The sequence below is a fragment of the Rousettus aegyptiacus genome, unplaced genomic scaffold, assembly GCF_014176215.1.
Source record: "Rousettus aegyptiacus isolate mRouAeg1 unplaced genomic scaffold, mRouAeg1.p scaffold_m13_p_4, whole genome shotgun sequence".
In the NCBI taxonomy this organism is placed as follows: domain Eukaryota; kingdom Metazoa; phylum Chordata; class Mammalia; order Chiroptera; family Pteropodidae; genus Rousettus; species Rousettus aegyptiacus.
The window spans coordinates 92,630,234-93,121,764 of NW_023416307.1; the positions used below are offsets into that span (position 1 = coordinate 92,630,234).

Here is a 491,531-nt window from a genome sequence, read left to right on the forward strand (position 1 = left end):
AGTTCTGGTGATTTATTTGGTTTAGTTTTGTTTGGTGAGGGGAAGTTTTTTGTTGTTGTTGTTGTTTTTTGTTTTTTATTTTCTCTTTGAGGGATATATACCTACAGCATCGTGTTGAAGAAAGTTTCCTAACTCCCTCCACCCGGCCCAACCAGCTCCCTCCTTAACTCATAGTATTAGGCATTCGATAGGAAATGGTTCAGTTTTCACATTAATAACTCTTGGCTTCTGGTGTTTTCCCCATCGCTTTCAACCGTGCAAAAAAGAATTCTCTGGAGTGAACTTAAGTAAAATCACGTTATAAAAGGTCTTCCATTTATTTGAATGTAATAACCTCATTGCTTTGTAATTATTATGAATTAAGTTTTCTGCAGGAAAATAAAAATTTAACCACATTAAATTTTTTTTATATTTTAAAATCTCATGAAATTTCAAGTATTGCTGTCTTCCAAGACCACTGGATTCTGCATTCTGGTACATTTTCAGCATCTTTAAAATTACAGAATGTTTATATAGTTTTCACAATTATGCTTCTTGGCTTATGGTTTATTCCTTATATTTCCATACAAAAAAAAAAGTTTTATTAAGTGAACTGGATGATGTGCTATTTATGTTTCTCTCTGTTTTCTAGACTATCAGTTCCTAGAGGGCAGGGGACCTAAGCTCTGTGTACAAATCTAGCACAGTGCTTTGTCCACAGAATTTATTTAGTATAATTTTTTTGTTCTTCAAATGAATCCTTATGCTAGCAAGTACTTAAAAATAAATAAAAGTTGTAAAATGAATTAAGCTGGCTTGTTTCTTGCACATACATATTTTTAAAGTATAAGAACATATGATCCATCTCTGGTTAAAATACACAGCAGATATTAAGAAAGCAGTTTATTTCTTCATAACAACATATATTATTTTAAATATTAAGAATGAGGGAAAAATAATACCAGTTGCTTTGAAAACATAAAGCAACTTATGTTTTACTTTTGAACTGAATAGATACAACCACAGATTAATACCAAATGCATTAATTTAGTTATTAGTATATTCCTTAAAGTAATTTTATCACATATATGGGGTCCATCCAAGATACATTTGGCATAGTAAGTTCTCATCAGTAGCTTCTTGTATGAGGTAATGCACATGTCCTTCAATAGATAATGGCAGCCCTGTCACTCTATTTCGGGTCTTGATTACACCTTGCAGTCGCTGCTCGATGTCAAGAACATGGGTCTTGGCCTAAAAGAAAGTAATTGAAAATCATAAGGGCTAAGGATTCAATGACATGTGCATGTTGATAATTTGGAATTACTACCTTTCTATTATTTAACAATGTTAATGAGTTTTACTGATTATTACCCCTTTTTTAAGAGCAAATACTCAGAAGAAATGAAAAAAGTACAATAATTTGAGATACTAATTTTAAGGCTTTCAGTGTTGATCCAACATCAACAGCTTAGACATTATTCTGAACTTGTGAACTACCAGGGGAATTTGTTCTACATAATTCTAGAAAAGTAATAACATTAAAAAATCTACTCTGAAACTGTTTAGGACTTAAACATTTGAATGAATATTCTAATAATAGCAATAATACTCTAATGCCTAATATTTATATTATTAATATATGCAAATGGGAGTTCTAAGTGAAGTACTTGGAATTCAATACATTTCTCTATAAAAAACGTATCAGAATGCAAGAGAATGATGTTAGAAAAACAATCTTCAATCTATGCTAACTTATTAAAAATGTCTATCTGAAAATTTTGATGCTTCAACTACTATTAGTAAGTAGTGAATTCTACGTATTAAGGCTGAGACCTGCTTTATAACTCCACACAGTTTGTGTTCAAGTTTTTCCTACTCTTATCTCATAATTGTGAATTGTCTATGGTTAAATAAATGTATCCCGAACTCTGCTTTTATTACACAAATGATAATAATGTCAACAATAGTAATAGCAATAAAGAGCATTAACATACTAGAGAACTAGATTTCAGAGTATTCAGTGATCAGTCACTGATGATATTTAGAATCAGTTCTCATTTGTAGAGATATATAATATTCATTCATATCAAGTTAAACCTTCTACTAACCTTTTCGTTGACAACTTCCCCAGTTTCATTCAGTGGTGCTTTGGAATGCCCTTTCACCGGTTTACTCCATTCCACAAGAGGATCATGTAAAAAAGTCTTTAAGACACTAAAATGGAACAAAAACAATTATTATGGTAATAATACAATGGTATCTTTGTAAAAAGAAATCTTGATAAAGTCAACACGTAGGGGAAGAATAAATGAAGGGCAAAAAGCTAATGGTAATACTCTTACACATTATTACCATTTCAGTAAAACACATGAAATTGTTTTGGGGTGAGGGAGGGAAAGGGGAAGGAAGAAAGACGGGAGGGACAGAGGTATTAAAGAATAAAGTAAGATGAGTTCTGTGTGCCATCTCTAAATGTATACTGTTAACTGGTTTGATGAATATTTATTGAATAAATATTATTCAATAATATTCCCCTGTTATGTCTCCACAATGACCATAAAATATTTACAGCTACCATATAGACCCAGCCCAGAATTCTTCTCCTGTGCTCTACATATGAAATCCAATTACCTATGGGAAAAACCCACTTAGGTATCTTGTAAGCACCTCAATTCAACAGTTCCAAAACAAAACTCATAACCTTCACCCAAACTATTACTCCCTTTATTTCTCAAATCAGTAAAGAACATATATAATTCACCCATTGGCCCTGAACAAAAATCTAGGAATCATCTTGCTTCCTCTTCCTCTAAACACCTAATTCCACCTCTCTATCTATATCCATCTTTACCATCACTACCTCATTCAGTGCACCATCATTCTTTTCCTGGTTACTACAACAGTCCTCTAACTAGTTTTCTGACCGCCAGCCCAAAATGGAACTGCAATTTTCCTGCAGTACGAATCTGATGACCTCATTTCCTCTTCTTTTTAAATTTTCTTCTTAAAACCCTCAATGACTTCTGGTTTTGCTGGCAAAGTTTAATGTGTAAACTGGCTTCATGTGGACCTTTTAGAATCTAGCTCTGCTCATTTGTCCAGCATCATCTTAGCAACACCCCCTTGAAGTCCACCCTCTACAATACAGTATTGCATTGCTCAGGTAGGCTACGTCTTCAATAGCACTGATATTTCTATCACTCAGAACATTCTCTTCCCCTTTGCAAAGTCAACTTTATCTTGAAGTCTCAGCTACTTCCTCTAGAAATTATTTCTTTACTTCTTTCGGCCTAGGATAGGAGCTACCATTTAAGTTTCACAATATGCTATACTTCCTCTTTCAGAGGCCTATGTCTAACTAACCAGTATATTCAACCATAATGTCTGATAGACAGCTTTTAAATTAAAAGATGAATAAATGAGCTTTATAAGTCCTTTTTAAAAACTACAGTTGATCCTTAAACAAAATGGGTTTGAATTGAGTGGGTCCACTTATATGCATATTTTTTACTATAAATATATTTTCCTTATGATTTTCTTAATAACGTTTTCTTTTCTCTGACTTACTTTATTTTAAGAATATACTATAAAATACATATAACATACAAAATACGTGTTAATTGACTATTTATGTTATCAGTAAGGCTTCCAGTCAACAGTAGGCAATTAGCAGTTAAGTTTTTGAGGAGTCAAAAGTTATACGTGGATTTTATTACTATGCGGGGAGTCAGTAACCCTAACCCTCCTGTTGTTCACAGGTCAACTTCCTGCAGCTAACATGATACTAATGGTCAAAGACTTCTTTACACTCGAGATCAGGAACAAAACAAGGACGTAGACTTCTCTCCAAGTTTATTTGACATTGATCTAGTTAGGGCAATTGGACAAGAAAAAGAAAAGGCATTGAGATTGCAAAGGAAGAAGTAAAACTATCTCTATCTGCAGATAATGTGCTGCTGTAGAGAAAAAAATTTAAGGTATGTACAAAAATACCTATTAGAAGTAATAAACAAGTTTTCCAAGACTGCAGGATAAAAGATCAATACACAAATTTATCAGTTATATTTCTATACATTAGCAATCAACGATTCAAAAATGAAATTAAGAAAATTCCATTTAGAATAACATTAAAAGAAATAAAGTACTCAGAATACATTTTAAAAAAATATGTATATTGTATTATGTGTTCACCGCCCATAGTTAGATTTCTTTATGTCACCACATATTTGACCCCTTTTATCCTATCTATCTCTCCTCATCTCCTCCAACCCTCTGGCAACCACTAAGAAACACATTTTTTTAAAAAAATTAAATACAAAACCTGCAAATTAAAAACTATAAAACTTTGAAAGAAATTAAAGAATACTTAAATAAATGGAAAGAAATCCCACATTCATGGATCAGAAGACTTAATATTGTTAAGATGGCAATACTCCCCAAGTTGATTTACAGATTCAATGCCATTCCTATCAAATCCAGGCTATCTTCTTGCAGAAATTGACAAAATGATATTAAAATTCATATGGAAATGCAAGAGACCCATAACAGCCAAACAATATTGGGAAAAAAAAGAAAAAGTAGAGCATTCACACTTCCTGTTTTCAAAACTTACTACAAAGCTACAGTGCACAAGACAGTGTGTCGCTGGCATAGGTTAGATATAAAGATCAACAGAATAGAGTCTGGAAATAAACTCATATGTGGACAACTGATTTTCAACAAAAGTGAAAAGATAATTATATGGAGAAAAATAAGCCTTTTAAAAAACAATGCTGGTAAATTAGACATCCACCACAGTGACCAAATTTGTAAATAGTTTACATCTATTTCCAATTCATATTCCAAATTTTAGTACCTCTGCTGACCCTGTACCTCTTCTCCCCGACTCTGACTCTCCCAGGGTCCAAGGGCCATTTCATTAGAAACACTACTCTGAATGAATATTTATTCCTTACCTCTCAGAAAACCTAGCACAATATAGGGAATATAGATGCTGCTGACCTTATATTAGTTGATTAAAAAATACAAATGTAAGGAAAAAAAAAAGAAGTGCTGAGACAACTGCATATGCATATTCAAAAGAATAAATATGGACCCCTACCTCACACTAGATATAATAACTGAAAACGATCAAAGATCTAATATTAGAGCTAAACCTATAAAACAATTAGAAGAAAACATATATATAATTTTTCATGACTTTATTACATAGTAGTTTCTTAGGTATGACATCCAAAGCACAAATAACAATAACAAAAATAAACTGGAATTTATCAAAGTAAAAACTTTTATGCTTCATGAGGCATCATCAAGAAAGGGAAAAGACAACCATAAAGGAGAGAAAATATTTGCAAATCATGTCATAAGGGTCCAGTATTCAGAACATGTAAAGAACTCTTATAAGTCAACAATAAAAAGACAATCCAATTTAAAAATGGGGTTTGAATAGACATTTGTCCAAAGAAGATACACAACTGACCAAGAAACACAAGAAAAGATGTTCATCATCATTGGTCATTAGGGAAATGCAAATTAAAACCATAATGAAATACCACTTCATACCCACAAGGATAGGTAATATTAAAAAGACAGATAATCACAAGTGTTGGTAGGAATGTAGAGAAATTGGAGCCCTTAGACATCGCTAATGGGATTGTAACTATAATGGCTGCTTTTGGAAAACAGCTTGAAAGTTCTTCAATACGTTAAGCTTAGAGTTAAAATAGGACCCTGCAATTCCACTCCTAGGTATACCAAAAAGAACTGAAAACATATATCCACATAAAACATTTGCAAAAGTTCATAGCCACAGTATTCACAACAGTCAAAAGGAGGGAAAAATCCAAATGTTCATTAATCCAAACTGATGAATGGATAAACAAAATGTGGTCCCATGCAACGGAATATTATTTGGCAGTAAAAAAGAATAAAGTACTGATACATGCTATAGTATGGATAAACCTTAAGAACATTATGCTAAGTGAAAGAAGACAGACACAAACAGCCATATGTTGTATCGTCCCATTTATATATAAAATGCCCAGAACTGGCAAATCCATAGAGCTAGCAAGTAGGTTAGTGGCTGCTAGGCAATGGCGGGGGAGTAGGGATGACTGCTAATTTCCATTGGGGGTGATGAAATTTTTATAATTAGATAGTGTTGATGGTCGCCCAATCTTGTGAATATACTAAAGACCACTGTAATGTACACTTTAAAAGAGTGAATTTTATGGTATGTAAATAATATTTTAATAAAGCTATTATTTTAAAAAATCCACTTCAACAAATGCAAACTGGCTTCTATATATAAAAAAAAAAATTCTTAAAAACCAATAACTGCATTCAAAGTTACTGTTAAATTGTTTACAAAATACAAATGATTACCTCATTAAAGGCTCTCTCTGATCTCGCATCAGCCTCATTGTAACTTCACAAGCTCTTCGAAAAAGGCCTTCTGTTCCCATAGGACCCATTCCATTAACCATATTATGAGTCAGGCGAAATGGAACAATTTCTGGAACTTCAAAGGTTTCTCCCTTAAAACAATACATTTTATCAAAATGTAATAATGTTAAAATTTTTAATATTTATCCAAAAAATTTAGAACTTCATGTTTAGACTCTTTTAACAAAGAGCAAACATACCCTCAAAATATTTATATTTGTAATTGCATTAGAGGCCTATATCATAAAGGACCCATATAGCTCTATCTTTGCTTTTGAGTAACTTAAATGCAACTCCTTGAATAACATCTATAGGATGAATGGACTCACCTTTTTACTGAATTACTATGATAAATAGTATTATAGAGAAATATTTATGCATTCGATATTTAGTCATATTAACTTTCTTAATGTCCCTCTTGAATAATATAAAGTACATATAAATATTCTCATATTTTTCTTCTTTTCTTTAGGACTTTCACTTTAAAATAGGAGAGGAAAGGATATAGCAAAGTGTTAGATGCTCACCTACCTCAGACAGGAAATGAAACATATAACAAAGTTCGGTTCATTTATTTTTTGCCATTCTCTAACCTTCCTTTCCTAGAGTTTTTTCATCCCACCAATCACTTTCTAAAATTTCCTCTCTTGTATGATTTAACCTATATTAGTGGTTTACCTCTGATTTGTTCTCAATGTGGTCTGTGACCTTTCTTTTGCGATAGCAGAAGGCAACCCACAGAGAATGGGAATGAAGAAAAAAGTGGGGCTACCACCAGTCTATCTCCTAGGATGATAACACTGGAAAATCCGAGGAGGCCTTAATTTATTCCTAGGCCCCCCACTCTGGACCTACAGAATCTGAGTCTCCTAGGATGTTTCCTATGTGACTACCTTAAAAAAACACTCTTTGATGATTCTTGATGTGCTGATGGGTTTGGGAACCAACACATTAAACTACTCTGTTTCTTTAAAAATGAGTCTCAGTAAAATGAACTAATTCATCCATGTTCATGTAACTAAGAACTAATTGAGTCAAAACTTAAACCTAACCTTTTGGAATTCAAGTTTGGTGCAAATTTTACTATATCACTCTTTCGAGTTCTCTACATCCTAAGTTGCTTTATTGAGGGCTGTGGGATCCACTGATCAAAACCAGTGAACAAACTCTCAGTGTAACTTAAATGTGACTATAACCGCTACAAATAAGTATGTCTAAGAACAGTTGTTGAAGAAAGAAAATTAGGAGAAAACATATGATTTACTAGAGTGAGTCATACCTTATTGAAGAGACAGTTAAAATCCACATGTACACATTCACCGGTCAAAGAATCAAAGAGAATGTTTTCACCATGACGGTCTCCAAGGCCAAGGATATAACCAACCATTGACATAACTGCGGTGGAACGGCAGTATGCTGATCTACTACTGTACCTAAAGAAAATACAATGCTTACTAAATATCCACATGCATATGAGGCAACATAAATCTAAAATAGTTTTTAAAATCCAACCATAATAATGCATATTCTTGAAAACTTACCATGATGTAGGATCAGGGAATGTTCTCAGAAACCACTCATGAAAAACAGGAGGATGCCTGGGTAGGAGAAATTCTCGGAATACTTTGAGTTTTTCAGACAAAGCTGCTGCCTTTGGTAGCATACACTGGCGAAGTTCCTTTCCTGTCATATAAACACCTACAAGGTAGAATGATTTCCATTAATAACACAAGCCCAATGAGAAAAGGGGCATTTGTTATTGTTAAAATAGGACAGAAAACGTCTACTTTTATTCAAACTGTTATTCAAACGCATGAATGGAAATTTTTCAATTACGAGAATGTAAATTTATCTTCTTGTTGATGATAATAAATGCAAACTAAAACCAATGTTGTGGAATCAAATAACACCAGATCATACTACACTCAGAATGTGAATAGTGCCCCTGAAATTGTAAAAATGCTGCAGTCCTCATTAAAATTATAGTGACCTCTCTCTTTATAAGCATGTAGTACAGGTCCACATTAAATTAAGAAACGTTACTTGGTGCTCTGAATAAATTTACTGTGTGACGGCTAGCCTATAAGATTCATAATATACCTGATTCTTAAATCATGTACAATGCAAATCATCTGGAGAAGCAGAAGAACTTTTCCTTCTGATATATTTGTGACCCTGTTTTAGGTGGTGAGTATTACTCCAGTCTATAAAGTGACTTTTATGCCTACCTTAGTTTTGTGCTTTTTGTAAAGATACAGCTGTTTTATGGACAAGTTTGCAATTTGAGATTTTTTAGACTCAAAAGTTGCATAATTCAATTGTGTTCATGATAAGGTAGAAAATATACATATTTTTAAAAACCCGAAGGCAATAACTAAAACTTATACAATATTTCATCTTTCTAAATAAAATAGTCAATAGCAAGTTTCTCGAAATCAGATTCAAGTGTGTTTGAGTTTCAGCTCTGCAACATATTGGTTATGTGAACTTAACCTCTCTGGCATTGTCCATAAAATAGAGATAATTACGCTTGTTAACAATAATAAATAATGTATATAACAAACTTATGACGATAGCCACAATATGGTAATTTATGAATACTAATGTTATGAGTTGAACTGTATCCAGCAAAGTAATATACTTAAGTACTAACTCCTGGTACCTATAAATGTGACCTCATTTGAAAATAGAGTCTTTGTCCATGTAATCAGGTTAAGATAAAGTCATTAGGTGGGACCATGATATAATGATTAGTGTCCTTATAAGAGAAAACAGAAACAAAGACTTAGGAGAGTGCTATGTCATGACTGAGGCAGAGAATGGAGTGATGCATCTATAAGCCAAGAAATGTCAAAGAGTGCAGGCAATCCAAGAAGCTAAGAGAAAGGATTAGAACATATTCTCCTCTAAGGCCTTCAGAGATATCATGGCCATACTGACACAGTGATTTTGGACTCCTAGCCTTTGATAATAATATATTTATTTTTAATTGTATTGCAAATTACATAAATGATACAAAGAGTTCCCATATATTCACCAGATTTTCTTATTGTTCATCTTTTTCATAATGGTAGTACAATCATCTAAACAAGGAAACTAATATTGTTATAATATTAACTAACCTTCAGACCTTATTCACATTTCACCAATTGTCCCACTACTGTCCTTTTTCTGGGTCAGGATCGAATCCAGGCTCCCATACTGCATACAGATGTCATGTTTCCACAATGTCCTCAAGTCTAGAAAATTTGTATCTTTGTCTTTCATTACCTTGACATTTTTAAAAAGAGTTCTAAGCAGTTATATTTTTGTTTTTCTGCTATAAAGTTAAGATTTTCCTCTTTGTAATTAATCAGTTATTCTGTGGAAACTATGAGACTTTGTAAATAACCTGTTTCCCATTATATTTTTCCTACTAATTTTAGCATCCATTAATATTATTGCCTACAACAATTACTACTATGGTATTTGCTAATTGGTGACATTCTATTTCTATAATTTCTTCTACATTTATTCATTGCAATTCTACTGTAAGGAAGAACTATTCCTAGTTCCGTATTTATTTATTTATTCAAGTATTTACTTACATCAGTGTAGATTCGTGTCTATTCATTTTATTCCATGGGTCATAATTGAATACTATCATTATTTATTTTGGTGCTCAAATTATCCCAGGTTTTAGCCAGTATGCAAGCACTCTACTAATAATCTAACACTTTTGGTTTCCTTCTAGCCTTCCCTTTCCTTTTCTTTCTCTGACAGTGAAAAAGTAGCTCTCATTAGCCACAATACATTTTTTTATTTGCTAAAGCCTAGTATACACATGAAGTAGCTTCAGAATTACTATCTAGTAAGTGTGTGAAAAACAAATTTTCATATACATTTTTATAAACTATCTTAATCCTTTAGAGATGAAGTAGAGAAGGAGTTAAAACACAAGGAACGAAAAAATACACACACACACACACATACACATATACACACATTGTAGATATATACTCTGTATAAAGAATCTCATTTGACTAGAAATTTCATAATGGCTTATCCCAAAAAAATGTACAATAAATAATAACGATCATATATGGTAGCAGCTACTATACCATATTATAGAGTTATAGTTTAAGTATTAATTTTGGTACCTTTTTCCTTGTATAGTTTGGTCAGAATAGGTCTCAAGCCAGCAGTGTTGTTAACCCATTCGATAATCCCACATTCATCATTCAGTGGAATTACTGCATATGTTCGGATATGAAGTTCTCGTCTACGAGATTCTGCATCTTTTCTTAAGCACTGTTAAAAAAAAAAAATCCAAAAAATTAAAATTAGAAAATTTATGTTATGTCAAATATATCTAAAGATTGTTTATTTCATAGCAAAAGAATGTCAATGAAAGCTTACTGTGTAGATGAACAATCTTTCAGGATGATAGGCCAGGGAACTACTGGAACAGCATACCTAATCTATTTCCAAATCATTAAAAATGCCTTGGGAAGTCTTTCTTTTTAATTACGAACTATCAATGTGACAATAATATCATGTTCAAAAATATTATAGTTGTATATTAACAATGACAAAATGCTCCTTTATTTTTATTCCTTCCAAAACATTAAGTACATAGGCACAGACACTGCTGTTTATTTTTATGATCTTGAAAATGCATGAACAAACCAGTATGAGTTTTATGGTGTTTCCAAAATATATTTCTTATTTTTGCAACTTAATATTACAGCTTCATTTGACAAAATGCATGAACAAACCAGTATGAGTTTTATGGTGTTTCCAAAATATATTTCTTATTTTTGCAACTTAATATTACAGCTTCATTTGACAAATTCTCTTCTAGCCTAAAAAATGTTTTTCACATCTCATCTGATTAATCCTGAAACATATGTTTAATTGTAGAATTGAATAAAATAAGCACACATCTATAATTGCAACCTGTCCAATTCAAAAGCACAATCACTGACCAAAAACACATTTTAAACTTTAGGAATAAGTAGGCTACATAAATGTCAGCAAACAGTATGGCATTAAAACCACATATAACGATCAATATGTGGCCTCCTAGATCAACATAGTGAGACTCTAGTTTTCCATAACCAGGCTACTTAATTAGACCATGTTAATGTTGAGGATCAGTAATAAAATAATTCAATTAGTAACAAAGCTGATTAAGATAAATTTATAAACTAAAGCCAGGCCACTTGATACCCCAAACCAGAAAAACACTCAGGGAGCTTAGGATAAATATACTAATAGTTCAATAGTCAATAAATTATGTTACGAATTCACCAAACATTTTAAATTAAAAATATTCCTTCCCTTCGCACTGCCTTTGAAATGGGTTTTTAATGTGGTATTAATTTTTAACTTACTTTTGGTTAAACTAAGCACAAGGCATAGTTGTCTTTTTTAAAAAAATGAACTCATTCACTGCTATATCTTTTCTACGTTAAAGGTCCATAACTTTTCCGGCTAATAAAAGAGGGACCAGTGAAATGTGGGAGGGAGTTGAAGAGGAGACACAAAAAGCGTATAGAAAAAGAATAAGATTTCGTCTTTCCAGAATATGGTTTGTTTTTACCAAGAGAAAAACAGATGTTATGCATTTATAAATACCTGGCTACAGAATAATTCAAAATATCTAGGACCATATATTATAATAACCCTTTAATGAGATTTCTTATTTCTGAGCTAGAAATCAAGTACTTACCAACAGAACCAAAAAAAAAAAAAAAAAAAAAATACTAACCACCTTTAAAGACTGTGTTGGTAAAAAGAAAACCTAACATTTTCTTTCCAGCACTGAAACATGAAATATAAATAAATCTGATAAAAAATATAGATAATTTAAACATTTAAGTAGAAAATATTTTCTCTCATTAATATGTCTTAAACATTTTTCTCACTTTAATAAAAGTACCTTAGTTTTCAAAAATTATGTGAGGAGGTTAGGGGGCTGAGTAAAAAGGGTGAAGGGATGAAGAAGTACAAATTAGTAGTTACAAAACAGTCATGGGGATTTAGAGTACAGCATAGGGAATACAGTCAATATTATTGTAATGGCTGTGTGTAGTGCCAGATGGGCACTAGAGTAATGGGGGGCTGATCACTTCATAAATTATATAAATGTCTAAATGTTATACTGTGTACCTGAATCTAATATGAAATAATAAAAAAGCAACAAAAAAAAGTTAAGTGAAACCAGCAATTCTACTTCTGAGTGCGCACTCAAAAGATTCAAAGCAGAGACTTAAACAGGTATTTGTACACCTATGTTCACAGTAGCATTATTAATAATAGCCTAAAGGTAGGAGCAACCCAAGTATCCACGGAAGCATGAATGAATTAACAAAATGTGGTATATAAATATGTACAATGGTATATTATTCAGCTTTACAAAGAAATTCTGACAGATACTATAGCATGGATAAAACTTGAAAACAATGCTAAGTGAACTAAGCCAGTAGAAAAGAACAAATATTGTATAATTCCACTAATATGAGTTATCTAGAGTAATAAAGTTCATAGAGACAGAAAGTAGAAAATGGTAGTTAGCAGTGCATGGGGAAAAGGGGAATAAGGAGTTATTGTTTAACAGATACAGTTTCAGTTTGGAAAGATGGATTAAGTTCTGGAAAGAGATGGTGGTGATGGTTACACAACAATGTGTTGTTAATGCCACTAAACTGAAATGAACACTGAAAAATGATTAAGATGGTAAATTTTGTTATATATATTTTATCTCAAAAAAATTGAAAATGAAATAAAAGGCTGTATATTTCATTCACTCTTTTTAAAAGTGACCTATTTGCATATCGAAAAGCCTATCTCATACTGAAAGTAATTATAGTAATTCTAAAATAAAACCATCTCCAAACCTTATTAATCAAGGAATTGAATTCCATTAGTCTACAGTCCTTTCTCAGGTCATCTTTTGGCTTACACATCATGATGTAGAACTTTCCATCTGATCCTTTTAAAGAGATTTTCTTTGGTTTCTGAAGAGAAGCAAGAACTTCCACCTGAAAATGAGTTATGTATAAATTAAGGTCAAAATTCTTTGTTTAAATTTCCATATGTATTATAAATATTGTTATTAATGTGATAAAAAGGATATAACAACCTATATTATGTAGTATATTTATTATTTTAACAATTTATTTTAATGATCTATGATCTATGAAAAGAATGTTTGCCCATGAGTAGGGACACACTTTCATCCATTAGGAATAGCTATGAAGTAAAAGGATTACTTTTTCAGCAATATAAGAGAATACACATCCATATTCAGGGAGCCCCTTAAGCAGTCACATTTTTAAAAGATTTTTGAAATATTTTTAGGACCTTTCTTCAGAGACTGAGACACTCTTTTTAAATGTTTTAATGTTATCAATGGAAAGAAACTTGATTTTTGAAAAAAGAAACTCCTAAAAATCAAGTCTATCTAATGAGGTGAGTAAATAAGCTGAATAATATTAAGTTAAAAACAAAGCATGACTATAAGTAACAAGAATGATTTCATTATGTGGCTTAGTATCTGGCTCTGAAGCAGTTAAACGAATATTTTAAGTCACAGATGTATTGGAATAAATATAGTTTTCTAAAGTATTTACTTAAAAGTGCTCTAGTAACATTTCTTTAAAATAGTCACATCATACTTCAAAAAGAGAATCAAGCTCTTCCTAACTAAATTCCACTTCCTTTCAAAATACAAACAAAACATTGTATTCTGTCCTCTTTCTGTTCTCCATATTCAAAATGAGTATGGAAAAGTTAAATTATAGTCAACTAAAACAAATATGAGCAAATGAAAAATCAAAACACTAGAATGAATATAGAATTTTTATCACTTAATTTTGTCTCATCAATACAACAGTTTTACTTTTCTGTATTACCAATAATTTTTTCTTTGCAAATAACAGTGATTTAGTCTCTTAAAAAAACTTTTAAATTTAATTTAAAATTTTTAATTTAACTAAATTTAAAAAAACCTAGTTACAGTCACATAAAACTGAAGTTTACCATATCATCAAAGCTTGAAATATAGGCCCAATGCCCAGGAAATGGATCATGGTTAGCATGGGCACCCGGAATTGATGGAAGAGTAGGTATCATGACTGATTGTAAAGGAATGAGGATTTCACTAAATGTTGCTTCTTCTACCAGTTTTTTAAGCATTTTAAAATGAGTGCTCATGCTTAATGTGCAACTACTTCCATCTACCTGGAGGGGAGAAAAAGCACATTTTAATTTGTTTATCTTGAACCCTTAGTTTCACCTGAAATAAAATTTCACTTATACAATATCGTAATTAAAATGACTCTGCAGACTATAGTTTTATAAGTATTTTTTAAACATCATCTCATTTTAACCTATCTGTACTCTTCCACCTTATCAATATTGACACCTACGTTATAGTATTAAGATGACTAATGGAGATTCTTAGAGGCCTATAATCAATGATCAGATATTATAAAATCCAAAGAGCTCTATAAAAGCAAACATTTTTTATACCACATCTCATTTGGCAGCAAAATGATACCTAAATTTATCAATGCAAAGATTAATATATTTCACTACAGAACTAATTATTGTATCTGATTATGATACTCAATATAAAGCAAATGTACTATATGACCTTTAAAAAAGTGAAAAATTCTGAATTCCTAAATGTAGCTGGCCACAAAGGTTTCAGTTCAGAATTAGAAACTTGTACATGTAAAGCACTTAGAAAAGTGCCAGAAAAATGTTAGCCATTTTCATAACATTGTTTTTGACAAGTATGTGAAAGGTTAAATAGGATTAATGAAATAGCAAAAACAGATTACTCTTTCAAGATGTTTATTGATGAAGGGAAGGTGAGAAATAGATGATCTATATTTTCTAACCTATAAACAGTTAATAGAGTGAATACCTGCAAAGTGAAATCTAGCTTTTAACTTCTAGAGTCTCTTTCTTCCTCCTTACATCTATGCCTACCCCACCTTTACCTTTCCTGGACATTCTTTAGGGGACTTTCCCTTCCACTTCCTTAGTAGAATAGTGGGTCACTCCTACAAGCATGTCCATATTTTAGTCACATCTAATGAAAAAAGTAGTTACTACACTAATAATAACCACCTACTTAGTTTCTTAAAAGACTTATGAGCACTTCAGGGCAGGAGAACATGTCTTATTCATCTTTGTCTACCTTAGCACAGTGCTTGTCTCATGGTAGGTAATGAAATGTATACTAAAAGAATAAAAACCAAAGCTCCATCTCTCCTCTCATATATGTAGGTTAATGTATATATATAAATTACGAAAATTTAAAGATATGACAGAAAAAATCAGACAACTTTAACTATTTTATATACTTATATTTATGTCTTATTTCATATCCTCTATTTAAAATTATTTTTAATAAATATGGATAATTTCCTCTCAGTAAATTTACATTAAGAACTTTTAGAAATTTCAAAGAAGCTTCTGGTCAAGATGGTGGAGTAGGTTAACTCTGCGCTTGCATCCCCTCACAACCACATCAAAATTACACCTCAACTACAAAACAACCATCATTGAGAATCATCTAAAGTCTAGCTGAACATAAGTACAATAACTAAGGATATACAGAAAAAGCCATGTGGAGACTGGCAGGATATACACAGCAGTTGACCGTAGCTTAGACCAGAGCCCCTCCCAAGGAGCCCCAGAACCAATACGCCTGTTGACCAGCCTCAGACCACACTAGAGCACGAATCAACTACCTCCACAAAAACAAACATACTCAAATGGCAGACTCAGCAGGCAGCAGAACCCAGCTAAAATGAAACCTACTTCATGGGTCAGCTCCTGCATTGTAGTAACAGGCAGTCTTCACAACCAATCAGCCCAAGGGTCAACTCCACCCAACAGCAATCAAGCCTCAATTAAAACAGGAGGGCACACAAGACCCACTCAAGGGGCAAACCTGGAGTATATGGCTCAGATGACCAGGGAGACTTCACCCCTGGGGCCTACAGGACATCTACTACATAGAGCCACTATACCAAGACCAGGAAACACAGCAGTCCTACCTAATACACAGAAACAAATATAGGGAGGCAGCCAAAATAATAAGACAAAGAAACATGTCTCAAATGAAAGATGAGAATGAAGCTCCAGAAAAAGAAGTGAACAAAATGGAGATGAGCAATCTACCAGATGTAAAGTTCAAAACACTGGTTTAAAGGATGCTCAATGATCTCAGTGAGAACGTCAACAAAGAAATAGAAAACATAAAAATGGAGCTAGAAGGTATAAAAAAGAATCAGTTAGAAATGAAGAATCCATTAGAGTGAATCAACAGTAGATCAGATGATGCAGAGGACGGAATCAGTGATTTGAAAGATAAGGTGGCAGAAAACACCCGATCGAAACAGCAAAAAGGAAAAAGAATCCAAAAGAATGAGGACAACATCAAGCTTACCAACATTTGCATTTTGGGATACCAGAAGAAGATAGAGAGCAAGGAACCGAATAATTATATATTATTCAAGAAATAATGATGGAAAACTTCCCTAACCTGGTGAAGAAAATACACATACTAGCCTAGGAAATGCAGAGAGTTACAAATAAGATGAATCCAAAGAGGCCCACACCAAGACATGGCATAATTAAAATGCCAAAAGTTAATGATAAAGAGAATCTCAAAAGCAGCAGGAGAAAAGTAGTTAGTTACTAACAAGGGAGCTCCCATAAAACTGTTGGCTGATTTCGCAACAGAAATTTTGCAAGCCAGAAGAGATTGTCATGGAATATTCAAAGTGATGAAAAGCAAGGACCTACAACCAAAATTACTCTACTCAGCAAAGCTATCTTTTAGACTCCAAGAAGAGATAAAGACCTCTTCAGACAAAAAAAAAGCTAAAGGAGTTCATTATGACCTAATCGGTATTATCAGAAATGTAGAAGGACAAAAGAAGGATGAAGAGGAAGAGGGGAAAGTGGAGAAGGAGAGGAAGGAGGATCAAAAATACGAATAAAAAGGTAATACTACATAACTATCAACAATTACTTTAAATGCAAATTGGTTAAATGTTCCAATCAAAATATAGGGTGGCTAAATGGTTAAGAAAATAAGACCCTTACAAACGCTGCCTCTGAGAGACTCACTTCAGATCGAAAAACACATGTAGACTGAACGTTAAGGGATTGGAAAGATATTTCATGAAAACAGAAGCAAACAAACAAAAAAACTGAGGTAGCAGTATATATACCAGACAAAATAGACTTTAAAACAAAGGCTTAACAAGGGATAAAGAAGGACCCAGGAATTCTATTTCTGAGTATTTATCTGAAGAAATCCAAAACACTAATTCAAAAAGAAATATGCATCCATATGTTCATTACAGCATTATTTACAATAGCCAAGATATGGAGGCAACCTGGGTGTCCATCAATAGACGAGTGTACAAAGGAGAAGTAGTACATATACCATGAAATATTATTCAGTCATTTAAAAAAGAATGAAACCTTCTCATCTGCAACAACATGGGTGGACCTAGAAGGTATTATGTTAAGTGAAGTAAGTCAGATAGAGAAAGACAAATACCATATGGTTTCACTTACATGTAGGATCTAAAGACCAAAACAAATAATACAGAAACAAACTCAGACACAGAGAACATTTTGATGGTTGTCAAATGTGAGGGGAATTGGGTGGATGAGTGAAAAAGGGGAAGAGATTAAGAAGTACAAATTGATAGTTACAAAATACTTACAGAAATGTAAAGTATAGTATAAGGAATATAGTCAATAATATTATAATAACTATGTAGGGTGTAAAATGGGTACTAAATTTATTGGGGTGATCATTTTATAAGTTTTATAAGTGTCTAATCACTACATTGTACACCTAAAACTAATATAATATTTTATGTCAACTGTAATTGAAAATAAAAAAATAAAGAAATTTGAAGGATATTTGAGGGACATATGATATATATTTTAAAAGGTTTTATTAAGGTAAACTGCACATATTTAAAGTATACAATTTGATAACTTTTGATATGTGTGTACCCATGTATGTTAGCATTTTAATTTAATTAATCAAATGAAAAACCCAGCCAAAATTATATATAAGTTTTTTATAAAATTATTCAACATTGGTCTACAAGTAGTAAGATTTATGATAATACCGGTTTATTGCACAATTCTAGAAGCTTATCTGTTAGGCGAGTTGCATCTCCAACAAATTTTTCTAAGGATTTTTTCATTTTAATAGCTTTATTTAGGATTTCCTTGCATCTGTTCACTCGCATGGGATAAGAAGACTGTCATAAAAAAAAAGGTAAATGCAACTTTATACAAGATTTTAAAAAGATAACAAAACTTCTAATAAAAATCAACTTAAAAAGTATTTGTGATGAGAATTTATACTGGTACAAATTTTCTGGAAATCAATTTGGCAATACTATCAAAAGTCATAAAAATGCTGCTATATTATGACTTAGATCTACCTTGAAGAAATAATTAGGAATGAGAATATAGATGTGTCTAGATGTATTACCACAGTGAAAAACTGAAAACAATCTCAATGATTAACAATAGCTAAAAAATTATAGATGGCCAACTACTACAGAATTTTATGCTGTTACTAAAATTGTGTCTTCAAAAAATATTTAATAACATCGGAACATGCTTATCGTAACAATCAAGTAAAAAATATGAAATTATATATCTATGTAATCTAAATTAGAGCTAAAATATGCATAGAAAATAAACACAAAAATACATTAAAATATTAATGAATAGTAGTGATTTTTTTTATATCTCTATGTATTCTTGAAATTCTCTAAACTATTTATTAAATATATTTATAAACTTGTAAAGTTCCATTAATAATGTAACAAAATTTTTCTAGTATTAATAATTCAGGTACTTTGGACTAAAATACTTTGGGGTGGGGGAAAAGGTTGCCATTTCACACCAAGCATTAAATGTTTATAGACTTTCTAAAGATAAGACATGCTGAATTCTCTGATTTTAAACATTCTAGTCACTTCATTTAATGAAAAATATTTCTGAATTTTAAAATGAGAACTAACACTATAATTTGTCTTTTTTTAAGTATTTAAAATTTGTTTTGCTACAAAATTTAATATGAGAAACCCTAGAACTTGCATCTACATATTAGCATTAAGTAATCAATGCCACATAAAGTGGAAAAAAACACTACTGTGATTAATATATTACCTTTGACACAGCTGTCATCATCCACATTGCTTGCTGAGGATAGGCCAGAAACACTTTGGCTATGATTTCCATTAAGACGACAAAAACTTCATCATGAGAATGACAAATTCGGGAGATCAATTGTGAAAAAGCAGTCAAAAACTGATAGGGAGCTAAGTGATTTGTGTGCTCTGTGATTACTTTGTTTATTTTAGCTAAATCATTTCTCATTTGTACACGATCAGAGCGTGCAGCTGGAAGAAAAAATCAAAAATAAACAAATAGTAAAGAATAAAACAGTATATCGATTCATTTCACAGAAGAAAAGTTGTTTTAAAATCAGCTTTAAGGTATATAGTAGTTTTGCTTTCCATGGTTTCAGTTACCTGCAGTCAACTGCTGTCTGAAAATATTAAATAGAAAATTGCATAAATAAATAATTCATAAGTTTTAAATTGCTTGCCATTCTGAGTAGCATGATGAAATCTCATGTTATTCCTGCTCTGTCCTCCCTGAACATGAATCATCCCTTCATCCAGCTTCTACATGCTCTACATGCTCTCTACCCATTAGTCACTTAGTAGCCACCTCAGTTATCAGATCCAACTGTTGCACCATCCCAGTGCTTGTGTTCAAGTAACCCTTACTGGAACAAAGCGCAAGAATAGTGAGGCTGACTACTCAGATATACCAAAGGGTAGCCATAAAGTGCTTCCTTTAAGTGGAAAGGTCAAAGTTCTCAACAACATGGAAAGAAAAAAAATAATCGTATGCTGAGGCTGGGAAACTCTACAGTAAGAACGATTCTCCTAGCCATGAAATTGTGAAGAAGGAAAAAGAAATTCATGCTAGTTTTGTTGTTGCACCTCAAGCTGCAAAAGTTATAGCCACAGTAAGTGAGAAATGTTTAGTTAAGATGGAAAAGGCTTAAATTTGTGGGTGGAAAACGAAGACTTTAGCAAGGGATCCCCTGAAATGAGTGACATCAAGCCTTTAACTGCAAGTAGGATTCAAAAACAGGTTTGGACTGAAAAATATAAAAGTCAGTGAAGAGGCTACATCTGCTGATGAAGAACCTGCTGCCACATTTCTACCAGAATTGAAGAAGCTGATTTGGGTTTAGTACTATCCATGGGTTCAGATATCCAATGGGAGTCTTAGAATGTATCTTCTGTGGATAACAGGGGAAATATGGTATGCTATTCCCAGTTATAAATAAAGGTAGATCACTTGCCAATTTGTGAAAAGATAGTTTTCTCTGCCCTAGTAGGAAAAAATATTTAGGGGCAATGAAAAATTCAAGGGCCATTAATTTTCACTAGAAACAAAAAGAACAAACCATGATCCATTATAATTTTTACAATATATTATTTGGCTTAAACTAATATTTTCCCACATGTGTTAAGTCATTATGGAGTGAGCAGATTTTCATTTGCAGGCCCTGAATCTTAACTACTTAAAAAGTCTACACTTAGGTATCTAAAAAACAAAACAAGCCAACAAATAAAACAAAACAGAAACAAACTCAGAGATGAAGACAACAAACTGATGGCTGCAGAAGAAAGGGAAGTCGGGGGAAGGGTGGAAAAGGTGAAGAGTAAGAGGTACAAATTTCCAGTCATAAAATAAACAAGTTACAGGGATGTGATATGCAGCATAGAGAATATAGTTAATAAAATAATAATAACTTTGTATAGTGAAGATGGTTACTAGACTTATTGTGGTGATTACTTTGTTAGGTATATAAATGTTGAATAACTATGTTGTACCCCTGAAACTAATATAATATTGTATGTTAACTACATTTTAATAAAAAGTCTATGTTTAGTCTTTCCCCTTTTTAGCATTTAGTTTCTTGCTCATATATAAAATCTTTTTTAAATTTATTTTTCAATTACAGCTGACTTTTTTAAATTTATAAAATCTTAATTATCAAATTCATTCTAGCTTTTAATAAGACTCTCAAGCCAAATCTGATTTTATATGAAAACTATATTTCTTCTCAGTTCCTTAAAATTTTACATACAAAACTATACCTTTTTCCCATTCATACGCTTTAGCTCCAAAATCAAGCCATAGTGATAACATCCGTGGCATTGACTGATATATGAATTGATTTCCATACTGTAGAGATCTGCAATTATACAAATACATTATTAACATAGTGTTCTTTATGTTATAGAAGTAAAATTTTAAGATTTAAACTCCTAATTGAGTAATAGATAACCTTCTGACAAAAATTATGGTATCAGTATTTCTTCCTAGTACAGGTTATTTTTTAATCCTTTCTCTCTTTTTCTTTCTTACTATGTTCCTCACTAAGCTCTATATTGCCTGTACCAAAATTAATTCAAGTTATGACCTAGTTAAAGTCCTGTCAATACTTCTTCCAAATTGTCCTTAAGATCTCTGCCTTCATTTGCATTCTATGGCCATAAGACAAGGTCAGGCCCAATCACTCGATTTCTGGGAATTTAAAATAACTCAGTCTCCCTAATTCTACATTTCTACCCTTTAATAAATTCTAGACTAACATTCCTGAAAGTCTAGTTTTATGCTCTTCCTTATTCAAAAATAGAAGTCAACTACCTATATATTAAGACTATGAATGGCTCTACCGGAGATTCAAATATTCACAATCTTGTTTCTTTATAACTTTCCCATTTTAGTCTTTCATTATTCATCAGCATACCTCTTCCATTAAGTCCAATTTCCTCACTATCTTTTGAACAAAACCAGTCAAACCATGTTTTTCTGCCAAATCTGTGAAAAGTTAGGACTGTCCTCTCCTTCTTGAATTTAATTATCTTTTAAATCCTACCTTCTTTATGAAGCCTACCAGACTTCTATAGCAATTGCAGTACAAAGAAGCATACTTTTGAAATTATGAAGCCGGTAGCTTGAGTTATGACTTCAGATTTGCCCAAAATATGTGACTGTTGGACTCATTACGCTTATTTTTGCTATCTTCCTAATATCAAAAAGAAATTTCTGGTATTTATTCCAGTTATTCTGGTCTGATCACACATTCTATTACATACCATTATTTAAAAGTTTTATTTACTTAAGGTTTCTTCATCTAATTGAACTGTAGCTCCTTGAGAGCAAATACTGATGCAGAATTAGTAATAATACAGTATTTCAATCACTCAGGATCTAAGTCAAGATAGCTAGCTGAGTTTATTACTTTAAGCCTCCAAATGTTTTAAGTATTATGAATAAAATATGTTCTAAAATAGCCTTACCTTCTTAAAGTATATTTTTAAAAATCTCACACAAGCCTAACAGTGCTATGCATTAAGGATTCTTGACTCTGTTTAAGAAGAAATGTATCAAATTCTGTATACCAATGCACATGATATATGCTAATACTAAAGAGCAAATAGAAGCTATTACTCATTTTAGAAAAGAAAAATGTATTTAATAATTGTCCTCTGCTTATGCTTCCATTTGAAAATGCCAACAACAAGCAATTAATAATCATTCATAAAATTAGGTTTGAATTTTCTAAAACTTGAATTGTATTTCAGGAAGAAAGGCTTTGGTCAAATCTTGCAATGCTACCATCACTGATGAACAAATATTACTTAGATTCCCGAATTTATTAAACTAAGAAGTCAAAGTACCTAATAACAAGCAACTTAAATAGATTTACTGCTCTGAAGTAAGTTACCCTTCAATGTAAAGCAATAATACATGAGTATGATAAGAAGAAGGAGTGGAATGTCATTAATACTTCTTAGGAATTAATAATTTGTGACAATATAAACAGTAGGAAAGAGAATATACTGTTTGACTATAATACACTAATATATAAAATTAAGTTATATTTCAACGGTCACCTAGTTAGTGATAAGCTCTTTCTACAAGTCTAATGTTAAAACCATGTTCATATATACGACTTCTTAGCAGAATGGGTTAGAAGAAAAGATTCCACTAGCAATTAAATACAGCCATTAAATATATTAGATTTAGGGTTTTCTGGACTTCTAGGGAGGGGGACTCAGGGGATTAAGGTCTGAAAGGGAAGTACACTTAATTTTTATTGTATATTCTTGATACTGTTGATTTTTTAAAAAAATATGCATGTGTTACTTATTCCAGTAAAATAGTTATTTTTAAAAGGGAAGAAAAATTGTATAAAGAAAAATTTGTATCACATAAGGTGATAAGTTGAATCATTTGTAAAGCAGAAAACATCCTGAATATGTTAATATCAATACAGTCACCCTGACATATTTAATCAGCAAACTCAGTTCTCACACTCACCTTCCGAAATGAAGGAGTATATACCGAATGAGATCACCCTGCTTTTCCATTTTGTTGTCTGTGACCATGGGCATTAACTTGTCATAGTACTTGGCAAGGTAGAAATGCCCATCTTCCCACTCTGGCAGGAACAAGGTCACATCCTGTAAAAGAGATCACAGGATACCCACCTAAAAAAAACCCCACTATGCTGGGAAGTAAGATATGAATAGATGATTAGGGATCAAAAGTATGTGACCCACTATTAGGCAGAGCAAAGTCAAAGCATGCTGACTCTGATATGATAAAAATAGCTACTTTCTTGCAAAGGTTTTCTTAGGATGGCTGGTTGGTTCTGGTAACTGTCCACTAAACAACATTTCATGATAATTTGCTATATAAGAAAAGAAAACTCCACTGCCACTTTATATGATACATCAAAATAATTTGCAGATGGATTAAAGTATTTTATGTTTGTGTATATATGTGTATTTTTATTGTAAAAAAAAAAAAAAAAACTCAAAGGAAGGAGAGGTAATTCCAAAACTCTGAAAGGATACTATTTTAAAAGCATAAAAATGCCTTTTTAAAAAAATCACACCTTATTTTTCTTCAATATCTCTTAAATGTTACTGCCTTCTTTCTTACCTCTTTCATAATCAGACTTCTAAAAAGAATTCTACACCTTACATTCATTCCTTGAACTATTTCCTTTGGGATTCAGTTTTCACCACTCCACTAAAGCAGATCCTTAATTCTAACAGATACTTCCCAATTCTGATCTCATTTAAACTCTGTTAAGCATCTGTTTCTATCGTCTACCCCATTTTCTCTTCGAAACATTTCATTCCCTTGATTTTCATGAGGCTACAACCTTCCAAGTTTTCTCCTTCCTTTCTAGCCACTCCTACTCAGTCTCTTTTTCCATTTCCTGTTTCCTTGCTCTTTAAATGTTTGTGTGGTTTATTAATTTTTAAATAATATTATGTTTAAATGTGATGGAAAATATGTAGAACAGCTGACTAAAAAAATTTTTAAAATCAACTTCCATTCTTTATCCAAGCAAGTTTGAGAACCTGGTTTAGACTAGAAACCTTAAATGACATCTTCGGTTTCCTCTGATTCGATTCAGGAAAACATGTAGATGCAAAGCTGCCTGTGGGGAGAAATTATATAACTATATGTATGGAATAGATGCTGGATTCATGTGCCCAATCAGTCACAGGGACAAGGCAGCCAGTGTGCCTCTTCCATTTAGTCACAGGAAAAATAAAGGGAATGAAGGAAAACACTAATTAAAATTTCTTCCAAAAAAATATTTTTCAATCTGGTTTTATCAACCTTCCTTCCTTCCTTCCTTCCTTCCTTCCTTCCTTCCTTCCTTCCTTCCTTCCTTCCTTCCTTCCTTCCTTCCTCCCTCCCTCCCTCCCTTCCTTCCTTCCTTCTTTCCCTCCCTCCCTCCCTCCCTTCTTTCCTCCCTTCCTCCCTTTTTCCCTCTTTCCCTCCCTCCTTCCCTTCCTTCTTTTTTTTTTCCTTCCCTTCTTTCTTCTTTTCTGGTTTAAGCTTTTAAAATTGTTCTACAGAATAGATAAATCTTACATGTACAGCTTGATCAATTACCACCAAGTGGTAGCACCCATATAAGAACTCCAGAAATAGGAGTCCCTCATTCACCCTCCCAATCACTATCCCTTTCCTTTTCCCCTAAAATAACCACTAGACTGAATGTTTGTCCCTCTGCCAAACAAAAATTCATATGCTGAAGCTCAATTATAAAAGAGACCCCAGGGAGCTCACTTGACCCTTTCCACCACATTAGGTTATAATGAGAAGATGGCAGTCTATGAACCAAGAAGCAGGCCTTCACCAGACATGAATTGGCCAGTGCCATAATCTTGTACTTCCCAGTTTCCAGAACTGTGAGAAATAAATGTGTGTTGTTCAAGCCACCCAGTATATGGTATGTTTGTTATAGCAGCCCAAACAGATTAAGACAATCACTATTTCTACTTCTAATATAAATTTGTTTTGCTTGTTTTTGAACTATATATAAATAGAATCATACTAAATGTATTATTCTGTATCTGGCTTTTTTCATTGGACATTATGTTGTGAGATCAATCCAAGTTGTTCCATGTAACTTTGGTTTGTTGGTTTCATTGCTATATGTTAGTACTATCAATTTTAGCAGAAAATGCCAAACTGTTTTCCAAAATGATTATACCAATTAATCTTATAGCAGGATTTTATGGGAGTCTAAATGTTCTACTGCCTAACATTTGGAACTATCAATCTTAAATTTTAGCCATTCTGACAGGTATATTATGTTATCTAATAATGCTTTTAATTTGCATTAATTTGCATTTATTCCTTTTTACTATATTTCACATTTTCTTTTTTCTTTTTGGGGGTCACCTACATATATTTACTTCTGTGAAGTTTTCTATCCTATTTTAAAATTGAGTTGTCTGTATTTTTCTATTAGTTCTTATTATTTTATGGACATGAGCCTCATCACTTATATATTGCAAATGCCTTGTAATCTATGGCTTGCCTCTACAGTCTTAACAGTATTTTTGGATAAACATAAATTCATAATTTTAACTTAGTCAAATTTATCAATTGTTTCTTTTACAATTGTTAGTGTCCTTGGTCTAATGAAGAAGTCCTAACTTATCTCTAGTTTGAAGATACTCTCCTATATTATTATTTAGGATCTTTCTTATTTTGTCTTTCACAAAATTAGATCTATAATCTACATGAAGTTCATTTTTGTTTACGGTGTGAAGAAGGAATCAAGTTTGATTTTTTCCCCTGATATCCAAATGATATAACATCATTTATTGAGCAGACTATTCCTCATTATTCCATAGTATTATCAGGAATCTGTTTCTGGGTTCTCTGTTCTGCTTTTCCATTGGTTTATTTGTCTAATCTTACATGAATACAAAATCATCTTAATTAGTATACCTTTATAATAAATCTTGATAAATATGCTAGTTATTCTCAGTTTGCCTCTCCAGATATACTTGTCAACACTTTACCTTTTTCTATCCTCCTGTGCCCCAAAAGATAGACATTGATGATTTATATCAATGGACGTTATTTACCCTCTGAATATTATTCTTCTTATAGTACCCCCCAGCACACACACATATTGTTCTTTCCTTAGAAGTTGTCTCTAGTGGGACCTCATAGTTTTGAGTTTTGCATGTGCACCACTGTCTTCAAAGACTTAGGCGGCTTCCTACATGGATCTAAAACTTTTTGCCTATTTAACTTCTCTTTCTTAGTTAATCTGCCTCACAAATTCTAGCTACTAGCTATTACTTTATTATTTCCTATAGTCTATATTCTTTGTTATTTTTACTTTTTATTTTTCAATTCCTTTTCTAACTCTTTGAGATAGAAATTTAGCTCATTAATTTTGGAGCCTCTATTTTTTTCCAATATGTGAAAATAAAAAATTCATTTCAAGAATGACTTTAGAGGCATTCCACAGGTTTTACTATGCATATTTTTATTATCCATCAAAGGATTTTTTAATTCCCTTTGCTATTTTTTTCTTTGACCCATGGGTTACTGAGAAATAACTGTCTTGTAATACCATCCATGTAAAGCTTAATGACTAATAAGGAAATTATATATTGCACTTGTTGAAAACTTTTCAGACTAGGGTTTAGTTAACTTTGGGGAGTGAGGGTGATTCGGGTGGGTCGTAAAGTGCTAATAACATTCTACTTCTTGACCTAGGTGATAGTTTCATGAATTTATTTACTTTAATTCTTCCAGCTATATACTTATGTTATATACTCACTAAAAAGTCAAAAGAGTTTCCTGGCTGTTTTTATATCTGTATTCTTCCATAAGGACTTTAAAATTATTTTCAAAAGCAAAAAAAAAAAAATGTTTCTAATTAAAATTGCATTATAGATATACTTGCCTTATATTTTTTCATAACTGCATTGCTTTCAAAGTTAGCTGTTTCTTCCATAAATCGGCCTACTAGTAGCATAGCTCGACCATGGATTAACATGTTCTTACTCTCAGTTGGGGTTTTATTTTCAGGAAAACATAACTCAACACCCTTTTGAAGAACAATTAGTGCCTGGTGAACATCACCCTAAAAGAAAAATGGCAACAACCAGCTTTTAAATTTAAGAACGTATTTACATTTTCTGAAAAACAAATAAAATTGTTAGGATTTAAAGTTCATTAGCTATTTTATGTATAAATTCATTTGTAATTTTATGGTTAGCTCTTATTTCTATCCTGAGAAAAGAAAATCCTAAAAAGGAAGCAGTGCTTCATTTCATGAAGAACTCATATTTATTCATTCATTTACTCATTCATTTCATAGTTAATCAAAGTGCAGGGACCTTATATATGTATATGACTGGGGATAAACAAACATGAATAAATCAAAATCTCTAGCTTAAAAAAGTTCACAGTCAAGGGAGGAAACAGACTATGTAAAATAATAACACAATTAGCTAAGTGCTATTAACAGAGGAATATACATGTGTATTATAAGGAAAAGAAAAAGGAATCCACTAAAAATTACCTGAAAATATAGGAAAATGGAGGAGAGCAGCAGTCAGGAAAGGTTACCAAATGAGGACAATCTGAATTGGGTCTTAAAGAATGAGAATAAATTTTCATGGCAGAGTATTCAGTGAAATACATTCTTGGTAGAAGAAATAATAATTTTAATTGGGAGAAGGATAAGTAGTCTGGTTTTAGCTGAAGTCTACAGGGTTTGTGAGATGGTGACAAATAAGACTGGAGAAGGAGACTAGGACTCAGTCATAATGGGCCCTGTGTACTTTCTAAAGTTTAGACTTAATCCAAAAGGCATGAAGAATACTTTGAAGGATTTTAATAAGCGTAGCAACATGATTCAACATACATTTCAGAAAGACCACAGGCAGCAGTCAAGTATACACAGAAATGGTGATGACCCCCAAAAGGCTATTAATATTGTTATAGGCTATAAAAGTAAGGGTATGAATGAAAGCAGCAGAGATAAATAAGAGGGTGAAGATTCAAAAGACTTTTATAAGGTGAATTTAGTCTCCAACTGGAAGTGGAAAGTAAGGGAGAGAAGTTCAGGGTGATGTCCAGATTTCTGTCTTGGCTGAAAGAATGCAATAGAGTCCTACTCAGCAAAATAGGGAATATGGGAGGAAAAATAGGTACTAAATATTAGATGATAAATTGCATTTTTAACATATAGAGTTAAAGGCATTACAATAAATAGGTTAGCACTAGCTCAAAAAATGACAAGATACTGATTAATGCAGGCCGAGTTATTGTTTTGATTTTCTATCTAGGAAACATCTCCTCCACTGTCCTGTCTCAGCCACCTATAAAGTTGGTGCAATCAAAGACAGTACCAGCTACAGCTGGTAAATGTCAATGTCAAAACACACTATGCCTACAACTAATTCTAGACTTATGGTAAGCATAAAATATGTTAAGTAACAGCCATTTAAATTTGAAGCATAAGCTTTGCAAGTGGTTTAGATATTTAAAAAGTCCTTTTATCATTATTGTAGCTTTAATCTAAAGGCTACTGGTGACTTTTGTTCTGAAGCTAAGCTCTTTCTAACAGGCTAGAAAATTAGAAGTGAATCTTGACAGTAATATTGGTAAGTCCACGCAAAACTAATTATCTGCCAAGGATGTAAGGACATTATTGTGTTCATTTAACAAGAATTTTTTGAATGCTTACTACATGAACCCTTTATACATAAAGAAAGAAGGTAAAAACAAAGTAAAAATTGGTTACCTCCCTCAAGAAAAAATGAGAGAACTACACTTTCAGCCTTGAAATAAAAAAATATTTAGGGACCTCAGGACAGAAGGAACAGTTTCCTCCCAATTATGGTAGATAAATGATGAAGAAAGGTGACAGGAAAAGAAGATTCTGAATTCAGATTAGGAATCATCTCCCACTCAGGCCTTTATAGGAAGTACATAATCTGCAACACAATACATTTGTATGATGCCATTCCCCTGGATGTTACCTTGGACCATAGCCACTTTGCCCTTTCCACATACAATTCAGCAAGTCGGGACTCTCCAGCATTAAGGAGAGCATTGTAGGCTGTCTGGTGGTGACCAGCCTTTCTAGCTACTCTGGCACTCTGTAGCCAGCATTCTCCAACCATTTCATTATAATCTGGTCTAAAAAAATGTGACAAAACAGGGGGTAGGGGTGGGGTGGAGAGCATTTTTAAGTATATTCGACAACAATTAAAATATCTATTCCCAACATGAAAGATTCTCAATACATCATTTCAAAGATTAATTTGTTTAAAAACTAATTTTAATTTTCTTAAGAGTGCACCATTTTTATTAATTATGAGTATATGAAGATCTCATTATTGACTTATATCTGCGCCTCCCCCGGATAGGTTTTTAAAATTAAAAAATATATATATATATATTGCATATACATGTAATTCTTAAGTTCTAAGTTCATTTTAACTACACAGAGTAGCACTGACAGGTAAACATAGAAAAATACAGCTTCAGAGAGAAAATTAGAAAAAAATAACTGCTCCCAAATAATATGCAAATATTATTCACGATAACTGACATTAAAAAAAAGTGTGGAAAACCTTTTATTGACACTTAATAAAGCTCTCCGAAGAGCAAGAATAGGCTCCTTAGCTCTGTAGGAATTCTGGGTCATTTCTAGTCGAGCTACCCAGTTTAGAGAATCTTCTTGAGAATTGTCATCTGGAGACTTGTGAAAAAGTGGTTTGATGCTATGCTCCAACTCACACAACATGTGCAATCTGGAGACAGACAGAGCCAACATTAAAAGATTATAATATTCAGCCTTATTAATCTGATACATAAAGCATGTACTTTAAATTAGCCATGAAGAATCTGAAATGTGTAGTTTCCTTTGAAAGAACTTTAACTAATATATATTCTTGGTATATATAAACAGTAACATTTATTTATACCTTCTCAAATTGGGTATAAATACCAATTTATGTTGATTTAAATATTTACCTATATGAAAATAAAATATGGATCCATTATAAATCAACATAATTTTGCATATATCGCTGGTGCTACTATATAAGGACCTGGTATAGTTGATAATAGTAAAAAATTGTGAAATGAATGCAACTTATTTTTGGTTTACTAAAAGGCTTTAATAACATGCAACAGCAGGATACAGAACTGTATATGTATACTATAAACACACCTCTAGATTTTTTTGGTCTTTTTAAGTCAAATTCACATACATAAATTCAAAGTCTAAAAAGGAAAATATCTAAAATTAATAGTAGTTATATAATGAGTAGTAATAGGCTTGCGAATGATTTTATTTTATTCTATTATTAGTTTCAAGCATACAGAACATTGGTTAGACATTTATATAGTTTACGAAACGATCCTGCTGATATTCTATCTTCCCTCTGACTCAATACATAGCCATCACATTGCTGCTGATTGCATTTCCTATACCATGCTCCCCATCCCCCTGACCACCCATCAACTATTATTTTGTGCTTTAACCCTTCACTGCTTTCTCCCAACCTCCTGCCCACCCTGCCTCTGGGCGTTACCAGACTGTCCTCTGTGTTTGTAAGTCTGGTTTCAATTACTTTGTTCTTTTTGTTCCTTAGATTCCTTATATAAGTAAAATTATATGGTTTGTATCTTTTTCTGTCTGACTTATTTCACTCAGCATAATAACCTCTAGGTCCATCTACATCATTGCATATATGAACCATAATTTTTTTATCCAGTCATCTGTTGATAGACATTTAGGTTGCTTCCATATCTTGGCTACTGTAAACAGTGCTGCCATGAACATAAGGATGCGTAGATCTTTATGAATTATTGTTTTACTTTACTTTGAATTGCTAGGTCAAAAGTATACCTATTTTTAATTTTTTGAGGCACCTCCACACTGTTTTCCACAGTGGCTGAACTGATTTGCAATCTTACCAACAGTGTATGAGGGAAATGAATGCAATTTTTAATTATTTTTTTCCCCTAAGACTGAAAGCAATGCTTCCCTCTGAAGGAAACAATCACACTAACTTTTTCCTCATGCATTGTCAATATCTATGACTCAGTGTTCAAGAATGCAGCTGAGTAGCTACAGAATAGAATTAATCTCGATGGTCCAATCTCTGGTTTCATTAAACATGTTACCAATTCTTCTAAGTAAAAAGAAAAAATTGCTTACTTATATTTTTAATTTATTATAGTTCAATTAAAACATTTGTTTAACTATTTTCTTCAGATGAATTAACAGATCTAAAATGTTTTCCATTATTTTCTTTACTCCTTCTAAACTTTAATACTCCTTTCTAATAATGTAATGCCTATATGTTTTTGGGGGATGGTAGGAATGTGAAATGCATTTCTTAATAAGGAGGAAGGAAAATACCAATGTGCCAAGCACAGTAGATGTCTATATTATTTAGGTTAGTTGTATAGAAAATAAAGTATAAATTATATGAAGAAAAATATATTAGTCTCATAATTGCCTTCCTAATTAATAGGATGTATGTTAGAATATTTTTCAATAACTACAGGGTGTGAGTTAAAGAATAAAGAGCCATTTTGTCTAATTATGCATGAAACAAGACATACCATCAGTTATTTACTAATTAAAAAATTCTAAACCTGTCGGATGACAGTTACAGACCAGTAATATAGAAACGGAAACCTCAAAATACCTCACAATATATTCATATCCTCGTTGGTAAGAGCCTCTTTCAAAGCTTGCAGCTGAAAGAGGTACAATTTGTTCTGCTCGTACTAGTTTCAGTGTGTCATAGAAAGCTGCGATATCTTTTTTTTTGGCTGATAATAATAGCTGTCCCAGTCTGACACTCCATGTTGTAGATTTCCCATCTAAAAAACAAATGAAGAGTCAAGGACCATGGTAGCTGGGTCTAAGAAAATGCTTTATTTCACATAGTAAATGGTCAGGAGAAATTCTGAACAGATGGTTTCATTCTACTTTGAACAACTGAACAAGGCTATCGTAAAACAGGCTGATAGATTAATTATGACTGTTACTTAGCTACTTAAGTCTGAATATTTATAGCATATTAAAACTGCTTATAATTAAGAAGTAATTTTACCTGCTGCCAAATAGTTTTCCACCAAATCCCACTGTGACAATTTCCAAGCTGCTTCCACTCTATATGTGTTTAATTCATCTGTCCATTCAGACCTATTAAAATAAAACCCATAACAACTAAGTTTTTATTTATTTAAAGTGGCATTTAAATATTTTTATTTTGGTTTAGACACTCTATTTATTGTATTTATTTATTACTCTACTTATTGTATTTGTATTATATTTTGTACATACATAGAAAATAATTATCTCTATCTAAAACAACCTGCTAAATTTTAATCTTTCCATTCCCCGAAAACATTCCTTCAATAATTACTTCTGATAGAGCCATTTTAAAATGTCATAACTTGACAAATTAAATTGTGTCCTGTATTAGAGAATAATTAATACCTGGATAATTACAAAGTAGAGTTGTAAGATTAGTTTCATGCTTAACTTGAACAAAGGGAAAGGAAGAAAAAAAGCCAACTAAACATATATGCATTCAGAAGTAAGCAATTCCAATAACTTGGGATTTTGAATTAACTTTAAGATAAAAATACGGGAGCTGGTGGGATGGGAGTTGGGGGTGTACAGGACCTTCAACAATAAGGGCTTAAGAAAGTTACAAGTGATGTGTCAATGGCATAACAAAGTATACAAAAATTAGCCATCTAAAATATAAACTTATTTAAAAAATATTCTCGGTTACTTGCACATTTTTCCATTTAGTTAACTAATAACAATGACAGGGACATATATCCCCAAATTATAAATAAATAACAGACTCGAGGAGGATGGGAGCAGTGCTATTCTTACTCTTTCTGTAATAAAAATCCATAAAGAAAATGTAACAAATGAGTAAACTTTTATTTAATAAAATCTAAAATAGCAGCATAAATACTGAATATTCTCTAATTTTTAAATATGAATAACACCAAAAGCAATTTAGAACAAGGCTAATAGAAATACAATAGAAATAAACTTTTCAAAACTACAATTTTTAATAACTTTACAAGTTTATCACCAGACTCCAGAATATCAGTTTTAGGATAAAAATCTGAGTAGAATTAGCAAGATGTGCTATCCAGAGGAGGTACGTCATACCAAACATTATACCAAAAAGTACCAAGTGGCAATGAGGATCCAGCTTTGAGAACTTAACCCCATAAATGGGTACATTAAAAACAATGATGCTGTAGTTCAAGCATAGTTAATAATTTTGGAGAAATATTTGTTTAAATGCAAATATTCCCCCCAAGGAAAATACATATCCTTTATGATCATTTGCTCCAATATTATGTAGCAGCATTCATTAAATTATTGACACTTGCCTTTTCACAGATCAGAAGGCTGTATGTATCCCAGATCAAAAGTGAAAATGAAAGAGGAGTCTAACTGTCCAGTGTGCTTCATAAGAAAACTTGACACTTCAGCTTGAGCCATGACAAATTGTACCAAATTCCTACAATTCCTTTATTCATAAGGTCTCTCAACTAATCTGGAGAAATATATCTAAAACATATGATCTTTCCCTGCTTTTGCAGTTTCCTCCATTATTTCATTTTTATTCTACTATTGTGAAACCATCTGGCCAACAGTGAGCTTCTATGCTCTGCGACATTATAGAATGGTGGTCTTTATACATCACAGTTTTGAGTTGACAGGAGTTGTACTTAGAAGAGCTGCTTTCAGAGTAATTTAACTGAAAATGGTGGCCTGTGTGCCCTTTGGTTAACTAAGATCCCCTCCGTCTTGACCAGACCTCACTGCTCAGAAAAGTCATTTGGAATCTAGTAAATACATTAAGGAACAAGGCTTACAGTTCTCAGAGCAAGGCAGTTTCAAGAGCAGAACTAACCTCCAGTTATTCTCCAAACTAAAAACTGTCTGGCCTTAGTATTTGCCACACGTAAGTGTATTTTATTTATTTTTATTTTTTTTTTGGTGAGGGGAAGGGGTAATCATTTGATTTGCCATAACAAACCCATTTTCTTTAAAAAAAAGAAGGCTGCTTTCATTTTTATCAATCTTTTAGGGAAAAATCAACCCACAGAGTCTAGAACAGTATTCCATTTGCAGTCACAAAGTTTCTCCCTCCCCAACACAGAAAATAAATGGATGTTGACAATATAGGCAGAGCTGAGATACCCTTTGAAGTGCCTATATGAGCCTCATCAGGAATAAGTGAGTTCTGGAAGGTTCCTCTATTAAAGGAGATATAATTCAAAGATGACTCTTTGGACAAAAGATAAGCTGTCAAGTGCTATGAGAAAGTAGGAAAAATTTATTTTTATTTTTATTTTTAATTTTTTTAGGCACAACAACCCTTGGTTGACCTCAGAGACTGCAAGGACCTTGTCAGCTTATAATCCCTTATCTATCTATCTATCTATCTATCTATCTATCTATCTATCTATCATCAATCCATCTATCTATTTATTTTACGCCTACAGCACCTGGTCTTCCTCGGTGGTCTCCCATCCAAGTATTAACCAGGCCTGATCTTGCTTAGCTTCCAAGATCAGATAGAGGAAAATATATTTTTTGGTGCTTAGCTCCAATGCATGAAAACATAAAAAAGATTTCATTACTTTAGTAAACATTATGTAAACCCAATTCATTAATTTAAAAATTCCCTATTAAGATATAATAACAAAAGAAAATCATACTTTCAAAAAATATTACCTGTTAGCATGAACTCCATTAACCTGAGTGATTACAGTAGATAGCTGACCAAGACCCAACATGGACTTCACTACACCATGATAATGAATGATCTAAAAATTTAAAATAACAATTGTCACTTCAAATATACCTTGGGAACTAAAACAATTTAACTAATATCTATTTTTAAAAATACTATTTACCTCATTGAGCCTACCCTTCTTATTTTAGTAATTACCTTGCTTTGCTATATGGCAGAGTCCCTTACCAATGTCCTACACGCACCTGAATAGGTTTTTTTAAATGCAGACAACCTTTAAAATCTCACATTAAATGTATTATTTCTTCTAGATTTGGTCTAATTTTTGGTTCAGATCAAATATAAAAGTAACAAGTACTCTTTATTATTTTATTTAAAGATTACTTGTTATATTATTTGTCATATATACAATGAAAACTCAAGGTCACAATATTATTAATATATATTTTGGGTTTAGAATCTAAAAAGTTAAATAGTGTTAAGCAATATTCTTTAAAACTGAAAATAAGATTGTAAAAAATTGAAAGCCCTGTATATTGAGCTTCTGAGAAATGAACATGTCAAATATGGCAAAAAGCAATACCCTAAGATTACAGAGAACCTAGGTCGAGACTATAAATCAACGATTCTAAACTCCTTTCCTGTCCCAATAAATAAAAGCTATATAACATACCCCCATGAGAAATTGTAGCTCAACGATTCTATGGGCTCATTTCAGAGATTCACAGATGTTGGTAGGGGCATGTGAAATCTGTAAAAGTTTCTTAAACTGTAGAGAATCACTATTATTTTAAAAATTGATGTATATCTTATATTTTTAATAGCAAATAAAAATAGAAAATTTAGAGTAATTGCACACACAGTTTAACCTAAATATACTCCACAATAAATCTCATTGATTTGAGGGCTTTCTCAGGTCACAGAAATTTGGTGTGGGAAGGGATCTTTGAGATCATCTAGCATGAATCTCTAATTTTATCCATTAGGAAACTCAAGCTCGATGATGGTTAAATATTTTCCAGACACACTGGGACACTGGTAGAAACTATTAAAACTAAGTTTTCCAGAGTTTAGGGCTCGGCTCTTTTCATTATGTTGTCTTTCATTTATTATCTTACCTGGTCTGGTTCCAGCTGAATAGCCCTGTCATAACAAGCTGTGGCATCCCTCAGCAAGCCAATGCTTTCATGTTCAAGGATCTGCTCTTTAAGAGATGGTTCTGCCTTTCGAATTGCACTTACTCCAGCCACTCCATCTGGTTCATGCATAGCAGCATATAATTTCTTTGTTCGACCATTAAAAAGCAATTAAATGAGGAGGAAAATGGAAAGGAGAATAAAACTTAAAACTACGAGTTTATGTGAAAAGAGCATATGAAAATTTTTTCTCAAAGCAATAAGTTTTGTTTCAAGGCAGACTCACAATAAAATTATAATTTATTCCCAGCCATTCTATTGCTACAACACTTATTCCACTTAAATATGAACCTATATTAGTAACTGTTATTGATAACAAGAGCTGTAAAGAACCTCAAGGTCCTGAACTCTCTTCTGACCCAATTTATAATAAAATCTGCTGAGTATAGTTTATAAGTGTTTTACTGCATTTTAAAACAAAACAAAAAAATGTAAACAAGCATTTTAATATATTGGTATTCAGATGCCTTCAAGAAACCCAAGACATCCATTCTGGGTTAGAAGGAGATAGTCTTAAGATAAAAATTTCGGTGACAGGGAGGGGAAAGGATGGCATGATTCAAGAAGTGAATATATAAAGAGAAGAGACCTGAAGAAGGAGAGTAGAGAACTTCCATTTTATAGTCATAGATAAGAAAGAACTAACAAATCAAACTAATAGGAGAAACCAGAGTAGTTTGAAGAAACCTGTAGAATGTGGTATCCCAGGAGCCACGGAAGAAAAGCAAATGTCCTATAAAGAAAGGAGTGATCAAATGATGCAGTGAGGTTAAGAAAAGAAGGACTGGGAAACACTGATTAGATTTGGTAACATTGAGTCCAATGATTTTCCTAGCAATAGAGTCAGTGAAATGGAGAAAGAAGGCTTACTGGAACGGGCAAAGAGTGAACGAGAAGTAAAGAAGTGAATATAGGGAAAATAGAAAATTCTTTAAAAAACTGACTGTGAAGGGAAATAGTATCTAAAGAACTTAAGATAAAGGGAATTGTAAAAAATTAAAATAGGAGATATCAGAGCATGTCTATATATCCTATATACTCTGGTTGAGAAAGAGAAATTAATGATACTAGAGAAAGCAAGAATATTTGAAGAATGAAATCCATGAAATTGAGAATACGAGTAGGACTGAATTTTGATAGGAAGGGGTCATTAGAAACAATAGAAGACCAAAAAAAAGAATATGGCAGAGAAGCCAGTGTATTTTCAGATTTGGCAGGTATTTGGCTTCTATTTTCCCAATGACCAATGAAATGAGAGTTAAGTGAGTGAGGTAGAAGGTAAGAAATAAAGAGAAGGTAAGAAATAGTCACCTTGAAGAGTGGGATTTACTAGAGAAACACAGAAGGACTGAGGCAGTTGTTAAGAGTCCAGTTGATGTCTAAGATTATGAACTTAAAAAGTTAAAAACTCATTTCGTGATTGTGTGACTTTTCTCCAGCAATGTTCAGCTCCTTACAAGTAGACACTGGAAAAGAAGACGGGTGAGTTTATCCAGGGCTGGATTTTACAAAGTGAGTACCACATAGAGGAAGAAAAAGAGGGAGTTGAACATCCGTGGAAAGGGAATGACTTTAACAATGATCAATAGACTCAAAGCTAGATAAGGAGAAAAACAAGACAGAAGAGCACTAATACTTTATCCAGACTATAAGATACTAATTTTCCAGTTCTCTCACCACAGTTTGACTTGAAAAAGCCGAGAAATTTTGACCTCTTATTTAATCCCATTATATTAGCCCCACTTATCCTTAGTTTCTTCCCTACACGGTCAAAATATTATCACTTAACCCATTATTTCACCAATATTGTCATGGCTGATTCCTGTTATAACCAGTACATCCTCCTATCCATCTATCCCCATTCGGGGCCACATTTCTTACAATAGTAATGGCCTGCTCGCCTTAAATCACAGCCGCAATCAAACCCTTCCTCCATGACTGCCATAGGCATTTAGCTAAAATGCCATTCTGACTGAAGCACTTCGCTGGTTCAAAGCCTCTAAGAATCTTGGGAAACTGAAAAGTCCTCTGTGATTATCTTTTCTTTGCCATTCCAAAACTAACACTTTACTCTTTAGCATATACACTCGTCCTTCAATTTACACGGTATAATTTTTATGTGAGTTTTTTAATATGCAGTAAATATTCCCCATTTATGCGGACTGTGGATGTTTTATATGCAGCTTCCACATACATGGTCTCATTTTAAGTGGTTCTTTCTTTTTTATTTCCATTACTAGCGATTATTCTTTCTAAAAAACAATAGCTTAACTCAGCAGTGTATGAAAAACTAATACTAACACACAATTTATAATGATCTTTCCATTCACTGTATGGCAAATAAAAAAGCATGAGTGGCTACTGATGGTTTTTGGGACTAGTTTTACAAATGTTTTGCTGTAGAAGCTGAAAATTATATGAAAGAAAAATGTCTTCCTTTTAAAAATACTTTTAGATCATGCACCTGGTCATCCACATAATCGAGAACATTCAAATATAAAAGTTGTATATTTGCCACCAAATACAACCTCCTTGATCCAACATTTAGATCAAGTCATTATTTCTACCACTAAGATTAATTATATTGAATGGAGTTTTAATGACATTTTTAATTAACTTGAAGATAATAAATCACTTACAGTTACAGAAGCCTGGAATAAGTACACAGTTTTAAGTTATATCAAGAATATTGCTTTAGCTTTGAGTGGTATAAAGCTATCACCTTTCAATGTTTATTGGAAAGTAGGATAGCCAGAAATGGTTATACCCAGGCATATGGTTCCAACAAGTGACGAGGGATCAACTGGCATTATTAATTTATTAAATAAATTTCAAGAAGAATGCTCTGACAATTTGAATACAGATGATAATAACAAATTAACTGATAATGAATTCACGTAATATCTGAAGCCCATCCTGCCAATGAATATGGCAGTGATCTTGAACCAGTTTCGTTCACTGAAGAAAATATTTACAAAGCTCTTCAACTGGTCACAAAAGTAGAAACTTGCAATTCTAGATATTGACCCAAACATCCAACAAGACTTAAAATCAAAAAGATTTTTTAAAATGTTGTAGTGAATACTGAAGAATTTATGAAAACTTAGCAAAGATCACCCAAAAACATAAACATAAATAATGAAACTCAAGTAGTACTTCCAAATAGTTCAAGTGATGAAGATAGTGACTTTGTGCCAATTTTAAAGAGGTTGATTGCTTTAGATTACAGTACAGATACTGACAGCTAATAAACTATATTTTGGTTATTGTGAATTTTCATTAGCATTTTGGGAAAATATGTGAAATAAATATTTTTATGACCTATATTGGCCTATTTCTTTAGTATCTTTTTCATACTGATGGACTCTATGTGGTTTTCTTTTAAGTAAAAAAAAGGGGTAGAACGGATAATCCGCATAAACAGAGGGATGGGTGTACTTACTCTCCAAAATCCATAGGGAAGCCTCTGCTTGGAATGTCTTGCCTCCTCCTTTTACTTATCTATCATTTACTCATTCTTCAAGACTCAGCTTAGATATCATCTTCAAGAAGCCCATACTGACCCCTTGTTACCTACTCCTATCTCTCACCACAACCCAAATGAAAGATGAGTTAACTGTCCTTCCTTGGGGCATATATACTTCGCTGTACTTATGATTTTACACTGAATGATGTTTATCTCTCCCCACTGATCTGTAAGCTTCTAAACTGCTTACAAAGATCTAGTGCCTAGCACAGCATCTAAAATATTTGATAAAATGAACACTATAAACATAATAGACTGGCAATCATAATTAAGTTCACTGTATTAATTTCAAACCTGTAAAAATCCAAGGTGCTCTTGAATATCTTGCTTCTTTTCTGTAATAAATGATTCAAAGTGCATTACAGCTCGTGTGTAGGCTTTTGAGCGAAAGGAAGCCACTGCCAGAGTATCCTGAGGTATGAGGTCTAGGAAACGAGTTACACTCTGATAGTCTTTATAATCCACAGTAGACACTAGATTATACAACATAATTCAGTAATTAGAAATTTAGAGGATGAAATTTAAAGTGTCAATTTTAATTTCAATTTACTTTAAATTCAATTTATTTTACTAAATTAATATAAATGTATTAGGGTATCATATTTAGAATATAACTATCAACAAGATGATTGCTCAGAGAATTCTTGTTCCAACTTCATTATTATTACTTATTTCAGGCAGTCATTTAACTTATTCAAGCTTGTTTCCTCACAAATAAAAGGGAAGTATTAGTATTTGCTCTGCCTTACTTACAATGTTGTAGTGAGCATTAAATGTGAATCCATATGAAATGTTGAAAAGATATAAATATGATACAAAAAATATAATGAGTTGTTTATTATTGATAACTGTAAAAACACTAATAGAATGTAGCTTTGGTAGGAAAAGAACAGAATTATGGAAATTATCCTTCTTATTAAAGTTTAAAATTCTTTGTTAACAATCTATTTTTTTCCTGTTGCCATATGTACAATATCAACTATTACAATGGAATCTTAAAGTAAAAGTGTCTTTGAAGTAAAATCACAAATATTTTAAAAAGGTAATTTTTTTCTAGAGTCTAAGAAAAGACATAAATTGGAAACTTCTAAATGAGGACAGTACATTTTGTGAACTCTTATTTAAAAGATTATTTTTAATAAATTTAAATAATTAAGATAATAAATGTAAAAGAAATATTTAAAATAAATCCTTTAATTCCATCAAAATTTGTAGATCATTTCAAATTACGAGAAATGTTAAAAGTATTGTACTTTTGAAATATTAAAAATGTTATTCTTAAAAGCTAGAATTTTTATTGCAATGTTACTAGAAATGGTGATAACACAGTTCGAGCTTGGTTTTATAGTACTATTTTCACATGTAGAAACAAAAACAAATATTTAATTGTTACATTAATGGAAAATATATTAGCCATATTCCAGAGAAGAACATTCCCCTGAACAGATAATTACTGCAAGTTCAAAAATTTTTAGAGAAATAAACTACTGCGCTTAACAAGAGGAATGTACGTGTTTTCACAGGTATAGAACACCTGAGATTGATGCTTAGAAATTGAGAACTGTTTAAGTGAAGAATTGTTAGTCAGTTTTTTCAATTAGCCTTTTCAAAGCCTGACGGAGGAAAACATAATATCCATTAAAATGTCTGAAGTATACAGAAGCAGGTATATTTACTTCTACTTGCTGCAAGAATGAAAAAAAAGGTCCTGAGACATTAAAAGTATCCATTATTATCTTAATATTCTTCTCACCAAATGCTTATATCACAAGGCAATGTCATGTTTACCTCTAATAAGATTTCCCTTTTAATCATCTTAGTGGGAGTTGTAATATCATAGGAAAAAATAGCAGGATAGGTATAGCAGTACTAATATGTACTATGCATATTTGAAGAGCTGCTGGATACCAAACACCACCAGAGACAGGCAAAAAAGGATAAAATGAACAAAAAACATAAACATACCAGGGGCGAATGGGAAAGCCATGAAATTAAAATCTCCTTTGAAATTTAAAACTTAAATGTAAAAAAGATGGCAGAGTATTTTACAAATGAAAAAGGTAATGAACATTTCACTACGTATATATGTATATGTATACACACAATACACTGAGGTAATATGGAGTAAATGAGTTAACAATGAGGGGTAGGTTAATAACAATATTAACATGGCATTTATTTCATCCTTTACAATTTATATATTCATCATCTTATTTAATCCTCGATCTTCTAAGAAAGATAATATTAATCTTGTTTTATACAAAACAATTTGGCATGTGTCTTGCCTAAGGCAATGAGACTGAGAATTTAGAGGTTTTCCGACTATAAATTCACTGCTTTTTCTCAATGAAAAGGCCACCTTAAGTGGGGACAAAAAGGTATACAAGGAAATACAGGTCTTTTAGAAGTTAATGCTTAAATCATAAAATTAATACATAAAGAAGCTAATTGGTGAATAATTAAGAACATAAACCGAAGTTATCACTTACCCATTGAGTCTACCTTATCTCTATGAGATTTGCTTTGTGGAAATTTCTCGGCATTCAGTGCCTGAAATTTGTGCCTTGCCCATTGTGTGAGATGGTCAAGCATGGAGAACACAGTCTGTGTACTGAGTTGACACAAATCAGATGCACTGTCTTGGGTATTTATGGTATGCTGATCATCATGCTTTAGAACTGCCACAATTTCTGCATAAACCTAAGAACAACTCATTTTATGGTTAATAACATATCTACGCAATTTTGCTATTATCTAACATAAAAGAATAACCATTCTAAGGCAACAATTTTCAAAAGGAAAAAACCTACCATGGATTAATAAATTATCTTTCTTATCTATAATTAAGCCAATAAAAGATTATCCTAAACAGAAAATCTACTGTAAAAGACTCATACAAGTAAATACAAAAAATATTTTTAAATTATTCTAGTTTACTCTAATAAATGATGATAAAATTATTAACTAGTAGTAAAAAATACTTAAAACAATCTTTCATGCTATGCACAAAGTCAATTTCAGAGTAATTGAAGGGTTAAATATAAAATCAAAAGAATTATAAGAAAATGTAGGAAATATGTTTCTGACATTTGATTATGAGAAGGCACGGCTTAAGATTCAAAAGTTATAAAAGATTTATAAATTCGCCATTTACAGTTAAAATCTCTTCATGGTAAAAGGAATAAACAAAGGTCAAAAAGAAAACCACTAACTAGGAAAAATATTTGTAAGATATGACTAGCACAAATTGGTATCCAGAATACATACAGAACTCCCACCAATTAATTAAAGAGGACACACACACACACACACACACACACACACACACACCCCCAAATAAGTAATGGATATAAACTGACAATTTACAGAAAAGTAATCCGAATGGCCAATGAACGTAACTACTGATAATAATGAAAGTGCAAATTAAAACAATAAAATGTCTTTTTTTTTTTTTAACTCATCGTGTTCCCTAAAATTTAAATGTCTGAAAATATCAAGTACTGGCAAGTGCATGGGAAATGGATATACTTATGAATTGCTGGTTAAAACTATAAATCAGTACAATTTTGCAGTCTCTAACAGAATTTTAAATGTATATACCAAATAACTCAACAGTTCTCGTTTTTGGAATCCACCCTAGACACACATACATAAACATTTTCACAAGAAAGAACTACCATGATGCTCATCATAGCATTGTTTGTAAAAGCAAAACATTGTAAATAATCATTATTATGGCAATAGTTAAGTAAATTTGGTACAACTATAAAATGGCAGCGTTAATAAAACAAATGGTGGAATGGTGGCATACTATCTCTTTTAATTAACAGAAGAAAACAAGTTGCAGAACAATACCTACAACAGAATACCATCATAAAGAACAAAACATAACCAACTACATTAAAAAAAATGGTCTGGAAAAATACACATCAAATTAGTAACAATGATAACTTCTGAAGATATGGGATTAGAAATGGTAGTCAAAGGGTACACTTTTTATTTGTATAATTTGAATTTTCACAAAGTAATATACTACTTATGCTATTAAAATAATCATTTTTAAAGTTACATATATACATGTGGTTAAAAATTAAACTTAGAAACTATTATAAAATGAATAATAAAATATACTCCTTCCTCTACCCTAATCCATAGTACCATTCCCCAGGAAAAATCATGATCAATAGATTATGTATCCTTCTCACAAATTCTGTGTGTATTTGGGCATATATAACATATACTTTCGAATATTCTACCCTAAGCAACATAATTTTTTGATAAATAAAAGGTTAAAGAAAATTCTCTAAGCACTTAGACATGCACATCTGTAGAACACATTAATCTACATTCCCCACTCATATGTAGCCTTTCTATTCACTGGACAAATGTTTGGACAAACAGAAATCAAGTAAAATAATAACTCTCACCTCCTGCTGATCTTCTTGATTACAACCCAGCAAGACATACACAAGAATATGTGGAAGAAGATAGATGGTCACCTTGAAATCATGCTTCATCATGATGCTACAGCAGGTGAAGATTTTACTGGCAAGATCATGCCGAACCTATAAACTCAAATGGTTTAGGGAGAGTTAAGTAGCTTTATATATTTTATTCTACTGATTAATGCCAAAGAACAATATATGAGATGATTTATCACTGCAAAGTGGATACTGTCTTAAAGTCATGTGCACTCAAGCAAGGAAGATTTCAGATCATGGCCTCTCTAGTAATGCTAAATATCCCCAAGTGGCTGAACTGCTGAGACCCAGTAGGCAATACAGCTACCTGACCTACCAACAACCTCAGCATAAATGGTCTTCCCCACTTATAGTTCACTTTTAAACTCACCATGTTTTGTTACAGATTAATTTCCCTAATTACAGTATTTTTATTTAGCAAGCATTAGATTTAGTATACTAATTCCCTGAGCACTGGAATTAACATAGTCTACATTAGCATATTCTACCTTCAGCATGTTTATAGAAAATGAGGAAAATTTTCTTAAAATTATGTTATAAATTATTATTATAACATTTTAAACACTAACTGAAATATGAGTTAAAAACAAAAGCTGTGAATTTTAAATATGCTTTAAAAATTTTCTTGGAACAGGACCTTTTTGTCTGAGGCATGTAAAAATTTCATATTAGAAAAATATCACAAATATCTTTATTTTTCTGTGAAATCTCATTTTTAAAAACTCTTTATTATTATTTTAGAGCAAATTCAAATAATGTATCTTCTTTTAGAAGAAGCCACTAAAGGAAAATATATTTTTATTACATAATCTTTTTATTATGTAATAAATTCTGATAAAGCATTTATTTCCTTTTAAAAAGTACAATTTTACAATGTAAAATGAACAGACATATATAATAGACATTGTATAAGCACATTAGGACCATAGTAATTTGCTTGATAAACAATTACCTTCTTATTCAAAAACTGTTTTAGTAGCAGCAAAGAAATTGCTACTAGTAACAAATACTTTCTACAAAAATTTCTATCATTATTAATAAAAATATTTCAATGCCTGCTGGTCGTGCTATGCATTCAGATACATTTCCTTTAGAATTTCTCTTTGGTTAACAAATTCTGTACAGAATTCTCTTACCTTTGTTATAAGATAACCCGCCCAAGATGCTGACCATTCTGCAAAGTTATTACCTAATTTACTTAAGTAAATTGGCTTCTTTACTCCAGACCAATCTGTTGACTTCTGAGAACTCTTGTATCTGTAATTTTGAAAATTTGGGTGTTAAAAATATATAGATATATCCACCTATTAAGACTTTAGTAAAGAAACTTTAATAAACAATATCAACTCTTTCCCTGACTACCCCACTATTGCTTTGCCTTTACTGAAATCTGGTTTAAGATACTACTTTTCCTATATCCTTCTTCATGGTGGGATGGGAGGTAAATCTTGCTCACACCAAGTACTTCAAAGGATTTAAATCCACCCCTTCTTCACAATGCTCCTTTCAGATCCTCAAAACTCCTGTCTTCTGTAAAAAAAAAAAAAAAAAATCTTTTCTTTTGAGCTTCAAGTCATCAGGGTATAATATTATCTACTCCTCATTATGGGAATCTTCCAAACTCATCGATTAATCGATTATCAGACTCACTGATGACTTTAGTACATTACTTAGTGTTTTCTTTCTTTTCTTTTTTTAAATTTATTGCAGTAACAATGGTTAATACAATTATATAATTTTCACCTGTACATTATAATTTGACATCTATATATTCTATTGTGATTACGACCCAAAGAACAGTTTCCTTCAGCTGCCATATGTTTAATCCTCTTTACCCACTTCACCCTCCACCAACCCTCTATATTTGAACCCCTTTACACGATCTACTTCTCCCCTCCTCCCTCAGCCCCAACAGTCTGATAATCACTAATCCATTCTCCCTATCCCCGTGTCTCTGTTCATCCTGTTCATTTGTTCCTTTTAGGTTTATATCCCACATATAAGTGATATCACGTGATTTTCAACTTTTTCAGTCTGGCTTATTTCTCTTAGAATGATTATCTCAAGGTTCATCCAAGTTGTTGCAAATGGCATTATTTCATCTCTTTTTATTGTATACATGTACCAATGTATATATGTACCAATCATCTATCGTAGGACACTTTGGTTGCTTCCAAGTCCTGGCCACTGTGAATAATGTTGCTGTGAACATCAGTGTGCAAATATGTTTATGGATATGGGTTTTCAAGTCTTTGGGGTAAATACACAATAGTGGAATTGCTGGATCATATGGAACATCAATTCTTTGTTTTTTTGTGGAACCTCCATACTGTTTTCCATAGCGGCTATACAAATTTGCAGTCCCACCAGCAGTGTATGAGGGTTCCTTTTTCTCCACATCCTCTCCAACATTTGCTATTACTTGTCCTGTTTATTATAGCTATTCTAACAGGTGTAAGATGGCATCTCATTGTGGTTTTGATTTGCATTTTCCCAATAGCTAGCAATGTCGAACATCTTTTTATATGTTTGTTGGCCATTTGTACGTCCTCTAAGGAGAAGTGCCTGTTCAGGTCCTCTGCCCATATTTTGACTGGATAGTCTGTTTTCTTGTTGTTATTGAGTTGTATGAGTTCTTTACATATTTTGGATATTAGGCCCTTATTGGAGGCATTGCTTGCAAATATATTTTCCCATTTGAATGGGTGTCTCTTTACCTTGCCGATTTTTTTTGCTAAACAGAAACTTTTTACTTTGATGTAGCCCCATTCAATTATTTTTAGTTTTACTTCTCTTGCTTTTGAGGTCAAATTCATAAAATCCTTTTTAAGTCCAAATTCCTTGAGTTTCATTCCTGTTTTCTTCTATGAATTTTATTGTTTCAAGTCTTATATTCAGGTCTTTAATTAATTTTGAGTTAATTTGGGTGTGTGGTGATAGATAACACTCTACTTTCATTCTTTTGCAGGTGGCCATCCAATTTTCCCAGCAGCACTTATTGAAGAGGTTTTCCTTTCTCCAATGTATGATTTTGGCTTTTTTGTTGAAAATTATTTGCCCATATAAATATGGATTTACTTTTGGACTCTCAATTCTATTCCACTGGTCCATGTGTCTGTTTTGCTCCCAAAACCATGCTGTTTTGATTACTGTCGGTTTGTAATATGATTTGAAGTTGGACAGAGTGATGATGCCTCCAGCCTCGTTCTTTTTTCTCAGGATGGCTTTGGCAATTTGTGGTCTTTGTTGCTTCCATACAAATCTGATGATTTCTTGTTCTCTTTCTTTAAAAAATGCTGATGATATTTGATGGAAATTGCATTAAGTCAGTATAATTCTTTAGGTAATGTGGTCATTTTAACTCTGTTGATTCTTCCAATCCAAGAACATGGAATATCTTTCCATTTCTTTTTATCTTCTTCGGTTTCTTTTAATAGGGTCTTGTAGTTTTCATTATATAGATCCTTCACGTGTTTTGTTAAATTTATTCCTAGGTATTTTGTTCTTTTTGTTGTAATTGGAAAAGGAATTATTTTTACCACTTCTTTGTCTGACATTTCATTATTAAAGTATAGGAAAACTATGGATTTTTGAACGTTGATTTTTTATACCGAGACTTTACTGTATTTGCTTATTGTTTAAGTAGTGTTCTTGTGTAGTCTTTAGGGTTTTCTATAGAGAGAATCATGTCATCTACAAATAGTGAAAGTTTGACTTCTTCATATCCTATTTGAATTTTTATATCTCTCTTGTCTTATTGCCCTTGATAGGACCTCCAATGTTAAATTGAATAACAGTGGCGATAGTGAACAGCCTTGCCTTGTTCCTGATCTTGGAAGGTTTTTAGTTTTTCACCATTAAGTATAATGTTGGATGACGGGTTGTCATAGATGGCCTTTATTATGTTAAGTTACTTCCCCTCTATACCGATTTTATTAAGTGTTTTGATCATAAATGTGTCCTTTAAGGATGTTGTTTCCTGATTGATTTTCTGCTCAGATGATCTGTCCATATCCAACAGTGGGATATTTAGGCCCCCTACTAAGATAGTGTTTTGGTCTGTTTCTCTCTTTAGTTTTGTTAGTAATTGCTTTACATATTTCAGGACTCCCTGATTGGGAGCATAGATATTAATAAATATTATGTCTTCTTGGTGCATGATTCTCATTATCAGTATCTTTCTTTACCTTTTTGATTTTGAAGTCAATTTCATCTGATATTAGTACTGCTACTCCCGCTTTCTCTGAATGCCTTTTGCTTGAAATATCATTTTTCACCCTTTCACTTTGAGTCTTTGTCTTTGGAGTTGAGATGTGTTTCCTGGAGGCAGCGTATGGTTGGATTTTGTTTTTTGATCCATTCTGTAACTCTGTGCCTTTTTACTGGTGAGTTCAGTCCATTTACATTTAGGGTGATTATTGAAATATGAGGTCTTCTTATAGCTATTTTATCTTTTGCTTTCTGGAAGTTCAGAGTTTCCATTGATTCTTTGTCCTCGTGCTTCTGTTTTCTTTATTTTGGTTGACTTTCATGGGTTTTCCCTCTGGTCCTTCTTGTTTTATGTTATATACTTCACTTCTGACTCTATGGTGTGTGGTTACCATTACAAATATGAAAAAGATAGTTATATCTATTCAGTCTTCCATTTTCTTCTTTGTGTGCCTTATCTCCTTTCCTCTTTGCAAATTTAGATCTTTTCAGTAATAGTTATCTCAATTTGTTTCTACGTTGAACATTCATTACTACCTTGCTATCAAAATCATCTTATTATTATTATTTAAGCTTTTCATGTCCTGTTCTTAGTAAGAGTTGCACTCCTCTGCTTCTATTTGCCTGATGGCCACTTTACTTCTAATTATGTATTTTTTTGTTGTTGTTATTTTGATTTAGATGAGATGGCACCTTTCAGTATTTCTTGTAGTGCAGGCCTCATAGTGGAGAATTACCTCAATTTTTCTATGTCTGAAAAGGTCTTAATTTCTCCTTCATATCTAAAGGAGAGCTTAGTTGGATACATTATTCTAGGCTGGTAGTTCCTTTCACTTAATAATTTAAATATTTGATTCCATTACTTTCTGACTTGTAAGATCTGTGCTGAACAGTCCAATGAAAACCTAATGAGTTTTCTTTTATACATTACCGTTTTCTTCTCCCTGGCTGCCCTGAGAATTCTCTTTGTCGTTGATTTTTGATAACTTTAATACAGTATGTCTTGGTGAAGGCCTTTTTGGGTTGAGATAATTGGGTGTTCTGTTGACTTCTTGAATTCCAAGCTCCAGCTCATTCTTTAGATTTGGGAAATTCTTGCCCACTATGTGTCTGAAAATGGTTTCTAGCCCCTGCTCCTTTTCCTTGCCTTTGGTAATGCCCATTATTCTTATGTTTTTTGTTTTTTTTTTTTCCCTGATGGTATCTGCTAGTTCTTGTATTTATCTTTCACTATTTTCCATTTTTCAGTTTCTCTCTTCTTCAGTCTGATTTATTTCTAGATTTCTGTCTTCGATATCACAGATCCTTTCCTCCATTTCATTGACTCTATTTCCCAAGCTTGCTCTTTCAATTTTCAACTCTTGTAGTATTTTTTTTTTTAAGTCTCCTGAATTTCTATTTGGCTCTTTTTTGAGGGTTTCAATCTCGTTGCTCTGCTCATCTAGCTGTTTTGCAGTTTCTGTAATTGTTAATTTGACTCGTTTTGGAATTCACTGAGTTTTTTCAGAAGTACCATCCTGAATTCTCTGTCTTTTAAGTCGCAGATTTCTATGTCTGTAAGCTCATTTTCTGGAACATTTTCCCTTCCTTTCTGAGATGCCTTGTCTCCTTGGTTGTTAATGGTGTTTCATGGACTATTTCTTCACTTGGGCCTTAATGGAAGTGTATTCTGTTGTTTTACCAGAAAGAATATTTATTATATAAAGGTCTTTATGTATATATTTACATGATAAATCTAAAGGCCTTTAGGCAGCTGCAAAGGCAGCACTTTTCTTTTGGTTTCCAGTAGGTGTTGTCTAAGCTTCTTGGATTACTACTTTATATAAAGCCTAATGTCTTTTATTTTCTTGTAGATTTAAATCACACTCGGTACTCTCAGTTTCAGTCCCTGTCAGTATTAGCAACAGTTTCGGTAGCCTTTGTTCAGATTGCCCTGGGGCTCCATGATGATCGGTCTTGGAGGATATGGAGGGAGGGACCCTCTAGGTTGGGGGTTGGGGGCTGTGGCTCAGTCTCGGTTTTGCAGCTGGGGCCGGTAGAAATCAACTGTTGTTTCTCTGCGGTCCCATCCCGCTTTTCCATTCTCTGCCCCGATGACTGAGCCCTGCTGCTGGCTGCATAGAAAAGTCCTGGCACTTCCAGGCAGGCTGATCAGGGAAGTCACTGTATCTTCTCCTCTTCCCCTCCTCCTATAAGTCTACCACCCGACACTCAGGGTTCTACCCTGTGGTAGCTCTTATGGGCAGATCCCACGCTCAGATGTGCTGATGTGCAGTTTGGGTGGTTTTTGTTTTAGATGTTCAGCTTATTGTTGTTTCAAGAGGAGAGATCTGAGGACATCTCTGACTCTGTCATGTTTTCCCAGAATAGTGTTTTCTTTCTTAAGTCTTATCATCCTGAGTGACTTCAATGTCTGGCTGGACCATCTAATCAAACTCAAAACTTCTAAATGACTTTCTCCTCTACTACTTTATCAGGACTCCCTTGCCAATACAAAGAAACTTCATCACTTCCAAAATGAACTATTTAGATACCTTCTGCTATGGCCATAGTTTCCCAAATTTCTAGTTCTTTCACCTAGTTACTCCAACACATTTGTTCTCTGTCATTGAGAAATTGTGTCACTTGACCCTGCAAAACTCTCCTGACTTAAATACCTTCCTTCATTACCTCTTTCCCTAAACAGCTTGGTCTCCATGGTCCTTCACTTCAAGCACACTCTTGGTAATATCCTCTACCCACTCTATTGCCACACTGTCTTTACCAGCTGTACCAATCTTCCAACCTCCCAACTTTGGATCAATCTGAATGTCTGCCTTCACAGAAATGATATCCAGGCCACTGCACTGAGAGCAGAATATCTCTCAATTGCTTATGGAATCAGTACTACATATTTTTAGTCTTAAATCTCAGTGAACCTCTCTTCTGTTTTCCAAAGCAATTATTTCAAATCATCATTCTGCTCATATCACCTACACCAACTCCATTGCCACTTACACAAATAACCTCATTTTCTATATCTTATATTTCATGGAGAAAAAAAAGAACCCATTGCTTCCCATAATCGCATCTGTAAATGTAGCTGATTTATATTTATCATTTTGTCTTTCTCTATTACAATGAAAAAGATTTTCTTCCCTCTAGGTCTAATCTCCCATTAGGGATATGGCTACTATTCTGGATGCTCCTTGGGGTATTTCTTATATCAATTATTACTTCCTTCTTCTATAACTTCAACATGATCCTTTCTATTTGCTCCTCAGTATTAATGCTGACATCTTATAACTACATGTATGTAACATCTTTTTGAAGGGACTGAATTGCTTTCCAATCACCAATTAAAGTCAGGTAATGACAAATATAATAAATGCCCTATACTCAAGGATCTCAGCAAACATTATGCACTTCACTGTTCCAAATTTCTAAGAATTTAAAAGTGCAATAATCTCTCAGCTAACCATCACTATTTTGAATCATCGTGAATATAATTCTCTAGATGACTTTACCAAGTGTTATGGTGAACATAACAAGAAAACTACCAATATTGGGGTACAAGCCAGGTTCTACCTAGCCATATCATAGTGTTTTTTCATAAAATTATTTCTATGGCACCTTTGAACTATAGTTGATCTATCCAGTTCTAAAAACCAAATCCCCTAAATATAGTCATCATTTAATCCAAGTTTACTGATTGTCTGTCTATAAATAGTCCAAAGGAGAGTACAGGAGTATAACTTCAGGGCAGCAAAAACAAAGATATGCTTTTAGGAAATTCTTTATTTCTCCCAAGCCCTCTGAAGCAAACATCAAGTAGTCTAAGCTATAAAACTGACCTATTGGCTAACCTGGTATCTTGGTATTTCATTTAAAAGCTTTCAAATAAACATGAATCGACACCATTAATATAGCCCTTTATTGACCTCTTATTTTTATGAAATAACAATTTTAATGAGCAGATTCTAGCCAGATAAATCTCCTAACTTCCACCATTGAGGGACTATCTGAGAGGTTTCTTCAGGCTCTCAGATATAAAAGTAGAAGGGTCACAGGAATTCTCATTGATTTGCTAAGGTCGGTCTTATAAATGACTACTTAAATATTGCTTCTTATGAAAGAATAACAAGTAGGCAGATAATGTTGACTTCTTATGAAAAATTAAATTGAATAGCAAGTAGGAAAAAATGTTGGCTTCTACTTCATGTGAAGTAGGCATTAATCACCCTAGCTCTCATAAAAAAGGCAAGGAATTTATTCAACAAGCTAGAATTGAATATTTATTATTGAGTATTAATTAAATGTTAAGCACTCTACTAGGTACATTTTAATATTATCTTCTTTATTCCTAACAATAATCATTCAAGAATAGAAAACCTATCCACATTTTCAAGATAAAAAAATTGAGACTTGGAAATGTTAAAAAACTTGCCCAAGACTTCAGAGCTAGCAAATGTAGAGCCAAGGTTCAAATTTGGGTCTATGTGACTCCGAAGACCATAAACTTTGCACTACATCATAAACACTCTTAAGCATTTATCTATAAGTGCTATAAAATATAGGATAAAGAAAAGAAGTGTGGAATCTTCAAAAAAGAAAAACAAAATTTTAATTACTGACTTTTACTTTCTATTAATAAAATACATCTTTCAATAATGTTGTTCATGAGAAATGAAATGATGTTTAAAGGTTTCTAAATATAAAAAGGTATCTAGTAATTATGCATACTTCAGGGCTTTTACAAAGAATTTTACCTCAAGTCTAGGCATGGTACTTAGGCTCAAAGAAATAAAGTAATTTATCCAAGCTCAAATAATATGCATGTGACCTAGAGTACCTAAAATTACAGTTTCTAAATAAAAATTATTTATAATTTATGCATTTCAATCAGTCCTAAGGTATTAAAATTGAAAAGAAGATTAGAAATTTTTTTTTTTTAAGTAGAGGAAGAAAATCTCTACATGAAGAGAAATTGCTGGGGCTGAAGATTTCTTATCTCTCTGTGGTTACTAAAGGCTTTGAGACTAGCTTTAAACTCTAAAATTTCTATATCAATTATATCTATCAAAAGCTTCAAGTCATATTCAATTTAAAGTAGATTCAAAGTACTGACAGTTGAATTAAAAAAAAAAATCAATCCTTTTAGCGTCAATAAATTTGTCTAAATAATTAAAGTTACAGAATTTAACCAATAAAAGAACTACTCATTTTGACAATATTATAAATCACAGTGAAAAATACATATTAGAACATAGCAAAAATCCTATGAATACTAAGTAATTGTGTCAAATAAAATTAATTTTATATTAAAACAAGGTCATGAAAATAGTTTTAATGAGTCTACCAACCTAGTATTTAGATGAGGTTCCAGTATTTCTCGAACATGCTCAGGAAATCTCTTCCACAACTGGTGACCTGGGCTGTCAATCTGTATCTCTCTACAGTCATAAATAGAAAGTAACTCCTACAAACACATTTTACATTTGTAAATCCATTGTGAAGCAGATATACCTGTACATTCATCAACATTCTATATATTCTATACACATATATAACTTTAAACATATATAAAATATGGGGGCTGTGAACTTAGGGTATTTATTTCAATGCTTAAAATCATTTAGCTGACTTACTCAAGATCACAAAGCTATGGTAGTACTTGAACATATATAAAATATGGGGGCTGTGAACTTAGGGTATTTATTTCAATGCTTAAAATCATTTAGCTGACTTACTCAAGATCACAAAGCTATGGTAGTACTTGAACATACAGTTTGTGTTCTATATATAATATATATTGAAATATAAGATTAAGCGTTATTTGGAAGAGAAAAAATTAGAATTTTCCATAGTTGCTGAAGTATAATTCTTAGAAGTTGACCTTTCTTGAATTTTAATAAAAACAATTACAAATCCAAAATAGTCCAAAAATTCAAGATATCTCAAATTCTAGATACAAAACACTGAACTTAAAATTTTGAATTTAAAATATAAATGCTAAAGACTAATTTACTTGAATGCCCAGGAATTAAAAGGTTATATTTTACTTTCCTGAAAATAAAACAAATGGGATTTTAAAGACAAAGAAAAAAAAATCTTTGTCTCTAACAGTAATCTTCAAAACAAGACAAATATGTTAGGGTATTATATATTGCATCAGCTATTACTCTTTCTTTCCAATTCCACTGGGAAAAAAACATATAGCAATAGATGTATTCTTAATACTTTTCAAATATAAGTACTGTCTAGCAAAATATGTACTTTACACTTATATTTAGTACTTTTTAATAAAAGAAACAAAGTATAAGAAAAGTTCAAATACAGAAATATCCAAAACTAATTTTCATTTAACTTTATAGTGTTATTAAAATTTTATTTGAAGTCAGCTTTTTCTAATGTTTGACAAAGTTGCTCTAGCTAACAGAGGCCCCGTTCATTAACCTCCAACGACAGACATGAAAGATCAACAATTCCCTAGCATTTTAGTTTCAGGATCATTTACACTCTTAAAAACACTAATATACTTATAATTGTAGACCTTGCTTCATATTTCATTGAAAAAACAGAAGTAATCAGAAGAGACCTCTACAACTTCCAATATCCTATCTACCTGGCTTGGCAATATTGGTATCAATACCCACCTGCTCTGCTCTCTCTCTTATCACTACAGATAAATTGTTTTTGTTGTTAATTAAGCCCCTTCCACTGCTATACAATATTCCACATCTCTTTAACAACTTAAAATAGTATGACATCATTTCTCTCCTACATCATCACTTTTCACCTCTCTGCTGAATTGTTCCCAAGCAACATATAAACATACTGTCATTTTTCCCATCTTTATTCCTCTTTTCTCCCCAGTTACTATCTCATTCTCTTGCAACATACCTTAGTAATAGTTTCTGTAATTTCTCTAATTCCACTCTTCCCATATGTTCTTAAAAATACTCTAATAAGGTGTTCTGTACTCGACTGAAACTATACTTATCAAATTCACCAATGACCATTATGTTAATACAGCTAATGGTAAATTCTCAATTCTTAAATTATTATACTTATTACTTATTCCCTTCCCACTTCCTCTCACTGTCCAGGTTTCAATTACTAGTACCTATTTAGCTATATTACCTCTCTTGATCATCTCATCCAGAATTAGTTTTAAGTACCATCTCCACAACAAAAATCTCCAAATATCTATGTGACCCAGACCTCTTGCCATGAATACCGGACCTGAATGCCTAACAAATAAAGAAACTTCTAATTGAAAAAAAAAAAAAAAAAAAAAAAACCATGAAAAAAGGCAAAGAAAGCCAAAAAGGCAAAGAAAGCCAAACTGCAAAAATCCTTATTACATGTATTATAGATAAGGAGTTAATTTCCATTATATCCAAATAAGTCTTAAACATCAGTCAAAAACAGACCAATACCAAGAGAAAAATGGGAAAAGATTTACAGAAAATTCACAAAAAAGTAATAAATATATTTAAAATCTTATATCTCTCATAATTAAATGCAAATTAAAATAAAACAGTACCAATTTTCATCTGTCACTTTGGCAAAGATTTAAAATTTTGATGAAAGACAGGTTTGTCAAGGAAATATAAGCTGGTGAAACTTTTGATAAAATCTACTGAATGTAAACTGTACTTGTTCTGAGACACACTTTAATATCTAGATATTGATATATTTGATATATTCATTCAAGTGCCCAGAAATATATGTATATTCTCTAAATCGTTTCTTTATAAATGAAAAACTTTAAACACAACTTAAATGTGTTAAACAAATTTCTTAAATATCATATATTCAAATTGAATATTAAGTCATTGAAAAGGATGAGTTGTACTGACATGGAAAATTACCCAAGACAGACTGTTAAACACAAAAGAAAATCAAGTTACAGAATATTATAAGTAATGTCATCTCTTGTTTAGTGGAGAAAACATATATATTTATATATACGTAAAAAATTGTTCAAAGTCCTTTAATATGATCTGTTAAGAGAGTACATTTCTGTACTCCCTGAAATTTTTATCATGACTTTATATTACTTTAATAATGAAAATGATAGCTAAAAAATAAGTTTCAAAAGTATAGAATTTACAATTTTCTTACTAGAACCCAATAATGTAAAGCCAAGTAATGACTATATGCACTCTCACCTGAATGGCATAAGCAGCTGAATCTTGAGCTCGGCTATTATCTGCATATGCAAGGTAAGCTCTTGTTAGTTCCATCAATAATCCATAGGCAAAGTTTGAATCTTCTACTCCAGTCTCAATAAAAATAAGAAAAAAATGCAAGAATAATTTACATAAATTTTTCTAAACCATACTACGCTGCCCATTGTGAATTTAAGTAAATTTAACTTAGAAAACGACAGTAAGGTTCAAACTAAGTTTGGTACCAAGGCTAAAATATAATCTGTAGCTAAGAATCCAAATCTAAAGCTTTTAAGACTATTTGTAAAGTATATTAGAATGATTCGACTTTTATTTAGCTCCAATAATTTGCGCTTTTTGGTTTTTAACTCTGAGAAAGAAAATTGTATATATATCATTTCCTAAATTCCATTCTGTGGTACACTGGTCACTTGAGAAGCTCAAGAAATAATTTAAACACAACCTTCTCTTGGAGAGTCACAGTGTGCACTAATATATTAAAAGTTCTGTTTGATTTTGTTTTATAGGATTTCTCAAACTCATTTGATCACAGAAACATTGCACACAAACTATTAAAATATCCTGGGAAATTAGTTTCCCATGAAAACACTTAGCAATAGTGTTTAAATACTAATATTTAAATAATTAAGTTTTAAGTATTTGTCAAAATCAGGATAGAAAGCTTATTTTAAAGAACATGGCACACTAGGCTGGGCTCAAACTTTATTGTTTTTGGCTAAAGATCTCTGCAGAGAATTAAGGAATAAACTCAGAAATTCCCTAAATTGTCTAGTTTGGATCAAGTTCCACTAAGGATAAGCTGAATAGTTCTTTGTAAAAGGAATACAGAAATCCCAACAGGACAGAGAACTCTTCTTATCATTCCAAATTATCATTACTTACCACAAATGTAAAATCTTTTCCTTGGGTTTCAGTTGTTGAGAAATCTAGTCGACCTGGATCTATTGCCCCCAATTCCCCTAAACATTCCCCACAGAGCAACCGAGCTTGAGAGTTTGCATCTTGGCAACCTTTCAAAAGCACTGTCACCAACTGTGAGATAACAGGTTCCACTGTTTCACTATCTGTTGCATATTTTATCAGTTTTTCCTAAAATAAAAAGTGAAGAAAAGTTTATACATAACTTTTACACACTAGTATATTTACGTAACTAGAAAGCTTAAAAATATTAAGGAATATCTGACATAAATATTGACAAAATTAAATTCCCATATCTGCAGTGTTTACAGCCAGTTTTCAATGAGTTCACATAATATAGTTCACAGTACATTCTATAGTATTAGAATCATTAAGTATGTTTGAAAGTTTTAATCATTAATTCTTTAAACAGTTACTGAATATTATTACATTAGCAAATAAAAATAAGTAAGACATAGCTCTTATCCTGAGTTCAGTCTAATGAAAAATAGACATGTAAACAAATAATTAAAATATCATGTGATTTGTACAATAACAAACATATTTACAAGGTAAAGAAGCAATGAAGAAGATGAAAAAGAACTCAGGATAGTCAACACACACTTCAGTAAATAAATCAAGGAGGAAGAGCTATTAGATAAAACAAGAAAATGAAAAGTATTTAAAAAAATACTAGAGAAGGAAAAAAAAGATATGGGGAAAAGGTTCTGTGGAAATGATTCTTTAAAAAAGAGGTAAAAAGAAAGAGGTAGCATTAATAAAAAGGATGTTGGTTTACATAATCTTTTTTCATCTATCTCCTGAGAATACCAAAATGAAAAACTGTTAAGAAAGAGACTAATCTCAAGCCAGTTAAGATTTAAATACTGTACTGTGTGACCACTTTAGAATTATTTCATTTATATAATTTTCTTTCTGGTAAAAATAAAACATACAAACATCTCAAATTCTATGTTAAAACTATGATTCAGAAGGGGGTCCAAGATGGCTGCACAGGTGGACGTTGAGCTCACCTCCTCACAGGAACACCCAAAGTACATATAATTTTTTCTAATTTTATTTTTTAATTTATTAATTTAAATTAGTTCCAAGTATAAAGTACACCTATATTTAAAGCAAATCTTCCTGAAAGACAATTGTGAGCCAATTAAACAGCCTCTGCACAACAAGCAAGAGAGAGGGACCACCCAATAAGAAAAGCAAAATGAAAAAAAGAATTTCAATAAGGATAAGAGTTCTCTGGCATATCCCCCTAACATCTGCATTATAGGGATACTAGAAGGAAAATAGAGACAGGGGCAGAAAGAATATTTTAAGTAATGATATCTGAAAACCTTTTTAATCTAGGGAAAGAAACAGACATCCAGGTCCCAAAGGCACAGAGCGTTCAAAACAAGATGAATTCAAAACGACCCACACCAAGACAAACTGTAATTAAAATGGCAGAAGTTAAGGATAGAGTCAATCTGAAAGGCATAAAAAAAACAAGTTTTATACAAGGAAAACCCCGTAAGGCTATCAGTTGATTTCTCTGAAGAAACTTTAGGTCAGAAAGGAGTGGCAGGGGATATTTAAAGGCAGGAGATATTTAAAGAAAAGAATCTACAAACTAGAATACTTTATCCAGCAAGGTTATTATTTAGACTTGAAAGAGAGATAAAGAATTTTCCAGACAAGGAAAAACTAAAGGAGTTCACCACCACTAAACCAGTCTTACAAGAAATGTTAATAGGTTTTCTTTATGCAGAAAAGAAAAGGCCATAACCAGAAATCAGAAAATACAGGAATGGGGAAAAAATTTCACTGATCAAGGCAAATATACAATAATCATAGTAAATCAACCACTTAAAAGGTAATAAGAAGGTTAAAAGATAACAGCAGCAAAATTAACTATAACTACAACAAATAATTATGAGATGAAACAAAAAGATATAAAATATAACATCAAAAACATAGAGTGTAGGGCTTTTAAAAAAATGAATGAGACAAATAAACAATAACTCACAGACATAGACAACACTTTAGTGGTTACCAGAAGGGAAGGGGGAAGGAGAGAGGGAGGTAGAAAAGGGTAAAAGGAGTCAAATATATAATGATGGATGCAGATTTGACTTTTGGGGGTGAACACACAATGCAATATACAGGTGTTGTTATAAGATTTTACATTTGAGATCTATATATTTTTAATTAACCAATGTCACCCCAATAAATTTAATTTTAAAAAGGTAGTACTTTTAGAATGTAATTGAACTTAAATGACTACCAGGTTAAAATAGACTACTATAGAAATAATATGAATATATGACCTCATGGGAACCATCAACCAAAACCATACAAAAAAAAAAGGAACAAAAAAAAAAAAATGAAGAGAAATGAATCCAATCAAAATATCAAAGAAAACCAACAAATCAAAAGGAAGGACATCAAGAGAAGAAAGGAGCACCAAATAACAACAAAAACAACCAAAAAACAAATAACAGAATGGCAATAAACACATAACTTATTGATAATTACTCTAAATGTAAATAGACTAAATGCTCCAATCAAAATACAGGGTGGCAGAATGGATTTAAAAAAAAACAGGATCCTTACATATGCTGCCTACAAACAGACTCACTTCAGATCGAAAGATAAATACAGATTGAAAGTGACAGGATGGAAAAAGATATTCCATGCAAATAGAAATGAAAAGAAAGCTGGGGTAGCAATACTCAAGACTTCAAAATAGAGAATGTGAAAATAGACAAAGAAAAAGATTACATAATTTTAAAGGGGTCAATCCAAGAAGAGGATATAACAATTGTAAATATCTACGCACTGGACACAGGAGCTCCCACTTATATAAAGCAAATGTTAATGGACATAAAGGCAGAAATTAATGGTAATACTATAATAACTGGAGACTTTAATACTCCACTTACTAAAATGGATAGATCATTCAAACAGAAAATTAATAAGAAAATAATGGCTTTAAATGCCACATTAGACCAATTTCACTTGATAGACATTTATAGAGCATTCCATCCCAAAACTGCAGGTACGCATTGTTCTTAAGTGCATACTGGACATTTTCCAGTATAGATGACATACTAGGCCACAAAAGAAGCCTCAGTAAATTCAAGAAGATTGAAATTACTCAAGCATATTTTCTGACCACAATCACATGAAACTAGAAATCAACTATAGGAAAACAACTAGAAAAAACACAAATACATGGAGACTAAACAACATGCTTCTAAACAACCAATGAATCAAAGAGGAAAACAAACGGAATCAAAACTACCATGAGAAAAATGAAAATAAAAATATAACCTTCCAAAATTTATAGGATGCAGCAAAAGTAATTCGAAAAACAAAGTTTATAGCTTTATAGGCCTATCTTAAGAATCAAGAAATATCCCAAATAAACAATCTAAATTTATACCTAAAAAAATGAGAAAAAGAGAAACAAAACCAAAAGGAGGAGGAATAATAAAGGTAAACACAGAAATGAAAAAGAAAATACAAAAATAATAGAAAAGACTAATGAAACTAAGAGCTGGTTCTTTGAAATGATAAAATTGCTAAGCCTCTAGCAAGACTCATCAAATGGAAAAGCTAACACAAAACAAAAAATAAAGAAGAGAAATTACAACCAACATTATAGAATGCAAATGATCATTAAAAAATACTATCAACAATTATATGACAACAGATTTGACAACCTAAAAGAAATGGATAAATTTCTAAAAACATACATCCTACCAAGACTAAATCGGGAGGAAACAGAAAATCTGAACAGACCAATTACTAAGAATAAAATTGAAGCAGAAATCAAGACTCTCAAAACACAAAAGCCTAGGACCAGACAAGTTCATAGGTGAATTCTATCAAACAGTTAGAGAAAAATTAGTACATAGGAATAAAATTTAACCAAGGAAATGAAAGATCTGTACTCTGAAAACTATAAGACATTGAAGAAAGAAATTGAAGACACAAATAAATAGAGGCATATACCATGCTCATGGATTGGAAGTATTAATGTTGTTAAAATTACCATAGTACCCAAAGCAATTTAAAGATTCAATTCAGTTATCAAAATACCAATGTCATTCTTCTCAGAATGACATTCTTCTCAGAACAAATATTACTGAAATTTATGTGGAACAACAAAAGATCTTGAACAGTCAAAGAAATCTTGAGAAAAAGGAAGAAAGTTGGAGGTATCATGCTCCCTTAACTATACTACAAAGCTATGATAATCAAATCAGTAGAGTACTGGCTCAAAAACAGACACACAGATCAGTGGAACACAAGAGAGAGCCCAGAAATAAATCCTCGATTATATGGTCAATTAGTCTTTTACAAAGGAGGTAAAATGTAAACTGAAGTAACAACAATTTCTTCAACACATAGTGTGGGGGAAAAAAAATGAAAATGAACCACTCGTTTATACCACATACAAAAATATCAACTCAAAATGGTTAAAAACTTAAATGTAAGACCTAAAACCATAAAACTCTTAGAAGAAAACAAAGTAAATTTTTTAACATTAACCTGAGTAATATCTTTTTGGATATGCCCTCTCAAGCAAAGGAAAGAAAAGCAAAATAAATAGATGGGACTTTATCCAACTAAAAATCTTCATAGCAGAGGAAACCTTCAACAAAACAGAAAAATAATCTACTAAATGGGGGACTATATTAGCAAATGATGTATCCAATAAGGGGTTGATATCCAAAATACATAAGCAGCTCATACTAAACTAAAAAAAAATCCAATTAAAAAATAGGCAGAGGACCTTTCTCCAAAGAAGACATACAGATGTCCAGCAGAAATATGGAAAGATGCTCAATACCACTAATCACCAGAAAAATACAAACTGAAACCACAATGACGTACCACCTCACACCTGTTAGGACAGTTATTATCAAAAAGTCAACTGGCTTCTGGTCAAGATGGTGGAGTAAGTAAATGCCTTGCTTGCCTCTTCTCATATCCACATCAAAATTACAACTAAACTACAGAAAAGTCGTAATTGGGAGTTGCCTGAAGTCCAGATGAACAGGAAAAATCCTTCACGTAGGAACATACATAAGAAGCCACCTCAAGACTGGTGAGAGGGGTAGAGACAAGAACAGGCTGGTCCTACACCCACGTGAGGCAGTTGAGAATCAAGAGGAATATCTCAGCTGCAGAGGTCCCCTCGGAGGAGTGAGGGGTCCTGGCCCCATACCAGTCTCCCAAACCCAGGGTTCCGGTGTCAGGAAGAGAAATCGTCATAAGTTCTGGCTATGAAACCAGCAGAGTTTGAGTGAGAGAGATAAAAGGCCATCAGAATCACAGATGTTCCTCTTAAAGAGCCTGCACACAGACATATCAGTGACAAACTCACTCATTCTGAGCTTCAGCACTGGGGCAGATGCTTGAAAGGCACTGAGACATATGGGGAGGAAATGAATGGTTTGGCTGATTTTCCCAGAATGAACTGCTGGCAGAGAACACTGTTCCTTTATTGAGTCCTCCCCATAACTTTGTGCAGATCCAGGAAGGTACCATATCTGAGTCTCCATCAACCTAGCTAACACTGGTCCTCCCCCCGACCCCAGTGATTCCCTGACACTCGCCTCACCAAAGCTGCTTCCAGGGGATTTTCAATACAAATGGCCTGTCATGGCTCATGCTGTGGACTTCCCGAAAATCTCTTAAAAGTTCACAAAACCTATATAAGCAGTATGGGGCCTCAGCATCTCAGCGTGACTCATACCTCTTGCTGAGCAGCCTCAAGCCCAGCACTAGCAGTAGATAGCCTTGGTTTGTAGCTTGGCCTTTTAAGGCACATTCAAGCTCAGCTTGGGTGGCGGCCATCTGCAGACTGCTTGGTGGCTAATGCCAAGAGGTCATAGAGAGGACATTTAGGCTTACGCTGAACTCGGCCTGGAGGATGGTCTCTCCCAGCAGGCCCTGGCCTGCATGCGCAGTAGCCAGTTTTAGTCTGAGCTGGAGTAAAACTCGTGACCACTTCCGAGGATGACACACCCAAAGGACAGACTGGGCAGGCATCAGAGCCCTGCGCTAAAGTGAATCTTGCTCCAAAGGGTCGTCAGTTCCTGTACAACACCTACTCCACTCTAGTGATCGGCCAATCAGACCTATGGTCAATCCCTCCCACTGATATGCAAACAGCAACCAAGGCTCAACTACAACAGAAGGGCACACACAATCGATACAAGGGATGCACATTGAACACCGAGCTCAGGTGACCAGGAAGATTGCACCCCTGGGCCTCACGGAACACCTACTACAATAAGGCCACTCTGCTAAGACCAGGAGAGATAGTAGCCCTACCTAATAATACATGAAAACACACATTGGGAGGCAGCCGAAATGGGGAGATATAGAAACATGTCCCAAATGAAAAAAACAGAAAAAAGCTCCAGAAAAAAAAAAAAAAAAAAAACTCAACAAAATGGAGACAAGCAAGCTAAAAGATGCAGAATTCAAAACACTGGTTATAAGGATGCTCAATGAACATATGAGAAGAGTAGATGAACTCAGTGAAAACTTTAACAAAGAGATAAAAAATACATAAAAATAAAGGAAGAAAAATTAAAAAGGACCAGTCAGAAATGAATAATACAATAAGTAAAATAAAAAATATCTTAGGAGAGGAATTTGAAAAGCATGGCAGTGTGAGAGAGGTCATCCCAGGTTCTCTCCCCTTGAAATAACACTAAGTTGAACATCTAAAACTCTACAAATAACAACCACCCTGCACACAAGCATGCCTCAGTGAGTGATCTACATGTAAGAGCTTCCACAGGTAAAAACCTAGGGATTCTAAGAAGGGTAGATTGGGAGAAACAAAGAAGCTGCCTCTCACAGCCAGAATGCCTGCAAGTGGAAGGAGAGGGAAGAAAATGCAGTCAGTTCCCTGAAGAGCCCTGTCTAAGAAATATGCAAGTTCCATGCAGCGGAGGTCAGGGATCAGGGTAGAAAACAGAGTGGAAACTAAGTGCAAAAGGGCAACAGTAGGGTCTTAGCAGCTGTGGTGGTGAAGCATGAGGCTGAGACATGGAGGTCAGCAGCAACCCACACACACCATTAGAGAGTGTGGCTCTCCGCAAACCCCATATCCTCCTAGACCTAGCTCTGCGAAGCCCCAGGGGAGTATAAGCAAATGTTACCACAACAAAAGTCCACTGTCAGTACCACTGACAAAGGCTGAGGCTGAGGGTAGCCATCATGACTTGAATATTTATCAGAAAGAAAATAAAGCATCATCAGTCTCAAAACAGAGATCCGAGTGGCTTGAACACCACCTACTGGAAAGCAAAAGAAAAATACTTCAATGGCAGGCTAAAGACCTCTATATAATAAATCTTCCTGGAAAAAAAAAAAAAAAAAGGCAGAACACATTCCCATTAATGCTCAGGCGGAGAAATAATTCATCAAATACCATGAACAAACAGGGTGACTAGGCAACGTAGAAGAGAGAAAAATCTTCAGAAAATGAACTTAAAAACATAGAAATATGCAACTTAAATGACAGAGAATTCAGGGTTGTACTTCTGAAAAATTTGATGAGATTCAAAATAATTCAGACCACCAATTCCAGGAGCTGAGAAAAAAACTAGACCAGCAGAATGAGTTTTTTAAGAAACTGAAACCCTAAAAGAGAACAAAACAGAACAGCTAAAGGGGAAGAACACACTAAAAGAGATGAAGAATGAAAGCTTAAGAAATGGAGCTGAACAAATGGAGAAAAGGATCAGTGATATACAAAAGAGAAATCTAGAAATATTCAGAAGAGAGACTGAAGAATGAAAAAGAATGAAAGAGAAATACAAGAATTAGCTGACATCATCAAGAAAGGCGACATAAGAATAATGGGTATTGCAGAAGAATAGAAAAGAAGGGATCGGAGAGCATATTCAGACAAATAGTTGATGAGAATTTCCCAAATCTAAGGAATGAGCTGGAACATTGAATTCAAGAAGAGAACACCCAATAATCTCAACCCAAAAAGGCCTTCTTTAAGACACATTATACTAAAATTATCAAAAATTATGACAAAGAAAGAATTCTCAAGGTAATCAGGGAAAAGACAGTAACCTATAGGAAAACACATCAGACTATTTTCAGATTTCTCAGCACAAACCTTATAAGCCATAAAGGAGTGGAACCAAGTATTCAAACTATTAAATGAAAGAAATTACCAGCCAAGAATAATGTATCCAGCAAAGCTCTCCTTAAATATTAAGGAGAAATAAAGTCCTTTACAGGCATAGAAAACTTGATGGAATTATCTACTACAAGGCCTACATTACAAGAAATATTGAAAGGGGTCAGTCAGCTCACCTGAAACAAAATAACAAAAAAGTACATAACTATGAGTAGGGCAACTAGCAGGTAGACAGACAGAAGCAGAGTAGTGTAACCCTCATCAAGAACAGGGTATTATAAGCTTAAACAATATGAGAACAGGATATATAGGGACAATCTGAGACAATAATAACAGAAAAGAAAAGGATTCAAAGATCCATATTCACAAAGGGGAATGGAGATAAGGCACACGCAGAAGAAAATGGACTACTACATAATTACTTTTACATATTCTTAATGGTAACCACATGCCAAAGATCCAGAACTAAATAAAAAAATTTAAAAAGTTGGATCAGAAGGAAAATCCACAAAACCCAACCCCAAAACACAAAAAAAGCCCCACAACAAAACAAACAAACAAACAAGCAAGCAAACAGAAACACAAGGACAAGGAAGCAATGGAAATGCCGAGCTACCAGAAGGCAAACCATAAAATGGCTATAGGAAAAACTCATATATCAGTAATCACCCTAAATATAATGGACTGAACTCACCAATTAAAAGGTGAAAAGTTTTAGATTGGATCAAAAAACAAAATCTAACCAACCATATGTTGCCTCCAGGAAACATATTGAAGTTCCACTGACAAATATACACTCAAAGTGAAGGGGTGGAAAATGATATTTCAAGTAAATGACATTCGGAGAAAGGCAGAAGTAGCAGTACTAAAATATTGGACAAAACAGACTTCGAAATAAGAAAGGTAAAGAAACATACTGAGGGACACTTCATAATGATAAAGAATTCATACACCAAGAAGACATAACACTTATTAATATCTATTTTCCCAAACAGGGAACCTCAAAATATATAAAGCAATTATTGACAAAATTAAAGAGAGAAACAGACCAAAACACTATCGTCATAGGGGACGTAAATATCCCATCGTCAGATATGCATAGATTATTCAAATAGAAAATCAGTAAGGAAATATCCTCAAATGACACATTAGATCAACTACACATAATTGACATTTACAGAGCCTTCCATCCCAAAACAGCTGCTTATACATTCTTCCCTAGTGCACATGGAACATTCTCAAGGAACGGCCACATACTGAGACACAGAGATAGCCTCAACAAACATAAGAGGGTTGAAATCATACCAACCATATTCCCTGATCATAACGCTTGGAAGTTGGAGACGGACTGTTAAAAAAGTAGGAAGAATCACGAATACATGGAGATTAAATAACATGCTACCGAAGAATGATTGGGTCATAGAATAAACAGATCAAGGGTTACACAGAAACAAATGACAATAATAGTAAAACATATCAAAAATTTTGGGACATGGAAAAAGTGGTAATAAGAGGAAAGTTCAAATCATTTATAGGCCTATCTCAAAAAATAAGAATGTATCCAAATAAACGACCTAACTCTTCATCTTAAAAGACTAGAAAAAGAAGGAAAAATGAAGCCTAAAATCAGTAGAAGGAAGGAAATAAAAAAAAAGTGAGCATTAGTAAATAAAATTCAGAACAAAAAAATCAAAAAAATAAATGCAACGAACAGTTGGTTCTTTAGGAAATTTAATAATATCAACAATCCTCTGGCTAGACTCACTAAAGAAAAAAGTGAAAGGACACAAACGAAATCAGGGAGGAAAGAGGAGATGTTACAATAGATACCGCAGAAATAAAAAGAATCATACGAGAATATTATGAAAAAGTATATAACACCAGATTTAATAACCTGGAAGAAATGGACAGAATCTTAGAAATATACAATCTTCCTAGACTGATTCAAAAACTAGAATATCTAAATAGATCGATCAACATTATGGAAATTGAAACAATCATCAAAAATTTACCAGAAAGTAACATTCCAGGACCAAATGGCTTCACCAGTGAATTCTACCAAACAATCAAAGATTTAAAGCCTATTCTCCTCAAATTCTTCCAAAAAATCAAAAAGGAGGCAATATTTCATAACTCATTTTATGAGGCCAATATTACTGATACCAAAACCTGGTAAAGATAATACAAAAAAAAAAAAAAAAAAACTACAGACCAATATCTTTCATGAACACAGATGCAAAAATTCTAAATAAGATAGTAGTGAACTGAACACAACAACATAAAAAGATTATACACCATGATGAAGTGGGCTTTATCCCAGGACCAAAGAACATAAGCAAACCAATTAATGAGATCCATCACATAAACAAAAAAGAGTAAGAATCATATGATTATATCAACAGCTCCAGAAAAAGCCTTTCACAAGATACAGCATCTGTTTATGATCAAAACACTTAAAAAGTCTAGAAGAAAAGTATCTCAACATAATAAAGGTCATATAAGACGTACCCTCAGCTAACATTATACTTAATGGTGAAAAACTAAAACCCTCTCCTCTAAGATTAGGAACAAGACAAGGCTGTGCACTATCGCCACTGTTATTCAGTATAACACTGGAGGTCCTAGCAGGTATAATCAGGCAAGAGAAAGATAAAAAAGACATCCAAATAGGAATCAAAGAAGTCAGACTGTCACTATTTGTCGATGCCATGATTCTCTATATAAAAAACTCTAAAGACTCCATAAGAACATTACTAGAAACAACAAGCAAATACAGTAAAGTTTCTGCATACAAAATCAATGTTAAAAAATCCATAGTGTTCCTATACTCTAATAATGAAGTGTCAGAAAAGGAAGTGGAAAAAATAATTCCTTTTGCAATTGCAACAAAAATAATAATACACATTGGAATAAATCTAATGAAACATGTAAAGGACCTATATAATGAAAACTATTAGGACCCTATTAAAAGAAACTGTAGAAGATACAAAGAAATGGAAAGATATTCCGTGTTCCTGGATTGGAAGAATCAACATAGTTAAAATGACCTTATTACCTAAAGCATTATAAAGATTTAATGCAATCCCATCGAAATCCCATTGGCATTTTTTAAAGAAATAGAACAAAAAATCATCAGATTTGTATGGAAGCACAAAAGACTCCGAACTGCCAAAGCCATCCTGAGAAAAAAGAACATGGCTGAAGGCATTGCTCTGCCCGACTTCAAACTATACTACAAAGTAACAATAATCAAAATGGCATAGTAATGGCAGAAACAAAGCTATAATGACTGGTGGAACAGAATCGAGAGTCCACAAATAAACCCACGTTTATATAGGCAAATAATTTTCGACAAAGGAGCCAAAAATATACAATGGAGAAAAGATAGCCTCTTCAATAAATGGTTCTGGGAAAACTGAAAAGCCACCTGAAAAAGAATGAAACTAGACTGTTGTCTATCACCACACAACAAACTTAACTCAAAATGGATTAAGGACCTGAATATAAGACCTGAAACAATAAAATACATAGAAGAAAACATAGGAACTAAATTTATAACCTCGGACTTAAAGAGAATTTTATGAATTTGATCTCAAAGGCAAAGGAAGTAAAAGCAAAAATAAATGAATGGGACCACCTGAAACTAAAAAGCTACTGCACTGAAAAAGAAATCATCAACAAGGTAAAGAGACAATAATTTGAATGGAAAAATACATTTGCAAGCAATGCCTCTGATAAGGGCTTAATATCCAAAATACACAAAGAACTCATACAACTCAATAACAAGAAAAAAACAAACAATCCAGTTAAAAAATGGGCCGAAGACCCCTGAACAGATACTTCTCCCAAGAAGACATACAAATAGCCAACAATCATATGAAAGGATGCTCAACTTTACTAGCTGTTAGGGAACTGTAAATCAAAACCACAATGAGATACCATCTCACACTTGTTAGAATGGGTATTATTAATAGGACAAGTAATAACAAGTGTTGAAGATGTGGAGAAAAAGAACCCTCATAAACTGCTGGTGGGAATTCAAATGGTAGAACCACTATGGAAAATAGCATGGAGTTTTCTCTTAAAACTAAGCATTCATCTACCATATAATCCATCCAACAATCCCTCTACTGCATATTTACCCCAAAGATTTGAATATATTTATTTGAAAAGATATATGCACACCCATATTTACAGTGGCATTATTTACAATGCCAGGACATGGAAGCAACCGAAGTGTCCAATGATAGATGATTGGCTAAAGAAGCTGCGATATATATACATATATACACATATATACATATACATATACATGTATATAATATTACTCAGCCATAAGGAGAGATGAAATACTGTCATTTAAGACAACATGGATGGACATTGAGATAATCATGCTAAGCAAAATAAGCCAAATAGAAAAAGTTGAAAACCTCACATCACTTAATTGTGGGAAATCTAAAAGCAACAAACAGAGACTTATGGACATGAACAGTAGACTTGTGATTACCAGAACACAGGGGAAGAGAGGAGGTAAATGGGATAAAAGGGGTCAAATATGTGGTGACAGAAAGAAATCTAACTATGGGCAGTGAAGACACAATACAATATATATATGACTTTTCAATTGTACATTTGAAACTTATTGGATTTTGTTAATCGTTGTCACCATAATAAAACTTTTTTTAATATTAAAAAGGGGATACCTTAGGAGAAATCAACAGCAGATGAGATGAAGTAGAGGATGAAATAAGTGATTTAGAAGATAAGGTAGCCGAAAACACCCAAACAAAACAGCAAAAAGAAAAAGAATCCAAAAAAATAAGAATAGTTTAAGGACATCAAGCATAACATTATTTGTATCATAGGGATACCAGAAGGAAAAGAGCAAGGGACTGAAAACCTATTTCAAGAAATAATGATGGAAAACTTCCCTAACCTGGTGAAGAAAAGATATAAGCTCAGGAAGTGCAGAGTTACAAACAAGAGGAACCCAATGAGGCCCACTCTAAGATATATCATAACTGAAATACCAAAGATTAAAGACAAAGAGAGAATCCTAAAAGCAGCAAGAGGAAAGCAGTCAGTTGCCTGCATGGGAGCACCTATAAGACTGTCAGCTGACTTCTCAACAGAAACTTCACAGGCTAGAAAGAATTGGCATGAAATATTCAAAATGACGAAGAAGCAAGGTCCTACCACCAAGATTACTCTATCCAGCAAGTCTATCATTTAGAATTGAAGGAAAGAGAGAGATCCCCAGGTAAGGAAAAGCTAAAGGAGTTCATCACCACCAAGTCAGTATTACAGGGAATGTTAGAGGGAGGTTTTTTTTTTAGTAGATGAAGAAAAAGATATCCAAAATATGTAAAATAAAATGGCAATAATTATATATCTATTAACAATTAGTTTAAATATAAATGGATTAAATGCTCCAATCAAAAGAGAGGTAGCTGAATGGATAAGAAAACAAGACCTTTACATATGCTGCCTCTAAGAGATTTATTTCAGATCGAAATAAACACACAGACTGAAAAGAAAGGGATGGAAAAAGGTGTTTCATGAAAATGAAAACAAAATAAAAACTGGGGTAGCAATACTTACACCAAACAAAACAGACTTTAAAACAAGAGACAAAGAAAGACTCAGTTATTCCATTTCTGGGTATTTAGCCAAAGAACCCAAAACACTACTTTGAAGGGACATGTGAATTCTTACGTTTATTGCAGCATTTTTTACAATAGCCAAGATATGAAGGCAACCTTGGTGTCCATCAATAGATGAGCTGATAAAGAGGTGATATGTATACACAAGGGAATATTACTCAGCCATAAAGGAAGAATGAGATCTTGCCATCTGCAACAATGTGGATGGACCTAGAGGGTACTGTGCTGAGTGGAGTAAGTCAGACAGGGAAAGAAAAACGCCATATAATTTCACTTACATGTGGAATTTAAAAAACAAAATAAACAAATATGCAAAAGAGAAAAATACTGATAGATACAGACAACATTCTGAGGGTTGCCAGGTAGGAGTAAGGTTGGGAGGGAGGGTGAAAAAGGGCAAGGAGAGCATAGTCATTAACACTGTAGTAAGTTAACATGGAAAGAGATGATTACTAGACTTAGTGGGGTGATCACAGTGTAACGTATAAAGATGTCAATATCTCAAATTAATAAACCAATATAAGATTATATATCAACTACACTTAAATTAAAAATAGAAATAAATTCTGGCTATCCAAAAAAAAAAAAAAAAAAACCAACAAAACCCTGTGATACAAATTAGAGCAATATATTTCAAAAGAAAAATGAAAACATTTTATCTCATCCGGAATCTTCAATATTCAATCACTTAAATAATATTAAAGGTTAATTTAGACATAAATAACTAAAAAGAATTAGTAATCAATGAGTAGCAAAACTAATATAAAAATATTAGAAATTTATTCACGTGCTAAAATTAGAAAATAAAGAAAAGGGCTTTTTCGTTGGCAAAGATAATGCAGTTCATACTTGAGGTAATACAAAGTATAAAACACTAAAAAAAAGGTAATTCCATTCAATTAAAGAAAGGGAATTTAAGCACTTATCTCCTATTTCACAACTAGGTTAGATAAACTAGGTTTTTTCAGCAAAAAATATTGAATTCCAAAAGATTTTTAAAATGAGTATATGTTCAATGCATTCATTTACAAAGTCTTTTTAACATACGGATCCAATTCTATCATTTTCCTAACAACCTGTCGAAACAAATCCATGTGTGTTCCAATTACTTGAAATGTTATTTTTATTATATCCTAAAAACTTATATACACTTGGATCTATTTCTGCACATTCAATTCTTTCCTACTTGTCTGTGTTTATTGATGCTCCAGAATCACACTGTTATAATTATGGAAGCTACAGAGTATACTAATGTCTGGAAGGGCTACTGAAGTCTTACAGTTGCTTTTTAATTTTTTTTAGTTTTCCTAGCTATTTTTCATGTTTATTTTTCCATATGAACATTAGTATGAACTTTTCTCATTAAAAAAACAACTCGCCATTTCTTTGGGATGGTGTTAAATTTACAAATTAATCTAGAGAGAATTAAAATCTTTACAATATTGAGTCGGGCCATCCAATAAATTACGGGCTGCTTTCTATTTATCTATTACATTTTTGTGCCTTTCGGGATTGTTTCAAAGTTTTCCTCTCATTGGTTTATACATTTTTTATTATACTTATTTCCAAATATAAGATCTTTCTCCATTACTATTGTAAATTGGGTTTTTCAACAAGTCTTCTACCTAGTTTATTGCTTTTTATATGATTATGGATTTTTATATTCTCCTACCTTAACAAGTTTTTTGTCTGACTTAGTTTTACTGATAATTCTCTACAGTTTTCCAAGTATATTAGTATATCATCTGCAAATAGTTTCACATCTTTCGCAATCCTTATGTCTCTGATTGCTTTCTCTTGTTTAAATTTATTGGCTGATACTTCTGAATGTTCAATTGTACTGGAGTTAATGAGCAAGCTTAATTTTAGTGGGAACACACATTTCTCAACTAAGTATGTATATGTGTATATATACATTTATAATATATTAAGGTAATGCCCATCAATTCCTACTTCCTTGAGTGTTATCTGAAATGAATGTTAGTTTGTCAAAGGATGTTCCAGCATTTACAGAATAATAGCATGATGCTTTTTCTTAGAGCTATTAACATAATGAATTATACTGATTACCAAATATGAACCATTCTTGCAATCTTGGGATTATAATTGTTCTTTGTGTATTATTTTCTTAATGTGATTTGAATTGTTTAATATTTCATTTAAACTTTATGCTTTGATATGTGTAACTAATAATGACCTTTAATTTTATTTTACGCTATCTTTATGATGTTTAGTGGATGCTCCTTAAAAATAACTGGAAGTTCTCCTTCATTTTCTACGCTTTAGAACAATTTAAACAGCATTGAAACTATCTAATTTTTGAAGATTTGGTAAAAGCTCCCCTGTGAAACCATTGGGCCTGGTGCTTTTCTCTACTGGTAGTTCTTTTGTAATATTCTCTATTTCTGTACAGAAAGTAGTCTTTTAAGCTTTCTGTTTCTACTAGAGTCAATTTTGATAAACTATATCTTCTAGGGAACATATCCAGGTTTACGAATTTATTTGCAGAAAAAAGTACAAAGCAGTTTCTTGTGATTGTAAAAAAATATTTCTTTCTGTCTTGTCATTTCCTATTTGCATATTTGTACTTTCTGCTTTTTTGCTTTTTTAGGTTAGAGATTTATCTAGTTTGGTAGTTTTCTTCAAAGAACCAGAATTTTTATTTATTAATTTTGTTCTTTTTCTGTTTTCTGCATCATTAATTTCTGCTTTTAGTTTTTATTTTTTCCTGTTATCTTTTCTTAAAAAATAGCTTTACTGAAATATAACTCACGTACTATAAGTTTACTCCTTTAAAGTATACAAATCAATGGTGCGTAGTATATTTGCAAGGTTTATTTTATTTATAAGTGCAACCATTACTTCTATTTAATCCCAAAATATTTTTATCACCCCAAAGAGAAACTGTACCCATTAGTGGTTTCCCCCTCTTTTCCTCCAACCTCCCAACCTTCTGTCTCTATGAATTTGCTCATTTAGGAGCATATACATTCATATATATCTTCTTTGGAATTCTGTATCTTCTACTGTATCTTTCTATGAATTATAGCTTTTAGAATTATAAACTGCCCCTTATGGTCATATTTAATGCTTTTGGTCTCAATTCTATTTTGTCTAGTGGCAGAATGAGAACTGCTGCTTCTTATTATTTCAACTTCTTATAAATTTGCTCATCCCTTTGTTTTTAGCCTTTCTACATCACTTTTTTTAGATGTGTGCATAAAGTGGTTTCTTGGTAAGTCAATCTGTAAATTTTCTTCTTTTGGTCTTTCATATTTCTTAATATGATGGATATGTCTGGCCTCAATTCTGTCAAATTTTTTAAATTATAATACTGTTTATATTATAATTACTGTTTTCCCCCTATCGTCTGTTTCATTTGACTTAAAAATTTCTTTTGGTTTGGAAGAAAGTTTGTACTTTTGTTCTAGAGATATCCTTCACACTAATATCTTTTATAATGTCTCCAGTCCTTTTTTCTTAACATTCTATAACTTGTTTGCCAGCTTTAAATGATATATTTTGAATCCCAGTTATTGCCCATGCAAGAATTACTGAGCTTATTTTATTTATAGCTTATTCTGTCTCTACTTCCCCCATTTAAAAACTTGTTTCTAATTTATTATTATATCATTTACATACCATTCTGTTTTAGTCTCAGATCTACAGTTAAATATGTAAATAGTAACCATCAGTCCTTTTGCTAAATCTACCTAGTCATCTCTTGATTGAATGAAGTCATTCTCTAGTCTATCTCTTAAGAAGAACTGACTCACTTGGAAGAGAGTATTTCTTCAATTCTTCTATGTTTAAAACTGTTTCTTATGTGTGACACTCAAAGGACAGCTTGACTCATTCTTAGTCATACTTCATGTCCTTGACATTTTTGAAAATGCTGCTGTCCTGTAGGGCTACTATGTATACTGCCATTGAGAATTCTGATATTAACGTATTTTCCTTGACCTCTAAAGAGATTTTTTAAAAAGTATTTTTGCCTGAAGATACTGGAGATTTCTTATTTTTTAAGGCTAAGGTATGTCTCAGAGTTGACTATCTTTAAGTCACTTTTCACAGGTACACACTCATAAAGTATCTTTTCTTCCGGAAAGTTTTCTTGAATTATAGTTTTAAGTATTAATTTTGTTCTATCATTTTTTTTTCTTCAGATATTCTAATTATTTGTATGTGAAATCTTTACCAATCTTTCATTTCAACCACTTTTTCTTTGATCATTTGCACTCTGCTATCTCATTTTTGTTCTCAATTATTTTTCTTTCTTCAATGTTCCTTACTAAAATTTTACTCAAATATATTCTCCTCCATAGTTCTTATAATTTAATCTCCATGTCTTCAATTTTTTCCTGAGTCAATCACTTCTTGTTTCATATCTCCTTGTTTTTTAATCCACTTATCTTGCTCTTTTAACTTTCTCATTTAATTTTTTCATATTTAAAATGGTTGCCTGAAATATCTAATTCAGATTGTAGTGCTGTATGGTTGGTTTTGGGGGAGGAATTATCATAAAAAAGATTTTTCATTTTTTTTGTCCTTCAATAAACTATATGTTTTTAGAACATACGTTTTTTCTGCTTATACTGTGGTGCCTCTATAATAACTATATGCAGTAATAGTAAGAATTTAGTAGTAGCTTGTAAGATTCCTATTTCATAAGTACCTTCTTCTGTCAGCATAACAAAGTGCAGTTCCCCCCCCCCCCCAAGTATTATTTTTGGGGAAGAGGTACCAAAGAAAAGATTTGGCACATCTTTGATTTTGTACATTTTTTTATTTCTGCATGGCCCTTGAAATTCTCCCTCTTACTTTCTTCTGTTTACAAGTAAGTCTCCAAAGAGTCCCCCCCACCATTCTTTTACTTCTCCCCAGAGATAATGACTTTCAGAGATTGCAATCTTAGGATCTGCTCACTTTCAAATACGTTCCCTATAGCCAGTGCTCTGATATACCACATCTTGGACCTATTTTCAGTATTGATGCACTTAGAGTAGGAACACCTCTTTCTGTTGGTGAATTTATCTTTGTTTCATCATCCTTAGTTCCTCCATTCTACTTTCTTCTTTTTCAGTCTTCTCAGAATCTAACTGCTCTTAACACAAGCTTGTGACATGAACTTTCAGAGATAGATCTGCTAGTTACAGGTAATTTAAACTTCATGGTATTCTCAGTCTCATAGCTATGTTGAAAGTATAAATTCTACGTGGTTTTATTTCTCTCCTCGTTGCTCTTTACGATGTTTTGGAGGACATGTACAGACTCAGATTTAGGCATTCACCATTATTTAGGAAAATGTGGAGATCTCTAGCAGCTTTATTTACGATGGGCTCATTCTCAGATTTGTACTCAATAGTAAATATATCTTTTTATTAGAATTCTGCATTGTCATTAAAGTTTATTTTGGCCTTATTACAAACAAATCCTTCTGGAGTTTATCACAGAGATTCGCTTCAAACTGAGTAGTATTAAAGTTCAGAAACAGATTATAGGTTCCCTTAGTTTGATCTACAGCTTGATTTTTTTTTTTTTGACATAGAAGTCAAATTTTTCTGCTGTCCGCTGAGCATAGCTATCTTTTATTTCTTCAAAAATGCATATTTCTACTTAAAAAGAAGGAGTAGAAGTTGCCATTTCTTTAATCCTCCAGGGGCTACACATCAGTATAAGATATCTGCAGCCATTCCATCCAAATAGGTAAGTATCTAAGGCTACAGCAACCATCATAACTGTCATATCATCTTTTAGAATTTGCTACATTATACCCAAATATTTGTTTAGCCAGATCTACAACAACACTAGGTCTATTTTTAAATAAACACTTCCTTTCAACACACTCCTAAAGTATCTTTTCTTCTGCTTGTGGCTAAGATCTGAACCTTTAAAAGAATGTCTTTGTACTTGTTTTCTCATAGACTCTCACAGCATCTTCTACAAAGACTCTTCTATCTTTAATATCTTACGTCAGTTCCATGTTCTGGCATTGCTGTGGGTTGGACACAATACAATAGCCACTATCCACATGTGCCTATTTAAGTTAAGCAAATTACATAAAATTAAAAATTCGGTTCCTCGATCATACATTTTAAGTACTCAATAGCCATATGAGGCTGGTGGCTACTGCTGGACAGTGCAGATGTAGAACATTTCCACTCAAACAGAAAATTCTTTCAGATAGCACTATTCTAGAACTTAACCAAACTGTCTTCAACTTTGATGTTACTTTCTTGTCATAGTTGGAAAAGAACCCATTTCCATCTCTCTTTTTCCCTAGGTGTTTTGGCCCAGTATCTGCAGAGGTATAGGTGGGAAAACATGTGTCTCTAGATTCCTTTCCTTTTTTTCTTATCTCCACTGACTCCTCTAAGCTCTCCTCAGCTTTAGTTTTCTTCTTGCCAACTTAAAGTAAATTTATCCATTTATAAATCGATGCTAAATTAAATTAACCCTTACTTTGATAATATATCCTATAACAGTCTATGGCCATTATATCTTATTCAGACCATTTAATCTGCCCTTTAAGACTTCTATAACTACATTTACCTTCTTACTCTGCCTGACTAATCTATTAGCATTGGTGCTTTACATTAAATGAGGGCTTGCCAGGCAATTCTCAGATGTGGTTTATCTTTTATAACATAGGTGGCAAAAGTGTGGCAGCTATGGCTCTTCCCTAAGAGGATAAGAAATGTCCTTGAGTTCTGAGATTTAGTCATTTATATCTAAGAAGTGATGATCAATATGAAGTTTCATTATGTTAGACCATGACCATGTCACCTGCTAGGAAATAACCTAAACTCGAAAACCTCTATGCCAGGAGGAGAGATCCTTTACTATTCATACATCCTTAAATTAAAAAGCTAAAAGCCCTTTAAGTTTTGGGACCCAGGTAGAAGTTTGGAGCAAGGGGTAAGCACAGTGTAGTTTCAATGTAGTGCAGGGAAGAGAATGAGGCTATAACATTGGTAATGGAGATTCACAGTTAAGATAGTATAAATCCTATCCTACACTCCAGGAGATTAAAGGCTCCTCACATGTGGTAGGACTATCTTCTCCACACTGGCTGCTCCCAACATTGGTTATACACACTTAATGACCCAGAACCATATACTCATTATCATTATTATATCTTTTGTCCTAAATAAATGCTTCCTTCTCTCATGAAAATAAACATAACACTACCTCATAAGTGTCTTAGATTCTCACATTTTAACATATGGGTTCTTGATACACAAAAGTAAGAACCTCGGTTAAATTTTTTCCACTTTAGAGATTTATAGTGATCTGGTATTTTAAATACCAGTTCTCACCATCATAAAGGTTAGGGATAATCTACATTGTAATGACAAGAAAAAAAATAAAGTTCACTGGCCCCAAGGAAAAGTAAACTTAAAATTTTAGATTCCTCAAAACCAATAAATTCAGTCGAAATGTAAAATGGCAAAATTACTAAAATTTTATATGACAGATATCCGTAGGAAATTTTATAAGAAGACTCAAATAAACTGCTGCTGCATAGACACATTTTTCCTCAGGAAGATACAAGAACCTAAAATATAATCCTTATAAGACAACAACAAAATACTGCCTATCACTGATATTCACCCTCAAAGGGCATGTGATGATTACTGAATCTAAATCAGATCTGATAAACCGATAATCTAGATAAAATAAAAATCACTTCTTTCTTGAACTTAGCGAATCTCAAGCAAATATGCCAATCTGTCATCTTCTGTCATTTTTTCTTTAAACTTCCAAGCCTTCTTTCCTATAGCTTTTAAATTATATCTTAGTATACCTGATTTTTATACAAGGTTTCCTTCAAGCTTGTAAGAGCATGAATACGAACATCTACATTTTCATGCTGAATTGCTTTCATGGATAGCTGAAGAGTTGTCTGAAGATCAGTACTCTCAGAGGTTTCCTATACAAAGAGCACAGAGAGATATACTTTGTCAATTAACCGCTTCAGGAAAAATTTTGGAAGGTCTGGAGTTTCTGTGGTTATCATTAAAGTAGTTAAAATATACCCCTATTAAAAGTTGTTATAAAAAATAATCTCCATTTCTTTGTATAGCATATGTAATTTTTTGTAATTCTCAGGAAACAGAAATTCATTCTACAATCTTTAGACCTGGAGAAAAGTTTTTTCCAACTTAATAAAAATTTACTTATCTAAAATGAATCCTTCTTGATAAGAAATACAAGTTTCCCTTAACTTTATAAAGGCTACATAATAGCCTTGAATCTGGTCTAAAGATTATGCAGATAATTCACCCCTTACTTTCTTATGACTAGGATGATTTATACAGTAAAAAAGAGTCTTCAGAACCAAGTTTGGGGTCTGTAGTAAATACATCTTCTACACTCACCCAAGGTCAGGTACCTCACTTCATGCTCTAAAATTCTATGAAATCATCACTAACGTTTTTATAATTTCAGATAGTTCACCAGACTTTAAGATTATGAAAATGCAGATTACTTCCCTTCTAAAACTCAGAAAATCAGATCTGAATTTCCAATACCATACTTTGAAACACAAAATAACCAGAATCTTCCCACAGCATTTCTTTCTTTACTCAGGGCATTGTAGCTATGGTAGCTTCTCCTTTGGGGGGACTTTAAAGAAGGACATATTGACCTGGGTAGTAAAGACACAAGAAATGTATTTTTTGTTCTCTGTTCTACTTAATACTATTACATCTTTGATCTAAATGCTAAAACTTCCTTCTAAAAATCATGGATTCATGATAGAATTATTTAGTCACCAGGAATTAGCTACCAGAATATGACTATATTATCCCTAGATATGATTCTAAAGAATTTTTTTCAATGTACTGGAACTTGGGAATAATTTTATATCAGTGATCTCCTAAATCATAAATAAAAAATTAAATACCTTTCTATATTCCTGTAGAACTGCTTTTATCTTCTTTAATTCTGGATGATCAGGCAAAAAATATATTTCATGAAGAAAATCTTGTACAGCATACCTAATAGTTAGTTAAAAGAAAGAGAATTATTTGTAAAGAGTAAGAATACTAAAAATAATATGAAGCGGAAGTTGAAACTAAGGCTAACTAATTCACATTTTTAAATGCTAGTTGATTATTGGCATGTAAAATATTCTTCCTACCCATGTCTAGGATACTCAGCTAATTAACAGTGCAAATAATCAAACCTAAGAATACCACCCTGTGGCAGTCTATTACATTGGTAGCTGTGAACAAACTATTCTTTTTGATATACATACTTATGCATATCACTTACTCTTCAATTTAGGCTAAGTGTGTGACCTGCTTTAACAAAGAGAATATGGTAGAAGAGATGCTGTGCCACTTTGGGGCCTAAATATTATAAAGTGGCAGTTTCTGGGTTTGTGCTCATGAGAATCTTGAGTCACACCGTAAGAAGTCTGGCCACCAACAGGAACAGGTGACATCCATAGGCTACCTTGAAAGAGAGGCTCTGAAACTATGGAAAAACACCAATGAACATTAGCAACACCAGCCAAAAAAATCAACCAGCTAAACCCAGCACAGATTGCAAAATTATTCATAAAAATGCTTGTTGTTTTAAAACTATGTTTTGGAATGTTTTGTAAGATAGCAATTGATAGCCAACCTAACCCTAAAACACAAATTCTCGTAAAAAATTTTGGAGAAAAATATTCAAATAATTCCTACTGATGTAGAAATTTTTAATTTGCTTAAAATATAACACTCTAATCTTTTTGGATCCAAATAAAATATTTCTAAATTCTAGTCTTCATTAACTCATATAACAAATATGCACTATGTAACCACTATGTGCTATTTTGTGCTAAACTAAGAACGTAACAATGAAGAAAGCTGAAATTCTTTACTCAGGGAACTTAAGGTCTCCTATCTAGCACTGAGTGAAAGAGAATTTTTTAATGATATGAAAAAGGCAGAGAAATGACTATTATATAATGAACAGTGAAGATATCCTATTTGTATGACAGTCTAAAAAAGTACTTGAGAAGTGACCAAGATCAGTGATTATATTGTTCTATCAGGTACAAATCACCAAAAATAAACTTTTAATTGAAAAAAAAAACCAAAAACCATTAGCCTTTTCTTCTGTACTTTCCCCCTGCCTGGGCAATTACTGTAAATAATTAATGGGAATAGCAATAGCATAGAAGTAAGTAAGTAGTACTTAAATTCTAACTTTTCAGAAATAAACAAACTGTGATATACACAGTAAGTGCAAAAATAAATAAGATTTAAAAATGTACAGCAAGACATTCCTGAGTGAAAAATAGAAATGGAAAGGAATAACCTATTTTCTTGCAATAGCAATCTGGATTGGTTACAGGCTGGTGTCTATTTTGGAAATCTTTAGAGAGAATTTTAAGAAATAAAAGGTGGCCAAATTTTGAAAAGCCCTGAATGCCAAGATAAGCAATTTGGAATTTGTCAGTTAGGATACTGACAGCCATAGAATGTCTCTGTATGATGGAAAGATACAGATAAACGCATTTAAATATGAACAATAAGAAGAAATGTAATCAAAGCTTAAAGGAAGGGAGACTGGTTTGAAGGTTAATCTAATGGATAAATGTTTCAACTACGGTAAGCTATAGAAAGCTGGTGAATATCCCTCCTAATTTTTCTCATGCTATTCAACTATCTGCTTTTAACTGTGAGAAGAAAGTTATATTTAGCCTCAACCTTTTTCTTTCAAAACTGATGAATTGAAAGGAAACATGGAGGAGAGACGTCCCAAGATTTCTCCCCTTGAAACAACAATAAGCTGAACATCTAAAACTCAACAAAAAACACCAAACTGCAAACCAGCACGTCTGAGTGTGGGATCTGCGCAAAAGAGCTACCATGGACCAGAACACTGGGTGCCAAGCAGTGGACTGGGAGAAATAAAGAAACTGCCTCTCGCAGCAGCAGGAGCTACTTACAGGAGAAGGAGGAGTTGTGAAGGAGCAGTGATTTCCCTGATCATCCTGCCTGGAAGAGCCAGGGCTTTTCTATACAGCCAGCAGCAGGACTCAGTCATCAGGGCATAAAGTAGAGAAGCTGAACAGGATAGCAGAGAAACAACTGCAACTGACATCGCAGAAATACAAAGACTGCAAGAATACTAAGAAAAAGTATATAGCACAAAATATAATAACCTCGAAAAAATGGACCAATACTTAGAAAAATACAACCTTCCTAGACTCATTCAAGATCTGGAAAATCTAAATAGACCAATCAGCAGTATGGAAATTGAAACAATCATCAAAAACATACCAAAAATAAAACTCCGGGACGAGGTGGCTTCCCTAGTGAATTCTACCAAACATTCAAAGAAGATCTAATACCTACTCTCCTCAAAATCTTCCAAAAAATCAAAGAGGAGGCAATACTTCCCAATTCATTCTATGAGGCCAATATTACTCTAATACCAAAACCTGGTAAAGATAACACAAAAAAAGACCAATATCTCTCATGAACACAGATGCAAAACTCCTACATCAGATACCAGCGAACCGAATACAGCAACATATTAAAAAGATTATACACCATGATCAGTGGGCTTCATCCCAGGGGCACAGGGATGGTTCAACACATGCAAATCAATTAATGTGATACACCACATTAACAAAGTAAAAAATGAGAATCATATGATCATATCAATAGATGCAGAAAATGCCTTTGACAAGATACAGCATCCATTTATGATCAAAACACTTAATAAAATCGGTATAGAGGGGAAGTACCTTAATGTAATAAAGGCCATCTATGATAAACCATCATCCAACATTATACTTAATGGTAAAAAACTAAACACCTTCCCTCTAAGATCAGGAACAAGGCAAAGCTGTCAAATATCGCCAATGTTATTCAATATAACATTGGAGGTCCTAGTAAGGGCGATTAGACAAGAGAGATATAAAAGACATCCAAATAGGAATCGAAGAAGTCAAACTTGCACTATTTGTGGATGACATGATTCTCTATATAGAAAACCCTAAAGTCTCCACAAGAACACTACTAGAAACGATAAGCAAATATAGTAGTCTCTGGATATAAAATCAACGTTTGAAAATCCATAGCTTTCCTATACCCTAATAATGAAGTGTCAGAAAAAGAAGTAGAAAAAAATAATTCCTTTTCCAATTACAACAAAAAGAATAAAATACCTAGGAATATAACAAAACATGTGAAGTGCCTATATAATGAAAACTGTAAGACCCTATTAAAAGAAATCAAAGAAGATATAAAGAAATGGAAAGATATGCCTTGTTCTTGGACTGAAAGAATCAACATAGTTAAAATGACCTTATTATCAAAGCATTATACAGATTTAATGCAACCCCCATCAAAATCCCATCAACATTTTTTAAATAGAACGAAAAACATCAGATTTGAATGGAAGCACAAAAGACCCGAATTTCCAAAGCCATCCTGAGAAAAAAAGAACACAGGTAGAGGATTCACTCTGCCCAACTTCAAATTATACTACAAGGTAACAGTAATCAAAGCGGGAAGGTATCTGCAGAAATACAGACACCTGGAACAGTGGAACAGAATCAGAGTCCAACAGTAAACCCATATTTACATGGGCAAATAATTTTTGACAAAAAAGCCACAAATATACAGTGGAGAAGGAAAGCCTCTTCAATAAATGTTTCTGGAAAAACTGGAAAGCCACCTGTAAAAGAATGAAACTAGACTGTTGTCTATCACCACACACCAAAATTAACTCAAACTGGATTAAAGACATGAATACAAGACCTGAAACAATAAAATGCATAGAAAAAAAGCATAGGAACGACTCAAGGACCTTGGACTTAAAAAGGATTTTATGAATTTGACCTCAAAAGCAAGGAAAGTAAAAGCTCAAATAAATGAATGGGACTATATCAAACTAAAAAGCTTCTGCTCAGTAAATGAAACATCAACGAGGTAAAGAGACACCCATCCAAATGGGAAAATATATTTGCAAGCAACACCTCCGATAAGGTCCTAATATCAAAAATATATAAAGAACTCATACAACTCAATAACAGCAACAACAACAACAAAAAAAACAAATGATCCAATCAAAAAATGGGCAGAGGACCTGAATAGACACTTCTCCCTAGAGGACATACAAATGAGCAACAAATATATGAAAGGATGCTTAACATTGCTAGCTATTAGGGAAATGCAAACCAAAACCACAATGAGATACCATCTCACACCAGTTAGAATAGCTATAATCAATAAGACAAGTAATAACAAATGTTGGAGAGGATGTAGATAAAAAGGAACCCTCATACACTGCTGGTGGGACTGCAAATTGGTACAGCCACTATGGAAAACAGATCTACCATCTGATCCAGGAATCCCTCTACTGGGTATTTACCCCAAAGGCTTTAAAACCCATATCCAAAAACATATTTGCACACCGATACTCACAGCATTCACAGTGGCCAGGACATGGTAGCAACCAAAGTGTCCTATGATAGATGATTGGCTAAAGAAGCTGTGGTACATATATATAATGGAATATTACTCAGCCATAAAAAGAGATGAAATACTGCCATTTGCAGCAACATGGATGGACCTCGAGATAATCACACTAAGTGAAATAAACCGGATAGAAAAATTTGAAAATCATATGACATCAGTTATATGTGAGATATAAACCTAAAAGCAACAAATAAACAGGACAAATAAACAGAGACTCACGGACATGGACTAAAGACTAGTTACCAGAAGATAGCGGGGTGGAGGATGAAAGAGGAGGTAGATGGTATAAAGGGGGTCAAATACAGTGGGGTAGGAGGAGGGTGAAGTGGGTAAACGGGATCAAATATATGGTAGGTAGCTGAAGAAAACTGGACTTTGCGTGGTAAATACACAATAGAATATACAGATGCCAAATTATAATGTACACCTAAAAATTATATAATTGTATTAACCAATGTTACCCTAATAAACTTAACTTAAAAAAAAAAGTGGTGAAAATTATTTTTGAGTTACTGCATTATTAATTCATGAATTTAAAATATAATTATAATGGAAGCCCTGTCACAATGAAATAGCATCATTTGTATTGATTTAAGCAAGTCAATTTTTTTTGTTTTTTGATGAACACTAAATTAAAAAGAACACGAATAGTTCCACATTACCAACAGTAATCCTTCCTAATACTTTGAGACATAAAAATATAGTAATAAAAAATCTCTATTTTTATTATCAATTTCAGTTATAATACCTGTTTTCAATTATGAGGTAGTGAAATATGGCTGCAGTTTCTTTAGGCTGGATGTGTATGAGAGGTAACAAAGCTACTATTACATGACTGAGAAGGGAGCCTAGACAAGCATGATCCAGGCAACGAACAAAGCAATCCCAAGCTCTATATGAAAAAAACAAATAAAAGTTATGTCACATTATTTTTATTATTTGTAAAGATCCCTCAATAAATTATTAGCTAAATAAACAATGATACATACAATGATAAAATTATAAGGTAGCTGTAAAAATGGAATAAAGATCAGTTCTATATACTCAAATAATTAATGTAATATATTAAGTCAAAAAAGCAAGGTGAAAACAATATGCTAATATGCTTAACAGCAGCTTAATATGCTACCTTTGCAGGCAGAGAGAAGATGAATAAAAATGTGAGTGTGTGTGTATTTTATACTCTTAGAGGGGAGTTATACAAAAGTTAACAAAAGTATCCTACGTACTTCAAGAATAGAAGTTATATTCTCTAAGTATAACTTAAAAAAATTTGAATTTGAGACAACATAAATCTCTTAAATGATTCTGAAATTAAATAAAATAGAGGGGAGGAGCAACCTCTAAAAATTTTACACAAATTGAAAGAACTGAACATAACAATATCAAGTTAATGGTACATGCACAAAGAAAACAATTACTGCGCATAACTTTTAAACATAGTATTCTGGCTGTATATCTCCAAAAGTTAGTCTAAAGATTAAAAAAAAAAAAAAACCTCCAACAAGCTTAACCTGTATTCAGTAGTCTTATTATTAGCAGTAATATTTAAATTAAATTAAATTAAATTAAATTAAATTAAATTAGCACTCAGTCAAATTCTACATAACTAAATCTCAACAGCCTAAAAGAATATGGAGGTTTATGGGGTAAATCTGTTTATAAGAAGAAATACTTAAGGGGCCAAATGACCAAATATGTGACATGTGTACCTTATTTGGATTCTGTTTCAAACAAACCAACATCTTTGGGGAAAACATCTTTGAGAAAATTGGGGAAATCTGAATATAAACTGAGTTTTAGATGATATTAAGGCATCCTTATTAATTAGTATAATAACTCATGATGGTTACATCTGAGGTATCTGCATGTAAGATAAGGTGACATTTGGGTTTTCTTTAAAACATTCCAACTAACAATAAAAAAGGTGGAGATAAACAGACTAAATGAGATCAGCAATATTGATAACTGTGCTGAGTTTTGAAATAGCTATGTAAGGGTTCATTATATTATTGTATTTCCCACATTATTTAGAGATTTCATAGGTAAAATATCTTTTAAAAAGTAAATACAATACAAAGAGATCTATCTTAATTTTTTTATGGTTTGAACCTAACTTTCCTGGAAGAGAAAAGAATGCAAATTAATGCTCTTGGGAAATGCAAAAATATCTAATGAATTCAGGCATTTTTACCTGCAACACAATTCAGGAAAATCATCCTTGAATCGAAGGCCAGTTCTCAATGTGGTCATCATCTTCACCCTCACAGAACTGACATGTTTAGGTCCCATCAGTTTCATCAAGGATATCAAACTGTTCAAGGCCTTAAAAGTAAGTAGGGCTTTAAAATAAAGCCTATAAGCAAGCTGACAGGAGATAAGCCCTAAAGACAAAGTGCACCCCACCCTAATCTTGAGTAGTCTCTATTCTCTGACAACACAAGGTAAAATAAGTGTTGGTCAGTTCATTTTGTCCAACTTCTTACTGTAGTAATTATCAGTATGAAAAATACAAGTTCTGTTTTGTATTTTTTTCCCCCTTAGAAGTGATTTGTTATTTCAGTCCTGGTGGTGTTCTGGCCAGTGATTTTCAAATTTATTAAGAATGTAATATCTATTGTTTAATTTTCTTCATTTTCATCCTAAACTGCTATGTAGTACATGCATCTTATCATAATAGAATGAATTCAAGATACTCTGAATTTAGTAAAACAAATAACTGATGACATACTCAGAAAATAATACACACGTTTTATCATATGTGGAATACAGAATCAAACTTGTCAATAGCTCCAAATTCTAATGACAGGGTAAAGAAAAATCTCTAGTCAACCTTATGGCAGAACATGTAAGCTCTTTGTGGTTTAAAACAAACTCTAGTTTTCTTAGATTTGAGGTCATTCTCTCACTTGGAATAACAATAAGAAAGATTCCATGTAGATGGACTAGAAGTTGTTTGTGGGATTAAATTTACCAGTAGACACGAAAAGAACAAGTATTGGTTTGCTGAAGTTTGCAGAATTTAATATTATCATGTCTTTCTTGGCTTTTTATGGCTAGAGAAGGGTAGTACTGATTGAAATAAAATGAAATAAGATTCCATTTGTGGATTTTTACTATAATTTTACTGACTGTGGAGGTGGAAAGCAAGTCAGTATTTAAAATTCTATCCTAATCTATGTACAAAAATTTCCAGTGGTGACCAATTGCTATAACAGTCATAATGAAACTTCATTGTGCCAAGTGTATTTAAACATAAACTGACAAATAACTGAAGTTACTTTACTTACTATATGTAATCTAGCATTTTTGATATTCAAAAACACCATGGGCCATGACCCACATTAGACCAATGAGAACCAATAAATTAAACTATGCAACTTTTGTTTGACCTATTGGGGACTGCTGGTCTCTTTTTTCCCCCATTGAGCTAGATGTCGTGATAATGTGAACCTGAAACTGTTAGGGTCGTCACCTGGTACTTAAGCATAGAGCTAATACAGGGCAATTTGAGCTCAGAAATTGATTCTGTGAACACTGTATCCAAAATCAAGTCATATTATCCTTGTATTATCCCTGTATTTTTAGTTGCAAAGCCAATGAATTCCTTTAAGCCAGTTTGGGTTGTCTTCTGTCCTTTATTTTAAAAAGAATTAGAAATGATATAATTCTTCTATTTAGACTCCCCAAAAGCTTATACAAGTTATTCAGTAATACAGAATGTTTGTAGGTAGAAGCAGAAATCATGTCTCCTGCATGTTTTACATGAATTCTAGTCCAGCACTTTGAAACTCAATTATCACTACTTACCATTTTCTTATCTTCAATGCCAACACTGGAGCTAAGTAACTGCATGTTAAAAAAGGCCAAAATGCCCAACAACTTGGGTTGCAAATAATCAGCCTAAAAAATAAGTTATTATGTCAATTTTATACAGATCAAATTTCATAAACCAACAATTTAAATATTTAACTAACATCATTTCTATTCTACCTAGCTCTATTAGTATAACAGAAATAAACACTTGGTGAATTAAGTTTCTCCAAATACATGTATTTTTTAAAAAACTAGTAAAATTGACTTATAATCATTATGCCAAAATGATTAAATAGTACTGTAGAATAAGAAAATCACGAGCTATCGAATTATGGAATGAGCAAGATGGGATCCTCAGGCTCTGACTCATGTCAGGATCTGGAGTGGAAAGGATATTTATTCTCTTAGGAGAAAAAGAATACAAAAAGGAAAGTGACTGTCATTCTAGAGCATATAGAGCTAAGCTGTGGGGGGGAAAAAGTTCTTGATTAAAGAAAAAGTATCCTGCCAGAACAATGGTCTGACATAGGGGTCAATATCTCCTATGGTATAGAGGTTAAGGAATGAAAGGCTATGGACATCAACAATTACAGGCTAGGTATTACTGACCATGGAACTCTGTGTTAATTCTTTCTTAAAAGAGGGTCCTAGAGGAGAGGATATGAGCTTTAAGTCAGCCAGATCTGGGTTTGGAACCCAATTTTGACACTTCCTAGTGTGTAATTTTGAATGAGTTACTTAACTTCTCTGAGTCTATAAAATGGGAACAACAATGAAAGCACTCATTACATAGAGTTGTTGTAAAGGTTAAATATGATAACACACATCAAGCACTTAGAAAATAGTTAAGTGTTAAAATAAATTTAAGTTGTTTAATATACAAACTGAGAATACAAGTAACCCACAAAGAATAATATTCTTCTCTTTCAAAATCTTTATGTACAGGCAGGAAAAAGTAAAAGAAAAAGCACTGGAGAGGAGTAGCAATTAAAGTACTTTCCAACTCTGGAAGAAATCTGCATTGCTTGATGTGAAGGTACCTGATTTCATTGTCTCTAAGTTATATACACTGCGATGGGGAGGAATGAGGTAGAAGGGTGTGTGCTAGCACATAGGAGAGAAGAATTTAGGTGTCCAATATGTCTCTCCAGATTAGATGTTGGGATAAACTTTTCCTTGTCAAGCAAGAGAAATCATGTGTTTTTCAAGCCTAAAATTACATTTAATATGCGAACTTCTGATTTGGATTAAGGCTCACTATTATGCTTAATAATCTATAGCCAACTAAATGCACGATTCCATCCCATGCTTCCTAAATGAAAAGCAGATATAGATGACACTCACATAGTCTACAGCAACATTCTATAATAAAGTTCTTGCATTTAGACAAATAGTTCATTAATCTGCCACTCACCAAATACTTATTATCTATGTCTGGAATACTGTGCCAGGTACAGGTGTACAAGCTAAGCAGCCATTTTCCCCCGACAAGCTTACATGGGAGACTAAAATGAGTGGAGGATGTTAAATAAGTAAATATGTAAATAAGGTTGTGATAAGTGCTATAAGGAAATAAACATGATCACATGATAGAAAAGAACTGAGATGAGAGAGTTTAGAGAGGGCGATCAGGAATCTTTGAGATCTAAAGAATGAGAAAAATCCAGGAGATTATTTGAAGCATTATTATTCCATTAGACAATCTAGTGTAAAGTCTCTGAAGCAGAATAAAGCTTGACATGTTTAAGAAACATAAATAAAACAATGCTAAAACCTAAGGAGAAAGGAAGAAAAGAGTTGTACAATATGAGGGTGGAAAGGTATGCAGATAACATATAACCTTACAGATTTTAAAAGTAATGAAAAGTATAGAAGAAATTCCAGTAGGGAAATGATATGAGTTTAAGTTGTAAGAAAAGCACTTTGAATGCTTTATAAATAATTGAGTAAAGATACAGGGAAGGAAGAGTAAAGGAAGAAACATTTAGGAGGTTTCTGCAGATGTCCTGGAGAAAGATGATGGTCATTTGTACAACAGTAGTGGCAGCAGAGATGGAAAATAAATTTTGGAGATAGATTCTATAGGACTTATTGATACTTAGTTATAAAGAATGGAGGGCTCATGAATTCCTCCCAGGTTTTGATTTGAACAACTAGGTAGATAATGGTACCATTTCCTGAGGGAATACTAGGAGATAAACAGGTCAGGGAGGTAAAAATAAAAATTTCTAAATGAAGATGTTATGTATGGACTTGTTTAAGATGCTTGTAAAACAGGCAAATAGAAAAAGGTGGATAGTCTCTATTTGCCATCCTCTTTTACCGTTAGATCCCTTTTCTGCCCTTTTCTGCCCCACTCTCTGCCTGGAGGCTTACAAGATTTCATTATTCAAGATCCCTTACTCTCTGGCTTCTCATTAAATTCAGTCAACAGGAAGCACCAATGGGAAAACACAGGGTAGTATGGAAGAGTATGGTATTTAAATTTCCTGCTCCCTCTGGGCTTTGAGGTGGTTTTGGCAATGGCTACATCCCTCTAAGGGGAGCATATGTTTTCTGCTTTTCCTATTCCTAGGGGTCCTTAACATTCCCAGCTCATTCTCTTAACCTTGCCCATGACAATGAAAATGGCCCCTTTATTAAATTTTTGGTTAAAAATTTTTTTGTGTACCATTTGTTTCCTGCCAGAACCTAACTTGCATAAATCCACAAATCCAAAGCACAGGAGAAGTGTGGACTGGAATTTAAACTATAAAATCATCAAAATATGTTATGTTAAAGCAAAGGACAAAATAAGACCAGATTCTTTCTCAATTACACAGAGAATGTCAATAGAGAAAAAGACCCAATTACATAAGTCCTGAATCAATCTAACATTTAGGGGATAAAATAGAACGAAAGAGTCAATACAGACTAAAAATGAGTGGATAGTGAAGCAAAAAGGAAATCGAGAAAATGTAGTGTCACAGATGCTACATACGTCAGTTGTACTGAATGCTATTAAAAGGTTGAATAATATAGAAACAGAGAAGTGGATTTAACAGCAGGAAGACTATTTTTGACTTTGACAAGAATTTCAGTAGAACAGTGAGAACAGAGTTGGGATAGAATGAGCTAAAGAATGAATGGGAAATGAGAAAGCAGACATAGAAATCTCTCAAGATATTTTGCTGATAGTCCTTTGAGTCTCTTGAAAGAATGAAAACAGTCAAGAGGAAAAAATAGTAATAAGCCTGAGTAATCATATATTTTTTCAGATGACAAAATAAAATAGTAAAGTGATTTCAATTACAAATTTAAGATAGGAAAAGATAAAAATAGCTAATATATAGTTAGAACTGATAAGGTTAGTATATTGTGCTAGAGAAGGGGTAGCTGCAGGGGAGCTACAAATGTATTGCAATCTATTGTTCAAAAGTAGTGAAGAAAAATAAACACTTTTACTCAGTGAAAAAATAAAATCTAAAATCATTTAAAAACATATATTTTTCAATGCTAATTTGTTATTAATGCCCTGCTATGACACTGCAATTTAAATCATCAATCTTTTCAAAATAAAAATCCCAACTTAAAATTTAAACTAATATCTAGCATTTAAAAAACACACAAATACTTTTTCTCCAATTTCATAATTAAGCTACAAAAATCAGAGGGAAAAAAACCACATACAACATATTCCTTACCATTAGTTCAGGTGATATGATATCTCTTGGGCCCTGATATGGATCATCACTAGATGCAAATGAGGCAAGTATTGACAAACCATTGAAAACCTGTTGATAGTGTTCTCCAATACGAAGCAATAACTCATTATGCAATCCTTGGAAATCTTGTCTCAACAGGCTCCCCAGTTCAATTTCTGTTTCATTCTAATCCAAAGACATATTTTTTAAAAATTAAAGTTTTTTTATTCATACTAACATCCTGGAAATAAATATATTGACTTTAACACACAGTAAATCTGGAGCTCTAGATCAGGTGATGAGATTTACTAATATTTTTAAAAGGCATTGGAAAATGATTCTAATCTTGTTCTCTCCTGGTAGGTCTCCCATGGTCTATAGGTAATAAAGAGAAATGATCGGATTTTATTTTGAAAAAAAATTTTTTTTAAAAGTCCTAGTTTTCTATAAGGTCTTAATAGTACAATTACTTTGGAGCACAATCTTTTTAGTCGGATTGCTGAAATTTAAATTCCAGCTTTGTCACTTATTAGTTGTGCCGTGACTTGAATAACTTATCTAATATTACCCCTCTGCCTTAGTTTTCTCAACTATAAAATGGAAAAATAATAGTATCTTTAACTCATTGGGTAACTGTGATTGAGATGATCCATATTAATTGTTTAGCAAAATTTCTGACATGTAGTAAGCATTCTATAAATTATCATTCCACTTCTACCATACAGATTTTCTCAAAATGAATAAATATACTCAATATTCAATAACTCTCATATGAAAAGAGAGCTATTGCTAGCATATCATAAAACACATGAAATAAATTAACATCAGAGAACACAGTAGAATCACATGTGTGTATCTGACAGGGTTCTCCTCTTCCCATGTAGTCTCATATTCCTCAAAGATATTGTTGCTAGTGTAACACCAAAGAAGCACAAGCTATAATTTTAAAGTAAACAACTAGCAAGAAACTGGGTCAAATTATAATCAGAGCACTAATTAACCAAATCAAATAACTGAAGGAAATTGCCTCTTTATATAGATATAATTAGATGCATATTATCAGTCAACTTACAGTTCTAATCAATTAAAAAATTCTAAAATGAAATTAGCTGAGAACCTGATCCATGAATGAATGATTATTATATGCCATTATGGTGACATGATCAAAAAAAATACAAAATAATAATTCTATTTAATAAGCTCCTCTAGGCTCAGGACAAAGCTTATTTACATAATACCATTTGAATTTATATAACTCTAGGACAGGCTATAAATTACCCACTCTCCTGTCTACAAGAAAACTGTTACCATAGCTTTCCTATAATGCTAATTTAAACAAGAATAAAATATAGATATTTAATTACCTTCAGATAATGAAGGGCACGTTCTAATTCATCCTTGGAACAGGAACATACCAAGTGAGAAAAAATATATTTGAAGTTATTTATTAAAATCTCTCTACGATTGACATTTAATTGTTTTCCTAAAGTTCGAATGAGAGCAGAAGCTGCAGGGCTTGCTTTGGCAGCAAGATCAGGTAGCAGAACTTGTAATGTCCTCTGAAAAAGAAATGCTACAATTACCAAAAAGTACATTTGTACAGGTGATAAAACATTTGCATAAACTATGTGCAAAAATATTTTAAAATGTCACACAAATTTGAAATCCACAGGTGACATATCTGAATTCAGATTTACCATTTATCCATGCAACAGATATTTACTGAGCACCTACTATGATTCAGACACTATAGACACAGTAGTGAAAAAATAGGCAAGGTCCTTGATGACACAGAGTTCACATTGTACAAAGAGAGAGACAGACAATAAATCAGCTACTATATAAATAAAAAAGATAATTTTATTAAAATATACTCCTGCTCAAAGGCAGAAGTTCCAAGCCTGATTTATTATTTGCGGTAATTTGGATTTAGAAAATAAGCAAGAATAACCATAAATATAACACTTTAAGTTTTTAAATTAAAAAGTTGATGCCATAGTATTAAAGAAAATCTTTTTATCACACCCACTCCCCAACACAGCAACAAATCTATTTTCATTTTGGTCTATTTCCCTTAAGATCATATTCATAAAATATATACAAAATTCCAAACATAAAATGGTTTTATTTATTAATTCAATTAATCTAAAAAACACCTATTATATGTCAGTCACTATTCTAGGCACTGGAGATGTTACAGTGAGCAAGACTCAGGCCCTGCCCTCAGAGATACTTACTTACACCTTACTTGTCTTATACCTTTCAACTTAATATTAATCCTATAAACCGTTATAACATTATAAGGTAGTTTCTACAAAGTATTCATAATTTTTATGTGAATGTTCACATAATATTCTATTATCTAAATATTAAACATTTAGCTTCTTCTTAGGGTTTTGTTTAGTCTTGCTACTTGGAAAATGGTGCAGTAAATATCAGTGCTTTTTGGTTCCCAGAGTGGAATTACTGAATGAAAAAGTAAGTATATCTTTGTGTATACAATCCTATTTCCTTTCAGGATTTGACCAATTTATAAGCAATCTGTTTGTTAAAATAATACTGGAGAGGAAAACTCTGTATGAATCACTATTATAATTTCTAAGCTAAGAGTAATGATATACTTTGTCTTTGGGAAAAGGTAAGAAAAAAATCTACTCCATTTATCTTGCAAATCTCAGCCCTAAGGCTTTGCAAACCACTCCATACTTCAAACTGACATCTGAATTCACAGAAGATCATCTATATCATTAGTTTCCACTAGTTTTGTCCTGTACTATTCCAACTCTGTAGGGGTAGAAATGATCATATTAGATTTTGCATTACCAGTGAGAACAATCACTGCACTAGAGTAAAGACATAAGGGCTCGGTTGGAGTCCCAGTCAAGGTGGCAGAGTAGGAAAATGCTGTTGGGGACTCCTACCATGACCAAATCAAAATTACAACTAAACTGTAGAACAATCAGTCTGAAGAACCATCTGAGGACTAGCTGAACAGAGGTGCTATGACTAGGGATACAGAAAAGCCATGTCTAGACCGGTAGGAGAATCAATAAGGATATATCAGCTGAAGTCCTCCCTGAGAACAGGTCCCAGTCCCACAGCAGGCTCCCCTGGCTGGAGGACCGGTGCCAGGAAGAGAGCCCTGACATCTAGTTGTGAAAATCAGCAGGGATTCCACCTGTCCCAGTGAGATAAAAGACTACTGGAAGGCCAGGCACCCTCTTAAAGGGCTGGCACACAGACTCTCTTGTTCCCAGGTACTCTTTCTGGGCTCTGACGTAGGGACGGTGGTATAAGAGATACGAGTACATACAGGGAGAGACTAAGCTGTGTGGCTTCAGGACTAGAGGGACAGTTGCCATTGTCCCTGCGTTGAGCCCTCTTCCTGTGCAGCTGGATGCCACCTTTCCTGTGTTGAGCCCTCACCCCATACAACCAAATCTGAATCTGCATAGGCCTAGCAAAGTCTCCAGCCTGGTGACTCCCTGGGACCCAGCCCAACCCAACTCAAGCACCTCCAGGAGGTCTTTCAGCAGCAAGCAGCCAACCTCTGCCTGTATTGCCTTCTTTCTTAAAAAACTCTCAAAGAACTGCAGGCCCCAGCAGGCCCATGTGCCCTCAGACTTTAGCTGAGTGGTCCCACACTCAGAACTAGGGCTGAATCTGAATCTGCATTGAACACCACTAACCCTACCCTACTGATCTCCCTGAGATCCTCCCTTATCCAACTCACATACTGCCTGAGGCCCTTTCAGCCACTGAGCCTTACAAGCAGCAGGCAGGCTGCTGCAGGCAGAAGCAGGCCTCAGCGTGTTCCATTCCTTTTACTCCGCTGCCCCAGGTCCAGTACTGGTGACAGCCAGACTCAGTTTGCAGTGTGTCCTCTCTCATGCACCTCAGTCCCAGAACAGGCACTTACCAACCACAGATCACTTTGTAGCTCCTACCAGGTAGTCGCAAGCCTGTTATAACCTGCAGCTGACCTTGACCTGCACTGGTGCACTCCTCAAAAGGCCCCAGAACCAACACACCTAGTGTTGGCTTTAGACACAACAAAGCACCACCCAATTATCCCATAAGCAGCACACCTATAGGGTGGTCTCATCAGTCATCAGAGCCTGTTGAGGCAAATCTTACTCTGTGGGGTCAACCCTGCAGAGCACTTCGTAAACTGTGTCATGGCCAATCCTTACAGCCAGTCAGTCTAGGAACAATCTCACCCACTGACATTTCAATAGCAACTAAGGCTCAACTACAAAAGGAAGGCACATGCAAACCACACAAGGGACATGCCTGGAGCACCCAGCTCAAGTGATTAGGGAGATGGGGCCCCACAGGACACCTACTACATATGGATACCCTGCCAAGACTGGGAGGCGTAAGAGATCTACCTAATACGAAGAAACAAACACAGAGAGGCATCTAAAATGAGGAGACAAAGAAACATGTCCCAAATGAAAATAAAGAACAAAGGTCCAGAAAAAGAACTAAACAAAATGGAGACAAGCAATATAATAGATGCACAGTTCAAAATAGTTCGATATGAAGAATACAATAACTTAAATGAAGGCTACACTAGAAGAAATCAAGGTACCAGAAAACATCCACTTGGAAAAGCAAAGAAAAAAACTTTTTTAAATGAGGATAGTATAAGAGACCTTTAGGATAACATCAAACATAAAAACGTTCATGTCATAGGGGTACCAGAAGGAGAAGAGAGCAAGAAATTGAAAATCTATTTGAAAAAATAATCACAGAAAACTTCCCCAATCCAGTGAAGGAAATAGACATAAAATCCCAGGAAGCACAGAGAGTCTCCAACAAGATGAAGCCAAAAGGGGCCCAAACCAAGATATACCATAATTAAAATGCCAAAGGTTAAAGACAAAGAGAATCTTAAAAGTAGTAAGAGAAAAGCAATTAGTTACCTACAGAGGAGCTCGCATAAGACTGTCAAAGGAAAGGCCAGAAAGGATTGGCACGAAATATTAACAGTGATGAAAAGCAAGGACCTACAACCAAGACTACTCTACCGTGCAAAGCTATCATTTAAAATAGAAGGAAAGATAAAGACCTTTGCAAACAAGAAAAAACTGAAGGAATTCATTGCCACCAAACCAACATTATAAAAAATGTAAAAGGGATTCTTGAAGGAGAAGGGAAAGGGTAAAAGGAGGAAGGAGAACATAAATATGAATAATAAAATGGAGATGCCTACATACCTATAAATAATCCACTTACTTTAAATGTAAGTGGATTAAATGCTCCAATTAAAAGACATAGGGTAGCTGAATGGATAAGAAAACAAGATCAATACATACGCTATCTACAAGAGACCCACTTCTGACTGAAAGACATACATAGACTGAAAGTAAAGGAATAAAAAAAAATTTCCTCCAAATAAAAATGAAAAAAAAAAAAAAAAGCTGGGGTAGTAATACTTAGACGAAATAAACTTTAAAACAACAGCTGTAACAAGAGACAAAGAAAGACATTTCATAATGATAAAGGGACCAATCCAACAAGTGCATATAACCCTTATAAACATTCATGCACCCAGCACAGGAGCACCTATATATTGATGAACACAATGGGACTTTAATACCTCACTGACATCAATGGATTCGCCTCCCAGATAGAAAATGAACATGAAAAAAGTGGCAGATAAATTTAATTAATATTTTTAGAGCACCTCACCCCCAAAAGGTAGAATATATATTCTTCTCAAGTGCACATGGAACATTTTCCAGGACAGATATAATGATAGGCCACAAAACAAGTCTCAATAAATTTAGGAACAACAAATTCCTATCAGAACTCTTCACCAACCATAATACTATGAAAGTAGAAATCAATTACAAGAAAAAAAAAAAAATGAAACACACAAATACATAAAGGTTAAATAACACACAACTATGAATGGATTAACAGTAAGGTCAAGAAAGATAACAAAAGATACCTTCAGAAAAATAAAAATGGAAACACAAACCTAAAAATCTATGGGACACAGTCAAAGCAGTCCTAAGAGAGAAATTCATAGGAATACAGGCCTATCTCAAGACACAAGAAAAATTTCAAATTAACAATCTAAGCTTACACCTAAGGGAACTAGAAAAATAACAACAAACAAAGCCCAAAGCGAGTAGAAGAAAGGAAACAATAAAAATCAAAGTGGAAATAGGGTCTAAAATAACAATACAAAAAAATCCATAAAACCAAGAGCTGGTTCTTTCAAAAGATAAACAAAATTGATAAACCTTTAATCATACTCCGCAATAAAAAAAAGAGAAATGACCCAATAAAAGCAGGAATGAAAGAGGAAAAATCACAACTGACATCAGAGAAATGAAAGGATTATTTAAAAAAAAAACTACGAAGAATTATATGGCAACAAATCGGACAATCTGGAAGAAATGAATACAATAACGGAAACATACAATGTTCCAAGATTGAATCAACAAGAAAAAAAAAAATCTAAACAGACTAATTACTATTAATGAAATCGAATTAGTAATGAAAAACTGCCAACAAACAAAAGTCCTGAACCAGATAAACTCACAAGTAAATATTACCAAACATTCAAAGAATTAACATCCATTCTTGCCAAACTTGCACAAAATTTCAAGAGGAAGGATCCCAAGTTCATTTTATGAGATCACCATTACCATGACTACAAAAACAAAGTTATTACAAAAAAAGAAAATTATAGGCTAGTACCACTGATAAACATATATGCAAAAATCCTCAACGAAGTATTAGCAAACTGAGTTTACAATACATTAAAAAGATCATATACCACAATCAAGTGGGATCTATTCCTTGGATTCAAGTTTGGTTCAATATCCGCAAATCAAGTAACATGATACACCATATAAACAAAATGAATAAAAATCACATGATTGTATCAATAGATGTAGAAAACATGATTGACAAAATTCAACACATTTAAGGTAAAAACTTTCAGCAAAGTTCAAATAGAAGAAACATACCCCAACATAATAAAGACTATATATGACAAATCCACATGTTAACACCACATTCAACATGGAAAGCTAAAAGCATTTTCCTTAAGATTAGAAACAAGACAAGGATATCCACTTTCCCCATTTCTATTCAACATAGTACTGAAAATCCTGGCCATAGCAAGCAGACCAAAAAAAAAAAGAAATAAAAGTCATCTAAATAGGAAAAGAAGCGAAACCATCATTATCTACACATATGATACTATTTATAGAGAAGCCTAGAGTCCACCAAAAAACTATTAGAATTCACAAAGTAGGTCAGTAAAGTAGCAGGATACAACTTAATATTCAGAAATAAGTTGCATTTTTATAAACCAATAATAACCTATTAGAAAGAGAAATTATGAAAACAATCTCATTTACTATTGCATCAAAAATAAAAAAAATCTGGAAACTTGGCAGAGTGAGAGACATCCTCAGATCTCTCTCCTTGAAACAACAATAAGCTGAACATCTAAAACTCAACAAAAAACAAGCAAACTGCACACAAGCACATCTGAGCATGGGATGTACACATAAGAGCTACCACAGGTCAGAACTCTGGTTGTCAGGCGTTGGACTGGGAGAAATAAAGAAACTGCCTCCCTCAGCTGCCGGAGCTCCTTACAGGAGGAGTGGGAGGGGTGAAGGTGCAGAGACTTCCTTGATCAGCCTGCCTGGAAGTGCCGGATTTCTAGCAGCCAGGAGGAGGGCCCAGTCATCAGGGCAGAAAGTAGAGAAGCGGGATGGGACAGGAGAGAAACAACAGTTGATTTTTACCATCCCCGGTTCCAAAACTGATGTTGAGCTACAGCCCCAAACCCCCAACCCAGAGGGCTCCTCCCCCCATGCCCTCTGAGACCAAATAGTGCAGAGCTCTAGGGGAATCTAAGCAAAAGCTGCCGAGACTGAAACTACTTTTCCCAGCCTCTGGAGCTCCCTGTAGGAGAAGGGGAAACGAAGAAGGTGTGGCGACTTATCTGATCAGCCTGCCTAGAAGTGCCCGAATTTCTAGCAGCTGGCACCAGGGCTCTGTCATCAGGGCAGAAAGCAGAGAAACAGGACAGGACGCCCCTCTCCCCATACTCTCCAAAACCTATCACTACGGACCCACAAGGGGATCTAAGCCAACGCTATCGAAACTGTCTGTAACACTAACAGGGACTGAAATTGAGAGTAGCAGGTATGATTAAGTATCTAAAAGAAAATAAAATAGACATCTAGGCTTTATATAAAGCAGGGATCCAAGAAGCTTAGACACTACCTACTGGAAGCCAAAAGAAAAGCGCCTTCTTTGCAGCAGGCTAAAGAAAGACCTTTATATTATAAATCTTCTTTCTTGAAAAACAACAGAACATACTTCCATTTAGTCCATTAAACATCATGAACAACCAAGGTGACGAGGCATCTCAGAAAGAAAGAGAAAAATCTCCAGAAAATAAGCTTACAGACATAGAAATATGCGACTTAGAATTTATAATGGTACATATGAAAAAACTCAATGAGATCCAAAACAACTCAAATCGACAATTTCAGGAATCGAAAAAACAAATAGATGAGCAGAGCAAGGAGACTGAAAACGCAAAAGGAATCAAACAAAAACTTTGGAGATGAAAAACACACTGCAAGAACTGATAAATGAAATAGCAAGCTTGGGCACAGAGCCAACCAAATGGAGGAAAGGATCAGAGATATTGAAGGTAGAAATCTAGAAATAAATCAGAAGGAAAAAGAGAAACCAACAAATGAAAAATAATGAAAGAGAAATACAAGAATTAGCTAATAACATCAAGAGAGGAAACAATAATGGGCATTACTGAAGGCAAGGAAAAGGAGCAGGGACTAGAAAGCATTTTCAAACAAATAGTGGATGAGAATTTCCCAAATCTAAAGAATGAGCTGGAGCTTAGAATTCAAGAAGTCAACAGAAAACCCAATTATCTCACCCCCAAAAGGTCTTCAAAAAGATACATTGTATCAAAGTTATCAAAAATCAACAACAAATACAGAATTCACAGGGCAGCCAGGGTAAAGAAGACGGTAACTTATAAAGGAAAACTCATTAGAGTATTGGACTATTCAGCGCAGACCTTACAAACCAGAAAGGAATGGAATCAAATATTTAAACTATTAAGTGAAAGGAACTACCTGTCTAGAAAAATGTATCCAGCTAAGTTCTCCTTTAGATATGAAGGAGAAATTGAGACCTTTTCAGACATACAAAAATTGAGGGAATTCTCTACTACGAGGCCTGCATTACATAAAATACTGAAAGGTGTCAGCTCATCTAAAACAAAATAACAACAATAAAAATACATAACTGGCAGTAAAGTGACTATCAGGTAAATTGAAGCAGAGGAGTGCAACCCTTGCTAAGAACAGGGCATTACAAGCTTAAATAATAAGAAGAAAATTGCTATAGCAAGGTAGTAATGAACATTAAGCATAAATAGAGACAAACTGAGACAACAATTACTGAAAAGGGGAGGATTCAAAGATCCAAATTCACAAAGGGGAAAGGAGATAAGGCACGCACAGAAGAAAATGATCAATTGCATAGATATAATTATCCTTTTCATATTTGTAATAGTAACCATATGCCAAAGATTAAAACTGAAGTTTGTACCATAAAACAAAAAGAATCAAAAGCAAAACCAACAAAAGCCAACCAAAATAAAGAAAACAGAAACACAAGAACAAGGAAGCCATGGAAACCCCAAACTACCAGAAAGCAAAAGATAAAATGCCTATAAGAAGACCTCATATTTCAATAATTACCCTAAATATAAATGGACTGAACTCACCAATAAAAAGGCACAGAGCTGCAGAACGGATCAAAAAATAAAATCCAACTATATGCTGCCTCCAAGAGACACATCTCAGCTCCAAAGACAAATATAGACTCAAAGTGAAAGGGTGGGAAATGATATTTCAAGCAAATGGCATTCAGAGAAAAGCGGGAGTAGTGGTACTAATATCAGACGAAATAGATTTCAAATAAAAATTGTAAAGAAATACACTGAGGGACACTTCATAATGATAATGGGAATCATGCACCAAGAAGACTTAATATTTATTAATATCTATGCTCTAACTCAAGGAACTCCAAAATGTGTAAAGCAATTACTAATAGAACTAAAGGGAGAAACAGACCAAAACACTATTGTAGTAGGGGACCTAAATACCCCACTGTCGGATATGGACAGATCATCCAAACAGAAAATCAATAAGGAAACAACATCTTTAAAGGACACATTAGACCAACTGGACATAACTGAAATATACAGAGCCTTCCATCCAAAAACAGCTGCTTATACATTCTTCTCTAGTGTACATGGAATATTCTCAAGAATCAACAACATACTGGGACACAGAAATAGCTACTACAAATATGAGAGGGTTGAAATCATACCAACCATATTCTCTGATCATAATGCTTTGAAACTAGAGATCAACTGCAAAAAGAAATCAGGAAAAACCACAAATACATGGAGATTTAACAACATGCTACTGAAGAATAACTGGGTCAGGGAAGAAATAAAAAGAGAGATCAAGAGATACATAGAAATGAATGATAATGATAGTACAACATATCGAAACTTTTGGGACACAGCAAAAGCGGTCATAAGAGGAAAGTTCATACCATTACAGGCCTATCGCCAAAAAACAAGACAAGCCCAAATAAACAACCTAACATTTTATCTTAAAAAACAAGAAAAGGAAGAACAGATGAGGCTTAAAGTGAGGAGACAAAAAGAAATAATCAAAATTAGAGCAGAAATAAATGAAATTGAAAACAAAACAAAATGAAAATAGAAAAATAAATACAATAAGGAGCTGGTTCTTTGAGAAAGTTAATAAAATTGACAAACCCTTGGCTATATTCACTAAAGAAAAAAGAGAAAGAACACAAATAAACAAAATTAGGAATGAAAGAGGGGAAATTACAACTACATCACAGAAATACAAAGGATCATGCAAGAATACTATGAAAAAGTATATAACACCAAATTCAATAACCTAGAAGACTAGTACTTAGAAAAATACAACCTTCTTAGACTGAATCAAGAACTAGTAAATCTAAATCAGCAGTATGGAAATTGAAACAATCATCAAAAACTTACCAAAAAGTAAAAGTCCAGGACCAGATGGCTTCACCAGTGAATTCTACCAAACATTCAAAAAAGATTTAATATCTATTTTCCACAAACTCTTCCAAAAAACCGAAGGGGAAGCAATACTTCTCAACTCATTCTATGAGGCCAATATTACTCTAATACCAAAACCTGGTAAAGATAAAACAAAAAAGGAAAACCACAGAGCAATATCTCTCATGAATACAGATGCAAAAATCCTAAATAAGACACTAGCGAACCGAATACAGCAACATATTAAAAAGATTATACACCATGATCAAGTGGGCTTCATCACAAGGGTATAGGGGATGGGTCAACATACACAAATAGATTAATGTGGTACACCAGGTAAACAAATTAAAAAATAAGAATCATACAGTCATATCAATAGATGCAGAAAAAGCCTTCGACAAGATATAGCATCCATTTATGATCAAAACACTTAATAAAATCGGTATAGAAGGAAAGTACCTTAACATAATAAAATAATAAAGGCCATCTATGACAACCCCTTAGCCAACATTATACTTAATGGTGAAAATCTGAAAACCTTCCCTCTAAGATCAGGAACAAGGCAAGGCTGTCACTATCACCATTGTTATTCAATATAACGCTGGAGGTCCTAGCGAGTGCAATCAGGCAAGAGAAAGATATAAAAGGCATTCAAATAGGGAACAAAGAAGTTAAACTGTCACTATTTGCAAATGACATGATTCTCTATATAGAAAACCCTATAGTCTCCACAAGAACACTACTAAAAACAATAAGCAAATATAGTAAAGTCTCTGGATACAAAATCAATGTTCAAAAATCCATAGCGTTCCTATACTCTAATAATGAAGTGTCATAAAAAAAAGTGGAAAAAGTTTTTCCAATTGCAACAAAAAGAATAAAATACCTAGGAATAAATTTAACAAAACATGTAAAGGACCTATATAATGAAAACTACAAGACCCTATTAAAAGAAATCAAAGAAGATACAAAGAAATGGAAAGATATGCCTTGTTCTTAGACTGGTAGAATCAACGTTATTAAAATGACCTTATTATCTAAAGCAGTATACAGATTTAATGTAATCCCCATTAAAATCCCATCAGCATTTTTTAAAGAAATAGAACAAAAAATCATCAGATTTGTATGGAAATATAAAAGACCCCGAATTGCCAAAGCCATCCTGAGAAAAAAAGAATGAGACTGGATGCATCACTCTGCCCAACTTCAAATTATATTACAAAGCGATAGTAATCAAAACAGCATGTTATTGGCAGCAAAACAGACACGTAACCAGTGAAACAGAATTGAGAGTCCAGGAGTAAACCCACATTTATTGGGAAAATAATTTCTGACAGAAAAGCCTAAAACATGTAGTGGAGAAAGAAAAGCCTCTTCAATAAATGGTGCTGGGAAAATTGGAAGGCCACCTGCATAAGAATGAAACTAGACTGTTGTCTATCACCACACACCAAAATTAACTCAAAATGGATCAATAACCTGAATATAAGACTAGAATCAATAAAATTCATAGAAGACAACATAAGAACTAAACTCAAGGATCTTGGACTTAAAGAGGATTTTATGAATTTGACCTCAAAGGCAAGGGAAGCAAAAGCAAAATTAAATAAATGGGACTACAAACTAAAAAGCTTCTGCTCAGCTAAAGAAATCGTCAAGGTAAAGAGACACCATCCAAATAGGAAAATGTATTTGCAAGCAAAGCCTCTGATAAGGGCCTACTATCCAAAATATATAAAGTACTGTACAACTCAATAAGAACAAAAAAACAAACGATCCAATCAAAAAATGGGCAGAGGATCTGAATAGACACTTCTCCCTAGAGGACATACAAATGAGCAACAAATATATGAAAGGACGCTCAACATTGCTAGCTATTAGGGAAATGCAAATTGAAACCAAAATGAGATATCACCTCACACCTGTTAGAATAGCTATAATCAACAGTATAAATAATAACAAATGTTGGAGAGGATACAGAGAAAAAAGAATCCTCATGTACTGCTGGTGGAACTACAAATTGGTCCAGCCACTATGAAAAACAGTATGGAGGTTCTGAATTGATCTAGCATATGATCCAGCAATCTCTCTACTGGGTATTTACCCCAAAGACTTGAAAACCCATATCTGAAAAGATATTTTCACACTGATGTTCACAGCAGCATTTTTCACAGTGGCCAGGACATGGAAGCAACCAAAGTGTCCCACAATAGATGATTGGCTAAAGAAGCTGTGGTACATATATACAATAGAATATTACTCAGCCATAAGAAGAGATGAAATACTGCTAATTGTAACAACATGAATGGACCTCGAGAAAATCATGCTGACCAGAATAAACCAGACAGAAAAATTTGAAAATCACATGATATCAGTTATATGTAGTATATAAACCTAAAATCAACAAATGAAAGGACAGAGACTCAGGGACATGGACAATAAACTAGTGGTTACCAGTGGAAGGAAGGAAGAGGTAGACAGGGTAAAGGGGGTCAAATATAGGGAGTCTGGGGAAAGGGGAAGTGGTAAAGAGGATCAAATATATAGTAACTGAAGGAAACTTGGCTCTGAGTGGTAATCACACAATAGAATATATAGATGTAAAATTATAATGTACACTTGAAAAGTATATAATTATAATAACTAATGTTACCCCAATAAATTTAAAAAAAAAAATAGTATAAATTTAACCGAGAAGGTAAAATACCTTTACTCAGAAAATTATAGGACACTGAAGAAAAAAACTGAAAAGGATGCAAATAAATGGAAGCATATACCATGCTCATGGTTACGAAAAATTAACATAGTTAAAATGTACATACTATCCAAGGCAGCCTACAGATTCAATACAATCCCTATCAAAATACCAATAGTGCTTTCACAAAACTAAGACAAATAATCCATAAAAGACTCTGAATAGCCAAATAATCTTGAAAAAGAAGACAAAATTGGAGGTATCATGATACCTGATACTAAACTATACTAGAAGGCTACAGGAATCAAAATAGCGTGTTATTAGCATAAAAACAGACACAAAAATCAGTGGAACAGAATAGAGAACCCAGAAAACAAACCTGTGCCTATGCTGTTAATTAATCTAATACAAAGGAGGCAAGAACACAATGGGGTAAAGACACTTTATTCAATAATGGTGTGGGAAAACTTGACAGATACATGCAAAAAAATGACACTCGCCCACCTCTTTACATCAAGTACAAGAATAAACTCAAAATGTATTAAAGACTGAAAGACTCAAAACCATAAAATTCCTACAAGAAAACATAAGCAGTGAACTCCCTGACATGCACTTAGTAATATTTTGCCTGGGCAACGGAGACATAAGAAAAAATACACAAATGAGATTATATCAAACTAAAAAGTTTTTGCACAGCAAAGGAAGCCATCAACAAAATGAAAAGACAACCTACCAAATGGGAGAAGATATTCACCAATGATACATCCAATAAAGGGTTAATGTCCAAAATGTATTTAAAAAACCTCATAAACTCATATAACACCAAAAAAAAAAAAAAAATCAATTAGAAAATGGCAGAGGACCTGAAGAGACATGTCTCCAAAAAGTATGAATAGATGGCAATAGACATATGAAAAGATGCTCAATGTCATTATGTCAGAGAAATGTAAATTAAAACCATAATGAGATATCACCTCACACCTGTCAGAATGGCCATCATTAATAAATCAACAAGTGTTGCTGAGGATTTGGAGGAAAAGGAACCCTTATGCACTGTTGATAGGACTATAAATTGGTGCAACCAACAAGGAAAAGAACTTGGAAGTTCCCCCCAAAATTAAGAATAGGACCAGCAATTCTACTTCTGGGTATTTATTTAAAGAAATCCAAAACAGTAATTCAAAAAGATACATGTACCCCTATGTTCACGCAGCATTATTTACAATAGCTAAGATATGGAAGCAACCTAAGTGCCCATCAATAGATGATTGGATAAAGATGTTGTACATACATACAACGGAATATTACTCGGCCATAATAAAGAACAAAATCTTACCATTTGTTACAACATTGATGGACCTAGAGAGTCCTAAGAGAAGTTAAGTCAGCTAGAGAAAGACAAATATCATGTGATTTCACATTATGATTTCACTTATATGTGAAATCTAAAGAACAAAATTAATAAAACAGAAACAGACTCATAGATAAAAAAGTGAAAAAAGTGAAGGGATTAAGAAGTACAAATTTATAGTTCCAAAACAGTTACAGGGATGTAAAGTACAGCAAAGGGAATATAGTCAATAATACTGTAATAACTATGTATGGTGCTAGATGATTACTAGATTTATTTGGGGGATCACTATATACAACATGTAAATGTCTAACCACCATGCTATATACCTGATACTATTATAGAATACTAACAACTCTTATTGAAAAAGACATAGGGCTCAGTCAACAGAATTAATTATCATTAATTAGCATTATCCTTCATGATAGCTAACCACATAGAGCAATGACTCCAATCAACATGAACTTAAATTTTATAACATAAGTAACATTATCATATCACAGTCAAAAGAAAACACTTATTTGAAATTCTAGAGTCTGTAAGCTCCTCAATGTACTTGCCAGATTTTCTGTTAAACAAATCTAGAATAAACACAAAACATTGAATTGATAACCTCAATTAAGTCAACTATACTATGCAACTTACAGTAAGGAAACGATTAAGATCAGGAAAGTCAAAAACATTGGCAATTTCAGACAAGGTATTTAAAGCCATTTCTCTCTGGTGAGCCACATCTTGTTTTCGCATCTCAGCATTCTGGCATGGAGTACTAGGAAGTGCTGTCATCTGACTGGAGTGGAGGGATTCCACCAAAAACTAGAGGAAAATGATCTGTTATTTTTCATACAAGGAAGAAAATTCAACTAATACTTTTTAAGGTAACATAAAGAATAGTATCAGACAGTGTTCTATACACATTTGAATTAAGACTCATTTAATTTTTATAACCTTAATGAAATAGGTTATGTATAATCTCCCTTTTACAGATAAGAGTAACCAGCCTCAGTTAAGAAACTTGAATATCTTGCTTAGGATTATACCAACACAGGGCAAACCCAGTACTGTTTTAAAAATTTATTTATTAATATTTATTCCTGTAGCACCTGGCCTTCCTAGGTGGCCTCCCATCTAAATACTAACCAAGCCTGGCCCTGCTTAGCTTCCGAGATCAGACATTGAGCTTGTTCGGGGTGGCATTACCGTAGACCACAGACTGGGGCTCCACTAGGGCACAAACCCATGACCTTCTGTGTGTAAAGCAGACATGCTAACCACTACACTATGGAACCACATCCCAAACCCACTATTTTAACATATCATAACTTTTTGCCATGAAATGGATCAATCTTTTTAAAACCAAAAGCTCTTTCTTTCACTAAAATGCTAAAAAGGAAAACCATCTCTTAACAGATTACCAACAGAGCATGATGATCCAATATATTACTGTAAGATGACTTTTCCCGCCTCTCCCATTTACAATCTACATCTTTAGTCCAAGATGCTGAAATATAAAACTGCCAAAATTTAGGTTCTCTTAAGTAAACTGAATATACCATGTTAAAAAAATCTTTTAAGGGAAGAAAAATAAAACATACATGCTGTTTTTTTATTTTCTCAAAGCATTGCTATTTCCTACAGTCAAGGCCAATGCTGACTCTCACCTGACAGATGGGTTTCTTATACTGGCTGAAAAAATTTTGCAGCTTAATACTTTTAGCTGCAACCAGAGCTCTAATTTCTGTGTATGCTGCTCCAGAGACAGATGCTGACTTGGATAGTAAACAATGCAATAAGTGCAAGAGTGCAAATGGTACTAAATCTCCTTTTGCTGCCCTAAAATTAAAAAAAAAAAAAAAAAGTTATCATCAGTGTCTCAAAAATAAATGGAAATCCACAAATAAATCCATGCTGATCTCACATGTCTTTGTATAATATGACATCTCTCATATAACCATTTCTAACAACAGGCAAATAAAAAAGAAAAATGGTCAAAATAAATAAGTATATAAATGCTATGAAATATACCTTCCAATATCCCCTGTTGTAAGAATCAAGGTATCCTTCAACTCATTATTTCTTGAGATTTGAGCACGTGTATATGCTTCCTTCATTCTTAAGACAAAAAGCTAACACAATAAAATTAATTAGTTAAATTTTTAAAGCCAGGTTTATGACAATATAAATGTTCAAAAATAAAAATTATCAACCTCTTTTATAAATCCATCTTCGGAGTCCAAGGATTCCAATATATGCTTGATATTTCCACTAAAAGCCACTCTAACATCCTTGTCTGGATCTTCCATTAAATTTAATAAAGTTCCAAGAACTGTTTTTACATCTGTTTCATCTTCTCTAAAATCAAGATGCTTACAAAGATGATACAGATTATCTATAAAAGCTAAAGGGAGAGAGCATATAATAACTAATTTAACAAATTAAATGTCAAAGTTTTACAGTAAAAAATATTGTTAATAAATAATACACTACATAGAATTCTAATTTGCCTTCAATGTCAATATTTAGTATTTGCAGAGCACATAGAATTGTGGAGGATTAAAATGAATGCTTATAATTTTAAATTTACTTTATACTTAATAAGTTATAATTTAAATCTAAAATAAATTCCAGAATTTTTTAAGTTGTAAAATGACTAGTCACTTAGATTTGATATATTACTGAGACAGACTTAAAAGCACATTTTACTAATCCAAAGAACTATGATCTAAAGGCAATTTTAGTCTGTTAATCTTACATTAAAAGATTCAGGAAGTCCTAGAAACTTCCTATCACATATTGTTTTGAATACTTGAGAAAAATTACAACTTAGAACCCAAACAAATGGATCTGCCAAGTAATTGTGTAAATTTCAGGCTCCCAACAAACCCATGCGCCATTACCGCTGGAAAGTGGTCAAGAAGATATAACTTATAGTCCTCAGTTCGGCAAAGTATCTAACTATTTGAAGTTCTACAGGTCTAAAGTAGTTACCTGATATCACTCCTAAAGAAGATACAGAATACTAAACTTAACAATATTGAATAAAATATCAGGTATGCCCCCATTATTCTGTCAAATCACAAGAGCATTTTAAGAATCCAGAAATAACTTTCCTTGTTAGCTGTTAGATACTGTCTAATACTAGACTTCCCATTTGTAAAATCATTACATGAGCAATGATAATTTATTAAGCAAGGCTTCAGGCTAATTTTATCACTGATTTTAAAAAAAGAGCTTAAACAGGTTTTAAAACTTTAAATGACAAGTCACTCACCAAGTTTCACTGGACTAGGTGTTTTTTTTTTCAATAAGAAAAGGAATGGTTTGAAAACAGAAGCTTTTAGTATAGAAGATGAACATTCGTGTTGAGAAGTGACTTTTAGGCTCTTACAGAAGAGGTCAGTATGTCCATGTTCAGAAAAAGGTTCTGTTAAAGAACTTGTCAAATAAAACATGCCATGAAGCGTACAGACAAGTTGACCAAGTATAGAGGCAAATTCTTTCTTGACAATATCAGAATCATCTTTGACTTTATCTCTAGGGGAGGAAAAAAAGTTAATAAACCTTCTTGCTTAATTTTGTGGTCTAAATAGTCTTAGTTAATTTGGGGCAAAAGTACTGATCAGACAAAGCCTGCAAGAAAAAAATTTTAATTCTAAAACTAAAAGCAATATTTCCTCTACAGACTCAGCAATTAACAAAAATTTATACACGCGATGTTTCCAATCAAGTTATATATTCAAATTAAAGTATTAATACATACACAAGAATCTTGGGAACTCTGAGACAAGAATTCTGTTTCTGCAATAAGATAAAAAATCCATTAACACAACTAGCTCGGATTACTTCATGGGAGCTCTGCAGGGCCCAACCGTAAACTGATGTTCTCCATTCAAAGAATATTCTTCTTGGTAGCAAAGTTAGAAGAAACACACATCGTGATTGTGCCTGCGGTGCTAAAAAATTAAGTCTATTAAATAAAACTTCTAAGTGTTAATTATCCATACACACACATACACACATATAGTCGTTTTTTGTTGTAAATAACAACAAAAACACCTGAAATATATATACTTAATATATATTTATATATATATATTTAATTAAAAGCTCCCTTTAATTAAAAACTCCCTTTCCAAAAACAAAGCATATGCACTTAAAAGAGTCTTTATGCAACATTACTACATAATCAGGGAAATGCAAACTGAAAATCACACCCATCAGATAACGAAAAAAAAATGTTTTTAGATAGTGACCTCCTTGATTTTTTTTTAATTTTTTAGATAGCAAAAATTCTGACGTGTGACAATGAAGTGTTGGTGAGGATGTGAAACAATGGGAATTCCCATATTTTGCCAACAAGAATGTAAATTGGAATGACATTTTTAGAGAACAAAGTGGCAGAACAGAGTTGAGGATGTACAAATCCTAAAAATTTTAACTTTTTAAATGTCTAACCCCTTTTATTATTAGACATGTACCTCCTCTTTAAATTAGTGAAAAAATAGAAATGTGAAGTGTTAGAAGTCCTATATAGAGATAAGTTAAAACAAAATAAACTACACACATAGAATTTTGTGACCACTTACAGAAGCTATCTGAAATCCTCTGGCTTAATGTTAGCAGATTAGTGGCAAATGTGGTCAACTTTAAAGAGTCATCATCAGAATGGGAATAAATCCATGGAAGTGAGAGCATCCCACATAAATTTTCCAGAATATAATCTTCGAATGAAGTTTTAACTACTGAAACACAAAACAGGTGATTAATTATATCTTTTCCTCAATCATATCTACCTGTGCCTTTTTCCCAATAAAAACAGACATTCTAAACATCAAGTAGAATTAGCACAAAAATTCAATAAACAGGAGTTCTTAACATAAAGATGATGTTCTGAGGTCTGTGAACCCTAAAAAATTAAGTGTTACCATAAAAACATGCATCTATACACTCTTAAGAAGGACCATAGCATTCTTCAGATTCTCAAATCAAAAAATTTAGAAGTTATAATTGCTATTGACTGAAAAAAGATAAATCAAAATATTACACAAATAAATTTGGAACTTGGAAATTATTGACAAGCATAGCAGTACTGATATCAAGAAAACTTGTAGATATTCCAAATATTTGTTCCTTTGGGCCTTATGCAAAAGAGAAAGCCTCATTCTATACTGATTATCTTTAAAGGTTATTTTGATCTACTGCTTATTTGTACTCACCTTGAATATAAATCAAAGCATCATATATTTTCATCACTTTATCAATAACTGCCTCCAGGTCAGGTTTCTGAACAGATTCTAACAAACTTCTACAGCTCTTAAGCATTTTTGTGTAAAAATCCAAAGACATCCAAGTTATCATTATTGAAGGTTTCTTTTTACATTTCTGTTGATAGTCCTCGAAATTATGGCTGCAATTAATATATTTTTTAAGATGAATTAAAATGAATTTTATTAGTCAAACTTAATATTGCAATAAGGAAAAAGAATTGTGACTATAAACTAATCTTTTTTTTTAAAACCAATTCAAAGTAAGTATGCAAATCAATTAATATGTTATTATTTTTTTCCCTCTCTTTAATTCCACCCCATTTCCATCTCTGACCTATAGGTGTTGCCGTTTCTCCTTAAGAAGTGGATCTCTGAAGGCCGGTCATCTCCTCCCACCCGCTCATGGAGTGCACCTGGGGCCTGGCACCCCCAGTGCACTTAGGAGTCCTGGTGTACTCGGGGGGGCCTGGCGCACCTGGGGTATGGTCAGTGGTTCCACCTGGGGCACAAACCCAGGACTTTCTGCATGTAAAGCAGACATGCTAACCACTACACTATGGAGCCACCCCTGTCATTATTATTTTAAGTTTAATCTCTTTATGTCTGTCTATATCACTCTTAAGATTTGGTAATTAAATTAACCTAGGATATGTAAATGTGGCATTACCAGGCTTGCCTGCATAATTATTAACTGGCTTATTAAACTCTTAATAATAGGAAGAGGTTAGACTTCAGCCTAATTAGTTATTCCTTCAAGTTATCTCACATTCCGATTAATGCAATGTGAATTAATGTAGTTTCTTTAAAAACACTTCTATGACTTTGTATTGGCTAGATAAAAGTGAATTAGAAAATACAGAATAAATAATCATGTATAAAATTAACAAAGTGTTGGTCTATAATGTGCACTAAAATTAAGACTAAATGTTCAGAGACGGCTCACACTATTTGTTTCTTCTGATAGAGTAATTAAACTATATTAAGAATATTGAACCAAAAATATACCTCTCAAGAGATCTAAATTCCTATATTTTTTAATCAGAGAATGCTTTTTATTTTCTTTAATTTTATCAAATTTATTGGAGTGACATTGGTTAATAACATTATATACATTTCGAGTGTATTCAACACTCAAAGTCAAATCTCCTTCTGTCACCATATATTTGACCCCCTATACCCTTTTCTACCTCCTACCCACCCCTCTTTCCCTCTGGTAAACACTATAAAGTCTTACTCTTGTTATCAAAGAGAAATGTTCTTTTAACTTAACGTCTAAAAGAACATTGGCTTTTGAGATGTATAAAAATGTGTTCTGCTCCTTTTTAAATATATATGCCTAGGAAAGATAGTTTAGGCTTCCGATCAAAAAAAAAAAAAAAAAGCCTCAATTCCTATTTTGGGAAGTGGATATAATAGCATTTACCTCAAGGAATTATAAAAATTAAGTTATGTGCAGTATTTATCATAGTGCTTAGGATTTACCAGGTACTCAATAAAAAACAAATTTCTATTTCACTGAAAAGTTTGTGTTCTAAGATCACACAAATCAAGTCAATGATGTTTCTTAAACAATAAATCCAAATTTACTAAACCCACCCAGAAAATACAAGTTGTTTTACCAGTCCATGTTTTGATGAGAACAATGAACAGTACACAGAGCAGTCAGCTGTAGGACAACAGCAATTCCTTCTAAAGTCTCAATAACAGAATTCTTTAGACTACTGTATTCAAGGAAAATCTGAAGGGATTCAGCTTTCTGTTTCAGTGCACTCCATAATATGCTCTTGTTGTTCATATCCACATGTTTAATTCTGTAATTAATTATAACCGCAGTATAAATATATTTATCCTTAAGTTTGGTTCAAATGTGAAAAATATTTCGAGCAAAAGATAACATATAACTTCAGCTACTAAACTTTATCCTAAGATTTAAAACAACTTTCAGGACTAGAAAAAATATGCAAATTCTTTGGCCACATGACAAAAAAATATTTATTTGTTCATATTTTTTTTAATTGCTGATAGATATATGTAGTCTCAGAGATTTTTCATATATTAAAAAGTTAAATTAGACAGGCAAGTAAAGGCTTCAGAAAGTCTTTTAAGTAACCATATTTCATTAACCATGAAATTTTTCATATTAGAACTATTAAAATATTTTAAGCATTCTTTTGACTACCTTTAGAAAAAAAAAATGTTCTTTGTGTATTTAAGTCAAAACATTAAGTAAAGGTGATTTTTTAAAGTGAATAAAATTTTACTAAATGATTCAATAAAACAATGAAGGTCATACTCCTCAGTCAGTTTTGGTGCTTTTTTGGAAGAGTTTAAAGATGAGCTGAGTCGACGCCTTTTGGGTGATATTCCATCACTATTACCACTGAGGTTTTCCTCTTGAATTTGGCACTGAACCTCCTCAATGATTTCCATACTTTCCATTTTTAGGGCTGCATAAAGTGGGCCCAACAAATACTAAGAAAACAAAAATAATTTCAAAAACTATCTCTTAGAAAATATGTTTACATTATTATTCATAGATAGCAAAAGTACATTACATAGTAGTTATATGTTTTCTAATAAGGTAAACTCATGAGATAAAACTAAGGTCTAAGTTAACCTATATTATTTCATAGTCTTTATATACATATATCTTGAACTATTATTATTCTATAGTCTTACAAAGCATAACAAATCCTTTTCCCTATAACCTGTTTTTCTATCAAATGCCAAATTTCTTATTCTATAAGGAAATTACTAACTTCTTACGAACTATAAAACTTCTAGTCCTATAGATAAAATAAGGTGAAATATTTAATCAAGTTACTGTATATCTGACTAATTCATTGTGCTGCTTATCTCCCACAGTCCAAATAGGAAAAGAGGCATAATTTGGCATGACTTGTACCATGTACCAATAGGTTTTCTAAAAGTGATTGATTTTAGCCTGTCAAAGGTATAATCTATGTGAGTGTTCAAAGTTTTTGCAATTAAGTTGATAACTGGCCCCCTTTTAATTAATAATGCAATAAACACGCTTACACTTCACAAATTCTTCTTTCAATCATTCTACTCCATTGGCAGTTTATTATCAACTTAGTAAACAAATCCTTCTAAAATCAAAGTAAAAATCCATTAAGAGAGCCAAAGTAGATTATGAAAATCATCCCGTTCTAAGTGTACATTGTTAAAGACATTTTATTTTCTCATTATCACATATTGCATGTATGCATACACTTAAATGAGGGAAAAAGTACATAACAAGTTAACCTTAAAAATGACTTACCTCTGTTTGTACCTGAACTCCAAGCACATCCACAAGAGCTCTACAAATATTTCTCACATAAACCTTTCTGACTTGTAAAGCAGATTCATACCCAGCTGGCACATATTTAAGGAAATACTGCAGTAAGTGGCACAAAGCTGCTTTCAGCAAGTCAGACTTAAGCCACATAAGCACACCATTTTCAAACATGACACAGAGCTTTTCCAGCAGCATATTTAAATACACGGGCTCAATATTTCTATAAGATTCTGCTTCAAAGGGGAACAGAGTCTTTATCAGCTTTGATAATGGCTCTTCATAGAGCTTCAATTGGTCAGCATCCATTTCTATGATGTGTTTTAATAATTCCAAAAATGAGCTGAAAAAAGTGCTGGCTGATAGTGCTGGTAGTCCTCCAAGCTCAAAGAGTTCAGTTAAAAGGCTAATTGCTAAGGATTTAATTTTTGGACTACCACACTCAAGCAGAACACAACCTATCCGCCAAAGTAAGAGTTCTTGCCTTCTAAAAAACACAATTGCAATAATACGAATGAGAACTGTTAATAAAGTGACTTCAATAAATTCTAAATTCTCCATATTCATGAACTGCAAAGGAGCTGGTTGTAAATATCCCACATGTTCATTTAGTTGACTTAAAAATCGGCTAACTACCACTGGCCATTCCACAAACTGTCCCATTGCATTTCTTCTATGGAGGCAAATCAAGTCTTCAAATAGATGTAATAATTCCTTTGTCAGTACTCCAAAAATAGCAGGACTCTTGCTTTTAAAAAGAAATAATAATGAGCAGATGACTTCACAGATTTTCTTGTGTAACATATGACAGGATGGAGTTGCTGCAATACGCAGAAGTCTTGTTATGATCCAATTACTGAAGTCTTTGAAATAAACAAAGATATTAAATAAATAGATCAGAACTACTAATTAATTTGATAACTTCTTGATAATTTACTTTCAAAGTATAAACTTCACTAATGAAACAGTCTAAAACATTCCCTAAACAATGGAAATATAATAGCAATTTAGAATACCAATTTTGGAGTCAAACAGGAAAGGTCCTAGCTTTCTACTTACTAGTTGTGTGAACTTTTCATTTCTCTGACCCTCTGTAACTTCATCTATGAAGAGGAAATAATGACATTTACTTTATCAGTTTCTGTGGGGATCATCATGTAAGATATGTGAAATTCTCAGCATAATGCCTGAAGTTAAATAAACACTCAAAAAGTGGAAGTTATAGTTATTATCACCCCTTCAACATGTATATATTGAGTGGTAACTTGGTCTCAGGTACACAAGAACAAATAACAGTCCTGTCCTCATAAATCCTATAATAGTTTCTCAAACTTTTTGACTGAACCAGAGATGTATTTTATATCATGACCCAGTAGAGATATGCACATTTAAATATATAAAACAAAAATTTTATGAGACAGTATTTATTATTATACGCAGTATACTGTGATACTTTCTAGTCTATTTTATTTCATCTCCATAAACCACTAATGGGTCATGACCTACTGTTTTAAAAACAGTATGGCAAAGAATATAGACAAATAGGTATTTATAATATGGTTTAAAAACCACTATGATAGAGGAAATGCAGAACACTCTGCACTAACCAAGTATTAAGAAGGAACAACTAAGTCAGTCAGTCCTAAGGCCTGCAATCAGCAGTAGTGGCCAGAAAAGGCTTTTTGGAGGACATGCTATCAAAGTTGAGTGTTGAAATTTAAACAAGGAAGTTCAAAATACTCTGTGTATTATGTGTATATACATATACATATACATATGCATATATATGTATACACACACACACACACACATATATATATATATTTCTTTTAAAAAATGTTTGTTGCATCTCTAGGAGGAAGCCAATAAAAGGACAAAAGCAGTGGGAACAATAAGGATAAAGCCTAGAATAAAACTTCAATATCTGGAACAGAAGTCAACAAACTCATTCTTTAAGGGTCAAGTAGGTAATATTTCAGGCTCAAAGGCCATATGGTCTTCATGTCAACGACTCAATGTTACGTTTGCAGTAGTTACAAACAATAAGTAAATGAATGACCAAGGGTGTGTCATGATCAAACTTTGTTTACAGTAACAAGGAGCCAGCCTGTGAGCCATTATTTGCTACTGCCTGATCTAGAAAAAGGGACTACTAAAACCAGAAAAAAAAAAACTGTTAAAGTGTTCAATGGAAAATAAACAAATTAGATTACTTCTGCTCCATTCTGGGTACTTCATTCATAACAGAAGAAAAAAATAAGAATGCACAAAATAAAATTAATCATTACCATGTGGCTCCCACAATTTATAGAAAATTTTACCAAAATGTCTCTTAATTTTTATGTTATACTTTAGAAGAGAAGAAGGCAGATCTCATAAAATAGATGGCAAGTGAATGTACAAATAGCAGGACTTACCAATACAACTAGCTTTGGCCTCATTTTGCCCATGGCTGCCATTCACATTTACAAACATGAGGGGGGAGGACTTCATAATATGCTGGATGAAATCAAGCAACATCACAGAGGTTGGCTGAGAGTCAGTTTTCTTTACAAGTTCTAGAGCAACTAAAAAATAAAAAATTCATTTTAAAGAGTTGTGACAAATTCAATGATAGTCCTTTTGTTAAGAAACTAGATTTTGGTGACCATAATTATGTCTAGCTCATGCTAAGTTGATGGGGCTAAACCCTATAATCCTACCCTTCAATTTTAAATGTTTAATAATCATGCTCATTCATCTATTATACATCTATTCACCAAACATGTACTATAGGACTACATATGTTTGGCACTATGCTAAAATCTAAGGATTAAATAAAATAAATCTCGCAATCAGGTGTCAGACAAACTAATAATTATAATACAATACATCGATTGCACTAATTCAGAGTAAAGGAAACAAGTGTGTGGGAAGGTGCTGTGAAGGAGTCAATTCCTAAATGAAGAAGAGCTGGTCAAGCAGAGGGGCCTAGTGGTCTAAACCAGGGGTGCCCAACCCCAGAGATGCAGACCAGTACCAGTTCGTGGCCTGTTAAGAACTGGGCTGCACAGCAGGAGGTGAGCAGCGAGCGAGCAAGTGAAGCTTCATTTATATTTGCAGCTGCTCCCCAGAGCTACCGTCACCACCTCAGCTCCACCTTAGATCTTTAAGCATTACTCTCACAGGACCACTGGTCTCTGGTATCAAAAAGGTTGGGGATCACTGGTCTAAATGGTCTAAATACGAGCACCATATGAAAATATATCTTGCAAGTATTCAGTAGTTCTTTATTGTTTTTCAGCAACTCATAATTTTACTGATTGGAAAAGAAACAATAAATAACTATCACAAGTCACAAAATCTGTGCCAAATGTGGAATCAAATTTATAAACCATGAGCCGGATGGCACTCTGTATTACCCCTTCAATATTTTTAACAGATATAACAGATATGACACCATCTTACCAAGTTTGTAGTTTGTCTTTTAGATTGCTATAGGTAGGAAACACAAACAGGAGTTGACTCAACAACTCACAAAGTCACCAATTCTTATTTAAAGAGTTTTTATGACATTTGTTATTTCTCAACCACTGGCACAAAACCTAGCTTCATTGGAACTGGCCAAATATTTTTATCTATAATATTATCTTTTATCAAAGAACCATAGTAAGCAGAAAATCTAGATAACAAATAGAAAAACATAATTACTTTAAAAGCCTAATGTAACAACTAATACTGTAAATAACTTCCCTGTAAATAACAACTATCATAAATACTAACTCCATAAAACATGGAGAAAAATGCTTGCATAATGTTGTATACATGGAAAAGAAAACAATTTAATTTATAAAGTTTATATAAGAAATAATTATGTCTTACCAACATTTACATCTGTAAGTATTCGGTCAATAAATTGACAGAGAATTTGTCTTGGCTTTTGTACGACTGTATTATATTCCTCTGGACTGGCACTAAAATACAAATAAAAAGTTTTTAATCCTTAAAGAAACTTGCAACTTCATTTGTAAAGAATTCTCTAAAGTTGAACTTATCTAATGTGTTTAGTTTTGATGCTGACATTCACAGTTTCTTCGGTTTAAAAATGAACGGAAAATCTAAATACGTGTTACCAATTTATAAGGGAAAAAAAGAACATGCTAAATAACACAACAGACGATTCACAAAATCTAGTCTTGCCTGCCCATGTAGTAGCCACATGTAGTTGGTATTGAGCACTTAAGCCGTGGTTGGTCCAAATTGATATAAATTTGTATAAATATAAAATACACATCGATTTTGAATATTCAGTATGAAAAGTATGATATCTCATTAATAATTTTATGTTAATTACATATTGAAATGTTATCTGGATATATTATTGAGTTAAATAAAATATATTAAAATTAATTTCACCTATTTCATTTTATTTTTTATACTGTGACAATTAGAAAACCTTAAATTACATATGTGGATTGCACTATATTTCTACTGAGTAGTGCTGATCTACACTTTTAAAAATCTACATAACACAGTTTCTTCAACAAATAAATCCCAAGGAAGAGAGGAGTTAAATAACTAACTTAAGAGCCATATTAACCAATTACAATGTATAACCCTAAATTGAATTCTGAGGCAAAATAGTTAGAAAACAATATAAGACAATTGGGAAAATCTGAACACAGACTAGATATTTAATGTCATTAAGAAATTATTATTTTTAGGTGTGACAATGGTATTGTTTTATGTTTCAAAAGTCTTTATCCATTAGACATGAATACTGATATTTATGGATGAAATTATATCTGGAATTAGCTTCAAAGTAATCTGAATTGAGAGGAAGAGGGTCATGAATTGATAATTGTTAGGTGATGAGTTTATGGGAAATCAATATAACATCTCTTTTTTTGTATGCTCAAAATTTTCACGATAAAAATTTAATAAAGTGTTAAGAAAAAATATACATATTGCATCTTAGGGCCAATCAAAAAAAATAATATGAAGAGATGACACGATAATTTTTAAAAAGAGTGGTATCCTAGAATCTTCAGTGAATTCAACTTAAACTTCATGATTTGGTGTAAACCACCACAGAAAAGAATGTAAGAATACAGTAGAAAGTCTGTTCCACCATATAGGATAAAGAATAATACAGTTATTTATGTAATCAACAAACATTTTTGAGCACCTGTTATATAACAGGCAAAATACCAGAAGCTACCGTGGGGAATGTGAAAAACATAAATTACTGCAGGAGACTGATAAGTCAATTTAGCCCTCCATCCAGGGTGGATTGTTAAGATTATTCATCAAAAGAAGTATAGCTCTGGAGAGAAAAACAAAACCAGTTTTAGAAATACTGAGTCGAAGGTTTCAAGGGAACAATTAAGTGGGATGTCCAAAGGATTATTGGAATTACAGTTCTAGACCTCAAAAAATATCTAGCCTAGAGATATATATTCAGTTATCATTATGCAATAATACCTATCAAACAAGGCCAGCCATTGTCTGTATTATTTCATTTTTCACAAGCAATAAAATAGGGATATTAAACTTTAATTTGCATACGAGGAGAATGGCATTCATAGAGATTATATAATCTGCCACTATCAGAGTTAGGTGTAGTGGAAGCCTTAGATATAAATGCAAATGAAATAAGTAATAAAACAAAGAGATAATCCTAAATTTAGGTTAAAGAAGCCAGGAAAGAGCACGGAAAAGAGAGCCAGAGAAACAGAAAGAAAAACCATAACAGGCATGTTCTAGAAATCAAAGTTAGAATTTCAAGGAGGGAGATAGCAACAGAAGCAAATAAAATTCGTTCGTTAAAATGTCCTTAGAATTTTTTTTTTATTATACTCCACATAATATACTTCACATTTTAACTATTTTACAGTATATAGTTCTATGGCATTAAGTACATCACATTATTCTACAACAATCACCACCATCCCTGTCCAGAACTTTTCATCTTCCCAAACTGAAACTATACTTATAAACAATTACTCCCCATTTCTTCCTACTCTTTGGCAACTACCATTCTACTTTCTGTCTCAATGAATTTGACTACTTGTGTCATATAACTTGAATCTTATATTTGCCCTTTCGTGAATGACTTATTTTACTTAGCATAATGTCTTCACAGTTCATCCATGTTGTAGCATGTGTCAGAATTTCCTTCCTTTTTTAAGGCTATTCTATTCTATTTATATCTTATTTTGTACATTCATCCTTCCATGGACTCTTGGGTTACTTCTACCTTTTGGCTATAGTGAATAATGCTCCTATGAACATGGGTATGCAAATATCTGCTCCAGTCCCTTTCAATTCTTTTGGGTGTATACCTAGATGAACTGCAGAATCATTTGGTATTGTGCTTAATTTTTTGAGACACTCACATTCCATTTTTCACAGTGACTGCATCCTTTTACATCCTCGCCAGCAATGCACAAGGGTTCCAATTTCTCTTATCTCACCAATACTTGTTATTTTCTGATTTTTTAATAGTGGCCACCCACATGGATGTGAAGTGGTATCTCACTGTGGTTTTGATTTGCATTTCCCTAATGATTAGTGATAAAGAACGTCTTTTCATGTGCTTTTCAAGTGACCAACTTGTATTCTTCTTTGGAGAAAATGACTAATCAAGTCCTTTCTCCATCTTTAAATCAGGTTGTTGGCTTGTTTTGTTGTTGCTGATGGTAGTTCTACACATATTCTAAATGTATGATATAGCCTTATCAGATATATGACTCGCAAACATTTTCTCTCATTTTATACATTGTTTTTTCATTCTCTTGATATTGTTTTTTAAAGCACAGAAGTTTTTAATTTTGATGAAATACAGTTTATCTATTTTTTTCTCTCGTTGTACTTTTGGTGTCAAATCGAAGAAATCATTGCCAAATCCAGTATCATAAAGGCTTCCCCCATGTTCTCGTCTAAGAATTTTACTTATAGTTTTAGCTCTTAAATTTAGGTGTTTGATTCATTTTGGGTCAGTATTTTTTTAATGTCCTTAGGATTTTAAAGTTTTAGTGTACAGTTAAAGGCAGAAGCCAGACTCCAAAGGGTTGAAAAACAAATCAAATATGAATATTGAGACTAGCACACTTTCTAAAGCTTGGTCATGAAATGAAAAATCCAGATTAGTGGTAGCCAAAGGAATATATGGGGTCACAAGGATTTCTTTTTCCTTGAGCAATTGATTGAGACTTCGCTTTCTTTCCTGGGACTCTGTACAAGTCAAAAGATAATCCTTGTACAGGAGGGGTGCCTCTTGTATTAACATAGGAGTAAAGGATGAGTATAGATGTTAATAAATTTAAAAAATTCAAAAAGCGAATAAAACAAAACAAGATTCTCTGCTTCAAGGAACTCAGATTAGTTGCTGAGGAGAGAGAAAGAATGCACACTAATAATTATAACCGTATCATATTCACCCAAAACAGGAAATAATTAACTTTACTTAGAGGATTCACAGAAGACCATACGTAAATAATTAGCTCAGTCCACTATTTCTACTGACAAAACAGCTAAAGATGTAGTAGGTAAGTTGTTTATTCATATATTTCATATCGGTAACAATTTATAACTTCTATACATCACTGTAAAATGTACATATATTTTCCCACTTATTACCTCAAATAATGCTAAAAGAAAAAATAAGATTGCTTTCTTGATTATTTAACCAAAGTCCAATCCTAACTGATTACATACAGGATCCATGGCACTTAGTGCTAATAAGTGCCATGAAGTTACTGATCCTGGTACACAGCAGAGTCAAAAAGACATTTGTTGAATGAAGGAGTGGTTCTTAGAATCTTCCTGAATCGTGTGGTTCCTTTACCCTTCTGGACCTATGGAGTATATGCTTATTCTCTGCCACTAGACCCTAAGCTCCTAGAGATGGGAGACTGTTTTATTTCTCCATGTACCTCCCAATATAAACCCTAGGTATACAGTATCAGCGAACAAGTAATTACATTTGTAGGTAAAAGCAAAAAAAAAAAAAAAAAAATTGGTGCTATATATCTTACTATTTAAACCAGCACTGGCCAACAGATATATAATGCAAGCCACATGTGTAATCTTAAATTTTCTAGTAGGCACATTAAGAATGTAAAAAGAAAGCAGTATGGCTTCCAAGTCTCTCCCCTTTAAGTTATAAGTTGGACAGCTATAATTCAACAAAGAATTCTCTGCTCAGCATACAAACACTCTCGGGACATCTGAAGGAGCGTGTGTGTATCTGAGAGAACGGCAGAGCCAGGTTAGGGAGGAAGAAGGGTAAAGACAGATACCTCTTGCAGACCCATGCACACTGAGGCCCCAGTGAACACACAGTAGTGAAGAACTGGAATGCAGCCCCCACTGGGCAGACCAGACCAGAGGGGCAGCGACACCAATCAGGGTCAGCACAGGTGGCACACATTGAGGTTGGGCCCAAAGTCAGGGTCAGATAAATGGTGCGAAAAATTGCAGCACTACAAAGCCCTCCAACAAAAACAAAGGATTTAGCATAGGGAATCTGCCCTCTCCACCCCTGTGGCCCACTGGGCAGCAAAATCCTCTTTTGACGGATTGGGAAAGAGCTAAAAAAGACTTCCAGCCTAAGTGGTCTGTACTCATTGAGGCTAAACCCACAAAGAAGAGCAGAACCACAGATTCCTGATTCTCGGGAACTTGTTTTCTCCCCACCCAGCCATCCCCCACGGATCCCCCACCTATCCCTCACGCATCGTGGTGCAGTCTAGTAGAAGTGACTGGATCAACTCAAGAGTAGCACTGAGTCAGCTTCTAGTTACAGTACAGCAGCACCAGAAACACACATGAAACCCACTGCTCACCCCTTCCAACAGATGGGAGTGGTACCATGAGACCCAGGCAACCAGGTCATAAAGGAGATGCCCACTACCTAGGAAATAGGAAGGGCTGTCTACAGCCGAGGGGACACTGTTCCACAGAGATCCCGGAATACTTGGAAAATAAAAACTTGGACTTCAGCAACACCTAAGGGAAAACGAAAGAAAGACCTTTACTTATCAACTACATTCTTTTAAAAAGTGGCTTTCATTTTGACAAATGCCCAGGCAGAGAAATAACCCATCAAACACCATGAACAACCAAGGCAATAAGGCAGCTCAGAAAGTAAATGAAAATATCCAGAAAATAGAGTTAAACACATGGAAATATATGATTTAAATGACGAAAAATTCAAAAAACTCAACAGGATATAAGAAAACTCAGAAAGGCAATTCAACAAGATTAAAACTACAAAAAGAGCCAAATTCTGGAGATGAAGAACTCAATAAAATAGATGAAGAATGAAATAGCGAGCTTAGGAAAGAGAGCTGACTAGATGGAGAAAAAAGTTACTGACATAGAAGATAAAAATCTAGAAATAACTGAGGTGGAAAGAGAAAGAATTGGTGGGGGGGGGGGGAGGAAAGCCTCTATAATAAATATCTGACTTCATTAGAAAGAGTAATATAAGAATAATGGGTATACCGGAAGGTAAAAAGCAGGAAAAGGGAACAGAGAACCTATTCAGATAATCGATGAAAACTTCCCAAACTTTTGGGAAGAACTGGATCCTCGAATACAAGCAGCTATAACAGAACACCTAACTATCTCAATCCAAAAGGCTTTCTCCAAGGCACACTATATTAAAAGAGTAAAAAAAAACAGGGACAAAATAAGAATGCTCAAGGCAGCTGGGGAAAAGAAACAGTACCTATAAAGAAAACATCATTAGAGTATCACCATATTTTTCAACAGAAACCCTATAAGCTAGGAGTGAATCAAATACTCAAATTATTGAAAAAGAGAAACCACCAGCCAAAAATAATATATCCAGCAAAGTTATCCTTTAGGTGCTAAGGAAAATTAAGACTTTTCCAGACATACAGAAGCTGAGGGAATTTACCACTACAAGAATTGCATTATAGGAAATATTGAAATACTGAAGGGTGTTCTTCCACCTAAACAAAAAAACGAAAGGATACAAAACTGTGAGCAAGATGACTAACAGACAGAAGCTGGAAATTTCAATCCTTGGTCAGAACAAGATATCAAACACCTAAATATATAACATAAAAGCTAATATAGATTTAAAAAAATGTTTTCTTAAAAAAAAAAAAAGACAAGAGCTACTGTAATGTGGAAATGAACTCACAGCATAAAAAGGGATAATCTGTGACAACAAAAACATAAAAGGAGTGAGGTTAAAGGACTGAACTTGCACAGACAGAGATAAGGTGCAATGAGAACATATACCGTATATATGAAACTTTCCTTTGCATAAACCTAATGGTAACCACAAAACAAATCTGGAACACATAACGTAAATAAAAAGGAAACAGAGGGAAAAAATCATAGAATATCACCAAACTAAAACAGCAGACAACACAAGGGAAAAGAAACAACGGAGACACAGAGTTATCAGAACACAAAAGATAAAATGTCTATAGAAAATCCTCATAGATCAATAATCACCCTAAATGTAAAAGGAATGAACTCACCAATAAAAAGGCACAGAGTAGTGGGTTGGATCAAAAAACAAAACAGGAGACATATCACAGTCACAAGGACAAACAGACTCACAGCGAAGGGGTGAAAATGATACACCAAGCGAATGGCATCCTGAGAAAAGTGGGAACAGCTGTACTTACATCTGACAAAATAAATTTCAAGATAAAAAAGGGAAGAGACAAAGATGGACATTTTATAATGACAAAGGAGACAATACATCAAGAAGACCTAACGCTTATCAATATATAGGCACCCAACGTGAGAGCGCCAAAATATATAAAACAACTATTAACAGAACTAAAGGGAGAAACTGACAAAAACACAATTATATTAGGGAACCTAAATTTCCTATAGACAGCTATAGATAGATCATCCAAATAGAAAATCAAAAAAGAAGTATCAGCCCTAAAATGAGACATTAGACAAAATAGACAAAATCAGTATTTACAGAGGTTTTCATCCCAGAACACTAGAATATACATTCTTCTCAAGCACACAATGATCATTCTTAAAAACAGACCGGATACTGGGACACAAAACTAGCCTCAACAAATTTAAGAAGACTAAAACTGAGGCAAGGTAGAGAGCCTTGGGACCTCCCCTCCCCTCCAGGATAAGGCTCTGGAATTTTCCCTTTGTCATTTCCAGCTGAGAGGTCATCTTAGTTGAAACCTGACCCTTGGCTAATTATAATATCACTATAATGTTATCTGCATCAAAAATACTACAGCTCCCATCATGCACCTGACAATATGATAGTTCCAGAGACACCAAATAAGAAAAAAAATATGAGGAAACTTAGCTCCCTGCCTACTGGGAGGAGACAACAAAGCTTTAATAAATTGTGTTATGCTGCTTGTTGTTTGTCTTGCCCTTGAATTCTTTCTCCTGGCATAAGAACCTGGTCACTGGAGCTTCAGGTCAAGTCATCTCTTGGACTTCTATCCCAGTCCAGCTCTCTAGCATCAAAACCATACCAAACATGTTCTCTAACCACAGTGCTTTAACGTCGGAAATCAATTGCAAAAACAAAGTGAGAAAAACCCAGCTACTAAATAATAGCTGGGTCAAAGAAGAATTAAAAAATCAAAAGTTACGTAGAAACAAATAAGAAAGATAATGCATGATACCAAAACTTTGGGGATACAGCAAAAGCAGTAATTAAAGGGAAGTTTGTATTATCACAGGCCTACCTCAAGAAACAAAAAAAAATTTCAAATAAATATCCTTTCACCTTAAAGAATTAGAAAAATAAGAGCGAACGAAGCCCAAGGTCAATAAAAGGAAGGATATAATAGAAAATCGAGCAGAAGTGAACAAAATAGAGAACAAAAAGAGAACAGAAGAAAATTAATGCAACAAAATGCTGGATTTTTTCCTAAAGATGAATAAAACTGGCAAACTTTTGGCTAGAGTCCTAAGGAAAAAAGAGAAAAGACTCAAACAAAATCAGAAATGAAAGAGAAGTTACAATAGATAACACAGAAATACAAAGGGCTATACAAGAATACTATGAAAGGCTATCGGCCACCAAATTCAAAAATCTAGAAGAAATGGACAAGTTCTTAGAAATATGTAACCTTCCTACACTAAATCATGAAGAACTGGAAAATCTAAATAGACCAATCGACAATGTCATCAAAAACCTCCCCAAAAGTAAAAATCCAGGACAAGATGGCTTCGCTAGTGATTTCTACCAAACATTCAAAGAAGATTTAATACCTATCCTTCTCAAATTCTTCCAAAAAAAATTGAACAGGCAATACTTCCTAATTCATTTTATGAGGCCAATGTTACGCTGTTACCAAAACTTGGCAAAGACAACACAAAAAAAGAAAATTACAGACCAACAGCTTTGATGAATATAGATGCAAAAATCCTAAACAAAATATTAGCACGTGGAATATAATACATTAAAAAGATGATCCATCACAATCCAATAGAGCTCATTCCAGGGACACAAGGATGATTTAACATATGCAAATTGATCAATGTGATGCACCACATTAACAAAATAAAGGACAAAAATCATGTGATCATATCAAGAGATGCAGAAAAGGCATATGGCAACATACAACATCCATTTATGACTGAAAGGCTCAATAGAATTGATACAGAAGGAAAGTACCCCAATATAATTAAGGTCATACATGACAAACCTTTGGCTAATATCATACTGAATGATGAAGAACTGAAAGTTTTTCTTCTAAGATGAGGAACCACCAAGGATGCCCACTCTCACCACTGTTATTCAACATAGTACTGGACGTCCTAGCCAGGGCAACCGGGCAAGAGAAAAAAAAAAAAATGGCATCCAAACTGATAATGAAGAAGTTAAATTGTGACTTTTTGCAGATGACATAATTCTTTATAAAAAACCCTAAAGACTCCACCAAAAATACTATTAGAAACAATAAACACAGTAAAGTTGCAGGATGCAAAACCAATGTACAAAAATCCATTGTACTCCTATATAGTAGCGATGAAACTTCAGAAAAAGAAATGAAAAAAACTATTTTTTGCAATTGCAACAAAAAGAATAAAATATCTGGGAATAAACTTAAAACATGTAAAGGACCAATACACTGAAAATTATAAGACATTATTAAAAGAAACTGAAGAAGGCACAAAGAAATGAAAGGGTATTCTGTGTTCATGGATTGGAAGAATCAACATAGTTAAAATGGCCGTATTACCCAAAGCAATATACAGATTTAATGCAATCCCCATCAAAATCTCAATGGCATTTTTTAAAGAAATGAAACAAAAAGCATCAGATTTGTATGGAAGCACAAAAGGCTCTGAATTGGCAAAGCAATCCTGAGGAAAAAGAACAAGGCCAGAGAAATCACACTCCCTTGACTTTGAGGCAGGATAGCTAGCCTGGGGAAGACACCCCTTACTCCATGGGGCTCTGGAATTCTTCCTCAGTCCCTTACTCAGCTCTCCAAGATGCAGCTTTCGAATTTCTCCCTTGTTCCTTAATAAGCCATCGCCCTGTTTTGATTTCAAGCAGGAGACTCCAGCACTAGAAGCAAGTCGAGGCCAGGAGACAAGATAGACGGCCTTGGCTGTCTCCTCCCCTCCAGATAGCAAGAGAAAGCAGGCCAGATAGCCTTGGGACATCCTCAACCCCTCAAAAAACAAAAGCCTGTAATTCAGACAGCTTGAGGCAGACTCTCCAGCTGCTTGCACTGTTAAGTGTGTACTTTTGCTTTTATAAAACCTGTGCTTTACTGCTTGCTGTTTGTAATGTCCTTGAATTCTTTCCGGAACAAAACAAGAACCTGGTGCCAAAGCTCCGGGGTTGGGACCCTCTTTGGATTCCTGTCCTGTTGAGCACTCCAGTAACAACTTCAAATTATACTACAATGTGACAATAATCAAAACAACATGGCATTGGCAGAAAAACAAACACAAAATGGAACAGAATCGAGAGTTCAGAAATAAATCCCCATGTACATGATCAACTAAGGAGCCAAAACATTTAATGGAGAAAAGAAAATCTCTTCAATAAATGGTTCTGGGAAAATTGGAAAGCCACATGCAAAAGAATGAAACTAGACTCCTACTTGATACCATACCTTAAAATTAACTCAAAATGGATCCAAAGACCTAAATATAAGACCTGAAACAATTAAATACATAGAAGAAAACTTAAGGACCTTGGTCCCAGAGATTTCATGAATTTGACACCAAAGGCAAGGGAAGTAAAAGCAAAAACAAATGAATGGGACTGTATCAAACTGAAAAGCTGCACAACAAAAGAAACCATCAACAAAACAAAAAGATAACAGACAGAATGGGAGAATATATCTGTAAACAATATCTCCAAAATATACAAACTTATACAATGCAACAACAACAAAAAAAACAAACAATCCAATTAAAAAATGGGCAGAGAACCTGAACAGACACTTTTCCCATTAGACACACAAATGGCCAACAGATAAATGAAAATGTTCAACTTCATTAGCTATAAGGGAAATGAAAACCAAAACCACAGTTACCACCTCATACCTGTTAGAATGGCTACTATCAACAAGACAAGTAATAACAAGTGTTGGAGAGGTTATGAAAGGAACCCTCACATACTGCTGGTGGGAATTTAAATTGGTATAGCCACTGTGGAAAACAGTATGAGGTTCCTCAAAAAAATTAAGAATATAGCTACCATATGACCCAGCAATCCCTCTTCTAGGTATCTTCCCCCAAAATCTGAAAACATTTAAACATAAAGACATATGTACCCTCACGTTCACTGCAGCACTATTCACAGTAGCCAAGACATAGAAACAACCCAAATGTCCTTCAATGGATAAATAGCTAAATGGATAAAGAAGATGTGGTACATATACATACAATGTAATACTAATCAGCCATATGAAAAAAATGAAATACTGCCATTTGCTATAACATGGATGGATCTTGAGATTATAATCCTGTGCAATGTAAATCAAATAGAAAAAGACAAGAATATGACTTCACTCATATGTGGAATATAAAACAGAAAGCAACAAATGAATGAACAAAACAATCAAAACAAAAACTTATAGACAGACACTATGGTGGTTACTAGATGGTAAGGGGAGTGGGGGTAGATTGAAGAGGGTAAAGGGGTCAAATATGCAGTGACGGAAGGAGACTAAATTTTGGATGATGAGTACACAACACAGTGTATAGATGACTTATTATAATGTTATACACTTGAAACTTATGTAATCTTATTAACCAATATCATCCCCAATAGATTAAATAATAAAAATATCCTCCCTCCTCAAAAAAAAGAATATAAAAAACAGGTAATTTTAATGGTAACAATATATCCAAAATATTATTTGAACATGTAATTAATATGAAAATTATTGAGATTTTTATACTTTTCGGGGGTGGGGGTACTAAGTCTTTGAAACCAGGTGTGTATCTTACTCTTAAAGCACATCTCAATTTAGACTAGCCACACGTGACATGCTCAACGGCCACGTTTGGCGAGTTGCTATAGGACATTATAGCTTTAAATACAACAAAAAATTTTTAAGTCTAAAATTACAAGGTAACATGAATTGTTTTAGAAAAAGTCAGATTTTGTCATAATCCAAGTGTAAAGAATGTGAATGAAGAGGTACATGCAGGAGGAATGAGGATTATGGGTGGTAGGTAGAGTTTCCTACAAAGTTTAATTTTGTATAAAAATAATGCATTCATGTGTTGTGTAATTTTTAAAAATTAGTTTTTAAAAAAGGTGAATTGATTATCATTCATTAGATGAACTTACTATCAAAATAAAGTTCATGGGAGAATGAGCATTTCTATTTTGCAACTTCTGAGTTTTGGAACTGAGCTAAAAGGACGTACTTTTTCAAAAGTATACTGTAATATATTTGAGTGGAATTTAAGTATCACAGAAGCTTCAACACACTTAGCAAACACTTGAGCACCTCCTCTGGGACAAGCATCAAATACGAGGAGAACCAAGATACCATGCATCTGCCATAAAAGAATTTGTAAATTAAAGGGCAAATAATCTTAACATGGCATAATTAAGTATTAATAGAGCCCAGATAGAACACAAGAGGAACACTCAGCCCTGAGCAGGGCCTATCAGTCAAGGCTCTCTGGAGCAGGAGATACAAAAAGCTGAGTCCTACTAAGGGGCTAGGCAGATTAAATAAGGGAAAAAAGGAGGGAATTCAAAGTGGAGAAAACGAAGGCTCAGGAACAAGAACACAGGCTGCTCTAGAAATTCTAAGAGGCTCTGTATGGCTAAAGAAGAGGAACACAATAGTTGTAGATGAAGCTGATGCAGAAAGATAAGGTCAAAAATGAATTAAGGAGTTTGGATTTTGTGCTGAAGGCAATGAGATCCTGAAGGGTTCTGATAACAAGAATGAAAGTTAAACTTGTTTTTAAAACATGAATTCAATTGTGCTATTTCCCTGTTTAAAACATTGCCATGGCTTCCCACTGCACTTAAAATAAAATCCATCTCCTTCCTCTAGCCTGTAAGGTTCCAAAAGATCTGGCTCCTGCCTATTCCTCCACCCTTAACTAACACCATTCCCCCTTTAGCTCCCTATGTTCCAGCCTTCTTCCTATTCTTTAAAAAGTAGACTCACTTCCACAAAGGGGCCTTGGTACTTCCTATTCCATCTCAGGTATTTCTCCTCCCAGCTTCACAACTGGCTTCTTACCCTCCAAATCTCCTCTAGTGGCTAATATTATTGCTCCCCAGACTTTTATCTCCCTCTGTCTAATTAAATATTTCATAAGAACTGTCACTATCTGAAAATATCTTATGATTAAAAGTAATTTTAAACAGAAGGTTCAGAGAAGGGCCCTCCAAAATGACATGTGAATGGAACCAACCAGTGTTCAGACAGAAGAAACAGCAAGTACAAAGGACTGAAGACAGGAATGACCTTAGTGTACATTAAAACAAGAGCCTGTATTATTGGAGTATAGCAAGCAAGGGAGGGATACAAGGCCATTAGGTCAGAGGCAGGCAGAGGCCAGATTACATAGGAACTTAGAGGCCTTGGTAAGGAGTTTGGATTTTATTCTAAGTGGGCTGGAAGGCCAAAGGAAGGTTTTGAGTAGGGAAGTAATGTTATATAATCTACAATACGATTTACAGTTATAAAAATCACTTTGGTTGCTGAGTCAGAAATCCATGGGTAAAAAAGAAAATAGAGAAGTTGTTAATAGTCCCATAATAGCTGTGATAGCCCAAATAAGAAATTATGGTGGTAGCAATGAAGATGGTAAGTAGTGTAATTTAAAATAAGTATTGAGAGGATTTGCTGGTGAATTATTAAGGGATAAGAAAAAGAATCAAGGATAACCCCCAGGCTTCTGGTTGGTATACTTACAATGACCTGGGGAACAGGTTAAAAGGAGAGTAAATCAAGAAGTCTGCCTTGGTTTGTTTTCATTTCTGAGTATAGATGTTGAGTCAGCAACCTACTTTACATTTCTGGGTTAGAGATATAAGTTTGGGAATTATCAGCATATAGATGATATATAAAGCCATGGGTCTAGAGAAAGTAACTTAGGAAGAATGAAGATGAAAAGAGAACCAAGGATGTAGCCCAAAAGTACATAGGCAGTCAAGAATGATTCTAGATTTCTAGTTTGAAAAATGAGTGAACATGGTATCACTTACTAAAACACCCCTACCTTACTGAATTAGAGAAATTTAAAAAAAGAAAAGAAAAAAGAAAAAAAGCTTGGGGGAACTTGAGATATGCAAAGAATCTGTATTGGATATGTTAAGTCATAACTGCATATAGGACACGTGGGTAAAACTGCCGGTATAGAGTTGTACATATAATTCTAATGGAGATAGATATGGTTTAATTAAACGAATCTGGAGTCATCAAATAGCAGATAGCGGTTGAAAGCAGGAAAACAGATGAGATCACCCAGAAAGATTATTCAGTGAAGAGAGAGCTAACAGCAAAAAAAGTGGAAAAAAATTTATCTCTGAAAGATATAGGAAGAGAAGCTTGCATATTAGAACTGTTAATCTCACTTTTTTCAGAAATCAACTGCCACAAAGAAAAACAAACTTGGGAGGAAAGGCCTTGATAGCTCCACCTGAAACAGCTCTTGTGCTATTTCTTTGCCTTTGGTTTTTCAACTTCTGTGACTCATTTTCTTAAAAGTGGTAACATTTGCCATATTCTATATCATAAAGATACTGTGAGGTTGAATAAGCTTGAATGAAGCAGTTGCAATGAAAAAGTCAGGACAATTAAAAACTATTATTGGACAATTCTCTGTGGGTCAGTTATTCTATTCATTCTCTTAGAATGGCTACAAATTAATGAAAGGTAACTAAGCTCTGTTAATGAGATTATAAATAAAGCTGATGCTATTATTTTTAGTACCAAGTTTCAGAAGAAGAGAGAAGAGGGAAGAAGTATTAATAAGTATTAGTAAGCTAAATCTACATTAAAGCAAGGTGAGGAAAATATATGGAGCCTGAAAGATGAAATATGTACATCGACTTCCTAAAATGAGCACTTTTATTCATCTTTTAGAAAGGCAGATGTTACTTTATAAAATGTTAATACAAAGTATGCGTGCAACGTTCATGCAAAGTGAAAAAATACACACAAAAAATAGGATTATTCAGTTAAAAGAAGTACAGTTGTTTCATTTATTCTATTTGTTATGGAGGGAGGCAGAACGTCCTTGTATGGCCAGCCAGGGGAGATGAACACAATAGCACCGCAGAAAGGGAATTAAATATCCTATGCGCTTAATGTCAGTTTTGACTCTGAGTGCTAAATTTTCAAATGGTTTAAGGGACTGGGAAGCAATTATTCCGATAGTTCAACTACAGTAGTGGTACAAGCCCACATATTTCTAGTTCACAGTAGGTTACAATTTAAAAAAAAAAAAGACCTCCAAACCCTGCTTTCTAAGTCTTTAGACTTGGTTTCCGGAAGGCTACCTGGGTGTTGAAGGGGGATGACAGTTATTAATCAATCTCTCTCCCCTCTCTTCGGATGGGATACTGGTCTACATGATTTTTCACTCTTGGGTTTTCAGAAAACAAGCTTTTCCAAATGAAACAATATTAGATTATCTTCAAGTTTTGGCAACATTCTGAGCATATTTATATTTTGTGGACGTTGTGGCAGATCCCTGGGATTTCTGATTAAAACAACAAATCGGGGACTGGATGACACGAAAGGGGTCCCATCTTCAGAATGGCTTACTGTTTCACTTCAAAAAAAGAGACTAACTGCCTTTTCTAGCAATCACCATTCCTTACACAAAATCAGAACTAGTGATGTTTCTTCCATGAGTTTAGGTCAAATCATAGAGTAATCATAAATATAAACTAAAGGAAATCCATAGGTCAAGTCCCTCAGCCACGGCAAGAGGATTTCGAGAAGCAAATGCGTGTAGGAAAGCGACCAGAAAGTGATCAGAAGGGACCCTTCCGTCCCGCTGCCGAGGGGAATCGCCCGCGTGGGTGCGAGTTCCCGGGCACCGCGGCGGTAGACTGGCGCCCGCAGACACCTCCCTTCTAGGGAGCAGGTCTGTGGGCGACGCCTCTGGCGGCCTCTCCGAGGAGGGAGAGACGATGGTCGGCCGCGGAGCACCTCTTCAAGAGCCGCGGCCGGGACTGAGGGGATCCGAGGCGGAACACGGCCCGCGCGGAGGGAGCGCACGTGAGCCGCCTGCCAGGCCGGGCGGCGGAGGACTTGCGACCCGAGGCGGCCGGGACTGGCCCTACCTGCCCAGCTCCCGCAGGGCGGGGATCATAGACGCCAGCTCCAGGCCGTGCTCGCCCATGCTGAGGATGCGCGGCGCTCATCCACGTCGCCGCGGCGGGCTCCCGGCGTCTCCACAGCGGCCTCTGGGCGGGTAGGCGCAGCGCCCGACGGGGCCTCGCGGAGCCCAAAACTCCCCCGGAAGCCGCGCGAGTCCCGTTCGCCAGGCCCTCCTCCTCTTCCGCACCGGGCTGGGGGAGGTCGCGAGGCCGCGAGAGGGCGGAGTAAACAGGCGCGGGAGCGCTTTGGTCAAGTTTACTCTGGCTGCCTCTGCGCCCGGGATGCCGGGCGGCCGAGGTCCACGGAGAGTTTTGGGATCTGGCGGCCTCGTTCTGTTACTCTCAGCCTAGAAGGCTCAGCAAAGCAACGTCGCCCCCACCCCCACCCCCAGTCGAAGGAGGAAAGGGGCTTGGAGGGCACCAGGCCAGACTTCCTCGTATGGCAAACGTGAAAACTGAAACAGTTTAGCAAGTAAAGGCTAGATCCCAGGTCTTGCACTGCGTAAGGCCATCGGATTTCCTCATTTTCCTACCACTCTCTTGGCATCCTTTATGAGAAATACGGTGCAAAAGGTGGGCTCATCCCTGTCCTTTCTGTTTTAGCAGTTTTTTTGTTTTTTTTTTTTTCATCTTGAAGTCACTCATGTTTCCCTTCAGTATTCTCCCAACCTTTACTATTTAAAAATGGGGTTGAATTGTATTGGTATGTGTCTCATCGAATTAGCAGGATGGGTGTCCACGTTACAGGTGTCTACTACCTGTGATTTAATTTTTAAAGTAAGTCAATTGATTCTGGCTTGTAGACATTTTCTAGCTCTACCCAATTTGCTTATTCGATAGATGGCCATCGTAAAAGACTTAACATGTCAAAATTCTGTGTTTAATCAGGTAAAGCCATGCAGTGTGCTTACATTTGTTCTTTGGCACTTGAGGATAATTTGTTGTTGATACATTATCTAAAAAAAATCAAAGTGATGGAACGACAAGCATATATGCTTCTGCCTCGGGGATTTTGCATTTGCTATACCCTTTGCAGTGAACATCGGTCTCTGATCGCCCCTCTTCAGATATTTGCTGAAATGTCACCAGAGAGCCTCATATAGACTAGCACATTTACACTCTCTTTTCCTCTCCATTCTGCTTTATTTTTCTTCATAACACTTAGAACCAAGTAATACGTTGCATTCGATTTTATTGACTGTCTCCTCCATACCCTCCTTAAAAGCATAGGCTCCTTGAGAGCAAGATCTTGTCTGATTTATTAACTGCTTTGATACTCAGGACCTAACACAATGTCTGCAAAATAGTTGCTGTTCAGTAAATATTTGTTAAACGATTGAATGATATAGTGGAAAGAACATGGGGTTAGGAGTTAGAGGACCTGCACAAGTTCTTTTGAGGCTTCAGCATATCTGTGAGAGTTTTTTTCTAATAGGACCTGAACTAATCATGACAAATTTGTCATATTTGTGTGGGTGTCATATTACTGGTTATATCTGTGTGGTTAAGATATCCCAAAATATATTTTTTAAAAGGTATGCTTTTTTAAGCTTAAATTAGATTACTCATATGAAAAAAAAAAAGTTTATCAACTAAAAAGTAACAAATGTTGGGTATTATTTTTGGATCATATGAAGAATTTTATAAATATTATAATGTTACATAGAAGACAATAGTTGAATAGCACTGTAATTCTAAAAGGCAATATAAGCCCCCAAACATCAGAAACAATAGAGCTTGGGAATCCAATTTAATTCAAAAGTTATTTTTGTGAAAGATATTATGTTAGGTACTTCTGTGACACAAAGATGAGGAAGAAAAAGACAGTTTCAAGTTTGTACAATTTGTAGATGTAGAAAGGATATAATAACCCAGAAAATTAAAAAAAAAAAAAAAAGCAAATCTGAGGAATGCCATAAGAGATATAAAAATATGAAAAAAATAGAGGAGGGAGAGTTCATATCTACTCCAATAGAGAGAAGGTGAATCAGGAAGGAGCTCAAGGAGATTGTGGCAGCACATCTGAGACAGGATGTGAAAGATAGCAATATCTGAAGAGGCAAAGATTGAAGAAGAGGAATATATGCTAACTACAGGCCATAGTATGAACAGAAAACATACCGAAGGAGAGATGAAGTCCAGTTTGGCTGGTATTAGGGATCATTAAAAGTAGTCTGAGAAGCTTGCACAAACCACAGTAAGCAATGGAGAGGCACTAGAAGATTTTATATAAAGAGCAACAGTAAAAACTACATTTAAATCTGGCAGGAGATTGCAGGACAATAAATGGAAGGTAGTAGATCATTTAAAGAAATAAAACTTCTTTAGCAGTATATCAATAAATAAGTAGTCAATGTCATCCAAGCAGAAATCCTTCCTCCAGATACCCATATATTTCTCTCCTTCACCAAACTTTTTGAGTTTTTCATACTGCTGAGTCTATTTCCTTGTCTACCACTCAGTCCTAAACCTACATACAGTATACTCTGTCCTGCCCAACCCCTCTTAAATACCTCTCACCAAAGTCACCAATGATTTTCATATGGCTAAATCCAAAAAGACGTTCATCAGCCCTTCCTTTCTTGACCTCTCAGCAGCATTTGACAATACGGACTAATGGGTCCTTGGAGCACTTTATTTCTTTGGCCTACACGACTCACTTTCTTATTAGCAACACTTCCTTTGCCATCCCGTTAATTGTTGGTTTACTTCAGTATTCTAAATTAACTTCCTTTCTCTTTTCTATTCCTGGGTGGCTTTTTCATTATTAAGGCTTCAGTTAACTTTTTACCTGATCACTCCCAAATTCTTTGCTTCTGCTGTGATCTCTCTCTGAGCTTTATGTTTCATATGTCTGCCTTCCTTCTTAATTTTTTCCCTTGAAAAAATTATTCCCAGGCATTTTATTTTTGTTTAACTTTGTGTTATGGAAAGGTTCAAATATATACAAAAGTAGAGAGAATAGAATAAAGAACCCTTTAATGCCCAACACTCAACTTCAACAGTTATCAGCATATGGCCAGTCTTTGTTTCATCTATAACCACCCTTCCCATTTCCCCTCTCCCTATTGGATTATTTTAAAGAAAATCCCAGACATCATATCAATTTATCTGTAAATACATCAGTTTGTATCTCTAAAGGTAAGGACTCAATTCTACCTCCGTAATATCAAACCTATCCACTTCCCTCCAAATCCTATTATCATTCTATTTTCAGACCCTCACTGTCTCTTGTCCAAATAACTTCAACAGTGTTCTATCTTGCCTTTCTTCCTTTAAGCTTGTTTTCCCTTCAATTCATTCCCTACACTGGGAGTCTCCCAACTTTTTTGATCATTCAACAATATTGAGATTTTAAAAATATGCACCTTAATATGCGCATCTTTATTTACTTACCACACATATTTGTACTCTTCTAATATACAGATAATGTAAATTTTGACATAATACACCTGTTGATTGGTTCCTGTTTTCCTCTCACCTCCTTATCTTTTTTTTGGGGGGGGGAGGGGGAGGGGTGAAGTATGGTAGAGGGGCAGAGAGAGAGGCAGGAAGCAGAGAAGCAGAGGTAGGTCCCTGTGTGCTTGGGACCTTGGTATCTCCTAAGCCCAGTGTCCCAGATCAAGTCGACAAAAGGGCACCAATCAATGTCCTCCTGGAAGTTTCATACAGCAAATACATAGAATTGATCTCATTGATGATTAAACTAGTGTTGGAATGACCACCAGAGGGCACCACAAACTCAAACGAGACTAAGATCACCTGGTTCTCAGATGCCCGAATTCTTGGTGACCCAACTGCAAGTTCCATCATAATGTATTGGATTGTTTTATTCCTTTCGCGGTATTATGTCAAGATTTTACTGTATAATCAATATCATAAAGTATACACTAAAATAGAAATCTTTAAAAAAATGAGATAAAAAATACAATTTTACCAGTTCCTTTTCACACCTGAATGGAGTTCAATATACAACTCTTTTGGTACACACACGCTCAATAATTTGCACTTAGATAGTTTTTAATAATTTAATTTGTAATAATTCTAAAAGGTATTTTATTAATTAACAGTTTGCATTTTCGAAAGTTTGCTCCTAGGCGATGCTGATGTTGTTTGGAATTGTTCTATACAGCAGACCTTTTCAAAACACAAATATGATTATTCCATTCCCCTGCTTCAATAACTTGACTATGTATTGAATATTGTCAGACAAATTAATGGGTTAAAAGGGGCACATTTCTGTTGGTTTTCACTGGATAAAGCCTCATAATAAACAAACATAACTACAGGATAACATTCTGAAATTTATTAAGCAGAATAAATTATCCTGTTTGGCCGAACTGCATAAATGCACTTGCCTCATTTAGCAGAAACACTGCAAAGAATCATTTCAAAAAAAATTTAGTTCTCATAGGGGAACTTATAATACTTAAGAAACTAAAAGTAAAGCTATTTGTCTTCCTAGTCATGTGGCAGTTTCACATCTACTAAGGCCATGTTATAGAAGTAAGACTCCATCCACTCTATTTGGAGACAAATCAGAAATAAGCACATAATCCCATGTGTCCAGGAGATTTCCATCTCAGTAATGAATTATTGTCATTTATATTGCTAAGATACTGAGTAGGATCCAATGATTATATAAAATCTATTCAAACGGTAATAATTATTTGCATTTGCAATCATTATTTTTGCTTTCCTCAAAATATGTTTCATCTGCTGTTATCCTCCCAGTAACTCTGTAACGTAAAGGTCAAGGAAGGAAGTTTCTGAGTTCTCAAACTTGAGCATGCATCAAAATCACCTGGAGGGCTTATTAAAACTCATTCCTGAGCCCCAGAGATTTTTATTTAATGGATCTGAAAGGGAACTCAATCATTTGCCTTTTTAACAAGCTCCTAGGTGGTGCTGATGTTACTTGTCTATGAACCAACCACTCTTTCAGTTAATTTTAGAGTAGTGGTTTTTAACCTTGACTACACATTAGAAGTGTGTGCATTTCTCTACTCACCAGTAAGTTCAAGCATCTTTTCGTATATCTAGTAATAATTTTGCTTTCTTTTTTGTAAATTGCCTATTCGGTACTTTATCAGTTTTCATTTGATTATGTCTTTTTATTGATTTATAAGGTCATTTTAATATACTGTTGATGTTAACCTTTTTCTGATTTATATTCTAGAATATTTTTTATTAGTCTGTCACTTGGCTCTTGTCCTATAGAAATGTTAATTTTTATTATATCAAATCTGTCCATCTTTTTTATTTTAGCTTCTGGGTTTTGAGCGTTGCTTAGGAAGGTTAACCCCAAGATTAAAAGTGTTCTTCTGTACTTTTTACTGAGATTTTTGTCCTTCGGTTCCCTAGTATTCATTTTCTCATTTATTTACTGATCATTTTTGAGTAAGACAATTTGTTTCCCAGGTTGATGGTGCATTTGTGAGGGTTGAAATCCTTTTTGTTAGTTTAAGAGTAAGAGGTTTGTTAAGAGATATCAAAAATATACAGAATCTTTGGGAGACACAGACTTTATCATGAGCATCCACGAACTCCCCAAATCACTTGTGAAGGCAGTTGCTAACTCTGAAAGGATCAGGAAATGGACAAATGAAGATCATATTTTGCCTCTTTTCTCATGCAATTCAATTTTCAACCAAGTCTTAAATGACTTGGTGGAAACTAAATTATATCTGGAATCCTGGCTGTAAATGAATCTAGGAAATGTAGTTTTTGGCTTTCCAGCAAGGCATCCAAGAAGAGAATTGGACAATCCATGGTATCTGTTACTGACTAGTTTTTAATTTCCCTATTATTTTGATATACCATCGTTTTCATAAATACAGGTTTCTCTTGCTATCCAAAAGTAGAAGCTTCCTATGAAAACTTTCATGAGTCGAAATGGCATAAGGCAAAAAAGTAAATACTATTAACTTATATGGAAAAGATTTTGAGCATTCTCAGATCCCAAAAATAATTTAGCAAATCATACCAAATATGCTGAATTACATCCAGTTTTATGCTTTTCTGACAACTTAGGACAGTCTTGCTAACAATGCACAAAACAAACTGAGATAAAGCACAGATCCTCACAGACAGTTTCAAAGCTAAGGTGTTCTCGTAGCTACCTGGGCCACAATTTAGAACCAGTAGGAGGGGAGAAAGTTAACTAGCCTGGCTACTCTAAACCGCTCTCCTCAATTACTCTGACCAGTGCCTTCTTCCCCACTTCTTGATCTGTTAACTGTAAACTTGTACACCCTTCCCCCAATGCTCCTTTCTTTGCCTTAGCCACTTCCTCTGTATGATTTGAGCTTAACTCTCCTTGCATTTTGTTTTTCTAAGATGTAATTCTGTCTGAATTTTGTCTTTTCTCAACATTTATGGTTTGTTGATGGCAGTTTTTCTTAATTCCTAGGATATTTTTCACTTTTAAAACGTATCTTCTCTATCATTTCATTAGATTTTATGTGGTAGATAGGATATAGGTGCATGTGCTTGGTTAGCTATTTTGATCCAATCTCTATTAAATAGTGTGTATGAATGTGTGTGTGTGTGTGTGTGTGTGTGTGTGTGTGTGAGAGAGAGAGAGAGAGAGAGAGAGAGAGAGAGAGAGAGATTTTTTGTATTATTTTCTGTCTTCTTATTTCTCAAATTATTCTTTTCTCCTCCAAATGATGGGGAAAAAAAGGGGGGGAAAGAAAAGAAAGCCAGAGTTGAACTGAATCTTAGCCTTTTTCACCAATTTTTTTTCTCTATTCCAGAAAAATGGACAAATGAAGTAAATATATTCCCATCATACAGCCCGGCGCCATTCAAAATTTACCTGCTTTTCCTGAAATGGGAGGTAAAATTGGTGCCATGAGTAGCAACCAATTAGGATTAGGGGCAGGGTTGGGTAGCAGTTGGGTGTTGTGGTATAAGCATTTTAGAAATCATAAAGCTCTGGGGAACTATCACTAACCATATTTACAGAGACTCATTTTATAACCCAGAATGCTTTTTGTTTATTTGTTAAGAGTATGGGATATATTATAAGTTTGTAGGGGCTACTTGTGATAACACAAATTTGGGGTTGGAATCCTGGCTCCATCATTCATTTTCACTCTCTGTTACTTAATTTTTCTGAATCTCTACTTTTGTCCTTGTGAGAATTAAATAGGATAAAGAACATAAAGTTCTTGGCACAGCAGCTGGTACACAGGGGATATGGCATAGACATTAGAGATGATGGTGAAGATGATAATAGTGGTGACCACTGGAGTTCTGCTCTTTATGGTTCCCTTCCCAGTATCAATGAGCCTGGGAAAATAAATTAATAATCTAAAAGGGTTATTTCTTGGGAAGTGTAAAATCAGCAAAGATTGTGTTCATATAAAATACAGTTTTCAATTTAGTTTTTAGTCTTCAGTTGTATTATGAGAACACATAATTAATATTTTCTATCTCACCTTTTTTTTAACCTGTAAAATGAGGATAGCTTAATAAGGCTGTCATGGATATTCAATGAGAAAACATTCTAAAATGCTAAGAACAGTTATTAGTATATAGTAAAAGCTCAAAAACTCTTAGTGATGTTATTAATATTTATTAATATTATATTACTAATAATTTGTGTAAGCTGTAAAAGAGCCAGGAAAGTATCCCTATTTTAATTTAAGTTGATTTTATTTTTTTCAATCAACAGTTGGAACATATGATTGGATATAAATTCATGCAATAAAGAAATATTTAAAATTGGGACTATTTTGGAAAAACTGGAATACATGGTTATTAGAAGTAGAGTATATTCTTTTGATAACCAGAATTTGTTTATCCATAAACCTGTTAGTGGATATTGGATTCCTTTTGATTCAGGGCTATTGTGAAAAAAGAAAAGCTGTTATAAACATTTGTGTTCAAGGCTTTGAGTGAACATATTTTAATTCCTCTTGGGTAATACCTAGGAGTGTGTCGATGTAAAAATGTCCAAACCTGTTGAAAATTTTTATAAGAGTTCATTTGAGCCAACTGAGGATAATTGCTGGGAAGCAAGATCTCAAATGCTTCAGAGATTGACAGTTTTCCAGTTTCTTTTATGCATTTGGAGTTAAGGAGGAATGTAAGGAAGATTACATGAAGGTGGGAGAAAGCAAAGGATGTGCTCCCTTGATTATGTTCATTCCTCTAAGGAGTCTTGAAAAGAGAGAATTACTCTGACATTTCAAAAGTGTGTTAACGTAGATACTTAAGAACAACTAGACAGGGCTTGCTTAAGGGGAAGATAAACCTTTTGCTAAAAAAGTGTGTGCCTGGGACATGACTACCCAGCATGACCTGCCCAGTTAGGAATTCGTAATCAGATCACTCTATGAGGTTACTTTCTGTCACTGGACTTGTTCATTTCAGTACAGACCCCCTTTTTTTTGTCCACAAATGGAATAGCTGGTTTGTATGGCAGATATGTGTTTCCCTTTATAAGAAATATTTTGTGAGAACTTACATACTCAACTCCTGTATATCTGGGCTCAGATAAGGATACTAAGTCCAAATAATTTCCCTAGGTGGAAGGCAGAGAGAAACCTTTATCTTCCCTAACTTTAGCCCACCGACTTCCATATTTAATTGCTTATCAATTCCTTTGGGCGCCTAAAATAATGTCTTCTCCATCTTTCTTTTCCATCTCTCCAGTCATAGTGATACCATCTCAAGATTTCTTGGGTGCCTATTTTGTACCCAGTACTGTGGTAGGCACCGAGGGAGCACACAGGATTTAAAGTTAAAGGGGCAGCAAAATAGGGGTAGCTCCTGTGTTCAGGACAGCCTCAGTGACCACAAGCATTGAGGATGCTATGCAAACAATGTGAGAACGCTTGGGGCTGCATTCCATTTGCTTGACTCACATGCTGGAGGAAATGTCCCATCTTTGTTTGAATGTGAGCTGTAGTTACTTGTTTTCAAAGCTGATGTGGCTTTGAAATTAAGAGGAAAATTTTTGTGAAATCTCAAACAGGGGAACGGGAGAGAAAACTTTCCTCTTTTTCCTCCACCATGAGGTTTGCAAAGCATAGTACTGGGGCTAGTTAGCAACAGTTTCCCCTTAGAACATGTTAGAAATTCAAATTATCTGAACCTGAAACTCTAGATGCGGGATCTGTGTTTTAAAAAGCCCTCCAGGTGATTCTGACGCACGGTCAAGTATGAGCACCAAGGTGCTAAGATCATTCCATGGGTGGAGGTGGTCGGTCATCTTTTAGGCTGGGAGGAGCGTAAGTCCTGAGTAACTCTACTGTAGGGCTAACGTAACCACAGCGCCCATCCAACTCTTCCCCACCCCTCCCCCAGCACCTGCAACTCTTCTTCCACCCTCTGCCAGAACCCAGGCTCTCGGACTCGGGCCCTTCTCCTGGGAGCCGGGCCAAAACCCGGCAAGTGGATTCAGAGCCTGCTGGCCCGGGTACCGGCCGGGCATGCGTGGTGGCGCAAGTGCAGCAGATAGGCGGGCGCCGCGAGGTAGCTGCAAAGGGGACCTGCGGGCACCAGCAGGACAGCAGCGGCAGAGACCGGGGCGCGGCAGTGGGGTCGCAGAGGAGGGCTGGACCGATAGGCAGAAGACAAAGGTTCACTTTGTCGCTGGCGTACAGCACCTGGTGGGGCGTCTTCGCTATTTCCTCGCTCGCTAGGCGGTTCCCGACTCCTGCTGTGAAGTGCGGCGCCCACCAGGCTCTCGACCCGCTCCTGCCAGTTCCCGGCAGCCTATAGTGCGGACAGGTGTCAAATCGTGTATACTGCTTTCACCGTAAGCCTGAGAACTGCATTCTGATTCCTTGTATGAAGTTAGGTATTCTGTTAACTTTTCTTTTCCTTCCTCTCTTTTAAACTTTGGGTGGCAGCTACAGAGGCTTTCTGATCCAGCCTGTTTCACTTACATTCTGTGACTAGCTTGCCTTTGGTCTTTTGGTGCATAGGATCAATAGGGCTGGAGTGAAATCGCATCCGTGGTTTATGGTTTTGGTGCCTTTCCTGAATCAGTTGGCCTCTGGATGCGGCATTAAAAAAGTAAACTTTCAGCAAATTTCAGTGCCAAAAACTTTCTGCATTTCAGCTGCATTTTTAAGTAGAGACTTTCTAAAATTTAAGATTCCTCCTTCTTTTTCTGCATTACTATTATTTCAGGACTCATTTGGTGCTAATAAAAGGAAGCGATCTTTCTAGATGAGAAACAGAGTTCTCACTTTTCTCCCCTTATTTATCCTGTCACATTTCATGTCTCATACAGAGATAGTTTACCCTGAGGCTGGGGTATTGGTTACAATCCGAAGAGGCTGGGGCTGTGCTGTGCAAATTTCTTGGATAACCTGTGAGGCATAAACAAAATTGTAGCCCTCAAGGTGCACACACACCCCGAATAATTTTTAGGTAAAATGTTAAACTTATGGTGTGGGAGTCATATACATAGAAACAATAAATTTAGGAGGAAAAAAGTTTTAGTTCAGGAAAGCGTAAGCTATATGAAAAGAGAATACAGATACCTGTCTTTCCCTCCACCCCTCATGATGAATGTTTTAATGGCAGAAATTATATACAGTTTAAGACTGTAGAAGAGACCTTCCAGGTCACCCAGGTCAGTTGCTTCAGTTTACAAATGAGAAAACTGAGACTAATGAGGTTAAATGACTTGCTGAGGCCACTGGAGACCCTCCTTGGCAAAAGAGGGTCGGGGACCCTAGTTTTCTGATTTTCAGGGTTCTTTTTACCATCCCCCTATTGATACTCTCCTCACAATTTGGTTAGATTATTAAACTTTCATTTTCTTTTCTACATCTTTATACTGCGTAGTCTGGCTTAAGCTGATTAGTTATTCCTGCTACTAAACTTGCTAGTACTTTCAAAAATTATCCTCCCGCTCGAGTACCACCTAACAATTTGTTAATCTTGAAACTGCCTTCCTTCCTTGTCTAGGTCACGTTGGGCCCCCAGCCAGAATACCTGCTTGCCTCCCTCCCTGTTCAAGTCCTGCCCATGCTGCAAGGAGTAGCTCAGGCGTGACCTCTTTACAGGAGCTTTCCTTGATTACTGTGGCCAGAAAGTCGTTCTTCCTCTTATGAATCCTCTAGCGTTTATTACTGTTGTCGTGCTGCTAGTATCACCCTCATCTTTAGTATCCCAAATTGTTGTATTTTAGCACATGTCCCAACTTCCTGACCAGCGTGGAAGCTCTTAGAGCTTAATGTCTATGACTTAGACATTCCACCTAGCACAAAGCATAAAGTATATTCTTAGCTACTGTTTGTGAGAGGAAGTAAAAAGCACAGAGTTTTGTAAAGGGGTTTGATGTGGATGTTATATAATATGAGGGAGCCTACCTTAGAGCTATAGCAAGACAATTGTTAAGTCAAACCAGCCCGCTGGGGTGATTCTCATATTTTGATGAGAGATCATGCCTCAGAGGAGTGCTGGAGACAAGGCTAAAACCATAATAGGGGAGTGTTGCCCAAGGGCTGGATTTAAGCATTGCCATTCTAAAATGAAGAGTGGAGAGCACAGATTTAAGAAATGGTTTAAAAGAAAAAGCACTTGGTGAAGGACTAGATGCAGGTTAAGCATGTTGAAAATTACTTCCAGTCTTGGCGTGTTGGTAATGGACTTGTAATGTTCTTTTTATCTTATAAGTACCTTCAGTTATGACATTATCTCTTTCTGTTTCTTAGAGTTATTGATATGACTTTTTTACTTTCCATGCTAAATGATAAGCTCTTTGGGGAATGCTCTTTAATCCCTCTCAATGTCAGGCATGGTAGCTTTGCAATTTTAGACACTCCATAGTTATTGCATAAATAAATAGTGTTTTTTGACATGGGTAAGGTGGGACTTTAGGATTTTAGAGATGTAAGGTATCACTTTATCCAGACCATCCCCACATTATCTAGAGGAACAACTGAGATATGCTTAACTAAGCTAGTTAGTGGTGTTGCTGGAGCCTCTACTCAAGTTTCCTAACTACTAGCTCCAAGCTGATTTCAGTAAACCTTACTTTTCAAGGTTGTTGGTTCCAAGATAAACTTGAGTTGGCAGCAGGACACTCCAGTTGGAGATGTTCTGTGGATCTAAAGCCCTTAGAAACCAATCTAAAGGGGGGAACCTGGTGGTCTATGTAGAAGTCTGTGTCTTTGGAAGAGATGAAGAGATGAATGGGCAATTCAGGGTTGAGTATACAGAGTGAGAAGAAGTGAGGCTGGGGTTTTGGCAATCTCCATACAGGGAGATGAAGAAGAGTCTGAAAAGGATACAGTAGCTTAGCTTGTGAGGGGCAAAAGACATAAACAGGTAGGCCCAAAGTCCTTGGACTGAGAGTGTATTTGGGAGAGACATTCTACACTACCAGGAGGTGGTGAATAATGGCTGTGGTGTTTGTGACCCAGGAAGGTAAGGGATAAGGTTGAGAGAGAGAGAGAGAGAGAATTGTGATCAGACTACCCAGAAAAACAAGACAGTAGGGAGTGCTTCAGAACCCCAAATTCCAATTCAGGGGTGGTTTGGCATATTTGTTTACTTGGAACAGATGTTGCAAATAGCTGTTTTGCAAATCAAAACAACCTTTCCATTGAGCTGAGCATAGCATTGAGGGAGCTGTTGGATGGCACATCTTTTCCATTGACAGTCAGAGGCAAGTTGACCACTGTCTTCAACTGGCAGTGATGCTTGTTCTTATAAAATTAGGAGGAGAGAACAATTGAGGAGAGATACACAGCTTCCTGGGGGAAAAGGAAGAGTTGGAAAGGTATAGTGGGGTTACATTTTTTTATTATGACGTTATTCAAAATTGATTGGACAGCCAAATGCAAAATTAGGCAGTAAGTTGAAATTAATCTCACAAAAAAATGCTGAAATATTAAAATCTAGAGTTATATACCACAATTCTGTACAAAATGACTATATTATGTAACTTTCTCAAAATAGTATTAGTAATATTAGTAACTTGTATTATAGACAGTTTTCCATGGACTAACTACTTTACAAGCAATGTGTCATTTAATATTTATAAACTGTCCTGTGAGATTGGTGCAATTATTCCCATTTTAACAGATAAGAAAACTGAAACTTAGATAAAATCACATTTCTGAGGTCACATGGTTAACAAGTGGTTGAACTGAGCTTTGATCTCAAGCTTGCCTGACTTCAGGCACTGAGAGTTTCAAGTATCTTAACAAAATGCAAAACTTTATCTGTAGTAACCCCAACAGATTCTTAGGCTGCACCCATTGAGAATGTTCATAGATTTTAGCTGGTGAAACTCCCAATATTCTATGAGTAAGATTTTAATCAGAGGGGGGAAAAAAGGAGTGGTAAATCTTTCAACTTTTTATTTTTTAAATTATTCCACTTAGTCTTTACCTCTTTTTTACTCTTGGAGCATTCTTGGAGGCAGAGACGGCAGCTCTTTCTCAGGGTGCACCATAAAGCTATCTTTTCCGCTCCCACCCTCTTTCAGGAGAAACTGGGGTGATGGAGGTGAGTTGGTAGTGATCCAGAAGATGCCTCTGGAGTTGGGGGTGGCAATGAGAAACCCAGGTATGAACCTAAGGACACTAGGGTGGCCAGGTTTGTAAGGAAATTTTTCCCCTGGGGTGGCAGGATCCACTGTTGAAAGCCCTGGAATATCTGTAGGTCTTGACCCTTACCCTGATCTCAGACCTTTGACCTGTGGTTAAAACACCCAGGGAGAATCCAGACCTGAGCACATTCTCCTAGAATCCTAGAGATCAGGAAGTTCTGAAGACAGTTTGTACTTGTTGCAATTGGAGGTGTGTATAGATACAACAAGGAAGGCCCCAGGTCAGAGACAGGTAATTTAGAGGCAAGACTGGCAGGCCCTAAATTTGACCAGTGGAGTTGGCTGTGAGAAAATCTGCACCCCCATTACTCTCTTAGGGGAGTTTCAAAATGGAATCCTGTGCTGTCTGAGCCTTCTTTCCATTTCCTGTTTCTGCTTAATCTTCTCCTGAGCTGGTTCAGTGCATTCTCAGCACCTGTGCTTGCATATGAATGGAAAGGCCACCTGTTTCTGGTCTCTACTCATTGATTTATCTCAACATCCAAGAACTTATCACATCACCCAGCTCTTACCCTGAAGAAAGATCTGAATCAACATTTCATTCTGGTTGACGATGAAAATCAGGGAGAAAGAGAAAGAGGCTTTTGTGCCGCATACAACTTTATTAGTTATAAAATAGTTATACAATTTGATTGCTGGAAATTTTGCTAACATATAAATCACTCCAGATGTGAGGCTCTGTTAACTTTGGTCATCATATTTCTTTTTAATGCTTCCAAGTCTGAAAGTTCCTATTTGCCTTTTTTGGTAAGAAACATGAAATGGCTTCTGTAAAAACATTGTTTTTTAGTAATACTGTTGGGCACATAAAGAGCGAGAGTTAGAGTAATTAGGAGAGTTTTTCTTTTATTTAAAACATTTGTTTCATCAGGAAGTATTTTATTTTCTAGTAGAGTTACAGATAGTTTGTTGATAAAGTCTAGTTGTGAAGGGGACTTTCGACTACAATAAACTACATTTTTATGATTTACTCCATTGAGCAATCCAGAGCTATAAAACTATAAGAATATGTGAGTGATAATTCACTGCACATAGACATGACACCTTCTCAAGAAAACATGAGAAACTGTCTTTTCTGGTAGTAAGGTGGATGAATGTCTTAGTAGGTGGAAACAGTTTTGTGGGAGTCCTTCTTCGTAATAAAAAGCAAAAGGTTCTGGAGAATGGTTGACAATAGAAACTCAAAATGTTAGAGGAAACTAGGTTTACTTTATTACTGAGAAACTCAATAAATTGTTTAAAGGCACTGTCCCAGGGAATAACAATTTTTTAATAAAAAATGACAAAAGCCTCCTCAATCTGTTGGAGAACCAAGAAACAAGAGAGTTTATCAGTGCTGTCAAAATAGAATTTGGATTGAATTTGAGTTTAAAACATTGGCAAATGTGCGTAGAAGGATTGGTCATGTTAATTACACCTTGGGCCAAAGTCTACTTGTCTAAACCTTTTCTCCAACAATAAATTCCCATGTGGTGCCCTCTGTCCTCTATGAATAAATGAGTAAACCTATGCCGATGGATCACAATTGTAATTCCAAAGTGATGCGTGACAATCTGTGACCTAAAACTGATGTTGATCAAGCAATTTAAATGCCTTAGATAGAAAGTACCAACTGCATTCACATGTTGTTCCCATAGTTGGTGATCAAAATCTAGATTAAATTGTTGAAATATAAGCGAAGCAGGTTCAGAACTGACTCATTTACAGTGAATGATCAAAGGCACAAGCAGACTTTTTGTCTCATTTCATTTTGTCTAAAATGCCATCATTTATGGTTACTTTTTTTTTTGTCCTCAATTATATATACTCACTGTGTACTTTTATAGATAATAATCAATACAAACTAGAATTTTGAGGTTTGATAAATGTGTGCTTAGGATTTTAATGCTATTCATCAATAATTCTATGGAAAGATGATATTAAATTAGTATGTGATTGAACGTTTAGCTTAATATCAAGTTAGTATTTATAACCTTTGAGGACAAATCATCAAGTCTCAAAGACTCCTACATTCTTTCACTTGAACACTCGGTCAGCATTTTGTTCTTGTAAAGTCTCCCTTTTCCTTACTCTCTCCTTAGGTTTAGGTTCACTGGAATACTCTTTTGGTCCAAGGGATGTGTCCAAGAATGGCCCAGTTCGTGCAGAATTTAACTATTATCAGATCAGTGAGATGCCAGCCGTGAAACACAGTTCACAAAAACTAATAATGTTTTTTTAGCAAAAGTTGTCATGCAAGTGAATTAATTGGAAAACATTAATAGCAATTTGCTTGAATCCTTTTCTTGTTCTCAAATAGCCCAAGTTAAACCCAAGATCACTGTCAGTGAAATAAGCTACTCTGAGAACCTCTGAATGTTTAGTGGTCAATCAGAATGAACTTCTCAGGATAATGTAAAGTTCAGATAGCTGAAATAAGTTGGCCTATGATCAGGGCTGTGGATAGGAAGTCAAAGTCTGTGATTGTGTTTTTGACCCCACGAGAAAAGAGGCTTTCTCTTTAACTGCATGTTTGATGATTAAACAAGACACTGCAATGTGAAAGCAATTAGTAAACTATAAGGTAAGGAAGTAAGTTATTTATTATAGTTATAATAAATTTCTGACTTTGCTGCCTTTCACTGATAAGTGACCAAGAATTTGACAGTGATTTGCCTATTTGAGGTTACTTGGTGTAGAAGTGACAGAAATGGAACTCACATCTGTGTCTTCTAATTTGACAAAACGTCAGGGTTCAGCATTGGGACCATTGTGATAGCCAAGACAGATATCAGGTGTCTGTCCTCATGGAGCTTCAGTTTAGTCTCAAATCTGGTGCTCTTCCAATTAGTCCATATTTTCTTTTTTTTACTAACCTGTGAAATTTATATTTGGTTGTTATAAAATTCTAAGTGTGTTATCAAATTCTAAACTTCAGCTGTGGAGTTCTTTAAGTGATGTTTCTGTTGCCAGAGGTGCCTCCAATTACTGCCTCCCAAACTTCAGATTTTATTCAACAGGATACTTTTTAAATCTACACTGTGAAGAGAGGAGTTTGATGCTTCTCAGCATCCTTTTTGTTAATCAGAGGCTTGTTCCAGAGGGATATTCTCTTTCTTCCTCTGCAAAACCAAAGGGACATGATTGAATAAAAGAGAGCTGGGCTGGATGGAGAGCTGTGAGTGAGACATGAATGGTCCTTATATGCCTGGGTTCTCAGACAGCTGGAGGGGGCAGACACAGCATACTCTGTGACATGAGTGAGCCTGAGGGGGAGGGCAGAATAAAGCTTTCGGGGAGCACAAATGGAGAGCAGTTAATTCTGTTCATTGTGTCGAAGAAGGTGTCAAGAATTGAGCTGAGCTTTGAAAGGAAAGTACAAGAGAATAGAAGAAAAAGTATTCCATAGGGGAAGGGATAACATGAGCAAAAGCATGGAGACAGGAAAGAGCTGACCTGTTCAGGGAAATTGCAGGTACTTTGATGTGTTCTAAAACCTGAGTATACATAAGAATCACCTGGAGCACTCGTTAAATGGATTTCTATGTTCCAACTCCTTAGTTTCTCATTCTTTAGGTTTGGGATGGGGCCACAGAATTTCATTTCAACGAGTTTTCCCAGTCCTGCTGAGGTTGATGATCTGGGAACAACTGGGCTAGATTATAGGGAATGTGAGATAGATGAGCTAGAAAAAAAATTGCTTTCTTTTGAAGCTTTGCTATCACTAAGTTGACAGTTCAGGTTTTTGTTGTTGTTTTATTTTTTAGTCTCATTTACCAAATGGTTGCTGCCTTATACCCCTCAGTGACCTTCTAGAAAATCCTTATGTGCCCCTACCCAGTACCTTACCAGTTCTCCCAAGAAACCAGCTCTTTCCTTGTGTTTCATTTTAAAATAGCTGCTGTTCAGCCAGTATGGCTATTCCACCCATGGAAAGCTGAACAGCCTACATCAATTAGATGATGTTAGGTGGTGACCCAGACCAAGTATGAATGTTTAGTATGATCAAGGGGTATGTAATTAACATTAGTTTGTTAATCTAGATATAATGTTAAACTTTTCAACAGTATGTTTGGAATAATTTGCAAGTTTCGAGCTAAGAGGTAGACCTTACACAATTGCAGAAAGTTCCTTCCCTGCCCTCAGAAAATGTATAGTCTTATAGGGGAGTTAAAATGCATGAATAGCTCCAGTACAGGAAAGTTGGTGCTGTGTTGCAGTAAGGATAGGAACCAAAGTGATAGAACTGAGAAGGTTCACTTTCCATTGCAACAATTGGGGCAGGCAGGGCAGAGTTGAAGAGATCATGATTTATACCATCTTCTGATGTTTTATGCATCTTTGTAAGCCCTCTGAACTGCGGGTGCATGTGTTTACACAAAGAGTATAATGGAGAAGGGGGCATTTGAATTTGACATTGAAGGATAGACGAATGCTCACCAGGTAGAGTAGTCAGCAGGAGGAGTATATGGAAAGATATTCCAAAGGGGCAGCTGAAACTCAGAACAGCAGTGTGACAGGGAAGTGCAGGTTCAGACACTAGGGAATACTGTGGTTCATTTTGGGAAGTACATGGAGATGAGACTGGAAAGACATTTAGGGAAGATTTTGAAACATTTTGAGATTTGGTTGGGGGATTTGTATTATTCTGTGGTAGTGTTGACTCATAGGCTTATCTTGTGATGAACTTAGCCCCTCAGTTCCCTCTTAACCCCTAAACACACCAGAAGGGGAGGAACCACATTTCTTACAGTGCATTGACCAGTGGTTCATTTTATCTTGGATGGACCTGTAAAATGCTTTTTCCTGGCTCTGATTTTAATATGCGTATTTCAGGCATCATACAGACTTTCAAAAATTCATCCATCACTAAAGACTTCTTTCAAAATATGTAAAATATACAAGAGTAACCAATTTCAAATTCTGAGAGACAAATTACAAAAGTGAGACAAAAATAAATGAATTACTATAGTACTTGTTCTGGCTTTTTCTGCAAAGCAAGAGAATTCAAAAGTTAAAGCTAAGAACATAAATATAGTCTCCTAAGCAGATACTCTCTAGTTGGCTTAAAGTGCTGAAAGATACCGAACATAATGGTGAATGGCACTGTGGTCTCCCTTCGGAATTACTTTAGCTATAAGCCGAGAGACACCTACTGCTTTAGTAGAGCTTGTGTGAGGACCAATGGGCACTAAAGCCAGGGTGGTTCATATTTTGGGGGGATGTCAACAGATGGGAAAGGTATTCGTGTCTCATTGAAGATTTTGAGAATCTTCCATGTGTGCCTCCTAAAAAGTATCCTGTGCTAAGAACTACATTGTAGTGAGAAAAGCAAAAAAGGTGGATTTGAATTTAGAAGTTGTTGCCTTGGTGCTGCCATTTGCTAACCAACTGATAGAAGAGGCAATTTTGTGGGTGAGTGGGACAGAGTTGACTGATTCAAGATCTGACCCCTTTGCCCAAGGTCCACAGATGAGAGGTACAGTGGATAGGAGAATTTCCGAGTCACTTAGCCTGTCTGGACCTTGGTGGTTGTCGTTGTTTGTTCTATTTTGTATGGATGAAATAAGATAAAATATGTAAAATGAAAAATACCATACATATTTTAGATCAAAATCTAATGCTAAGATTTATTCTGTTATAAGCTCTCGTATCCACATCTGTGGCCACGTAGAATGTGAGCTTCTTAAAGGCAGGGTCAGGTCTTTTTCATTTCGTTTGCTCATTGCCTGATGCATAGTAGACACTTGGTAAAAAGGAATGAATGAATGTATAAAACTATACCCATCCTCTCCCCACCTGCATACCTAATACTTTCTAGCTTCTACTTGCTTGTAGACTTAAGATCCTTATTTTTATACTACTAACCCCGTTCTGTGTTTTACTGACAGAAAATCTTGAGAAATACTCCAGCCTTATGCAAGAGACACCTGTATAGCTTGAATTCAAAGTATAAGGATCTTTATAGATTGATATGCATTCTAAACTAATTCCACAAATGAATTAAATAATATATGATAATATTTTACACGTAGATAATCCTTGTGTATAAAACTGATTTCACCCCTAAAATAAACTGATGCATATAAATTGAGATTATATTCCTCTCAAAGTATTTTTTTATTGTTTTAAAAAATCAGATTAGAAGCGAGTAGGAGAGTAATTTACAATGCTCAAAGAAATGAGTATTCATACACCTATCTCCTGGAAGCTTGGATACCTGTTTTTTCTGCAGCTGAACGAAACAAGAATCAGAAGTTACTTTATTCTCCTTAAATTTTACAGTTTCTTAAATGTCAACAGTAATTCATTTCTTGATTTGTGAAATTAGACTTGATTAACATGGGACAAATGCATCTCTTTCATTTTGAATGGAGTAGTTTGTTTTTTAAAATTATTACAGGTCCTGTTAACAAGCATCTGGAATATGTAGGATAAAAAAGATTAAACTTTCTAAATTTTTACTGATGTATTCTGCTATGTGTATTGTGTTGTGGGAGAGTAAGCCTTTACTGAAGTATTTCTGCAATCTTAAGATTACATTTCACATAGGACCAGGGCAGGAAGTAATGGGAGAACTGAAAATATTGTAATTTTCTAGTAATTCAGAGGAAATGACTGCATTCTGAGGTAGAGTACTGAAAGAGTACACAATGATATACATTTTGGCAAGTTAGTTTATTATTAAATATCATCGGGAATATTTTTTTGAACACTTTTACATTTTAGGCACAATTTAGGGAGGCCTTATGTTATACGTGTTGCTCATTTTTAATTTAAAAAGGATACCATGACTCATTCAAATCTTCTCTGTGCACAGGTTCTCTCTATTATGTTATGCCCTTAGTATACTAAGGATATTACATAGTCAAGCAGCAAGACTTCTCAGGGAAATTAGAGGTTTTATATCAACCAGACATTGTTGAAATCTTTGCCTTGAATAGTATTAAGTAGTGTTCCATCAGTGTTTGTGGTGCACATGATGCTATTTTTTTTTTAAGTAATAGCTTCATTGAAGTTTAATTTACTCATTTAAAGTGTTCAGTCAGTTTTAAAATATTTTCATCACCCCGTATCCATTAGTACTTACTCCTCATTTCTTGCTGCACTCTCCTCCCCCACCCAATCTAGGCAATGACAAATCTACTTTCTCTATATATAAATTTGCATGTCCTTGAAATTTTATGTATATGGATGTTGTGTCTGGCTAATTTCACTTAGCATAATGTTTTCAAAGCTCATGTTGTAGCATCAATACCTCTTTATGGTTGAATAATATTTTGTTATGTGAATCTACCACATTTTATTTATTCATTCATCAGTTGCTGGACATTTGTGTTGTTTCTACTTTTTGGCTATTATGAATAATGCTACTATGAACATTTGTGGTCCAGTTGATTTCAGAGGGAATTATTGGGTCATGTGGTAGCTCAACATTTAACATTTTGAGGACCTCCTGCCTAACTGTTTTTTAAAGTGACTGTACAATTTTACCTTGGCTCCAGTAATGTATGAAGGCTCCAACTTATCTACATCCTCATCAGCTCTTGTTATTATCTGTATTTTTAAATATGGCTGTCTTAGTGGATGTGAAGTGATATCCATTGTGGTGACATTTCTTTTTGTATATTTTATATATTAGAACTTTATATTTTAGAACAATTTTAGATTTACAGAGAAATTAAGCAGATGGTCCAGAGGGTTCCCATGTGCCCCCCACTGATACTCAGTTTACCCTATTAATATATCTTCCATTAGTATGATACATCTGTAATAATTAATGAGCCAGTATTGTTATATTATTCTTAACTAAAGTTTATTCATATTTTCTTAGTTTTTACCTAAAGTCCTTTTTCTGTTCCAGGATCCCATCTATAATAGCACATTACATTTGCTTGTCATTTCTCTTTAGGGTCCTCAGACTATCCTTATTTTTTTTTGATGACCTTGAGAGTTTGGGGAAGTAGTGGTCATTGTAGTACATACATTTGTAGGATGCCCTTCTGTTGGAATTTGTCTCTTTCTTTTTAAATTTTTTAATGATTAGGTTATGGTGACATGGTTTTTAGTGTAAAAAAGTCAGAGCAATATACTTGAAGTATAAAAATACATACTCAGTATTGGAAATCAGCGGAAATGTGGTTAAGAAATTCTTAAGAATTTAAAGAATTAGTTACCCCTGGCAGATGACCAGAAATTTAACTCAAGATAAATTTTCATAACAAGGACTTAATCACATTGGAAATGATCAGATTAAGTACTAGAAATTATTTTTGAGACTATTATCATATAGCATCTAATCTAAGGGTAAAGCCAAAGGTGTATTTTTCATTGCTTTAAATGTAATTGAGAATATTCTTTTACTTGTAATAAAACATAAAGTTAATAAAAATTCAGATTAACTTTAGGAAGAATTCCATGGCACTGATGTAACAAGGGTCTAATGTGTAGTGAGTACTTTCACCTATATCAATTCCACTAACTTTTATAAATATCTTGTGAAATGGGAGGGAACTGAGGCTCAGAGAGGCTGTGTCATTTGGCCTGACTCACACAGCTCTCAGTAGTTGAGCTGAGAATTTAACCTAGGGCAATGAAGTTGAAGTCTACTGTCCATCAGTCTCCATAGTTTCCAGTGGTTTTGAATCAGAAATGTATGGAAGAGTATAGGCTTGAGTCCTTATCTAGCATCTCTCTGTGTTCAATGCCCCCGCCCCCCTCCAGTTGGTCCAATTAACAGTATGCTTGTTGACTGCTAACAAAGGAAAACTGAGCTTTGTCCAGGGCACTATGCCATCACATCTCTCTGTGGAGTAGTAACTCCATGGTCACATATGTCTCCTGAAAATGAAGCCCAAGCATTATAGAGCAAGAAAGGAACTATGTGGATGAACAACAAATTTAGCTGTTTGTCAGTAGTCACATCACTCAATATACATTACTGAGTGCATTCCTCAGCTCTTAAGTTTTTTTTGATAATTGAGTGGCATAGAGGATTTAGTTTTTAATATTTATCTTTGAATAAAATGGGGTGTGGTAATAATCTGTGAATGAACTAGAAATAATGTTGCACAGATACCTATTGAGGAAAGTTTGGAAAATTTCCCTACTTGTTTAGCTAATCCTTGTAAATGGCCCAAACTGGTTGATCACAGACTGATGCAAGAGTTCTTTCTGCTTAGAGTTTCTGTATAAGTCAGGATAGTGTAAGCCATGCTGCAGTAACAAATTAATCCTGAAATCTACATTGATTTCTTGTTCACATAAATATCAGTGTGCATTGGCTGTTCTCCAAGGCAGTGTCTCAGAGAAATAAGCTGCTCTGATTTTGTTATTTTAACATGGGACTTCCAAATTGTCTTAGCAGAGGAAAGAGAGCAAGAATATGATGTACTGAAAAGGTTTGGCCTAGAGGGACAAAAAATATCACTTCTACTCACAGCCCATTGGCTGGAACTAATCACATGACCCTGCTGGAAGTGAGGGAAAACATATGGCTGTTCAGTGAACAGTAAATATCTCTGTCTCACCTTCTTCAGAGCAAGATAACTGGTTAGTCTATAAAACAAACAAAAAACAAAATACAAAAACAAGTCTAGTAAAGACAGAAAAGTGTACTGAAATATATATTGATTAATTAAATTCAGATTAACACATGGAGAATTCATCTCCATGGTAAATATTCTGCAGTTCCATCAACTTGCCTTGTTTGAAACGGTGCCTAGATTCAAACCATCACCGTGCTGATAGTTCTTTAGAAATGAGCTTGTCACTGTACTCCCTTACAAATGAGACTCCCTAGGTTGAACGTGATACTCTGAATGTGGTCTAACTAGCACAGGATATAGTGAGACTTAACATTTACTAAATATTTTCTGTGATTTGGATACACACACACATGCAATTTAATACTTTGCAAACCTTTATATATATATCCCCACACACATAAATACTTTTCCAAACTAATTCTCTTCAGTTGTATTTTTGTGATACTAATTTTTCTCCTCCAAAATATACTACTGGAAAATGTAGAACTCCTCTTTAGTTTGTCTTTATGATCTACCCCTCCCTATTCTCTTCAGTGTGGCCTAAAATTCCACCATTAGAATTATAGGATGACAAAGACCCTAGTAGCCTAATTGAGTTGCATAGACTGGAGCAACCCTCTTTTTTTCTTTATTTGAAAAAGGCTCTCTGTTGTTTGAGAATAACATTTAGCACATGTGAGGAGTCCCACCTCAGGCTCTTTGTGCTGATACCATTTTCATTCATCAAATATTTACCGAACACAATTTTGGCCCAGGCACTGAGCTAGGTCCCAGCAGTCTTTGCCCTCAAAGAAACATCATCTAGACCAGGGATTGGCAATATTTTTCTGTAATGGGCCAGATAATAAGTATTTTAGGCTTTGTTGGTCATACGGTCTCTGTTTCAACTACCTAACTCTGCTCTTGTAGCATGAAAGCAGCAATAGACAATCCATAAATGAATAAGCATGGTGGTGTTCCAGTAAGTTTTATTTATGGGTGCTAAAATTTTAATTTCTTATAATTTTTACGTGTCACAAACTATCACTCTTTTAAATTTTTTAAACTATTTATATATTTAAAAACCATACTTAGTTCTCAGGTTATGTGCAAGTAGGTAGTGGGCCAGATTTGGTCTGCAGGCTGAGTTTGCTGACCCCTGGTCTAAAACCAGCTCTGTATTGTCTTATTCTCACAAATAAATAGTGAACTGTTTTAATGATTAATTATTCAAATTTAGTGTTTAAATATAATTAACTTCACCCAGGTCTTCATTCAATAAACTACTCTCCTATCAGGTATTGGTGATTGTCATTTCTGCAAATTATGTGTTTTGCATAATATACAAATTTTAATATATAATACACAAATTTATATATTATCCTCATCATCTTCATTTTTTGGCTATAGAAACCAAGACTGAAAGTGACTCTTCCAAGATGATGTAGTTAATAAGAAGCAGAGCCTATATTCAGTCCCAAGAACTCTAACTCCAGAGCCGGGGATCCTAATCATTTATTTATTATACCTTCCTCGCTACTGAAATATAGGCATTAAAGCATTTAAACAGTTTTTTTTATTACAGTGTAAGAAAATAGAAGTTGTGAATAAAGATTATTTTTCCTAAGAAGCAAGTATGTAATTGAAAAAAGAAACATTGTGAAGTGTTTTAAGAGTTTTTACTATTTATCTTGTCCATGAGCAAAGATGATAATCAGTTCACACTAACTTGAGATAAACAGTGCACTGAGATTTTCCTTTTTCGAACTACCTGAATTAACACAGAATCAGAGCAGGGCTGGATTTACAATAGAAGGATGCATCACGTTGAGTTCAAAAATCATTGTACAGATGCTTTGTATACAGAGTTTACAAAATATTCTGTTGCATGTGACATATAATGTAAAAGCAATTTGTAACCTGCAAGTCATATTGCAAAGAAATCATTGTTAGTTATTTAAGTGAATTGTTCCACTATAGATATAGCCTTAGCCCTGGTATCATGTTCCTTCAGTTGGATCAGTAGAAAAGGTTAAATATCAAGTGAATACAATTTGTGAAAGATTACTAGTGGACTGTTTAAAATCCCCTCTAATTTACTTTTGGAACTGTTTTCTGTTGAACCAGGAAGGAAAAGACTACAGAATCTACTCTTGTCTGAGGAAGTCTCTGAGAAGAGAGGGAAGTAAGATGTGATACCTTTCATTTTCCCATTTAAGTGTTGGCCTTGGAAAGAGGGAGAGAGAGAAGGAGGAATTTTGAAAATCACCTCTTACCTTGACACTGACTCACTAATCTAACCTTATGGTCAAAGACCAGGAATTCAAGAGGTACCCAAACTTGTGCCACTCTGAAGCCAGTCTCTGGCTGTGACACTGTAGTCATTTGATGGTGGCAGAGCAGTACTTTCAACCAGTTCATTGTACAGGCCACTCGAATAGATGATATGAGACAAGAAAAGACCTTTGTACACTTTTATTGCATAGTGATCATTTCCTAATTAGTTAATAATTCTCAAAGACTTTCTGTAATCCAGCTTATTGCCAAATGAAAGGGCTATTGAATAATAAGGTCTTTCTAAAAACAATAAACTTTTATTTGATTTACTTATAATTTTAAAAAATCAAGTGTGCCATAAAATTCTACATTTGATAACTTTGGATTATGGAATTTTCGTCCTGTAACAACACAAGATAAGGCTGTTTTTTCTTTCATAAGTCCTAATCTTTTAAGGAATGAGAGATGTTGAAAGAAAGATTGCCTTTTTATATTGAGTTTCTTTACCCTCTCTCACCTCCCCTCCAGGAATCTGGGCTACTTTGAGGTTAAACACTTACCCGTTTCTTTAAGATTCCTACAATTGAGGTTTCATGACTAATAATGGAAGCAACAATCAGCTGAGAAGAAAAAGAGAAAAAAATTACATGTGTTTCTTTCCACCACACAATACTATAATTTGAGTTCAGGGCTATCTCAGGGAATTAACAATAGCAGGAAGTAGAGCTTGTGGTTAACTACTGTTTATTTATGTACACTATGTGGAGAAAAGGCAGAATGTGAGAATGAAGGTGGCAAACTTGTTTACACTTTATCCGAAGGACATGACTGTCACTGGCCTTGCTTGGCATTACCATGTGAACTCTATCTAAGTGACCATGTGGAAATGTGGACTCACTATTGCCAGGCCTTCTGATTTTAAAGTGAAAATAGAAATCAGAATTTTATGTTAATCTCTTTTTTTTATATATTAGCTTTAATATTAAAAAACAGCAAGCCACAAAAGACATGTATTCTGGCAAGATTTGGCCCCTGGGTATCTTTCTGTCCCTGTGGCAGCTAGGAGAGGCTCTTAGGTGAAGTTTTAAGAGCCCTGAGATGTGGGCCCCAGGAATATAGAGGCTATAGAATGCAAAACCTGATGTGGGTTTCAGCCTCTTCACTCTATTTCTGTTTGGCTGATGAGATTATTTTTTAATTTTGCTGCTCTTCTTAGGAAAACCTTTTGCTATTGAGATTAACTTCATGAAGAAGGAGAGGTTGGGGACATTGAACCCTACTGGGGACTCTGGAAGCTGATCTGAGCGAGGCTGAGCAGAGGTTGGGCAAGAGTGGCTACACTGCAGGGTTTGAAGCCAGGTTGTCATCTGAAACCCATCAAAAGCATAATCTACAGCACGTGGGAAGGTGGATAGAACATGGCACAGAAGCAAAGCTTCCAGACCCAAGGATGGAAAGCAGGAGGTAGAAGGGGTGGTCAGGAGGTGCCCAAGGCACAGGGGAACAGCCAGAGGCCTTTGCTTTGCTGTGGTGAATGGTGAGTGGGAGCTATTAAACCAGCCAACCTGGTCTGGACAATTTTTGAGGATTGGCCCAGAGAACTATTCTAAACTGCATTTCCTGAAGGCCCTATATCATCTCTCTCCACTTATACCACTCGAGTGATAAATGCATGTTTTTCAAGAGCAAGGACATTCATTATGCACAGCTGATGACATCTAGCTTCATTATGGCTTATACAAGACAAGGTCACAGTACTTCCAGAATGAGGTCACACCTTTGGAATTCCTAGCCATGTTCCCTATCATTCCCACAATCATGCTGGATGCTCTTGGGTTGAAGGAGCTAATAATTCATTTTCTTATTTATTTTCTGAACTGATTGATTAAGAATAGAGGCCACTTAGATAGAATTCAGAATATCAACTTTACTCTTGGTGGAACTGAACCAGGATTGCAGCATAGGCCTACATGGCCAAATGGTCTTATACTTTTCCTCCCAGATTTTGAACTTCTACCCACCCATCCAAGCAGACTTGCTGGACAGTTGCCTCCAGGTTGCTTACTATATGGAGGAAGGGGAGAGCTCTTGTGTTCTGAAGACAAGCTACTACTAAAGAGGAAAGGGGAAAGCCATGTGAGGACAATGACCGTGACCACTAGCTCCATTCAGTAAAGCAGTGGTTCTCAAAGTGTGATCTTTAGTGTTAGTGTAGTGTTAGCATTACCTGAAAACCTGTTAGAAATGCATAATTGTGGTCTCCAACCCAGACAACTGAATTATACTCTTGGGGGTGGAGCCCAGAAGTCTATGTTTTAACAAGCCCTCTTTTTGTAATTCTGTTGCAGTTAAAGGTTGAAAATCATTGCAGTACAAGGATGAGGTTCAGTGGATCCAAGACACTTATCCTTTCACTGGTGAGCGAAATCAGTTCCCCTTCTTTGGGGGAGAGTGAGAAAGAAGTGTAGAGAAAGAGGCCAGAAGTATTGCTTTCTCAGTAGGCCTTCATAGAAACAGAGATAGGAGAATGGGTTCCTCCCAACAGATAATTTTGCCCTCTCTTGAGGACTGTAGTCTGAGAAAGACCAGTGGGTACAAACATGAAGACTTTTTTTCAGATGCCCCTTTTCTCATCTGTTAATGTTTCCTACCTTTTCTCTAAAGGGTAAATGAGAGAAAAAGGAATGACGAAGGAATAATTGCAAGCAGAGAGAGGACGAATACTCAATCTCCGGTTTATTTTTCTGGTTGTGACCCCTAGCTACAGGCCATTTGACCTTGGTAGTGTCATTAGTCATCAGCATGGACTCAAGGATGCTGTGCCATTTGCTTCCTGTTTCTGTCTGTTCATTTTCATGTTATTAAATTGTATATATTGTTTAGTAACATGATTATTTATGTCCTTCATATTCACCTGGCAGTTAGATTATTTAACTTGCTGTGTAACTTTGAGCAGGTTGTTCAGTTATACTTTGGGTAGTTTTCAAATCAGGGTGGAGGTCTGGTTAGTCACTAAAATACTTGGTGATGGCAAGGACTTGTCTCAACAATCTATATACTTGGCATGTCATATTCTAACTTAAAAAAGATAAATTTCCTAAATTCTTGTGCTTGGGAAAAGTGTCTTTGTGCTTCAGCCAACCTTTTTTGAGACACGGTATAAAATTATGCCTCCTTAGTTATATATAACCTCAAAGAGATAGGGATATTACAGTTCCCTTTATTTTCCACAACATAACCTCTTGTAAACACAGTTAGTTCCATAAAGTGCAGAGTGGAAACTTGTTTCTATTAAATGTTTTATTTTTGCAGATACTGTATAGAAACAAAAAATGCTAAAGAATTCAAACTACCTCTGCTTATAAATATCTTGCTCCGATTTCATCCAAAAATGGAATTGTGATGGTATTTAATAATCACAGTAACTGAATAGTTACTATGTTTCAAGAACTGTGCTAAATCTGTAATAACAACCCTATGGGTAGGTAGGTCTTGTCATTCTCTTTATACAGATGAGGAAACAGATACAGAGAACTTAAGTGACCTGCCCAAAACACTCTGTTAGTAAGAGGCAGCAGCAGAATCAAATCCAAGTCTGTTTATGTCAAATTGATGTCTTTAACCTCTGAGTCTGTTCTATGGGCTAGCTTTTAGGCTACTCCTGACAAGAGTTACATTTTGGGCCTTAGAATAGGATAGGTCTCAGATTGTTGGTAGGAGAAGTGGAAAATACTTCCAGCAGTAGAAGTTATTCATTACGGGACAACACTCAGAAGTACTTAATTTTGATTCTGTTTAAATTCCTGGGTCCTACCCTAAAGCTTCTGAATGAGAATCTTTGGGGATGAGGCCTAGGAATCTGCAGCCTCACAGGGTGACCTTATGACTATTATTGAGAACCACTGCACCTAATTGCTGGGTAGCATTTAATGTCTGTTGTAGTAATCTGTGGGCCCTCATCTCTTAGGTAGGGTTAAGATAAGGATAACTGCTCATCATTATTGGCAGAATCTTGAATGTTTTAATTTTTTTACTATGTTTTTTCTAAAGCTGCTAAACTGAATGTTTGACTTTCAACATGTATGTATATTTTATCAGAGGGAAAATTTAAGGAGAGCTGTAAAGCTAATATTAGCCCCTCCACCTAAACATACTCTTTCTTCCCTTCTGCTTATCCCAAATAATAGCTCTTCTCTCTTGTGGGTAATGCAAGCCCAAGGTGATAAGAACATCCTGTTCTGAATAAAACTGTCTGAGGCTATATTAGTTTTCTATTGATCCTATAACAAAATACCACAAATTCAGTAACTTAAACAGCACATTTATTATCTTACAGTTCTGTAGGTCAGCAGTCCAATACAGGTCTCACCTGGCTAAAATCAAGGTGTTGGCAGGGCCATGGTCCTTTCTGGAGGCCGTAAGGGAGGATCTTTTTCATGGCTCATTTGAATAGTTGGCAGAATTCAGTTTCTTGGGGTGATAGACCCAAAAACCCCATTTCCTTAATGTAAACTGAATGTCATTTGCAGCTTCTAGAGGTTACCTACATTTCTTGGCTCATGGCCCCTTTTCACTATCTTCACAGCCAGCAAGGGTGGGTCCAGCCTCTCACACTTTGAATCTCTCCTCCTGTTTCATTTCACCCAGCAGGGAAAGGTTGTCTGCTCTTTGACTCACGTGATTAGATCGGGCCTGTCTAGATAACCCAAGGTAATCTGCCTGTCCCAAGGTCCATACCCTTAATCACATTTGCGAAGTCCCTTTTGCCCTATAAGGTTACATATTGACAGGTTCTGGGGATTAGAGTTTCAGGCATATTTGGGAGAAATTATCCTACCTAGCACAGATATATTGCCTTTGTTGACAAAAAGGATGGCAGTGGTTATCACTACTGGTGGGGCTCCACATTAATGTCAGTGTATATGGGAAAATGAGATTTAAATTGAAATATTCTCAGGGCCAGATTCCAAAAGAATATGTCAGGACTTTTGTATTGTCAAGCAGAGCTGTTGCAATACTTTTCTCTGTTTCAGGGGGTCATTCACACTTGTGCTTGCTTCTCTGGTAATTTAGATTTAGAAAAAAAAATTTATGATGGGAAGTAGGCCTACTCATTCATCCAGGGCATTTGCTTTCAGTTACTTATTGCATGCCATATGCTCTTGTGCTTCTGCAGCCTTTGTGCATGTACTTCCAACTGTCTGGTCTGCCCTTAAAAAAAAAAAAATCCTTTAAAAAACTGTCCATCCATTTATTTATGGTAATACATATTTACGATAAATTTTGATACCTACTCACTCTAGGAAAGGGGTTTCTAATCTCTGGGCCATGGACCAGTACTGGTCTGTGGCCTGTTAGGAACTGGGCTATGCAGCAGGAGGTGAGCGGCAGGCGAAAGAGGGAAGTTTCATCTGTATATGCAGCCATTCATCACGCTTTAGATTTTCATAGTAGCACGGGTCCTTGGTGCCAAAAAGGTTTGGGACCACCGCTCTAGAAAACATTTTCCAAAGTGTCAAAAGTATGGGATCTACTTATTTTTATCAGTAATGGAATTAAAATGATAAGAATTCACGTCATCTGCCAGTCTTTCAAAGGCTATTTCTAAGTTCTTCTCTATGCTATCTTCCTAAATCTGTACAGCATTAAAGAATCCCCTGCAACATTTGGGTCATAGTAGACACTCAAGAAGAAACTATTGTCAGCAAAGGTAGCAGCCATCATACTGACGATTTTAACTGTCTGCCACCCTTCTTAGCATAGTGGAAAGTGAAATTGTGACAAAATGAAGTGAATAAAATATTAGAGAATTTGGGTTCAGGGCTATAAATTCCCTCATTCCCTATACCTATTCTGTGTTCAAGGATGTTGAAGCATTATATCTGTTGCAAAACATTGGAAACCACCTTTATACCAATATGAATACTTAAATGAATTATGGTATAGTCATAGTGTGGACTATTATGAAGCATGAAAGGCATGTTTCAAAAAATGCTTGACATGGAAAATTTGTTAATAAAGTTAACTAAAACTTTACATTGGAAGATACCAACTTCTTTTTAAAAATTCTGTATTCATGCACATGTACATAAAAGAAAGACTTTAAATTTATCACATATTGCCCCTGGTTGCTTAAGATCAATTTAAATTTTCTTATTTTCTAAATATTTTTATTTTTCATGTACTTTTTTAAAAAGCAAAAAGAACCACAAGGGATCCTTTTTTTTTTTTTTTAAAGATGCATTGGGAAGATAATTGTTTTTTCCTGCAAAGTGAACTTTTGCGGGGAAATCACACACAGCAAATACATGTTTTAGTCAAGAAGTTAGCAGAATTTCATACCAGAGCAGCAAGGTCACAAATATTCATAAATGGTTTTCCTTGAAATAATGGACCTTTTGATGCAAGAAACATTAATGCTTACTTCATCCAGCTTTCTATGTGGAATCCTATAGATGACATCATTTGCACCCCCCAAAATGTACTTTGAGCCTGTGTTGCAGCAGGCCCAGTCAAAGGAACCTCAGTATTCTAGAGATAGCCCACGCTGGTCCTTGACCACTTGGACAGAATATGTTTATATGGGTGCAGGGTTTATCTCCAGGTACTTCTGCTGAATGGTCCTTGTTCTACCATCCTGTGGCCTTAAAGAGCAACAGTAAGCCTTCTTTAATACAGGTACCTTTTAAATATTTAAAGGTATTTGCATGTACTTGTAACAGTCATTGAGGTATAACTTAGGTATAATAGACTACACCAATTTAAATTGGACAATTCAATATTTTTTGATAGAGAATGCACCCACAAAATCCTCTACTGCAATCAAGATGCAAAACATTATTACCCCCTAAAGTTTCTTCATGTCCCCCTTGCAGTCCATCTTTCCTTCCACCCTTTTTTCAGGAAACCATGGATATACCTTCCGTCACCATACATTAGTTTACTTTTTCTAGAATTTCATATAAATGGAAATATACAGTATATATATACAATATGTACTTTCCTTTTTAAACTGACTCGTAATCCACAAACCCTTAACTTTTTCTTTCACTATGTAAAGCAGTTTTATAACAGTCATTCTTTGTTTTTATGGAGCTATCATAAAAGGTGTTTCAGACTTTCCTCACAGAATTAACCATTCAGTGAAAATGGACTGTAGATTTTATATGTGAACCTATTCTCGCCTCACTTAAAAAGTAGAATTGGGCTATAACCCCTGAGGCACTTTCTAGCTTTGACACCATATAGTTCTACGTAATGTTTCCAGGTAATTTAGTAGTTTTTAAAAATTTAACACCATTTCCTAATTCTTTCTAGGAACCTCAAAGTATATTTAATTCCTTAAAAATTTTTTCACATGGTGAAATCCAGATTACCATTTCAAAATTAAAATGACAAAGGAATATTTATAAAAATAATGTAGACTTCATAGGGCAGTCTTATTCCATAGGAAGAAGACTTGCTTGAGCGGAATCTAAAGGGTAATGTGAATAACCTGGTATATTTTAAGCACCATAGTCATAATCCAACAGAAATGGCATGACATCAACATTTTGCCTCTTCATTTTTTTATAGTTCCAAACCACACCCATGTTGCAAATTGGCCTTTCTACTTGAGACAAAGTTCTTTCAAGATTAAAATCCGTAGCAGTAGGCAGAACACTTCAATGTAGGGTTGCTTGTTTTCTTTGGTCAAACACTGATTTTGGCAGAGGATTATTTGTGAATAGCCACGGTTTTGACAGACTGAATTTTTAATCTTTTGAATTGTTTTCTTGGACCTCCAAATCTCAGGTTAAACCAACAGAAACAGGTATGCAAAAATTTTCCTTATGCTAATGACAGTAATCTAGCCTCAGATTCTAGAGTTGTTCTTTCATATGACTGTGAAATTGAGATAATCCCCCTCATGTTTTTTTTTGTTTTTGTTTGTTTTTTAGTCCATTTCTTGATTATGGGATTGGGTTTTGCTCAATCAATGCAAATAGTAACCATGGTTGAGGGTCACATAATTCTTAATTCTCTCTCAATTTTTCTGTTTTGAAAACTTCTTTAAGCAATACTTCTTAGGTAAGAAAGGACTGTTTTGGTTTATTCAGGGTTGTATAAAAAAGTTTAATTTATAATTTTTGATTTGGCTTCAATTTTCCCTTTAGAAATATATACAGAGTCTTAGGAAAATGCTAAAGTTGCTGAATATACTCTTTCTGTGCCATCTAGAATGTATCTGATTTATTACTTCAAAGCCTGATTCAGTCTGATGAAACACGCTCTTCCAGTCTATAGTTCAATTGCAGACAAATAAAACTCTTTTTTTCCTAAAGAGATTCTACAGACACATAAAACAAATATTATATTCTGGCATCCGGAGTCTAAGAATATATCTAAATTGAAATAAATTCTTTATTTTTGCTCTTCTGCATTTTTAAGTAACAAATATACTTGGAGATAGTGCTTTTGCTTCAGAGCTTTTTTTCACTGTTTTGTGAATTTGGGAAGAGGCTGAAAGCTTTCATAGACGGTTTCCTTATAGTGTACAGATAAGCACGTTGCCTTTTACTTTGAGCATTTTTCATGGTTTCCAAAGTTGACTGAAGAACCATATATCTTTATCCTGGAAGCTGTAGCAGCCTTACTTTACTTCTTTTCTTAGTAAAGCAGAAAATGAGCAGTCCCCAACCCATGTAAAGCTGAGAAGGTCTTAAATGATGCATGTCGAGGAAACTTGGATACTGATACTGCTGGCAGTTTGCATAGGTCTTAGTGCCAAAGAATTAAATATTCTTAGTTTTCTTAAAAGAGGCCACCTTTTAAAAAGTTAAATATGTTCCCCTTTGCAGTGACCTGAGCTCTCAAACCTAAGTAGAAAGTTAAGACTTAATCTGCTCAGTTTTGTGAAGTAGTCAACCATTTAAATTTATTTTGTATGAATCATAGAATACTTTGTGGCTCTTCTTAGAGGAACAAACACAAGTGACCAGTTAACTAAAGAAATTGAGTGCCATGGACAAATTTCACATAGTTCTTTAAAAGAAAACCCTTATGACTTTCTTAGGAACCAGAATTCCCTTTCCTGTTTTATGCCCGGAACCCAGCAAAGGCTGTGCCCTGTGCCAGTTCTTTCATAATGAACCAGCCAAATGCTCAATTGTGTTCTTGTGGAGGAGGGGGATAACATTCCTTTATGATCTCCAGTTTAGATCATCTTACCACCCAAAGCATGATATTTGATTACCCTTATTATGTTACTTTGCATAGCTACAAAAGTTACTAATGGTCTGGCCTTATCTAGCCATTAAAAAAGTCCATGTTCATGCTGACTTAGAGTCAGTGCTGTAAAAGACCCTATTGCCAAAGACCCCAGTAATATGAGCCTATGGAGAACAGAGCAGTCCTTGGGGTTAGGTATGCATTGTAAGAGCTTACATCTTGAACACCTGAGTATATTCCATTGTCTGACTGACTTTTTTCTTCAAAGTGCTGATCTTGATCGCCAACACTCAATGTGTCTGGGCTTGAATTGCTTTAAGAATTATAAAAGTTTACTGACCTTTTCCGACCACATCCTTCTATTGGAATTGAGGTTTTAGTGTTCTTTTTCTCTCTTCCAAGTGTTTCCAACACAGTCCTCAGTTTTGCAGCGTGGAAGAGATGCAGTTAATAACCAGTAAAAATATGTTGTTGATAACTAATATCTAATGGGACAGTGTGTACACAGTGTACTTTTTATTGTCAAGGATGATGTTTGTTGTATTTTACATAGTCTGGATGATTTTGAATTGTTTGTCCCACTTGTGGTCACATTTTCCCCTATTTTCTAACATAGGTAATGAAGACAAATTAGGAGTAGAGGTGTCAGCTCTGCCATTTTCTTGTGTTTGGAGAATATTTTCAGTGCCCTATTTCTTTGCCGCCATCTTTTAAAGCTACTTGGCCATTCGGTGAAAATAGGTTTGGTATCAACTAGATTATATAATTCAATGGTCTACTCAATCAGGCATGCATAAACTGCAGGATGTCAGAAATGCTGAAGTGATCGAAGGAGTGACAGCCCACTGTCCAGCCTCTGCTTTGTAGCATGTTCTCTCCTCTCCTGGAGTATGCCTTGAACTGTTTGTGACATGAGATCATCTGTCAAAAGGAACCTAAGTTAGGATGCTGGTGAAGATACATATGTTAACTATTTGTAAATTTAGTTTCATTCCAATATTTCCTCCTAATATTTACTTCTGCACACTGGGAGACCATTGTTCTTGGTGACTGTGTTGTCTTCTGACAACATAAGGTGTGGCCTCCAGGGGTGTGGCCTGAGTTTTCTTGTCTACATAGAGGGGGTTGGACTGGATGACTTTTAAGGTTTTAATCTGGATTTTTACCCCATTTAGTTTTCTATCATTTTTTTAACTAGTACATATCTATTAACTCATCCTCATAAGTAAGTAACTCTCACTGCTTGGAAGTTGTTTCTATAAGAAATAATTTTTGGAAATATGAGTGACGTATTAGGATATGGTTTTTAAGTCAAGATTTTAGAAATACCTGTTACACCTACACCACAACTTCAAGTCTCCTTACTACTTGAGGGTCACCTAGCTGAAAACATTACCCCCTCAGGAAAATCTTTTTCAGACCTATTTCGAAATATTTGCTTCCGCTTTTTTCCTCTCATACAATTCTGTTTGTATAGTTATCAGATGTGAATCATGGTTATGTGTGTGCATGTTTGCCTTTCATGAGGCAGTTTTTTATTGTTCAGTTTTATTTTAGGAAGCCTTGCTGGTTAACTGATTGTTTTTCACTGAAAATGTTAAAGACTAATGCTGACAACATGCTCTCCAAGGAATTATTTTTAAAAGTTTTCTTCCCAAGGAAACTCTTTTGAAAAAGCTAGGACTGGAGTTCATAACCTGGAGCCCACAGACCTCTAGAAGATCCATGTGTGCTTGAGGGTGTGGTGTGCATCCACCACTCCCTGAAATCATATGCAAAATTCAGATCTGGTACATTTTTCTAGGTAGAGGGCCTATAGCTTTTTATTAAAAAGGCTAAAAATCAAAAGACAAAGAATCAATGCCATAGGGAAAATATAGGCATTTCGAATGTAACCTATTCACCTAACTTTCTATTACCTTTTAACCTGATTTGCATCATTTTTGTATGTTTTCAGCTTTCTACAGCATTTATTATTATTAAAATCAATAGTAGTATTGATAATACTTAAACTATTCCCTTGAAAACACTGTTTTATTCTTAGTAACTTACTCATGACATTATCTTGCTTATGAGTGATAGTTCTTGTTGAATGTAATAAGTAAATAAATAATATTTTAGTTCTTAGAGAAAGGAGGAATTTGAGGTTAAATTAGAATTGAGAAGTTAAAAACCATGTACAGAATTGTTTTGTAAATCTCTAGTCATCTAATTTCACCATCTACATAAGAGATGCTCAGATCTCTTTCTTAAATATTATGTGGGAAGATAATTCCTTGGTTTCCTTGCCCACCTATTTCATGTCTTTATTGCTCTTGAACATTCAAGAGTCAATGTGGTTTTTCGAAAGGAACATGGGACTCTGGGACTTAGGCACACTAAAAATAGCACCAGCTTTGGCAATTAGTGAAGAATGACCTAGACTATGCAGAGTGACCTCTCTCTGTCTGTTTCTTCATGTGTAAATGGGAGTAAAATAATATGAAAAAAGACAATACTATTATATATGTATGTATAAAATTTTTGTTTTTAGTTCTGCTTACTGAATTGATATGAGTCAAATGTGATAATATATGTGAAAGTGCTTTATAAATTAGAAAGTACTTAAATGTGAAACTTTTCTTGATAATGCCATGTGTTCCTGACAATATCTATTTCTTAGTCTTTGATTTAGGGCCACCATGAAGAATCAGTCTTAAACTTATTTTTCTTTCACAAAGTTCAAGTCATTATTATTAACTAAGAATAAAATCTCTAGTGAGTTTGCCTAGAGACTCTTACAGTAACTGAATAAACAGACTTAAAGGAAAAATCTATCACATTAAAACATACAAACGAAAAACACCAAATCAGCCAATTAATGTTATTTTAAGATTCTGAAATTAACTAAAGTAAAATCTTCTAAGATTGCAAAAGTTGGGTAGGATCAGACTAACTCTGTAAGCAGAATGACCTTGTGGCAGGTCGTGAGTACCTTCCTGTGCCTAACCTTATGTGGATTAGAAGAAATAGGGACCTTTACACCATCATTTGGGTTATAGTGCTCTGATACTTACTAGCTGAGTGGTGTTAGGCAAATTAACCTTAATGAGTTTGAATTTTTTTTGAGATTTAACTACTACGTTTGGCGGATTGTGTTAAAGGTTAGAAATAATTTATATAAAGTGCCTGGCAGATAGATTCACTCATATAGTAGAGAACATCAACTTTAAAAAAAAAGTTATACTGTTAATCCCTGTTTGTGCAGGAATTAACAGTATAACTGTGTCCAGGCAGGTCTGCTCTTTTAGCTTCCATTCATCAAAGGACAATGATCTTTCAAAGTCAGCAGACAAATAAGGTAAGCTCTTCAGTTGTCTTGTTTATAGTCTTGAGTTTTCAGGCTACAACTCAGGGAAGTGACTATGGATAGAGAAGAGCTTCAGACCTGAGAATATCGGGAGACAAAGGCAGCTGGAGTTCACAGTATATACTACTGGAGAAAAGAGACCTGCACAGAGAATTTCACAGTTGTGCAGAGAGTCCTCCTCAAGTATTCATCAGAGTTCTGTCAGCACACGTGTGTGAGGAAACTATCTGGAGGATGGGAAAGAACCACCTGAAAGGGGTGAAAAAAAAAATCAGTGCTTGTCTCTCATACCAGGTTAGGAATAGTGCCTGTACCCACCAGCCAGACCAAAAATAGGTAATGATTTACAGGTAGTAGGTAGAGTACTGAGAACCATCTCACCTTAATAGTGGGGAATAATTCGCTCTTGAGTATCATTTCTCAGTCTCAGCACTGTAGACATTTGACTGGATAATTTTTTGTTGTAAAAGGAGCTCTTGTGCATTGTGGGATGTTCTGGCTTCAATACACTAGATGCCAGTACACCCCCTGAGTCATGGTGGTCAGAATGCCTGTAGACATTGCCAGATGTCCTCTGTGAAGCAGATAATGATCTCCTGTTAAGAACCACAGCCCTAGACTAAATTCTGTTTGGTCTTGCTTAATAAAACTTCAAAGCAAGATCTGAAAGAGCAAACTCTTTGTAAGTAATTTAACTGCATCTGAGAAAGATCAAGAATAGTTATAGGACATTTTTTAGAAAAAAAATCTGAAAATGCATATGGAATCTCAAGGGATACAAAGTAGCCAAAATAATTTTGAAAAAGAAGGACAAAGTTGAAGGCCTCATACTAGTTTCAAAACATACTACAAGGTAATAGCAATCAAGATGGTGTGGTACTGGTATATACACCAAAGGAACAGAATAGAGAGCCTAAAAATAAACCCTATGTATATGGTCAAATGATTTTCAACAAGAGTCCCAAGACTGTACAATGGGGAGAAAACAGTCTCATCAACAAATGGTACGGGGGAAATTGGATATTCATCTGCAAAAGGATAAAGTTAGACCCTTACCTTATAATATAAACAAAAAGTAACTCAAAATGGATCAAAGATCTCAATGTAAGACCGAAAACTGTTGAAGAAAACAGGGCGGGAAGCTTCAGGAGATTGATTATATTTGGCAATATTTTCTTGGATATGCTACCAAAAGCACTGGCAACAAAAGCAAAAGTAGATGGATAAGACTATATCAATTTAAAAACTTCTGTGCATCAAAGGATACAGTCAACAGAATTTGCCCTCTATAGGTTGAAAAGGCAACCTACAGAATGGAAAGAAATATTTGCAAATAACATAGCTGATAAGAGGATAATATCCAGAATATATAAGGAACTTTTACAACTCAACCACAAAAGAAACAGCCCGATTAAAAATTGGGCAGAGGAGATATACAAATGGCTAATAAGCATATAAAAAATGGTCAACATCACTAATCATAAGAGACATGCAAATTAAAACCACAATGAGGTGTCACCTCGCATTCATTAGGATGGCCAATTTCAAAACAGCAGAAAACAACAAGTGTTGGTGAGAATGTGAAGAGATTGGAACCTTTGTGCACTGCTGGTGGGAGGGTAAAATGATCCAGCCATAATGGATCCTCAAAAAGTAAAAAAGTAATAATAATAAAAATAGAATCATACCACATGATTCAGCAATCCCTGCTCTGGGTATATGTCAAAAAGAATTCAAAACAGGATCTTAAAGAGATATTTGTACACCTGTATTCATTGCAGCATTATTCACAAGCCCAAAGGTGGAGGCAATCCACTAATCATATTAAAGATTGATCGTCTAAATACTCCATTAAGAAGCAGAGATAATCTGAGTGAAAACAGAAGACCTAGCTCTATGCTAACTTAGAGAAACACATTTTGAATATAAAGATAGAGATTAAAAGTAATGGGATTGAGAAAGATATACCATGTTAGCACTAATCAAAAGAAAGCTCTAGCTATATTAACAACAGGCAAAGAAGATTTCTAAGCAAAAACTATTAAGGTCAACTCATCAAGAGGATAGAACAGTTCAAATATTTATATACCTAATAGCAGATGCTCAAAATATATGAAGCAAAACTTGGTAGAACTGCAGTGAGAAAGAGATCCACAATTACACTTGAAGATTTCAATTGAATAGAAGCAGTAGACAGAAATTCAGTAAGGATATAGAAGATTTAACCCTATCATCTAATTTGACCTCACTGATATTTTAGAACGCCATCCAACAGGAGTAGAACATACTTTCTTTTAAAGTACATACAGAATGTTTACTAAATTAGATCATATGCTGGGCCATAAAACAAGATTCAATAAATTTAAAAGTATTCAAGTCAGATCACGTTCTCTTACCCAATGAAATTAAATTAGAAATCAAATTAGGGAAATCTGCGAATATGTGGAAACTAGCACACTTCTATTAACCCAGATGAAAGAAGAAATTAGAAAGGGATTTAATTACTATTTTGAACTGAATGAAGATGAAAACACATGTGTGAGACGCCACTAAAGCAATACTTAAGGGGAACTTATTGCACTAAACAACCATATTTGAAAAGAAGAAAAGTCCAAAATCAATGACTTCATCTTTCCCTAGAAATTATAAAAACAAGAGCAAAATTTAACCTAAAAGCAGAATAAAAAAAATAATAATGATCAGAGCAGAAATCAGTGAGACAGAAAACAAAAACAATAGAGAAAAATCAGTGAAACCAAAAGCAAGGTTTTGAGATAATCGATGAAATTGATAAACATCTTGCCAGACTAGTAAGAAAATAAAGAAGACATAAGTCCATATGAGGAATGAGAGAGGTGACATCACCTCAGACTACAGATATTAAAAGGAATATAAGGAAATACTTTGAGCAACTTTATGCCAATACATATTGATAATCTTTTTTAAACCTAATGATATAGTGTTAACTTATTTTCTCATTTTTTATAATATGATTTTTAATGACTGCCTGATACTCTTTTTATGAGAGTATACAAAATTTTATTAACCAAATCCCCTATTTTTAGAAATTTAGGTTGTTTTAGTTTTTTTTTATTGTGAGTAAATGATGAAATGAACATATTTTTACAAATATATATATGCTCATTTCAGATTGTTTTTATAGAATAATTCCTATGAGTAAAATTCTTTTATCAACATTTTTGAGACTTTTGATTCTGTTGTTGAGAAATTGCCCTTTGCAAAACTCATTTTAGTTGGCACCCCAAAAGTGAGGTTTGTCAGTTTGTACCTCATACAGCAGGTCTGTATATTTCCTAGAACTGCTTCTCCAACTGATTTTTACTGTTTTTTCTTTTATTTAAAAAAATTTTCAATTATAGTTGACATTCATTGTATTATATTAGTTCTAAGTGTACAGCATAGTGGTTACCCTAAGCTGTACTTTAAATCCCTGTGACTATTTTGTTAACTGCTGATTCTTGTCTTTATAAAAATATTGCTACTAATTTTCTGGCCAAAACAGTGATAATTCATTGTTATTTTAATTTCCATTGTTTTAATGGTCATTTAAAAAAAGATATTTTGAGTAGGTCAGTGATTTTTCTTAAACAGTCATATGGACCTTGTCTGACTACTAGCTTGTCCACTTGTTATTTGCTTTTCCCCTATTATCTTCTAAGGAAGTTGGATCTCTGAGTGGAAGTTGTGTCTAGTGACTGAGTGGGTGGTGGGTGAAAGGATGCAAATCGTAGAAGCTGAAGAAAGAGTTGAGTTGCTCAGCATAATAAAAGTGATTGGGATGGAGCTTGAGGAAAGAAAGACCTTAGAGGAATAGAGGCAAAGCCCAGAGAGGACAGTTCAGGAGTTGTGACAGGGGAGGAGGCTTTCTCCCAGAGAGGAGTTTTGGGGAAAATGGGATAATTAAAGGAAATGTTGCAGAGTTTTGCCCAATGATGTGCAATGTAAATTGTCTTCTCTACCTCTCCACAAAATCTTAAGTGAAATATTCCCCATTAAATTGTTAAGTTGGCTCTATCTGGGAAGAATATGTTGAAGCTGATGGGTACCGAGTAAGAGCCAAATACTTGATGGGTAGAGCCAGGGAGAGCAGAAATGAATCTCCTGAAGATGCATTAACAAGATACCAGAGTGCTGGATTAAAGCAGTGGCAAGTAAAGACAGGAGAGGACAGATTCCCAAATTCAGAGGTAGGATTTGGTGGCAAGTTAACCGTTTTGGACGGGAAAGGGTAGTGGAGTCAAGATGACTTTGAGGCTTACAGCTCGGGAGACTGTATACATAGGAGATGTGTCAGATGACTGGGACTGACCTTAGGAGGAAAGATCACTGTTTCCAGGCTTGTTGTGGGGTTGTGGATGCTAATATTTTTGAATGGATAACATGGGCCCAGAAAGGGAAGCATCTCTCTGCCCACTGATGATAAAAGATAAAAGATCTCCGTTGTTCCTGTTCTCATCTAAGCTCCGGGTTCCTGTTATAGCTCAGAGAAAGGAGAGGCCTCAATGTAACACTAGTGTTGGTCTTCTCAAGTGATCATATTGAGTAAGCCATAGCGCTAACTTTCATTTTGTTCAGGAAAATAAATATTTTCTGAGAGTTGTAGAAAATTTCATACCTTAACAACTTACTAACTTTGTTATTCAAATTTTCTATATCCTTAGTTTTTACTAATTAAACTATCAGTAGTTAACACTTCCTATAGTAGTTGCCCTCACATTAATTTCTTTTTTTTATTTCAAAAGTTATAAAACTCATGTTATCTAAACATTGCTCCATGTGTGTCTTAATGTTGCCTGTATTTTTCTTTAGTAGTTTTAACTTTGAGTTCTGTTTCGATGTCAGTACTCTTAGCCAGCATTGCCAGCGACTGGAACTCTGAGTACATCATTTACTCCTCAGTCTATGCTAATTCTTTCTTATGTGGAATAAGGAATGTGGACTGGATTTTATAAACGTTACAAATCATTAATCTTCATTATGTCTCAATTTCTTTATTGGGATACCTATATCCAGCTATGAAGTAATGGATGTGAATGTGCTTTGGAAAGTATAAAATGCTTGATAAATCTTTCTAATACCAAGATTCTGGCAAGAGAAAGTTCCGAGAGCTGGTAGTGGGTACTGCTTCCTTCCATTCTTCAATAGCAAAACGTTCTTGGGCAAATATCTAGAGTGCCCATCTCTTGTGACTAGGAAAAAATTCTAACTAATTCTTCAATTGGTAGCATGCAGACTGATAAAAGAATGATAAAACTATAGATTTGAGAACTGCTAGTTGTACTCTTTAAGAAAACTGTGGTAATCATTTGATAGTTAATTCTTTGTTATATGGCATTCTTTGCAATTGTTTGAAAGTATATTTGGTACTAATGATTTTTATCTATAATTTATAGAAACAGGATTTTTAGGAAAAAAATTCTGTGGATCCTTGAAAAAACATACATTTATATGATGAGTGCATCCATTACCAGATAATGAAGGTTAGAGTTGGCTTCTACAGGTTGTAAAATAAAGTACCCCAGAGTTTCAAGTCCTGAAAACACTATTTTAATGTATCTTTGTAAAAAGTGAAAAACTTAAAGTTTAAATCAACATGTGCTTCAGAGGTTAAAGTTCAGACCCTGACATGGAAACACCCTGGGTGGGACTCTTCTGCTCACTTGGACAGAAGTTGGATCAGAATGTCTGTGTTGCTGTGAATCATTTACATAGCAATTCTTGGCTGGAAATGGGGGGAAGCAGATAATAAATTTAGGAAGTAATGCTGGGTGATTCCAGAGTACTTGGGAGTGACTCTTAGCTTCCTATTCTCCAAAAGCTCTTTGGTGCTGATATTGAGTCATTCGTTCTGAATGAGATATTTGGCATTAAAGTTAGTTACAATCTGAGGACTTATCTCCCTAGTATATAATATCCTATGACTGAATAATACTTAGAAAGTAGGAACAAGGTACTTTCCCAGAGACCAAAAGAAAAGGATGATATAAAATAATTCATATCATTCTCACAAGCTCCTTTAACCCTTCCATCCATTCCTTGAGTTTCTGTTAAGAGAGATCACACTGTGTACACACATTACTGTAACTGTTCTATATTGGAAATTCGGGTTTATGGCAGGAAATGATCACAGGATAGATAACTTGAGATACAGGGATAGAAGAAGATATATGGAGACCACCACTAAAAAGACAATATATAATTAAGGGTCTGGACTTGGCAAACAATCTGGGCTTGGATCCCAGCTCTACCACTTATTGTGAAGCTTTTGGTATTAATTTATTTCACTGTAAAATGGGAATTGTAATATTACCAACCTTGTATTGCTGTGAAGATTGAGATAATGAACAATGCTTGGCCAATGGTGAGCTCCATAATTGTTTATATAACAATAGTTAAAGGGGTAGGGAAACTCTCCTTTGCCTTGTTTACACTGTCATTATATTTGAGTGCTGTGTTTTGTGTTTTTGGGGGGTGGAGAGAGTAGGGGAGATTTTATGAGTCTTCTTTCAGATGTTTTTGATTGGATGAGATGAGTTCAGATCAGATCAGGAGAAGACTGTTAGGATAGCATGCTCGCATTTACCTGGGAGTCAGATTTAAACCTTTGTCTCTGTTTCATGCAAACAGACTGGGATGGGCATGTGGCCTGAGCTCTGCCAACCAGACAGACTAACATCCTGGGAATTAGACTCATCCATAGACAGTGGTAGTTGAGCATTCTGGAAACAGTGCTCTAAAGTGGCACATCATAGATTCCAATGTAGAGCTCCTTAGAGCTTCCTGGCAGCTGTACTTCCAGAGCCTGCTTGTTCAGGTCCCCTATGATTCTTTGAGCCAATCCCCTGTGCCCTTCCAGTGAGTTCCTTTTTTTTTGGCAAATTTTGCTAAAGGCAGTTTTTGTTGTTTATAATTGAAATACATTAACTAGCACAAATGCAAGTAGGTAGATTAAATTTTTCCATTGTCAGTGGGTAAGGGGACACAGAAGAGTTGTAGAAGTTATTGAATATTTCTTCCTAAAAATGTGGCTTGGAGTGAGAATATCACTTGTTTTCTGAGGTGTATAAGAAATGAATTGTTGGCCTACCTGATTGGAAAAAGGAAGAATCTTTAGCCTGCTCTGCTTCAAATACAAGTTGTAGCATGCTGGAGTCTTTGGAGATGGTAGAGATTATTTTTCATATGTCAGAGATGGACATTAACAATAGGAAAAAGACTAACCGAGAAATTAAAGGCTTTCAAAGAAGTGACACCTTTTGATAGGGATCACTCACCATCATTGTCACCAAGAGGTTAAAAGTGGAGTGTTTAACCAAGTATTTATATTATATTGCATCATCACCTTGAAATTTTTATGTTTCTCAAAGGCAATGTTATATCTTTTATTTCTTCTATAATTAAAAATTATCAGGTGATAAGTTGCTATAATACAATATAGATGCTTAATTAAGAACTCCATTTTACCAGATTTAGTGCTCTGTGGGGAGAAAGTTAAGAATTTCCTCCCTTAGCTGGGATTTGCATCTTTCTCTCTCTCTGCCTGTTCATTTTTCAAGGTCTAGCCTGAATAATACCTTCTCCGTAAAGTCTTCCTTGAATCTTTCAGTAGGAAGAGTCTTCTTTTCCTACTTATTTTATCTTAGCTTCTATTGCAGTTCTGGAGGTGGCGTTCTAGTTTATTTTGAAGGCTGACCATTAAGTAAGGGCTGTGTGGGGGCCATGTTGAAAGGGGATCTGAGGCCACTCAAGACAAAGTGGGAAAGAATTGAAAATGGGCAAGGGTGTCTCTCATGTTTGCTGTTATCTATGGTGTATTGAATCCCTTACTAGATTGCAAATTCTTTGAGAGGCAGGTTCCTGTGTTAGTCACCATTTGATTGCCTTCAATACTTGGTACAACACTTCGCACCCTAGATATTTTCAGTGAACATGCTGAAATGAACTGCAGGCAACAAAGAAATTCATGGTGAAATTTGAGCTGTGCTTTGAGGACAGATGAAGGTTTGGATGTGGGACAATAGAGTTCTAGGGACAGGAAATGACTAGAAGAAAAATGATGGGACACTCAGGAAGAGGCCTCAGGAGAAACAGAAGGCCTTTCTCAGGGTATAAAGGGAAATAAGAATTGTTAACAGGAAAGAATTAGAATCTAGAGGCATAGGTTTAGCTGAAATTGTTGAGGGCAAAATCTGATGAAGGAAGTTTGAAGTATAGTTTAAAGGAACAACAACAACAAAAAGACAAGAGAAAATTCATTTGTGGGAGATATCAGCTTTTAGAATATTTCCCCTAGAGTTCAAAAAATAGAGATTAATCAGTCAGTTTGTGTAATTTGGAACATGAAATTATTGTAAACTGGAAGTCCAAAACAATAATAAAAGCAGCAAATAGATTTGACAAAGAGGACTGTCATTTCTAATGTTCCTACTTAAAGTTTATTTCAGGCCAATTTCTCTGAGAAGCCTTAACCTAACTTAAATATCTGATCATGTATAAAAACGCTATTACAAGAATAGGCAGAGAGTCTTATTATTTTCAGCCACATTCATCTGTGAACTCTTTTGTCTGCCATTCATTGTTCCCTTTGTGCTTGGAAGCACAGTACTGTGCCACACAGTGATTGTGGTACGGATCCTGCTGAGGTCTGAATCAAGAACCTCTTTGCAAATTTAACCAACTTGCAGAAATGTGATGCTTGGGGATAAACCTGCAAACATCCTGGATATACAATGCATTAGTAACTTCCTGGTTTTAAATGATTTGTTGACTTTGAATGTTATTGCAACTAGATTGCCCTGCCCTGCCTCAAACCAGAACAACCTTCCATTTCTCATAATACATTACTACTCAATTTGTCATCTTTAGTTAGAGGTGAATTAAGACGGAAATGAGAAGAATTTTTCTGGATACATTCGGGGGGGGGGGGAAGATACTAAGTAGCTAACTAGGAATATAATCTTCAACAGTGCTGATTGCTGTGGGAGCAATCATAAACTGTTCTGTAGTTCACTGATACACTGAATTTCTGGAATTAGGTGTGATAGTGGTAAAATACAAATTATGATTAAAATAATGCTTCTTATCTAGATGTAAATTTATTCAGAAAATATAATTATTGTTAATTTTATTTCCCAATTTAGAATATCCAAATATTCTCTATTCTTTGAGGAACTAACCCTCTCTCCATTTCCTTTTTATATCTGTTAATTGCTCTTTGTATGTATGTTAGTTTGGACTCTTCATTGTAAGTAATAGAAACCCAATTTAACTAGCTTTTTAAAAATATCATTTCCAGTAACCAAAAAAATATAAAGGTTTCAGCACAATGGACTCAATCTGCCAGGTCACGTTTTCTCTTATCCATTTGTTCTGCTTCCTGCTGTGTTGGTTTTGGCTTGATTCTCAGCTCCAGGTTCTCTTCTTGTGTAGGCAAGATGGCTACAGCTGCCCCGACCTCTACTTCCTTATGAATATTGATCCAGGGGAATGTGTGGGACTTCTCATTACAGAAAGCTCCTCAAAAGCCTTCCTATATCTTGTTGGCCCTAACTGGCTTATATGCCTATCCATAAACCAAATTACTATGGCCAGAGAATATAATGTGCTGATTGGCTTGGACCCAGAGCTTCACTCAAATAGCATGGATGAATTATAGGGAATGAGTGGAACCTCCAGACTAAAACTAGTGCTGTTACTAGAAGATGAGCAATAGTTGCTGGAGAAGAAAACAAAACACGTTGAGGAAATTATACTTGAAGTGTTGATGATGTAACATTATTTGATAAGTACTTGGGTAATACCCCCATGTTGAATTTTTCCAGAGCCAGAGAAGTTTTAAAGGTGGGGAGTGAGGATAGGGGAGAATAGGTGGATATAAATAATAAATGAGAAGAAAAAGATCCTGGCATGGTGGACAGATCCAATTACCTGAGCTAAGAATCTGTAATTAATGGGCTTCTGACCTGCTGGCCCCTCTTTTCTCAGAGGAGCTGACATTGGGAATTGTGCCTCATTGGGATCAGGAATATAGTGACTGGTGCATAACTGAGGTTCAGTTTTGACACATTAGGACACAAAATGTTTTCATCTGGCCCTTAATGCTAATTCAGTGGAGGTGTTTCTAGAGAATCACAGCATGTCCAAGACCCCTGGGGAGACCAAGTGAAATAATTTAGGATTAGAGAGGTGTGGAACCAAAAATAATAGACTGGAGTTCTAGTGTAACACACCTGGTGCTTTATAATAATTCAAGTTGTTTGCCAGCGTTTAAAGATAAAATTTCACATGAAAATAATTGATTTCTGACTTTCTTTTTAAAATCAGAAGATCTGGCCATAGTTCATTGAAACTCAGCAACAGATTCCCCTTTAGGAGCCCCTGCTGGCATTGTGCACGCATCAGAAAAGGGGTAAAGGCTGGGGAGTCAGATATTAAGTTTCCTTACTCCTCTAAGACTTCAGAGACCAGGAAGAATTTTCATGGGCTGTGGAAAAGAAGTGTTGCCGAGCTCGGGGCCATGGGACATCACTGATCAGCAGATCTTAAGAACTGATGCCCACGTCATGGATGGTCATTTCCTCAGCTTATACAAGTTAGCTGTATTCATTTAATGTTGACTTTGAAGAGAGCTTGAGGCTTCAGGAAGGTACTGGAGACTACACCCTCCCCTTTCTTTCGCACTCCCAAATGGTTCCAATCAGAGTCTTCTATGGATGCTCTTAACCTAAGCGTTGGTCAATAAACTCTACTTTGTATCTTTTATGTGTACCTTTAATGCAGTTTTATATTTCTCAACTAAAAAAAATCACTATTTTGGCTCTGCTAACAAAGGAGCAAAGATTCTCCCAGCCTGTAAACAAGCTCTAGTGGAGGAGCTGTGCCTGGGCCTGTGGAGGCAGCAGTGTACTTTTCTGGGAGGAGCTGAGGGCACAGGAGGAAGCAAGCTTTATGTATCATCACTCTCTACCAGGCCATCCTTTCATCACTTCTACACTTACAACTTTAAATATTGGGCTTCGAAACTGAATAGGCACCTATTTGGTGTTAGCTGGGGATAATGGGGAGGATTCTGGCTTGTGAGAAGAAACTATTCATTTTTTACATGCTGATTTAACCATTCAACTATAACTATTCAGGAACACTTAACTCTTCATACTCATTCATTCAGTTGCACAAGTCAAATAACTTTTGAATCTCTGTGCTTGGGTGACCAAATCTTATAATAGAAGTGGTAAAGGTCAGGGTTGTGAATCCAATAACTTTCATTTCAATATGATGACTTTTCTTAGGAAAGTTATTTTTTTCCAAGTCCTTCTATATATTATTTTTGTTTGTTTTGCTGTTTTGTCTGACTCCATTTCTGGACTCAAACTACTTGTTAACTCACCACATGCTTCGACGTTGGTATTCTGGTTTGGATCATGCTTGCCCCACCCGCTACTTGCAGTTTGCTTATTGAGGAGTTTTGCCGCAACATGAATCCTTCACACGCTCAATACTTTTCCAAGAATTTTTGTTTCTGTTTCCTTCAAAAATCTTTAGTCTCTGTTTCTTTCTCTTATTCTTGTTTTCTCTTAAATGAATATGTATGCATGTGCCTATGTGCATGTGTGTGCACACTTGCCCACTCACACCCCCACACCTTTTAGCTGTCCTTCTCTTATTGCCATTCCACATGCTGCAGTTGCCTTGACTACAGTTAGTGCAAAAATTTCCAACCCAGAGTCATGTATGCTATATGCTGAACGACTCCTCTGGTAAATGATATATAGTATGTAAAGTGGCCCCCTTAAATCGAGATTTTAATAGCAAATAAACTAGGTGATGATTCTAATTTGTTTATCAAAATAATAAGATTATTTTATATCATTTACAGAAAAAATCAGTTTTAATTAAACTTCTCAGATATTTATAGTTGAACCTCATCAGCATTATATTAAGTACAGTTACTTCTAGAAGAGACTAATTCTTATTCATTTTTAATTTTCCATGCTTAGTCCAGTTAAATAGTAAGTCAAATATATATATTTGTTGAATACTTGAATGTATGAATTTAAACTTCCTTACTAGGAACTAAATATTGGGCTTTCTTACTGGAACAAAAGGGGTCTGTTTGCCTGCACACACATCAAAGAAAAGATACTTGCAGGTTTACAGCAAAGAACCTAAGGATTTATTTCAAGGAGTTGCAAGTCCCAGAGACACAGGTGAGCTAATGCTCTTAACAACCTGGCTCCTGGGTGTCTTGGGAGTACAGATTATATAGGGAAAAATCGTCATGGAAACTAAGCATTGTTTTCAGTTCTGGAATCAGCCCTGGCGCCATCCCTTCTGGTCCCATGACCTGATCCTGTGGCCCGTGGAGTTATTGTTCTGCCTCTATGGGTCTGGGGCTGAAACACATTTAAGGCTAAGATGTTATCCTTAGTGTAACCGAAATATTTTCCCTATGACTATAGGCCTGAAGCTCAATAAATCTTCTGTCCTAAGGCTTAATGATTAAATAAGCAGGAATACAAAGTAGAGGATGGAAAAAGCAAGTAATTCACAATGCCATTATCTGGGCAAAATCAGATTGAATCAGAAAAAAAGAAAAACTATATTAAAGGAATGAAATGAACTTTGTGTCCAGTTACAGATTTTAAATAAATAGATATAGAAAGGTCTTGGTGGTAAGTGTAACAGCCACAGAATGCTCAAAATCTAACCCCAAGTCAGTCAGTGTCCAAATATACAAATGCACAGGAATTTGATGGCCATAATTGTGGCTGTTCACAAAGATGACTATGATGGTGGACCATGCAGTGAGGTAGTGGGGAGAAGATGAAGGCAAGTCCTCTCTTCTCTACTTTGCCAGTAGATTTCCTTATTTATATACTCGATGTTAGCACTGGAGTATCAGCACTTCAAAGAGTCATCTAGGGAAGAATTGAGATGGTATTATTTACTCCCTTGTGAAAGGATTCAGAAAAAGCTGACAAAAATTATTTTGAAAGATATAAGGAAAATGCCAGCTATATGAATTCAAAAATTTGAATGTCATCTTCGTGTTCCTACTACTCAGCACAGTGAATGTGGGTTCAATATGTTGTCGAACAAATAATGAATAAGTAGATGAGTTAATGAAGAGAACTGTTATTGCGATGTGGAAACTCTTTTAGTCTCTTTACCCATATGCTAGTGGCATATTTCCCACAGATTATTATTTTGTTTGGCTTTTTTTTTTTGTTTTAACCTAGGACTATCCCTGCTCTATGAAGAGAAATATCACTGTTAATGAATTTTATTAAACTTTCCCCATACATACAATAAGACCATTGGGAATATAAAAAGAATGAATACACACATACACACACACACACACACACACACACACACACACAATCTGCAAAGAGCAGATAATAAAATTAGGAAGGTAAATGAGAATTAAAATAGCAAAATGTGGCTATTACAAGGCAACATGTAATGAAGACTAAATGTATGTGAACTGAATAACACATAAGAGCCAAAGACAGGTGTGATCATGTCTAATGCTGGTGGGAAGGAGTTAAGGACATAGGGCAAGTAGATGTACAGACGAGAAGTCCAGAGTAGGGGACAGAGTGCATGCTAATTAGGTAGTGTGGGAGTGATGAAATGGTTAATACTTGGAAAAATCAAAGCAGGAAAGGAACACTTCATCAAGATAACAGCATATATTTGACCCTTTAACAACACAGTGGTTAGGGCCACTGACCTCCTATGCAGTCAAAAATGTGCATATAACTTTTTTGTAACACTTCACTGCAGAGGAGGTAGCTATGAAATTATTACAGTAGCACAGCATGTCCTGCAGTAATTTTATGCAGTTATGATTTAATACTGTATCTTTGTTTTGTTTACATTTCTCTTGACTGCAAATGATGCCGTGTATGCTCTATAAGTGTTGGTGTGTATAAGTTTTTATAAATTTTAACTTTTTTTATAAAAGATTCGTATATATTTCATGGTAACATTTTATGCATTCATGAGATACCTTAATTTTTATTATTATTTTTTCTATATTTCTAGGCTGTATGGTTCTTCTGTGAGATTATTTCAAATTGTTTCATGTCTTAAAAAGTTTTTTTCAGTATACTTATTGAAAAAAATCTACATGTAAGTGAATCCATGTAGTTCAAACTCAGGTTGTTGAAGGGTCAATTGTATTGTTATTTTGTTTGTTTTTGTAAGAGATTGCCAGGTCTCTCTTCAAAGGTCACAAATGAATCAGTCAGTTTGGAATCAAGTGTCACTTCATCCTAGGTATGTTATACCTGGCTTAATTCTTCATAATAGGACCTAATTATGATCTCTGGGATTGTGTAGGCACTTAGAAAACTGTTTTGCTTATTCGAGAATAATGTTGTCTTTTAACAATTACCTCTTAAAAATAGTTTGGGGGTTGGCAAATCCAGACTATTGGAATTGACCACTTTTTAGTAAAGTTTACCTAGCATAGCTGTCCCTTGTAGAATGAATGAAAAACCTGAGCTCAGTTCTTTCAGTGCAGAAAGATGCTCAGGAATAAATTAAATTATGCTATACCCATTTAGTACCTTGTTCTGTGCAAACATTAGTCCAGGCTGGTATGTAGAGTAGGAGACTAATATTTAACAAAGTCAATGGTATTGTAGTCCATATTTATATTAGAGAGTCAGTAGAATTTCAATGAACTAAAGAAAATCTGATAAAAAAAATTAACAGGTTAATATGGAATATGCAGTTTCACTTTTTTGTAAAATCAATGATGCAGCTCCCTGTTGTGAAATGCAGTTGAAAAAGGAGATTACTGGAAATATTATGGATAAATGAAAATATTTTTCAGGTTTCCTTTAAATTAGAAAGAAAACTCTTCAATTAATTTATGTTTCTTTGCTGTTTATGTCTTCACATAGTGATTTATTCTAGTGACCTTATGATCTTTAAACCTGTAATGGAAAGCTGAAAATAGGATGTAACAGGAAAAGAGGAAGGTTGTGGTGGGAGAGAAGAGAATAGTTTGTGAAGAAGGGAAGAAGGATGCAGGACACCTGTAGAACTGCTCCTCTACTCACCAGAGATACTGAAATGCTCTAGAACCTCTGATCCTAGTCAGTTCTCAAGAGAAACACTATCAAGGCTTTTTTCATAAAAGTCAGATATGAAGGAAGTACCATATTTTTAATGTTCTTTAAAGAAACTTAATACTTTATTTTGACATTCATGTTTCATCCTGCCGGAGTACTGTGAAGTCTTTCTCAGGCGCCTTAAATTTGCCCCTTAGTCTCTGTTGTCCTGGGATCTTAAACAGAGCAAAGTTTGTAGGAAGCTCTTCTATCCTCAGGCATCAGGCCTCAGGGGTCAGTTCTCAGCAGCTACCTGGGAAATGCAGCTCAGTTGCTGGGTTCCTCTGGCAGATTCTACTATGCTTTGTCTGTACCTTGTCTTGTCCCTCATCTCTGCCACCCCTAAGATAAAATTCCTAAGATAAAAGGTTGTTATTGCTTTAATAGTTATTGATGGGGGTGGGGTGGAGAGAATAAACACAATTTAATATTTCAATAAATTATTCTGCCATAATAATATTAACTACTTTGATTGTTTAAGATTGAAGTACTGAAAAAAATATTTTCCCCCAAGCCTTGAGGGGCCTTCTCAAGTCCCTCCTGTTTAAAACTTATTCTTGTGTTATTTTATTTATTTATTTATTTATTTATTTATTTATTTATTTATTTATTTATGTATTTATTTATTTATTATTTTTACTGAGTTTTAAAATTTTATATTATGGATTATTTAAACAAAAAATACTGAAAAGTGCAATAGTAGTTACAACCAATATCCATATACTTGTGTTCAGATTGAACAGATGTTAGAATTTTGCCATAATTGCTAGAAATCTATCTTAAGAAAAAGTGATAGATCCAGCTCTAGCCCCCAGCTGTGCCCCTTGCCTCCCTTTCTATAGACCACCTCTATTCTGAGTTTGTCGTGTCATTCCCATGTGTTTTTAAGTTTTACTACATATGTATGGCAACCTAAACAACATACATAGTATTTTGTGTTCTTATAATTTACAATAACTACTATACTTTAGCAATGTGCTTTTTCCATTTACAATGCATTTGAGAAACAGATGTAATTAATTTTACTGATGTATAAATGTTCTGTTGACTAAACAATATATTTTTCCATTCTACTATAGAAAATAGACATTTGACCTTAAAATATAAATATGGTTAGAATAACGAACACTTTAAGGGTTTATTAGTCATTTATACTTAAGTATGAAGTAGTAGTGAGTCTTTTTTAACTATGATGTTTACAGTGAGGGAATAGGGATATTAATTGAACCACATATAGAATTTAAGAGCTTGGGCACTAGAAACATTTGATTTGGAATTTCTTATTTTGTCTGCTTTCATGAGCAGGTTACCTAGTATCTGTAGGCCTCTAATTTACATTTTAAAGGAGGACACTTGTTTTATCCAAAGAAGAATGGATAAATATGTAGGTGCTCATGTGTATAAGGAGGTTTCCAGGCCCCTTGAAAGCCCTCAGTAATATTTGCCTTTTTTTTTTTTTCTTTTACTAGTGAAGAGAGAATAAGAGGAAAAGAGAATTTTCGAGGATGTAATAGGGGAAATGCCATCTGACTTGAGTTAGTGGCTACATCGAGAACTCAATCTCAGGTGACCCTGGGTAGGGCCACAGAACAATAGCCAGGAAATCAGAAGGCTAGTGGAAACAGTTGTGGTCCCTCACAGTTGGGAGCTTAAGGGTTAGTAGAAAGGCATCAAAATCTTGTTGGTTTCAGGGCTGTTCCTGTTGCCTTTTGCTCTGGAACTGTTCTAAGGGCTTTAGATCCTGCCAGTCATAAAGGACTGCTTACGCTAATTTTGATATAGCTTTTAGAATCTCAAGGAAGTTTGAAATTTGAGGGAGGATGAAAGATCAGATCCAATTTCATCTACATTGAGAAGTTCATTTTTAGAATCTATTTCCTTAACTTTCCAAATATGTATTTGGTTGTGTCAGGGTACACTTGAGGCTTTGGGGAGAGGAAAAATGGCTTTAATTGGTTTAAAAAAGAAAAGTTTCACTTAAAATGACATGGGCTTTAAAAAGCAGAGGAAGAAAACAGTGTTGGAATTATTGAAGAAACGTAGAACACGTGTCAAATTCCATGAGATGGTGTATCTATCTACAGAATTCAACCTAACCTTCTCTTGTGGTGGATGGGTCTCTGGTCACTGCTGCTGGCCTCTTCTGGACTGCATCTTTCAGGACTGACTTTGGAAAACTATGCTCTTTTGAGCTGTCTGAGGCATATGTCTGTCTCAGGTGTCCAGATATGTATGCTTCAATGCCAAGTGTTTGGGTACTGGTTAAGTGACATGTTCTTCATTTCTAAAACTGAAACGTGAATTTTAGTAACTGTGTTTTTTAGAGTGTTTCAGGACTGACAGGTAATGTGCTTAATAAATATGAGTTGATCTAGCTAGAATTTTTTTCCCTAAAATTTTACAAAGAATTTTACAGAGGCTGATTTCTTTTAAAATGCCAATTTTTATTTCACAAGTGTATAACATCTGTTTCATATATTATGTAAATTATTGTGTGATTACTATACATATTTATATGTTTATATGTTTGGGAGACTGCAGAGCATACTGACCTAGAGGCAGGAATGAGACAGAGTTGGGTTCTGACACAGCTTAGTTAGCTGTGAGACTTATTGTGTGAGATATATATCCACTTTGAGACCCTGAGGACGTTACTCACTCTATCCCATCTCGACTACCAAAAATGAGGACAGCACCTACCTCTGAGTGGTGAGGATTAAATGAGAAAGGATACAAAGTATTTAGGACAGTGTATGGGACATTAATCATCGAAGTGTGAGTCTAGTAAGAAAAATAAATTTACGGTTACTAGTTATAGAATTATTGGGCTTTTTTTCTCAAATGTGACATACTATTTTGAAAATATGTTGATGGAATACAGTCTCTTCCATAAATTTTTAAAAAGTCAGGGCTATTTTATTATACCAGTAACATTTTTTGTTTCATTGAAAAACATCATAGTAAGTAATTTATTTGGGGATCATGTAACTATAATAGTTTTTTTATATACCAGATTAAACAACTGTATTTTCTTAGAGAACAGTATATGTTGCAATAGATTTATTGTGCTATGTAAAAATGACTGTTCATGTACACCATATACAGTATTTAGTTTTTGAAGAATAACATCATAATTTTGTAAACACTTAGAAAAAGATTGATACTATGTATTTGTACATGAGTCTATACTTGTGAAAGAGGCAACATATTTCTCATTAATCACTCTACTGCTAAATCTTCATGCCTCTGGGAAGCAGTAAATTAGCTCACTATTTTAATCACAGTGTTTTGCTTTGTAATGAAAAGAGGTGCTCTTATTTAAAATTATAACACATAGGAATTTGTATATATTAAGCTATCATAATCAGCATTTAATAATGTGTACCTTCAGACCACTAGTATTTATTTTTTTCCATGTTTTACTATAGTTGCCTCTATTTATTTTCAGTTATGGTAGGCTTATATTCCACACACACAAAAAATATATATAATGAAACATAAGCCCCTTTCCTACTCTACCTCCAAGCCTCAACTTTCCCTAGAGAGACAGTCAGTATTACCTTTTTCTTGTGTCCTTCCAAAAATGTTTTATAAACGTACAACTCATATGGCTCCTCTTCGTTGCACCATACTAACTCTTCTGCACCTTGCTTTGTTCTTTTAAGAGCATATCTTAAAGATTGTTCAATACTTTCCTATTGGTTTTATTTAAATACCAAAGGACTTGAGGCAACTTGTATATACTTGAAAAACAAAGCTTTAAAAATAAGAAACAATATTGTATGGGTAAATTTCTTTTTCAGTAAGTTTATGTGTTGGTTTTGATTGATTATGAGAGAATAAAAATATTATGTAATTAACAAATGACATAAATTTGAATACACATGAGTAAAGAATAGAACCTCAGATATATTTATCATTTCAAACGCAAAATCAACACAAAGACCTTTAATTTGCAGCCTTTTTGTGGAGTGCAAATGCTAAAATTGGACTACTATTTTTAAAACTTGAGGTAAGGGATAGAAACCATTTTGAGTATGGAAAAGGTATGCAGGATGACCAAAACCACGGAGGTTCAAAGCCAGCCACGACAGAATTAGCATTTTACAGACCTGGAAGATTATACTTAAAAATCCTAAAAGGACTGCTTAATCTCTTTCGACAGAAATAAAATGTGGATGTTCAGTGCTAAAATATAAGAAACTGTATCTGGGGAATAAGATGAATTTCCTTTACTCCTTTTTCCTATCCTACTGACTTGAGCATTCCAGATTTTGTTTTTTAACGCTGTAGAGTTAAATGGTGGGCAATGGTATGTGTATTTTAAAACCAAAAGATTTAATGACACAATTAGAACCAGGCCCCAGAATAACTATCATTTTGAAAATACAACAAAAAAACTAAACAAGTTGGTATACTGATGACAAATGAGTCATTCTCTTAGAAGGCGTCACACAATTTAGTATGATTTTTAAATGAGTGAAATTTTTTCGAAAAATGATGTGATTCCCTAAAAAATTAAAAATGTTCAGGGATAATGATGAACCTACTATGTAAAGTGTATAAAAAAGAATTTTTCACTTAATTTAAGTTCTCATTATCTTATAAAACACTTATTTTCACTTATTTTCCAAAATACATATTAGCTCTGTAATGTAATTTGGTATACATAAGGGGAATGCAACATGACTTATATTTGTCTTTAGCTTTACATTGAATAGCCAAACCACTAAGTCATTTTAAAAATGAGTTGCCCTGCTACATTTCAGAAGCCTTAAAAATGTAAGTAATTCCACCCTGAGATGTTTATCTTGCAGAAATAAACATAGATATGTACAAATATTTATCTACAAGCATCTCCATTGCAGCATTCTTTATAATGAAAAATAGGAAGCAATGGAAATACCCTGAAACAAGGGATTTACCAAATAAGTTATGATATAGTAATATGTGGCCATTAAATATTATATTAATAAAAAACATGGAAACATATATTAGTACAAAAAATTAAAAGGTAATATGCTCATATTTTCTACCCTCTGAAAAGGTCCACATGTACTTGAAAAGTAGAACAGGTAGATATAGATAATAAAATGATACTATTTGATATTTCTGAATAGTAGGATTGTGGGTAACTTTAATTTACTGTTTTGGAAAGCAACTGTGCTCACCACTGTACCACCAATGCTAATTTTCTGCTTCGGGCTTATGTTACCAATTACTTTCTATGATGAATCTACCTGCTTGCTTTTCTTACAACCCAGTTTTACATTTTTTTTCCTTTTTTTTTTTTTTTTTTTGTATTACTTACCCAGAGTAAGAAGTGAGATTTGGGAAAGACCTCACACAGAAAAGGGAAAGGTAGTGGCAATGGTTGAATATGATAAAGCTGAACATTAAAGCTATAGTCTCCATCTCTAGATGATCAAACTCTACTTATTTGATTCTGGTTTTGGACATAATGTATGTCTTAAAATTTTACTTTCTGACCTCTTTTTTTTTACATGTACAAATGCTACACTTTTCTTAAACTCGAAATGTGTTATTTTGCTGAGATAGTGTGGTAAAATGCAAATGAAAAGTATACAGTCTGTTAAGAAATGTTTATGCTCTGTAAAAGCACAGGATGTGGAAAGCAGGGTGTTCTTATCACCCTTACCGATTCTCAGTTATTGTCTGGCCGACGTGCTGGGAAAGAGTGTTACTGAGGGGTCTATTTCTACTTGTTCCTTGTCAGCCAAACTTCTCAGGTGACTTCTTCTAGATATTTTACTGTCTCTGTACTCTGTATTGCTTAGATAAATGTTTCTAAAGGGCTAATGTTCTTTTTATAACATTGTTTTGTTTTGTTTTGTTTTGTTTTATCTTGTCTTGTTTTGTTTTGTTTTTCAGATATAAAGACCCGAAGGTAGTCTTTCCTGTCCAAAGATGGAAAATAATACCACTACCATTTCTCGAGAGGAGCTGGAGGAACTACAAGAAGCATTTAATAAAATAGGTATGCTTGAAAAAGCTAAATGTGATGTTACTCTTCTGCTTGATATCAGACTTCCAGGAATAGAACAATACCCGACATTTAGTCCTTTTTTTTTTTCTGTCTAGGTTTCACTGGATTCTTTCTTTATTTCTGAAAAGTAAACTGAAACTGGCTTGAATTTCTAGAAGAATTGGACTTTGAATTCTTTGATCATTTCTTTGTAGAAAATAATCCAGGTTAATGAATGACAGTAAAATTGAATATGTGCAACATGATATCCTAATTACCGAGAAAAAATATAGAAATACTTCTTGTCTATAAACTGAACTCTGACCTTCATGTGTTTGCCAGTAGTAATAACACTTTCTGACTTCATGCAGAATATTTAAAAATCTTAATATTGTTTTTAAAGGCCATATGTCTTATTCTCCTTTTCCCCCATGCATAATTTTAAAATTACTTAGTGTTATTTTTAAAGACCCAATCTCTTATTTTTCTTCTGTCACTTTTTAAAGCCATTCAATGTTTTGTCTTTATGACATTATCATTTTGACAGCTTTGTAATTGTCTTCCAAAAAAATTTCCTCATCCTCTGTTGAATCTCCATTCTTCTGCATTTTGCTCTGAGGAAATCTGTGACAAACAAAAGATAATATAAATCCCATCCATTGCTCTAGTCTGCAAATGAATGCAAGTAAAAGGTGAATCCAGTGAAAGCTAAGCACGGTCAGTAAACAATGGGCAGTGACACCACCAACCTTGCCCCTTTCTCAGTAGGCTTCTTCTCTAGTACAGTCCATGAAGAATAGAGTCAGATGGTAGACCAGGGAGGATATAATTATTCTAGTTGACCTTGTTGGTGGATTCTTCACAAACCTAGTAAATAATGATGAAAATTAATGTAGACGAGATGTAATACAGAATGAGTTTTAGAGACCAATGCAAATAAAGATTTAAGTTTAAAAAGTAAAGCCTTCAAAAAAAAAAAAAAAAAGGAAAGAAGAGCTTTCAGGAAGCTCATGATTTACAAATCACTGCTATGAAATAAAGTTAATTCTACAAATCTCTGGATTCTTTCTCTTCTGCCTGTACAGCCATGTCCAGAGTAACTCAGGCCTTCAGAATATAGTCTACTTGGTGGCTGATTTAGGTTCATAATGAATGCCTTAATCTTGGTCTTGTCTTTATTTTGGGGACAATATATTAGTCATTAGAGCATTACATGAGTATGCTATGATTTCTAAAAAATTATTATTAAAAATATTTTAGAGTATTGCCCATTTTGAGCCTTGAAACTGAGGAAGTAATAAAAATGTATCTCTTAGTTTGGCATTTCTGTTATTTTATAGGTTCTGGTTTTTTTGGTAGCCTGAATAAAAGTTAAGTCTTGTAAAATGAATGAATTAGTAATTATTTTCTTTTTCTAGCATACCAACTTTAATCTTTATGACTCATGGACACATAATTCTGTAATATTTACTTAGTGATATTTAGAATAAATAATTCATTGGTGGAACAATTCTCACAGCAAGATAATTTGCTCTGTGTGAGGGAAGTGCTAACAGTAGCAGAATATGTACTTGTTTTGCTTACTTTATTTAAGAGAGAAATTGCTACTTATAAACTCAGTAATCCCTTTGCATATTTGTACCCAACAACTTTTCTCAGGTGGAGAGATATGTCCATCCAACCTTACTAGATGGGGTGTTCTCGGGTCTCTAGGGAGAAGGGGGAATGAAAATATTTCTTATTTCTTTTTTTTATTTTGTAAAATGTGGTAAGATAGCCATAAAATTTACCATTTTAACCATTTTCGAGTATACAGTTCAGTGGCAGTACATTCACACTGTTACGCAACCATTACTACCATGTGTGTATGTTCAAAATGTTTCCATCTTCCCATACTGTCACTATAACCATTAAATACTAAATCCTATCCCCGCATCCAACTGGAGCTACCACCATTATACTTTCTATCTCTATGAATTTGGCTACTTTGTGTACTTCATCTTAGTAGAATCATACAATATTTGTTTTTTTTATGTCAGGCTTATTTCATTTAGCATGATGTCTTCAATTTTCATCTACATCACAGCATGTGTCAGAATTTCCTTACTTTTTTTTCATATCAGAAAAAATAAACTAATTTTTTTTAAAATTCAGTTTATTAGGGTAACATTGATTAATACAATTCTATAATTTTCAAGTATACATTATAATTTGACATCTATATAATCTATTAGGTGATTACCACCCAAAGTCCAGTTTCCTTCAGCTTCCATATGTTTGAACCCCTTTACCCACTTCACCCTTCTCTAACCCCCCTGTGTTTGACCCCTTTTACTCAGCCTACCTCTTCCCTTCTCCCTCACCCCCTACTCTGTGATAACCACTAGTCCATTCTCCATGTCCCTGAGTCTCTATTTGTTATGTTCATTTGTTGCTTTTAGGTTTATATCCTACATATAAGTGACACCATGTGATTTTCAACTTTTTCAGTCTGGCTTATTTAACTTAGCATGATTATCTTGAGGTCCACCCGTGTTGTCACCAATAGCAGTATTTCGGTATTCCATTGTATATATGTACCACAGCTTCTTTAGCCAGTCATCTATTGTAGGACACTTTGGTTGCTTCCATGCCCTGGCCACTGTGAGAAATACTGATATGAACATCGGTGTGCAAATATCTATTCAGATAAGAGTTTTCGAGTCTTTGGGGATTGCTGGATCATATGGTAGATCAATTCTTAGTTTTTTAAGAAATCTCCATACTGTTTTCCATAGTGGCTGTACAAATTTGCAGTCCCACCAGCAGTGTATGAGGGTTCCTTTTTCTCTGCATCCTCTTCAACATTTGTTATTACTTGTTCTGTTGATTATGGCTATTCTAACAGCTGTGATATGATATCTCACTATGGTTTTGATTTGCATTTCCCTAATAGCTAGGGTTGTTGTGCATCTTCTCATATATTTGTTGGCATTTGTATGTCCTCTAAGGAGAAGTGTCTGTTCAGGTCCTCTAATCATTTTATTTTTTAATTATTTATTATTATTTATGCCTACAGCACCTGGTCTTCCTAGGTGGTCTCCCATCCAAGTACTAACCAGGTCCAACTCTGCTTAGCTTCCAAGATCAGACATCAGGCTTGTTCATGGTAGTAAGGCTGTACACCATGGACTGTGGCTCCACTGGGATGCGAACCCAGGACCTTCTGTGTGTAAAGCAGACATGCTAACCACTATACTCTGGATCCACGTCCTAATGGGTTTGCCTTTATAAGTTACCATCTTCTTTTCCCTGGCTGCCCTGAGAATTCTGTCTTTGTCACTTATTTTTGAGAACTTTAATACAATGTGTCTTGGTGAAGGACTTTTTAGGTGTTGTGTTGACTTCTTGAATTCCAAGTTCCAGCTCATTCTTTAGATTTGGGAAATTCTCATCCACTTTATGTCTGAAAATGTTTTCTAATCCCTGCTTCTTGTCCTTGCCTTTGATAATGTTCATTATTATGTTTCCTCTCCCGATGGTATCTGCTATTTCTTGTATATCTCTCTCTTTATTTTTCATTCTTTGGTTTCTCTCTTCTTCCTTCTGATTTATTTCTAGATTTCTGTCTTTGATATCACTGATATTTTCCTCCAAGCTTGCTATTTCATTTTTCAACTCTTGCAGTGTGTTTTTCATCTCCAAAAGTTCTATTTGATTTCTTTTGAGGGTTTCAGTCTCCTTGCTCAGCTCATCTAGTTGTTATTTCAATTCCTGAAATTGTTGATTTGAGTTGTTTTGGATCTCATTGAGTTTTTTCAGAAGTACCATCCTGAATTCTCTGTCATTTAACTCGCATATTTCTATGTCTGTAAGCTTATTTTCCGGAGATTTTTCTCTTTCTTTCTGAGATGCCTTGTCACTCTAGTTGTTCATGGTGTTTAATAGACTGTTACTCCGCCTGGGCATTAATGGAAGTGCGTTCTGGTTGTTTTTCCAGCAAGAAGATTTGTTATATGAAGGTCTTCCTTTAGACTGCTAAAAAGAAGGCGCTTTTCTTTTGGTTTCCAGTAGGTGGCGTCTAAGCCTCTTGGATCCCTGCTTTATATAAAGCCCAAATGTCTTTTTTTATTTTCTTGTAGATACTTAATCACACTCGCTACTCTCAGTTTCAGTCCCTGTCAGTGATAGCAACAGTTTCAGTAGCGTTTGCTCAGATTTCCCTAGGGCTCCATGGTGATCAATCTCGAAGGGTATGGGGGGAGGGGCCATATGGGTTGGGGGTTAGGGGCTACAGCTCAGCCTCAGTTTTGCAACTGCGGCTAGCAAAAATCAACTCGTGTCTCTGCTGTCCTGTCCATCTTCTCTGCTTTCTGCCCTGATGACTCAGCCCTGTTGCCAGCTGCAAAGAAGTTCCACATTTCCAGGCAGACTGATCAGGGAAGTCGCTGCACCTTCACCCCTCCCCCTCCTCCTGCAGGGAGCTCTGGCAGCTGCTAGAGGCAGCTTCTTTATTTTTCCCGGTCGACCACCTGACACCCAGGGTTCTGATCTTGGGGAGTTCTTATGCACAGATCCCGGCCTGAGATGTGCTAGTGTGCAGTTTTGGTGTTTTTTGTTGAGTTTTAGATGTTCAGCTTATTGTTGTTTTGAGGGGACATCTCTCACTGTGCCATTTTTACAAAACCACCAGAATTTGTTTACTTTTTAAGGCTGAACAATATTCCCTTATGTGTCTATATCACATTTTATTTATCTATTCATCTGTTGATGGTCATTTAAGTTGTTTCTACCTTTTGGCTATTATAGATAATGTCATTATGAACATGGGTGTACAAATATCTGTTCAAGTCTGCTTTCAGTTATTTTGGGTATATACTCAGAAATGGTATTATTGGATCATATGGTAATTTTATGTTTAATTTTGAGGAACTGCCATACCATTTTCCATGGTGGCTGTACCATTTTACATTCCCACCAGCAATGCACAATAGTTCCAATTTCTTCAAATCCTTGCCAACATTTGTTATTTTCTGTTTCGCTTTATTTTTCTAATGTAATAGCCATTTTCATGCGTGTGGAGCAGTATCTCATTGTGGTTTTGATTTGCATTTTCCTAATGATTAGTGATGTTGCACATCTTTTCATGTGTTTATTGGTCATTTGTATGTCTTCTTTGGAGAAATGTCAAGTCCTTTGTGCATTTTTATTCAGGTCAATTTTGGGTTGTAAAAAAGTCTTGTTTCTTTTTAAACTGATCTTTTGGTTATTTAACATAAGCCTTGATTTCCTCATCTCTAAAATTAGAATAGTATTATTAACTAACTTGAGGTTGTAAGGATTTCATGAGATAAGGTAAGTCAAGTTCTCAACAAATCACTTAGCATAGAATATGTGCTTATAAAATGGTATCTATTATTTCTTGTCATATCACACCAAACCACAGAGGTGATATGGATGGAGCAGGTATTTAAGCACACAAGTTTGTCTGTTCAGAGTCCTATCTCTTAACCATTCTTGTTAGGTTAGCATGATAGTTAGTAGGTAAATGATATTCCTCAATCTTGTTTATTTTAAAATACGCCCTACCACAGTGTTGGTATAGAGGTAAGCCAGCCTAGTCTATTTATCTGTTTCAGAATTATAGGAAATAATTCTGAACTGTTGTATAATAAATAATGAGATTTTTCTGTAAATTCAAAGAAAGACATATTAATTATTGCAATATCAAGCAATTTAGTCCTAAGTAACTTTGAGATATAGCAATATTTTGGTTACTCATAGATCCTAGTTTAGAAATTTTCCATTCTGAACAGTGTTCTAAAACTGGTGCATGAGTTTAAAAGAAAAGTTTCTGTCTTTATCATTAAATCAGTTTTAGTGATGGTACCTTTTTTACTGAGAAGAAAAAGAAATATAGGAAACAAAGCAACTATTATCAGAAAAGCCAAGAAAGCCCTGTGTAATGTGGATCCAGGCAACTAACCAAACAGTCCAAAGCCCTGTTGCCAACTCCGGGCAAAAGTGTTTTGTGTTGTCTTTGTTCTGTATCAAGAAGTGATATGCAGTCTCTAGGGAAAACCCAGGTAAGGCCATCCCAGTGATGACGTAAAAATGCCTGGAAACCTATTTCCAAAACTCCAAATATAGGTGTGAATTTTTTCTTGAACACTTAATCTCACAATGATATCAAACATGATTCAGCCTACCTACATAATGGTATCATCAATACATAATGAAGAAGCAATGAATTATTGACAAATGAAACAGAACTGCTACCAAGTGAAATGTAGAACAGAAATCCTTGTGTGCATATATTTTATATGAAGTGTGGGTCTAGTAGATCCATTTTGTAAATTCCATGAAGAAATTGAAGTCTGGGTAGGTGTTTACTCATGACTATTGCTGCTGTATTTCTTCAAGGTTTCTGAGACTTCCTCATGCTTAGTTCTTTAAAGCTTTGCCATGTGCTAAACCTGAGATTTTCATCTGTCACAGCAGTGTGTGTACTATGCACTTAAAATATGTATGGTAATCCTAAACCTATATGGAGAAAGTCCTTTTAAATATGAATTTTTTGATCATGTACATAGAATACCTTGTACAGTTCAGGTGCAGGATGAAAAGGTAACTACCATTTTTAAAACAAACCTGAAAGGTTCTACCTGCCTGTGAATCTCCCAAACAGCTTTCTGAGTATACACTTCAACAGAGTCCAGTTGACATTGACAGCTCTTAATTTATCTTATAGATATTGACAACAGTGGATATGTCAGTGACTATGAACTTCAGGACCTGTTTAAGGAAGCAAGCCTTCCTCTGCCTGGCTATAAAGTACGTGAGATTGTGGAGAAAATTCTGGCAGTTGCTGACAACAACAAAGATGGAAAAATCAGTTTTGAAGAGTTTGTTTCAGTAAGTAAGCTATCTAATCTTCTCCTGGCTACTGATCAATTTGCTTCGAGAGGAACTTAAAGTCATTGCTCTATGGTTAAATCTTGCTGCAGAGACCAGAAAAAAACACTGCTTTAAAATTGATGATGATGATGGTGACAAAAAAAATGTCCACAAATAATTCATAAAACAAAAGAAAAAAATCATTCTTAAATTGTTGGAGTCGAAATAAGGTTTAGAGAACAATAATCATTCATGCTGTGGTAAAACTACAGTTAAATTTAATACTTAATGACTATCTCTGTGTGTGGAATATTTTAATATCTTAGTACTTGGCCTTGAGAAATGGGTTATTTTTTTAAACTGAAATAGCTAAGATATGGAAACTATACTTCCTAGAAACTGGTTACTTTCTCGTGATAAGTTACACCTTCAATTTTATCAAGTGCTACCAGGTAAATTTTGATGCTAGCTACGATAACACTGTTTCATTATTAAACTACCTCAAGGTTCAGGGAACTGAACAAGATGGAAACTAGTATATGACTCAACCAACAAAAGATAAATAGGTTCTAGAACTGAATATCGAATATTATCTATTTCCAACCTCTTAGGCCCAAAGAGATGACTTGGCTAAGTAGCCATTGCCACCTGACAGTATCTTTCATATGAAAATATAACTATTAGTGAAGTTAAATATTTACGAAATGTAAATTGTTTAGTTTTGCTTTCTTTATTCATGAGCAAATACTTGGGCTCCTTTCTTACCAGGAGCTCTACTAGGCACTGTGAATAATGTACCAAACAAGAGGAGATGTGATTCATGCTCTCATAGAGTATACAAGTGGTATGGAAGATGGAATCACAAAAATGGGCGAAAGATAACTGCGACAATTGCCATAACAGGGCAGTACAAGTCTCTTGAGAGTTTAGAGTGGAGGGAATTGAACTCGGTGGGGAGGCTAGAGAACCAAGGGACTCAGGGAAGGCTTCTGGAAGCTTCCAAGACTGAGCTGAGATCTGAAGAAAGATGTTAAACTGATAACGGGTGGATGGAAGAGATAAATAATATGCGAGACAGGCAGAGGTGACAGCCTGTGTAAAGGCTCAGTGGCTTCAGGGATTGTAGATAACTCACAAGCACTTGAGAAAAAGTTCAGTACAGCTGGAGCAGAGATGGTAAGGGTAAAAGAATATGGCTAGAGAAGTAAGTCGGAGTCAGGTCATACAAGATGTTATAGAATTTTTATTTTTAGCCTAAGAGCAATAAGAAGCCTGTCATGTGGGAGGAATAGAGTGTGAAGTGATGTGGTCAGATTTGCATTTTTTAAACTCACTGTGACTGCAGCTTGGAGAACTGATTGAATTCAGTCTAATCAACCTCTAGAGAATTCAGTGAGGGAGTAATTGAGAAAGGGTATTTCTTTAAGCCTTGGTTATTTCCTATAAGAGCTGGATTACTTACATTAACATATATACATTGGAGATATTCAGGAAGGAAAATATCTTCATTAAGGCATTTCAAACTATCATGTAGTTGGTTATTTAGTTTCAGTACAAAAAGATCATGGCAAGCCTATAGAAGAATAATTTCAACATGTTCAATTTCAACTTAATTGTAACAAAATTTCTTCTAGTGGTTAGGGTACAAATATTTGTCTATTTTGTGTTATTGGTAAAATGACATCAGAGTTATCTGTGTACACAAGCAATTAAGTGTTAGACTGCCTGGTTAGTATTTAGGGATGTCATTCCAAATAAATAAACAAGTCTAAATAATTTTCCTTCATGTTGCAAGGTTTCCTATGATTATCTGATCAGGGCTGTTTTACTTTTATCCTGTTCCAGCTAATGCAAGAGTTAAAAAGCAAAGACATCAGCAAAACATTCCGAAAAATAATTAACAAGAGGGAAGGGATTACTGCTATTGGAGGAACTTCATCCATTTCCAGTGAGGGCACACAGCATTCTTATTCAGGTAACCTCCCACTTAAGATTTGATCTTTGAGTCATGGATTCATTCAACAAGTCTCCTTTTTCATCAAATCTAAGATACCATTCATTGTCATTCCCACTGTTGTTTTATGTACCGTTGAGGGAAAAATCACAATAAATTATAACATGCCATCAACTTTGAAATGCATCTCAATTTCAGAGATGTCGAAATGAAAAATTCTAGACTCATGAATGAAATCAGTGAGTTCCTACTATTTGTCAGGCACAGTGCACAGCAAAGAGATTAGAGACAACAAAAAATAAGTTTATTTTTCATCACTGAATGTGTTTAATCATAACCTTTGAATGGATTTTTCATCCTGACTGGGGAGGTGAGTTTACTTTTAGACCTGATCCTAGGAATATGTGGAGAGGTGTATTGCCAGGACTTTTCCCTTCCATTTTCTAAGAGCTGCGATTCCTGATTCATCTTTTATCAAGCAACCAAATGACTAGAGAGCACAGCCCCTGATTTGCTTGATCTGATAGAATCATTGGATTGTTGCCCAGTGGGAAATCCAGAGTCACATTAGCTCTTAAGATGAGATGCCTTGTCTCGTGTTAAGCTTATCTCTCAGAGTCAAGATGTCTAAGAACCTTTGGCCAAATTCCTTTTGTGCATATTAACATAATATAATTAGAACTATACTTGTTAAATTTTTCACAAAAATTCACTAACTTTTTCCCTCTTCCTTCCTTTGAGATTTCACCCTGTGTTAAATATCCTCCTGATTCTCTTCCTTTCTAACTGGGTTTTCCTTGAACAATATACTTGTACTTCTCCCATCTCCCACCCATTGTACTTTTTTTCTAACCTTTTCCCACTAGGGAAGTATAGTGATAAAGGCAGTGATCTAAAGCTGCTACCTCCCGTTTTTAAAAAGTATTCACTCTTTAACTTCGTATCTGCCTTTCTATTCTAATGAAAAGACTTCTTCCTTTTTATTGAGGTAATATAGGCAAAGTCCTATAATCTTAAGTGTACAGATCAATGAATTTTTACATGCATATACATTCTGTAGCTGCATCCATGTAGCTGCCAACCAGCTCAAGATATAATATTTCTATCACCCTGGGTCACTCTCTCATGTCTCTACTAGTAACTTTTCCTACCCAAAGGTAACTACTTTTCTGGTGTCTGTCATCATAGATTTTTTTAGTTTATTGAGGTATAAGATACACATAATAAAGTACATGAAGTGCACTATTTTTAAGTATATGGCTTGTTGATATTTTTACATATGAATACACCCATGTAACTGTTATCTAGAATGAAGTATAAAACATTTAATTGCTTTTTTAAAAAAAAAATAGAATGGCTTTATAAAGATATAATTGAGATAGCATAGAATTCGCCCTTTTAAAGTATACAATTCAGTGGTTTTTAGTATATTCAGAGTTGTGCAACCATCACCACTATCTGATCTTAGAACCCTTTCATTATCCTAAAGAGAAACCCAATGCTTGTTAGCAGTCACTCTCCATTTCCCACTCCCCTAGCCTCTGGCAACCATGAATCTACTTTCTATTTCTACAGATTTGCCTATTCTGGAAATTTCATATAAATGGAATCATACAGTAGTGGCCTTTCACTTGACAGGCTCTTCACTGGCATAATAGTTTCAAGGAACATCCATGTTGTAGCATATATTGTACTTCATTTCTTTTTATTGCTGAATAATATTCCATTCTATGGCTTATATCACATTTTGTTTATCCTTTCATCAGTTGACAGACATTTGGGTTGTTTCCACTTTTGGCTATTATGAAAAATGCTGTATGAACATTTGTGTACATATTGTTCTGTGGATTTATGCTTTGAAGTATCTTAGGTATATACCTAGGAATAGAATTGCTGGGTCATAAGACAACTCTATGCTTAACATTAAAAAAAAAAAAAAAAAAACCTGCCAAATTGTTTTCTAAAGTATCTGTCCCATTTCACGTGCCCATAAACAATGTGTGAAAGTTCCAATTTCTTCACATTCTCACCAACACTTGTCTGTTTTGTTTATTACAGCCATTGTAGCGGTTGTGAAATGCTGCCTCATTTCTGCTTTGTATACCTGGAAAATCCTCACTTTCTCTGACCATTTTCATGTATTAAAAATCTGTCTTTCAAATAGCACCTTTTTGATAAAGCTGCTTTTGATCCACCAAACCAGAAGAATTTCTTTAAATTTTTCAAAACACTGCTTATGTCTCACTTGTAGTGTGTTTACTTCCCTTATGTTGCATTTCCTTGTGTATCTGTTTTATGTTATTACTCCCCAATATCTTAGTGATCTTTAAATCCCGAGACTCTAAGTCTCTGAGGAGGTATGATGAGGCAAGAAGAAGGCAGATAATGATGCACACAAAAGAGAAATATTAGTAAATGTTTTTATCTTTTTTATTTTGTGTGTTTGTGTGAGGTGGGTTAAATTTGGGGGTTATCTGCCAAACACATGTTTAGGAAAACTGCTTAATTCTAGGAACTGGAGTAATAATGGGGAATGCCAGTGATAGAAATGAGAGTTATTTTCTTTTAGGTTTTATATTGTTAAATGATTTTTATATTTACATACTAATAAAAGAATAGAACATTTTTTCCTGAAGTTCCTCCCTATTTTCCCCACTACATAGCCCAACATTTTATGCCTAAAGATCAAAGCACCCAGATTAAAAGCCATGCATTGAGAAGTTGAGGAAGAAGGTGACTGAAAGTAGTACTGGTGTCTGGATTTGTGTCAGTTTTCTTATAGTAGAAATTCCACAGAAATGGAGCTGTTTTATTCATTTGAATAACTCAACTGAAATAAATGTTTCTGTTGTAAGCTCCAAATAACAATTCTAAATTTTTCGGGGGTACCATGGGGTGGAATTTATTGCTGTGGATATTTGTTTCTTATATTTTTCCTCTGGCATGTGTGCATGTGTGTTCACATGTGTGTGTGTGTGTGTGTGTGTGTGTGTGTATGTAACCTCTGATGGTTGGCTTCTGGTTCATTAATTAGCTCTCAGAAGCAATATGTATTTGGAAAGATTTTAGAATCAAACTGAATATTTATTGTGCTCATTTAAGATATATACCTTATTCTCTCCCCTGATATATTAGATGAAAGAAAGGAATGAATTATCTTTCTTCTTTTCTTTAACAAAACTTTTAGTGTTTTAGTAGAGTTTTAATAATTGGCATTTATGATCTTTGAACAGAAATTAAAAACTATGTTTTTATAGTGCAATGAATTTTGTGAAATGAAGTTTGGTACTAAGATTTTCTGTTTTTAGAGGAAGAAAAAGTGGCTTTTGTTAACTGGATAAACAAAGCCCTGGAGAATGATCCTGACTGTAAGCATCTGATACCCATGGATCCCAGTGATGGAAGTCTTTTCAAGTCACTTGCAGATGGCATCCTTCTTTGGTGAGTTGAGCATTGGGTAAAGAAAGTGTGTTCTTACTCCATTTTTGAAGATTTAATGAAAATTACAATTCAGCAAATCGATTGTCTTTTGGAATTAGTAGCTACGTAGATTTTGAATGATTTATATTACATGGAATACTGAGTCACATATGTTTTCTAGAATTTCCCATCAATTGCAGTCTCTTATTTTTCTGGTGCCTTTTTCACCTTTTTCCATAATAATGCCAGAAAACTTTTGAGTTATCCTTCTGAAGCATTTTAAAATGTCCACAGGATTTCTTTTTCCATTTCTCAATAAGGGAATATTGATTGTTGACTGGGATGGGAACATGGAGAATTGTAAAAGAAAGATATACCTCATTTATATTTAAATGACATTAATGTTGTAATTCTGTCTTGTTGTATCCTTAACTGTTTGCAGTTTGCTTCTACTCACTCTATCGTAAACTCTGGAAAGGCATGTCTTGTCTTTGTTGTCTGTACTATAGTCCCAACATGCTTCTTTGTACAAAGAAACTGTCTTGTTTCAAGTTTATTAAAATACAGAAAACTTACAGAGAAGAAAATAACCATCACAAATATTTTTATCACCCATAATTATCTATTCATAACATTCTGGCACACTTTTTACGTTTTTTTTTTTCTGTATTTTTACTTGAAAAGAAGAAAAAACCTACCCATGAGTACAGGATATTAGTTTTTAGGCTATTACATATAAAATATCTGTGACCTCCATCTACAATTCTGGTCTCTTCCTCTCACCTTCAGAGGAAATTCCTATCATGAAGTGAATGGGTATTTTCCTACCTTTATTTTAAAATGTAAAATATATTCTAAAATAAAGAGAAAATTTATATTAATTTTTTTAAATGTTTGAGTTATTGAAGTTTTAGAAAGACCAAATCTCTGCCTCCATATCTTTCTGCAACAATGGCAATTTTAACAGTGTCGAGACCACTTTATGAAACTGGACTTCTTGAGAATTTGTTTACATTTCAGGCTGCTGAATGTTGATAATCATTAAATGAAATAAAGGTAAGATTCACATAAAGAAAGTACAGGACTTTTAAAAAATTAGTAGGAAATTCTAAGATTACTATGGCAGTGAGTGATGGATTTGTTTTAGGTTAGGGAATATTTCTTAGATTTTAAAAATTAAGTCCCTACCATGAATTGCAGTATAATATTTTAAAGAAATAGATTATTATTACTTTTCAAAATGTAACTATTTTGTCTGGTTACCAAAAAAAAAAAAAAAAAAAAAACACATTTCTGGGAGTCTTACACTATATTATTCCCATTTTCTCTTTAGCAAAATGATCAACTTATCTGAACCAGATACAATTGACGAAAGAGCCATTAATAAGAAAAAACTCACCCCTTTCACTATTTCTGTAAGTATTTTCCCTTTGCTAGTAATGTTACTGTGCTGTAAAATGTAAGGCTTTTCTTAATCGATGTTTATGTCCAGGCAGAACCTGTGTTTTAACATAATTTCTGTTTCATATAAAAACTAAGTTTTTATTAAATAAAATTCAGCTGCATTTTGTAATGAATGAAGTTAAGATACAAAGTACTTTGGATTAACTTCTTTACTTAAGATAATATAGTATTCAGGACTTCTGGTCCAAATGACGCAGAAGGTAGACACTGTGCTCGCCTCCTCTCATGACCACATCAAATTTGCAATGAAACTACAGAACAACCATCATTGGGAGTCACCTGAGGTTTGGCTGGACAGAAGTCCTACCACTAGGGACATTCATAAGATGCCACTTTGAGACTGGTAGAAGGGGCAGAGATTCAAAACGGGCCGGTCCCACAACCATATGGTCCCCTCAAAGGAGCAAGGCGTCCTGGCTCCACACTGGGCTCCCCAGCTTAGGGTTCCAGTGCTAGGAAGAGAAGTCCCCACAACTTCTGGCTGTGAAAACCAGCAGAGATTGTGGCTGAGTGAAGCAGAGGGCCGTGGGAGTCGCAGATGTTCCTCCTCAAGGGCCCGCTTGCAGACTTACTTGGTGACAGACTCACTCACTCTGAGCTCTAGCAGGGAGGCAGCTGTTCCAGAAGTGCTAGGGACATACAGAGAGGAACTGAGTTGTCTGGCTTCAGGACGAGGGCTGGAAGGGGTGGCTTTCTGATGGACAGAAGTGCTGGCAGTATCAGTTGTTCCTCTGTTGAGCCTTCCCCACTCCCCGTGTGCAGATGCAGGCCAGCACCATATCTGAGACTCCATCAACCTGACTAACACTGGTCACTTTGCCCTGATTATTCCCTGAGATCCTGCCCCACCCAACTTTCATTCCTACCCAAGCTGCCTCCAGTGTTTTCTTTCCATACAAATGGCCTGTCTTAACTTATGCTGCAAACTTTCCTAAAATCTCTCAAAGGTTTAGGAAACCTAAAGAAGCAGCATCTGGCCTCAGTGTACACCCTACCTCTTGCTGAGTAGCCCCATGCTTGGCACTAACAGTAGTCGGCTTTGGATTTTGGCTTGACCTCTCAAGACACCTACGAGCCCAGCATGGGTGGCTTTCATCTCTAGATTGCTTGATGGCTCATGCCAGGTATCCCCAGGCAGTACACAGGCTGTGCCTGAACTTTGCCTGCAGCTGGGCTGCACCCAGGAGGCCCTCGGGTCTGCACACCTGGTGGCCTGCTTTGACCTGAGCCAGAGCCGGAGCTGGAGCTAAAGCACCACCTAGGGCTGCATCTGAGGAGCACACACCTGAAGGGCAGGCTGGGCAGATGCCAGAGTCCTGCTAAAGTGAATCCTACTGTGTAGGATCGGCCCCTCACTATTCAGTTCACATAGCCAATCAGCTTAAGGGTCAAGCCCTCCCATTGACATGTAAACAGCAATAAGGCCCAACTACAACAGGAGGGCACACACAACCCATACAAGAGACACACATTGAGCACCTGGCTCAGGTGACCAAGGAAACTACACTACCAGGCTCCATAACACACTTATTGCATAAAGCCACTCTACTAAGACCAGGAGACTTAGGAACTCTACCTAATACATAGAAACAAACACAGGGAAGCAGCAAAAAGGAGGAGACAAAGAAACATGTTCCAAATGAAAGAACAGAACAAAGCTCCAGAAAAAGAACTAAACAAAATGGAGACAAGCAATCTACCAGATACAGAGTTCAAAACACTGATTATAAGGATGTTCAATGCACTTAGGGAAAGAGTAGATGAACTCAGTGAGAACTTTAACAAAGAGATAAAAAACATAAAAATGGAGAATGGAAAGCATAAAAAAGATCCAGTCATAAATGAAGAATACCATAACTGAAATGACGACTATATTAGAGGGAATCAACAGATTAGATGAAACAGAGGATCAAATCAGTAGTTTAGAAGATAAGGTAACAGAGAATACCCAATCAGAACAGCAACAAGAAAAAAGAATCCAAAAAATGAGGATAGTTTAAGGAGCCTCTGGGACAACATAAAGCTTACCAACATTTGCATCATAGAGGTACCAAAAATAGAAGAGAGAGAGGAAGAAATTGAAAACCTGTTTGAAGGAATAATGACAGAAAACTTTCCTAACTTGGTGAAGGAAATAGACGTATAAACCCTGGAAATACGGAGAGTCCCAAACAAGTTGAATCCAAAGAGGCCCACACATCATCATTAAAATGCCAAAGGTTAAAGGCAAAAGGAGAATCTTAGACGCAGGAAGAGAAAAGCAATTAGTTACCTACAAGGGAGTTCCCATAAGACTGTCAGCAAACTTCTAAGCACAAACTTTACAGGCCAGAAGAGATTGGCATGAAATATTCAAAGTGATATGGAGCAGGGACCTATAACCATGATTACTCTACCCAGCAAAGCTATCATTTAGAATCAAAGGACAGCTAAAGAGCTTCCCAGACAAGAAATAAGTAAAGGAGTTCATCACCACCAAGACAGTATTATAGGGAATGTTGGGGGGATTTCTTTAAGAAGAAGAAAAATATATGTATCAAAACTATGAATAATAAAATGGCAATAACTACATATATATCAACAATTACTTGGATGTAAATGGATTAAATGCTCCACTCAAAAGACACAGGGTGCCCGATAAGAAAACCAGACCCTTACATATGCTGCTTACAAGAGACCCACTTCAGATCAAAAGAACACACAGACTGAAAGTAAAGGGATGGAAAAAGATATTTAATGAAAACGGAAACGAAAAAAAAAAAATCTACGGTATCAATACTAATATAAAATAAACTTTAAAACAAAGTCTTTAAAACAAAGACTTTAAAAGAAAAAAAAAAGAAGGGCCCAGAAATCCCATTTCTGGGTATTTATGTGAAGAAACCCAAAATACTGCTTTGAAGGGACATGTGCATCCAGATGTTCATTGCAGCATTATTTACAAAAGCCTAGATATGGAGGCAACCTGGGTATCCATCAGTGGATGAATGGATAAAGAAGAGGTGATACATATATATAATGAAGTATTACTCAGCCATAAAAATGAATGAATGAATGAATGAATGAGATCATACCATCTGCAACATGGATGGACCTAGAGGGTATTGTGCTGAGATGAGTAAGTCATATAGAGAAAGACAAATGCCACATGATTTCACTTACATGTGGAACCTAAGGGACAAAATAAACAAAAGAGAAACAAACTCATAGATACAGAGAACATTTTGAGGGTTGCCAAATAGGAGAGGAGTTGTAGGGAGGGAGGGTGGAAGAGGGTAAGGGATTAATAAGTACAAATTTGTAGTTACAAAATAGTCATGGGGATGTAAAGTATAGCATAAGGGATATGGTCATGAATATTGTAATAACCATGTATGATATCAGATGAGTATTAGATTTAACCAGGTGATCACTTTGTAAGTTATATAAATGTCTAATCACTGTGTTTTACAGATGAAAGAAATATAATATTGTATGCCAACTATAATTGAAACATAAAAAAAATTTTTAAAAAAATAGTATTCAGGTTACATTATTATAATTGCTGTTATTTTTATTAATAAGTCTTTGCTTGATGCCAGTGTTTTATTGGTTGATTGAAAAAAGAATAGTCCATCGTTTTACCATTTCACAAAATTTTTAGCTATTCTTTTTATACTACATTGTTCTATGGTGAACTTGTCCATTTACATTTTGTTTAAGTCCAGAAATTTATAGTCACCACGTTTTCCTCCTCAAAATGTCTAGATCAATGGGTGGATATCAATATTTACCAAGAACTTACAAGGTACCAATCACTGTTCTAAACATACTACTTGAATTTTCCCATTCAATCCTCCCAGCAGCCTTAAAATAAGATACTATGATTTTAAAGCTGAGGCACTGAGAGGTTACATGAGGGCAGAGCCAGGATACGATCCCAGTGGTCCAACTCCAGAACCCCTCCTTTCAATCCCTGTGCTATACTGGGTCTCTCATGTGGTGGTAGTAATAGCAACTATTTAATGTAATAGTCTTAACTGTAGCTATTGAAAGTGAGCTACTACTAAGCTATTTCCTCATTTCTGTTGGCCAGTACAACCATTGATTTTGCTGAAATTACTAAGGCTCTTCTGTAAGGAAGCTCTGACCTTAGAGCAATGGTACATAGTTTTGGACTATCCAAGAGGTACTCCCATTTCCTGTCATTCTTGAAATCTGTAGAATTAGATGTTGACTAACATGGCTTTTTTGTCCCTGACTCTGATAGGCCAATAATGTTGCATATCCCTAGTCTAAACTATCATTCTTGAAGAAACCCATTTCTGATTGTAATTGCTGGAAGATTTTTTTTTTCCACATCTTATGTCAGGATGTTTCCTTTAATATCTATGATTATTGAAAATATTCATGTATGTCATTTCTAGAATACATGTCACACAATTTTTTATGAAACAGCATTTCTTACTATTGTATAAATCTATTTGGTTTTACTTTGAATACATCTACGCAGTGTATTAAAGAAAGTAAAGAAAAATTATTCCATTAAATATTTTGCAATAGCTGCAAGGTGGGCCTGAGAAGCTATTTTTAACAGTTTTATTTTTAGAGATTGCATTTTTTCAATATGAGTAAAGAGTAATAGTCTAGATCCCAAGGATGCTCAAAAGAGTATACTAATGTAGAATGAGAAAAGTAAGACTTCTGGGAAGAGACAAAGTGTTACTGTGGATATTAAATCTGTATTGTTTATTCAGTAATTTTAGAGCTCTGGGAATAGATCTGCTAGAAAGCTAGCAGTTCCCCCATGGGACTTTATCCTAAAGAGGTCTAATTCATTTGTAAAAGATTGTATAGATAGTGATAATATACTTTTTCACTTTATGATGATAGGTTTATGTAGTATCCTGAAGTTTAAAAGAAGAACTATAAAAGGATGAAAATCACATACGTAACTATGAAAGCAAGATAAAGGGACAGATCAAGTAGCTAACAGCAGGACTCATTTTTGATCTCCGAGACTTTCTCATTTCTCTTCTTCTACCTAATGTACTACGAGCTGCATTTTCTTGCTTGTTTATCATTATTATACGAATAAGCACATTAGCGGTTTAGGGACCTAAAAGTCAGGAAACTAACAAGTATGGGTATAGGAGATTATAGCTGTTCATTATAACATGTAAAAAAATCCAGTGCAATTAATATACTCACATGCATATAAAGTATATGTACTTTATATACATATATATACACAAATGTACACACATATTTATGATTTTAATTTCACCTTGCATGCAACTACAGTTAAAGTAGTGGAATCATAAATCTCATTTGTACATTCCAAATGGAGTAAAAGGGATGATATATAAAATAATGATGAAATCTGGATAACAAATCTTGCTTTTATGCTTACCAACCCAATAAATGTCTAGCACAGCCCTCTAAAAATCATTAACAAAAGTGAACTCATCTGGAATCGAAACTTCATGGGAAATGAAAATCTGCAAAATGGTATAACTTGAAAGAATACTTGCAGTACCTATATGAGATTGTTAGTAAAGAATTGGATAGTTAATTAATTAAAATAGAAGGGACATTAAAGGTCATCTAAAACAGCAGTGTAAGTTTTTCTCCCTGGTAAAATGGGCTGTATCTTAAATACAGACAGTTCACTAATGCACAAAAAAAGGTGGAAGAGGGTGGATGGCTAATCCAAGATAAACTGCCATGTTTGCTTGTGTCTTTTGTTAGTATCTCCATAAGGTAAGATATCCTGTTTTACAGATTAGGACACCAAAACACTAGGAAGAACAACACTTCTCTCATGTCCCAGTTGTTGGAGATTCCTCGTTGTCCTTGTCTATAGCCCCACCAACACAGGTCTTCAGGAAGGAAAGTTGAGCACTCAGGGCAGTTGTCTATGTTGGGACTTGGAGAACAACCTCTTTATGAAGTTATCCTGTTACTTCTTGTTCTTAAAATGTTTGGAGTTGGCTTTAGATAATAGTGGCTGTCCTATTCCCTACATACCAGTAGAGCAATATGTTGTATTTACCAATTAGAAACTACCATTTATTCAGCAAAGCACATTTTAGCTCCTTAGTTCCAGTCCATTTTTAAGCTAATTACTTGTAAGTCATTTGCTATACTTGTAAAGCCAACATTTTTTAATAAAATTAATGTCAAAAGCTGGTTCCCCATATAATAGCATGACCTTTTGATAAGACAAAGCTGAGTTTTACTGCTTACTGCAGGAAGACAAAACTCCACCTGCAAAACCCTGGCAGTATTTTGGGAGGTGTAAAGGCTCTTCTATCTTGGCTAAAGTCTGGGCTGTATTTATGTCACATTGAGAGATGAGGCCAGAGTCACATCCTAAAGGTTTTTGATCACCATATTAAGAATTTGGACTTGATCTTCTCCTTTCCCTCCATGCCCTCAATCACTTTTACCCATACATCCACTTATTTAATAAATATTTATTGAGTATATACATGTGTTAAGTACCAGGGAAACAGCCCCAAGAATATCAAAAACCTCTGTTGTCATAGAGCTCATACTATAATTGGGAGAGATATAAAAATGAATGTGTAAATATATAATGTGTCAGAGAATGATAAGGAGTAAAATAGGGAATAATGAGTGCCAGCAGAGGTTGTGGTGATAATTGCTATTTTGCGTAGGATGATCAGAGAAAGACAGTAGGTGAATTTGAGCAGTATTAAAAGAATTGCGAATATTTGGGGAAAGCATTTGCCAGGCAGAAGAAATAGCAAGTTGAAAGGCCCTATAAAGCTGGAACAGACTAAGAGGACATAATGGAAGTGATAGGAAATATTTGAAGGATTTTTAAAAACTTTTTATTTCTCGATTATAGCTGACATTCAATATTTTATGATAGTTTCTGGTATACAACATAGTGGTTACACATTTATATAATTTACAAAGCCCCATTTAAGGGTTTTAAAGCTAGGAAACACCATTGTTTTCTATTTTACAAAGATCACTGACAACAGAGTATTGTGGAAGATAGACTGTAGAGAGCCTGAGGATAGGTGTTAGGAAGAAATTAAGAAACCTGAATAAAGGAACTGACAGTTTCCAGAGGTAGGTTGAAGGTAAAATTGACAGATATTGGTGACTGCATGTGGGCAAGGAAGAACAAGGATTCTGCTCAGATTTCTGGCTTAGGAAGAAGGAAAGCAAGAATGAATGTTGATCCTATCAACCAAGACAGAAAATAAAGAAAAGCCAGTTTTAATAGGGGGTTGGAGGAAAACCAGGGAAGTATGGCAAGAAGATTGCTTCAATTTTAGATGTGTTGAATTTGAGGTACTTGTGAAATACCCCGGTGGACCTAACCAAGCGAGTATAAAGATAATAGTCATCATATAGAGGTAATAGTTAAAATTGTGGGGTTTTTTTAAGTGGTATTTTACTTGTATAAATTTTACTTATGTTTAAAAACCTGAAATTTCACAATGCACTGTTTCTTATTTACCTGCACAACTCATTGCTAAGACTTTAGGAAGTACTTCTTCATGCATATTTTTCTTTGTGGCACTTTAGGAAAATTTAAACCTAGCCTTGAATTCTGCCTCGGCCATCGGCTGTACAGTGGTCAACATTGGTGCACAGGATCTCAAAGAAGGAAAACCTCACTTGGTCTTGGGACTTCTCTGGCAGGTCATCAAAGTTGGTCTTTTCGCTGATATTGAGATTTCCCGGAATGAGGGTAAAATCACCAAAAATATTTATTTTTCATTGACGTGCACTTTATTTTGGGAAGAATATATATTTCATTGTTTCCCTTTCAGCTCTGATTGCATTGCTAAATGAAGGCGAAGACCTAGAAGAGCTGATGAAGCTTTCTCCAGAGGAATTACTGCTGCGATGGGTGAACTACCATTTGACCAATGCAGGGTGGCACACCATCAACAACTTTAGCCAAGACATTAAGGTTTATATTTTAATGTTCAAATTTGTGACATAAAATAAGGATGTAGAATGCAAAAGACAAAAAGAGTTTGACTTAAATTTGAATTGCAGTTTAATTCACAAGGACACAGTGAAGAAAATGAAATTTTGCATTTCGCTGAGAATTATAATTACAAGAGCTTTTATTTAAAAAACTAGTTTATTGGCTTTTAATAAAAACTACACTGTCTCTGAGAGGAAGGATATACTTGCCTTAACAGAATAAAGCATTTTTTCCCATTTTATGTGCCACAGATGGGCTAAATTAAAATGAGGATGTCAACCTGTTAATTTGGACTGAGAATTACATCTGTTTGCTGGACTAGAGGTTGTTGTGGGCCTGACTAGTTCAACACTCTTACTCTCACTTTGCCAATAACCAGGTAATAGAAATCCAAATTATCTGAGGGCACAGGAAGTCAGCAGATAAAAGGAAGTCTTCAGGTATATCTCTCAACCAAAGTAGCTGGAAACACTTCTATTAAGAGAGCCTTGTCAAGGAAACTGTAACATTCTATCTGCCTAATAATAACTGTCATGGTCACTGCCCAGACAGACATTGCCAGCTTGGACCCCAGTGACTTTTTCTTCTCTGTGCTCTTTTTCAGACTAATCAGTGTTGGCATTAACTCACATTTTCTCTTTAGATATATTAACCTTCATTCAGGTTATGTTGCCATCGTGGCCTAAATGACATTCTCTCTCTTTGAAGTGACATTGTATTTCTCTGTTTTTATCTATTATATGCTCATTTAAAATTTTATTTTGTGGGGAAGGGTCCTTATTTTAAAATTGGATTCATCAGATATTCATTAAACCCCTCCTGTGGGGCAATATGCCAGACAAGGGGAATGCAAAGACATAGCTCTTAAGAAATTTACCAATTACGCAGGGAGAGAAACATCTAGTAAATGAATATTTCAGTTACCTATTGCTGTATGACAAGCCACTTCAAACTTAAAATAATGTTTTGTTGTTTGTCATGATTCTATGGGTTAATGTAACTTGGCCGGGTGATTCTGCTTCAGCTGGTTTTGGTTGGAATCGCTAACTCTTTGCATTCAGCTGTCAGTTGGGCTAGTCCAGAAGGTGTGCAAGGGTACCACTCACACATCTAGTGACTCACTTCTTCTCCACGAGGCCTTACTACGTGGCTAGCCTGTGCTTCCTCACAGTGTGATAGTCTCAGATAGTTGGACTTATTACGTGGAAACTCACTTCAAGAGCACAGAAGCAGAAGCCCTTCGGGCTTGAGCAGAAGCCTCAGAACATCACTGTATCTATATTCTGTTGGTTAGAGCAAGTCACAAGTCCAGTCTAAGTTAAAGGGGAAGGGGAAATAGATTCTTCCTCTCAATGGGAGGAGCTATATGTATGTACAAGGCAGAATTATGATAGCCATCTTTGGTTATGACTTCATTGGATAATTTATTACAGTGTGGTCACAGCTTACTTATAGAGGTGGGCATGGGATGCTGCACAGTATAGAGGAGGGCCCTTAATTCATTCTAGAGAATCCAAGGAAGTCACCTAAAAGATAATACTTGACCCTAATCTTAACTGATGCTGCTGTTTGACAATGTAAACAAATGAAAAAGGTAAGGAGGGGTATTTCAAATATAAAGAGCAGTGTTGCTAGAAGCTCTGAAGTGCAGAATAGCATAGTGCATTCAGGACCCTATAGGTAATAAGCTACTCAATTCTTCTGTTCTTTGCGATAAGGGCAGTTTCTTCAGTTTGAGTACTTTTTCCCTAAATCCAATGATGATTTTATTTATTTGAAAAATCTATTTCATTTCTTTCCTTGAAGGATTCAAGAGCCTATTTTCATCTGCTTAATCAGATTGCACCAAAAGGTGACCGGGACGATGGACCTGCCATTGCCATTGACCTTTCAGGATTTAATGTGAGTAGAGTTTTAATTTAAAAGTTGTTTTTTTTTTTTTTTGGTAAAATAAATGTAACATAAAATTTAACATTTTAGGACGTGATTCCATAGTGTAGCAGTTAGCACATCTGCTTTACACACAGAAGGTCCTGGGTTCACACCACAGTGGAGCCACAGCCATGCCACCCTAAACAGCCTGATGCCTGATCTCAGAAACCAAACAGGGTCAGGCCTGGTTAGTACTTGGATGGGAGACCACCTAGGAAGACCAGGAGCTGTAGGCATAAATAATAAGTAATTTTTTTAAATTTACCATTTTAACCATTTTTAAGTATTCAGTTCAGTGATATTAAGTATATTCACAAAGATCACTACCATATCAAAACTTTTTCATCCCATTTGACAATAACTCCCTGATTCCCTCGCCTCCAAGCCCTGGTAACCATTGTTCTACTTTTTATCTGCATGAATTTGACTAGTGAGTACAATCAAATTTAGAGTGCAATTCACTACAGGCAGCATTCCATGTGGAGTCCTCAGTCCTTCTTTAAAGTTTGACCCTTTGCTGTTCAAAAGTTTTTTCATGACTCGTCTCCAAATTTTCATGCTAAGTAGTCTGGCTATCATGACTGAAGAAAGAGAATTGCAGAATTCTAACTTCGAGTTTGTGGGGAATCGACCCTACATCTACTTTGCCCTGGTACAACGTAACTGCAACTCACAGGGTGTTTTTGTGACTGGTACTGTGTACTAGGAAAGGTAGCAACAAGCCATTATTAGATTGTTAAGCAATTGATTATCAGTTCTTCCAACTTATATTTGGAAATACACAAAATAAAACTGGCAATTCCTAGTATTTATGTTGTAGAAAGGCCAATACAGATCCTGACCCATCTGACACATTTCTTAGGACGCCCATTCTTTTAGGGTGAGTTTTAAATACCAGGGATGGCTTTATCTAAAGATTCAGATCTGGTCAGACTATAGTTTGTATGAAAATTTATTAAATAGTTAAAGTGCAGTATCTACAATATTTAGTTTTAAAGGCAACTTGAGTCATGACTAATTATATTTCAAATGATTATAATGGATGGAAGAAACTTAGTATTGCAAAACTATGCAAATTTGCAAATTTGAATAAAAAAATCAAGAACTTAAAAAAAATGGAAAATTTGAAGCATATTCAAAAGTCTATAGTCTTTGTATACTGAACTACCATGCGTTCATCCCCCAGGTTCAACAACTCTTTACTCATGGTCAATCTTTTTTCTTCCTCTCCTGTATTATTTTGAAGCAAATCCTAGACATCATATTTCATTGATAAGTATTTCAATATGTATTTCTAAAAGATAAGGACACTAAAATATAACTATATTTACCTTTAAAAATTATCAATAATTTGTAATATTATCAAAATATCTAGTCAACATTAGCATTTCCAATTGCCCCATAAATGTCACATTTTCCTTTTATAGTTTATTTGAATTAAGATCAAAATAAGGTCCACGTATTGTCTTTGATGTCTAGCTTAGTACCTTTTTATTGTTTAATGGCATTGAACCTATCGTTTTCTCTGATTTCATGTACATTTTAACTTTTTTGCAAGTCTCACAGAATTAGATAAGTCACAATCCTTGGTCATGATATACTAACATCATGAGTTCATACAGGTCCATTTGTTTGTTTGTTCATTCATTCATTATTTTTGTGTGTAATTGTTTGTTTTGGAATTGTAACAAAATCCTAATAACGCTCAATCCAACAAAAAAGCTAAATCCTGGACACTAATTATGTTTAGCTCTGCAGTTCTTCCTTATCCCATCTCTCTGCCTTACCTTAATGTGATAATAACCATCTTAAATCTTATGTTCAATATTCTTTTGCTTTTCTTTTTATGTACTCTTCTGTCAACTAAATATAGTTCTTACAAAATTAAATTTTTATTTTACTTCATATAAAGTTTATCATGTTATACTTAAATGTCTGACACTTATTTTAAACATTATATTGCTAAATCACTCATATTGTTGCATGTTATTGTACGAATATAAGTTTATTCATCTGCTCTCCTGTTGGTATTTGGTTTGTTTTCAGGTTTCGCAAATGTAAAAAGTGCTGTTCCTTCTAATTTTAATATTTTTATATGTATCCCAACTTGTTTTCACTTAGAAAAGTCTATTGGAAATATAATTCAGGGTAGAATGAGTGAGACAACCAAGCCTCTTAGCGAGAAGGCACTCTAATATATGGCCTTTATCAGTTATCTATAGTTTTCTCAGTAGGTGCTTATTCATGCAATATCTGAGAGTTTTGTTGAGTACTTCAGAAATGAGGATGAAACATTACTCTGATCACAGCAAGAAAACTTAGAGACTTGTTCTCATTGATTTAAAGGAAATAGCGACATTGATTGGAAATTCCTGCACATTCTGACCTTATTTTAAGCTATTATTAGACATATTTCCAGAAGAGTAATTGCTTATAATTTTGTATATCAATAAAATATGCCAATCAAGAGTTTAATCTTAACCATTTTTATTTTATTTTGTTGTTTAGGAGAAAAATGACCTGAAGCGTGCTGGATTCATGCTTCAAGAAGCAGATAAACTAGGCTGCAGACAGTTTGTTACTCCTGCAGATGTGGTTTCAGGCAATCCTAAACTTAATTTAGCTTTTGTAGCTAATCTGTTTAACACATACCCATGCCTACACAAGCCTGATAATAATGACATCGATATGAATTTATTGGAAGGTATGTTCTTTCTGCCTTTAATTGATTCACTGTATGTATTGTCCTACTTCACTGTCATAGGTAGGAGATTGTGGTGGGAGATGCAATTTATTGTGTGTAGGCATGTGCATCCATTAAAAAGTTCAAATTAAAGAAAGTGGTTGTTGGTTTTGGTTAAAAGAGAATGCTGGAGTAAATCTTACTTGTCTGACATTTCTCCATACGATGTTAGTGAAAACTATCATACATTAAAAATTTTCTCTTAAATTACTACATAATTCCACCACAAATGTGGACAATGAATTATTAGAAAAAATAATTATTTGTAGCTTTGTTTCTCCTTTGAAACTACAATTTGACTCCAGTATTGTTCTTTTTAATGTTTTTAGTGTACATGAAAAAATTTACAATATTCATTACTTGTCTTGTGTGTGGGCTATTGTTGTCTGTCTCATAATTTATAATACTTTCCTATTTTGCTTCATGAAATGCAGATTTGACCCCTCCTAATGTAGGTACTGTATTTAGTACTTTTCTATACTCTATAAATATATTCATTCCGGATGTTCTTTTTTATTAGTACTGTTCTTTCTATCTGGGTTGATATTTATTTTTTGCATTGTTCATGCTGTGTTTTTTCTGTCTTAATATGCCTAAAGAAGGAATGATGACAAGCAAAAAAACACAAATGAAACATAATTAGAATAGCAAAGCAAGGCTTAGTCATGTAAATTCTCCACCTAATTGCCTTCTGTTATAATGTGATATGGTAATTGTAAACACATTACAAATCAATTTTGATCATTGGATTTCACGATTTGATGAAAAAAGCCTTTTTCCTCTTCCTGAAAATAAACAAACTTACCTTTCATCACAAGTGACCTTTGAAAGGATCTATTTAGGTTCTATAACATAAGATTATTTTGTATTTAGCTGTTTCATTTACTGAATGTCATTGAAGCTTACAATATATGAATTGACATAATGACAAATACATTTCTAATATCTAGTTCTTCTCTTTACCTGTTTCCCAGTCTTTCTTTTCTTCTTCCATTCTCACACTCTCACATGCATACCAAAACCTACATTAGTATCAACTAAAAGTAAAAAGAATGGTGACAGTTGTCAGAGGTAGGAGCCAATGCTAACATATTCTCACTAGTTGCTCTGGTTTGGAGAGTCAGTCCTCAAGTAGGGGTTCTTGTTGGTGGGGGAAATTTAACGTTACAGTACTCATTGCCTCTTATTACCTGCTTTATTACCTTCTTCCCCAGTGAGACAGAAAGAGAAATCAGTTTCACGAACCTTTTCTCTTTTACTGCCACAACCAGAGTTCCAATGTCCTTGTCATTTTATAATTACAGGTTTTCGATTAACGAAAGAAATTTCAGAGTTAACAAATGTGTCCTTTGAGGAATATGATTAATTCAATTCACTCTTCCCAGGTTCAGTAAAATAAAATAAAGAGTATCTTCTCAACCTAGATACATAACTGAGAGGAAATATAGATTAAAATGTAGATTTTTCAGCAGAGAAATTTTGGATGACAGATTAGAATTTTAAAAAAAATTAAACTGGAAGACTGCTAAGTTTTTATGTCTGGAAAATTTCAAAATCCCTCTGTGTCTTACATAAGAAGGCATTGTTTAGAGTGGCATATTAAAAATGATCTGCTTTTTATAGTCACCAAATTCTTGGTAGATATCTTTTCCAACTTGCTCACTCTCCTATTTCTCACATTTGAATTATTTTGCTAGTGTTCAGCATGCTTTTGGAATTTTTCAGTGTGGATCAGATTGCTAAATATTTCCATTAGTATTTACTATATTTATATAAGAAGATACTGTGGGAAATATTTATCAATCATCTTTATTTAGAACATATGTATGTCCTGATTCATCTGCCAAAAATGTATTTGACTTTGACTGTCATTGGAATTTTTTCCTCTATAAATTTGTTTTTATAGATCTTTATGAAATTTGAAGCTTGACTTTATAACATCTCATATTTCATATATTAGTATGTCCGCATGGCAAAGAATTTTACCTATGGAATTAAAGAAAATTAAAAGCCCAACTAAATAGTAAACCTTCATATTAAATTGAGCCCAGTATGGGCGCTATGTATAGAGAAACCATGTCAGAATTCATTTGCAGTGGTAGAAGACACATAGGCCACAGAATTATACCTTTTTTGAATCATGGTTCCACCATTTACTCCCTGAGTGACCTCTGTGAGCATTGGTGTTCTCATATATAAAAGAAGACTAATAATACTTATTTTGAAGAATTACAGAGTGAATTAAAATGAGCTTACATGAATGAAAGAGTTTAACATAAAGTTGTGCTCAATAATAGGCCAAAAAAGGAACACACTTAATATACCACTTAGCACATTTAGTGAGTATTAAATATATATTAATTCCTTTTCTTTCCTCATAGTAGCCTATTGTTATGTTTGTTTTTCCTGAAACTTTTGTCAATTACAGCTGTCCGTTTGGCCCTGAAAATAAAAAGAAGGTTTTATAGTTTTTCCTATCTTTTATTTCAGCAATTAAGATTTTACTTCTAAGATTGCTTTAATTGTCTGCAATCCAGACAGCATTTCCAACCTGGAATACATATGTTTTTATAATGGTTTACTATGGCTCTTGCACAAATGCATAGTGCTTCTGTCTTTGAGCATTTATTTACCAAGACAACGTGAAATGGTATTAGATAAATAAATGCTCACTTATAAAATCTATTTTACTTTCCAGATATCAAAAAATAATAATGGTATTAGTTGACAACAATAGGAAGAAATGCAAACCTCTGAAGCTTATAATACTTTCAGAACTCAGTCAATATATAAGTTTAGTGTCTTTCTAAGTATTATTCACTATATCATCAGGTTCAGCAGAATTTGGATATTATTTTAATTAAAAATTAAACTGTTAAACAATGTTTATAACTTTAAAACATAATTTGGATTTTCAGAGACTATTAATGCCACTGGGGGGGGGGGAATTTAGATATTTAATTTGTACCTGTTTAATAACTCCTATAATACAAGGCAAGTATGGTTCCTAGGAATATTTTGTTTAATTTGGTTCTTTTTAAAAAGGTTCTTACATAGATTATTTATTGTAATGTGGTAGTGGCAGATATAACCGCCTGATTAGTTAGTTACCTTTTATGCAGACAGGAGGGGAAAAAATTTAAGTGAGAGATTATATGGTTCTATAATTTAACAGAGCATTAATTAAAGCAGATCCTGTGGAAGCTGTTAGGTAATAGCATTGAAAACCACATGAAAGTACAGTGGGCAGATTATTTCCTGAACAGTTCACAAAAAAACGATCTTAGATTTTGCAAGGATTTGGTTTCTGTTCTGCATGTGCAGGCTTATACTATGTGTGCCACTTAGTCTAATGATGACTATAGGGATGACTCTATAGGAAATGGGCCCTTAAATTTCAGATGGTTATAGATTTAGAGGCCAAATTGTCCTGGGAATCCCACATGAGCCAAAGTCTAGAGAGTGACCTGAACTTGACTGTGGTTCAGAAGTGATGAGAGGTGTACTATAAATGTTTTGTTTTTTCAGGAGTCTGGTCGTGAGATGTGCATGCCCTCTAACTTTGCCATAATATTATAGACACTTAGGACTATTTGCAATCCCAGGGATGACTAGAAGGCGGACATGGCAAGAAAAGTGTCCATCTCTTTCTGCTCTCTTTGTGTCACCTCATAGCCCATGTTTTCCTTATAAATGATATGAGCACTGCTATGAAGAGAATGCTCAGGGAGTTTAGGTAATCACAGGTTAAATAATAGTGCTGGCAGGAGTTTCTTCTTGAGATGATCTTTGAGGTCTAGGGACTTACTATGAAGAAATGTGTCTTAGCACCCTGTGTGGGGGCTGTGTCCCTTATGTCTTTTCAGTAGTGACAATCTAAAGTTACTCAAGAAGCCTGTACAATAGTTATATCTGCTCATTGCTTGTCACCTGTAATTGTTCCCTTCATTGCTGTTTGGTGTAATTAAAATGTAGGTTTGTGTGCGTAGAAACTTCCCTTTGTGAGATTCTATCTGTGCAAATTTAGTAACACTTTTGGAAAAGGTTCAGCTTTTCTATTTCTGTTTAATGTGCTAATGTTTCTCTGATTGCTAAAAGGTTTTTTAAATTAATTTTTAGCCAATCCCTTTGCATGTAATCCTAAATACAGATAAGACCACATAAGTTTATTACTTTTCTGGACAGAGAAACCCATAGCTCTGTCCTTACTCACAGACATCAAGTAAGGAACTCCAGATGGATAATTTTAGAGCAAATGGAAACTTTCTAGACAGAGGGGGAAAAGGGATTTTGTCAATAAGAAATTCCCCACACACACACTCTAAAAATGTTATAGTATCATAGGAACCATGGCAAAGTATGTATGGCCAGTTTGTACCTGCCTGAATGGTTTTAAATGTAGTTCTTGATTCCTTTTGTCCTGAATCATCATTGTGAGCTTGTGTCTACCCTAGGCGAGAGCAAGGAAGAAAGGACATTTCGGAACTGGATGAATTCCTTGGGGGTCAACCCATACATCAATCATTTGTACAGGTAAATACTTTATTGTCTTGCAGCTTTATGGGCCAGGGTCCAACTTTTCTTATTTCAAGCTATTGGTATATTCACCTGAGAACATTTTTAAAAATCACAAGAATTTTAGCCAACGTTTAGTTGCAGAATGCTGGGGATTGGCAATGGAATAGATTTTAAAAGAAAAGCATTGTTTAAAAAGATAATTATATAATTTTTGATGATATAAACAATTTGGTAAAGATAATCCATCTTACTCCTTTATAATTATTGATCAAGAGAATGATAAATTATTTACATTTTAACAGAATAGTAATTATTTTATAGTTCTTAGTACGTCAATATTTTTCATTATAATTCACATTCTATTTATTTTTGCCAAAATCCTCAATTATGCCATAATTTATTGTGCATATTTTTTCTAATTTCTAATTTTTTCTCAATTGTAACAACTAACTTGCTTTCCCTAAAGTAATTGTTATAATTTGTCTTATTCTTTTTTCCTTAAAAATGACAATACATTATTAACATTGATAGGACTAAAAGCATTTTACTGAATCATTTCCTGTGCTCTCTGGTAGTGCTAATAACAATGTGCCTTTCTAGGTGTGGTTGAAAAAGAAACCTTACTTCTCTATTACAAGATCTACCAGCCTGCCTCCAAAAGTACAAAAGAACTAAACCTTAGCTAATTGTATATTTTTTTAGGAAAAAGCCCTGATAAACTAAACCTATTAATAATTTACACACCCAAGGAAATTCTTTAATGGACATTAACTTAATTATTACTTAAATATGAACTGAAGATTAATGCTGCAAAAGACCAAGTTCACTGGCTGAGGATTTATGATAGAGTCATTTCTGCTTCTTGGTGTATATTCAAAATATTCTTTAAAATCTAAAACCAGTGTTGCCTTATTACCGTAACCGGTTTGATGTGATACTCATATTCAATAAACTCTTAAGGGTGTGTAGATTCCAGCTAAATGATAAGAGATACATGTCATTTAGACTGGAACTCCTGTTATAGTGCTAGGCAGTAAAAGTCTCAAATACTGAAGTTGAGGTGGGATTAGATCTTTATGGACAAATTTGAAAGAATGCCTATACTATATAATTGAGAGAACAGAATAATAAGTCTAGTGTGAACCACTTTTTATTTTAAAATTGAGTATGTATGTATTTCTATAAATATTTTTAAAAATCTGGAGAGATGAATACCAAACTGTATACAGTCTGATTAGTAGCAGTTTAGGATAGTAAAGAGACTTTTATTTTTAATCTTAGTAATTTAAATTTTGTTTTGTTTTTACAATGAACATGTCTTTTTTAATTAAAAAGTAAATTTAAATCTAGAAGATTAAGACTTATTGAAACTCATGGTAACTTCTTCATAAATGTCAAGAACACTAGAGTTCTCTGTTATTGACAATGGAGAAGAGAACTGACCACATTTTTTAGTTAAGATTATTTGTAGTTACATAGATCCCGAAATACTAGCACAGGGCTTCTAGGCATATGTAACTTTTTCTAGGGAAAGGGAATTCATAAAATTCTCAAAAGTAACATAACCTTAAGGAGAACCATTGGATATAGAAAATCAATAGCCAGAGGTCTAGTTGGCACCAGAACTATGTGTCTGTGAATTTGTGTCTGGATCATATTCCAAAAACCACTAAGTGATTTTAGCTCACCACCTATAGTATACCAAATGCAAACCAAAGCATTAGAATAATTTAGATTGATTTTAATGGAAGTTATTAAATATATTTTAAGAACTATTAGTCCTAGAATTTTTCTATGCCAAGTTGGTTCTGCAGTGCATCTTGAATTCTTTGGAAATAATTTTAATTATCAGCCTCAGTTTCCCTATTTGCAAAACATGAATGATAATATGATACTACATAGAAATAAGAATGGATTCGTTTAAAGTAAAAAGAAAGAAAGAAAGAAAGAAAGAAAGAAAGAAAGAAAGAAAGAAAGAAAGAAAGAAAGAAAGAGCGAAAGAGAGAGCGAAAGAGAGAGCGAAAGAGACAGTGAGAAAGAGAGGGAGGAAAGGAAAGGGAAAGGGAAAGGGAAAGGGAAAGGGAAAGGGAAAGGAAAGGAAAGGAAAGAGGAAAGGAAAGGAAAAAGGAAAGGGAAGGGAAGGGGAGAGGGGAGAAGGGAGAGGGGAGAAGGGGAGGGAAAGGGAGGAAGGAAGGAAGGAAGATTCCAGAAGCTATACAAATACTTTAGTGATTTAATACAAAATTCTCCATGTGCTTATAGATAACCTAGTCAGTTACTTTCAATTACTTTCATCATAGAGTTTCTCCCTCCATGGCTCAGCACAGGGCCAGGCCCCCTTCACTGCCACATGGCGTGTGCTCAGAGATGCAAAGTAATTTTAATATGAATCTTAGCTAAACAAAATTCAGTGAACAAACTGTTGAGAGAGAACCCACATAATATATCACAGAGCTAGCAAGTTTTAAAATGCTATTTTTTTGTGTGTCTCTAGTATACAGAATTGAAAACAGACTCAATAGACATTCTTTGAGTACCTCAGAACATGTTTTTCTGAATCCCAAGAAGTACTAGTCTTACTGCAGTAACTCCTAGTTGCTCATAAATTCCTTCCTCTTACCCCTCATTATTTAACATGAACAGCCGCCTACTGAGTAGCTATTGTGATTTTATATAATTTTTTTAAGTTTAAAAAATCATAATACATAAACAATACATGAATTCAATTCTCAGTGTACAAGTTTTAGGAAATAAGTATGTATAATAAAATTAAACATTGATAATCCATTACTTACCCTTCCCATATTCCTTTTTTTCCTGCCCAAAGATATCACTATTAACAGTACATAACACATACAGGTATTTAATATTCTTAATTTTGAAAATAAATTTAATAAATAATAAACTGCATGCAGTGTTCTGCCACTTGCTTTTTAAAATATGTCTTGTAAAGCTTTCAGTGTCAGTATATAGAGATCTACCTTATCATGTCATCTCGTGGCCTAAGAGTACATGGTATGGACAGTTCATATAGCAGCCCTCTTACTGGCTGTATTTAACTTGTTTCCAAATTTATAAACACTGTGGCAATGAATGTCCTTGTACATATATTTTTGTAAACATTTATGAAACTTTTTTGGACAGATTCCTAGAAGTTCTAGGTCAAATGATATATCCTGTCATTCTTTAAGCATCACATGACCCTGTCGTATTTTTAAAGACATAAGCTCATCTCCAATGTGCTTAACAAAATTAGGTAGGACCAACATTTCCTCCTCCTTCATCTTCTTCTCTTCCTGTTTTAGTGATCTTGCAGATGCTTTAGTGATCTTTCAGCTCTATGAAATGATCCGTGTGCCAGTCAACTGGAGCCATGTCAACAAACCTCCTTATCCTGCTCTTGGAGGGAACATGAAGAAGGTGAATGGAATAATGACCATGGTTATGTTTATTTTTCTGATATGAAACAGATGTAGAGTTACAAAGCTTAGTAAAGTGTGGTCTGTTACCAAGGATCTGATTCAAACCAAAATGTGTTCAGCTTAATTGCCTTTTTATAAGTGTGCTTTAATAAGTGTTTGGAAAGATGAAGGCAGTTAGGCACTTTATATAACTGTTTTTATCTTTAGCAAGTTGTAGTTCTTAATGTTCTTTGAGATGCATCATGCATGCATTACTATTTTATAATCGCCAGAATTTACCAAATATTTACTGGTTATTGGTTAATATTTTTCAACAGATATTTATTGATCACCTACTACTTGTACAGTGCAATTCAAGATACAAAATAATATAAGGCATGGAGTTGGTTCTTGGAAAGCCCTAAAGAAGTTAGGCAGATATGTGTATAAACAACTCAACATGGTGCAAATATACGAAAGTGAATATTATGACTTCTAAGGAAGAAAAGGCCATAGGCTGCACTAATAAATGAGTGGGTTCATGCAAGAGGTGGTTTTTTAGTTAGTCTATGAGAAATAGATAAAGTTTTGTCAGAAGGAGACTGGAGAGAGAGCTAAGGATTAGGAAAAATGATAGAAATGGGAAAGTATAAAGTGTTTCTAGGAATGGGGAAGAATAGCTTGTCTATAGCAGAGGATTCTGACAGGTAAGAAGTGGGTATGAACATTAAAAGTCTAGACTGGAGCCAGATATTGAGAGCCTTGAATGTCATATTAAAGAATTTGGGTTTTAAACTATAAGCAATGGGAAGCCATTAAACATTTTTGAGCAAAACAGTGAGTTGATTATAGTTGGTCAAAGAATACCTGGCAGATGAATGATAAAGAGAAGCGCTCGTCTTGTTCTCCTTCCTCAAATGGGAGATCTCAGTCTTTTCAGTGTTAATACTTTCAGTTCACTTTATTCTTTACTTTAAAATAATGTGACTTATCCAAATCTATAATAAAAGTTAATAGACTCAAATTGCTATTACTTATCTATATGGCTATTATGAAATTGACCTGCATTGTCATGATTTTAAAACTATCTCTATTTGAATAAGTGGAAATATAACCATATTCTTGAATAGAAAGACTAAATATTAGAAAGATATTAATTTTCATGTGAACTTTAAGGTGGAAAATAATTCTAGTTAGCATTCCAGTAAGTTTCCTTTTGTGTATATGTGGGCATATATATGTGTGTGTGTGTGTGTGTTAGAGGATAGGATTTATAAAGTGATTCTAGAGTTCCATTGAAGAAGAAATAGACCTAAATCATTAAGAACATTTTTTAAAGAATATTGAGAGGAGGAGCTGTTAGAAAATGTTTTTTAAATTATTATAAAGCTAAAGTAATTAAATAGTTTAATACAAATATAAGAATAGAATGGAATAGAGTAGCCTAGAAACCTATCCTAAAATATAAGAACTTAATATATGAGAATTTCTTATATTACTAAATTGCTAAATTCAGTAGGGAAAGGAAGGATCATCCAAAAAATGATGTCAAAACAACTGGTTAACTATTTTGTTAGGGAAAAAATGATCTCTACGTATATCATCAAAATAAATTGCAAACACAGTACAGGTAAAGACTTAAAGGGTTAAATGTAATAAATTCCACTTTAAAAAAAAAGGTGAATGATTATATACTCTTGAACAATAAAGAGATTACAAAGAAAAAGTTGATATAATAGATTACACATAGATATAAAACTTCTGTATGCAAAAAATTACCATAAGTAAAATTAAAAAGCAAACTATAAAAACAAGAACTTGCAAACATATTTGCAGCACATATGACAAATGATTAATATCCTTAATATATGAATAGTTCATACAAACCAATTTCTAAAACTCGATTGCTATTACTAAAATTGTAATAGCAAAATGGGACATTGAACAATATGGACTATTCACAGAAAAAAAATGACAGATAATACACATATGAAAAACTTTTCATCCACAATAAAGAAATGCAACTTAAATAAAAAATGGATTCCTCTGCATCTAATGTTGGAATAAGTGTTCATCTGTATAACATTTCTAGATTCCGTTTGCTAATACATATCAATAATCTCCAGAAAGTCCTTTGACTTAATAATTGCGCTTATTATCTATCCTGATGAAATAATCAGACTTGTGTGCCAAAATAATCATCATAGCAATGTTTACAGAACAACAACAACAACAAGAACAACAAAATAATTTAGTCATTCCATAACACGTTAACAAATTAGGATACATCTATAAAATGAAGTAAATGTACCATTAACAAATAGCATTTTTAGTGTTTTACTAATAGTGACCTGGAAGTAAGTAGGATACAAAATGGCATATATTCATATGAATCTAATTTGTTTAAAATACACAGACACAGGCATGCATTAAAAAAGGACTTCTTCAGATCTCTAGATCGAATATATATTTATAGACTATTATATTTTAAAAAATTTGAAGACAAAAAGAAAATACATTACTAAAATTAGTTAAATGAGTAGTATAATTATAAGAGATTTATATTCTTATTTTTCAGGATTTCTAGTGATTGGACTTGCTTACATTTTAAATTTTAATTGACTCACCTACAATTCTAACCATGGAAGTAGAATTCAGAAAATTTTGTTTTGTAAATAAAAATTTCAGATGCAAAATGTAACAGGAAAACAGAAATTGAACCAGTCATTATACCTGGGATTTTTTAAGTTAATCCTATAAGATGTTACAAATGAATGATATGTAGAGTACTTCCTTTTAACAAATACTAGCTGTTTATAGAATTTAACATAAGGCCTGAAATGAATTCAAGCCATATAAAAAATAAAGAAGTCATACATTCATGACCCAGTATCACAGGGATTTATTTCATGGACTCTGAGTATTCATCAACAGACATCACTTCGCTTCATTTGTAAAGTTCATAAAGCTGCACCACTTAATGGTATTTCTTCCTTATTTCTTCAGTGTTTCTTTTCACTTGGAACCCTGAATCCCATTAGGTAATTTTTCTTTTTCCAAATGATCTAAGCTTCACTTTTGTCCAAAGCATTTGAAATCTTGATAATCATTTCGTCCACTAACTTTGTGAGCCTGCTCACTACCATCTTTTCTTGCTTCTTTGTGTTCATTCTTACCTTTCACAGGGTCTTTGTCTTTTATCCTGATAACTCTAGGAATTCCAGGGCTCAGTTCTTGGCCCAGTACTCCTAACTTTCTATATTTATATCCTCAGGGAGCAGATCCATTTTTAGAGTATTAACTATTACCATAAACATGGCTTACCTCTAGTAACCTAATTTCTTATTTTTTTTTCCTCTAGTTTGATGCCTTTCCAGATCTTAGAAGTGTTTTGCCAAATTTGGAATCAAATGTTGCTAAATATCTTTTTCCTTATGGCTAGCATCCATTTAATTTCCCTTTTATTGTTGGTCATATCGATATCTTAGGTTCTAGACTAACAACTCTGAGCTCCTTTCTCACCATTATTCCCCTCAGGAATTGTGGACAAACTAATTATAAAACAGAGGGCCTTTCACTGAAACACATTTTATACATTGTACATAAGTGATTATTACAGCTTGCTAGAAAATTCTCCCAATGAAATGGGTGTCAGTGGAGAATACGCTGGCTTTCTCTCGCCTAGTCACAGTTACATAATCAGAGCTCTGGTGCTATTTCCTGTAAATTAAAAATCTATCCCATTTTTCAATTCTGTGCATTTCTATAGCATATATTTCTGTTATGCAGACTAAATTTATAATGTATTATGACCACTGGGAAAAAGAAAGAATACAGGAATATTATTTCCTTGTATTTAAAAAATGAATACACATCAAAGATTTTATTTTACTTATTAAGGGAACCAGGTAGATGTTACAGTAGGTTTGAAAGATCTTCTTGCATTTTTATTTGTAATAAACAGACCTTTGAAAATTTCGATTTTCTTTTTTAACGAACAGTACAGATAGGATCAGGCCAAACACCCCAGGAGCTAAAATCTTGATGTTTCCCACTAAGTAAGAACTAGCAAAGTCTGTTTGGGGCTTGGTGTCCACAGATTCTGAAAGTCTACTTCACCACCACAAATCATGTACAATGCAGTTTCATTGTGGGCATAGCTACCCCAGCCGGGTCCAGTCACTCTTACAGCTGCTCAAGGACCCGAATCCAAGTCTTCCTGAGGAAATCATAAGTGCGTCATTAATTCATTAAATCAGCTGAGTGAGGCAGTGAATGCTGAGAGCTAAGGCAATACAAAACCATGGCTTCCCATCACTCGGTGTATAAAGAACCTGCTGCAGGAAGGTTTTCCTCAGAAGTGGTATACTGCATATGCCCTGCCAGGCAGAAGGAACTGTCCTTGGCCTATTTGGAAGACAGTGAATAGCAGAAGGGGGTGGAAGCTCAGGAAAAGGGTCACATTCAGGACAGCGACATCCTTGCCTTATGCCTCTCCTGCAGCTTCTTTGGGTAGCAGCTACATGGAGGCCTTTGGAAGCCAGAGCGGGTCCCTGGGTGCCCTGCCCTTTGAGAAAACTCAGTCTCCATGTAAATTTGCAGTTTAGGGTGTTAATTTATTGACAAGATAAGGTTTGACCTTCTGTCGAGGTGGGAAATAAAGCTACTGTCCTAAAGCATGGAACAAAGAAATGAGGCCATTTAAATTGTGAAAAGTGGGGGGGACCATTTATTTGTGTAAATTCTGTTCTTGTATGGTCCATTCTCAACTCTTATGGAAATATTTTTTTATTCTTCAAAAAAAATGTATTCGTGTATCTTAGGTTGAATTGGTTTGTAAAGAGGCCTCATTAACTTGGGAAAGAAAATCAGGAGGACCCAGTTATACTGTTTTTCTTTTTAATTTTGTTATTAGTTTCAAGTATATAGTACATTGATTAGACATATATAGTTTATAAAACGATGCCCTTAATTGCTGTTTCTCTCCTCTGGCTCTCCACCTAGCCATTACACTAAGGCTAACTGCATTCCCTATGCTGTGTTCCCCATCCCTGTGACCATCTATCAACTACTAATTTGTACATCTTTATCTCTTCACCCCATTCTTGCAGCCCTCCAACTTCCCTTTGTCCATCACTAGATTGTCCTCTGTATTTATGAGTCTGTTTTTGATTAGTTTGTTCTTTTTGTTCCTTAGAGTCCATATATAAGTGAAATCATAGATATTTATCTTTTTCTGACTTATTTCACTCAGCATAATAACTTTTAGGTTCATCCATATTGTTGTAAATGGGAGGATTTCGTTTTTTTTAATGGCTGAATAATATTCCATTGTATATATGAACCATAACTTCTTCATGCAATCATCTGTTGATGGGCATTTAGGTTGCTTCCATATCTTGGATATTGTAAATTATGCCTCCATGAACATAACTAAATGTTTATTCTACAGATTTACTAAGTACTTTATACTACTGGTGACATTACAAGATTATGAGAGCTAACAATTTTGGTGTAATATATATGTAGGTAAATAATTTACTTGGTGTTCGTTCAGTCATCAGATTCTTACTGTAGGCAGGCACTGTGCTGGGTCCTAGGCTGGGGTGGGGAGAGTATGGTATAGATTTGTACACATTATAGTTTTTGCACTTTAAAAGAAGCTTATTCTATAATCGGCAAAAGAAAGTACGTCAAATACTAAATATATGTAGAAGATGGTGTATAAGCATTACAAAATAAGCATTATTGGGATATAAATTCAAACAAGGGATAGATCACCATCAGCTAGTACAGTTAAGGTTAAGCTTCTGTTTAAAGTGGGCTAAAAGCAGAATTTCAAAGAATGAGTAAGATCTAGATTAAAAATATTAAAGGTGAAATTAGACTATTAATGAAACAATTTCTTCTCTATTCCTTAAGTTTAGACAAAAAATATGTATTACCTCTATTAACAGAATGCAGGAAACCTAGGGTTTTAGTCACAGGTTTGCCACTAATCTGTATATTCTTGGACAGTCAAGATTTTTAGGGTGAGAGATTCTTAAAACTTTCTAGGAGTGGTTTATCTAGGTTAGTCCCTCAGTGCTTTTGATATCTGCAACTATAAAATTGGAATAATTCCTTAATTTCACTGAGTTATGAAATGAAATTCTGTCATATAAATTTAAGGTGCCATTATGGTTATCTTTTAAGGGACTGAACTAGGCTGGCATATTCAAGAGATGTATTTTTAAAAATTTGTTCTTATACAAAAACTTTTACTTATTATCTATAGATTGAAAACTGTAACTATGCAGTAGAACTTGGGAAGAATAAGGCCAAATTCTCCTTGGTTGGCATTGCTGGGCAGGACCTAAATGAAGGGAATTCAACACTTACTCTGGCATTGGTATGGCAGCTGATGAGAAGGTAAAGGCTGATTTGTTTATAGCAACACTGTAAATTTCCTTCAACAAATCATTTCAACTCAAATTTTAGCTCTTTTTGAAGAATAACAAACAGAAGAAATATACAATGCAAAATATAAATTTTTGAATGATTTACTGTTAATAAATATACTTTGTGAATTATTTATTTTAAAAGTGGTTTAGTCTAGACAGAATCACTTGTTTAACATCTCTTAAAAACTGCTTTGTAAGGAGTTGCTTTAATTTTTTAAAACACCATATAGTAGTTTTTGTTTCTGATTACTGAGTTTTGTAACTTTGGAATGTAATTAAGTGCAAGTACCAGACTAAAATTAGAAATATTAGAACTGAAATATTTCTTATTTATCTAAATATTAATATAAATGATGTCAGAGCCAATTTCACCCCTTTCAATCTCAAACATACATCTTTTCTGTTACAGGTACACATTGAATGTATTATCAGATCTTGGAGAAGGTGAAAAAGTAAATGATGAAATTATTATTAAATGGGTCAATCAGACTCTTAAAAGTGCACACAAAAATACTTCTATATCCAGCTTCAAGGTAATCAAAAGCTATTGATTTTTTTTTTTGATAAGAAGCTAAATTTAGGAAGAAATTTTTATTGGAAATTACATTGGTGTAGGTTCAGAATTATATTAATGTTATATCTCAGAAACATACCAATTATTTGTCATGTGTAAACCAGAAATATAGTTTGCATTCTTATATTTTTGATTGGTTGTCCTATTTATTATAAATGCAGGTTAATATTTTAAGATACAATCTAGTCTTAAATAGAATAGAGCCAAAAAACCCAACTGTCAAATGAAAAAGGAAGATAAAAACTCATTGTTTGTATAGGACCTATAATGTTTTGTGCTCCCTAGCAGCAGTCTCAGAATTGTACTGACATCATTTCCAAGGCATAACAGAGCCAGCCAAACTGATTCAAGTGGAAATTGAGAAAAACTGGTAGGAAAAAAAAAAATCTTGTTATGTGGCTTCATAATGGCACTTAACACTCACTTCCAACCATTTGTGGATGATTCATAAAACACTCCAAGTGTAATTTGCACATACATACCCACTAATTTTCATCCCTTTCCATTGTTTCGCTTTTGCATGAAAGCTGATGTTAGATAAAATAAGCATGTCTGGTTCTACTCAGTGAGCCTTGTGTTTGTGATTTTATTATAGGTGAAAAATCAGTTATTTGTGTTTTTTAGTGACGAGTGCAAACAGATGAAACCCTGAGTTCTCCTAAGAGTTATCTACCTATCTTTTTTCTCTTCTTTGCCTTTGCTCTGTATGTTTAACAACACTGTAAAGCAGAAGAAATGTCAGAAATTAATAAATTCAATCTTCTCATCTTTACCAAAAACCGAGCTCCAGAGTGGTTTTAACAGGACAGCTGGATGTTGGCAGAGATGTTGCCTGAGTACTAGTTCAGTTGTGTTTTTTTATTTTCCATCTTGGAAGGAACTAATGACATTGAATATTTAATGTTGCTTATTAAAAGAATTTTAGTCCATGATTTGTCTTTACAAATTTTAGACCTGAAACACAACTTAAAAATGTAAAACAGGAAAGGGGACATACAAAATTCTCTAATCGACAGTTATTAAAATTGTTACACTGAAATTATATGCATTTGTACATTAATTTATGAAAAAAAACGTGTATAGATAAAAAATATTTAGAAACAATAAATATTGAGCTCTTACTAATAAGTAACATTTCTAGGAAAAGAAAGGACATAGAATATAAGAAATTAAACTGGCCCTCAGTGTGTTCACCATTTATTTGAAAAACAAAATTTGTATTACTGAAAAGGTAACATTACTACAGAGCAAATGATAAAATCCAAATAATTAACACAACTAATGATCGAATCTATTTGATCATTCCCAACTGAATGGTCAGTGGAGAGTGGATGGAGAAAGTTGGATTTGATTTGTGCATCACACATGGAGAAGGGATTTGAACTGGTGGAGAACAAGAAGAGGGTAACAAGCTAGAAAAGGTCCATTTTTTTCTTCCTAGATCTTTAATTTTTATTTTTTAATTAGAGTTGACATTCAATATTATTTTATATTAGTTTCAGGTGTACAGCATGGTGTTAGACATCTATGTAATTTACAAAGTGATCCCCCCTCCCTGATTAGTCTAATACCCACCTGGCACCTAGTTATTGCAATATTATTGACTATATTCCCTATAATGTGCTTCATATCCCCATGACTATTTTGTAACTACCTACCAGTTTGTTCTTAATCCCTTCACCTTTTTTACCTAACTTCCCAACACCCCTCCAACCTGAAAAGCATTAGTTTCCTGTATCTATAAGTCTGTTTCTGTTTTGTTTATTTTGTTCTTTAGATTCCACCTATTAGTGAGATCATATGGTATTTGTCTTTTTCTGTGTGACTTATGTCACTTAGCATAATATACTCTAGGTTTATCCACATTGTTGCAAATGGTAATATTACATTTTTTATGGCCTAGTAATATTGCATTGTATATATGCACCACTTTTCTATCCAGTTGTCTATTGATAGGCACTTAGGTTGCCTCCATATCTTGGCTATTGTAAATAGTGCTACAGTAAACATAAGGGTGCATATATGTTTAAAATTAGTGTTTTGGATTTCTTTGGATAAATACCCAAAAGTGGAATTGCTGGGTCTTAAGGAAGTTCTGCTTATAATTTTTTGAGGAATCTCCATCCTGTTTTCGATAGTGGCTGTACCAATTTGCAATCCCATCAACAGTGCACAAGGGTTCCCTTCTCTCCACATCCTTGCCAATGCTTGTTTTTTGATTTATTGATGATAGCCATTCTGTTAGGTGTAGGTGATATCTCATTGTAGTTTTAATTTGTATTTCTCTGATGATTAGTGACATTGAGCATCTTTTCATATGTCTGTTGGCCATCTCTGTGTCCTCTTTGAAGAAATGTCTATCCAGATCCTCTGTTCAATTTTTAATTGGACTTGTATTTTGTTTTTTTTTGTTTTTGTTTTTGGGGGGTTTTTTTGGGGGGGGTTGAGTTAAATGAATTCTTTATAAATTTTGGATATTAACCCCTTATGGATATATCATTGGCGAGTATCTTCTCCCATTCAGTAGGATTTTTATTTTACTGATGGTTTCCTTTGCTGTGAAAAACTTTTTTGTGTGATGTAGTCCTAATTGTTTATTTTTTTCTTTTATTTCCCTTGCCTGAGAAGATGTATCAGAAATCATATGACTAAGAACATTGTCAGAGATTTTACTGCCTGTTTTTTCTTGTAGGAATTTTATGGTTTCAGGTCTTACATTTAAATCTTTAATCCATTATGTTTATTCTTGTATATGGTGTTCATTATTATTCATCTAAGGAGTCTTTATAGACATTTTCTTCCTGAACACCTATCCCCCATAAAATTTTAATGCCAGAGATATTACTGTATATTTTTTTATGCACTGCATGCTTTATACATAAAAAGAATAAGTTGATCATCCCACCCCATAATACATGGGCTAGACTAATTCAGGATCATCCCTGGAGCTGTGGATGGGGTTAGCTTTCCTTAAAGCACATATCCATTTGAGGGAGGTATGGCTACAGAGCAAAAATGTGAGTTCTGGTAGGACGGAGAAAGTAGTAAGAGTAAGTAGATTCTGGGTAGGCAAGCAACATTGGCCACCATTCAAGCTGAGAGACAGAACAGATAATTTGTTATGTACTGGTAAGTGGTAAAATCAATTCGGATCAGGATTTCTGACTTCAACTGCAGTGCTCTATCCACTAGAAATTATCTGTCCATTTTTAGTTTGCCTTGGAGGTAACTTTAAAAATGGAACCTTGGGCATTAGAGTGGGACAGCCATGGGTCCATATTTACTGGTTGTGTGAACAAGTCATTTGAGCTCTATGAACTTTCTGTTCATCTTTAAAAGAGAGATTATAATTTCCTTAATACCAGGCTCTTAGAGAATTAAACAGGCTGAACATATAAAGCAACAAGAATAATGCCTTTGTAAATATTAGTTCCTTTCCATTATTATTTTTTTTTTTTTTCTGAAAAACATTAAGTGAAGGCTTAGGAATCCATGGTCTAAAAATGCATTATTACTAGAATTTGCAAAAATATTAATTTAAAATTCATCTTCTATTCCTTTTCAAAAGTTATTTTTTACAGAATGGGTACTGTAGTTAGCATACTTTAAGAAATGTCACATCCACAAACCTCAAGTATAGTGACACCTCCACACTGTTAGCTCTGTAAATTGAAGGAAGAGCATGTTTTACATGGTTTGTGATATGTGCCTGTTGCAGAAAAGCTGAATGCTAATTGTAAAGAAAATTTATAAATTGCTTTTAGTTATGTCATTATGACATTCTGATCTGTTATTTATGAAAATTAAAAGATATTTATGAATGTTCATCTGTTCTTTATTTTCTAGGACAAATCTATTAGCACTAGTTTACCTGTCCTCGATTTAATAGATGCCATTACACCAAATGCAGTTCGTCCAGAAATGGTCAAGAGGGAAGACCTCTCTGATGAGGACAAGCTGAACAATGCTAAGTAAGGCTTTATTGTTTATATTAGAATATAGTGGCTCTTTAATTTCTTAAATAATCACAGGTAAGTTACTATATCTTTAAAATTCATAATTTTAAGTACAGCATGTATGGAGAATATTATTTAAAGACACAAATTTAACCTTTTTATAAAGTTAAATTTTATCAAAATATTTCATTCTTTTGTTAACATATATTAAGTGAAAACACAGTATATAACAAATACCAAGATATTTTTCTTGTCTTTTCAAGATATGCCATTTCAGTTGCTCGAAAGATTGGTGCCCGGATATATGCCTTACCTGATGACCTCGTAGAAGTGAAACCGAAGATGGTTATGACAGTGTTTGCATGCCTAATGGGAAAAGGACTGAACAGAATAAAATAAACATTTAATATGATTTTCTGCCACATTAAACACATTGAATGCCTCACAGTTTACAGAATTCTGAAATGCGGTGGCTTTGAAACCAGAGGTTATTTGTATGCTCAAAATAGTTGTATAATTCATTAATGATTTCAATATCCTGTTCACACTAGTTAGAATTTGTTGACCTTTTCAGATAACACAATTCATTTACTAGTTGATACTGATGATAATGTGTTCATCAAGCTGATAATTCATAATTAAATCATTTTCATTTCCTGAGTTTCATTAAAACAAGATTACTTCATTTTTTTTCATAGTTCAAAAAAGATCGATATAAAAATTTTCTGCAGGTCCTGCTGTGAAATGTGTTTTGATTTGTGTGCGTGTTAATTTTGATTATAAATGTATTCAAAATCATAATCCAGTTTAATCCTTTGTTTTTTTCCTCCAACTATGCGATGTGGTCTAAAACTTTAACTTTTCTGTAAATTTCTATATTGTCTAAAAATTTTAAGTGACAAGTATTGTTCCATTAACATCCTATATAAATTTTTTATATAGGAAAACTAACTCCTGAATAAACCCTAAAGTTCATTCTCTTATGTAAGAAGCCAGAGCTTTTTACTTAAAACTTAATTTTAACTGCATTGATACTTTACAAATGCTCTTTTGGTAACACAGCTTTAACTAAGACAGGCAGCATATATATGCTGGTAGGATGTTATTAGAGAAATATGTGTGTATATATATTTTGCACCTAAATTACCCAGGTTCTGTTAAACGGTATATATAACTGGTCAGTCAGCCAACCGTTAAGTATTTATTGTACCCCCTACTGTGCGTACTTTTCATTTTGTAGATATCTGGTACATAAAGATTTCTTTTAGCAATATTCATTTTGGATGTGCATATAGTTATTTTTTGACTGATTTCTAAATACTTATAGCCAAATATTGGCTAGAGGAGCTCAAAATACATTGACACTATAATGTTAGCTTCACATTACGGATACTAAGTTTGATCTATACTGAAGCCCTAAATAATTAAGAACATGCCCAATGAATGTTTAATAGAAAGTAACACAGATAATATTCAACATAGAGTATTTTCACACATTTTATCCACAGCCTCCTACAAGCTGGCGATGTTTGGTTAATGCTTGTGTTACCTAGGAATAGCTAAGCCTGAGACCTATTTCTGTCTGAATTTTTAGCAGTAGACTGATTCTCCTGCTAACAACTGAATTCAGAAATCTATTTCCTCCATTTCCCAGTTAGTGCCAGGGACCAATACGGCTGTACAACAAAAATGCTGTCACTTCGTCAGTGTGAATGAGTCATCTAAATCTCTTGCCATGTATATCTGATTAAATATACATGTTGGTAAGAATGAGACTGCTCATGTGTTTAGAACAGAATTTTTTTAACTGAAATCATCAACAGGTAGAACTATGAAATATATTCTTCTACAAGAGATTTCCTTTTATATTTTGAAGATTGTTTTCTTACATGAGATTATGTTCTTATTCTTCTGTGAGATTATTTAAATCATGTTTCCTCTTGATTTTTTTCACCATTATATTTACTAAGTTTTCGGATTTACATGAAATTTAGCACTTTAGAGTGGATTTTTCTCACAAAGTATATTTAATAAAAATTCTGTGTATGTACAAATGTGTCAGTATTTATTTCATTTAAAGTATACATTCTTGAGAATTATTATAAGCTTATTTTCCAGAAAAAGGAAGTAAAATAGTAAAATTAAATTCCTAATTAATAATTAATAAAAATAATTCCTAAACTAATTATTAAAACAAAAATTTTTTATTATTTTTTTGGGAAGTGAAGGTGGTTCTATGGTCCTTTAACAAAGAATTTTAGTAAAGGCCAACTACATGATTACTACAAATTTAGTTTGTGCTAAAATAATTGGAGTAAATCAATCAATTCAATAACACAGATTTGTCTATTATGATCCAGGTATGACACCAGACACTGGACATTCAGCCAAGAAAAATATAGACAGTTTCCTGACCTCATGAATCTTATATCCTGGTAGATAGAGACAGACGATAAATACGTGAAAATTTTTAGATAGTGATAAATGCAGCAGGAGAAATAAAACAAGGTAATTTGGTAGAGACTGACTTGGGAACTAGGGTGAAGATTTTAGGGTGGTCAGGGAAGGTCTCTCTAAGAATGTGATATTTGGACTGAGATATGAATGATAAAAAGAAGCTAGGTAATAAGGGTTCAGCAGAGGAAATAAGTACAAAACTCTGAGGCAGGAAGAGTCTAGTGGGCATTTTAGGAAAAGAAATAGGCAAATGTGGCCTAGGAATATTGAGGGAGATGTAGAGAGAATCTATTCTACTTAAAGGACTAGATCTTAAATTAGGTTTTCTCTCCAGCTGGTGGCTCGTCTCTTTTGTACCTGTGGTTTGGTGAGTTGTTTTGCATAATGTGCTGCTTCTGAATCTTGCGTACCATTGCTCATCATAACTTTATCACAGGTCTCCATATTACAGCTGCAAAATAGATAATGTATGGTATTAAAATACCCCACTTTATGCTAGATAAAGAATAGAGAGGCAAGAGAGAATACTCTGCATCTGAGATGATTCAAAAAGACATCTAAGGAACAGGTTGCAGTTGCAACACTGGTTTACTTTGAAGGAATAAAAGTCCTCTAATACTTTGGAATGCCTTTTAGGATTATCTACCAACGTAGGCTGGAATTCTTCTGAACCCAAGAAATTAATCCAGCCCCTGTGGGAGTACTATGGATAACCAACCGCCTAAACACAGAAGCTTGAATAGACTTTAAAGTGGTATCTATAATTCTGAGCCATTTGAATTTTTACCCTCACATGCCCTAGAACTTTTCAATGGGTCATGGTTAGAGTGGTCCCACTACTGAGTAAAAATTTTACTGTACTACAAAGAGTGTATAAGCACACACATAAACCCAAATATGTACCACTGTGTTCACTGGCCACAAATTTACAACGTGCAATTTTGACATTCCACCAAATATACAAACTATAATTCACATTACAGAATGGGGAAGATTTATGATCTACTAGAGATAAGAAAAAAAAAGCTAAAGTGACTCAACAGATAATCAACTGTTTTGAGGTAAACAGGAAAATGTTCACAAAGCTCGGCAACATGTCTATTAAGTCCTCTTACAGAGTACCTAAAGAGGACTTCGAACATCAAGAAAGGTATATTTGGAAAATGTGGGAATTGGTGTTATCAGGGACAGGGATGGGACAAATTAACCTGAACAGGACATATTTCCCTCAAATATACTTTGAAGTAAATGTATGTATTGCTTTAAAAACCTAAAGCTTTGAGGGCACAATTTTGATTTTTTATGGTTGGTTGTGGGAAGCAGTAAGAATTATTCAAGAGAGATAATTCCCAGGTTCCCCTCACCCCATGTTTTAAAGGTACAGGAATATGCTTTAAATAGAAGCTCGGTTTAAAAAATAAATTATTCGACGAAGTAGCATTTACTGTGCCTCAGTTAGGCCTTTGCCTAAATAACACTCGTCTTAAAATCAGATTTAGAAATGTAAAGATGAACAAGAAACCACGGGAAGGACTCTGATGTAGAGTAGGTCCTAAAAATGTGTTTATCCAATGGTTGGTTACATGTCCTGCATTACATGCGAATAAATATATGACATCAAGAACGTTACGGCAATTTTTTATCACAAACGAATTGTTAAGTTAAAAAAAGTCTAGAAATTAGGGTAGCTTGTGCAATACAAGCACACAAACACGCCTGGGGGCGCGGCGAGGGACATCTGCTTTAGGCAGAGAACGCGGTAACATGATACAATTTGATAACTCCACAAGAGGAGTCAAGAAACCCTTTAGGGGCTCAATTAACCATACCGCTGCATATGTACTTCTGTGCAGCAAGAGATGGAGAGGAAATTACCTCAAGCCCGCAATCTGGGTGTGGAGTCAGCGAGCGCACTGAGATGCCCGCTTGTCCTCGCAGCCGGAATCCTTCCAGGCGGCGGCCGGCTCCCGAGCGCAGGGGGCGGGGCGCTGAGTCCCCGCCTCCCCAACTGGCCCGGCCCACCTTCAAGGCCGTCACCGCAGCAGGTCCTGCCCTGGTGTCGTCGCTCTCGTGGAGCGGCAGATGACGTGAAGAAAGTCGCTAGCATCTCTTCGGGCTGCAGCAGCTCGGCCGCAGTTCCCACGGCCCCGGAGCCCGACGTGCGCAGAATCGCCTCTCGGAGCTCCTCGGGCACCGAGCTCTCGTCTTCCTGGGCTGGGCCGCCCCCTGCGCGGCCCGCGCGGCTCCTGGCACGGCCCCGCGCTCGGCTGCCGCCCTGGCGCGCGCCACTCTGTCGTCCCCGGACGAGCGCGGGCCGGCTCGGCCCGGGCGCAGGCGGCTGGGGAGGGGGCGCTGGCCCCGGGGCCGCGCATGCGCCGCCACCAATCTGGGGCTGTCAGTGGAGGGCGAGTCCTGGTTCCCAGGGGAGGCAGCGCCCTTTGGGGCCAAGGGGCCGCGCGCTGAGGAAGCCGCGGGGACGACTCATCCCTTTTCGAGCCCTGCTTCAGGGCTGGGATCCGGGTCGGGGATGATGGGGGCCCAGCCCCCGTCTCCTGGCCTGCCCCCTTCATGGGACGCGATGATGGCGGCCCTGTACCCGAGCACCTACCTCTCGGGCGCTTCCTCCTCCTCCTTACCTTCTTCCCCATCCTCCTCTTCGTCGCCGAACGAGGTGATGGCGCTAAAGGATGTGCGGGAGGTGAAGGAGGAGAACACCCTGAATGAGAAGCTTTTCTTGCTGGCGTGCGACAAGGGTGAGAGCTAGGCCCCTTTCTCCGCTTGTGGGAGCCCCTGCCCTCCACACCCTTCATCCTCTCCCTAACCTCCACTTGACCACTCCCTCTTCCTCACGCGCGGAGCGTCTCTTCCCACCACAGCCGCTTCCTCTTTGGTGTCGCACGGCCCCACCTCTGCACTTTGAGTGCGGAGCTGGCTGGCGGGACCCGTCAGGGTGCCACCCTCTAAGCGCGGCACTTGGGGCCATGGCTCTGGCCGCCGCCCCCCTCTGGTGTTTAGGTAGCGTCCTAGGGTTTTACTCTCACTTCTGCTACTGACCACTTGAATGACCTGATCTCCATCTTGGGGTTTCATTTCTTTCTTTTTGGAAGCCCAAAGGGTTTGTCCAGTTTCGGACCTACCAGTAAGAAAATTCCATGACCTTGCTTAAGGTTCCTCGTGTTTATGGGCTGTCACCTGTTTTTTCTTATCCCCCTCCTTTAAAATCTTACTTGTATTACCATATTTAGATTCAGCCACCCAATGCCTTTGTGTTCAGTGTCTGTTGAGTGGGATTAAGTATGTCATTATCTCAGGTGGAGATAAAGACAGGACTGAAGAAATTCTGCCTTAGTCCCAGACGTTCTCCGAATTTACAAAACAACTTTAACTTTGTTCGTGCTTTCTATTGGAGAGGAAAGGTTGCTCCTGAGCCCTCTTTGGGAAATAAAAGTAGTGCGAAATGATTACAGGGCAAAATTGTGGAATATAGTGTTTTTCTTAAAAAATAAAGCAACTAGAGATCCATCGCTTTTATGGCCTTAATAAAGTCTCTTCACTTAAGCATGCTTGCTATTGTTGCATATAATTGAAAGAATGGGAAATTGATTGCCCTAAGACTGCTTTTATTTCCTATGTATAAAAAAGTGTGGAAAGTGTTCTCTTTCTAAATTTATTCAGTTTACCTTTGTTGACCTTAGAAATAAGTTGTTTTTACCAGCAAAAAATGGGTTTATTTGGGAACAGCAAGAATTGCAGTTTGGGACAGGTAAGCTGTAGCAAAAGGCATAGGCAAGTTCAACAGAGGAGAGGTAAGTTATTTTATGGAGGAAAAGAAAGTTGTGAGAGGTTTTGAACAAACGTTCACTGGAGAAAATCAAGAGTTTCAGCATGTGAAGGTTTCAAATTGGCTGAGTTGCTGGGGTCGTCGATATGTTGTAGGAGATAGAGTGTACACCTTTTATGTTGAGGCCTGCCATTGGTGGCTCTATCCTGATGATTTTTTCTGTTGGGGTTTGTCATTGACAATCCTTTCTGTAATTTGACCTCTCCTGGTATTGCATGTGAGCACTCCTTTCAGACCTCCTGATACCATTTCAAATGAGGATTATCTTTATTAATTTTCACACCTTAAAATGGCCATGCTCACTTAGGAAAACTCTGTTCAGAATCATGCGGACTTCCAGAACATAAACCCAAAAGGGCAACTTACATTGTGAAAAGATTAGCTACAAAGGATTTTTTGTTTGTATGTATGAGTGTTTTTAATAAATGACAGCCTTTTTAAACTCTCTTACCGCTTTTGACATAGAATTTTATTTACACAAACTTTGAAAACACATTGACATATGAAGTCCACCTGTGTTTGCTGTCATCCACTTTTATGTTCTTATGTAAAAGTACTAAATTATATTATGAAAGCATTTGTTAGTCTTGTAAATGTAAAGAAAAATAGAATATATATCTATAACCTCACAAAAATCATTGTCTGTGGGTTATGTAAAATTTTTAGTATTTCTGGAGTGGATTGTGTGAGTCTTTTTCCCTCAAAAATTCTCTAAGAGGGGAGGGGAAAAGATTGTGTTGTACCAGAATGAGTAAATGGCTGCTGCATCTAGCCCGGCTGACTGAGCTATGGTTATTTTAAAGAAAGCAAAGTATGTCAAGAAGTGGCATTTAATATTCTTGTCAAACTGAGGATAAAGGAATGCCATAATGGAATGTGATTGGAATGAGTACTTGTATGGTGCATATATTTAGGATTATTGCATGACATATCTCAAGCAAAAGAGAGTTTTAATATATGAGAGTTTTGCAGCCTATCCAGTAGTGCTGCTGGAAATAGCATGGAATTGTCTGTCAGTTTCCTGTTTTGTAACATTAAGGTCCTTGAAGAGATTTGGCTTTTGGAGTGGGTAGAAAGTAAATATGCATATTTTTTTCTTCCATATAAATTGAAACATTTTTTAATGAGACATTAAATAGGGTTTTTTATGTTTCAGGTATGTTAAAATGAGATCTTTGGGTTAGATTTGGAAAAATGGCATTTCTTTACATGGAAAAAATAAAAGTTACAGCAGGTTTTTTTCATGTTTGTATTCACTAATATTGTTAAACCTTTTTTTTAAGAGTCAAAAGGAAAGTTTATTAGAAAAGGGAAAAAGCAAAAACAAGCAAAAGCAAAGACAAAAAGCCAAGACAAGAAAAAAAGCCTTGTTAAACCCTTTTTAGTATTATCCAAAACAAATCTAAAAAATGAAAAGTTTCCTAAATAGCTATAACTTCCACTATTGCACTGGAGCTTTCATCAAACCAAATGACAATTATTTATTAAAACAGCATTTGCTTTTAATAGATGATTTCATTTAATCCTCACAACCTCATGAGCCATTTCTGTTGTTATCCCCGCTTTACAAATGAGGAAAATGAGGCTTAGCAAAATTTTAAAATTACTTTACCCAAGGTTACATTAGTTAGGAAGTAGTAGAACTAGGATCTATCTTGAGCCTGCACCTTAAGCACTATGTTATATTGACCTAGTTTTAGTTGAATGAATGAAAAATCATTTGTGTTAGAAAAGACATCCACATTTGGACTTACTAGTTGGCGATTAAACTTGCTCTCTGTGAATGTTTTATAACCTTGATTTCTGTGGTTTTACTTTTATTTATTCAATAAAAGTAAAAAAACTTTAAGAGCACCAGAACAGATCTACTCTGCTCTAGAACACTTCTTTTTTTCGTCCTTATCATTTAGCAGTCTAACTCTCCATGCACAAAATGTTCAAAATATACTACACTTAGGGAGAATTCCTAAAGCAAAAATTGTAGGGATGAGGTTGTTATGTGTATGTTAGTGGATGGATGAGCCCTTGAAAGATGTGTACAAATTAAAGAATAAAGAAAAAAACTAGGAAAGAAAACAATTTTATAGTTGTATAGTTTATGTAGCTGGCTTTTATGTAAATGAGTTCAATAGGTCTAGATAAATGCTGATCCAGGTAGTGGCCACTTAATAGTGGCTGTTATTGAGTTTGAAAATGGGTCAGAATTATCTCATATTCAACATTGGTTCCTTTCTTTGTATAAAATTTAGAAGAAAATGTGACTTGAAGTTTCCTGTGCCAGTGATGTGTAGTTAATCTGGACTCCTCCCCAAGTAAAATTCTCAGAAAGTATATTCATAGTCTTTTTAAACATCGAATGCAGGAATTCAGAGGTAAGTTTAATTGAAGCAAGAGCTCGCTATGTTGTTTTATGAAATATTAAGCAGAATTCTTATCACCAACGTCTTTTTCTTCTCATTGAAAGTTGGTGTGTAATGAGCCACTTATATTTGTGGAAGCCTATGATACTTCAAACCTGCTGGCTGGAGAAAGGGTTAATATGTTTATTTAGGAAGCATTTAAACTAAATATAGTTCATATTATTTCACCTGTTTTAAAGTAACCATTGAGTAGATGGTAACTTTTGCGATAGATTCACGAGCTAAACCTATGTAAACCCCTTAATTTGCTGATAATCAGTAATTAGTTCTTGTGTGGAAGAAAGAAATGATAAAAGGATTCCGTTAGGATTCGGTCCCTGCCAAATCCCCATGAAGAGCATTTTCAGGAAATTTGTTTTGCATTTAATGAGTCAGGAGGCCCTTCTGGAAATCTCAACGTGGGATCAGGGGACAGATCGAGAGAGCTGAATTTCATCTTTATCCTTGGGCTCATCTAGTCTAAAGTCTGTGTCACCTTTGTGGTATGATTTGATGCATTATGTGGCAAGGTGCTTTGATGCCTGAATTCTTACATAAACTGCTTATCTGTGGGCTAAGCATACTATTTTAAAGTGAGCAGCATGTCTGGGAGAAGTAATATTAAGCTGCTGTTTTAATAACACCTTAATATATTTATGGGACTTTTCTTTTTTCTTTTTAGCTATTCGAGAAGAGATTTTGAGGTTGGAAGGGGTTAGAGAGGATGGCAGCGGGAAGAAAAAGCTCAGAGTACTTGGTCGTTTATATTGACTATTTTTCAGGTTCTAGAAAGTTTTATGTTGACAAGAGACACTTAATGTAATGAGGTATGTGCTGTAAGGGAAGAAAACATTGCAGAAAAGAGAGATTTGGAGCGTACTGTAGACAAAATTCTACAAATATTTTACCAATCGTTATTATGTGTAGCATTTAAGTATTTTGTGCAGGAAAGCTCTTCAAATCACCAGTGTTGCCATGGTGTATCATTCATTGCTATTTTAACAAAGAATACTTGAATCACTAAAATATTGATGGATGGTTTATCTATAACAGATTAATCATTGAGCAGCTAGCTACTTCACTGTACTGTAATACTGACATTTCTTTGTAGTGTTTCCGCAGGTTTTCTTTATTTCATTTTTAATTTGCTGCTCTTTTCTGTAAGTCATCATCTCAATATATTTATCAAGTTCTTAATTGTATTAAGACTCTAGAAAGATGTTTTATCAAGGAATAACTGACTATATCCCCATCCTTTAGATGCTCTCCTATGCTCTCATGAGGAGCAATACGGGGGGAAAAGTATGTTTGTACCGAATCTTTCTCAAGAGAAGAAACGAATGCTCACTTAAATTTCAATGGCCTATTTGTGATTTGGAAAATGAGATATTCTTAGTACTCAATCTTTTATCTAGGCAATTTAAAAAAATGTAACCCAAACCCCTTTACCCTGTATATTATAGATTTGGGGAATGGTGTTAAAAGATTAAATTTTATTGCATTGATATCATTGCCATCTAAGAATAATGCCTCTTCTTCCCTGCTGCCAGTGCTATAAATAACTTCTTCATAATTGACTTCACCAAATTTAATGATACCCAAGAAGTTTAAGATCTAGGATTAGTAGTTTAACTTTATGTAATGAGCAGCTCAAAAACTGTCACTAGAGGTGATAAGTAGTGATTTTTAAGAGCCTAACTGAATTAATTATTGGGACTAAAAGAATTCCAGTACCATATCAATATAGTTATAAGATTCAGTGGAATTTCTTTGTGACATAAAAAGTGCTAATCAGTACTGTTATTAAAACTTCTGTTAATTAAAAAAAATAACTCATTTATTTTCTGGTCATATTTGTTGCTCCATCGCTAATTCTTTTATATTTTTTAGCTTAGTTTATATTGATCAATAGTATACTTTTTCAGTTCTGTGAATATATATAATTTAAATCTATGTAAGATTAAATTTAAGTAAATTCTTTACAAAACTATTACTACATATCTGATATAAAGTTTTATACAACTTGCAACATCACTGAATTAGATCTCAAGTCATATATCTGACTAATTACAAAATAAACAATGCTTCTAAATATATTTTAGTAGATTCAAGAATATGCTGTTGATTTTTAATTTATTAACTAATTTACTTAAAAAAAATCAGCATTACCTTCTATGCTGTGAGTATGTTTTCTATAGTAGTGTGACTCTTTGCTCTTTTGCCTGATAATATCATTAATAGGTTTCATTAACAGTCACAAATGACCAAGAAATTATGAAATTATGGTAATAATTATCTTTTTTCAAAAACAGTCAAAGTACTATGGACAGTTTCTGAGCCTCTTTAATTTTGAAGGTTTCATTCACAGCAATATGATTACAAATACATTGGGGCCTATGGTAAATATTGGGTTTTGCACATTTGGTAAAACTACATTTTAAATCATTTTCACTGTAAAAGCCTTGCATATAACTTTTTTCTTTTTAGAATTTGGTACAAACTAATTTAATGTTTGCTGTAGAGTTAACTTTTTAATCAGTATCGTCACTAATTGAATTTGATCGAATCTTTGTATTTTTTTTACCTCTTTATTCTTTTTTCTTTTGCTAATAAAATCTTCTGCTTTCAGCGTCTTTAGTAACAGTTCAATTAGAATGTTGTTGTTACCACATTCAAAAACTGTTATAGAAGCTTTATAGATTTTTTTTTGACAGATAAATTCTTCCATACTTCACACTAAACTGAAAATTTGGTTACTATAAAATTAAACATTAATGCACCCATTTTAGTGATGTTGAAATTTATCATCATATGCCAGAAAATAAAACAAGATGCCAGTGAAGAAAAGATGGAATCATCTGTTCTTAACTGATATTGTAGCATTTCTCCACTGTTCTCAAGGGCTTATCACAGTTGGCAAGAGTAAATTTGTTGCTAAGGATCCATGATATTACCCTAGTATTTTATATACTATTTTATTTTTTAAAATTGTTGGTTAAGATTCACTACATTGATTTTATGACTGCTAAAGGGTTGCAGCCTGCAGTTTGGAAAGCATTGTTCCCGAAAGATCATGGTTGGTGAGTGGGAGAATGAAACAAGGTAAATTCAGAATGGTAGCAAGGCCCAGGTTCCATAATGCTTAGTAAGCCACAGTTAAGATTTTGGCATTTAAGTGTGATGGAATATCTTGAGGATTATAAGCTTGATATGATTTGAGTTTTAAAAAGATCACTCTAGCTGCCAGTACAGAGCGGATTAAAGGGGTGGAGCTAGAGCAGTGGCGGGCAGACTATGACCCACAGGCCAAATCCACAAACTGCCAGTTTTTGCAAGGTTTATAGGCTAAGAATGGTTGTGACAGTTCAAATGGTTGGAAATAAGTCAAAAGAACATTTTAAAACATGAAAGTTATTTGAATTGCAAACTTTGAAGCCCATTCATAAAGTTCAATTGAAACACATTGGAGCTCATTTGTCTACATACAGTCTATGGTCACTTTTTTTCTGCACAGCAGAGTTGAGTATATGTGACTGAGATATTATGTTCTGCAAAGCCTAAAACATTTACTCTGTGGCCCTTTACAGAAAAATTTTATTGACCCCTGTGCTAGATCGTAGGCAGCTATATCAGTAAGAAACCTATTGCAGAGCCCAGGAGAGAGGTGGTGGTAGCTTGGACTGCCGGTACCAGTATGCATGGATACAAGAGGATGAGTATGAGAGAAAATTTTGGAGAGGGGACTGAGAAGACTTGTTATTGAATTGGTATACTGGAAAGATTTATTGAAAAAAATTATTTCTTCTAAACAGATTATGTTGAATTTCTTTCTGTATGTTATATTTTAAAAACAAAAGATATGTTACTCTTAAAAGCAATTTGAATATAAAATGGACAATATATATTCATCTGACATAAGAAGGCACTTTTTTTCAGATTTACTTTTTATTTTTATTTTTAATTAAGTTTATTGGGGTAACATTGGTTAATACAATTATAAAATTTTCAACTGCACATTATCATTTGATATCTGTATATTCTATAGTGTGTTTACCACCCAAAGTCCAGTTTTCCTCAGCTTCCATATATTTGATCCCCTTTACTCACTTCACCTTCCCCCTAAACCCTATATTTGACCCCTTTTACCCTGTCTTCCTCCCACCTCCTCCCCCACCCACTAGTAACCACTAGTCTATGTTCCTCTGGTAACCACTAGCCTATTGTCCATGTCCATGATTCTCTGTTTGTCATGCTCATTTGTTGCTTTTAGGTTTATATCTCACATATAATTGATATCATGTGATTTTCAACTTGTTCTGTCTGGCTTATTTCATTTAGCATGATTATCTCAAGGTCCATCCAGGTTGTCGCAAATGGCAGTATTTCATCTCTTCTTATGGCAGAGTAATATTCCATTGTATATATGTACCACAGCTTCTTTAATCAATCATCCATCATAGGACACTTCGGTTGCTTTCATGTCCTGGCCACCATGAATAATGCTGCTGTGAACATCGGTGTGCAAATATCTTTTTGGATATGGGTTTTCAAGTCTTTGGGGTAAACAGTCAGTAGAGGGATTGCAGGATAATATGGTAGATCAATTCTTAGTTTTTTGAGGAACCTCCACACTGTTTTCCATTGTGGCTGTACCAATTTGCAGTCCCACCAGCAGTGTATGAGGGTTCCTTTTCTCTGCATCCTCTCCAACATTTCTTATTATTTGTCCTGTTGATTATGGCTATTCTAATAGGTGCGAGATGGTATCTCATGGTGGTTTTGATTTTCATTTCCCTAATAGCTAGCGATGTTGATTATCTTCTCATATATTTGTATGTCCTCTAGGGAGAAGTGTCTGTTCAGGTCCTATGCCCATATTTTGATTGGATCATTTTTGTTGTTATTGCTGTTGTTGTTGTTGAGTTGTATGAGTTCTTTGTATATTTTGGATATTAGGCCCTTATCGGAGGTGTTGCTTGCAAATATATTTTCCGATTCGGATGGTTCTCTCTTTACCTTGTCGACGATTTCTTTTGCTGAGCAGAAGCTTTTTAGTTTGATGTAGCCCCATTCATTTATTTTAGCTTTTACTTCCCTTGTTTTTGAGGTTAAATTTATAAAATCCTCTTTAAGTCCAAGGTCCCTGAGTTTAGTCCCTATGTTTTCTTCTGTGTATTTTATTGTTTTAGGTCTTATATTCCGGTCCTTAATTCATTTTGAGTTAATTTTGGTGTGTGGTGATAGATAACAGGCTACTTTCATTCTTTTGCAGGTGATTTTTCAGTCATCCCAGCGCCATTTATTGAAGAGGCTTTCCTTTCTCCACTGTATGGTTTTGGCTTTTGTGTTAAAAATTATTGGCCCATATAAATATGGGTTTACTTCTGGACTCTCAATTCTGCTCCACTGGTCTGTGTCTGTTTTGCTGTCAATACCATGCCGTTTTGATTGCTGTCACTTTGTAGTATAATTTGAAGTTGGGCAATGTGATACCTCCATCCTCATTCTTTTTCTCAGGATGGCTTTGGCTTTGAGGTCTTTTGTGCTTCCATACAAATCTGATGATTTTTTGTTCTATTTCTTTAAAAAATGCTGATAAGATTTTGATGAGGATTGCATTAAATCTGTATAATGCTTTAGGTAATATGGTCATTTTAACTATGTTGATTCTTCCAATCCATGAAAATGGAATATCTTTTTATTTCTTTGCATCTTCTTCAATTCTTTTTAATGGGGTCTTATAGTTTTCATTATATAGGTCCTTCACATGTTTTGTTAGATTCATCCCAAAGTATTTGATTCTTTGTGTTGCAATGCAAAAGGAATTATTTTTTCCACTTCTTTTTCTGACACTTCATTATTAAAGTATAGGAATACTATGGATTTTTGAACATTAATTTTGTATCCAGAGACTTTACTGCATTTTCTTATTGTTTCTAGTAGTGTCCTTGTAGTCTTTAGGGTTTTCTGTATAGAGGATCATGTCATCCACAAATAATGACAGTTCAACTTCTTTGTTTCCTATTTAGATACCTTTTATATCTCTTTCTTGCCTGATTGCACTTGCTAAGACCTCCATCGTTATATTGAATCACAGTGGCAATAGTGGACAGACTTGCCTTGTTCCTGACCTTAGAGGGAAGGTGTTTAATTTTTCATCATTAAGTATAATGTTGGCCGAGGGCTTGTAATAAATGGCCTTTATTATGTTAAGGTACTTTCCTTCTATACTGATTTTGTTAAGTGTTTTGATTATAAACAATGCTGTATCTTGTTAAAGACATTTACTGCATCTATTGATATGATCATATGATTCTTATTTTTTAATTTGTTTATGCAGTGTATCACATTAATCTATTTGCATGTGTTGAACCATCTCTGTGCCCCTGTTCTGAAGCCCACTTGATCATGGCGTGTAATCTTTTTAATATGTTGCTGTATTCGATTCGCTAGTATCTTATTGAGGATTTTTGCATCTGTATTCATCAGAGATACTGGTCTGTAGTTTTCTTTTTTTGTGTTATCTTTACCACGTTTTGGTATCAAGGTAATATTGGCATCATAAACTGAGTTGGGAAGTATTGCCACCTCTTCGATTATTTGGAAGAGTTTGAGGAGAATACGTATTAAATCTTCTTTGAATGTTTGGTAAAATTCACTGGTGAAGCCATCTGTTTCTGGACTTTTTCTTTTTGGTAGGTTTTGATAATTGTTTCAATTTTCTTACTACTGAATGGTCTATTTAGATTTTCCAGGTCTTGATTCAGTCTAGGAAGATTTTATTTTTCTAAGTACTGGTCCATTTCTTCTAGGTTATTAAGTTTGATGTTATATTCTTTTTCATAGTATTCTTGTATGATCCTTTGTATTTCTGCTGTGTCTGTTGTAATTTCCCCTCTTTCGTCCCTCATTTTGTTTATTTGTGACCTTTCCCTTTTTTCTTTAGCCAGTCTAGCCAGGGGTTTGTCAATTTTATTAACCTTCTCAAAGAACCAGCTCTCTGTTGCATTTATTTTTTCTAATTTTTTTCAATTTCATTTACTTCTGCTCTAATTTTGATTATTTCTTTCCATCTGCTGACCTTAGGCATCATTTGTTATGACCACTTTTGCCGTGTCCTAAAGGTTTTGATATGTTGTGCTATCATCATTCATTTCTGTCTCGATTTCTCTTTTTATTTCTTTTCTGACCCAGTTATTCTTCAGTAGCATGTTGTTCAATCTCCATGTATTTGTGTTTCTTCCTGATTTCTTTCTGCAGTTCATCTCTAGTTTCAAAGCATTATGATCAGAGAATATGGTTGGTATGATTTCAACCTTCTTTATATTTGTTGAGGCTATTTCCGTGTTCTAGTATGTGGTCGATTCTTGAGAATGTTTCATATGCACTAGAGAAGAATGTATAAACAGCTGTTTTGGGATGGAAGGCTTTGTAAATGTCTATTATATCCAGTTGGTCTAATGTGTCATTTAAGGATGTTATTTCCTTACTGATTTTCTGTTTGGATGATCTGTCCATATCCGACAGTGGGGTATTTAGGTCCCCTACTACAATAGTGTTTTGGTCTGTTTCTCCCTTTAGTTCTGTTAGTAATTGCTCTCTATATTTTGGGGCTCCCTGATTGGGAGCATAGATATTAAGTGTTATTTCTTCTTTGTGTATGATTCCCTTTATCATTATGAAGCGTCCCTAAATATCTTTCTTTACCTTTTTTTTTTTTTTGAAGTCTGTTTTGTCATATTAGTACCACTGCTCCCACTTTTCTCTGAATGCCATTTGCTTGAAATATCATTTTCCACTCTTTCACTCTGAATCTATATTTGTCTTTGGAGCTGAGATGTGTCTCCTGGAGGCAGCATATGGTTGGGTTTTGTTTTTTGATCAAATCTGCAACTCTGCCTTTTTATTGGTGAGTTCAATCCATTTACATTTAGGGTGATTATCAAAATATGAGGTCTTCTTGTAGCCATTTTACCTTTTGCTTTGTGGTAGTTCGGTGTTTCCATTGCTTCCTTGTCCTCGTGCTTCTGTTTTCTTTGTTTTGGTTGGCTTCTGTGGGTTTTCCCTCTGGTCCTTCTCGTTTTATGTTACATACAGCTGTTCTGAATCTTTGGCGTATGTTTACCATATGCCAAATATAATAATAGTTATATTATATAAAGGATAGTTATATATATACAGTCATCCATTTTCTTCTTCGCATGCTTTATCTCCATTTTCATTTGCAAATTTGGATATATGAACCTTCCCCTTTTCAGTCATTGTTATGTCAGTTTGTTCCTATGTATGCTGAACATTCATTCATTACTATCTTGTTATAACAATTTTCTTCTTATTATTTAAGCTTATAATGCCCTGTTCTTAGTAAGGGTTGCACTCCTCTGCTTCTATTTGCCTGATAGTCACTTTATTCCTAATTATGTTTTTTTCTTTTTGTCATTTTATTTTAGGTGAACTGACCCCTTTCAGTATTTCCTGTAGTGCAGGCCTTGTAGTGGAGAATTCCCTCAATTTTTGTATGTCTGGAAAAGTCTTAATTTCTCCTTTATATCTAAGGAGAGCTTAGCTAGATACATTATTCTAGGCAGGAAGTTCTTTAAACTTAATAGTTTAAATATTTGATACTATTTAAAGTTTGCACTGAGAAGTCCAAGGATAATCTAATTGGTTTACCTTTAAAAGTTAACATATTTTTCTGCCTTGAAAATTCTGTATTTGTCTGTTAATTTTTGATAATTTTAATATAATGTATCTAAGTGAAGTTCTGTTGGGGTTGACATAATTGGGTGTTCTGTTGACGTTTTGAATTCCAAGCTCCAGTTCATTCCTTATATTTGGGAAATTCTCATCCACCGTTTGTCTGAAAATGCTTTCTAATCCCTGTTCTTTTTCCTCACCTTCGATAATGCCCATTATCCTTATTTTTCCTCTCCTGATGGTATCAGCTAGTTTTTGAATTTCTCTTTCATTATTTTCCATTCTTTAGGTTCTCTCTTCTTCCTTCTGATTTATTTCTAGATTTCTGTCTTCGATATCACTGATCCTTTCCTCCATTTGGTCGACTCTTATTTCTCAAGCTTACTATTTCATTTTTCAACTCTTGCAGTGTGTTCTTCATCTCCAGAAGTTTTGTTTGGTCCCTTTTGAAGTTTAGATTCCTTGCTTTGCTCATCCAGTTGTTTTTTCAACTCCTGAAATTGTTGATATGATTCATTTTGTATCTAATTGAGTTTTTTCAGAAGTACCATCCTGAATTCTCTGTCATTTAAGTTGCATATTTCTATGTCTGTAAGCTTATTTTCTGGACATTTTTCTCTTTCTTTCTGAGTTGCCTTGTCTCCTTGGTTGTTCATGGTGTTTAAGGAGTATTTCTCCACCTGGGCATTAATGGAAGTATATTCTACTGTTTTTCCAGAAAGAAGATTTATTATATAAAGGTTTCTCTTTAGCCTTGTGCAAAGAAGGCGCTTTTCTTTTGGTTTCTAGTAGGTGGTGTGGAAGCCTCTTGGATTTATATATAAAGTCTTTATAACACTCTTTAAATTTTCTTGTCGATATTTAATCATGCTTGCTACCCTCAGTTTCAGTCCCTGTCAGTGTCAGTGTCAGTGACAGTTTTGGCAGCATTTGCTCTGATTCCCCTGGGGCTCCGCGGTGATCTTTTTCGGAGCGTATTGGAGGAGGGGCCCTCCAGGTTATGGGTTGGGGGCTGCAGCTCAGCTTCAGTTTTGCAACTGCAGCCGGTAAAAATCAACTTGTTCCTCTGCAGTCCTGTCCCGTTTCTCTGCTTTCTGCCCTGATGACTGGGCCCTGCAGTTTTCCCAGGCAGGGTTGTTGCGGCGACTCACCACAGGAACTCTACATTACTTCTCTCCTCCCCCTCTTGCAGGGAACTCTGGCAGCTTCTTTATTACTCCTGGTCCACCACCCAACACCCGGGGTTCTGACCTGTGGTAGCTCTTATATGCAAATCCCACGCTCAGATGTGCTGGTGTGCAGTTTGGGTGTTTTTTGTTAAGTTTTAGGTGTTCAGCTCATTTCTATTTCAAGGGGAGAGATATGGTGATGCCTCTCACTCTGCCATGTTTCCAAAGATCCCAGATTTACTATTTAAAAAGATGACAAAATGACTCCAACAGCTTTAAAAACTTGGTAACTGGAGCCCCACCAAGATTTACTTGTCTCCGTTTCCATTCTCTCTTTCAGCCACCTCATAAGAAGGCATTTTGAATTGTAGTCCTTGCTCTCTAACTAGCTTCTTACTATATATTTTACATTTCCTAATCTCTTTTTACATATACACTCATCCTAAATATTAAGACTGTTCTGGGACTTTTGAATACAGTACATTGTTTTAAATGGCTTGCAAATATAAACTTTGGTGGGATGCTTAGAAACCAGTGTAAGTTTCCTATAGGTCCTGTGACTGTAATATGTAATTTTTATTTGCATGAGTGTGTCAGTTTTGGCAACGTGAAACTTTTTATTTTTAGGGGTGAAAATTATTTATTAGCTTTTGATTTTTAAGGTTTTTTTTTTTTTTTTTTTTTGTATAGGCCCCTGATTGTAATGGAAATAGTCTTTGAAACTTTAAGGCTGCAATATCTGACATTTACAATACGATTACTTTTTAAACAGCAGTCTAAAGTTTTAAAATGTGTAGAAGTTGTTTTTGTCCATCCGCTATACCTAAAATTTGGAAAATTTTATAATAATTATATTTATATAGTTCTTTATACTTTTCTGTCTATAGCAATATGGCTGACTAGATCATCTGAAAACCCTTCTGCTGCAAATCACCTAGAAATGCTAGCTAAAATATAGCAAGCATCCTTTTAAATGAACAACTGAGCTTTCATGAAAGTAAGAGAAATACTCAGGATCCAAAAATGGAGAAAAGACTAAAAAGCAGAGGAGTGTGTAAGCTGACATTTTGGCTGCTCTATGGGTGGGGATGACAGTTATTGGTTTGGACATTGTGGGGATTTGAATTTTAATGCTAATATGAAAATGGGTTACAGGCCTAAGTCTCTATAAAGTGGGGAATTGAAACAACATCCATGCATAAAACCAGTATCTTTAAAGGACCCTACCTTTAGCAAAGGGTTAGATAAGGAAAAGAAACCGTCTACCAGCACAAGGAGACTATGAAGAAGCTTGTAAATAAGACTCCACTAAGAATTTACAACTATGGTTCTGCTTCATGTTGGCTTTGGGTTTAAATAAATATGATGTACTTGGTCTGGGAAAACCTAAACTTAGAAATTAATATAAAAAGGATTCGTAGGACAGCAAAACCTCTGAGTTACTGGAAGAAGCAAACACAAAACATCCTTGGTGGGACAAGCTTTCAAACTAGGCTGCCAGGATTCCTACAGGTAAGTATGAAGATGAGTTTGTAATATGCATTTAAAAAATTCAGAAGATAGTTATCCATTAATACAAGTCAGCAGGTCAGAACAAATAGGATTAAATCCCTAAGACTTTCAGGTAATTGTTATATAGAGACCATAAAAAAAGTATGTTTAAAAATGACTAAAAGCTTAAGGAAATGAAAACATAAGAAAGTAAATCAGAAGATTTGAAAAGGAATCCAGTAAAACTTATAGAATTAAAAAAAGCCATTAAATTTTTAAAAAATCAACGAATGGGTTAATTAGAAATAGTTGAAGGAGGAATAAGTGATTAAAAGAGAGATCTGAAGAAATTATCCAGAATGCAAGAAAGAAAAGAAAATAATAAATCTTTGGAGACATAGAAGTTGGACTGAGATAATCCAACATAATATCTAGTAGGAGTTCTAATAAAAAAAATAATATGGGGATGCAGCAGTATTTGAAGAGATAATGGCTGAAAATATTACAAAATTTATGAAGTGCAGTTTTTAGATTCAGAAAGCCTAATGAGTCTCAAACAGGATAAATTAAAAATCCTCCCTTAGACACATCATGATATCAAAGAAAATATAGCAGTTCTTATGGGTAGTATTCTGCTACTAAGACATTGAAATAAATTCACCTGAAATAAGGTTTTAGATGTTATTTTCCAGTAGTAGTGACAAATTTTCACTGGTCTATCTGTGGGGTCACTATTGGTTCAACTTGTGACTAAGAGCTTCCTTTTGTGAAAGATTTGAAAGGTTTTTGCCATGGAGTGTTTATGTCTGAATATTAATTAGTAGTGCTATTATTTCTTTTTGTGACTAATTTTCTTCTTGAGGTAGCTGAGGAAATATGCCATCAATAAAACTACCATTCAACTTGTTACAAAATGTGTGGGGACTAAAGTCATTGGTAAAAAATAACAGCAATTTTATTTGAAATTTAAACAAAAAATCTGTTACGTTTCTTCTTCACTCATTTAGTCAAGTTTTAGGATTTACTCTTTCCATATCATGAAATTATTCATTTCTTTTTCCTTCTGATTTCTACTCTGATTGTTCTTTTTCTGCTTCTTATAGGTATCTAAGGAACAAATATATTTGCAAGTCACTTAAAATGGTTGATTCATATTATGTTTTAAAAGTAAAATGAAATATAACAAACAAAACCCACTTTTCTTTCTTCGTTTAGTTTATTAGCATTTTTTTAATCCCCTTATTACTGCACCAGCTGGTCAGCAGACAAATATACTGGGCCCTCCGTGAAAATGATTACCTCCTTAATTCTTCTCATTTTACCCAAGGGGTCGACTGTTTTGATGTGGGTTAGAGTTAGGCAGAAGGAAATCTGCATGCTCCTGACAGGTCAAAATTTTACTTTGAAATATTCTGACTTTGTCCTCAACCAGCGTTATTTCTAGTCCTGCCTTAGAGTGTGAATTGACTGTTCCCTGGTCATTTAATCGAAACAGCTTTCATTTATGGGATAGAGTGTGTGTGTGTTGGGTGAGTGGGGAGGAGAGAAGAGGAATTTCAGGCGTTCTTTTCTCAAATATATACACATTCGTGCTGCCTTTTCTCTTCATAATATCCTCCACTTATTACTAGATCTCATTTTTAACTATTATGATACTCAAGTAAATATGTATATATTTGAGGTGTACAACTTAAATCCTTTAAGCTTCTAATTTTTCTAGCTTTCAGTTTGTGCTCTTGGACATTCTTTATTGCTTTAAATATCTTCTAAAAGTTTCTCTCCTATAATTATTCAATTATAAATTTTAAACTAACAACTTTTATTTCAAACCACACATTAAAATTTTTCTACTTTTTATGTTTGCAGTTGATGTACATATTTTCAGGATACAAGTTTTCAGCAAGAAAATGTTCACATTTTCTTTGCACATTTCCATATACAAAAATGAGTTTAGGTTTTTTAATCTTTTAAATCAACAGGCTAAGTTTTTTATAGTTAATGTCATGAATATTAAGTTATGTTTGTATATTGTTATTTAGGTGACTATTATATGGTTAAAAAGATTTTGGAGGAAAACAGTTCAGGTGACTTGAACATAAATTGCGTAGATGTGCTTGGGAGAAATGCTGTTACCATAACTATTGAAAACGAAAACTTGGATATACTTCAGCTTCTTTTGGACTACGGTTGTCAGGTACAAGGCTAGATAATTTTATCCAGAAGTACTGTTAGATATGCCATGTTTTCTTTCTGCTTTCCTCTCTCCCTCCCTCCTTCCCTATCTCCTTTTATTTCTTCCTTCTTTTCTCTCTTTCTTCTCTCTTTTACTTTTTATTTTTATGGTTTTGAGCCATGAAAAGTTTTAAAAACAAACCAAAAGCCTTTTTTAAAAAGTATGATATTTTGACTTGATTATTTTTTTCCTCCTCTTTCACTTTTCCCCCCTTGTATGTTTTATAATATCTGATGGAGGTAAATTATCATGACTTATTAAAGATGTTTGTTTTATTATTATGATATTACAAATATATAATATTATATATCTAAAAATATACAAGTGTTCTGGAAGTGTCAGGAGAACAGGTTTTTCTGTGACCCATATAATTTATAAGCCTAAGAACAAAATGCTCCTGACTCACAAAACAATTTTCAGTTTGACTCTGATTTTCTCATCAGTTTTAGTAAATTTTTCTTTTTGCCTTAAACTTAATGTTTGCTTATAATGAAAGGTGAATGAATTTTTTTTAAAACTGGAAAATACCGACCTTTCCTAACTTCATCAATTTAAGTAGAAAAGCAGGCATGCGAGTCTTGAAATAATTCAGTCAAGAGGTTCTGAAGGAAATTTATTTTCCTTTATGGTTTGCCTATGATTGGACTTAGCACATGAATTTTGGCTCTTTTTTTATTTCAAATAGTATGATTTTTTGCTCTGTTGTAGCTTTGACTTAATGAGATTTTTTTTTGAGTGGCTTCAGAAAGCACTCAAAATGTTTTAAAAATGTAAGTAAGTTCTATGTACATTTCTATTATATATATTACAACATATGGTACTGTCTCTACACTTACATATTTAGAGTAGACTAAGAAATTGCTTTCCAGTAATTTCAGTTGCCCAAAACACCAATGAGACCCAGAAAGTAAGTAAAAAATACCTTTGAGCAGCCAGAGAAGATGACGTGAAGTTTCCCATTTATGAACTTTAGTGAGAGGCATACTTCTGGACCCCTCCTTCAAAGTCTACTTTTTTCTCATTTTAGATTCTACTTTAACAAACTTACTACTTAGTTTTCTAATCCATAGAGAATTAGAGGGCCAACAGCAGGGGCGTGAGGGCTGTAGTGGAACAAAATGAGGCACAGTACCTCTGACTATTTAATAAAGAGGTCAACAGCATTACATATCTGATAATCTCTTGAGGGAGCTGTATGTTAGAATGGTAATTAATGTTTCTAATAATGACCCAGACTCAGGAAAAATTAAATTATATTCAGTGCCTATTGTTTTAGAGGAAAGAAGTGTATATATAAAACTATATATAACTATATATATAACTATATATAAAACTATATGTAACTATATATAACTATATATATATATAAAACTTCTAAAACCAGAAAACTTCCATCAAAATAGTTTAAATTTCATAGTTAAACACTTAAAGGCATAAGCTTCAGTTTCCTAGAAACTAAAATTATAAAAGGAAGTCCTGGAAGATTCTGGATAAAAGAGGTTTATAGTATAATAATTATTTTTGTCTTTCTATACATATGATTCTATGTATATAATAATTCTGCAACATACATGATTCTTTCACATACCCGATTACATTTGAGCAGCATAGCCAGCCTATAGAGATGTTACATTTTACAAAACTGAGAAAAACTCAGAAAACTGAGGCTCATAGACTTTAATGAATTGCCCAAAGTTCTAAACTAAGCGCAAACTTAAGATTTGAACCTGATTGTCTGACTGCAAATTCCATCCTCTTTCCAGTTCACTGCTTTCTGTCTCAGGTTACCTTTAACTCATCTATTAATCAACAAATGTCCAAAGTCTTCCATTAGGTGTGATTGTGGAATGAATAAACCTGAGTTCTGTGCTAAAGGATATTCAGACTAATTGGACAATGAAAATACATACAAATTTCAAATCAATTAAAAAATACAAAAGCATATTTGATAAGTGCTGAATGGTAATAATACTTGACTCTTGTATATTGCTTTGAGTGTTTTTATGTATTTTATCTTGTATTATACTAGTAGTTCTCAACTGGATGATTTTGCCCCTTAGGGGACATTTGGCAATGTCTGGAGACATATTTGGTTTCACAGCTGTGGGATGGGTTACTACTGGCATCTGGTGAGTAGATGCTACAGATGCTGCCCAATATCCAACAATGCCCAGAATAGCTCCCAACAACAAAGAATTATCTTATCTGGCCTAAAATGTCAGCAGTGCCACTATTGAGAAACCCTGTGTTACACTTGAACTTTTGTGGTTTACAATAAATGTTTTTGGAAACATAGAGAAGAGAAGATCACTGTGGATTGGAGCTATCAAGAAAGGTTTCATGGGACAATGTCAGTTGAGCTTTGCCTTTTTAACAAATGCTAATGTGTTCAAAAGATTTTGTGCCAGGAACCTTAAATATATTCTACTTCCTTAGTCCTCACAATATCCCTATGAGATGCTATTATTATCCCCATTTTACAGAGGAGGAAACCAAGGTACAGAAAAGCTAAGTAACTTGCTCAGAGTCACTCTATAAATAACAGACCTGGAATTTGAACGCAGTTGAACCCAGGGTCTGCCTCTAAGTCCATGCATTTATTTAGAACTTGAACCTACGTAAAACTGGATAGATCAGGAATAGGGGATGTGGAGAATAAACAATGGCAGGTACAATGTGTATTCTTGAAATAGTGAATTGATTTAGCCTTTTTAAACAAAATATTTGGGTTGGAGAGTAGTGGGAAATACCTGGAAAAATAACTAAAACAAAACTGGTAAAATTGGTCTGATTGCCAGGCTAAGTATTTGGGTTTTATATGATAGATAGTGGGGTCATGAAATGATTTTTTGAGAAAGGATATGATGTATCCAGTGGTATTTTAGAAAAACTATTCTAGTGGCTGTGTTTGGTATAAATTAAAAAATGGAAAATGGGGAAGGCTATAGGCTGGGTGAGCAGTTTTTTCAGTAATTTAGACATGAAGAGGTTAAAGCCTGAACTGGAATAGTGTCTATAAGAACAGAGAGTGAAATGGCAGATATGAGAGATGTTATGAAGGAAGAATCGATAAAATTTAGCAAGTATTTAAATTTGGAGGAGAGAATTGAGAAAGATGACTTGCAAATCTCAAACATGGGTGACTGGGAGGAAGAAAGATAAAAAGGAAAGAGTCAAGCTTGGTGCAGAGAAATGTGAATTCTGATTTTAGCTTCATTTATTTTGGGGATATCAGGCAGTCTCCAATGGACAGTTACAGATGAAGATTATATCTCTAGGGAGAGGTCAGGCTGGAGAGATACAGCAGTCATGGACTTGAGGATGATCACTGACATAGTGAGAGTTCGTGAAATCACAGAAGAGCGAACAACTGGTGCCAATTCTTTCTCAAGGAGCATTTACATTAATGAAGGGCATTCGAAGGAAAGAGTTTCATTGAAGGAGTTAGTATAGTGCAGCATTGTGGAAAACCAAAGAAACAGTTTTGTTATGTTGCTAAGATATCAAGGAAAATGAGGAGGTAGGAAAGGCCATTGGATTTTGAAACTCACATCAGTAGAATTAAAGAAAATGATACGCATGGATTTCAGAAGTTGGACAAACTAAGAAGAAAACGTGAGTGGTAAGAGAAAGAGAGGATCAAATCTAGTTACGAGCAAGGAAGTTATTTCATGTTTTAGGAGGTGGGGGCTAGGACTGGTATATCTGCGCATGAAGGATCAAGTTTCCATAGAAGATAGATCATCAACTAGAATACCTAGGTGGAATATTTAGCTTCAGAAAGGAAATAAGGAGCTTCTTACTCTGAGCTCAGAGGAAAGAGTATGGGAATTGTTGAAAATTCTGAGGTAAGGAAGATAGCAAGCTCATAAATAGTGTATAATTGAGTAAATTGTAATAAGAAATGGTCAGATATCTGTGAGACATTGGAAAGCAAAACTAATGACATTTTGGATACCTATAGATATTTTTTAAATAATATAAAACATCCTTTTCAGAAATGCCTTTGATTTATCAAGTAACATACCATTTGTTCAGGGTAAGTCCATGGTAACTCTTTGTTTACATGACTTTTTTACATAAATATTTTCATACCTGAAGCTTATCCTTTTAAGAATTGAAAGATTTAACGTGAATCTTTTTTTATTCTTTACTAGCATATCTGAATATAATTTAACTTTACCACCACAAGTGGGAATCATTAAGAATGTAAGCATTTTATTTTGCTTCATTCCGTCAGATTACTGATACATTTGTTCTTATGTTAAATGGCTTTAATCTGCTGTGCATTGATACTGATTATGCCATACTGATATCTTTTCTTTTCAATGGTCAGCTTTTAGCAATTTTTTTTTCCCTTTCTCCCTGCTTCGTTGGTTTTAATCTAGCTGTTCTCTTATTCAGTAAAGACCTGAAACTTTTCAGGAGTTTCATTGAGAAGACCAGACATCTGTTACTTATAGATAACTTTAAATCAGTGTGGTTAAGGCAGTTCCTTCTGTGAAATAATGCCCATGAAGTTATTTTCTGATGGCTCAATATGGTTTTTTGGAAAATTTTTCAGCTGGACCCATCGCTGTATTTCAGGTGGTTCGAGTTTCCTGGTGTATTGAGTAGCATTCCTACAGTTAGTTTTATAGGTGAAAGTTTAAAATCATAAATGAAATGTAAGTAGTAATGAACACATGGTTCTTTTGGTTTGTTTGCTTCACTTGACCAAATACAATGAAAAACTAAGAGAAATTTTTGCAAAGCAAAATAATAATGCTCAACTTTAAAGAATGGGCTACAGCCCAATAAACCCTAAAAGTTTTAAGTAATAAAATAACAAATTTCCCATCAAGGTGGGGAGTTTTTTCTGTGGGAATACATAGGCACTTCCTAATGGTTGAACGTAATCCCCAGCCCCTTTTTAGGGGATGCTTAGTCCTATTTTTAGACATCTGGATAAAGTCTGTCATTTTTAGTCCTATTTTTTGACATTTAGATAAAGTGGATGAAACTTTTATTTTTTTTTAGCAATGAAGAATATTAAGGATTGTTATAGTTTCATTTTTAAGAGAGATGTTGATTTAAATAGTTGATAGTTTAAACAGAAAATATACAGATTGAAAATAAGCAGGGCATTTTCTTAGATTAAATTATTATTTATCCCTATGTTTCCCTTCTGCCTTCATGGTTTTTCTTTTAAAAAAAGAAAGAGAAGAGAAAGAAGAGAAGAGAAGAGAAGAGAAGAGAAGAGAAGAGAAGAGAAGAGAAGAAAGAAAAGAAGAAAAGAAAAGAAAAAAAAAAAAAGAAAGAAAGAAAAGAAAAAAGCAAAGCAACCCCTAAACCTGATGTCATGGTTGCCAGGTGTCATAACAGACTTGAATGTAGACTGTCACAGAGAGTGAAAGTCCCCATCTCCTCAGCTTCTGTTTACTTTCTCTCCTGTCACAGTTGAAGCTTCGAAATGAGCTATAGTTTGGGAGTAAAACTATGAAGTCACTTCTCCCTCCTGTCTTAGGACATTGGTAGCCTAGTTCTTTGCGGTTTTTACTTGATAAATTGCTGATGTTAATGTTGAACTTATACCATTTCACTCTGTCATGTATGTTTTCAAGATAAGAACAGAGGGCTCCCCCCTCTTTTTTATATATTTTCCATTGTCTCCTATCCTCATGGTTGTGTTGATGATCATTTTTATTAGACTGAACACAATCATTTACCTTAGTAATAGTTCCTTGCAATTTCTTTTATAGATTTGGAATGTTAAGATTCTTTTAGCCCAAAGTTCGAGAGTAAAGATCTTGAAAAAAATTTTTCAGCTGTAAATAGGGCATAGATCAGCACTGTTCCATTAATACAAACCCTTCTAGCAAACATTCATTATTTTATGAGCTTATTCAGTGAAACTTGGGAAGAAATGTGTGTGTTGTGGTACGTAGAAGCACTGCTAAGGCAAGCAAATGTGCTGTTTAGACAGTCTAAATTTTTGAAAATTCACTATTATTGTGTATTATACAGTTTAAACTTTTTAAAAAGTTTTATTTATGAATTAGTAAAAATAAATAGTTCACCTTTTTATCCTCCATTTTCATTTTTAACCTTTTTTTTTTTTAAAGTCCACAGATGCACTTTTGGTGGCAATCGACTCTGAAGTAGTGGGAGCTGTTGATATACTACTTAATCATCGACCAAAACGATCATCAAGACCAACTATAGTAGTTAGTACTCTTAAATGTTTATTAATTTGGATTTTTAAACCAAAATAGATCTCCTGCCCCATTGCCAATTTTTTCTTCCTCCAAATTTATTTTGTCTTAAAGAAACTGATTTTTTTTTTTAACTCAGTAAAAATATTGCTTTAAAGTAAGTAGAATAATTTTGCTTTCAGGAAGCCTTTTTTTTTTTTTTAATTAGTGGTATTTGCATAATTTTGTCAATGTGGACAAGTATTTTAAGTTTGGAATATTCTGCAGATTAAGTTGAAAATACAAAGTAGTTTCCACATGGATTTAAGAATCAAATAATATAAACAACGAAACCATACAACTGGAAGAAAATGTAGGTGAATATCTAACTGGGAGTGGAAGGACTTTCTAAACATAAAAGCAATAGAAAAGAAATCATACTTGCATAGCCTTTGGTTGTAGAGAATTTAAATTTCTGGAGTTCAGACATCAGGGAGAATTTAGAAAGTATCTGGATAACTGTCAAAACATACTTTCAGTATATATCACAAATTCATGATCTTAATATTAGACAAACTGATAAACACATTCAAATCAGAAAAGGACATGAAAAAAAACTCAGAAAAAAAAATACAAAATACTAAACCTTACCGACATCAAAATGAGATACTAATTTTTGATTATCGAATTAGGAAAGATTTTTAAAAAACAATAATCACCAATGGCAGGGACTAAGTAGTAAGGTCTCATAAACCGTTGCTCGGGAGGGTATTTTGGAAAGCACTTTGGCAGGGTGTGTCAAAAACAAGAAAAATGTTCATATTCTTTAACTTAATGCTTTCTTGTCTACGATCTTATCAAGGCAGTGGTCAGAAATGTGGATAAAAATGTTAATTGTAATCTTATTTGTGGCAAAGAAAAAACCATGTAACACAATCTAAACATCCCAAAATGGAAGATTAGAAATAGAAATAGTTGCATATATGTAAAAGTGATATTTTTAAAAGGATATTTAGGAACATGGAAAAATATAGTACAGGAAATGAAAAAACTGAGGACAGTAAACTACATATAATATGATCCAAGATTAAAAATATGCATAGAAAAGAAACTGTATGGAAATGTAGAAAAATGTTACCTAACAGCAGTCATCTCATTGCCAAATTAAGGATATTTTTTTCTTACTCTTTTTATTTTTCTTTCTTGCTTTTGTAATTAGGAAGATGGTCATTAGTAATCAGAAAAATTCTACTTTAAAAATGAGATATTTGTTGTATATCAGTACTTTTAACTTATAGCATTACTGGTAAGGATGCAGTGAAACAAGCAGTTTAAATAACTGCTGGGAATGTAGACTGGCTATGCTCAGAAAAAAATATTGTTTTAAGAAAAATTCTAAATTGGTTGCAGATTATCTGCCATTATCTGAGAATAATGAGAAACTCTGCTAAATTGCGTACTTTATAATGTATTAACTGAAATATTTTACTCAAATTTAGACCATGTAAAAGTGTGTAAGCATGACTTTCTTAAGAGGATAGTACAAACTAGTTTAAGTGGTGATGAGAAACCAATAGGTATAGAGGAAAAAGGGCAAAAAAATGTAGCCCCTGTCCAGAGGACCAGAAATATTTACAATCTCATTCAATTTTGTCATCTACCTTGCAGTCACTATTATATTTTGGTATATCTACTCCACCTTCTAGTCTTTTAATCCATTTACTTTATTGATGAGAAGGGTGGGATATGCCATCCAGGGTATTGGAGCAACTGACTGATATTATTTCATCACCATTACCACTACTAGTTGAATCTTGGGTCGTAAAGCCATGGCAGTCTTTACCTACTCAGTGAAATAACACTTTCTATTTTATTTCTGGCAAAAAAAAAGCCTTTACTTCCGGTGACAGCAAGATCATATTTTAACAGCCCCATTACTTCTAGACAGGCAATGTCAAATAGTTTACATACTTTTTCTTTTTCTTTTTTTTTTCTTTTTTTTTTTTACTATTTCAGTGAATTCATTCTGTATTCTTAGCTTATCAAGATTGTCTTTGATAAATTTTGACTTTCAAATACAGGTTGTTTTTTTGATAGTATGTAGATTACATTATGAATGATGAAATTATAGACTTTTATCTACCTCTAATAGTGTTTTTCGTATAGTTACGTATGTTTCATAGGAAAAGTTTAGGACCGTTTTTCTCATAAGGGATTGAATACAATTATCTCATCTTTATAATCAGTAATAAGGGGGAAAAGGTGAATTTTTTAATGTTTTTGTAATTTTAAAATAAATTTATTTATTTCAAATTCCCAATAAATAAATGGAAAGTATATAAATTATAAAAGGGGGAAGATAAGTATGTCAGAAAATAGTAAAACTTAACCAGTACTTAAAGGAAAATAAATCAGTACTTTGTGATTTTTTTTTCACTCATAAATTGCAAGTGATCATGCCTAGTTCTGGTGAGTAAAACTTAAGAGTGAAATGGATACATTCCTGTATTATTGGTAATATAAGCTGTTAAAGGACTTTATATGTATCAAGAGCTTCAAAACTATATAGATCATGGCCTTTTGATCTATAATTCCACTTCAGAGGTTCTATGTTAATAAGTTAATCCTAAATTTCAAAAAAGTTGTGTTCATAAAGATGTTTATAGTATTGTTATTTAAATTTGCAAAAATAAAATATCCTGAATATGTGGGTTGGTCTATGAACTTCCTTAAATTGCATGCAAAATTCTTTACATGAATTTATTTCTGGAAGGTTCTGGGCTATAGCTTTATGAAATAATTAAAAGTGTCCTTGACCTTCAAAATACTAGAAACCATTGTTTTTAATCATTGGTGCGAAATTATTTATGCCAAAGTTATCCTTAAAATGGGATGTGTAAAGAATGGTTCAGAAATAAATACTGTAAAATAGTTTTTGAGTAGTAGGAATATGGATATTTTTATTATTCTTTCTGCTTTTCTATATTTTTCAGATATTTTTTAATGTATGCACTACTTTTACAATGTTAATAAAATTACAAAAAAACTGTGAACTTGATCAATTTATTCTGCGGAATCAAAAAAACTCAGGAAAACCTATGTGAAAAAGTGAGAAGTAGTAGAAAGAATATGCAATAGTCATAAAATAGTCAACATTTTTATTTAACCTTGGTTCTTTATTTGCTGATGTTTTTTTCTTCGTGTCATGCCATCACCAGGCCCATGAGCCCATTCATTGTAAGGGGTTCAAGCTCTGGAGTAATACAAATCTGGGTTCTGATCTGCACTTTGCCACCTTATTATATATCTCAGGCACATTAACTTCTCTGAGCCTCAGTTTCTTCATGGGGATTATAATGCTTAATTTTGCAGATTATTGTGGGGATTAAATGAGATGACAAATGTAAAGTGCCTAATAGTTCAGGATTCATTAAATGGTACTATGATTATTAGTGCTTTTGTGTATTTGTAACAGGAGGTATTGTAGGTAACGACTGGGAATATATAGAGAATTATACGAAATAATGAGTGCTTTCTATTTGCTTATCCCTTTGAAGTAGTTTCATTGCTATCAATGTGACACGGTTTGCCATGGAGGAGAAAATTTTTAAGTTTTTCTCATGCATTTATTCTCTGCCTATTTTTAACATTTCTTTTTTACCATTATATTGTGTATCTAAAATTTTTGTTCTTTGTCCTTGTCATGCATGTTTCCATAATCTTGTAAAAATTAAACAAACACTTTTTCCTAATGTATTTCTCTAGACATCCTGCCTTCTTTGTTAGAAAAACAGAATTTTAGCTATATGTGTGTTTTTTATTGAGGATTTTGTTTGTCATGATTATATTGCACATATTAATTAAAGTTAAGTTTTGAGGTTTCAAAAAAATTTCATCATGGTAAAATGTTTATCCTGTTCCTAGTTTTTATGATCTTTGTGCCTTCCAATTTGTTTCAGTTTATTCTTCAGATAAATATGTTCTTTTGAAATCACAAATAACTTTGAACATTTATATAAATATTTTCCAGAAACTAATGGAGCGGATTCAAAATCCTGAGTATTCAACAACTATGGACATTGCGCCTGTCATTTTAGCTGCTCATCGTAACAACTATGAAATTCTTACAATGCTGTTAAAACAGGATGTATCTCTACCCAAGCCCCACGCAGTTGGCTGTGAATGTACATTGTGTTCCGCAAAAAACAAAAAAGACAGCCTCCGACATTCCAGGTTAGAAAATTAAGATTTTGATAAATAGATGTTGATGCAGCAAAATTTATCTCAATGAAGTTTCTTTTTTAATTGTTTTTCTTACTATGTAGCTTTTAAAAATTATGGTATTAGGATAACTTACGAAAGCCAAACTTCTAGCCCCTTCGCTTAATACAATGAGTTCTGCATTTTTTAGAAATATTTACTAAATTGTGAATAATTAGAAAAATCTTTCAAATTATGAGTAAAGTTTATCTCATATTCCTGCTAGTGGAAGTTGGGAACACTATTTGCTTTTTAGAAACAGAGTTTATTACTCTAAGAGAATTTTTAAGTAGGGGAAAGGGTGAAGATACCACTTCCTATCTTATGTATAAGAAAATAAAAATTGTTTTCTCTCATTAAATATTCAACCTATTATGCCTCTTACTTTCTCCTCTTACACAATATTAAAATCTATTTCTCTTCCTGTTCTCCCCAGCTGAAAAACCGAGGAGTGAATAAATGAAAAAGTACCCCATCTTGGACAGGTTGAGCAAAATCACATGTGTTATATAAGGTGTATAGTTCTGGACCAGACTTGAGATTCTAATTTTCAGTATAAGCACCCATGCCTGTCTCTCTCTCTCTTTCTCTCTCTGTCTCCCTGTGTCTCTGTCTCCTTCTCTCTATATAATTATAACTATATATAGTAATCAAATATAGATATATATTACTATAACATACATAACATATAACTATACAGAGAGAGTAATAAAATATAGTTGAAATAATATCAAATGTAATATTTACTATGGAAAATGTGGTCTAGAAGTCCCAGATAGCTTGTTGACAACATATTTTTTAGTTGAGTATTGTTGCATAGTATATAAAGTTAGCTTTAAAGCTGCTAACCATCCACCCTCACTGCTTTCTCACCTTAAGAGCAGCTCTTTAGTGGACTGACAGTCACAAATCCATAAATTGGGAAAGTCCCCTGGGAACCAATGTAATGTTTATTTGCAGAGTTTGAACTGGAAATTTTTCCATTTTCAAGTCTATTTTACAATGAGATCTATGTTTCTCTGTGATAAGATCTAGTTGATAGCTATGGCTATCATTTACCCTTTTAGTTTTAAAATGACTAATCTATAAAATGACAAGAAGAAATGATCTTTAAGGCTTCCTCTAGTTTTAAAAATACTTTATTAATATTAAATATAAATATTTTTCAAATAGCATGCTTGTTAAATATGTTTGTAGTTGAAGTTGCCAGCGTATGGGGAGTGGGCCTGGAAAGAACACTTTACCTGGCTTGGTTTGAGGTAGGAAAAAACCTTGTTCCGAAAGCTTTTAGAGGAGCTATAGCTTGAGCTCGGTCTTTAAATTTGTTAGAAGTAAAAGGTGAAAGGCATTTTATGCAGAAAGTACAGTGTGTGATTTTAGTTTATTTGGGGAACTGCAAATGGTGTGGTATATTTGTGGAAGAGTTTGGTGTTTGAGAGAACAGTTATAATAAATGTCAAAGGGCCTGTACTAAAGTCATTTTCAGGAATTGCTAAGTAGACCTGCAGAAGAAAGGAGGCTAACAAAATGAGTAAAAAGAGGTGTGGGTAAATGTTTTGATGAAGTTGAAGAGCCAATGTACTGGCAATAAGGAAGTGAGGCAATCTATACTTATAAGATACTGATTTTTAAATTTCAGAGGCGGTATAGTACCAGGTGATGATGAAATCTAAAGGCAATAATCTTAAATTAGTTAGGGAAGGATAGTGGACAATTGAGTTTAGAAAAACATTTTTAATGATAGAATTGCTATGGTTTAATTTTATCAACTCTAAATGATAGCTTTGCTGGATAAAGTATTCTTGGTTGTAGATGCCGGGTCTTCATCCTGTCAGATATTTTTTTGCCCAGCCCTTCTGTCCCGCATAGTTTCTTTTGAGAAATCAGCTGCCAGTTTTATGACTGTTTCCTTATAGGTAACTATCTGTTTTTCTCTTGCTGTTTTTAATAATCTTTCTTTGTATTTACTCTTTGGCATTTTGATTATAATGTGTCTTGGTGTGGGCCTCTTTGGATCCCTGGTTTTTGGGATTCTTTGAGCTTCCTGGGGTTTTATGTCCATTTACTTTACCAGTTTAGGGAAGTTTTCCATCATTATCTGTTCAAACAGCTGTTCAACATCTTGATTTTCTTCAGTTACACTGATTGGACAAATATTTGGAACCTTAATAGTGTCCCATATCCTCCTTAAATCATCTGTATAGTCTTGGCCTCTTTTTTCTTGCCATTCCGCTTGAGTGTCCTGATTGGCTTTCCCGTCCTCTAGATAGGGCATGTGATCCTCTTCTTTATTCACTTTGTTTATTCCATTTAATATACTTCTCATCTTAGATAATGTATTTTCCATTTCAGACTGGTTCCCTCTTATAATCTCCATCTCCATTTTTATATCTTTGTTTTTATATCTTTGTTATATCTACATTTCCCAAAAGTTCATTGAGCATCTTTATAACCAGTATTTTGAACTCTGCATCTGTTAGATTACTTGACTCTATTATATCTGGATCTCTGTTCTGTTCTGTCGTATGGTTTCTGCTTCTTTGACTTCCCATTTTGTCTGCCTTTCCGTGTGTGTTTCTGTGTACTAAGCAAAGCTCCTAAGTCTTCCAGTCTTATCAGTGTGGATTTGTGAAGTAGGTGTCCAGTGGCACAGTCCTGAGAGGGGTTCAGCTTCAGGCCAAATTTATCCCAAGCCTCTACTCCTATGGGGCCCCCTGTCAAGATTCAGCAAGCAATCCACAGATGCTGTGCTTACGATTGCCTCAGAAGGTCACACCAGAAACCAAGGCCAGCTGCCTCTAGTGTGAGTCTAGGTGCTGCTCAGCAAGGAGCACCTAACTTGCTCAGAATATACCTAGATGTGGCTTGGGTGGGGCCAGGGTTGAGGGAGGCAGGGATTCAGGAAGTCCTCTGGGCGGAGTGACCTCTTTTATCCAGTTTGATGGCATCACAGCTATGGCAGCGCTGTGTCCAGCGCACTGGTAGGTGGTAGGGCCCAACAGGGAACAATGGATGCCACCGTCACTTCTGTACAGAGTGAGTCTCACCTAGGTTCTCACACCGATAATGTCTCCCCGTAAGTCCCTGGTGCCCCCTGTGCACAGCCAAAACAGCACGGTGCTCAGAGTGAGCAGATCTGTCACTGCGAAAATCCGCTCAGAGACGTGGCCCCTTTAAGAGGCCTCTGCCACTGCTGCAGCCTCCGTCTCACTCAGGTACTTGAGACCAGGCAGCTCTGTGTCCTCGCCCAGTTCTACCTTCTGCTGTTGCAGGGTGATTTCTTGGATTTCTCCCTGCTTGTATGGCTTGTTCATCTAGATTCCAGAATTTTCCTTGCTGCTCCTTCTCGTTTCTGTTGCAACTTTGATTTGGTCTCCAGAGGGACGAACAGAACCTCTGTCATCTACACCATTTTTGCTGGATCTTATCATGTGTTTTTTTTTGCCATTAACATATCTTCTTTGATTAAGCATCCAATTTTTTTGCCCATTTTTAAAATTGGGTTGCCTTAATATTACTGAGTTATAAATATTCTTTGTATATTCTGGAGACAAGTCCTTTATCAGATATATGTTTTGCAAATGATTTCTCCGAGTCCTTGATTTGTATTTTTATTTTCTTCTTTTGAAGAATAAAAGCTCTTAATTTTGATGAGGTCTAATTTATCAATTTTTTCTTTTATGGAATGTGTTTTTCGTGTCATACTCATGAAATATTTGTCTAACCCAAAGTCACGAGGATTTTCTCCTTTTTTTTCTAGAATTTTTACAATTGTAGGATTTACATTTACGTCTATAATCTATTTTGAGTAAAATTTTGTGTATATGTGAGATAAGGATCTAAATTCTAAATTCTTTTTTTGTTTTGTTTTTCAATATCCAATTATTTGTTCCAGCACTGTTTGTTGAAAAGACTGTTTTTTCCCCCAATGAATTATCTTTATAACTTTGAAAATTATTTGAGCATATATGCATGGTATTATTTGTAGACTCTGTTCTGTTCCATTGAACTATAAGTCTATCCTTATAGCATATCACTCTATCCTGATTATTGTAATTTTATAGTAAGTTTACTAATCAGATAATGTAATTATTATTATTTATTACAGAATTATTAATAGTTATTAATGATTACAAAAATGTCTACTTAGATTTTTGAGAATGCATCACTTAGGGGAGAATTGCCGTTTTAATAGTGGTGAATCTCTCAAGCCATGAATATGTTCCATTGTCATAGGTCTTCCTAATTAATCTCAGCAGTACTTTATTGTCTTCTGTGTATAGGTCTTCTACTTCTTTTTAATAATTTATTTATATTTTATACATTTGATAAAATTGTACATGAATTGCTTTCTTAATTTCATCTGCAGATTGTTCATTGTTAGTACATAGAAATAAAATAGATTTTTTTCTATATTGGTTTTATATCCTGTGATCTTGCTAAACTCACTTATTAATTCTAAGGTTCCTAAGAATATTATATGTATAAGATTATGTTACCTGTAAATAATGGCAGTACTTCTTTTCAGATCTTTAAGCCTTAATTTTTCTTGGCTTATTGCACTGGCTAGAACCTCCTAATGTTGAATACAAGTAGAAGAATGGGTATCCTTGCCTTGTTCTGGATTTAGTGGGAAAGAATGACGTCTTTTACTATTAAGTATGATGTTAGCTGAAAATTTTTCAAAGATAATCTTTATAAGAATGAGGAAATTCCCTTATATTTCTAGCTTTTAGAGTTTCTTTCTTCCTATCTTTTTTTTACTTATTATTATTTATGCCTACAGCACCTGGTCTGCCTAGGTGGTCTCCCATCCAAGTACTAACCAGGCCCAACCCTGCTTAGCCTCCGAGACCAGACATCGGGCTTGTTCAGGGTGGCATGGCAGTAGACCATGAACCGTGGCTCCACTGGGGCATGAACCCAGGACCTTCTGCATGTAAAGCAGACGTGTTAACCGCTATGCTATGCAACCACATCTTAGAGTTTCTTTAAATTATGAATTGATTTTGGATTTTTTTCAAATGTTTTTTTCTCATCTATTAAGATGAGCCTATGCTATTCACTTTTTATTTATATATTAGTTGATGTTTGGATATCAAACTAACTTTGCATTCCTGAGATAAACCCTACTTTGTTGTGTTATATAATTCATCTTATATGTTTCTAATTTAGTTTACTAATATGTTAAACATTTTTGTATCTATGTTCATAAGGGATATTGTTCTATAGCTTTCTCTTCTTATGATGTCTTTGTCTCATTTTTATACCAAGATATACTGGTCTCATAAAATGACTTTCGAAATATTTCCAGCACCTCTATTTTCTGACTTTTCTTGCCTATAGACTCTGTCCTCCTGGGATATATAATCACTGATCTCTTCTGTGCTTAGTTTTGTTTTTTTTTAATTCTTTTTTTTTTTTTTTTCAGTTTTTGATTCCTAAAGGTCATTTCAGTGTCTATATAGGTCAGCTAATGATTTGGGCAGATTACGTTAATATACTTTGAGCCCATGAAGGTTCATCTGTGTCCTGATCTATGTGTGGGTTACTTGGGGAATATATTCAAAGTCGCAGCCATTTATCAAGAGTTCTTTGTCTTTTTCTTTTTACCAAATTTTCTGATGTTCTCCACACATGCCTAATTTTTAAGTAAGCCAGGGATCTATGAATACCTTATATGAATCCTTCTGTGACTTTTCTCATGTCTAAGATCTCCCTGTTAAATTTCTGGTTGGTCTACTGTTTGCCTCAACTCAGACTGCAAGCTTGGTCTTGCAAAGCTACAGGTTTTCCCTGTTCATCTCTACCATGTCCAATCCCTTCAGCCAGCAGAACAGTAAGTTTTTGCCTTCCACTGAATTGATTTTGAACCTTTATGCACAAAGGTACAGGTTTACCAGCTTCGGACTGAAAAACTGCAGTTCTCATTGACTGAACTTTTGGCAGAGGTGACAGAAGTAGCTTCAGGCAAGAAGACCACAGATTACAGCCATTCTTGCCTAAAGCTCTGGCAATTTTTTAATAATCTATTCTCAGTAGATAATTCCCAAAGACCTGAAATGATTGATTTTTAGAAATAATTTTGTCCGTTTTTATGCATATTTCTGTGTAGTAGAATCAATGACCTCTTCATACAACCATTACTTTTGATAATGTTTTGAATATCAAAAATGATAGATTTTATGAAGTGAGGCAGCCTCATTGTTTGTCAGATTATATCTAAATACTTTCCATAAAATAGCACTTCATTATTACTCCAGCACAGTTGATTTCTACCATTAATAGCAGTCATTCTTCCTGTGCATTTTGTCATTAATCCTTAATACATTTAAGACATGATAATGTAGGTTAATACATTTTAGAAACAATCTGATAAAATTAATTAATATTGACATACTGATGGAAACAAAGATAAGTTGTCTAATTACGTACTTTTTTCTGAAGTTTTGGGCAGTATTGGTGTTGCCAAATACCTCTTTCAAAATTCTTAAGATATAAATGATTGTACTTGTTGATTGAATAGCTAGATCTTAACTGGGTATCATAAATGTTGTTTTCATAAAAATGCATTATACGACAGTAGACCCCAACTTTTTTGGCACCAGGGACTGGTTTCATGGAAAATGATTTTTCCATGAACCAGGAGCAGGGGGCTTGGAATGATTCACACTCAATACATTTATTGCGCACTTTATTTCTGTTGTTATTACATTTTACTATATAGTGAAATAATTATAGAACTCACCATAATGCAGAATCAGATGCCACCAGATGCAGCTGTATAATTGAAGTAGTACATCAACTCATTTGTCACTATAAAGCCTGCTGCCAGATGCACTTTAATTGTCTTTTGCCACTCACTAATAGGGTTTTGATATGAGTCTGCAAGCAATTGATTTATCATGGTCTCTGCACAGTCAAACCTCTCTGCTAGTGTTAATCTATATTTGCAGCCATGCTCCTGCGCTAGCATCACCACCTCGGCTTCACATCAGTTCATCAGGCATTAGATTCTCATAAGGAGCATGCAACATAGCTCCCTCGCATGCATAGTTCACGATAGGGTTCATGCTCCTATTAAGAGTCTAATGCCTGATGGTCTGAGGTGGAGCTGTGGTGGTGATGCTAGTGTTGGCGAGCAGCTGCAAATGCTTCGTGCCGCTCGCCACTCACCTTCTGCTGCACAGCCTAATTTCTAACTGCCCATGGAACGCTACCAGACTGTGGCCCGGAGGTTAGGGACCCCTGTTATGCAGGATCTACTTTTGTATCTAAGTAAGATATGAAACCTATAGGGTAACTAAAGAATATTTCAATAAATTTGTTTAAATAAAAATTTTAAGTTTCCATGTAGAAAAATTTGATTGTAAACAAAGTAAAAAGACAACAAACTGGGGGAAAGTATTTAAGACACTTTTGACTAGACAGAGGGCTAATTGATTTTTTAAAAAGATAAACATTCACTGGAAAAATCGGCTAATGAGAATGAACAGTTTACAGAATTGTAAATTGATAATAAACATGAATGGATGCTTAAGCTTCTAATGAAATTCCAAGTAAAACGACTCTAAAATTTCAATTTTCATCTGTTATGGGCAGATAAAGATGGGGAAAATGAACTCTTGTTAGTACTTTGGAAACATGTATCAAAATACAAAATAAAATACACATGCCATTTTATATAGCAATTCTAAGTGATACAGGATGAGGCAAATCCCCCCTCAGTGTGGACTCAAGTACTGCATCGAGAGACAGGATGCTTAACTGCGCACCGGAAAGAATTCAAGCACATGCCAGAGTTAGAGACAAAAGTTTATTAGAGAAGGAATAGCATTCCATAAACAGAGCATTGTCTCCTCTCAGAGACAGAGAATGAAAGAGACTCCAAGTGTTTGAGGAATTCAGTTTATGTGTCATTCTTAGTTTCTTTGAACTGTAGTTTAAAGTCTTTTGCTTCCCTATTTTCCTTTGATGGTATGGGTATGTATAGTGAAAAGAATGTGAATGCAGCAGTAAAGACATATTAGCAATCGCAGCCCTTGTTCTGTAGGTTCCCTGTGTCTGGCCTAGGGAATGAATTGTTGGGTTTGTGCAGGGTAAGACTAAAGACCGTTTTTCCTGTTTTCCTTTTATGGTGTGGGTAAATCGTTAGTAATCCCAGCAGGAATATTCTTTGGTTCTGTAGGTTTCCCGTGGTCTGGTAGTGTATTGCAGGCTTTGAATACAACTTGGTTTAATATTTAGTTCTCCTACCTCTTGCCTATATCATAAGTATGCAAAGGATATTTGAACTAAACAATATTAAGTGCTGCATTATTTATAAAAGTAAAAAAATAGAAGCAACCTAAATTTCCATTAATGCAGATCTGGTAGACAACCATAAAATGGAAATTTGTCCAGTTTTCAAAAATAGTGAGATGACTCTATATGTAGTGATATACAAAGAGTTATCCCTTTATGTAGTATGTCTGATTATGTTTGTGTGTAAATTGAAAATATCATGAAGGATATTCACAATTCTCTGAGTGTGACTAACTTTGAGTAAAATTGATGGAAGGAGAAAAGTTAGGGAGCATCCTGTTTCCAAACTGCTTCCTTTTTTTTAACTATAAGTATGTATTAAATTTATATTTAAAAGAAAAAATATACAATATAATATCTACTACATTTAAAAAATTAAAATTATACATTTATAAATGAAAGAATTATGACAAAATTTTTCTGGTTTGGTTTTTATTTAGATATTGAATATGAACATTAGTTTACAGAAGGTAAAGGAAATACTCTATGAGCTAGAAATTATTAATAAGTGCATGATTTCATTCTTAAGAAACATCTTTAAAAAATAACTTGAATGAATGTGTTATAATACCTAGCATACTAAAGTAATCTCACCGCTGGGGAAGGAAACACTTAATAATCATCCACATATAATCAAAATGTATTAGTTATTAGCATATTTAATTTAAAATAACATTGGATTCAGGAATGGAAAATTTTTAATTAAATTGCATTGAAGAATACAAAGTTTTAAATATATGAAAAGAAATAAAACAATTACCTTAAAAGCAATAGACATAAAATTTTTCAATATTTATATCTCAAAATATGTTATTTTTATTTTATCTTTTTTGAATTTTTGTAAGAGTTTATTTGAGCCAAACTGATATTATGCTGGGGAGCAAGATTTCAAATGCTCCTTCAAAATATTGTTTAGTCTTTTTCTTTTTATGCTGGTTATCTTGTAATAAGTATATTATATTTGTTTTATTTTCTTCTGATTTCATAATAATCTAACTTTATGAAAATTGTGGATTAAAAATATTAATGAAATGTGTATAATAATTATATTTTACATTATGGAATCAAATTTTATCATAGGTTTCGTCTTGATATATATCGTTGTTTGGCCAGTCCAGCTCTGATTATGTTAACAGAGGAGGATCCAATTCTGAGAGCATTTGAACTTAGTGCTGATTTAAAAGAACTAAGCCTTGTGGAGGTGGAATTCAGGTGGGAATGAATGGAAATTGTGAATTATATCTTTTTTTCAGAATATTTTCAGCTTGAATGTTTTCATAGGCCAGATTATAATTTATATTTATTTACATTTGATCCAGGATGACCAGACCTTGCCACCACCTGCTTTGGATTTTCCTTCCTCCTCAGTGGACTAGACCCTACTTTGACTTAGATCACTCCTTGCCCATTTGCTCTCTGCCCCTCTTGCACAACCCTTAAATCTTTGCTTTGGTCAACATTGTTTCCAAAGGCATCCTAGGGCAGTGAGCAGATTAGTGGGAGTGATCGCCTTAAGCAAGAGCAAACTTATTTATAACTGCTCTCTGTCCTATCTCCCATCATTCCCAGATTCTATAAGCATTCTTGGAGTGTAATCCTTCATAACTTTCAGAAGTATATAGAATGCTTTCTGTATGTCAGGGATGTTCCACACGCAGACCTATTCCCTTTTTCACTGGCGAGTTTCTATTAGGAGAAACAACACGTAAACATAAGAATAAAATACTACCAATTAAGAGGGATGAATACCCAGTCTAAGCTTTCTTCTGAAATGAAGAATTAAGTATAATTCTTGCACTTTGTATACCCAATGAATTACTGTTATAATTTTTACTAAGAGATAAGTTGGAGATGGAGGGAAGGAAGGCTTTGGGAAAGTAGCCTATTAAACTATTGATTTAAACATTAAACAAATCCTTAGAAAACTTGAGGAAAAGCTTTGAGACTTTCCATTATGTTAAATATTCCTGTGGTGCCCTCCAAAGAAGGAGGAATTGGTCAAGATTTCTTGCCAGTTCCTACTGTGAGGTTCTGGGTTATGGAGGGGTTATACCTATCTCTACCTTTCCTTTCATGTCCAGCTGATGTTGGAACTCCATGTCTTATATTATATTCCTCCAGTGACTTAATAAGACTGGGAAAATTTAAACTATTTTCTGGAAGGGCAACAAGCAGCTTGCCATTTCCTTTTGCCTTTACAGCATACATAGTGCGTTCCTAATAGCTCCAAGTTCTAGAAAATTTTTTTTAAATGCTTGTTAATAAGTTTTTAAGTTTGGAACTACTATATTTTAATTTGGATAAATTAAAATATTTAAAATTGAAACGACAAAGTATATACTGGAGGAGAGCAATATAAGACATGGATATCTTTGTAATAATATTCACTTTTGATGAATGTTCTCATCTGCAATTAGGTTCTTAGACTAAGAAGCATGTAATACTTGATTTGTTAAAGAAACACAATTATTTATTCTTATGTATTTTAGTTATGTAGTAAATACAAGGAATGGATGAGAAAAATATTAGCCTCTAAGAAAGAATTTTTAATTCTTTGAGTTATAATTTTATACAGCCAATTGATGGAAAACCCCATTGTATAGAAAGATTAATCAAGGGGGATTCTTCCTATTTTCCCTTCCTTTTCCTTTAAGAAAACAAAAACTGAATAAAAATTCTTTTCTGAAGTTGACTTGACTCATATTATTTATTTCTAACTTCATTCTTAAATTGTTAGACTCAAATGATATTTTAAGAAAGGATTATCTACTTCGTTAAAGTGGATAGAATTATATACTAAAATGTCTTAGTTTCTCACAAATTGATTTAGGCCTGCCTTTAATAAGCAGTTAAATCCTAAGTTTCAAGAAATAGTGATTCTGAGAGAGAATTCTTTATTAGGCATGTTTCAGTATCTCTTTCAGCTTGAATTTTGTTCAAATGTACACTTTAAAAATGAATTAGAATATTACTTTAATATCAGAAATAGCATAAACATATTACAGACTTATTGAAAAAACTTTTAGTTAAAAACTACGTAATAATTTTATTGGCTAGCATTAAGATATTATTATCTGTTGTCTAGATAAGTAATATAAAGGAAGTTTTATACCAGACTTATAGAGATTAAGGGCAAATGAGTTAAGTGAAGAATTAGTTCACAAATATTATCAAAATTTCTAGGAATATCAATATTTATAAGGAAACATGTTTATCTAAGATTATCAGTGTGAACACAGGGAACATAATTGTGTTACAGTTTTCCTCAAAGCTGTGGAGAATTAATGCATCGGTAGGTTCCTTTGACAATCAGTACAAGATGACTTCAGATTTTGTGTACCACTATCAGAACTAAAATATTACTGAGTAAAAGTGTTCTAGTGAAAATAGCTTAATTGGAAGATGGAAGTGACATTTCTAAAAATCAATTGTTGCATTTTGCAGGAATGATTATGAGGAACTAGCCCGGCAATGTAAAATGTTTGCTAAAGATTTGCTTGCACAAGCCCGGAATTCACGCGAATTGGAAGTTATTCTAAATCACACATCTAGTGATGAGCCTCTTGACAAACGAGGATTACTAGAAGAAAGAATGAATTTAAGTCGTCTAAAACTTGCAATCAAATATAACCAAAAGGAGGTATGAGATTTTCTGTGATATATTTAAATTATTTTCTCCACAGTAGTCTAGTGGCTCAGAGCAAAAGCTTTGAAAGAACACATCTAGGTTGAGACCCTAGTTCTACTTCATAAAACTATGTGTCCTTAGGAAAGTTATTGAATCTTTCTGAGCTTTACTTTTAAGAATTAATTAAGGATATATGTTTAAAGAATTTAGTGTAATAAATACTAGCATTGAACAAGTATTTAGTGGTAGTTGCTATAATTTTCAACAACTAATATTAATTATAATAATAACATGGATGTTAATTTAATGATTTTACAAAATAGTAGCTACACGGGTAAGATCTTGTAATTGACTTCATAGTGAAGTTTCCATCTTGTGTTTTATCTTTCATAGTTTGATTTATTTATCTGGTTATTATAGTACTTTCTAAATTAATAGTGCCTTGTGTTTAAAAATAAGGTATCAGATATTATGTTTTCTAGTTCTTATTTGTTAATTCATTATGAAACCCGAAGGTGGAGGGGTGTATAATATAACTAAGTTGAATACGGCTCTTCTGGCATCATCCCTCCCTATTAAGGGAGATAACTATTTCTACCCACCTCCCATATACACACATACACATGATTCAAGAACTTGAAGAAGGAAGGTATTCATTTTAAATTTCATTTTAGGGATAATTTTCTAAACATGGGTATTTATATATAGACAATGATATTCAGTTGATAGCATGGAGTATTGGTAAATGGTACTTTAAGCTATTACTTCTAAGACCCATTATTTTATTATCATCATAGATGTTGGAATAAGACTTGTTTATCAAATTTACAGTACCATAAAAGTGGGGCCTGAAATAGATAATGGTAAAGGCAAAATACAGGACCTTTGGTGCTATGAACAAAATTTTTTTATTATCTTGGTTGAATATTTGAGCCTTACAATAGCTCTGTGATGCATCTTAAAAAAAGAATGGTAAGATGTTTACTTTAGGATTACATAGTTAGTATATTGATTATCCAGGTCTCTGGCTTCAAATTCTATATTTTTTTGTAGTACTCCATGGTTCTTACTTAAGGTAAAATATTTATAGGCAAAAAAAAAAATTAAGTAGAAGAATTTGGATCAATATAGGTATAAACTGTAAATCAGGAAAATACCTATGTGGCTTAAAAAAGGAAATACAGTGCTAATTTGTATAAGTAGAAACAGGGAATAGAAACCCTGATGTAATCTTCTTCATATATATTTTGATTAGACATTGGCTAGATCTTAGGTTAATTTATTTACTTCTATGTTCCACAATTTAAAATTGACATGAAATTCTAGAAAATGATAAAACTAAAGAGATAACAAAGTACAAAATTAACTTAACTAATTGGAAAAAGAACATCAAAGAAAGGTGGAAAGAACCAAAATTATCCTGGCTGGGGAAGAAAAATCTAAAAAGCAGTTTCCGAATGATACCTTTCTATCCCTGAAGGAAGCACAGAAGAAAACCAAATGTTCCAGTCTAAAGGAGATGAAAGAAAAGGAAACAAGAAGAACTAGTAATATTTTTAGTTAAAAGGAAGATACTCTATTATTTTAAGGATGAATGAAAATACAAATTAGACTTTTTTAAAAATTCATTTTATTACAGTCAACATTCAGTATTATATTAGTTTCAGGTATACAGCATAGTGGTTAGACATTTATATAACTTCCAAAATGATCCCCTGATAAGTCTTGCACCCTTCTGACACCATATATAGTTATTACAATATTATTGACTATACACCCTAAGCTGTACTTTATATCCCTGTGACTATTTTTTAATTGCCAATTTGTACTTCTTAATTCCTTCACCTTTCTTACCCAGCTTCTTCAAACCCCCTTCCACCTTGCAACCGTCAGTTTGTTCTTTCTGTCTATAAGTTTGTTTTGTTTGTTCATTTATTTTGTTTTTTAGATTCTCTGTGTAAGTGAGATAATAGGGTATTTGTTTGATTTGTTTCACTTAGCATAATACCCTCTAGGTCCATCCATGTTGTCGCAAATGCTAAGATTTCATTTTTTTTTTTTTATGGCTGAGCAATATTCTATTGTATATATGTACCACATTTTCTTTATCCATTTGTCTTTTCATTGGAGCGTTTTATCCATTTACATTAAAGTAATTATTGATAGGTGTGTCGTTATTGCCACTTTATTGTTTTCTGATTGTTTTTCTCTGTTCCTCTCATATTCCCCTCCTCTCTTCTCTTGTTTGTTCATGACTTTCTGTAGTATTGTGTTTGGATTTCTTTCTCTTCGTTTCTTATATATCTCTTTTAGATTTTTGGTTTACAATTGCCATTGCTTCATATATACCAAGCTCCGTTTATAGCAGTCTGTTTTAGGTTGATGACCACTTAAGTTCAGACACATTCTAAAATCACTACTGTTTTTTACTCACCCCCTTCTCGTTTATGTTTATGTTATTATTTTTTACCTCTTTTTGTGTGTGTGTGTATCCTTTAATTTACTTTTGTAGTTACACATGATTTTTCTACTTTTGCTTTTTTACTTTTGCCTTTTAACCTTTGTATTAGCTTTAATGTTGGTTGATCCACTGCTTTTATTACGCATTTGCCTTTGTCAGTGAGAATTTTTTTCTTTGCAATATTTTTTATTCATATTTTTTATTTTTTTTTTTCTCTTCTTAAAGAAGTTCATTTAACATGTCTTATAATACTGGTTTGGTGGTGATGAACTCCTTTAACTTTTTCTTATCTGGGAAGCTCTTTATCTCTCCTTCAATTCTCAATGATAGCTTTTCTGGGTAGAGTAATCTCAGTTGTAGATCCTTGTTTTTCCTCATTTTGAAAATTCCTTGACAATCTTTCAGGCTTGCAAAATTTCCATTGAGAAATTACCTGACTGTAAATTAGTTTTTTTTTAAACTAGATATCTAAATACAATTAAAGGAGGAGATAATATTTTCCCAAATAGTAAACTTTATTCAGGTAATTCATCCCACATAACAAACTATCCTGATACTTACTGACATAAAACAACATTTCATAATCATTTTATAATGCCCTTGGATTCTCTAGGTCAGGAATTAGGAAAGAGCACAGCAAGGGTGATTTATCTCTGCTTCACTATGTCTAGGGTCTCACCTGGAGATACCTCCCATAATTGAGGGCTACAACCATCTGGAGGCTTCTTCACACATATCTCTTATCCCTAGCAGCAGCTGAGGACTCAGACATGAAGCGCTGAGTGGGCTGGGTGCTCAGGTGGATGGGTCCGTAGAAGGTAGGCCCCCTGAGAATGGGAGCCATGGAGGGGCATGGCCATTGTGGTATGTTGGCTGTGAGGAGATGGTCTGAGAAGCCTCTGAGGGCTGACCAGAGTGCATACAAGAAGCCTGGGCTTCTTCACAGCCTGGTGGCTTCAGGGTAGTAGGACTTTTTACATGGCAATTTATGGCTCCTAGAGCAAGCGTTTCTCTAAGTGGAAGCTGCAAGGCCTTCTATGACCTATCTTCAGAAGTCACATAGCATCACTTCTTTCAGAATTATTCATTAAAGTATTAGAAGCTTGTGGAATCAAAGGGTAAGAATAAGAGGAATATCAAAGAATTTGTGTCTGTGTTTTAAATCCACTGTAAACTTAGAATATTTTCCATTGAAATTTTGTCTTTCCAATTACATATTTAACATTACTGTTAATTAAATCATCATTATATTAGAAAGATGTCAAGGACAGCAAATAGTCCTGAGATTCCTTTGATATTTGGGGGAAAGGTGAAAACACTAAGTTTGGGATGCTGCTAAACTGGATAATTGGTGAGAGGAAAAGCTGTTTTTCTCTCCATTATTTCATCCTGAAGGACAAATTAAGATTCTTTAAGAACACCTGAATTTGAGCAGAGGCATAAAGAATGAAGATTTAAGTGCCAAAAAAAAAAGCAAAGTATATTAGGAAATTTCTTAATTAGCACAACAAACAATAGAAATGCCTTTTTTTGTTTTTAACTATAACGTTGCATTCTGCAAACTATATCTGTCTTTGGATAAATCATTTTAAAACAGAAGATTGACCATGTTATTTAGATATATGAATGATATTAAGACCACTTGTGCTTTACTTTTGTAATTTCAGACCTGATCATATTATTGTATTCAGATTTATCAGAATCCTTAAGTTAACTTCACAGTGTGAGCATTATATTGGTTAAATACTGCTTCTGGCATTTGTAAACTAAGAAGCTTTTGTAAACATTGATAAATTAATTTCTGTAATCAAACTAAACTTTTCTTCTTATTTGAGAATATTTTTCCTTTACTTCTCATATAGAATTCAGTTTTAAGCAGGTTTAAGAGTATCTTTAATGCATTTTACATTCTCGGTGTTTTCATGGATCATAAATGTCTGATATTTATACTTTGATTGCTTGCTATCTTGACATCTTGGTTTCTTTAACTGAAATCATTAGTATTTGTAGACTGAAGTTTCTTTTTATGAATTGTGCTTGTTAACGTTGAAATTTCATAAACATTATTATGAGCCTTTATAAATTAAATGACTAAGTAAGCTAGTAATAATTAATATTTAATAGTGCATGCTACAAATCAGGCACTATTCGGAGAACTTACATTTAATCTATTTTTTTATTTTAATTAGTTTCAAGTATAAAGTATATTAGTTAGACATCTAGATAGTTAGTAAAATGATCCCCCAATTGCTCCCTCCCCGCCCCCCTCCACCTAGCCAATGTATTAATGCTAATTGCATTCCTTATGCCATGCTTCCCATCCCCGTGACCATCCATCAGCTACTAATTTGTACTCCTTTAACCCTTCACCCCATTCTCCCAGCCCCCCAAACTCCCCTCCCTTCTGTCCATCACCAAAATGTCCGCTATATTTGTGAGTCTGTTTTTGATTAGTTTGTTCTTTTTAAATTCTATATTTAAGGTGAAATCATATAGTGTTTATCTTTCTCTGTCTGACTTAAATACCTTTTAGGTTCATCACAGCAATATCTTTTTTCATCCTCTTCCTTTTCATATACAGGGGTCTTGTTTTCTTATCCTTTTAGCCACTCCATCCCTTGATTGGAGCTCTTAATTCTTTTCCATACGAAGTACTTATTGATAGGAATGTAGTTGTTACCATTCTTTATCCTGTTTTTGATACATGGTTTTTTTCTTCTTTTTAAAGAAGTCCCTACAACGTTTTTTGTAATTTTGGCTTGGCGGTGATAAATTCCTTTAGTTTATTTTTGTCTGGGACGCTCTTTATCTGTCCTTCAATTCTCAATGATAGCTTTGCTGGATAAATTATTCTTGGTGGTATATCTGGGTCTTCATTCTTTCGAATATCTTTGGCCAAGCCCTTCTGTCCTGCATAATCTCTCTTAAGAAATCAGCTGCCAGTTGTATTGGTGTTCCCTTATATGTAATTATTTGTTTTTCTCTTGCCGTTTTTAAAATTTTTTCTTTGTATTTAATCTTTGGCATTTTAATTATGATGTGTCTTGGTGTGGGCCTCTTTGGATCCCTGGTTTTTGGAATCCTCGTTGAGCATCTTTATAACCAATGTTTTGAACTCTGCATCTGTTAGATTACTTGATTTCATTATATTTGGATCTCTGTTCTGTTCTGTTGTATGGTTTCTGCTTCTTTGACTTCCCATTTTCGCTGCCTTTCCATGTCTGTTTCTATGTACTAGGTAAAGCTCCTAAGTCTCCCAGTCTTATTAGTAGGGATTTGTGAAGTAGGTGTCCAGTGGCACAGTCTTTACAGGGATTCAGCTGCAGGCCAAATTTAGCCCAAGCCTCTACCCCTATGGGGCCACCTGTCAAGATTCAGCAAGAAATCCACTATGCTTATAGTTGCCTCAAAGGGCCACATCAGAAACCGAGGCCAGCTGCCTCTATAGTGAGTCTAGGCGCTGCTCAGCAAGGCGCACCTGACTTGCTTAAGATATACCCAGATGTGGCTTGGGTGGGGCCAGGGTTGGGGGAGGCAGGGATTCAGGGAGTCCTCTGGGTGGAGTGACCTCTGTTATCCAGTTTGATGAGGTCACAGCTATGGCAGCACTGTGTCAGTGCACTGGGAGGGGGTAGGGCTCAACAGGAAACAATTGATATCACCAGCACTTCTGTACAGAATGAATCTCGCCTCGGTCCTCACACCAACAATATCTCCAGGCACTGGTGCTCAGAGTGAGCAGGTCTGTCACCGTGAAAATCCACTCATGGACACAGGCCCTTTAAGAGGCTTTTCTGCTGCTGCTGCTGCTGCACTCAGCCACTTGAGACCGGGGCAGCCCTGCATCCTCACCCCATCCTACCTTCTGCCATTGCAGAATGCTTTCTTGTATTTCTCCCTAGTTGTATGGTTTGTTCATCTAGATCTCAGGTGATTTTTCTTTGCTGCTGCTCCTTGTTTCCATCACAACTTTGATTTGGTCACCAGAGAGATGAACAGAGCCTCTATCATCTACGCCATTTTTTTTTCTCCCCTACATTTAATCTTTATAACAAGTTTATGAAGTAGATACTGTTATTATCTCCATTTTACAGATAGGAAATTTGAGGTGTAGAGAGATTCAAATTGGCTCAAATCATTTAATAAGTGGCAGTGCCTGGATTTGAATCTAGGCAACCTGGCTCCAGAGGTTGTACTCTTAACATCTACACGTGTAAGGAAATAAAAAGCTGTGTGGATTGTATAAAATTGGTTTTAAACTATTATTGTATTTGTTTCACATGTTAGCATGGTCCCTGTGCAAGGATGACATAAATTTGTGAAGTGTTGCATTTTCTTAGAAGAAAAAAAGCTATTAAAACTATCAATTAAATAATGATATTATCAGATTCTATTTACAGGTTTTCTTTTTCTTTTCTTTCTTTTTTTTTTTTTTTTTTTTTTTTTTGTATGTGTGTGTTTCTTTTCAGTTTGTCTCCCAGTCTAACTGCCAGCAGTTCCTGAACACTGTTTGGTTTGGACAGATGTCAGGTTACCGACGTAAGCCCACCTGTAAGAAGATAATAACTGTTTTAACAGTTGGTATCTTTTGGCCAGTTTTGTCACTTTGCTATTTGATAGCTCCCAAATCTCAGTTTGGCAGAATCATTCATACACCTTTTATGAAATTTATTATTCATGGAGCATCATATTTCACATTCCTGCTATTATTAAACCTATACTCTCTTGTCTACAATGAGGATAAGAAAAACACAATGGGGCCAGCCCTTGAAAGAATAGACTATCTTCTTATACTCTGGATTATTGGTAAGTATCAAGTTTGTTTCAAAGGTTTTGCCTTTATTTAGGCCTTTAATGTTCCTTTGCTTGGTGGCATTATAAACATCTGTGTTCAATATGTAGTTTTACACTGTTTGCACAGCAAGAATTTGGATACTTCCATGATCATTGAAGACTTAACTAACATTTTTGTAAAGAAAATATTCCTGAACTTGATGATAAGGAAACAGAGCTCTTATTCGATATTACTTAATTACATGGAAGTTTTTATTCTGTGTTAAATGTTTTTATTCTCGGTCTCTAAAATTGTCCATGATTGTTAAAACAGGAAAATAGATTTTGCTGATAATTGCTTTTTTGACATAAGAGTATGAACCTATTCTCAGTATTTTAAAATGTAACATATTTTATACTTGGTTGCATTTTAAGAATTAACTATTTTGTTATATCATTAGTTCTCTTTCTGAGAACCTATGAACGTCTGTAGTTACATCTTCCCTAGTGACTAACTCTATAAATCAGTTCTTTATAATGATAAGCTAGATTGCTTTAGAAATTACAGATTTTTATAAAATATATGACATTTTATTAAAAATGTTTTTAATAGGTAATTATGCTCTATAATAAATATTTTAAATGACCTTCTGCTGCCCTTGCCCTTTATTTGGTTGGGAGGGGAGACGTGAGGGGTTGAGGTATAATCGTATTGTCTATTTATGGACTTTTAATGACATCTGCTTTATTTCCCTCTGGATCTTCAACCCTGTTTTTAACCTCAGCATTTCCCACTTATCTTTCTACTATTTGCTATAGAGGGAAAGGATATTGAAATTTAGTCTTTTCAATGGTATAAAGCATATATGTTAATATGTTCTTGATTTTTTTCAATTATTAAATAATTTGAGAAGAGTTAATATACAATGTTCACTCTTAGTTTTCCTTCAGCTGCAAAAATAATTTGCATATTTTGGGATTTTTATTTTTATTTTGAAATTAGTTAATTTTAAGTAACTTGATCTTAATCAGTGTTTTACTTTTAGCAGTATGCAACCTATGATGCATTAATGTTTAAAATCAGATAGATGAAGTAAAAAGGATACACATCTAAACTCTGGGTTAAAGAGAATTAAATAATTTCTCCCTGTTAATATTTCCTGTTTTCTGTGTTTCTGCTATTTTATCTAAAATTTAATGTTTTAGGAAATAATTTAGATTTTATCACATATAGTTCCAAATTGCATTGTTGTAGATCTTTCTAATGTGAAATTTGTTTATATTGTTATTTGAGTAGGTTAAAAAATATTAGACTGAAAGGAATCTCTAAGAAGGACTTTTTCTCTCTATTCAAACTATTCCTGAAATATTGTCATAAAGAAAATTTTATATTGTTTCATTATAACCTATTGTTTAAATGGTAGTGAGAAAGAAAGAATATTTTCTTTGTTTTTTAAATAATGTTCAGTTTACACAAGTCTGTATAAAAATCAAATTAAAATTATATTTCTTAGCAGTGCATAGAAACTCATTGAACTCATACTGCTCTTTGGATAGCATGAATATGCTGCTGTCACTGCATTTCATAATGGTAAAACTATGGCTATTTCTTTTTAATCACATTGCCCTGTTTTCAATAACATTGCTGAACACTTTTGCATGTGTGCACGCTCATGCACATACACACTATGATTAATTTTCTAACCATATTCTGCCTCAGTAGAAGAGTGCAACGTGAATTAAGCCAGTAAAATTCCTGGAATTATTTTACTTTTCTCAGCACAGAATAAATCCTGCTAAGGATGTCTTCTAAGCCTGTTATGTAATTAGATCATTCTGGGCTTCCTTAAATATATAGATCTGAATGTGCTCTGAGGAAACATGTAGGAATCGTTTGCCTGCTGTCTAAAGACACTACTTGGTTCAATTTATTATTTCATGCATTGAGCACAGTGACTTTTGACTCATGATGAATGACTTTTGTATGTTTATTTCCTGTTGTTTTCCTTAGCCCTCCAGAAAAAAAGCAGGGTTAGATTATAGCAAGGCAGAGAAAAATGAAACAATATGTTGATGAATGCACAACTGTTGCTGGTTTCCTTTTACTTAACTTTTCACTATTAGAATATAATAGGAAACTACTATAAAAATATTTTTTTTAAATGTCATATACTTACCTTATCCAAGCACAAGCAGAAACAGATATGGCCCAATACTCATGGAGCTTATGGTCTAATTAAGGCAAAAAAAAAAAAAAAATCCACAAATCCACAAAACACAATAACCTGAGAGTCACACATATAAATTAAAAATCACAAATGAGCTAAGAGCTACTAAGGGCATTTTGCCTAGTCAGGGAGATTGGACTAATGTGCTCTGTTTCCTCAGAGCACATTATCTTGAGGAAGTAGTAAATGAGCTAAAATCTAAAGAATAAATAGGAGTCAACTAGGAGAATTGGGAGAGGAAAGTACTCCAGGCTGATATCAAAGTTACATTCAGAGGCCCCGTGGCAAAAGGAAGCATGGTACATAGAAGAGACCAAATAAAGGCTGAAGCAAGGAGAGCAAGGGAAGTGGAATCAAGAAGAAGCTATAGAAATTGATGTTGCCCCAGACCCTGGACAGCGTTATAGGCCGTGTTAAGTAATTTTGACCATACTAAGAACAATGGAAAACCACTGAAGGTTTTAGGTATGTGACATGATCAGATTTGCCTTTTGAAAAGATCATTCTGGCTATAATGTGGAAAATGGGTTGGGAGGGTAGGGCTGTGTCAAGAGTAAATGGAGAGAGACTATAAGGAGACCGTTGCAGTATTCCAGTGAAAGCTGATGGAACCTTGGATTTAGGGTGGTTGTGATAGAAAATGAGAGAAAGGAACAGCTTTGAGAGATATTTTACAAAGTAAAGGCAATAGGAAATGGAAATACCTATTATGTGGGAGTGAGAAAGAAGGAGATTATTAAGCAACATAGATGGTTGTGAGGGATTCGTGAGAGGGTAGATCCTGAGTGTGGTTTTGGATATGTTGAAATAGAAAAACTTTCAAGAGATATCAATCGGACTGTGGAATACACAGTCTGGAGCTCAAGAGGAAGTCTAAGCTTGAGTTAGCAATGTGTGAATTAACAACGGACGTGAATGAGACACTAGAAAAAGTATAAAACGAAAGAAGAGGACCTAGGAGCAAACCTTGAAGAATCCCAAAATGATGAGATTACAGTTTACTAATGTTACTAATTCTAAAAAACAAAAACAAAAAGGACCATAAAATATAATACATTGATTATGTAGTGATTGTATTGGTTGTAATTATTTTATTCTTCCGATCCAATTAAGAAGTATGAAATACATCAACTGTATTAGCTTCATTTTGGTATTAGATATTGCACAGGAGAAACTACATGATCCTGGCACTTACTGCTCTTTCAGATGTCTGCCTTTTTTTGATCAAAAAATCTCCAATTTATGTTGTAATTTTTGCTAAAGAGTTACTTTTAGATATAAAATTGAATTTAACAGAAATAAAGTACTTATTTTATTAGCATCTTTTTTGGTTTAATGTTTTAGTTTCATAGTGTTTAACTTAATACAATGTAGACTATTGAGTTTAACATTTTCAAGTAGTATTTATTTGTTTTATTTTTATTACTTTTTATTCCCACCCCCAGTACTTTTCCTAATCTGTTCATTTTAAAAAGAAATTCAAGTGGAATTTTTAAAAATGTTTTCCTTGTTGTATCTGCAAGTATTTTTAAATGTTTTTCTACATAAAATATGGGTACTTGTATAATTAAGATATTATGTTTTTGAAGAATGCTTCAGGTATTTCCCAAGTGAATTATTCTACCTACTGGTAAGCCAGAAAATGATTCTGATTGACTTAACTTGATCTTCACCCATATGTTATGTTGCAGCACTCTATTCTTTTGTTACTTTATAATCATTTTTAAAATATCTTAATGAAGTAATGTATCATAATATTATCCTAGATTATATTGCTATTCTCTGGTGTTCCTAGGAATATATAACTATGGAAGACCCTTTGGCCAAAAAGGGGGAAAGGGTTTTTGTTTGTTTGTTTGTTTTTATTTGTGTATATTTATTCACTTAGCAGTTTTTTTGAGCACCTACTATGTGTCAGGCACTATTTAGGATATTTAGGACATTAGTTAATAAAACGAAGATTCTTACCCTTGAAGAGTGTACCCAAAGTGTGTGTGGGTGGGGGGTGCGGGGAGATAGCTGATAATAGACATAATAAGTAAACTATCCAATGTTTAAAAGTGGTAAGTACTAAGGTATAAGAAAGATAGAAGCAGAGTTGGGGCATTTTGCGTGGGGAGCATGGGCTTTACGATTTTAAACAGGATGAAAGGGCAGGTGGTAGGCAAAAACATGAAATGAGGGAGTTAGCCAAATGGATATCTGGATGAGGAGCTTCTGGCCAGAGGGAAGCACCAGTGTAAAGGCCTGAAGGTAAGACTCTTGTGTTCAGAAAACAAGGAGTGAAGGAAGCCTATGTGACTAGAGTGGTGTAAGGAAAGACTGATAGAAGAGGAGGTCGGAGAGAAGAGGTAATGTAGGGCCTTAGGCCATTGTAAGGAATTTGGTTCTGACTCTGAGTGAAATGAGCTATAAGGGAAGGTGCAGTGCCCACTGCACAATCAGCAGTGGTGATTTTGGGTTCTCACTAACATTAACATTCACAGGACAAAATAGGCAGAAACCTGGCACCAGGATACAAAAAGGAAGTACAGCATGTCAGCATAACAGCTTCAAATGTATCTGTTGGCAGTTCTTACAAAAGTTTGGGGCTGCTTCTCGGCCTTATAGCAGGCACACTCAGTTGTATGGAATGAGTCCATATGGATGGTTGGAGGCTACCCCAGCTAGGGAAACCTCAAATCTAGCAGGAACTATGTCTTATCAAGCCTAAGAGTATAGTTCCCACTACAGGCACATTCTTAAGAGAGATATCACAGAGAAGCCGAAGCCTGTGTTTCTCAACTGTTTTTATATTGTCTTGGCTGTGTATACGGGAGATTAGGGAAGAAGGAGACCAGACATGCTATTTGTAATCCAGGCAAGAGAGAATGGTGGCTTGAAGGTGAAGTAGTGAGAAAGGTTAGATCCTAAATATATTTTGAAAGTAGAGCCAACAGTTTTGCTATTGCATTGAAGGTGTGGTTAAAAGAAATATGAGTCAAGGACTATTCAAGGACATTTGGATTGAGCAACTAGAAGGATGGAGTTGCCATCAGCTGAGATGGGGAAATCTTCAAGTGCAGTGAATTTGAGGGCAGAGATTAGGAATTCAGTTTGGACATTTTGGTATGTCCAGTTGGAGACATAGAATAGCCAACTACCTATATAAGTTGAATTTAAAAGGGAAATTTAGAGATATTAATTATATAAATACAGGTTGAGTTTAGAAATGGAAATTTGAAAGTCTACTATGTAGGTGGTGTTTAAAGCCATTAGACTAGACTGAATGAGGTCACCATAGGAGTGAGTGTAGATATAGAAAAGGATCAGGGACTGAGGGTGTGTGTGTGTGTGTGTGTGTGTGTGTGTGTGTGTGTGTTTAGCATCAATTTATTTTCTTACAGTTATTTGACCTTACTTATAAAATCCCTCTCTGAAACTTAAGGTTATTTTCTTTCAAATTTTGAGAATTTTTTACTGAAGTTATTTTTCTTCTGAATGAGGCTATAGCTGATGCAAGTGTTATTTAGTACTTAAAGTATTATTTTGGTTTATTTTTGGATTAAGAGAATTATCTGATTTTTTCTTCCTTGTTTTTAGGGATGATTTGGTCAGACATTAAAAGACTCTGGTATGAAGGGTTGGAAGACTTTTTAGAAGAATCTCGTAATCAACTCAGTTTTGTCATGAATTCACTTTATTTGGCAACCTTTGCTCTCAAAGTGGTTGCTCACAACAAGGTGACTATTAACTATGTCAATTGGGGGTATGAATGAAGTTTGTTTAGGAAAAACCTGATATTTTTAGCCACCTAACTCAGAGTTACTTTGGTTCAAATCTATATCTGATGTCTTTTTATTTTAAACCTATCCTTGTACAAGGGAATAGTGTAATGTTTCCTTCCTTTCCAATAGTTCGAAGGATGTTAATTACCTTTCAGTGTTGGTTACCTGTTAATGCCAGGCACCATGGTTGATACTTGTTATATTTTACTCATTTTATCCTCACAGGGACTCTATGAGACAGATGTCCTTATTCCCATTTTGCTAATAAGGAAAATGAAGTTCAGTAATACTAAGTAACTTGTCTGAGACTACACAGTAAGAACCCAAGACCGGATTTAAATCCAGGTCTGTTTAGGCATTTTCTTTCTACCAAATGCCGATTCCTTATATCTGAGCCAGGTTTATTTACTTCATTAACCTGTATATACTTAAAATGAAAACATAAACTTACTTAAATTGATTAGTGTTAGATATTTTTACATCTACCAGAAAAGAAGTTTATCTGAATAGAATCCATTATATAGTGTTTTACACATTTTAAATCATGATGATTATGTTACACAGCTTAAAAAGTGATTACCGTATATGTAATTATTTTTCTGATGCTCATATTTTTAAATTTAGAATTGACAAAAATCTAGCCTTATAGACATCCTACGATTTTACTTTTATAAAGCTTTAAGCTATCCCAAGCCCAGAAAAGGCACTAATGACAATTTTTTAAATTGTTTAATTTTTTAAAACCTAAGAATTTCTGAGAAAACCATATATAGAGTGAGTGATATTGCCTCATCTAAGTAGGAATCTTTTATTTAATTAAAACAATGTTATTTCTATTAAAAGAAAATAACTTTATAAAACATAGAGATCCCTCACAAGGGGAGAGTCATAATAAAATAGTTTTTTAAATCAGAATATTTGTTTTTATATTCCTAAATTGAGAGAGCTATTTACCTTTGGCTTTTTTTTCTAACTTTAGTTTCATGATTTTGCTGATCGGAAGGACTGGGATGCATTCCATCCTACGCTGGTGGCAGAAGGGCTTTTTGCATTTGCAAATGTTCTGAGCTATCTTCGTCTCTTTTTTATGTATACAACAAGCTCTATCTTGGGTCCATTACAGGTAAATAATTTTCTTTTTTTTAAATTTTATTTTATTATTTTTGAGTATACAGTACATTGGTTAGACATTTATATAGTTTATAAAACAATTCCCCTAATTGCTCCTTCTCTCCTCTGGTTTTCCACCTAGCCAATATTAACTGCATGCTCTGTGCCATGCCCCATATCCCCATGACCATCTGTCAACTAATTTTTACTTCTTTAACCCTTTGTCCCATTCTCCCAGCCCCACAAACTCTCTCCCCTCTGTCTGTCACCAAATTTTCCTCTATGTTAGTGAGTCTGTTTTTGATTAGTTTGTTCTTTTTGCTCCTTAGATTCCATGGAATTCATATGGAATTTACTTTTCTCTGTCTGACTTATTTCACTCAGCATAATAACTTTTAGGTACATCCATGTCGTTGCAAATGGGAAAATTTCATTTTTTTTTTAATGACTGAGTAATATTATTCCATTGTATATATGAACCATAACTTCTTTATCCAATCATCTGTTGTTGGGCATTTAAGTTGCTTCCATATCTTGGCTATTGTAAATTGTGCTGCCATGAATATTGGGGTGTGTAGATCTTTATAAATTATTGTTTTGGTTTTCTTAGGATAAATACCCAGAAGTGCGATTGCTGGGTCAAAAGGTATATTCATTTTTAATTTTGAGGAAACTCAAGACTGTTTTCCATAGCGTCTGTACCAATTTGCAATCCCACCAACAATGTATGAGGGTTCTCTTTTCTCCGCATGCTTGCCAATACTTGTTCTTTACTTTATCAATGATAGCCATTCTGACAGCTGTCAGGTGATAGCACGTTGTGGCTTTAACTTGCATTTCTTGATGATTAGTGACCTTGACCATCTTTTCATATGTCTATTGGCTATCTGTATTTCCTCTTTGGAGAAGTATCTGTTCAGGTTTTCTGCCCATTTTTTAATTGTATTATTTGTTTTTTTGTTGTTGAGTTGTATGAGTTTTTTATATATTTTGGATTTAACCTCTTATTAAATGTATCATTAGTGAATATCTTCTCCCAATCAGTCAATTGTCTTTTTATTTCGTTGATAGTTTCCTTTGCTGTACAAAGTTTTAGTTCGATGTAGTCCCATTTGTTTATTTTTTCTTTTGTTTCCCTTGCCCTAGAAGATACATCTGAAAAGAAATTCCTGTTAGCAATATCAGAGAGCTTACTGCCTATGTTTTCTCCTAGAATTTTTATGGTTTTGGGTCTTACATCTAAGTCTTTAATCCATTTTGAGTTTATTCTTGTATACAGTGTAAGAAGGTGGTCCAGTTTCCTTTCTTTTTTCTTTTTGCATGTATCTGTCCAATTTTTCCAGCATCATTTATTGAAGAAACTATCTTTACCTCATTGTATAGTCTTACCTCCTTTGTCATATATTAAATAAGCGTATAAGTGTAGATCTATTTTCTGGTTCTCTATTCTCGTCCACCGATGAATGTATCTGTTTTTATAACAGTAGCATGCTCTTTTGATTACTGTAGCCTTGTAGTATAGTTTGATATCAGGTAGGTGATACCTCCAACTTTGTTCTTCCTTCTCAAGATTGGTGTGGCTGTTCGGGGTCTTTTATGGTTCCATATAAATTTTAGGATTATTTGTTCTAACTCTGAAAAATGTCATTGGTATTTTGATAGGCATTGCATTGAATCTATAGATTGCTTTGGGTAGTATGGCCATTTTAATAATGTTGATTCTTCCTACCCATGAGCATGGTATAGGCTTCCATTTATTTGCATCCTCAATTTCTTTTTTCAATGACTTATGATTTTCTGAGAACAGATCTTTTACTTCCTTGGTTAATTTGATTCCCAGGTATTTTATTGTTTTCAATGCAATTGTAAATGGGATTGTTTTCTTAATTTCTCTTTCTGAAAGTTCATCATTGGCGTATAAAACTGCCACTGACTTCTGAATATTTATTTTGTAACCTGCTGCTTTGCTGAATTCGTTGATCAGTTCTAACAGTTTTTTGATGGACTCTTTAGGGTTCTCTATATGTAGAATCATGTCATAAAGAACGTTTGTTAGACGTCATTATTACATTTTTCTACTTGTCAATTGGAACATTGTTCTTTATGTTAAAGCTAAACTTTGCTTTTCAAAATAATTAACAATTGAAAGGACACAGCATGTTCATCTGCTTTGCTTCTGGTTGAATGATAATAATTTGCTTTCAAGTATTCAAGTATTACTTTTAAGAATTACTAAGCTGTGGTCCATTGTCCCTCTTCCCCTAGTCCATAGACATGGATGTGTTTTAAATATAACTATGCTTCAGACTTTACTGGGACATAAAAATCTACTTTTTACCAAAATGAATCTCACATTTCAAGTTTTAAGTGATAAATATAAGAGAGGTATTATGCAAACAGTGTATACTTCATGATGATTTTGAAAATATGTAATTTTGTTTAATAAATATTAAATAAATATTTAATAAATATTATATTGTTTAATAAATATTAAATAAATATTTAATAAATATTATATTGTTTAATAAATATTAAATGAAGTAAGTTGGAAAAGTCCCATTTTTAGAGCTAAAAAATTTCATAGAGTTCATGCTGTCCAACTTTATGTTGTATAGTACTTCGTAGTTAACGAAATAAAGCTTTTGAGATGGTATGTGATTTGTTCAAAGTGATATGATTATTATGCATGAGAGTGTAGAACTAAATTCTGAATCTCTTCACACTAAAGAAAGGAGTCATAATTGGTTGCATTTATCCCCCACAGATTTTAGTAGTTGATTATTTTTAGAAGGTGGGTGACTGGCTTTGCGTATACTCTGAATTATCTTACAAGTCTGAAAATCTGAGCAATATTTATTTTTCCTTGATAAGTCAAAATTTACTAACAATTTAGAGTCTCATTTTTATTTTTTAAGGAAATATTTTAAATAAAAGGCATAATTACCTTCTCCAGAGATATGTAAATAAAATATGTAGGAAAAACCTGATTTGATTTGGCTCATGCTATCATCCTGCAACAGTGTTTCCTGAAGTGTGACCCACTTAACCAAGTCCTGTGAGATGCTCTGACTGAAATAAGCAGTTTACATACTTCCTTTGAGAATTCACATTGCGCGCTATCTCATTAAAGCCTGTAAGAAAGAAATAAAGAAATGTGTCTAACCTGTTCAAATTATCATTAATTAAAATTCATTTAATGTCATACCCATTTCTCATGAAATAGGCTCAGATCTCTATTTTTCTCCAAAACATAGAATGTGAAACACTGGTTTAGACCATCTCTTATTTTGATTTAATTTTGCCACTAATATTTTCTGTGAATATTTTAATCAAAAGTCAATGATATTTGAGGGCGGCTCCATAGTGTAGTGATTATCACATCTTCTTTCCCCGCAGAAGGTCCTGGGTCCACACCCCAGATGCGCCAGGCCCCGGATGCGCACCACAAGTGCGTGGGAGGAGTCACCCCTCTTTCAGAAATCCAGTTCTTAAGGGGAGACGGCAACATCCGTAGGTCAGGGGTGGAAGCAGGGTGGGGGACAGGAGTTAAAGAGAGGAAAAAAAGTCAATGGTATTTTGACATGCACGTTTATTTTTTTTTAAGTGAAAAACTGATGATGTTACTAAGTTTTTATATTGGAAATTTCTTTATAAATTTCTGTAGGATAAAAAACGGATAAAGGATATTAGTGAATTATCTATTTTTTTTTTAAACCATTGATTCAGGTCTTCTTGACTTAGTTTCTTACCAAAAGAACTATAAATATATATACAAATACTGCATTTGTCATTTCAGCTGTCATATGTGTTTTTCAACTCCATAATTATATTGTTCTAATAGTCTTAGAACTAACAAATAATTTGTCAGGCTAACAAATATATGTGGTGTTCTTATTTTTTAAAAATGTTTGCAGATTAATCATAACATATGTTTAAATATTATGATCTAGTCCCAAAAATGATTTTTTAAAAGTTATCTTTATTGATAAGCATATTTGCTACTCAAAAGTGAAGATTGCAAAGACTCACCTGAAGTGGAGGAGAGGTGCTCTAGTTGCCCTCCAAATTCTTGGTTATGGAATATTTGGCTTATCCTGGTTCATGCAGTTTGGCTGTGGGAGTTTGTGGCATGTGCTGAGGTGAGGCCTCAATGTACACTTTGGGATGATCCCCAAAAGCTCAGTGAATGAGACAGACAGACAGACTAAAACTGAAGCAAGCATCTAAGGAGAGAGTGAGGAGTACAAAATGCTTCTTGTGATTCAAAGTGACTTAAAGATGAAAAAAGGGTAAGTGGTTGCCCAGTGCTTTCATGCTGCTGTTTCTGTCTACAAGCAGATTCAAAGGAGAAAGCCTGAATTGCTCAAACAACAGGAATGTTGTAACCAACCCAAAGTGGTGGTCAAAGCCCCTGATGAAGAAACTCTGGTTTAATTATTGATCCATGCAAAAATCCTGGGACCAACTGTAAATTTAATCCAAGATGCTAGACATATTCAGATCGCACGAGACTCTCACACTTTCCTAGGGATTGGGCCAAGACAAGCAGACCTAATTGGCAAAGTCACTGGTCACCTAAAACTTTACTAAGTAGAATTTTGATGATTTTACCACTACAAGAGTTTAAAACTGTCAACCATTGATTACCTGTGCAAATATTCTCAGAAAGAAGGTTGTCTGCCATTTTTAGCGTGTGATTGTTTCTCATGGTTGCAGACTCCTTGCTCCAAGTCGTTATGTCAAGTCAGCAGGAAGGAGAAAAGCAGAGGACAAATGGCAGAAAGCATGGGCCACAAGAACAATCATTTTTAAAATACTTCCACTTGTAACTCATTGGTCAGAATTTGGTCACATGGCTATTTGTAGCTACAAGAAGGTCTGAAGAGATAACCACTTTTAACGGAGCATATTGTCCCTCAGGAAATTAAGGTCTGGTTAGTCAGGAAGAGGGCAAAAAACTGATATTGAATAAGAATCTGTAGTCATATTTTCGGGCTTTTACTTAAAGAAGTTTTCAAATAAAGACATTTGTTTTCTAGCATAGTAGTAACATGATAGATTTGTATTACATAGCATTGCCAAAATATTCTAAAATAATTTTGTGTAAAATTTATTTTTTTACATTTTATTTATAAATATGCAACAAAATTAAAAGAGTAATCCAGTTATGAATGTAAAACTAAGAGAAATGGGGAAAGAACGTTGACAATAAGTTAACTACTTTAGCAAAAGTGCAACTTTTTTTCCTTTACATATATAACCTATTTCAGATATTTTCATATGATTACTATAGTTTGTTCGATTTGTCCCCATTTACTTACATTTTTTTTCCTTCCTAATCTTTGCAGATTTAGATGTTGACAGACTTTCATTTAAATTAGTTGTACTATGGATGCTGTTCTAAGATCTTTATTAATATTTATTATCTCATAACCATTGATCCTCATAACCATTCTAAGAGTCAGACTCTTATTTCCATTTTATAGAGGAAGAAACTGAGGTATAGAGATATTAACTAATTTGAACAAGGTCACACAGCTGGTAAGGAACAGAACTGGGATTCTAACCCAGGTGGTTTGGCTCAGAGTTAATGGTCTTAACTGCTCTGCTCAGTTGCCTCTCCATTTTCTATGCTACAGAGTAATATGATTCTTCCCTAACTTTTGGGTACAGTACCTCTGTGGGTGGACTTTAATAATTTATAGATTTTTAAAATCCTTCTTCATTTATTTATGTGTTTCAAATGAATTAAACAACCTTTAACATTGGTACTTGGATGATTAGACAGAAAAGAAAGACAAGACTACACAGCTTAGGTCAAAATCTTGCTCCATAATTTATTGTTACTTTATCCCTGTTAGTCTGGGGTTCTGTGTCCTTTGTTGTGAGGATTAAATGGGTCAGTGTATATAAGAGGCATAGCAGAGTACCTGACACAAGATGGGCTTTACATAAATGATTAGATTCATTCCTCCATTACCTTTATAGCCAGCGAGGTAGATGTGGCAGACCTGAAAAATAATACAAGAAAACTTGGAAGTGAGTGGAGTGTCTGGCACATGAGTGCATACTTTATTCCTACCGAATTAGTTGGCTTCACCGGATAGTTGTTAGATTTATATTAGTAGCCTGTGTAACATAAATGGCATGTTGTATTCATTTGTAATGAGTAAAGAGTGATTTCAGGTGTTTTGCATTTGAGGGATGGGTGCTTTTCTTTTAAGAAGCCTAGAATGTTAGAACTAGAGGAAAACTTACAGGTCATGTAGTCTAGGGATTCCCAGACTGGTGAGGCTGCAGAATCACCAGGGGAGCAAGTGAAACCTACGTCTTCGAGTCCCATTCTCACAGATACTGATTAAAATGATTGGGGTAAAGTCTAGCAAATTTTTAATAGCACATAGGTGAGATCCTGATGCATTTGGCCATCCCTTTTATAGGTCAGGAATCTAAGGTCCAGCTCACACAATGTTAGAAAAAAGACTTGGCATAACATGTTAATTGACAGTTTAACCTTTTTGGGATATTTATTCATGTATTAATTCAACAAGCCCTGCTATGTGAGGGAACTGTGATGTGAGAACTAAATCCTTAATTGTACCCAGCCCCATATTTTTAATGGGAGAGCTAAGATAAAAACCAGAAATTGGTTTTAGAAAAGCACTTGCAAGGAGTTAGAAGCAATAATTCAATTTTACCTCTGCAATCTATTAGTTCTGTTACCCTGAGCAATTCACTAAATCTGAGCTTCCATTGTCACTTGGAAAAATAGAGATAATACTAGCCTTCACTACCTTGCAGGGTAAATAAAAATATATGATACCTCTTGGAAAGTGGTAGAGTTAAATAAAAAGGTATATAAAAAGTAATTATGTATTCAACATTTTAATTGATATGCCAGGCTCTGCAGCTTACTGGCATTGTCCTGCCCTTAAAGAATACTAGAAAAGATAATCTTAAATGTTAGTGTAAAGTGAAAAATACTATTTTAGAGATTATATACAAAGTACTGTGGAGCATGACTGAGGGTGTGCCAGGAGAGACTTAGGTAAGCTTCTTAGAGGAAATGACATTTCATCCGGGCCTCAAGGATAAGAAGAAGCTTGCCCAGCAAAGGACAAAGGGAAAAGACAAGATATCCTTTGTTGAACCATGAACTGCAATTGGGGAGATGAGGCTAAAAAGATAGAAGGTCTCTGTGCCGGGAATTTGAATGTTATCACACATGCAAAGGAAGTTTTGAGTATGAATGATTTGATTCGATAGAATTTTTAGACAATTATGTGTTTTTCTGGAGAAAGATTTGAAAGAATGACTAGAAGTTGTCATTATTATTGCTTCCTTTTGTCAACACGGTTTTGCCCTTCTATACAGTGCTCTGTATAGGAGGCTTTTTACCTCTGTTAGATTACTTCCTAGGGATAAGTCTTCAGTAATATTAACACATCAAAAGATATGATCCTTAAAGTGCCTCAGTATTTCCATTCCTTTGCAAAAAAGATGTGTGAATTTTCAATCACATAAGCAATGTAAAAGCACACTGTTTTGCCATATTAGTAGCATGTGTTACACTACCTTAGTAGTTTTTCTTTTTTGTTATACTATCTTAGTTTGCTTTAATTTCCCTTTTTCTGAAAGGGAAAGATGTACATGTTCTTCTCTGTGTATTAGTATTAACTACTGTGTAAATTTCAGTATTGGTATTTTAATTACGTTTCATTTCTTAATGTTCATATTTCTCAAGTAAAATTGCTAATAAGTTTTAAATGAGTAAATATTTAAGAAAGTGTTATTTTTACAAATAAATAAGCCTTATAATCTTTTTCAGACTAAAATAAATGTACTATTTTTAATGTTTGCCTTTCATGCGAATGGTTAGTATGCTCTTCAAGCTCATCTTCACCTCAGTGATATGCACTGTAGCTACTTTTGGTTCTTCCATTTTATATAAGAACTAATACCATACTTTTAAAGAACAAGTCATAAAGTTTGTGTTTTTTTATTTTAATACTATGTTTTATTTAACCCAACATATCCAAATTATAATCTCGATATATAATCAAGAAAAAACTATTAATAATGTGCTTTACTTTTTCCTCCATACTATATATTCAAAATCTGATATGTATTTTACATTTACAATGTATCTAAATTCATAGCGGGCACATTTCAGTTGCTCAATGGCCACATGTGGCTAGTAGCTACTCTATGGGACAACAACCATAAGGTGTATCTTTGGAAACTGCTAGTTGGACCTTAGTGACATCCACATCTCTCTACCACATGAGGGTTTAGGCTTGAAATTAATTGTTATAGATGAATTTGATGTTGATTTTTTTAAAAATTTATTTTTTATTAAATTTATTGGGGTGGCATTGGTTAATAAAATTATATAGGTTTTAAGTGTATGATTCTTTAACACATCCACCCAAAGTCAAATCTCCTTTTGTCACCATATATTTGACTCCCTTCACCCTTTTCTACCTCCTCTTTTGTCCCTTTCCTTCTGGTAGCCACTAAATTATTGTCTATTTCTATTTGTTTCTTCATTTGTTGCTTTGAGTTTTATATCCCACATATGAATGAAATCATATGGTTCTCAGCTTTTTCTGTCTGACTTATTTTGCTTAGGATGATAATCTTGAGATCCATCCATGTTCTCACAAATGGCAATATTTTATTTTTCCTTATGACTGAGTACTATTTCATTGCATATATGCACCATATCTTCTTTATCCAATCATCTATCAAAGGACACTTGGGTTGTTTACATGTCTTGGCTACTATGAATAATGCCATAGTGAACATAGGTGTGCATATGTCTTCACGAACAAATGTTTTCAAATATTTCAGGAAGATACCCAAAAGAGGGATTACTGTGTCATATGGTTATTCCATTTTTAACTTTTTGAGGAACCTCATACTGTTTTCCATAGTGGCTGTACCAATTTAAATTCCCATCAGCAGTGCGTGAGGGCTCCTTTTACTTTTTCTTTAATTTCATTTATTTATTTTATGGTGACATTGGTTAATGAAATTCAATACGTTTCAGCTGTACATTTTAACAGTAAGGCATATATATATTTACACTGTGTGTTCACCTCCCACAGTTAGATTCCTTTCTGCCACCACGTATTTGACCCCCTTTATCCAGTCTACCTCCCTCTCCCCACTCCCCCCTGGTAACCACTAGTTTGTTACTCATCTTCATAAGTCTCTGTCCTGTTCGTTTGTTGCTTTTAGATTTATATCCCACATATGAGTGATATCATGTGGTTTTCAACTTTTTCTCTCTGGCTTATTTCACCTATCTTTTTTCTTCACAACCTCTTCAACACTTATTATTACTTGTCTTGTTGATAATAGTCATTCTAACATGTATGAGGTGGTACCTTATTGTGGTTTTGATTTTTATTTCCCTTATAGCTAGTGAAGTTGAGCACCTTTTCATTTATCTGTTGGCCATTTGTGCGTATTTTTGGGAAAAGTGTCTGTTCAAGTCCTCTGCCCATTTTTTAATTGGATTGTTTGTTTTTTTCTTGTTGAGTTACATATATTGTTTATATATTTTGGAAGTATTGTTTGCAGATATATTCTCCCGTTTGGTTGGTTTTCTTTTTGTTTTGTTGATGGTTTCTTTTGCTGTGCAGCTTTTTAGTTTGATACAATCCCATTCATTCATTTTTGCTTTTACTTCCCTTGCATTTGGGGTCAAATTCATAAAATCTTCTCTGAGACCAAGGTCCCTAAGTTTAGTATTTATGTTTTCTTATATGTATTTAATTGTTTCGGGTCCTATGTTTAGGTCTTTGATCCATTTTGAGTTAATTTTTGTAAATAGTAGTAGTAGTAGAGTTTCATTCTTTATCATGTGGTTTTCTAATTTTCCCAGAACCATTTATTGAAGAGGTTTTCTTTTCTCCAGGGTATGTTTTTGGCTCTTTAGTTGCCCATATACTTGTAGGTTTATTTCTGGACTCTCAATTCTGTTCCATTGGCCTCTATGTCTGTTTTTCTGCCAATACCATGTTATTTTGATTATCGTCACTTTGTAGTATAATTTGAAGTCAGGGAACATGATATCTCTAAGCCATGTTGTTTTTCTCAGGATGGCTTTGGCTATTCGAGGTCTATTGTGATTCCATACAAATCTAGTGATTTTTTGTTCTATTTCTTTAAAAAATGCCATTGGGATTTTAATAGAGATTGCACGGAATCTGTATATTGCTTTGGGTAATATGACTATTTTAACTATGTTGATTCTTCTAATCCACGAACACAGAGTATCTTTTCATTTCTTTGTGTCTTCTTCAGTTTCTTTTAATAATGTCTTATAATTTTCCACATATTGGTCCTTTACATGCTTTAAGTTTATTCCTAGACATTTTATTCTTTTTGTTGTAATTGAAAAAAGAATTTTTTTTTTCATTTCTTTTTCTGAAATTTCATTGTTAATAGATAGGAACATAGTAGATTTTTGTACATTGATTTCGTATCCTGCAACTTTACTCTATTCGTTTATTGTGTTGTTTTTTTTCCCCAGCTTTATAGAAATATAATAGACAATTAGCTGTCCATGTTTACATTGTACAATTCAAAGAGGTTTTTTTTTTCAATTATAGTTGGCTACAATATTAGTTTCATTTGTACAGCATAATGATTAGATTCTATGTAACTCACAAAGTGACCACTCCACTAAATCTTAGTACCCCCTCCTCCCCTACCTAATTATTACATTACCATTTTCCTTATGCTACACTTTATATGTCCATGTCTGTTTTCTAACTATCCATTTGTACTTCTTAATCCCTTTGCCCTTTTTCACCATCTATACAACCCCCCCCCCCAACCGTTTAGTAGCCCCGAAAGTACTCAAGTACTCTCTGTATCTATGAGTTTGTTTCCATTTTTGTTGTTGTATGTTTTGCTCTTTAGATTCCACATGTATGTGAAATCATGTGGCATTCAGCACAATACCCTCTAGGTCCATCATGCAATATCTTTTTCCATCCCTTTCTTTCAGTCTGTGTGTGTCTTTTTTTTTATAATAATATTTTTAATAAAGTTTATTGGGGTAACATTGGTTAATATAATTATATAATTTTCAGGTGTACATTATAAATTGACATCTGTATGTTCTATTGTGTATTTACCACCCAAAGTTCAGTTTCCTTCTGCTACCATATATTTGATCACCTTTACTCACTTCACCCTCCCCCTACCCCCCTATATTTGACCCCCTTTAACCATCTACCTATGCCCTCCTCCCTCACCTCCTACCCTCTGGTAACCACTAGTCTATATTCTATGTCCATGAGTCTCTGTTGATCTTGTTCATTTGTTGCTTTTAGGTTTATATCCCACATACAAGTGGTATCATGTGATTTTAAACTTCTTCTGTCTGGCTTACTTAGCTTAGCATGACTATCTCAAGGTCCATTCATGTTGTCACGAATGGCAGTGTTTCAATATTCCATTGTATATATGTACCACAGCTTCTTTAGCAAATCATCTATCATAGGACACTTCAGTTACTTCCATGTCTTGGCCAGTGTGAATAATGCTGCTATGAACATCGGTGTGGAAATATCTTTTCGGATATGGGTTTTCAAGTCTTTGGGGGTAAATAGTCAGTAGAGGGATTGCTGGCTCATATGGTAGATCAATTTTTAGTTTTTTGAGGAACTTTCATACTGTTTTCCATAGTGGCTGTTCCAGTGCGCAGTCCCACCAGCAGTGTTGAGGGTTCCTTTTCTCTGCATCCTCTCCAACATTTGTTACTACTTGTCCTATTGATTATGGCTGTTCTAACAGATGTGAAATGGTATCTCATTGTGGTTTTGGTTTGCATTTCCCTAATAGCTAGCGATGTTAAGCATCCTTTCATATATTTGTTGACCATTTGTATGTGCTCTAGGGAGAAGTGTCTATTCAGGTCCTCTGCCTATTTTTTGATTGGATCATTTGTTTTTGTCATTGTTATTGAGTCGTATGAGTTCCTTGTATATTTTGGATATTAGGCCTTTATCAGAGGGTTTGCTCGCAAATATTTTTCTCATTTGGATGGTTGTCTCTTTAACTTGTTGATGGTTTCTTTTGCTGAGCAGAAGCTTTTTAGTTTGATATAGTCCCATTCATTTATTTTAGCTTTACTTCCCTTGCTTTTGAGGTCAAATTCATAAAATCCTTTTTAAGTCCCAGGTCCTTGAGTTTCGTTCCTATGTTTTTTTCTATGCATTTTATTATTTCGGGTCTTATATTCAGGTCCTTAATCCATTTTGAGTTAATTTTGGTGTGTGGTGATAGACAATAGCCTAGTTTCATTCTTTTGCAGGTGGCTTTTCAGTCATCCCGCGCCATTTGCTGAAGAGGCTTTCCTTTCTCCACTGTATGTTTTTGGCTTTTTTGTTGAAAATTATTTGACCATATAAATACGGGTTTACTGCTGCACTCTCGATTCTGTTCCACTTGTCCATGTGTCTGTTTTTGTGCCAATACCATGCCGTTTTGATTACTGTTGCTTTGTAGTATAATTCGAAGTCAAGTAGAGCGATGCCTCCGGCCTCATTCTTTTTCTCAGGATAACTTTGGCAATTCGGGGGCTTTGTGCTTCCATACAAATCTGATGATTTTCTGTTCTATTTCTTTAAAAAATGCCAATGGGATTTTGATGGGGATTGCATTAAATCTGTATAATGTTTTAGGTAATGTGGTCATTTCAACTATGTTAATTCTTCCAATCCAAGAACATGGAATATCTTTCCATATTTTTGTATTTTCTTCAGTTTTTTTTAAATAATATCTTGTAGTTTTTATTATATAGATACTTCACATATTTTATTAAATTCATTCCTAGGCATTTTATTTTATTTTTTGTTGCAATTTCAAAAGGAATTTTTTTTTTCATTTCTTTTTCTGACACTTCATTATTAGAGTATAGGAATGCTACGGATTTTTGAACGTTTATTTTATATCCATGAACTCTTCGGCTATCTGTTTCTAGTAGTGTTCTTGTGGAGTCTTTAGGGTTTTCTATATAGATAATTATGTCATCCACTAATAGTGACCGTTTGACTTCTTTATTTCCTATTTGGATGCCTTTTATATCTTTCTCTTGTCTGATTGCACTCGCTGGGACCTCCAATGTTATATTGAATCACAGCGGCGATAGTGGAGAGCCTTACCTTGTTCCTAATCATAGAGGAAAGGTTTTTAGTTTTAGTTTTTCATCATTAAGTATAATGTTGGCTGAGGGCTTATAATAGATGGCCTTTATTATGTTGTGGTACTTTCCTTCTATACAGATTTTGTTAAGTGTTTTGATCATAAATTGATGCTGTATCTTGTCAAAGGCTTTTTCTGCATCTATTGATATGATCATATGATTCTTATTTTTTAATTTATTAATGTGGTGTATCACATTCATGGATTTGCGTATGTTGAACCATCCCTGTGCCTCTGAGATGAAGTCCACTTGATTGTAGTATGTAATCTTTTTAATATATTGCTGTATTTAGTTCACTAGTATCTTATTTAGGATTTTTGCATCTTTGTTCATGAGAGATATTGGTCTGTAGTTTTGTGTGTGTGTTATCTTTTCTAGGTTTGGTATCAAGGTAATATTGGCCTCATGAAATGAGTTGGGAAGTATTGCCTCCTTTTCGATTTTTTGGGAGAGTCTGTCGAGAATAGGTATTAAATCTTCTTTGAATGTTTGTTAGAATTCACTGGTAAAGCCGTCTGCTCTCGGACTTTTACTTTTTGGTAGGGTTTTGATGATTGTTTCAATTTCCATACTTTTGATCAGTCTATTAAATTTAAGTTCTTCTTGATTCATTCTAGGAAGGTTGTATTTTTCTAAGTACTAGTCCATTTCTTCTAGGTTATTAAATTTGGTGTTATATACTTTTTTCATAGTTTTTGTATGATCCTTTGTATTTCTGCAATGTTAGTCATAATTGACCCTCTTTTATCCCTGACTTTATTTGTGTCCTTTCTCTTTTTTCTTTAGTGAGTCTAGCCAGGGGTTTGTCAATTTTATAAACCTTCTCAAAGAACCAGCACTTTGTTGCATTTATTTTTTCTATTTTTTTTTGTTTGTTTGTTTTCATTTTCATTTATTTCTGCTCTAATTTTGAGTACTTCTTTCCTTCTGCTGACTTTAGGCTTCGTTTGTTCTTCTTTTTCTAGTTTTTAAAGATGAAGCATTAGATTGTTTATTTGAGCTCGTTCTTGGTTTTGGAGATAGGCCTGTAATGATATAAATGTACCTCTTATGTCTGCTTTTGTCATGTCCCAAAAGTTTTGATATGTTGTACTGTTATTATCGTTCATTTCTATGTATCTCTTGATCTCTCTTTTTATTTCTTCTCTGACACAGCTATTCTTCAGTAGCATGTTGTTTAATCTCCATATATTTGTGGTTCTTCCTGATTTCTTTTTGGAGTTGATTTTTAGTTTCAAAGTATTATCATCATAGAATATGGTTGGTATGATTTCAACCCTATAATATTAGTCGAGGTTATCTCTGTGCCCCAGTATGTGGTTGGTCCTTGGGAATATTCCATATGCACTAGAGAAGAATGTATAAGCAGGTTTTTTTGGAGGAAGGCTCTGTAAATGTCAATTATGTCAAGTTGGTCTAATGTAACATTTAAGGATGTTATTTCCTTATTGATTTTCTGTTTGGATGATATCCAACAGTAGGGTATTTAGGTCCTCTACTACGATAGTGTTTTGGTCTCTTTCCCCCATTAGTTCTGTTGGTAATTGTTTTACATATTTCGGGGCTCCCTGATTGGGAGCACAGATATTAACATGTGTTATGTCTTCTTTGTGCATGATTCCCTTTATCATTATGAAGTGTCCCTCAATATCTTTCTTTACCTTTTTGATTTTGAAGTCTATTTCATCTGATATTAGTACTGCTGCTCCTACTTTTCTCTGAATGCCATTTGCTTGAAATATCATTTCCTACCCTTTCACTTTGAGTATGTATTTGTCTTTGGAGCTGAGATGTGTCTCCTGAAGGCAGCACATGATTAGGTTTGTTTTCTGATCCATTCTGCAACTCTGTGCCTTTTTATTGGTGAGTTCAATCCATTTACATTTAGGGTGATTATTGAAATATGAGATCTTCTTATAGGCATTTTTTCTTTTGCTTTCTGGTAGCTCGGTGTTTCCATTGCTTTCTTGTCCTTGTGTTTCTGTTTTCTTTATTTTGGTTGGCTTCTGTGGAGTTTCCCTCTGTTTCTTCTTGTTTTAATGTTATATACTTTAGTTCTTAATTTTTGGTGTGTGGTTACCATTATGAATATGTAAAGGATAGCTACACACACACACACACACACACACACACACAGTCATCTATTTTCTTCTGTGCATGCCTTATCTTCATTCCCCTTTGCAAATTTGGATATTTGAATCTTCCCTTCATCAGTCATTGTTATTTCAATTTGTCCCTATGTATGCTGAACGCTCATTACTATCTTGTTATAACAATTTTCTTATTATTTGAGCTTATAATGCCCTATTCTAAGGGTCGCACTCCTCTGCTTCTATTGGCCTAATAGTCACTTTACTCCTAATTATTCCTCTTTTTGTTTTTTTTGTCATTTTGTTTTAGATGAGCTGACCTATTTCAGTATTTCCTATAGTGCAGGCCTTGTAATGGAAAATTCTGTCCATTTCTGTATGTCTGGAAAGGACTTAATTTCTCCTTCATATCTAAAAGAGAGCTTAGCTAGATACATTATTCTAGGCTGGTAGTTCCTTTCACTTAATAATTTAATTATTTGATTCCATTCCTTTCTGGCTTTTAAGGTTTGCACTGAGAAGTCCAAGGATAATCTAATAGGTTTTCCTTTATAAGTTACTCTTTTCTTTTCCCTGGCTGCCCTGAGAATTCTGTCTTTGTTTTTGATTCTTGATAATTTTACTACTGTGTGTCCTGGTGAAGGCCTTTTTGGGTTGAGATAATTGTGTGTTCTATTGACTTCTTGAATTCCAAGCTTTACCCCATTCCTTACATTTGGGAAATTCTCGTCCACTATTTGTCTGAAAATGCGTTCTAATCCCGGCTTCCTTTCCTGGCCTTAGAGAATGCCTGTTATTCTTATGTTTCCTGTAGTGATGGTATCAGCTAATTCTTGTATTTCTCTTTTATCATTTTTTATTCTTTGGTTTCTCTCTTCTTCCTTCTGATTTCTAGATTTCTGTCTTCAATATCACTGATCCTTTCCTCCATTTGGTTGACTCTATTTCCCAAGCTTGCTATTTCATATTCAACTCTTGCAGTGTGTCCTTTATCTCCAGAAGTTCTATTCATTTCTTTTTGAGGGTTTCAATCTTCTTGCTAAGGAACTCATTCTGCTCATCTTGTTGTTTTTTCAATTCCTGAAATTGTTGATTTGAGTTGTTTCGGATCTCATTGAATTTTTTCAGAAATACCATCCTGAATTCTCTGTCATTTAAGTCACATATTTCTATGTCTGTAAGCTTATTTTCTAGAGATTTTTCTCTTTCTAAGATGCCTTTTCACCTTGGTTGTTTATAGTGTTTAATGGACTATTTCTGCACTTGGGCATTAATAGAAGTGTATTCTGCTGTTTTTCCAGAAAGAAGATTTATTATATAAAGGTCCTACTGTACCCTTCTACAAAGAAGGCACTTTGTTTTTGGTTTCCGATAGGTAACATCTAAGCCTCTTGGATCTCTGCTTTATATAAATGTTTAAAAATGCTTTTTTTTTTTTTTTGATCGATATTTCATTACTCTCACTAGCTTCAGTTTCAGTCCCTGCCAGTGTAAGCAACAGTTTTGGTAGCATTTGCTCAGACTCCCTTGAGGTTGGTTCCACAGTGTTTGGTCACAGAGCTTATGGAGGGAGGAGCCCTCTGGATTGAGGGTTGGGGGCTGTGGCTCAGCCTCTGTTTTACAACCACAGCCAATAAAAATCAGCTGTTGTTTTTCTGCCATCCTGCTTCTCTGCCTTCTGCCCTGATGACTGGGTCCTTACACCAATCAGCCACAGGGAGCTCACAGCACTCCCAGGCAGGGCTGTTCAGGGAACTCACCACACTTTATCCACCTCTTCTCCTCCTATAAGAAGCTCTAGCTGCAAGTGGCAGCTTCTTCATTTTTCCCCGTCCACTTCCCAACACCTCGGATTCTGACCTGTGGTAGCTCTTATGCGCAGATCCCACGCTCAGACACTAAGAGTTAGGATGTAGTTTGGGTGTTTTTTGTTGAGTTTTAGGTATTCAGCTTATTGTTGTTTCAAGGGGAGAAATCTAGGGACGTCTCTCACTTTCATGTTTCCAAAGATCCTGTGTGTGTGTCTTTTAATCTGAAGTGATTTTCTTGTAGGCAGTATATGTAGGGATCTTGTTTTCTTATCCATTCAGCCACCCTATCTTTTGATTGGAGCACTTAATTCTTTTCCATTTGAGGTACTTTTTGATAGGTATGTATTTATTACTATTATTTATTCATGTTTTTGATACATGTTTTTTCTTCTTAAAGAAGTCCCTCCAACATTTCCTGTAATATTGGCTTGGTCTTGATAAATTCCTTTAGCTTATTTTTGTTCAGAAAGCTCTTTATCTGTTTTTAGACTCTAAATGATAGCTTTGCTAGATAAAGAATTCTTGGTTGTAGATCTTGGGTTTTCCTCATGTCAGTCCTGCATAGTGTTTTGTTTGTTTGTTTGTTTTTGAGAAATCAGCCACCAGTCTTATGGGTGCTTCCTTATAGGTAACTAACTGCTTTTCTCTTGATGCTTTTAAGATTCTCTCTTTGTATTTAACCTTTGGCACCTTAATTATAATGTGTCTTGGTGTGTGCCTTTTTGGGTTCCTGGTTTTTGGCACTCTCAGAGCTTCCTAGGGTTGTATGTCTATTTCCTTGACCAGGTTAGGGAAGTTTTCCATCATTATTTCTTCAAATAGCTTATCAACTTCTTGTTCCCCTTCAGGTACCCCTATGACCCAATGTTTTTCAATTTAATTTTGTCCCATAGACACCTTAAATTATTATTATAGTCTTGGCTTCTTTTTTCTTGCTGTTCTGATCGGGTGTTCTTGGATTCCCCATCCTCTATATTGATGGTTTGATCCTCTTTATCCGCTCTGTTTATTCCTTCTAATATACTCTTCATCTCAGATAATGTGTTCTTCATCTCTGACTTGTTCCCTTTTAGAATTTCCATTTCAGTGTTTGTGTTTTTTTATATCTTTGTTAAAGTTCTTACTGAGTTCATCTACACTTCCCCTAAGTTAATTGAGCTTTTTTTTACCAGTGTTTTGAACTCTGCATCTGTTAGATTGCTTGACTCCATTATTCCAGGATCTCTATTCTATTTGTCATATAGATTCTTCTTTGTCTTCTCATTTTGGCTGCCTTTCTGTGTCTGTATCTATGTACTAAGCAAAGCCCCTGAGTCTCCAGGTCTTATTAGTGTGGCTTCGTGTAGTAGGTATTCAATAGCACAATCCTGAGAGGGGTTCAGCTGCAGACCAAGTTCAGCCCCAGCCTGTGCCCCTCCAAGGCCACCTGTTAAGATTCAGCAAGCAATCCACAGATGCTGTGCTTATAGTTGCCTCAAGAAACCACACCAGAAACTGAGGCCAACCACCACAAGTGTGAATCTTGACGCTGCTCAGCAAGGAGCACTGGACTCACTGAGGAACACCTACATATGGCTTGGGTGGGACTGTGAGTTGGAGGAGGCGGAGTTTCAGGGAATTATCTGGGTGGAACGACCTTTGTTATCCAGTTTGCTGATGTTTCTGCTATGGCAGTGTGACCCACACACTGGGAGTGTGGAGCGCTCAACAGAAGAATAATGGATACTGCCGGCACTTCTGCCTGGGAGAAAGCCTCGCCTCCCACCCTCACTTTGACAATTCAGTCCACCTGTAAGTCCCTGGTGCCCCTCGTGCAGCCGACCTGGCACTGGTGCTCAGAGCGAGCAGGCCCTTCACAGTGAGAGTTCTCTTGGAGACGTGGCCCCTTTAAGAGGCATCTGCCTCTCCTGCAGCCTCTGTCCCACTCAGCTGCTTAGGACTGGCAGCCCAGCCTCCTATCTTCGGCCCCTCCTACCTTCTACCATTGCAGGGTAATATTTTATTTCTCTCCCTAGTTGTAGTGCTTGTCTTCATCTAGACCCCAGGCAACGCTGCTTGGTCTTTGCTCCATGTTTCCATCCCAACTTTGATGTGGTTGCATGGGGAATGAACAAAATCTCTATCATCTATACCATTTTTGGGGGGTTATTGTTTTTAATAGTCGTTCAGTGAAGTCTTTAGGGTTTTCTATATAAAGAATCATGATGTCTGTAAAAAGTGACAGTTTGACTTCTTTATTCCCAATTTGGATGCCTTTTATTTCTTTCTCTTGCCTGATTGCTCTAGTAAGAACTTTCAATACCATGTTGAATATGTCTAATTAGTGATTTTAGAGGAAAAGCTTTCAGTTTTTCACCATTAAGTATCATATTAGCTGAGGATTTCTCTTATATGGCCTTTATTATGTTGAGGTACTTGCCTTCTATCCTCATTTTATTAAGTGTTTTAATCCTGAATGAATACTGTATCTTGTCAAATGCTTTTCTCCATCTATTGATATGATTATATGAATTTTTTTCTTTATTTTGTTAATGTGGTGTATCACATTGATCGATTTGCATATGTTGAATTATCCTTGTGCCCCTGAGGCGAACCCCACTCGATCATGATGTATAATCTTTTTAACATCTAACAGTACAGTAGTTTAGTATCTATAGTTTTGATACTAGTATTTGATTTGCTAGTATTTCGTTTAGGACTTTTGCATTTGTATTCATCAGAGACATTGATCTATATTTTTTTCTGTGTTATTCTTACTAGATTTTGGCCTCTTAAAATGAGCTATGACATATTTTTGAATTGTACACTTGAAACCTGTATAATTTTATTATCCAATATCACCTCAATAAATTTAATTAAAAATAAAAAATTAAATAACAATTTTAAAACTAAAAAGAAGACATAGTGTGGATATAAAAAATGAGTCAGGAAGTATTGCCTCTTCTTCAATTTATTTTAAGAGTTTGAGAAGGACAGGTATTAAATCATCTTTGAATGTTTGGTAGAATTCTTTAGTGAAGCCATTTGGTCCTAGACTTTTTACTTTTGGGGAGGTTTTTGATGATTGTTTCAATTTCTTTACTGTTGATTGGTCTATTTAATTTTCCAGTTTTTTGTGATTCAGTATAGGAAGGTTGTATATTTCTAAGAACTTGTCCATTTGATCCAATTAAATTTGGTGGCATATAGTCTTCATAGTATTCTTGTATGTTCCTATATATTTGTATTTGTATAGTGTCTTCCATAACTTCTCTTTCATTTCTAATTTTGTTTCTTTTCTCTCTTTTTCCTTAATGAGTCTAGCCAGGAGTTTGTCAACTTTATTAATCTTTCCAAAAAACCAGCTCTTTGTTGCATTAATTTTTTTTCTATTGTTGTTGATGTTATTCTCTATTTCATTTAATTCTGTTCTAATTTTTATTATTTCCTTCCTTCTGCTGACTTTGAGCTTCATTTGTTCTTTTTTTCTTAGTTCTTTAAGATGTAATGTTAGCTCGTTTATTTGGGATTTTTCTTGTTTCTTGAGATAGGCCCATAATGATATAGGCTTTTCTCTTGTTACCACTTTTGCTGTATCCCAAAAGTTTGGATATGTTGCATTTTCATTCTCATTTGTTTCTATGTATATTTTGATCTCTCCTTTTATTTCCTCTTTGACTTAGTCATTCTTTAGTAGCATGTTGTTTAATCTCCACGTATTTGTGGTTTTCCCTGCTTTTTTTTTTTTTTTTTTTTTGCAGTTGATCTCCAATTTCAAAACATTGTGATCAGAGAATGTACTTTATATGATTTCAATCTTCTTAAATTTGTTGAAGCTAGTTTTGTGTCCCAACATATGGTCTGTCCTTGAGAATGTTCCGTGTGCACTAGAAAACATTTTTTCCTGTTTCCTCTTTATTTATGTTATGTGTCTCTGTTCTGGTGTTTTAAGATGAAAGGCTCTGTCAATGTCAGTTATGTCCATCTGGTCTAATGTGTCATTTAAGGCCAATATTTCCTTGATTTTATGTTTGGATCATCTATCCATAGCTGTCCATGGGATATTTAGATTTCCTACTATAATTGTATTTTGTCAGATTCTGCCTTTAGTTCTATTAGTAGTTGCTTTATATATTGTGGTGCTCCCTAATTAGGAGCATATATCTATTAAGTATTATGTCTTCTTGATGGATTGTCCCCTTTTATCATTATGAAATGTTCATCTTTATCTCTTGTTATTCTTTTTATCTTGAAGTTGGTTTCATCAGATATAAATACAGCTACACCTGCTTTTCTCTAGATGCCATTTGCCTCAAGTATTATTTTCCATCCTCACTTTGAGTCTGTATTTGTCCTTGCAGCTGAGTTGTGTCTCTTGAAGGCAACATATTGTTGGGTTTTGTTTTTTGATCCAATATGCTATTCTGTGCCTTTTTGAGAGGAGGAGTTAAGTCAATTTACATTTAGGGTGATTATTGATATGTTTTGATTTTCTATAACCATTTTATCTTTTGTTTTCTTATAGCTCAATCTCTCCATTGTTTCTTTGCCCTTATGTTTCTGTTTGTTCATTTAATTTGGTGGTATCGTATGATTTTTTTCCTTTGTTCATTCAGTTTTATGCTATGTGTCTCAGTTCTGGATTTTTTATGTGTAGTTACCATTAAGTTTATGTAAAGGGAAGTTAAACACATATACAGTCATCCTTTTCTTCTGCATGTGTCTTATCTTATTCCCCTTAGCATATTCAGACCTTTACTCTCCTTTTCTGTTTTTGTTATCTCAGATTATCCCTGTTTATGCTATGAGTTCATTTCTAGGTTGCAGTAATTGTTGTCTTCTTCCCTTTTAAAGTGTTTTTTTTTTTTACCTTTACCCATCATGTAATATTTAAGCTTATAGTATTCTGTTCTTAATAAGGGTGGCACTTCACTGTTTCTGTCTTCCTGTTAGTCATCTTACTCATAGTTAGGTTAGGTAACTTTTTTGGCTTTTTATTTCTAGTAGAATGACCCCCTTCGGTATTTCCTGTAATGCCGGCCTTGTGGTGGAAAATTCTCTCAGCTTTTGTATGTCTGAAAATGTCTTTTCTTCTCCTTCATATCTAAAGAACTTTGCTAGATATACTATTCTTGCCTGGTAATTTCTGTCTTTCAATAGTTCAAATATTTGATTTCACTCCCTCCTAGCTTGTAGAGTTTCTGCTGAAAAATCCAATAATAATTTAATGGTATTTCCTTTCTAGGATACTGGCAACCAAGAGAATTTTTTCTTTATCCTTAATTTTTGGCATTTTTAATGTAATGTGCCCTGGAGAGGCCTTTTGGGATTGAGATAGGTGTTTTGTTTGCTTCTTAGATTCGAGGATCTAGTTCTTTCCATAGGTTTGGGAAGTTCTCATCAACTATTTGTGTGACTAGGCTGTCTGGTCCCTTCTCCCTCTCTTCTCCTTCTTGTATACCATTATTCTTATGTTGCTCTTTCCAATGGAATCAGATAGTTCTTGTAGAGTTCCTTTTTGTTTGTTTATTTTTTGTTTTTGTTTTTACTCTCAAGTCTGTTCTTCCATCTGCTTCATTTCAAGATTCCTATCTTTGCTATCACTAATTTTTTTCTCCATCTGGGCAGCTATATTTCCTAAGTTTGCTAGTTCATTCATCTTGTATTGAGTTCTTCAGCTCCAGAATTTCTATTTGGTTCTTTTTTAAAGTTTCAGTCTCTTATGAAAAGTAATCTTTTTGTTCATTGATTTCATTTCTGATTTTATTAAGCTGCCTGATTTTTCTTGCATCTCTTTGAGTTTTTTCAGAACTGCAATCTTGAATTCTGTCATTTAAATCACGTATTTCCATGTCTTTAAGTTTATTTTATGGAGCCATTTCGTTTTCTTTCTGAGCTGCATTGTTACCTTGGTTGTTCATGGTATTTGGTGGATTATTTCTCTACCTAGACATTTATGGGAATGAACTCATATTTTTTTAATTTTTTTTTTTTTTTATTAAGAGTGATACCACTTTAACAGGTAGATTAGCAGAGGTTTTTCTTCTTTTCTTCCAGTAGGTGGCGCTGAAGCGCACACGTTTCATTTTCTCTAGCACTACTCAGGCTTCTGATCTCTGGCAGAAGGTGTAAAATGTTTTTTATTTCCTGGGAAAGTGGGCCTCTCTTCTGTGATCAGGTCAACCAGGTCTCAGGACACTGCTCGGGTGATCCGTGAAATTTCAGCCCTGCCCCAGCAGCCAAATACAGTGTTGCACTACCTGAGGTGTCCCAGGTGCCCCCTCTTGGATCAGCCTTGATGGGTGGGGGTGGGATGGGCTGGAAGAGGCCTCTGGTGTGTTTGTGGCTTTGTTATTCTCCCAGTAATGGCTGCCGTCAGACCTCAGCTGCTCTCCTCTGCATCTCACCCCTGTCACTGGGACTATCCACAGTGTGTATCTGCCTCTCAGGAGCTGTCTCTTCACTTCTCAGGGCTGTAGATTTTCTGGTTTTTAACCTGACAGTCACTGCTATAGTTTCTTCTGGGGCCCACTGCTAGTTCTGGGAAGGTGCAGAGAGATGACCAAGCTCTGTAGCTTTGTTTTCTGCTGAGCAATGGCAGCTGCTAGAACGCAGCCGTCACACGTCTATATTCAGCGTCTCCCCATCACTGGTTTCAGCCGTATTCTATACTGATCACTCAGGCAGGGATGCTTGGGGCTACAGAGAGCACACTTTTAGCCTAATTCCTCCCCCTTCTTTGAGTCCTGCAGTGAGCTCTGGGCTGCATCCCGAGCACCCACCCATGCATGGCACCTGTTTCTGCTCTTCTTCCTTCCCTTCTCCCCATTCACTCAGATTCTCCCTTCGTCAGATGTTTTCATGTGGATCTCTCAGATGTGTTTGTGTGTTGAGGGAATCCTTTGTTGAATTATAGCTGTTCAACTTGTAACTTCAAAGGGGGACCTCTCACACTGCCATGCTTCAGAAGTCACTAAGTCTGTGGTTTTATTAAATATTGCTCATCTTGATACTAAAATCGAATTACTATTACTCTTTAAAACAGTATTGTTAAATTAGCGCTTTTACTTTTGGACTAAATTTTTAAGTTATAATGTCATACATGGTCATTCTTGGAAAAGCCTATTTATCTATAAGCTTACAGCATTTCAATTTTCCTCGAAGACAACCTTTTCTGTAGTTATTTAAAATAGTTACTATGGTCTTACTGTCATAACTTATTACATCGTTTACTACTATGGTTTTACTTTATTCTAAGCACTCACGAACTGCATAAGTGACCCACACATTTTTAGCTTTCCAATTCCAAACCTCCCTGATTTCTTTTCTTAGAATTTTTGCAAGGAGGCCAAGTGAGGTAAGCATAAGATTTTGAAAAGTACCACATGGCCTTATCACATGTGCAAATCATACATATTGGACCTCTCACTACTGCAGAGTCCAGGTGACTAGCTTGTAGTGTGCCTAAGAAATTTTAGAATACCTCATACTTAATGAGCTGGCCTGCTGTAGGGAGCTAGAAGGGCTGGACCACTTGCCTGCTGTTCCCGTTTTGTATCACTGGTGAGTGGCTCATGTTATTTTGGTAGTCTTGAGGCAATTAGGAATTTTATTTGAAGGTGGGTTTAATTAATTATATAAATTTGACCTGGTTAAATTTGAGAAAGGATTATTTCTAAACACCATGTTTTGTACCTTCAAAATAATAAATGGATATAGTAAAGAAGATTCCAAATGAGAAAGTCTGCCTTCCAACCCCTGGCTGTACCTCCCATAGATAAGGAGTAGACTGTGGCTGATGTGTTTGTCTTCCTTTCATTGCTTGGTAATGTAATATTTAATATGTTATTTTCCTGATAATTTTAATGAGCACCTATGTAATATATTCCACAGATTTCTATGGGACAGATGCTACAAGATTTTGGAAAATTTCTTGGGATGTTCCTTCTTGTTTTGTTTTCTTTCACAATTGGATTGACACAATTGTATGATAAAGGCTATACCCCAAAAGAACAGAAAGACTGTGTAGGCATCTTCTGTGAACAGCAAAGCAATGATACTTTTCATTCGTGAGTGTCTTTTATAATTTTTAGTAAATATATTTCTCTCTATTGTGTTATGTATGCATTAGTACTTACAGAAATAGGACTTAAAAACTTTTTAAAGAAATTTTCTAACAAGAATTTCTTATTTTTCATGAATCATTTGATAGTTATTTTTACACATAGAGTCTTATATAATTAGCAGGCCCAAGTTATTTCATTGTCTCCCCTGCTGCAGTATATCTTCACAGAGGAACTCTTGGCATTTTGTGCACCTGTAGCATTTTGAGCAGGACAGTTCTTTGTCAGCTCTATGTATTGCAAGATTTCAACATCTCAGTTCCTCAAGTATTAAATATCAGTAGCAACTCTCAGTCATTGTTGTAACCAAAACACTTTTACATTTTCAACACTTGTTAGTTTATTAGAAGTGAGAATTATTAGAGCTTAATGAACAATTTTTTTCTCCAATTTATTGTTATAATACATAATGCAATTATGTTCAGTAAGGAATTGAACAACCAGTGGTGAGGCAGACAAAATACCTCCCCTCATTCTTAAATAAAATAATGGAGAAGGGGTGTGGAATTGCACATTCATTGTGTTCTTATTGTATACCAACTAGTCTTCAGTTACTTTCATGTCATCTTATTTAAGGATTAAGGTTAAATGAATAATAAATATATATATCTAACACCTTCTGTATACCAGACACTTTTCTAAGTGCTGAGTGAATGAAGTATGAGTGAACAAAACTACATCATGGAATTTATATTCTTGTGAGGTGATACAGGCAATAAAAAGAGAAATGAAATACATAGGCTATTACACAGTGATAAGGGCTAAAGAGACAAAGCTTGGGCCAGGGGAAATATATGTGTTAGAGGGTACAGTTTTAGATAGGAGGTTAGGGGTAGTCCCACAAGAGTTGACATTAAAGTAAAGATTATAAAGCTAATGAAGGATCAAGCAATGAAGAAGATATTTAGAGGAAGATCTTTGGCAGATAGAGGGAATGGCAAAGGCAAATGCCCTGCAATGAGAGTATAGTATGGCTGACATATTCAAGGAAAAGCCAGGAGGCAGGTGTGATTAGAATGTAGTGCATTCAAGGGAGAATGGTAAGATGAAGTCAGAAAGGTAATGGGGATCATGTAGGACCTTGTTGGCCTTTTTAAGGACTTTGGACTATTGAGATATCCATTTGAAATTTTTGAACATAGAAGTGACAAAATCTAATTCGACTTTAACAGGATCATAGATGCCAATGTGTTGAGAACGGAAAGTCAATAAGAGATTTAACAGGAATAATTTATTTTCTTTTTGAGTCTATTTCCTTGTTTAAAGTAAGGCATATCTGTACAGTTGGGTTCAATTTCACTTATATTATTATTATTATAGTATTATTCTTGGATTATCAATATTTTCTTTAGGTAATGTTGATATAAATAAATTCTTCATTTTTCCTAATTAATTTAATTTTCTCTTAAACAGAAATGTAATTGTCTTTACAGGTTCATTGGCACTTGCTTTGCTTTGTTCTGGTATATTTTCTCCTTAGCACATGTGGCAATCTTTGTCACAAGATTTAGCTACGGAGAAGAATTGCAGTCCTTTGTTGGAGCTGTTATTGTTGGGACATACAACGTGGTGGTTGTGATTGTGCTTACCAAGCTACTGGTGGCAATGCTTCACAAAAGCTTTCAGTTGATAGCAGTAAGTGTTCGCTCTTCTCAAAACTGTATAATCTCTTCAGAGCTTACCAAATGTATGCAGATAAGGCAACCAAAGACTGTAAGAATTAAGAATTAGTATCATTTAAAAATTAGATTTTTTAAATATAAGTAATGTTTATTAACTGCAAATTAAACCAAATTTTTACCTACAAGGTATGGAAACATTTGACAGTTTGAAACAATCTTTCTCTTTTTCGCCTCCATTCCCCTACGTGTGTACGTTTGTACGTGTGTGTGTGTGTGTGTGTGTGTGTGTGAGTGTGTGTGTGTGTGTGTGTTCATATCCTATACTGCTTTTTCATTTGCCTCTTATAGAATCATGAAGACAAAGAATGGAAGTTTGCTCGAGCAAAGTTGTGGCTTAGCTACTTTGATGACAAATGTACATTACCCCCACCTTTTAACATCATTCCTTCACCAAAAACAATCTGCTACATGATTAGCAGTCTCAGTAAATGGATTTGCTCTCATACATCGAAAGGCAAGGTTAAACGGCAAAACAGTTTAAAGGTGAGAGATTAGAATTGCAACATGGAAGTTTTAACAATTCCTAATCTCAGATGTTTCCTAAGGCATAAATATGCAATCTTCTTAAGGCCTGAGACTGATTTTTTTCACTCCTATATCCCTGATGCATGGCATAGATATAACATAAAGTAAGGATTCAATAAATATTTATTGAGAATGAGAGTCAGCTCTTATTTTTCTGGTTCTTCTGAAAGTTATTTAATACATGATTAATTCAATACATGTTGCTATAAACCAGAGGCTGGCAAACTTTTTCTGTAAAGGTCCAGATGGTAAATAACTTAGACTTTGCACGCCAAGATAAAATCAAAGGTTTATGTGAGTAGTAATATAACAAGAAAGAACATAAATTCCCACTAAATTTTTATTGATGAAATTAAAAGGGTAACCGTTGAGTAATAATTAAAATTTTTTTTTATTATGATGATATTGGTTAATGAAATCCAGTAAGTTTCATGCGTGGTAATTTTTTGTAATACAGGTCTGTTAATGAAAAGAATGTACTTTCATTTTTTGGTAGCGGAAATAATATTTTGTTTAATTGGGGTTCAAAATTATTATTCCATATTATCAAATTAATTTAAATGTTCATCAGGAAAAACCGTTCTTAGCTCACAGGCCATAAAAAAAATGGGAAGTGAGCCATATTTGGCCTGTGGGGCATAGCTTGCTAATCCCTCCTATAAACTGAGCCTTCCTAAGACTACTTTTAAATCAAAATAAGCATACAGGTGAGTAGATTAAAAAAATATGCCAGCTATATGTGTCTGTGTCTGCAAATATTTTTTAAAAATCATTTATGCACATTGTATCATTATTGCTTGTTTTGAAGGAATGGAGAAATTTGAAACAAAAGAGAGATGAAAACTACCAAAAAGTGATGTGCTGCTTAGTGCATCGTTACTTGACTTCCATGAGACAGAAGATGCAAAGTACAGATCAGGCAACTGTGGAAAATTTAAATGAATTGCGCCAAGATCTGTCAAAATTCCGAAATGAAATAAGGGATTTACTTGGCTTTCGAACTTCTAAATATGCTATGTTTTATCCAAGAAATTAATCACTTTCTAAATCATGTAGAGAGTAATTTTTAATAATAAAGGCTATGTTTGCATAACTTGCAATTAAATCAATAAGATATATATTGAAATAAAAAATTAGATAAAAGCCATTCTTCTTTAAAATATTTATAGCAGAAATATATGTTATATAAAATATGTATATAGAATTAGTTTTTTTAAAACCTTCTGTTAATGGTTTTTTCCAGGAACAAAACAGATTAAGGAGGTAGATTTTGTAAGCATGCTACTTGGTTTTCTTACTTGAACAGTGCTCTAAAATTTTTTCTTTTTGTGTTCAAGAAGGTCAGTTATAAATGTACACATTGCTAGAGAGCTCTATAAATGAAAATCAGTAAATACAGCTGCTCTTCATCCATAGGATAACTTGAAATAATAGAATTCATGGTTTTTAAAATCTCTGTGTCAGGACTTCACATATAATTCAGTATTTATCATTTAAGAGTATAGTTTTATTTAAAATAATAGTCTTTTTTTTTGTTATAATCCTAATAAACAACCTTAATGAATATTTGAATCTATTCATGTCTCTATAAATTTAAATTTATTTCAGTTTTGTTATTGTACTATATTTACTTTTACATGGTTGTAATCACTATACTTTTAATTTTGCTTTTTTCACTTAATATTTTATATATACATTTCCAACTATTGATATAGTCCATGTATTTAAATTTTTATAGAATTATACAATTTAAAAAATATATATAGTTAGTAGATTCTTCATTTTGTAGCTATAGATTATTTATGTTTATAGGTTTGCACAGGTTAGGCATTTGGTGGCTTTTATTTTTTTCATGCCATAATAGTGCTATAGTTCTTTTTCAAGTTGGAACGAATGTTCAAACTTATAAAGCTAACCCAAAATAAGGATTTAGAAAATGCTTCTTGATCATGTGTGGTCACAGCCTGTTTTGTTTTTGTAAACATTGAAAAACTCTTTAATGCAAGGATTTGTTTTATATTTGGACTAAGGTTCTTGAGTTTGTCTCCCAATTATTTTTCACAGAATTTAACATAGCTTCTGTAAATGTGACTCCACGCTTATTTATGGATCACTCTTGCTGCTTAAGGTGAAAAGTGTTCATTTTTTAAAAAATTGGAGAATAAAATGTGTATTAAAATTTTTTTCCTGTGTTCAAGCAAGAGATGTAGTTTAAATTTTTTAACAAGCCATTGCTTATATATTCTTGCAGCATTTCCAGTTAAGAGATTATTAAATATGTAATTATCTTCTTAACTGAATGTCGGATGGTCTTAAGGCCACAGGGTGCAGGTAGCCCTTGGTCTGTAAGCACCACTGACCCAGGGATCATTGTTTGAATATATTAGTATTGTGTTTCATCTTGCATTTTACTTTTTAATTTCCATTATACTTTTTAAGTTCCCTCTTTGGGGCTAATTCTTATAAAAACGTTTATCGTAAAGTTATATATTTTGTCTACAATGGGATTATGTACTTCCCAGCTGGGATTTTACATCAGGATTTTTAGTCATTCTAAAAAATATATAATTATTAAATCAAAATATTTATTGAGTGCCTACTGTATGCATGAATTACCTATGAGGTATATTTTGAATGATAGCATATTGTAAGAAAAAATGTGAATAAAACTTGACATTAGATTCTAAATTGACAGTCTGTCCACTATATTATTGTATATTTTTATACTTTTTTGAGATATAACTCACATCATAAAATTCACTCTTTTAAAGTATACAAAACTGAGTAGTTTTTTAAAAAATAATGCTAAGAAAGGCCTAAAATGCAAACATTAATATCAGACCCCTTTGTGTCCCTTTCTTCTTCCAGTGGCAATGACATTTAACTTTTAAGATATTTCTTCTAATATTTATAAATACCATTATTTTAAATAATATGTCCTCACAAAGAACTGTGTGTGAATGATTATAGAAGCTTTATTTATTATCTCAAACTGAGAACAATGAAAATGTCCATCAGCTAGCAAATGGATAAACAAACTGTACATCTGTTGAATGGAAATCTATTCAGTAATACAAAGGAAATTTTATCAGAGTTCAATCAGAGAAGCAGAACAATTAAGATATTTGCAGGCAACGTGTATGTTTGTATAGTGATTTGTTTACAGGGATTTGATGTCACACAATTGGAATTGGTTAAGCAATCTTGATGAGGCTGTTGTTTTTGCATCTAGTGCTGGAGCTTGGAGTTCACAGAGTAGGCAGTTGGGAGGGGAAGATAGGTATGACATGCAAGAAACACAGACAAGCTGGAACCCATGAGGAAGAACTGACATTCCCATGTCACTTTTCAGCCTTGATTGATGATGTGGGTATCCTGTCTGAAAAATTGCTCTTAGCCCACATACACTCATCCCAGGAATCAGAGGGGTTGAAAGAGGATCCAAGGAAAGGTAGAATATTGTAGGCTAGACGGCTGCTTTACTTCTGCTATCCAAACTTCACACTAAAATATGTCTTGTGGCTCACCCTAATTGGAAGCATACAACAAAGAGGATTCTAGGAAACATAATTCAGCCTAACCAAGTTGACACAGAAACAAACTACTGATATATGCAATAATATAGATGAATCTTAAAAGTATTATGTCAAGTGAGGAAGCTTGTCACAAAAGGTTACATACTATATGAATTCATTTATTTGACATTCTAGAAAAGACAAACTATGGAAACCAAAATCAGATCATTGGATACCAGCATCTGGTAGGAGGAGAAGATTGGTTGCACAACTCATCAAACTGTACACTTAAAAAGGGTATATTTTAGTTTATGGAAATTATACTTCAATAAACTGGACAAATATACATAATCCTATAATATACTAAAGTAAAGAAATAAGAAAATAATGGTAGAATCATGTAATTTATTATCACTCCAAAAGAAAACTGCTTGAATATTCAATTTAGTAACATCATTAACACAACATAGAGGGGTGAAGTACAGTATTAAATGACCAGGTGAAGAATTTAAATTTTTTCAAAATTATTTGTCTATTCTAGCTTCTTGACTTTTTCATATTAGTAAATTGGAATCTCCCTATCAATTCTACCAAAAAAACTTTGTTGGGATTTTTATTGGATTTGTATTGAAATGGAAAATTTTGTTTTCCTCAGAAAATACATTTATAGAATACCAAGTAGGCTGAGGTTATAGGCCCTGGCAGTAAACCAGTTGGGTCTAATTCAGAATTACACTAAAAAATTGTTAATGGTACCAGGGATAGTGGCTGCTCTGAATTTCTCAATTTTAAGTTAATTTGTTAGCTTTCTGACATCACTGCCCCATTAATAAACGTGATTTTTGAAGATATATTTAAAAGAATTGCCAATTACACCGTTTCCCTTCATTGATAATTTCAGTTTTTTTCTTTCCATGCTCCCACTATCCCCAGTTTGAAATAAATAGTTAAAATAGGCAACTCAGAATTGGGAAAAATTTCATGTGCTAGTTACATGCTTTAAAAAGAACCATCTTTAAGAGACATGATTTTTGATGAAGTTACAGTAATATGAGAGTCCAAACAGCAGGATTATCTAGGAAGTGAATGTATGTTTAAAAGAACTGCTTCAGCCAATCATATAAATAACAGGTAAACTCCATTTTCTTCATTCTGCTACCGGCAATCTAGATCTCTTTCTCTCTCTCTCTCTCTCTCTCTCTCTCTCTCTCTCTCTCTCTCTCTCTCTCTCTCTCTCTCTCTCTCTCTCTCACTTTCAAGGTGTCTTTGTATAGCTCTCTCCCTTCATTAAAAGGCTGTTTAATATATCCTTCAATTTTAAACAAAATTATTCTTATTGAAAGATGTTAAAAATTATCAGATACGATTTGAAAGTATTTTGAGGAGGAAAATATACTAGCTGCTTCAGTAACTTATCCAGAAATTGAATTAATTCTCTGAGGTAATTTTCAAATATTTCAAATTTTAAATATTTTAAAATTTATTTTCTCCATTTTATATTTCAGTGGAAACAGCATGCTCACTGCATTTCCTATAACAATTGTTTTAAAGTATAAAACTAGGTGGAACCAGTTCTCTTATTCACCTTTGTAGCCTCAGTTTAAGTAGTGTTGATGCCAAATGGCACAAGTTTATTGAATGAAAATTTAGCCATTATCTATTTGTGTAAATATACTAGGACTGACATCCAGTCAGTTAGATACCCATCTAACAATTGTGTGCTTTAGAATCTATTTCCTCAAATTGGACTAGAAGAAAACTTAGCTCATCCACTTCAACTTTCTCATTTTATAGGTAAGAAACTGACATTGTAAGTAATTTGTCCAAGCTTCTATGATGACTGACTGAAGATCCCAAACTCAATTTATTGTTTTTATGAGGTAATATATATCCAAAAGCTTTGCTTTTTAAAATTAATTTCTCATTTAGGTTCATCTTGGTCAGAGAACAGAACTTAAGATGCCCAGTCCCTGCTTTTCTAAATGACTAGTTTATTAAAGACTTTTAATTTATGACCAAGGACAGAAACAGAGACCAATGAGGTAAGAGTCATAGGGAAAAGATGAGCAGTGAGGTAGGAAACATAAATAGAAAAAGAGTCAGTCTCAAAAAGTAAGACCAGTCATGAAGGAACAAAAAATATAGAATGGAGAAACTGGTTAATTTTCTCTATGTCCTGATCTATTTGGTTATTCAAGGACCTAGAAACAATGTAAGATCTGTAAGATACTACAGAAAGGATCCAATTCAACTTAATTGTTTTGCAGATAAGGAAACTAAAGTTCTCTCAGGGCTACACTGCGCAGGAGAATCCAAGCCTCCTCCTTGTCCCGGAAGCTCTTAATTGCATTGTGTTACTGTTAATATTAATTTTTTGTTTGTGGGATAAATTAATTAGCTGTATGAAGTCTTATTTTCTTAATAGGTTTCTATACTTAAAAGATGCATTTCACTGTTTAACCTAATGTTAGTATCAAAATGCCACAGGGACACCCTTCAAGCAAAAGATAATGTTTCAGATTTATAGCTAATCAAATTTGAACTTTTTAAAACCTAGTTGTTGACTTTGCTTTTAAGAGGAAGAAACTAATGACAAAAAAAAAAAACAAAGTAAAAGTTAGGATTTAAAATGATAAAATAAGTTTCAATAGTTTGTTCTGGGGCTAAGGTTTATATATATCCATCTAAGGGACAAACTTATGAAATTATTAATTCTAATCACTTACTTGCAGGTTAATTTGGGTTTTGTGTTTGAATAATCATATCATCTTTGCGTTATAATAGTCTCATTTCTTTCTAATATCATTTATTTCTTTTTCTTGCCTTACTAAACTGACCAGACTCTGCAGGACAATTTTTAATAGAAATGTTAATATCAAGCATTCTTGTCTTATCTCTAATCTTAAAGAAAACACTCTCAATATTTCACCATTAAATACAAGATTTACTGCAGGTTTTCCTGTCAGTTTAAGAAAGTTTCCTTCTATTCATAGCTTGCTCAGGGTTTACTTTGCCATGAATAAATATTGAATTATACCAATGCTTTTCTGCATTATTAAGATCAAATGATTTTTCTCCTTTATTATGAACAGGGCTTAACAAAACCTTTCCTCATTCTCTTAAGAGTTGACCTTTGTTTAACTCACCTAGTAATCTGATAATACATTATGTCACCTATATTGCTAGGCAAACTGGCTTATAATAAAAAATGGCCCCTGATTGATAAATTGTGTTGGATTGGGAGAAACTATAAATAGCTCATAGAGGAGCCATAGCTTTGGGCTTTTCTGAGTGTGTAACACTTATAACTAGGCGTGTCATCTATGAGGAGTCTGGAAGTTATGCCTATGGAATTCTTAAAAGAGATCCTGGTTTCTGAGGAGTTGAGGACTTTAAACTGGAGTGTTTGCACTCACCTGACATGAATCTTGTCTCCTGGCATCTGAGGCAGCCCTAGAGGTAAGCCAAAGAAAACAACTCAGGGATGGCTGTGTGAACTGCTCCCAAACTTGCTGCAAAGATGCCCAAAGAAGAAAGTCTGACAGGGTCCGGTCACCCTCTGTTCCCCAGGCTATATCTTTTTGAGGCTATGTGGTACTGTTATGAGTCTAGTTACACTAAGACTGCCTTCTCAGCATTCGCAAATCCGTTAATGCAGTGAAGCATAATCATTGATTGTCTAATGATAAATCGATCGTTTGTTTCTGGGATAAATCCAACTTGATCATGACCTATTTTATTTGCTGTTTTGCTTGCTAACATTTTAAGATTTTTCACCTATATTCATAAGTGAAATCAGATGGCTAATTTTCCTAGATCCTATTGTCTGCTAAAGTTTTGCTGAGTGTTACTTCCTCACTGAGACTCCAGAGTAGTACATTGGCAGTATTTGTCTCTGGACCTGGAATTTTATTCGAAGATTTTTAATTGTTGACTAAATATTTTTTTAATGTTTATAGGACTGTTTTGGTGTTCTATTTCCAGTATGAGTTAATAAATTCTCCCAATTAGAAATTTGTCTACTTCACCTAAGCTTTCAACTCTGTTGACATAAAGTAGTTCGGAATATCCTCTTATTATCTCTTAAGATTTTGTCACATCTGTAGTAAGGTCTATTTTCAGTTCTAAATTGTTTTGTTTGTCCTTTTTCACTTCTTGCTTAGTCTTGTCAGACCTTTAGCAATTTTATTAGTCATTTTAGGTAACCAATTTTTGGCTTTGTTAACTTTCTCCATTATTTATATTTATTATTCTCCTCTATTTCTGCTCTTATGTTTATTTCTTCCTCTTTTAAAGGTTTATTCTTTTGTTCTTTTATTAACTTTCTAATTACTTTTTACCCTTTTAAAATAATGTAAACATTTAAGGTTATGAATTTTAAAGTGCCATTTAAGCTGCATTCCGCACATTTAAAATTCAGCATTTTTATTATTGTTCCATTCTTAATATTTTTCTATTTTCCATTCTGATTTCTTCATGATCATGCGTTTTTAAAATCACATTTCTCAATTTACAACATCAGGTTTTTCTTATCTTTTTCTATTGTTTACTTTTTGTTATTAATTTCTAATTATTCATTGTTGTTAGAGAAGGACATTTGTACATTACCAGTTCTTTGAAATTTGTTGGGGTTTGTTTTGTGGTATAGTTAAGTGGGCAAGTTTCAAAATTGTTCCATGCTGAGATTAAAAATGTGCTTTTGGTTCTGTTCTATATATATCCATCAGGTAAATCTAGTTAACTGTGTGGTTCAAATCTTCTATATCTCTATTCTTTTAAATCTGCCAGTTATTGAGAGATAGATGTTTTAAATTTCCCGTTAAGATAATGAACTTATCAATTTCCATTTACACTATACCAGATTTAGTCATACATTTTAAAAGATGCTAACTGCATGCAAATTTTAGAATTGTTCTCTTTGTAACCCTCAACCTAAGTAATGCATTCAAGTTCATTTTTTTCTAATATTAATAAAGCCACATTCATTTTGTTAATATTTTCCTGATATTTCTTTTTCTATCCTTGTGTCCTTATGTTTTAGATAACTCTTTCAAATAGCACGTAGTTGGATTTTCACACAAAAGAGTATTCCCTTATTTCTAACACTTTGCTTCTAGCAGTATGGGAGTCCTCATGACTCAAGTCTTTGTTCATCCCTCATGTTCTTTCTAGCTCCTGGACCAGGGGTGGTCGGCCCCTCTTCAGCAGCTCCTGAGGGCTGGTGGCCACACCCATTGCAGGTACAGAGACAGCGCTGTGCGAATGATGAGAGTTCTTTCACAGTTCTTCCACCACCGAGTGAAAATAGATTTCTCAAAGGCAACTGAAGAGTGCATCCTAGCTGATGCAGCCTGATTCAGTTAACTTGAACAGGATAGGGGCGTTCATTTCAGGTCTTATAAAGCGACCAATCATGATTTAGGATAGGAAAATGAGAATTGAACTCTGCAAGTGAAGATAAGAGGGCTTTCCTCGGAGGCAGCAAGGATCTCTCCTAGTGGCCTAAAGGGCACCGGGTTTAGAATTAGGCCTTCTGAGCTTGAATGCCTGCTCTGTCTCATGGGAGATGTGTGCCTGGACAAGTCACTAAATATACCAGAGCTTCAATTTCTATTAAAATGGGGCAGCTGAACTAGATCCCTGAGGGGTAACATTCAAGCTCTAACATTTTCTGGTTCTGCAGAGAAGAATTATAATCCGTTTACATTACTGAACCTATCCAGCCCCCGAAGTTCTTTGAATGCTAACTCTTTGAGCATAGTGGAAATTGTTACAAACATATAAGTAAATAGCAGAAAATATTCTTTTTATAGTATCCCACTTTCTATAAAAACAAGTTTAATGGTTGTTATATAATCATTTAAAATATTTTATTAAGCATTGATTTAAAAATGCAAAAGAAGAACATAACACCTTGAAGCAAGTGCTTGAAGGTAAAACAAATACCACTATAAATATTGCACTTATAAAATCTTTTTTACATCTTCACAAAACTCATTTCTAAAATACCCTTTTACGGCCACGTATAAATAAACTGCTTCCAAACTGTCCGCGCTTGATCCAGTTGGTCTCCTGTCACCACAGCGAGTCAAGTTCTCCCTCAGATACGGCTCCTCTCGGTACAGGCACAGAGCTTCCATCAGCAACATCAGAGGCCTCATACCTCCATCACGTGAAGAGTGAATCTTTCTGAATGCTCATTATTTAATATTACAAGACTGTTTTTCTACTGAGAAAAATAGATTTTTCCAAGCCAATGACAGAATGAAGCTTATATTGACAGAGTTCACTGTTAACATTGCTTGTTTTCCAAGGCATTCAGGAACTTCTGATTCTTGGTCTTAAACATCATGATAAAGCTGTTTGGCATAATTTTGCCTCGCCCATCTTCACCTACCTGGCCCATAATTATGTAATTTTGACCTAAAAAAAGAGAACATAACGTTAATTTTTTTCTCTGTGTGTGTTTGAAACAACTTAGACTATAACTTACCTCTAGATAAATGTTCTGTAGGGATACAATTAAATATTTATTCTACTGGTTTAAGACTCTCATCAGCAAAAATCTAAAAACTGAGTAGCATGTTCCAGCTCTGCTAACACTGGGAAACTGGCTGGAATAACCAGATCCGACCATGTCTCGCTCTGCAGTGTGAGTTCTGGTGCATTCACTGAGTGTCTACCAAGAATGGTGCACTACGCAACTGCTCTGGGGTCCTCCCGTGAGTGCCCCAGACATGCTGTCCTTAGACGGCCTCTCAAAATCCCATAGCGCTTCTGGGTTTCCCAGGTATTTGGCAACTAATGATCTACTGTCTTCAGTTGTCGTCTTGAATGTTTTTGCAATATCTCAAGCATATATACTATGTAAGTTTCCTGAGGGCATGATTTCATCGTATACTGCTTTGCAGTCTTATAGTCCCTTACAAAAAACAGGTCCTACAAAGTACTTATATCAGTTACACTATTTTTTAAAATATATATAAGTGTGTCTGACTAAGTTTAGGCCTGGCCTGACTGGGGCCTAAGCTGACACATGTTCAACTCTGAAGATTTAGACTGCCTCAGAAAAATGCCATAAAGGAAGTGCATATTACTACCTCCTTTATCTTCCTTCCCTCTTCCCCAGTGCATCATAAGTAAAATATGTGTTTCTCTTTTCTCCTGTGTAATCCTTTTTCTGTGGAATAACATTGTCATCACAGTGGTCTTGAGCCTGTGAAAGCTTGGTAGGCTGGGCAGGTAAATGCCACCTCAAGTCTGACTGCCAACATCATTATATTTGCTGTTCCTGGCAGTTCTGGAAAGAAGTGTTATCTTTTAGAGAGCCTTTGCTGTTCCCTCTAAAACGTCAATGTGATACTGCTGGCTTTCTGGCTTTTCTGAACAATCAAGATTCATAGTAGAGCTTTCTTGAAGTGAATATTCTATATTTCTGTGTCTGTGTGTGTGTGTGCACACACACATGTGGTTTGGTTTGTTTGGGTTATGGGACAGGTTTGTAACAAGACTCAGGAAAGGAATGAGCTGAGATTGGATAATCACGGCATATCACACATTGGAATACCAGGCATTATTTACCCTTTTAAATAGAGAGATCTATCTATACGTGCTATTTATAGAAGGCGTCTATGTATATGTCACATGGGGGCAAGTTGCAGTAGAATGTGTATAGCACGATCCCATTTCTCTAAGTAATTATGTGCATGTTTTATACAGACAGAAACTTTCTGGAAGAAACTTTTCATAGGACCACTGGTTTTGAAAATGAAAGTGCTTCACATTTTATTTCTGTACTTATTTATACTTGTGGACAACTATAGAACATACCTTACTTTTTCTTGAACACACATTACTTCTGCGATGTTTAAGAGCTTGTTTAGAAACACTGTGCCTCTGCCTCTGGAGTACCTCTCCTCTTTCCGAGGTTTCTCCTAATAAACTCATTCCTACACACGGATTCAATGATCCTTTGTGTAAAAGTGATTCCCAAATCTCTTAATTCTAGTCCCTAATACCTTTCTCTTCTGAACTTAAGCTCTGAATTTCTTTTTTCTTACAGTATTGGCACCTTAAGTGCAATGATTGAAAATTTTCTCTTGAACTGCTCCTCTGTGTCTATTCCTTGTTACCCAACTTCAAGTGCTTCTTGGACTCGTTCATCATTTCTACTACCTCGTCTTTTTCACAAGTTACAAGAACTGGAATTAGAGACCAGTTCTGCCTAACTCTAAAGGCATTCCTTCTATACCAGAAGTGAGCAATATATTAGCCCTGATTTGATTCCCTCAACCAGCCATGGCATGGACAGACCCACGGCTTGCTCTGAGATACTCTCTTGTTCCCTTCTCTGTCCCTGAGTTCCTCTAAGTTTTCCTTTTTACTTACCCCTCCTCAGGAGAGGGCACTGCTTGCAGACCACAATGACCTTGACACTCATGTTCTTGCCGGCCTGCTGAATTGCCAGATTTCCCTCTTTGTAGATGTTGATGAGTGAGACTGTAGCATGCAGACTTCCACCTCGAGTGACAGTTGTGATAACGGTGCCGGCCAACACTGCAGAAGAAAACATTTTTGAAATAATGTAACGGTGAAGGCAAATGTAAGCGAACTGAAAATAATTTTATATTCTTCTAAGTTTCAGATGGGAAACATTTTAATGTTAGAGCAAATGCCCTAATAGAGCAATTGATTCTGTACATTTGTCACCAAAATTCAAGTTGAGAAAAGAAGCCATGGAGCTGTAATGCTGCCCAGGTGGTTGCCTAGACAGAAACCCTGATAGCCACCGCGTTGCAGTCTGTCGCTGAGATGGGGACTCTCTACAACGTCTTACCCGACGTGTTGTGCAGGCCCAAGAGCTGCTGTTCAACAAGGCCTTGAATCTTGAGAGGTGATACCATACTAGGAAGTTGCATGAGGGGTTTGAGACATGAAGATCAGAGTCTTTGTGTCTATATGGGGGGCTGCCCGCCTTTCTGTGTCTCCCCGACCCCTCCTTTAGCTGTCCACCCTCCTAGAGAACTTTGGTTCATCTCTTGGGTCCTCATCTCTCTTTAATTATCAGTAATATCTGTCTTTTTCTGGGTCTTTGATATTCCCTTTCTTATCCATCTTGTTTATCTCATTTAGCAAGTCAAAATATAGAACCGAGGTGTAACTTAAAACATTTTCTTGCTTAAAAAAAAATCTCTAGCAAAATTCAGTTGCTTTTCATTATGTAACTCTTTTTTCTATTGTGACACTCAGAGGAAAAAGTCTCATTTCTGAGCCACAGAGGGCTGTGTTTCTCGAAGGCATGCTTTTGGCATTTTGGTGGGGATAATTCTGTGTGGTGCAGGACTTGGCATTGAACGACTTTTTTATGAGCCCTGTCTCTGCCTAGAAAAAGCAGTAGCACCCCCCAGTTATTTTGACAACCAAAAACTACCCCTAGAGGAGTATTACCAATGCTGGCTGAGAAACAGTAGGCCACTGCTGATAATATGTGGTCATTTTTCCACGTAAGTGACACACATTGGAATAAATCAAGGTTTGTACTTGGCTGTATGCCACTTATGGGGCAAAGTAAGAACTCATTGCTTGCACAGTGTGCGAAGCTCATAAAATCAGAATTCCTGTCACACCTTACTGTGATTCCTGGTGATTAGTGTTCACTGCAAAATGTCAGTCTGTAGCCCAGTGGAATCCGGTGGCTCCAAAGGACAGGGAGGGAGATTTCCTTAAGTACCTGCTACAGAAGACTAAACTAAATATGGTTGGTGGCAATGACATCTGATGCTATTTGTTTTCATTTTTCATGCCAGTTACTTGAATTTTGGCATGCAAACTCCAGAGGGGCGTCAGGCCCCAGATTCCTCAGTGCCTTCACCCCGCTGCAATACAGTCTGTCTGAGCTCTACACAGTTACCACTTTAAGGCACAGAAAAAGCAAGCAGAGTCACTTCTGGGAGACCCTTTCTTTTGGGTAACCTATTTAGACTATAGCAACTTTCTTTTCCTCATACTTTTTTTAAATATTCCTTTTGAAAATAAGATAATTTGGTTATCTTTTGCTCTTGAGTGCTTTTCATGGAAAGTACAGCTACTTTTTATTGGAAAAATCCCTTAGAAATTCTAAGTCATTAAGTAATATCTCCTCAGGTTCCAAAATATGAGTTTCCAAACAGATTTCAGGTTTCCAAGTTTTCATTTAGTATTTGGAAGGACAATGAAGAGGAAATACCCGAATATCTTGTGAGAGAGACCAGCCTGGATATGTTTCTAATTTATTTAAGTTGAAATACCGATGTTTGAAAAAATACTCAGTACATGAAAAATATGTGAGAAAAGAGACACATGAGTTTTTGTTGTTGTTGTTTTCAGGAATACTGAGTTAGCCAGAATATGCAGAGTAGCAGTACCATGTACCAGGAGTCAAATTAAGTTTATGTGAAAAAGTACATTTTCTGTATACATATTTTTCTCAGTTGTGAAATCTAACACTTTGAACAGCACAGATCCTTAGTGTGCAGGAAAATATTTTCTTGGGTAAATGAAGAGTGTAACTGACCCTTTCCCATCACCATCATGGCGATTCCTTTGAGACTAAGCATGCAGTCTCAAGTTTCTCACTAAAGAGAAAAAGCTGGGTTTTATTTCTTACCAAAGTTACTTGCACAATAATTGCTCTCCAGAGTCCCTGTCCACCTGCACTTTTGTTGACACAGGGCCACGGTGGGTTTTAAACCTTAATTAAAAGAAGAAAGACATAAGAGTCAGGAAAATGAATTCAAATATAATTAGTATTTAGTATGAATCTATCCATTTAAAATTCCCATTTATTTCCCCGAGCCACCAATCTGTCATTGCAATGAAAGTGTATGAAAGAAATTCTTCGTGCTCCCAACTACTGCCCCAATTTCCTCAGTGTAACTCAATCTCCTCTGCTGAATTTTAAACCTGAGATCAAAGATAACCCAAATTTAGCCCTATTCTCCTCTTCCTTTACATATAACACTACAACCAAAAATAGATAGTCACCCATGTGTCCTGCTTAGAAAAACCCATATTCACAACAAATATAAAATCAGAAAATATAGGTACTCTTCACTTTGCACAAGGAATCCTATAATGTTCCTCCTGAGGATGAAGGGAGGGGTTTTTTTTGCGCAGTTAAAACATGTAATTACCTAAATGTGGAAAGTACGGGCTTTTTAGAAATACTGCTCACATGTAACGTGTTACATCTGTAATTAGATGCAACCAATTACCAAACATTTCTTTTGAGCCTGTTACTACTTATAACGTTAAGAATTGAGAAGGAGACAAATTTAAAAGTAAAACTAAAAGATAAACACATTGGTTCTAAACCAGGAGTAATTTTGCCCCCTGAGTAATATTTAGCAGAGTCTGGAAATATTTTGGTTGTCACAACGAGGAGGCGATACCTGCCTCCAGTGGGCAGGTACCAGGGTTGCTGTGGGACACCTGTAATGGACAGGACAGTGCCCAAGAGCAACGAATTATCTAGCCCAAAATGTTAATAGTGCCAAAGTTGAGAAACCTTGGGTTAATGAAATGAAAATATTTAATCCTTATTTATTAACATTAAAAATGTTTTTAAAATATTTGCAAATTATTCACTTATATGTGGCAATATTGTAGGAAGAACTAAAAAAAAAACAACTGTAACAGAATTGTACTTGGTAAAGATTTGTAATTGTAACATTGCCCTTTTAATATGTTCTACCCACCCTTCTGTGAATTTATTATTTATTTACTTACTCTTAATTTGTATCCCTACTTAACTGCAAAAAAATCTGAAGTGGATTACAATATTAAAATATATACAATTTAATGTTACAATACATAAAATGGCTTAAACGCATACACACACACACACACACACTTTTTTTTATGAGAAAGAACTCATCAACCATTTAGAGAGAACATTGTTCCAGAAGTTAGGGACCTAAATTTACCTAATTAAGTCAAAAAGTAGTGGCGTTAGTGGTTCTCCTGGGCCAATGAAATGGCACCTTTCTAAGCAGACCACTGGAAACCAGCTCCTTCTCAGCTCAGGACATCAGTCTGGAAGTTGGGTGGGTGTCCCACATTGCTCCCTCTCCCCCTAGGTAGATCTCTGCTCTCTTGCCCTTAAGTCATCAGCTATACCTCCTGGACCCTCCTCATCCTCCTGTGGTCTAATACCTACACTCCCCAGCATGGTACCTAGCTCTCAGCCTCCCTGTGTGTTCCTGAGGCCACCTCACTGTCAACAATCCCTCTTAGTGCTGTGGCCTCATCCTTCCTCTGCTCCATCTCAGTTACTCAGTCCCAAGCTCACATGTCCTCCCGCGGAAGTCTTTAGTCACCAATCTCTCAAATTTATACTTCCTCATATCCAGTATAGCCTCTCCTCTCATGACTTTTTTTTTCCTGTCTTTAGAGGTTCAACACATTGACCTCTCTTATTCACCAATCACCTGGCTCACCTTCACTTCCTTGGCTATTCCACTTAGTTTCTGTGGTCCATTATTTCAGTCATTTTCTTGACAAGATCGTAAACTCCCTTTCCTTCTGTCCTTCGACCCTGTCCGAATTCTGCAGGAGCCAGTTTATGTATGTTCACACTCAGCCAAGTGCACAAACAGACCCTCATCAAAGTGACAAGTTGTTTGGTGGATCGACTCACTAATTTCCACAGCTGTGTTTCAAATTCTTCCTCATTCTCCTAACCATGCACACCCCCACCCAGTCTCCTACCTCCCTTCTCATTCTCAGCAGGTGGCCTCACCTATTTTCTAGAGAGAACAGAGATCATAGAAGAAAATGTTGAGATCCCCACCAAACCTCTGAGTTGTCTTTATCTGTACCCTCTCTCTTGCTTTCCTCCTCTAAGAGAGAAGGCTGTCCCACCTCTGGTCTAAGGTCTGTTCTTCTGAGTCCTCTGGAGGCCACACCTTACCTTCATAGAAATCTCCTCCTCAATTTATTCCTTTTGTCCACTAAAATGTTCTCCTTTGTTGGTGATTTTCCATTAGCTTTAACTTGTTCCAGACACTCAAGGCTTCTCTTGCTCCTTAGGGCCAAACTTGTGAAATGAATTGCTGGAATTTATCGTCTCAGTTTCTTTGCCTTGTTCCACACACTCCTCAGTCCATTCTGTCTGGCTTCTGCCTACACAACTCCACTCACACGACTTCTGCTAGGGTCTCCAGTAGCCTCCACATCATGAAATCAAGTGGAACATTTTAATTCTTCCTTTATTTGAAGTCTCATCCACATCTGAATTACTCACCATTCTCTTCTTAAAACATTTTCGTCCATGGCTCCCATGATACATGCTGTTGGCTTCCTTGCCTCTTCTTAGCTGCTGTTTTTCAGTCTCCTTTGCCAGCATACCCTCCTCTTTAAAATGCTGGAGATCCTACAGATTTAATTCCAGGCCTTCTCCTTTTATCATCCCTAATTTCTTCCTAGGTAATCTCACTCTGGATCATGATGTCAGCCATGTAGATGTTGATGACTCTCAAATTTAAATCTCTCTTCTGGTCTGGGGACCCATGTATAGATATCCACCCCGACATCTCCACTTGAGTGTTTTACAGACACTTCAAACTCAACAAGGTCACAGCCTAACTTATGAATCTACCCCTAAACTCTGTGGTTGACTTCGCTGAATGGTAACATTATCTCCTGTGTTTTGCAAGCCAGGGATCTGGGATACACTCTTGATACTGCTCTGATCTCCCTAGTCAAATTAATCATCAAGCCCTGCCAATATCTCCCAAGGTCCCTGGCTTGCACAAAGGGCAACTCCTCTTGATGATCTCTTTATCTCCGTTATAACACACACAGTTCGCATGGACAACCATGAGAATCTGTGGATCCTGTTGACCTCTACAATCCACTCACCTCACAGTAGCCAGTGTGATCTCCATTGTGTAAATCTAATCCTGAACTTTGTTTAAATCCACCAACAGCTTACCCTACACTTAGCATAAAATTCGAAATATTTAGAGCACAAGGAGAGAGGTGGTAGGAACTAAAGAAAAAACTGCAAAGAGGCTAGGGATTAAAAGTGAAGGAAGGGTCTTACATACCACTTAAAAGAGGGCTCCTTTGCTATCCAATATGGCAGCCACAAGTCACATAAGGCTTTTCAAATTTAAGTAAAATTTCAGTTCCCCAGTATCATTAGCCACATTCGAAGCGTTTGGTAGTGACTACTGTATTAGATGGCACAGGTGTAGATAATGAATTTAAGGGGGAAAAATGTCATGGTCTGCTCTGTGGCGGTAGGGCATGCAGTGGGGAGATAAGACAGAGAAAGTAAAAAATGACCCTAAGAGATGCTGTGGGCCATGCCAGGGAAAAAAGGTGGAAAAGCAGGTTTGAGGCAGAAAACTGATAAAAACAAGAGTTTCCTATATTTTCACCAAAATGTTTAGCAGTTGCAAAACTCTAGGAGTTAAATTACAAACCCATGTTTGCAATTTCAGTTTAGGACTCAAGATAAAAGCTGGGGAACCACTAAGCCCCATGGTTCTGACCAGATAGATAATTCACTGGAAAGAATAAGGACACCAGAGTTTACTGAGATGAGTTGGAGAAATGCTGCTGTAACATGAGGCAGTACACTTCCAGGCCACAAGATGGCACACTTGGGAGTGCACAGAAAAATCAGCCTTTTGTTAAGTGCTTGTACTCAGGATGGCCCTACTCAGGATGCATACAGAAAATGGTGGGCAATACAATTGGTCTTATTTCAGCACATTTCATATCTTAACCTTAGATCTTCCCTCCCACTTTTTTCCTTCCTTGCATTTAGTTTTGAGATCTGAGGCCTGAAATCCCAGGGTGGAGCTGATAGAACGCAGAGACTAGATACAGGGACCCATTCCTGCCTCTCCATTTCTTAGACCATACCCCAGACCAGAGTTTCCCACTGCCTTCTATGATACATTGAATATTTTTGTTTGATTTACTCCAATTTGAAAAAAATAATATATTTTGTATGACACATTTTGGAGCAAAGGGGGAAAAAAAGCCCAAATCAAATACCGGCATATGTGAAAAGAGGTTAAGTATCAAGGCCCTAGAACTTCAACCTAAGATACTACAATTCTATGTAGTAAAAAGAAAACTATAATTTTATAATTGCCAGAAAAGAAAAATTAGTATTATAATGATCTGTGCTTATAACAGAGTTCCTAGTAATTGTTCTGTGATCATAATTTTCTTAGATGACTTTTAAAAATTTTTAGATTATTTTTATTCTTACATTTTATACTTTTCTTTCACTAATGGAGTTGCATTATTCTCTGACATAGGTTTTCATCTTATTTAACTTATTTTAGCTTCAAATATCTTCCTCTTATTTTTTCCTACTTCAGAAGAACTTTTCTTATACTCCTTAAGTTTGTGTATGAACTTCAAAACTGAAAAACTTACCTGTAGTTACAGGGAATGTGGTGGTAACAGGTAGTGCTGTAGTTGTAGGTAATTTTTTTGGTCTGAATTTGTAGTGACCAATAAATCCATCTGCAGTTAAGCTTAAGTCTGAGAAAAACTGAATAAGAAGTTCATTTCTCTCAGATATAATTGGTCTAAAAGAAGAAAAACATGTTTAAGTATATATGTATATATTTCAAAGTTTAAGTGTAGAAATATACTTTAGTTGGTACTAAAATGTAGAATTTTCTAACTTTCCATTAACTTCTGACAAAAGAATACTATTTGTTTAAACTTAAGAGCTAAAATACTTTTTAAAAAGGTGAAAGCTTTAATCTGCTCAATCTTAATGCTAATAGCTAACATTTACTGTTTGCTCAGTTAGGCACTGTTGAATTTTGTCTACACATCAACCCTATAACTATTCCCTTTTCATTAAACAGGTAATTAAGTTCAGAGAGTTCAAGTGATTTTCCCAAGACCCTACAGCTAGTATGTAGCGGAGGCAGAATGTGAACCCAGGACCAGGTGACTCTAGGGACAAGTATTTCTAAAACAAGTTATTTGAGTTAATTGGTGGTTTGACTAAAGTCCTGTTTTAAGGCATCTTCTCTCAGCCAAACCACTTCTTAGGCATCATGGACATACAAATAATTTCTTCCCACCTATCAGCTACTTTGAGTGGGAGTGGATAGAGGGAGAGTAGATCTGGACTTGACCCAACCAGTAAGATATACTGCAAGACCTCTTCTTACCTAAAGGTTCTTACCTTCTGAGCCAAGGGATGGAACAAACCTAAGAACGGGCTCCATGACTACATTTACGGTTCTGGTCATAAAAGTGGCCAAGGTCATTTAAATAATGCTTCTGAGAATCCAGTCTTTAATAAAAATATTCTATCTTACTTTAGAAAACAAATTCCATTAAATAAATACAAATTGTGTATGAAACACAACTGTCAACTACAATTACAAACAAATGTTACTCTTGTTTAAATAAAATTACAAAAAGCAGTTATTAGTCTATGGCCATGCTACCCTGAACACGCCTGATACGTCTGATCTTGGAAGCTAAGCAAGTTTGGGCCTGGTTAGTATTTGAATGGGAGACCACCTAGGAAGACCAGGTGCCATAGGCGTAAAAAAAAAATTAAAAAATAAAAAATAAAAATAAAAAGGCAGTTATTATAATCACCAGAGGAAACCTAGACTCAACCAGATTAGCCTTTTAGGCTATAATTACAGTGATCATTCACTGCCTTTTCTGTGAACTAATCTTCAAAGAATATATTGGAAACTAAATTTTCTCAAAGAATATTTTAGTAACAAAGTCATATTTTTTTATGCCGCTGCTAGTGAACTTTAGTAAGAATGTAACATATCGGAAATGGAATTTTCTCGAGGAAGAGTATTTAAGTAGCAGTCATATTTTTGTTCTGCTACTACTAAGCTTTAGTATGAATGCGACAGAATCAAAGTGACATAAATGTATTGAGGGCCAAGTGTTGTATCTGTAAATTAATGTTACAAATCACTAGAAAGACAATAAAAAATTCCACTTGAATCCACCCTGGGAAATCCCAGGAATGAACTAAGGATACTGTTTCATGTCTTATAGCTGGTTATGTTGGCAGACTACTTTGTCATCCCCCAGCATTCCTCTTCTTCAGTCACGACATTCAATCGCTATCTCCTGCCAATTTTGCCTCCTAATATTTCTTGATTCACATCCTCCTCTTCATCTCTGCCACCCCTCCCTTTGTATTCCAAGTACCTAACCTAGTGCCCACCACATGGCTAGGGTGTAATAAATGTTTTGAACTGAATTCAAGGTTATTGATACTGCACTGAACCAGATATAGGTGATGTCCCGCCAAGCACAACACTTCTTCTATTCATACTTTTAACAAAGGAAAACCTCCCCAGATTTTCTCATTTTCTACACTGCCCCATCCCAGAAATGCTCTATGAAAAATTATCCCTCTGGCAAAAGTGTTATTTGATGTTAGGCAGGCAGGCTATTCTAGACAAACTCCTCAGAAGTGAGTGGTGTTCAACACCCTCCTCCATCACCTCCTCCTCCCCCAGCCCAACCACTGCCCTCAATGATGTGCTTATCCTTTTCTTTCTTTTATCTATAGATTTACCGATATACATATGCATCACTAAATAATATATTGTATAAGTCTGCATGCTTTTAAACTTCATATAAATGAAAGGGTATGATGTGTATTTTTATTTTTTTTCACCTTCAACATTATAATGGTGAGAGTCATCTACTGATTTCACTGCTGTGTAGTGTGTGCTAAAACACAATTTAACTATTCTCCTGTTCATAAACATTCGGCTGTTCACCCCTCCCCGACACTGGTTACAAACAATATTGCTGAGAACACTCTTTGCATGTCTCGTGGTGCACATGGGCAAACGTGCCATCAGTGGGCACACCAGGAGGGGAGGATAAATGCTCTATGCTGTCGCAGGATAGATGCCTATTTTCAACTTCATCAGATGACACCAAACCAACTGCCAAAATGGTTGTACCAACTTACACTCTTTTCAAAGACTATTTTCTATGTAGCTTTCTTCTTTTGGGAATGCCTTTCATGTCTTTTAACCATTTTTTCTATTTGTTATTTTTTATTAATTTTTAGGATTTCTTGATATATTTTGGAACCTAGGTCTTTGCAAAATATGTTACAAATATCTGTTTTATGCCTTCTCTTTCCCCTCTCTTTAAGGTGAATTTTGATGAGCAGAAATTCTCGTTTGAGTTTCTCATTGAAGTCCCAATCCATCTGGTAGTTGATGCTTGTGATGCTTAATATGAATACAAACCATTTTTCCCACATGAATAAAAATTGTCCCTAACTTATTTTGCAATAGGGCTATTCTTTACCTGCTGACCTGTGAGTTTCTGTGATGTGCCCAGTCTTCAGACACATGTGGAACGTTTCTGGCTTCTTTTTGGTGTTTCACTACTCAATTTGTCTATCCCGCAGATGAAACCACATTGTCTTAATTACAACGGCTTTCTGATATGGCTAAATCATGGTGAGGCAAATCTTCCTGCCAGGTTCTTCTTCAGAAGAAGAAGAACCCCATCCGCTCCCATCCCCTTTGCAATTCCATGCACATTTTAGAACCAGGCTGTCAGATTTAATGGAAAACCAATTTCAACATTTTTAATGGTACTGATTCTTCCTATTCATGAGAACAATGTATAGCTCCATTTATTTAGGTCTTTTAAAATGTCTTTCAGTAAGGTTTTATAATTTTTTCTATTAAGGCCTTGCATAGAATTTGTTAAATTTGTTCTTATTTTATATTTTTTGCTATTAACTTTTAAAAATACAAATTTTAAATTCAAGCTCTTTGTGAAAAGATATTTTTAATAATGTTTTCAACAAATAAAAACATAAATCTACAAGTCATACTTTAATCTGATAACGTATAAAGTTAATGGATTTTCTAAATACAAGCCAACCTTGAATTCCTGGTCAAAGGGTATTTTTATAGATTGTTAGATTTGTCTTCTTTTAGGATTTAATTTTTTTATCGCATTCATAAGTGAGATTTGTCTTTAATATTATTTTCTTGTGCTGTCCTTACCTTGTTTTGTTGTTGACTTATACGAGTCTTATAAAATTAGTTGTGGTACAATCCCTATTTTTCTCTGAAAGAATCTCTGTAGTGTAGAAATTATCTGTTCCACAAATATTTGTTAGAATTCATGGAAAAAAGCAATCTGGGCCTGTTCTCCTGCATGATAACTTTTAACTATAGATCAAATTTCTTTAGTGATTATTTGGCAATTCTGTTTTTTTTCCTGTGTTCATTTTTTTGCTTGAAAAAATGTATTTTCTCATTGTTGGTCGCAGTGTTCTCTAGCCATTAGAACAAGCCTGTTAATTTTTTTTTTTTGCCTCCTGATTTTTCCATCTTTCTGTAATTCAGTTAATCTGTCAATTATTAAAAGATGTATTTAAAATCTACTACAAAAATGGTCTTTTAATTTTGATTCATTTTTTTGCTTTGCATATTTTTGATGTACATACAATTATTCCCTTCTTGGCTTGGACCCTGAGCTTTGTCTCCTGTCCCTAAGCATGGTCTATTAAAAATGAAGTTCTAGGTCATCAAGAACTAGTACGCGTCCTGATAAACTGCACCTTTTATCATTATATGGAACATTTCTAGTAATGTTTTCTGCCTGAAATCTGCTTTTTCTTGATATCAATAAAGCTATGCTAATTTTCTTTCAATTAACATTTGCCACCAATATCTTTTTTTGATTTTATTCTCAAATGCTGTGTTCTTTCATTGTGAAGATGTGTCTTATAAACAGTATATAACTGAATTTTGCTTTGGTATCCAGTCTGAGACTCTTTGTCTTTTCATTAACGATTTGATTCATCAGCATTTATACTGATTACAGATACATCTAAAGATATTTCTACCATTTTATTTTGTGCTTTTTATTTGGCCTGCCCTTTTTATGTTTCTCTTTTTCCTTTTATTTTGGATCAAACTTTTTTTCTCATTTTACGTTTTTCCTCCACTGTTTTGGAAAGTAAAGACTACTTCTACTTTCCTGTAAGTTACCCTAAATTTAACATCCATTTTTACTTCAGTGTATTATAAAGTTTAATAATATCTTCACCCTGTTCTCAAATAATACGAGGACCTCAGAATCCTTCAACTCTTATGACCACTATGTGTTCAGTGTTTCTCCCTGCATCTCAGTCTTCTATCTGTGATCATTTCTGCCTGAAGTACATTTCTTTGGTTAGGGGCTTTTGGTTGTAAACTCTCTCAGCTTTTGTTTAACTGAAAAGGTCTTCATTTCACCCAAATTCACAAAAGAGAGGTTTTTCTGGGTAAATAATTCAAGCTTGACAGTTATTTTGTCTCGGCACTTTGAAGATCTTCTAAGATCTAACTTCCATTGTTGCTATTGAGAAGCCGAGTGTTAGGTTAATTTCCTTTTCTTTGTCATAATCTGTCTTTGCTCTCTGGCTGCTTTCAACATCTTTGTTATTCTGTGGTTTTACTATAATACATGTAGAAATGGATATATTACTATATTTGTTGCTTAAGATTCATTGAGTTCTTGAATTTGATAACTGACATCTTCCATCTGTATTGGAAAAGTCTCAGCTACTATTTCTTCAAACATTAAACTCCCTACATTCTCTATTCTTTATCTAGGAACTTCTGATTAAATGTTTATCAGACACTTTCACTTTAGCGTCTGACTCTTAATCTATCCTTTATATTTTCCATCTGCTTATCTCTTTGTGCTATATTCCAGGTAATTATTTCTCAGTTCCTTAATTCTTTCTGGATAGATGTCTTATCAGTTATTTAACTCATGTATTAAGTTTACACATACACATACACACACACACGTTATCATGTCTCAGTTCTGGAAATTCTATTAGGCTCTTTTTAAATCATTTCTGAAAGTCTCTTGTTTCTTATTCCTACTTTCAATAGCCTGTACTTTGTAGTCTTTTGATTAATGTTTCACATGAATTTAAGCATATTTATTTCACATTCTGAGTCTCATAATTTTACTATATATAGCCTCTGTGGGTCTGATTATACTGTTTGTTTCTGTTGATTTTGTTTACATTGGCTTTTTCTTTGTGTTTTGTGATTCTTTTTCTTTTATTGGGAACTTATGTTCTTTGAAACTTTATAGACACTCTTAAAGCCTAAGTTAAGACGCATTCTTCTAGAGAGAATTTGAGTTTTCTTTCGTCACCCTGGGGAAACTACCAAATTAGAAACTCTTTTAAACAAAATTCTTGACTGTTTTTTTGGAACATTCAGGTAGTGTAAATTGTAACCTTCAAATGCACATGTGGACTGGTTTTTGGTTAGGAATACTCTTCAGAGACTACCCCTTCTTCCCTTTGCCAAAGGCCAAAACCAAAACAGCCAATTTTTCTTACTAACTTCTTTGGGGAAGGGAGAGAATTAGTTCAATCACATTCATGTCACTTTCTAAAGGTCCTTTCTTTATGCTGTGTTCTGCGATCCAATCTCCTTCCTTGCTTGGACCCTGAGCTTTGTCTCCTGTCCCCAAGCATGGTCTATTAAGAATGAAGTTCTAGGTCATCAAGAACTAGCACATGTCCTGAAGGAAGCTGTCACCTCCGAGTACTAGTTTATCTCTTTGGATTTGGGGGCTTCTCATCATGTTTGACCTCGGAGATTTTTTCCAATTAAGCAATGCTTCAACTTTATTATTATTATTTACTTAAGGAACATTGGTGTTTATTCTGGGATGGGTTTAAAAGGTAGCTCATTTTCCATATTGCTAGGAAATGAAACAAAATTATTTTTTAAAATATTTGAATATTGAGAGGAGAGATATGGCATAAAAAGCCAAGCAGGACAGAAAGTCAAGAGAGTTTTTTCTTTTAATTTGGGAGAACTTACGTTTATAGGTTATAGAGAAGGAACAAAAAAAGAAGGCAGAGGTGAAGATGAAAAAAGAGGACTACTGGGTAAAGGAAAGTTTCAAGGGACACAATGAGGAGGTTAGAAGGAGAATACAGATAAAAAAGACTGGTTTTGAATAAAGGAGGGCTCAATAATGGGCCCAAAAGATGTACACATTCTAATCCCTGGAATTTGTGAATAAGTTACCATATATGCAAGGGACTTTGCAGAGATGCTTAAGTTAAGAATCTTGAGTAGGAGAGAGTGTCCCGGATTATCTAGGTGAGCCCTAAATGTAACCATGATCGTCCTCATGAGAGGACGGTTTGACTATCAGAGAGGAGAAGGCAACATGATGACAAAAGCAGAGATAGGAGTAATGTGCTTCAAAGATGGAGGAAGGGAGCCAGAGCCAAGGAATGTAAGCAGCCTCTAGAAGCTGAAAAAAGGCAAGGAAACTGATTTCCCTCAGAGCTTCTAGACAGAAACAGCCCTTGAGTTTAGCCTAGCAAAACTGATTTCGTACTTCCAGCCTCCAGAACTGTAAGACAATAAATGTGTTGTCTTAAGCCACCCCGTTTGTGGTAATTTGTTACAACAGCATTAGAAAAAGAATACAAGAGACATTTTCTTTAGGAATGTAGAAATGGGCCTTTCTCTAACAAGTTTGGGTATAGTAACATTTAAGTTATAACTAACTTGAATATATTAAAAATTCTTAATTATTAAAGTAATACGCCCAATGTCACACAGCTAGTAAGAGGCAGAGCTCTTAGCATCATAAACGTTTGCTGATAAATACACAGAACCTTTCAGGCTCAGTCAGCCGAGATTTGAGTAACAATGTGATGAGGTGCCGCGAGGTTCTGAAAGGTCCAGGACAGATCTCTGATGAAGTAAGCTTCCTGGTTTCCTTGTCTGGATCCTCAGTATTCAGGCCCCTGCTTAGAATTTTCCCCATTCTACTGTGGTGCTGAACTTCACCTTTACAGGGCAGTGATATATCCAGGTATCTGCCCTTGGGACATCACCAACTCAGCTTCTGTTTACCTCTGGCTGCTGAGGCCTCTCTACAGTTGATAATGTTGCCTTACTTTCTGGGTTGGCTACTCTTCATTTTGGTGCTGTATGGAACTCCACTGTCACGGAACCCAAGAATTTGTGAACAAAACAACATAAAAGTCTTCCAGAAAATAAGATGTAACTGGACAATTTAATCAGAAAAGTCTTGGGCCACTAAAACATTCATGAAACAAAACAAGTGCTACTTACGCAGGCGGACTATCACCACAATACTTTCCAATTCTTTTAGCATCATTGACTTCTCCACCATTAAACACAGCCACATAATCATATCGGCAGTAGTTATCGCGCTCAACATCGAACTTCTCAAACTTTAATTCTATAAGCTTTAGTGAAAGCACAACATTAGAAGCATCAAAATATCATTGCTGAATAACCTCAAATGGAATTCCTTCTCCTCCCAGATTTGTAGGGTACCATGATTCTCCTTTGTAAAAATGTATTGTTTAAATTATTTGTTCTTATTTTCATATTTCTTCTGTGAAATTTATATTTCTTGCTGTATTCTTTTGCTTTAATTTTTAATCATCCCAAAAGATCATCTCAACCACGGATGAACCCTAGTTAGGATCTTAAACTTAGGAGTTCTGTTCACTTACAGCTAAGAAAGTATGGAAACACTAGGTAACCCTGGCAACCTACATTGAGACCATAATTGGGTATGTGTTGGAGTGGAAAGAGGGGCTACCTACCAACTTCATTCTTCTTTAGAAGAAAACTAATAGAAATTAAAAAGTATCATCTAAAATGTCCCCTATATTAGTGTGTGTTGGAGCGTGGTGTATGTGTGTTTGGGTGGGTGAGACAGTGGACTGTTGCCGTTCTGAAGGAAGGAGACTGATAGTCCCATCACATGCAAAGGAGTCAAATTCTTTTTGACTAAGGGCTCAAGGAAGTGAGCCTGTGGTGTCTTCATGATTTATGTCTGAAGAATGTGCCTAGCATAGCCAATTGGTAATGTGGTTGATTTTTACAGAGGTTTCATAAAAGCATGATACACAAAGTCAGTGTTAGAGTTCTGAAGTATTTCTTAAATTTTTTTGCACTAGTACCAATAGTAGAGACTTAAATTACTCAAGTTAATAGGAAGTTTTGGTTCAATAGGCACTCATTCCCCTTTACAAGCAGATTTGTTCCAGAGCACCTCCAATGTGTGAATCAAAGTAAATTGTACTGTGTTCATAAATACTCATGGCTCCCAGACATCTGGTCCCCACTCACGTGGGGAGGCAGGTGGGCTGGCAACCCTTCCTACTAGTTACGGAAGATAATGGTCATTAATTCCTATGAAGACAGGCACATAGTTACCAGCCAAAGAAGACTCAGACACAGCAATATGGGTGAAGATGATAATGGCAAGAGCATCATAGAGGGACCAAAGGTAAATTTTGGCTTTGAACATAACTGTCACATATCTATATAGTTACCCACCTTTAAAGAAGTCAAAAACAGTGGTGGGTGAATAATGTCATATTCATACTTAGCATTGCTTTAAATTGTATTAAAATATCTTCTCTTTGTATCCAATAACTTCTCACCAGTTAGTTATAAAATGCCTTCCAGGGTATTAAAAAATTGGCTGAACTTTCTCTAATTAGAGATTAGTCACATAATGATGTTTGGAGAGAAGATAAATAAAGAAATAGGAGGGCAAATGAGAAAGCTATGATTAAAAAAAAAAATGAAGGTAAGTATGTAATAGAAGAAAATGCCCTTAGATTTGAAAAAAATCACATCAATAAAACCCAAATTTAAATTTAAATAATCAAAGAAAAAGACAATAAAAAAGATGCTGAATTGTAATCTCTTCATTATAATGAAGCTGAAATTATTTAGTCTAATATGTATGCAATTGTCACAGAGAGAAAAATGACCAATACAATCTCAAGAAGTACATAATAGTTTGTTTGAGAAATGTAATTTTTAAATGTAATTTTAAATTATAAAATGTTCAATAGATCTAAAGACTCATTCTATAGACTCGTTCATTAATATATTAAATGACGTTTTTCTTCTAAAAAATAAAAGTTTTGGAATTATGATCAAAGTGCCTACATGCATGTGGATGTGCATTCTAATCACTAAGTTGTATAGTATAATTGCCTAAATAATTTTCCATTAAAAAATGATTTTATGGCAAATAGTATTTGTCTAAGTGATACGAAAGATCAGATTAGAAACTTTTTAAAGAATAATGTCACAATGCTCACCATATAGTGGTTGATTAAAGTCTGTAGTGTTTGTAATAATAGGAATTCTTTAAAGTTATCTTCGAAAGTCCACAAAGTAGGCTTGGTCTAGTTCTAGGCTGAGTTCTGTCCTGCTATTAATATCTGAAAGTGGTTCCCAGAAAGGGTGAAAAATTCATATAACTACAAACTAATAAGTACTAGAAAACTAGACCTTTTCTGTTGATTGTTTTAGAGCAATGAATAAAGTTATTTGTGGAGAAACTGCACAATTTTATTTTCAAAACAACCAAAAGAAACCACAAAGCATGCTAGCTTCCACATCAGACCACTTGTTCTTTGAAGAGAAGACATGGTGTGCTTGCATTGGTTTTGTCAAAGTGAAGCAGTCAGGCTGTTTTCAATTTGGTGACTGGGATAGCTGATATGAGGACATATCATGGGTTTGCTATGTGAACAAATGGTAACCTGAAACACACATGTACTTGGGAATTTTTATCTTCTCACAATTAGTCACTGCTGCTTATAACATTTTCCAAATCACATGGGGTTTGCTTACCATTTGTAATTCAAAACTTGTTTTAAAAATTGCAGTTATATAATAAGCAATTGAATCCATGACTTTGCAGGTTAAATAATGCAAAAACAATTTTAATCTAGGTCTTCATATGGAGAAATACCTGTGTTTGGCAGAGCCTTCTTTGCCCTCCATCTATAGCTCTTGAGAGTTGGGCCCCTCACAGTGTCTAGACAATTCACACATCCATACTTTCTTCGTATTTTCAGGGAATCTCACCTGATTCTTTGGGGCTACAATATGCCACACACAAGTGACTCCTGCAGGGTAATCACGGTCTGGCCAGTTGGGGGTTTTAAAAGAGCCAGAAGGTCTTTCAAGGCGTCCTCCACAATATTGATCTCCTGAAGTTATTAAATACAAAAAAAAAAAAAAAAAAGAAGTCCAAGTTTATATCCTCATATAGGTTATGGCAATGCGACCATGAAGAGATTAGGAATTTAGAATATCAGACAGATAGTACAGTAAATAAAGGCAAAGGCAGAAGTTCTTAAATTTTCTCTTAAAAAAGGTCACACTTTCCTCTACACACACACAGTGAATGATCTTTGTTACTTGACATATCACATCAGCAACAAAAGAGTAATGGAATAGAGTCGGGGCCATAGCTTCTTTTCTTTCTTTCATTTTTGGACAAGACAAAACATTCGGATATGCATCAGAAATTACATAGGCTCTACAAATTATATATAGATTTTAAGAACCCTCTAGACAGGTGTGTTAATGAATAGGGTTAAAATCCATGCCCATGGACATTTGAGTTGGTATAGAAGACTCTCATTACCAGAAAACTTTATATGTTAGACATCTTTAAACATTTTTAAGAATAATCTGTTTATAAAAATACATATTTTAAAAAATTTCAACAGAAAAGCATAACGAATTTAAAACGTTACTCCAAATACCACCCCCTAAATCTTACCACAGTTAATATTTAATAAATATCATTTCAGACATCACTATATATATGTGTTGATGGACTGACGGTAATAATTTTAGAAAGATATTTTAGCGCATAGTTCTAAATTTAATTTTTCTTGAATTTAACTACGAAAAACTGAATTGAAAATAAAGGAATTAATATAATTTAATAAAATATTTCTTTGACACAGAAGATAATCATTCTTTAAAAAAATCTCTAAAATTAAGAAGATGTATTTTAAAAACTGAGGTTGGAATAATGTCTAAAATTTTTTATTCATGCAACATTTCAAGCACATACAAGGTAAATAGAATAACATAACTTCTACCCAGTTTCAACAATTATCATCACTCTACTATTCTTTTTATGAACACTGCTACCTAATCCCCACCACTTGCTTTATTATTATTATTAACAAATTCAGGAGAGATCAATTCATATACTCTGAAATGCACAAAACTTACCAGTAAAATTGTGAAAAATGAGTATATCTATGTAAGCCACACTCTCATGATGATATAGAACCATGTCCCACAAAATTCCTGTATCCCTTCCCAGTCAATCTGCTGACTCTCCACACTACTTTTCTGAGCAATTACATATTAGATTAGTTTTATTCTAGATCTTCATATAAATGAAATAATTTAGTACATACTCTTCTGTGTCTGGCTTCTCCTGCTTAGCACAATGTATGATATTCATTTGCATTGCTGTATTGGTAATCTGTTCCTTTACATTTCTGAGTAGCATTCTAGTGTACACAAACACAATTTGTTTACCTATTCTCCTGTTGATATTCGCTTGGGTGTTTCCAGTTTCCATTATTGGGTGAATAAAGCCACGAGGAACATTTTTGTACAAATTTCTTTGTATAACGTATTTTCGCTTTTCTTGCATAAATACCCAGGAATGCAATTCTTAGGCCAAGAATGGATACAGACATTTAACCTCATATAAAACTACTGAAAAAATTTTCCCAAGTGGTAGGAGTACTTTGGTTGCATTACATGCTTGCCATCATTTGATGTTTTAGCCAATCTGGTGGGTATGGGTACGTAACGATATCCCAATGTGGTTTTAATTTGTATTTCCCTGTTAATTAATGATACTGAGTAGTTTTTCATGTACTTATTAGTAATTCAGATATCTTCCTTTGTGAAGTGTCTGTTCAATTGTTGGTCCATTTCTATATTTATGGCGATCTTTATATTTTTATTGTTAAGTTTATAAGTTTTTGTTTATTTTCAATAAAAGTCCTTTACTAGATATTTTTGTGAACATTTTCTCCCATTCTATAGGTTGCCTATTGATCTTTATAACAAAGTCTTTTTATAAGCATTGGTTTTAATTTTAATGAAGTTTGCATGATACATATTTTTCCATCCTTTTACATTCAATTTTGATTTTACGTTTCAAGTGTTTTCTTGTAGACCACAGTGCTGGCCTTTGCTTTATAACCCATTCTAATAATCCTTTGCATTTAATGTATGTATTGAAATGCTTGGATTTAGTGTCATTTTCAATTTTGTTCTGTTTGTTTCACCTTTCTTTTGTTCCATCTGTTCTTCTTTTCCTGTCTTCTTTGGGTTAGTTGAATAATGTTAGTATTCTAATTTAATATTTTCCCTTTTAGCTCTAACTCTTGCATTCTTAATGGTTACTCTAGGGATTACACCTTAAATGTATCACAATCTCACAATATGCCTAGAGTTAATATTGTATTTCTTCATGTAATTTATATGTACTTCTGAATATATACATCAGTATAGTTTCCATTTACCTCTCCATCCTTTGTTCTATTGTTGCCATATATATATATTCCACACATTATAATACTATATGTTATATATGTGTGTGTGTGTATATGTATATATTATATGTGTGTGTGTATATATGTATATATTATATACACTATATATATCACACACACATATATAATGTATGGTGTATATATATATATACACATATACTATACATTATACATTCTACAATACAGTGCTAAATTTTTATGTTGTTTTGAACAGACGTAAGTAAAGAAGTTAAGAGAAAATAAAATAATATATAGTCCCTTATATTTATCATTTCCAGTGGCTTTAAAATCTTTCCATTACCTTTGTGTTACCCTGTAGAGCCATTTCCCTTCAACCTGAGGAAATTCCTTCAATATTTCTTGTGATACACATATTTATTTGAAAATGTCTTTATTTTACTTTCTTTTCTTAAGATTAGATATAGAATTCTGAATTAACAGTTTTATTCCAGCACTTTAAAAATGCTATTCCACTCCCTTCTGGCCTCTTCTGTTTTTGATTAAAAGAAAGCTATCATTCATACCATCTTTTCCCTTTTATGTAATTTGGTTTTTATAATTGATTTTAAGGTTTTCTCTTTGTCTTTAGATTTCTATAATTTAATTTTAATGTGCCTAGGTATGGCTTCATTTTTATTTATCTTGTTTGTGGTTTGTTGGGTTTGGTCTATAAATTGAGACTCTTCACTAAACTTTGGTAGCTTTAAGCCATTATTTCTTCAGATACTTTTTCTGCACTATTATCACTCTTATTCTTCTCAGACCCAAATCACACATTAGACCACTTGATATTATTGTCTCTCTAGTTTTGGGAGCTCTTTTTCTTTACATTTTTACTCTTGGTTCTTCAAACTAGATCATTTCTAATCAAATTCACTGACTCTCTTCTACTATCTCGAATCTGCCTATCAGCCCATCAGGTAAACTTTAAACTTTCAAATTCTGTATCTTTCAGCTCTAGAATTACCATTTTATTCTTTTTTTATAGTTTCTTTCTGTTTCTCTTCTGAGATTCACAATCTGGTTATTACACATATATTTCCATTTAAGTTCTTAAACATATTTATAATAGCTGCTTTAAAGTGCTTGTCTGCTAACTACAACAACTAAATTGCCTTGGGATCAATTTTTATTGACTGCTTTTTCTTGAATATAGACACACTTTTCTTGTGTCATCATGTGATTGGATATTGGACATTATGAATGATACATTATAGAGACTCTAGATTCTGCTGTGTTCCTATGAAAAATTATTTTTGTTCTAGCAGGCATTTCACTGGGTTAGATCCAAGTTCAGAATATGTCTCTCTAGCAGTGGGCAGTAGCTGTAATGTCTGTCAGTTCTTTCATCTTCCAGCTGATGCTTTCATGCAAATCCAACTGAGCTCTTCCCCACATATGTAGAATTTAGCTGTCAGCCAAAGATTAGATTTTTGGGAGATTTTTATATGTATATTTTGTGCTTCAATTTCTCTGTAGCTCCTAGCCTCTCAAATATTCTGGCTGCTCTGTCAGCCCCAGATTCTGTCCTCTGGTATCTCAAAGGAGTAATGCTGCTCTACAGCCCAAAGCAAGAACAGATTTGGGAGTGTCATCAGGCAAAAAGGTTGCAAACCTAACAGATTTTCCTCTGTAGTTATCTTTCAAGGGTAGAGGTCTCTATCTTTGGGTTACTCACATATACTGACACAAAAATATCCCAACACAGAGTGTTAAAAGAAAAGAAAAAGTTTTGAAACAATATGAATGCATGATCCCACTAATACTTTTTAAAAGCTAATGTAAAAGTATATACAATTAAGTACACATAGAAAGGTATGGCACTTATTTCTAGGAGAGGACTGCAATGGGATGAAGGGGTACGTTTCTATATCTGAATGTGTATATATGTATGCAAAGTTCACATTTTTACTCTTATGATTTTCTATTTTGAATTTTTATAAGAATATATATGAGATTTTTTTAAAAAAGATTGATTTTTTTAAAATGACCTTTTGGTGGTTTGGTGGCATTTATTAGTTAAGAACTTCTCTTAAACCTTAAAGGAGTAAATCCATATAAAGTGCCTAGAACAATGTCTGACACACAGTAGGCATTCAATAACTGTGAGCTATCCTTATTGCTGCTATTGCCATAATGTGAAAACGGTACCTCTTTCATTCGGTTCAGCAGCAGAGAACATGGCCATGAAGCCATTCCCAGCTGTGTTGGCATCGGAAATCATCTGCACCATCATCTTGTTGCCACTGGACACAAGGGCTCCAGGCCGGAACGTCCCACAGAAGCGTCCAATACGCTGACCATTGGCATGGCCATTGTACACATCCACAAAGTCATAGCGGCACAAGTTATCACTCTCGAGGTCTATGAATCGGAAATTAAGAACGACTACTTTTCCCTTGGGAACCTGCCGAGAAAAAGGCCAAGTGGAAAACCATGTCATGAAAACAATGTCTAAAGGCTTCACATGTAGCTAAGTACTAAAGTAAACAGATGAAAGTTTAATATCCAACATGATGCTTTTTCTTCCCTCAAATCTGCACTTAGCTAGAAAAGGTATTCCTAAAATATATATATAACTATTCTCTCTGACAAATTCCGCAATTTTCTAGAGTACACAATGTTATTCTTAAGTAGTTTATCTCAACGAAGCTTCAAAATGTTGGATTAATTTTATTAATTGATAAGTCACTGCTTACAAAGAATACAAGTCCTGACTGGACCTTAGCACAGATTTTCATATTCTAAAACACCAAGACATCCAGGGATACTGTTTGGCAAAGAAGCATTTGAATGTCACTTCTCATAAATAATACAATGGGACAATCTCAATATATTGAATATTTCTAACAAGTTAAAACTGAAGGGATTATTTGGCAATTGTGCAGCTAATTTATAGATAATTCACTTTGGATCCTGAAAAATACAGACCATCTACGTATACTGATTACATCAATTGAGTGATTGTTGAATCATCTCTTTTCAAAGTCACCGAATTTTTTATCGTTTGTTTTCTAGATAAAACTTTATTTACCAGGTCACCTTGAAACACAATGCACTGATGAAAGAGATGACTTTTTACTTTCTCTTAAGACTTGGTTTCACCATAATTTCCTCCACATAATTCTTATGATGTGTCCCTTCTTGTTCTGTGAACAAGTAAAAAAAAATGGCTGCAAAAGCATTTGGAAAAATTCTTAGAAAAGTCCCATTTCCTTCCCAGTTCACACCATCTTTTAATTCCTTTGTTCGAGTTGTTTAGTCATAAAGTCTCGATGAGATTTATCTCACATTTTCAACTAGACGAGGCCCCCATTCAATAGCATAAAAATTATGGATGAAAAGGTCAGTGATTTAAAAAAAAAAAAAACATAACCCACAAGCAACACTGGTTGGTTTATATTCACCTTAATTAACTATCTCAGACTCAAGAGTCGATAGATGCTTTAACATAAATATAGCTTCCCCATGTGTTGGTCAGTTCGGTGCCATAATTTTTCTTCTTTATGATAAAAGAAAGTATTTCAGCGCAACCATCTTTTGTGTCAAACATATACACACCCCAACATAGAAACTTTAATGGAGTAGTCACAAGAAGATAAAGATTTTGGCTTGGTTATGGTTTTGTTCTAACTGCTATCTTAATGGTGTGAATATCAGAATGTCCAAAGCCATGGTCTAAGAAAATACAATGTAATTTTTAAACATTCTCACTGAGATACCTGTTATAGAACTTCCTTGGTTTTTGTTTTGTTTTGTTGCATGCAATCTCCATTCATCCCATGATCAGTAAATTGTCAAAATGTGATGTTATGTTACCTTAAATATAAGCAAGCACTCTATGAGTCATAGAAAAATTCCCAGCTAAGGAAAACATTTTGAACTAAATTAATTTAATTTGTGCTGCCCTTGCATGAATAATGACTATTTGTATAAATGTACTGATAAACATTACGGAGGGTAGTTAAAACCTATGAGAATACCTACAGAGTGAGTAGATGAAAAAAAAAGAGATGAGGTCTAAGGATAGAGCCCTGGGGCAATCCAATGTCATCAGTTCCTCAAGATGAAGTCAAACACCACAGAGAATGAGTCAGAAGGTAGAAGGCACTCAGAGGAGTGGGGTGCCCAGAAGCCACGAGAATAAAGTGTGTCCGGGAGAAAGAACTGGTCAGTTGAATCAAGAGGAAGATGAGGACTGAGAAATGACCAATGGGTTTAGCAACCAGAGGTCAGTGGTGACTCTAACAAAGCTGTTTTTGTGGAGCAGTAGGGACAAAGCCTGATAAGAGAAGAATAAGGATCTGCGAAAAAATACAGTGAGAGAAACTAGTGATAATGAATAGAAATAAGCTTTTCAAGAAGTTTTGCTGGGAGGATGAACATAGTAATATGAGGGTTGCTGGAAGGGGTAGTGAGGTCAACGCAGGATTTTACAATGGGCTATATTAAGACATGTTTGCATGCCAATGGGAATAATTCTGTAGAGAGGGCAAAACTGATGAAGTAAGAGAGAAGGAGAATTACTAGAGAAATGAGCAAACAAAGGGAGATTTGATTTGAGGCACAGATAGAGGAGGCAGCCTTACATAACACTATGGATGGTTCTCCCAGTGAGAGGAGAGAAGGCAGAAACAGGTAGGTTAGCAGATAAGATTGTGAGAGCATAAGAAACTTTTCTTTTGATGGCTTTTCTTTTCTTAGTGAAACAGGCAACAATGACATCAGCAGCAAGAGCGGATGCAAGAGTAGCTTTGAGAGTTGGAGAACAGAGATGTGCAAATGGACTAGGGAAATGCAGCTGCCTGCCATGCCGCATTCAGTTCCCTGAGTGGAGGTGCAGAGCGGGTGAAGAGTTGAATTTAAGCAGTGGTGGGTGAGGGGCTGGAGGGGTGGGGGTCGGAGTGTTTGCTAAGTGAAGACTATGGAAGAAGAGAGGGCCAAGAGAGTTGAGGATATAGGCAAGGGAATGACTGTAATGGTAGACCCCAAGCTGGGTAAGGACAAAAATCAGGATATAGTGGTGAAGGCAAGGTTATGACAAAGGAAGTGGGTGGCTGAGGAATGATGGAGGAGAAGCTCATTGGAGGAGAGGAGGTTAAAGACTCAAAAGGATCATTTACAAAGATATTGAAATTACTATGAATTATGACAAGAAAGAATGTTGAAGACAGCAACAGTGAGTCAGGAGTTAAAATTTATAAGAAATGAAAAGAGCTGTCCTGAGGTCTTTAGATGACCACAACAAGGAGAGGAACGGGGCAACACAGTCTTGTTTCATTAAAGTTCTCGGTTCTTGGAAACTAAGAAAATTCTGCTGATTCATTTCTGTGGTCAGGCTGTTAAAATGGATATAGGCTTTGGATACTCATCTCCTATGAGATATATCATCCCTTCTCAGAAGTTCTTTACTTGGCCCCATTGCAAGGAAAAGTTGAAGCTTCTCTGAGAATGAGAGACAATATGTTCAGCAATAGAAACTGATTACATGATTGCAATTTTGAATACATGCTGATGATCCCAAGAACCCTGGCAAGCATTCTTCTGAAGGAAGGATAAAGAAGAAATCTGTCCCAGTTGTGGGTCTGCTGTAACCAGAGACGAATGCCATCTTGCACTAAAGGTCAAAGAGAAATTCTGTGGCAAGCGAGATGCATCCTGCAGCAAACCCTTTCACTATAACACAGGAGCTATTCTTCATATTTATGGGTAATCAAGATTGTCTAATGCCCTGTGATGCAAATTTTGCTAAGAGTTCCTGTATTGCTATTCTAAAGGACTTTGGAAAGCATATTCTCTGAAGATGACCCTTCCACTTGAAGAATCTATAGTCTTACTTGATTTTTCTTTGTTAAGAATATTTTTAAATAGAGAAAGATACTTAATATAATATAACAAACACCTGGGCACCAATAATTCAGAACTGGCTATTGTTAACATTTTGTCAACACATTTTTAAAGTTTCCTTTAATGAAATAAATTAAAATTTTCAGATAAAATGAGGTTTTCTTGCCCTTGTTTTAGGCTCTATTTCTCCCTCCTTTCTCAAAAACAACCACTTATCATTCAAAATACTTTCATATACAGGTATACGTATCCATGCAAAATATATTGTAGTTTTGTGTCAGTTTTAAAAATTAATGAAAATGGGATAATGCTGTACATATCACTTGACAATCTAGGCATCCTGAGTGAGGAAGAAGTGGGGAGAAATTAAAAAAAAAAAAAGCACAAACACATAGGGCTTTCGCAAGCTACTCCTTCTGCCTAGAACACTTTCCCACTTTTGCCCTTCAGTAATTCATGCTCAGGATCCGTTTAAAAGTCACCTCTTCCTGGAAGCACCCCCAGACCTCCCACAACTTTTACTCAAGATGGGCTGTGAGCAGTTAGCAGCCTGCTCTTTAGGTCTCTGAGCATGGGATGGCTCAACCCATTTACTCTCTCATCATCAGTTTTCCCTGAAAGGTAAGAGTTCTAGGAGGCAAGGATCCCTCCACTTTGTTCATTGTTGCATCCCAAGTCTCTGGACAGTGTGTGGTCCCAAGGAGAGGTGCCTCATGAAGATTTGTTAATGCATGAATCCATCCAGAGCTAAATGGAACACCAGCTCCTTTGGACAAATCTTGGACCAGGCATCTCCTAAGCGACTCCACCTCTTGCAGTTCTAATAGCTCCTACACTGTCCAGCATCAGATCTCCAGAAGGCTGTTCTCTTTTCTAAGCTATTCTTTACAAAATGAAAGATAAATATCTTTTGGGAAACTTTATATTTCAAATCTCCTGTACTACTAACACTTAATGTGGAGACTCAATTAAGAAGCTTTTTTGGTGGCAATTAGACATGACCAGGGGATTCATTATCTGCCTGTAGAAAAACAATTCTATGTTTGTGTTTTCTCCTACCAACAGCCAAGTCCTATGTGAGCCAAAGCCTAGTTCCGCAACAATAGCCTCAGCTCACCCCACAGCCCCTGGGATGTTCCTGTTGTCACAGGCTAATGTGCCAAGTCTCTCAATGTTGATGCCAATGCTGGGGCTGCTGACCTAGAACGAACAGGAAACTGCATTTTAAGCTGATGGTTTGCATTTTCAAGATAATATGAGCAAAATGCAAATATAAGACCAGCTTCTTTTGTATAGCAGATTTCTGCAGAAATAGTAACATTCCTTTGTGTCTGCAGTGTCTTCTCCCAATATACCATTTATTCATTTGAGTAAAATGTCCTCTTTCTGCAGACTGCGTGATTTTTTCCAAAGCCATTGTTTTAATCTTCTAAGATTTTCCTCTTCCACAAAAAGATCTTAGGGAAAGCAAGTGTGTTCTAAAATGCAGGGCACATTTAATTTACATAAAGTTCCAGAGGTCACCTCACATATACCACTAAATATAATCCAGAAAATTTTATGTAGAAATATTTGGCTATATTTTTAGAAGGGGATAAATCAGAAGGTTACAAGATTTTATTACTGTATATTCATGTATATTTGAATAATTCTCTTTTTAAAGAGAGACTCATGAACATTTGGAAAATAAAAGATATTTCGATTAGTAGTAATAACGTGATGTTGTGAACTTTTTTTTTGGTTGAGGATTTCGCAAAACAAACAGACAAAAAAAACCACAAACCCTTTATACCCTAGATGTCTGGAATAAGGAAGAAAACCTCCAACCATATTAAGCCCAGCCCAGAGGCACGAATGGAGATTGGATTAAACCCCTTGCTGAAAACTGTCCAAAACTTTCCCACTGCATGTAGAATAAAATCCTCACTTAATTTACAGCCACACTCTTGGGCTGTGTATTTTTCTAAGCACTTGACACATATTATTTCATTTCATCCCTAGTAAGGGAGGTGATAGATAATTTGGAGCAATCATAAAGTGAGAAAATGTGGTATTGACAAGGTAAATGCTGTAATATCAATGTCCCACGCAAAAGTATAACTAGTACCTCTAGCACCACTATTGTGACTCCCTGACCTCTCTGTGGCTGGCCACCTGGGGTGAGAAGGCAATCAGTGGTCACTAGTACTTCTTGAGCTGAGAAAAGAAAATGCATCTTTGACTGAAGGCTTGGCTACAAAATGAACAGGAAACTGGGCTTCAAGCATGCTTCTTCTGCAAATGCTGCCCTAAGGGTGAAGGAGAAAATGTCAGAGGGAAAATCATGGCTATGGCGGCTGCTGAGCACGGCAAGGATTACTAAACTCAAGGCTGCCAAGAGAAAACACAGATGGGAAAGACGTGAAGGAACAACAAAGCAAGATGGGGGTCAGGCAACCATACCAAGAGCTGCTGGGTTAGGTTCTGCTTGGAGGAAGAAGTAAATTTAAATATATATTATTCCTTTTCACATATGTGCATCTTTGGGTTTTCCTTTGGCTAATGATGTCGCTAGGACCCTACTGTGGATGTAAGTGATGACAAATCATCTGAGCAAGTTATGCATTCGTCATCAACTTTCCTGACAACTGAGCTTTTTTAGCTGTTTGCTCTTGAAAGGCATTACTGCAAAATAAAGTATTAGCAAACAATAAAATTAAAAAGCACTATCAAACAATGAAATAAAGGTTTATAATCGAAGAGCTGTAGATTTATGCATAGCAATAAATAAGATACCACTCTAGCAAAAGCAGTCAGACCATTCTACAGCAGGAGGCTTAGCCTCCATTTCCCAGCATGCACAGCAAAACTGTACTTCTCATGTTGTCCACAGAAACAGGCAACTGGTATCCTGGCGGCTTCATGCACCTCACTGGCCACGGCACCAACCACAGCACTGGTACCACATGACTGACAGCAGCAGCAGCATCAAATATTCATCCCCCTACCCCTACCCAAGACTGGAAGAAGTAACTGAACCTACAGCTTGGTGTCCAAGCTGTTTCCCATGACTCTTGTGGGTAAAGAATGCTATCCTTGAAATACATTAATTGTGTCGGAAAAGGGTTAGGAGAAGATAAATGGTTCTTACTGGTTGTCTTTGACTTTTAACCACATGCTGAAGGGAGAATTCTGGGCACTGCATATGTGTATGACACACTTCTAGACAAGACTATGGCAGAAGATGGAAGTACAAAATGAAGCTCCACCAAACCCATCCCGGATTACTTTAAAGCAATGATTAGGAGTAGTATTTCTTTAAAACAATGAAAAATCTATGACAAATGATAAATCATATGAGATGCCCAGAATGACAGGTACACATTGGAACTGTCTAGGAAAAATGAGGTCAAATAACCACCCCAGCCTTAGGGCATCAAGGTCTCTCCTCGAAAGTCTGAAGCTGCCCCACTGTATTCTAAAAACCACAGGCTGACTAAACGAATAGCTGCTGAAAGAATAAAAGGATGAAATAAAAACGATGCTTTCCTGTTACTTGCAGAATAAAATCCAAACTCCTTAGAACAATGGTGTGCAAGGCCCACCCCAGTCCGATGTTCTGGTCTCATCTACCCCCAGCCCTTTTCTTTTCCTCTGTGCGATCACATGTACATTCCCTAACTAGACGCTTTTCTCCTTTTATCAGACTGTCAACTGCCTGATTTCAAAGTCTGGGCCAAAGGCTCCTTCTCTAGGAACCCACCACCCTCCCACTTCTCAACCAGTGTGACCAGACTATGGGGGGCATTATGTTCCCTCTTTCAACTGCCAGAGCCCACTGTTCTCCCCTCTCTTTTGGTAGACTCCTCAGCGTCTACAGAGTCCAACAGGGTCTCGTGGGGTCTGGGATATATCCATTGCCTCACAGTGGACTGTGAAACTGTCGCAGGCAGGACTGTTCCATTCTGATTCACCTGTGCCTGAATAACTGCACCCACATGCAGCTGGGGGCTAGGCACCAAAAAAGTACAATGAAGGTGAAGACAGAGATGGGGAAAATTTTCTATCTTCACTTCATATATTTCATTCTCATATCTCTGAATGCTTTTGGGATTTCCTATGTCAGCTGATTATTTGTTTTGCAAATTAACAAGTATTCATTAAATACCAGCTGCTGGCACAGCAGCACACACCCAGCTAGGATTAAACAGAAACTCCGTGTGACCCCAAACCCAGCAGTATCTCCCTGGGACAAGCTGGCATCCCACTAAGACATGTGAGAGATGGCACCAAAAGTTTGTAAAAATATCTGTCCCAAGCAGTCAGCTTTGTTATAATCTCTCGATCTGCATAAACAAGATTATATATATTTTTTAAAGTAGGGATATTCATTTCCTTTTCTTAGCTATTTCATAATAGGAGACTGCTGATAGGTCATAGAAGTGAAAGCTAGCCAATTTCTTCACATCTTCGAAAATGGAGCAAAGTACTTAAGTCATTTTAGGTTATTCTTCCAATTCTCAAGAAGTTGTCAACATGAGTTAATGGAGCATAGGATAAACACAGCTGGTGGAGATTCTGGGGAAAAAGCCAGTGGTACGCATTGTCTGACAGCAAGCCTTAAGGGAAACAGACATAAAAGCCAGGGAAGAGTTCTGCTAGCTAGCTAGGGCCCTTTTTGTTGTGCCTTCTTCTTTATGACACGTATTATTTTTTTTGGAACACTTTTATAGAATAGAGCTGATGTCTATGTAATTATCTAAGAAAAAATATGAAATGACATTATTAAGAAAATACTTTTATAATCTGTAATGTCATCTGAGAAATCTGTAATGGATCAGGAACACATAGTATTTTACTAGGAATGAAACAAAAAGCCCTTCCCTTCTGGGATGAGAGAATTCACAATGAAGAAACAAACACATTTAAAACAGAAGGATGCAAATGTGAGCAGCCAGTGTTCTCGAGTCAGAAACAGGGTTTATATAGCAGCATTAGGTTGCTACAAGAGAACTACAATTGTTTTCAAATCTAATTCGTGTATCAAAAGAATTAATGTCCATAGTTTACAATATAAAGTAGTTCTAGTTCTACCAGACTATAATGGAAAATAACTGACCTTGCCCCTCCTTCCCTGATTCCCTGATTCCCACTCTTCAGAGGCAACCAGTTTTATTCTTTTGACTGATTTTATTTGGAATTTACTTTCTTGTTTCTTAATAACATGCTTGTTCTACTATTTCTTGATTTATCCCTTTAAAATTATCTCTTTACTTGCTATTATTGCCCCCATTCCTTCACCAAAATTCTGGTTATATTGATATTCAGGATTTCCATTATTATACCTCATAAATATTACTCTCTGTTGAGCTAGGTTATTACAGTTTTTGTACAATTTTTTCCTTCCTAGGGCTAACAGATGCCTTGTTCTTTAAGTTTTCTCAGTTTTGTATGTACCTATCACTAAAACCCCTTTAAATGAAATGGAACTGAGAGGCATGGGTAGCCTCTCAGTTCCATTTCTTCTTGGAAACATTCACTCTGGAGCCCTCTGTCCTCCTGTCTTCTCTCTATGTAGACTGTACTGGCTACTCTCAAGGCTGTTGCATAGCTAGGAGGATTGGACTTGCCTCATCCTCAGCTCAGGAAATGCCCGCAGAGCTCCTTTGTCTTTTTTCTTGCTTGCTTTATTCTCTCACTTGCTAGAGCTTATCCTTTTGTAATTTTCTTTAAAAGGGTGTACTGTACAGAGACAAAAAGTTTAAGATATTACACATCTGTGCTCACATCCGTCTGCCAGTTTGGCAAGGTACAGAATTGTAGCTTAAGAATAACTGTCATCACAATTTTCAAGGTATTGTTCCATGGCCTTCTAGCTTCCAACAAGCTGATGTTCTTTTCCTTTTCCAAATGATTTCCCCCTTTCCAGAAGCTTGTAAGATTTTTCTCACCTAAACTGAATGAAGATGCACCTGGATGTTTGTCTTTTTCCATTCATTGTGCTGAATATTATTTCTTTGCTAATTCTTTTCTCTCCACATTCTCTGTTCTCTTTTTCTAGAAATCTTATCAGTCAGATTGAGACTTCCTGGATAGATCCTCTAATTTTCTCACCTTTTCTCTCGAATATTTTCTCTCTTATTCTGTTCCACTTTCTGAGTTTATTTTTCGAGTTCATCTTCAAGCCCTTCTATTAATTTATTTTTGTTGAGTCATTAATTTCCAAGAGTGTTTTTCTCATCTTATTATGTTTTTTTAGCACCCCGTTTTTATTTTATTTGTACAATATCTTTTATCTCTCTGAGGGTAGTAATCATTTTTAAGTTTTTTCTGCTTTCTGCATTGTCTGTTTCCTTTTAGTTTTTATTTTCTGTCTCTTTGGGGCTTCACTGGTTCTTGTAAGAGGGTTTCCTCAAATATCTAGTGAAATTCCACTGTTCATCCATATTCAGAACTGAGGTAATATTTACTGCAAGCTCTGCGGCAGGGCTTGTCACCATAGTTTGACTAGGGACAGGCTGGCTTTTTCACTGGGCCTCCCAAATGTCAGTATCTGGAGGTCCTGTCTCTGGGGCTGTTCACTTTCTCTAAGATCCTTCAGCACCTTGCTGGAGAGGCAAAAACCTTGCTGTAACTTTCATGGGAAGAGCAGGTAGCAAGGGGTTTGGAAGGGCCTCATCATTCAGTATAGAGGCTTTAATTTAATTACTCTGTTTTCAGTGCCACACCTCAGCTTGCAGTTCCCAAGTCCAGAGCCCCTTGTTTTCTAGAGAACAAGTTCTGCCATGATGAAGAGTGGCCAGGAAAAGGAGACTGCCTCTTGCTGCTTAGAGTGGAGGAGAAAACTAGAGAGGTTAATACCCATAAAAGGCTTTCAAATACAATCCCAGTTTTTAACCTCATCTGTCCTGCTGCCTTTCAAGAAATCTGACACCTACAATTCCTGAGCCTTTTAGGGATTTGGTGGCACAAACTAACTTGCTCCTCATTGGCGCCTCCTCTCCCCTCTGGTAGACACACTGATTTTAAATCTCTACCTTTTTGCTAATTCAGTTACCATTGACCATTTGCTTTATCTTCCAAAATTTTGTTGGTATTGCTTATCTACTATTAATTCCATTCTAGTTCCTTTTATCTGTGTGGGTTTAAACTTTTAATTTCCTTACTGTAATTCTGGTGGGCTTTTAAGAGGGAGCAGAAATAAAATCATGAGTTTAATCTACCATGCTTAACCAGAATTAACTACAGTAATTTTTATTAAGCAGTAATAAAAATGACATGACACTATATTCATAGGTTATGTGTGAATGTTATCTACAACATTATAAAATTATATAAAAGAGTATATTTTAAAAATAAAAGCCAGATTCTGTTAAGCACTTATTGTGTACCAAGAATTACGCTAGATGCTACAGGACTCAAAAGAATGGAAAGACAGCTATAATATTATCATTTTTAATGGCTTTATATTATTCTAATGTATGCCTATACCATAATTTATAAACACAATCCCATATTTTCCTACATTTAGTATGTTTCTAATTTTTCATTGAGATAAATAATGCTATTATGAACACAATTATATAAATCTTCTTGTGTTTAAAGGAATATTTCTCTAGGATAAATTTCTGGATTTGCTAAGTCAAGAAGTACAGCCATTTTAGATTATTACAAAATACCCCTCAAGAAAAGCTGAATTAATTAATATTCCTATTTTTCACACTCTCAACCACACTGGTGCTGTCAATACTTACCAATATGGTAGGCAAAAAAATTACACCTCAGTTGTTTTAATTTCCCGTGGGCATGTGTATAGGAAAGCTGGGTGGAGATAAGATGGCAGGTGGCAGGTAAGGGGAACTCCAGAAAAGATGACCTGAAGGTTGCAAGCCTGCAGGCACTATGCACATGAGAAAGACAATGAGGAGAGAAAAGTTTCATTTTGTTTTGCTTTAGAGAAAAGTAGGGTGGAGGAACAGAGGATATAACAAATTTGGTCTTCAACGTGTCAAGTTTAAGATATTAGAAGCATATGTTTCAATATCAAAAGGCAGTTAGAATGACAGTTTGGTGGTGGGGGGCAGATTTTAAAAGGGGTAGTTCTCTCAGAAAAGAAGACATGGAAAAATTTTTATAAGAGAAAATACAGTCTGAGGCCACAGATGACTCATTCTAGCCAGGTGTCTCACAACTGCAGAGCCACAAAGAGATGGTAAAAGAGAAGAGTGTGTGCCAAGGGCTCAGAGGTGCCAGAAGCCACAAACCAAAGGGCCTGTCCTTGGGATGGTAGTTAATGAAATAAACAAAAGAGGCACCTGTCTTCCTAAGCCTACTGACAACTTTGCTTATAAATTCTCCTAGGACTGGATTAAACATGGTGGCATGAGAGATGTTCCCAGATCTTTCCCCTTGAAACGACAATAAGCTGAACACCGAAACTCAAACCAAAAGCACACAAACTGCACACCAGCACATCTGAGGGTGGGATCTGCACATAAGAGCTACCATAGGAACTGAAAAAAAAACAACTAGATGAGCAGAATAAGTTATTTAGCAAGGAGACTGAAACCTTCAAAAAGAAACAAATAGAACTTCTGGAGATAAAGAGCACATTGCGAGAATTGAAAAATGAACTAACAAGCTTCGGAAATAGAGTTGACCAAATGGAGGAAAGTCTCAGTGATATCGAAGACAGAAATCTAGCAATAAATCAGAAGGAAGAAGAGAGAAAAAGAGAATGAAAAATAATGAAAGAGAAATACAAGAACTAGCTGATACCATCAGGAGAGGAAACAAGAATAATGGGCATTACTGAAGGCCAGGGAAAGAAGCAGGGATTAGAAAGCATTTTCAGACAAATAGTTGACGAGAATTTCCCAAATGTAAGGAATGAGCTGGAGCTAGGAATTCAAGAAGTAAAGAGAACACCCAATTATCTCAACGCAAAAGGCCTCCACCAAGACACACCATATTGAAATTATCAAAAATCAACGACAAAGACAGAATTCTCAGGGCAGCCAGGGAAAAGAAGATGGTAACCTATAAAGGAAAACCCATTAGATTATCATAGACTTCTCAGCACAAACCTTAGAAGCCAGAAAAGAGTGGAATAAAATATTCAAACTATTAAATGAAAGAAACTACTAGCCAAGAATAATGTATCCAGCTAAGCTCTCCTTTAGATCTGAAGAAGAAATAAAGACCTTTCCGGATATACAAAAATTGAGGGAATTCTCTACTACGAGGCCTGCACTACAAGAAATTCTGAAAGCGTTTAGCTCACATAAAACAAAATTACCCCCGCCCCCCAAAAAAATGCATAATTAGGCATAATTAGGAGTAAGGTGACTAGCAGGCTGATAAAAGCAGAGAAGTGCAACCCTTACTATGAACAGGACATTAAAGCTTAAAATAAAAAGAGATTTGCAATAGCAAGATAGTAATGAACGTTCAGCATACATAGGGACAAACTGAGACAACAATGACTGAAAAGGGGGGGGGAGGATTCAAAATCCAAATTCACAAAGGGTAATGGAGAGAAAGCGTGCACAGAAGAAAAGGGATGTCTGTATATATATAACTATCCTTGTCATATTTATAATGGTAACCACAAGCCAAAGATTTAGAACCTAAGAATATAACATAAAACAAGAACCAGAGAGAAAACCCACAAAAACCAACCAAAATTAAAAAATAAAAAATTTTAAAAAACAGAAACATAAGGACAAGGAAGCAATGGCAACACCTACCAGAAAGCAAAAGATAAAATGCCTATAAGAAGATCTCCTATTTCAATAATCACTCTAAATGTAAGCGGACTGAACTCACCAATAAAAAGGCACAGAGTTGCAGATTGGATCAAGAAACAAAACCCAACCGACGCTGCCTCCAGGAGACACATCTGAGCTCCAAAGACAAATATAGACTCAAAGTGAAAGGGTATAAAATGATATTTCAAGCAAATGGCATTCAGAGAACACTTATTAATATCTGTGCTCCCAATCGGGGGGTTCCAATACATGTAAAGCAATTACTAACAGAACTAAAGAAAGAAACAGACCAAAACACTATCATAGTAGAGGACCTAAATACCCCATGTCAGGTATGGACAGATCATCCAAACAGAAAATCAATAAGAAAATAACATTCTTAAATGATACATTAGACCAACTGGACATAATAGACATTTATGGAACCTGCCATCCCAAAACAGCTGCTTATACATTCTTCTCTAGTGCACATGGAACATTCTCAAGGATCGACCACATACTGGGCTACAGAGATAGCCTCAACAAATATAAGAAGGCTGAAATCATACCAACTATATAATTTGATCATAATGCTTTGAAACTAAAGATCAACTGCAAAAAGAAAGTGGAAAGAACCACAAATACATGGAGATTCAACAACATGCTACTGAAGAATACCTGGGTCAGAGAAGAAATAAAAAGAGAGATCAAGAGATACATAGAAACGACTGTTAATGAGAGTACAACATATCAAAACTTTTGCGACATGGCAAAAGTGGTCAGAAGAGGAAATTTCATATGAATATAGGTCTACCACCAAAAACGAGAAGGAGCCCAAATAAACAACCGAATGCTTCATCTTAAAAAACTAGAAAAGAAAGAACAAATGAGGCCTAAGGTCAGCAGAAGGAAAGAAATAATCAAAATTAGAGCATAAATAAGCAAAATTGAAAACAAAACAAAAACAATAGAAAAAATAAATGCAACGAAGAGCTAGTTCCTTGAGAAAGTTAATAAAATTGACAAATCCCTGGCTAGACTCACTAAAGAAAAAAGAGAAGGGACACAAATAAACAAAGTCAGGGATGAAAGAGGGTAAATTATGACAGACATTGCAGAAATACAAAGATCATACAAAAATACTATGACAAAGTATACAACACCAAATTCAATAAATGGACCACTACTTAGAAAAATACAACCTTCCTAGACTGAATCAAGAAGAACTAGAAAATCTAAATAAACTGATCAGCAGTATGGAAATTGAAACGATCATCAAAAAACTACCAAAAAGTAAAAGGCCAGGACCAGATGACTTCACCAGTGAATTCTACCAAACATTCAAAGAAGATTTAATACCTATTCTCCTCAAACTCTTCTAAAAAGCAAAGAGGAAGCAATACTTCCTATCTCATTTTAGGAGGCCAATATTACTCTGATACCAAAGCTGGTAAAGATAATACAAAAAAAGAAAACTAGAGACCAATATCTCTCATGAATACAGATGCAAAAATCCTAAATTAGATACTAGCGAACCGAATACGGCAACATATTAAAAAGATTACATACTACAATCAAGTGGGCTTCATCTCAGAGGCACAGGGATGGTTCAACATACACAAATAGATTAATGTGATACACCACATTAACAAATTAAAAAATAAGAATCATATGATCATATCAATAGATGCAGTAAAAGCCTTTAACAAGATACAGCATCAATTTATGATCAAAACACTTAACCAAATCTGTATAGAAGGAAAGTACCACAACATAATAAAGGCCATCTATGACAAGCCCTCAATCAACATTACTCAATGGTGAAAAATTAAAAACCTTCCCTCTAAGATCAGGAACAAGGCAAGGCTGTCCACTATTGCCACTGTGATTCCATATGACATTGGAGGTCCTAGCGAGTGCAATCAGACAAGTGAAAGATATAAAAGGCATCCAAATAGGAAACAAAGAAGTCAAACTTTCACTATTTGCGGATGACAAGATTCTCTCTATAGAAAACCCTAAAGACTCTACAAGGACACTACTAGAAACAATAAGGAAATTCAGTAAAGTTTCTGGATACAAAATCAATGTTCAAAAGCCCATAGCATTCCTATATTCTAATAATAAACTGTCAGAAAAAGAAGTGAAAAAAATAATTCCTTTTGCAATTACAAACAAAAAATAAATATCTAGGAATAAATCTAATGAAACATGTGAAAGATCTATATAATGAAAACTATAAGACCCTATTAAAAGAAACTGAAGAGGATATAAAGAAATGGAAATATATCCCATGGTCTTGGAAGAATCAACATAGTTAAAATGAGCTTATTACTTACCTAAAGCATTATACAGATTTAATGCAATCCCCATCAAAATCCCATGGGCATTTTTTAAAGAAATGGAACAAAAAATCACCAGATTTGTATGGAAGTACAAAAGACCCTGAAATGTGAAAGCCATCCAGAGAAAAAAAGAACGAGGCCGGAGGCATCACTCTGCCCAACTTCAAAGCAACAGTAATCAAAACGGCATGGTATTGGCAGAAAAATAGACACATGGACCAGCAGAACAGAATCGAGAGTCCAGAAGTAAACCTATATTTATAGGCAAATAATTTTAGACAAAAACAACAAAAATATACAGTGGAGAAAGGAAAACCTTTTCAATAAGTGGTGCTCGGAAAACTGGAAAACCACCTGCAAAAGAATGAAACTAGACTGTTGTCTATCAGCACATACCAAAATTAACTCAAAATGGATTAAGGGCCTGAATATAAGACCCGAAGCAATAAAATGCATAGAAGAAAACATAGGAATGAAACTTAAGGACCTTGGGCTGAAAGAGGATGTATGAATTTGACCTCAAAGGCAAGGGATGTTAAGAGCAAAAATAAATGAAAGGGACTACATAAAACTAAAAGGCTTCTTCTGCTCAGCAAAAGAAACCATCAACAAGGTAAAGAAACAACTATCCAAATGGGAAAATATATTTGCGGGCAAGGCCAAATATCCAAAATTTACAAAAAACTTATACAACTCAATAACAACAAAAAAACAAACAATCCAGTCAAAAAATGGGCAGAGAACTTGAACAGACATTTCTCCCTAGAGGACATACAAAGGGCCAACAAATATATGAAAAGATACTCAACATCGCTAACTATTAGGGAAATGCAAATCAAAACCACGATGAGATACTATCTCACGCCTTTTAGAATGGCTATAATCAACAAGACAAGTATTAAATGTTGGAGAGGATGTGGAGAAACAGGAACCCTCATATACTACTGGTGGGACTGCAAATTGGTACAGGCACTATGGAAAGTGGTATGGATGTTCCCCAGAAAACTAAGAATTGACCTAGCATATGATCCAGCAATCCCTCTACTGGGTATTTACCCCAATTACTTGAAAACCTATATCCAAAAAGATAATTGCACACCAATGTTCATAGCAGCATTATTCAAGGGGGACAGGACATGGAAGCAACCAGTGTCCTACGATAGATGATTGGCTAAAGAAGATGTGGTACGTATATACAATGGAATATTACTCAGCCATAAGAAGAGATGAAGTACTGCCATTTGCAACAACATGGATGGATCTTGAAATAATCATTCTAAGTGAAATAAGGCTAACAGAAAAGGTTGAAAGTCACATGACATCACTTATATGTGGGATATAAACCTAAAAGCAACAAATGAACAAGACAAACAGAGACCCATGGACATGGACAATGGACTAGTGGTTACCAGAAGGGAGAGGGGAGGGGGAAAATAAAAAGAGAAAATGTTTTTGAAAATATATATAGTGTGAAAAAAATAATAAACTGCAATTTAAAAAATAAAAAATAAAATCAATAAAATAAATAAATAAAAATTTTAAAAAATGAATTCTCCTCTTCTCAGGCTGCCTCCCCAAAAGCTTTGAAAAAAATGTAACTGAAATAAAAACAAAAGTGGATGAACAGCATGTTAGTTTTAACATGCTATTTAAGAACAACCTCAGATTCCCATAGGAGAGTTTAGCCAGCAGGAGAAAAGGCAGTGAATCATTCCATTCAGATGGTGTGACATTTAAATGAAATGTTCTGTGACAACAACACATTTAGGAAAAATCATAAAAAAGAAGACACTAGTGGGTAAGAAAATGAAAACTGGGCAGAGTCTCAGAGGAACTTACTAGTCCTGACTATGTGTAACTGGCACAGATGGTTTGAAAAGTTATTGCAGGATAGAGGTCATTATGTTCAAACATTCCTAGTATTTTCTCCCTGGTGTCCCCTGTCTGTTCTTATTTCTTCAACTGCAAATCTTAGGATTATTCATAAATGAGAAAATCTAAGTTTCCCCCAGTATGCTTTCTCAAAGCCCTAGGCTGTCTGCAGGGATGGCTGATATTGAGGAGAGGTGTTATCTTGTGGGTTTTCAATTCAAGAAGATAATTCTTCAAACTGAGACTCCTATAATGTCAGATGCAACAGTTCTGCTTTTATCACTCCCCACTTAGCCACAAGTCTCAAGTAGGGTCTTAGTGTTCCCTTGATATCTCAGACTCTATTCCAGCCCAAATTTTTCAATCTTAAAACACTTTTCAAAAACTTCACTGAGGTAAACTTTACAAACCATACAACTCACTTATTTTAAGTTTGCATTCCAATGATTTTTAATAAATTTTTTGAGTTAATTAACCATCATCAAAATCCAAATTTGGAATGCTTCCATGACTTCAAAAGATCCCTTCATACCCATTTGCAGTCGTTCCTCATTTCCATTCCCAGCCTCGGACAACCACTAATCTACTTCCTGTCTCTATAGATTTGCTTTTCTTGAACATTTCATATAAATGGAATCAAATAACATGTGGTCTTTTACATCTAGCTTCTTTCACTTAGCATAGTGTCTTTGAAGTTCATCCATGTTGTAGCATGAATCAGTACTTCATCTAAAACCACATACTATTTACTATTCATCAGTTGATGGCTATTATTAATAATGCTTCTATGAACATCTCTGTGCAAATCTTATGTGCAAGTTTGTTTTCACTTTTCTTGTACCTAAGAGTGCAATCTTTGGGTCATGTGGTAAATGTTTAACTTTAAAAAGTTTTCCAAAGTAGTGATGGTATTTTACATTCCTACCAAGAAGGTAACAGAGTTCCAATTTCTTTACAACTTCAACAACACATCATATTTTAAATATAATTGACATATAACATTATATTAGTTTCAGGTATATGATATGATTCGATATTTGTATATATTGTGGAATGATCAATCTGTTTTTTTATTATTATTATTATTATTACATCCTAATGGATGTGAGTGCTATCTCATTGTGGTTTTGGGTTATACTTCTTGAATAACTAATGATGCTAAGCATCTCCTCATGTGCTTATTGGCCGTTCACATATCTTCTTTGATGAAATGCCTATTCAAATTTTTGCCTGTTTTTTTTAATTGTCAACCCTAAAACACTTTTAAAATACAAAGAAAAGCATCGAAACTTGTAAAAAAAAAAAAAAAACTTGTAATAAAAATGATCATCTGAGTTACACTGCAAAATCTGGTTTCATACATCTATTTTGTGCTAAGAGGGACAGGCAAGCCACTCCTCATAAGCTTGTTTCATGAAATTATTCTACACAAAATAACAATAAGCCGACACCAGTACCTCTTAAAGAATGAATTGGCTAAGAACATTGGTTTCTCACTTTAATTTCTGCAACAATTTCTACAGAGTATAAAAAGAAACACCTGTGAAGGATGGCAAGCCTCTTGCTGCTTTTTAGAGGACAGTACAAAAGAATGACAATTAAAACACGTAAGGAAGTTTTGGATAAAACCTACAAATACAAATATTATGTAATCAACATGTGAATTCATGACATAAATATATCAGCAAAATCAAACTAAGTGGAGTGCTTACTGGGAAGAGAGAAAGGAAATGTGGGTATATTAAGATCTTTTAATCTAAAGCTTATTTTTCCCTTTTTTTTAAAAAAAAAATGGTTCACTTAATTTCTTGTATGGTATCACATCACCATAATAATTATGTTTAAAAGACTCCCTGTGAGCAGCAGAAAAATAGTCAGGATAGGCAAATAGATCAATGGAATAGAAGAATCCAGAAATGGACCCACACCCACAAGATCAATCAATTTTTGGCAAAGGTGTCAAAGCACTTTAATGGGTAAAAGGTCATTCTTTCAACAAAATATGTTGGAAAAACTGGAAATACACACAGAAAAATATGAATATTGACCCCTCCCTCATATCATATACAAATTAATCTGAGATGGATCACAGACATAAATGTAAAAGGTAAACAGATTACACTTCTAGAAGAAAACTTAGAATATCTTTACAGTCCTGGGTAGCAAGAAAGCACTGACCATAAGGGTAAAAATTGATAAATTGGATTCAAAAAATTTTAAATTTCTGCTCATCAAAAATGAGTAAACCATAGATGAAAAGAAAATATCTGCAACACGTATATATGACAAGAACTTATATTCAGAATAAACAAAGAACCTCTACAACTTAATTACAAAAGACAAATACAATAAAAACATAGACAAAAGACTTGAATAGACACTTTACAAAGAAAGACCACTAAGCACATGAAGAGTTCAACCTCATTAGTCATCAGAGAAATGCAAACTAAAATCACAATGAAACATTACTACATATACTACATATGCTCTAAAACAGCTAACATTAGAAAGGCTGATGACACCAAATGCCAGATGTGAAGCAAAAAAAATTTTTCTATTATTGCTGGTGGGAGTGTAAAATGGTCAACCAATCTGTAAACTGATCTGGCAGTTTCTTATGAAGTTTTAAACATATACCTACCCTATGACTCAGCAATTTCACTCCTTGGTATCTACACATGAGGGGAAAAAAAAAACCATATGCATAAAAAACTTTGTATAAGAAGGCTCAGCAGTTTTATTCATAATAGCTAGAACTAGAAAAAGCACAAATATCTATCAACAGAAGAATAGGTAAACATACTGTGGTATGTTCACACAATGGAATCCTTAGCAATAAAACGAACAAACTACTGACACATGCAACAGCATGAATTCATCCAAAAACATTATGCTGAGCAAATGATGGAAAAAGAGTGCATTCCATAATATTCCATTTTTATGAAGTTCCAGAACAGGAAAAACTAATATATGGTGCTTGCCCCTTGGAGAGATAGGAAATTGGCTGAGAAGGAACAAGAGGGAAGGTTCTGAGTGTTAGAAATGTTTATGTTGATGATGTGTCAGTTACACAGGTGTATGCAGTTTGTCAAATTTATCGACTTGTAATTTTAAGATTTTTGCATTTCACTGTATGTAAAGTATACCTAAAAAAAAAAAAAAGAAAAACTAAAAAAATTTAAACAAGCAGAAACACACACTGCCACGCAGGTGGTGAACATATATCAGTCTACTGAAAACAGAGCTCGCCACTTAATGCTCAACAAATGTTGTTTAAATTACAGATATTATCTATCACAACAAAGCCACTAGTTAAATGCCATTCACATCATTATGCAAACTTGAAACCTGCTATTTAAGACATTTGAAATTGATATGAAATCTGTATAACAAATTGCTATAAAATCCAGTCATATTTTATCACCCTGTGGTCTATCATAAAAATTCCATAATTTATTACATGTGACATCCCATTTATCCTGTCTTGTTAATATCAACTGTATCCTTAATTGAAAGTAATAGTCACTCCGGATATAAATAAATATCAGTGGTTAATTTGATAGTTTCCCAAAGGAGCTAAAGCAGAATTGTAGAGTTGTGACCTGTGATTCTCCTTCGCTGCTCAGAAAAGTGCCTGAGATGTGACGTGTACCTGAAAACTGGAGCAGAATATGTTGATGAAAACTTGTCCATAAAAATCAGAAATGAAATGGATGTAAACTCTTCCCAAAAGAACATAAGTTCCTTAAGGGGGTAGGAACACAAGGGAATGATGATAATTTTTTCGTTTCTCCCAGGAAGGCTATCCAATTTTTTCAATAAATTAATCAAATATCTATTAAGTACCTACTATGTGTCAGGTCACATGCTGGGCACTAAAGAAAAGACGAAAGTACGTATAGCTTTTGTTGTTAAAAAGAACATTGTCTCATTGTTTCTTAAACTTCTGGTCTCCAATGACCAATTAACAAATATTGGGAATATATAGTTTGTCCATTTTAGGCCTGTTTTTAAAAGTTTAAAATTAAACTAAATTAATTCACTATCTTAAAATGAATACAATTTTCACACAAACAGGGCTGATTCTAACATATGCTAATACATTTGGTAATAGTCACAAAGGCAGTCAGTTTTATTTTTTATTCTTATCTCTACTAGTTAGAAAATCCTAAGAAAAATAAGATGTCAAGAATGGCAGCAAGTGTTTGCTGGCTTCATCAGAAAATTCTGGATAGTCAAATGAAATGAAGACCTAGAAAAATGGAATGATTTCTCATTCTAAACTGCGATGTTTTGTAAAATTTTAAGTTGAGGAACGTATCACCCTCGAGACCCAGAAAGCTGACCACTGCAAATGGGCAGTAACAGTGAATGGATTCCCGATTCCAGCTTTGATAGCATTTAGCTCTAGAAAGCAGTTTTTCACATTCTGCTGTAGCATTTGGTATGGCTTAAAACTACGCTCAATAATAAGTTATTGATTTATTTCTCTGACAAGTGTAGGAAAACATCAAGTGTTAGGAATATGCCAAACTCTTTAGCAACCAAGCTCTTTGTACCATAGTTCAATTTCAAAAGATTCCACTACCTTATTTTCAATGTAAAATAATGACATTTTGACTCTGAATAATAGGTTTAGGCTAGGCAAGAAACAGAATTTATTGCTGTAATATACCAGACAGTACATTTGATACAGAAGAATCATCTTTATTGATATTATCAATGAAGTAAATGATGTGGGGGGGGTTGTTTTGTTTCACTAAATATCATTCTTCATTTCAAAAACTTGCATGAGCACTTTTTATCTTCAGGCACCAGCAAAGTGAAACATAGTCATATACAACAGCCAGTTCCTGGAGTCGCCTGCTTTAAGGACATAGCTTCACTGGCTGCCATTTGATGTTTCTAATTTTTGTTACTTCCTGAAGCACTGATTCAAGAATATCTGCCACCTGTTCTCTCTGATGGATCGGTAGTATTTGGAATGGCATTCTGCTGTAGGATCAGATGTACACCCCAGCTTAACACGTCAAAACAGAAGCCCTGATCTCCCCTACCCCTGCCAAATCTGTTCCACTTGTCTTCCCTGTCACAGCTGACTGCACCTCCATCCTTCCAGTTTGCTCAGGCCAATATCTTGGGAGCCATTCTTGGCTCTTCTCCTTCTCTTCTGCCCTATATTTTGTCCACCAACAATTCTTAGTGGCTCTATTTTACAGTATATATCCAGAAACTGACCATCCCTCACTACCACTATGGCTCCCTTGTTGGTCCAAGCCATCCTCATCTCCCACCTAAATTACAGCAATAGCCTCCTGACTAGTCTCCCTGCTTCCACTCCTGCACCCCATGCTCTATTCTCAACATAGCATCTAGGGGGATCCTTTAAACACACAAGTCATGCCATGTCACTCCTCCACCCAAAACTCTGCAGTGGCTATAGACAGTCAGTTATACATGTCGCCTTGGCTAGACTGTAGTATACCCAGTTATTGAATCAAATACTAGGTATTGCTGTGAAGGTCCTTCATAAAAGAGTTAACAATTGACTTTAAGTAAAGGAGATGATGCTCCACCATGTGGATGGGCCTCATCCAGTCCATTGGAAGGCCTTAAGAGCAAAACTGAGGTTTCCCTGAGCAAGAGGAGTTCTGCCTCAAGGCCGCAGCTCAGCTCCTGACTGATGGATTCCAGCCTGCTGACCTGCCCTACAAATTTTGGGCTGGCCTACCTCCACAAGCATATAAGCCAATTCCTTGAAACAAATATCTTTATGTATGTATGTGTATATGTAGATGTGTGCATACTTATATGTACATATGTATATGTATGTAAGCATGCATGTATGTATATGTATATATAGCTCTTCCTGGTTCTGTTTCTCTGGAGAAGGTTGATATGGGCTCCATGTGTCAAATGTCTTCCATTTGCCCCTCTCAATCCACTCTCCTCCCATCTCCACCCTACTCTCCTTCTGGGTGGTTGCCCTGGATGAATGCATCAACATTCTAATTGCTTAGGGCCAACAGGAAACTGAATATAGGGAAGATAGTTAGGTCAGGATGTTAACCTCCCTGGCTCTTTCTCTATGAAGTCACCTGAGGCTCTAGGATTCTAGTAATGGCTCTTTCTCCTAGACTTCCCTACTCTTTTTTAACAGCCTCCTTATAGATAAACCCTCTCTGAATCATCCTATTTTGAGTGGGGGCCTGACTCACAGACTTTTATCTCACATTGGTGCAAAAGGCTTTATAGGATCTGTCCCCTCTTCTCTGTGTGACGTCGGCTTCTGCTACTTTTCCCCTTGTCCACTCTAGAGGCCTCTTTCCTATGCCTAGTGCGTGCCAGGTACAAAGATTCTCGAGGGCAAGAGTTTCCATTTGCTCCGTTCACTGATGTACCCTGAGTGCCTAAACAGTGCCTGACACATGGTAGATGCTCAGTAAACATTTGTTGCATAAGCTAAATAAAATAATTTCATGACTTGCCATACCAGTATTCTTCTTTGTTGCATCCATAATAGGTGCTCCATCTTCCGTTTTCATCACAGCTTACAACATAACACTGAGTGGGAAAAAAATCTTGCCTCCTATTGTATGGCTCTCAACACAAGCTATCATGTCAGTTTCCCTCATAGATGTACTACACAATCACTGAATACATATCTTAGTAAGTGTAAAAATCACTATTGAGCCAGAGCCAAGTATCATGCTCAACAGGATGGCAATTTTACTATTAACTCATCCTCAGAAAATGTGAAGAATTCCCCCCTCACCTCAAATGATGAGTTTTTCCCCCCCAAAAGATTTATGGCCTAAATGGAATACCTAAAACTTAAATATAATATTTAATGTGCTGTTATGTTATAAATGCTAGCTCACAAACAATTCTGTAAATATTAGAATTGTAATTAATCTAATCTATATCATTCAGCCTTATCTTACTTCCATTTTTATAAGCATTTGTTGGTTCTAAGGAAATTAATGTTTTTCCTAAAGTTAATTAGCTAATATGCTCTCTTAGTTCATACTATTTGCCTATTTCCCTGCTTAATTGTTAATAGCTTTCAAAGCCAACATTAGTATTACAACATTGTACTCTTGCATATACAGGAAGTATAATGTACATTTATGCTTCATCTGAGTAGTGGAATGTCAATGAAGGAAGCTCATAACAGCTTCACTCATGACGCATCTGGAGTGGTCGCCTATACTGAAAAGTAAATATGCAGAAACTGACATTAAATCCAAATGGTGAGTCACTTTTTGGTGTCACTGATGTCGTTACATTGATCGAACAATGGTCACCCAATACGACCATACGGTGGCTGATAATTCACAAACCCAGGGGCTGGAGCAAACAACACACACAGAACACAACTAGAGACACTGCAGGGAGGACACAGGAAGAGAACATCTCTTAACTATAGCGTTCTACAGACTATAAAAATGTATAGAACAAGTATCCTTCTCCAGAGCTCTTTGGCAATAAATGGACAGTCTCCTGCAGAGATCTAAAGCTTCTGTGCTGTTCCACCTAGAGGCAGGTGAATGGAGTAACTGACCCATTCATTCATTTATACATTCTTTCCTTCACTCAACTACTATTGGATGTGTCAAACACTATGTTAGCTACATGGAGAGTAGACAACTAGAACAGGGTCCTTGTCCTCCGAGTTTTACAGTTTAGTAGAGGAGACAGTAGTAAACAGACAATCAGTGATTAATGCTGCAATAAACATAGATGGCATCTGGGGAACACAGAGAAAGTGGATACCCACTCTGCACTGAAGAACAGAGAGGCAGACAGGACGGCTGTGTGGTAATTCTTTCCTGACTTAATAATTCTATTATTTATTTCTATTATAAGAAATGTAGTTTCATTATTTTCAGATGTAATAGCTAAGATTTATAAGAGTAATGAAAGAATATATGCATAGCTAAGATATGTGTGTGTGTATGATGTATGGGGAATAAAACAAATTCATTAAAATTATAACTCACTTTTAACAATAATAATAAAAGTATATGATGCACTCTTGGAGCAGCTGCCCAGCTTTATGTAACCCCAAACAATACATGCTTAGTTGTAATCACTAAAGAACAATAACTCAAGTTCCTATCAGCTTGATGTCTATGCCAGAACCCCCACAACTTGCATCTCCAAGGGATGTCTACATAGGCCCACAAAATCGTCTGGCTCTGTAGTGACAACATTCACCACGTTTTTCTTCTCTTACTCCTGGAAACATTTTGGTGTCTCCTCAAAAAGCTAAAGGTAAAATTACCATGTGATCCAGCAATTCTACTCTTAGGTGTACACCCAAAGGAATTGAAAGCAAAGACTCAAACAGACACTTGGACACCAATGTTCATAGTAGCATTATTCAAAATAGCCAAAAGGTGGAAACAGGTGAATGGATAAATGAAATGTTCCTGCTAACAGATGCGTCCCTCCAAGTTCTCTGCACAGGGCCCAAGAAGAGGAAGCCTCTAATGTTTCAAGGGGGTTGTTTCCTCATGCTCCTGAATCTTCTCCTTCCCAAGATAGCAGATAGTTGTGAGTGGGGATGATGAAAACAGCTTCCTCCAGTCCTTTGCATCATACTTCACCACCTGGGATCCCAGGCAACACTACTCACAAAAACAGATCCTTCAGTTCCTCCCCTTTCCACATCCCCAAAGCACCTCTCAAAAGTCAAAATCGAAACAAACCAAACATAAATAGGCAAAGATGCAAACCAGATCCATACCCTCTCCACAGGAACTAAACTGAATCCATGAGCAAGGCCTTTCCATTCATAAACATCCAGAAGACATTGTATTCTCTATAAATAACAGACAAGAAGCCTCAAAGAGGTTGCTTAACACTTAATACTGAATCATCACAATTGCTCTGAGAACCATCATTGGGGATCATCCAAGTTCCAGCTCAAATGTCACATTATCAGTGTTGATCTCTAACACATCACCTTGTTTTATTGTCTTCATGGTAGTTAACCCTACTTTATTCCTTTGTGATCCAGTTTATTGTTTCTCTTCACCTACAGACTGGAAACACCAGCAGTGCAAGGACCTTCACTGTTATATTCCTAGAATATAAAACAGGGCCTGACACATAATAAATACAATAAATATTTAATGAGTGAATATTATTTTTTGAGTATTTGCCATATGCTGAGCACTGTTCTTAATATCACACATGCAATAATTTATTAAATGTCCCCAAATGATCCTATGAAGTAGGAAGTATTATTATCCACATTTTATAATTCAGGAAACTGGGGCAAAGATAGGTTAACTAACAAACTCAAGGTCATATAGCTAGTAAGTAATTGCTGCAAAACAAACCACCCCAAAACATAGTGGCTTTAAACAGCCCTGGAAGAGAGGTAAAAAAATAATAATAATCAGCACCACCAGCAGTTACTGAGTGCTTGTTCGCATCAAGCACTGTGCCCAGGGCTTTTTATCTACCACCTCCTTCAAGCCTCACATCCCTTTACAAGGCAGGTCTGACCATGATACCAACTATGGAAAGTTTTGGAAACTACATCACATTCCTAGCAAATGACAACAGTATGACTCTCCAATGTCCACCTTTATAGTCACTGAGTAATGCCATATGTACAATCCTGCACCACTGTCATTCATTCCTAGGACACCCTGTGCCATTGTTATTCATTTCTAAGACATCTCCTGACTAGTGAGAGCCTCCTCTCATCTTCCAACCCCGTCAGGGATATGGTTTTCCAATCATAGCAGTCTCTGTGCCCTAACCAGCACCCAATCTCTTGTAGGTACTTTAATAAATTAATAAATCACGATTCCTTCAAAGAAGGGCAACTGTAGCCCAGCTACTTTAGAAAATCTGTATCTAACAATCAGACCCCTATCAATTCATTTCTAGAAGCATTAAGCAGCCCCAGAATCGCCAATGGCACCCCTGTGCCCTTCTTCGTTAGAACAGCCCATCTCTGACTAAATGGTCTCCTCTCCCTCCACATTTTGGGAAACATTATTTCATTATTTGCAGTGCTCAGGAGTGTCCTGGGGGGAGGCAGTGAGAGAGAAGTGATATTTAGTAGCAGGGCTTGTGCAGCTTTCATTCCACCTCCCTACTCTCTGTGGGTGTTCCATTTATTTTTAGATGTTTATACTGGTTTTCCAGAGACTTGCCACAATGACTTTCATCATCTAACAAAAAATATATCTGAAGAAAATAGTTCTATTATTCCAAGTTCCTAGCCTAAGAAATTTAAGAGTATCCAAAAGCCCTATTGCCACTGTTGATAAAGCTGCTAAATTACGAGGTACAACTACATACGTTGAAGGTAGTGATCACATGTCATAGGATCAAGGAATAAGAACAGATATATAAAACTGTGTGCAAGGAACATGGGGTTGCAAGGATCCACAGGAATACTTTCCAATTCTAAGCAGAACAATGTAAACAAAGAAATCTTAGAATTAGGGGCCTCTAAATGCTTCTCTGGTCTCCAGCTTAAAGCGCTAACAAAATGAGACCACTCTCTTTTTTGTTACTGGCAATATCTGATAGTTTTTTTTAAGGAATCTGAACATTTATGGAACAACTCAAATTTGCCCATAATTTCACATCATAAATTGAACTCTTTAGGCGGAGAAGGGACATGAAGATAAAAATCAATCTTTTTAATAATACGTTCTTAAACAGCCTTTCTGGTTGTTATACCTCTCTTAAATGACTTCTAAATTAATGTTGCTTTTTAACAGAGGGGTACTGGATGTGTTATCTTTGTGCTCCATTATTAAAGTGATGTTTTAGGAAAGAACGACTTTTTTGGTCATTAACATTTATTAAAGAGAATCTCTTCCAGCAAAAAGAAATACTCAATGAAGACTTCATTTTCATGTTTTCTCATTTTCTTCTGTACTCATTAAGCCTTTTCTAAGGCATCTGTTTGACCATCACACTAAAAATACAAGCAGTACAAATAATCACATTTATAAAGCATCAGGCTTTCAATCAATAAAAACATATTTGATTTCCATGTGAAAGAACAAAGGAAAACAAGAACAAGCAACAGAGAACCCAGTAGGAAAATGTCACCTACTTGCTTATTTATTTAGGATTTATATTATCTCTGCTTCTCAAGATTTAAGGAAGCAAGGAAAATATTTTAATTCCTTTAATATCTTATTAACTGAAACCTGAGACAGTTTAAATGTTATGAGAATCACAAAGTCTCTGCATCATACTGTTAAAAAACAAAACAAACAAAAAACAGCTATAGTGCTCTTATCCTATTCATACTAACCTGAAGCTTTGGTAAGCAAATATTCTGTTAATTATATTTATCTTTACTAAGGAATCAGATGTAAATAATATTATCTCAAGCATTGGATTAAATTACTATTCAGGCAGCTGAAATAACCGAGCCTAGACCAACTATGTATAGGTATATTTAGAGAAAAAAAAAAAATACTTAGGATTGGAATTTGAGTTTCTATATAATTTTGAATCCTGCTTGTAGTTTAAAGCCAGGAAATACTCATATAATTCCATTCCCCTATCTTTCTGTTATGGTTATGCCCTGCAAATAACAGTTTTAGTAATTTTAGAATCCCTTGCTATGCCCTTAGGTATAATTGACTTAAATAGAGTTCCTGTCTGAATTCACTATTTGTTTGCTCAAATTATATATCTAGCACTTATCTCACTAGAACATCACTATATGTTTCAATTTTCATACAATCCATGCCCTACCACAGATGAGTTTGTTCTCATAAGGCCATGTGTACATTATTGTGAAGACATAAATCCTAACCACATTTTTAATCTACTATTTCTTTAAATGTGAATGCCATTTAAATTTAATCAGACTTTTAGAACATGGATTCCGTATGATGACTTTAATATACAATAGTAACAAAATTACTCCCAAGGCAATGGTACAGGAGTATCTTTATATAATTGTTTATTAGACATAATTGGAAATATCAAGACATATGTTGTAAAATAGCTCTGTATAAGTGTATAACTCCTTACCAGATTATCAACTCTCTGAAGTGGAAACTATGCCTTCTCCTTTTATCTCTTGGGCCTAACCCAATGCCTAGCACACAGTAGGTGCTCAGTAAGTGTTGAATGAATGTTTATTGAGTTGCTAAATAAGTGCATAATGGTGCATTTGTATCACCTAGTCAGAAATTTTATACTAGTCTTTTCTTACCATCTGCAAGCATGTCAATATTAGGCAAGCTACAAGGTCTTTAGGTCTCAATTTCCCCACTTGTGAAATGGGCATACCAATACATATCCCATCTACCTCAAAGAATTGGATGAGGATACAATACATTTAAAGGTATGCTGAAAACCACACATTATTTTATATATATATATATATAATAACTAGTATATTTAATTCCAGCTGAATAGAAAAAAATAGTTATCAAAATGATAGTACATGCACTACCTAGGGAATCCAAAGATCTACATATGATAATTTATGCTTTTCTTCGACACTAATTAGCTATATAAGGAAAAATATTTGTAACAACAGGACCCCATACATAGATTACCTCATTTAAAAAATTGTTCTGTAAGTCATGCCCAGCTTTAAATCTAAGAACAAAACCATTTTTATCAATCTCTGCAGACCAATTGCTGTTTCTATTGGATAATAACAGCAACTGCCTAACACATTCAAATGATATTTAGTTTAAACTTTGGAAAGCAATTTTACATAACAATTCCTACATACCTATTGGAGGGGAGTTCACAGAGGCTCAAGGCTTCTAGCCTTTCTAGTTTGCATAGTTGTTATAAACAAACAAAGGTTCAGCTGGTTCATACCATACGTAGCCCAAGTCAAATTCTGATTAGAGTTGCTTTTACAAGTTATTATTTTGCTACTAATATCAATTTTTCTTTTTTAAAAAGTGTCAAATCATCGATATGAATCTTTAATTCTACAATGGGGCATCATAAAATGAACACGTTACAGGTGAAAAGGCCAAGGAATAAAAGAAGCATTGGCCATTTGCCAAGTTTGCAATGAATTTATAATGAAAACATTAACGAAATGGTGATCTCAGTGCCAGAGGTGCCTATGGAGCCTGTTAGGCTTTCTCTCACTTCCCACTCAGCCTGGGGACACATCATCCCAGCCACCCCTCCCCACACCCATGTTCTTATCGGCTTCCTATTCATCTATGTGTCTCTAGCACCTACTACGGTATCTTTGTGAATGTGACTTGTATGTGGCAGTGAGCTACATCACAATGGCTGTATTCTTGATGACAATGGTCCACTCTCCCCAACTTCTTTTAAGAATCTCAGTTGCCTACACACAGGGCACATAGTGTTGCCCCTTTGGACATGTGTACCCAGCAGGAGAAACACTGTGACAGAAGAGACCAGGTGTTTGTATGTCAATACTTGAAGTTACATTTCATATTGCAGAGATAGGTATAAGTTGAGTTATTGGTTCTCATCCGTAAATAAATTGGGGTGACTTTTGCCTCAACCTGATCCTATTTTCTTTCTGAGTTGCTTAGAAGAAGACCAGCCACCATTTCCCAAAGGATTATTCATACATACCTTAGCTATCGAATTATAGTTAACTCCTGCCCAAGCCCAACATATGCACACTATGTATTTTATGCAGATGCCCCTTAAGTTACCGTTCTGAAAATCAATAGGAAACTAAGAAACCCCCAACTCCATCATGGATTACAAAATATTTAACAATTTCTTAACCATCAAATTCTCTAATCTCTAGCCATACATTTTTGAGAACATACTCAGCAAAAACTCATTATAACGCCGAAGACTACCTGAGGTCTTAGGTGGCCAGAAAAATAAAGCTGGGTCAAGAGGCTTGATTCCAGTCACGGCTCCAACAACCATGCAAAAGAAGATTCAGCTTCCCATTTGCAAATCAGAAGTACAGCTAAGCATCACGTAGCATCTTCATCCTCTACATATCTTTACATGAATAAAAATTAACTTCAAAAATTCTCTGAAACAGCTCTGTTCAAAGGAAGTTTTTTTGTGATGATGGAAGTATTCATATTATATACTGGTATTCATATTATATACTGTCTGATATTATCCACATATAGCTACCAAGCACTTGAAATGTAGCTAGTGTGACTGAGGAACCAAATTTTTAATTTTTAATTTAACTTTAATTAATTTAAATTTAAATACTCAATGTAAATAGTGTATTAGACAGCAGAGTAGTCCAAGAAATCACTATGAAAACTTTAAAGTATTATAATTTAAGGACAAATATAAATTTCCCATCTGTATGCTTTACTTCCATACCAGAAAATCCAACACAGTTGGCTAGAAAATTTGGTTGTGACAAGTAGCATTTATCTTTCTTAAAGCATGCAGATGCTAAAATCAGATTTTCTCAAATCCCCCACTGATAAAATAGAGTTTAATAAAACAATTTGGTGGTGAAAACCACCTTGCTGGGACATATTTCCACTCTGGAAAAATCGGATGGGAGGCAAGTGAGTAGTGAGAGGCAGGATATTTCTCTCTAACTACAGGAACTCAAGTTTAAGGGCTACACGAAACCCCCCCCCCCCATCTTGAGGGGTCTCTGATGTTTTACTAAGAGTGAAATTCAGTTGCTCGGTGAGCACTCTTTTCTTGATGCAGGAGCAGGAAACAGACTGGATCCATTGGCTCTGAGAACACCATTAACTGCCTTCCTCGGATGAGGCCACAGCAGAGTACAGTCCTGTCTGGAGCAGCTGCCAAGTGAGGGTCCAGAGCCTGGTGCATCTGGCCTCTTGGCTGCTGACACTAACTGCCTTCAGAACTGTTGAGTCAACTGCTTTAGTCAGAAGACTCCAAGCTTCTTCCTCTCCTTTGTTACCACCCTGTCCACTCTACCAAGATGGACAAGATCTCAGCAGCCACAAATATTTTTTAAAATTGGATACAGTAGTCCCCTGCTCGTGGATAGTTTTGCTTTCCATGGCTTCTGTTACCCATGGTCAACCATGGTCTGAAAATATTTCATGGAAAAATTCAGAAATAAGTTTTAAATTGCTTGACATTCTGAATAGCATGATGAAACCTTGCTCTCTCCTACCTAAGACATGAATCATCCCTTTGTCCAGCATAACCATGCTGTATATACAGTAGAGTAGGATATTTTGAGAGGTAACACATTTGCATAACTTTTATTACAGTTCTACTTCATTATTAGTTAATATTAATCTCTTACTGTGTCTAATATGTAAATTAAATTTTTTCCTATGTACATATAGGAAAAAACATAATATATGTATATGGTCCAATACTATCCTTGGTTTCAGGCAGCCACTGGGGGGTCTTGGGATATATCCCCCATGAATTAGAGGGGATTACTACAATTTCATTCCTCTGCTTAAAATGCTCCACTGGGTTCTTGCTCAAAATAAAATTTAAACTTCTTACCATGGCCTGCAGGGCTCTGCTCACCTTTTTAAATTCCCCTCCCATTGTCCCTCTGGATCATTCTGTCCCAGCCACACAGACATCCTGGCTGTTCTTCAGACAAATCAAGCCTCTTCACACCTCAGGACCTTCACACTTGCTCGTCCCTCTGCCTAAACTGCTCTTCCCCAGACTTTCACATAGCTAGCTCCTCATCACTCAAGCCTCATCTTAAATGTCACCTCCTCAGAGTTGGCCTGCCTTACCTGACAATCCAACTAAACCAGCACCATAGCCAACCCTGCACAACACCCACTATGGGTGTGTGTGTGTGTGTGAGTGTTTACAACTTTCTTGAGGTATATTTTATGCATATTATAAAGCTCACCCATTTCAAGTGCATAATTCAATGATTTTTAGTAAGTATGCCAAATTGTGCAACCATTACTATAGGTTAGTTTTAAAACATGTCCATCCTTTCAATGAAATCCCTCATGACCATTTACTGTTAATCCCCATACCGATCCCCTGATCTAGGCAACCACTAATCTACTGTCTGTCTCTACAGATTTTCCTTTTCTGAACATTTCCTGTAAATGGCATTATGTAATATTCTACCACTTTATTTTAAATATATTTTTATTCTGTTAAAATATACATAACAGAAGTTACCATTTTAACCTTTTTTAGGCATACAATTCGGTGGCATTAGAACATTCATACAGCTGTGCAACCATCACAGCCATACATCTCTAAAACTTTATCTTCCCCAACTGAAACTCTGTACCCATGAAATACTAACTTCCATTTCCCTACCCCTCCAGCATTTTATGATGCTCTATATAAGTGAAATCCTACAATATTTATTGTTTTATGACTGGCTTATTTCACTTAGCAAATGTCTTCGTCCACACTGTAGCAAGTGTCAGAATTTCTTTATTTTTTAAGGTTGAATAATGTTCTTTGTATATCTATACCATATTTTGTTTATCCATTAATCTGTGGGCAGATACTTACATTACTTACAACTTTTACCTATTGTGAATAATGCTGCTATGAACATGGACACCTAAATATATGTTCATGTTCCTGCTTTCCCTTCTTGTGTGTATATACCCAGAAATAGAACTGCTAAAGATATGGCAATTCCACATTTAATTTCTTGAGACAGTGCCATAGTTTTCAAGTTGTACTATTTCCCATTCCCCCAGCAAGGGTTCTAATTTCTCCACATCTTTGCCAACACTGTTTTTTTTTTTTTTAATAGTAGCTATCCTAATGGATGTAAAGTAATATCTATTCTATTTTATCAATATTTGATTTTCTTGTTTACTTGTTTGTTTAAACATCAACTACCTGTCTCCCCAAACTAGCTGCATAAAGGCAAAGAGCTTGGTCACCTTGTTTGCTGATATAACCCCTACAATACCCCACAACAACACACATTTGTTGAATGAATGAAAGATCTCAGTGCTACCAGCTTTAGCTCTACCACAGTCCTCCTTTCTTCCCTAGGATTTACAGGAGCTGGGGAGCTCCCTGATGTTACTCTGACAAACCACAGGCCCACGAAAATTTTTTTGTACAAATTAGTACTATTCCTTGTGAATACAAGGAACTATATATAGATGTTGTCACACTGAGACTGTAAGAGCACCTAGGGCCTTTATGAACTTTCTGCTGAGGCTGTAATTTAAACCAAGAGAGAAAGTGCTCGGCTCCTCTCGAAGTTTTCGGTAGCTACTCATACGCAAACATAAAAGAGGCAGCCCCTGAAATAGAAAAAACTCAACTGGCTAAGAGTTAACATTATAAAGTTTTTAACTAGGAAAGCAAATTGTGTAGTCCTTTCTTCTGTATTAACTATGCGTTCTAAAATAAATTTTTTCAAAAAAGGCTGGCATTTGTTTCTCAGTTTCACAAACATTGGTTCAGGCAGCCTGAGCAAACCAAGAATAAATATGTTACAGAGACTGCTTGTTGTCTGCTTGTTTTTTCCTTCTTTCCACAATGATAGAAGACCTGAATTTCTCATCTTCATTGCTGCTAGAGGTGGCCATTTAACTAAGAACTAGCCAATGAAATATAAGTAGCAGGCTGCATGTAACGCTGAGCAATGTCTTTAAAAGGATATATTCTTCCCTTCCTTTTAGCCAGCTGGAACATGAATGGCTGGAACTTGAGCAGTAATCTTGGATAATGAGGTGGCATGCTAAGGGTGGCAGAGCAGGAAGACAGAAAGATACTGGGTGCCTAACCGCACCACACCTGGATTGCCTACCTCCAGATTCCCTTATGTGAGAGACAATGAAATTTCTGTTTGAGACATTCTATTATTGGAGCCGCCAACAGCCCTAACTGACACAAAATTGCTCCAGTAAGATTATAGAAGAACCTAGGCACAGAAATAAGGTCTTCTTGATACAGATGACAATGTAGACTGTTCCCTAAAAGTCTTAAGTTTTTCTGAGCTGATGCCAACCCCAGTTTGGCCAATGTGGTGAGGGAGTAGCTGTATGTTGCCTATGGGGCAGCAGGAGGACAACTCAATACCAGCAATAATGATAATGAAAACTTAAATAGCGATGGCTAACATTTACTAAACACTTATATCCCAGGCACTGAGCCAAATAACTTTACATGTATTATCTTATTTTATCTTCACAACAGTCCTGAGGCTTAAAGAAAATAAATCTTAGTCACACAGCTTATGAGTGACAGAATGAGAATTTGAATCTAAGGACATCCGACTGCTGAGCCCACATGCTTTGCCTTTACACTGCATCCAAATAGTACATCCATTATACTTCCTCTGCCCTCACACATAAGAATGAGGCAACCAGGCTTCTCTGCTTCTTTACCAAGGAAAACTTTCACTGGACACCCCTGCCCCAATCAAAGTTTGATGCCACACCAACAATGTCCCATAATACCCCAAATAACAGGCCGACTGTGAATTTCTCAATTAGGTACATGATGCCTCTCAGTCATTAATGTTCTTGGATCATTTTTAATTACCATTGGAATGCAACTATAATATGAAAACCAGGTTACTTTTATATTTGTTTTAAAGTTTTATTTCACATTTATACTAGTATTAATATTTCAAAGCAATTTTCTGATTTATTCTCTCCTGGCGCCATGTGTTGCGATAAAATAATGAAATCTGTACCAGTTCATCAGAGTTGATATTTTATAGAAGGGCACTGATGCATATAAGAGGTTTATGTTAAGGACAGGGACCCCTCATATCTGCCTAACAACCTTCTTGGTGGGAATGCTTCGTTGCAAAATAGGTTTCACTTTACATAAAGTTGGACTTACCAAATGTTTGATCAAGTCATTTTACATAATTGTTCTAGAACTCAGCATAGTTACTTTCTCAGAGTGATTTTCAAGATTCAGTGAGATCATACTTGTTAATTACTTGGCATGGGGCCTGGTACCCAGTAAGTGCTCAAGAGGTAGCTATTTTTTAAAATCATAATCTGTGGGTGGCACAATCTGACTGAACAAAGCTCTCAGTGAACCAAAATGTTCAATTGCCAAACAACTTCCTAACAAGAAGAAAACAGTCACTACTAAGCTGACTGGAAAGATGACTTGATCTAGCTGACTCTAAATCTAGACATTTGGGGGGGGTCTGTCTCTAAATCTGACTTCTTATCTTGACTGAGAATAATCTATGCCATTACTAACCATCATGGGCATATAATTAGCCCTTGTTTGATGTTTAACCCTTTAACCCTCCTACCCGCACCCCAGTTATTATTATTCTCATTCTTAAACTGTTTTTCTGTAATGAGTGTAAAGTAGTAAGAGGTAAGCACTACCTTTGATCTTCTATTCCCCACTAGGAGACATTTATGTAAGGTGCAAATAACTTCTAAAAATCATTACAACAGGCCTTTGACTGAAAATAGCCTTAATTTTTAATTCGTGAAACTCAATTGAGTCAGTCTGGGTTTTCAGAAACACATCTGCTTTAAGAATTTATTCCTTCAAGCATTATCTGTACCCTTTCCAATCACAAATGCAGGACACTACTAGTTCCATTAATAAAAATCTTCCAAATAGTTGAGGTAAATCCAACATTTCACTATTTCAGGCATTTGCCTCTAACACAAATCCTGACAACAAAGGGGAAAAGCCCCAGACTGCCACTGTTTCCAATACCCACTTCGATGAGAATTCCCTTTTTAAAAAATGCTTACTGTGATTTTCCAAGTACATTTGCTATTTGGAGGGTACACTCCAGGAAAACCTTCGCTGCCAATAAATCCAGACTCTCCAGTAAAAACGCCACCACACGTGAAAACAGGTCTGGGAAATAAAAGGGGAAACTGAATTTGAAACATGTCAACTTCAGAAAGGTGTAGTCTATTAATATGGACGAAGTTAATATTCATTAATAAATGTCTGCACCATAAGAGAAATTTGAAAGCTTGCTAGCTCTTAGAATATTTCAATTATAGCCTGATAAAACATTCGGTCACTTGTCACCTGTCTCCATAACAACACAAGATCGATCGATTATTCTGCCATCCATCCATCCATCAGCAAGCAAATTCTCCACATAGTGATAAAATCTTATAGGAAAATGTTAAATGGAAAATGTAACCGGTGGGAATGAGAGAGAACATGAGAGCTGGGCTGTGAGAAAGATGTGCATGGTTTAAAGGTAGACAAGCAGTTAGTTAATAAAAAGTTTTAATTTCCCAGATTTGCCGAGAAGCCTAATTCTCCTAGACCCTTTAACGAAAATCGCTGGCCACTGACAGAGCCTCCCACTGAAAAGGCTGATGGTGATGGAGGTGGAAGGGGAGCTGCCGACGTTGCCCAGGGGCCGTCTGGCAGCTCCCAGGCTGGCGAAGAGTTAACTTTCCAAGAACAGCTCTCTGCGCGCCGCGCGACTCGAGTTTTTCCCTAGGCTTAAGTCTCCTTCCGGGAGAAAACAACAAAAGTAAGCCGAAGTCCACATATTCAGGCCCTAACGCTTCCCTCCGGCCGCACAACGTGCGGGGAGGGCAACGCAGGTCAGATCAAGCCCCCGCCACGTGGTAGCCCGGCCAGCGGCCGCGGGGCGGGCGCGGAGGTGGGACCGCGCGCAGCGGCGAGCCGGCAGGCGCGCGAGGTCCTGCGGGCCGAGGGGCAGCCCGCGCCCGGGTGAGCGCAGGGCGCGCGCTGGGTGCCCCGGCGCCCGGAGCGGGCCGCGGGAAGCCGCGGGCAAGGCTGCGGGGATTGAGGGGGAAAAGCAAGGAGGAAGGGGGCCCGACGGGGGTCGCGTACCTCTCTGGGGACTGCTGCCGCGAGAGCTGGGCGGCGACGGCCAGCAGGCAGAGCGCAGGCCAGGCGCCTGCGCCCCTCATGGCCGGTGTGGACGCTCGGGGCTCGCCCCTGCCCCGGCGCGCACGCCGGTTCGCACTCACCCAGGCTCACGCCTCGGCACGCACTGGCCCGCACCCGCACCCCCGGCGCGCTCGCTCTCTTACGCGCGCGCGCGCACAGGCACACACGCGAGAGGCAGCCCAGGTAGCCGGGTGTGCACGGCGGGCGGGGCGCGGGCGCTTTTAAAGGCGGTTACGGCGCAGCCTGACTTGACGCTTAATTTCCCCTGAGGAGTTGCTCTGGCAGCCACGGGCCACTGCTGAATATCCCGTTTGTTCTCCGGCGGCGGGAGGGGTTGGCTGCGAGGCCAGAGCCGCCCCCTCTCCTGGGGCAGGCGTCTCCGCCCTGGCACTCCGGGACATGCAGCCCCTGTTTCCCGCCTGCAGGGCTTGCGGGGAGAAGGATGAAAGGGGAACCCCCAATTTAAAGGAATCCAAGCAGGACCTGGCTCCATGATCCACAGACGATTCGCGGGGTGCGGATGGGGGTCATGGTTTGCTTTGGGGAATGTTTTTCCCTAATTGCTTTTAAATACAAAGTATTAGCTTTTGCTGGTTGCTGGAAAACCTGGACTTTCTTCTTTATTTCTGTCTCCTTCAAACACCCTCATCTAAAGCAAGAAACGGGAACACAGAAGAGCGATTGTATCATTTTAACTCCTGTTCTTAATCTCTTTAGTATCTAACTATCTGTCTATCTATCTCTATCTATTTATCTAATCTAAGTTTCTTTTATGTTTTACTGGTGTATGAGAATAAGGAGGTAGTTTCTGTGCGGAAATTTAGAAATGCGTTTTCAGCCAAGCGATTTGTGAGTGAATTGTCATTAACCATGTCAAATAATGAAGACAGAACTGGAATCATTACATCTCACCATCTCAAGTTATGTTCTGAAAATGATGTTTCTTTGCTGGTATGTTCTTAAAAGATCTTTTCCAACAATTTCTTTCTATAGTATTGAATTAAGATTTACAGAGAATTTGTTTTTCTAAGAACAATTTTAGCTTTGTTCTTAAGGAATTAAGGCTTTCCTTAATTTAGTTACAGAAAAATAATTTTAAATCTTTATTATATTAAGTGATTCCCAATAACTAGGATTAATAAAAGAAAGATAAGAACAGAATGGATTCATTGAGATTTTCAACAACCACAAAACTGGAAGAGAGAGATAGCTGAATTTAGATGCCTCATTTGGGTTCTTCCACTTTGTAAGCAAAAAAATTAAGCAGTAAATTAGTACTTTTCAAGACTCCATTTCTAATAATGACCTTACAATGTTAAGAATATAAACACTTCTGGCAAGGAAATAAGTAAAAACTAGCTACAAGGAATACCTTACTTTTAATAGTGGGGGAATCGATGAGCCAATAGTAGGAACCAGAATTTCCCTGTGGAGTTTACATTATTTTACTGTTTTTGAAAAAGAGAAGGAAAAAAATAGCAAGAATTACAACTTTTAAAAAATTTTCTAAAGGCACCACACCCTTGATGACATTAAAAAATATAAAAAGGATTACAGAATTTGGCAAACTACTTTATATCCTGAAACATACGCCCTCAACCCAATAAAAATTGCTTTAAAACAACAAACAACATAAATGATTGTTTATTGTGCACGTTTCAAAAACATGCTATCCAAAAGCATAAGCATTTTAGATGACGTGTATTAAAAAGTCATACTTTGAATTATAAAGTGGAAATATTGCTCAATTCACTTCTGGTAATGATTTGAAGTCATCATAGCCAGAAAATACTTCATTCTTAGGACCAAGTTTTCAAAATTAAAAATTAAAAAACAAGGTATTAAATATGCCTAAATGGATAGAAAACTATTTGAACATAAATATGCAACAGTATTTTATTTTCTTAATGTATGGACTGATGATTGTGTTCATAACCTCACTAAAGAGTAAGTGTTCCAATGATTCTGTTGTTGAGACACAGAAAGACATTGATGTTACCATGCAATATTAAAAGTTTACTAAAACCCATGTTATTTGGTCTTAGAAACACATATTTGACTTGGAACTACAGTTCTGACCAAAATTATAAACCTTAAATGTCCCGAGACGCTTAATGTGTTAAAATTGAGACAGACCCAAGTGGACTCTGAGGGTATGTGTCATGTCCACTTCTGTGAGACTAATTTCTGGACTTTACCAAAGCAGAATTGATATAATGAGTAGGGAGCCACAGAACTTCAGACAGTAGGAAAAGGGAGAGAGAGAGGACAAAATTTTTGTGGGTGGATTCTCGAAAGAAAAGCAGATTCCTTAGATGAGATGATCCTTGTTATCCAAATTATATATTACCCACTCTCTCCAATTAACCAGGTTGCACAGAGAATCAAAGTCATGGGAATATGAAAATATTCACCAATGAATTGACCACTTATAAAATTATAGTTCACTCAAACATTCCTTGCTGCATAGTATGGCATCTAGCTTGGCCCAATATGTCAGCATCTTTGCTGGTTAGTCTCTAGTCAATTCATCAACCTTGTAAACATCTGAAAATACAATATAAATACAATCCATAGTGCACTGCTAATCTTATAAAAGATCCAGAATTTCATAAAATGGATACAAGCAATGTCGAAAGAAATGGGGAATGATAGGCTCTTTTGACAAATGAAAACCTGGATGAGTTACTACAATCAACTGAAGGAAAGAAACTAAAGAAGATTGCTGACCAAAAGTCCCTTCAAAAGAGGATGATTTTTAATGCCAAAATAGTAAATAGAAGCCTGTGAGAAAAAATGAAGAGGTTCTATAATACTTTTTAAAAAGTAATCTACATTATAATGCTGTGAAAGTTAAAAGGAAAAATGTTTATATTGTGCTAGAATGCATTTTTTGTAGAGAAAATTTTGCTTAAAAATCCATCTGTGGTTTATTCTCATTCATTATGAGAATTGACACTTAGCTTCAAATATACTATTTTGTTAAATACAAAATAAATTTAATTTTTAATATTCAGTTTCATTTTTGAAGATAAAAATCCTGTTTTAAGAAAATTGTAACCGTCCTTTTCTAATACAGTTAATCTTAGATATGGACAATCTCCAATTATCCTGAAAGGTGGCTGAGCAATAATCCAAGGCAGTACATCAGATTGAGGTGGGGAAGGTGGGAGAAGGGATAATAGGGAGCTGGACTTTATCCTGGTATCCCTCCCGTTGTTCTTTTAGAGGCATGAACTGTATCTGGAACTCAGGTGTGGTCTGGGCTTCCTTGAACATGATAGTGCTCCAACTGCACCATGTGGGTCTCTAGATTTATAAGTACTACAAATGTATAAAAGGAATGAAAAGTATCTGGAAAGCAATTACTGTAGTATGGAAATTCTTGTATGAAGCCCAGTTTGTGACAATATGATGTTCATGACATTTCCATACCATCTGTAGTTTTGTAGAACTATCAAACTGTAATTTCCTTATGTTCTTTTATCTAGGAAAATATAATGGTGTTGAGTTATAATATCAATACCTTAGTGATATAACTAACTATCTTTTCTGAATTCAGGTTTTTAGACACTACCAACATTGAAGATGACCCTGAAATCTTTGAATTCTTGTGCACAGATACATTAGTAGATACTCTTGTGAACAAGAATATTTAGAATTAATAGTTCAGTATTTTTTGATGTTTGTAAACATATGTTAGGGAGTAGATTTTCTCCCCTTTCTCCCAGGCATAAAACATTGGAAGGGAATTGTATTGGTTAGGCTTCTTATCTACAAAAAAACTGAGTTTACTCTGGCTAGCTAGTTCAAGCAATAAAAGAGATGCATGTAAAAGTAGAAGGTAGTTTACATTACCATTAAGAGAATTGGAGAAACTGTTTCAAGGCTGATTTTCACAGAATAATAGCCAAAGCCTCACTTCAGAAATTACCTAGTGAGAAATTGGTTGCCATTGCTGCCACCAAGACTAAGCACTAAATGCACGTATTCCAACATACTGCAATTGTATCTGCTATGAGCACATCAGATGCATTTCTGCCCTGAGAAGCTCAAACTGGCAACACTCCTACCCCAAAGGCCAGGCAGCTATGCTGCCACCCACGGAAGGCTCATCATGGACCCTCTTTCCTCATGTCAGTCTCTTAAATCAAAGTTTCATGCAAGTATATATGATTGGTAATGTGTCACATGGCTGTGTCTCCACTGTGAGGGAGGCTAGGAATTCAACTGTTTGTGGAGGATAAAGCCATATACTGTAGAAATTCCTCCAAATATTAAAAGACTACTCAAAACAGAATAGGCAGGCACAAATGTGATTAATGTCCATGACAGGGATTTACGAAGTTCACTTTGTCTCCTTATACCCCTTTGCTGAGGAAAACAGGCTCAAGGGGATCTTTATGTATAAGGGTGCTGAGGCAATGTAATGTATATTGAATGAAACCAGCTGCACTCACCTGCCTATGCGGAACAAAGGAGTCAGCTGCTTTTTGCTGGATTAGAAGTTTTTAAATTGTCCAATGGAAGTACTTATTTAAATAAATCATCATTATCATCATCCATAGCTTTTACTGAATGCTATTACACACCAGTAACTGTGATAAGTGCTTTACAATATTTCGTTTGTCTCAGGAAAAAAAAAAAAGTGAGGTAATAACATTTTACAGGTGAAGATTCTGAGATATGTAGAGATTAGCCATCATCTAAAACTGACAATATGTAAATAAAATGATGGGATTTGAACCCAGCCTGCCTGGAAAGCCCAAGCTTTCCATCAGACCCTCTCTTGGGACCCACAAATGCTCAGTGCCCATGGAGAAGACAGTTGTAATGGATGGATATATATTATTTATTTATCCAGGATCACTGATTCCATTCATTGATCCTCCAGCACTCAAAAGGGTCATGTGACTAAGGACTGTTCAGAGAGCATTCCAAAGACTTTTCTACTAGAGATAATGAGGAAAAGTATTCCAATGTAGTTTCAGTCAAGATGACAGAGTAGATAAATACTGTGCTTGTCCCCTCTCACAACCACATCAAAATTACAACTAAATTATAAAACAGCCGCACTTGAGAACCATCTAAAGACTAGCTGAACAGAATTCCAATAACTAAGGGTATAAAGAAGCCATGTCGAGACTGGTAGCAAGGGTATAGACATGAAACAGGCAGGCCCCACATCTATGATGTGACAATTAAGAAACAGGAGAAATATCTCTGCTGTGGATGTCCACCCTGAGAAGCGAGGCATCCCAGCCTGATGCTGGGCCCTTCAGCCTAGGGCTCCAGTGCCAGGAAGAGGGGGCCCTATAACTGCTGACTGTGAAAACCAACAAGGATTGCCGCTGAGTTACATGGAGAGCCGCTGCAGTCCCAGGTGTTCTCTTAAAGGGTCCATGCACAGACTCACTCTCTGACAGACTCATTTCTTCTGAGTTCCAGCTCTGGGGCTACATCTCAGAAAGCATTAGGATCATAAAGAGAGAAACAATTACTGAACTGTTTTCCAAAATTCAGGTTCATATGCCTGGTGTGCTGGTAAACCAAACACTGAGACATCAGTGCTTTGAGATAAAGGCTTATTTGATTTGGTCAAACCAAGAGGATAGATGAGCAAGTTCTCTTAAATATGTCTTCCTCAAAAAGCAAAAGTAGGGAGCTTGTATGTGGCAAGGGAGTAAGAGAGGAGGAGTTTCATGGGGAAGGTCTGTGTTTCTTCAGTCACAGGTAACATTTTGTGCAATCAGATTTTTGAGCATTAGCAGCAGGTCCCAGCTTTCTTAATGGCATTTATTCCTTCCGTAAAACAAACTTATAAATTCTCCCATGACCATAGAGTTCTTTCTTCCTCATTGACAAAAAACTACATCCGCAACACAAAATTATATTGTGAGAACAAGGGGTGCTGGATTGAGGAACCAGGATTCTGCAAGATATCTCATAATTGTGCACCAGTACCATTATCTTTAAAGCGGAAAGCAGAAACTAGACATATTGAGACTACTGCCATTGATTAAGCTACACTATTTTGTGCTTAACTAGCTATATTTTTCTACTATCTCAAGCAAAGTGTGCTCTTAAACACTTCCGGAAACTTGCTTTACAAGCAGGTCTTCAGAATGTGAGTAACACATTTTCTTAATCTTTGACTTTAAGCTCCATAACAACCAGAGCAATTGAAACGTTTTGTTAAAGCTTATTCCTGTATCTCTGGATTCTAGGATTTAATACCTAACCATGTTTGCCGTTAACTGTTGATTTCAGAACTGAATTGTTTCACTTTGGGGCAAGGGCTGGAGTGGCTTTTTCACCCAAACAGACTGTCTTGGCTCATGCTGTGAACTTTAAAAAAAACTTTAAAAGGTTCACAAACCCCCCAAAAAGCAGCATCTGGCCTTTCTGTGCCCTGAAACTATTACTACAGGGTTTCCCAAACTCCTGGGCCATTGACCAGTACAAGTCTGTAGCCTGTTAGGAACCAGGCCACATAGCAGGAGATGAGCAGCAGGTGAGTGAGCAAAGCTTCATCTGTATTTGCAGCTGCTCCCCAGAGCCAGCATCACCACCTCAGCTCCACCTCAGATCATCAGGCATTAGACTCTCATAGGAACATCAGTCCCTGGTGCCAAAAAGGTTGAGGAGCACTGTTTTATTAAGCAGTATCAAGGCCAGTGCTTGATACTGTTTAATAAATACTACTGGCCTCAGTTCACAGATCAGCCTCATCCAGGTGCATCCAAGCCCAGCACAGGTGGCAAACATCTACAGATCATTTTGTAGCTCCTAGCAGGCACAGGTAGTAGCTAAACTTGGCCTGCACCAAAGCCAGTCTCAGGAGTCCCCAGAACCAACACACTTGGTTCAGACCACACAAGAGCATCACCCAATTATCTCCACAAATGACACACTCAGCAGGCACTCTCACTCTATTGGGTCACTCTCTGCACACAGCTTATCTGCTGTAGTCACAGTCAGTCCTCACAATCAGTCAGCATGAGGGTAAATCCCTCTCACTGACATCTGACATCAATCAAGGCTCAACTATAACAGGAGGGTACACAGGAACCACACAAGGGACATTCCTAGAGCATTCAGTTCAGGTGACCAGGGAGACTGCGCCATTGAGCCCCACAAAACACCTACTACATAAAGCCACTCTTCCAAGACCAGGATACATAGCAGATCTACCTACCACATAAAAACAAACACATGGTGGCAGCCAAAATGAGGAGACAAAGAAACATGTCCCAAATGAAAGAACGGGACAGAACTCCAGAAAAAGAACTAAATGAAATGGAGACAAACAATCTACCAGATGCAGAGTCCAAAACATTCATTATAAGGATGCTCGAAGAACTTAGGGAAGAGTAGATGAAATAAGTGAGAAATTTAAAAAATATGAGAAAGAGATAAATGGAGTTAGAAAAGATAAAAAAGAACCAGTCAGAAATAAAGAATACAATATCTGAGATAAAGAATACATTAGAGGGAATCTAGATTAGATGAAACAAAGGATCGAATCAGTGATTTGGAAGATAAGGTAGCAGAGAACACCCAATCATAACAACAACAAGATAAAAGAATAAAAAGAAATGAGGATAAGTTAAGGGGCCTCTGAAACAATATAAAATGTTCCAATAATTGCATCATAAGAGTAAGAGAAGAGAAAAAGCAAGGAATTGAAAACCTATCTGAAGAAATAATAATGGGAAACGTCCCTTACCTGGCACAGGAAATAGACATTCAAGCTCAGGAAGCCTAGAGAGTCTCAAGCGAGATAAACCCAAAGTGACCCACGCCAGGACATATCATAAGTAAAATCTAAAGGTTAAAGACAAAAAGAGAATCTTAAAAGCAGCAAGAGAAAAGCAGTTAGTTACCTACAAGGATGCTCCTATAAGACTGTCAGCTGATTTCTCAACAGAAACTTTGCAGGTCAGAAAGGATTGGCACAAAATATTCAAAGTGATGACAAGCAAGTACCACAACCAAGATTACTCTACCCAACAAGGCTATCATTTACATTTGAAAGACAGATAAATAGCTTCCCAGAGAAAAAGCTGAAAGATTTCATCAATGCTAAACCAATATAACAAGAAATGTTAAAGGGACTTCTTTAAAAAGAAAGAAAAATAAATAAAAAATATGAATAATTAAATAGTAGTAACTACATACTATCAATACTTACTTTAAATGTAAATGGATTAAGTGCTCGATTCAAAATAAATAGGATGGCTGAATGGATAAGAAAATAAGACCTTTACATATGCTGCCTACATGAGACCCAATTCAGTTCAAAAGACACACAGAGATTGAAAGCAAAGGGATGGAAAAGATATTTTATGAAAATAGAAACAAACCAAAAGATGGGGTAGCAATACTTATTCTAGATAAAATATACTTTAAAACAAAGGCTGTAATAAGAGACATTACAGAATGATAAAAGAATCGATCCAACAAGAGGATCTAACCACAGTAAACACATATGCATCGAACATAGGAGTACCTAAATATATAAAGCAAGTATTGACTGACATAAAAGGAGAGATGGATATTAATATAATTATAGTAAGGGACTTTACCACCCCATTGACACCAATGGACAGATCTTCCAGACAGAAAATCAACAGGGAAACAGCTTCCTTAAATGACACACTAGACCAGATGGATTTAATCGATATTTTCAGAGCTTTACACCTAAAGCAGCAGAATATACTTTCTTCTCAAGTGCACATGGAGTACTTTCAAGAATAAACCACATGTTAGGCCACAAAACAAGCCCCAAAATTAAGAAGATTGAAATCATATCAACCATCTTCTCTGATCACAATCGTATGGAACTAGAAATTAATTACAAAAAGAAAACTGGAAAACATATAAACTCATGAAGGCTAATAGCATGCTACTAAGCAATGAATAGGTTAACAACAAGATCAGGGAATAAATCAAATGATACCTTGAGACAAATGAAAATGAAGACACAATGACTGCAAATCTATGGGACAGAGTGAAAGCAACACTAAAAGGGAAATTCATAGCAATACAGGGCTACCTCAAGAAACAAGAAAAATCTCAAATACGCAATTTATCCTTATACCTAAAAGAACTACCAAAAGAAGAAGAAACAAAGCCCAAAGTGAGTAGAAGGAAAGAAATGATGATCAGATTACAAATGAATAAAATTTAGTCTAAAATCACAAAACAAAAGATCAATGAAACTAAATTTTTTCTTTGAAAAAATAAACAAAATAGATAAACTATTAACCAGACTCATCAAGAAAAAAAAAGAAAGGACATAAATTAATATAATCAGAAATAAAATTAACAACTGATACCATTAAATACAAAGGATTATAAGGAAATACTAGAAAAAAGATTGCCAACAAATTGGACAACCTGGAGGAAACAGATAAATTCCTAAAAACATACAATCTTCCAAGGCTGAATCAAGATGATATAGAAAATCTAAACAGACTGATAACTGCTAACAAAATTGAATCGGTAATCACTCCCAACAAACGAAAGTCCAGGACCAGATGGCTACATAGGTAAATTTTACCAAACATTAACAGAAGAATTAAACTATTCTTCTCAAACTATTCCAAAAAAAATTGACAGGAAAGAAAGCTCTCAAGCTCATTTTACAAGGCCAGCAATACCCTGATTCCAAAACCAGAGAAAGACATCACAAAAAAAATTATAGGCTGATATCCCTGATGAACTTAGATGCAAAAATCCTCAACAAAATATTAGCCAACCAATTTCAGCAATACATTAAAAATATCATACGCCATGATCAAGTGGGTTTCATTCCTAGGATGCAAGATTGGTTCAATGTCCAGAAATCATTTAATGTGATATACCACATCAACAAAATAAAAGATAAAAATCATATGATCATATCAATAGATGCAAAAAAGCATTTGACAAAGTCCAGCATTTATGATAAAAACTCCCAGCAAAGTAGAACTAGAGGGAACATACCTTAACAACATGAAAGGCATATATGACAAACCCACACATTATACTCAATGGTGAAAAGCTAAAAGCATTTTTTCCTTAAGATCAGGAAGAAGACAAGGATGTGCACATTCACCACTTCTGTTCAACATGGTATTAGAAGTCCTACCTAAAGCAATCAGACAAGAAAAAAAATAACAAGCATTCAAATAGAAAAGGAAGAAATAAAACTGCCATTACTTGCAGGTGACTTGATACTATATTGAGAGAACCCTAAAGACTCTATCAAAAAACTATTAGAACTGATAAATGAATTCAATAAAGTAGCAAGATATGAAATTAACATTCAGAAGTCAGTTGCATTTTAATACACCAATAACAAATTATCACAAAGAATAATTTTTAAATAATCCCATTTACAATTACATCAAAAAATTAAATGCCTAGGAATAAATTTACTCAATGAGATAAAAGAATTGTACTTGGAAAATATAAGACATTGAAGAAAGAAATTAAAGAAGATACAAAAAAAAAAAGAAGCATATACTGTGCTCATTAATAGGAAGAATTAACATTGTTAAACTGTCTATATTAACCACAGCGATCTACAGATTCAGTGCAATCCTTATCAAAATACCTTGGCATTTTTCACACAACTAGAACAAATAGTTCTAAAACTGATATTGAACCAAAAAAGACCCTGAATACCCAAGAAACCTTGAGAAAGAAGAACAAAGTTGGAGGTATCAGGCTACCTGATATCAAACTATAACACAAGACTCTAGTAGTCAAAACAGCATGGTCCTGGCATAAAAACAGACCATAGATCAATGCAACAGAACAGAGAGCCCCAAAATAAAACCACGCCTATATGGTAAATTAATTTATGACAAAGGAGGCAAGAATATATAATGGGGTAATGATAATTTGTTCAATAAATGGTGTTGGAAAAACTAGACAGACAGATGCAAAGAATGAAACTGAAACACTTTTATCAACATATTAAAGAATAAACTCAAAATGGGTTAAATATTTAAATGTAAGACCTGAAACCTTAAAACTCCTAGAAGGAAACAAACAGTAAATTCTTTGACATGGCTCAATACTCTGGATATGTCTCCTCAGATAAGGGAAATAAAAGGAAAAATAAATAAATAGGATTACATTAAACTAAAGATTTTTCATTTCACAGCAATGGAAATCATCAACAAAGTCATCCTACTGAATGGGAGAAGATAGTCCCCAATGATATAGTCACTAAGAGGTTAATATTCAAAATGCATAAAGATCTTGTGCAACTTCACACCAAAAAAAAAAAAAATCCTATTTAAAAAATGGTAAAGAATCTGAACAGACATTTCTCCAAAGAAGACATACTGATGGCCAATAGACATATGAAAAAATGCTCAATGTCACTAATCATCAGAGAAATGCAAATTAAACCACAATGAGATATCACCTCACACCTGTCAGAATAACTATTATCAATAAGTTAACAAATGAGTGTTGGTGAAAGTGTGGAGAAAATGGAACCCTCGTGCACTGCTGGTGAGATTATAAATTGGTGCAGCCACTAGGGAAAACAGTATGAAGTTTCCACAAAAATTAAAACTAGAACTGCCTTATGACCCAGCAATTGCACTTCTATATATTTATCAAAAGAAACCCAAAACAATAATTTGAAAAGACATATGCACCCCTATGTTCATTGCAACATCATTTACAATAGTCAAGATATGGAAACAACCTAAGTAAGTGCCCATACATAGATGAATGGGTAAACAAGATGTGGTGTGTATACACAATGGAATATTATTCAGCCATAAAAAAAATGAAATCTTGTTTTTTGTGACAAAATGGATGGACCTAGTGGGTATTATGCTAAGTGAAATAAGTCGGACAGAAAACAACAAATACCATATGAATTTAATTATATGTGGAATCTAAAAAACAAAACAAAAGAACAAACAAAGCAGAAGCAAACTCATAGATACAGAGAATATTTTGATGGTTGCAAGTGGGGTTGGGCGATGGGCAAAAAAAGGGGAGTAAGTTGTACAAATCACCAGTTATAAAAACAGTCATGGTGATATAAAGTACAGCATAGGGAATATAGTTGATAATATTGTAATAACTATGTATGGTGTCAGATGGGTACTTGAATTATTGAGGTGATCACTTCCACATGGAAATAGACCTCATAGAATTTGAAAAAGACTCTGTTGAGAACCCAGAATTCTATCACATAATATGGAGACTTTTGTGTGAGAAAGATATAAGAACGAGTATTAATCGAAAACTAACTTGATCTTTAAAAATTCTTAGTGTGTGGGCCATTGATAGTAATGAGAACCATGAACTGAGGAGTATAATTAACAAAAACACCAAGTCAAATCAAAACACCTTGGAATTATTAGCTGAGTTTTGGGAATGAACTACTGTCTGTAAGAATAGTTAGTATCAACTGTAGGTAAGAAATATCATTTTATTAGTTAGATATACTCTTCATACTTAAATTCAAGAGATTGACCCAGTTAGTCAACTAGATACTTTTTGTGGTAACTCCTCTGGCTATCTCACCAGGACTCAATATTAGTCATAATCATGAGTCATGCTAAGCTAGTAGTGGAGTACCAGAGGGTAATAGCCTAGATCTCTTTTACTCAGATGACCTGGAGTCCTTCCTCACTGATTCTCAAAGCTTGGAGCAACAGTTTGACATCAGCACCTGAACCCTAACCACTGCCAAGGAATGAAACTAAAGCTCTCTCTTAAGCTGTGGATTTCCAATTTTGGTCACCATGTCTTCTTCTTTTTGTTTTTCAAGTAAAATTTTCCCTGACTATAAAGGAAATACATGCTCATTATATAAAATCTGGAAAAGAAAAAGAGAGACAGAAAAAAAAAAAAAACCACTATTAACTTTGCCACCCAAAGACAACATTGAAGTCATTTTAGTTCGCCTGCCTTCCCAATGTGTCTTTTCTACAATAAAATTATATCTGGGGATTTGAGAGTTTGCTTTAATTTCAAGTCCTTCTTTGCTTTTGGAAAAGTTACCAATAAAGAAAATCAATGATAATGATTTTATAGTGTTAACATTACTGAAATAGACTGAGAATAACTTCCTGAGAGGAATGATAGTAGATATTTTTCTATTTTAACTTCAGTCACAAGTAACTTCCTGTTTATTCATTGTTCTTTTAAACTGCTCTTTGGAGAAATCAATTCCAATCATAGACAGAGCCAATAAATCTACCTCAATTTAAATATCCCTTTATTTGTTCTTTAAGGAAAAGATTAACATTGATTGCTCATTAAACATCTGGAATAAAAGTTTGTATTTTTAATTCGAGCCTGGTTTGTTATGAGTTACAAAATTGCTTAAGGGTTATTGCTTTTGAAAAAGTAAGATAACTACCTAAAAGGCATTATTCAAATAAATATTATATGCAAGCAAAACTATTAAAACTATGAGACTGAGTCATTTAGAGATTCTTTAGAATTCTGATCGTAAAAGGAAAACAACTGCTAAATTCACAAATATATAAAGTTTGTTTTATTTTAAACATTTCTCCAAAGAATTTAAGATTTAAGAATTAAAATTTAAGAATTTCTCTAAGAATTTATATACATACAAAATTATATAGAGGAGGGGGAAAAATGGTGTAGATGATAGAGGTTCTATTCATCCCTCTGACAACCAAATCAAAGTTGTGACAGAAACAAGGAGCAGCAGCAAGGACAAATCTCCTGGGATCTATATGAACAAGCCATACAAATAGAGAGAAATACAAGAAATGACCCTGCAATGGCAGAAGGTAGGATGGGGCGAGGATGCGGGGTGACCTAGTCTCAAGAGGCTGAGTGAGACGGAGGCTATGGCAGCCACAGATGCCTCTCGTCCCCAAGCAGATTTTCGATGGTGACGGACCTGTTCGCTCTGAGCACCAGTGCCCATTTGGCTGCGTGCAGGAGGCACTAGGGACTTACAGGGAGACATTGTTGGAATGAGGGCTAAGGAGAGACTTGCTCTGTACAGAAGTGCTGGCGGTATCCATTGTTCCCTGTTGAGCCCTCCCCACTATCAGTGCAAGGACACAGCGCGGCCATAGCCTTGACATCATCAAGCTGGATTACAGAGGTCGCTCAGCCCAGAGGATCCCCTGAAACCTCACCGCCCCCAACTTGTGGCCCCACCCAAGCCACCTCAAAGGTATATCTTCAGTGAGTCAGGTGTGCGTTGCTGAGCAGCGCCTAGACTCACGCTGGAAGCAGCTGGTCTCAGTTTCTGGTGTGCCTTTTGAGACAACTGTAAGCACAGCATCTGTAGATTGTTTGCTGAATCTTAATAGGTGGCCCCGGCGGGGAGAGGCTTGGGCTAAGTTTGGTCAGCAGCTAAACCCCTCTTAGGACTGTGCCACTGGACACCTACTTCACAAATCCACACTCATATGACCAGGAGACTTAGAAGCTTTGCTTGGTACATAGAAAGGCAGCCAAAGTGTGAAGACAAAGACAAAGCCACGTGATAGAAAAGAACAGAGATCCAGATATAATGGAGTCAAATAATCTAAAAGATGCAGAGTTCAAAACACTGGTTATAAAGATGCTCAATGAATTTTGGGGAGGTATAGATAAATTCAGTGAGAACCTCAACAAAGAGACAAAAAAAAACATAAAAATGGAAATTATAAAAGGGAACCAATCTGAAATGAAGAATACATTATCTGAGATGAGAAGTATATTAAAAGGAATAAACAAAGTGAATAAAGAAAAGGATCAAATGCCCTATCTAGAGTATGGGAACACCAAGGACGTGCAAGCAGAATGCCAAGAGATAAGATACCAAGACTATGAAAAATAATTTAAGGAACATATGGGACACTATTAAGAGTCCAAATATCTGTCTGATCTACATAACTGAAGAAAATTAAGACGTTGAACAGCTATTTGAAGAGATAATGATTGAAAAATTCTCTATCTTGGTGAAGAACCTCAAAGAATTCCAAAAAACTGGGATCCAAAGAGGCCCATGCCAGGATATCATAATTAAAATGCCAAAGGTTAAATACAATGAAAGAATATTAAAAGCAGCAAGAGAAAAGCAGAGAGTTACCTTCAAGGAAACACCCATAAGACTGGCAGCTGATTTCTCAAAAGAAACTATGCAGGACAGAAGGGCTTGGCACAAAATATTTGACGTGATAAAGACCTAGGATCTACAACCAAGGATACTTTTTCTAGAAAAGCTATCACTTAGAGTTAAAGGACAGATAAAGAGCCTTCCAGACAAAAATAAGCTAAAGGCATTTATCAACACCAAGCCAGTATTACAGGAAATGTTGGAGGGAGTTCTTTAAGAAGAAAAACACATATCAAAAACAGGGATAAAGAATGGTAACAATTACATTCCTATCAATAAATACCTCAAATGGAAAAGACTTAAGTGCTCCAACAAAATGACAGAGTGAATAAATGGAAAGGGAACCAAGACCCTTACATGTTGCCTGTAAGAGACTCACTTCAGATTAAAAAACACACAGAGACTAAAAGGAAAGGGATAGAAAAAGATATTGCTTTGATGGACCTAGAAGGTATTTAAGTCAGACAGAGAAAGATAAACACTGTATGATTTCATTTACATGCAGAATCTAAGGAATAAAAAGAACAAACTAATCAAAAACAGACTCACAAATACAGTGGACAATTTGGTGAAGAACAGAGGGGTGGAAGGTTGGGGGGGATTGGAGAATGAAGTGAAAGGTTAAAGAAATACAAATTAGTACCTGTTGGATGGCCACTGAGATGGGGAGCGTGGCATAGGGAATGCAGTTAGCATTCATACATTGACTAGGTGGAGGGTCAGAGGAGGGAGAGAGCAATTGGAGGAACTGTTTTATGAACTATATAGATATCTAACCAATGTACTGTATACTTGCACCTAAATATGAAATTTTAAAAGTTACATATAAAGAATTTATATATAAATGTATGTATTATGATATAAATATATATAAGTACATACTATATAATAATTATGACTATGAACATAGTGCTAAATCCATGATATTATTAAAGTTACTTTAAAGTATGTGCCCTGAGTCCTTTGCCCTCAGAACTCTAAAGACATTTTACAGTCCTGTGAATGTTTTTGAAATAACCCCAATCAATATTTTTTCTTAGAAACAAATAGAATCCTGAGTACACTTTTTCTTCTCTCTAAGATAAATGCAGCAGAAGATATATTTGGAAAAATATACCTTTCCGTAAATTCTGAATAAAGCCCAAATACTTGAACATCAACATATGTTTATTCTGGGTGTTAAATATTTATTCATTTTAAAAATTAGCCTGAGACTTGTTTGATGGAATTTAATAGGATTACAGCTCTTGATGAGTCCAGAGCCTCAGAGACATTGCAATTGCCACTTCTTAAGAAAAGGATATTTGCCAGATGCTAATGACAGAAGTATCCTGGACCACTGTATAAGACTAATTGTACAAATGGTAAATTGCAGCAACAGAAGCACTATCTCTGTGCCTGGAGCTGGCAGTCTTCTCTGTTTTCAGTTGGTAATGTTTCCATTGGCAGTATCTGGAGGAGATTTTTTTCATTTTTTTCATTTTCCTTTTACTTTTGTGTTATATTTAGATATTATTTGTAAATATTGAAAATTATTAGGAAAATAATAGATATATAAATATATATAAAGTACACATAATTTCTTACATATTATCACTTATGAATATGCAGATCTGGACGCAGGGATGAATGTATATATGCATCTGTGTGTGTACATGTCTTCCTGAGACAGTGCTGGAAACACACTGATAAGTTTTCATTTTTGAAGTTCCCTTTTCCAAATTCTAAACTGACCATCTTTTTCTGTCTACATTTTTTTCCCTTCTAATGCTACAGCTATTTTTTTTTAACATTCACCAAAGTGCTATTAGAATTTTAATCTCAGCAAATTCAAAATCTTTCTTCCCTCCCTTCCCCCTGCTCCTTTCTTCAATTCACAGGTTATTGAGAACTTTATACTAAGTGTTCACTAGGCCCTGAAGATACAGTGTTGAATAGAATGGACCTGGTTTGCATCCTCACAGTTAAGAATGCTCTTTAAGGTTATTTCTTCAAATAATGAAACTCATTCATTTTGCATTGTGTTGGTTTGGGTCCTCTGAGAGGCAGACACATAGACAGATTTATGTGCAGGAGATATATAGGGGGAAATGCCTGGAGGATAAAGGCAAGAGGAAGCATGAGCAGGTGGGGAGCCGCAGACAACAATGCAGGTCTAACACCACCTGTGAAAAGCGTTAAAGAAAGAAGGAGGATTGGACTGGAAGATTTTCACACCACAGTGCAGCACTGAGTAACATCTTGACCAAGGCACAGCTCTAGTGACGAGTCTGTTAGAGGAGACCAATTTATTGGGTAGGAAGGGCCTGGCTCTAGCACTCCTACCTTGCTCAGCCATTGGTAAGGAGAAGCTTGATTAGAGGTAGCCTTGGCATGCACCCTCCAGCAGCTGGAGGCACGAGCCAATGACAGTCCTGACAGCAGGTTCTCTCTTAAAGGCAGATCTGTATGGTGTGCTCTATGTCTGCTATATGGATTTTAGGATGTAAACCTCCAAGGCAACTTTATTTTCAAGTTGTTGGCATAGGTAGGGGTGGGAAAACATTTCACTGCTGCCCCCATATACAGACTGTAGATATCAAGAATTTAATTTTGTGACACTCACACCAGTACATATCTGTGTGCTTCCCGGTTATATTAGAGAGATCGTTATGTTGGTTGAGCAAAGTACTGGAAGTCCAACTTCATTCGTAGTGTATGTAAAGGGCTGTTTGAAATGATGCAGTTTTTTTTCTTTTTCTTTTTTCTCATTAAACTTTATTTTAATGGGGTTTCAAAATGCTGTGACCGATTTTTGGTCAAGTTGTTTCCATTAAAAAGTACTGATTTTAAAAATTAATAACTTAAAAACTGCCACACACACACACATAAAACCATTTGGTCCAAAAAACATTTTCCTTTCCTTCTGAAGGTTTTACTGTGACCATGAACCAGTCTTTTACTATAAAACTTAAATGGCCAATGGAGACAAACAGTTCTGAGACTGTTCTTTCACCACTGATTGACTGGGGTGGCAGGTGTTGGGGATAATATTCATTTAGCCTTCTGAGCTTTCTGGGCAGACTTGGTGACCTTGCCACCTCCAGATGCCTTCTTGCCCACTGCTTTGATGACACCCACAGCAACTGTCTCTCTCATGTCATGAACAGCAAAACGGCCCAGAGGGGGGACAGTCAGAGAATCTCTGAACGCATGTGGGCTTGCCAGGAACCATATCAACAATGGCAGCATCACCAGATTTCAAAAACTTTGGGCCATCTTCTAGCTTTTTCCCAGAACGACAATGAATCTCCTTCAGCTCAGCAAATTTGCAAGCTATGTGAGCTAGGTGACAATCCAGCACAGGTGCATATCCGGCACTGATTTGGCCTGGGTGGTTCAGGATAATCACCTGAGCCATGAAGCCAGCTACTTCCATTGGCAGGTCATTTTTGCTGTTGCCAGACACATTGCCACGATGAACATTTTTGACAGACACATTCTTGACATTAAAGCCCACATTGTTACCAAAAAGAGCTTCACCCAAAGCTTCATGGGGCATTTCAACAGACTGTACTTCATTTGTAATGTTGACTGAAGCAAAGGTGCAAGGTATGAGAACACCAGTCTCCACTTGACCTGAAGGGACAGTACCAATACCACCAATTTTGTAGACATTCTGGAATGGCAAATGCAAAGGCTTGTTAGTTGGATGGGTTGGTGGCAGGATGCAATCAGAGCTTCAAGCAGCATGGTTCCACTTGCACTGCCATCTTTACAGGTAACTTTCCATCCCCTGAATCAAGGCATATTAGCACTTGGCTTCAGCATGTTGTCACGATTCCAACCAGAAGTTGGCACAAATGCTACTGCGTCAGGGTTGTAGCCTATTTTCTTAATGTAGGTGCTGACTTCCTCAATGATTTCCTCGTATCTCTTTTGGCTGTAAGGCGGCTTAGTGGAGTCTGTCTTGTTAACCAACAATTAGCTGTTTCACGCCCAGTGTGTAAACCAGAAGGGGTTGTTCATGGGTCTGCCCATTCTTGGAGATACCTGCTTCAAATTCACCAACACCAGCAGCAACCATCAGGACAGCACCGTTATCCTGTGACTTTATCATGTTTTTGATAAAGTCTCTGGGTCCTGGGGCATCAGTGATGGCCACATAATACTTACTGGTCTCGAATTTCCAAAGGGAGATATCAATGGTGATATCACACTCATGTTCAGCTTTTAATTTATCCAAGACTCAGGCATACTTGAAGGGGTCCTCCCCCATCTCAGCAGCCTCCTTCTCAAATTTTTTGATGGTTCTTTTGTCCATCCCACTACATCATCAGATGACCAGTTGTGGTAGACTTGCTGGAATCTGTGTCCAATGACAACAACATTGATGTGAGTCTTTTACTTTCCCATTTTGGCTTAGATTAGCGTTGGTTTTCATAACACTTGTGTTCTGGCAGCAAACCCATTGTGAAAAAGAAAGCTGAAAGGATGTATTTTTTAAGGTCCCTAGGGCTTCAAATTCTTTTTCTCACTCTTGTTCCACAATAGACACCTACCAGCAGTCAGGTACAGAATTACATACACAGCAGGCATCCTGCGTCACTTACTTTTTCTAGATTGGCTCATGTTGCAATCTAGGAATGGGCCTACAAATCTAGGACATTTTAGGATTGCATTTCCCCTTCTCTTCAAATAAAACCTAGAGCACACCACTAATGGCAACAATAAACTTGTAGCAGAGGAAAAGAAAGACTAAGCAAGAAAAATGAATTTAAAAAGAAAAACCATAAAAACATGTAATTATGTGCAGAATAATTATGACCCAGCTATACTTCGATTGGACACTTTCCAGATTATCCTCTCATCAGATATCTCTAGTGGGTCTGAAAATGTAGGCAGCCCAAAGCATTTTGACCAACATACCAGGAAAATAACTCTCCACTATCAAAATTATCAGAACCAAGAAAATTTTGAAATACCAAAATTAGCAGTCAGCTGAATCCTTTAGGGCAAAAACAAACAACCAAATCAGTAAGTGACCAGGTGGGTAGTACTTCAAATAAAGATTGATGATTAAACATTTTTTGAAAATCTCTACAAAAACCTTGGCCTTCAGAAAAAGAAATATGAGAACATTAGACACAATGAGCACCCAAGGATGTGATCAGATCCTCTCTAATTGTTGCTTCTTTACTTTTTTTTTGAGGTTAGATTTTCACTTATCCAAAATGCTAATAGTTCCATTATGTTCATTAATTTTGAAACGTAGGTATGATTACTTTAACGTTGTCTAAGAAATAGTAAATTAGTACACAGTATAATTTAGCCAATTATCTAGATCTGTGCTGCCCAATATGGCAGCCTCTAACCACAAGTGACTATTTAAATTTAAACTAAATTTGTATTAATTAAAATAAAATAAAGTTTAAAAATTCAGTTCCCCAGTTGGACTAAACACATTTCCAGTACTCAATAGCCAAAGCTGTTAGATGCTGCTGATCCAGATGACTGATTAGATTTTAAACTAAGTTGGCCTGGTATACAGGATAGCCAAACAGCTCTCATTTGCAAATAAATAAATAAGTTGTATATTTGACTTTTGCTAATAATTAATCTGACTTTCTGCTTATAACGTCTCTGCTGTGAGAACTCCCCTTCTAGCTTTCCTTACTCCCTCACCCTTCCTTCCTTTCCTTTGTTTATTCCTCTGTTGTCCGGTGAGAAAAATAATAATGCTCCTAAACATTCTCAACAGGATTAGCCTGTTGCTCTCACCTGTGGTGTTTAAAGCCAAAAGGAAAAGATAGAACTTAGATAAGGCAGATTTCAAAATAGCAACCAACTGGAGATTTATACTCTTTCTTTTGGAAATGAGCTTCCTGATTAGATTAAGTTCAAGTGTTTTTTTTTTGAAATTAAACAAAATTACATTATCTTAATGCTGTATTTTATTTACCCAAGTAAAGATAAAATAGCTTTTTATAAAAAATGACAAATATATTTGAAAATTTAAACAACAGCTTAATTATATTTTCAGAGGAGTTTTAAAAAAATTCAATGGCTTCTTTCTAAAGACATTTAGAAATTTTTTATAACATGTAAAATCTTATCAATATTTTTAAAAAATTAGAAATATTTTGGTATTTAGTTGGGTCAAATATATACAACAATTGGAGACACTAGTCCTATCGCTTAAATCATTAATAAAATCTTTCCTATCAAATTAGACACTCATTTTGAATTAAGTAATCTTTACATGAATGAAAATATTCATGCATTTTATCAATTGTACAACGATAGATTTAGATACCACAAAAAGGGAACTTTCTTTATCCCCCTGTAGCTGAAATTAAACCATCTCTTATGCCCTTGATGGCAAAATCTTCATCTTGCCTATTGACTTTAAACTCGATCACTCCCAGGTTTTTAGTTTATTCTGGGGAATTACACCAGCAATTCAGTGACCATCAATTCCTTCTCTCCTTTCTCTTCCCCTTCTCCAAAGGGTGATCTCATTCATTCATTCATTCATTCATTCCCCAAATATTTACTGAACTCCTCCTACATACCAGGAACTAGGAATCGAGGATATGATGGTAAATAAGACTAAGTCCTTGCTCCTGTGGAACACATGTTCCAGTGGGGGAGATAGGAAATAAGAAAGCAAACAATAAACACATGAAAAACATACAGCGATAGAGACTCTGTAGGGAATTGAAACAGAGTGTTGTGATAGAGGCCTGGGTGAGCAAAGGGATCCTCCCTGTGGTAGGGTAAAATTGAAAACTGAATAATAAGAAAACCAGCCTTGAGAAGAGAACACAAGAACTTTAGGTGAAGGTAACAGTAAGCACAAAGACTCTAAAGTGAGAAAGAGATTGACTTCTGGTTTCCGATGTCTTCCATGGTCTTCAGCATCAGCAAAAGGGTTCACGGCCACATCTCCTCCCTGACCCAGAGAAATGCACAAGGCCACCTCAGTCAGTGAGGAACTTGGGCAACTAGAAAATTTTAGGAAAGAGAAACTTTAATATTATCTCAGACTTTTATCACATAAGAGTAAAAATTCTTTGATAAACCTGTGTATTTCTTCCTTTTTATTTTATATATCTTGCCTTGCTTATTTGTGGCTTTTAGTAGAATATAGAAATGGTACTCGGAAAGTCTGGAGCTTGATACAGCATAGCATTTAAAAGAAGAGACAAAATGACCATTTTTCTTTGACAAGAGCATCATCTTTCTTGCAGGACCACACTGGTTAGTTGTTGCTTTTGCCTTAGTTGAGCACCTAAACAAGATAGTACATATCGCAAAATGGTTAGGAACATTCTTTATGTCAATGTGATTTTAAAAAACATATATACAAACAAAATAAATCTAATGTTCTCCTTATAATCTTTAAATATTATCTATTCCTTGAGGCTATGTCATCTACCCATCAATCTACACATCCATGCAACCAACCATCCACATATTAGGCATAATTGAGCATCTGAAGGTGAGACTCCTTCTCTATTCAGCCCTCTCTGACTCCTTTAACGTTTATTTCTCTTCCTTCCCTTGGAATCCTTATGGCCCTTTTTCCATACTGCACAGTTTAGCACTTTATGATGTGTCACACGTATTATTCATTCTGATAGTTGCAATGGTAGCAAGAATCAGATAGATATTACTCTCAGTTTACTAACGAGGAAACCAAGACCTGGAGTATTGACATATGTGAGAGCTCTATTCTTCTCCTAAATATCGATTTGCTTAGTTTTTTAAATAAAGTTAAACATATACTTTTGTCTCAGTAATCTCACCCCTAATTATTTTCCAAAAGAAATAAGAATATATGTCCACACAAAGACTTGTACATGAATGTTTATTGTAGCTTTACTCACAATAGCTCAAAGTTAAACTTGTCCAGGTGTTCATCAATAAGAGAATAAATAAACTGTGGTATACAATGGAAAAATTACTCAGAAACCAAAAGGAACAAACTACTGAACATGGATGAATCTCAAAAACGTTATGCTGAGCAAAAGAAGCCAGACCTATAAGAGTATTACTATATGATCCAATTTATATGAAACTTTACAGCAAGTTAAACTGAATCTGGAGAGATAGAAAGCATATTAATGGCTGTCTGGGGCCAGAAATAGAATTGGGTAGTAGGTGAACATAGACTTCAAACAGGCAAAAGAGAACTTTTCGGGGTGGTGAAAATCTTCTCTATCTTAATTGTAGTGGTGGTTACATGGGTGTTTGCTTTTATCAAACCCTTTGAACTGTACACTTAAAGTGGATGCACTTCATTGTATGCAATTTATATCTCAATAGAGATAATTTAAAAAATACAGATCTACCTGTACAGTGTATATATACATATGTACAAACATATATGTACGTATACAAAATTTCCTCCTTATCTGTATTAGAAGAGTAATGGGATGAGGCTATAGGGAACTGTATACGTCAGAAAGTTCCGGAAAAAGATGATATTGTACCTTGAATGAGAATATTTCTTAGCTTTGAAGATAACATGCAATGAGCAGGTAGAAATATGTTCTCAAATACAGGAGTAAGGCCACTGCACAAACTTGAAACTTGGCTTTCGGGAGAGGAGACCTCTAGATCTCCTAATAACTTGGTATTGCAATAAGGTGTCATTAAAAATGGAACCCTGAGGTGGCCCTACCTGTGGCCTGACTTTAGCAGACATAGGTATGGGGCAAGGAGGAGTTAGTGATAGATCAGGCAAGGAGAAGGACTATATACTGTCTGGTGGGTCAGCCAGGCCCCCACTGAATTTAAGCCCTCCAACTGCCCCTGGCTCCCCCTGGAGACTGGGACTCTCCAGTGGGGATGGAAATGGGAAAACCTTTCTCAAAGTGTGGACCCAAAAGAGCCGATTGCTCACAGGTGAGATGACCAGAAATCTGTCCTTTTGGAGAATCCAACTTTGTGCTGGTTGCCGGGAGCTCTGTGGTATTGAACTGCTTGGCTACAGATTCCTGGTCAGAGTGACGTGGAGCAGCAGCAGTCAGCAGGCCTTGTGCCAAATGGATGTTTGTTGTCAATGCCCCCTTCTTGTGAGAATAGTGCGTGGATTGTCCTTTGGGACTCTTGGTCCAAGTATTCTTAGTGAGGACAGAACCACCCTGGTTCTCTGGGAGAGCAATGACTCAGGCACAGTTACTCAGAGCTTCACACTCCCCTGGCCATAATTTTTTTCAAGGATGAGCATATAACTGCTCCCTTCCCAAAGCCAATAGGATGCCATGAGACATTTTTGGAGAATGAGACATTTCTGAGAAGAGTAGAATTTTTCCTCCAAAGCTGAAACCTGAGAAGACTTAGGGTTAGATCTGCCATCACCATCTTGGTACTACTGGAGCCATCTCAGAGGAAATCAGGTAAGAAATGGAGAGAAATCAAGTCCTAAAGACAGTGCTAGGCCTTGAATCTAACCATGACTGACAAGTCTATCCTTGGATTTTTTGTTTTTTCACTCAGTTTCCCAATAAATTCCTTTTTTTGCTTAAACCTGCTGGGGTCACATTTTCTGTCACATACAACCGAAGGGGCAAACTTCTCTTGCTCCCTCTGCCTGGAGTTACCTCACCCTACCCCACCCCCATCTACTGGCAAACACCTCTTTCAAGACTCACTTTAAGCACCAATCATTTATGAGTTTTTCTTGGCTTCCCTGCCTCAGATAGAACTGACTCCTCTTTATTTTTCCCTTTGTACTCTGTATACACTTCTATCACAGCACCTAAATTACTTAGAATTTTTATTCTTATGGGTGTGGCTTTCTTTCTATGAAGCCGTAAAGTTGTTGAGGTCAAGAGCTGTCTATCTGTGGCCTTTGCATTCTCAGAGTCTAACCTAATGTCTGACACATAGTGGGTGCATGATTAGTATTTGTTGCATGAATGAATGAATGAATGAATGAATGGAGTGAAAATCTAATATAAATTTTCCAAAAAGAGATATTTATATCTCAGCAAGTGGACAGAGTACGGCCATAGAGAATTTGGGATGGACAACGGAAAGAACCGATCTGTCTCTCTGTCAGTCAGTCAGTTAGTCACTGTCTGTCTATCTGAATGTCCCTGGCAATCATTCAAAACTGGGACTTCCACACTGGAAGAGTGACTCATGCTTGGGAAGAGGAAAGGCAGGGCTGTTTAAATGCAACCTACACCCAGCACTGATTTTTGTGGCAACTATTGCCAAACCCTGCTCTTAGGTGGGAAGCTCAAGGAGTAGCTCTGGAAAGCCAGGGGCACGAAAGCTGAGGAAATGAGATGGGGTGCATATGATGGCACAGTTTCTAATATTTAACAAGTTCTTATTGATCGATTTAATCTATTTCTCACAGATACTTTTCTCTCTTCATTAATATGAGATGCTGCATGAAATTATAAATATGGCCAATAATAGAATAAAATGACATTAGTAGATGTCAACAGAAAATGTTTGAAATATCAAATAATATTCCAAAACTATCCTCAAGATAATATTAGTAAATAGGTCTGATTAATTATCACGTTTGGGTGTACTGATCTTGCAGACATTTTTTATTTCCCAACTCCAAGCTCTACCATCTATTAGCTAGAATACCTTGGGCAAGTCATTCAGCATATCAAGGATATAATTTTTTTACCAGTAAAACCATCATCCCTACTTATATCTCACAGTTGTAATGATGATTAAATAAAGGGAGAGAAGGGGAATTGGAATAAAATTGGATGCTTTTTGTGTTCCCAATCTTGTGCTATTTATTTTATAGATTGCCTTTGTCTTGATTTTCTTGGTTGCAAATAACAGAGAAAAACAACGCAAATAGCCTTAAGCAAAACCAAAACATGTTCGCTCTTATAACTAAAAAATCTGAAGATAGAGCTGGGCTCCAATGATATCACTGGAATCCAGCCACTCTCTCTCATCTCTGTTCTCCTCAATGTTGGCTCAGTTTCCAAAGATTACTGTCCCTTGTGGTCACAAGATACTTCCAGCAGCAGCAGACCTCATTTAAGTCTATTAGAAAGAAGTAATTATCCTTTTCCTAGGATTCCGAGCAAAAACCTCGTTGAGTTATATTGACTCTGTTGGGATCATGTGCCCATATCCAAACCAATCATTGTGATTTAAAAAAAAAAAAAAGCCATATTCTATCTGATTGCCTAGGCTGTCACATGCCCATACCCTACCATCATTTTATGAATTGAGAGAAAAAAAGTTGGTGATCCCCCTGAGGGAAATTGTGCTTTGGTTACTAGTAGAGGGAATGGAGGCTGAGTGACAAAACAACAGATGTCAATTATCCATATGTAACTCTTAATACCTCAGGCCACACTCGGGTGATAGTAGTGGCAGATGGGAGGGATAAATAGGGTCACAAGATCATAAAACTAGAATTCCTCTAGCTTTATCTTAACCTGATATGTGGGAACTCCAGCCCCTCAGCTTCTTTCCAAACTATTCTAGGAGTCCCTAGACACTTTGGTGAGGATTCTGATATGTACTTATGAAACAGTTGTTTGGGGTAGCACTCAAGACATATAACCTCTTCCCCTTTGCCATGGCATCACCCTGTGATGTTTCTGTGGCTGCCAGGGCCAAAGCACAATGTTACTGCTGCAGTCTCCAATCCCTTTAAATGTCACAGAGACACTGCCTAGGTTGCTAAAAGGACCAAGCCCTTAAAAGAAAAAAAATGTCTCTTCCCACTTCTCCAACAGGGATATAATGCGAGGAGAGTACCCTGTACTTTTGTTTCTGCCATCCAGTCCCTCTTACCTGACAGATAGGGGTCAGGTGATGCATGCTCAGCCAACAGTAAGCCAGGGACTGGGGCTGGAGCACAACTATTTGTGGGTGTAAAACCAAGGGAATGAAGCCATGGAGCCAAGGGAGATTCCTGGATATAGTACCCTATTCAAGTCTCAGTCCAGAGCTTATGTATAATGAGGTAGAGGGGCAGATAGTTGAGGAGTACCAAAGCGGAGAGGCAGACTTGAGCTTGAGTTGATTGCCTGATGAATATCCCACAGCTGCTCGCCCAGAGCTTCTGTCTAGGCAGGCATGGTATTGTGAGAAGGGTTATGCTTATTGGCCACAGGAATTGTACTAAAACAGTCCTGTGTGTTATTACTTACTCTTCCTTGCAGTCCTCATGCTCTACAAGTCCCTGGGGGCTGGGCCAGCCTTAAATCTAAATGGTAAACTACTGAGAACCATGCCTCTCATTCAAGGATAGCTTATTATTGCTCTTGGGTGGACATTATAATAACAACACTTAATACTAATTGAGAACTTGCTGTGTGCCAGGCAGAGTTTTAAGGGCTTTACATATGTTATCTCCTTTAGTCTTATAGCAATTCTATGAGTTAGGAATGATTATTATCCATAGTTTTTAGATGAGGTCATTGAGGCAAAGAAAGTTTTAGTAAATGTAATTCTACCTGGACGCTAGATATTTGTCTGTCTTGATCACTGATGTGTTTCCATTGCCTGACTTACGACAGTTAATAAATATTTTCTTAATTGATGAATGTGCAGTGGATGCCATGGTGGGCCTCCTTGATGTCTTGTTTAGGACCTAAACATCATTCTTTTGGCTGCTGGGATGTCAGCTACCAATGATTCCTAGCCGGCATCCATCTGGGAATTTCCCACAGGACAAGGTTACAATCCTTCCCCAAGGACTGTTTGCAGTGGCTGGTCTATGAGGTAGTTAAAAAGATCAGTCCCAACTTGGAAATATTCTGAAGGGTCATCCCAGTTCCCACTGAGGATGGAATCAACTAGGCCTCTGTTGCATCTTCACTGCAGTTTAACCTCTCTCTCTACAATTTTGCTTTCCTCACTTCTTTGTAGGTGTCATTACTGACTATAGCCCTCAGTAAACCACTTGCACACAAGTCTCTATCTCAGTTTGTTTCCAGGGAACTGACTTAGGGAAGATGAAACATATTATTCATTCGTCTCAACAGTCCTCTCTACAGGTTGGCCCTTTTTCTGGAGCTGTTTGAGGTGACATGACAGCTGGTTGCTCCAAAAAGTCTTGTTAACTGCTGCAAATGTCTTTGATCCCCCACACTGAAACCTTGAAAGTTCAGGAATATGCCATTTCTCATCATAGCTGCTGTCACTAAAGCTGAAATTCTTTGTTTAGCTTTAATGTACAGAGATGGAACTCTCACAGAAGCTCTGTCCCAGATTTACAGTCCTTCCTATCTACCCTCCACCCCAGGAACCTTCTTGGGTCATGCCAGCTGCCAAGGCTTCGGTGACCAGCAACAATACTCCCCCCATAAACTAATGGCCCCTCAGCCATTAGTTCCGTCTTCTTCCTGCAAGGCGAATTCCCTTGGAGCTCTCTTGTTCTTTCTTCCCATTTGTCTGTTGGTCAGGTCCACATTATGGACTTCTGAACCACAAAATGGGTCTACTTTCTCCCCGTGGCTCCTCTGTAGATTTACCTTACTCTCCACGCTCCTCACCTCTCCTCAAGAACTACCAAGCTCGGAGAATACCGAATGTATAGGAACAAGGAGGAAAAAAATTTGCTTACACTGACACAGTTCAGATAATGTCTTATTATATACGGCAGAGGAGTTAAGAAGTCAGACAAACCTGGTTTCCTTATTTACCCATCTGTAAAATGGGGACACCCCATAAAGTTGTAAAAAGTTGTAAAGATACTTAAATAAAGTATATCATGTAAAGCACTTGGCATTGTGCCTGGCCTGAAATGAATGTTCCATAAATGGCATCTGTGCCATGTATTACGTTAGCAAGATTTTCTCTTTTTAAATTTCTTTTATTATAAGTTTCAGTTATACAATACATTGATTAGACATTTTTATAGTTTATGAAATGATCCCCCCAATTACTCTATCATCCATGTAGCTCTACACATAGCCATTACATTACTACTAACTATTTTCCCTATGCTGTACTCCCCATCCCCGTGACTACTAATATGTTCCTCTTTAACACTTCAGCAATTTTTCTCAACCCCCTAACCCTCCTCCCCTCTGACCATCACCAGATGGTCCTCTATATTTGTTATTCTGTTTTTGACTAGTTTGTTCTTTTTGTTCCTTAGATTCTCCATATAAGTGAAGTCATATGGTATTTATCTTTCTCTGTCTGACTTATTTCACTCAGCATAATAACCTCTAGGTACATCCATGTCCTTACAAATGATAGGATTTCATTTTTTATGGCTGAGTAATATTCCATTGTATATGTGAACTATAACTTCTTTATCCAATCGTCTGTTGTTAGGCATTTGGGTTGCTTCCATATCTTGGCTATTGTGAATAATGGCACTGCCTGAACATATGGATGCGTATATCTTTTTGAATTAGTGGTTTGGTTTTATTTGTATAAATACCCAGAAGTACAATTGCTGGGTCAAAAAGTAGATCCATTTTTTTATTTTTTTGAGGAACCTCCAGACTGTTTTCCATAGTGGATGTACCAATTTTCGATCCCACCAACAGCATACCAAGGTTCCCTTTTCTCCACATCCTCGCCGACACTAGTTGTTTTTTGATTTATTGATGATAGCCATTCTGACAGGTGTAAGTGATATCTGAATGTGGTTTTAATTTGCATTTCATGATTAGTGATCTCGAGCATTGGTTTATATGTCTATTGGCTGTATGTATGTCCTCTTGGGGAAAATGTCTGTTCAGGTCCTCTGCCTATTATTAAATCAGATTACTTGTTTTTTTTTGTTTTTTTTTTTTTTTGTTTTTGTGTGTGTGTTAAGTTGTATGAGTTTCTCATATAGTTTGAATATTAACTCCTTATCAGATGTATCATTGGTGAATATATTCTCCCATTTAGTAGACTGTATTTTCATTTTGTCAGTGGTTATCTTTGCTGTGCAAAACCTTCTTAGTTTGATGTAGTCCCACTTGTTTATTTTTTCTTTTCCTTCCCTTGTCTGAGGACATATACAAAAAAAAAATATTACTAAGACCAATGTCAGAGAGTTTACTGCCTATGTTTTCCCCTAAAAGTTTTATGCTTTTAGGTCTTACATTTAAGCATTTAATCCATTTTGAGTTTATTCTTGTGTATGGTGCAAGGTGGTCCAGTTTCATTATTTTTTGTATGTATCTGTCCAATTTTCCCAACACAATTTATTGACTAGACTGTCTTTACCCCATTGTATGCCCTCACCTCCTTTGTCATGTATTAAATGAACATATAGACATTGATTTATTTCTGGGCTCTCTACTCTGCTCCATTGAACTATGTACCTGTTTTTATGCCATTACCATGCTGTTTTGATTATGGTAGCCTTGTAGTTTGATATCAGGTAGCGTGATACCTCCAACTTTGTTCTTCTTTCTCAAAATTGTGTGGCTATTCAGGATATTTTATGGTTCCATATAAAATTTTGGATTATTTGTTCTAGTTCTCTGAAAAATGTTCTCTCTTTCAAAAAAAAATTGATATTTTGATAGGGGTTGCATTGAATCTATAGAATGGTTTGGGTAGTATGGACATTTTAATAACGTTGATTATTCCAACCCGTGAGCATGGTATAAGCTTCCATTTATTTGTATCTTCTTCAATTTCTTTCTTCAGTGACATAATTTTCTGAGAACAGGTCTTTTACCTCCTTGGTTAATTTGATTCCTTGGTATTTTATTATTTTTGATACAATTGTAAATGGAATTGTTTTCCTAATTTCTCTTTCTGAAAGTTTGTCATTGGTGTATAAAAATGCAACCATCTTCTAAATATATTAATTTTGTATCCTGCTACTTTACTGAATTTATTAATTAGTTCTAACAATTTTTTTTGGTGGAATCTTTAGGGTTTGCTGTATATATTATCATGTAATCTGCAAATAATGACAGTTTTGCTTCTTTCTAATTTGGATTCCTTTACCTTCTCTTTCTTGTCTGATTACTATAGCTAGGACTTCCAATACAACATCAAACAGAAGTGGTGAAAGTGGGCATCCTTGTCTTGTTCCTGATCTTAAATAAAATGCTTTTAGCCTTTCCCCATTGAGTATGATGTTAGCTGTAGGCTTGCCATATATGTCCTTTATTATGTTGAGGTATGTTCCCTGTGTTCTTACTTTGCTGAGAGCTTTTATCATAAATGGATTCTTTGTCTAATGCTTTTTCTGTATCTAGAGATGTGATAATTTTATTTTTATCTTTCAATTTGTTAATGTGGTATACCATATTAATTGATTTGCAGATATTGTGCCAATCTTGTATCCCAGGAATAAATCCAACTTGATCGTGGAGTATGATCTTTTAAATATATTGCCGAATTTGGTTTACTAATATTTTGTTGAGGATTGTGCATCAATGTTCATAAGGAATATCAGCCTACAGTTTTATTTTCTTGTCATGGCTTTGTCTGATTTTTCAATCAGGGTAATAGTATCCCCATAAAAAAAAACTAGGGAGCCTTTCTCCTCTTGAATTTTTTGGAATAATTTGAGAAGAATAGGTGTTAATACTTCTGTTAATGTTTGGTAAAATTCACCGAAGAAGCCATTTGGTCCACTACTGTTGTTTTTCTGGGAGTTTTTTGATTACTGATTCAATATCTTTGGTGGGAATCGGTCGGTTCAGATTTTCTGTTTCTTGAGAGAGTATATGTTTCTAGGAATGTCTATTTCTTCCAGATAGTCCAATTTGTCAGTGTATAATTGCTTGTACTATTTTCTTATAGTCCTTTGTATTTATGTGGAGTATGTTGTGACTTCTCTTTTATTTCTGATTTTATTTCCTTGGGTCCTCTCTCTCCTTTTTTCTTGATGAGTCTGGTTAAAATTTTATAAATTTTGTTTATCCTTTCATAAAACCAGCTCTTGGTTTCTTTTATCTTTTGCATTGTATTTTTAGACTATTTCATTTATTTCTGCTCTGATTTTTATTATTTCTTTCCTTCTACTCACTTTGGATTTTATTTGCTGTTCTTTTTCTAGTTCTTTTAAGTGTAAGAATAGATTGTTTATTTGAGATTTTTCTTGTTTCTTGAGGTGGCACTGTATTGCTACGGTTTTTCCTCTTAAGACTGCTTTTGCTGTGTCTCAGATTTTGAGTGGTGTTTTTATTTTCATTTGTCTCAAGCTATCTTTTGGTTTCTTCCTTGATCTCATTGTTACCCTATTAATTGTTTAGTAGCATGTTATTTAACCTCCATGTGTTTGTGTATTTTTTTTCTTTTTGTTTTCTTATAGTTGATTTCTAGTTTCATACCATTTTGGTTGGAGAAAACACTTGATAGATTTCAATCTTATTAAATTTATTTAGGCTTTTTTAGTGGCCTAACATGTGCTCTATCCTGGAAAATGTTCCACGTGCCACACAACTCAGTCTTTCCCTCATATGTTTCTTGTGTGTCCCAGGATGCTGACCAGGACGAGCATCTGCAAGCAAATAAGTCTGTGCCCAGGCTCTTTAAGTGGGACATCTGAGTTTTCACATTCTTTCCATCTCACCCAGAAGGCCAGAATCCCCACTGATTTTTATAGTCAAATTTTGTGGGAACTCCTCTTCCTGGGATTGGATCCCTGAGCTGGGGAGCCCCTGTGATGGGTAGGGATCCTCAATCCTTCATGGGGATCTCTACAGTCACGCTCTCTCTCCCAGTGCTCAACCACCATGCACAGGTATGGGGCCAGCCCGTTTTCTCTGCCCTTCCTACTGGTCTCAAAGTGACTTTTTCTTTATACCTCAGATGTATATGATATGATCAGCTAGATTTCAGGTGGTTCTCCAAGTTGACCGTGTTATAATTTGGTTGTAATTTTAATGTGGTCATGGGAGGAGGCAAACGCTGCTTTTCCCTAGTCTGCCATTACTTTGACCAAAATCTCTCTCCACTTAGTCTTCACATTGTAATCAGACTGTTTTTGTTTGTTTGTTTGTTTTGAAGTGCAAGTATTATCCCCTTACTTAAACCCTACAATGGTAATTACATTACTTTTAGGGATGAGTTGCAGACTCATCACAGCTCACAGGCTCTATGGTATCTGCAGATTTGGCCCTGAAATGGCAAGTTGGTTTTATCCTAAGATTGTTTAATGGTTCCCACTGCCCTCAGGATATAGGTCAAATGTGCAGTCAGTAAGACCTTCTTTTATTCCCTGACTCCTGTCTGCTCTTCAGCTCATTCCCTAGTCATCCTGAGCCTCCTCCAGGTCCTGGAATGTGCCACAGTCACCTCTGTGCTAAGCCCATGCACCTGCTGCAGTTTCCTTCCTTTCTGCATTAGCCCTTTACTGTTTATTTTTGCAATTTTCCATGGTTTCTTCATTCAGGAAGTCTTCCCAGACTTTCAAGTCTAGGTTAGGTGCCCCTACTTTGTGCTCTCATAGCCCCTTTTGTTTCATAGCTTCCACACTTTTGCATTGTGATTGTCAACTAGGCTGACAGATTTCCTGTTGGTGTAAACTGTAAGCTCTGTGTGGAAAGTACTATGTCTATTTTATTCATTGCAATATTCCCAGCACCATCTACCAATGTGTGACACATGGTAGGTATTCAACCAATGTGTTGGGTAAATAAATGTATGAATTCAACAAAAGTTATTACTATAATAATAAGAAAATTAGAAACAACAGCTATTAAATATTGTAATTCTTTCAAGCACTATTTACTAAGGGTCTGTCATGTGACAGGCAGTGGATTAAGAAACTGATTATGGAAAAGCTACTATGGAAACACCTTTAAAATGCAATCTGAGGTTAAGTAAATAAATAAAAACCAGAGTACAAAACTATATGTACACTATGATTACAACTTTAAAAAAATATGCAGGGGACAGCTTGGTGTTATGCAGTGATTTTAACTTTTTTTATTTTTAGTTAAAGCTTTTTTGTTGAAATGAAATCTTAGAAGCCCTATTTTTGTTTTTTTCTTAAAAAAATCACAGATTTTCTGCTTGATATAGGGGTGGAGGCCAGAGCCTACCACACTTCTTTTCTATTTCTTTTCTCTCAGCCCCTGCACCAACTACCACCACTGCCAAGCCAGAAGGCAGCCGCTGTGGCACATTCACAGAGGATTATTTGATAATCCCCAGAATAGATTTCTGGTTAAACATTGCATTTTAAAAACATGCGCTTTTCTTTGATCCCTTCCAAAACACCACAAAAAATGACAGCAAAGAAGCCAAAAAGGCCAAGTTCACAAGAACAGAGGGTATGAGTGAAGAGTCAGTGTCAACCTATTTTTGGAACATGGACAGGGGCTAGATGAGTGAGGACTAACTCAGCAGAGCTGAGAAAACTGAAACTTGAGTATCTAAAGATGGGGAACTGTTAAGAAAGAAGCCAATTTATGGCATAAAACTCCAGAAAAGCCCCAGAGTGGATGCTCAGATTCTTCTGAAAGAGAAAATGAGAGGCAGGGATGTAAACTGGAGGTTTATGGAAAGTCCTCTGAAGAAGTAGTCAGATCCCCAGGTTCCTTCTGCTTTTCTCAGCACTCAAATAATTACTTTATTATATTCCAGGAGAAGCCAGGTTTATGCTCTAGAGAAAGTGAACTAGAAGAGGCTCCACTCAGGGACACAGGCCAAGCAAGAGTGGCAGAGATGCCTTACTGCACAAGGAAAATTAACTGATTGGTGCAGGGCTGCACATGGGTCAATTGAGTCCATCCTTGGCATTTATATTCTGAAGATGAGAGAAAAAACAGAGTTGAAAGCCATGTTTTCCCTCCACACAGAGAAAACACATCTGAAAAACAAAAGAATAAAGTCAACACAGATGAAAGAGAGAGAGAGACAGACAGACAGAGTGATTGTGTGTGTGTGTGTGTGTGTGTGTGTGTGTTTATCTTGGATGTGTGAAGTTCCTTGCTCTAGTCCTTGAGGTAATTGACTTTGAATAGATCCTTTGAATAGACTCTTCTTCCAATTCTGTAAACTACCCAGTATCCTTCTGTATTAATTTTCTAGGGTGGCTGCAACAAAGTACCACAGATTGGGTAGCTTAAACCTCATGGTCTTGGTTTATAGATGGCCTCTTTTCGCTGAGTCTTCCATGTGCTCCCTCTGTGTTGTCTGTGTCCTAATCTCCTCTTCTTACATGCACACCTGTCAGATAGGATTAGGGCCACTGAAAGATTTCATTCTACCTTAATTACCTCTTTAAAGACCCTGTCTCCAATGATAGTCATATTCTGAAGTACTGGCTGTTAGGACTTCAACATATGAAATTTACGAGGACAAAATTCAGCACATAACAACTAATATGGACAGCAAATAAATATTTTTTGAAATAACTTAAGCTATTTTTAATTTAGCTTCTGCCACTTGTACCCAAAGATCTCTGATTTATCGTTCACTCAGGTCTTGCGTACTGCCTTGCGAACATTATAGTCTTCTATAATTGTTCTTCAGATCTGCACTGCCTTTCGCCTTTTCCTGTGTTTATGTTCCTTAAAATGAGAAGTAGATTGTAGTTTGTACAGCCTATGGATGCAGATGATCAGATTAGTAGAGCTAATTGCCTCAATTTCTTCATCTGTAAAATGAAGATGGTGAAATAGCAAATTGTTGTGAAGATTTAATATGTAAATGATTATAAAGCATTTAGAACAGAGACTAGCATATGGTGAGTGTCCTGTAAGTATGTACTATTGTTCATTCATTCAGTAGTCTCTGCAGGAAATAACTGTATGTCATGAACATGATAGGTGCTTAATAAATATCTATTAATTCTAACTTGATAAATGTATGTGCTATAATAAGTAATTCTTAAAGGTAACATCAAATCTTTATTAATCAGTATATTATCCTCCAATGTCTTTTTTACTTTCTTTTTCATTGTTTAGTTAATGACCATGATAAACAACTAGAACTCTGGACCATCTATCTTAAATAATTTAAGCCATCTGGTACAATAAACAAGTGTGGAGCCATTTTCTTGTACTTTAGAAATTTTATAGTTCAGGATAGAGCCTGGGATGAAAGTCAAGGTTGCCGACTTCCAGTCATGGGTTCACTTCTTAACTATGAGACCAGACAAAAGTCTCATGGTCTCTGAGCTCTGGATTCTTTATAGGCTGAGGTTGGATTATATGCTCTTTATGGTCTCTCACTCTAACCTTCTATATTACTTACCTTTGAGAGAACATCTTACATGAGCTTCTCAGATCCCTGAAAGGTTACATCCTCCCTCCTTTTCTACTTTGAATATAACCTTTGGTAATATAACCTTAACATATAGATGTATTCCTGGATATCAGTTATACAAATGAGAAATAAATCATCAAAATTTAGCAAAGATCAGTATCAGTTATAGTATCTTCTACTAAGTTAAGCATTTTATTCTCTAATGGATAGCCATACTCCCAAAGAAATCAGTAAGATGGTAAGAAAGAATAAAAAATGTTATTTTATTTTATTAAACTTTAAATCACTGGCCAGTCTTAATTTCTTCAGAATAGTGTTTTGAGTCCTGACTTTGTGGTCAATTGGTTAGTCAGTCTGCACCGTAGAGTCTGATATGGGCAGGAGGTAGGAGTGTGAGGCACAAAGAAAGCAAAATACATGACGTCTGCTTTTAATGAGGCTTTCGTCTTGTGCTGGGAACACTGGCACAAAACACTCTTTCTGAACATGCGCACACTCCAGCATATGCAAAGTAACACCACAAAAATGTATTGACTGCCTACTCTGGTCCTAGGGACCGGTGCTGAACAAGGCAAAATTCTAGTCCCCATGGAGTCGATATTTTAGTTAAACATACATCTCTGAATAAAAAAAAGAAGATGAAGATAAAGTGAGGGTTAATTTCCCTCTAGAGGCCTCACGCTCGAGCAATAGGGGACAGTCTTTTCAGGCAGGGAAACTCTCCCATTCCTGGCTCTGTGCCTCCCTGCTTTGGGAAGCAATGGAATATCCCCTTGTGCATCTGACATACAGAATGGATCATTGTTTCACCGACCTTACTTTTACAACACTGCTTCAGCAATTATATGAAATGAAATGAATAATAATGAACAAGCAATCTCAGATTTGTCTTTTATTGAACATTGCATATGTAGTCATATCAATAAATTAGGTAATAAAATAAACTATTACAAGATAAAAAGAGGAAAAAGTAATAGATTAATACTTTTTAATTACATTCATTTTTCAAATGAAAGGGAAAAATTATAGACCAATATATTAATCTGTCACGGAAATGACTAATAATATAATAGGTTAATAGTAATTAGATAATAAGAAAAATAACATAAGGAACTCATTTTAATTTTTAAAGATATCATTCACACGCAGTAAATTTTTTCATGTATGAACTTGCACTTATTAAACAAAAACATTATATCTTATGGTTTGCACTCTTTCACTATTTTAAATTTTAATCATAAATAAAAGCTTCAAGAAGTAATATAGAATAAAAGATTTATACTGAAAGAGAATTGAAGTAGTACAAGTTCTGTTATGATCGCTACTGCCATTACTTATTTCCAATCCAGTGTTTAAATGCAGAAACAAATAGTTACACGGGAGTTGGACACATAAAGTGGACCCAAAGCAAGCATGAATGACTCTGAGCTATTATGAATTTATTCTCAAACAAATGCCTGTAGATAAGTCCATTTATGCCAAGGCTTCTCTGAATTGACTTCCATGTAGAATACAATGTTTATTAAAAGATAAGCAATAAAATGTGCTAATTTTATTTATTACAAAATTGAAGAATAACTGTAAAAAATTTTTAAACTTAGATTAACAAAAGATTTGGGAGCGGGAAGAGTATTTTACATTGCATTTGATATTGTATAAATTGCTAGTGTGCGACTATAGTAAAATCAAACCAACTTTTAGTCTGTTTTTACATTTTTTTAAATAATTTAATTTTTCAATAAGAGTTGGCATATAATATTATGTTAGTTTCAGATGTACAACATAGTTATTAGACATTTATATAACTGCAAAGCGAACACCCCAATAAATCTAGTACCCATTTGACAGCGTACATAATTAATATATTATTTTCTATATTCCTTATGCTGTAATTTACATCCCCATGACTACTTTCTGACTACTGTGTTGTACTTTTTAATTCCTCTACTTTTTCACCTAGTCGCCTGGCCCCCTTCTATCTAGGAACCATCAAAATGTTCTCTGTATCTATGAGTATGTTCCTATTTTGTTTGTTTGTTTGTTTTATTTTTTAGATCCCACATGTAAGTGAAATCATGTGGCATTTGTCTTTTTCTATCTGACTTACTCCACTCAGCACAATACCCTCTAGGAGCATCCATGTTGGTGCAGATGTGAAAATTTCTTTTTTTTTTAATAGCTGAGTAGTATCCCATTGTATGTATATATACTACCTCTTCTTTATCCATTTATCCATGGAAAGAAACTCAGGTTGCCTCCATATCATGGCTATTGTAAATAACGCTCCAATGAAAAGATGGATGCACATGTCCCTTTGAAATAGTGTTTTGGGTTTCTTCGGATAAATACCCAGAAGTGGGATTACTGGATCCTTCTTTGTCTCTTTTTATACTCTTTGTTTTAAAGTCTGTTTTGTCTGGTGAAGTATTGCTACCCTAGTTTTTGTTTGTTTCCATTTTTATGAAATATCTTTTTCCATCCCTTTATACTCAGTCTCTGTATGTCTTTTCATCTGAAGTGAGTCTCTTGTAGGCAGCATATGTAAGGGTCTTAGTTTCTTATCCATTCAGCCACGTCTTTTGATTGGAGCATTTAATGCATTTATATTTAAAGTAATTGTTGAATCTATGGCCACGTTGCCCTGAATGTGCCCAATTTCATCTAATCTCAGAAACTAAGCAGGGGACTGGTTAGTATTTGGAATGGAGACTACCGAGGAATACCAGGTGTTGTAGGCATTAAAAAAATAAAAAGTAATTGTTGATAAATATGTAGTTATTGCAATTTAATTATTCATATTTTTAATCTTTTCTTCTTTTTAAAGAAGCTTCTTGTAACATTTCTGATAATACTGGTTTAGAGGTGATGAACTCCTTTAGCATTTCCTTTTCTGAGAAGCTCTTTATCTGTCCTTCAATTCTAAATAATAGTTTTTCTAGGTAGAGTAATCTTGGTTGTAGGTCTTTGCTTCTCATCGCTTTGAATATTTCATGCCAATACCTTCTGGCCTGCAGCAACGTTTGTGTTGAGAAATCAGCTGACAGTCTTATGGGAGCTCCCTTGTAGGTAACTAATTGCTTCTCTTGATGCTTCTAATATTCTCTCTTTGTCTTTAACCTTTGGCATTTCATGATGGGTGTCTTGGTGTGGGCCTCTTTGGGTTCATCTTGTTTGGGACTCTGCACTTCCTGGGATTGTATATCTATTTCCTTCACTAAGTTAGGGAAGTTTTCCACCGTTATTTCTTGATATAGGTTTTCAATTCCTTGCTCTCTCCTCCTTCTGTTACCACTGTGATGCAAATGTTGGTATACTTGATGTTATCCCAGATGGCCCTTAAACTATCCTCATTCTTTTGTTGTTGTTGTTGCTGCAGTTCTTATTGGTGTTCTCTGCTACCTTATTATCTACATTGCTGATTTGATTTTCTGCTTCATCCAGTCTGCTGTTGATTCCCTCTAATGTATTCTTCATTTCAGTTATTGTAGTCTTCATTTCTGACTGGCGTTTTTGTGTTTTCTACTTCCATTTTTATGTCTTTGTTAATGTTCTCACTAAGTTCATCTACTCTTCCTCTAAGTTCATTGAGCAGCCTTACAACAAGTGTTTTGAACTCGGCATAAGGTAGATTGCTAGTCTCCATTTTGTTTCATTCTTTTTCTGGAGTTGCATTCTGCTCTTTCATGTGGGACATGTTTCTTTGTCTCTCCATTTTGGCTGCCTCCCTGTGTTTGGTTTTATGTATTCTATGGCTGCTATGTTTCCTGGTCTTAGTAGAGTGGCTTTCTGTAGTAGGTGTCCTGTAGGGCCCCGTGGCACATTCTCTCTGGTCACCTGAGCAGGGAGCTCCAGGTGTGCCCCTTATATGAGTTGTGTGTGCCTTCCTGTTGTAGCTGAGCCTTGGTTGCTGCTTGCATGTCAATAGAGAAAACTGGCTGGTAAGTACAGTGGAGGAGATTTTGTGCAGAGGCTGACTCTATGAAGCAGATTCACTACTAGGGCTCTGGTGCTTGCTGAATCTTCCCTTTGGGTTTGTGGTCCTCAGATGCATCCCCAGTGGTGCTCCATTTTGGTCCAAAGCAGACCATTGGCCGTACTTGCCCTGGGGCCTCCTGGGAGGGGCCCTGCCACAGGCCAATTTCAGCTGCAGCCTGTGCCCTGCTGGGGTCACCTGGCATGAGTCGCCAAGCCGTCCACAGATGCCACCACCCATGCTGAACTTAGAGGGGCCTCAAGAGGCCAAGCCACAAAACAAGGCTAGCTACTCACTGCTACTGCTAGGTTTTGGGCTGCCGAGCAAGAGGTACAGGACAAACTCAGGCCAGATGCTGTTTGTTGGGTTTTGTGAACCTTAGAGAGATTTTAAGAAAGTCTGTGGCATGAGCCAAAACAGGCTGTTTGTATGGAAAAGCCACTGAAAATGGTTTGGTTGAGACAGCAAGCTGTGAAGATCAGGGTCTCAGGGAATTAGCAGGGCAGGGCGACCAGTGTTAGCCAGGTTAATGGAGACAGATATGGCAGCTGCCTGAGTTTGCATGCCAGGAGAGAGGGCGTGCAGAAACAATAGATTCTGTCAGCACTTTTGTCTGGGGAAAAAAGCTGCCCCTCCAGCCTTTGCCCTAAAGCCAGACAATTCAGTTCCTCCCCTTATGTGCCTGGCACCTTTCAAGCTGCTGCCCCAGTGCTAGAGCTCAGAGTGAGTGAGTCTGTCAGCCAATAAATTCACACATGGGCCCCATAAGAGTGCCTGGGACTCCCACAGCCATTCATCTCACTCAGTCACAATCTCCACTGGTTTTCACAGGCAAAAGTTGTAGGGACTTATCTTCCCAACACTGGTGCCCTGGACTGGGGAGCCCCGTGTGCAGTTGGGACCTCTCACTCTTCTAGGGGACCTCTGCAGCCAAAATATCCCTCCTTATCCTTCACTACCGCACGTGTGGGACCAGCCCATTCTGCGTCTCTGCCCCCTCCTGCCAGCCTTGAGGTAGCTTCTTCTGTATGTCCTTAGTTGTAGGACTTCTGTTGAGGGCTGTTCTGTAGTTTAGTTGTAATTTTTGACATGATCTTGAGAGGAGGCAAATACAGTGTTTACCTGCTCTGCTATTTTAACTGAGATCCAGTCTGTTTTAGCATTGGTTTAAAATTGCCTGGAACCACTCCTATCACTATTCTTGGGACACTCATCCCACAGGAAATGAGGAAAAATGATATAGGATCTATAACTTAAATCCAGCTGTATTTAATTGTAAAACCCTTCTTTTTCCTCATTCCAGGCCCAGCGGACATAGCCCTATATGGGTACGTTATAAAGCACCAGCGGACTCTCTGGAGCTTGCAGCCAGGTAAGGAGCCTGCTGGAGGTTGCTTTTCATAGGTTCTGAAATGCTAGCATAAGCTGTTTATCTATTGAGTGAGTGCAAAATAGGAGTTAAAGGATGTGTGTGCATGAGTGTGTGTGTGTTTGCTCATGTGAGCATGTGGGGTGAGGTTAGGGAGGGTGGTGAAGAGCAGTAAGATTAAACATAAAATGAAGTTGTGCCCTCTCCTGGAAACAGTGGGAAGATTTGCTTTTAAAATCAATATGGATTTACTTTTTTTTCTTTCTATTTTAAAAAAATTTATTGTTATTGTGGTGACATCGGTTAATGAAATCTAGTAAGTTTCAAGTGTACAGTTCAATAGCAAGGCATATATATATTGTATTGTGTTTTCACCATCCATAGTTAGATTTCCTTCTGTCATTACATATTTGACTCCTTTTACCCCATCTACCTCTTCCACCCTTCCCCCCTCTGGTAACCACTAGTCTATTGTCCATGTCCATGAGTCTCTGTTTGTTTGTCCTGTTTTTTTGTTGTTTTTAGGTTTATATCTCACATATAAGTGATATTATGTGATTTTCAACTTGATCTGTCTGGCTTATAACACTTAGCATGATTATCTTGAGGTCCATCCAGGTTGTCGCAAATGGCAGTATTTCATCTCTTCTTACGGCTGAGTAATATTCCATTGTATATATGCACCACAGCTTCTTTAGTCAGTCATCCATCATAGGATACTTCGGTTGCTTCCATGTCCTGGCCACTGTGAGTAATGCTGCTATGAACATTGGTGTGCAAATATCTTTTTGGATATAGGTTTTCAAGTCTTTGGGGTAAATAGCTTTTCTCTTATAGTAATTCAAAATACCTAAATACACAAAAGATGCCTATTAGCAGTTTAATAAGTAGGAAATGGTGATAGAGATATTCAATGATATTTTCCCCCCAGCGTGAATTTGTGAAACAATAGATGAGTTTCAGACATACCTATAGCAGAGGAAAAGAAGCAGACCAAATCAATAACAAGAAACTGTTTAAAACTATTATTTAGGAGTATAATGTGACAACATCTGGTACAATTGAAGATGGACATTCTCAGTGACTCAGCCATGCCACTTTTAGATATGCACCCAGGGGAGGTGTCCTGTATGTGCACAGGAAGACATGTATGATGACAGTGTTCTGACAGACTGAGTTTATTAGGCTCAGCCATGTTACTCAATGCTACTAATGATTCCCTAGGAAGATCATCTTCTTTTGGGTCACAGAGAAGTAATTTTGATCACTGTTGTAGAGAAGCTCACAGAACTCCATTGCTGCAGAAGCCATGCTGTTGTTACATTCTTCCTGCTCAGCCAGCTGGGTCCATTGCATAGCTGCTCCATGTCTCCCAGATCCCCCCAACTGCACAGCCCAATCATCACCCTACCTTGTGCCTCACATGGCTGGGCTCTTCTCTCCTACCTTGGGTCCTTCTTGTCACCACTGAAGCACAAGACACAACGAGACTGCTGGGGGCACACTGACTTGATAGGGCTCAGGGGGCTAGGAACTATCCCTGGTTTTTGCCTGCTCACGGGGTGACAGATGCTCCGGCTCTTTTACATGGCTGCCAAGCGGAGCCAGGAAACAATGCCAGAAGTTCAGGAAGTTAATACCCAATAAAGCAAATTTTAACCACTGAGAGGCAGATTATGGTAGAGAACCCATGGATAAATTCTTCTTCCTCTCCCTTAAGGACTTTTCTGAGAAACTGTTTCCACGCGGCCTCTCTGGAAACTTCCCTCATGACCGAATGACTAGTTGTGCTTTCTAGCGAAGCTGATACCAACCAGCTAGTTCATTAACAAACCACCTTGTTTGCTTTTCCTGCCTCATTGTCCTCCTTCACACTTGCTTCCTTGGGTTTGCATTCTTCCAGAAAAGTTTTAGAATGTAAACTTTGCCTGAGGCTATAATTTCAAGGAACTTAGTTAGACTAAAACAAAGAATGTTTACTGCAGCAAAATTGTCACAATGCTCAGACATTGTTTTATAACTACAAAAACTAATTAAACCATTAGTACAAAGAAAAAGAAGGAAAAATAGAGAAAAAAAAAGAGAGAATTTCAAAGCTGGAAATTAAAATCAAAACAAACGGACTCACAGTGCAAAGAGCAGCCTATGACTAAGCCTTCACTTCTAATTTTTGCTGCTGCTCACTGGCAAGCTGTCCTGTAAACTTCACATTTTAAATGACTACAATATTGTAAAAAGCTTTTGGTTTCTTAAAACATGCTTAAATAGATGGATACTGCCAATAATTAGTCTAGAAAAGAAAAAGAAAACAATATTCAGAAGAGGAGTCATTGTTTCAAGTACAACTTTAACACAGTTTTAGTTTTGTGGAACTGGCCAGAAGTTCACCCAAGTTTCAGAATTTCACCCAAGAGTTCAAGGGTCGGTGATCTGAAATTAAAAACCCAGATCTAACTTCACCTAGAAGTTACTATATCTCTTTAAGTTTCTGTTTGCTCTTCCTTTAGATAGAGATAACCTAAGGGTTGTCATGGGTTTTAAATGAGATAATTTAGTGTCTATTACATAGTGCTCAATAGATATTATCATCACCCATTATAATCCCAATGAGGAAAATCGATTCTTTGTGAGCAAAATTGATGCTTAATAAAGGTACATTTATGCTTGTTATCTCAAGAAAGATGAATTCCAGTTGGAGCTTTTGCTGTGGAAACAGCATATGATATTTTTCATCATTTTAAGTGTACATGTGCGATAGAACTCATTCAACCCATTTCATTGAGCATCTACCACAGGCATAGCATTTCTATAGGCATGAAGATAGATGTAGGTCAAGGTAGACTAGGTCCCTGTTCTCATTGCTTATTTGCTGTTTCAGAAGAAGTTCAGCACTTGGCCAGGGACAAGAGGCTAATGCCCCATGACAGAATGAAAACCTGAGGTTTGTATTTTTGAAACACCAAGTGATCTTCTGAAAGAAACCAAGAAATGTCTGGTCTCTGGAAAGATATGGAGAGAGGGTAAAAGCAGACAAGATACTGAAGGGCACACAGGTGCTCAAAGTGGTCCCAGGGAGGTGGTATTGCCTGGGAAGTGTTGGGGACATGGATCGTAAGCAAGACCGCAGCAGGGATAGTGCTGGGTCAAAAACCTTGCCCAATCACTTTTTACCTGACTATCCAGCCTTCTGTGAGGAGGACTTAGATCGCAGGCCCCAGAGCCTGTCCCAGCTAAAATATCTGTCTTCCCAGGAGTGGGAATTGGCTTTTTTTACACCCGTGGGAGCAAAGTTTGGTTGCCAGGGACTCACCTCTTACCTACCTGTAACAAGCCAGGTTACCATAAGCTCAGCAAGGACTACCCACTCCATGAGAATTACCAATTCCGTAAACTAATTACCTTGAACCATATATATAGACTTAGTTTATGAGGAAAGGCCTTCATCAAACCAGCTTTTAAAATTAAACTTCACCTTCTACTTGTTTACTGTGCTCCAACTACACTTGTCTTTTTTTTCTGTTCTTCAAATATGTCATATTCCTGTTTCAGGGGTCTTAGTACCTGCTCTTTCCTTTGCCTTATGGCCAGATTATCAAATGATATACTTCACACTGTTCAGACTTCAGCCAAAATGTCAACTCTTCAGAGAGGCCTTCCCTGACCACCCTATTTAATGTCAACCACCCCACTTACATCCAGATAATGTCTAATAAATTATTTCATTCTTTCCTTTTCCTCTCTCTCCCTCTCTCCTTTCTGGTTTTTCTTTAGTTTCTTATGCTTTGGGTGAAAAATATTAAGTCAATCATATATCTCAGTTCATGATATCCTATTATTACCTTTCTTTCAGGGATATTTCTCTCATTCATTCCCATTTTTCATTTCTGTTCCCTCCCTTTCCACATATGTACCCACTATAAGGCATTAAATATATATCTTCGATATAAATGCAATATTATAAAATGTCAGGTATTGGTATGTTTTGAATTTTTATTAATAGTATTAATAAACTTTGTTCTATTTCTTATGTTTTTCATTCAACAACAGGTTTTAAAGGTCTGTCTATATTTGCTCTGTATTGCTCTCTGTACCTCTGTCTCTTGCTTCCCACTGATTACAGAATGCAGCCAACTGCCAGAGCCCATCTACAGCTTTACAGTGAGTGTGCTCATCTTTGCCCCTTTATGGACTTGATAAAAATTCACCTGGATATGTATCCAGGGGAGGTATTGCTGGGCCATGTCTGTATATGTACTAATAAATGTGTTACACATATTAAATCACAATAATGTTCACAATAATTCTATGAGGTAGGTGTTCTTTTTATCCCCATTTTACTGATAAATAAACTGAGGCACAGAGTGGTTAATGACTTGCTCAAGGTCTCTAGTGGCCGAGCTAGGCTTTTAAAATATAGGTGACACCTTCCAGGTGAGTGAGAAGAGCCCCCAAGTGGGAGGCCTTATATTCCTGGTAACACCAATCATGACTTGTTTATTGTCTATTGCTCTCACTGCAAGACTAAATGCATGATGAGCAAGGACCTCGTCTGTCTTATTTATCTCTATATCTTCAGCCTTAGTTCAGTGCCCCACACATATTGGTTAAGAGTGATATAGGAAGTAGCCAGGTTTTCTACAGAAACTCAGTTGAAAAATAAATTCATTGTGTTCCTTGGTTTCCTTTATATAAGGAAAACTTTATAAAACCTATATAAACCTTCCTTTATATAAGGTTCGAGGATCAGAAAAATTTAAGTACAGCTTTTGTTAAAGTAATAACTGAGATTGTAGGTAATGTTCTCTATTTGTGTCATATAGGAATAGTCATGTTTGCAAAGAGATGGCTGCTCCATGAAGTAGAATACAGACTAAGTATATTTCATACTTTATACTTGGGGTTCTCAAAGTGTGGACTGAAGACCCTTTGGAGTTCCCAAGACCCTTTCAGGAAACTCGTTGAGTCAAAATCATGCATACACAAAAGATCTATTCAAAATGCAGGATGGACCAATGGATTTTAATATAACGAAGTACAAAATATTCATCAATATGATTTCAGCTTCCACATTGAAACTAATCTTTAGGAAACTACCACTTGTAAGTTTTGGTGTAGTAGCACAAAAGAATGTCTTCAATTATCTGAAAATACTATTAAAGTACTCTTCCTTTTTCCAACTTCATATTTGTATGAGATCAAATTTTCTTCCTATATTTTCACCAAAATAACAAATTAGTCTGAAGTGAATATGTGAATCCAATTGTCTCCTATTGGGCCAGGCATTAAAGAGATTTGTAAAACTGTGAAGCAGTGCTACCTTCTCCCTACATTTTTGGGTTCTAGAAAATATAGTTATTTTTCATAAAAATATGTCATTTATGTTAATGTGTAATGGGTTTATTATGGCTACTTTAAAATAGATTAATATTTCTAAATTTCTCAGTTCTAATTTCTAATACAGTAAATATCAATAGATGAAACCCACCAAAAAAGAGCTCTGGTTCTCCATAATTCATAAGAGGGTATTCTGGGCCGAAAAACTTTAAGAATTTTTACTGTATTCCATTGCAGAGAGATGAACCACAGGTTTATGAACTAGCTGTAGAGAGTCTCAGTTTTCAATACCTAAAGTCTTGATTTTTAGGAGAAACTTTTATATTTTAAATAAATCAAATTTATTGCCAGAAGAACTGATAAAAATAATTGTAAAATAAGCTGGTTGTTTTGATTAGATATTACTATGAAACAAACCTCCACCGAATCTCAGAAGCATATGACAAAATATTTATATGGCTCAAAAATCTAGGGGTTGAGTATTAATGTTTTTGGAAGCTGAGACCTAGAACTGGCACATTTTTACTCTCTCATACTGTTGGTCAGACCTAAAGTCAAAGGACTCACCTTTAGGGAGAAGAAGTGCAAAGTCATATTGTATTCGATAAAGTACTGACTATCTCCCCAAATGTATATTTTAAACTAATAAGTGAAGGTATTAAATATAAGTTCTGAAAGACCAATAAGAGTAGTTAGACTTATTGAGTAGTTAATAGTGTAGCATTTTCAATAGAACATCCATTAAGCTTCAATCCATTTTGAATAAGTCTTGTTATTTATGTGGTATTACTCTCACCTCTTTTCCAGGATTACCTCAAATTGGCATAAGTCATTCAAAGTAACCCCAATCTCTGGCCGCCCAAGTGATGGGTTCTAGCATTTGATGAAATTGCTATGGCCACAGAAACTGAACGTGGGAACTCAGTCGGCAGGAAGCTCAGGACTTATGTGGGACTCTGGGATACAGATGCTCTTCCTTCTGAACAAACAAATGTGGTATGTGAATGTGAGGCCTGAACCTGTTTCTCAACACCTTGTCACATTTAGGGATATGCCAATCACATGCATATCAGCAGGGAACAGAGATGCCTTCCAGTGTTGAAACACCCATGGCCAGATATTCACCTTCACGGCTAAGGCATAGGCCTCTCTTTTCTGCTGGGCCATCAGATCTATCTGCACTGTCCTGTGAATCCCAAGTTAGCAATGTGAAGAAGCTGAGGCAGTGGAGAACTCATTTGGTAATGGCAGTTGTGGTGACAGCAGCAACATTCTGTGTCCCATGGCAACAGTTTCAGGAGTAGCACTTAGCATCCTGCATCCAGGGACAGAATGTAGTGCTACCAACTGCGATACTGTTTACCAGACTGCTTCTGCAGCCTAATTTTGGCTGTGGTTCTTTCTACCTAGACTTTGCATTACCCAATACACTTTAAAAAAATTTGTTATTTCCTTTATCAGTCAGAATCAATTTTTACTGCTTAAACTGAGAACACTCTATAACCAAAACACCCCTTTTATTTAGACAATAAAATAAGCTGGACTTTCTGTTACTCGAAGCTAGATGTCCTACTGCCAGGAATACTGGCAGTAGATGCTATCAGAACTCTGAGCAATAACAGATTATTAGAGCAAGGCATGTATATAAGTGAACTTAGCCCAATGCATCTGCAGCAAGCAAAGAGTTTGTGGCAGGGAACAGTCATATGGTAATCACAGCACAGAAGGGACTGCAGGTCTGAACTTAGCTCTGTAGCCTGGCTCCTCCTGGAACTGAGGTCGAGCATTATGCCCTAACCACTGCCCTCTTTGTTGTGGGTAAAGCAGGTAAAAAGAATGATGGGGTAGCTTACCCTTTCCTGTTTACTCTCCCCACCCCAACCCAATCCTACTTTGATATTGTTAGCTAAGGGTTTGCGAATCCATCATTGTGCTGGTCCAGCAAGCTTGGCCGTCTACAGTCTAGACTTTCAAGGGACAGATCTAATTCCGAGATGCTTGGGAAAGTCTCTCCTAATTGGTCTCTATCCAGAGAAGCCCACTTGTTTAGTATCCCCAGGGCATGAGGGTCGATCATTCAATGTTGAGGCCTGTCATCGGGTCAATAAGTCATGAGGTTATAAAGCAAAGCCCCTCCCCACAAAGTAAGAGTATGTTTAGAAATTATCTTGGGATGTGAGGATAATCTGGCTATGACATCTGTCACCCATCAATAGCAAGGCTTGATTGGGCCAATCTGGCAGGCCAGGCTCCCTCACCGTTCCGTGTGAGTCCCTCCTGCAATTGCGTGCTTGGTCAGAAAGGACATCATTTGCCAGAGATGAGGATCTTCTTTCATCAAGGGTATTCGAACAGCTATTCCCCTTGCTAAAACCTCCAAAATAAAAAAACATACATATATGCACATATCTGTATTTACGAGATTATATTGACTTGCAGAAAAAACATGGAAGGATGTACAATATGTAATTAACACGGGCATGTGGGCATAGTGTGAAGTGTGAAGAAAGAATGGTGTGGGCCATGAAGAGAAGGAAGGTGGAGAATAGCAAAGGAAAAAAAGGGAAAAACTGCAAAAATTCATGATTTTATTTAAAAAGTTTTATAAATGTATATACATAGAAAGAAAACTTAAAAATAAAATGTGTAAATGAAGGAAAATAATATGTCTCTTTCTACAGATAGATTCCAAATAAAATAATTGAAACCCAAATCACAAAATGAATTCAGAAAATAATGCCTTGTGGCCACATTCAAGGATGTGGATTCAATTTTAGGAAATATATCTGAATCATTAAATATACTATATTAACTAATTAAAAGTAAACATTTGTATGTTATAATGAATATATGTCCCTAAAAGAGGAATTGATAATATCAGAAACCATTCCTAATGTACGAAGCGCTTTTAAGTTTGGAGGGAAAAAAAATCAGCAACCAATTAAAAAATAAGCAAAGGACGTGAAGAAGTTAATTGCAGAAGAAGAAAAGTGAGTGACCAATATATTTATATGAAAAAATTAAGTTGTCATTAAATTTGTGTTCAGGAAACACATATTAGGGACCATAAAACTTCATTTATCATATCTGCAGCAAATATTCTCTTCTTATCTGATTCTGGCTTTCAAAGTTTTAAAAGTTGACATAGAGATTTAAAATGTTTCTCATGTATACAGATTTGTCATTCTTTTTATGAGTTCTATACTATTTTACACCCTTAAGATTTGCAAATGAAACTGGAAAGGCTTTAAGCATAGCTGGATCTAGGGTCTTAAATCAGCAACTGGTTTTGCTTTGGCGTGGCTCTGCTTTTCTCTATATTGGTCCATTCTTGGATATATATATTATATCTATTATATATATGTATATAATAACATTGTCCAGGGTGTGAGGAAATCAACATTCTCATTCCATGTTGCTGATGGGAGTGTAAACAACAGATTTGGAAATATAATCAGGCAAATACTATTAAAACATTAAACATGTTCATCTTTTGTACTTGAAATCCCACTTTGAGGAATCTAAACTGCAGAAATATATGAACTAGATAATAAAAGGATGTTTCTTGCAGCCCTGTTTATAATATAAAGCTCTGGGAAGTGGGGAAAGTTGAGGCAGCTGAACATCCCTTAGTAATGAAATGGCATATTCTGTGGAGATTTACAAAATAAAGGGTTTTTCCCCCATTATTGACATTATATTTACATTGATTACTTTATCTGGAGGGATGTGCAAATATACTGTTAAGTAAAGAAAGCAAGATATGGGATATAGCAGGTAATGTGTTCTTTTTGCTGGTCAAGGATTCATTAACCTTTCTGGTAAAATGGAACCTAGGTTTTGGTGGGGAGGAATATTAAAGACCAGAAGTTTGTTCTGTACCCCACCTTCCAATTCATATGTCAAAATTATAATATCTAATGTGATGGTATTAGGAGGTGGAGCCTTTGAAGGGTAATAGGGTGGAACCCTCATAAATTAATAAATTGTGCCCTTATAAAAAGAGACATGAAAGAGCTCTCTCTATCTTTCTCTCTGCCACATTCAAGGGTAATTCAATTTTAGGAAATATATCAAAATTATTAAATATACTATATTGACTAATTCAAAGTAAAGAATCTTGTTATGATAATAACAATATAATTTTATGTTGCTACCTCCTCCCACTTCTCTCTCTCTCTCTCTCTTTCTCTCTCTCTCTCTCCCTCTCCCTGCACCCCCCACCCCCCGCCTACCCCCAAATCTAAACCAGGGAATGTCTTCACCTGACACCAAATATTTCAGTGCCTTGATATTGGAATTCTCAGCCTCCAGAACCATGAGAAATAAATGTTTGTTGTCTAGGCCAACCTGTTTGGGGTATTCTTGTCATGGCAGCCCAAACGAAGATAGGAAGCCTATACATGTGTGCCCATGATACATGCCTAAATGATCACAATCAGAGTATTCTTTTGGTCATAGGGATTGATTCAGGGATGGGCATTTGATCCAATCAAAGGCAGTAAGTGCAAAATCTCAACGCCTTTGTCGATCTGTTGAAAGAGAAGCACACTTTCTTTTCTCTTGGGCTTGGAACTACGAAGGTGTAAGTCTGGAGCTGTGGCACCCATCTTGCCTGCACAAGGGGAGACTTACCCAAGAATGGACCAATATGGAGAAAAGCAGAGCTGAACCAAAGCAAAAACCCTAGATCCAGCTATGTTTAAAGCCTTTCCAGTTTCATAAACCAGTAAATACCCCCTTTTACCTGAACTTCTTTGTGTTTCCGTTACTAGCAACCAAAAGAGTCCTGGTTAACCTATATAATAATGTGAATGATTTGATCTGACTTTATTAGACACAGCCTTTATCATTTTGTGTTTGGGTAAGTGCATATGTATATATTTGTTTCATGTGGAAGATATACACTAAAATGCTGACATTGGATTTCTCACATGGTAAGATTGGAAGAGGTAAAGGGGAGTTTAATAACTTTTTATTTATATATCTCTGTCATGTTTAACTTGCATATAATTGTATCTTTTGTAATTTTTAAAACCCTATAAATTTCTTTAAATGGGTGTCATATATTTTGTGTTTTTCCAAATATGGTATTTTATACAGGGGTGGGGGGAATGATGCAAGTCATTTTGGAAAAGGACAAAAGCTTAAATTTGATACTAGAAACATTTTAAAACAAATGATCATATTAACTGATGAAAACCTAGAAAAGGTTTTCTGAGTAAATTCTTGATTTCGGAACTAAAATATAACTGATTATTACTCTTCATATGTTTATCTCAAGTATAAATGATTAACGATCTTGAAAATGGCCTTCTTCCTAGCTAACCTGATGTATATATCATTAGGATTTCTCCCTAATGATTAAAATATACCCTTCCATGTTAAGAAAACAAAATAATAAACTATTTCATTCACTATTGACCTAGAAATTTGTCTTTCTCAAATTTAATTCTGAATTAATAAAGTTCTTATAACCTATTTGAAATATGTTTTAAACAATTACTTATGACAATGTTTGAGACTTCTTTTCACACTGATATTTTTTCATTACTTCATTATAGGTATAATCAAGTATCTGATCATTCTAAAAGATCTCATAATTTTATGAAGACACAATACATTGTTACAGTTACTTACTATAACATTAAATTGTAAGTAACATTTTTACTTACATTTGCATTATTTAGTAAAATGCTTTTTCCCCTCCTGGAGGTTGGGGAAGGGAGATCAGTGGGAATATTAATGACAGCGTGCAGGGGAAAAGGAGTGCTGCCACCTTTTGCCTTTGAGTGGCATTTCACAGGTCTTAATCTCACAGCAGATTTTAAACTCATAAAAGGTCATTTACCTTCTCTCACAGCTTTTAAGTCACTTGAGAGATGGGCTTAGTCAAAGATAAAGCTCCTGTGAATTGGTAACCTGGTTTTGAGAAAAGACTTACATAGTAACTATGGTGTTGAATAAACAGACACACCGTTTATTTACAAAGACCCATAGCTATGATTATTACATGTATTGCTTCTTCATAGCACAATGTGGCTATCTTGAAATTCCTTTTTCCAGGAAGAGGATCAATTTCAACATGATTAAAAGTTGGGAATTGTTTCCTTGAATTTAGATATATCAGATTGTTTCTGCAGATCCAGTACACCATATTTATAGGTAGAAATGATCATGTCTATTAGCAATTTATAGGGAAAAAGTGGCATTTTAGCAGTATATAATTTCTAATGTACCATGTATTAATATTATCCATTAAATCAGAAAAATGAAAATTTTGATAAATGACAGTCAAATAAGTAAATAATGCCTTCTAAAAAGCACAATTATATGTAATAATTTTTCTCTTATAAAATTCATTCCCATAAGAGAGCATAATTGATTTTATTGATTTATAGTACCATCATCATTCTTGTAATATAAAATTTAGTAGCTAGCCTGGACATTAAATTTTAAACTCAGAATCAACATCAATCTTTAATTTAGATTTGATAAGCTTCTAGGGTTCTTTCAACAGTGGAATGCTAATATGGTTCTCCCACATAGACAGGTTCACCTTCAGATATATTTTCTTATAAATCTATAAGCAAAAGTATTACCTATTAGAATGGAACTCAAGTATGACTAAATTTTTTTTCGCTCTGCATTGGAATAAGAATTATGTTGCTTTGACTAACAGCTTATATTTTTTTATCAGCTTATTAACTCCAGCCAAGTCATTAATTTTCATGAATAGAATTGAAAATGCTGTACTTTTAATCTTTTTAGTTGAATTCTGGGTCTTGCAAAGAGTAAGCGAAGTGACTCCAACCCTAAAATCCTATAATTATAGGTTGTCTGTTTAGGTTGGTTCTTGGTCATCTTTTTCCCTCTGCTTCTAAATTGGGAAGAGAGCATTCTATACTCTAAATTAAGAAAGTCTTGGTTTGTTCATCTGTGGTAAAGCAAACAGATTTAAAGAGGCCATCTATTGAGTTACCATTTGTTATGTTTAATCTGAGATTAGGCCTAGGTTTACAAAAGAAATCTAGATTTAGAGTGGACAGGATTCTTTAAGACAGCATTATTTGATGGTCGTTTCTTCCTATAGCCTCTTCTGAGTGGTTTGTGATTAGGGGGAAAAACGTAAATACTTTAAGCTCTGATGGATTTGAGGACACAGTTTTGAAGAGTATAGAAATATCTGCAAAAAGATCAAATAATTTACCAAAGGACTTCTAAATGGCAGCACATGTTCTTGAACCAATTTCTAAAGAAGCTGGTAATAATTCCTCTAATGATATAGTGAATGTGTTTTTACCACTGACCATTACCTAAAGGAAGACCATGTGACTTATTACTGTAATGACCTGTATAAAGAAACCCCTGGGGAGGGAAGACTTAGAACTACAACCTCATTTCTAATTTAAGTGTGGTGAAAAATAAACCATATAGTCACACCTGGAATAAGGAGCTAGGAGGGCTGTTTCCCTGCCTGCAGCAACCTATAGTCAGCAAAGCTTCACATCAGCATATGAGACAATTTTGGGGTGTTAAATGCGTAAACTCTCAAAGAGACCTAAAAGAGGACATTTCCTAGGTTAAGAATTTGACAGTTTGTTTTAAGAAGAACTATAATGGATAATGTGAACTTCTACCTTAGAGACAATATTACTAAGTAATGAAGTGTATTAGTTTAGCTTTATTTTTATAACTCTGATAGAGAAATGTCTTATTGGTTATCAAAAATGGGAAAACATATTAACGATGCTGTGTTTTTCCACCTGTTGCTTTCTCTACTTGGAGATCCTGCCTATAACAGGATGAATTGGAAGAGTAAAGACACAAGGCCAGGCAGACAGACAGACCTGCATTCATATTTCAACTCTATAGTTTCTGGCTAGATGACAGGAAGAATGAAACGTACCCTCTCCGTTTCCTCAAAGGTTAAGTAGAATCAATGATAATGATACTGAGGGGATGTGGAGGTAATGAAGTAACATATGTGAAGTATCTGGCACATAGTAGATGCTTTAAAATGTTGCTTTTCACCTTCTTTCTCTATATCTGCCCAAATCACTCATCTTAAAGGTTGACTCAAAAATTCTCTTCCCTTCCAGCTCTCAAGACCCTTCTCTTATCATGAAAATGAAAAAATTGGACTAGGATTGGTATATTTTTCCCAGGTGGTCTTTGGACACAGATAGCTATGCTCTCTCTAAAAGACACAGAATAAATTGTCTTCAAATAGCCAAGATTCTATCAGAAACTGGACTAGCAGACCACTTACATCTTCAAAGTGCCAGGCCCCTGTGTCAGTTAAGGAAGATCTATGGTTTTCTTTTGTTCAATTTAATCAATAGTTCTGTAAAGCCAACTAACTAATGAAAAGAAAAAAGCTTCTGCTTTTGTCATTGAGTTCCAAAACCTTTCCACCTGCTGTTTGCCTGAGAAATCTGCTACATCTATGGAACTGACCAGTCAGCATTCACACTAACTCATGTTACTATGATGGCTGTCCTTTGATAGATTTCCCTTCTCAATCTCAGAACTTCAGAGTGATCTTCTCAGCTCTGCATAAGGTCTGTCATACTTCTATGAAAAAGAACAGCTAAATCAATACTTTCGATCTGCTTTGCTGCTAGAATTCAATGATCTTGCCCAATTCATCTAATCATTTTTGAAATGTTTTTAGCTTTGTTTAAAGTGTTATGTTAGTTGATTTAGTAACCAACCTCAGAGCTAAACTTTGAATTATAACTTTGGTAACATTTTACTATACTTTTTCCACAACCCAGAGCATATATTTTTTTGTTGTTTTTTGTTTTTGTTTGTTTGTTTGTTTGCAACTATCCAAGATTTTTCCTGTATTTTCTACCAGGGAAAGTTTTTACTGGTAATCATCCTACCCTGAATTGTCTCTTTGGTGTTACTACTCATTTTTAACCTATAGACCATGCATAGCTTACTCTAAATGATATTGAATGAGATGCTATGGCTTTATAAAGTCTTTGATATTCACATCTGATTTAATCACCTGTAGATGTTCATAAAATAAAAGTTTCACTTCTACAACTGAGTGTTCATGTTGTTTACATCAAACAATATTTTTATCATGCTTTTTACATTAAATAAAGTAACTCTTTCAAATCTATTTCCTGTTGTGCCTATGATGTTATCATTTGATGGCAGGTCAGAGTTGGGGGACTTTTTCTGTAAAGGGTCAAATAGTAAACATTTTAAGCTTTGCAGGCTTAAAATCTCTGTTGCAACTATTCACTCAACTCTGCCATTGTAGCAGTAACAGACAATTTATAAATGTATGAACATTACCAAGAGATACTGAAATTTGAATTTCACATACTTTTCATATGTTATAAAGTATTATTCTCCTTTCTGCTTTTTCAACCATTAAAAAATGTAAGAGAGGAAAAAAATGGCATAGATGATAGAGCATCTGTTCATTCCTCTGGAGACCAAATCAAAGCAGCAAGGAAAAATCTCCTGGGAGCTAAATGAACAAGCCATACAACTAGGGAGAAATCCAAGAAATCACCCTGCAACAGCAGAAGGTAGGACAAGGCAAGGACTCAGAGCTGCCTCAACGGCTGAGTGAGACAGAGCCGGCACCAGCAGCAGTGGCAGCGGCAGCGGCAGCGGCAGAAGCCTCTTAAAGGGGCCGCGTCTGCGAGCAGATTTTCTTGGCAACAGACCTGTTCACTTTGCTGATTCGCCTATGTGCCCGGGCACCAGGGAGACATCATCAGAGTAAAGGCTGAGGCATGACTCTCTCTGTAGAGAAGTGCTGGCAATATCCATTGTTTCCCTCCCAGTGTACTGGGCACAGTGCCCCATAGCCTTGATGTCATCAAACTGGATAACAAAAGTAGCTTCACCCAGAGGATTCCCTGCCTCCCCTGCTTGGGGGCTCACCCAAGCCACATCCAGGTGTATCCTCAGTGAGTCAGGTGCTCCTTGTTGAGCAGTGCCTAGACTCACACTGGAGGCAGCTGGCCTCGGTTTCTGGTGTGGCCTTTTGAGGCAACTATAAGCACAGCATCTGTGGATTGCTTACTGAATCTTAACAGGTGGCTCCAGAGGGGTAGAGGTTTGGGCTAAATTTGGACTGCAGTTGAACCCTGCTCAGGACTGTGCCACTGGACACCTACTTCACAAATCCACACTACTAAGACTAGGAGACTTAGGAGCTTTGCTTAGTACATAGAAAGAGACACAGACAGGCAGCCAACATGGGAAGACAAAGAAGCAGAAACCATATGAGAGAAGAGAGATCCAGATATAATGGAGTCAAGTAATCTAACAGATGCAGAGTTCAAAACACTGGTTATAAAGATGTTCAATGAACTTTTGGGAAGTATAGATAAATTCAGTGAGAACTTCAACAAGGAGTTAAAAAATATAAAAATGGAAATGGAGATTATAAAAGGGAACCAGTCTGAAATGAAGAATACATTATCTGAGATGAGAAGTATATTAAAAGGAATAAACAAAGTGAATAAAGAAAAGGATCAAATGCCCTATCTAGAGTATGGGAAAGCCAAGGACGTGCAAGCAGAATGGCAAGAGATAAGATGCCAAACTATAAAAATAATTTAAGGAACATATGGGACACTATTAAGGGTTCAAATATCTGTCTGATTGGCATAACTGAAGAAAATCAAGATAGTGAACAGCTGTTTGAAGAGATAATGATGGAAAACTTCCCTATCTTGGTGAAGAAAATGGACATAAAACCCCAGGAACCTCAGAGAATGTCAAAAAACAGGGATCCAAAGAAGTCCATGCCAGGACACATCATAATTAAAATGCCAAAGCTTAAATACAAAGAAAGAATATTAAAAGCAGCAAGAAAAAAGCAGTTACCTTCAAGGGAACACCAATAAGACTGGCAGCTGATTTCTCAAAAGAAACTATGCAGGACAGAAGGGCTTAGCACAAAATATTTGATGTGATAAAGACCCAGGATTCACAAGCAAGGATACTTTATCCAGCAAAGCTATCATTTAGAGTTGAAGGACAGATAAAAAGCTTCCCAGACGAAAGTAAGCTAAAGAAATTTATCACTACCAACGCAGTATTATGGGAAATGTTGGAGGGATTTCTTTAAGAAAAAATACAAAAGACTCATGTTATATTAAAAGACACACATAGACTAAAAGGAAGGGAACGGAAAAAGATATTGCTTTGATGGACCTAGAAGGTATTAAAGTCAGACAGAAAAATATAAACACTACATAATTTCACTCATATGCAGAATTTAAGGAATAAAAAGAATAAACTAATCAAAAACAGACTCACAAATATAGTGGACAATTTGGCGACGGACAGAGGGGAGGGTAGTTGGGGGCTTGGGAGAATGGAGTGAAGGGCTAAAGAAGTACTGATTAGTAGCTAATGGATGGTCATGGGGGTGGGAAACATGGCATAGGGAATGCAGTTAGCATTAATACATTGGCTAGGTGGAGGGTCAGGGGAGGGAGAGAGCAATGGGGGAATCGTTTTACTAACTACACAGATGTCTAACCAATGTACGGCATACTTGAAACTAATTTAAATAAATAAATAAATAGATGTAAAAAACCACATTCTTAGATGTGGGTTGTACAAAACTAGGCAGAGGGCCAGATTTGCTCTGTAGCTATAGTTTGCTGACTATGGTATATAGTTTATGTCCAGGAGAAGATCCAGACTTTGTGGGGAGAGAACATTTTACAATTTGGTGTGGGAGAAGGTTTGCTTCTTTACAAAAAGGAATACAAAATTACAATTAAAAAATTACATGCAGGGCTTTGGGAGGGACTCAGGCAGATAAGAGGCCCTTGAAAATGGAGCTTCTCTGGTATCCTGATGAACATGCTTCTGGTGATACTTGGACAACTCTTTTGTAGAGGTTCCCAGGCCTGGCTGATTATTGGAGACACCAAGAGGGCTTTTCTAATAACACAGTCCAGAATCCCCACAGATTGCCTGAATTCGAGCCACAGGTGTGAGCCTAGAAATGAACTGTTTTGTGAAGTTCCCTGGGTAATTCTACTATGCAGCCAGGTTTAGAAATCACCATTTTACTAACCATTTTATAATAGCTAATGAGCCCCTTATAATTGGTATCACAAAACATTTATTGCTTAATTGTGTAGCCTGCCCAGAAATAAGTTTTAACTACTGTTATTGCCCCATAGCCCAAATGTTTAGTTTTATCAAGAAAGCTCTATTTTTAAATTGTCTCAAAGGAGTATGTATACGTACATACTTCTATGCCAGGCCATTTACTCTCCTTTTAGTGAAGGTTAACCATCCATAGTTAACTGGCTCTTCACTATTTGGACCCAGGTTAATATTTTTATATGTTAAACTTTATTTTTTAAAGCCTTAAATCTTTGAGCTGGCATACATTCCAGGTAATCCGTAAAGTAAATAAACGGCTGTTGAAGAATATCTGATACCTCTGTTATCACAGTTGAGTAAATCTATAAACCTATAAATAAAGGTAATGTTAGTGTTGGGGCAATCTGAACTCTGGTAGCACTCTGGTAACACTGGAGATTCTCTATTCCTCTTGCTGATGCAGAGATAATTTCAGCACAGCGAGATTTAGAAGAAGTAAGATTTATGAAAAGTATATTTTAGAAGGAGCTGGGCCATGCTAAGGAAGGCTGTAGCTCTGTGTAATTTGGCTGGTGAAAAGATAAAAGATAAAAGATAGATTATGCTCCAAGGGAGGAGCAAGTTTCAGCAAAGAGAGCTGTAGCTGCAAAAGTGAGAAAATCTGCCTATATTTGGGCCATAATGGGAGGTCCTTGATGATCCATAGGTGAGTCACCTTAACTGACAGTTGCCCGCTATATAACACTTTGCCTACTGAGCATATGGTTACCCATAATTCAGTCCATTATAATTAGATTCATGAACTTCTGGGCATAGGCATGATATTACAATGCTGGTATAATGAGGTTGAGGTTATGGGCAAATTAGGATAGTATTTTCTGTGCAAATGTCCCTGGCGGGACTAAACCAGCTATAGGTTTATGGCCCTCCAGTCCTTTGTCTCTCAGGACGCAGGAGTGACTTTTTTTTTACTACAAATGGGGTGTTTTTTGGGCGGTCTCTGGGCTGTCTCTGAGATAGGCCTTCATTCCTTTGTTCCTCCATTGCTCATGTCTAACTACCTGACAGTAGCTGGTTACTTGTCATTACCTCATTAATGGCCAAATTTGTAGAAGCTTATTTTCATAGTCCTATGAATATTGTGTGTACTTTAAATTCTTCAAATATAATATTATTATTTCTATAATGTTGAGAGATCTTCTTAGTCAAACTTGGGTGATTCTGTCTGTAGAGTAGGTAGACCTACCACATCCAGTCATTTACTCATTTGCTAATTCTTATATTCAACAAGTATTAAATGAGTGCCTACAATATGCCGGGCAATGTGCTGGGTGCTAGGGATCCAACTCTACTGTCTTAGAGTTTGGTTTATAATGGGGAGAGAGAAACAATAAGCAAGGTCATTTCATATGGTGATTGAAGATGTGTAGGAAATAAAAGAGGATGGGGCCATGGTGAATGTGTGTGTATGTGGGGAGGGGAGGCAGGGGTGGCTACTTCGATAGATAGAGGTGGTGGTGACATTTGAGGTGGCGAAAAGAAATCTGAGCTGTGCTGCCCAGAACATGGGAGATTGAAGGTCTTGAAATGTGGCTACTGCCACAGGTTGAAATGATAATATTTTGGATATAGAGGGCTAAATTAATTTCATCTGATATTTTTTACCCTTTTAATGTGGCTACTGGAAAATTACATATGTGGTTTGCATTATATTTCTACTTGACAGCACTGGTATAGAAAGTTAATTCAATTCCAGTTTTTCTCCCCCTAAAGTACACACATGCCCCCAGGATCCTCATAGATTGCGTGTGTTGTGAGTTAAGAGTTTGAGCTACTATAACACTAGCTAAAATGTACGTAACAGCTACCGTGTGCCAGGCACTGAGGGAAATTGCTGTACATTCATTCACCGAATCCTCACATTCCTACGAAGTGGAAAATATTCCCAACTCATTTTACAGATAAGGAAATGGAGGTCTAAAGGCGTCAAGTAACTTCCTAAGATAACAAGACTACAAAATGATGGCGCGAGAAGTCAAACGCCGTCCAGGTAATGATGATGTGAGAGGCAAGGAGCCACAGTAGGAGGAAGGAGGAAGCAGGAGTTTAGAGCGGTGGGGTCGCGACCACGCCGCGCTCTCTCCTGCCCGGGCCAGGAACCTGGGGGACGGATGCCCTCAACTCAGCCACCTGCCCACTCCACCCAGCGCTCAAACACCGGACGAGGCCGGCCTCCCCGCTGCTCCAGCCGGCCAAGGCAGAGGCGCTGACCTCGCTGAGTCCCAGGACCTTCCCTGCCTGCGCCCTCATCGGATCCCCGGACCGACATCCGATGGCTTCCAGCCGTGCCTCGTGGCGCCGCTGCCCACGCCCGTCCAGCTCCTGTCTCTTGTGACCCCTTTCACGCCTACATCTGGAAAACACCCCGCGTCCACCTGGCTGCTCGAGATGTACTCTTGAACCCCTGTCGGCTGTGCAAGAATTCCTGCGAAAATCAAGAGAGCGACCCCCCCCACCCCGCCCCCAACCACCACACACACTTCCCCCTCCGCTCTCACTGGGTTCTAAAAGAGGTCTTTCTGGGGACCTTAACCCTTAGGCATCATCTCGCCACCTCGCAGTGACCAGGTTGTTTGAGTTTGGGGCGCGCACGCGTGCATGTGTGTATGTGTGTGTGTGTGTGTCCACAGCTCTTTAGGTACCACTCTGGAGTGGCAGAATCCCCACTCTCACATCCTGAACTTTGGGGGCCAGGATTTTCATCCTTGTTGTAAGGAACTTCAGGCTGCACAGCTATCCAGCTCCGTGGCCGCAGGGTGGACAATAAGAGCAAAGCGCCAAGCACAAAAGCCAAGCCGGTTACTCAGGTGCCCTTACACCTGGGCAACTATTCCAGATGCAGCTTCTGGTTTTTCAGGAGCGCACTTGTTTCCTCTTTGGGATTTCTCAGACGGGATTGTGACTCATCATCAGCACTTATGGGGAGGGGAAGCCAAGAAACAGAGCGGTTTGACATATATCTTTTCAGAACTATTTATAGACTGAACAGCAAGGACCTGGGGGAAAAAAGGGTTTATTTTTAAAGGTACCCTGGTATTCATATGACAAGCCCTGTTTTGTTATGCTCAAGAAGAAAGGGAGAACCTTATCTTCACCAGACTTGAGTCTGACTCACAGGACAGCTGTGACTCATCCTTCCAGAACAGCTCCCTCTGCCACAATCGAGCAAATGATGGTCCCGAGGCTAAAATGATTCTGTAAAACAGGATGAGGAGACAGTGTAAAATTGCCACCTGGTGCTAATGCCCTCAACCTTTCCTTTTAAACTCTTTAATTTCATTTTAGCCAGATTCCACCTGAATAATAAAATTAAAGGGAAGCACCATGATTTATACCACTTGCCCTGGATTCTCTTATGTAATTCTGTGATAAATCAGCACCACAGATTAAAATTAGAGGCTTCTGACAGGATTTCATGTCTGCCATCTTTTACATTTGACCATTTCTCTAGGAGCTAAAAGCGACAAAAAGAAAACACCCAAATAAAAATTTTTAAAAAACAAGTGAAAATGAAAATATCAAACCAAAACAACAGAAAACTTGCATCTTTTTCTTGCCTTAGATGAAAGGTATGATCATTACCTCGTAGTTGATGTATTATATATATGTATCTATAGAGATGTTTATTTCCTTAAACTTATTTTTCTGTACTTTATGACATTTCTCTGTAAGTAAAATAAGAATATGAAAGAACTCTAAATGAAATTTATAGATTATTGTCAAAATAGACTTATAGTGGCTTAGGATGAACTAATACAGTGAAACATTGAATTAAATGCTGAAGTAAAAACCCACTCAAGTCATCTTGAATTAATAATGTAGCTCTTAGAGAATTGCATTTTGTACAGATAAATGTTCACATGCCTTCTCCTTGCTTTTCAATTTTTCACATATATTTTTACAGTTACGTAGGTTCAAGGTAGGGAGGACGGAAGTTATATGAGCAGGCAGGATATGGGACCTCTTTTATTAATCCTATGGTTTTAGGAAGTACCTGTAAATTGCAAAAATAATTAGATTTTTAAAATTTCCACCTTCTTTTAAGAATTCCTTCAGCTCTTGAGAAAAAAATTTTGGAGGTCAGGAACTGATCTTCTCAGAAAGAGAGAAGAGAAATTATTTATAAATGATCCAGAAGTCATGTCATATCTATATGTAGAATTTCCTTTCAAGTTGCAAATTTTGAGTGAGTGTTCTATCAGTCAGTAAGCTCTGTTCCTTTCTCTTTTTTTTTCTATGGTTTTACCATTATGCATATACTATACCTTTTATAGTTGTCCCAAAGTACTTGAATATTCTGTTCCCTGCCACCATTTTTTTTTTTTTCAGTTTTGGAGGTTTCTATTGATCTATCCTCAAGCTCACTGATTCTTTCCTCAGCTGTGTCTAGTCTACTAATGAACCCATCAAAGGCATTCTTTACTTGTCACCATGTTTTTGACTTCTAGCATTCATTTTTGATTCTTTCTTAAAATTTCCATCTCTTTACTTACAAAAAAAAAACCATTTGTTCTTGCAGGTTGTCTTTTTTTTTTTTTTTTTCATTAGAGCCCTTAGCATGTTTTAAGTTCCTAGTCTGATTATCCAACATCCTTTCTTATCTAAGTCTGCTTCTGATGCTTGCTCTGTCTTTTCAAACTATGTTTTATGCCTTTTAGTTTAGTAGTCTTGAATTTTTTTTGAAAATCAGGCATGATGTACCAGGTAAAAGGAACCCAGTACTGGTTCCTGCAGAGGTTTCTGCAGGTGGGTTCCTTATGTGGTAAATTGTAATTCTCTGTATTCTGTGTGTCGCTCCAATTTTGAGGACAGTGTTTTGCCCTGTGATCTCACTTCTCTGATGGATCTAAGAAGTGTTGTTGAATTTTCAGTTTATTCAGCTTTTTAGTTGTTAGGATGGAAAGGTAACTTCTATGCTCCTTATGTGCCAGATCAGAAATTAGAAGTCCTCAGTCTATATTCTTTAGTTGCTGAAAATGGAAACCTTCCAGCTAACTTAAGGGAGAAAATAATAATAAAAAAATAATTTATTGAAGACTAAGGGGTTAGTTCACAGATTGCATGAGGGCATATTGCAGGTAAGTCATGAAAAGTTCAGAATCCAAAGAAGCTCTGCACTTTCACATGCCCACCCACAGCCAGGGAAAGCAGTCCCACCAAAGTTCTGTGAATGGGGCCTTCCTAAAAGGAAATTTAGGGTACTCCTAGAAGAAGCAGGGGGATATATTACAGTGATAAGTACCTTTGTCCAGGGAAAGAGGAAACCAAGCAGCTGTTGAAGTTCTGGCCCACTTTTGATTTCTTCTCACTGAGGTGGAAGGCCACAATTAAGCTTTTAGTTCAAAGACTCATACAATTCTTATCCAATGTTATGATTCTGTATATACTTTATATTTAATGGATTTTGGTTATTAGGAGCTGAATCTCTATAAAAAAAATTCTATGAACTATGCTGATATGTGGGAATGCCACTTATTGTTTCACTTGACACATATTCCAAGTTTTCAGGTTGCATATCTCTTCTATTTTAAGTTGACATTAAGGGAAAAAAATTTATAGGTAACTCTCTTCCTACTGTGTGTGTGTTGTTGCTGTTGTTGTTTTGGTTTGAAATAGATCCAAACTCTCTGAAGAAGCTGCCTGATCCAGAACCTGCTTTGTCTTCAAAAGGAAATCGAAGATAAGAAATCAGAAGCCCAGCAAACTACTTGCCAGTGATTGGTTGGAGAATAAAGAACTACGGCTTCTTATTTCTAGCACTCTTGAACACCATTTTTTTCTGCTTACCTGTTGTATCAATTGGGGTTCAGTTGCAGACAACAGAATCCACTCAAACTAGTTGAGGATGAAGGGGATTTATTAGCAGGCATTGTCTGGCTTCCAAATCCACTGGAAGGAATGGGGGAATGGACTCAAGGTTGAGCTTCCCAGAACAAGAATTACAATGTCCCTGCTGTGAGCCAGGGAGCTGACAGGAAGTGGTAATTCAAGCTGCTGACTAAGTACTTAAAAGTACTTAAAGTATACTAATGTAGATGGTCTGTGCTCACACTTTGAGAAAATGACTTTGGGTATGAACAGTCAAAGAGGAGCAAGCAAAGGAAATTCTAAGAAAGTAGGCTGAGAGGTAGGAGGAAACCTAGGGAGTATCAAGTCACAAGGGCCAAGGAAAGAGTTTCATGAGAAAGGAATGGAAAAGGATCTAAGAACTGTCCATTGGTTTAGAAGGAGGTTGTTGGAAATCTTGTAAGCACCATTCCAGCGAAATTAATGAAGCCAGAATGCAGTGGGTGAAAAAAATGAGTGGGAGGTATGAAAACAAAGATAGTGTACACCACTCTTGCTAAAAGCCTGACTGTGAAGGAGATGAGAAGGGGGTGTCGTTAGAGTGTGACATAGTGGGGAGAGGGTGACTTTCTCTTTTTAGAAGATAGGAGAGACTGATCGTACATTTTTAATTATTCATAGTTTCCTATTGAATAAAAGTAGTTGAACATACAGGAGAACAATGGGCAATAGATAGAGTGTGATTTATGAGAGATGGGAGGTGATAGAATTAGAGAATTGAGGAGGAAGTAGGAGTGGGAGTGTCAGAGGTATGAAATACCTGCAATGAAGAACAGGAGAGAGAGAAAGCAGTTCAGGCAACACAGAAGGCTCAATGAGCAGTATTGAGTCCTACAGAAATCTGTACTTTAAAAAAAATGAAGTATTTCAAATATCAAATATACAGGTCCTAAAATGTAGGACTAGCTAAGTAAAGTTGAAATAGGGGCTGTGCAAATCCTCTTATTTATGGCTAGATTAGCAAATCTTATGGATCAGTTAAGAAGCTTCTAGTTATAAGGAATACATACGACTTGAACTGGATTGTAAAATGAAAGCTATTTATTGTCTCACATAAGGAAAAGCCCAAAAGTGTGTAGGCTTCGGGCACAGATTGATCAAGTTTCCCTTTGCGGTTTATTCTTTTTGGCCCTTCTCCATGGTTTTACTCTTATGCTGGCTTCCTTCAGGGTTACACTTTGATTGGAAGCAGCAGCCAGAGCTGAGGATCCCAGAATAAAATGGAACCATAAAGCAAGAGTAGGGAAGGAAGGAGAAAGATAAATCCCTGTATTCTTCCCTCCTCTTTTTTCATTCAATCTTCCACCATTTCTTCCCTAACAAAAGCAAGGGAAACTAAAATTGGCTCCGATACAGAACAAATGAGGGGAAGGATGGGGAAACTGATCTTCAGCAAATAGGCAGATGACAGGTACAGGCCTAAGAAATACTTTGTGGCCAAAATGGGAGCAGCCATAGAGCAAGGTAAACAGGGAACCTCTCAGCATGCAGAAACCGAGGCGCTCATCTCACCACCAGTTCATGGAGGACTTGGTCTTCCTTAACCACAGGAGGTGATGACTGGCATGTGTCAATGACACAGTATGCTATTCTGAGTGAAAGTTTGCCTCTCAGACATCTAGTTCTTCTCTGTCACTGTGCAGAGAGTTGGAGGATGACTGAATGTCTCATTTATCCACATCCTCACCTGAATGAGAGCAATTCACATCACATGAAGATCCTGGGTGTTGGGAGCTGGCTACAGTTCAGTTAGGATTTCGGGTTGACTTTGGGAAAGGGGACAAGAACACTTGGATTATGCAAGTAGTAGTTGTATTACATTGAGGAACACATATATGGAAATGAAAGTGTGGGCTAGCCAGCCAGGTGCTGGGCTATGGTTACCATTGTTTTGAGGGGCTCGCACTTTTTTCCTCCCTCTTTTTGTGACCAGGTGTGTTGGAGCTTGGATGAGGACCCTACATTGGTAAGATACTTGGTTCGAGCAAATACTTTACATAGTGCTCATCAGCCTAAACCTTCAGTCTCCCATTGTCCTTGTCCTCACACTTCCTAGGAGCTGGGATTACAGAGGTGTGCCTGTATACCAGATAGTCAAGAAGGCGAATGATGAAGTAGACAGCTACTGCTTTTGTCTACCCACCCTCCCTTCCTATTGGGAACTAACCTCTCCCCTACATGTGGTACTGGAAAGGGGTGCAAATCACAGGTGCTCACATTCTGATGCCAGAAGAATCCATACGACTTAAGCTAGGCTAATAAGATACTCTTTTCCAGAAATTTAAATTGGGGGCAGACAGAACAGAGCCAGAAAACAAGTTAAAGTTGGCTCAGTCTTGTAGCAGTGCCCTGAAGAGCCACTCAATTGAGGCAAGATTTCCCAGCTGGAGTCTCTAGCACTGTTCCTGTCCTTCCTGAGGTACAGGTGGTCAGCTCTGCACATCTGTAAACTCCCCAGTATTTTTCCTACAGAGCTTTTTGTGCTTGAGAGATTTTCTGTTTCTGGTGACTAAAAAAAAAAAAAAACCCTGCCTGAAATAAGGGTCAACATGATTTAAAGATGTAGCATTCACCACAGAGTTTAAGAACTAAAGTTAGATCTCCCTTGCTAGGGTTCCTTGGGACAGAGATACTGCAAATTCACACCCATCACAAGGGTTCTGGGGTAGCTGTGTTGTAACAGAAGTCCATGGACCACATGTGCTCTTGAAAATAGAGAGGTATAAAGAAACTCTTCATTACCTGGATTTGTAAGTATTTTCTTAGAAGATATGGTTACAAAGTAACTTATGAATTTTCTATTTTATTTGACTAAAAAGTATAAAATAATATACTAAGAGTGCTTTTTTTGGACAAATTTACACTCTTCTCACTGCCTGCTGATTTTTGTAAAACGAAAAATGTTTTTTCTTATCATTTTTATTAGTGTTATACATACTTAATATTAATTTAGGAATAATTTGTTAGCTGAAGAATATCTTCTGAACATACAGAGGCATACAAATAGAGTCCTAAACACTACGCTTACAAATAATTTATTATTTCATACATGTTTTTCAGCAAAAAAAAAAATGCAGTTATACAGAATTTTACATTCAAGACCATAGAGAACAAATTTTCAGGAAACCGAAATCATAGCAATCTACACAACAGAAACAAATCAAAATTTTGTTCAGCAACATGCATAAAACTGACCAGAGTGATATTTCTATGGATTATTTTGCTTAATTTACAAGATAATGTGGAATTATGAATAAATAATGTTTTCTGGCAGAATACGCTGATGCTTTGAAACCACCGTTTAGTCCCTATATGGATGTTCACGCATCCTGAGAAAGCCCTTCGAGCTAGCTAAATACAGCTGTTTGGGATGTAGGTGATGACTAGAGTCAGGATAGCCTAAAAATTAACTCAGCGAGCAGTGGGAAAATGTGATTGTTTCTTCCTTCATGCCCATAGTAACCTTTACTCCCTTCTCCCTCCATTATCACCATTAAATGAAATAAACAAACAAACCTGATACAAGGAGGTCTCTATTTGGTAACTGTTAAATCCTTCCTCTGCCTCTGACCTGAGGGGAAAAATGAGTATGGTGCTTTAACTAATGCCCTTTACTGCAAAAGGGGACCTGCTGGGTGTACATTCTTGTAAATTTGAGTACAGTAACCATATTTACTTAGTTTAAAAATGGATGAATCTCGTAAGGCAAATGGTTTGAGAAGGCCTAAATATATATGGAATCTGTTTAGAAACCTTCTGCCTTCAAGCCCGAGTTGGTAGAAACTGAAGGCTTCAAGGGTAGTGGCAATGGTCTAGGAGAAGGATAAAATGAAGAGAGTTCAGAGCTATAACATGTATTATGAAGATAAAAGAAGAGCCACAGAATCTTCCCCCAGCTGCAAAGTAAGCCTTTTCCTGGTCTGTGTAGTGATGGTGTGGGGCTTTATTCTTCTTTCCACTCCAAAGAAACAATGAGCAGTATCCAGGGCTGTGCATTTTTTGGCCATATTATTCATGGTGGTTATATCCTCATCAAAGTGAGCTGTGTCTCATCCCGTCATTGCCTTGACATTCAGTTGCTTAGTCAGAATAATTTTGCTCATAGCCTCAACAGAAAACCAGCCTGGTGGAAAAACAGACCTTCTGTGCTAAGCCTTGCTGGCAGAGTAAATTTAATGAAGTTTTTAAAAAGATGTGAATGTAGCCTTGTTACACACCTATAACAGTTTTCTTTTAAAAAAAATTGTTTTACTCGTCTTTAAAATACACATTATTTACATTTTTAAAGACCTACTAGGTCTTTATCATTTGGGTAAGAGCTCAAGTGATTAAACTCCCAGGACAAAGATGAGGCTTTCCAAAAAGTGCTGGTTCTCATCTATGTGCTAAGGCCTGTTTTTACAAACACATTGCTATTATAAACTTTCAAAATATAAAATTAGAATATTTCTTTAAAATTTTTTCCTATTTTTGTTTTTGCATTCAGCATATTACAAAGATTATGCTTTCTAACTAGAGATGGACCTAAAAGAAGAGATGAAATTAATGTGTCTTCATATTCTCTTCATCTAGAAACAAGGGTTTATTTACATGGTGTCTTTTCTCTTGTCTTTTCTCAGTATTGTGGTGAGCTGTGAGGAGCAGGGCCATCTCCACAGCATGGTTAAATAACCAACTAAACACGCCTCCACTCCTATTTGAGTGTTTATTGCGTATTTTAGGTGGAGCTCTAAAGCATGAGAAAGGTGGCCTGCAACTTCTACACATTTAGCACATTCAAGAAATTTTCCTTAAGAAATGCCGTGTTTGGAATAGCTTCCAGAGACTGTTCAAGAACAAAAAGTATTAAAGTTCATGCATTATATTTAGAAGCACAATACTTTGGGGGAACACTTTCAAAAGCTCAAAAAAGCTATTTTTTCCATTGAGTTCAATAGTAAATAAGCGAGCATTTTGTTGCATGTTAGGTGTATGCTCAGAACTTTTAAAAGTCACATCCTACCAAAATTAACAGTTCAATGAGCATTCTTGGCCCCTGACCTATAAATAAACATTCTAATTCTGCAAGTTGTGAACAGACTCTTAAGAAACCGTTCTAAAACAAAACAAACAAAAAGCCTACAAACTGGTTAAAAATCTGTAAACCAGAAGTGCAATACATTTGTCCTTTTTTAATGATAATTTGTGTTAGCTTTTTGGAATGGTGGATAAGAAGATCTGACACCTATTTTCACATTTAAGAAATAATTATTTGTAATACTGAAGAAATAAAACCGTCAATAGGAAAGCAGGTAGACTCTCACAGAGGAATACAATAGTTCTCAGCTTCAACCAATGAATGCTTCCTTCTTCAGTTTGTCTAGGCTTGTTCACTTTTTGTCAGAAGATATGTAACAGGGAATATGGGCAATCTTTCAAGAAAATAATCCAAAAAGTGATTTACAATTGGCTGGTGCTGTTCCCTAAGGCCTCTTTGCCTTATGCCCTAATTTTATGAAAATAAATTAAGGACATTAAGCCAGGGGTAAGCATACTGCTCAAAATATACTGGGGCACCAGTGCTCAGGTCAAAAGCTGTAGGATGTGGTTAGGGCGCCAAATAAAATTCCTCGCCTATTTGAGCACTAACACCATAGGAGTTCACATGATTTTCTAGGGACAAAATTTAAAACTCAGGCAAAACTGTACATAGTTGAACTTGCTGTTCCATTCAGGCTGTATGAATCTAATCCTCCTTGTTCTCCCCTTCTCATACTTTCTCCCTTTTTTATGTCTGATACTTTTTATTTATAATATCTTCCAGATTCTTTTTCTAACACATGTTTCACAGGTTACAACACAAAGACCTTAAAGGAGGAAAAAGGCTAAAGAACAATTATCTTTGGAGATGTAAGCATAAAAACTTAATTATGCTATCTATGAAATTCAGACACTTGCTATCACAGTTTAGGCACTTTGGATGAACTTTACATCATAATGTTATGAATAATATAAACCTTCCAAAAGTGACTTGTATTAGTGTCTTTGTTAACTAGTAGTGATAAAATTTTCAACTCTGTGCATATGCCTGCAATCTCTTCGCCTGGATTGTACATTGAATTTTCTAGTTCTTTTTTAACCATTAAATTCACAAAGGTTTAGAAGCAAACAGAAAAAAAAAATCGATTGTGGGTAAGTACATGTTAATTGAAATAAGATTCTATGCATTACTCTTATGCCAATAAACAGGAGAAAAGAACCAGACTCACTAGCTTGGGACATTCTGTTTATGGTCATGATCAGAGTTTGGTCTCTGGCCTGAGGGCCTCTCTCGCGTTCCTACCCTTGTTCCACAAGCAGACAAAAGCGTAATGGCTGTAATAATGTACATGGATCCTTGCTGAATGTCTAACATGCAGTAAGTGCTCAATGATTACTAAAGGGATTGTATAAATGAATGAATAAAAATCAACTCGAAGGACATTGACAGAGTGAAGTCAGCTTTGGCAGATTTAAACAGATGAAGAACAATCCAAGATGATAAAAATTATTTAAGTAGCTGATAACATTTTGTATAAGATTTTACAACCTAAATTCAAGCATAGCCATATCTTACTTCACTCTATTTTACAATTATAAAGTAGTCAACTAAAAAATATATAATATACAGATAACATATATGCCATATATATATACCATATTTATCATATATAATCTCCAATTAGTGCTTGTGCTTGGCCATAGCCATGCAAACTAGTAAACATTGACAATCAAGCATACAACCATTCCCTTATTCTAATGCCAGTTTGAAAAATTAAGTCTGTTTCCTTGGACTGATGGTATAACCTTGAAATGGAGATAACTCCTACTATAACTTTCTTCTGCTATGTCTTTGTGCAGGTTAACTAAATAAAGTTGTGAAGAGATTTGAAGATAAAAATCCCTGTTTTTATTGCTGTTAGCCTTCAGATTCAGCACCAAATCAGAAAAAAAATTATAAAAATAACCTCTACGCACAAATTTTGTATTCTTAGAAATGATTCCTCTGAAGTAGCATGATGAATTAGGCTAAATGGTTTTTGATTACAAGCTCTTACAGACAGGATTTATGAATGGATACATGTGAAGGCCACTCTGGCCAGTGCTGAAGCCCCATACTTTATTCTTGGGCTATTTATAGAAAGTGTATAGCCAGTGGAAAAGATCACATTTATTTTTACAAGCCGGTCATGACATAACCAAAGAACTCACTTCCTCTCCCTGGGAAGGTCATCTTCTTCAGCTGAAGGTGCAGTCACTAGGAGGACAGGGACAAAAGAAACCCCCTTTAGTCAACTAAAAAGCATAAGTCAACCCCAGAGACCAACTCACATGGTGACAGGCATGGAATGAAGTCAAACACCCTCATTTCCCAGGCATGACTCTATGATGCTGCTCCTTGAGATGTCATCTAGATTATGACTAACAAGTAAAAATAAAATGCATTACATAATATGCTTCAAAATTCTACTGCCAAAATAGGTTGTACAGAGATAATGGAGTGCATTCTTATTTACCATTTGTCCTACATTTCGAACAGCTGAATACAATAAAGTAAAAATGAATTTTCAAAGATGTAGCGAAACAGAGAGTGTGAAAAAATATTTTTAAATCTATTTTATTCTGATGACCGTATTACCCACCCACCCCCAATATGTAATATGCCTGGACAGTTCCATGTAAATGTGGAGACTTAGTAAATGTCCGCTGATTCTAAAATGTCATTTATCTTGACAGAAATCTGATATCATTTAGCAAATAACATACATAGTTTCACAAACATCTTGATCTCATGTATGTATAAGGAACCTATTTGCAAACATGACATAAAGTGAAACCACTATTTTCCACTAGAATGTCCTTTTGTCAATGTTATATGTGGTATGTAAAAATTAAGATGGTATGGGAAAGGGAAGGGGGAGGGAAGAAAAGGGGAAGGGAAGGAAAGTGAGTCCTCATTCTCTCTGGGGCATACTGAGTGCTGAAACCTTTGAGGGGAAAACTGTGCTGCCTTACTGAGCTCATGTATCATAATCACTTGAAAATGATATGGGTATAATTTTACCCTTATGTTGCCTACGTTGCCTACTCTTAAGGACAAAGACACAGGGCAAGAAATGAATTCTGTTTGCAGACTCGGATCTCCAACAGAAATTTTAAATGACAAATATGGAGTTTATTTCTTGTTCTCAAACTCATCAACCCTTTTAAAAGTCTGTCTCTTAAAAGTACCTTCTGAAAGGGGCGGTCCCATTGTACAAGGAAGTTACAAAATACTCATCAACCAGTTTTTCTAGCTTCCAAACATTCTCTAGGGCTCTAGAAGAGACAGTAATTACATGCAAATAAGATTGCACGTGGAAATATTCTGATTTCCATAACTGCCCTTGACTGCATGTATTGAATTAAGTTACAGAGAGGAATGACATCTGTGGTAGGCACAAATTCTCAGGCTCTGTAATCTAATAGGAATCTCCTTGCACTTCACAAAAGGTGAGACACCGACACCCATCAGCAAACGTGCAAAGTATATTTACAATCCCATTAAGAGGCTCTAAATTAAATATAGACATATACAAAGTTAATTTTTGTGTTCAAATTAACACACAAGGATACTGGTTCCTCCAGGGAAGTCTGCTAAGCCCCCTTATTTATAAATACAGCAGCGATTAAAAGCATAAACAAAAATAAAAATCTTTCTAGGAACATCGGCTTACCAGTGCTGAGGTAAGTGTTCACCTACCTTATGTGCTTGATCTAAATTATACCATGAAGTCAAAACTTCCCATTCAATGACTTATTTGGCTCTTAACCAAAAGGACTTGTTGGGAAGTATGATAAGTATTTAAATAAGCTACCTCAGTGGTTTGTGTTAATCTAGAGTTGCTGTCTCAAGTAAAGGTTAGTGTTGATAAAAAATGTCTTAAATAACACTGGCTACTGTGGTTGTTAGAAAGGATCGCAGAACTGTGTTCACTCATTCTCTATGATTTAGGACGATCACCATTCATGACCATAGTCTGAATCCAAATGAGACTTCAGTGTTTAACTAGGCAATGATAACCTTATTTAACTCAAAAATTTCAGTTACAATTCAAGTAGTATGCTCCTGACTTTATAATATAACTGCCTCATTTATTCCTGAGTATTGAATTTTTAATTTTAAGCAAGGATAGATGGCATCAGTCTAGAACAGTGTCCTCTCACCTGCCCTGATAGCTGCATTAGGAACCACAGGCACATTAGTAAGTTGGCTCCTTCTCCTTGTAGAGAAGCCAAATGATCTGTATGTCCTGGGTAAGCTATTTCTGGTGCTACCAAAAACTTACAACCAACACCATTTTCCTAACCTCCTGGGTGGAATGTTAAACCTTGATTTGTAGTAAAGTAAGAAAAGCTTACTCTAACTGCTCTTTCCTATGTTTGAGGACCAGTCATTTGCGCATTGCTTCAAAGGCACATTTATTCCAGTGGCAATTTAAATAAGAAGAAAATAATAAGATTAAAAACAAAACAAAATGGGTTTTGTGAAATACATTAAAGTAAATAGAAATCTGGGATCCATACAAACCAGAGCTCTTCACCAATAGTTTAACCAGAGTCGCTAAGGTAGAATAATTCACAGTTGTATCACGACACACACAAGCCTTCAGAAAACACTGTTTAAAAAAGTAGTTGAGAACTCTCAAGCAACTTGCCCTGATGTCCAGTTCAAGTGTATGCAATGCAGAAGAGCTGCAAAAGTCAGAACTACACGACAAAGAAAAGTCAGTGCATATTACAGTCTCCATAAGTTAGGAAAAGTCATTGTATATATTACTATTTAAATAACATGAGAAACATTTTGAAATAATTAACTTGTGTTCACATTCCATGCATTTTCTAGCAGGTTAAGCCCTGGGCTGTCTTCGTGCCCGTTTCCTACAAAGCTCTATTCTTTTGACAAATCCAAGCATTCCTCAGACTGAAATGGAAGCATCCAGTACTTACTCTCTTTATTGCATACCTGACCTCGCAAGGGCTACTTGTTATTACCACTGGCACAGAAGACGGGCAGAAAATCAAAGTTTGGGGTTTTATTTGGGATTTTATTCGCTACCTTAAAAAAAACCCCTAGATGTCACAGACACCACCCGAATTCTGTCCAGGGGCAAAAACCAGTGGAGTGGCCCTACCCCTCCTGCTTGACCCACCTCCCTCTTCCAAAGCCCTTAGGTGCATTGAAGACCCGTTGTCGCATTGGATTTCTCCCCTGTGGCTCTGCAGCACCCTCCTTGAGCAAAGAAGGAAACACAAGAAAACCTGAAAACAAACCAACGATAGCAAAAATAGAAACTCCAAACAAACAGGTAGGTAGATCAGCAGCCTCCTCCGAGGCCGAGGCTCACTTTTTACTGCAGAATTCGGAGCTGTTTAGGAACTTCTTAATGACCAGCCCCAGACAGACAACAAGCAGCAGCATGTAGCCCACGGTGCCTGAAAAGGTGGGCGCGGCAGGCGGCGCCTTGAGGAATTGGCGTAGGCCCTCCTCCACGTAGTACACCTGGTCGTAGATGCTGAGGAAAGTGAAGATATGGAAGAGCTGGTGGCTGTGGCCAATGATATCGAAGAGGCCAGGCTGGATGCGCTCGGGGATCTTGCTCACATTGAAGAAGGCAGCCACCACCAGCCAGAAGTAGCGACGGTAGAAATGCACGAAGAGCGTGGGGTTCTCGACGCGCAAGTTGAAGAGCCAGCTCTCGAGCATGATGGGGCAGGCCATGCTGAGCGGCATGACGAAGACGAAGGTACGCAGCGCGAACGGATAGGAGCACCAGTCGGTGCGGCTCTTACAGCAGGCCACGGTGCAGGCCACCGCCAGCACAAAGGCCACGGGCAGCACCAGCGCGCGATAGGCGGCGATGAGACGCGTGCAGTCCACGTGCCAGCCCAGGCGCTGCTGCACGTAAGGGGTCATCACTCTGGCATCCAACAAAGTCAGGCCAGGCAGCAAGTAGTAGTAGTAGGCCACCGTGCTGCCGAAGCCGTAGTAGCTGATGGAAGCGTAGTCCAGGTAGAAGAAGGCGGCACGCAGGCGCAGCGAAAGGCAGCTGAACACGTGCGCCGTGCAGCTCATGGCGAAGGTCAGCAGCACCCCGGACGCGTAACACCACAGGGGCAGCAGCCACGGGTGGTGAAAGGGTACGTCGCGGCCGCTCAGAAAAAACAGGCGGCAGAACTTGCTCAGGAACAGCAGCAGCGGGATGAAGTGCGTCCAGAAGTTGAGCGTTTCGTTGGTAGGCTTCAGCACCGAGGCTAGGCATTCCTGCGCCGTGCAGGGCAGACGCCGGTAGCCCGATAATATGAAGCACTCCACGAAGTCGTCGGGAACCTCATCCCAGCGCAACAGCGACTTGGCCGATTGGGGAGGGACCCTGGAGGCGGAAGGCTGAGGGCGCGAGGCGGCCTGCAAAGGCGCCTCGGTCGTGGCCGGAGGGCCCTTTGTGCTCGCGCCCCGGGGCTGCAGGCGCCGCGGCATGGTGTCTGGGGCTTGCCTAGGACGCGAATAGGCGACCTCTGGCGCCGGCTCCAGGGCGCTCGGCCGTCCCCGCCGGCCGCCGTCGGAGCCTTTGTGCACGCGCCGGGGGCGTCGCTGCAGGTTCAAGATAAGACCTGAGCCTCTGAGCAGCCGTTCCAAAAATAAATAAATAAATAAATAAAAATAATAAATTCGTGAGAGCGCAGCGGCTGGCAGGGGCGCGCGCTGTTCGGCGGCCCTTTGGCTGCGCTCCCTGCTACTGGCTCGCGGCCGCCCGCGCTGCGGCAGCGGCGGCGGCGGCGGCGGCGCAGCAGACTGCGGCGGCGGCGCTGCTGCGGTGACTGGGCATCGAGCGGTGCGGGCGCAGCCGCCGCCGCCCCCGGCGCAGGAGGCGGAGATGTGGGAGCCGAATCGCTGGAGGGAAGGAGGGACGGGCACACGTAGGTGGAGGCGGGGACCTCCCCGGCTAGTGTTTCGCGGCCGCCTCGGGTGATAGAGTTGTCCCCAGTCTCGAGTTCCGTACCATCCCCCCTCCTGGGGCGACAGCAGCCGGAGCTGGCCCGTTAATGATTGATGCGGGGCCAAAGCCTACGCCAGCTCCTCGGCTGCGCATTCGGAGGTCGAGCGTCCGCGCCGGGGTTCGAAACCCGACAGCCATGAGGGCGTTCGAGAGGACACTGGGGAGCGGCATTCGCTGGGGACAGAGAGAGCTGCGGTGGCAGTGGCGGTGGGGGGAGGTCCCCTGGCGCTCCTCGGCCTGGCAGGGCGGAGAGATGCGCTAACAGTAATCTCCAGAGGTGTAGGGGCCAGAGATGCTCCGGAAATTGGGGGGCTTTGAAACCAAGTCCTTTTCAGGGCTGTGTCACTGTCAGGCACCTCGGACTGCCCTCTTTTTTTCTGTGTGTGTGTGTGTGTGCGCGCGCGCGCGCGCGCGACTCTCTTCAGCACCACATCAAACCTTAGTTTATTACCTTTCGTTTAGCGGACTTATTCAGGTGCGTCACTAACCTCCCTTGTCTCTCGTCCTTGTCCTGTCCAAACGAACCATCCCGTAACGGACTTCTTGTCGCGCTCACCAACCCTCGGGGCCCGCAGTTTAGCCATCCTCATGTTCTGGTGTCTTTAACCAGGAATCTTGTTTGAAGCCCAAAGTCCGAGAGCTCAGGGCCGGCTGCTCAGAACCAGGCGATTCAGAAAAACTAATGATCTGAGTTTATTAAGAAGGGGTTCCCAAACAGAGCTGTGCCCCAGTCTAGGGTTGATCATAGATAGGGGAGGGCGTTGGTGAGGGAAAACTTAAAGAGCAGGTGCATTTCGCACAAACTGAAAAGAGAACGGAGACAATTCGTAGAGACTAGGAGGGGATGGCTTGGAAAAAGCTTATGCATAATTAACCAGAAGTACCTGGCAGGCTTGGGTAGCTGGAGGCCAGAAAAAAGGAAGACTGAAGAATAGGGGGGTGAGGGGTGGTTTGTGCTACACTGAGTGTGAAAATATGCCCTTGTGCCATATAAAAACGGGCTAAAAGACCTGTCTACTCTAACACATTTATAAACCATTTCACAGAAATTTATCTTAGTGATGCCCTAGGGGTGTGACTGAGTCTAACTTGCGTCATGGACCTGCAGCATAGTGTCATGGCAACAGGAGTTAGCTATAAGGGACAAGGCTTTGTTCTAAGTGTTTTACAGTTTTTAAAGTTTTTAGTTATTATTTTTTTTTTCCATTTTACAGACAAGAAAATGGACACTTTACAACCATAAATAACATGCTCAGTTGGTTTTGGCTAAATACAAGAGTAGGAAAAGATTATTTCCTCTCAAAATAGGTGTATAATTAGCAAATATTTGAAATAGGTGTATAATTAGCAAATATTTGAACCTAGGCAAGCTGCTTCTAGATTTCATATGCTTAAACCAGAACATCTAACATGCTGCTTTGCTCAAAGAAAACTAGTAAGGAAGGACAGTTTAATCTAGGAAAAGGCCTTCATTTTTATTTTACAAAGGAAAGGCTACCTTCATCACTATAGCAAATCTTATAATAGATCAAGGAAGATTTACTTAGTAGTGGCTCAAGGAGGATTGAAGTTGTGAATAAGAATTATTTATAACTAAGAAATCATACAGTATTGTAAATGTCTAAAATTACTAAGAGATAACAGAAATAGTCTCTTTAGAAGTTTCAGCCTTCTCTCTCAAAAAAGTTTTCCACTAGTAACTGGCTTAGCAAATTCTTACACAATTAGGCCAAAGGTACACTTGCGTCTTATGCCTTTCTTAACTATCACAAATTCTTGATTAAGGGATTTTAAATTAATGATATTTTTCTGTATTTACTTAACTAGTATTTTGTTTCAGTATTTTCTGTTTTTCCACTGTCTATAGCCTTGTTGTTTCAAGGCAAAACCTAATTTCCATTCATGTCTGGACCAAGGATCAAGCTAATTTGTAAAAGAGATTAAGATTCAGGCATTTATAAATCAGGCCTAGGAATGATAAACCTGAATCTAGGGCAAACCAGAAAAAAAATTTTCATACTCCACAAACAGCCTGCGCTGTGGCCTGTAAACAATGTCGATCTTATAATAATTTCCATATTTATAGACCTCTTAGTTGCATAATACACTCATTTCCATAATTGGGGAAAATATAACAGAAAGTCCACATTAAGTAAAATAATTAAATTTACTGTAAATGAATGTGCAAAAACTCTAGTTAGATAAAACAGCATTAATCTTCACGACTAAAGAGTGGTGAGACTGGTTATAATAAAATACGGTGTTCTTCAAAACAGTATTGTATAAAGTCGAAAAATATGGTTTAACCTTTTTATAAGTCTTTCAGAAAGTCTGTGATTTCTGCTTTTCTCTTTACATATCTCACCTGATGCAGGGCATAAAATCAGCTGATGCCATGAAGTAATGTTCATGAAAGCTCTCTGGTGCCAACCCAGACAGCTATCCTTGTTATACTTTGACAAATGCAAGTAAAAAGGAACTAAAGAAACAGAAAAACTGACCTAACAGTGAATGAAACAGCAATATGACTTTTCCTTAATTACTATAAAAAATTATAGGATTAATTTTTCTTAAGTTTTTTTGAGACATAAAAATGTGTTCCCAAATTCCTACATGAACTGGGTTTTGTAGTTTGTTTTACTTAACTCTAGTAAACTAACTGCCTCTTGTCACTGAGAACCACACTCACATCCTCTAGGCTTGGCTCAACAGATAGAAGCAGTGGTCTGGCTGCCATTCCCTGAAGGTGCACTGGGGGATAAAGCATCTCTAAGGTAACCAAGATCGGTTCTTGGTAGAGAATTGCCAGGTATTACATTGGAAAGCTAGTGCAAGTGTATAGAGGCAGAAACCAGCTAGTTCTCCCAATTGAAAGCTTGTCAAATCAAGATCCCAAATGTGATTTAAGTAGTTCTATGGAGGCTCTGTACATTCGGGAGCTGAGAGGTACTGGCTACAAAATACAGCCATATATTAGAACTGCAGGAAAGGGGACAAATGCTTTTGCCTATATAGTTAGCTTTGGTGAAGTACTTATTTATAAACCACTACAGGTTTGTAGTTTTCTTCACAAAAATAAAATGAAGCAAATATAGGAATTCCACAACAAATCTGATATTCTCTAATAGGGACAATGAGCTATTTGTAAAACCTGTAGGAAAAATATACTGATATTTGCTAATTATACACCTATTTTGAGAGGAAATAATCTTTTCCTACTCTTGTATTTAGCCAAAACCAACCAATGAATCAAAGAAAACCCACTTTGGACCCAGTGCTTTAATACACCCAAGACTCTGTACAAAGAGAGCTCTATAAGGTTCAGGCCTTCTCCTCAGAAGACATAGTCTAAACGAAGTGTTTTCCTTCCCCCTAAATTGAAAACAGCCATAATATTATTATTCAAACTCTTCTAGGTCAAATATAGTCACTATTGGATTATGGAGTCTGAACTTCCTGAGGGTTGAAAACCTTCTGGCAATGGCATCAAGTGTAATTATGGCAATCTTTGGAGGAAAAGTACAATCCAAAGGCTGGAAGCTAGAGAGAGTGTGGTGGGAGATTGGGTTCACAACTGACACTCTTCCTGCCAGTTTACTGAAGTGGTGACAGGATTCTCTTTTGAAGAAAAGCTAAGGGAGACTTGTTAAGGATGTTTTTGCCTTTAAGTATGTAGTGAACACACCATACTCCCCTCTCTCCCACCAGTTCACCTGTTCTCTCCAAAGTGGGGTGCACAAGAAGACTGCTTAAGGAGAAGAATACAGTGTTATGACTTCTTTTTCAGTAGATGTCATCCATTTATCTATACTCTGTGAAGGTTTTATAATACACTTAATATGTAGTACATGGAGATAACATAAATAATATATTGGGGAATGAGGGAGTGTCAAAACACTGACAGGTGAAAGGTATGCATGTGGTCAAAACTTTGTCGACTTCCACCCTACAGTCCATTGCCCTTATTTGTCCAGCCTGCTTCCACTCACTCTGCCAGATCCAGGATGGAGTCCCTTTTCTTGCCTCTCAAGTGGCTGGAAAGGCTGTTTTGGGGTCACTAACTGTTAGTCTCTAAGCTCTGAGCAGACCTGCCCAAGTCTTTAGCCCCACCCATAGCTTCCCTGCGCCAGGATGGCAGTCTCCATTTTGGGGTGATTTCCCTCAATTCTGCTCTTCCTGTTTCCTGGCTAGAGCCTATGTTGTCTTTCTATGAGGGCCTCATATTTAGATGTTATATTCATCTTAATTCAGAGCTATTCTTTGGGGAGGAGACTGTCATTGGCTGTTGCTTGCTTTTGGTAGGGCCTTTTAGGTAGTTTCTATTTATTTAACTTTAGAAAAAGTTACACAAGTATGTAAGATAGATTATTGAGTTTCAGCTCATTATTTACTGACAGTTTTCCTTGAAACACAGTGCGTTGCCCATAGTAAGCACTTAACACATATTTGTGATCGTGGAAATTCTTTTCAATACTGTAAGACTTTAAAAGTTTGGGATCTAGAATCCTAACATCTTAAAATAGAGATGTCACTTAATCCCTTAAGTCATCAGTCCAATTCTCTTCCCATTTATGATAGTTTAAATTTATTGATCATCTACTGTTTTCAGGAACTGACATAAATGCTTTACTATATTACATCTAATTCTCAAAATACTCCATGCAAGGTAAATCCACTATACCCATTTTCAGACAAAAAAACAGATGCTCAGCCTTGAACATCTCCAGTAAAGGAACTTATTACCCCATATTGCTTCCCCTTCCATTTTAAGCTTTTTAAATTGTTTGAAAACTTTGTAAATAATTAAATGAGCGCAATGATGAGAAAGAAAAATACCACTGTTGCTTCTTGGCTCAGAGCTCAACTGTCGGTGTAATTGAAGGTGATCACCAGTTGCATCTGGTTAGAATGGCCCTGAGAAGGATGATGCCAAATAAGGCATGTATTTTTGCATTGTGTGTCAGCTGGATATTGATTAGGCATGGCTGGAAGGTACATTTCATATAAAGAGCATTTTCCTGTAAATAAATAACATCTGTTGTTACCAGGGAGTTTGCCATACTCTAGATCTCTAAAAAGAGGCAAGTAGCAGATTCCAAGATTTTATAGATAATATTTGCATTTAGCACAGCATTATTGATTACAGTGATTGATTAATACAGAAAAAAAATATCCTGCTATGATATCATTGCACGTTAATATCAGCACTTGGCTCTATTTGGGCCTCATGTAAGCTTACTAACCATTGGTTTCATTTAGTTTTATTTCTCTCTTTTTTTTTTAATAAAAATTCTATAGAGGCATAATTAACATACAACATTATATTAGTTTCAGATGTACAACATAATGATTTGTATACATTCATATACATTCGTATACATATGTATACATAATGATTCGTATACATATATTTGTATACATTGAGACGTGATCACCACAATAAGTCTAGTTAACATCTGTCATCGCATATAGTTACAAGAAAATTTCTTGTGATGAGCACTTTTAAGATTTACTCTTTTAGCCACTTTCAAATATATAATACTGTATTATTAACTATGGTCACTATACTGTACTCTACATCCCTAGGACTTATATATTTTTGGAAGTTTATACTTTTTTGACCTCTTTTACCCATTTCACCCATCCTTCTCTACCCCTCATCTCTGGCAACAACCAATCTGTTCTTAATATTGATGAGCCTGGTTTAGTGTAGTTTTGTTTTAAATTCCACATATAAGTGAGGCCATACGGTAGTTGTCTTTCTCTGTCTGGTTTATTTCACTTAGTTTAATGCCCTCAAGGTCCATCCATATTGTCACAAATGGTAAAATTTTATTCAATTTTTATGAGTGAATGCTATTCCACTATGGTCGTTTCCATATCTTGGCTATTGTAATAATGCTACAATAAACATTGGGATGCCTATATCTTTTTGAATTAGTGTTTTTGTTTTCCTCAGATAAATACTAGGAAGTGGGATTGCTAGATTATATGGTAATTCTATTTTTAATATTTTGAAGAGCATACATACCATTTTCTAGAGTGGCTGCACCAATTTACATACCCACCCACAGTGCACAAGCATTCTCTTTTCTCCACATTCTTGCCAACACTTGTTATTTCTTGTCTCTTTGATAATAGCCATTCTAACAGGTGTGAAGTGATATCTCATTGTGGTTTTGATTTCCATTTCCTTGATGATGAGTGATGGTGAGCATCTTTTCATATACCTGTACATTTATTTAATGTAATTCTTTTCCTTTTCTTTGAGGTACAATATCTGTTTGTCAAAAATATTTATCAACATAATTATCTAGTGAGACTAATTGTAGAGTATCTTATATATATTGACTTTTTTAGATTGTATTTCAGTGATCTTAAGTTCATCTTGGGCCCCATCCATGTGAAAACCACAAGAATTTGGAATTACCAATGACTCTCCTCAGCACACTTAATTCATTTCTACACAATGAACAAGGAGCATTTTTTTTCTAGGAGATACTTATTCTCACAGTCAGTCATTGGCACATTTCCTTTGAGACTTGTGTTCTGAGAATTTTATGGTCAAAATGCATTAGTTTTGTTTCAGTCTTGATACTGCCCTGCTCCTCTATCCTTCCTTCCTCCTCCCTCCAATCTCAACTCTAAGTACCTCATTCTTATATACTCTTAACCCACTGTCTATAGATGTGTCTGGGGAAGGGATTATTGAATAAATCTATAGTGAGCATTCAGGAGATGAGACCCAGTTGTTTATTTAACAAGCAGTAATAAACAGCATGTATGTACAAAGCTGGTACTAGATGGGCAGGACAAAGAAAAGCAGAGGAGAAAGCAGAGCACAACAGAGAAGTCAGAATCATCCCAGATTTCAGTTTTAGGGGAATGGGTCCACAGTGTTTTAATGCATCCACTTTGTGATTACTTATTTAATGTAACCATTTTGAAACAAGAAACATTTCAATGCTGCTTCAAATGCCATTAAGCTTTCAGTGTTTTTACTTCTAAGTAATGTGCTAAACAGACACTAGCACCCCATCTCTGACCCCTAGCCCAGGGAGAGTGGGGCAAGGGTTAAGTATCATCTAGCAAGCAAACCACATAAAACTAAGTGTCAAGTGTCGTGTGGAACTGTCAATTCTGGATTATTTATTTGTCTATCTCTTGGTTTGTGTCTCACTTTCTCTGATTTCTCTTTTTATCATAATGATGCTTATGCTTGCTTACTTTTGATGAACAAATAGATTTATTGCAGAATGGAGCTTAGCTTTGCTTTCCACTTTAAACTGCATGAATGGCTACATCTGTATTTTGGAGACTTTCTGTTTATACTAAACTGATTTAATTGTGTCTGTCCTGGGAGGAGAGAGGAGTGGGCATGGAATGGCCCTTTGAACTACAGTTCCATGTCATATTCCCATCTCCAGACCACATTGGAAATCTTCAATTAACATTCTAACAGGTCCTTCAGCAATGAACATACACTCATCTACTTTTATCAAACTCATTTATAATGGCTTGGGAGACAGGCTAATCCAGGTCTGGTAGATGTCAACATGATACAACACAACGCTTTGTTTTCTTAAATTATTTTTTAAAGTTAAAATAATATTGAGTAGTTGGATGGAGGCTTGTCAAAGCAATAGATTTGTAAAACATTTTAAACAATTCATAAATAAAGTAGAAAATGAAAACCTCTCATAAAGAAAGGATTTGAGATGGAAGAAGGGATGTGGAAAGTATACTTGGAATATTCTTTGTAATTTAAAAAATATTTGTGATTTTTCACTCATGCCAAAGTTCTTTTGACTTTGCTGTGCAGAATGTCTTATCTCAGGAGAGACAAGCATAGTACAAATAGTACAAAACAAAGAATAAGAAGGGGGAGGAAGAAGAAATTTCTCTGTGTGAGATGGGCATGGAAGCAGCCAGCCTTGTTTCCAAATTGGAGTGGTAGTGTCATTAGGGCTGATGTGGTTCTTAAATTTCACCTCAGCCTCATGGTTGATGGCAGAAAATCATTGCCATAACAGGGAATGGAGGGGAGCCCAGGAGAGAGGCTGCTCCGAAACCCTGTCCTTTGTGGTTGGTAGTTAGTTCACAAAAGAAAAGAATATTTATTCTAAATCACCAGTTTTTAAGACTGAGGTTGCCAGTTACCACTCTCCCACTTTCCTCATTCTACCTTTATCCTCTCCAACTGCACCAGCTTTCTTGCTATTCCTCTAAGTCCCAAGCAAGTGCCACTAGGGAAGACTGTGTGGCTGTGCACAGGCTGCCCCTTGTACAATGAATGGTGTGGCTGAGTAGGTTAAGGAGAGCTGATGAGCAGCTCATTATTAGCCCAGGCATGGGCTGTCTGCCCAGAAGAGGTGCCTTTTCATAATTCACTGGTGGGCTGATGGCTGTCCCTGGGCCCTTACCCTTGTTTCTCTCTCCTTCTGTCTACCTCAGATGCTTTCTGCTCTGACATTCTCCTTTCATTCAGTTCTCTGCTCAATATCACCACCTCTCAGAAAACTCTGCCACCCACCTGATCTACAACGACAGCCCCCATCGCCTTTGCCTCCTCACCCTGCTTTATTTTCTTCATATTTTACTATCTGACATTATATAAACTATGGTATAATATATATTATTCATTCTTTCTCTCCTACTGAAATATAAGCTCTGTGAGGCCTTTGCTGGGTGCTCTATCCCCAGCACCTATCAGACTGCTTGACCTGAAGTACACTTAATAAACTTTTATGGAATGTTTTAGAACACCTACTCTCCAGGCTTTCTAAGCCCAGAGTTAGACTCAATTCAGAATATCTGTATTGGCCCTGTTCAGGCAGAATTTTCTGTACCTAACTGACCTCAACAACCCAGAAAAGCTAAACCAAAAATAGAAAATACCAAAGCTATTGGCTGTGAACCTCAGGGACTGGAGAAGTGGTTTCTACACTCCAGAATCAATCACGTGGAGATCCTAACAATGAAACACAATCCCGAAATGATGCGTGTCCTTCCACCACCACCCCCTCTCTACTGAGCAACTAGAAAGAGGCACGTCCACTGGTGAACTAGTAATTTATCTGGAAATAAACAACATATAACATGAACTATTAAGACAGACTTAACAATGCTTTGATTTGAATTTAAAGGTCAATTCTAACATAGTTGTATCAAAGAAAATTCCTCAAATCTCTTCTATTAATAGCATCATTTCGCACCCCTGCAGCTCAGCAGTGACTGTTTAGGATTCTGTCTCACCATGGTTTCACCTTAACTGAGAGCTAGAGAAGCAAATGTCAACGCGGATATAGTACAGTGGAGGTATAAGAAATGCACACCCTCTTTGCCAGTGGTTTGAGCTTTTAGAATTTTACAGATCTTCCTCCTGTAAGTCTAGTTTAAAAATACTTGGAGTTTTGCAGATGTCCTGAGTGCTTTTAGAGCGCTGCACACTAATTGTTGGCCTGCTGGTGAGAGCGCAACAGAGCTGCGGCTACAGACAGCAATTCGGGTTTACACAGAGACTCCAGCCCACTATCAGCACTTACACATGGGTGGTCCACCTGCAGGTGCACAGGAGCCCCAAGGCCAGTCTCTTTGGGAAGAACAGGGGGAGCAGTCCAGGCCTTGGCTGCCTGCTGTCAGGTTTGTTGACTCGTGCCCTCTCCCGGACACAGTAGCTCCTGCAGGTGCCAAGTGACCTGACAGTCTCCCTTTGAGAGCAAAGCTAAAGGCTGAGTCCAGCCAAGTGTTGGCTGCAGAGACGCAGGAGGGAAAATAGCTTCTGGAAACATGGGTGCATGAGAGGTGAAAGAAGATTTGCATTCAGCTGTCAATAACTGATGGGTTGAATCTGAATTTTAAATGCCTTCCAACTTGATTAAGATTGGATTTCATTTCATCTAGTGTGCTTAAAGAGAAACGTGGGAGAGTGTAGTCTTGTATTTTTAAGAGGGGTGTCTATGTATCTGTGTATGACACAGGCATGTTGCCCTTGGTCATGGTTCCTGGGAAAGGAACAGTTGTTGCCTTATTGCCTAACTTTTTCAGGGGCTTCTCCCCACTCCCAATTGTAATGCTTCCTCTCATTTGCATTCTGCATGTTTTCTTTGATGACAAAGCCTACAATGACATTACTTAACCCTGAGTGCAAAAACTACCTCCTAATGTGTTTCCTCTTTCAAGATTTTTCTGCAAAATCAGAGCCTCTTCTGAGAGAACCTCCAGTGCTAATCCTGCATCCACAATGATGTCCAGTAACATCTCCACTAGGAATTTCTTCATATTATATGGGAAAGTATTTATATTGTCATGCTTAAAATTGCCAACTGAGAGCTCCCTATCAGAAAAGATTCTCTTTCCAAATGTGTATGGAGTCACATGCTTATTTCTTTGAGTAACAACTGGGGAAAATGGGAAAATTCAGCTGTGGTGATTACTCTTGGTCTGTTCTCCTTTTCTCTCTAGCGAACAGATAACATGCCACGCGGGCACCCATGGTGGCCTGTCAGTAATCCCTAGGGTGAAATGAAAAAGGAGGGCCTCTGGGTAACCTTTTGGCCGTTTCCCTAGCACCTTATATTTTTTCATAGTGGGAAGCTTTTTAAGTCCAGTTCCCTCACTTTACAGATGAGGAAACCAGAGCCCAGAAAAGTGAAGTTGTGTGCAAGTCCAGCCCTGTGCTTTCTCTGAAACTACATAGGGTACACAATGTGAGGTGATTGAAAGAGCCCTAGCTTTCAAGTCAGATAGTCCTGAACTTAAAGTCTGACTTGGTCACATACCAGCTATGTGATCGTGGGCAAGTTGTTTAACCTCTCTGATCTGCAAAGGGAAACCGTAATGTTGTTGTGAATATTGATGTACAAAAAGTGCTATATACAGACTGGGTATCAATAAAAGGTAGCTATTACTGTTATTCCTATGCCTCCCCCTTCCCTGTTTACTCAAGGAATGACAAACCCAGCCAGGATATTAAAAAGTACTGCCTTAAGAGAGTACAACTTTTAGTAGAGATCCTTAAAAATGAAAAGTCCCTGAGCTATAAAGGCATGAACTTTAGTAATGAGAGGATATCTGGGCATAAGACAGTTAAATGCCGTGGGATGGGTTAAGTGTTACGGGAACAAGTTCCACTTGCAGGTGCTGGGAGGAAGCCCATGTGAGAAAGTGAAAGGCATGAAGATAGACATGGTTGTGTTCCAGACAAGCATGCAGCCTCAGGAAAGTCAGCCTCATTTAGGTAATTAGCATTACTAGACTGAAAGGGACAGAGCCCAGAACCAGAAACCCAAAGAAGTTGAGATGCACCTTTATGGATCTGAGTAGCTAACACCAGGGTGATTTGTTAGGAGGTGGTAGGGCCTCAGAACCTGGTCTCTGTTAAAGACTTGGAGAGATTGGAGGTGGGGCTGGCTAACTGACAAATTCCAGCATGCTGGACAACTGCTTCTGCTCTTCCCTTTTAAGCCTGGCCCGAATAGATTGTGTATGTTGATATCAGTTGCCATTTGCATAAAAGAGTGTTTCGTTTTTGTTTTTGTTTTTTAATAGAGAATTCAGTGGGAAAACCTAATTAAATTCTAAACCATTAGCGATATTCTAAATTCTACTCTAATCTTTCTTGATATCCTACCGATATTTAATATAATTACAATTTGTGTGTGAATATCATTTTATGGTCTATTCTAAATGTAATTATTTCCATGAATTAACAAAGTACACATCCTTTCAATTTTTAATGCCTCTTTAATATTTCATCCAGGTTACAATACAGTTCTCCACTGGAAGTACTTGGGATGCTAAGAATTTATTATGATTACGAATTGCACTATTATGAGACTATCTTTGGATTTTTTTTTTCTTTTAGGTTGTTTTATTGCCATAAACTCCTCAAAATGAAATTATGAGAACAAATATATGAACAGTTTGGTGGTTTCTGTTAGAATTAACAAATTTCTTTTAGGAAAAAAAATCCCAGATGTTTCTTCTCAACCCAGATGCCACACAGGTCTCATGCCCCATATTCCACAGGAACATCCCCACTTTGTCCTGGACCCTGGATACACACACTAGATGTATACATCAAAAGTTTCAGCAAGGTCAGTCTTAAAGCCCCACCAGAGTTCATGCCGGGCAAGCTGACTCATACTGGCCTTGGCCCAAAGCTGACCTCAGCCCCAGAGAGAAGACAGAAGGGAAATGCTGCTTCTCCTTCTGCTTAGAAAACATGTGCCCAGTGCAGCAGAGGGGAGAAGGATACAGAACTGAACTGAAAAGGGGCTTTCCTATGTGTCGTATTAACATTTACTGTAGTATACTGTTATCAGGTCTTTTCTTGATAAAGACCCTATATATTCAGTTAGGAGTAGAGATAAGTAATTCTTCATTCACCAGTTGCTCTCCATATTGTTTTTCCATATGAAAGCAATTAGTCTGTCACAATTTCTGCGCAGCACTATCTTCAGCCCACTAGTCTGTAAGTTACATGTGCTGCCTCCCCCTCTATCCCCAGCACTGGCGTGCAATAAATATTTGTTAAATTCATAAATGAATGAATGTATTCCTAGTAATAGGACACTTCCAATAAATGAGACAATCCAGTTCTTTCTTTCCAGGGGACTTTCTATCCAAGCTGCACATGGAGCATTTCTTTCTAATAGTTAATAGTGACAACACAACATTTAGCAGATTTAAAGTGAACATCAGCCATGCCCTTGATGTAAGACCGGCCCAAACACAATTGTGAAATGTGATTTAGAAAGTAATTTTCAGGGAAATAATAGAATTAGTCTGAATTTGGCTGGTGCACTTATTCTGGTTGAGGGAATGAAGATCTGATGAGTCAGCAATGCATCCAGTGCCTTATCTCCAAATGGGCTCACATGAATTAATAATTAGACAACATTCAAGGCCCCACTTATGTTTATTTTTCATTTTCAAGTTTATGTTTCACAAACCCTAAAAAACATTGAAAATAACTTTTCTTCCAAAAATTTGGTTAAAAAAAATAAAACTATGGTATGAATAGGATATGTTTTTTCTAGTTCCAATTATAACTGGTTGTTGTTAGTATATAGAAAAGCTACTGACTTTTGATATTATTGATTTTTGATAGCTAACCATTTTTTCAAATTCCTTTACTCTGGTGTTTTTGTCGTTAAGTCTCCTATGTCTCCTAATTATTCTCTCATATCATTTGTTATTCTTTTAACATACTGCTAGATTTCATTTGTTAATATTTTATTTAGAATTCTTTATTTTCATAAGTAAATTGTTCTGTAATTTTTGTATTATATATTTTGTAGTAGGTTTTTGTATTAAGGATGTGGCAAAATATACAGTGCAGTAAAGAGCTTTTTATCTTTTTTCATAGTCTAGAATGGTTTGAGAGGCATAAGAATAATCATAATCTGCTTATTCCAGAATTGTAATGTTTTATGACACTAGGAAACACATCAACACAACTTATAATATTATCAAATCAAAGGTCAAAAAATATGTGATTATGCAATAAGTGAAAAAAGTTGAAAAAGTAGGTTTTCTAATAAAAATTCCAAGTATAATGGGAACAGAAGGAAACTACCTAAACCTGCTAAAGACTGTGAATTACAGTCAGCAACATCATATGATTGGGTGAAAAATTAAAGCAACTACTATTAAAATCAATGACAAAGCTGCAATATTTACATTCATCATTATTCAATGATTTTTGAAACTTTTAACTAATGTAATAAGACTGTTTCATAATTTAACAAGTGGTGTAAGCATTGAAAATGAAGATAAACTTTTTGCAGAAGTATGACTGTATACCTATAAAATGCAAGACTCCCTTAAAAAACAATTAGAACAATTAGAGATTTCAGCTCAATTGATGAATACCAGATACATATGCCCAAATCCTTAACTTTCTTCTATATTAGCAATTGCCTGTTAGACACGAGAAAAAATATCCTATTCATAATAGTGACAAAAATTATAAGATAACTCAGAACAGATTCACTAATAAAGGTACAAGAATTATATTTTAAGAACTCTCAAATTTTATTAAAGAACATAAATAAATTGAGCATTACACCATATTTATAGATAGAGAGGTTTACTATATAAATGCCAATTTTTAACAAATTAATAGGCACATGTAATACAGTACAAATCAAAACATGAAGATATATTTTCTCAGAAAATGGACAATGATTTAAACATTTGTATGGAATAAAAAATATTTAAAAGTTTATCAAATAAATTTGGAGAATAGTGAGGAAACACTTGCCTTACCAGAGAAAGAGAACAAAACTTACTATAAAATTACTTAAATCAAAACAATATAGTTGCAACACAACTACAATAGAATACAGAGATAGACTGACTGTATTTGAGAATTTGTAGTATGAAATTTGTATTTTAATTAAGTGGGTGTGTGTGAGTCCCAGGTCTGGCTGTGATCCAGACTCGTGGATAGGGACAGAACTCTGGATTTAGAATGTTACATTAATGTAGTAGGGCGCCTAAGCCTAACTTATGTAAGTAAGATTCAGCTTATTGTATCATGCATGTGTGGCAGAATGCCACTATTGTTCTCTGACATATATAAAGCCCATGTGGTCCCTTAGCACAGATGCACGCGCTCTTTGCAATAAAGTTGGTGCCTGCTGTTCCATTCTCATGTTGGCTCTTCCTGCTTTCTTTCAACTTGGCATCTCACCACTGAAACC

The 491,531-nt window shown here is 35.5% G+C and overlaps 6 protein-coding genes and 4 pseudogenes across 25 annotated transcripts; 4 read left to right on the plus strand and 6 right to left on the minus strand.

Annotated features, from left to right (window-relative positions):
* Positions 1–850: 850 nt before the first annotated feature.
* Positions 851–136,723, minus strand: ATR (ATR serine/threonine kinase). Of its 5 annotated transcripts, none has more exons than XM_016126480.2 (47): positions 136,530–136,723; positions 120,629–120,720; positions 119,185–119,334; positions 116,753–117,630; positions 115,763–115,941; positions 115,089–115,280; positions 113,419–113,609; positions 112,789–112,941; positions 111,963–112,155; positions 111,474–111,736; positions 110,410–110,600; positions 110,228–110,328; positions 109,864–110,035; positions 108,848–109,018; positions 94,372–94,566; positions 93,008–93,193; positions 89,319–89,411; positions 87,703–87,833; positions 86,257–86,400; positions 80,927–81,020; positions 79,826–79,951; positions 58,156–58,362; positions 57,253–57,366; positions 54,439–54,554; positions 46,024–46,144; positions 44,834–44,971; positions 42,896–43,106; positions 40,701–40,879; positions 36,803–36,967; positions 35,666–35,757; positions 33,000–33,091; positions 32,589–32,766; positions 30,498–30,677; positions 29,901–30,060; positions 27,815–27,994; positions 23,893–24,035; positions 21,660–21,757; positions 19,645–19,877; positions 18,588–18,722; positions 14,452–14,652; positions 13,308–13,451; positions 10,566–10,716; positions 7,968–8,124; positions 7,706–7,859; positions 6,367–6,518; positions 2,091–2,196; positions 851–1,233 (listed from the first exon to the last, which is right to left on the minus strand). In XM_016126480.2, the coding sequence occupies exons 1-47, from the start codon at positions 136,586–136,588 to the stop codon at positions 1,060–1,062; spliced, it is 7,935 nt and encodes a 2,644-aa protein (XP_015981966.2). In that variant the 5' UTR covers positions 136,589–136,723; the 3' UTR covers positions 851–1,059. The 5 variants fall into 5 exon arrangements, with proteins under 5 accessions (XP_015981966.2, XP_015981965.2, XP_015981967.2 ...); XM_016126479.2 differs by having other exon boundaries at positions 866–1,233; positions 112,789–112,944; positions 136,530–136,722; XM_016126481.2 differs by lacking the exon at positions 18,588–18,722 and having other exon boundaries at positions 866–1,233; positions 112,789–112,944.
* Positions 136,724–137,115: 392 nt separating this feature from the next.
* PLS1 (plastin 1) lies at positions 137,116–242,918 on the plus strand. 10 transcript variants are annotated; one of them, XM_016126498.2, is made up of 16 exons: positions 137,116–137,138; positions 195,534–195,639; positions 202,358–202,521; positions 204,349–204,478; positions 207,766–207,898; positions 209,211–209,292; positions 216,890–217,055; positions 217,138–217,280; positions 219,108–219,203; positions 221,742–221,937; positions 226,431–226,509; positions 229,800–229,914; positions 236,173–236,306; positions 236,748–236,871; positions 240,759–240,883; positions 241,132–242,918. In XM_016126498.2, exons 2-16 carry the CDS (start codon positions 195,570–195,572, stop codon positions 241,265–241,267), a joined length of 1,893 nt encoding a protein of 630 aa, XP_015981984.1. In that variant the 5' UTR covers positions 137,116–137,138; positions 195,534–195,569; the 3' UTR covers positions 241,268–242,918. The 10 variants fall into 10 exon arrangements, with proteins under 10 accessions (XP_015981984.1, XP_036075617.1, XP_015981987.1 ...); XM_036219724.1 differs by lacking the exon at positions 137,116–137,138 and adding an exon at positions 143,385–143,406; XM_016126501.2 differs by lacking the exon at positions 137,116–137,138 and adding an exon at positions 146,030–146,051.
* On the minus strand, positions 196,450–245,810 carry LOC107500832 (translation initiation factor IF-2-like). Its single transcript, XM_016126478.2, has 3 exons — positions 245,784–245,810; positions 245,169–245,717; positions 196,450–196,494 (listed from the first exon to the last, which is right to left on the minus strand). Exons 1-2 carry the CDS (start codon positions 245,808–245,810, stop codon positions 245,202–245,204), a joined length of 543 nt encoding a protein of 180 aa, XP_015981964.2. The 3' UTR covers positions 196,450–196,494; positions 245,169–245,201.
* TRPC1 (transient receptor potential cation channel subfamily C member 1) lies at positions 245,387–329,986 on the plus strand. Of its 7 annotated transcripts, none has more exons than XM_016126506.2 (13): positions 245,387–246,078; positions 262,962–263,116; positions 269,260–269,361; positions 273,359–273,561; positions 282,973–283,104; positions 285,337–285,532; positions 292,451–292,787; positions 298,565–298,704; positions 299,729–299,872; positions 324,858–325,033; positions 326,521–326,722; positions 327,058–327,252; positions 328,103–329,986. In XM_016126506.2, exons 1-13 carry the CDS (start codon positions 245,853–245,855, stop codon positions 328,328–328,330), a joined length of 2,436 nt encoding a protein of 811 aa, XP_015981992.1. In that variant the 5' UTR covers positions 245,387–245,852; the 3' UTR covers positions 328,331–329,986. The 7 variants fall into 7 exon arrangements, with proteins under 7 accessions (XP_015981992.1, XP_036075611.1, XP_036075614.1 ...); XM_036219720.1 differs by lacking the exon at positions 245,387–246,078 and adding an exon at positions 259,600–260,485; XM_036219718.1 differs by lacking the exon at positions 269,260–269,361 and having other exon boundaries at positions 328,103–329,491.
* On the minus strand, positions 278,366–278,481 carry LOC118601947 (annotated as a pseudogene).
* LOC107500830 lies at positions 303,279–305,215 on the plus strand (annotated as a pseudogene).
* Positions 329,987–336,662: 6,676 nt separating the features above from the next.
* On the minus strand, positions 336,663–400,098 carry PCOLCE2 (procollagen C-endopeptidase enhancer 2). Its single transcript, XM_016126507.2, has 9 exons — positions 399,785–400,098; positions 398,710–398,818; positions 361,432–361,687; positions 356,768–356,892; positions 353,972–354,108; positions 346,248–346,402; positions 341,455–341,538; positions 339,198–339,365; positions 336,663–337,232 (listed from the first exon to the last, which is right to left on the minus strand). Exons 1-9 carry the CDS (start codon positions 399,862–399,864, stop codon positions 337,102–337,104), a joined length of 1,245 nt encoding a protein of 414 aa, XP_015981993.1. The 5' UTR covers positions 399,865–400,098; the 3' UTR covers positions 336,663–337,101.
* LOC118602105 lies at positions 347,268–347,385 on the plus strand (annotated as a pseudogene).
* A 17,891-nt stretch (positions 400,099–417,989) lies between the features above and the next one.
* LOC107500833 lies at positions 417,990–419,351 on the minus strand (annotated as a pseudogene).
* A 48,341-nt stretch (positions 419,352–467,692) lies between these two features.
* Positions 467,693–476,566, minus strand: PAQR9 (progestin and adipoQ receptor family member 9). The gene is made up of 2 exons (XM_016126510.2): positions 475,171–476,566; positions 467,693–472,040 (listed from the first exon to the last, which is right to left on the minus strand). The coding sequence occupies exons 1-2, from the start codon at positions 476,298–476,300 to the stop codon at positions 472,022–472,024; spliced, it is 1,149 nt and encodes a 382-aa protein (XP_015981996.1). The 5' UTR covers positions 476,301–476,566; the 3' UTR covers positions 467,693–472,021.
* Between the last annotated feature and the right edge of the window lie 14,965 nt (positions 476,567–491,531).

What these genes read in the sequence shown, in the direction of transcription:
- LOC107500832 (XM_016126478.2), bottom strand. Translation starts at nt 245,810, where the DNA reads ATGAGTCGTCCCCGCGGCTTCCTCAGC. An exon ending in GTCCCCGCGGCTTCCTCAGC is followed by an intron (nt 245,718 to 245,783) that starts GCGCGGCCCCTT and finishes CTCCACTGACAG; the next exon opens with CCCCAGATTGGTGGCGGCGC.
- PCOLCE2 (XM_016126507.2), bottom strand. Translation starts at nt 399,864, where the DNA reads ATGAGGGGCGCAGGCGCCTGGCCTGCGCTCTGCCTGCTGGCCGTCGCC. An exon ending in AATGTACTTGGAAAATCACA is followed by an intron (nt 361,688 to 398,709) that starts GTAAGCATTTTT and finishes TTTTCTCGGCAG; the next exon opens with GTTCCCAAGGGAAAAGTAGT. An exon ending in TTATTGTGCAAGTAACTTTG is followed by an intron (nt 339,366 to 341,454) that starts GTAAGAAATAAA and finishes TTTCTTCTGCAG; the next exon opens with TGTTGGCCGGCACCGTTATC.
- TRPC1 (XM_016126506.2), top strand. Translation starts at nt 245,853, where the DNA reads ATGATGGGGGCCCAGCCCCCGTCTCCTGGCCTGCCCCCTTCATGGGAC. An exon ending in TCTTATACTCTGGATTATTG is followed by an intron (nt 292,788 to 298,564) that starts GTAAGTATCAAG and finishes CCTTGTTTTTAG; the next exon opens with GGATGATTTGGTCAGACATT. An exon ending in AGCAATGATACTTTTCATTC is followed by an intron (nt 325,034 to 326,520) that starts GTGAGTGTCTTT and finishes TTGTCTTTACAG; the next exon opens with GTTCATTGGCACTTGCTTTG.
- ATR (XM_016126479.2), bottom strand. Translation starts at nt 136,588, where the DNA reads ATGGGCGAGCACGGCCTGGAGCTGGCGTCTATGATCCCCGCCCTGCGG. An exon ending in AAGATGGATTTATAAAAGAG is followed by an intron (nt 110,329 to 110,409) that starts GTTGATAATTTT and finishes TTATTGTGTTAG; the next exon opens with CTTTTTGTCTTAAGAATGAA. An exon ending in TAGAATTGTGCAATAAACCG is followed by an intron (nt 14,653 to 18,587) that starts GTATTATCATAA and finishes TCTCCCCTCCAG; the next exon opens with GTAGATGGAAGTAGTTGCAC.
- PLS1 (XM_016126498.2), top strand. Translation starts at nt 195,570, where the DNA reads ATGGAAAATAATACCACTACCATTTCTCGAGAGGAGCTGGAGGAACTA. An exon ending in ACTTTAGCCAAGACATTAAG is followed by an intron (nt 217,281 to 219,107) that starts GTTTATATTTTA and finishes CTTTCCTTGAAG; the next exon opens with GATTCAAGAGCCTATTTTCA. An exon ending in TTGGAGGGAACATGAAGAAG is followed by an intron (nt 229,915 to 236,172) that starts GTGAATGGAATA and finishes TATTATCTATAG; the next exon opens with ATTGAAAACTGTAACTATGC.
- PAQR9 (XM_016126510.2), bottom strand. Translation starts at nt 476,300, where the DNA reads ATGCCGCGGCGCCTGCAGCCCCGGGGCGCGAGCACAAAGGGCCCTCCG.